This window comes from Podarcis liolepis (assembly GCF_965112155.1).
Source record: "Podarcis liolepis genome assembly, chromosome: 8".
Classification (NCBI taxonomy): Eukaryota; Metazoa; Chordata; class Lepidosauria; order Squamata; family Lacertidae; genus Podarcis; species Podarcis liolepis.
In genome coordinates, this window is record NC_139560.1 from 67,736,268 (window position 1) to 68,312,983 (window position 576,716).

Here is a 576,716-nt window from a genome sequence, read left to right on the forward strand (position 1 = left end):
CATTAACAAAGAACACTGCCCAAATTACAAGATGGCGGGGCTGGCCATTGTTGTTGTTGTTTGGTTGTTTAGTCGTGTCCAACTCTTTGTGACCCCATGGACCAGAGCACGCCAGGCACTCCTGTCTTCCACTGCCTCCCGCAGTTTGGTCAAACTCATGCTGGTAGCTTCGAGAACACCGTCCAACCATCTCGTCCTCTGTCGTCCACTTCTCCTTGTGCCCTCCATCCTTCCCAACATCAGGGTCTTTCCCAGGGAGTCTTCTCTTCTCATGAGGTGGCCAAAGTATTGGAGCCTTTACCTGCTGCTTTTGATGGGGGGGGGCAGGACATAATCTGGCTAAAATTGGTGGGTTTTCTTAAGGGCTTCCTACCTTCCCCTGACCTCAAGGCCTGAAACAAAGAAACATGATAATGAAGCAGGAAGTCATCTCCCCCCCCCCCCCTGCTGTCATGCTATGCCTAAGAGAAGGAATTTGCAGTGCTCTGCACCATCATCCAAAAAAAGGGATATTTGCACTCAAACCACATTATTGATTGCTCCTAAAGAGTTGTCTACTCCGCACAATATGGGGCGGGGGTGGGGGTGGCAAAAAGCTGCCTCAGTTTCCTCCTGATCAGAGCTGCCAGCTTTGGAAGAAGCAGCCTCTGGCTGTCCCTGTAAAGGCAGCTTGATTTGCAGCAATTAACAGGTGATAAACATCTCCGTTGGGTAAAAAAAGACCTTTCATTCCTGCATGTCTAGCTACTGCTCAATAGGCACAGCCATAAAGGTCAGTTACACTCTTTGCAATCTTGTGTCAGTGGGTCTACAGATAAGTTTTGACCATAACATCATCTCTTCACTTAATGCCTCTTTTCAGAACACATTTTCTGCACCAAGATCAATTAACATAGACCACATTTTTGCATGATCTTCATAGCACACCATTCCCATTTCACCTTCAGGCCAATGCCTGGAAACATTTTGTGATATTTTGGTTGACCTAATAATTGCATTCCTTAATATAGATTTGGGGAGTTTTCTTCCAGGCTGGTACTTTCTTTTCAGCTTCATCCTATAACTAAAACGTATTTAAGATCAGCAAGCAAACATTTAAGTGGGTTGTATCTAATGTTGGGAAGCGGGTGGTGCTGTGGGTTAAACCACAGAGCCTAGGACTTGCCGATCAGAAGGTCGGCGGTTCGAATCCCCACAACGGGGTGAGCTCCCGTTCTCGGTCCCTGCTCCTGCCAACCTAGCAGTTCGAAAGCACGTCAAAGTGCAAGTAGATAAATAGGTACCGCTCTGGCGGGAAGGTAAACGGCGTTTCCGTGTGCTGCTCTGGTTTGCCAGAAGCGGCTTAGTCATGCTGGCCACATGACCCGGAAGCTGTACGCCGGCTCCCTCGGCCAATAAAGCGAGATGAGCGCTGCAACCCCAGAGTCGGTCATGACTGGACCTAATGGTCAGGGGTCCCTTTACCTTTATCTAATGCTAGTCCTATTCAGAGTAGACCCATTGAAGTTATTGGACATGAGTAACTTGGGCTCGTTGATTTCTATGGGTCTGCTGTGCGTAGGACTAGTTTGAGACACAACCCAATGCCTTTTTTCCGAATGGTGAAAAAGTTATCCTGAAAGAAGTTCACAACTAAGGCATAGTGCAAATAGCCATTTCCTGTTGGCTTTCCGCTGACTCTGATGCACAGCCTCAGAATGTTGAGGCTCTGTTTTTCTAAAAAAATAAAATTTATTTTTCATTTTCATGTTTTACAAATCTGTTTGAAACAAAAACCAAAGACGAAATCTTTACAATTCCAATTTACATTTCCTTCGAATCCCCTCCCCTCCTTTCTACGGTTACTTAATTTATATCTTTTTATTACTGCATATACAATTCAAATCTATTTATTATTTTCCCCTTAGCTTCCTACTTAAATTCTTTCTTTCTGCGCGTGTTTATATCAATCCTGCTAATATGTGGAGGCTCTATTTTAAATTATTTCTACTTTTAATTCAGTTAGAATTGTTTGCTCTGATGGCTTACGTTATGTTTCCTTTGTACATATGTGTGTGTGTGTTCAGTCCCAAGTGTGGTTGTGGATATGTAATAAAGTGTATGGGTTCAGAGATTCACCCTGCAATGGCAATGTGGGTTTGATTTTGAGGTATGTTGCATGCATACCTTGGTACATGTCCCCATTTGATGCTGCTAGCATCCTCACTGTACTCTAAACACCTGTCCCCCTTTTCTCCTGGCAGATGACCTTCTACACCTCTAACTTCAATGCAACCAAATTCCCCATCCCTGTTATCTCTGTTGCATGAAAAAGTTTACCTGCTGGGGAGAAAGTGGTTGCCCTAGAATATTTTGCGAGACACGTGTGTCTTGTCAGGTGCCCATTCCTGGTAACTCTCCCTGTTCTTCTAACCCACTGCTTCGGTTTTAAAGTGAAGCACTCCAAAAATTTGCCCCTCTTGCAGAGTTCCAAATTCTTGAAACTGAAACTCTCCAAGGGCTACAAGAGAGCAAAGCTGTTCCCAATTAGGACAGAAGTGCCTGCCAACTCACTAATCTTCTAATGGAATTACAGAAAGAAAGAAAGAAATCTTATAAAAGAAAATATTTGCCCTTGGCTTAGCAGGTATTGAACCCTCAGCTTAAGAAATGTGTTTATTGTGTTGTTCTTACACATTCATTGGCCTTAACACGAAGCAGCCAGTCTTGCAGATTCCAGCAAAGGTGCCATTTTCCTGCTTTCCGACTTTTTCTTATGTGTGCCATTAAAATAAGAATGAGCTCCAGTCCAAACTGAAGCACTCTTCCCCTGGCAGAAGCCCTGTGCCTTTAAAAACCGAACAGCAGGCAGAAATTTAACAAGCATTGTTGCTTTCTTCCATTACTGTATCTTCATACTGGGATGAATTTCTGCCTGTGTTGACTCTGTTAAAGGCACAGAATCTCTCCGGCAAAGAGAAATAGTCATGTCTATTTCACCAGCTCTGAAAATAGCTCAAGCGAGTACCTTTTGTGCCATAAATTGCAATAAATCAGACAGGTTGGAGGGGGATGGAATTCAGCAGCAATTGAAAACTACCCAGGCCTATGTGTGGTAGTATACAAGGCTGCATAAAAAGGTAAAGGTAAAGGACCCCTGACGGTTAAGTCCAGTTGCAGATGACTCTGGGGTTGTGGTGCTCATCTCGCTTTACAGGCCGAGGGAGCCAGCGTTTGTCCGCAGACAGTTTTTCTGGGTCATGTGGCCAGCATGACTAAGCCACTTCTGGTGAAACCAGAGCAGCGCACAGAAACACCGTTTACCTTCCCACCGGAGCGGTACCTATTTATCTACTTGCACTTTTTGGCATGCTTTTGAACTGCTAGGTTGGCAGGAGCAGGGACAGAGCATCGGGAGCTCACCCTGTTGCAGGGATTTGAATCGCCAACCTTCTGATTAGCAAGCCCAAGAGGCTCAGTGGTTTAGACCAGTGTTTCCCAACCGGTGTTCCGCGGCACACTAGTGTGCCGTGAGACGTTGCCTGGAGGGAGGCGGGCGAGTCGGGCGGCGAGAGGCGGGGCGGCGGCGGCGAGGATCCGCGTCGAGCCGGGGGCGGCTCCGCGGTGGTGGTGCCGAGGTTTCTCTCTCCATTCTCCCCTCACACACACACACAGGAAATAACACAGGATTAGCTGACAGGACCCGGCCAATGGGGCGGCGGCGGGGCAGCGCGCGCAAAAGGGAGGAGCGCGAGACGGCGGCGGCACAGGGCGGGAGGGCGGCGCATTGCGCGTGCTCAAACCCGCCCTCCGAGGCGCAGAGGGGAGCTGGGCAAGCGCCTTCTTCAACCACGCGCTCGTTTAAAGAGGCAGCGCCCGGGCGGAACAGAACTCTGTGCCTCTCGCCTAGGGATGAAGGCGGGCACCGGCTTAAGCCAGTAGTAGCCTAATAATGCATTAACTTCCGTGGGACTTCCAAGTAAACACAGTAGCCCAGCGCCTCCCTCCCCAAAAGGAGGGGGAATTACAGCAGCGCAGGCGACTCCTGCGTCTCCCCGATATTTAAGGCTGCCATCCCTCGTGCACACTTACGCGGGAGCAAAACCCCGTGAACAAACTAGGGCTTACTCCAGAGTAAATACGGGTAGGATCTGGCTGCAGTTGTACAAGAAGAAGCAATTGATAACGTTTTCGCGCCTTCGGGATTGCCTTCACGCCTTCCTCCTCCCGGGTCCTTGAGAGCGCGGGAAGCGGCAGCGCGAGACCGGCGTTGAGCCTGGTAGGTATTGCGCTTGCCAAGGCAGTCATTTGGGAAATGAAAACTTGCAAAGCAAGCAACCAGTTCAATCTGAAGTACGTGTATGCTTAATATCCTGTATCTGAAACCTGTTCTGCCCCCTCCCCCACACTTGGTGCCATTTTCATCTACACATGCAGCAGAGTAAGTTGACCCAGAATAGTACCAATTCAGATGGCAGATGGGAGAATGACAGTGCTGAATGCTTTCCCATGTAGAACAGTCCCTGCAAATAAAAACCTAGCATATTTGGAAGAGGGATGCTAGCCTAACCATTACCTTCTATGCTGTTACTATTTTTTTATTTTTTTTTACATAAGTAAAAAGTGACCTTTCCCCATCTGGCATGGTGGTGTGCCTCGAGATTTTTTTCATGAAACAAGTGTGCCTTTGCCCAAAAAAGGTTGGGAAACACTGGTTTAGACCACAGCGCCACCCGCATCCCTTACAAGGCTGCATACACATGTTTACAGTGGTACCTCAGCTTACATACACTTCAGGTTACATACGCTTCAGGTTACACACTTCGCTAACCCATAATTAGTGCTTCAGGTTAAGAACTTTGCTTCAGGATAAGAACAGAAATCGGGCTTCGGCGGCGCAGCAGCAGCAGGTGGCCCCATTAGCTAAAGTGGTGCTTCAGGTTAAGAACGGACCTCCGGAACGAATTAAGTACTTAACCCGAGGTACTACTGTATTTGCATCAGACTAACATGGCGATCCCTTCCTCATTTCAATATGAACGCCTTAGCTTTAGTGCTAGCTTCTGACGTGGCAGTGATTACACTCATGTTTAATTGATTATTAGATTTTAAAAATCTAAGCATGTATGTTCCAGACCCTCCAAGTGTTCAGGGGAGCTTTTAATGTGTGGTGTTTCATGGTGTTTTTAATAGTCTGTTGGGAGCCGCCCAGGGTGGCTGGGACTACCCAGTCAGATGGGTGGCATAAAAATAATAAAATAACAATTTATTATTATCATCATCATCATTAATGTCCCTGTTTTCCAGGGAAAGTCCTGGATTTACAGAAGTTGTCCCAGTTTCTGATTTGATCCCAGAATGTCCCGCTTTTCCCTATTTTCATCAGAGGAATATTGGAGTTATGTGACTCCTGACCCTTCTGAGGGCAGCCCTATATAGAGAAATTTTAAGTTGTTTTCCTATATGTTGGAAGCCGCCCAGAGTGGCTGGGACAACCCAATCATATGGGTGGGATATAAATAAAATTATTATTATTATTATTATTATTATTATTATTATTATTATTATTATTGAATAGGATGTCTCTATTTTCATTGAAGAAATGTTGGAGGGTATGATGTTCAGGGTTTGCTACTAAAAATGAAGAAATAATATTACATAACAGTAAGTAGCTTCCTGTACTTCAGGTTCTGACATATAGGGTTGTGCTTCATAATGCTGGTGTTCAACAAAAGAGGTTTAAAAACTGTCTCAGGGCAATTTTTAAAAAATGTAGTATAAACACCGACAACTGGGAAACACTGGCCTGCGAGCGCTCCAATTGGAGAACAGCCTTTACCAAAGGTGTCATGGGCTTTGAAGACACTCAAACTCAAGACGCAAGGGAGAAATGTGCTAAGAGAAAGGCACGCTTGGCAAATCCACACCGTGATCAACTCCCGTCCAGAAACCAATGTCCCCACTGTGGCAGGATGTGTGGATCCAGAATTGGCCTCCACAGTCACTTACGGACTCATTGTTAAAACTGTGCTTATGGAAGACAATCTTACTCGGCTACGAGTCATCGCCAAAGAAGAAGAAGATGAACAACAAGCATCTCATTCTCTAAGCAGTGGCGAAGCTGCATGCTCCACTACCGGGAGTGGAGAGCAGGTGGGGGCATGGCTGGCGCCCTCGGGGCCGTGACACACTGTCTGGGGGGATGTGGCGCGCATCTCGGGGGCGTGCTATGTCGCCTGCAAGGGTGTGGTGTGCTGCCTGTGGGGGTGTGGTGCCAGGGGTGCGTGGGGCATGTCTGGGGGGGCCGTTGCGATGGCACCCTACCAGAATAGTGGTGCCGGTGGCAGTCCGCTCCCTCCGCACACCCGTTCCTCCGCCAGTGTCTCCAAGACATCCTCCCTGTGCTGCAGTGTGCATACAAAAACATTCAGCAGCTTTCAAGGACGTCTGTGTGTCCTTTCAGGAGTGCAATTTTTATAGCCCCAATTCAGCAAAGGAAAGCAGACATCAACATGTACCTTGCGTGTGGCTGCTACTCCTTATCTTCATTGCAATGCGGACTGAGAACTTGAACTCACGAGATCAGTCCTCAGATATGGATGGAGAGTTACACACACACACACACACCCTTGACCAGGACCTATGCGTCGATATCAGAAAAACCCAGGGAAAATAGATTGCAGCAACACAATTGACACTTGATGAGGAAAGTAGCTCTGGGATTTGCTGGAGAAAACTCTCGCAGCTAAGACCTTCGCCCTGAACTCAACAAAGGGAGGAGGAGGGAAAAGGCCTGCTCAAATCATCTTGTGGATTTTTTTCCGGGTAGCGCCTCTTCTTTCCAAGAACACCAAGTAGAGTCCTGAGTTAGTGGTCTAAAAGAAAGGGGGGAAAAGGAAAGGAGTAAAGAGACCAAACTAGGCAACTTATGAGACTACTTAATGTGTTAATTTGACACAGGCTTTCCTCTGAGGGTTAATAAACAACCCACCGAAATGGCAAACATGTATTTAGCATGACCTCACACAGTATTTAACACTAAGCCCTTTATCCCAACGACTTAGGTTATCAAGCTTGTTGCATCTTTATGGCTGGGCTGTTCCTGTGTAAACTTTGTTCTTTTCGCTTTTCAAATTAGTCGGATTGTTTTTTAACCAGATAAGGTCTCTATCCAATTGACTGACGTGGGTTCTAAAGGTCCCTTTCCCCATGATGTAGCAAAAAAAAAAAGCGGGGGGGGGGGGAGGATGTATATGGCAAAAAAAGACAAGGGACCCATCTGTTTCAATACCACATTCCACAAAAAATGCTTGTAACAAAGTCCCAACTTCTTTTCTCAATGAACACCAAACTCCACACACACACACACACGGCAGACAAGTGTCCCTATTTTCCAGGGACAGTCCTGGTTTCTGATTTGATCCCAGAATGTCCCTTTTTTCATCGGAGAAAAGTTGGAGGATAGGGAGTTATCCGACCCCTGAGCCAAGGAGAAAAGTAACTATACAATCTGTAGAAGACATATGAAGGCAGCCCTGTATAGGGAAGGTGGTTTTTAAAAAAAATGTTTAATGTTTTGTTCTGTTTTTATATACCGTATTTTTCGCTCTATAACACACACCCGATCATAACACGCACATAGTTTTTAGAGGAGGAAAATCCATAGGCATGCCACCCGTAGGCATTCCCTCCATAACACGCACAGACATTTCCCCTTACTTTTTAGGAGGAAAAAAGTGAGTGTTATGGTGCAAAAAATACGGTATGTTGGAAGCTGCCCAGAGTGGCTGGGGCAACCCAGTCAGATGGGTGAGGTATAAATACAGTCATACCTCGGGCTACAAACACCTCGGGTTGCACAATTTCGGGGTGTGCACCGTGCCGAACCCGGAAGCACTGGAATGGGTTACTTTCGGGTTTTGGCGCAAGCGCAGAAGCACTAAATCACGCTTTGCGCATGCACCGAGTTGCGACCCGCATGTGCGCAGGTCGCGGACACTGCATGTTGCGAACGTGCTTTCCACATAGTTCACAACCCAAGTATCCACTGCAATAACATTATTGTGTATCTGAAGAAGTGTGCATGCACACGAAAGCTTATACCCAGAACCACCTTAGTTGGTCTCTAAGGTGCTACTGGACAATTTTTTGATTTTTTAATTTATTTCGACTGCAAATGACCAACACGGCTACATACCTGAACATTATTATGCTGATGGAAAAGGACACCCCTATTTTCACCCGAGAAATGTTGGAGGGTCTGACACTGAAAGTTTACAACTGGGAAGGAGAAAAGCCTAGGGAAGGATGATATTGAGCAGAAAAATTGGATTTGACAGGAGGCTGCCAAGGCAACCAAGAGGATTTTCTGAGTCAATGATGTACTCTCTTAAAGTATGGCGCAAATATGACCTTCGTGTCTTCTAAGTCTGCCTTTAGTATGTGAGTGTGTGTTCACACACACATCTGGATTTCTCTCCCCTCTAGCCAGAAGGTTGGGCAAAGGGGACTGATCTGATCTGATCCTCAGCCAGTCCTTTTAACTCCCATGGAAACCAATCACCAGAACAGAGAAGGTGGCCAAGAGGAAATATTGCTAATTATGCTTACCTCAGGACTTCTTATTTTTCATTAAAAGCTATCGCACATAGTGGTAGGAATTCAGGCTGGATCCATGCAGGCGATAGCTTCCATTAGGAAGTGGTGTGGTGTTGGGGGTGGGAAAATGGAATGTAGCACATCAAACTGCAGGTAGGGGGATATCCCACCACATTCCCAAATACTCTGCCACATCTTCTGTCTATATGTCTGTCTGTCTGTTCACTGTGGGTTTGGCCACCACTTCAGATAGGGTGGCCATTTTTCAAAAAGTGAAAATCCGGACACAAAACCTGAGCTTTTATTGGCCAAAGTTGTTCAGTTTTGGGTTTTTTTTTGCAAAATCTGAAAACAAAATGAAGTTTTTGAGCTATTTTTAAGGAGATTTGCCAAAATCTACACTTCCGACATGGGTTGCCATATGTTTGAATTTCCCCAGACATTTCAGTGATTTCTGCCTGGACACTGTTTCTGATGGCTGAATCCCACCTATGTCCAGGAAATTCCGGACATATGGCAGCCCTACTTGAGATAACTTCTCCAAACTCAGCACAAAGGTTCCCAAGGTGCTGTGGTGGATATTGTCAATATTTGGACCCCGGGTGCCATTTTGAACCAAGAGGGCAGACCAAAACATCACTTTAGTGTGCCTTCACCTGTTTTTGGAATCGGTTGGTCCGCTGCTCAAGATATGATCACCAAACTCAGCACAGGGTTCCTGCATGCCAGGTACCATTTTGAATCAAGATAGTGCACCAAAATCTGACTTAGGCATGACTTTGTGACCCCCTTCCCCGCCCAATTGATTCAGGACCAGGTCAGGTTGAAGCCCTTGTTTGTGTGTCCACAACCCTCAAAGCCACACAAATGACACCATCCATTTAAATATCATAAAATATTTCGTTTTCTCCAAATTGCTGGGCAGCGCTGGGTACTTCCTCCTAGCTAAGAAAATACTTCCCTGGAAGTAAGAACACATGGAAGAATGTGCATGGATATAGAAGAAGAAGAAGAAGAAGAAGAAGAAGAAGAAGAAGAAGAAGAAGAAGAAGAAGAAGAAGAAGGGGAGTTTGGACTTGATACCCCCCCTTTCACTCCCCTTAAGGTGTCTCAAAGCGTCTAACATTCTCCTTTCCCTTCCTCCCCCACAACAAACACTCTGTGAGGTGAGTGGGGCTGAGAGACTTCAGAGGAGTGTGACTAGCCCAAGGTCACCCAGCAGCTGCATGTGGAGGAGCGGAGACGCGAACCCGGTTCCCAGATTACAAGTCTACCGCTCTTAACCATTACACCACGCTGGCTCTCTAGCTCAGTTGGTAGTGTGTGGTGCTGATAACGCCAAGGTTGCAGGTTCGATCCCCGTGTGGGACAGCTGCATATTCCTGCATTGCAGAGGGTTGGACTTAGATGATCCTCAGAGTCCTTTCCAACTCTACCATTCTATTATTCGAATGCCCCGGACACTGCTGTTCTCGGTTGCTGGAGTTTCCCTCCCACCCAAACTGGTGGGATTATTTTTAACATGAGGGAGCATTTTATTTTTTAAAAATGTGATTCTGCATCTGAAGTGTCATTTCAAGCTTTTACCCACTTCTTTTATTTTGCATGTGCACATTCGGCTTCAGGACTAAGCTGGACATTATTACCCTGAGAAGCAGGACATCTTATCAGCCCTTCTTTTAACAGGGAAAGATGCTGCCCAGGGGGCAATCGGGAAAATGGTGGGAAGGAGCATTTGCTGCCACCTGAAGGTCCAAACTAGACACTACACACAGATGAGAGCGACACCGTCCTTACAGACTTCCCTTCTTCCTAACGTTTTCTGGAGCGTCAAATGGGGCTGGACCAGTGCCGGGTCCCCAAAAAAATTGAAAGGAAAAAACCCACTGGATGTACATTTTCAAAATATAATATAAAAAACAAATAAAACAAAACCTACATACAGCAACAGTGTTTTGTGTTGTGTAGGCTCCTATGATGTAAGTAATGGGCCCTGCCTGCCAGCCTGCTCCCTAAAATATCACTGGTTTGCTCATTTCTATATCAATTACTTTGATAAAATACATACAGTGGTACCTCGGGTTACAGACGCTTCAGGTTACAGACTCTGCTAACCCAGGAAAAGTACCTCAGGTTAAGAACTTTGCTTCAGGATGAGAACAGAAATCGCACAGTGGCAGCACGGTGGCAGCGGGAGGCCCCATTAGCTAAAGTGGTGTCTCAGGTTAAGAACAGTTTCAGGTTAGGAACAGACCTCCGGAACGAATTAAGTTCTTAACCCGAGGTACCGCTGTGTTTTGTTATATGCAAATGGCTTTAGATACCTATTAGGTCCATAAATTACCATATAGCATATACAGTGGTACCTCGCAAGACGAATGCCTCGCAAGACGAAAAACTCGAAAAAAGAGGTTTTGGTTTTTTGAGTTGCTTCGCAAGACGAATTTCCCAATGGGCTTGCTTCACAAGACGAAAATGTCTTGCAAGTTTGTTTCCTTTTTCTTAAAACCGCATTCATATGGGAAACCATGCTTCGCAAGACGAAAAATTCACAAGACGAAAAAACTCGCAGAACGAATTAATTTCGTCTTGCAAGGCACCACTGTATTCAACACAAAAACAGTGACAATTTGTTGTTGACAAAGGACAGCTGGACATATAAAGGGCCCCATTACTTTCAGTAGCTTAGGGCCTCATCAAACCTAAATCCGGCCCTGGCGTTGGACAAGGGAAAATTAAAAGATACTTCACTCTTTTGCCTAGCTACCATTTCCTGCCTCTAAATCATCCATCCCTAAGTATTTCCCTCTTGCAGAGTTTTCAAATTCAACACTCATTCGGTGGGAAAATATCACCAGGGCATGGCAGGGAGCCATGGAGGAGGTTTTAAGCGAGGAAATGGGAAATCGGGAAAAGATAGAGGATGAGGGATAAGCTCCTCTAAACAACCTGTTTAGTGAGCATTTGTCCTGATTTGCTTGCACGAAACTCTCGGCTGAGAATTTGTTCTGATTTATGGGGTAATTCTATGACAAAAGCTATTCATTCCGATTCGCTTGTGGGGTGTTTACATGTCTTCCCATTCAACACTCGTCATCTCACACTTTTCAGTGCATTTAATCTGTCATTTTCCATACTGCAAAAACAAAACAAAAAAATCCCTTTAAAGTGGATCTGTTGCACTAGTGACAGAGTCCTTCGATCCACTTAATTGCACAAACCTAAAGTTTTTGAGGGGATGCGGGTGGCGCTGTGGTGTAAACCACTGAGCCTTGGGCTTGCCAGTCGGAAGGTCGGTGGTTCGAATCCCTGCGACGGGGTAAGCTCCCGTTGCTCAGTCCCTGCTCCTGCCAACCTAGCAGTTTGAAAGCACGCAGTGCAAGTAGATAAATAGGTACCACTCCGGCGGGAAGGTAAACGGCATTTCCGTGCGCTGCTCTGGTTTGCCAGAAGCGGCTTAGTCATGCTGGCCACATGATAAGGAAAAACTGTCTGCAGACAAACACCGGCTCCCTCGGCCAGTAAAGCGAGATGAGCACCGCAACCCCAGAGTTGTTCGTGACTGGACTTAACAGTCAGGGGTCCTTTACCTTTAAAGTTATTGAATCCCTCTCCCAAAATACTGACAAATCCAGAGGCAGCCTAAGCACTGCCCCCATTGCCACTTCTAGGAACTGAGTAGCCCAGGGGTAGTCAACCTTTTTATACCTACTGCCCACTAATGCATCCTTCTTGATGGTAAAATTTTCTTACCACCCACCAGTGCTCGATGGAAGGAGGATTCAGCTTGTGTCATAGAACCCCCTACCGCCCACTGAGAATCCTGAAATGCCCACTAGTGGGTGGTAGGGACCAGGTTAACAACACCTGGAGTAGCCCCTTCAGAATAACATTTCCCCATTTTACAAGAATGGCTGGGGAATACAGTGGTACCTTGGATTACAGACGCTTCAGGTTTCAGACTCCGCTAACCCAGAAATAGTACCTTGGGTTAAGAACTTTGCTTCAGGATGAGAACAGAAATCGCGTGGCGGCAGCGGGAGGCCCCATTAGCTAAAGTGGTGCTTCAGGTTAAGAACAGTTTCAGGTTAAGAACGGACCTCCAGAACGAATTAAGTTCTTAACCTGACATTTGTGCAGAACGTCCAATTTGATCACAGAAAAGTCAAGGTATACATTTTTTAAAAAAGCTCACAGAAAACCGTAACAGACCCCCCCTCATGTAGAAGATGGACACAAATAATGTTTGTTATGTAGATAAGTCTCTCTGATCTGAGCACATTTCTGTTTTCAGACACAGAGGACTTGAGTCCTGTACGTGAAGGGCTGTGCAGTCCAAATCTAGTAAGTTTAAAGGTAAGAAACCATATCCTGCTGTTTGAATTTGGTTAGAAAAATGGTCTCCATATCTGGATGAGCTTATTCATGAGGTTGGCTGGTTTCCATTCCACACAGCTAAATTTAGTGCCTTCTATTGTACTAATTTCCAGAGGGGTAGCCAGGGAGGTCTCTCAAAAGTGCTTTCATGCATTTTACAAGCCTCTTTAAATGTTCACGATTTATTATGATGATGTAGAACATTTTAGTACAAAAATGGGAGTTCCGGCATTTTTTAAAAAGTCAAATCATTAGAATTCCCAAGCCTCAAACTGACGGATGAGTCACTCTGATTGATACCTGGAAGAAAAAGTCAGACTTTTAGCAAAACTGGGCTCCTTTCCTTTTTTGTACACGAGGCTGCTGGCAGCTTTTAAACAGCGTTCTTATAATTGCACTACTTCTACACGTCAGAAGCCATGACATTTAGATCGACAAAGCTCTTCAAATGTGACATAGTATTACGCTTGCCGTGTTCGTATTAACACGGGGAACAGAACAAAGGCTAAGCCCAAAGTGACGTACTAGGGAGACAATTGTTTCTTTGATCCAGTAGAGCAGGTTGAGAGCCTACCAAATTTAAAGAAGATGAAACCCTACCTATCAGCTGCTTGGCAAGGAAAGCCGAGTTGCGTCTCTCAGTCCTGCTCCCTGAACTGTGGCTGGGCACATTCAAAACACATTCTTTCCCTCAGAGAATTATGGGCACTGTAGTTGACCCATCACAGACTTACAATTCCCAGCAACGCTGAACAAACTCCAGTTCCCAGAATCCTTTGAGGGAAAGAATGAGCTTTGATATGCTTTAAAGGTCTAGTGCATTGTTGTTGTTGTTTAGTCGTTTAGTCGTGTCCCACTCTTCGTGACCCCATGGACTAGAGCACGCCAGGCACTCCTGTCTTCCACTGCCTCCCACAGTTTGGTCAAACTCATGTTCGTAGCTTCGAGAACACTGTCCAACCATCTCATTCTCTGTCATCCCCTTCTCCTTGTGCCCTCAATCTTTCCCAACATCAGGGTCTTTTCCAGGGAGTCTTCTCTTCTCATGAGGTGGCCAAAGTATTGGAGTCTCAGCTTCAGGATCTGTCCTTTCAGTGAGCACTCAGGGCTGATTTCCTTCAGAATGGATAGGTTTGATCTTCTTGCAGTCCATGGGACTCTCAAGAGTCTCCTCCAGCAATATATCGGTAATTTAAAAGCATCAATTCTTCTGCAATCAGCCTTCTTTATGGTCCAGCTCTCATTTCCATACATCACTATTGGGAAAACCATAGTTTTAACTATACAGACCTTTGTTGGCAAGGTGATATCTCTGCTTTTTAAGATGCTGTCTAGGTTTGTCATTGCTTTTCTCCCAAGAAGCAGGTATCTTTTAATTTTGTGACTGCTGTCACCATCTGCAGTGATCATGGAGCCCAAGAAAGTATAATCTCTCACTGCCTCTATTTTTTCCCCTTCTATTTGCCAGGAGGTGATGGGCCCAGTGGCCATGATCTTCGTTTTTTTGATGTTGAGCTTCAGACCATATTTTGCGCTCTCCTCTTTCACCCTCATTAAAAGGTTGTTTAATTCCTCCTCACTTTCTGCCATCAAGGTTGTGTCATCTGCATATCTGAGGCTGTTGATATTTCTTCCAGCAACTGCTCCCAGGTCCCAGTCCAACACTCTAACCACTCCACCTAGCTTACTATGTATAATAGAAATTAAATGACTTCATCAGGCAATATTTGTGCTGATAAATTCCTACAGTATTGTTGCTGTGTTGTGGTGGGACTGGGCTTCACAGCTAGCTAGTAAAAACTAACTCTTGGCTTCCAAAGCCCAGCCTATAATTCATAGGAACCCAACCCCCCCGTGTATGTGTGTGTGTGTGTGTGTGTGTGTGTGTGTATTATTGATTTCAAAATATTTAAAAATAAAAGCCAAAGGCAGAAGACAATGTCTCAGACTTGTTGGGGAAGAGCTAAAGCTGATATCTGAAGCAATTTTATACATACATTTATTGTCAAGTGTAAGTGAAAATCACAATCTGGAATCAGATTGTGGGTGATGAGCACATTCTGCCCTCTAACATTTTACTATTTCGGTCTTCACTCCATGAGAAACACACTGGTGTCTCTTAGCAGGAAGAGAAATCGATTCATTTACATTCTAAGTGGTCTCATTAGGTTTTAAAGTGCTCAGAGGTGAACAAGAGAAATCTATACATCATCTTTCAGCAACATCTGTTTCAAGTGGCCCGCAGACAGCAGCCATAATTATATCATATTATTGCGTTTATTGATTTCTTAGGCTATTTAAGATGAGAGCCGCTTGTTTTGCTGCGTAGCTGCGATCGTGTTACAAATTGCAGAATTTCGTTCTGCTGCAGCATATGTTCATCAATCAGCTATCTAACTCCCCTTTGAAAAGGCAGAGCATCCATTTGTCAAGTGATAGTGGACCATGATGCTCCTATAACCATGTCATCAGCCAGTCACCTGTATTGCCTTGCCAAATGGTGGAGAGAATCTTACCACTTTGCTGGACTGACAATCTCACCACATTTCTGCAACTTGTTGACCCAACGAGCCCTTGAAGTGTTGCTGAGGCACTGCTTTTCTGCAGTCAGTTTGAACCAGAATTAAAACTGTAATAATAATAATAATAATAATAATAATAATAATAATAATAATAATAAATTTGTACCCCAGCCACTCTGGGAGTCTTCCAACAAAGATGAAAAATACATTAAAATGTCACACATTAAAAACTTCCCTGAACAGGGCTGCCTTCAGATGTCTTCTAAATGCTAGGTACTTGTTTATCTCTTTGACATCTGATGGGAGGGCGTTTCACAGGGTGGGCGCCACTACCGAGAAGGCCTGGTTCCCTGTAGCTTTGCTTCTCACAATGAGGGAACCACCAGAAGGCCCTCGGCACTGGACCTCAGCGTCCGGGCAGAACGATGGGGGTGGAGATGCTCCTTCAGGGATACTGGGCCGAGGCTGTCAACACCAACACTTTGAATTGTGCTCGGAAATGTACTGGGAGCCAATGTAGGTCTTTCAGGACCAGTGTTATGTGGTCCCAGCGGCCACTCCCAGTCACCAGTCTAGCTGCTGCATTCTGGATTAGTTGTAGTTTCCGGGTCACCTTCAAAGGTAGCCCCATGTATAGCACATTGCAGTAGTCCAAGCAGGAGATAACTGTAGTTCTGAATGATGGCATGCTATCTAATATAGCACTCTGTTCCCAACAAGAGTTGGTGCTACCTGGCTCCATGGAAAAGATGCTACTATATGTTTATTCAGAGGTTAAGTCCTGTTAACAGTCAAGGTCCTGTTTCTTCCTGTCACCCCCTTTAATTAGTAGCTTCCTGCCTGACCCTCTTTTCAAGCTGCTTTTGCACTTGCAATTACCGTATTTTTCGCTCTATAACACGCACCTGACCATAACACGCACATAGTTTTTAGAGGAGGAAAATCTGTAGGCATGCCACCCGTAGGCATTCCCTCCATAACACGCACAGACATTTCCCCTTACTTTTTAGGAGGAAAAAAGTGAGTGTTATGGTGCAAAAAATACGGTAATTCCTTCCTGTTTATTTAGTATGGTCACAGACTCCCCAAACTGACTTAGTTCACTTGGGAAATTGGAGATAGGAGTTAATTACTGGTTTACTCCTTGCAGCCAGATAATTGCTCTTGATTTCCCTTTTGTCTTGCAGTTGCAAAATACAGGAGCATTAGTCCCTTTAAGAGAAAGTGGGTAAGGAGGGAGCTACTTGTTAAACTTCTGTGTGCCCTGAAAGACTGCAGAGAACACCCAGGCAAGGCTGGGGCTACAGTTACACTTTAAGATTCAGTAACAACAACAAAAGCCCCACCACAAACCAGTTCTGTCTGAAAAATAATGGGAGAGTAACAAAGAGAGCAGGGAATGCAATTATTTGGCACCCATGTCATCGGGATTGTCATTGGAAAGGGTGAACTAATGATGTCCTCTTGCTTGAGGCTTAATATGTAAGACCTTTACTTTGAATAGCTCTCTGGTGAATAGACAAAGCAGCATTGCAGTATAATTGCCACTGCAATGCACAGCTGAATAATTATTTGCCATAAAAGCGCACCTATAAAACTCCATGCCCTTTTCTGGAAACACACAAGGGGACAGATTTGGCACAGGAGGAACTGCAGAACAATCCAGTAGTGCTTTTGCAAAACTACAGTATCCAAGGAGCAATCTAAAAGTACCGGTAGTTTCCCTGGAATGGTTGTGTCAGCAAAGAACAGGCCCAGATTCATGCACTGAACCAGTGGTCCAAACCAGAGACCCACCTCTGACTCCCAAGCTGCAACACGGGAGCCAGTGTGGTGTAGTGGTTAAGAGCGGTGGATTTGTAATCTGGTGAACCAGGTTCGCGTCTCCGCTCCTCCACATGCAGCAGCTGGGTGACCTTGGGCCAGTCACACTTCTCTGAAGTCTCTCAGCCCCACTCACCTCACAGAGTGTTTGTTGTGGGGGAGGAAGGGAAAGGAAATTGTTAGCCGCTTTGAGACTCCTTTGGGTAGTGATAAAGTGGGATATCAAATCCAAACTCCTCCTCTTCAATTTTTCTGTTTTGACTTATACTTAATAGCACTAATAAGGTACATTAATTCCCTCATTTCCCCCCCATTCGCAAGATGTCTATGACAAAAGTGTCTCTCACTACATGTAAACAAATTGTGGGAAAGACTACGTGGTTGGCCAGAAATATGTATTGTTATAGGTTTTGTGGGGAGATGCTCCTAAACCCTGCAAATTAATAAATGGTAGAATTTTGATTATTTGGCGTATTGAAGGGAAGATTGCAAGCCGGTGGAAAAATACGGGCTAAGCTCTCTTTCCAAGCCAGCACCTCACCTGGGATAGAGGCGTTAACATGACCAAAGGTGTTGATGGTCTGTCTAAGACAGGCATAGGCAAACTCGGCCCTTCAGATGTTTTGGGACTACAACTCCTATCACCCCTGACCACGGGTCCTGTTAGCTAGGGATGATGGGAGTTGTAGTCCCAAAACATCTGGAGGGCCGAGTTTGCCGATGCCTGATCTAAGAGGAATCTTGGGCCTGGGCAGACAGAGGTTGCCAAGGTGATGATGGGGATTGTGAGAAGAAGTGGCCTCCGCCACATCTTAAATTCTCCAGAGCAGCACAGACTCCTGGTTAAGGGCCAAGATCCCTGGAATCCTGTGCATAATCTTGGCAGGGATTGGGGTGGCCGGGGAAGTTCATCCACAGGAAGCAGTCGTTTGTTGTCATTGGCATCTGTCGAGTTGCGCCTTGCATTTTCTTTAAATTCCTTATTTTTTCATTCTTAGTACCAAGCACCTTGTTGCATCCTTTTGCCGGGGGAGCTTTGCTAAGATCTCACACCTTCTCCTGCTCTGTTAGGAGACTCAAAAAGAGTTGCCGGCTATCACGCAGCTGCTGATCTCTTCCCCATCCCTTTGTCCCTCTGAACTCCCAACCAAATCCTGATATCAAAGGCGCAGCCCAGCTGTAAAAATAACATTTCGGCAGAGATGAAACAATTTCTGGGCAATATGCAAATGTTCAAACAAACACCACCAGGTTTGTGTGGAGCATAAAAGAAGCACATTTCTGAGCAGAATCAATTTTGCAGGAATCAAGGGGCTTTCCTCGCCTTCAGAGCAGCAACACACTCAGCGTGTTAAGAGATAACCAGCTATCAAAGAGAAGCAAGACAAGCAAAATAAAGGAAAATGCACAGCTAATATTGCAGTATGTTTTCTTTGAGACAATGGAATCGAAACAGTGTGAGTTCAAAGGGAAAGCTAGATTGAAGAATGGGCAATAAAGAGGACTTTCTTTTCTTTTCTTTCTTTTTTTTAATGTTTAAATGCATTTATTAAATCACAGATAATTGTGCCCTCTACAGGCATAGTATTAGCATATTCCAATAAAAGCTCCAGCGAATCCATGGCTGCTCCCAACTTTTCAGCAGAGGGTTTAACCCAGCATCTCTACTCCTCTCTCCATTCTTTTGGGGTAATTCGACCAACAGGAGACAAATTCCATTCTATCCCTGTTTGTGTCACAACATAGCTCCAAATGGAGACACAAAACAGAGCCCCACCAAGCAAAATCAAGTTGCCATATTTGCCATGAAAATCAGGCCCATGTTTGCTGTGAACTTGTCTTGCCGCAGTACGCTGCACGCCACGAGCCGCCAAGCCCAGAGCTCCCCTCGCCAAAGGAAAAAACATCTCTCCGCCTCAGGATCGGACTCAGCCCCTCCGACTTTGTTTTCTATTGAGAGAATAACAATTGGGCTTCAGTGTGGCTTCTAAACGAGGTAAAGTACAAGGTTCAAGTTCTCGAGATATGAGAAAGGAGGTGCAAACAACACATTTGGGAAATCAGGAGCCACAAAAGCGGAGAGCTTCCTCTCAGCCCAGCACATAGGGCCAAAGCTGAACACCAGAGGAGCACCATCTGAATTCACAGATCTAACAGTACCATTTCTCTAGGACTGCTGTAACTTTGTGTTTCCCTTACATCCACCTCTCCCCTCATCTGAACGCCTCTGTTCAAGTCATTTCCTCCACTTCTTCAGTCAATTAGTTCTCCATCTCTGCTAACTTTCTCCCACAGTTTCTGTGTCCTATCCACAGCACCACTACCAAAGACTGATTCACCCCATGCATGCATTTCTTGGTACAGAAGGATTCTCTTAAATGAAGGTAGCTTGCATGCTCAAGTCCACAACTGCATTCGTAGCAAAAGGCTGCTTTGCCTACAGTTTGGTCTGGGATAGCAACTTACAGGAGTAAAATTGTGTGCCATGGAACAACTCCCACTCGCCAACCTTTTTTTTTGGGGGGGGGGGGAGAATGTTACAAGCTATCCTGGAAAGGGTGAAAATGTAGTACAGACCTTTCTAGTTTAAGTTGTATTTGGGTCCCTGCCCGAATAATAGTTATCTGCATGATGGTTGCTGCTAACACAGCGCTTTGACTTCACCCCCAGAGGCCCATGCCATTGTTTCTCCAGACAGATGGATGCCAACCAAACACACAAACACACAGAATGAATCTACAAAGGGGGGGGCAGGAGAACCATAGGAAATTAAATTGTTATAACAAAAGAAAAAAAACGCTATGTAAAAATTGCATAGAAATTTCTTTTGCTCTCTGGCGCCATCTGGTGTTGCATGTTTATAATGCACTCAGAACGTTTTTGGTTTTTTTTACTGATGTAGCTGAGTCCACACACACACATATTTGCATATAAACACACACAAGATACTTAGTGAGTGGGATGAACTGGCCAGTGATTCTGGCTATCAAAACAAGAATGGAACTGTAAGGAACACTGGCACAGGATATTTCAAGCCTGCTGGCTTTTTAACTGCGCTTTTGCATCCAAGTAAAATGCACTGTTAATTAACCCTGCATCCATTTAAACAACCAGACGTGTTTCAGTACCTACCTTGCTTTCCGAAGGTTGTGTCCGGCTAAGTTCTTCTTACAGTTGACCCCTAAAAATAGGAGCCAAGTTGGTAATTTCCATCCATTTCCATGGGTCTACTAACACTGAATACAACTCTGAGAAAGCTACAGCGATGCAGAGAGTACACTTTGGGGTAGAGGGGGGGAAAGGGACTTCATATAATGATTTTAAAGCAGATTTACTTTACAGAATCCATACATTGCTTATGAAGCATAAAAAACCTCTAAAACTGACATAAACCCCTCTTTCAGCTAATGAATGTGACATTATTCTAAGAAATTTGCCTTCAAGAGTGATTTGATTTCTGTGCCCTGCACTAGAGGAATGAAACCATGCTATCTATAGCACCATAGCAAAACGAAGACAGTAGAATGACACAACTAGGAAAGGAGGAAGAGATCTTTCATAGCTTCTCCTTCTCTGCCATACTGAGATTAGAGCACCGCACTTCCATTCCCACCCTACCGCTCTGGAAGACCCTGCATTCAAACCCCCTGATTCTACAGTTCCCAGCACACTTGTGTACACATAGAAAACAGCAATAAAGAACTGCTATATATTTCAAAAAACAACCACCATGTGTACGCATTTACTTACCACAAACCACTACTGCCCTTCTGTTCCAAAGTTGTGCTCCCCCACCATTTTAAAACCAGTGTCAAGCCTTTGTACTTGCACCTGAAACCTCATTAGCTATCACTTCAGGTTTTTCCAATCACTAGATTAAACCTGTTTTGCAGGAGTGCAGCTGAGTGTTACTAACATTTAGTTTGCTTCCTTCCAGAGCAAGCATATTAGCTCTTGTGCAGCCCAGTCATATATACATTCAGTGCTTTTTTTCTGGGGGGATGCATACCCCTAAACATTTTGTGAATCTAACAGAAGAAACTTTTTTTTTTACTTTTTAATTTCTTCTCTAGCACAGTGAACCGTCAGTTCTGTTGTAGAAGACTTTACAGTCGTTCATTCACCTAGATTTTAAGATCAGAAGTCATTCAGCTACACCACTCACGTTAAGCAGTCCGGACCTTACATTTGGGATAATGTCATCAAGAGCGTGTAAAATCTTGGCTTGTAGACTTTGCTCTCTTCTCCAGGTGCCAAACTGTCTTGCAACAGACCACCTTAGAGCATATTTAGCTTAGCAAACCACTGCCATCATAAGGAAGTATATAACAAAAGCTGCAGTCAGGAGTCTTACTACCTTCTTCTTATAGACCTCCAGCTTGCAGTAAAACACCAGGGTACTTCTGATATACCTACAAATGTCCAGTGTGAGAACTTGAGTGGGGAAACTCATACCTTCATCCAGAGAAGACGGTCAGGTGAAAAGGAGTGAACTCCTGCAACCACGCATGCTTACCTGGAAACACCTGTCACAGGTGGAAATCACAAGCGAAGCCCAGATGAGTCTCCTGATTCTTTTCAGACTTACAGGTGCTTCAAGGTAGCTTCTCTTTTATAATCCTCTTGCCCAATCCTCCAGCGTCTAAATGGCTGACAGCAAGGGACAAACCAAGTTGCATGGGGTCTCTTCTCCAATTGCAGAGTTAGACTGTACCTCCAATCCAGTCTAAATGGCAGTAGCTGTTTGATACGTCTGCAGGATCATTTTTCACCATAAACTGAGCAACCCTGGGCATGCACAAGGCTAAGCAGAGCATACTCCATTGATATTGCCCATCTACAGATGACGGAGTGTAGCCTTATTGGAGTTCACCGATTGGGTCTGCGTTGCTCCGGGACAGGAGGAAGGAAGTCAAAATGACACCGAGTTGGTTCAAAGAAAGAGTTTATTCTGCTCTCCGGATAGCAGAAGGCACTTGCATGGTGAGTCCACAGCAAGTCCAAAGAAATAACAAGTTTCATGCAGTATATATATCCTCCAGGCATCCTCTCCCCCTTCCCTAGCTACGTCAGCTTGTATATGCAGGTTGACATCACATATGTTCCTGCTCTGGTACTCTCAACCATAAAAGGATCTTCCTCTTCCTACTCTTATCTGGGAAGAGGTCATGATCTCCGGGAACACACTTTTGGCGTTTTTCCCGGACATTGGTCTTGTGCGTATTTTGTGGTCAGCACATAAGATAAAGTTCTGGCGTGTCTTCTCTCTGTTCTGTTCTACTACTGGTACAGTGAAGGCCATAGTTGCCGTCACAACTGATAAAGGAAAGGGCTCTGAGCACTTGTCTATACAGCCGGGCTTTTGTTTATGCATTGAGCTCAGAGCTCAAGTTAATGGATTTTAGCTAAGGAAAATAGGGATTTTGGTGCAGTTTCAAACTGCCTGCACAGTCAGTTTTGGGTTTTGGAAACCCATTCCTTCATGAGCAGGAATAAATAGGGTAGTGTGGTTAGCTGCCTTTGGGCTGATAGCAGAACACTTGAATTTATATAATGCTTTTCCTAAGGGTCTGGATGATTTCAGCATATAACCCCCCAAAACTTACCACAAATGTGTTTGCTGGCTAGTATCCTCACCATAAAAAGGTAAAGTGACTCCTGACCGTTAGGTCCAGTCGCAGACGACTCTGGGGTTGCGGCGCTCATCTTGCTTTATTGGCCGAGGGAGCCGGCGTACAGCTTCTGGTTCATGTGGCCAGCATGACTAAGGCGCTTTCTGGCGAACCAAAGCAGCACACGGAAACGCCATTTACCTCCCCACCGGAGCGGTGCCTATTTATCTACTTGCACTTTGACATGCTTTCAAACTGCTGGGTTGGCAGGAGCAGGGACCGAGCAACGGGAGCTCACCCCGTCACGGGGATTCGAACTGCCAACCTTCTGATCAGCAAACCCTAGGCTCTGTAGCTTAACCCACAGCGCCACCCACGTCCCATACTGACCTCACCATATTGACCACTATATTTCTGCACGTGCTGTAGAGGGAAGTGAGGGGCAGATGGGGCTCGTCAACCTGGGAAGGGAGCTCATCCAGAAGGAAAACACTCATTCTAAACTTCTGCTGCCTTGTGGGATATCTTCGGGAGAAGGAAAAGCTAAGGAATTAACCTCACACAAATCTGAAGTGGAGTCCTGACGATGGCTGGATGGTGCCTCCTTCTGGCAACTCCTGCAGCCAAGCTGGTGTCAAACATATTGCTCTGCTTTCCTTTGGATTACATCAGCAAGGCTAAGAGGGGAGGGGGTCTTGTTGTCTGGCTAGCCCAGTGTCTCCATACACACTGCCCAGGATTGCACCCTGAGATCACTTCGGTGCAGCTAATGCAGTGGTTTGATTTCACCCCTGGAGGCACACTTGTCTCTCGAGACAGACAGATGTTAACAACAACAATTACATATGAGTGTTTCAAGTTGCAAGATCAGGGCTTGGCTTAAACCAACTAGTGATTTTACCACCAATGTAAACCATGGAATTCCAAGCCACAGCTCATGCTCTTAACCAGTATGCTGCACCAGATCACTTATTCATGAAGCTGCAGGACAGTGAATTCATCATTAACAACTACCTCACTTATTGATTTGCGTGGGAGCAATTTTTGCACTCAAACATGAAATGAGGCATTTATTCCCTGTCTAGGACATGCAACAACTATTCATTGATTTGGGCCCAATTCATACAGCCAGCCACATGGTAGGTTACTCAAGTTACTGTTTAGTGGTGGTCCCACAATGTTAATCATCTGAGTAGATTGGTTAGACCAAAAGGTTTTCACTATGCAAAATTTTCAGTAGTTTAGCAATGTGATAAGTGCAAGCAGAATGACATGAAGAGCTATTGCACTCAGTAACTTTCCAGCAGGGCCAGCTTTGTAGCTGAAATCATGCCTTTGTGCCTTTTTGGCAGCTCAGGTACTTTCCACTTACTTTAGAGTGTAAGGTACAGTAGCTATTGCTGTTTGGATACTCCTAAGCTGCTTTAACAACAACATCATTATTTATACCCCACCCATCTGGCTGGGGAAACCCAGCCACGCTGTGTGGCTTACACAGTATCTAAAAACATAACAATATCAAACATTTATTTTAAAAAATGCAACTCCCAGCCACCTGTGGTTAAGGTATACTGTATGACTTTATTACCACAGCAGTGATTAAATTATCAATTAATGCGTAACTGGAGTGGATAATAAGAAAATGTGAGAAAATAACTATTACTAGGAATAGTGTGGAAGTAAGTCCTAAGTAACTAACGCATCAATAATTGCAACCTGTAAGTGTAACTTAGCCCTTTGAACAGTGAGCCACAATATATTTTTCCAGCATCTCAGTCCGATTTGAACCAGCTTTGAGTTATGCAGTGATCTGTACCCGGCTTCTATCAGTTAAGTGTGTAACTTCTATTCAAGCTTAAGATCTTTGGAGCCTGCTAAAACAATCAACTCTCTAAACTTCAATGTAGGATATGGGTAAGACAATTCATTGCCTTGAATAAAAGTACAGTATTTTCAAACATGATTTTTTTCTCTTTTTATTGCTGTTAATTCAAGGAAAGATGCTGCATAAAATCCAATTTGTTCTAGAAATATAAGTGAGCTTTCCCATACATAACATTTCAAATATCAAAGTATATGGTAAACATACAAATAAAGAGAAGGCAACATACCTCCCATTTACAGTACAGTATCTGAAATCATAAAGTTCCATAAAGTAAACTGGCAGATAATTGAGAATGAAGTCCACTGGTGCTTTCAACACCCTCACTAAACTCAAAAGCAATTATTTCATTTTAATATGGTCCAACATACCCAGAGCAAATAAAAGTACTTTTTATAACGGAGATAATTTCCTATGCTAATTTTCTTTTTTAAATTAAAGCTCTCATCTACCCCTTTACTCCCTCACTTTCAAAATATATTGGTGCTATAAATATAAATGCTATCTATGAAGAAATGTAGTAAATCAAGCTTCTTCAAGTTTCTTGTTTAGCAATTAGAAATGAAATGAAAACTGTTTTGACTGCTTCCCAACTGCTGCATATCTTCTTTTTTTAAAGCAAAATCTACATTTCTTCTATGAATTGTGATACCTATGGGTACACAAAGGATGGTAGTTCAGTGTTGATTTCAACAGTCAAAAGCTTTCTTCCAGATAAAACTCAGTGCACTTAAGAAATCAAATATTATCTGGAAGCAATTTAGTACATCTTGGCTTTTAGAAATAAAATACAGCAGTGTTAAACTTTGTGATATAACATGATCAATCTTTATACTCATCAGAGCCTTTCACATTATATCGTGATCACACAGTGGTAAAATTGTCATAAGAAAGTGACATTGCTATTTGGTAGACTGGTTCTAGTATACAAATACCCGACGGTTCTGTAGAATACATAGATTTTTGACCAGATTGAAATAAACCAGTTACATTCTAACACAACACTGTAACAGTCTAAAGGGGAAGATGTTAAAAATCAAGTCATTTTTGTATAAACAATGTAGTGTATATGTTTAATAAAGGGATTTGCTGCCAACTGTCATTACAAATGCAGACACACAAACTAAGGCATTCATACCAGTTACACAATTTGAACCAACAGGCTTTAAAAAAAAATACTACAACAGAAGTAAAATTGTTCAATGTATTTCTATTTCAGAAATCAGTTAAAGGTCCACACACAGCTTTAAGCCTTCCCCATCCTATGTTTTATTTGTGTCTTTTAGGCACATATAAGCTCTTTATTTTTGTCCGTTTTTGCACATGTACTATTGTGAATTTCCAAACTCTCAAAAAAAAAGCAAGCAATGCCCCCATCAGATCAAAAGCATAGGAATTTACTAGTGTTACGGGCCAGAAATAAACGGCTGAACATCAATCCAGTCCCACGGAGAGATAATGACCCAGCAAAAGGTGGGAAAGAACAATAGCAGCATGAGAAAATGAGGGCAAGGGGAAGGTGGCTTGTGAGAGCATGCTCCAATTACCCCTTTCAACCGTATGGCTGTTCAACCAGTGTAGTCAGAGGTTAAATGACCTTTTCTTAAAAAAAAAAAATGCAGTAAACATTGCATATCTTCAGTGCAAAAGTCTATTCATTCAAATACTCTTTTGATTGATTGGCCGAGATAGCAACATGCTTTATGCAAGTCAGACCAGGAGCAAAACCGCTTTCTTCCTTTGTATTACAACAGACATTCACGAGCAATGAAAAAATGCAAAAGGAAAAAATAATAATAATAAACACACACAAGGAATCTCTCAAATCCAAAGAACTCCCCAGACTTCCCAACCTTCATTTTGGTATGTAGGCAATGTTTACTTGGTTTCAGTCAGCAGAATCCAACGTATCATTAGAAGGGGGTGGGGGAGGTGCATATCTCAATCTGTAAGTGCCTAGAACAGGAAAAAGAACTTACTAAGTCACTGCTTACACTTAATAATAAAGTTATAAGAAAACCTACAAAACCCCCAAATGAACATATCCTTCCTCAAATCCTATTCTTCCATTCAAATGGAAGCTACATCTATATAACCTGCCTAGAAGACAGATTTTAGATAAAAGGAAAGTCTTAAGACAGTTTCTTCCAAACAAGCAAGCAAGCATACAGTATACTGGACTTAACAACTGTAGAGCAATTCCACCTATTTCAATGGGACTACTCTAGAACACATAGCTTCAGCCTACCAAACTGGTCTTCTCTGTTCAAGTTTTACCAGATATAAACACACACACACCAAAAAAACAACAACACAAAAAACCCCAAGGGGTGGAAATGGATAAATTACAGTTACAAATATTAAAAAGAATACTGCTATAAAACAGATGGCACCCTACATTTTAATGGTTTATCCACACATTTTGAAATGTCTAATCAGTCACATTAACAGGGAGAGGGAGATTTGTTTTTTTTAGTTATGCATAGGGGTAAGTGAGTGGTTGGTTTTAAGTTCATAACATCTAAAGCATGTGTAAATTACCAACTTTAAAAACCATGTTTTGTTTTCTAACTGCTTTGGGATGTGCTAGTAAAGAGATACAGAGTCACATTTTAGCAGTGCAAAAATCTAATAAACCAGGGAGGTGCACTGCGAGTTTCACTTGCTATTCCCTTACTGGTGCCGTGTGACCCAGTTTTTTGCTTGGTTATCTGTGAATGCCATTATGACAAAAGTAACTTATTTGGGCCCAATTACAGGCTCTTAGATGACATTACTGACAATCATGCATGCACACGCACACACACACACGCACACAAAGTGTCATACAACCCACAGATAGCAGGATGGGAGCAGCAGGGTCAAGAATAGAAGATAAGTGAATTCAGAAGCAACCGTGTTGGGAGTTAGGATTACCTTGTTGACTGGCCTCCAAAGATGACTGCTTACAGTCCTGTGCATAGTGCCCACTAACACCACAATTATAACAGGACACATTCCCATTCTTCTTGGGCCCTGATCCATTAGTATTGGCAACTACATTTGAAGCTTGGTACACAGGGAACAACCTCCCATAGCCTGCCATTTGCTGCATACCGTAGTTGGTTTGGCTCCCCATTACGGGGTCATGCATCAGATGCCCGTTTGCATATGAGGCCCGAGGCACGAAAAAAGGAATCTGTGCTCCATTGGTTTGATGCGGTTGGTTGAGGTAGCTACCACTGCAAAGTGATGGCAGAGGGATGAAAGATGGAACTCGGTAGAACTGTCCGTGAAGAGGATTGGTATAAATGTAACTGTTAATCTGAAGACTTCCGTTGGTCCCACAGCTGCATCTGCGACCACAAGACCCACACGGCCCGCAAGGCCCAGACCCCAACTGTGGTGGAGACAAGAGATTCCCACTGGCGTTAGTGTTCCCAACAGCGCTAATGTAGGATGTGCTGTCACTCTGGGCGGTGCTGTGGGTTAAAGCAGGGCTCGGACTGGGTGCAGGACCTGGTGTGTGGGTAGGAATTGCAGGAGGAACAGTAGGCTGGACCTGACTAGCGCACAGACCAGATGATGGAGGTGGCGGTGGTGTTGATGCCACAGTGTTCAGCACAGTCGTACTCTGATTGGGCAACACACTGGTAGCATGAAGAGTCACTGGAACAGGAAACGGAGCTGGTGGAAGTGCTGTGGAGAGGCCAGCTGCAGGAACAACTACTTTTAGACTGGGAGGTTGAGGGATCACTCCTGCGTTCCCCTCAACATGAGGCACCATTTGATTTAAGCCCATCACATGGGATGAAGGTTTTGAGATTGGGTCTGTAGTAGGAACTGTGGGCCCGTGGAAGTTACCTGGGTTGTGGACTGGGATAAAGGCAGTGTTTGGTGATCCAATACTTAAGTTTCCAGTTTGTTGCTGTGGTCCACTAACTGCACAATTTTCAGACGGCGCCTGCGGCGAAGGTATCTTCATTCTGTGTATTGCCAGATGCAATGCAGGGCTACCAGACTGGACTGCGGGCGGGAGGAAAGTGGTAGACAAAGGCGAAGACAGAAGTTCAACGTGTTTCTCAGATTCACCAGCGGAGCCCATTCCAACAGGAGCTGCATTTGTGACCACCATTCCCAAAGTTTTCCCATCAGCAGATATGGGTGGTGGGACTACAGTTTCAGGCTTCTGTGCACCATTGTGCACCACGTAGTGCAGAGCAGGTATAAAGGAAATGTGCTGAAACTGTGGATTCAAAGGATCCTCTACGATATTTCCATTGTCTGATCTCACCGAAATCTGTGCAGGTGACTTATTGAGGTCCGTAGCACCGTAACCAGCAAATCTCATCACATTTGGGTTCCCAGAATCTTCAGAATTGCTATCTGTGTCTGCGGGGAAACAGGGTATAATTAAGCACTTAAACATTAAGGGTTCTATAAGCAATATTTTCCAGACCTAGCCACTTCAAATAGCTTTAAAAGGAAGAATAATACAATAATATGGGGGGGGGGGGAGAGACAGACAGGTAGATTAAAGTTGCCATTTATAGTGATGATTGCTCCTTGCTATTTTTTCAGTTTCCCATTTCTTGCTCACAGGAAGCATCCAACTTTGTACCACAATTGAAAGCTACAAAAATCACCATATGGCATATTATGTCATCATTTGAGCATCTTTAAAAATACGCTTGCCTGGTAAGGCACTTCTGCTCACAATTATTCAACTGCACTGTGAAAGTATTATCTCTTATTTAGTTTATGTTAATGAGAAGTGGGTAGTCCTTTTATCTGTGAAACAGTCATGGCATTTGTAAATAAAATTTCAGTATCTTGAATAGACACATCAAGTGGTATTCAGCTAAATAACTGCATGAGCAGAATGACTTCCTCTTGTTTAATGGTTTATTCCTATCCTCCATCACACCACCCCAAAATCTGTCCAGAACAGATTTAGGGGGCACATAGAAGAAGGAGAAGTCCTGTTGTACAAGGGAAGTTGTTCCGCTCACACAATGAGGTACTTAGCACTATACTGAATACAACCCAGGAAATACATGTTGGTTAGAGCATGGTGCTGATAATGCCAAGGTTGCAGGTTTGATCCCTATATGGGACAGCTGTGTATTCCTGAATAGCAGGGTATTGGACTAAATGATCTGCAGGGTCCATTCCAACTCTACAATTCTATTAAATACATTATTTTCTCAGTTACATTACTAAAGTGGGAAAGTAGTTATGTAAAAGCATTTTAAATGACTGAAAATAAAGTCAGTGAGTTTAAGTGATTTTGAAAAGCAAATTATATATTTAAGGTTATAATACATAATATGCAAGTTTGGAAAATTACATCAATTCAAGAACAGATAAGGCAATTCAGATTTTGTGGGACTTGAGTAAAGCTTGAAGCCCAGCTCTGACTAAGCCTATATTTCTTTTCAAGCCTTTTCTCTCAGGAACCCACAATACATACAGGCAAAGATTACTGCATTGCAGGGGTTTGGACTAGATGGCCCTTGGGGCCACTTCCAACTCTATGATTCTGCTTAAATTAAGTCTATTTTTAATGACCAATATAAAGCAAGAGTTGTCGATGACACTAATCGAGAGTAGAGATTTGTTAGTATATGAGGCAGATAGAATGGATGTGCAGAATAGTCACCTCTTCATCCATGGGTTCAGAAGAGGCATTTAAAGCCATTTAAACTCTGAACATAGTCACAGAGGTATGAAAAAGAAGTTATTTCACAAGATTAGGTGCAGGTTACATTGTGGTATGATGTTCTGAACCTTTGCAAGTATGTCCTGCAGTTTTCACAAATACATTTATGGTTTAGTTAGACAAGTGCTCCCAAAGGGAGGGAGAAAAGATCTAAGAGGAAGGCTGTCCCCCTCTGTGCAGAGGAATCCAGATTTTAAAACTTCAGTTAGAATGTAGAATACACTGTATTGTTCTCTCTATAACACACAGATTTTTTTCTCCTAAAAAGGAAGGGGAAATGTCTGTGCGTGTTATTGAGCGAATGTGTGGTCCCTGGAGCCAACTGGCGCGAGTGGAGGCAAAAATCAGGCAAAAATCAAATCACGCGTCTCGGAGAAGGGAAACCTGAAAAAAGGAAGCTGCTGCTTTCCTGCATTCTGCCTCAGGGTCTTACTGCCCACCCTCCTCTGTTTCGTTGCTGTGTTTGCTGAAACGGAACAAAGAGCAGGGAAAGCCCCTCCCCTCCAGGCAAGCAGAGGGGAAAGAAGAGCGTCCTTCCTTCTAATTCCTCTCCGTGCTCCCGGAAAACATGCAGGTGGGAGAGTGGGAGAGTGGGAGAGAGAGAGAGAGAGCTGGCTGGCTTGGGTGGGTGGGTGGAAACTTTTGCCTTCCTTTCCTCCCTAACTCGTTAAACCCCTCTCCTGCATTCTTAGCCAGCTGCTTCTCTGCACACCCCTCTTGTGTTCCTTGTCCCTTCTGTGTTTTTCCTTCCCTCCCCACTTAAAATGTGGTTACAAAGCATGGATCCACAGGATCTTTGCATTGCGTCACCCCAAATTCACCATCAGATCACACAGCATGTCCATGGCTACAGCCTGCACCAAAAAAATCACGCACCCACTGTTGCCTGGGGCTGCAATGGTGCAAAAACGTGGTTACAAAGCATGGATCTACATGGATTCTCAGGATTTTTGCATTGGGTCACCCCAAATTCACCATCAGATCACATGTCTGTGGCCACAGCATGAAGCACAAAAATGATACATCCACTGTTTCATTCAGAATTTCCCCCCCTTGTTTTCCTCCTCTAAAAACGATGTGCGTGTTATGGTCAGGTGCGTGTTATAGAGCGAAAAATACGGTAATACCTAGTTATCAGTGGAGTTGATAAGGCTATTTCTGGTGTCCTTGACCTAGGCACACCAATCCAAATGAAAGGAGAAGCACACTAAAGGAATTATATATATACTCTTATTATTTTAAAAGTACAGATATACAACCTCTGTCTTTTTCGTCTTCACTTTCAAAGCTTTCCCTTCCATCATGCCGTGGACTAGAAGGAGAACTGTAACTCTCTGAAGAGGTTTCTCCACATGTGTCATGTCCCATTGTAATGTCTAAATTTGAATCTAGAAGAGATTTCATTTCAGCAAAGGTTACCACTAGACATGGTGAATTAATTAATATGCATATTAACTTGCCATTTTCTGCAACGTTCACCTGCTACCTAGTCAATAGCTCCCTGAAGTCAAGTCCATAGTAAGGATCTTTTGTTTGTTATCCAATAGTAAAAGACAAGAACCTTTACACAACTGCACAATGCCACTGCCATGATATACCAGAATCTACGGCTGAATTTCAAAGAGCTACTTTAGACATAATGGCCATGGGCATGAACAGTGGGAGCTTTTTACTTCCTCTCTTTGAACAGTTAATCTCCCCACATGTACAAGTGCTGCTCAAAGTCCTCTGATTCAAAAGTAAGCAACAGAGGGCTGGTGTTCAATTATTTGAATTCTAGCTCATGTAATTTTGGAAGAAATACATGACCAATTCAACTTTGCAAAATAAATAGTAATAATAATAATAATCCTGAGCATTCCCACGATACATCCTGTCCTATCTATAAATGGGATTGCCATTGTTTTAGTAATTATCTGGGCAGTTCCAAGCAGGGTTCTGCACCAATGCAGGGCCAACTCTGGGAATATTCTAGAACTTTAGGCCAGGTTGCCAACACTTACGTTTCCTCCTCTTTAGAGGACCTTATCATATGCATGTGTCTTAAGCTGTACCTATGGTAACCTGAAGAACACATCTGGCTTGCTGACCCCTGTAAGAGGATGCAGGTGGCTTTAGGTCCAAAAACAGGCTATGAAAAACATGCTCTGCCAAATGCTACATCAGCTTTTGCAAGTATGCAGCGGCATTAAAGAGGTATTTCTATCCAACACACACACACACACGAAATATAGCCATTCTCCAAATACTATAATGCCCAAGTCTAGGCAGAATCTATTACTTGGTAGCTAGCCATCAAGAGAATTGGAGGTTGGTTGGAATCACAGACATCTTAAGAGTGACGTAACAAATAAAACAGATATCCTTCCAGAGCTATGACTCTTACAAAAGGGGGAAGACCAGAGTGATTCACAGATATGCAAGACTTTCCTGCAAACAGAAAAGTTAACCAATCAAAACCTGCGGCAAATTTAAGTTGGAGATCTTTTTTGAAAGGCAAGGGCTAAGTCAGATTGCATACAGATACAGAGGATGCAGAGTTTACTAGGCAGACTAGCAGATATAAAATTGTCACTAGGAAAAAAATATGTGCCCTGCTCCATCCAGAGGTTTTGGCATTGGAGAAGAATGTATTAGTGCCAAATATGGTAAAAATGTTGTCACTGAAAATCTGGAGCTGTTGGGACCAAGGAAGTGGCCACTATGGCGGAACCTATTCCATTGAATAGAATCAGAGATGAAGATGATGGAACTGCTGTATCATGTGGAGTTTTATTGCTTGTTTTTTGAGTGCATTATCAAGACTGATCTTCCTTTTGCTCCAGGATGCCACTGAGGCAACTGTTCCAACTGGCTCAGCAGAATTTCAGATTCCTGAATGTCAGTAAGATCAATAATTTCATGTAGATACTCAATAAAGAGAAAACATAGAAGTGCTTTCCCCATACCTATCTAGTCACTTGAGAAGAAAAGGGCTATCCAGACCCCAAATCATTAATGAACGTTCAAACTAGATCCGTACTCTTAGTTTTGGAAAAATTAAAAAGAATATTCCATAGCTCCTCTGCTACAGATATTTCTTAGTGATTTAAGTGTGAAAGGAAGGAAATGGTTAATTGTAACAAGTGCATGCTTGTAACAAGTGAATCTCACAGAGTATGCTGGCTCCACATCAGAAAGGCTTGTGGTACCAAATATTTAATTCTCAGTGCAGAGTTGAAAGCAGCATGCATAAGTACTGGTTCCAGTTGTAGATCGCGCTATGGTACCAATATATGGCTACCATTTAGGGTTTTGAAGCACCAACAGTTTTATATGTGGGAAAGTAAGATGGTTGGCTTCTCAAGCAAGTGTGACTTCATTTTTTTCTGTGCTCTAGGGATTTATGGTCTCAATGGTAGGACAAAATACGAAAGTGAAGGCAATCTTCAAGAACATCTGTCTAAACAGAAACACTATGCACAAGGAGGACTGCATGACCTGAACATTTGATGCAACACTGCATCCAGGAGTGTGTGTTCTAAGGAGATGCAGCAGATTTTATCCAGGATCAGTTCTGGAAGGCTGGGCTTTGATGAAACAATTACTGGGGCAGAAATCAATTTCTGCCCAGAGGACACTAAGACTACAGACTAGGAACCAAGTCTTGTCAGCGAATCTACTCAATTAGATTGGAGGAAGAGAAAGCTGGTAGAGGAGGATCAATGTAGTAGCTCGACATGGCCATATTATCCTTTTGGGCAGGCATCCCTAAACTCGGCCCACCAGATGTTTTGGGACAATTCCCATCATCCCTGACCATTGGTCCTGTTAGATAGGGATGATGGGAGTTGTAGTCCCAAATCATCTGGAGGGCCGAGTTTGGGGATGCCTGCTTTTGGGACTCATTAAGAGAATCAAAAGAAGCAGTTTGCCATTTCAGATCTTCATCTAGACCTTACACAGGTGCCTTGTATTCAAGTATCACCTTGGAGTCAGGTGACTTGGGTTGGGGATGGGGGAGAGATGAAACACAGTCCCTTGACAGTACTTGCAGCCATTTCCCCACGGCAGTATCTCAAGTGGAAGAGTGACCATGTCAGGATCATTTTTATCTGTTAGCGTAGGGAACAGCCTACCATAACCCATTCACTGACACAAACCAAAGCACTGGTGGTTCCCATCCAGAATGGGTACTCTCTACTAACACCTTGATAGCCACAGCACCTTTTGAACACCACACTCCCAGCTGTGCCATAGACACGCAGGACAACTAGATTAAATCACAGATTGAAAGAAAAATGAGTTCTATCTCTTAGCTAGAATAAAGGGGAAAAGCTTCTCTAATTTAATAAAAGTGAAGAACAGTTGAAAAGAGCATTTGCAGGGACCAGAGAACTGGGAGCACTCATTTTGCCCTTCAAGTTCCATAGACGGTATAAGATGTCCTCTCAAGCAGTGGGGCACAAGCCTAGTTAAAGTTCTAGAATGATTACAGAATTGACTCTGTGTAAGTGCAGTATCCATACACAGAACTAACAATGGGAAAGACCATGAAGAAGACTTTTGGCAATTTTAAGAGAATCTTAATATTTTCCTGCCCTATCAGCTCATCTTGCCATACAATCATCCGTATGCAGTATGCATAAATGGATTAATGTATAAATCAAACAATTTAAGACTTGAGTGGGGAGCCTCAGGCCCAGTAGCAAATCATGACCCTCAAGGCCTGTGTCTAGCACTTGAGACTCTCCTTAGGCCATTCCCTCTCCCAGGTCACAACCCTCAAGGTCCATGCTCTGCACTCTTCCGAGTGTACTCCTTTAACTGTGATGCTGTTGCTTGATTTCATGGATCGAGAGATAGGCGTGTATAGAAACCTCTGGAATGTAGTCTACTGTACAAAGGTAAGAGCCACATCCACTGCTCCACCAGCTTTTGTCCCTGGCCCTGCCTATAGCTGACAGAGAAGCTTCTCTAATGAACTTTAAAAGTCTCCAACCACATTTCCTACCTTTTACTGTTCCTGGGTGGAGGTGAGCATCGGCGACTCTCATACAGCTAGTTCTGATGGTAAACCTGGTGTCAGTTCTCTTTACTTTATCTCTGTGTGAGAATACAAACATAGTTCATTTTTCCAAATAAGTGGTCATGAAGTCTCTCATAGGACCTCGAGGTTAGTATTTTCAATTCAACTTCAAAATTATACAAGGATATGGATTGTGCTATACAAAACTCAGAAGTTTTTAAACTTTTGGTTTAACATGACCCTAGTTACTGGTACACATGCATATATTAATATATGTTAGCACATTGCATTATATTAGCAAATTGTATTTTGTATGTCTAGGCAAACCTCTGATTAGGCTATTAGATAGTAAGTCAACATCTGCATGAAAGACCTGGTGTGCATATCATGGTAAGCCACTGTAAGGTCACATCCACACCATACACAAAGAATCTTAGGCACTGTAGTTTGTTGAAGAAGTGGGAAGCAGTTGAGAGGGATGTATTACAATCCCCAGGATTCTTTGGGGTAAACCATGACTGTTGAAGTGGTACAAATGTGCTTTAAATATATGGTGTGGATGTGACCTAAGAAGCAATCAATGACGTACTGTGAATGAACATCATGCTATTGCATGCTGCTCAGTTGCTACTACTTTATTCTACCTTGCCTGGAGTTGGAAGAAACACACCATAAACTTGGCTAAATGTGTGTGAACCAGTGATCGTGATCTGTTTCTCTCCAAACAAACACGGTTTGTACTGTTTACCACTCATAGTAAACAAATCAAAAAACCTCATAGCAAATTCTGAAAAAGACCAGCTTTCCTCTAACAGAAGCCAATAAATTTGAATGCTATACTTAACGGCTATATTTTGATAAATGCATAAGCAATATTCTGTTTCTTTTTAATGTGTAGTACTTACTTTTCTGGTTGAAGTTTTCCTTTCTTCTTGCTCATTACAGGCAAAATTCTCTTCTCCCCTGTATACTGGGAGAACGAAATAGCAGATCAAAAGCCTCCCACTTCAGAGACCGACAAATGCTACAAGTGCACTTAGACCAAAGGAACAACGTTGACACAAAGTTATTTTCCTCCCACGCAACAGCTCGTCATTTGGAATGAGATGTACAAGTTCTCACAATTTTCTATGCTTATGCTCTGCATGTGTTCCAGCACACTCGAGGAACCTCTCTGTCTTAACTGAGTCAAATAAATATTTGCATATGATTTCCTCTTTGAAAGTCCTATCTAAGCTTAAACATGAAGCATTTCCATTGCTTAAAAATGGGAATGACGTACAAGGCTTTCACTGCTTAAAATTGTGGCGAGTCAACTGGTGGCTTCTGGGAAGTATCTTGCTTGGAAGATGGGATGCAGATGATCTAACTGTCTAACACTCATCTTAAAGTGACACAGGGAGTGGCACAATTCAATTCAAAAGCAGAAGACTATAGATAGTGGTTTCAGCTTTTTTTGCTTTTCACCCACAGATGAAGAAGAGCACTACCTAAGTTGTTTTTTAAAAAAATGCACACATGGTATTTATGAACTGTCATGTTCCCTTCCATGAACCTTGCAAATTATGCAAAAACCTCTGGGGCATGTTTCTGCTCTCTGTAGCTTGCCCTACCCTACCCACTGCTTTACTCCTTCCATCCCTTTGAAATGCTACTGCTGGCACCTGTCACTCAGCCTATGGGTGGGGGGGGGGTGTAAGAGGTCTCTTGTGAAAAGTGGTGTAATTCATCACCAGCACTAACTGTCACTCCAGAGAGGTTTTATTAAAAATAAAACACGTGAATTCAATGGGGTTCTGCTGCCACTTAAGAAAAATGTGCTTTTAAGACACATCAAATAAATACCTGATCAAGTAATGTGCAATGCTCTGGATGCTGCTGAACAGCACAGCCTTTTCTTCTCCAGTCTGCCACACCGTTATGCTCAGAATTTATGTTGAAGCCATCCAGTGAAGAACATTTAGTATTAACTGTGCTGTTATAAGAAATACGAGAGTTTATGTCACTGAAAGTACCTCTAACATTTCAATTCATCCAGGAAAATGTCCACCCATGCACAACCCACAGGGCTAGATCTTTTTACTGAATTTCAGAGACTGGATTTATGTAGACAGACACTAATCTGCACGCTTGGGACAAAACAGCAACTGCATTTGTTAATTCACTGATTTCACCTCCCTTAGCACTGGTATGTCTGAGCTTTTTAAAACTGAGATACTTAACCCTCTGCCTGCTATTTGTTGTCTTATTTTGTATGTTTTTCTTTTTATATTGTATTGCACCATTGAAAACCTTAATACAAATCATTACATAAACAAACTGGGAATCTTCTCTGGCTTCCTTGAAATCCCCTCTTAAACTTCTGACTCTCCTGCAGACAACTTGCTGAGCAAAACATCTTCTTATACGTTTAACTTTCCTATGAACAGTTGACCTCCATTGCACAAGTGAAAAGAAAAAGAAACCATTTTACAAAAGTCCCAGCACAAAACAGCAGACAGTCTTATTTCTTCACAGAGCCATTTGAAGAAGAATTAACATCAGTAACTCAACTCAAACGCGCCACAGCTAACAAGAGCAGGCAGTGATAAAGGCAATCATAGTATCCACCATCACAAATAGAAACTGCAAAAATACGCCTGCTTGACACGACGGAGGGACAGAGCGAGGGGAAAGAAACATTCATTCCAGAGTTTTTTTAATCCCGCGATCGACAGGGATCACCAGGGGAGCTACCTGTCAATCAGAGTTGACTGGTTGGACATGTCTGGTCTAGAGAGATGGTCTACAGAGTCATGCTAGAAAATAGGGCAGTTAGTGACTGAATGAAAGCTGGAATTGTGGAAAGTTGAGCACTGCAGCAAAAAGGAATATGAAGAAGAGAACAATACGGCCCAGAACTGAATTAAAGGATTCAAACTATTAAAGCTTAGTTAGGGAAACAACCCAGAACAGGTATAAGCTGGATGCATATATTTTTGTTACTTACTCAAACTGTAAATATATGGTTTTTTTTGTCCATGGCTTACTAAAATCTTAAGTGAAAGTATAGTTTGTTTTTGAAAAACTTCATCTGAAACCTTGTTATTTACCCCACAACCAAATGGTTTGCCACTCTATCCAGTATTGGGAGTAGGCTGGTTGAATTAAAGTCCAAAACTTTTAAGGACTTCTCTGTGGAAGACAGTAAGGGAAAATAAAGATATCCACTTGGTGGCAGCAGTGAATAAAAAAAAGGGGGTGGGTTGGGTTTGGCTTAACTGGTTTGTCTCCCTTCCCATGGTACATGATTTAGCCTTTGACTTCACAGAAGCTGTTTCCTTGAATTATATCTAGAAAGAAAACTGTACCGTAGCAAAATTTTCCTAATACTAAACATAAGATTTACAATTTGCCACAAGAGGTTCCCTAGCAATTTCTTAACAACAGTATGACAGATATTTCTCCCCTCAAAAAAACCAAGCATCAAATGGATTAGTTTAAGTGAGAAAATAACAAGGACCTACTTCGTAATAGGACATTTCCCATTATGTTTCTTGTGAATCACTGTGTGCTGTATCATTTCTGGATAGGAAAGAATAGTAAAAACATTATTGATCAAGTTAATTTTAATTAACCAGAGTGGCTGAAATAATAAAATTTCATCCTTGGCCCTCTGCATTTTCACACAAGAGCAAAAATACTACTACAGTAGGGGTAAGGGGGGGCAGGATAATGAACTGCAAGTTCATTATGAACTGCATGCTTACCTTCCTCCTGACTTGAAGCTTCTGAGCTGTCCTCCTTGAAATGTTCCGGTAGCTTAGATGTCTTCAGAGAAGATTGGAGATTATCTGGAAGGTAAGCATCATTGAACAACTTCAAAAGGTATTACTCAAAAGGTTAATTTTAACAGCTACCTAGTTTTACAACGGGCTGTAGAAAATTTGAAGTTATGGGGAGTATACCTTGCAGCTACTTGCATTAAATTGCTTCAAGATTCCATGGCAGCTTAACCAATCTAACATTAGGAGCATTTAGAGAACTCCTGTACTGGTTTGGTGTGAGGGATAAAATTATGTATTTAAAAGCAGAACTATATACATTCCAAAGCCTCTCACACATACACTCTCCTCCTCTTGGTTTAGAAGTCCTTGTCTGCCAATACTGCAGCAAGTTAATTTTATTGTAAAACAGTAAGTTGATAATTTTAGCTGGTTATCTGTTCTTAATATGCTAATCTCTAAAACTGTTAAGGACCTGACAGGATGACTCTGCTTACGCCATCGGTTTTCAGTCTTCATTTAATTTCATATCTTCTTTTTTACTGGCCAGCTTTCAAGATACAGTATATCATTAGATAACTTATGTCAACCATACATTCATTTTTTGGGGGGATGGATCTATACTCCAAAGAGCATGCTAAATAACATACAAAGGCCCTTCTCCATGAGCTCCCTCCACAAGTGGTCAAGAGGATGGCAACCTGAGAATGGCCTTTTCAGGAGTGGCTCCCCTGGGAGGTTTGCCTGGTGCCATCATTACATATTGTGAGGTACCACGCAAAAACAGTTCTTTTCTACCAACCCTTTGGCTTTTAACTATCTGTGGCTTCCTTTATTGAGTGGGATGTTTTAATTCTGCCCTTTCAATACACAAAATGTCTTTTAGATTTTTCTGTGATGGTTATAATGTGTGTTATTTGTTTTAAGTCGCGTTGGGTTGTACTGGCAAAAAAGCAACTTAATAATAATAATAATAATACCAAATTCTTGTAAATGCATCACCCAGCAGCAGTACATCCACTTAAGATTTTAAATTAAAAATGCAACAATGAACCTGTTTAAAGGCTAGCATTCTTTTGTTCTTCTGAACCCTTACAGCTGGCTGCCTTAAATGAGAAGTCCACTGTACAAAAGCTATACAGTTTTCAACATACTTGGAAATAGTGTTTTCCAAGGGTTATTATCTGAAAGCCAGAACTCTAGCAAGAAATTCTAAGAACACAATAGATAGGATCAGTCGACTATGTTGATAAAGCACATGATGGCATTTCTGGAGCCTAGAATCAGATGACATCAGTTTTACAATGTTTAAAGGCTTAGGGGAGTTTATAGCTTTCTATAGAGTGAATGTCTGGACCTCAAAAGTTAAAAGGGCCAGGGTACGGACAGACTGTAGCATTCAAAATTTAGTGGCTATTATCAAATCTTGATACACCAGTCTGAGACCGCACACTGTCTCAGTAACATCTATTAATCCTACTGAAGTCAATGTAACTGTATCTTAAATATAAGTGTGTAAGATTATCTGATACAAACACTTTGTATTAATCTGTAAATCAATCAGAAGTGTGTTTAGAAATTTCTTACTGTGCACGTGCAAAGACTCAGAGGACAGAGATTGAAAGAAGCTGTTTACTCTTTGATTCTGCAGAAAAGCTTGAGATGTTGTTGAAAACAGCTGCCTATAAATAAATAAATAAATAAATAAATAGTAAGTAAACAATCCAATCAAGGTTACCTTAACCTATATATTACTTTTTCATTCATTCAACTTAGCTTTTATTTAAACCCAAACCAAACAACCAGAATTGGAATGTGATCTAGCCCCCCCCCACACAAAAAATGAGGGGCTGAGAGGACATATATTATTCTGATTGCTCCCTTGCTTTTCTCAGTTAAGATTTGTGATTTAAAAACCAAATTTAAGAATACGATTCTACCCATTTCTAATTCATATCCTATTTTGGGTAGGGGTGCAGATGGAAGTGAATTTCTAGGCTTATGTTAAAACACTAACTCTTGACCCAGAGGAAGAATTGCATTACACATTACGTTGTGACAAAGTCAAGTTTGGCATGACATGTACACACAATGGACAGGTAAAGTTTATTTCAGGTGTCTGGTACAAGACAGATTATGTACCTATGCAACCTGGCCAGTTTGCGTTGCTAAGGTCTTATGTGTGATAGGAAGTAAGGCTCATACCCAGTTACTAGCCATGCCTCTCCTGCCCAACAGGATAAAATGATAAAGCAAGAAGGTAAGAACTACTTAAAAAGTCAGAAACAAGATTGGTGGCTCAGTAAAATGCATAGTAATTCTCATGTCCATATCTTATGTGTTGGATGCAACACTTGCATAGGTCCTGTACTCTATGGGCCCATGTCTTATGGTCAGCAATGCATTTAAGAACTAATAGAATTGGATTTCATTCATATTGGCACGCTACAAATTTATTGTTCTGTTCTGCCTTTAAGGGCCAGACCTCCCAGGGCAGCTTAAAATCAAAATCAATGAAGTAAAAAATGCAATTCAGAACCCTAAAAGCCAGCCTTTAGAATAGGTCAAAGGCCTAACAGGATATAAACATTTTTAGCGCTCTTTCAAAAAAAAGTCAGAAGAGGCAAAACAAAATTCTTTGGAGAGGATATTCCAAAGATGCAGGAACACAAATGTTCTCTCCAAGTGAGGAATGGAAAAGTTATGCTCTCCTTCCTTCCTCCTTCTACAAAAGTAACAAACTCGGCATTCTTAGGATTCTGGGGACACCAGTTTGAATATGCAGTTTAATTACAGCTATGCAGACTCAGCAATGCCTTGTTTTTCGGATTCTGAAGTTGCAGAACTATAGTTCCATAGGTGCAGATTAAGGGAAAGGAGTGAAGCTCAGTGATACAGCACATGTTTTGCATGCAAAGTGTCCCAGATTCAATTTCTGGCACCTCCATTCCTCCATTTCCTGGCATGGTAAAGATTCTCGACTAAAAACCTGGAGCGCCACTGCCATTCGGTGTAAACAATACTGAGCTAAATATATTAATGTTCTGATTTGGTATAAGGTGTCTTCCTCTGTGAATCTCTAGTTTAAAAAGATTAACCACATGCATAATATGGAAGGTGAGAGCACCACATCAAAATTAATAAACACCATATTAATTTCCTCAAACTATTACCTTATCATGGGTTCAAAGTCTAGGTGTCGCCTTTCTTCTTGCTTCTGGAACCCTTGATTTAATGCTCCTAAAATAGTATTGTCAAATGCTTCAGAAGAAAGTTCCTTTGGAAGCTGGTGAGAGGGATAATGTTAATTATTGGCCGATAACAGCAATTTGTATCAAAGTAGTCATGCAAATCATCATAAGGCGGCAACAGCTCCTTTTACACTCTATCAGCAGTGGCTTATATCCAATGCAGCACTAAGCAAGCATCCCATCTGCACAAGGATTCCCACTTATACAATGTGCCCCCCCCCCATCTCTACACAGCTGTACACCCGAACTTCCCCCTCCCAATAATAGACAGACCATTGATTAACGCAATTTTTGGTGTTGTTTTTTTAAAACACAACCAGTCCCTTCAGACTAGAAATAAAAGCAGGTTAATGTTAATTAAGGCTTAATCCCTTCTCTAATTAGAACTACAACTTCTTCCAGGCATGAAAAAAGCTATTACATTGTGCCTATTTTGCAGTAGTCAATTTTACTTTGGTATCCACAGGTTTCATGGCAAACGGGATAAATAATTTGGAAGCCAACTTGTAAAATCTTTCAGTATCTAGTATTTAGATGTTCCCAAGCAGTTGAGGACAAATAAACTCCTTTCAGTGTCTGGGCTAAAATTCTACGTATTTTACAATAGAATAACCATAAACAGCTTTAACATGTTGAAGATGCCAGAAAACATTTTGCTATTTTTTCTTCTTAACAGCCACCATTATACTTCCCCCAACTATAAACTGACCATCAACAACATATTAATTTTTAAATTACACTTGACTTAATACATTATTTCAAATGATAGTATAGAAATGATAGGTTCTTTTAAGAGAACATCAGATCTCATGTCTTAATACAAGTCAGCCATACTGCAGTGATGATTGTAAGTCAATCGACACTTTGTAGCAATCACCATCTTGCTGTCCCTAGTTCAGACGTGAAAAGAGCTCTCACAAGGACTGTGATCCCTGCATCATAGAAAGACCCACTTCCACCCTACATTCCCAATACTGAGCTCCTCTCTCCTATAACATTCCTATGCCCTCCGATTCCCAATACTACAATCCCTTCCTACAAATCCTAAAGCACTGTTATATAGATATGTCCTCCTGGAGACAAACTCTCTAAAGCTCTGGAGGTTTAGGACACGGGAGCAACCTGCCTGGAAATTTTCCTTGCTTGGCCATGGAAGTGGCAGTTTAGCTAATCTGACATCTGCCACTTTAGATGTAGAGATTACAGAGATAGAGGACCACAAATGGTCCCACCAAATTGACTCTAATATTAGACAGAATTGATATAGATATGTATGTATGTAGCTATTGCTGAAACAAGCAGTCCCTACTCGATAAGTTACTTGCAGCTAACAACTTGAAATTGTTGCTTCCTAACCAATTTAAACTGTCATCATTCTGTAATAAGCACAAACTCAATTTGCATATAACATCTGAACATGTTCACTGTGTGGGTGGGTGTTTTAAAGTCACTGGTAAAATAGTAGCTTTTCAGTTCTACTTTGAAGATCAAATACATAAATCTCAAGCTAGCTTTGTACCTTTGAATATAATACAATCCCTTTCAAATACGTACTTTTAGTAGAAATTCCTGTAAATCTTGATGTGTTTTTGTTACACAGGATATAGAATGATCAGACCAGATTACCTGATGAAAAAGAAAATATAATTATATAGCCACACATTGCTTTTACAGGGTACCATGACAGATTTGATACCAATGTTCCATGTAATCAATGTAGCCTTTCCCATCCTGGTGCCGTCCAGACTAAGTTCAATCAGCCTGTTGGGGAAGCCACTTTTAGAAACAGAAGGTATTCTAGCATTCCCAAACATGATAATAAGACAGATACAAGTATGAATCTCATCCCAAAACTGATTTCATTTGGTGTAATATCTAACCTCTAAACCACTGCCCTGACATACTACAGTAAGTTCACTGGACATGTATCAAATACTCTTTATATATAGTACTTGATTCATGATTTCTCTATCCTCCAAATGGTTTGACTAATAGAGGATAGATAATCTTTTTATCCAAATTAGAATTTTAGGTTGGGAAATATCAACTTCATATATACTAAAATATATTACGGTGCCCAAATTAGCCCATTTCAAGCTACACATTCAATTTGACTGTAAGCATTTCTGTTTTAATATAACAAGGCAACAGTGTTTTCATAAAGAATTACAATACTCATACAACAAGCTGCCATAAAAAACTCTGTGAATCTATGCATAGGTAAGTGTTGCTTGATTAAGCAAGAACATCCATCTGACGTTTTAACCCTTTTCTAATGTATTCTCATATTTTTAGACCACCCTTCAATCAAGCTTCTTAAGGCAGTGCACAAACATTGTAATGAAATACAATAGCAAAATCTCATTATTTTATACCTAAATAACTCTGAACTGCAATCAGTGCAAGTATTTGTAGCCCACAGATTGATCACTTACTTTGAAAGTATACTCCAGATGTTTGTCAGCTCTTTTCCTTGGTACTCCTTTCAGCATTATCTTTTCAATATGAACAGCTGAAAAACACAAACTGGAAATGTAAAAATGTTCAACAGTTCACAAGTACTTTTCATGATTTAACCTCTCTGTATTAGGTACTTGCCCAGGTTGCTAAAACACTAGAAGGCTGGACCTGGAATTAATATATTTGGAAACAGCACATCACTGCTTCTTTCTAACTATATGGTTTTTCAAAGTCTTCAATTTACTACCCATCAGTACCACTGTGCAATGGGGGCTAGTCCTCTGTTGCCCAGTGTATGCTGACCCAACTATATCTGCATAGGCTACACAGCAATATCAGCCAAAATGAATTGTTAAAGGCCTATTTGAACTAATTCACTGTTTGACTTCAAACTGTATTACAGCTCAGCAACCCAAGAAATCAGCAAGCTAGAATTAAATCATGAGTTATCTCTCAATAACCTTGAAGAAGTTCCCGGTATTTCTGGAGAATTAGTGTAAAAAGAACAATTCCACAATTTTAGACAACTACTTCTGTCCTCCTACACAATGAAGACATTGACTGGGACATCTTTTATCAAATGTAACAGCTCTCAATTCCCCTTACTCATTATGAAATGAAGAACAGCAAGGAGAAGAGGACAGAACAGAAGCAAGGTAGTTACCACCACGTGTGGACACTATTTATTTATTTATAAACAGCTATAAACCACCTAATATTTTAAAACCTCAAACAGTGTAAAATATAAAACACAGTTCGAAACATAAACACAACTTTAAAAAGTAAAATTGTAATATACTTGGCTGGACTGCACTGCAAAAGGGGCAATGAACCTTTAAAACCAAATCCAGCCATCCAGTATTTTGTAGCATTGCAATCTTCCCCACTTACTGCAACACCACAGGCTTAGTCCCAAGACAAGAAAAAGTCAGACTTTTTAACCATAGTTCCTTTTAACTTAAACAGATGTGAATGCAACTACATTTATTTATTTTTAAAATACGTGCACACTTATCCCACTTTGTGTTTAAACACTAGTCTAGTAGCAACAGGAAATAAGGAATTCCAGACAGGCAAGTCTTAAGGCCAGTAGAAAAGGGGCTGAGTTCTTTTTCCATCCTCTGCATGCAGCCCATATATAAACTGGACTACTAGGAGGAAAGCCCTCTTTTCTACACCCAGTATAGAAATGTAGTGGGATGCCGCCAAAGGGTTCTGTCCCTCCTCTGCTACCTCCCAGCAATTTCTAATCCATTAACTGTACTTAAGAGCTATCTTAATTAGCTCCTATTAAAAAGCTTTGCAATAGCAAAAATGGATATTCCTAGTTTGTGAATTTCATCAACTCGAACTACCAATGAAAGTTGGGGGGGGGCAGGGAGATGATTCTTTTTATTTTCCACTGCCAGAGACGTGATGTAGCATATCTGTTTGATTTATATAACATAAGCAAATATACAAAAGCAGTCAAATTAAAGTATTTTATCAGAAAAAAATGAATCAATGGAGGCATACTCAGTGAGAGTTTGGATTTGATATCCCGCTTTATCACTACCCAAAGGAGTCTCAAAGCGGCTAACATTCTCCTTTCCTTTCCTCCCCCACAACAAACACTCTGTGAGGTGAGTGGGGCTGAGAGACTTCAAAGAAGTGTGACTGGCCCAAGTTCACCCAGCAGCTGCATGTGGAGGAGCGGAGACGCAAACCTGGTTCCCCAGATTGCGAGTCTATCGCTCTTAACCACTACGCCACACTGGCTTAAATGTTACACCACAGTGTGCCTTAAATGTTATAATCAAACAAATTCAAAGCTTTAGGTGGAAATTGTGATTGGTTTATAAATATTTAAACACATGGCAACTTATTAACACTCATTGCCCATAGTAGAAATTTAAGAAAAAAATGGAAGACACAGAAAATACACTCATTTTAGCATACCTGAAGAGCTGTGCACATAAATATGTTTCTAAGGAATAGTCTTTTGAAAAAGTTAATTGTAAATTGGTTTTTACCTTTGATTGATATTCAATTACAATTGCCCAATTTGACTTTGATTCATTTTTTATTATACCAATTGATATTTCAAAAGCTACATATTTCCAAAAATGGGATGTTTTTAGTGGAACAACATAACAGTGGAAACATTTCCACTTCACCACTACCTGAGAGCAAAAGACATAAAATGGGGAGAAAACTTTGCTAATAATTTAGCTACTCAAAATATGAGATTTTGATCTACATACCTTCTTGTTGTGGTCTGTGGGAGGCTACCATATGTTTATCGTGAAGTGCTGCCCTTTGTTCAAGTAAACCGCTCTCATTCCTTGCCATGCAGTTATGAGAAAAGTTCTAAATTGAGGAAAAGAAATAACTATTAAATATAAATCTGATTACATTTAGTGATATAAAAGTATGACAGTAGAAAGATAACAGGAAACAACATGCATGTGAAAAATAGTGCAAAATGCATTATATATGCAACTTAGGGCCTGTAATTAAAAATCTGTTCCTTTTCTAAATGCATGTTGCATTATCAGATAAGTTATTTTAAATTGGAGCAGTCATTTCAAAATTTTAAACCAAGTCCTATAGTTGGAGCAAGAAACCTCTAGCTAGGGGTCCAATTTGGCCTATTAGGCTATTTCTCCAAACCACATTCACCAACTGACATAACAAAGCAAAGCACCTCTCACTAAGTTTAAAAGGCCATAGATTGTTTAATTAGCCAAAGGCCTGGGAGAAGAGGAATATTTTTGCCTGGCTCCTAAAAATATGTAACAAAGGTGCTAGGTGAGTGTACATGGGGAAAGCATTCCACAAGCAGGAAGCTAACACAGAAATCTTGCTACCATCCGGACCCCTCATGGAAGGGCCTCAAGATGATGATTGCAGAGTCTAGGTTGGTTCATATGAGAGGTAGTCCTTGAGATACTGCGGTCCTGCGCCATTTAAGGCTTTATAGTTCAAAACCAGCACTCTGCATTGGGCTCAGAAACTAACTGGCAGCCAGCGCAGCTGGGCCAGGATTGGAATTGTATGCTCAGTCTTACCCTGGTGAGCAAATTGGCCACATAATTCTGCAACAGCTGAAGTTTCCAAACCACCTAAAGAGGCAGCCCCACATACAACGCATTGCAGTAATCTAATCTAGAGGTTACTAGAGCATAGACAACAGAAGTGAGGCTATCCCTGTCCAGACAGGGACACAGTTGGGCCACCAGTCAAAGCTGATGGAAGGAACTCCACGGGACTGAGACTACCTAAGCCTAACAGATCCTGTGTACTCGCTCCTTTGGTGGGACTGTAACCCAATGAAAAGCAGGCAACCTTCCATCCATCTGGCCTAGGAAACCACTAACAGTGCCTCAGTCTTATCTGGATTAAGATTCAGCAATGGCTCTCATCCAGTCCATTACTGAGGCAAGACACCAGTCCATCATATCCACAGTAAAGGAGATGTAAAGGTGCAGTAGAGTTGTGTGTCATCAGTAGATTGCTGATCGCGCACTCCAAAACTCTGGATGACCCAACCCAACTCAGCAGTTTCATGTAGATGTTGAACAGTATGGGGGATAAAACTGAACCTTGAGGAACCCCACAATTTAACCTTTGATTCTGCCTGAGAAGTCCATTTCAAACATGAGGGTACCTCCCCAATTCCACTTCCCTTCTGTTTTCTCTGATTTTCATGCTCTTCTAATTCTGTGCCAGCAGGTCTAAACCACAGCCGTTGCACGTACCAGTTGCATGGTCACATATCTGGCAACCTTTATTTAAACTTAACCTCCCCCCCATATCCTGCTTTTCTGCGCAACACACATCCGCGGCAGCTTGTACCAAAAACATTTTGTGGAAAAGCAGCGGTGAGGCAATGGGAAACTCCCTTACTTCCAGGAGCAGAGGGATAAACTGGGTCAGCTCATCCTGCTAAGGACAAGAGGACCTATTGCAGCAGACAGACACACTGCAGCTCACCCCCACGGACTGAGCTCTCCCCCCCCCGCCCACCAGATTCCTCCTCCGCCACTAAAGGGCCACTTTGAGGAAGGGATGGAGCGTGGAGGGCCTCTAACAGCTCATCCCCTAACTCGAGACACTGTTATGTCACAAGGAGAAGTTCTTCCGGCCGCCTGTGCAGCAGGCGAGAGCACCGGGTGGGGGGCGGCTCGGGAAGACTCCATTCATGACGCGTGGGAGGGGGGATTAGCAAAAGGCGGGGGAGGGCTATGCGAAAGACGTGTGTTTCTCCCTCTTTCTTTTTCGCTCCGCGCGTTCAAAGCGGCGCCCTTACCCGACCGCCGCGGCAGGTGAGCCCGCCCGCGTCCTCCGCGCCGTCGCGGCAAAGGGCCCTCCGCAGCCGCTCCAGGTGCTCCCGGAGGGTGACCCTCTGGTGGAAGGAGAAAGCGGGGTGCAGGGATGCCATGGTGAAGAGCAGCAGCAGCTCCTCCTGGGCCACCAGACCCAGGCCCTCTTCCGACGACGCCTTTTCCTCGCCTCTCCCCGCCGCCGCTTCCTCCTCTTCCTCGCCGCCGGGCCGGCAGCTCTGCAGGATGGCGTCCACGCAAGGCAGCAGCCGGTGCAGCCGGCTGGCCGCCTCTCGGTTCTCGGAGCCCAGCAGCGCCAAGTACACGATGAGCTTGGAGCGCACGGCCGGGTCGCGGAAGTCGCTGCCCCCCGGCGGCGGGGCAGGAGCGGCCGGAGGCGGGGAAGCTGCGGCTCCAGCGGCGCCCGGGGGGGAAGGCGGCGTCGGCGTGAGGGGTTGCGGCGGCTGTTGCGCCTGGGCGGCGGCGGGGTTGCCGGTGGCCGCCGGGGCGGCGTCTCCCCCGTTGGCCTTGGCCTCGGAGTCCCTCAGACAGTGGTAGTCCTTTCGGGCCAGCTCCTCCAGGCAAGAGCCCAGGAAGCGCAGCTCGAGCGGGTTGAGCAGGTCCAGCAGCCCCACGGCGAACTCCAGCCGCTGAGAGGAGCCCAGCGCCAGGCCGAACCACTCGTAGACCGCCTCGCGGGCGCCGCCGGCCGAGCAGCCGCAGAGGCACCGCAGAGGCGGGCCTCCGGGGCCCGGGGAAGCCGCCGCCCCTGAGGAGCCGCTTCGGCGCGGGTGGCAGGCCAGGCCGCCAACCGCCGCTCCCTCGCCGCCGCCGTCGTCCGCCTCCTGGTGGCTCATCGTCTGCCGTTGCTGCTGCTGCTGCTTCACCGGCAGCTTCATCTTCAGCATCCTCGGCGCGAAGGGAGGAGGAGGAGCGAGCGAGCGAGGCGGGCTCAGCGGCGCCGCCGTCAGGAGCCGCCGCTGCCGCTCATGGCCCTCCGTCACCGAGCAGGAAACCTGAGGCGCTCGCTGAGGAGCCTGCGATGGCGGCGGCCTGAGGGAGTGCGTGAGGGCCTGCGTGCCCGCGGAGGGCGGGGGGAGGGAGGGAGAGAAAGTCTCTACTGCGCAGGTCAAGACGCGACGCTCCGCCCCCTCCTTCCCTCGCTCTGACTGGCGCGAACGGACAGGAGAAGAGACGGGGGAGAGGGAGGAGCGTGTGTGGTGGGAGGGGGCGGTGAGTGGGAGGAGCAAGAGGAGTAGGGCGGGCGGGCTCCGGAATAGAAGCAGAACCTTCCCCGCCCCGCGGCCAATCGGAGGGCCGCCTCGCGAATCGCGTAGCCTAGCGCCGTGACGATTCCGTCTGACCCCGCCTGCTAAGAGGAGACCCCGGGAGAGAGGATTGCCGCGCTATCGAACCAGCGCTTGCATGGCTTCCGTAGGGGCGGACAGAGATGGCAGGGTGTTGCTGCACAAAAATGTCGAACCTGGTATGTGTCTAAGTGGGTGGGTAATCCGGGCGGCCCACCCATGAGACAAAGTGAGGCAACTGCAGCAGGAGTCACAGGGGCAGCAGATTCAGCCTTTAATACTACTACTAATAAATTTTAATTATACCCTGCCCTCCCCAGCCAGAGCCGGGCTCAGGGCGGCTAACACCAAAAACATTTCAATAAAAGCATAAGAAAAGAAAAGAAAATTAAAATACAGTTTAAAATGCAATTAAAAATGCAGCCTCATTTTAAAAGTGAAAACCATAAGGGGAGGGAAACATAAGGGTCAGACTGAGTCCAAACCAAAGGCCAGGTGGAACAGCTCTGTCTTGCAGGCCCCATGGAAAGATGTCAGGTCCAGCAGGGCCCTAGTCTCTTGTGACAGAGCGTTCCACCAAGTTGGGGCCAGTACTGAAAAGGCGCTGGCAAGGGATGCTGCTGCTGCTACTGTCATGGTGGAGGTGACAGCTGTGACTTGCTCTTTAGAGCTGGATCTGTCCCCTCAGCATCCTCTCCTAATTTTTATTTACTTCTTTGTTTATTTATTTAATTTATATACCACTGTTCATCACAGAATATTACTGCCTCTGGATGAATATGAGGTGCTGCTGGTCTTCTCCCACCCTTATTCCTGATGCAGATCTTTATCTCCCCTCTCTCCACTTGTTCCTGATGTAGAACTTCACTCACCCCTTCTTCTCAGGTGGGATGGGGGGGGACCCCATTTGTGGTTCGCCTCGGGTGCCAAAATGTATTGGGCGTGTACAGGAGTTCGCTGCAAGGGTGTTTATTCCACATCATTTTAAGAAACACAAAGAGAACGGATCAGGTCACGCCTAATAATTGCAGCAATCGGCGCCTATGTTTTATGAAAACTGTTATCAGATTTCAGCACTAAACTCTGTGCATTGGATCTCGACAAAAAAAACCTTCCACTTAAAAGCCTGATCCTGTTTATGCTTCCTCGGATGTTTGTTAGCTTCCCATGTTCAATACTGCTTCCTGTTTCCCTTCCTGCCCTCTGCTGGTTTCCTGTGTCTTATATTTAGATTGTAAGCCTCTTTTGGAAGGGACTTGTTGAACCTGTTCTTTGTGGGGAAAACAAGGGCATATGGATGGTGCTTATAAGGATATTAACAAATTCCGTCAGGCTTTCCCCTATCTAAATCCACAGGATTACACACCCCAAGAAGTGTATCTTTGGTTTTGAACAACCAAGGTGGTCCTATCTTGTAAAGCAAATGGCTCATGATGACAAACAATAAATGCACAACCTCATGAGGGGATGTTCTTTTTTGTGTGGAAATGTTCTCTTAGTAGTGCAGTCCTATATCAGCCTGTCTACCCAGAAATAATATCCAGTGAGTTTAATAGGGCTTATTCCCCATGTAGGAAAAGAATAGACTGCCAATATTATAATGCCATTTGGAATACTGTGCCCAGTTCCTGTCACCTCAACTGAAGAGGAAAGGGTGGAGATTGATAGGGAATCAATAAGGGAAAGATGGGAGGAGACTACACAGTGAAAGAGAAATGAAACTTAAAACTAAACTGCTGTGGTAAATGTGAAATGAAAGTGAAACTCAGAGCTCAGTACTTAGTTTGAAGTCCACAACCAAAATCTCAGCCAACGAAAGCAAGGGGGGGGGGGAGTGGATCATTGTGACTGCAGTCCTGAATATCTTGGAAATAACTTCCATATGGGTCAACAGGACTTGTATGTTCATTTATGTATATTCCTTTACAGTGCAAGCCTGTGTATAAGTAGTTGAAGTCTCATTGTGTTTAGTAGCACTTGCTACTAAGTAAGTAAGTGTGCTTAGAATTGCACTCCAATGATCACGGTGCAAATAGAAGCCAAAATGCACCCGCCCACCCATCACTACTCCCAAGTACAGTGGTGCCTCGCAAGACGAAATTAATTCGTTCCGCAAGTTTTTTCTTCTTGCGAGTTTTTCGTCTTGCGAAGCACGGTTTCCCATAGGAATGCATTGAAAATCAATTAATGCGTTCCTAGGGAAACCGCCTTCAGACCAGGTCCGGGGACAGTCTGTCCCTCGACCTCTTCTGAAGGCTGGGGGGGGGGACAAGGGCTTTTCTTCCCACCCCCAGCCTTCAGAAGGCTGTTCTGAAGGCTGGTGGTGGGAAGAAAAGCCCTTCTTTGCACCTCCCGCCCCGCAAGCTCCGGGGACAGGAGGGCTTTGCTGCCGACCGCCAGCATTTTAAAAGCCCCTGCTGTCCCGGGGCGATTTTAAAATGCTGGCGGGCGGGAGCGAAGTCTCTGCTGTCCCGGGGAGATTTTAAAATGCTGGCGGGCGGCAGCGAACGCTTCGCTCCCGCCCGCCAGCATTTTAAGATCGCCCGGGGCAGCGGAGAAGTCTCCGCTGTCCCGGGAAGGCAGGCGGGGGGGAGCAAAGACTTTTGCCCCCCGCCGGCCTTCAGAAGAGGTCCAGGACCTCTTCTGAAGGCTGGCTGTGGGCGAAAGTCTTTGCTCCCGACCGCCAGCAATTTAAAACAGGTCCCCGGAGATTTCCCTATGGGCTTTCGTCTTGCGAAGCAAGCCCATAGGGAAATCCGTCTTGCGAAGCGCCTCCAAAACAGAAAACCCTTTCGTCTTGCGGGTTTTCCGTCTTGCGAGGCATTCGTCTTGCGGGGTACCACTGTAAATGTGATGCGATTTTATCCAAATAGCCTGCATATTTTCTCAGAAAACAAGCCTTACTAACAGGAAAAAGGAGTTTGCATCTGAGTAAGTGGGTACCTGGCACATGTATGTGACATCGTTTGTGTTGTGCGCATGATGTCACATGGTGTGGTGGGACCAGTGGTGCGTTTTTGGAGGGCGTGATGGGCCCTGTGAGACTCTCCTGTGGCTGTGATGAGCCCAGTCATCATTTGGCATACCATATGACATTTTGCGTGCACCATATTGGGTCGTCCAGCTGGGCACTCACAGTAAATTATTTGTGGGTACCTTGGCACCCAGGGCCCCCCAGAGATGATGCCTATGGCTCTGAGAAGTGTGAAAAGTCAGTTTAGTTTCTTCATGGTATTGGAAAATGTGGATTAGGTAGTTTTTCGTTAAAATTTGAACCACATTTCTCCCTCATGCCCAGCTTGGCAATGCCAAGAGTGCAATTGTATTTTATTTACATGGGAAAAGCAGTGGATCCACCTTTTGCATGTTCCAATGAGGGTTTGCAACATTCTGCATTATCAGCGGTGCTGCCAGGTTCCAAGATGCCCTGAGAAAGGTCTCTTCCCACCGCCACAGAGATGTTGATTGTTTACTCCTGGTGGTGGTCATGGGATTATTTGCACAACACTGAATTGCAGTTATGTGTGACTGAAGGAAAGACACTCTGTACATACTTAGAGGCACTCATAGAGGCTTAAAGGTAACTTCAAGTACACAACAAATAAAAGGTATAATTCAATAACAGCGAGGTGCTCAACATGACGGGACTCTTTCTCACAGTTGTCTGAGTTCTTGAAACTATTTGCAAAAGCACACACCTTTTGCTCCCATGGGTGTAATTTTGTTCCAAATTCATTTGTGAAATTCATACTTGGTTTTTGAAGAGAATCGGGCGTAGGTGCTAGAAACCAGGCAGATAAGTTCTGCTAGGAAAAAGTTTAGGCAGTTCAGGCCAGTTGCAGTATCCAGCCGAAGGTTGTGGAGTGCAGAAAAGGCGTCTCCTGAGCTCTGCAGCAGATGAAAGATACGGCAGATGTTCCACTAACATACATGGTTTTAAATGGTGCATGCCGTGGCCGCATTCCTGAGGTAACTGGGACACAGATGTAATCCCAGTGAGGTACCAAACTCCAGCTCATCGTTATAGCTTTTGGCATGTTAGTCATTTGCATTCATCCAGATGTCGTTGGAAATTGTATAAGTGCTTTTCATTTCTTCTCCCCAACTTAAAGAACGCTTCGAAAGATTCATGAAGTCATCTGCTTTATTAAAATGCATTTGCTCATGAGTGATTTATTTGCTCACTGTACAGCAAACATGAGAGAAGTGTATAAAAATTATGAATAGTGTAGAAAAGTGTGTAGAGGGAAGTTTTTCCTCCTCCAAATAGTAGAACCTAGGGTCGGGGCTTTTCCCCCTGCTAGAACTCACAGGAACTCAGTTCCGTCACACCTCAGGTGGGTGCCATTGCCATTAAAAGAGAACAAGGGAGACGTTCATGGTGAGTTCAGGCACCCCTTTTTCTAGAAAAATAGCACTGCATAGGGTCATCCAATGCAGCTGGATGTTGAAAGAACTAAGGCAGACAAAAGAAAGTGCTTATTCGCACAGTGCATCACTAAAAAAAAAAAAAGTACCATATTTTTTGCTCTATAAGACTCACTTTTCCCCTCCTAAAAAGTGAGGGGAAATGTGTGTGTGTCTTATGGAGTGAATGCAGGCTGCACAGCTATCCCAGAAGCCAGAACAGCAAGAGGGATTGCTGCTTTCACTGCGCAGCGATCCCTCTTGCTGTTCTGGCTTCTGAGATTCAGAATATTTTTTTTCTTGTTTTCCTCCTCCAAAAACTAGGTGCATCTTGTGGTCTGGTGCGTCTTATAAAGCGAAAAATACAGTAATTCTCTCCCACAAGGTGTAGTTGTTATTGTTGGCATCTGTCTGTCTTGGGAGACAATGGAGGATTGTGCTCAGTGCATAGCACCCGCTAATCTGGATGGCTTTAAAACAGGGTTAGGCAAAGAGGATTATAGTGGCTAATTTTCATGATGCCTATATGTTCCCTCCGGGATCTGAGGCAGTGTGCTGGGAATCACAAGAGTGGAAAGTGCTGTTGTGCTCGCATCCTTATTTGTATATTTCCCATAAGCATCTGGTTGGCTGTGTTAGAACAGGATGCTGGAGTAGGCAGGGGGAGGGCAATGCTTGCAGGTTTTGTTTATTACAATCAAGCAATATATAATACAAATTTTGTGAAACAAAATTTAAAAATAGATGGGTCTTTGGTCCAATCCAGCAGGGCTCTTCTTACGTTTACAGGGATTGGATGAGAAAATAAAGGTGATCCACTACAGTGCACCGTTCCTGCATCAAGTGGTAATTAAAACAACAACAACAACGTTTGCTTTTCTTCTGCTGCTGAGGAGTAGATGAGCTCATACCATCTGGTGTTAAAGACAGATGAGCGCTTAGGGCTGCCTTTCTGTTTTTACAGCCTTTTTCACAGAGATTTTTTTTCAGAGAGAGGTCTTAAGGCGTTTTTGTGCACGCAGTAAATGTGGACCAGGAACTTCTAAAACAAAACCCATGCCAGCCTGTCTCAGCAAAGCAAATCAAAGCACTGCTTTGCATAATCACTGAGTTCGATGCTAAACAAATCCAGCCCCCCCCCAATCCAGTTCCAAGCGCCTTCCATTTGTTAAAGCAAAAGGTTGTAAAACTGAGCACTGTTTTCTGCACTGTGCTTTGTCTCAACCTTTCCCATAATGTTCAGATAGAGATCCCAATCTGAGCATCAATTGAGCCCAACCTCTTTGACGATGATAGTTTTTTTTAAAAAGGGTGGGGTCTGTGTTTGAACACTTTTTAATTCCTTTTTTAACACAAAGTTTCAAAGATGCAAATTGAGAAAAATTATCAGCATCTTAGTGTGAATTTCTCTTCATATACACATTTTTGTATGCAGTACTCCCCAATATATGCATTTTTACGAAGTAGGCACTTTGCGTGTTCTTTCCTGTAATATATGCAACTATACACAGACTTTAGCCCTAGTATATGTATTCTTGTGCCCGGAGCGTTGCATTGCAAAATTTGGATAAGCCTGAATTTCAAAGGATGGCTGTGTCTTGATTCACAGATTCTTTTAGAAAGTGAAAAGTAGGGAAGTAGGCTTTTAAATTCAAACAGAATTTAATTCCGCCCTGCCCCCACCCCCCACCCCTGGCAGTTTACATCTGCTAAATTTAAAGATGGAGCATGAGAGGAGCTAACATTCAAAAGCAGCACTCCCATGTGCTTGGAAGTTTCATGTGGCACAAGTTTCCTGAGACAGAAAAAAATGTAGCGGCTGAGGCCCCATCTCTGCAGGTATCACTAGCTATTACTCGTTTCTGCCTCCATCCGTGTGAGAAATGCACAAGTTCATTGGAAAGATGAGGAACAGGGAAAGAAACTAGGTGGTGCTTACTTTTTTCCATTTTTAGTGAAGAAGAAGACGAAGAAGAAGAAAGGACAATGTTTTTGGCCACATCATTGTTGTTGTTGTTTAGTCGTTTAGTCGGGTCCGACTCTTCGTGACCCCATGGACCAGAGCACGCCAGGCACTTCTGGCTTCGAGAACACTGTCCAACCATCTCATCCTCTGTCGTCCCCTTCTCCTTGTGCCCTCAATCTTTCCCAACATAGGGTCTTTTCCAGGGAGTCTTTTCTTCTCATGAGGTGGCCCAGAGTATTGGAGCCTCAGCTTCAGGATCTGTCCTTCCAGTGAACACTCAGGGCTGATTTACTTCAGAATGGATAGGTTTGATCTTCTTGCAGTCCATGGGACTCTCAAGAGTCTCCTCCAGAACCATAATTCAAAAGCATCAATTCTTAGAAAACTGAAAATCCTTAGAATTTCACCTTCTCTCCCCCCCCAGAAGTCCCCAAATATACCATCTCCATCTTTTGCAGGGAACAAGTAGGTCAACGAAAACACAGAGAGGCGATTCAGCATGCTTTTTGGGTCAGTGCCTCTGGCTGTTAACCAGAAGGTTGGCGGTTCAAGGCCCCCCCCCCCCCGGGAGGATCCCTACATTTCAGGGGGTTGTTCTAGATGACCCTTGGTGTCCCTGCCAGCTCTGTGATTCTATGAAAACAGTATTATAAACTCCTCTTCTTGAAATGTTGTGAAGCAAGGCATAGTTTCCTCTCTAATAATTATTGATAGGCTAACCATTTCTCTTCACCCATCACCTCTTTCCTATGAAATGCTTCTTGTGTTGAGATCCGTAAGGGTATCATCATATATAACCTAGGTTTTATCTCTCAAAATGATTCTTAAACTCCAAATATAACCTTGTCATGCCACAGATACCCATGCCCTCAGCAAGGCATATTTTCCTTCTTCAGTACCTAATGCCGCTGTCTCATATTCACATGAATAGGAGGGAGGGATGAAGAGAGGCCCATTCCCTCCCTCTTTTTAGGGCATTAAAGTGCATGGTGATGAGTCAGCTGCGTCAGCTGAGAAGAAGAAGGCCAGCAGAGGGCAATGTGAGTAGTCTTGTGAGCATTTTTGCTCCTGACTGATGAGAGTCTGCAATGGAAGGGTTTACTTTACGCAGCCGGTGGACCCAGTCTTGGCAGAAAAGTCTTCCTTCTCCCTGTTAAGGTCAGGGCGATTTGAGTCCTGTAATATGGGCAGTTCCTTTAGTTTGAAGTTCTTGCACAGGGACTTGAGAGGCTCCTCTGAATAATAGACCCTCCAAGTTTCCCCATTTCCCAGGGCCGATCCTGGATTTACATAAACCGTTCGGTAATCCGTAATCTACACAATCACGTAATCTCCTGCTTAGGACATCCCTGTTTTCATCGGTGAAATGTTGGAGGGTATGGAGTTATGTGACCCACAAGCCAAGGAGATAAGTAACTATACAACTTTTAGAAGACATCTGAAGGCAACCCTGTATAGGGAGGTTTTTAAATGTTTAATGTTTAATGTTTCATTATGTTTTTATATTTGTTGGAAGCCACCTGGTATAACAGGATAGTGGTAGGGATTTGATGAGTGTTGGGTGGTTTGCTAGCAGGTGAGGCTGTGCGTAAGGCTGCTGAGCACCATGGCACAGCTGTGTGTGTGTGTGTGTGTGTGTGTGTGTGTGTGTGTATCTGAAAGGAAGCAGGGATAATACCTGAAGGAGCATTTCCACACTCAACATTTAGCCTAAACACTGAGATCTGACTCCAAGGGCCTTCTGGCAGCTCCCTCACTGTGAGACGTGAAGCTATAGGGAGCCAGGCACAGAGCCTTCTCAGTAGTGGCACCCGCCCTGTGGAACACCCTCCCATCAGATGCCAAGGAGATGACATCTTTAGGAGACATTTGAAGGCAGCTCTGTATAGGGAAGCTTTTTAATGTGCAATGTTTTATTATGTTTTATATATGTTGGAAGCCACCCAGAGTGGCTGGGGCAATCCACTCAGATGGGCAGAATATTAACAATAACAGCAACAACAACAATAATTACTATTATTATTATGGAACAGGACGTCACTATCTTGGAGGGTCTGAAATAAATCTCTTTTTATAAAATGTTTCCTCATTCTTGTTGATTGTTACTGGACCCAGCAACATGACACCCACAAGCATTCAGAAAGGAACTGGGGCAAGGAAAAGGCTAGTGGGAATTTAAAAACAACCAAGGCTTGGGAAGAGGAGGAGTCGAAGTCAAATGCAGCTGGTAACCCCCTTCCTTGGTTATTTTTGCGCCCCACCCATCAAACTTGATGGAACAATATTAGCTACAAATAAACTATGGCTGACAGTCTGTGCTAAAACGATGTTTAACATTTTAAAATTCAGAATCGGAGGCTATGCAGCAAATGAAATATTGAGCAGTGGAGCTGTTTTGGGGGAAAAAACCATTATGTTCTGCTCAAACAAACCAGTCTTCTCCAAGGCTGAGCTCATGGTACTGTACGTTTGCACCAGAAACCAGCTGAACAGAGCAGTGATTGGCAGGAGCCTGCAATAGCCCAAAGCCAACCAAGCCTAGACCCAGAGTAGCTCTTGCAAACCCCTTTAGAAACTGGATTTGCTTTTAAAGGACAAGGTGGTGAATAGACATTTAAATAAGAAAACCTGTCTGAAGCATGGGGGACAACGAAACCAGTGGCGTCTTTTCCATAGCTAAGGTTAACCTCAAGCCTTAGCAAATGGGGGAAAAACATGACTCCTGTTTAAGAGACGGAAGGGTCTGTCAGTTGCAGTTCTCTGAGGTCATCATCTCTCCAGTCTTAAATTCAGTTCTCCACATTTATGCAGCAATTCGTGATTTTACAAAAAAAAACCTATAAAGATTCTTCAGCATTTTAGTGCAATCTCCTAATAAAGACATTTTTCTCTGCTGTTTTGACTAATCTGCCCATTTTTGCAATCTGTTTCTCCTGCTATTGTGCATTTTTATATGCTTCCGCACAAAGGTATTTATTTCTATACATTTCCCCCGCTAAGATATGCATTTTTGTAAACATTTGGTTGGAGAAATGAAGTACACCATTTAGGTAAGTGCGGATTTTGAAAGACGGCTGGGTCTTGGTTCTCCTATTGTTCCGGAAAGTGCAAATTTGATGAATTCAACTTTAAAAGCAAACTGAACCGAATTTCTCCCTAACAGCCGGTCTACCGTTCTAACAAAATGCAAGACTAGAGAGGTTTGGCGATATGTACAAGATGCTTGGGAGCTTATTTCCCGTGGCATTTGGGGATTTGGAACAGCAGCAATGCCTCTTGCGCCTGAATCCTGAAATATTCAGCTTGTTGTGAGAGACGTACCCTATAGCACCAAAGCGTACTGAAGTTTCCTGCTTCCTTTTATAGCAGAGGGATCGTCATCCAGAAAAGACCCTGCTTCTCATCTGTCAGCCACAACGTTCTGACGGCGACAACGAATAAAAGATTGCTACCCAGGTGCTGTTTGCTAGAACACATTCAGTCACCGTGTCCTTTTGACCAAACGCCAGAAACCAGCAATTCAGGCTTTGGTTCCATCAGTGCAATGGTTGCTTTAGAAACTGCCCTGGCTTTCCCTCCTCTTGCACGGGCGGCAAGGCCTCACTATAGAAAAGTTTCATGTTCTGACTCTCATGCGTCTCTTCTTGAGCTATAGGCCCAGCAGTTCTCTTGTACTCTCCCACAATGCTCGGCGGTTCACCACCCACACTGTGATATGAATTCATCTCAGCACATTTTTCCTTATATTGGCGAGCGTTGCCCGCAAAGGTCTCGCAGCGGTCCAGATTTTCCTCTTGCACTGGGCTGCCCAGGCTGTCGTCACTCGATCCGGGAGACATAGACCCTTCTTGGGAATTCTGACTCACGTAGACGACAATGATTTCACCTTTGAAATTCATCACTTGCCCGCTTGAAATGAATGTAGAGTTGCCATTTCCAGTCACATTTCCTAGAGAGGGTGTTGGAACAGGAGGAGGAGGAGAGAGAGACAAACATTTTCCCATTAATATATGGGCACTGTAAGGAATTTACAGTGCAGGAGTTTACAATCAGTCAAGATCCAAAGTAACAGATGCAGAAGGAGAATGCTATGGACAAGCCAATGCAGTTTGAGCTAAAATGCTGTTTTCATAAGGGAATACTCAAGTTTCTGGAAAACCTCTAATTCAGATGGCAGCTGTACAGCTCCCGCAGATCAATGATAACAGCCTTTGCAACTGATACTGACAGAGTGTTTTACGCTGCACCAGAACAAGCAGCGACCTGTACTATTGAAACCAAAAGTTTCCATTTAGTGTTGATCCATTAGACCAGATGTTTATATGGCAAGTGATAAGTTTAAAGGTCAGTGATAAATGTCTGATACAGAAAAAAATCAAGAGGGAGGGGGAAGCTTTGGGCACCCCAGTCCTGCTCTAGAGGCTTCAGACTTCTGCAGTCTTCACTTTGTTTACTTAAGGCAGGGGTGGAAAAGCTGTGGTTTTTCCCAGATGTTATTGGACTACAACTCCCATCATCCTCAGCCAGCGTAATCTATGGTCAGTAATGATAGGAGCTATAGTCTGGTGACATCTGGTGCGCCACAGGGTTCCCACCCCTGATTTAGAGGAACAGAGGGGGCAGAGAGGCTACAGGTTCCTATGAGCCATGCTCCTGTACAGAGCATCTTTAAGATGCTAAGGATCATGGGAGATGTCAATCAAGTTTACCAGATGCATCACACATGTGTAGAGGGATCCAAGGTCAGGTCCCCAGAAGCCTGGATGCTTCATGCCACAAATGAGGTCCTTCCAGCTGTTCCTTTCTAGCCTTTGATAAACAACACAAAAGCGGTAGAAGAACTAACTAAACGAATCTTGCACCAGACGTGAGCTACAGATTGCGGTACCTGATCAGAAATGAATCCATGGATAATTTCTGTCTCTAATAGTTAGGGTCAGAGTTTATGAAGAGATTTGTACTAAAGGTACAGGACCCCTGGATGGTTAAGTCCAATCAAAGGCGACTATGGGGTTGTGGTGTTCATCTCGCTTTCAGGCCAAAGGAGCTGGCGTTTGTCCACAGACAGCTTTCTGGGTCATGTGGCCAGCATGACTAAAACGCTTCTGGCACAACAGGACACAGTGATGGAAACCAGAGTGCACGGAAATGCTGTTTACCTTCCCACCGGAGCGGTACCTATTTATCTACTCGCACTGGCATGCTTTCGAACTGCTAGGTTGGCAGGAACTGGAACAGAGCAACGGGAGCTCACTCCTTTGCGGGGATTTGAACCACCAGCAGGGCAAAATCTTTAAAGCTACAACCTCTGAAATCAGTGGGACTTACTTCCAGGTAAATGTATGTAAACTGTTTTGGATCCTAGAACTCATTTTTAATCCATTGCATCATTGGATAACTGTCAAGGCATATAATGTACCAAACTACGTTATGTTTGTTTTTCAAGAGTTCACATACAGAAGAAAAAAAACAACAACTGTGACTAATGCTTTCATCTGGTGAGCTGAAAATCTCAGTTTGTAATTGGTAAAGGGATTTTCTTTTTATTCCTTTCCCTCCACCGCCACCATAACATTTGGCCTGCCAGCTAGCTAGCCAGGGCTGCAGAGTGCCAGAAAATGGGTGGAGAAACCACTGGCACCAGCATGTGACTGTGCTGGGTCTAGACCATTTCCAGAATCTCAGGAAAAAACAGAAGTTCCTGGCTCATTCATATCACCCTTAAATTAACTGCAAGATTAATAAGGAGGGCAAGCCTTACTCTAGGCTCCTCCAGACTGCCAGTGTTTTGTAGGAGGGATTCAAGTGTGTATCAGAACTTTAGATTTGCACCATTAAAGTGGATTAGAGGGCTATGTCACCCTAGGGCAGGGGTCTGCAACCTTTAAGACAAAAAGAGCCACTTGGACTTGTTTCCGAAGAAAAAAACCTGGGAGCTGCAAAACTCGTCATTATAAAATAACTTTTTTGTCACTTTTTAAAATTATTTCTTTGTTTGACCCCTCAGAATTACTCCTCCTCATAGAAATAAACGTTAAATTAACAAGTTACCTTTTTGTGTGTGTGTGTTCTTCACTCTCCTTCAAAACAGTGACCAGCGTACATGCCCTCTTTCAATGCAGTGACCAGCGTACATGACCCTTACAATGTAGCGGGTGGGCGGGTGGGAAGGTGACGTCGGGACGGTGTGTGACTAACACACGCACCGCCCCCATGCGACGTCACAGCCAGTACAGTGCCCGCCACAGTGGAAGTGTCGGGGCGCACAATGCCGGAGCCGCGGCAAAGGTGTAAAAGAGCCACATGCGGCTCCGGAGCCGCGGGTTGCAGACCCCTGCCCTAGGGCAACAAATTAAAAAGAAAAGAAAAGCCGGATGCATTTCATCCTGGAAAGCGATAGGGAAACACACTGAAAAGTGTGGAACAAATAAATGATGAACAGGATGCCCTGTAAACACCCTGCAAGCAAATCAGAACAAATGCTCATTGTCATATAACCACCCTGTAAACAAACTGGAACAAATGCTCAATAAAGGCCTGGCATGGTCTAACTATTGCGTAAGCTTTGTGTAAGCAAATCAGGATGAATAAATGAACAGCTCCTCTGTAGGAGCCTTGTGAAGCACCAATAAAGGTATTTGCATTGGATGACATATCCCAGGTGGGGTTCCATTTTGTTGCCTCCATTTCTGTATGGCATTTAAACAAAAAAATAGAGCCAAGGACAAGCACCATTTTGAAACTTCAGAGTTGAACATATCTAAGGCTCCTACTGCACAGCCTTCATGTGATTTGTCTCCCTGAATTTCACATTTATTGACAAACTAAGTTAGGAGTAGGAGTGAGAGAAAATGTATGTGAGCATAGCATCTGGGTAAAAGCCAGATCCCGTAGAATTAAAATGGATCCCCCTGATTTTGTATGTAATAGCCTGAGTCTCAGAACGTGGGGTCTCAGAAAACAACAACACAATAACATAATCAGTTAAAATCTTACATTGGTAAACTGCATAAAATCACAGATCTGGTCCTTGCTAGAACCACAAAATCATCAACCTACACTATGGATACTCATGGGATTATAGGTGATTTACATAGGAACGGCAATTAAACCCTCCAGCAATTCACAGATCTGGGCACTCAGAGAGGAAACCTATCATTTGATGGTGGCTTTGAATGGTTCTCTTGTAAAAATCATCAGAATCCCTAAGAATCTGTATCAGATCCATGGTCTTTTTTCCACTATGGGAACACTGAAAGACACCAAAGCTTTGATTTTTACAGTTCAGTCAGTAAAGAAAAATACGATCACTGATGAGAGTTGGGCAGGAACCTGCCCTGTGAAATAAAACTGCAGTTTCAATAGGATCCATTTTACTGGATCTGATGTTGTGTTTGTGTGCATACGTGCATATATTTTCTCTCTCTGGCCCTCCATTCTTGCTCTCTCTTGACCTTTATGGCATCCCAGATTGCTCTGCTTTCCCTCTCACCCTCCCCTTTCCTCTTCCCTTTCTGTTTGGTTGTTCAGGTGCTGATCTCAGTCTTGAAAAGCACATTGCGCTGAAAAAGGAAGTGAGGCACTCTTCCCATTTCCTCTTTCCTCTTTATGTGCCTTTCAAGGCTCAGATCAGTAGCCTCGAAAAGCACATAATGGTGAAAGAGGAAGTGAGAAACATGTTGCTCTTTCCAACTTCCTCCTTTGCTCTACGTACCTTTTCAAGAGGAAAAATGGTAACGCACATATCTAAAGGGGCAGTGAGGTTGGCACAAAGGCTCTGGGGGTGCCAGGGGAAGTTCCCAAGGATGCCAATATGTTCATGGGCACAATGCTGGCCACTCTTGTTTTCAATTTTCTTTACACCAGAAAAAGAGAAAGATTTCACCCTTCAGTCAAGGGACTGCTGGGGGGGCAGGAATTCTAATAATAATGGTATGCAGGACTTTTATGGACAGGATCACTCCATACATTAATTCCCATTGCTCACCTGGAGTCTGCTTTCAAATGAATATTTTTTTTAAAAGAGTGTCTGTCTTAAATGGTCCCCCCAATTCATGATTCTTGTTTAGTTGCCATAAATATGATCTGTGCAGAAAATTTTGAGAAACATTTGGGAGGAAAAACCAAGAGCAGATCAGCTGCCTGGGGCCTAAGGGGATTTACTAATATTTGGATGTTACTTTCCAGTAGCTACACATATTTCAAAGCTGCCCCTGTGTCCGTCATGAGTAAGAACGCAATGATGTCTTTGTCTGGTCACATTAAACATCTGTCTAGCCTGCCACATGTCTCCTACAGAGCTTTGAAAGTTGATGACCCAGGTAGGTACATAACAGAGATGGCCACTGTGATGGCCTGGGATTCGGACTCAGATTCTGAACCTGAGGGATCCCAGCGTGCATAGGATTCCCCGCCTCCAGAACCAGCTGAGCCGGGGCTGGGGCATGAGCCTGAAGGGTCCTCACCTGTGCTGGGTCCTCAGGTGCAGGCACCAGCTGAGTATGCTCTGGCTCCTGAGGTGATGGAGGACCCATTGCCTGCAGATGCTCCACTCTCAGCCCCGTCAGAGGAAGCTGAGGTTGCCTCTGGGTCCGGTAACCCTCCAGCCTCTCCTGAGGTGCAGAGGCTCAGAGCAGAGAGGTGGAGGGAACTAAGTTCCTGCAGGAGGAGTGCTTGCCTTCAGGCCAGGAGAGGTGAGTCACCAGAGGATCGGGGCCGCCCTATGCCTCGGGGCAGATAAAAGCCGGCCAGCCCCAGTCCCAAGTTGCGGGAGCAACATTGTTGGTTGGTAGTTCCTGTCTGAACACTGTCCTTCTTTTCTGCCAGAGCTCCTGACCCGCCCTGGCTCCCAGCTTGCACGCCTGTTCCTAACTACACCTGACTCCCTGCCCTGCACCCAGCTCCAGCTACTATGGACTGCCTCCACGTTGCACCTTGACCACGGACCGGACTTGGACCTCGCCTCTTGGGTAACCCACAGGACCAGCACAGCCACTTTCCTTTGTACACCTGATTTCACAGATGAGATTGAAATGCTGATGCTACATGATGCACACTCAGCCTAAAAATTGCCATGCAAGCAACATGCATGTTGTTGTAGGCTTACCAGATGCTGCTGGGGGATCTGAAGTGCTGCCGTTCGATGACTCAGGTGCTCTTTTTGCATTATGGTCCTTTGTGCCGTTTCCATCAGATGGATCACTTCTGACACCATTGTTGCTTGCTGAACCACACTGATCCACAGAGGGAGAGTCCAAGCAACAGGTGCACAGTGGAGAAGGCCCACATTCTTTTAAAGAATGCATGGTGTTGCCAGCTTTGCTGGAAGATTCTCTGCAGGACACACAACAGGCAGCACACCTGACTATGCCTCGGTTATCGGCATCTCCCATGCTACTGCAGGCATGAGAGTTCTGCAGGCATTGGTGTGAGGGGGCATGAACAGGGTCCATTCCACATGAAGGGTCTGAGCAGCAGCAGTTTGCCGAGTCTATCAAACTCTCGGTCCCCGTGAAGCACTGACTCAAGCTGTCATTCTCTCCTACTTCCAGTGGCTCTGAGAACGGCGACACAGGTTTGCTTTCTGGTCTACTCAGTAAAGGAAAATAGCAAGGCCCCTGGGTCGTTCTGTCCGTATACTCATCTTCTGTGGGTATCTGCCTAAACTGGTCGTCTTCAGAAACAGCTGCGGGAGGCAGCGTTGGGAAATCGTCTCCCAATTCACAGCGGATTGCATCAGGGCTTGCTTTCCTGCTCAGGATGTCTCCATGTGGGTAACATGCATCCTCCGAAAAAGAATATTCGTCAAGGTCCAGCAAATATGTGCCCCCCAATAGCCGAAGTCCAGCCGGGCTTGCCACGCTTCTGTTTACAAATGTACCATGAGGAGAGTCCTGTGTAGAATCCAAAGGGAAAAAGCACTTTTAAAAAAGGAAGTTTTACAATGCAACCATAACTATTCTGGCCTCTCCTCCAGCAGCTGAGGAGCCTTAACATGCGTCCTCAACTAGGGAGGGGCACAGGTTCTCTCGCCCAACACCAGGTAGGTGAATTCAGAGCAGTACAAAAGGACCTTCTCTGAATCTAAAGATATCTGTGCTTCCATAAACACTGAGGTCCCCAGCAAGCCTGCTGTTTTGGCCACATAAGCAGCAGCACGAAAACATTGGAAAGGAGCAGCAAAGCAGTACGAGATAACTACATTTGAACAAAGAAATACAACTTAAAATAAAGGTAAAGGTAAAGGGACCCCTGACCATTAGGTCCAGTTGTGACCGACTCTGGGGTTGCGGTGCTCATCTCGCTTTATTGGCCAAGAGAGCCGGCGTACAGCTTCCGGGTCATGTGGCCAGCATGACTAAGCCGCTTCTGGCGAACCAGAATAGCGCATGGAAACGCTGTTTACCTTCCCGTCGGAGTGGTACCTATTTATCTACTTGCACTTTGACGTGCTTTCGAACTGCTAGGTTGGCAGGAGCAGGGACCGAGTAACGGGAGCTCACCCCGTTGCAGGGTTTTGAAGCACTGACTTTCTGATCGGCAAAGTCCTAGGCTCTGTGGTTTAACCCACAGCGCCACCCACGTCCCTGCAACTTAAAATAGATAGCATGTAATAATCACTGGGTCACAGACGTTTTGGACTGTGTATGGGCTGTGAGCCCAAGGAACCATTGAAAAATCCACAGTAATAAGACTGTTAGTAATAGTGATCTTTTGCTTGTGTGGAAGCCTCAGAGCCGTTGCACAGGCTAATCTCTGACTATCCACGACTAAATGCCAGGCGACCCTCTTTGTGGTTCTTTGCTCCTTGCAATCTCGCCACCCCCCTCTTGCCCTTCCTTATGCGGCCTGGCAGCTGCCAAATAGCTGCTGACAAACCTATGTCCTTAATTCACCACTTGGGTTCCCCAGCTGCCAAGGAAAGCAAGGAGGCGGCGGCGAAGCGTAACACAGTATGTACAGCCTTAAGACTTCACCTTTGTCCCTTTCATTTGCTTGCACATGTCATTAGCCCAGTACTGTAGATTTGCTGGAGGGGGAAACAAAGAAAAGAATGAATTATATTTTTGCACGCTATAAGTGAGTCACAGATAGAACCACATACCCAAAAGCCAGCAATTCAAGCTGGTTTTGCTGGGATGCTTAACCCTTTAGCATGCCGGACTCCTACCAAGTTGGGGGGACGGACGGTTGTATCTGTGTCATTGACTCCAACCGTTTATTGATTTAACTATCACTTGAACGGTGTGGGAAGAGTCCAGGACCTCTCACACTCAGAGTTGCAGAAATGGAGGTACAGAGGGTACACATGTAGCAGAACCCATGCTAGCAGGGGCCACAGACTCTGAGCTTTCATTAAAAAAAAAAGTTAAGTCAATCGTACATTTCTCCAAAAAAGAAGGTTGTAAACCAAAACACAGAGACCACACTAAGGCTTTGGGGCTCGGCAGGTTACAGTACCATTGCTACAGACACTTAATCACAGTTACTAAGCAGTCAGAGGTAGAAATGTTGACTTGTGGCATATATCTGCATTTTGCTTTTTCAGCCAGGAGCTCAGGTTTGTGTACATTATCTTCCCCTTCCCCATTTTATATCTTCAACAGCCCTGTGAGGTAGGGTAGGCTAAGTTAATATATGTACATACTGTAAGCAGAAGTTCTTGTCAATAGATAGGTGGTGGTGGTGTAGGGGCCCAATCCACATACAGTGTACATGGGGAAATTCTGTTGGTATTCCTGCCCATACTGTCACCAGTTATCTATCTATCTATCTATCTATCTGTCTGTCTGTCTGTCTGTCTATCTATCTATCTATCTATCTATCTATCTATCCTAACTAATCTCAAGTTCAAGTACTTTAGTCCAAATTGATTGATTTTTAGACTGTCTAGTCAATATCTATCGCAAGAGTTGGGTGCACATCAAGCAGCTGATTTCAGTAGACTGGTGCATTTAATACTGGTCAGTGTCCTTAATAGGTTAAACATTAAAAAAAATACAAGGCAGCAAGTACAGTGGTGCCCCGCAAGACGAATGCCTCGCAAGACGAAAAACTCACTAGACGAAAGGGTTTTGTGTTTTTTTAGTCATTCCGAAGGACGAATTTCCCTATGGGCTTGCTTTGCAAGACGAAACGTCTTGCGAGTTTGTTTCCTTTTTCTTAAAGCCGCTAAGCCGTTAATAGCCGCTAAGCCGTTAATAGCCGCTAAGCCGCTAATAGCCGTGCTTCGCAAGACGAAAAAACCGCAAGATGAAGAGACTCGCAGAACGGATTAATTTCGTCTTGCGAGGCACCACTGTATAGGGCTGGATCCAGACCCAGTTAGTTTAACTTTTTAAAATTAATGGGACTTAATAGTCCTGACTAACTCAAATCTCATTGGATTTCAGTGGGCCTACCTTAGTACCTTAGACTGACAATGTCTGGCTACACGCCACAATATTCAATTCACTAAACTAAAGTGGGATGAAGTTGTTTAATTTTAAACCAACTTTTATCAAAAACTGAAAAAGTGTGTTAAAACAATCATTGCAATCTCTCTCTCTCTCTCTCTCTCTCTCTCTCTCTCTCTCCAAATGGAATGTGTGTCTATTTGGACCATCTGTGCCCAAAATAGAACATTCTACATCCACTGTGTCTTTGTTCCATCTCATGTGCCATCCGCCTATGACTGACTTGTTAATGATCTAACTGGGTGCAAATGATTGGTTGGATCGTCTGTTGCAAGATATATCACATGAAATGACAAAGGAACAATTATATATAGCTCTGGGGAGACTTGAAAGACACACACACACAAAATCCATTAAAATAGTCTCGTTGGCTCCATTGAAAGAAATGGTGTTTCCGTGAGTTATGTGCATTGCTTGGGGTCTGAGGATCAAGGATGACAGTGAAATAAACCTCCTAGAGTAGTAGCAACTTCTTGCTTCTTATGAAGAACAGACTATCTGTTCACAACAGTCCCTTAAGGTCTCCTATGTATATGTTTAATTATTGTCTAAATATTCTGCACCTTGAGTCTCAGATAGCAAAAAATTGCAAGAAAACAAGGTAAAATATCTGTAAAATGGGTCTCAAATGTTAATTGGCAGGTATAGAGAGGTTGAATCCAGACCATGACCTGACCGACGTTTTAAAGAGTTCGTTATGCAGCAGGGGTCATTGTTATTTTCCAGTCCATCCAAAGGATTCTTCCTGGAGCGTAGTACAAATTTACAGGGCTGGCCACAAAACCACTTTAACCAGTCTGACATGCTTTTAAGTTGACTCAGCAGCCGCACCCCCAAGTCACAACCCAGTAAAGTTGAAGCGCTTGGATTTAGGCCCATTTAGACCGAAGTTCATGGAATCAAACCAGCTCAGATTTCAGCTCATGAATTATACACCAATACGCAAGTTCCATGGAAGCTAATAGTCCTGATCCAGCAACTGCTATCAAATGCACAAGCTATGATGCACAAAGGGAGTTCAAATATATATTTTTTAAAAAGTCCAGTAGAACCTTAGAGGCCTGCTAAGTTTGTTTTTGGTATAAGCTTTCGTGTGCATGGACACTTCTTCAGGTACCCTTGGTAGAAGAAGAAGAAGAGTTTGGATTTGATATCCTGCTTTATCACTACCCAAAGGAGTCTCAAAGCGGCTAACATTCTCCTTTCCCTCCCTCACAACAAACACTCTGTGAGGTGAGTGAGGCTGAGAGATTTCAGAGAAGTGTGACTAGCCCAGGGTCACCCAGCAGCTGCATGTGGAGGAGCGGAGACACGAACCCGGTTCACCAGATTACGAGTCTACCGCTCTTAACCACTACACCACACTGGCTCCCATAAGCTTTCGTGTGCATGCACACTTCTTCAGTTAAGGTCATCTTATTCTTTTCAGTGGAGGAAGCAGACCTACGTGTACAAAGGAACGTACAGGCCAGTGTGCTCCCTCCTTAGAAATAGGCAGAGATGCTCGTGTGCATGGCAATTTCTTGTGTACAATTGAGTGCTCAGGATCTAGGATGAAAATTGTATGAGTAGCAGCTCTTACATAAAAGTGCCATTCCACAACTCCAGTTAATTTCATTGGGTTTACACAGGGTAACTTCCAGATGGATTGTGCCCATGGTGTATGAGCACATTTTGCATTCTGAGTATGTCTAAATAAATGGGTGGGATTTCATGTATGAGAGTTCTGTGTTTCAGATCCAGAACGTATTATTTGCGAAAGTTGCAACATATTCGCTAAAACAAAAAGCACACTAAAGATCAGTTTAAAAGATTAATGTGGTGATTTATATACTAGCTTTTATGAAGGCAAATTAGGAGGCTGAAATAGGAAGTGCACAGAGAACTCATGGCTTTCGCAACGGATAGAGAAAGACATAATTAAATGCTACGTACCTGTCAGTGCTTTCCCCTTATTGCGATAGAGTATCACAAAGATGGCAATGCCAACCAAGGCAATTAGGAGTGGAATAATCAGTATATAAAATAATGTGTTGGTTTCTGAAAAAAAGGACAGATAGGTGTCAGAGCATTCTGTATATTCAGGTAGGAATATATTCCTGGAATTTGCCATTTTTGTTATTCAAAACATCCCTTTAAAGCACTAATTGTGTTATGACTGAAATCCAGCAACATGGAAAAATAACTGGAACATTTATTCCAATTATTCCTGTTAATTTCCATGGTCTTTCAGTGACCCGGTTCACATGGCAAAGTATGAACACATGAGCATGCAGGTACAGTGGTACCTCGGGTTACATACGCTTCAGGTTACAGACTCCACTAACCCAGAAATAGTACCTCGGGTTAATAACTTTGCTTCAGGATGAGAACAGAAATTGTGCTTCGGCGGCGCAGCGGCAGTGGGAAGCCCCATTAGCTAAAGTGGTGCTTCAGGTTAAGAACAGTTTCAGGTTAAGAACGGACCTCTGGAACGAATTAAGTACTTAACCCGAGGTACCACTGTACTTGGAATTGCAGTTGCTTTCATCCCGCCATTCCTGCTGCTGCTGTGCTGCCCACAGCTAAACCATGGTTTGGCTTTGTCTTATGTTTGACCCCAGATTCATGGTTTGTCTCCCCAAGAGAAAGCCTGAGTGGTAAACCAAGAAATAGCATTGGCTATGGCTTGTGGTTTGTCTGGAGCCTTGATTAAGATGCAATGCTAAGCCAAACCATAGCTGAGCTCTGGGTAGCACAGCAGCAGTACCAAGGGGAGAGCAAAGTAGTCATGATTTCTACAGCAGCCGTAATCCATGTTTTAAACGGTTGATGTCATAATATGTTTTCATATGTGCTGGAAGCTGGCCAGAGGAGCTGGAACAACCTAGCCAAATGGGCGGGGTATAAATAGTGCAATGATGATGATGATTGTCAGGGAACTGCCATCAGCTCAGAGGCTAGGGGTGGAAGAGCAGTTGTGTTACAGGAAGCCTCCGAAGATCGTGCAAAGTAGCTCTTCCTCCGGAGAGGAGGGAAGCCACACCTCCAGTGGGGAAGGGATGCAGGGCTCGGAAGATGCAAGAGAGAGCCGCAACACCGAGCCTGAGCAAAGCGGGGGGGGGGGAGGCAGGTCCCCCTTTGCCCACGCCCTTTCTGCACAGTCGGTTTATGCACAGAGAGGGGAGGCGTGGGATGGGGGTCAAAAGACTGCTCTGCTGGGGAAAGTTTAAGGACTGCCCACTCCCAGATTCTGCTAGCGACTGGGCAGACATGGAATTGAGACGTTCTGCACTGTGAATGTTTTGCACAGATAATAAAGCCTTGAAAAGACCAGTGGGGGTCTTGCCTGTTCGCTCTCGAGCAACCACACCGGCACACCTAACAATGATGATGAATTTCCATCCCTTAAAAGCGTCTTACTAGAAGAATGATGGGAAACTAGTTGGGAGTCAGGGATGGAACTCTCTCTGAAGAGCCCTTTGGGGCCTACGGAAAGACCTGATCCCTGTCCTGCTTGTCTTTTCCCATCTGGCCTGGGAGGGTAGGGCCCTGACAATAATAATAATAATAATAATAATAATAATAATAATAATAATAATAATAATTTATTTATACCCTGCTCATCTGACTGTGCTTCCCCAGCCACTCTGGGCGGCTTCCAACAAAATATTAAAATACAGTAATGCATCAAACATTAAAAGCTTCCCTAAACAAGGGAACTGACTCCAGCTACAAAAGCTGAGGTTGCTAAAGAGCCAAATGCCTTGGCTGTTTCTTTCTGCAGATCCAGGACATTGAGCCTGAGCTTCCACAGCCACTGCCTTCCATGAACCACCATTGGCAGCGACAGCAGCAGAAATGTTCTATGCTTATGATAACATTTTATTCTCTTGCTTACCATGCTGTTTAAAATGTGCATTTTATATCTGACTTCCTTTAGTAATGTTTTGTTTTGAAATGTTTTAGATCATTTTTTTGGGTAACTTTGCAGTGTTAAATGTGCATTCCGTAGTTGACCTCGTTTGCAATGTTTTATTCTGAAATCTTAAAAGATAATATTTTAGTTTCCTGTTAATTATGTTGTTTTGAATGTATACTTTATATAAGACTTTCTTCAGTAATGCTTTATTCGGAATTGTTTTCTTTGATGTCTTAATGTGTTGTAAACTACTTTGAGGTTTTTTCTTAAAAATATAAAGCAGTATAGAAATGAAATAATAATAATAATAATAATAATAATAATAATAATAATAATAATAATAATGCATCTTTACATTTAGCTATGATTTGGCATAGCATTACATGTGAATAAGGACACTGGTTGTCATATTGGAAACTTCACTGGAAAGTGCACAGAGCACAGTTGAAAATTGCAGTTACTGTTTAGGGTCTGTGCAAAGCAAATTTTAGGTAAAGGTAAAGGGACCCAGTTGCAGACAACTCTGGGGTTGCGGCGCTCATCTCACTTTACTGGCTGAGGGAGCTGGCATACAGCTTCTGACTAAGCTTCTGGCGAACCAGAGCAGCGCACGGAAACACCATTTACCTTCCCGCCAGAGTGGTACCTATTTATCTACTTGCACTGTGTGTTTTTGAACTGCTAGGTTGGCAGGAGCAGGGACCGAGCAATGGGAGCTCACCCCGTCGCAGGGATTCGAACTACCGACCTTCCGATCAGCAAGCCCTAGGCTCTGTGGTTTAAACCACAGCGCCACCCGCGTCCCTTAAGCAAATTTTAATCCTGGATAAATTCACTCTTGCACGAATCTTGTTTAATTATATTTGGAAAATAAAATATTAACCAATGAGATTAGCCTTTGGCCCATCAATTTTCATGTTGTGAAAATCTTGTTGAGGATAACATTTGATAAAGCCCTCAGGGTCTGAGGAACTTAAGCCTGCTCCCACTTAAGCCAAAATGAATGTCAACTTAAGTCCTACAAATAATACACAACTTTTCTTTAAACAATTTCAACCCTTTGTGGTCCCATCATTGTTGGTCTTGTTATGAGCTTTTTTGTATGCCTGAGCCCCCTTCTAATTCCTTGATCCAACACAGATTCAATTCCTGGAATAGCCAAGCTAGCTTGCTGGTGAGGTAATGGCCCTCTAAATTTGGGCCATTAAGGTAACAAAGGAAGTGGTTCATCGTAAAGACACCACAGTCTCCCTGGCCCTTATTCTGAAGAAACACGAAACCTGGTTAAGTGCCTGAAGCCCCCCAGCATCTTACAACTTCTTGGAGTTTGGGGTGCCAAGCAACTGTATATTTTTGCATTTACCATCTTGCGGCTGCTTCAGTTGCTTCTTACAAACGACGTCAGCCAGTCTGTTCCCAGGAATTTTTTCCTCAGTTCCTAGAGCTGTGCAGCTAAGGAAAGGAAGGAAGGAATATATTAACCCCTGTAATATACATCTAGGGTAAACAGAAACAGAGAATCATAGAACTGCAGACTTGGAAGAGACCGAGGGGGTAATCTATTCCAACCCTCTGCAATGCAGGAATCTTTTGGCCAATGTAAGGCTTGAAACCACGACCCTGAAATTATGATTGGAGAGGATGTCAGGAAACAGGGAATTATGTTCACATCTGGTGGGGCGGGGGTGTAAATATGTACAATTTGGGGGGGGGGGGCAAAGGGTGTTTAAGGAGATAACAGAAATCACTGGGTTAAAGCAGACCAAAACTCCAGAGGTAGAATTATTACCAATTTATGATAGGATGGAAGGTTTGCAGGCTACGAAGGGCTTGCTCACAAATTTATTGACAGCTGCACAAATTATTATCGCTAGGAAGTGGAAGGGCCAAGCAGAATATAAAATGGAAGAATGGTATAAAGAGGTGTGGGATATAGCTATTAATGATAAATTAACATGTGCCACTAAGGTAAGATGGGGAATATGCAGGAGGAATGGTTTTGAGGAGATATGGAGGGTGCTTGTAGAATTTATACTGTTAAAATGGAAAGGGGTCAGACCATCGCAAGAGGTGTTGAAATTTTGGGAGGTTGGATAGTTACAATGAAATGGTCTCGGGTGTGGGGTGCACATTTTTATTCTTATTTATTTATGATTATTACTTTGCCAAAATAAAAAATAAGAATGCATAAAATGTAAATTTATGCATAAAATATAAATAAAAGAATGGAAAAGAAGAAATTGTGAGTCTCATGCTCACTTCATGAGATATTTGATATTTTTTATTGATTTTTTTACTATTATTTTACTGCTATAGATTCGTGGCACTTACTTGGTCCACGTTTTGCATGCATCAGTCGCGGAAGAGACGTTAGAGAAGGTTCCTCTTGGGCACGGCATGCACACTGTGTCCTTATTTTGTTGTACTGTGGGAAACATAACCAGTAAAAGCACCGAGAATAGAGCATCACTTCATACATGAAGACCTGTTGCTAACAATCCTATTTTGCAAATCATAGGAGCAGGCATTTGGTGCAAGCCAACGATGAAAACCATTGACGAAAAGGCTGTGGGACAGTGGGCTGCTTCCCACATGCTGCAGAAGCAAACCAACTTTTAGAAAATATAAATAAAAGCCAAGCTGTGCCCTTCCGTGGTAGCAGGACCTGAAACAGAAGTTGCAGCGAAACCTCTGGTTCTGCACAACAGGATTTGCTGTACTTGCATGCTTCAACATGGGATTGCAGCTATGATAGACAAACACAGTGGATTTTGAAGGCTTTGAAGCATTCACATATGTGTGTATGGAAACACACAAACCCTATCCACAATACACATAACAGAGCGACGTTTTTGCCTGGTGGCCCAGATAGTTAAATCCTGCACCAAATTTGATGGGTGGGCAGGACTACCTGTTATTTATCTCATGCCAAAGGTAAAGCCACCATTAGGTCCAGTCGCGGATGACTCTGGGCTTGTGGCGCTCATCTCGCTTTATTGGCTAAGGGACCCAGCGTACAGCTTCCGGGTCATGTGGCCAGCATGACTAAGCTGCTTCTGACGAACCAGAGCAGTGCACGGAAACACCGTTTACCTTCCCGCCGGAGCGGTACCTATTTATCTACTTATCTACTTGCACTGTGTGCTTTCGAACTGCTAGGTGGGCAGGAGCAGGGACTGAGCAATGGGAACTCACCCCACCGCGGGGATTTGAACTGCCAATCTTCTGATCGGCAAGCCCTAGGCTCTGTGGTTTAACCCACAGCACCACCCGCATCCCATCACATGCCAAACACACCCCCAAATCAAAGAGGATTTACTTCCTCACACACCAGCTGATGGGCAGGGGTGGTGCTGCCCGTTCCTGCTTTCTGCAGAGTTTGGGTGTGTGAGGCAGCTTCCCTGTGGGAAATTCTCTAGTGCTGCCCCTGAACCAAGCAGGACTGAACTCCCCACGCATCCACTGATGGACAGGAGGAGGTTCAATATTTCTCTCTACAAGGATTCATGCTCTGTAGGAAAGCAGACCTCTATCTGCCCCACACATTAAATGACATGTGGTATCAGTGGAAAGGAGGGCAAGCGTGGTTTGGTGGAAATGGGCCGGTAGGCCATATTTAGCCCTCGAGACAGAGGTGCCACTCTAAGGTTACCAGACGTCCCCGTTTCCTGGGGACAGTCCCCGGATTTACGAATCAGTCCCCATACAAAATCCATTGAAGATGAAAAGTGTCCCCGGATTCATTGAAAAAAATCTGGTAACCTTATGCCACACTCTTGACATGGTGTAAAGTATGAGACAGGTGCCTCCCCATACAGTGGTACCTCGGGTTACATACGCTTCAGGTTACATACGCTTCAGGTTACAGACTCCGCTAACCCAGAAATAATACCTCGGGTTAAGAACTTTGCTTCAGGATGAGAACAGAAATCGTGCTCCGGCGGTGCAGCAGGAGGCCCCATTAGCTAAAGTGGTGCTTCAGGTTAAGAACAGTTCAGGTTAAGAACGGACCTCTGGAACAAATTAAGTTCTTAACCCAAGATCCCACTGTGTAGCGAATTGATTTATACTTTTTAAAAAATGAGGAGGAGAGATGATGTGAGCAATTCAGGCCTCCTCTTGGAGTGCTTTCCCACGTGTCACCTGAAGCTGGGAGGGGATCAAGTGGATCACTAGCCCAGTGAGCATCTAAAACAGGCCACTGGCATTTGCAAAAGGCTCCGTGCACAAACTGGACCAAAAGTTCCCAGGCTGGCTCAGCGAAATCAGAAATCTTACTGAGATGCTTGACTCCAGAGCCAGGGGGACATTTCTTGTTCCGCCGGCAGCAGTCGCAGTCTTCATTCCAGTGGTAGCCTGCTATGCAGGCACACTGCCGCTGGTTCGTGCTGTTTCCTGGGTTCACTTCTATCAAAGCTCTTCCTTCGAACAGAACAAAGTGGGGAAGCAGATGGAGGTTAAAGCCGTGCCTTCACAGCTTCCTTCGGAGCCCTTAGCCTGACCTCGACCCCGAGAACCCCTTCCTGGTTGGCAAGAGTGGCTTTCGCCGGACTGCAAATCACACTCCCTTGTGACTCCTGGTGGGACGCAGAAAGGGTACAACTGCCTGTTGTGCCCGTGAGTAAGGAGCAGGGAAAACCCCAAACTCTGAATCAGCAGAGGAGGAAAATTCAGGGAAAGAAGTACAAATGTCAGGGGAGGGGAGTTAGTGCGGGGTGGGGTGTGTGGATAATCAGAAGGATGGTTGTGGGAGTTTAGCAGAACACAGTTTGTTCATGGTCGGTTGCATAAGGGAAGTCCCCCCAGAGTCCAAGTCCCAGTTTGGCACGCCATCTCTCAGCCTGCTGTGGGAGACTGTGGTGGTTGCCAATTAAGTTTCACGAGCAGGTTTAAAGGGGTGTTTGCATCCCTTCTCCACACACACACACACACACACACACACACACACACACACATTATCTTGCTCTCTCTCTCTCTCTCTCTCTCTCTCTCTCTCTCTCTCTCTCGTCTCCCTCTACCCTTCCAAAAGTCAGTTCCCTCATAGATTTTAAAGGGCCTACATGGTTAAGCACCACATATACCATATTGGCCTGAACATAAGCCTCACTCCCCCCCCCCCAAATTCCGACTGTGAAAAGTTAAAGTGCGGCTTAAATTCGCAACCTTACAAAAATGGGCTTTTACGATATCGCTGCTGAATCAGACATACAGTAAAACGGAATGGGTGTGAGTGCCTGCTGAATTTTAAAGGTGTGGCTTATATTCAGGTGCAGATTATATTCAGGCCAATACGGTAAGTAAACAAGGTGAGTCGTCTCTACAAGCTTTGGGTCTCTTTTCAGGACATGCGCAGAACCAGCTGAGTTGGTGGTCCTTGGGGAAAGGTGCCCTCACCAGGGCCCCTTCCTGGCTGGGCTCCCTTCCTTCTTCTCAGTATCACTGGTGCTCATTAATCTTAGGGAAGTAGGAAGTTGCCTTATGCTAAGTCAGACCATAGCACCAACCAGTTCAGTATTGAAAACACGGATTGGCAGCAGCTCTCCTGGGTTTCAGGTTGGGGACATTCCCAGTCCTACTTAGAGATTGCAGAGATCGAACCTAGAACCTTATGCATGCAAAGTGCATGCTCTACCACTGAACTATGGGCCTTTCAGTTTACAATCTAGTTACAATTCAGTTAACTGTATGGCAAGGTAAGTAGCACCTACAGTTAACAATCTAGTATTCTTCTCCTACTAATATGATAACGCAAGTCAAGGACTCAGATCAGAGGCACAGCAATGCCTTAGCTAGTTTCCCTTACCTTGGTCACATATTTTATGAAGCGAGCACTTTTCTTCTTCATTCCAGATGTCCGTGTACTCATTTGGACCACAGGGCTGGCATATGGTCTCTGAAGTGCGAGTGCATTTGGCAGACATGTACTTTCCTTAACAGGGCAGGAGAAAAGACTGGTTACACCTCAGGTTCTGCAGTGCTGACAAGCTAGCACTAACAAAGGCTTTTAACTCTGGTGTGAGAATTATTTTCCTCTTCCCAGTTAAGTTATTGCTCATCAAAATACTGGAATGAGGGCTGTCAGATCTATTTTGAAAGGACAACTACTCGCTCTATAAGACACACCCAACCATTAGACGCACCTAGTTTTAGAGGAGGAGAACAAGAAAAAAAATATTATCTCCCTCTCTGCGCAGCGCCCCCCTCAGGGAAGCGTCAGGAGAAGCGGAGCCCCTTCCATTTCTCCTCCCGCTTCACTGAAGGGGCGCTGCGCAGAGAGGGAAAGCTGCGCAGCGCCTCTCCAGCGAAGTGAAGCCAGGAGAGCAAGAGGGATCAGTGCGCACCGACCCCTCTCACTCTCTAGGCTTCAGTGAAAGCAACGCGAAGCCTCCGGAGGCTTTGCCTTGCTTTCGCTGAAGCCAGCTTTCGCTCCATAAGACGCACACACATTTCCCCTTACTTTTTAGGAGGGGAAAATTGCATCTTATAAGCGAAAAATACGGTAAGTTCTACAGCCATGGTGACCCAGGTAGAACCTTCTGGATCTGGATCAGCAATTTGACAGAATGGGGTCAATCATGAGTGGTCAACACGCACAAGTGGATTCTGCACGATCCACAGGGAGCCGTTTCCACAGAAGCAAATTTTTGCCTGTCACTTCTGAAGCTTACTGGCTTTGTGGATTCTATTATTATACAAATTCATAGACCGCTTCCCAGTGATAAGTCATCCAAGCTGTGTTTGATTTAAAAAAACAAAAACAAAGTAAAAACAGAAACACAAGCTCTAAAAACAATAGAATCAATTCAACAATCTCTTTAAAAAATCCATACTCATCAGGATGTTATTTAAAAATAGCACTTGATAATGTAAACTGACATATATTGTTGACTCTTGGGCTCTGTTTTGATGTCCGGGCTACTGGGCCAGCCCTGCCATTAGGTAGACAGCAGCAGCTAGCTCAGGCAACAGATGCTGGGGGAACGAGAGTCCTGGCATGGTGCCAGAGGACAAAACTGCATGTGCCTGTCCTATTCTCTCCAATCTAGCCTGCAGTCCTCAGTGTGGCAGAGAATACTAGCTAACGCATTGCCAGTGTTGAAGTATGATTCGATTGCCAATCCAATAATGGACCAATCTCTACTGTTCAACCAGTTAATTTCAACTCCCAGATATCAAGTTGCAACTTGTGGCTGAAATTTTTGGCCCTGGTCTCTGATGTTCAAGAACATTCCACTAAGCTTAGCGCAAATCAAGATGATGGTTTTACAAAACGGAAAGACCTGGTTAGCTGTGGGGACTTAGGCCTGTCATTTCCTGTGAACCACCCTGCGAGTATAGGGCAGTATAAAAACAAACAAACAAACAAACAAACAAACAAACAAACAATAAACAACAACAACAAAGAAACTGGCACTTTCCAAAGTTTTCTTGCATGCCACATAAACCTCAAAACTAAAAGCACTAGGAGGGGCATTTTGTGTGAACAGGTGGCCATCTTGGTGGGACTGTGGGGAACTCGGCTCCATCTCTTCACCTCTTTCTTTCTCCATCCCTCCATTCCTTTCACATCACAACCCACCTCCCTCCTCTCCTATTGCTCAGCTTTCAACATCCCCTTTCCCCATCACCTTTTCTGTATATTACAATCCCCTCTGCTTCCTTTCTCTCCCTGCTCCCTATTTTGGCAAGGGAGGGAGTGCTACCATTCCTCTGAGAGATTTCTGCACAGTTATGGACACCTAAGAGGAAAATCCTGACACACGTATATGAGCCCAGCTTCATTCCACCCAAACAAAATTTCCGGGACAGGCATCAAAATGTAGTCGGTATTCTGTATCAAAAGAGAGCACCCCTCAATAGAAACAAACAAGGAGCATCTGACATGTTTTTCTTACACGAATACTCATTTTTTTCATATATTTTTTTGGAGGGGGGGAACAGCCACCTTAATACTAGGTCGGATCATCAGTCAATGCAGCTCATATTCTACACTGACTAGCAGTGCCACACAAACACACACTGGGGTTTCAGACAGGACAGGAGTCTTCCCCAGCTTTACCAGATTGAATCTGGGATCTTTTGCATGCAGAGCATGTGCTGAGAGATGGGCCCCTCCCCATTTCCTGGAAGAAGCATGTCCTAGGTATGCTTACCTGGCTCACATTTGGTGCAGCACCGTCCAGAATATTCATAATGCTGCTCGCTGCTACAGGGAGGGGTGATTTGTAAGGAGAGCTGGAGAACGGGGAAAGAGAGAAATTAGGACACCGTCAGTTAAAGCCCTCATAGTTATGAAATATTTCAAGGCAATCCCAAAGTTCCGCATCTGAATGTGGATTCAGTTGGCTGTCACTACAGTTGTGATGTCTCGCAGTGATACCGCCAGGCAGTAAGATTTAACCTGCCTGAAAAGTTAAGGGGAGAAAATAACAGCTCAAAGCAAGCAAATAAATGAATAAAACTTCATTAACATAGAAAATATATCTACAATGTATTATTATTATTATTTGTATGCCACATGTCCTCTATAGATCTCAGGGCAGGCACAAGACCCATTGCTCATCTTCAGTCACTAAAACTGAGACATAATTAAGATCTCCTACTGCTATGCAGGGGTGCTAACTTGAATAAAAGGGCTGGCACAGTGCAGCCACAGTGGCAGAGCCAAGTGTGTGGTGCTGGGAAGCCAGGAGAGCAGCCCTACCCAGGCAGCCCTGCTGGCCACTACTGGTGAATTGTCAGGAGTCCAGGTTCCCAGCTTGATAACACAATAAGTGTAGCTAATAAAAAAGGTGGATTTATTGCAAAAACAAACAGATAGCTCCGGACAGCTCTAACAAAGCCTCTGGCACCATTACTCAAGATGACCCTTCTGAAGACTTCTTCCGGCGTCAACAGAAGATGTTGAACTTACAAACCTTACATCTCTTGTTTTGCTTCCTATCTAGCAGCCCTTGCATTCACAGACTCTTTGGACTTAGTGGATCAGCTCCCACCTCTTCCCGTTCAGAGAGGCTGTCTCTGAGTTCATTAGCACCTGTTTGTGCTTCCAGTGAGCTTTGGCTGCGTTCTAGCCTGCTCTCAGCTACAGCCTTATCAGCCTGCCCGTCAAGATCAGGAAGAGCCGAAGTCTGCACCTGCCGGCTCTCCCCTGCCTGACTAACATCAAAGCTCCTCTGTTCCTGGCTGCTTTCTGCAGTTGGCTGCAAACATTTGCTGAGAGCTGGCTCATTCCTGACACCAATTTATTAAATTTGATAGCCGCTTTATTTTAGTCATACTGTAGCCCGATATTATGAAGGGTCAGTGGAATATATTGTCATAAGTTTTTTTGGAGGGGGGCAGAACTCCATAATATCTACATTCAGTTAAGGGTCAGAATTTGAGCAAACTCATAAATGCATGGAATGTGTATACCATCAATGTTCCCAGCTTAAGACGTTTTCCCCTTCCCCAGCTCATCAGGCTGAGTGGGAAGTCTGGGGCTGTGTGTTAAAGGATGACGAGGTGGCCTGGCCAACGGTATCGCAAGACCTTGAGCAGCACTAGTTGGGAAAAGAGGGGAAACCCTTCTGCTGGGCAACAAGCCTAGCAGCTAGGGAGTTAACAATCCCACCCACCCATTGCTGCCTTCAGTTTTACAAACACACCCTGGTTGGCAGTGGTGGAGCCTGAGAGAATCACAGCCAGTCTGTCTTTGCTTGCAGAAGGGTCTTCACTTGCAAGCAAGGGAGGAGAAGTTTCAGAGACATCCCATTTCACTCCAGGGGCTTTTGACGCCACATCTGTTTTGTTGTGAGCTTCCCAAACGACTCAACTGCTAGATATGAAACTAAATTATATATATATAATTTTAAAAACCCTGGGACATGCACATCATCAACAACAACAAAAAAATCCAGGTTCAGCTTTCAGAAAGAAAGAAAGAAAGAAAGAAAGAAAGAAAGAAAGAAAGAAAGAAAGAAAGAAAGAAAGAAAGAAATTCCATGCACTGCAAGATTGCCATTTCCTTTCTCTCACCACCAAAGCAAAAACAACTATGGTACCTTTGCAAGGGTTGTTCCTGGGAGTAAAATAGCACAGATGTTCCCAGCTGTGCCAAACCAGAACTTAGGAGGCAGGGCGGTAGAGTACCCTACACACACACACCAAGAAAGGTTTCATTATAAGATGCCAGAAACAAACTGCCTTCAAAAAATGGAGTAGCTCTGCTTTGAAACAGCCACTGGTGTTTTCGTATTGATACCGGCCTTAGCAGTGCTACTTGGTTTCCACCCCCTGGTATGGGAAAATCAGCATTAACAAGCGGCAACAAGGAGATTGGGATGCATACAAGACAAGCACACCATGTGGCTGCCCCCCTTCAAATAATGTCTAGGGACACTGCAAATTATGTCGTAAATTACTGGCGCAGAACTGCCCTTAATCCCATTGAATAAAACGGGGCTCACTTTTGAGTAGACAAGTGTAAGCTTGTCCTGTTGATCATGTGGAGTTACTGTTAAATCAGGTTACATTTGAGATAATGCTATCTGTCATATCTAGAGATAACATTAGAGATAAATTTGGTTCCAAGTCCTATTCTCCTGGGTCCCTTGCAACTAAGTATTCATGTTTACCTATAGATATCACACCTATTTCCCTTTAATATTCTGAGAAGGAAGCCATTGCAGCAAAACCTGCTCCTTAAAGATTGACAAATACCTTACGGTAAAACTTTCTGCGGACAAAGTCCATTTCATCAGATGCATCTGATGACGTGGACCCAACCCCATAAAAACTTCTACTGTAATAAAGTTTGTTAGCAAGTTTAAGGTGCCGCATGGTTTTCCTTGAAATTATAACCTCAGTGCAGGAGTCCAGCAGTGAAAGTGAGTTGTTGCCCATACATAACTCAATGGAAAGCTCATCATGTACTCAGGGCATTGATCAATGACCCCATTTACCAAGTGGTGACTTATCACTCTATGCATCTTTAAGCTGTTCATCTCTAGTTCCCAAACAGTGCCGGATTTACATATAAGCTAAACAAGCTATAGCTTACGGCCCCACTCTCTTGGGGCCCCCAAAAAAAATTTAAAGGGAAAAAACAACTGGATGTACATTTCCAATATATAAGATAAAAAACAAATAAAATAAAACCTACATACAGCAACAGTGTTTTGTGTTGTGTAGGCTCCAGTGATGTAAGTAATGGGCCCTGCCTGCTAGCCTGCTCCCTAAAATATCACTGGTTTGCTCATTTCTATATATAGGGTGCCTACATTCTGCATGGACTGGTTGCATGGTTGCATGGACTGGTAGCACGCAGCTGCAGACTGCAGTGCAGCACAGTTGAATGTAGGTCAAGCTGTTGTACCTGTTATCTAATATTAAAGAGTGCTTGTAGACTGATGATCAGGCAGCATAGACTAAGGGTATGAGTCTTATGCCTACTGATTGATTTCATGTAATACATAATTTGTTTATTTTGATCCCATTACGGCATAGGTAGGCAAACTAAGGCCCGGGGGCCAGATCCGGCCCAATCACCTTCTAAATCTGGCCCACGGACGGTCAGGGAAGCAGCATGTTTTTACATGAGTAGAAAGTGTCCTTTTATTTAAAATGCACCTCTGGGTTATTTGTGGGGCATAGGAATTCGTTCATTTTCCCCCTTCAAAATATAGTCCGGCCCCCCACAAGGTCTGAGGGACAGTGGACCGGCCCCCTGCTGAAAAAGTTTGCTGATCCCTGCATTATGGCTTTAGATACTTATTAGGTCCATAAATTACCATATAGCATATATTCAAGACAGAAAACAGTGACAATTTATTGTTGACAGAGGACAGCTGGACATATAAAGGGCCCCGTTACCTTCAGTAGCTTAGGGCCTCATCAAACCTAAATCCAGCCCTGATCCCGGACATGTAATGAGAGGAGAAACGTTCCACATTTGCATCCCTGGATTTAGTGGTGCTGTGGGTTAAACCACAGAGCCTAGGACTTGCCGATCAGAAGGTCGGCGGTTCGAATCCCTGCGACGGGGTGAGCTCCCGTTGCTCGGTCCCTGCTCCTGCCAACCTAGCAGTTCGAAAGCACATCAAAGTGCAAGTAGATAAATAGGTACCGCTCAGGCGGGAAGGTAAACGGTATTTCCGTGCGCTGCTCTGGTTCGCCAGAAGTGGCTTAGTCATGCTGGCCACATGACCCCCTATTGGCTCCCTCGGCCAATAAAGCGAGATAAGCGCCGCTACCCCAAAGTCGGTCACGACTGGATCTAATGGCCAGGGGTCCCTTTACCTTTACAAATTGTGTTATGGCAATACAGATGAGCCACTTATCCAGTAACCACTTCATAAATTATATGGACCCAAAGACTCGTCAGAAAGTACATACACAACATGATCATAAAAAGAGTTAGTTTCTTCCTTTTCAGCCTTCGTCTGCAGGTTCCTCTTTATGTGAGGCACTTTAACGGTGACTTAGATGGAGTTTGACAGGGGCAAAGTCCCCAGCTTTAAGGAACAGCATGCAAATCTACAAAAGCACACAGAGCCAAACTTGTAGAGAATAGCAGGAAACCTCTGCATTGTATCCGAAGGTACTTCCTCTTGTTTGAAAAAAAAGAGAAAGTAATAGTAACTCACAATACTCTAACCTTTATAACAGAAAGTTGTTTGTGGCCCTGTTTCAGTCACCCCTGCACTTTGAAGCACAGAGGTTGAGGACAATGGGAGTGCTTTGTTTAGTCCTATCATTCACCTCGCTGATAAGGAGCCAACAGTAAAGAAATAAAAAGCCGATTCCTTCTTTGTACAGTTATGCACAGAAAAGAAAAGTAAACATTCAGCACTTTCTTATATAGGCATGGTTCCCATCTAGACTCAGTGCTTTACAGTGCAATCCTGAGGCGCCTCCTGAGTAAGCCTCGCTGAGTTCAGTGCAACTTACAGCACAATCTTCTATGGGTGGTATTCAGGGCTTTTTCAGCTGGAACTCTCTGGAACTCAGTTCCAATGGCACCTCTCAGATGGGCGCCATTGTCATTACAGTGCTATCTCGGGTTACAGACGCTTCAGGTTACAGACTCCGCTAACCCAGAAATAGTACCTCGGGTTAAGAACTTTGCTTCAGGATGAGAACAGAAATCATGTGGCGACAGCGGAAGGCCCCATTAGCTAAAGTGGTACCTCGGGTTAAGAACAGTTTCAGGTTAAGAACGGACCTCCAGAACGAATTAAGTTCTTAACCCAAAGTACCACTGTATAAGAGAAGAAGAAGAAGAAGAGTTTGAACTTGATATCCCACCTTTCACTCCCCTTAAGGAGTCTCAAAGCGGCTAACAATCTCCTTTCCCTTCCTCCCCCACAACAAACACTCTGTGAGGTGAGTGGGGCTGAGAGACTTCAGAGAAGTGTGACTGGCCCAAGGTCACCCAGCAGCTGCATGTGGAGGAGCGGGGAAGCGAACCCAGTTCACCAGATTACAAGACTACCACTCTTAACCACTACACCATGCTGGCAGAACAAGGAAGGTGTTCATGGTGAGTTCTGGCACCTCTTTTTCTAGAAAAAATAGCACTGGTGGTATTCAATTAGATTTTACTCAGGGCAGACCTGCAGAAATGAAAGAACATGACTCAGTTCATCTTAGTCAATTTTTGCTTGCCTCAGTTTCTAACCCCCACATCTTAAATGTAGTTCTTCACATTTCCACATCGGGGAGGGTGATGGTTGGGGAGTGTTGTTTAGCCCCACGTATCCTTCAATGAGAGCTTCCTCAGGGTCCGATTCTATCCCCCATGCTGTTCAACATCTACAGGAAAACACTGAGTGGCGTCATCTGGAGTACGTTGCTGTTAATATGCTGATGACACCTGGCTCTACTTCTCCTTTTCATCTGCAGGTGAGGCGGTGGATGTGCTGGCCAGATGTCTTGCCTTGGTAACAGACTGGATGAGAGCCAACCAACTGAAGCTAAATCCAGATAAGATTGAGGCCCTGTCAATGGGTGGTTCCCTAGACCAGATGGATGGGAGGTTGCCTGCTCTTGGTCTGAAGAAGCAGGTCCATAGCTTGAGGATACTTCTGGATCCACTACTAATGTTTGAGGCTGAGGGGGTCTTTGTGGCTCGGAGTGCCTTCCCTCAGCTTTGGCTGGTGGCCCAGCTGTGCTCCTATCTCTACAGGGATAGTCTCACTTTCGTTGTCTATGCTTTGGTAACCTCTAGCTTAGGTTACTGCAACACACTATTCATGGGGCTGCCTTTGAAGACAGTTCAGAAACTTCAGCTGGCGCAAAATTCAATGGCCAGGTTGCTCACTGGGGCAAGACAGCTTAAGCATATCGCAACAATCTGGCCTGACTGCACTGGCTACCAATTTGTTTCTGGGCCCAGGCCAAAGTGCTGGTTTTGACCACAATACCTCAAGGACTGCCTCTCTCCATATGAACCTACCCGGACCCTGAGATCGTAATCTGAGGCCCTTCTTTGTGTGCCTCCTCCATGAAAGGCCCGGAGGGTGGCAACATGAGAACGGGCCTTCTCTGTGGTGGCTCCATTTGTGGAATGCTTTCCCAAGGGAGGCTCACTTGGCGCCTTCATTGCATATCTTTAGGTGGCAGGCAAAAACTTTCCCCTTTAAACCAGGCCTTTTGCCTTTAACTATCTGTAACCTTTTGGAAGTAGGTGGGGTGTTTTTAATATATTCCCTCACTGTGTTTTTAATGTGGGGTTTTGTTTTTGTTTGTTGCAAGTTGCTTTGAGTTTCCTTGGGCGAGGTGAAGCGGCTAACATGTTTAATAAATAATAATATATATTTTGTACGACTTCATGAACATTCGCCAGCATTTCAGTGCAAATTTCTCCTAATAAGTACATTTTTGCTGAATATGCACATTTTTGCAGAGGAAATTCCCTGAACATATGCTATTTTCACTCATCTATGCATTTATTTTTGCCCATTTTATCCCAGTGCACACATTTTTATACATTACTTGGCTTGAGAGCTGCATTACGAAATTTGAAGAAGTGCAAATTTCAAAGGATAGCTTTGTTTCAATTCCTGTACAGTGGTACCTCAGGTTACATATTCTTCAGGTTACAGACTCTTCTAACCCAGAAATATTACCTCGGGTTAAGAACTTTGCTTCAGGATGAGAACAGAAATCGTGCTCCGGCGGCGCGGCGGCAGTAGGAGGCCCCTTTAGCTAAAGTGGTGCTTCAGGTTAAGAACAGTTTCAGGTTAAGAACAGACCTCCAGAACAAATTAAGTTCTTAACCCGAGGTACCACTGCGCTGTTTAACAATGTGTGTGGGTAGGTTCGCCTTTAAATGTGAACTGAATTGAATTCCCTCCATACCTAGTTCCATATGAGTCACAGTCACACATGCACATGAATAAAGCATGCAGGAGACCCAAAAGGCACATGAATGTGCAACATTATCCCAAGCAGTTTGTGCATATCTTTGCCCTTTGCACAATTGCAAAGAATACTGCCATCGTCTTCAATGAGATCACTCATGTGCATTCACACACTGCCTACCGTATTTTTCGCCCCATAAGACGCACCGGCCCATAAGACGCACCTAGATTTTTGGGGGGGAAATAAAGGAAAAAAATTTTATTTCCCCCCCAGGTGCGCTGCGCTACACCAGGAGCTTGGGGCGTGCGGAGCTCAGCGCGCCCCAAGCTTCTGCGTGCAGGCAAGGTCTCCGCTAGCGTGGGAGAGCCGGGCGCCTCTCCCAGGGCTAGCGGACTCCTGCGCTAATCCAGAAGCTTGGGGCAAGCTGAGGTCAGCGCGCCCCAAGCTTCTGCGTGCCGGCAAGCAGTCCGCTAGCCCTGGGAGAGCCGCGGGGCTCTCCCAGGGCTAGCGGATCGCTGCGCTATACCAGGAGCTTGGGGCGTGCTGAGCTCAGTGCGCCCCAAGCTTCTAGGTGCGCGCAAGCAGTCCGCTGCCGCCCCAAGCCTGGCGCACCCGGCAGGAGGTCCCACCGGTTGCGCGAGGCTTGGGGCGGCAGCGGAGAGCTTGTGCGCACCTAGAAGCTAGCAGTCCGCTGCCGCCCCAAGCCTGGCGCACCCGGTGGGACCTCCTGCCGGGTGCGCCAGGCTTGGGGCAGCAGCGGACTGCTAGCTTCTAGGTGCGCGCAAGCAGTCCGCTGCCGCCCCAAGCCTGGCGCACCCGGCAGGAGGTCCCACCGGTTGCGCCAGGCTTGGGGCGGCAGCGGAGAGCTTGCGCGCACCTAGAAGCTAGCAGTCCGCTGCCGCCCCAAGCCTGGCGCACCCGGTGGGACCTCCTGCGGGTGCGCCAGGCTTGGGGCGGCAGCGGACTGCTAGCTTCTAGGTGCGCGCAAGCAGTCCGCTGCCGCCCCAAGCCTCGCGCACCCCCTGCCGGGTGCGCCAGGCTTGGGGCGGCAGCGGACTGCTTGCGCGCACCTAGAAGCTAGCAGTCCGCTGCCGCCCCAAGCCTGGCGCACCCGGTGGGACCTCCTGCGGGTGCGCCAGGCTTGGGGCGGCAGCGGACTGCTAGCTTCTAGGTGCGCGCAAGCAGTCCGCTGCCGCCCCAAGCCTCGCGCACCCCCTGCCGGGTGCGCCAGGCTTGGGGCGGCAGCGGAGAGCTTGCGCGCACCTAGAAGCTAGCAGTCCGCTGCCGCCCCAAGCCTGGCGCACCCGGTGGGACCTCCTGCGGGTGCGCCAGGCTTGGGGCGGCAGCGGACTGCTAGCTTCTAGGTGCGCGCAAGCAGTCCGCTGCCGCCCCAAGCCTCGCGCACCCCCTGCCGGGTGCGCCAGGCTTGGGGCGGCAGCGGACTGCTTGCGCTCACCTAGAAGCTAGCATTCCGCTGCCGCCCCAAGCCTGGCGCACCCGGTGGGACCTCCTGCGGGTGCGCGAGGCTTGGGGCGGCAGCGGACTTCTAGCTTCTAGGTGCGCGCAAGCAGTCCGCTGCCGCCCCAAGCCTCGCGCACCCCCTGCCGGGTGCGCCAGGCTTGGGGCGGCAGCGGACTGCTTGCGCGCACCTAGAAGCTAGAAGTCCGCTGCCGCCCCAAGCCTCGCGCACCCGGTGGGACCTCCTGCCGGGTGCGCGAGGCTTGCAGACACTCGCCCGAAGCAGGGGGAGCCCTCCCGAGGGCTCCCCGTGCTTCGGGCGACAGGCTGCCGCCCCAAGCCTCGCGCACCCGGTGGGACCTCCTGCCGAGGGCGCGAGGCTTGCAGGCATTCGCCCCATAAGACGCACCCCCGATTTCCTCTTCATTTTTGGAGAGGAAAAAGTGCGTCTTATGGGGCGAAAAATACGGTATGTGTTTGCAACAGGTTGAGCTAAGAATCCTTGCAAGTCTCAGTCACAGCAAGACAAAGAACAACACGGGCCACATTACATCCCTGTCCTCTCCTTTTTATGCACACTCTCTACACACTCTCCATATGTAGTAGAGAAACACATATCCACTCCAAACAAATAGAAATAGAAGAAATTGACAGAATCGGCAAAAGTCATTTAGCTACCCTTAGAGTGGCTTATTTATAATGTTATTGAGCAATCTGATTACAGAAGAAATTGTGTGTCATGGCTTGCTAAAATTGCTTTTCGCTCAAATGACTGTTCGGAGAGAAAGACACATCCCTGGCAGAGGATATAATTGCAAGGGGCCCTTTCTTCTTTTTAGAGACAATGAAACCTGGAAGAGCAACCTAGGGGGTTTCCATGGGCCTTATGACACACAAATTCTGGCCAATAACCCGAGATTATTCTATAGCGATAATCTCATTGTTTTGAAAGCTAACGTTTATTTAAAGTGCGCCCACTGTGTGAAGCTAACCAAAACCATCTGGGATTAGGGGTCATGGCCTGCGCTCAACAGGTGTAACTTAGCTCAAAAACCTGGAACTTCCCCCCCTTTTTTTTTGCAATTAATCATTCAACAGGAGAAATGAGAACCAAAGTTTTCAGTTTAGCACTCTAGATGCAAAGTCCTTACAGCGACCCTCACTATTTTATTTTATTTTAAATTATATTGAAAACTGGTTATTGCAAGGACACTTTGACGAAGTCATACCGGGGTGTGTAGAGATCAGTTGTCATTCAAGATACTGAGCCAGATAATCAGTTCAGAGCACAAGAAAGGGTAGTGTTACTGGTCATTTGTCTTCTTCTGAAAGATTACTATGCAAGTGTATTCGTGCCTGTGCCCATATACCTTTTAAAAATGTCCCCTACCCCTGCCAGGTGTCAGGAGTGTGTGCAGGAGCCAGGCCCTGTGACCAGTAGGGCTTCGCAGGACTGGGGCCTTCCTAAGTTTGTTCTGGAGAGGCAAGGTGCGGCCGCACAGGTGAGGCTGCTTGGTAACTCACTGTGCCGGGTGGCAAGAGCCAGGAAGGGATATAAGGTCAGTTTTTCCCTTCTGCTCTTTGCAACAGCAACACGTTCCCTGCCCTGTTGTGTTTGGTTCATTGCTTCTTGATCCTCGGACCCCTGATTTTGTGACTCCTTGCTTCTTGATCCTCGGACCCCTGACTTTGTGACTCCTTGCTTCTTGATCCTCGGACCCCTGACTTTGTGACTCCTTGCTTCTTGATCCTCGAACCCTTGATTTCATGACTCTTTGCTTCCTGACCCTCAGACCCCTGGCTTCTGGACTCTCGTTCCTGCTCCCCCCCACCATCTTGCCCCCGATCCTGATGTCCTCAGCCAGGACTTCAATCACCCATAGACCAGACCGTGACACCAGGAAGGGTACAACAGCAAATGTTACCAGCCTTGGTTCTCATAATCAACCAATGGAGGTTGTGTTTTTGGGTGAGGGGAGAGTCATCTCCATTTGTTTGTTTGTTTGGATTTTTAATACAGTACTGAGATCTTGCACAAGGATGCTATTTACCTGATTAATGCTTGCACAAGTGATAGAAGCCTTGCACAATATCCCCCTCTCTTTTAAGTCTGATTTATGTGCCACAATTACAGTCTCCAAGGTGGGATAGACCTTGAATGACCAACTCTTCCAAACCAGATTGTTGGATTTGAACATGGCTTCAGCATGCAACAATCTGTGGAAACAGACACACTCATATAATTTGGACCACCAGAAACCAAATGGTTAGATTGTGCTAAGATAAGGAGTGAGTGGGTGTAACATTAGATGAAATGTCACCATATATCTAGCCTATTAGATTAAATCCCCATGTTCAGGTGTTATGTGTTCAGGGGTCTGTGTTTGCCTGAGCTTGAGTCTGGATTATGAGCCCCTGTGTTCTGATTCAATACATGATATCCAATCACATAGTATTTCAGGATTTGGGCCACTGCCATTGGCCCTTAAACTCTGAGCTATGATTCGCAGCTTGGGAGTTTAGACAGCCAATCACGTTGAGACTGAGAGTGGCCCAGGTCTTCAGAAATGTGTATAAGCAGTTGCTTTGCCCCTGTTGTCCAGTTCTGTTAGTTCGATAAAGGTTGTCTTGCTTCGTGGGAACCCACCTACACTGCAAGGGGATTTTAAAAAAAAAGTATGAGCTGGCATTTTGATGACAACAATATTGTGTGGACACTACCAAAAAAGAAAAGAAAAAACTTAACATGCATAAGGTGTTCAGATTCCATAATCAATACTGATCTGGAAGTATCCTAAGACTGCAAATAGGGCTGTCATCTATGCGAAGTCAGAGAAAGACCACTTAAAAAGATTAGGAGCCAGTTTGTTGTAAACAGTATCTTGAGCATGGGTAGGCAAACTAAGGCCCGTGGGCAGGATCCGGCCCAATTGCCTTCTAAATCTGGCCCACGGACGGTCCGGGAATCAGCATGTTTTTACATGAGTAGAATGTGTCCTTTTATTTAAAATGCATCTCTGGATTATTTGTGGGGCATAGGAATTCGTTCATATTTCCCCCCCCAAAATATAGTCTGGTCCCCCACAAGGTCTGAGGGACAGTGGACCGGCCCCCTGCTGGAAAAGTTTGCTGCCCCCTGATTTTAAGTGTTCTCAAACAGGGCACAGCAGAGCCTCTGTAGCTCCAGAAGTTCACTTCCAGGTCTTTAATTCAAAACAACTCCTAAACCGTGAAGGAAATGGTTTTCGTGATGTCGACTTTCCAATGAGACTTGTAAAAACCACATCACAAAGTTTCCATCCCATAAAGCAAATATACGGTCAGGAAATGCAAAGAGCTGAAGCAAAATGAAGGGAAAACAATATTTCTGTCTGAAAAAACACAAATCTTAACATTGAAGAGCTTTCTGTACGCTGAAGACTGAAATACAAAATGGGATAAAAATAAAAGATGCTCAGATCCTGTCAATAGTTCCTGGAAAAAGGAGAGAGTGGTGTGAGAAAAGACATTCTATTTCTCTGACTGCTGTGCTTCACAATAATACTTGGCTGACTTTTAAAAAGGAAGAGGTGGCCAAACTACTGGTTGGAGAATTTGCCTGATATCAGCAAACATACGAACAAGAAATATAAGTCCTTCCTGTTGGACTGGAGATTTGAAGTAGTTAAGATGGCGTCATGCTACTGGCCAATCACTGCCCATAGAGGCAGTTGTTTTACATCTAGAGAAAGGGCCATAGCTCAGTGGTAGAGACAGTACATGTACAAAGTCTGCAACATCTCCAGTTAAAAAGGATATTGGTAGGAGGGCTAGGAATGCAGCTACCTGAAGCCTTTGAGGATCACTTGTAAATTTGCAGAAACTGAACCAGACAAAGAAGATCAGGAGTCTGACTCAGTATAAGGGAGTGCCATGTATTCTGGGTGTAGTGGTTTTATGGGAAATTTTTTCACATAAAGGCACATTATTTAACGTACTTCCAAATGCAGTGAAGCCTGCTGCATTTGGGGGATCCATCTGCTCATTCCTCTGAGTGGGGCCCTGGACTTGTGCCCCCAAAGACCTACCCTGATGATGCTACTGAATCCAAAGCCAATGGAAAAGAACACATGAGAAAGCCAACTTAAAACTTCTGCCTTAAGTGGAAATAAAATGGCTGGTCATAATGGAGCCCTTCCAATTTCCATTGATTTAGCAAGAGTTAAGCATATCCCTCTTGAAAGTTCTGTAAGATGCATTTATTACCACAGAAGTTAATGGGACTTAAGGCATGTTACACACTCGAGTAAGCTCCACTGAAGACAGTGGGGCTTACTTACAAGTAAAAAAATGCATGGGGTTGCTCAGCTTTGCCTGCATTGTGCCGGTTATGATGAAGATTTCTGTAGTATCTGTAGCTTCTTCCAACAGCGGAGGATAAATGTTAACAACCTCAGATATGCAGATGACACAACCTTGATGGCAGAAAGTGAGGAGGAATTAAAGAACCTTTTAATGAGGGTGAAAGAGGAGAGCGCAAAATATGGTCTGAAGCTCAACATCAAAAAAACGAAGATCAGGGCCACTGGGCCCATCACCTCCTGGCAAATAGAAGGGGAAGAAATGGAGGCAGTGAGAGATTTTACTTTCTTGGGCTCCATGATCACTGCAGATGGTGACAGCAGCCACAAAATTAAAAGACGCCTGCTTCTTGGGAGAAAAGCAATGACAAACCTAGACAGCATCTTAAAAAGCAGAGACATCATCTTGTCAACAAAGGTCCGTATGGTTAAAGCTATGGTTTTCCCGGTAGTGATGTATGAAAGTGAAAGCTGGACCATAAAGAAGGCTGATCACTGAAAAATTTATGCTTTTGAATTATGGTGCTGGAGGAGACTCTTGAGAGTCCCATGGACTGCAAGAAGATCAAACCTATCCATTCTGAAGGAGATCAGCCCTGAGTGCTCACTGGAAGGACAGATCCTGAAGCTGAGGGGCTCCAATACTTTGGCCACCTCATGAGAAGAGAAGACTCCCTGGAATAGACCCTGATGTTGGGAAAGATGGAGGGCACAAGGAGAAGAGGACGAGATGGTTGGACAGTGTTCTCGAAGCTACCCGCATGAGTTTGACCAAACTGCGGGAGGCAGTGGAAGACAGGAGTGCTTGGCGTGCTCTGGTCCATGGGGTCTCGAAGAGTCGGACACGACTAAACAGCAACAACATAGCATAAGCTTGTTGCCAGTTCATCATGGAATTAAAACTGTGCCCACAGAGAACAGGAATATGCATCCAGTCCATATTTGAGGAACCACTACCATCATGTAAAGGACAATGGTTCTAGATGGCACTTGTTATTTCAACAGATTTCCTTCTCTCCCATTGCATTATGAAGTAGATTTAACTGTAGATTCTTTTGTAAAAAAAAGTGAGTTTGTTTAAAACCAATAGGACTTGCGTACGGATTTCCCGCCACCCCCACACGAACCATTTTAGGGCACGGGATGGAAGATAATATTCTTCATATTCTTCACAAAATTAGAATGAGGAACTTGTTGCCAGGATGTGGTTGAGGCTAAGGATTTCGCAAGATTCAGAGAGGAAGCAGTGATTTATAGAGCCGATAGAATTATATGCAACTTTAAATGACTAATCCTAATTTGGGGACGGGATGGATTTTTGGCCTTTCATACATACCGTACCAAAAAATAAAAAATTAAATTAAACTAGCTCACCTGGAAACCCCGGTTCTGTATGCAGCACGAGCCAATTCAATATGCAAAATAAATTCTACAGTGCAGCTTTCGCGTATGCCTATCACACATTTATTCTGAACCAGCTACAGGCCTGTTTGGCAGGAAGGGGAGAAAGATTGTTGCATACCACAACCACTTCCCAACGGAAGAATAAAAGCAGATCTGCTCCTTGCTCCATCTTCTACCACAAACTCCATGATTCTTTTGAAGAGGTGGTTCCGAAGAGCTCTTCAACCCATCCGCTCTTCTGCCAACCAACGTTGAGGCCACCAACTTGGGCAAGCCCCAGGAAAAAGGAAGGCGGGAGCCTTCCAGAAGTACAAGAGAACATTCCGCTGGACGATGAAAAGTTGTACTGTGCATCGAAGATCTCCTTATTTGCTTCCCCCTCCCACATTTATTTTCACAGGCAAAGCCAGGCCAGCTTTAGCACAACTGCCCCCTGCCACTCCAACACAACCACGGCCTCTAGTCCTGAGAAGCAAGGAGTAGTCCCCAAGGCCCAGAAACCATTCAACATGGATTCCCTCCTCCATTTGGCTTCTGCTTTTTGTGGGGTGGAGAACCTTCAGGAACATACAGCCTTATCTTCACAAGCCTAACGGAGAAAGGATATGGCCTGCCTCAATGATGTCCTGGTCCAGGAGTACAAACTTGAATTTAAAAAAATGGAGGTGGGGGGGAGGTATGCTCTGTCTCACAAGACGCAGTGCACGCACACTATTTGAATGACAATGCCCATCAACGTGCCCCCCCTCAAATATTGTATTGGGGCACCAAAGGGACCATAGCCCCTAGAAGTTCTTCGTCTTGCAGCAAGACAATATAAATCTCAAAGTTACGGTAATTTTCATGGTGTTTCAGAATGGCCTTTACCCCTTAATCTCACATTAGGGCTCAACCACACTTCCTTTTGTTATGCTGCTTTCCCCTAGGGAAAAACTGCTCTTTAGTGTTCAATCGGAGCAAATGGCAACTTGTGTTTTCTCTGCATTGATCTTTGCTCTGATTTAGCAGTAAAGAATGGGTTTTCCCTGGGACAGGAGCAGCGCAAGGGGGAAACTGCTCAGACCCATGCCTAGAAAGTATGGGTCAAGCAGAAAACTGCTCAGACCTGTAGTTTCTAAGCATGGTACAAGCAGAAGTGTGGACAAGGTATCAGTTTCATGCAACAAACAGGCTGCTAAGAACTCGCACTAGGTCCAGGCAGCATTCAACCCATGTGTAATTTATAACAGAACAGTCTGCATTAAACTGTTGTACTATATTAGATGTTATGTTACCTTTATTACCTTTTTTGTATTCACTTGTTTTATGTACTCTAGCTGGCTTCCAATAAAAATATATTATTGGATTGTAAACAAGGAAACAGCCACACTAAATGGCTAAGTTCAGACACAATGCTCAACCATGATATAGCTGCATTATGAAGGGTTGCCATATTACCAAAAGTGAAAAATCCAGACAAAGTTGTTGAGCTTTTTGGGGGGACATCTCCCCCCAAAACCAATTCACCCCCCTTGCCATATGTCTAGGTTTTCCTGGACATTTTGCCGATCTGGCAGAAATCCGCCTGGATGCCTTCTGCTGCCCAATTCTAGAATAGAATAGCAGCCCTAGAAATGAATCTCAGGCTCACATGCCTTCCCACTATCCTGATGAAAACAGGAAGGTTACACTTTTGTTTTAGATTATAGTTTAGCGTGCTTTCCGAACCCTAAACTACAATCAATCTTTAGCCCGGTTTATCGAAATGGCACATAACAGTGAAACAAAACCAAAATATTGTGCAAAATCTTAATGTAAGTATTGCATAGTTTAGTGTTTTCACACTTCTGAACCAGTTTGGAGAGAGTTGGCTAAGCGCTCTTATCTGCCTCAGTCTCCATTACTGAGCCTGGTGACACCAAGAAGTGCCGGCCCACCTATGAGGCAAGCAGATGTACACAGGTCATTGTTTTATATTTGAATTCTTTTGTAGTTGTGCTGAAGAAGATTCCAGTGAAAGAGTCAGATTATCTGAGATCACTGTCCTATGTTGTTCTTCACTTACTACTTTGGCACTATGAATGCCTAAAAAAAGTTTTACCGCTTAGCCCACAGGATAGCATCTATTACTTTGTTTCAACCATAGACTTATTATACTTCTACGGACTTTCAAAGATTGACAGACGTGTGTTCATTCACTTTCAAATATTAGAGAATTCACAAATGTACACATTTTGTTTTTGTTGTACTAAATCATGTATATTATGCAATAAGAATTGCAGTGCTATCTAGTAAACTGGTCTTCATGTTGCCTGTATTGTTTGTTGTGCTAAGTTTGCAATACAGGGGTTTGTTGTACTGTATTGCTGCAGCTGCAATGGCAGCTGGATCTGCCATCCCCTCAGCAGCCCCCTCGTATTGCCGCCTCTATAACAGCCTCTTGGTGAATAAGAAGCGCTGCTGGTTAATAGGAGGTGCTGCTGTTCACCTCACATCCTTGTTCCCGATGTAGGTCTTTATTCCATCCCCCTGTGCCTGATATAGAACTTCATTCAGCCCTTCTTCCCTGGAGGAGGGCAGCCATTTTGTGGTTTACCTCAGGTGCCAAAATGGCTTGCGCCAGCCCTGGTTTCAGGCAGAAATTTCTCCCACCTGGAGATGTCAGGGGTTGAACCCGGCACCTTCTGCATGCAAAGGCCCTTCCTCAATGTAAACAAACAAATAGAGTAGACATGAGGCCTGGCGGTTCAGTGCTATTTTCCTTTTTTTAAAAAAGAGGTGGCAGAACTCACCATGAACGCCTGCCTCGTTCTCTTAGAATGGCAATGGTGCCCACCTGAGAGGTGCCGGAACTGAATTCCAGAGAGTTCCGGCTGAAAAAAAGCCCTGTGCATTTATGATGGAGGTGAGATTTAGCCTGGCTACTTCCTGCCTCAAAGCCACTATGCAGGACTAGCTATATATTGGTATGAACTAGTTTCCCTAAAGAGCTAGGCAGTACCGCCTGGCAACAAATGGAGCTGTACTTAATAGGAGAGCTGAATTAATCCTTTGGTTTCCTTCTGATTTTTTGTTTCTGTTCTGGATTTTGTGTGCATTTTGCACCCAGGGCTGCTCAATATTCACTGGCTAAATATTGAAAATGGAAAAACACACACACAGAAAAAAAAAAACCAACCAAGAAAGATACCCGAGAAAGTATATAATTTGAAGAAGTCAAACATTAGGGAGATTTTTTTTTTAACAACACCAACCCTGTTTATAAAAAGCATTTTAATGTTTAAGCACGGAGTATAGCTTACATGATAGTTTCTCAAGGGAAGTGGTGAAAGCCACATCACTGGAGACGTTTCCAGTTTGGAAGAACACGAGCGAAGGCAGACTTCGATGGAAAACCACCATTGGGTGAAACTCAATGGGTCGGTTCCAAAATGATTGGAAAACACAAAATATGAGAAATCAGATAGCCACCCTTTGCTTGAATTCTGCTGCCGGGGTTTGTTTTTTCAGCATATGCAAATTACATCCCTCGATAGCCTTCCTTGCTGGGCTTGCCTATCTCGACAGCGCTGACTGAGGGTGGCTTGTTTGCCTCTCTTACCTTTGGAACTCATTGGAATGGGGAAACTGCACTAGGATGATATTTATTTTAGATAAGGAGCTGTAAGAAATGGAAAGTATTAAAAACAAGAACTGCAAGCTGTGCTTTGCTGCTGTATCTTAGAAGAGGGCTGCATCCAAGCCACACATTTAAAGCAGCACCCCCTCCGAATCCTGGGAACTTTAGCTTGCTAAGGGTGCTGGGAATTATAGTTCTATAAGGGGTAAAGTACAGTTCCGAGGATTTTTTTGAGGGCGGAAATGTGTTTAAATGTATGGTGTGTATGCAGATGGAGTCTCCTGCCATGTTTTCTTACATAACTTACGATCACCTGAGGAGGCCCACTTAGGGTCTCACAGTTCATGAGGATGCAAACTGCGGAGGCAGGATCCTGGGTCATATCTGTAGGGGCACCTTCTTCTTAGAAACCCCCTTCCCTTTGAAGGAATCATACTTTTGGGAGCTTCTGTCGATGAGCTGAAGCTTTCCTCTTTTTAAAATTAAATCAGGGTTTATTTTGTGTACACTCCACTTTCAATTTTGCTGCTTTCCTGTAAATGCACTGTAAATTGTGTATTTGTTATTTTTTTCCTGATGGTTCCAGAAGAGCAAGATTCTTCTGCTGCATAGACAAGTAGCACCCCCACACCGCAATTGCTGTGGCTACCTGTGGCAACTGGAAAACTCAGTCAGCTTACTCAAATGTTAACACTGTCAAAAATCAATCGGATTTGAACGTATTCCAGACGGCAGCATTGTTTTGCAGTAACGAGTGTTCTGCTTTCTCTTCCAGAAATCCAACAACGTATGCAGCAAAGCTCACCCTGCCCCTTCCAAAAATGGACTTTGCCCCTTCTGTGCCCCCTTCAATATTTTTTAATTGAATAGGGTTTTATGTTTGTGAAATTGCACTGATTTTTTTTATAGAGTGGGGGAGCTATTGCAGGAGCTTTCGAACAGAACAGCAGAACAAATTAAATTCAAACATACCTTGGGGCTCCAGGGACCGAAGGACCCATTTTATAGCCTTGCATCCCTCCTGCTACCCCACCTTGCAGCCTTACCTGTTGTAGTTCAGTGATGAAAACGGTGAAAACAACAAGCCAGAAGCTTCCTGAGATAGCCATATCCAGGAGTGTTTTGCTTGCTGCTGCTGAGCAGGAATAAAGTCCTCCAAACTAAGCCTCAGGCAGAGGCACATTTAAGTGACTGATTCCTCTCCTCCTGCCTTTCAGCCACAAGGGAAGAGAGCTGGCGAGAAAGAGACAGCGCACAAGTGAGGGAAACAGAAAGTCCCTCCCCTTCTGGCTACAGTTCCCACAGCATTTCCTCAGGACTCAACTTGCAGAGTTGCCACTTTCTCAGTATGTGTGTGTGTATTAACTCCCTCCTGGTCCGTTCCTTTTCCTCGCTCCTCCTAATTCAAAACGTTTTGTGGCATCTCTGCTGCGAATCGAAGGGTGCCTCGTGAAAGGAAAAGGAATAAGGGGCCCGCCGGAGACATTTTGCGCCCCAAAGCAAAGCAGCTTAAGGCCTCCTCAACTCACAGAAACGCCACATGTCATAGCACTCAAGTCCAGTCCAGGCCTTTTGGTGTTGGTGCAAAGCAGTAATCTTTCGCCTCAGCATCTCGAACCCATGACTCTGAGATTAAGAGTCTCAGAGGTATCCCTCAGGGCTCAGTCCGTGGCGGGAAATGTGTAGGCTTCCTTTCAGAACACTTTAGCTCCAGTGCTGTCAAGCGTAATTTAGCCATCCTTTCCACTAAAATCAAATCAAATCTGGTAACCTTGCGTTCCCATGCTCTGCTAACAATCTTAATACATTTTGCCTTTTCTAGCTATTGCTACTCCTATTGTCCTGTTCAGAACCATCCCTGAATGTGCCACATATTGGGATGTTGTTGTTTAGTCGTTTAGTCGTGTCCGACTCTTTGTGACCCCATGGACCAGAGCACGCCAGACACTCCTGTCTTCCACTGCCTCCTGCAGTTTGGTCAAATTCATGTTGGTAGCTTCGCGAACACTGTCCAACCATCTTGTCCTCTGTCATCCCCTTCTCCTTGTGCCCTCAATCTTTCCCAACATCAGGGTCTTTTCCAGGGAGTCTTCTCTTCTCATGAGGTGGCCAAAGTATTGGAGCCTCAGCTTCTTTTATTAATAAAGGACTTAAAGGTAAAGGGACCCCTGACCATTAGGTCCAGTCATGACCGACTCTGGGGTTGCGGCGCTCATTTCGCTTTATTGGCCGAGGGAGCCGGCGTACAGCTTCCGGGTCATGTGGCCAGCATGACTAAGCCGCTTCTGGCGAACCAGAGCAGCTCACGGAAACACCGTTTACCTTCCCGCTGGAGCGGTACCTATTTATCTACTTGCACTTTGACATGCTTTCGAATTGCTAGGTTGGCAGGAGCAGGGACCGATCAACGGGAGCTCACCCTGTCGCAGGGATTCGAACTACCGACCTTCTGATCGGCAAGTCCTACGCTCTGTGGTTTAACCCACAGCGCCACCCGCGTCCCAATAAAGGACTGTGCGTTGCCAATTAATTTATTATATTTTTACTACCACAGGGGAGCCATTTGGATTCTCTGCCTCAAGCACATGTGTGCACACACAAATATCGCCTACTTCTGATCCTAATTAACCTTTACTTGGTGGTTGCCATAAAGGATTTTCTTAATTTGTCTGCGGCCTCTGAAATACTGCCTGTTGGGTTCAGCTGGCATTTTCCGCAGATGGAGATTGAAGAAGACCCCACCTTGCACATGTAAACATTGCATCCTCTTCACTTGCAACAAGCACTTGGATGCTGATATTCAGGCAAAGGCCTTATGCTTGCTTTGCTTGTATTTCTGGGGTCAACCAGTCTGTTTTGTGCATGGATCTTGAAGGAGGCAAGATCTCTTCCTCCAGTGCTGTTATCGGCACCGCTTACTGCATAGTTGGAACAATGCTAAGTCTCCTCTTCCCCTTTTTAGTAGTGCAGACAATTCTGTAACCGCAAGGACGTTATTTACTCATCCCTGACTCAGACTATAAATTTGTAATTCCGTCTTCAGGATAACTGTGCAGATCCATTCCATTTGGGTTTCAGGCCCAGTTTGGGCAATGCAATAGCATTAGTCACTCTTGATTGATAAACTCTGTTGGGTGCAAGACACGGGAGAGTGCAGTCCTGCAGGATCTCAACTTCTCAGTGGCTTTTGGCACTATTGACTATGGTGTTCTTCTGGAGTGACTTGGGGAGATAGGAGTTGGAGGTACCGTGGTACTATTCCTATCTGCAGGTTTGCTACCAGAAAGCGGCACCATTGTTGTTTGGTTCCAGTGTGGTGTAGTGGTTAAGAGCGGTAGTCTTGTAATCTGGTGAACCGAGTTCGCTTCCCCACTCCTCCACCTGCAGCTGCTGGGTGATCTTGGGCTAGTCACACTTCTTTGAAGTCTCTCAGCCCCACTCATCTCACAGAGTGTTTGTTGTGGGGGAGGAAGGGAAAGGAGAATGTTAGCTGCTTTGAGACTCATTAGGGTAGTGATAAAGCAGGATATCAAATACAAACCCTTCTTCTCCCATGGCTTTTGGGCTATTGGGTCTCACAAAGGTCCATTCTATTGCTTATGGCGGCTAACAGATTGAGGTTGAATCCTGACAAGACAGAAGTACTGTTTTGGGGGGACAGGAGGCGGGCAGGTGTGGAGGATTCCCTGGTCCTGAATGGGGTAACTGTGCCCCTGAAGGACCAGGTGCGCAGCCTGGGAGTCATTTTGGACTCACAGCTGTCCATGGAGACACAGGTCAAATCTGTGTCCAGGGCAGCTGTTTACCAGCTCCATCTGGTACGTAGGCTGAGACCCTATCTGCCTGCGGACTGTCTCGCCAGAGTGGTGCATGCTCTGGTTATCTCCCGCTTGGACTACTGCAATGCGCTCTACGTGGGGCTACCTTTGAAGGTGACTCGGAAACTACAACTAATCCAGAATGCGGCAGCTAGACTGGTGACTGGGGGTGGCCGCCGAGACCATATAACACCGGTCTTGAAAGACCTACATTGGCTCCCAGTACGTTTCCGAGCACAATTCAAAGTGTTGGCGCTGACCTTTAAAGCCCTAAACGGCCTCGGTCCAGTATACCTGAAGGAGCGTCTCCACCCCCATCATTCTGCCCGGACGCTGAGGTCCAGCGCCGAGGGCCTTCTGGCGGTTCCCTCATTGCGAGAAGCAAAGCTACAGGGAACCAGGCAGAGGGCCTTCTCGGTAGTGGCGCCCGCCCTGTGGAACACCCTTCCAGCAGATGTCAAAGCGATAAACAACTACCCGACATTCAGAAGACATCTTAAGGCAGCCCTGTTCAGGGAAGTTTTTAACGTGTGATATTTTACTGTATTTCTGTTTTCTATGGAAGCCGCCCAGAGTGGCTGGGGAGGCCCAGCCAGATGGGCGGGGTATAAATAAATTATTATTATTATTATTATTATTATTATTATTATGCTACTTAATATCTACATGAAACTGCTGGGAGCTGCCATCTGGGGATTTGGAGCACGGGAGCATTAGTATGGCAATGACAAGCAGCGCGCTCTCTCTCTTTGCTCCATCTGAGCCAGGAAGGGTTGTGAAGGTGTCGGGATTGGTGCCTGCTAACTTTGGCAGGGATGCTCAATCGCTTGCAGCCAAGCACTGGCCAGAAAGCCCACACACCATCCTGATAATCTGTCTTGTAAGAAAACGTATGAAATTAATGTTGCTTCTGCTAGAAAATTATGTTTCCTCCACAATGCTAACAACACACAGGCAGGGATTTTCAGCCGGAACTCAGTTCTGGCACCTCTCAGGTGGGTGCCATCGCTATTATAAGAGAATAAGGGAGGCGCTCATGGTGAGTTCTGGCTCCTCTTTTTCTAGAAAAACAGCACAGAGTACAGGCAACTCCCCACTTGCGTGCAATTGACATTTGCAAGATTTTTGGCACCGCATGGGAACAGGGTGGGCTACACGCATGTAAAAGGGGAGTTGCCTGTACTGAATCCTTAAACACACACACACACACACACACACACACACACACACACACAAAATCACTGCTTAATTTAAAACGACTAGATAATCTTTAATTTCTGCTACAGCTATGGAAAGTTCAGCAGGAAAATGAATGTTAAGAGCATTCTAGAGATGTAAGAATTGTTTTTGCAACTCAGTTACTGAATATTTGCTCTAAGAAAATGGCACAACTCAATATGGCATATGATAGATAACATTCCACTTAGAACACCCAGATTGCAACCTGCTTCTGAACATAAATGTTTAGATTATTAATCATTAACCAGTGCTCGTTAAGACTCTGCTCCAAGTTTCAATATCCTTGGCTTTTGGCCTTTTTAAAAAAGTGGCTTTAACGCTGAGAAAGTTCACTTGTGCTAGCTGGTTTTATTTCTTCCTCCGAGTCAGTATTTTAATTTTCATACTACTATTTAGTCTATGTAGCTACTCCTTTTTCATAAAAGGAAGCTGCATAAAAGCCAGATATGGTCCAGTATACAAGCAAACTCCTTTCAATTGCAGCCATTTTCTGGAGTTCAGCAGGAAATGGTATGCTTTGCGTGTTAAGATTCCAGTTTGGCAGATTGATTCTCCTAGGCCCCAGGAAATATTATGGCTGAAATCCTGGAGAACTGCTGTCACAAAGTACTGATCTTTGAAAATGATCTTCCTCAGCACAAGGCAGTTTCCTAGGTTCTCTTATGTGTGCCGTGCCACTGCAAACTTCCGATTATGCACCACCTAATGGTAACTTGGTGATAGCTATTACAGTACTATTCAGTTGCTCCAGACCTTGGACCCACCATTAGCCCCTAATATGAGGCTCACTTTTTTATTGTACATGTCTATCTCCTCTTTGATCTAGGGTGACCAGATGCTAAAGAAGACAGGACTTATGTCTTATTAATACTTATATAAAATAATACTGGCTGGTGCAATTGGCTAGTCAATTGGGTCTCAAAAAAGCAAATCAACCAAAGTTCTTTCTTCTGCCTAGCTGTTAAGAGTAAAACATCATAACAAATGGTTCAAAGCATACCAGGCCCCACTTCTTGAGCATTGTGCCTGCCCAAGACCATCTTCTTGTCTTACCCTTTGCTTGATGACTGCCTGCCACATCTCTATTGAGAAAAAAACATTGAAAACAAATGTGTGTGAGGTTATTCACAGCTGTGGGATCTTCCACAAACATCAAGTTGTTCCCTTCAAAAAATGATGGAACGCCAAGAAGCAAAATGTGAAGGCTGGAGAAGAGAGCAGCCAAGATTCTGGAGAAAGAAAGAAAACTTCCTATTTTATCCCACTTGAAGACCCCACACCTTGTTTTCTAACTCCAAGAGAATGTCTGCATCTCAACCCCTGGCCATTTTTACTGGGGTATTAGTTGGTAGGACTACAGCTTCATTCCAGGTCACTGTCAGTAAGTTAAGAAAATGCAGGAACTACTGGGGAGGAGAATGCGCTTTCTTTTAAAATGAATGAGACTGCATGCACGGGGTGATGCTCTGATGCAAGCTTTACGGGTTTAGTCCACCACCTTTGTAACGCTGCGTGTGCTTCACTCTTTACTACCCCTGTTGTTTTCAATCAAGCATTACTTTTGATTTAATTATGCATCCCTGTAAACAGTATGTGCAATTTTCAAGACCTCCCTGACCAGTGTGATAAACTAGGCCATGAGCTTAACGCTAGACACACATATTAAAATGTATATACACAGAGCTCATTTTTCTGGGGTATAAGATCCTGTTTGCCACAATCCTGCCAATTGCTGGAAGACTTTAGGACTGAGAATGTCTGCAATATTTTGCCTAATACAGCAAGCGTTCATCTGACAGCAGAAATATTACTAGCTGACCAAAATTATTTGCAGTGCAGAAGATGCTGCCATGAATGAGCATGATAGTAATCTGTATATGGTTTTTACTGCAGGACAGCAGTTGAACAGTTAAGAGGGCTTTAGTTAATGGGATTGGACAATTAGCGCCCATGAAGGAAGTGCTTCAAGGGTGTGTTGCACAAGTTAATTGATCGCATTCATCAAAAATACAGAAGTGGTATCAAGTTCAACGAGCTAAGCTGTATAAAGCACGATACTGTATGTTAGATCAAGTATGAATCACGGAAATCATTTTAACCAAAACTAAACAGGTTACCTGGAAATCCTTAAACAGACATACAAAAGAGGTATGCAAAACATTTTATTTAGCTCAAGAAAGGACAAGAGACACAGCCACTTCCAATTCCTCAGGAATGTCTCCAACAATTCATAATCAGGTAGTCTGTTAAGACAACAACTTGCAACAGAATCAGCACACCTGGCAGTAACCGAGATAGGGAATTGTTAAAAATGTCAGTGTATACAATTCGAAAAATGAAAGCTGCGGCGTCTGCAAAACAGGTCCTTTGTTACAGATATGACAGGTATCTGAAAAGATAAACATACTGCCCGCACCCAGTCGGATACAATAGGAGCTCTGGGAGGCCTAAAGCTGGTGCCCCCTTCACTCTCTTTGCCAGTCATCTGAACAGGAATTGCAGTGATTGCTGAAGGTACTGGTCTCACAGATCTTCCACCAAACAGTCTCCACATTTCTTATTGCAGAACATGCAGGGGATGTGACCGGGGCTTGGCAAGGCTTGATCCGTTTGTTAGGCTTAATGCCAGAGTGAGATTCTTGGGCTAGTGACTCCTACATATAGAGTGCTATCAGTACAGCCGTCTCTTTGCAAAGAAATAGCAGAGGAACTGGGCCTGCGCCCACCAACACCAATCAAGTTTAACACCCCTTTCCCATTTTGCAAAAACAGAGTTTACATAACACAGCAATATTTAAACGGAATGTTTACCTCTATCTTTGTAGCTCTGTAAAGAAGCATGCCAGAGCTTTAAGAAGAGAAAGATGCAGTGGCGACAGTTTTGCATTCAGAGCACATCTGCACACAGCCATGAAACCCTGTGAGGCCTCAGACAAATCTGGCTGCTGGCCCAATTTACTGCACAAGTATGCTGCAAGGGTGAGGCAACTGTTAAATACTCAATGATGAAAACTGTGGTAGAAGTCAGCATTAAAAATTACTGATAACAGTTCTCAAGAAATATACAGGGTTGGATCCCATTGTGTTGACAGAAGGCTCCTTGATCCCATGGAGTGTTTAGTCAGTGGAGAAGGAATCAAGGCAATCGTTGGCAAATCCCCATCCGAAATCTGTGCTAGAAGGGGTGGGAGGTCCTCCGGCACGGCCAGAGAAATCACCGAAGGTCAGCTTGATTCCCGTTCCAGCTGATGGAAGGCTTTGCTCGATCCACAAACCACTCCTTAGCACAGGGGCAGCTACTGGGATAGAAACCACGCCGTACATTGTCTACATTAAATTTACATAATTCAAAAGGCCCTTTAAAGTTACATTGCATCAACAACCTCACAACTTAATTGGTGTCGAAGGCGAAACAAGTTATTGCTTTTAGTCGCTGGAGTGCTGCTATGTAGTACGTCGTGGATCAAATACAATGTGCTCTTTGAATGCTGCCGCCCTGCAAACCCTCAGGCCTGACTTAAACGAGATACTAGCCAAGGGAAAAAGGACATGTCCGTGTAGCCACTCGACACATCTAGCATCCCACTGGAGAAGGTGCTGACCCCATGCCCTGCTCAGCTTATGTCCATAGCACACACGGCATCAGTAGCCAAGGCAGGTGTTGCTCTGGCACGTAGACACTGTACATTTGTAGGGTGTCACGTAGGGGGGAAGCATAGCACTGCTGTGGGGAGCATCTATGCGGATAAAATGTTTTCGCATGGCAGCATCGCACTTCATGCTGCAATACTATACACACTCTGTGCTGGAAGGAAGCCCCATTGAAATCAGTAAACATGATTAGGACTGCACTGGAATAAAATTTCCCACCCACCCACCCACCTCCTGCCTCTGCTCATTGGGATGTGCTGTCTAAAGCAGGGCAGCTAATAACGAAGCTGCTTCACACACATTAAAAAATGCCAATACGTGCACAAGATTTATCTCAAAAATTTGGTTTATCCATCAGTTCTAGAATAATCTGGTCCTCTTTTGAGACTTGTAGTGCAAGCAGTTCTGTTATACATTATAATCTCTAACTCTTTAATTCAAATATACAATCTTACAAAAAACAATCCAGGAATCAGACTTGTGCTGGTGGCTCTTGCCTTTCATTTTAGAAACATTAAAAAATTCTGCATTATCTTCTTATAACTTAAATACATAAGTAATCTCCACTTTTATTACTTCATGACCGTGACTTCAGATTTACATTATTTTAAGTACCACCATAACAGTTTGATGTATAATACAGATATCAGCCGAGAACCCATCAGGAAATAAAAAAACAACCCCATTATATACACCATATATATATATGCTGGAAAGACGAGAACACAGAACAGGGACTTGATACAGACTTAATTTAGTTTTATAATCAACCACATTTAACCCCAAATTAACAGATACGTAGCAATATTCAAGAGCAGTGCAAATATCTTTGTTGGTTAGAGTAAAATTATGCTACAAGAACGTAAGACGGGGAAATAAAAAGGCAAGTACTTCAAGTACAAGGAACCAGTCTTAAATGAGGTCTCTTCAGTGTTTACAAAGACTTCCTTTTCTAATTCATTTCTTCCTCTGGAATACGTTGGCCAGCATGGCGCCTGAAGTGGTCAACTGGCCCATTTTGTTCAGAAACTTGGTCTTTGTGTCTTCACTCACGAGGCTTGATGCAATTGACATAGAGCTAAGGGGGAGTGAAAGGAAAAGTGAGTTAACCCATCAGTGAAAACTACCTGAGATGACACAGCTACAGAACCCTGCTGTCAAACAGAACAGTATGCGGTTAGAGGGACCGAGAACCTGACCTGGTTTAAGGTAGCTCCACGGGTCCTATAAGTAAGTTCAAGAGGCTGGTGTCAAAAAGTAAAACCATTTAAAACAATGGCTTTCAAAACTCTGAGCAAGCATCAAGCAAAACCCCACCCACCAACTAAACCTCCTCAAAGTTAAGACAGCTGGCAGCCCGTGATCTTAAGTGCACCTGCCTGTCCTCGAACCCAAGCTAAGAGAAAAAGGAGGGAAGCAAAAACACGCATGGAGTCAGAAGATTAAAAAAAGAAGAAACAAGTGGTTTGAAGTGCAAATATACTTGGAATTTTTGTTTCCATTCCAGGTGCTATTTAAAAGAATTGGGGGGGGGGAGGTGAAAAATAAAACCTTTCCTTCCATACTGAATATCCCTGTTATGCTAGTGATAGTTAAAATTTAATTTGAACCATTAATTTTTATTTCCAGCTACCTAAATTTTAAGTGTCGCAGCCCCATTAACGTAATAATGGCAAGGTAATTAGAAATTTAATTAATTTGGTTTGTCGGGGAAAAGGCCATTCAATCCAACAATAAAGCTGTTTGTGTGGAAATATGTTTATATGTATAGATCTTTGCAGGATGCTACAATAGTCAGCTGTTGCCCAATATCATAATCATTTCCACTTATCAAAGAAGCTAGTTGTTTTAGCCTAGGCCTGATTCTTGGGATTTCCCCCAAGTTTGCCCTCGTGATGGATTCTGAGAAAGGTACAAGTAGCCCTCCCTTTTGCTGTCTTCTTACACTATCCCAGTGAAAAAGGAGAGGAGTAATTCCCCCCCTCCCTGCACCCCCAGCTCTCCACAAAGAAAAGATTGGGTTGTCTCTTTCCCTTCAATTGGGATTTTCCAGAAGGCAGAAGCAGCAAGGTAATGAGAAAGGATGGGAGTCATCTGTCCTTCCTTCTCTTATATCTGTAGATGAAAGATATGGGTTTGTAAGATAAAAGGTAAAGGACCCATGGACAGTTAAGTCCAGTCAAGGGCAATAATAGGGTGCGGTGCTCATCTTGCTTTCAGGCCGAGGGAGCCAGCATTTGTCCACAGACAGTTTTTCAGGTTATGCGGCCAGCATGACTAAATCACTTCTGGCACAAAGGAACACTGTGACGGAAACCAGAACGCACGGAAATGTCATTTACCTTCCCGCCGCAGCGGTACCTATTTATCTACTTGTACTGGTGTGCTTTCAAACTGCTAGGTTGGCAGGAGCTGGAACAGAGCAACAAGAGCTCACCACCGTCGCACCGATTTGAACCGCCGACTTTCTGATCGGAAGCCCAAGAGGCTCAGTGGTTTAGACCACAGCGCTAAGTGAACATTCAGTCAGTACAAGCATTTCTGCTTGCACAATGGAACGTTCGCACCCTCTCCTTGCATGCCCCCTAAATTTGTTATAGAGGTTCCCCCAAGCCTCTGGAGCACATTTGGGTAGGGCGGAAGTCATGCATGCAGGGGGAGGGGTGGGGGAAAGGCCTGTTGTGCAAGGAGAAATCTTTGTGCTCATGGGTAGCATTCATTGAATACTGCTCTTGGTTTTGTTCCCATCATGAGTTGAGCTTCAGTAAGAAGTGCCATCATTGTTTTATTGCTGCCTCCAGCAAGAAAAACGTAACAGTGAAAAAACCTACAGCTTCTTTTCCACATGTAGGACAGAGAATAAAAGAAGTTTCTTCTTGTCACACTCGGCTGCTGCAATAGGAAGCAAGACCCAGGTGACGCTTTCTGCAAAAGCCCCAATTTGGGTGCAAAACCACCTTACCTTTCCTGCCCTGCCCATTTTCAGATGAGGATTTTTTAGAAAAATAAAAATGAGTTGGGCTTTTGGAGAAAGTGCCCCACTGCATTTCCCTGCTGGCTTTTGCAAAAAACCAAAACAGGAAGGAAAAGGAACTGCCTCTCATTTCCTACATGAAGAAGGAAGCAAGTGTGGTTTCTAATCATTCCTGCTGGACTTTTGCAGAAAGTAACAGAAGTGCTGTTGGTGCTTTATTTTAAAATAAAAGCAAACTTGCCCAGGCCGAAAATCTGGTATTTCAACCTAGTTACAATTGATTACTGTTGTTTACACAATGAAGAAAGATGCTAACTTGTGATAAACCAATGCCTTACCCTTGCGGTTCTTGGACACTCCTATTTTCCACTTTCTGTTCACACTCCTTTATCATGGAGCTTAAAATAACCTAGGACAAAAGGCAGTACAATGTTGCAGTTTGAACATACACTGTTTTAAATATACTTCTGGGTAATGACTATATATGTTCTGTGAATGAAGAGGAAACCAGATAATCAATAAAACTTTTACTTACCTCACATTTTAAGTAATATTTGAAGACTGCAGTGTATGTATGCACATCAAAGTCAAATCACTGAAAGTCAAATCACTGAAAGAGTGTCTTAATATACCTTTTACTTTGTGATCACAGCTAGTGAGGTTTAACTGCGATACACTATTTCACTTAGAGATACTGTGTCATGGAAACTCTGGCATTAATATGTACACATATATGTATCATTCCATTCTGAGAAAAAACACGAACAGGAATGAATACCCTTCTGTACTAAAGCAGGGAGTGAAAAGCTAGAACAAAGATCTCAGAACCTGGCATGCCTAAAGGAAGCTCAACGTGCATCCTGGTTATTTGGTTTGGTTAACTTTAGTTTGCTCACTATCCTGTGATATTCCGGTTGATTCCTAATAAAGCTATTGCCCTACTGTATGTTTTTAATTCCAACTCCTATGGAACAACATGGTTATCCGCTACTAATTTTAAGCGTTATTCATTCATTTAAGCTAACAAGTAGTCACTGACTATTTCTGGCTCAGGCATTGCCCATGCTGTAGCTGAAGTGAGTTGGTGGGCCGGTCTGAGGCCAGTGTGTTCAACAGGGATTAATCTATGCCATGGGTCGGCAAACTAAGGCCCGTGGGCCAGATCAAGCCAAATTGCCTTCTGGATCTGGCCCATGGAAGATCCAGGAATCGCCGCGTGAATCGCCAGCGTACATGTTCTTTTCCTCTCCCTCTCATGGCGGCGCCTCCTCCCTCTCTCCTCCTGGCTTCTCCCCACCCTACCTAGAGGAGGAAGGGGGCTGGGCTTTGTGGGTGCCAGGAGCAGCAGCGCTCGAGTGGCCGCCATTTTAAGCAGCCCCTCTCCGGAGCCCTTTCGTGCGCCGCTCATTGTCCCGCCGCTGCTCACAAGACATAGGTAAGCAGCCACCAGAGCTCGTGGTGCTCTTGCATCATTCCCCCTCCCCCCCCCAAAATAGTCCGGCCCCCCACAAGGTCTGAGAGACAGTGGACCAGCCCCCTGCTGAAAAAAGTTTGCAAACCCCTGATCTATGACCTATATATCTTTAGATTTGGGGCACATCAAAATGAAAGCAGGACCAGAGAGATAGGAATCTGACAGAAGGGTTACCTACTCCTCTGTAGATCCACAAAGCATCTGAACCTTATTCAGTTCCTTTTAAATGGATAGCTGAAATGCAGAACCTCGTTTTTAAAATGACAGCCAGCCAAGGTCTTGCCTCCACATACATGCATGTGCATTTTTGATTTCTGGACTCTTAGTTGAATATATGAATAGAGAAACACTAAAGCTACGGTGAAATGCAAGTTCTATGCAATAATAATAAAAAAGCTCTGGGGCATGGTGTGAAGAAACAGATTGTGGCAACGTTGCTAAAGCTACAGAAGTCTGGGTCTTATCCATGCCTGAGTAGGAGTCCAATGCATGCTTTTTCTGCAGCTGCTCTTTAACACAGTCAATCAGCTTTATGTGTATCATTAGCCTTCTGAGAAATATATGTATAAGCTGCGAGTATCCGCTACAAAGCCCAGATTGAGTGCATTCACGGAGGCTTTGCACTCTCCAAAATAGGAAGTCCAAGCAACTTTCCTACTGTCAAGTACAGCTCACTGAAGTCCTGGAATGCGGGGCTCTCAGAACGCACTATGAGGTTTACTCTCATTTCCCCCTTTTATTGCCTCTCTGCAAAGTGTAAGCTCTGCCTCAGATATGGAACGAGGCTATGGTCTGAGACTAAACCTCTTGTTGTAAATGTATGTGTAATATTAGCACCTACCAAGCTGATTAAAGGCATTTACTGAAATCATTTTTATTAACAATTTCAGCATAGCAAATTATCAAAACAAATCATCTTCCTTATTCCCCCCCCATATTTCCTCTCCCACCTCCCTAACAAACCCTCCCTCCCTCCCTCTCTCTGATTTCTCATCCAATGTTAACTTCTGCATATTATAAAACTGTATACACCCTTATATTATCTATCTTTTATGTTATCCCTCAATAAATTTGTGTTTGTTTATTCAAAACCATTTACTGAAATCATTTATCCCACTTTTCTTCTGCTCAGGATCTAATCCTGGCTTAATTCATATTAAGCCAGAGCTCTTTGGTTCAGGAGCAACAGGGGAATCTGACTTAAGAGAAGCCAGAAACTAAGCTATGAAGTGGCATGTAAGGGGAGGGGCAAAGGAGCAGCACTGGGCCCTGATGAAGCCTTGAGTGATCATCCACACCAGGCCACTGTAGCACTGTAACCAGCACTGAGGACCCTAGTAATTCTGCAATCGTGCATCTTTCTTCTTTTAAAAAGAGAAGAGTGATGGCATATGCTTACATGCTGCAACCGCTCCAAATTTTGTGTGTGATCTGTTGCAAGCATGCTATGACGGCTGCTTGAGGGAGTGTGTTCCATTCCCATTTCTCCTCCTCTGCCTGTGGTATTTTGTTTTCCAGAATAATGTGGGTGGCATGTTTTTGGCTGTTGCTATGGAGCAGAGAGAGACTGTTCTGTTGATGGTGAGAGATGTTTTCCTTTCCTGTAGATGTGGCATATACGTTGTGCCCTCACTGGTTTGTTGTGCAGACGGATTTAACTTCTGCGTCATGCCCTTGTGCGCTTTACCAATGCAACTGTGCACCTTTGGTGCCAGATTTGCTAGGTCATGACCAGTACAACTCCAGTTGTGGGATTCAACATGCCTAGGCTGCGCTCCACAATGTCAGAAGTGTTTAATGGGTGTCCCACCTCATGGTTTCATGTGGTCCTGTGGTCTGATTGCTGACCTAGTGCAGGGACATAGAACCCTTTTTATATCAATAAACTATTTCCAACTTTGAAACTGTTTCATGGGCAACAGCTCTGTGCATGTGTGCGTAATGAGCCCCTCCACCCCCAAACTCCCAACACATAGAATGGCATTGTTTGGTCAGATAAAAGTCTATTCAATTAACAAAGAAATCCTTTTGGTTTAACAAGCTGTATTGCTGTATTTACGCGAATCTAATATGCCATCGAATCTAATGTGCACCTCAATTTTCAAAATCTTGAAACCAAAAATTATTTGCCAGCGCCATCAAATCTAATGCACACCCTAATTTTCGTGACGTTATTTGGTCAAAAAAAGGTGCACATTACATATGTAAATACGGTCAAGTGCTTTCCTTGTTCACTCAAGCACCCAAAGGCCAGGAATAAGAGCTGTTGAGAGTCAGCTCCCTATGGGTGTTATTTAGACAATATTGATATGGTATTGTATGGTATCCTATCCTGTGGTTAGTTCCAGCTTGGAGCTGGGAGACTATTAGTGGCAAAGTGATGGAACTAAGACTCAGATTTGTATGTTCATTGGAATAGGCACACGGTGTCTGTGCAACTGAAGCTGCCATACTGTATTTCAGGTACTTAACTGGCAACCAGTATGCTCCTTAACAGCTCCAATTTCCTGGCATTTTCCCCTTCCAGTAAATATAGGCAACCCCCGATTTGTGCAGGGGTTGCGTTCCTAGCCCCCGTGTGTGTCGATGGAGTACACATAAGCCCACCCTGTCCTGCCGTATCCCCATTCTGTCCTCTTCCAGGTCCAAAAGGACCTTCACACAGACAGTCACGCACCAATTGAATGCATGCAAAATGGTCACTACTGCCTTTACTCAACATTCTGTGACCACTGAGCATACTCAGTCCTCACTGCACTGCTTTTGGAGTTTTTTGCCCTCACAGGCTTTTCTCATTAAAAATTTGGTGTACAGTATTTCTCCAAAGCTTTGTGTTCTCCCAAGCAATGCTGGTATCTTGTCTTGTTTGTTCAGAGGCTCCCTTTTACTCCATTCATGTTGGCACTGCTTGATTTCACTATTAGGAGGAGTGATTTATAGATGGCAGCAATTATAAATTAAATGCGAGGAACTTTAGGTATTATCTTTCCTGTTGGCCTTTTGCAACTCTCACTATGGTCCCGACTACGTTGGCCCTGCACAAAGAAAGTCTTTGGGTACAGATTTTGTATTGATGGAGAAAATATGTAGGTTTTACATCATTAGGTTGGGCCTCCTTGTATTAGAGCATGTAGACTACAGGATGGAAAATATTTTTACTTTTGTTGGCTATTTAATATGGAATGATGAATCATAAGATTTCTTTTGCTATTCAAAACTCAGCTGTGCAAGAATGGCAGCTTCAATTACTTACCTCATGTTCTGGTGAGAGAGATTCCATGTCATTTCGTAAACACCTGAGTCCAGGTAAAAAGTGATTGACCATTAAATCCTCTGAAATAACTAGAAGACAAACAGTTAAGGTCCAACATAAAATTACTGGCTTGCCATCACCTGCCCCAGTCAAAATTAGAAGACAAAGAGTATAATGATTTTTGCACATTAATTTCTGAGTTTTCCTTTCAAAGGGTTAACTCTCTCAATGCCAGTATATTGTCTCCTTGTGGTAAACACAAAGAAAGACTGAAAATGGTTACTGTCAAACACAATGGATTTCCAGTGTCCAAATAGTTTCAGGAGGACTTGATAACAGTCAAGACACGAGGAGAGCAAATAGTGACAAGAACAGAATTTTTTCAAACATTTATAAAGACATCTTCTTTATATCACACTTCATGTTGATGTCTTCCCAGTGCATATTTTTAAATACAGTCGTACCTTGGATCTCAAACGATTGAAACCTGAAAGTGAGTGTTCTGGTTTTTGAACGATTTTCAGAAGCCAAATGTCTGGCTGGTTCCCAATTGGTTTTGGAAGTTGAATGGACTTCCGGAACGGATTCCGTTCGACTTCCAAGGTACGACTGTATTCATTAAATATATTCTCATAGTAGAGAAATAATTAAGCGCTTGGCACACAATATGTGATAGGGAAATCATTACTGCCTAGTCTTCCTACTGCTTCCTATTTGTTCTAGCACCCCAGTTCTTAAGCATTCCTTGTCTCTCCTGCAAAGTGCCCATGTCATACCACTAACTCTTTCCCTTCCTCTACTATGGAAAGCTTCTGTCACTGGTGCTTCCTCTTTCTTTCTCTAGAAAACCTGGTGACCCCCCAGGGCAGAAGCGGAAAGGAAGAGGAAGAGATTCTGATGAACTGCTACTGCGGATTTCTACAGGGTTGGATTTTCTAGCTGCAATATTTTCAGAGTTCCGTGCAAATGGATTCATTACCAAAGCACGATGGAGTAGTCTTTTAAATGACTTGTTGCGATATTCAAAACCAAACAAGGATACAACAACAGGAGAGAGCGCTGTAGGCTTCAAAGAGATGAGTAGCAATATCCAATCTTTTTGAATCTGCAGACTGTTGGTTATTGACCAAGGCGAGTTTATGCAAGTGTGGAATAACAACTGGAAAAATAAATTTTCAACAAGAAATTTATCATCAATACTTCAACTTACAAGAATGAGCTACAATATTTGCAGAACTGCAAGAAAATCAAGGTTTGTTTTCCATCATGACAACTTACATTCATCGCGAAATCTTGGCTCAGCGTTTGGCCCAACTCTTCCAAAGGTTTTTATGATTTCTGTGTGTAAAGAATGTTGGTCTTGGTATTGCGGATCTTCCAGAAAAGAGGCCAGCTGCATTTTAACCCTTTCCAACAGCTTAAGAAGAAGAAAAAAAACAAAAGTTATGAATACTTTTATGTAAAAGATAAGCAAAACTAAATAAAACTAAGTAGAAAAAACACTCCATTGAGGACATCTGTGTATAATATGAGCTCCCCCCACTGCTGCAGGGCTTTCTTTTGCAATTAGTATTTTGGTGCCATAAACAATAAATGCTTTCATACAGCCACCTCGGCTTCAAATTTGTGATCATTTGAATATCCATCCTGACTGATATCTTGAGCGCTCACTGTTTAATTTCTGCTCTCAAATCACATTCCTATTATAAATGCGAGTATATTAATTAGATTGAACTGAACCGTAGACTGTTCTGAACTTTAGCCTAGTAATTCTAATCTACTTTACTACTACTTACTTAGCTTCTGAATATAAGTATGAGTCAGTGCAAAATTCTTAGTTGCATTTCCTCAAATATTTTTCTTTAGAAAATCAGGAACAAGCTAAAATTACAAGAATGCAAACTCTACAAATTTTTTACCACTCAAAACTCAGTTTCAATAATTAGATTGAAAGGTTTTAACAGCGCTTATATATATTATATACCTATGGTATCCACCAAAGCGCTCCTGCTAGTGCAGATTTCTGCTTGTGAAACAGAATTTCCTCTCCCAAATTGTTTTGGGGTTAGAGGAATTCCCAGAACAAATTTAGGGGGCAGGCAGGGAGAGGAGAAGGAGGGGAATGATGCCTGAAATTTATCTTTTTTAAAAATTAATGCTTTGAATAAACACCTATGCCCTCATTATTATTACTTTCTGCCTGGTTGCTTCCACTGAGCTCCAATATATCAAAAGAAATGGGAAACAGTTTTATGGGACATATGCAGGCCTGCTCTGTAGCAGTTCACTGGGTCCATGATCAAAATGAGCAAGAGCTGCCTATCCATTCTAATTAATTAAGGCATGCAACTTCTCAGAACTGGTGCCTAAATTAGCTCACAGTCCTGTCCCTCCCTATCCCTCTTCTGTGTTCTGTCTAATAAACTGCAAGCTTGCAGGCAGGGACTGACTTCTGTATTGTTTCTTTTCTCTGTGGTTCACTTTAAAAAGACTTTGAGCATCCTTTATCTACCATTTTAAGACTGTGGGATCTTTGTTAATCTGAAAAAAGTTATGATAGCCCATACAGAGTTTAGTGGACAATATCTGTGAACAGCTACCCTAGTACATTATGCAGGCATCTTACCTCTCTCTGGGTGACCGTTTCCATGATGGTACCAAAAGCAGGAATTGTGGCTATTCTTACAGAGCTAAGAGGAAACAAAGCAGAAGGGTTCTTCAACCTTAAGATTAAAGCAGATTTCAATGAAAATGAATGAAATTTCAAAGTTAGTACTTGAAGATGTATTAGTTTCTAGCAATGACAAAATTACAGACCAGCAAAATGCTCAAAGTGGGGTGGGGGGGGGGGAAAGGAAGGAACGAGACAGACAGACAGGTCACACTCAGAAACTCACAATTCAGGATCACTGGACAAGGTAACAAGGGCCGGAGCCACCCGCTTGTCAACTAAGGCTTCACTCATGCCTCGGAGAGTCAGCTGTAAACCAGTCAACATGCAATAAAAATGATTTTAAACTGGAAGGATAACTAAGTTAGCTGTGACTGAGGATGGGCAGGCAGACTCACTGGCCTTTCTGAGTTTAGTCACCCACACAGGGCATTAACACTGTTAAGGACTCTGCTCATGCTTCAGCATTTACTGGCAATAATGTGTTAGTGAGAATAGCATCCCTCTTCAGCATTGAAGAAACAAACATCAACAAGGTGGCGCTTGGCACATGAAAGTTGCCTACACTTGTCTGCACCCAAGAGTGGCGACTTTTAAAGTCGCACCATTTGTTTTCCAATTATTGCATTAATTTCACCAACTTTATTTTGGAAGGAGATTTTTTTTCTAAAGAGCAAGGTAAGTGCCCGTTTGTTTGTTTTTTAATACGTTCTACGGTTTCGTTATCATGTATATACCCTGATGGTTTATTTCTTGACCCGTTGGAAGAGGGACGCTAGTTGTATCAAGACAGTTGGGAAACTTACATTTCAGGGTCACTGGAGAGAGTAATGAGAGCAGGAACAACTCTCTGAGCTACCAGAGTTTCATGTACCCCCTTCACCAACAGCTGAGTGGGTAGAGCAGAGGGGTATCACAGGTGATGCACGGAAAGAGTGAGCACAGTATCATGGGAAGAACAGCACAACCAAGAGGAAGAAAAACACAAAAAGCAAACCAAAATTAGAAGCAAATACCACTAAGCTAAAAGTGCCCTTTAAAATATTTATATACAAATGTGCAGAAGGCATGATGAAAGCGCAAGTGGCCCAAGCAAGGCGGCAGAAACTAGACGAAGTGTGGCGCTGTTAAAAAAGGAACAAAAACCTGACGGCATTCGGACCATTAGTATTGCAACTTAAATGGACTTAGGCAACCATTCTGGTTGTCTTTTTTGACTTCTACCCATGTATGTAAGCTAAATGTGTGTGTGTGTGTGTGTGTGTGTGTGTGTGAGAGAGAGAGAGAGAGAGAGAGAGAGAGAGAGAGATAGATGTCACATTCAGGGAAGATTTATGCAACTGACTCCATGTGACCAGTAAGTACAAAAGGAGTGCATGTCATTTGGAAGCATAGGCTGAGCTCCAGACTAGCTGGTGTTCATTCCATTATCTGAAGGGCAGGGTAGAAATACTTATAGTAAGGTGCTAGTGATGTACTACCACTAGAAGTCTTTAACAATTAAATTCCAACAGTGGCTTCTAAACTTTCCACTCAAAGTGGACCTGCTATTATTTTCAAAAGCAAAAATGAAGTGATGGCTCCACAAACTCCTGGCACTAGATTGTTTCCTATCCCAGTCTGCATCTGTTTTGCAACCATGTTGAACTGTTTTGATGTGTGGAATTGTTTTTAAATATCTGTATTGCTTTGTTTATAATTGCTTTCTATACTGAACTGTTTTATTTGTTTCATTGTGGCATATTTTATTTTTCTAACCTTCCCCGAGCCTTAATAGTAAAGGGTGTGTAAGAGGTCTTATTAATTAATATTGCTGGGCTGGCAACCTAAAAATAATTCATGAATGTGTGGCACTCACTGAGGCACCGACAAGAGTTTTTACAAATTCCAAACTGGAAGCTATCGATCTATTTAATATATTCAATGTTAAAGTGACAAACTAATGGGAAGATCTAACAAAGCCAGCCAGCTTCTCGTGGTTAGCATGGAATGTTCCATGGTTAGTCACAGTGAGAACTAGTGGGCTTCCAAAATTCAGTCTCCAGGAAAGGACATCAAATACGAATATTGATGGCATATTAGAATACAAAGGATGCCTAGATCAATTCAGTTTTAAAATTCCGGGTTCTTTAAAACCCCATCATGGCTTATGACACATGAGCAAATATGAACGAAAAAGAAGCTTGAGATTCACATAGCGAAAAAGATGTAACTTAATCAGATACAACCAAGATTTGAGATCCAGAATTTTCATTTTATATGTATATTTTGATTTTAAAGTGCAGAGGAAAGGCATGTTGACAGAAAGCTAAAATGTTGACTTGCTCTTGCTTGGTTTAAACCAGGGGTGGGCTGACTTCAGTTCTGCATGATAAACACCCCCCCCCCACCACACAGAAACTAGCATCCCTGCAGACCACTGATGTGTATTCAATTTATAAAACTAGAGGGCATTTTTCGGATCCCTAACTGTTAATGACATAATTAATTTGTATCTAGTGATCTTGAGTATGTACTCTTGCTTAAGGACATTGTTAGCCTTTTGCTAGATTAGATCAAGTCTATTTCATCTAGCATTCTTTGAAAGAATCCAATCAACCAGCAGGCATCAGGTGATCAAGAACGCGACCACTGCCTACTTTCTGCCCACCCATGGTTTCAACTGATGGACTATTATTACATAGATAACAAGTTCATATTCCTGCTGTGTATGGACAGTGTTCAAACCAGAACCAAATGTGGGTCAATGCTGAAGATTATTCATACAGTTTAATATGGGCAGTTAACATACACACATGTACACAAAAAGAGCAAAAGGGGGGAGTCATATAAAATACAGCATGTTAGTTCATAGTAACTTCAGATGCCACCTTTTATTTGCATTTCAAGTATATACTTGAGTTAAAAAGTGGACCTATGTTAGAAAAATAAATGTTCAAAGAGTTATCTTCTGTATATCAACTTCCATGATGACATTATTACAGTTGTCCTTAGAAAGAGTGCAGTTTTATGGTTAGGAAGCTTATGCAAAAGCAATGGACCCTACGCTGAAGGAAGACATCACTTTCCATTAAAAAACCAAAACAAACATCTGTGTGGTGTAATCTGCATTTGAACACCACTTACCAAGTAGTTTGCTGTATGATTAGAGAGTGGCGTGAAGAGCACTTTATACAATCAAAGCACCTGCCTCAACTCCCTTTTGAACATGTGGTACTACCTTCACAGTTGCTAAAAAGACCCCAGACACACACACACCTGATACTAAGAGAGTGGTCCTAAAAGCATTCAAGTATATTGTTATTAAACTGATAGCCCACCTTTCTATTAGCATTCTCAAAGGAGCTAACAAAGCTAAGCCCAATAAAGTCGATACATTAAACCATTTGGAAAATGGGAAGGCTCTTGAGACAAGAAAATTGAAAGCATGTCTCCCCATGGCTAGTAATTGTTGTGGCATGGCTGAAGCAACCATAGTAAATGGAGGGCAGTTCCTGGCTTCTCCCTCAGCTGCAGAAGTTAATGTTCTATGTGCCAGGAGCAGCAATGGTGGCAAGTAGATCCAGAAAAACATGCTGCATTGACTGTTCTCTTTCCCCTACTTAATGTTTACGTAGGTTTTCTTTTTAAATCAAAATCTAGGCAATTTCAGATTTTATTACTGGAAACAACTTACTATTGTTACCAGGCAATGCTCAATTCATTTTTTGACAAGGTTATTGACAACAAATATCTGGTTTGAACACTGAATTCAGCACTGAAATGGTCTCTCATAGCCAATGGAAGTTTCTAAGCATGCAATGCACCGATCTAATATTCAAGTCAGAAACAGAAGAAACCTAACTATGCCAGTTACCATGAAAACATCTTGCAAGTAGATGCAAGCCAGCAATACTTAAATAAATGAATGCTAGAAATCGTACAATGCTTTCAAACCCAAATTACACAGTATTAATATTCTGCTCCATCACACAGTGCACAACCTCTTAGAAGTATTTTAAAGCAATACAATGCAACATTAAAACATTCACTTTTTTGGCATCTGGTCAGATTAGACAATACAAAGCCCCAGGCATCAACAAATTCTGGCTGTGGGTCACCTTACATTGACGACAGGGTAATACAATCATTTCCTCAATCATTTCCTTTCCCTGCAGGCTGGAGGTGGAGGCAACTGGGAGGGTGTGTGTGTGTGTGTGTGTGTGTGTGTGTGTGTGTGTACCCAGAATACTATGAATATTTAGAGAGATCTCAAGGGTGCAATTTTAAGCAAGACAGTGGCGTCTGATCAAAAGGCGGTATGTAAGAGTTGTGTGCCACTTCAAACACAGCTAGAATGCAGCCTGCTGTCCCATACTAAAACTGTGTGATGCTAAACCCCTTACTGATTGCCTATTGCTTCTCTTTTCCACAACTCCCCTTCAGAAAGGAAAAAGTGACTACAGTAGGCAGCTGGGGGGCGGGGATAGAAATCCTTGAGGGTCTGGGTCTCTGGGCCACCAGTTGCCAAATCATGCTACAAGGCACCTTCAAACAGCATCTAAGATGCGTTCAATAAGCACTTACCTCAAACATTCTAGCAGCTGTGCACCGAACAAGTGCTGAAGTATGGACAACTCCATACCACAATACAGTTAGCAGCAACTCATGGTATGCTGGGTTTGCACTGAGGACACAAAACAATCACTATTGAAGTATAAATAGTCATTTGCTCTCAAACGACTCCACTCACTGTGCCATCCCACCTTCTCCCCTTAAATCCCACCTTCTCTGTGAAGTCATTGGATAATTTTAGTGATCAATCTATACCTAAACCAGCACTTTGTTCCCACTCAAACCTTTCCTCCCTTCTCTTGGTCTCTCTAGGCAACAATCTAAATAGAGGCTGTAAGCAGAGACTGGCCCTTTCTTCCATTAAGTTACACACCGAAGAAAGTATGTAAATAATTTCATCACAGGCTTCAGAATTAGTCTCCAGAATATCTGGAGCATGTACATCTCACACTGCAGTTCTCCAAGATGTTTCAAATGTTTTTTTGTTTTTGTTTTTAATTAAAGGGATGCTGATTGTTTCGCAATTATTTTTTCAATATGTAACATTTTGGCTTCAAGGTCAGTCACTGCGTTAACGTGTTAATGGCTAATGAACCAACTGTAACAAGCACGGAAAAGATGGACTTCTGTGCTATAGCAGATGCTACACACAATGGTTCCAAACATTTAGAGAAACCTCCAGAAAGGCTGATTGCTGGATAGTGATGGCCAAGATAGAAGCTGGTGATAGGACAACTATAAAGAGTGTGCATGAGAATGAGATCCAAGCTCTTACGCAAGTGTGTGAATCAGTGGAGGCAAGAGAATATGGGAGACATATTGAATAAAAAATCTGGACCTATCTGATAGCTCTAATGGACTTCTTTAGCAGTGAGTAGGCGCCACCCTTATTGGGATTGCCTTATCACTATACATGACACCTTGTATTGCTTGCTCTATGTGGATTTTAAATTTGCTGGCCCTTGGATGGTCTCTTTTTCCTTTCCTGATACTATGTTTTTATATATGCTGTAAGCCAGGCAGATGGGTGGGGCATAATAATAATAATAATAATAATAATAATAATAATAATAATAATAATAATTCCAAGTAAAATAGTCCAGCACTTTTGCCAAGGACATGTCACAAAACACCGACAGTATGACTGCACTGTCCAGATGCTACAAAGTCATCATTAGGCATTCTGCTGCAAATGTTTTAAGAGAAAAAATCCAGGAACTTTTGATCCCCCTTTATGGCGATTCCAGTTATAAAACATACTTTACCCCAGTTCCACAAAAGATGCTTTCAGGCTATCAAGAGGAGCATGGGATAATGAAAGCATGGTCATTACATCTTCTAAAAATCCAACTAACAGCTTCCGGTCTTCTTCCTGAAAGAAAATTTTAGAAGTTTTTAATCTTAGTTTTACAACATGTATCTTAAAGTGGCTGAAAAGCTAAGAGAGATTCAGTTAAGAGAGATTCAGTTTTGGGACCCAGATGTCAACTGCACTCTTTGTTCTGAAAATACTATGTCTACTCCTCAGCTACTGGCTGCCCCGCTGTCAGCATGTCCCAAGACTCAATGAATAACTAAAGCCATCATTCAGGGATCAGCAATCAGAGAAAAAGCGTTAATTCTGATTATGCAATATCAACAGCAATATCTGTGCTGACTTGAGTCACTATACTCTTACATACCTCTGAAGACAGTGGCATTACTAAAATGGTAAAAATGCCTCTCATCTCTGTCAACATGTACAAATATTTGCAGGCTACGGAATGCTGTGTTTACTCCTGTGTCAAGTACCACACATATTTTGACTGAGATTTGTATGCAACTCTTGTTACCATGTGCATTCCACAGTGGGGTGGGATGGGGGATCTTTCAAACTAGTCTCACTACCAGCAGGAATTTCTAAACACACAAATAAAGTAATGTCACATATTCCTGTTTTGACCTCCATGTTGCCCCCTCAATTAAAATGGCCAAGTGTATCAGGAACAGTTGAACTGATTGGCTGGGCAGAGGTCCACTTTTGGTCCTCTCCAGCGGCCTCCCATACCTCATCCCACATTGTTCAGCAGGACCCCCTGATCATCTGGAGATGTTTTTAGGGGTGGGGAACATAAGCCTGCAGGTGGAAAAAGGGCGTGGGAAACTTTCCTTCTAGGAATTTCCTTAATTTACCTTAGGGTCCAAGTCAATGTTCACATGCTGCTATGACTGAATTTATGATTTACAAAGCAGCTTTATTAAAATGGTAATGTAACCATCCTCACTTAGGCTTGAGTGTTTCAAAGACACGGACTATTCAGTACTGAGCAAAAGCTGCTTACCTGGATATAGCATGTAAGTACACCTGTGGCATAAATAGGAACCGTGGCTTTTGTTAGCACTCCATTTCCTGCTGTGGCATCTGAAACCATGCCGTACAAATAAAGAATAAGAAGCATAAGTATGTCAGTCATTTAAAAGTTCGTAGTTGCTTAATACTCTTTTAATATGCCCGCTAAAATGAGGGATCCTTTTCTTGGCCCAATGTCCATTGGTGTACAAGTATTCGTGCTGAGTGACACAAAGATCTTCCTCAGAACTTCTTTTTCTATGAAACCATTGCTTAAATCAGCTGTGGAAGCCGTGTTGGACGTTTGGGTTCCAAAGAACGTTTGCAAACCGGAACACAAACTTCTAGGTTTGTGGCGTTCAAGAGCCAAAACGTTCCGACTCGCAAGGCGTTCAGGATCCAAGGTACGTTCGGGATCCAAGGTATAGGGATTCAGCAGAGGCCCCTGAGGGAAGAAGGGCGTTGGTTTCCACAAATTCCGCCTTTGCCACCCCCAGTTTCACTCTCCATACTTCAGAGCAAGGGTAGGCAAACTAAGGCCTGGGGGCCGGATCCGGCCCAATCGCCTTCTAAATCCGGCCTGTGGATGGTATGGGAATTTACATGAGTATAATGTGTCCTTTTATTTAAAATGCATCTCTGGGTTATTTGTGGGGCATAAGAATTCGTTCATTTTTTCCCTTCAAAATATAGTCCGGCTCACCACATGGTCTGAGGGCTCCCTGCTGAAAAAATTTGCTGACCCCTGCTTCAGAGAGTTCCATGATCCAACAGAGCAGCTTTTCAGGGGGCATACAGAGCTGTGCAGGGAGCATCCCATGAAAATTCTGTTTAGTCTGGATCCAAGACAAGATTTGCATTTTTTCAGGCTGTTATATGTTAATTTTTCAAGACTTTGGGCACACTCGATGAGCCTCAAGTAAGCCGGAAGTGGCTTAGCTCTGCCTATTCTGACTTTAACATACATAATCAGCTGTGAGAAAATCCCATGCCTTGTGAAATCGCTGAGGAATGGAAGCAGGATATGATGCCTTTCACTTATACTTTGCTTTATACAAAGCCCCTGTCCCAATACACTGAAAAAAGTATTTACCAAGCACTGTTTGCTACTAATTAGGTCAGTTCAGGAGTGTGATCCAATAGCTTACTAAGGATTAGCAACATTTACATTCTCCCATACATTTACATTGTATGGGAGAACTAAAAGCTAGAAAGTGTTACATTAGCACTGCATGCTCAGGCAATTTATTGTCTCTAAGTCTGCCTTCCAGAAATAAGAAACCATCTTCAATGTAAACTGCCTCCCAAACTTCATTTGTAGAGAACTTGGAGTCTTGATTCAGTCTAGGGCAGGCAAACTCGGCCCTCCAGATGTTTTGGGACTACAACTCCCATTATCCCTACCTAACAGGAACAGTGGTCAGGGAAGATGGGAACTGTAGTCTCAAAACATCTGGAGGCCTGAGTTTGCCTATGCCTGGTATAGGGTGTTTTGTTTTTTAAAGGCTACAGTAGAAAAAGTAGTAACTCCGCAACTCACCAACATTCTCCTCAGACAGCCTTAAGATTTCCTGGAACTGTGGTTTTACCTAAAAAATAGTTATGAATTAAAAGAAAAACATTAGTTTAAAAACTGAGAAGAATATATTGCTGACGAGTATTTATTGAGATGTTCTTAGTGGGCAAGGTCTCCCTCACACTCTAAAACATGCATACACGGGGGGGGGGGGGGAACCTGCTTAGTAAAGGTAAGCTAGATGCCTGTCAAGTGCTTTCCAGACCTTTAATCTGGCATGTTAGCAACTTTTTGATCCTAACATTCCATTAGATATATGAAAAACATAAATTGTTTCTATTCTGCATTATCCCATCCAGATGTGAATATGTTTACCTTTGTATTTGTGAAGATTTTCCCAAACGTTCTGCAAAGGCGCCAGAAAAACCTTGAGAATTCATGTACACAGGCTGTTGAGGCTACATTGATTTTGCCAACTATTTCTATAAGTTGCGGCAACCTGAAAAATCAGGTTAAAAATAAGTCACTTTTCAGAAAATAGGTTTGTAATACTGTAAGCAAGCTGATCCTTTTTCCTTACAAGTCCAATATTTGGGGGGGCTCTGGCACAATACATTTAATAGTGCAAACATGAATCCTTCAACATTTAGACCTGGGTGGCTCCCAACAGAATATTAAAAACACGATAAAACATCAAACATTAAAAACTTCTAAACAGGGCTGCCTTCAGATGTATTCTAAAAGTCAGATAGTTATACCGAGAAGGCCCTCTGCCTGGTTCCCTGTAACCTCACTTCTCACACTGAAGGAACCGCCAGAAGGCCCTCGGAGCTGGACTGAACAATGGGGGTGGTATAATTATTCATCTATACCATTTAAAGCAAAATTTCTAAAACAATGTATGCTGTCAGTAACTGCAAAATAGTAGTATTAAAGAAAAACGCTAAAGCTGATTAAAAACATTGGGTCCCCCTCACCACACAATTATTCAGAGGAATTAGCAAGTGAAACAAGTCAGAAGGAACTCACAGTTGATTGACAACCCACAGTAAGGTATCCCAGCCTGTGGTACCCTCGTGTTCCAACTGGTAATCATAAAGTTGTAATAGCACAGCCAATTGTTCACGGCTTCCAATTATGGTGGCTACATCCTGAAGAGGCGATGCAGGCCTTGGGAATCTAGTCACTGGCAGCAAACGACAAACCACCATGGTCAAAGTTTAAGAATCCTTGTGCATTAACACAATGAAAATTGAGAAGCAATCGACATGCCTAACTCTAGGCACTTTCACCTAATAAAGTAAGTAGGGAAAAGACCTACCCATAGTCCATTAAATCATAAGGTAAAAGATGATTTGGGGATTTAGTCCCAGAGATTCTATGAGAACTAAACCAATCTAAATCCTAATTCTGTGGCTCAACTCTTGATACCTAGGAAGTTATGTATCCTTACCTTCAAGATGCTGTTACTGTAATGTGCTGTACATGGAGTTCCCTGTGAAGAGTTTTTAGAGGCTATAGCTAGTATACAAGTTGTTGGATCATTCTCTAATAAACTAGAATTCTAGAACTGGGATCCAGAACATGACACCCATGGGTTCCATAGCACCCTTCGGCAGCCCTTCCCCCCTTGGCACCCTTTTCATTTTGTTCCCATGAGTTATTCTTATCATTTTGCCTGTTGGGAAAATTGTCTATATTTTGTTTCAGTGTGTGCAGGTGTTTTGCTTGGGGCCCAAGATTATCTATAATGTATGCAAAACAGCTATGACCCTCAAGTCAGGGGATATATAAGGAGAAGGCATTATGACCACCAAATCTGCCAAATCAAGGGGTCTGATTCTGCCCTTTACACCAGGAGCAGTACTGGGCCTTTACATGGGTTTTGCAGCTGGCAATGAATACATCAGAAATTGATAGGAATAAACCAATTTCCCTATAGATACTACTCATCTAAAGTGTCAACAATGCTTCCTACATGCAGAATTATAGGTTTTATTTCATAGTAGTGAAAAAAGAGAGTTCACATTTCAAAGACTTCTTGAACCAGAAGTCTTCAAGCTACGTAGAGAGCAAGCTCGCTGCACTGCATTCACCTGTACAGCTTTTCTATGGAATGTTAATTTAAAGTTAATGTGAAATGAAAATAAATTTGACCCTATTTCAAAATAAACCCTCACAGAGAATGATCAAGAAGTTACCTTCAATCTGTGGAATTTCACCCTGAAGCTTAGCTTTGCTTGTAAAAGGTGCATTCTGTAGCACTAGTGCAAAAAGCGAAGGAATCAAGGACTGCAAAGCAGAAAGATACATGTGCAGCTTGTGTTCATCAAGTCCATGCTCGCCTTCCTGAAATGCAAACAGGGAATCCAGGTGAAAATCTTGCTCCTTTGCTCTCAAGGTGCTTATCCATTCAAAATGAGCTTCTGAATAATTAAAAACCCATTAACAAGAATCTATCAGAGAAAGACCAGAAAGGGGAGAACAGATAAAGGCAAAGGGGTTTTGTATCAGGTTCTTCTCCAAAAACCCAACTATTGACCTGATGCATTCGTGACATTTATAATCGTCTTTCTTGCAAGGTGGAACAAAAGGTCTCACGTGATCTCCTGCTTTGACTCTAGAGAGCCAGAGAAGTTTAGTTTCAGCAAGGTTGCTGCACCAATGTGCCTTCAGTTCAAATCATGAAAGACTAAATGAAGCAAAACACTGTGGGGGCACAATCCAAGACAATGTTAACCATCTCAAATCTCAATGATCCCTGTAAGAATGATTCAAGTATGTACTTATCACAGTCCATAGGAGCCAACTCCTAGGGGTTGTGGGGGCTTCGCCCCCCATAAAATATTTGAGGGGCCAAGCCTCCCCCCCAGTTGATGGGCATTGCCAATCAACAGTGTGCATGCACCACATCATGTGACTATGTGGGGTGGGGCTTACTTGCCCCACCCCATTTTTTAATTAAAAGTCAGCACCCCTGACTCAGTTGGACTTTAAAGTGCTTAACTTTAGATTGTGCCCACTGCTATTTCTCATACAGCATCCCAGTTCTACTACAGACTCCTAATCTCACAGCAACTGGCATGAGTCAGCTTACTAGAGAGAGAGAAGAATGAACTTCCAATGTGAAAATCTGAAAAAATGTCCTAGAAACGTGCAACATATTCAGACAATTCCTATGAATACCAAGATAGCAGAGGGGAAAACACTTTCAAAAGTTTAAGAATTCCAGCATTTCTTTATAGATAGCAAAACATACAGCAAAAGACAATCATCAGCAAGCAACCAGATGATCAAACTCTAGACATACATAGTAGTAGCAGCAGCAGCAAGTTAACACTGTAGATAAAATGCCCTTTAAAGGAAATGGCAACAAGAACATTATAAAAAAGTGATCTGCAGAATAGTCCAAACAACTAGTTGTGATGGTGTTGAATGTTACCGATTCTAGTAAGTGGGGGTGGGGGGAGATTAGAATATTTATATGAGCTGTATCTTTGCTTATTCAAGAGGCACAAAAAACAGTGAGTATGAGACACCTTTAATATTTACCCTGAGTAGTTTTTCAATTTTACTAAGCAATGTAGGTATAAGATGAGACTGCAAATTTCCTAGTTCTGTGGTCCAGGCAGCATAGGCAGGTAAAAACACTTGATGAGTTGCACCAACTACTCGTTCTGAGGGATCACCCAATGCTGAAAGTAGTAGTTCAAAACCCTGGTAAGAAAGAAACAGACTGTTTAGGAGAGTTATGTTTACTTTGCTTAAGCATTCCAGGCACCCTCAAGATAAGCAAGTGTCTATCTTGAATTTGATGAAAAGGCGTTTCCAGTGGTTTAAGTTAATTCAAAAAGTTCCACAACTATTTGGAATAGATGCCGCAACACCATAAGTGTCAAGGGGCTAAATTTGTTAAAGTTAAATGGGCATGCAGAAAAGTTAGGTGAACTATAAAACTGGATAATTCATTCAATCCTTGCATAAGCAGCCAAGGTACCCATAGGTATTACAACTAAAAAATTACAGCAGAATCACTGAACCCTAGTTCACAGTCAAAATAATGAACATTCTTCAGTGATTTTACAGAATGTTCCCTCTCTCTTCTGCCAGCTTGCTCTTTTTTTGCTAACACACAAGAAGATATTTTCAGAGCCCAAAAGTTAGGTCACATCTCAAAATGCTGATGATGTTAAAAATAGCCCAGGGTATTTTGGGGGGATTAGTTTGGTAAATACTTCCTGGTGATTTTTCAGACTTTGTTCATAATCACATGATCTAGTAACTGTCCTGTCCTGTATTATTATCAGATACACTACCTGTTGGTATTTGTCCGGATCATCAATGTACCCCATGATGATACCAAGGCTTTTGATCACAGCTTCTCGCACCAAATCTGTCTTATCTTCCATCAACATCTGCTGTAACATGGAAAGTACCAACGAACTTCGAATCTCTTTCTGAAAGAGGAAATTAGTATTTGCTGGAATTACATTACATAAACTTGGAAACATAAGACCAATAATATCATATACCTCTATGCTATCTTTTACAGTTCTGTATAAAGAGAGTGATGGCAGCTAATCTTGATGGCAAAATAATCTGGTAGAATAAGCTATTTTAGGCCTAGACCTGCAAAAAATCCAATATATGCATTTAGAATGCATGGGGCGGGGGACATTGGTTGGGATTAGTTCTGCACATATTGTTTCCCAAAAGGCCACATTGCTTTGTTCTATGTGAACATTAGCAAGCGCTACAACTGAAGTAGTTGGCCAGGATCCAAAATGACTGGATTAATTCCTTTCCTTAGGCTTTTAGAAATCTTGTTCCAGACTAGCAGTCTAAGATGCCACATGGCTAAACTATTTTTGAGTAGGAGCTTCAAAAGCAGTTGGTGATATAACATCGTGTTCTGCTGCTCCAAAACAAAAACATGGTGGGCCAGTAAAAACTAGGAAGAGGGGGATTGTACTAAGTGGGTCTTCAGAATCTGGCCATCATTTTAACCTCTTCAATGAGTCTTAAATTTAGATAAATATTAACTGCAAACAGAACACAGAACACTTACAGGAAGATAAGGTGCTAATGCTCCACAGGACTCTGCCACTAACAGCCGTCTTTCTGGATATTTGTGATTGATCTGTCGGAAGGAAAAGTTACTCCTTTCATTTTTTTTGCTTATAATTCCGTCCTGTATTTCTCTGTTTCAAATGCCAGCATGTAAAGAATATGAGGCTGCTGCTATTTACTATGCCACCACAGGTTTCCATTCACAAACCATAGTCAGGATGCACAGTATGCCTTGAACCTGGAATTCTTATGTTTCCAGAAAGGAAACATAGCCTTGCTGCTGAGGTCTGGTGAAGAGATGGGGGCTACAAAGACATTAGACACTTTCATAACATCCCCATAAAGGGAAGAAGTCTAGGCCAGGCAGCAGATTTTATCAGCTCCTGAGAGGCGCATCAATGGTCTGGCCAAACTGTTGGGGTCAGTCTAACTCCACCTTCCCAGAGACTATTCAGCACCCTGCAGGTCCTGAGCTAAGACAGAAGGAAGCCCAGGCCTAGCAGCTTACGTCAGTACAGGCAAATCCCCATTTACACATGTTTGATATGTATGCAACTGTTTATATGCACATTGCGCCAAACCTGGAAGTGACACAGAAATGTCATAAAAGACGTCACTCAAAGAGCAGAGCGGGGGCATAGCAAAGCAGGGGTAGAATGGGGGCAGGTTTTTTCAATTATGTGCAATTTCACGGATGCGCACAATGACCCATAACGCTACCCCTATGCAAACTGAGGGTTGCCTGTAGTCAGCATGGAAAGAACACAATTGATCTATATTTTATACCATTTATTTGTTTAGGATTTTAATACTATAAACCATTTTGGCTTTACAACTGGCAGAAAGGTGCTATATGCATGCAAAAAATAAATAATAAACTCCTATTAATAAAGCTTTGTCACTTGACCACTGCTAACCCTTAGGAGAATTTCATGGGTTAGCACAATACATGACTTAAGAACAGTTTCTTCTTCTGTTTATTTGAACTGGCACCTTCAACCTCAGATCTTCCTAACCTACAGGTGAGATGCTCATGGATTGCCCACCCAGATTGCTCTTGGCTTTTGCTTTCCTTTACAATTACAATTCTCAGAAGCATATGCTATTTAATATATTGTAAACCACTGTTGACAAGACCACAGTTGCTGGTAAACTGCATAATTTTTTTTTGGCCCCGGTATCCCATGAAGTAAATAAAGATTATCTCCTATTACCTGCTCCCAACATTGTGGTAAAAGTTCTGCTTCTACACGTGTTGGTCCAACATGCCGAGCAAATGCTACACACCCAGTCAGAATCATTTGCCTATAAAATAAAAATCTTCAGCCTATTACAGTGAAACATGCTTGTACAACAACCACACATATGCCTAAAAGGAGATATAACAGACTGAATGGTCTGCACAGAAAATGGCATCTGGAGTGCGCTGCGAGCCATTAGTTACTGACAATCACGTCACTGATGGTTCATTAAACACGACATTTTCCAAGTATGAAAATAATTTCCATGAAGCAAGAAGTGTACACTTGCACTGCGTTTTGTACATGGTTGTGCTTAAACATCACTATCGGGCAGTCATTGGACATAAGTGCTTCCTGGTTAGAAGTCTAGCTGCAATATTCACACAACACTTGGTAAGTGACCATGTAGAGGAGGAAAAATGTCTTGTAAGAAGTGGCCCTCAATTATAAAACTAGTCAACAAAGGTGAATGTAGATTATACAGATCAAGCAAACTAAGAGAAGCTAAATACAGTGGTACCTCGGGTTAAGTACTTAATTTGTTCCAGAGGTCCGTTCTTAACCTGAAACTGCTAATTTTTAAGAAAGCAATTTCTTAGCAACTGCATCCCCTAGTGGTGTTCAGTGCACATGACAGTGTTTTCTGCACTGTTTGTATTCTATGAAGGAGACTGCTGGTAGAAATACAACTTCAGGCATACAGTGGTACTTCAGGTTAAGTACTTAATTCGTTCCGGAGGTCTGTTCTTAACCTGAAACTGTTCTTAACCTGAAGCACCACTTTAGCGAATGGGGTCTCCTGCTGCTGCTGTGCCGCCAGAGCACGAATTCTGTTCTCATCCTGAAGCAAAGTTCTTAACCTGAAGCACTATTTCTGGGTTAGCGGAGTCTGTAACCTGAAGCGTATGTAACCTGAAGTGTATGTAACCCGAGGTACCACTGTATTGCTTTTGTAGAGAGGCAAAAGCCTTAAAAAGTACACAAACTGACTGTTATAAAATCTCTAGGGGGGGAAAATCAGTCCTTGAGAAGCCTAAATGATTTAATGAACATGTTCAATATGTGGAATTGTTGCTACAAAGACAAAGAAACTTTCAATGCAGAGTATAGCTAATCTTCTGCTTCCTTCTAGCAGATACAGCTATACCTGCTACTTTCCTATAATTAAATTTAAAAAGAATCCACAAAATACAGAACCTAACTACCATCCCATTAATATTAGGAGGGTGTCTTCACTTTACTGTTTTCAGCAGCTGCTAAAAACCTGTGTTTCACCAAGCATTCCTAGGTAGGTAATTTTATTACACATGATTGTTTTTAAATTGCTTATTTATATTTTGATAACAGTTTAACTTTTTTTAAAAAAGAATTAATTATTAGGGAGCAATCCTATAGAACAATCCATCAGGACTAGCGGAGTTTAGAATCTCTGGCTAAGCCACGAGGTTCCCGGTACAGTTGAGCTATGCCAGTGTAATTCCTCATCCTTGTCTTAGCAGGAGATAGGCTGGAGTATCTGCCCCATCCTGGTTCAGCCAGGAGCCTGGTGCATCTTAAACTGGTTTATGTCCTGAAAAAGGGCTGTTCTGGAGTGGGAAACAAGGGATGGGGACTTAGGCTGCATCCTAAACACACTCGGCACTCAAAACCGGGCAGAATTTATGCCAGTTAAAAGGTGATTGTAACTCAAACTCTTATTTAAAGGCTCAGCACCAAGGAGTATGGCTAAGGCTTATTTTATCCTTGCTTAACACCAGCTTCCAGTGCACAGGATTGCCCTGCCAGGCACAGAAGGATACTAGTCCTCCGATTTATTATTGTGTCATACTGCTTTAAAGATTAAGTTCTGCTTGAAGAGTTTGCAGATGGCTCTGTACAGCAAAGCCAAGGAAACTGCTCAGAGTTTTCGCTTTGACCATTCCTCAGTTAATTATTACAATCTCATGAGACCCAGCCTGCTGTTTCCAGACTAGAGTATGAACTTATTAATGCATTTCTGAACCCAGGCTCCAATTTCAACTTGCAGAGTTGTTTCCAAACTCTTTGCAAGTCAAAGGCCATTCACGCAATGGGGCTTTCCTGTTGTTCACAGTGCACCCCCCCTGAGGCCCTAAAAAGACACCCCTGGGGTCACAAGACTGTCAAATCTGTATATATGGACATGTACTGTCAGCTTGTTTTCAATAATCAGTTAGGGAAGGAGCAGGCATGGGAGAGGTGAATGAGAATTTTGAATTGAGTTCACCTGATCCACACTTCCCAAACTGAAGTCCAGATTTGAACACGGGTCTTCCCTGGAACCTGGACTCGCTTAGATTCTACTCCTACTTATGAGGTGTCAGAGGGCTGGCTCTCTTCTTTGTACAGCACATTGTGGCATATACAGTATTCAGCTCCTCCTGTGAGAGGCAGGTACAGATTGACGTCCTGTCACTCTCAGGGAAATTGTATGAAAAAAACATGGGAGGCAGCTTTGTTATGTCTTTTAAAAAGTATTTTAAAGTGCTTTTAAAACGACTTTTGCAAATTGAAAATCTGTGCAGGTTCTAAGTATTTCTTCCTTTAAAATCTGCACAGGAATGGATTTATCAAGGGGTCAGAACCGCACCAGGCCTGAACAGACTGGTTTGTATGCCACTAGGAGAGAGGGGGGAAAGAGTGCCTTATGAGGAACGGCTAAGGGAGCTGGGCATGTTTAGCCTGGAGAAGAGGAGGTTAAGGGGTGATATGATAGCCATGTTCAAATATATAAAAGGATGTCACATAGAGGAGGGAGAAAGGTTGTTTTCTGCTGCTCCAGAGAAGCGGACACGGAGCAATGGATCCAAACTACAAGAAAGAAGATTCCACCTAAACATTAGGAAGAACTTCCTGACAGTAAGAGCTGTTCGACAGTGGAATTTGCTGCCAAGGAGTGTGGTGGAGTCTCCTACTTTGGAGGTCTTTAAGCAGAGGCTTGACAACCATATGTCAGGAGTGCTCTGATGGTGTTTCCTGCTTGGCAGGGGGTTGGACTCGATGGCCCTTGTGGTCTCTTCCAACTCTATGATTCTATGATTCTGTGAGTGAGAATCAGATGTCAGCCTGCAGTGTTCCTTCTGCCATCCCTGCCACAGCCTTAAATGGCAGGAGAATAAGGCCTAGTTCTTAACCAGGCCTGGTGTGTACCAATTCAGACTACAGTTGGTGGCTCATGTGGCTTAACAACCTCAAACCCTTTATTGAGTCTAAGACACGAAATTACTGCATGGCAAAAATATTGAGGAGAGGGGGCACTATTTTGAGCCTCAATGGCCACTGAAGTCTTTGAAAATGAAAATGTTATCCTTGCCTGTGCTTCCCATCCTGCCTAAGGTTCTATTTTTTAACAGCCTGCATGCAAGCAATTTCTATCCGTTGGACTGTACAGATTTCACGAGGAATATTACGTTGTCACTTAGGGTATGTTAAAATTTTAACAGAACAGAGGCGGGGAACCTCTGGCCTAGAGGCAAAATCTCTGTTCCACCCGTGGGAATTTCCCTAAGCCACACTTTTGCTCTGAATCTTCCTCAAGTGTTTATGCCTGGCCAGAATGTGTACTTCAATGCTTCGCTGCACGTAAAGAGGTGTGTTCAGAAACCTGACTTTTGGAGGCTAGAAGGTAGCCTACCATACATCCATTGCTCCTCTAGTTTAAAAAGGCTCCCCACCTCTGCTGTAAGAGAGCAGGCAATGTATAAGTGAATGACTACTGACTGCTAATAATAATAATAATAATACAGTGGTACTTCGGGTTACATACGCTTCGGGTTACAGATGCTTCAGGTGACAGACTCCGCTAACCCAGAAATAGTACCTCAGGTTAAAAACTTTGCTTCAGGATGAGAACAAAAATCGCGTGGCAGCGGGAGGCCCCATTAGCTAAAGTGGTGCTTCAGGTTAAGAATAGTTTCAGGTTAAGAACGGACCTCCAGAATGAAGTAAGTTCTTAACCCGAGATACCACTGTAGTAGTAGTAGTAGTAATAATAATAATAATAATAATAATAATAATAATAATAATAATAGATTTATACCCCACCCATCTGGCTGGGTTTCCCCAACCATTCTGGGCGGCTGCCCAGAGATACTATGCTCCTATTTTACTAGAAGCCTGCAACCAGAAAAGTAGTTAACAGCCTTCAAATTTCAAAAAAGAAAAGTGTTTCCCACACATCAAAGACACACCTTTGCTCATCATCTGGCCTTTTGATCAAGTTGAACAATATGTGTAGGAGCTGATCTCTCTCTTTGGGTTCAGGATGGAGGCAAGCTGTACACAGTATGAGGGGTATCAGTTCCTAAAGGTGCGAGTGGGAGGGAAAGGTGAAAAGCTATCAAACAACGTTTTTTTAAAAAAGCCTAGAAAACATTTTAAACCATAAAGTAAAATAAGATCTAGTTAATCTACGACAGCATGAGCACAATTAGCTTGCATATTGATTTCTCATAGAATCACAAGTTGTAAAATAACACATGTTCTGTTTATAGGTTCTAATAGCACCAATAAGACTGTGCTACAAATGCTTATGTTTATTATCTATATGTTTCCTTACTGAAGTTGAAGAAAAGAATTTGGTTTAGTTTTTTGTTTTTTTAAAAAACACAAAGATGAGGCTAAGCAAACACAGAAAAAAATATTTGGTGTTACGCATTGACTTCAATCCAGTTATTCCAGGGCTGTCATGGAATACCGTGTGAACCTAGGCTGCTCCATGAATTAAGTTGATGTCCCCAGAACAAAGAGGATAGTCCCTACTAGTTCCCATAGAATGTGAATGTGTACACAGACACACACACACACACACACACACACCATTTTCTATCTACCTATCCCTATAAACACAAACACACACACGTTTTACATATTATACACACATACACACACTATTTAAAGAAAGTTAGTGAGATAACATGAATCAAATGCTTTGAACTATCCACTGATAGCTGCCACACATTTTCCCTAACACAATTATGCCAGTTTAACAGGTTTAGTCTGCTCTACAACCTACTAAGACCAGGGACGTGGGTGGCGCTGTGGTGTAAACCACTGAGCCTTGGGCTTGCGAATCGGAAGGTTGGCGGTTCGAATCCCCATGAGCTCCCATTGTTCGGCCCAGCTGCTGCCAACCTAGCAGTTTGAAAGCACATCAAAGTGCAAGTAGATAAATAGGTACCACTCTGGCGGGAAGGTGAATGGCGTTTCCGTGCGCTGCTCTGGCTTCACCAGAAGCGGCTTAGTCATGCTGGCCACATGACCCGGAAGCTGTACGCCGGCTCCCTTGGCCAATAAAGCAAGATGAGCGCCGCAACCCCAGAGCCGTTTGCGACTGGACTTAGCGGTCAGGGGTCCTTTATCTTTACTTTTTTTACAACCTACTAAAACCAGAATTCTGAGGTTCCGGGCAATTCATATCAGTGCACATTCTGCCCAGAAAAGCAACAAAGTAAATGCAAAGATTACGCAGATTTTCCTAGTTCCTGATCCTTTTTCCTGCAATGTATCTAAACATTCGGCATCTGCAGCTGGAGCACTACAGTAGCTTTGCACTAGCTTTTACACTTAATTGAAACTGAACTGAACTAGTCTTGAAATAAAATGTAAGCAGCTGTAACTTTTCTTTCCAGGCACACCTCCCAAACGGCATGGAAAAAATCTTTACACTGGAAGATTTTGTGAACCAATTTTAATTTCATGTCTTCTCGGTAAAATGAAAAGAGAAAGAACAACCAACAATACTTCAGAAATACAAAAAGGTGACTCACACCAAACTTGGAAAACGTACAACAATTTATTATAATGTTTTATTTTCCTTGCCTTGCCAGCACTTCTGGGTTGACACTCATCTATGGTTGTTGCTGTTTTTATGCCATGGCACCATTCATCCCAAACCAACTAATTACGTTTTTTACTCTTTTTGATAGTTACCGCTATGCTAGCTATGACATGCAATGGCTAATCTTATCAGTAGGTTACCTTTTGCTTCAGTATTCTGACTGTTCCAAACTTTGTTATAAATAGGATTTTCACTAACAAAATGGGAGTCACTGGCGTCTTAAGGGAAGCTCAATTATTGAGCAGGGGGGAAGGGAGAGAAAGAGAGAATCTATTCTATATAATGTATACATGGGTAAAGCCTAAAGAACCGGGTAATTTTTTTTAGAATTTTTCAATGCAATCTGAGCCTTGATACAAAATGCTTGCCCATGTTATTGCATTCTTCTTAAGATATCTGGGCTCTGAAGGACAAACCAAAAATGGAGCAGCTGCAAACAAGTGAAGTGAAGACAATCGAAGAAAGGATAATATAGTTTAAGAGAGCTAACAGAGCTTTAAAAATAAGCCAAAATGAACAAGGTCACCCTCCACCCTCTTAGGTTTGGCCAGATAAAACACACAATTATTTTACACATAGATTCGGAGAGCCAGGAAGAAGCTATGATGGATAATGTAAGTATAAGAACAGAGAATTGTGATGAGGACTTTTGTACTAAAAAAAAAGCAAGTAGATTTTGGTGAACTATGAAGGCTTCATTGCACAAAAGTATTGGAACACATTTCAATATGAATGAGCGGTGTCAGGAAAGGCCTGCTATGCAAAGCGAGTTCTATCTAGATGTGAGAAAGGTGACAGGATGTACACAATATCAGTATTAGATACAAGGTTGATGAGTTTTGTACGTATGCTCAAGTTCTGACTGACATTCAAATTTAATTGATCCATACGGTTTTTTAAAATTGAAATTTTGAATGCCTGCTGATGTTGATAAAGGGAACATAGCAATACTTAAGTCACTGGCTTTAATGTATTTTAGCTTTGCCTGTTATTATCATTTTACATTTAACTTCCTGTACAAGGGGTAAGGTAATGGGTGGCAAGGAGCCCCAAGGAGAAGTAGCAAATTTTAAAATATAAATAAAAAGTTGATCAAGTGGGGAAATATTGATCAACCATATATTCCTGTTAAAAGATGAAAAAGACGAACACTGAAACTAAATTAATTGTAAAAACAAAGCGACAACATTATTTATAATTATTTGCCTCGCATTATTGATTTTCTAGGTGACAGGCACAAGAACATGCAGGAAAAAACACTGCATGGGAGAAAACTATTCTAAGAAGCTGGTAATGATTTGCTATACCTCTATCATTTACCTTCCATCTTTTAAAATGTATCATTTAACCTTCTCTTTTATAGACCGAATGCTGTGGAACTTGCACCTGAGAAAACATGCACAACACTGCATACCATTTTACTGTACAATCAGGAGGATACGAGTATTTATTTCAATGCATTATTTTTAAGCGGTATGCCCAGGGCATACTTTATGAAATATTCTTTGCATTGGGAGAATATCTGAAACTGAAGCTGCATGTTAAAATGCATATGGTAGCAGTGCCTAATAATAATAATGTGAAGGGGGAGCTGTAAAGTCGTTGAGAGTAGAACAGAAGTAAGTGCCAGTGAACCAGAAGCTATAATGCATTAAAAGGAAATTGGAGGTACTGCAGGAAGAAAAGATTTTGAATCTGTTAATTTCTGCAAGAATATTAATCATTCTGAAGGTATCAACTTTTAACAATTGGTTATTTAAAGTTTGTCACACAATGGCATTAATAAAAGTGATTTCTTGAATAAGATTTGAGGATAGCTCAGGTATATTCATTTATTTATAGAAAGTATTTATATGCTACTGGAAGTTGCAACTTATATGCCAATCTTCTACTTAAGAAAGCAAAAGCAACTGGTGATGCATCATGTATGAAGATGCTGGAGGTTTATTCATGAAGCTGGAATGTCTGAAGTGCATGTGCATAATAAGTACTTTAACAGAATTTCTATTTAATAAATAAAATAAAATAAAATAAAATAAATAAAAAACTAATAAATCCAATTGTGGTGTCAGATGCCCTTATCCGAGGCAGCTTTTGGATGCTAGCCTGCATCATGCCAGGGCTTATTATAAACTAGCATTCAGTTTCTGGCAAGTCATTTGTAATTTATGTGTCAGCCAAGAGCTTCCTACAAGGATATTTAATGTTACTGTCCAATCATTTTGAATGGGCATTGAAAAGTGTGGGGGTTTTTTAAGCATGCTGAGTAAAAAACAAACGCTAAACAGTTCTACTGATGAATCCAACAAGTCTATTTTGATGGTTAATCACTGGCACATTGTTGAAATATTCAGCACAACAGAAGCTGCAAATGCTTGCTCAAGTTTCACTACAAGATCTAAAGAGCTATTTTAGGCGCATCCATTTTGAATTTTTTTCTTCGTGACCAGCAAATCTCCTTTCCACAAACTTCTTCTGAAAGTTTTCATTGCTTTCAAAAATTATTCATGTGACATGGGAACTGCTGTTCAGTATACAAAATCAAATCCTATTTGAGTATGTGGAACTATGTATATGCATGTATATGCTGTAAAGTAATTGTTTTTTAAATCAACACTTAAAAAAATTTAAAATTGGAAGCTTTTGAAAATGAGTTTAAGTCCCTCCTCACTGAAAACTTTAAGGAGGATGACTGGATGAGACCGGTCAATCTATACCTAGGTATCAGCTTACTATTCTTTGCAAGGTTGTTTCATTTAATCCAAATTGGTAGATATGGAGCGGATACAAGGCTATTGCTTTTACCTTGCAGAAAGCTGGAAATTGTATCAGATGGAATTAGCTGTGTGTCCACGTCCATGGGTCATATTCTTTCATGTATACTATGGGATTGGAGCGTTCTCTGCATCTGTGCTTCTAAACCTCCTTCTATCAATGGGAGTGGAGAGACAATGAGAAATCTTCTTGAGCAGATGTGTCCTACTGCATGTTCCATGTATTGTTAATGAAAGGGAGAGAAGAGGGAGGACAGTTGGAGGGGGACAAGGGTATTTCTCAAGTGCAGAAGGTATGGAGGAAGAGCGTAATACAGACTACCTACACTACATGAAGACGGAACAAAAGGCTTTAAGTAAATAATAATCCTTCCAAGAAAGAGATAGCATATAGCTGAACTAAGTGTGTTGCACTCCTAGGCAGCCTTACCTGGAAGCAGTTCTCAGTGGCTTGCTTAGGCTGGAAAATGCAAGAGTGTCGATCAGCTAAGAAGGATATGGATTGAGTCCTTTGGGATTTTATGTCTAAAGATCTGGCTGGAGGTTTATTCATGAAGCTGGAATGTCTGAAGTGCATGTGCATAATAAGTACTTTAACAGAATTTCTATTTAAAATATGTATGAAACTCCAAGAGTAACAGGCGCATTCTGCGATAGGGAGTTTTACTATTGCGAGCATTTTCTGAGCTCTTGTCGCAGTACACCGCGCCTAAGATTTCAATTCAAATTGGCACTGCTGGCACTGAGGGCGGCAGCGGCGGAACTGCTCCCTGCCAGCCCCACGTTAAAGAGATCGCTGAAGCTGGCTTCCTGCCTGCCTGGTCTGTAAGGAGAGGGTGGGTGAGGGAGAAGGGCTGTGAGGCTGCAGAAACCCCCCTGCCAGACCCTGCGCCACTGTGGATGCTGCCGAGGCGCCGCTTGGGGCTGTTGCCCGTAGCCCCATCGGTGCTGCAAATGCGGAGCTGCTTGTAGCTCCAAACAACCCTGCGGACCCGAACAACCTTCTCACTCCACAGGGCAGCAGCAGGAGCAATCCTGATTCCACCGCCTTCTCTTCCTCCTATTCTCCCTCCCTCCGTTAGGCGAAGCTTCCCCTCTCCCCATCCCTCTACATGGCTGGGTGGGGAAGCAAAACCTCACCTCTCTCACCTCAGTGAAGCTTCCCCTTTAGGAAGGGGAAGAAAGGGAGGCTTTGCCCGACAGAGGCACAAATGCGACTAGGAATTATGTTTCAGCGCCCCACAACCCAGGTTTCAGGCGCTATGTAGCACCTTGCTTTTCTTTCCTGGTTTCTTGGAAAAAAGAATGAAATAAATAACCCTGATAACATGAAAACTAAAGGTTTCAAATGGTCAAGAAAAGAGGCTTTAATTTAAAAGTCATACTTGACTTTACTGGGAAAGAATACAATGTTTGCCAAAGGAATGAAGCGTGCTTCTTCTTTAAAGCTTTACCTCAAGTACATTGTCTATTATGCGATGAATGCTTCCTCGGCCATACCTACAATCTTCTCATTTGCCTCTGTTTCCTCAGGCTCTCTAACTACAACACACTGCAAAATTCCTCGCCAGAAGAACTAATAATTCCACAATCCACTTTGCTCTAAAGGGGAAACATGAATAATCTAGGGGTGTTTTCTTTTCTTCCACAATACTGCTCACGTGCCAGAAGATAATGGCCCAAACCACCAAAACAGGTTTTCTGATGCAGTATCGACAAATCCAAGATTGCACCTAGATGGACCATTCAATTTAGTAAAGCACCTGTCTGAACAACTTCTTAAATAACTATTTACACAAAGCTGTAACGCTTTAACTATTCTTTGGTCTGGGTCACACATCATGAACCATGGCTTAGTGTGAATGTGAGGTTTCTTTCTGGGAAAGGAGATCACAGCTGCTTTGCTCCTTTCTGATTGTTCTGCTGCCGTGCTGAGCTAAGTCACAGTTCAGCTTAGTATGTCATCTGAATCTGGATCTCACAGTTTAGCTGTCCTGGAAAACCATAACCATACAGTATTGGACAAATCTTGGTTGCAGCTCATGGTTCGTCTGGAGAGAGCTAAACCCAGGTTCAGACAACATGGGAGTCCATGTTTTTGCCTTAAGCCATTGCCTTAAAGTCCTATTGAATTCACAGAACTAGTTCCATGCTACTTTTGCTCCCTGTGACCAGATCCCTGTAAATATATTGATCTATACCATTAATAATATCAAAAATACCATTCTGCTTCTCATGAAATCAAGAACAACCTAACATATATTGTCATATTATTCATATTCTGTTGAACTTTGAAGCAATACACCCATGTGGTATATTTTGAAATGGGTACTATATTGCAATAAACTCAACATTGCTCTGACTTTCTCAGGCATGTAACTAATCCGGGAAAAGTAAACATTAAGAACCTAGTTATTCAATCGTTCACTCAAATAATGTACGCATGTTTATATATACAACAATTAGTATTGGAGTGTAATATAAAAACAGAAGCTGTATTATTTGTTGAAATTATGCCAAATGAGGGAAACTGAAATAAAAATATGGGCCTCATGTTTGTGCACAAGTAGGCTCCAACACAAACCATTAGTATTTCTTTTCTTCTAAATTCAGTATTTTGCCAAATATAGTTTACTTTTTTTAAAAAAAAGTTTACATGCAAGCACAAGGTTCCAACGTAAGGCATTTCATATCTAAAACACAGATAGTTACTTGAATGAATGTTTATGTAGTTATTATTATTTCCACGAATTTTGCAAGGGAGAAGTAAGCAGGAGGTAGGCTGCAGAAATCTTACACTAACTCCAAGTGTAACTAGGAGCTGCAAAGAGAAGCTCAAGTAGCACCCCGCCAAGCCAAACGGCAAGAGTCAGAAATTAGTAACTGATCCTGGAACACATCTTACACAGTTGTTTTTCTATCACAACTTAAACAGAATCATTAGTTTAGTCCATAAGGTATACAGTTTATAGAATTAAATGCTGCATGCAATTGTAGAATTTCAATGTATCTAATGAAAAGTTTATAGACATATGGAGGTTGCGAAGTCATTTTAACCGAGGGATCAGTACACATTTCTTGACTTGGTTGCCTTTTCATACAGCCCCCAAGGGCTAAAATGCCAATCGCACGACTATTTCTCTAGATTAATAGGTAAAGCCAAGCTGGCTGGAAAAGCAGTTCCTAACCAAAAACAAAACACACACAACTGCCTCATCTTCAGCTCATGTCATTCTTTATAATATGCATTAGAAAGTTCTGTCAATAAGGGCCAAATCCCAGACCACTAAAAGTACCTACAAGAAGAATCATCTTGTTAGTATGATGTGACTCACATCACGGCAGGTACGGTGAACCTGCTCCCCACCAGGTGTTGGACTCTAACTTCCACCATCCCTGATCATAGGCCATGCTGGCTGGGGATGATGAGAACTGGAGTCCCACAACATCTGGAAGGCACCAGGTTTCCTATCCCTGCATTATAATCTACATTGTAAAAGTGACAGCATACCAACCCTTGAATCCCAAACACTGGAAGTGCCTTGCCCAATGGAGCAAAGGCGCAATGCCTAGCTTCCCAGAAGTGGTGTCGCTGCTGCTTACCAGGAGGGAAAGGGGTGAGGCAGCCTGCTTGGTGACAGTACACCAGACTGGCTCTGCTGGTGCGCTCACATTGCACCAGCTTCTCTGATTCCTACCACCCAGTAAGCAGCAGCGTCTCCACTGCCAGGAAGTTTATATTGCAGCTCTCTCCTGCTGGGTGAGTCGGTTCTGCCAAATGCTATTCAATTCTAAGGACATTCTTCTTGTAAAAGTTGTGTAGGCACAACAATATTTGTAGCTCTATTTGCTTTTTACCAGCATATATTCTGCTTTACAAGAAATAAAGCTATATAACTTATTTCCCTTGCAAGGGACTCCTAATGTTTGGCTCTTTTCGCAATGAATTCTAGAGCAGAAGTATTTCCCCTTGGAATCTGCTGTGGTCCAGAGGTTCAGCGCCAGATGAATCAAGCGACTGGGGAGCAGCTTTTAATCTTTGCCTTCTTTCCACCCCTGGACCTCTTATGCCTGTCGCTGGGAGCCAACAGTTGCAAGCCATGTCAATGGTAACTTGGATAAAGAATTCCTATCTAGTTAGGGACTAACATCCTGATTGTATTTTAAACACATTGTAAGCTGCCTTGAGAACCTCTGTTAATTATATATGTATTGTTTTAAATGATACATATATAATTCTCATCGATGTTAAGAGGCTAATTAACCCCAATTCAATATTATAACTCTGCTTTGACACACAGAAGCACTAGAAGTGGGTTTAGCTAACACAAGTAAGCAAACTGAAGGGCAAAACAGATGGACTCACAATAACAGGCCTGCAGAGTGCCATCAAGGATCTTAAGCAAAAGGACAAAGAGTAGGATATCATGCTGTTTTGCTAAACTCACCTGGCAGAGGTGCACAACCATTCTCTAGGAGCAGAGATGCATGCACAAAAGTAATAAGATGATTGCAAGTAATCGACTTCAACATGATAAACACTACTAACTTCTCAATAAACAGAAATGTTGCATAAAATTGAAATCAAAATGTCTGGATTTCTCACCTCTCGCTTTGCAAGCAGGACATTAGGAACGATATGCGGCAAGCAACGTCCAAGCATTAGCATGACGCTTTTTTCACTATCAGCAATTCGGGACACCTGGAAGTGCAATTTTGATTTAAAAGAGAAAGAAAAAGAAATAATATGCTGCAATGGCATTTATGCAATTCTTAAGGTAAATTAAGAAATCAGTCACATCTTGGTTTCTGTCCCAGAAATCAGCACACAACAGGATACTGGGTTGACATGCTCATTTTAAACGTCTTGAAACCAAAAGACACAAAAGTTATCTGTGTAGGCTAACGCATGAGGAGCGTATAACTCCATCTGAGTAATACAACTGGAGCCACCCCCATTTCAACAATGGCACTTGTTGAGGCTACTGGGTGTGGCCGCCAAAGGTAATAACCAGTCCATAGGTTCTAAAATCTCCTCTATGGAGCTACATAAGCAACGGGCCAGAAGTCTGCTGGAGTATTAAAAATTCAACAATATGGTCTCCCCAGCCTGTTACGACTCATCAAGATTTAACATTTTCCAAAAAGGACATATACCTCTGATCCCAAACGGCTCTCTGCTGACATTTGACAGAAAGACAGCAATGCTTGATGGAACGCATGTGACAGCTTCCTGCAGTAGTTGGGGCGTGGGGAGAAAGAGAAGACAGTTGGATAACTGATATTAGTAGCATGCCTCTTTGACTCACAACTCACAGCTACAGAACACAGTGTGTGTGTGTGTGTGTGTGCTGCTAGAATTATAAACTGCTTTACAGATTAGACAAAAACCTTTCAAATGCTACTCCTACACTATCATACAGATTATATTACTCAACTGAGAAAACTAGTTTCCACGAGAAACCAACAGCTTGCCCACTGATGTAAACAGATTTTTAAAATAAAAACCAGTAACAACATTTCAGTTTTATCTATTTCTTGATTATTTCATTTACATCCCAACTTTCCTCCAAGGAGCTCAAGGTGGCATACAGGGTTCCTTTCCTTTCCCATTTTATCATGACGACAACAACAACAACAACAACAAAGAGAAGTACACTGAGCTTGGACAAGTTACCAAGAAGGAAAATGTAATTAACAACTGCTATCTTTTGAGTTACCTGTCTTGTTTATAAATTTCATATTGCGCTTTCCTTCTTACAGTGCAACCCAACCCAACTTACAAAGGCATTTTACCAGGGGAAGGGGGTGATTCAAATGGATTTTACTAAAATGCCACCCTAATTATGCTTGCATGTAATCTATTGGGGAAGAATCAAAATCAATATGGTCAATCAAAATCCTCAGATCTTACAATGTTGGATAGAAATGGTTATCTGCATACTACAAACCAAATGGGGAAACTGACTTTGGTAATATTCTGAGCCAATTATATTTCAGTCTTTTGATACAAATGTAGCAATTTTCAAATTTGGGTTTTTAAAAAGAGCGTTCAGGAAGCAATCCTGATTTCAAGGAGGTATCTCAAATTGCTTATGAGTAAATTATTCATTTCAAAAACAAAGCCCATTATCAAGTCCCACTTGAAAAGTATATTCAACACTATTATTTTGAGGCTCAGGGTGAGAAACACATATAACGAAAACTTTTAAAAATGCTATACATGAACATTACCAGTAAGGTATGAAAACCTATGGTGTGACTGCACATTTTCTTGAGATAAAAGATGAGCACCAGTAATTATAAGCTCATGATGTTATATGGACTAGATCACTGGTCTAACTGGTGAGTCATGACCCACTAGTGGGTCATCGCCTGATCCCAAGGGGGTCACAACAGGAGCACCATCACCATGCAAATATATGGTAAAAGACTTAAGAACTGGATCCCCAAATGCATGTTTGGGTTAAACGTGGATCCTGGGTCTGAAAAGGCCTGAAGGTACCTGGCCAAGATGAAAGAACAAAAGGAACACGAGACAGCCTCATTGTGGCTGCATCCAAATGTCAAACAAACCACCTTTCATCTCAAAGCTAGGGCCTCAACATACTTGCAGCAGGCATAACCATCTGTTTTAATAGGGGTGGTGGCGGTGGCTGGGGTTCAAATCTCTGACCTGTGATACAAAGAAGCAATATGTACATGCAGGAATGAAGTGTTTATGCAACTAGAGCCCCATCTTTTAATCCTGCAGCAGCAGTTTCCATGGCTGGAGAAGTGAACCATGAGCCTTTTTATTTTATTTTAATGACCATCACAGTCAAACAGTGCTTAAATGGTAGGAATGCAAGCAAGTTGGACACACAATGCAGGAGCATCAGTGCTCAGGTCGGCACTTGGAAGGTAGGCAGGAGAAATACTGTTAGCTTCACGCATGGCAATTTCCCATGTCAGAAGGGGGGAAACCCAAATGCTTAGGGGGTGTGCACTAAAAATTCAAATCCCTCACACATTTGTTAAATCTGCCCTGTACAGCAAGTGAAACATTAAAAGAATCTTACAACATTGGTATTATTTTACTGGAAAAAGAATAAGCCACTAACCGATTGGGTTTATCAAAGTGTATGGCAGCTTTATTTGATGGAGGACAAGATGGAAGTTTTTCTCTCTCCTTCAAAGGAAGAGAAATTCTCATATCTTCTTTAGGAGGCCTTTTCTCTTCAGTGTCACCATGCTGACCATCATTAAGCGAACTCTGGATATCTAAATATCTCCCGTTATCATCTGGGACTGTGAGAGGCACTTGAGCTAAAGATGATTGGACTGAATCGAATATCACTGGAACAGGAGTTTTTTCTTTTCTTAAGTACTCTATCTCACTGAAAAGAGGGAGGCAGGACATAAAGGATTGGAATTAAGAAACAAGTTAGTAAGTAAAGCACTTCCAGTAACCTAAAATATATATTAACAGGTTTCCCAAATGTGTTCCAGGTCATATACAAAGCCTATTTCAGAAGCTTAGGAATTGAAACTGGAAGGTTTTCTAAAATTATTTATTAAGCCTAGGAATAGGGAACTTGTGGCCCTCCAAATGTTGTGTTATACAGTGGTGCCCCGCAAGACGAATGCCTCACAAGACGGAAAACCCGCTAGACGAAAGGGTTTTCCGTTTTTGAGCTGCTTCGCAAGACGATTTCCCCATGGGCTTGCTTCGCAAGACGAAAACGTCTTGCGAGTGTTCCGATTTCCCCCCGCTTCCCCCCTTTTTCTAAGCCGCTAATAGCCTTTTAGCCGCTAAGCCGCTAAGCCTTTAATAGCCGCTAAACCACTAATAGCGCTAATCCGCTAATAGGGTTGCTTCGCAAGACGAAAAAACCGCTAGACGAAGAGACTCGCGGAATGGATTATTTTCTTCTTGCGAGGCACCACTGTAATTCCCAATCTGGGAATTGGAATCTAACCTTCGGAGGACCACAGACTCCGCAACCCTTCTGCAGCCATTAAAACCCCATCTTTCCATGATAAAAATCATACTGAAGGGAGCATGTAGCACCCTTGTTCATATGTAATGCTAGGCCAAGTCATGGCTTAACCCAAATGAGCAAATGCAAGGACTCCTAAATACAAGACCACGGCCACTTTCCTCCTCCCCAGTTAATTTATCTGTATTGCTGAGCTAAGCCATGGCTTGGCTTAGTATGTGGTCTGAAACCAGGCTCATGGTTTAACTCTCCCAGATAAACCACAAGCTACAAAGCATAGGACAAACCTTAGTTACACTTCATAGGAAGAAAACTTAGCAGTTTTCTACTGGAATCAATTTGCCATAAGAGCTTATAAGTAAGGAACAGTAATCATTCCTCCTTCTGACCAGCTGCTGTGGGAAGGCTCCCTGGGGCTTCGTGTTCTAGGATACAATGGTTGACGGTATTGAAAGCTGTTAGCTTGAAAATAGCAACTAAACCACATTGGTAAGCAAAGTGGTTTCTTAAGTAGCATAATTCAATGTCTGGCCTATTCAATGCAATTTAGGGCACCAATGAAACAAAGTTAGGCATGCTTAACTATGCCATTAAGATCAACAAGACACAAGAAGTTACAAAGTCAAGTAAATATTGAATTGTTTACCATTTATGTTGTAACTGAGGTGACTACTGAGCATTTAAGTGATTCATTTATTTATCTGTGCCACCCGCCTTTTCCGAGACTATAAAATGCCAAGTAACTTCCCATTTCCTAAAAAGCACATCATCTACAATGGTGGAGGATATACCTTTCAAGCCTTCGTATTTGTTCCAGCAGAGACCACTTCTCGGTGCTTAACACATTAATTTGATCTTCCAATTTCTGCACCATTACACATTGCTAAAGGGGGAAAAACATAAGGGGGGGAGGAAATAATTTATCACACTGCATTTTGGTAGCAGGCTTTAAACTGACAAAAGTGAATGATGTTTGTCTACCTCTATAGATTCTGGTGTTCCAAATATAGGAATGTTCTCTAGGATAGGAGTGGTTGCGTCAAATTCATCCTCTTCCGGGCCAACTGCTACATCTACAACATCTTTCGCAGTTACTTGGTGGTTCCCAAAGTCACGGTAGAGTTGTAGCAAGTCTGGAGGCTTTGGAATGTTCAGTCCTACGTCATCCCATAATTCAAAATCCTTTAGAAGCGTAAAAGCAGAATATTAATTGTTAACTTTCCTTCTCATCCCGTCAAGTATTGTTATGAGTTGACCTTGGTTAGACATAAGCATGAACATGCCTGTGTGTGTATGCGCAAGCTTGGTGTTCCTTTCAGAAGGCTGAAGACAGGAGCTATATGACTTCTGAGATGCAACAGACTGGAAAAACAAGACAGATGGGGGAGGGTTGAAGGAAACAGATGTCCAACATGGACCAGACAGCCAGACTCTTAAACTGAACCCCAAAATAAGCCATGCTGTGGAAATCCCCTTCTATAAGCAAAAATCAGCATGACAGACAGGATCCTGGCACCTTATGGGGAAATCCCCAGTAAGAAGCAAGAGGCCATGTCAACATTTGCCAAAAAAGGAGGGGGGAAATTGCTGAGTGGAAGACAGAGGGGCGAGCTGGAAAACCTTGACCAGATATGGCTCCAGAATAGAGGGAGCAGTGGCCATCAGGCCCCATAAAAGGCATAAAGGACTCACCCACCCTACAGCAAAGTTGGAGATTGACAGAGAAGCCCAAAGCAGTGTTATAACACCTGAACTCTGACCTTGCATCAGCTAGCTATCCTGGGTATGGCTGCCCCAAGTCTATAGGGAGGTTCAGGAATGAGGAAAGAAAAAAAGGACAATTTCACCTGCAAATCTCCCCCACCCCCTGGTTGTAAGGTTACAGAGATGGGTGCCACCAAGTTAAAAAAACACAAAAATGTCTTCCTCCCAGGCTAATCAGGGAAGGTGGCCTTTCTCATCTTTCTTCTCCTTCTCTAGAAGCCTCTCTCTGTGCTCTAAAGAAGTCCCAGGCTGGCAGCCAGATCCACACCTGAAACCTTTCAGCACTTAACAGCATAGCAATGAAATATTTTAGGAGTGAGGGGGCGAACACCTGCTCCCCCTGAAGACTTATCTCCCCCTATGAGTCCTGAACAGTACCAGAAAGTTCATGTTCCAAGCTGGCTGCAGCCCTGAAGGGGGAGCACCACGGTTATGAGCTGGTGATAGACAGGCGTATTTTGTTGTGGGTCTCCATTTGTGGTTTACTATTTCCTGCTCTGACCAAAACGATAACCCTGCACCAGTCTCTCCTACATATGAGTCACTATCCAAATATTGTTTGGAAACTAGGCTCAAGAATTACCAAGTGCTTGGAAAGGTAAGTGGGGAAAAGACAAGCTGTAACGTAATTATTATTCAAACTTACCTGATCATCACTTTCATCTGAAAAAGTTATTGAAGTAAGCTTGTAGCTGTTCTTTAATAAAAATTCATTGACTAAGAAGTTTAGAGCTCTTTTTTCAAGAGGTTTAATTGGTTCCTAGGAAAAAGAAGGAAGTTATGTAAGAGATGTAAATACTCTCATTAGAATATTTATTCTGTCATTATCATATGTCTTAAGATAGCAGCTCATTCATGTCTAGATATCACAGAGTAGTTTACATGGTGTACTCAACAAGCTAATTGTGTAGTGTGTATATATATCTATATCTATTTACACACAAACACCCCCCACACCACCTAAAGGTTTTACTGCAATCAAGGAGTATATAAATATTGTGTTTTGTTTTGTTTTTAAAAAAGGCAATTGGCTAACTGCTGATACACGATAACAGCAAATAATAGGGTGTTTCCCCCCCAATCCAAACTACCCACCTGAATTTCAGGACTTGATTTGTAATTTCTCCGTTCCTGCAAAGGAACTTCATTTTCTGCAAACAGCAATATATAAAAATTTGTTATTCTCCATTTTGTGAGGCATCACCTACTGCTATTTTGTCAAAATGAAAAAAAACAAAAACTAAGGAAAAGGTTTATGTACACCACCTGCAGCCTGAGTCAGGTTGGCTCGGAGGGCCTGAATGGTCTCCTTTGCTTTCCGTAGTTCAAACTCCAGGACTGGACAAGGATTTGGATTAAACATACACAGGCATCCAACCAAGAATAGGGAAACAAAAATGAAATATAAAAAAGCAAGGATGGGTGTGAAAATAAAATACAATTTGTATTAAAGACAAAGCATGCAATCTTTATGGAACTCATGAACGCATGCAGCAGAGTTAGACTGAAGCAAACTGGTGAACATTTTCCACAATTAAAGTCTAACCTTAATGAAGAACTTAAGCTGTCTGACAAGGAATGCTATAGGCTTTAAGCAGAATATTGTACCACTTTGGAAAGCTTGAAAGATTTTCCTTACAAGGCATTAATGATGACTAATACTTTAAAGTTGAAAAAGAGAAGTGTGAAGATGAGTGTGACTTGCTTTGAGGGACTGGGATGAATTTGAAATACAACTTTCATCAACAAAATGGAATTCCAAGAAACTACACAGCTTATAATCTACATTTTTACAGCTACTGGAGGCAGCTTTATGTTTTTCTATGTGGCATGATGTTTTTTGGAGCAGTTTATCAGTGGGCTGGTTCTACTCCTTAGGCCACTGTAAATTTTGCTAGAGGCACATTTAATAATTTTCCAAACAAAACATTTGTTCTGTCATTTAGACAAGATGAGATAATTTAACATTTATGAATTGATTTCTGCCACAACACTTTGAGCAATATGTAAGTAGATCCAATTTATCAAATATCTCAGAACTGGAACTTACATTGACTGTCGTTAAGGGGTTAAAATTCACTCTGGACCATTTGTAATTAACATTTAACACTATCAATATATAATAATCTGGAGGAAATTATAGGTGGTATTCAACTAAGTTGGAGCCACTGAAATTAATGAACATATTTAAGTTAGTTCCATTAACCTCAATGGCCCTACTCTGGGTAAAACCTAGTTGACTACAGTTCTATATTTTTTAGGTAATTACGTAAAATCTTTATATTGGAATAACCTAGGTTGTGCCAAAAAAGCAGGTGCTGTTTTCATGGAGCCTTTCACCCCTGGATAATGTATGGCGATAACTGTATTTTATGGATGAATTTGTGTAATATGTTGGTAGTAAGTGTGTATGGGAAAAAGATTCACTCAGTTTGCATTTTTCTTCTTTAAAAACAGAATGGGTATAGTTAGAGTACATCACATCTACTACATGGAAAGAACTTGTTTGATGCACAGAACTTTACTGCAGAACTACGAAAGCACAACTGAGGATCTGATGAGAAAGTGAAAAAAATCTGTAGGAATCAGCAATGCTGATCTGCAAATATTTCTGTGCAACAAAGTCTGAAAACAATGTTGATACTTTCTACTGATTAATAAATTAATTCTGTAGAAGCAGCCAGCATTAGCACAATTTGGTTAACCTTGGCTTTTTGAAAAGTTACTCAACTTGTAGATGAATTGAGTTTAAAAATTAAATTCTTCCTTTAGAAGATATAAAAATAGTTTGTTACAGAACAATTGCAGATCAGGAATGCCCTGCAACATGATGATAAAAATGTTCAAAAAAAGATAGCAAGAACACAAATTGTAGAGAAGCTCAGGAATTCCAGTAAGGAAACTAATGTTCAACAGCAAGACATATCACCAAGGGCACAGAAAGCCAGAAAAACTGTATCACATAAACCCATGTCAGACGGCAAAGTCTTTCTATTATCTAATTAACAGCTCTGAAATACACTAAACAACCAGTGTAACTTAACATTGTGTACTTAATTTTACCATTAAAACAGTTTACTCTGCTGCATGGTTTCTCTTCAGGCATTTAACATTTTAATCCAGCTAGTATATATATATATGTATATAAATATTCAACAATATATCAAACATGACTGGCTGAAATAAAAACAGATGGTTGGCTCCAGACTAACAGGACAATCCTATACATGTCTGCTCAGAATCAAGCACTGAGTTCAATGAGAATTACTCCCAGGAAGGTGTTATAGGACTGCACCCTAAAGTTAGATTCCGATGGGGCAAGCAAAAGCACAACTAACTTTGTCTGGTTCCAACCCACATATTCTAGTAAAAAAAAAAGTCATTGTTTTTATTACAATTTAATGAGCTATTTTCATTCTTTTCAGGTAAAAATATGACAGTGACTAGACTCCCCCCCCCACTGACAATAATGACTTCATAACTGCAGCCCTGACTTTAGTAGAATCAAAAAGAATAGTTTTGTTCCAACTTTGACTAATATGTTTATTTCTTCATTAGCTTCTGAAAATTCAACTGATCAAGTTGGATGTAACCCAAAAACACTCTTGCTGCAATAAATATGTTAGGCTGGGATCCAGATGGTCTCTTGTGTGAGCAGAAAGTGCATCTGCTGCTAGCACAAGCTTCCAGCCTGCACCCATTCCCTGCTCCTTCCTCTAATATTCATGCTGCTTCAGAGGGCTCCTCTATCCTTTGGACTTCCCCATGTGCTTCTCTGGTTCACGTCACATGCCTTTAAAGGTGCCCACAGGAGACTGTTAAGTCTGTTGTAGCTAAAATAACACAGCTACCTCCCTGGAATTTGTAGCATGTCAAGTCTTCACAATAAGCATAACCACCTTAGGGGGAAAGGCGTAATCTCTGCCAACAGCAGATATGGAACATGTGGTGAGGTGAACCATACTGGCATCATTGCAGCTTACCATCTCAACATTTGGCATCATTGCTGCTTACCAGGCTGGGTTAGGGCTGGCCAGGAGCAGCATATTGCAGCCCTGACCATGCCCTGCCCCCAACCCCATCCAGGTAAGCAGGTGTTATGCCAGTACCCTGAGAGCAATTCTGACCCACCACAGGTTTTTAAATTGTTTCGTTGCAAACCAACCATAGCCAGCAAAGCAGTAGCCACTGTTTCCAAACCCTTTCTGACAACTGTGCCAGAGATGGAAGGGTGGGAGGAGATGGAGGGTTCCTGTAGCTCATTCTCCATGCCCCAGTGGAGAATCCTAAATCATAGTTCAGTGTGATAGCTAAACCAGGGCAGCGATTTCTCCGTGGAGCTGTGAAGAAATTAAAGTCCCCTCACTTTTCTTTTTCTAAAGCATGTGAGGTAACAAAACTATTGCAGAAGACAGGCAACCAGTTGTTACACAACCACTAAGATCTTTTTATCAAGACAAAACCCATTCTTCTGTGGCTCTTAATGTTTGGCAAGTTCAAGATAAAACAGCATGACACTGCAACATTCAATCCAATAAGTATACCATATTTTTCCATGTATATAAGATGACCCCATGTATAAGATGACTGATGACCCCCTTTTTTTTGAGCCTAAAAATAAGAAATCAATAATTTAAGCATCAAACAGAACAAGTTTGAGCTTTTGGGAGTAGGAGGTCGCCCAAAGTTGTTGAACTTTTTTGCGGAGGTTGTCCAAAGTTAGGGTTACCATATTTTAAGAGCCTGAGCCCAGGCCGCCCATACCAGAGCCTGGGGCCGAACTCCTGTGCATTCACAATCCATGTATAAGATGACCCCCAATTTTTGCCTAACTTTTAAAAGCAAAAAACATCGTCTTATACATGGAAAAAATGGTAATTCTGGAATGCTGACAATCATTTTGAATGCAATATTCAACCCTGAAAGAATTACGCTAGAATGTTGATCATATAAGGCTTTTGTCTTCACTATCAGTTTAAAGGAAATCAACTTTAAACATTTTTCGTATTTGAATATTATCACAACTTCTAATCTATTTCATTTAGAATTGTACAACCCAGTACACTGCTAGTCAGCCTGTTCACGCAAGTCTTTCTGGACCAATAAGGAAACCATTTAGCAGAAACATAAACAGCCATCTAAAAGATTTCATATTTAAAAGGACCTGTGTCTCTCAACAGCATTTTGTTCCTTACAAAACTAGATGTAGTAGTTGTCTTCAGCTGGACTTCAAATGCTATTGCTTTGTGACAATTATTAGAGTGACAGAAAAAGACATAAAGCATAAAATGGATCAATGGAACTTTTTTTAAAGAACAGTTTCTTTGTATTAAAAATAAATAAATCAACTAGCCAAAGAGATACTGCTACAAATTTAATAAACCATTCAAAAATATTCCACGTTACTAGAAACTTTACAAAGCATTAAACTGAAAAGGTAACTTTAAAAAATAAATGTGACACACCTAAAGACTATTTCCAAATAAAAATTCACTGAGCAACATACAATAGCTTATTTTATATGAAATTTTTCTCACCAGCCAGCCGTTCATCTGTCTCCCTGTTGCCATCATCTGAATATCTTGCAAAGTCCAGTGAGTCAAGAGTGCTAATGCTTCCAGCTCGATCTAAAAATATTTAAACATACATTTGAGCTTTGTTTGTTCTCCCCATCCTGTACAAGGGTTCCCCAACTGAAGTTAGAGGCTGCACATGGCAAAGGACTTAAAAAAAGCTTTGGATGGTATTCACCAAAATTCTGCTCAGAGTAGACCTACTTAAAATTAATGTATCCAAATTAGTCATGTTTATTCACTTCAATAGGTCTACTCCAAGTAAAATCTAGTTAAACGCTACCCTGGATGATCTTCCCATAACACTGTGCCAGCTTTAAGTTATACCTGTTTTCCTCTCATTACCACAAAACATTTCACTGCCTTTTTGCCTCAACTTTCTCTCACAAAAATGTGTTCTCTTTGAGCATGATCTTCGATTTAGACAGGGAAAAGAATGAAAAGAAGTCAATTTAGAGACAGGACAGGTGTTGTAAGCATGGTAACGATTCCACTGAAAACAAGCGTTTACGCTGAACACCTATATATGACAGCTGTAAAAGGCTGGATATAAATCTAACAATATTAAGAGGAGTTTCCCCAATGATCAGGAAGAGGAAGACAGCAAGAAAAAATATGGGGACAGGAATGTCTCAAATAGCAGCATGTTTCCTTTTAGGCTGCTTATACTACACCCATGTTTGAAACATACACAAATTCAGTGGTTAAAGAAAACACGCTAAGTGTAGAACTGCAACATAAGTTTGAAACCTATTTAAATGCAAAAGTCAGAATTGCAAATTGACAGAAAAGCAATTAACAGAAAAGTCAATTCTGCACAGGTACTGTAATTCTATACCAAGCCATGAAACAGAAAAAGGAACTGAGCTGTCTTACTACTGTGAGTAACACCTGCATAAAACTAGTTAGAAACAGTTTAACAGAGCAGTAAAGAAATTAAAAAGGGTAGGAAAATAAATCTCTTTGCAGTACCGAATTGGCCCAAATATAAGCTGCACCTACAAATAAGCCGCACCTTTAAAATTCAAGGGTGGAGGGGAGACAATGCCCGAATATAAGCTGCTACCTTAAAATTCTGCAGGCACTCACACCCGTAAATGGCAAATGTAGAAGAAAATCCTATGGGTACCATTCCCCTGCGCTCCTGGGCTGTTTCCTGTGGGGTAGCCATGCCGCTTTGATGGCGGTCTTCCGGCCTTCCCCCTGCTTTACTGCTGCACCCCCGCTGGCCGTCGCGGTGGCATCCTGGGGTGTGTGGGTGGGTGTGCTCTCCAATCCAGCCGTGGAAGGCATTGCAGGAACTTGGACCTAGGGCAGCTGTTTCGGCAGCGATATCGCAAGGTTGCGAATATAAGCTGCACTATAACTTCACGGTCGGAATTTGGAAAAAAAAGTGTGGCTTATATTCTTGCTAATACGGTAAGTACGTTTTATACTATAATATCTGAAACACTGTTTTATACTATGCAGTTAGCATGTTTCACACTAAGGTTTGTCTAGCTCAGTGTTTCTCAAACTTGGGTCCGCAGCTGTTGTTGGACTACAACTCCCATCATCTCTGACCACTGGTCCTGCTAGCTAGGGATGATGGGAGTTTAAGTCCAACAACAGCTGGGGACCCAAGTTTGAGAAACACTAGACTCTAGCTAAATGAGAAACTTAAAATTAAATGATTACATGGCTGGCTTCAAGGAGATCCCCTTCTTTTACTTCACTGGACACAGAGTAGATGCAAAATATCAACTTCCTTTCTTTAGTAATATTTTATTAAGAACTATTTATGCATTACTCTGGGGGTGGGAGAACTGGAATACTTTATCAGGAAACTGGAAAAGAATCATAAACTGAGGGACAGACAAAACACATTATAGTAATAGTCGTACCTTGGATTCCGACGCCTTGCAAGTTTTTGGCTCCTGAACGCTGCAAAACTGGAAGTGAGTGTTTCGGTCTATGAACGTTCTTTGGAACCCAAACGTCCAAGGGGGCTTCCAATTGGCTACAAGCGCTTCCTGCAGCCAATCAGAAGCCGCACTTTGGTTTCCGAACGTTTTAGAAGTCGAATGGACTTCCAGAACAGATTCCATTAGACTTCCAAGGTACGACTGTAATATTTCTGGGAGTGGGGGAGTATTATAGCTGTAATCATATACACTTATTTAGGAGTAAATGCCCCTGAAGTTAATGGAATGTGCCCTTTGTAAATGCAAGAGCTGTATAGTCTTATAATTGTTAAGTCATCACACAGGTCTTAATACAGAACTAAATAAAAAAAATTAAATATTTTTTTAAAGATACCATTATTCTGGTGCTATCAACAGGATGCACTGAAATCACAAGACTGCTCTCCATCTAAATTGCCAGTTTACTCTTCTGCTCCATCTATCCTATTTCCTATAATAATCTGTACTGAGTTGTTCCTTCTGTACCTTGGCCTGGCTGTAGATTGTTTCTTACGTCAGCCTCTTGAACAGTTTCTGCCAAGCACAGAAACTCTCCAAACTTTCATATTCCTGGTCAACAGGTAGAACAAGTTTTTTTGAAATTACTTCACAAATCTCCACACCTTTACTCTACACTGACTTGCTGCTATTATTCATGCCAGAGGTAACCGCTTTAAATTCGAGAAAAATAACGTGTTGATCAGTTGAGGAAAATTATGTGAAGTAAAAGGCACTAAGGAGATTTGGTAAATTTAATGAAATGAAAATAAGCAACTTTTCAAGAGTTTCCAAGAATGCAAACAAAATTGGCAGTAGAATTTATTTTCACAACACTTTGTCTTCCTGAAAACTTACAAGCTATCTTTATCACGTAGGGACTCCATTTGATGTTGATATAGTTGAAACAGATGTTAACATGCATTCAGTTTGCAAGATCTTTGATTACTGCAGTAGACACAAGTCTTCTGTCAGCACACAGGTGCAAAGTGCTTTTATTTTAAGACTGTGGTGGGGTACCTTTTTGTGCTGGGTCTGTATTCCTTTGGGAGTGGGAAATCTCACAGGGACCACATACGAGAGGCAGACAGAGTCAGAGCTAGCAGTGGGCTATCCATCTTCTTTCAGTCACCTCATCTTTCCCCACCACTGAAGATCTGTCATGCACTAAAATATCCCATTCTTTCAAATGGTTTGTGTTCTCTCTGTTTCATTGTGGCACACAGGAGATTTTTGAGGTCATGGGTCTGGCAGTGCATGGAGAAGGCAAACATCCCAAACTGCCTATTCAAAACCACTCTTACATATGCAGCAATATACTATGGGGGAAAGGTACTATCAGCATGAACAGGAGCTTTCTTGGCTGCTGCTAATGCTAATTTCTGCATGAGCATGACTAAGGACAAGAGGCTGTTGGTCAGCAGTTCTCCACCCTTGATTTAACAATTTGCAACTAAGGGAATATAAATAGCAGATATCTTTTAAAATATGCTGCAATTTATAGACTTGTAAACAAGTCTGTCTGTGAATGCTCTCTTCCGCTTATCAGGAGGGAGTGACCATGAAATAAGCAGCTGTGGAGAAACATCAGGGGAGTGCAAAAGACTATCATGATTGCTGCCAATCTGTGTGTATCTTCTAGTAAAGGGGTAAAGGGACCCCTGACCATTAGGTCCAGTCATGGCCGACTCCGGGGTTGTGGCGCTCATCTCACTTTATTGGCCGAGGGAGCTGGTGTACAGCTTCCAGGTCATGTGGCAAGCATAACTAAGCCGCTTCTGGTGAACCAGAGAAGCGCACGGAAACGCCGTTTACCTTCCCGCCGGAGCGGTACCTATTTATCTACTTGCACTTTGATGTGCTTTCGAACTGCTAGGTTGGCAGGAGCAGGGACCGAGCATTGGGAGGTCACCCCATCACGGGGATTCGAACCGCCAACCTTCTGACCGACAAGTCCTAGGCTCTGTGGTTTAACCCACAGTGCCACCCGCGTCCCTTGTATCTTCTAGTAGGTGTACACATTTATGAAGAGAATGTGTGTAGGGGCTGAATTTAATGTGCACTGCCAGCCTATATATGTTCACACACACAGCCCATCAGGAGGCAGCATTCAAAGTGAAGCGCTGCATTTTGCTTAGATAAAAATAGTGCAACACAATCGTGGTTGCCAATCTTGGCCTACATCCATTGTGAGCAAGGAGTCAATAAGTTAAGCAGGCCCAAGCATTTGCCTTTTTATTCTTTTTTTATTGATTTATCATAAACATATGGACCAAGCATTTGCCACTCAGCCTATTACTACTACTCACTGCAAGCAATTGCTGGGACAACTGCTACTTGCCCCAGACAAATAGGCTGCTTTAGCTGTGGCTTCAGTTGAGCAAATCACTTGGCAGAAAAATCAATAAAGCCAGTGTTAAGATTGGGTTGCAAGAAAAAAAGTGACTTTCCTAGTTATTAAATTGGTAAGCATGCGCTGAGACTCAAGTTCTAAATCTCTTCCCCCTCCGGTCCTTCTGTAATTCTGCATAAAATGCCATTATGGGTTTGTGGACCAACTACTGAACTTTAGTGAAGAGATACTGCATTCTAATTATTCAGCACCCAATTTTATTAAAAATTATCAATCAAATATTTGATTCTCCATCAGAGAATGCCTAAGTGAACTTAAAGTCTTTTCAGAAGAAACCTAAGCTTCTTGGAATGTTTTATACTGGACTTGGTGCACTGAATCAGTTTGGAAAGCATTTTTTGGGTGGGTGAACGGACCCAGAAAGTTTTATTTGACTAGAACTTTGATTACAATAAACTAAAATTAGTCTATCATAGAGTTACAACCCTTTTTTGATGCTGCAATGAAAATGAAAATGGAATGCAAAATGATAAACTGGCTGCATAATATGATGACCAAGAAGTAATAATTAAAACATTCAATCCTATTTAGGTGTGGTGGCTATGGAATAATCTAATGTCCTTCTTGAAGTACTAAGCTGGAATGATTTTAAATGAAGCCTTGTTTCTCAAGCTGAAAACATAATTCTACAGTAACAGCAGATTATCATGTGCTTTCCAGTGCAAACTTTTTTCAGTGGTTAATTATTCAACAACAGACTTGATTTCCCTTGCTAGAGTAATACTTCCACTTCTCTGGTTCTGTTTTAAGCTACTGTGCATATGAGGAGTAATTATATTTTCTTATTTCATGCTGGGAGTTGTTATCTGAGGCATCTCTGAGGAATATGAAGCAGTTAAGCCCATCATTTCCCAAAACTATAAATGTTCTGAAGTCCTTGAAGAAACTCAAGCCCTAGAATTTTTACAGTGCCTTTAACTCTGTTAAGCCTGGGATATGACTTTGGAGCCCTTCAGCTGTAATAGCCATAATAGTGAACCATTGTCAGGATTAGAACAAGGGGAGTGGGGCAGAAAAGTGTCCGCCTGCCCACCTTGTGGGTTTAATAAATGAGGATGGGTTGCTGTGAACAAGAAATGGGGAGGGATAAAGAGACAACTCCTCACTTTTGCAAACACTTGTGTTTCAGAAGCCCAAAGGAAGAAAGTGCTTAGTTTACTTTTCATGTTAGAATTAGAATGAGTGCAGTTTTGATTAGTAATATCTGAAAGGTTATGCCCTAATCAAAAACCCTAATCCTAACCCAAAAATACAAGAAGTTTCTTCCACATACATTCTTCTTAGATAGTCTTTAGCTCTGGTCAAGTACACCTGAATTACAGACCAACACGGTAAATGCTGTAGAAGCATTTACACGAGTACATCATTCTGCTGCTAGCTGTTCTGGGACAGAGTCAAAGCGGACAGTAACATACTAGAAGAAAATTGTCTAAAAGAAACAGAAAAGGGAACGTACACTACTCATTAAATGACAGAAACACAATACATCTGAAATCTTACAAATATTTACTAACCATTACAACCCAACTTTACAGCATTGTAAACTACTATATACTGTTCATGCCTGCAGAGTATGAGTTACAGAAATGTGACAAATGCTGGCCTTAATGAGAATGGACTTTTAATAATTCTAAGCTAGAATCACCTACAAAAACACAGTAGCCACTCAACAAAAAGCACTTTTTCTGAATACAGTCTTGTTTTCCACTATTACCACCTCGTTTCCATTCCTCATGAATAGTGCATAACTTCCAGATCTCCAGATAGAACAATGCTCAACCATATACTCTCCAAGTAAGCAATTGTGGGGGCAGAGAGGGCTGAATTGAAAGATCCTGAAATCCAGGTTTCCTCCATGTCAAAAACTAATGCCTAGAGAAAGAGGCAGTAGAACTGTGCTGCTGGCTCTGCTGGCTCTGTTCAATGTCTTGCATGTCCACGCTGCCTGGACAGCCATGTGCTTCCATGGATTTACACATAACAAAATCTTAAACAAAAGCAGCTACCACCTCACTCCTTCAACACAACTGGGACCTGGAATCACCTATAATCATAGAATTGGAAGGGATTCCAAGGGTCATCTAGTCCAACCCCCTGCAATGCAGGGATCGCAACTAAGGCATCCATGACAAATGGCCATTCAACCTCTGCTTAAAAACCTCCAAGGAAGGAGAGTCAACAAACTCTTGAAGGACCTGTTCCACTCTTGAACAGTTATTAGTCAGAAAGTTATTCCTGATGTTTAGTCAGAATCTCCCTCCTTGTAACCTGAAGCCATTGGTTAGGGTCCTACCCTCCAGAGAAAACCAGCTTGCTCCATCTTCCATGTGACAGCCCTTGAGATATCAGAAGATGGCTATCAGATCTCTGAGTCTCCTCTTTTTCAAGGCTAAACATACCCAGCTCCCTCAAACATTCTTCATAAGGCTTGGTTTTCAGATCCTTAATCATCTTGGTTGCCCATCTCTCTACTTGTTCCAGCTTGTCAATACCACATAGGGGTTCTGGCCTTTGTTAGGCTTTTGCTATGCCAGGGGTGAGGAACCTGTGGGCCAAATGCAATCCTGCAGGCCTCTCAATCTGACCTTCAGGACTCTTTCCAGGTCATACCCTTCACCAGCCCTGCACCAAGCTCTCCTTGAATGCTTTTACCTTGCTTGGAATATGTCCTTGAACTGTGATAATGCCTCTTGCTTGCCTGGATGGAAAGATATGTGCATGAGTGTGAGTGTAGAAACTTCTGGCTTTTGAGTGACTGGAATGTAGCCAACTGTAAAGAGCCACATCCCTCATTCCATCCACGACTGACACGAGGCCCCCAGATAGTTGCCCATGAGGCAATGTGGCCCTTGGGCTGAAAAAAGTATTCAATCTCTGTGCTAGACATAATTCCATGTCAACGCTGAGAAACCCAGAGGTGTGCTCAGGGCTATGGAAAACATCAGGGGCACAATCCTGTTGTCCCTTCTCCATGCACAGAATCTACACATGGAAAACCACAAGGCATTCTTAGCTGTGACAAAAAAGAGCATTCTTCCTCCTTCCTTCCTCCTGATTGCATGTGCAATGAAAATGTAAAACTTCCAGGCTCAGTCCAGAACAAATTGCAGTTCCCATGTTCCGATTTAACAGAAAACTGAGATTTCTTCAGAACTGGGAAGTGTTACTTCTCACCCTCACATGTGGAAGGAAGGGAGAGAGTGGTGTGATTCCACCTTCTGAAGTTAGTGCCAAAGCAATAATGAAAAATTCACCCCTACTGGCATTCTTCCTATTTCAAAAGGAGCTTATAGTATAATTGAACATTTTTATAGGGTAAAATACCAAACAACATTTCTCCTTGGCTAAACCAAGAATGCCACCATAAATTCAAAAAGATCCTGCTGCAAACACTGAATAAAACAACATCTCAGAAAATGTGACAGAGGTACCATATCTATTCTTCATTAATATGGTCTCAACCAAAACAATAATTTATGTTAATAAAGCTATCAAACGATGAGAATAACTGTACTTTCAGATCAGTATCACACCTGTATTTATGCCAACATGGTGCTAAAGACTGAAAGCAAAATAGCATTCAGTATAATTAGATATGAGGCTAGCTGCATTTGCAGCTCCTTGAGCCGTTTCCTAACCCCAAAATGTATCAAATAATAGACTCTGTCATTTGTGTCATACCACACTAATACTAGTGCAAAAATATATTGGTACTGCTACTAAGCATGGTTAACACCTCTAAATACTAGGGGGGGGGCACAGGAGTTATGTAACATAAGTAGCTTCAAGGACCATATGTTTCCATACTTGCTTTAGGAACAGGTATTTTAAGACAGAGTTTGGGTCCATTCCACCTATACAATTCTAAAAATTGATTCTTATAATTTGCTAGTGAACACATGTGTTAAGATCTGTTCATGGGAGTAAGTCTAACTTCTGAGAAGCATAATATGGAGGGAGAGAACAGACACGCAATTATAGCTTAACTTTTGTGACCCAGAAGATTTCAAGTTGCAATTTTCCAGTTTACAGATGGAAGCAACGCTCCCACCTGAGTCAGTTGATCATGAGAATGGAACAGTCACATGAACAGTGTTTCTGCAGACATCTGACCCCAGCATTTCATCAGAACTGACTAGGAGTTGTTCCCTCTTACTTCCAAGAATATAGATTAAGAGTCATAGCTGGAAAGAACAAAAATTGTTCCATATATTAATACTTCCCCTATGTACACTTGTCTTCCAAGCATCTGATAATGCTTGTTGAAATGCCAATGTGGATAGTTCTGTAACTCAGGAAGTTCTGAGACGTACTTGGGAAGTTCTCTCACTCTAACATGTCTTATGATTAACCCAAGTTATTTTCATTTTATCCAGAACACAACATATTCCTATTGACCCTATAGATAAAACTAATACAATGGCACACCCAACAGCTTCTGTATGAGTATCTGTTTTATCTATATCCTGGCAATGGTAGAAACATTTCAATCAAATTTGAGTTTCTGCAGATACTTGTGCATACCCGAATGCTCACTGTATCTTTCCAACAAAATACACGGAAACCTGCTAATATTCACTTCCAAAGGAATACCAATTTCCCAATTCAATGCCTCAGCGTCAGCCATGCCTCCATCATTAAACAAGACACCAACACTTATGGCAAATTATGTCAATAGCCACTTCTAGTACTTAAGGTACTGTTTCATGGGTGCAATGAAACAACATCATGCCAGTTATTTGAAGGAACTAAACACAAAGCAAGTAATATGAACATAGTGTTTTCTATTTGGCCAACTACTATTGTGATATAAAGAGCAACATCCAATGATGACTGCCCACTTGCTCAATGGAAATCCACTTCACAAGGAGACTTCTAGTTTAGCCTTCTTCCCTGCTCCAGCACCTTGAATGCTCCCAACGTCTGCTCTGGAATGTTCCTCAGCCCTCCAAAGCAAATTCTGGAAGCACATGAAGGTTGTAGGAGGAAGAAGAGGCCCCATTGCAAGAGCAGGAGCCTGGATCTAACCCAATGTTAGCTGGTTATGATTCCTTGGGTTTTCCTGATAACCCTAGCTTGGTGATTCAGCACCAAACTGCAAGTGACAGGGGAGTCAGTTTTCACTTTTATAAGATAGAAAGTGATTCAGAAGAACCCGACCCAACCCAACATCTAGCCTTGCAAAAAGAAAGCAAAACCCACACAGATCAGGAATAGTCATGACTATTCTTGTCACCTCTGCAGATGTATGAATAATCAGCACAGCCTGAGCTCATGATGATATGCTACTTGCAAGAATGAAAAAGATCAACATGTACATCCAATTCTATACTGTTAAAAACAGATGCTATAAGAAGATGGCAATGACTACAAGAATCTAGCATCATTAATGTTTAGAAGCAATAGCCTCTGACCTAGCAACCCTGTCAAAGTAATATACCTGCATGAGGGGTGATGACCTGCAACCCAACCTATACATATTTACTCAGAAGTAATTTCCATTGAGTTAAATGGGACTTATACCCAGGTAAGTATGCATAGGGTTCCAGTCTTAATAGTACTATCACACAATCCATCTTCCCACTAAGGCAAGCTCTTCCCCTATAGCAAGAACTATTGGGATGAGAGGGTTAGGCTCCTGCAGAGCTCTGGCTGAGCTGGGAGGGAGTTATGCTCTCTAAACTACTTAATCCTTGGACTCAGCCAGGGAGTATCATCTCTCTCATACCAGGAGAGCTGGGACCTAGATGGCTGAGCAGATTTCAGAGGCTCTTAAATTGGGGCAAGCCCTGACAAAGAAGCGTGGCAGAGGCAGGACTACAGAGGATGGGTCCTCAGCTCAGTCGTGTGACTTTGCAACCTGGCATTAAGTTAAGGCATCAAAAAGGGTGGTGCATCTCAAGTACTACTTTAAAAGTTTGCTTTCTCTCTACCAGGCTTAGGTGGGCTCCGCTAGCAGTAGCCCCACTGCTGAACTGAGTAGCTTTGCGCCGGCTCATTCATACCAGCTCCTTGTTTACAGGACTGCTCCCTAAGTGTGGCAAACAACACCATGTTGACCAGGGTTTTTTAAAAAGTTTTTTTTTTTTAAAGTCTTGGGGGGGGGGGCTGGAATGGATATATACCCAATGCCTGAGCCAAATATCCACCTATATCTGTAATCCTGAAAGACCTACACTGGCTCCCAGTACATTTCCGAGCACAATTCACGGTGTTGGTGCTGACCTTTAAAGCCCTAAACGGCCTCGGTCCAGTATACCCGAAGGAGCGTCTCCACCTCCATCATTCTGCCCGGACACTGAGGTCTAGGGCAGAGGGCCTTCTAGCGGTTCCCTCGCTGCGAGAAGCCAAGTTACAGGGAACCAGGCAGAGGGCCTTCTCGGTAGTGGCACCCACCCTGTGGAACGCCCTCCCACCAGGTGTCAAAGAGAAAAATAAGTACCAAACTTTTAGAAGACATCTGAAGGAAGCCCTGTTTAGGGAAGCTTTTAATGTTTAACAGGTTATTGCATTTTAGTGTTCTGTAGGAAGCCGCCCAGAGTGGCTGGAGAAACCCAGCCAGATGGGCGGGGTATAAATAATAAATTATTATTATTATTATTAATCAACAAAGTTGCAGCCAATTCTAATCCAGGTCATTGTCTGCTTGAGTTGGGTGCAAATGGCCCTGCAATAAACTTGATGGTGAGTTCCCCACCTTGCTTTTCCCTAGGAAAAAAAGGACTGATGTTGAACTCTATGATGGTACTAACTTACTGACCTAACTTAAGCAGGGCATTGGGGGTGGGGTGCAGCGGAGTGAGCCCAACCCGGGCATTATCTTACACGTGCCAAACCCACCGCTTGCTTTCAAAAACAAACCCTGCCAGCCTCACCCCCCTTCCTGCCACAGCTGACAGGTGCTCCTCCGAGGCGAAAAAGGAGGAGTGCATCGAAACCAAAACAACTCGCCAAGGTCAACCAAGGACCGAGTCGGCGGTACTGAGCTAGCCTTTTATTTTATTTTATTATTTTATTTGTTTCCCTCCACAAACCAACTTACGGAGCTGTCCTGCTGCGCCGGGCTCCTTCCCCACTCCGGCCCCCGCCAGTAGCCCCGGGGCCGCCGAGGCCGGCGGGGTGGGCGCCGTCGTCGTCGTCCCCCCTGCGCAGCCTCCTCCCTGGCGCTCGAAGTTGCCCGGGTTGGAGAAGTAATCCCTCAGGCGGGGCAGCTCCCGGCCGCTCTCCAGCAGCTCCGTGTGCAGCTCCAGCGCCGTCAGCACGAACTGGTCGCGCAGCAGCTGAGCCGCCAGGGCGTCCACGGGGACCCGAGGCGGCTCCTCGGCCTGCAGGGAGGAGGGAGGCGGCAAGGGCAGATGCTGCTGCTGCTGAAGGAGGGGCGGCGGCGGCGGCGAAGAGCAGGCCGACGAAGGCAGCGGGAGCGGAGCGGCCGTTCCGCCGCCGGGGTCGCTGCTGCTGCTGCCTCCGCCACCGCCGGGCCGGGCCTCGTCGGGGTCCGACTCCTCGGAGTCGCTGAGGAAAGGGTTCACCCCAGCAGCCCCCGCCGCCGCCATCTTGGGAGCAGGGGAGGCGCCCCAAACAGCGCTCCCCCCTCCCCTGACGGAGCCCCGTTACCACAGCAGCCGACGGCGCCCACCAACCGCCCGCCTCCTCCTCCTCCCTCCTCAGAGCTCGCAGCTTCTTCCTGGTCTCGCCTCTCGCGAGAGTTGCCGCCCGGATGCTTCCGGTCTCCGGCGTCCTCGCGGCGCGGTATAGACTTTCGAAAGTATCAGAGGGGGCGGCTCGTCTTGTTTTCTGGGCATACGAGAGGTTTCGTTTGGTCGGCGTGGGCGCTGTTCCCCTTCCCTTCCTCGTGGTGAGAAATCGTCAGCTGCTTGAAAACAACCACGAGCCGACGGAGGAAAAAAAAGCAAGGCTTTAGGGTTGCTCAGAAAAAGAAGAGGACAAAAGGTAGAAGCAAATACATATTCATATCATATCTGTTTTAACTCGCTTGCCTATGAAGAAGGCCCGCTGGGCTACCTGACATGAGATTGCAACCTGCGTCTTATTTCAGGCGGTAGATACCCTTTTTTCTCAAAACAATGCAAAAAAACAAAAACAAAAAACAGAGGATGCAGAGACCATGTTTGTTCCCCTTGTGTTGCATCGGTGTGACGGTGGTGGCCGGGATGCATTGTAGTCCATTATTATTATTATTCCTACATTGTAGGTCGGGCAGGCGAATGCTGCTTTTTTTTTTTGACAGCCCTGAAATGTCAGGACTATGCTGAAGCGGAGACTGAGAGGGGTAAAAAAACAAAAACTCCAGCGTGTTTGTATTTAAATAAAAGCAAGCTTTGGCTTAAGGTTTGGATCTCGGCAGGAATTTAATATTCAGCGGGGGACAGGGAATGTGGCGGTTTAATTAGAATTACTTTTGCAGCCATCACTACAAGCGCCGGTGTGTTTTGTCCCTTCCTGGCCGAAATCCAGTGCAGAAATTGACCAGGTGCATATGAAGCCTTTTGGTTTCCGATCTGACAGTTGCACCAAACTGGGTTGTGGTCAACTTCAAACCCACCCCATAGTTATGGGAGCAAACAATAGTTTGGTTGCAAACCCCTCTTTCTCCCAAAGTGCAAAACGGCTATTTCAAAAAACCGAGCACGAGGTTTGTGGCAGTCGACGTGCGTTATACTCTTCACTTTTCTCTCTCTGGAGGCACGGGCGGTGAGCAGGAGGGTGCACACCTGTCCCATTGGGCTCCACCTGTGCATCATGGACATGCAAGATGCATGATTGACGGGGGAGGACACTTTTTCCCTCTTCCTCCTCCTTTCTCCGGGGATCTCGCGATGCCTTTCCCGGGGCCCTTTGACGCGCGCCGGGGTGCCTGGTAAGGGTGCAGAAGCGCCTGCTTCCGAACGTGTGAGTAGTGGAGGAGGTCGCGTGTCTGCGCGCGAGACCCCGCGCCCCACCCCACTCGGAGGCGACCACGCTTTGGCTGGGGGTCGGATGTAAACGGGGCTTGTTCTCCTCGCTTCCGCATCTCCCCGCCCCCCCACCCAGGAAACCCACTGATTCCTCAGACTCCCCCCTGATATCTCATGAAAGGCTGTTTGCCAGATGTTGCTGATGGGGGATGACGCCTCTTGCCAAACGAAGGATGGGGCAGGGTCCTCTCTCCATCAAAGCCTGCTGTTGGGGGCTGGGGGATTGGGATCCTTTTTTTCCCTCTGAGAAAAATTGGTTCTCATCTGTAGCCTTCCTGGTATGTGTTTGGTGTTTCCCCACTCACCCACCCTCTCCCACCTTCGCCTCTGTCTTCTTGGAGCCCATGAGTCCTTTCTCGGGACCCGTAGTATGTTCTCCCTTCAGTTCTTTGCCCTCAATTTTTCTCCCCTTTTTTTGCTTCTTCTGCTTGCGCCCCTGTCCTTGTCATCCCCACCAGTCACTGGTTGGGGGAGGGAAGAGTGTTTAGACAGTAGCACACCTTGGGGTCTCAAATGTCAGTGGTGCCCTGTGGGGCCCCAAAATTCAGTATCCCCCCTACCTCTCACTTTCCATTCTGCATCATGCTTGTGGCGTCCCTGAGGCTCTGGGCTAAGTGCTACTGAACTGCTTAAAGGTAAAGGGACCCCTGACCATTAGGTCCAGCCGTGACCGACTCTGGGGTTGCGGCGCTCATTTCGCTTTATTGGCCGAGGGAGCCAGTGTACAGTGTACAGTCATGTGGCCAGCATGACTAAGCCGCTTCTGGCGAACCAGAGCAGCGCATGGAAAGATTGAGCTCCCTTAAATCCACCTCTGGTTTAGATCTGCAGCATGAGTGGGGTCTGAAGTATATATAAGACTACTCTGGACGACCCAGAGCTTGGCACACCCACCCCGCAGCTTTGAATACATCAGGGCTGCCATTTTGTGTCCTGGCAGAATCAATAATAATAATAATAATAATAATAATAATAATAATAATAATTAATAATAAATTTACTTATATGACACCCATCTCACTGGGTTGCCCCAGCCTCTCTGGGGCAAAATATAAAAACTCTAGCAAAATATAAAAACACAATAAGACATTAAGCACTCCTGTTAACAGAAGTTTCGTTCAAAGCACAGGGTTTTTTAGCTGCAGCGGCTGCCAGCGGACTTTAAGGATCAAAACCTCAGATTGTTCTGTGAACTGCCCTTTTTTCTGTGAGACCTCTGGGTATAGGGCAGTATATAAATCCAATAAATAATAATAATAAAAACCTTAGAGTAGTCTTATATATACTTTACAGCAAAATAAGCAAATAAATAAGGCTTTTAAAGGGAACAGAACTCACAGACCATGGAACACAGAATCACAGAATTGTAGAGTCGGGACCCTGAGGATCTCTGGTCCAACCCCCTGGTATGCAGGGATCGAAGACCTCTTGGCCCATGACCTTGGCATCATTAGCACCATGCTCTAACCAACTGAGCTAACACAGGAAGCAGCTTTATACTAACTGATAACATTGATCCATTTGGCCTAGCATTGTCCGCACAGACTGGCAGCAGCTATCCAGGCTTTCAGGCGGGAAACATTCCCAGCCAGAGCTGCAGATGCCACTGTTGGATTGAACTTGGGAACGTCTACATTCAAGACAATTGCTCTACCACTGAACTATGGCCCTTCCCCAACTACACTATAGGGTAGAGTCTAAGGTTTTATACAATTAATAAAAAGCTTGAAATTGTAACGTTTGGACTACCTAAATGTTAGATGCTAATTTTTTAGAAAGCAATTTCTTAGCAACTGCATCCCCTAGTGGTGTTCAGTGCACACGGCAGTGTTTTCTGCACTGTTTGTCTTCTATGAAGTAGATTACTGGTAGAAATACAAAATACAAGTTCAGGTAGGTCAAGGCACCTGGAAGTCATTTAAATTGGAAATAGATTTATTTTTCACTCACCTGCCCAAACACCCCCTTTCCTCCTCCACCACCACCATATTAGGTGAGCTCCCCCACAAGGAAAAACATGGAGAGCTCCACCCCAAGCTCATTTTTTCCCCTTTTATGATCCGGACTAGGGCAGATGGAAGAAAACAAGCAATGACTGTGGGCTGAGTTTCAACGCAACTCTCTTCATTGGTTTGGTGAGTATATTATCTTAACTATACGATTATTGTCCTCAGCAGTTAAATCTCCCATCGTAGAGTTATGGGAAGGCAAGTGTACAAGTGGTTACTTGAGATCCTTCATCTAGCAGCAATTCCACTTGGGTGTCTCCCTCTTAAAAAAAAGACCAGCTTCACCAAGGTCTTGTTGTTCATCCCAAAGCCACCTCTTGGCCTCTTTGACTCCATCCTTGTGTCTTCTTCTCCTACATCTCTAGGAAAGGCAGCCTCTTCCTCTGTCAGCTGGTGGATTAAGGCATGCATTGCCCAGGCCTAGGAGGCAGAGCACCCTCCCCCTCCCCAGCACATCACAGCCCACCTTACCCTGTCCGCAAACACATACATTGCAGATGTTTGCAAGGCCACTTGGTCCTCAAGCCTCCACACTACCAATTAGATCTTATGTTCCTTATGGTTCCATTGGGAGATAAGCTCCACACAACATTCTCTCCTTAGAGGAACACAGTCACCCAGTTTCATCTGTTTTTCATGCTTGGCCATGGATGCAACGGAAAGCAAAACTAGAGGAAAAGAATAGAAAATCTGTCAAATTTCATGGCTCTGCCTTTGGCGCGTCCCAGCCATACAACCTGCAACATCCCTGTCCTAACCTACAAGGTCCATTTATGGTTAGTGTTCAATATTCCTTTCAATATTCCGTTCAATATAATCTGCGGCTGTATAGAGCTTTTCAGCCAAATATTGTTACAGTCTTAGCTGAATTCAGAGTTGTGCTAATGAGAATAACTTCCAGGCCTTGCTGTGCCCTGTTATCAGGGGTGCCTCAGAGGCCGAGTTGAATATCCCATCCTGCCATCTAAGAAGTGTAGCAGGAAGTTAAAAAGAGTCTTAAGACGCTTTGTGACCTACAAGCCAGGACAGCAGATAATCATATTTATTCCTTCAAGATTTTGCATAGGGATTGCTGGTGCAGAGAGTTAACTTGACAATAAAACGTTCAATTCTTGGGGGAAGCTTTTTGCCTTAGGTTTGCTTCTGCATTGCTGAGCCACATTTACATCTTAAAGCAAATGACACGGCTACCTATCTGCAAATGACATTTGTTATTGTAATGTACAAAATGCTCATTGAAAATCTTGACTGTATGGTAATTTTAAACAGATGAACAAGTTACCAAAACACATTTAAATGTGAAAGCCTATGGAAATTATGTTTTATAAACTGCATTATACGACAGATTATTTGGATCATGCAAATTTGTTCATGCTCGTTTACCTAATCAAAGGTGGGGTGGGGAGTAGAACACATGATTATGCCTAGAACATTGCGGGGAGTGGGGGAAGTAGCAGTGGTACAGAATTTTAATGTTGTTGAAATGATCTGTATATGATGATGAAAGAAAGTAAATCTGAAAGTATTATTCCAGCTCAAAACTTGGTTAACATACAGGGGCGTCCTTAGTGCTGAACAATATCGTTGTGTCAACTTAATAATTTTCCATAAAACTATTCCTGTTTTCAATTTATTTATGGATGAATTGTTTTCATATCTCTCTGACAGTCTAAATTAAATACTACGGAATACATTTTTGATTTAAAAAAATCCTGTCAGCTGAAAGAATAGCTGCTAATCATACCCATTTGTAATACACGTGCCATGACACATGCTTACTGAAAATGCATTTTCATTAGATTATCTTAAATTATATACAACAGGCATATAATGCTCGCTGGAGCATGCTCCTTTTGAAAGAAATGACTAAAGTGTTTTTACTGTCATTCCTTGACGCTTTTAAATATACTTGTACACCAGCATAATATAGTCAGCTGAATTACATTTTGTATATGTTTCTCCGTATATCGAAAGCATAAATAGGAATAGGAAACAAATGGTTGCATATTTCATAAATATTTATATTTTGTTATTTTCTCTATCTTTTAAAAATAAAAGGCAATCTCAGCATCCCAAGTATTGTGAGTTTTAAATGTTCAAAGAGCGGCAATGTTGGATATGGTGGCTTTGGGGGGGGGATAGGTCTGCATTTTGCCTCATTATTTTGACATTTCCATTAATCTTGGAGGACCTGATTCAGCAGAAGACTACAGGTTCTATAGCAGGCACAAATCTTCTCAGGCAATAGATTGGCCTATAATCAGTGGTGTCCAAACTTTTTTCAAAGAGGGCCAGATTTGATGAAGTGAAGGGCCATGGGGGCCGACCAAAGTTATTGACCTTTATTTAGGATTGAAGTTACTGAGTTTTTAAATGGATTTTACCTATAAACTGCCACAGGGGCCAGATTAAACCAACTAGCGGGCAGGTTTAGGCCCCTGAAATGGACTTTGGACATGCCTGGCCTATATAAATGAAAGAAATAGGAGAAAGAAGTACTCCTGTCAGGGAGTAATAGAATTGCCCTGGGAGAAGAGCCTTCTGTAACTAATTCCAGGCAGCAGGAAAACAGATGCAATCCTCATCACCTTCATATTCCCAGAAAATCTCTGCAGCCAGCGATGTCAGGATCCAGAGACATTCTGGGCAAATGAAGATAGAGGCTGCAGCCCCATTGCCCACCACTTCACTTTATAGCTCTGGGCTGAGTGTTTGTCCCCACCGCTGTCTATCCTGCCAACCCCTGGTAAACTCATTTTGGGAGGGCCAACGGGGGAGTACGAGCGAGAGCACCTTTTCCTGGCATCACCCCAGCCCTGAGAAGAGTGGGGTGCAAAGATCAATTAAACAATCAATTGATTTTTTTTGAAAAAGAAATCTATCTATGAAACTGAAGAATGCACAAAACGTATAATCAGATGCAGACTTCGAATGCAGCAAACGATCGCTTGCCTCACCTGTAATTGTTCTGCTCTTTTAGTGCTGGACAACCCATCACCATGAATATGCAGATCTTTGTAGCGACTGGTCTCCTGGTACACTGTGTGTTCCTGATCTCTATTTTTGACATTTACTTCACCTCTCCTCTGGTCCACGGCATGACTCCCCATCAGACTCCCTTGCCACCACCTGCACAGCGCTTAGTGCTTTTCGTTGCCGATGGTCTGCGTGCAGATTCGCTTTATGAAGTGGATGACCGTGGCATTTCTAATGCTCCTTACCTTAGGTATGCTCCTCTTGTTAAGATACTCCCCTAATCCTTTGAACCCCTGAGATTATTATTATTTTAAAAAAAATCTCATTAGCTATGGGACAGGGATTTTGCACTGCTGCGCCCGAATTTTGCAACTAGAAAAGGTTATTTCTGCCATTTAAAAATGTGACTTGACCAATAAGACACTTCATATACTTTGTTATCCAGTTTGATCAGTTAGTCGTTCTTATCTTAAATATTTTAAATAGCGCCAGTTACTTCCTTGTAAGATTTATCCCCACCCCTATTTTATCTTAATCCCAACTTTTTAAGGGATCAGTGAAGGATGTGATAACCTCCTCACTTCCCCCCAGGCACATTGTGATTTGTATTGTGAAACTGTAAAATCCATGTAACATTTAATTAGAGTTTTTCTCTAGAAAAAGCCATAGAATATTATAGTTTAGAAATGGTGATTGTTGAATGTGTGGAAATGCTTCCTTAAACTAAGCAGTTTGTTTGTTCTTTTCCCTTTTGAGCCTTACAGTCATGGATTTGGCTTTTAAAAACTGCATGCATTACCACTGTGTCTTATTTCCAGGAATATCATGTTAACCAAAGGCAGCTGGGGAGTATCTCATACTCACGTTCCAACAGAGTCAAGACCTGGGCATGTAGCCCTCATAGCTGGATTTTACGAAGACGTCAGTGCTGTTGCAAGAGGTATGCTGATTATCCATAAAATATTTTGTTTGGATGAACAGGCTGAGCTTTAGAGTATTTGGCCACTAACTATAAAATTATTATAACTTGTAAAGGTAAAGGGACCCCTGATCATTAGGTCCAGTCGTGACCGACTCTGGGGTTGCAGCGCTCATCTCGCTTTATTGGCTGAGGGAGCCGGCGTACAGCTTCCGGGTCATGTGGCCAGCATGACTAAGCCGCTTCTGGTGAACCAGAGCAGCGCACGGAAACGCCGTTTACCTTCCCGCCGGAGCGGTACCTATTTATCTACTTGCACTTTGACGTGCTTTTGAACTGCTAGGTTGGCAGGAGCAGGGACCGAACAACGGGAGCTCACCCGTCGCAGGGATTCAAACCGCCGACCTTCTGATCGGCAAGTCCTAGGCTCTGTGGTTTAACCCACAGCTCCACCTGCGTCCCGATTATATATAACTTGTATCCTAAGGTAAATTAACTTGTACCAAAAAGTATCAGTGGAGGATTGGTAGTGTCTCCTGACCAAGGTGTGTTGTAGGTTATGGGGTCAGAGGTCCTCCCAATTTGGGCCAATTTTTTCAGCAGACCCCTTGCTGTATCCCATAGTGTGTAAGATGTCCTCTGACCCTTTGGAAATGATTTTTCGGTGGGTGGGTGTGTCATTCTTTCATTCTATGGACTTTCCTGAGTTATCTTATTTTTGGATCCATGCCTATACCTCCAAGCTCTGTAAATTTGAAAGTCTAAAATGTGAGAGTGAGCTTTATACTTTGCTACCAGGTCTCTGATTAGCGTTGTGGTCACTCAAACTTTGTTTTGGCATAGTAGACAGTTGGCATATATCTGTTATTCTTCCATTTTCTCCATGGTGCTAGAAAGTTATGGAAGGTTTTGCTTGCGCTATTTGCCTAGGCTGAACTATAAATTAGTATCATTTTGAAGGCTAGTTTTCAAGGTTCATTCGCCACCTGAGACAATGAACAGTGACAACATTCATGCCTGTCTACTGAGAAGGTAATCCCATTGGGGACCTATCCCTTGTATATAGGATTGCAACGTTTAACCATTATCAGTTTTGCATAGGTATTTGGGAATGAGTGGAGTTTATTCTTCAGGGTCTGAGAAAAGGCAAACAAAATTTGGTTTGCTGTTTAAAATATTTCAGTGGGAAGCAAGATGCAAAATACTTGGCACATTGGACCTTCTGTGAGATTTACAATGGTATTAAAGTGGGTAACAGTGGTACTCTAGTTATTTGCGGAATATGTTGACATAAACCGCTTTGGACATATCCTGTGCTCTTAGGAACTGCTTCATACATGAAAATCTACTGATGCAACTTCTGTTTTGGGCAGGCTTCATGTATACTGTAAAATGCAATATTTGTATGTTTGTGTATTTTTCTGACTGTGTTATGTGTTGGAATGCTGAAGCCAATTGTGGTTTCCCATTATGTGCTCACCTGGTGAAACAGATGTGCTCATCAATAGTGCCAGTGTTCATTCAGAATGTGCCTGCTACCTTTATTTTCCCTTCAACAGTGTATCCAAACTCGTGTTATTGCCCTTAGAAAACACTACAGTAACAATTGTCTCCCTAACAGGATGGAAAGAAAACCCAGTGGAGTTTGATTCCGTTTTCAATGAAAGTAAATACACATGGAGCTGGGGAAGTCCAGATATTCTGCCCATGTTTGCTAAAGGTAAGCAAGTTTTAGTCTTAGCGATGCATCATTTACAAAGTATCAAAAGTTTTACTACAAAGTGCAATATCCAAAGGAAGTGCTTTGCAACTCTTTGTGGGGTGTGCAGATTTGGAAATCACGCTTTGGTTGGTGGCAACACCGCACAGGGTCACAAACATGTTCCAAATGAAGAGCTTCTGTTCTTCAAAATGTACTGTGGTTTCAATTAATCAGGCATCCCCAACCTTCGGCCCTCCAGATGTTTTGGACTACAATTCCCATCATCCCTGACCACTGGTCCTGTTAGCTGGGGATCATGGGAGTTGTAGGCCAAAACATCTGGCAGGCCACAGATTGGGGATGCCTACAATAAATCTACATATGTTGTCTGCATATGTTTGTATATCTGTCTAAAAATAGGTAGATGTAATGCTATCTAGACCAGGGTGTTGTTTTTTTAAATGCACCTTAATATACAAAGATCAAGAGATCTTGTGTGAGCAGATGGCACTGCCACTTGAGCAAAGGGTTGACCGTTTACACAGCCTGCTTCTCTACAGCTCTGAAATTATGGCTTCACAAGGTTGGTGGACATTCCAGACCAGTTTTCGGGTGGAAGGGATGGAAGAGATGGAAATTTCTGCTTATTCATAGGAGGGCACCATTGCCTTCTGCTTGTATTGTGGAATCTTGGATCCAAGTCAAATGGTTTTTGCGATCCTTGCTCTTTGGCCTCATGAACAAAAGAAATATCGCTGCAGTAACTGGATTTAGTGTTTTCAGAAGGAGCGTAGCCATTAATTCTTCGTCCATGGTGCACTTTGTGATCTTATGTACTGGACACAATCTGACCTAGTTAGTCTGCAAAGAGCTTTCTAAATTACCATCTTATGGCTATAACACATTGCAGTCTGAACTTCTAGCAGCTATGTCTCTTCCACTGTTCCCCCTGGTTCTTGTTGAACATCAAGCCTGGGAAATAATTCTCCCTGCGTTTTGATGAGCCCTTGCTCTCAATATCTGTGTTTCTCTTGGGGCTTAGAAACAGAGTGTATCTGTTTCCTTGAAATGCTCCATTTTGCAAAGCAGTGCATGCCAGCTAATTAAAGAAGCATCTGAATGGGAATGTCATCACTCTGGCTTCCAGAAGGGCAGTCTCTGTGCCATGGAGACCTAAGAGTAGGAATAGTAAGTAACTGGTAGGAGATGGGAGTGACAAATGGCGAATCCTTGAGCTGTGTAAATGATGCAGAAGAACCCTGGGGAGAAGAAAATATGTGCTGCTCTGCCTACGTCTGAAATCCATGAACCAGAATAATGTGATAAACCTCAGTGCGTCTTCCCCGATACCATTTTAGAACTGACAGAAGGGATTTAAAATATGGCATTAGTTCGGGTTTTACTGAATCTTGTCATTTTCAGCAATTGAAACTTCCCCCTTCTCTTCATATCCTCTGTTACGTATCTTGTATTTTGTGTGGTTAGGCTCAGCTCATTCTCCTTGGAGTATATATTTTCTTTCAGCAGGAAATTGGGAAGGATATGACAAGGGATTGCAGCCTTCCTGTTCAATTGTTTCGCTCTACCCGTGGTTTTCACGTTTTCTAGAGTCACATTTCTTTAGTTCTACACTGTACATAGTTACCATTGGCTTGGGTGGGTTAATTGGCTTATTGGTGTGGAAAATCAGGGTATGGTATATCACAGGGATGTCCAACCAGTAGATCGTGATCTACCGGTAGATCCCTGGCTGATCCTGGTAGATCGTGGGATCCTTATCATGTAGCTCAACAACTCTGGGCAATCCACCCACCCCACGCACACTCCTCCTCCCTCCAATGACAATGGGTACATCACTGCCAGTTTTTTTATTCTGGCAGTACATCACAGTCTCTTGGGAATAATTCCATCCTAAAACAATCCCCCAAAGTGGTCACCATATTGCTCAAACCACAGTCCAGCTCCTTGGAAAGGGACCGTGTTTGTGTGGTTGCTCTTTTCTGCCTGGATAGGGGTTTTTGTAAGCATTGACATATGCTGGACATTGAGATGCCACACAGGGTCACCTTCCACACATGAAGATCTAAACCAATGGTGAGCCGTTTCTCCAGCATCTATGCCAAATTGCTTCTTGTTTCTATCTTTTTTTATATATATATAAAAAGGGTGGCTGTAGTTTTGTTAGAACACCAGAATGTCATCAGACTCTTCAGCGCTTAAAATAAGACGCAGGTTAAACCACAGAGCCTAGGATTTGCCGATCAGAAGGTCGGCGGTTTGAATCTCCGCAACAGGGTGAGCTCCCGTTTCTCAGTCCCTGCTCCTGCCAACCTAGCAGGTCGAAAGCACCTCAAAGTGCAAGTAGATAAATAGGTACCGCTCTGGCAGGAAGGTAAACGGCGTTTCTGTGCGCTGCTCTGCTTCGCCAGAAGCGGCTTAGTCATGCTGGCCACATGACCCGGAAGCTGTACGCCGGCTCCCTCAGCTAGTAAAGCGAGATGAGTGCCGCAACCGCAGAGTCGGTCATGACTGGAACTAATGGTCAGGGGTCCCTTCACCTTTACCTTTACCATTCTATGAATGCCAAGGAAAGTAACATTTAAAGTATTCTTTTATTTAAGTACTCGCCTGGTAGTCAAGAGGTGATGAGGAATTTTATGCAAGTGAGAAGAAAAAAATAATAATGTTGGAATATGTTGTTAAAATTTTAACTACCCAAATTAGGACTGGCTGAATGTTTTAAGGATTTACAATCTCTTTAATGACATCACTGTCGCTTTAAAGGAGGTGTTGTTCAGCCCAGACACTGAGGTCCAGCTCCGAGGGCCTTTTGGCGGTTCCCTCACTGCGAAAAGTGAGGTTACAGGGAACCAGGCAGAGGGCCTTCTCGGTAGTGGCGCCTGCCCTGTGCAACGCTGTCCCACCAGATGTCAAGGAAATAAACAACTACTTGACTTTTAGAAGACATCTGAAGGCAACCCTGTTTAGGGGAGTTTTTTAATGTTTGATGTTTGATGTTTTGTTGGGAGCCGCCCAAAGTGGCTGGGGAAACCCAGCCAGATGGGCAGGGTAGAAATAAATTATTATTATTATTATTATTATTATTATTATTATTATTATTATTATTTATTAAATATAATTGTTTTCTGCTCCACCCCTGTACCAAACCATTACTCAAGTTACCCTTGTGCTTGTATTGTGGAATCTTGGATCCAAGTCAAATGGTATTTGCTCCACTGTTTCAAGGTCTGCACCTGAAGTCCTCTCTCTGTGCAGGTTCTCTTCTGTACAGTTACATTAACAGGCGTTATTAAGACTTTTTTTCTTGCATAGAGACTGTTTCTTCAGGTTAACTGCTGGCTACTGGCTTTAACTGTCCTGCAGGACTACTGCTGAAGTCTCCCTCTCCCCTTGCAGACCTTCTGAGCTTCTGCCTTCAGAGATTTTAGCCTTCATCATCTGTCTGCTCCCACAAACAAAGACCCCTGTTTGCGACTGCTCTTGGCTGCAGACATTCCCTCCAGGCTTGTTTCTTGCCTCTTCTTTAGTTCCTTGATTAATCTCTCCACACTCTCCCAAAGACTGTCCAACAGACTCTTAAACAGTACAGAGCTTGCCCTTTTGTTTCCTCCAGTCAGAACCTTCTAACCACTCGCCAGATTCCGATTGGAATTCTGAAACCTCGTTGACCCGTAACTCAGGATCAATAAGTTTGGATGGAATGTCCGCTGAAAAACGACAACACCCTATTGCATTCTGACCTTTTGGATTCCACCGATTCTTATATAAGAGCTGAGTTCTACTGCCAACTATCAGTAACGGAAGCCTTACAAGTATACATACCTCCTCAGCAGAATTGTGTATTTGTCTGCTTCTCGGCAGGCTGCCATCTGAACCCCGATACCGTGTCCTTCTCTGGCTTCCTTAAGAGTAAAATACCACCCGCACACTTCATATGTGTCAGGGGTTCAGGAGCAGAGACGCAGAGAAGGGAGGAGACAGAGAGCGAGGGGGAGGAATACGAAGGAAGGATGAGTGGGGATGACGACCCGAGATCACCGAGCCTGTCTAGCGAGTCCGAGGATTCCCAGAAGGGAGCGCCAGCAGCCAGAGCAAGGGGGGAGAGCAGGGGGACACCCCAGGAAAAAGGGTCCAGAGAGGGATCAGAAAGCAGCAGTTGGAGATCGGGACCCACGTTCCCAGCCGGGAGCAGCGGGGAGAAAGGGGACCAGATATCGGGCTCCGGAGACTTTCAGAAGGAGGGAGGGCATGAGTCAGGAGTAGTCACGCCCACCTCGGGGAGCGAGGAAACGATCAAGAGGAAAGTGGAGAGTTGGGCGCGCGCGCCAAGTTCAAATGTAACGGAAGCTGGCGCAGCCAGCAGCCCAGAGAGTGAACCGAGTCCCAAAGCCCGCCGCAAGGAGGCGGAAGGGTCAGGGGGGTCCGCGCCAGAAGAGAGTAGGAAAGGAGAGACCCAGGGGGGCAGGAGGACCCAGAGACGGAAGGAAAGGCGCAGGAGGTGGAGCAAGGCTAGGGTATTAAGCTGGTGCGCTAGAGGCGGAGACTCAGACGGGTCTTCGTCGTTCTGACCTAGAAGAAGTAGGGCTGCACGTTGCAGTTTGGAAATGGAACCTGTAATCCAATAAAGACTCTTTGAAACTGAACGCTGGCTGACTTGGTCCTATGTGAGCTGGGACTGGGCGGCAGCCCTGACAATATGGTTAACTGTTTTATGTTTACAAAAAAACCAACAACCTTCCTACATTTAAGTTGAGCAGTCTTTTACTTTTTCCCCCCTTGAAGGTGCAACTGGGGATCATGTTTATACTCATTGCTATGAAGCGGAAAAGGAGGACTTTGGAACAGAAGATGCCAGCTTGCTAGACACGTGGGTTTTTGACCATGTTAAGGTGAATGAACATCTTTGTTTTGCTTCCCTAGTTTAGGGTTACCAGATGTCCCTGGTTCCCAGGGACAGTTCCCAGATTTGCAAATCTGTTCCCGGACAAATTGTGTTCCCGGAATGTCCTCAGATTTGCAAATCTGTCCCCAGGAAATGTGGCAGCAGCAGCCTCAGCAGCCCGGAGCCAGCCTGTTAGCGCTGCTCGCTGCTGTGGCGCCCACCATTTTTCCTGTGCCACAGCAGCGAGCATCTTTGAGCATCTCCTTTCCATGGAGGCGCAGGTTACAACAACAGTCAAGGCGACATTTCTCCACCTTTGCCGCATCAAGCAGTTGGTCCCTTACCTTTCCCGCCCCGACCTGGCCACAGTGATCCATGTGACGGTCACCCCAAGGCTTGACTACTGTAATTCGCTCTACGCGGGGCTGCCCTTGAAGCTGTCCCAGAAACTCCAGCGGGTACAGAATGCTGCAGCGAGGCTCCTCACGGGGTCTCTGCCATGGGAGCATATTCACCCAATGCTTTTCCCGGTGGAGTACAGGGTCAGATTTAAGGTGCTGGTTTTGACCTTTAAAGCCCTTCACGGCCTAGGACCCTCGTACCTACGGGACCGCCTCTCCTGGTATGCTCCATGGAGGACCTTAAGGTCCATATATAGCAACACCCTAGAGGTCCCGGGCCCTAAGGAAGTTAGATTAGCTTCAACTCTGGCTCCTGCCTGGTGGAATGCTCTGTCTCATGAGACCAGGGCCCTGCGGGATCCGATTTCTTTCCGCAGGGCCTGTAAGACAGAGTTGTTCTGCCTGGACTTCGGCTTAGAATCAATTTCACTGCCTCCCCCTCTTTCTTTTTCCTTTCTCCTCCTATGAAGAGATTGCACCCTAATGTTTTAATGTTGTATCTTAATCTTTTAAATTGTATTTTAATCAACTTGTTTTTATTATTGGTTGTTAGCCGCCCTTGGCTGGGGAGGGCGGGGTATGAATAAAAATTTATTATCATCATCATCATCATCATCTCCTGAAGCCAGCCAGAGTCAACTGCACTACAGTGGTACCTCTGGATATGAATGGGATCTGTTCTGGATCCCCGTTCGCATCCTGAAGCGAACATAACCTGTGCGTACACGGGTCGTGATTCGCCACTTCCGTGCATGCGTGTGACGTTATTTTGACCGTCTAGGCATGCGCGAGCGACGAAACCCAGAAGTAACGTGTTCCGTTACTTCCGGGTCGCCACGGAGCGCAACCCAAAAGCACTTCAACCTGAAGCGTATTTAACCTGAGGTATGACTGTACCAGGCTGGTCCCTCCTGGGCAACGGCCGCCCGCCCATGGCTCCCGAGCCTCCCCTGATCTGTCAAAACAAAGGGGGAAGGAGATCGGGGAAGGCTGGGAGTCACGGGTGGCTGGCCGTTGCCCAGTTCTTAAAAAAACTTTGCACATTTATGTTTCACAGGGTGCGAATGAAGGGCTTTGCACCTTTATACAATATGCATGTGTGCTTGGGCCCAAGGTCTTTTGCCTCACCATCCCCACTACTGACTCCCTGTTGCTACTCAGCTTCAAAAAAATAAAAAATAAAAAAGTGTCCCCGGATTCATTGAAAAAAATCCAGTAGCCATACCCTAGTTGGCACAGTCAGCCTGGCAAAAGGTTTACAGCCTCTCCTTACCCCCGCCCTGTGAGTAATACAGGGTGGGGTAAGCAATACATTTTAAATGTGCTTTTCGGTGCTCTTCAGTCATTGGTTAATTCAGCTGCAGTTTCCTGGTGCTGGGTTTTACCAGTTATGTTTCTTTTCTTCTGTTGGGTATTTGCACATACTGGGTGGTTATGGCATTGTCTGTGCCTGTGATTGAGAGATGGAGAATCCCTCCCTCCCTTTCTCAGGGCTCCCTCTCCTTTCACCATAGAAGTGAATGGGAAATGCACTGAGGACTCCAACTGGGAAACTGTTACGATGGGATGGGATTCTCACACTTCCTTGACATTGAGGTCACAAGCGTCTTGAGCTGGAGCCATGCTTCGGTTACGTAGCTGATACAATAACCCCTTCAGTTTTTCCCATAGAAGTGAATGGGGGATACTTGTTACCGGGAGAGTTTAAGCGAATAGAGAGTTCAATCCTAAGTGCTGACTGGGAGCACCAGGGCAGAATATTAATCAAATTGATTTAAATCACATTTTAAATCATGATTTAAATCACTAGTCAGTAAGATTTCTTTTAAATCATTTTTTTGCAGAAAGATTCTTTCTGGTGTAATCTTAATAATTACAACCAGATGAAAGTTGTGTTTTTGGAATAATAAATTTTCAGAGTAGTTTTTAGAGTTATATCCAAAATTACTGATTTGGTTATACTATTAGAAATACATAGATAATTATGAAATCATTGTAAGGTTTAATAAGTTAACTGTTTATATTTGCACAACTTTTCTGCTGTACTTTATTGGAAGGAGAATAATAATCATTTCCTTAATAACAATTTAAACAATTTATTTAATGAAAACAATAACATTATAGCATATGTATCCATGCTTGTTAACTAATGTGGTTAAACAATTTTTTTTTAAAAAAGACTCAGCTTTAGCACACATGAAAAACTTAATGAACAGCCTTTGAACTGTAATGTAACTTAAATAGAAAACTATCTTTAAAAAGATTTTTCCTCCAAAAGCATTTTATTTTAAAAATCCAATTTAAATTTTTAAAAAATCCAATTTAAATGAAAAAAAAAATCTAATTTATGTTTTTTAAAATAAAAAAAAATCATTGATTTTTATCCACCCTGATAGTAACCGCTGTATCCAAAGCCTTGCCAACGCACACCAGCCAGGGTGGTTCAGCTGAGGAGCCTGGATTGGGCCCCTTTCTGGAAAATGAATTGGCTCGGGATCCAGTGGATCCCTGGTCACCCTTGAGCCATGTGAACACTGTTTGCATTAACATTCGATCCACTGCACTTTCCATGGCTGCAGCCATGGTCTCTCTGTCTGACTCTCTGTCTTTGCTATCAGATATTTCCACCTTGCTCTGGCTCTTTCCAGCAGCAAGGATCCGGGGAACTAGGACTGCTGCAGAATTCAATTTCCTGCGTACATGCTGGTGGCATCTGTTATGTACTGAAGTTCTCACCCTGGGCTAGCAGGGGGATACTGTAGATAGTTATGCAAATGAAGGATCGAAAAGTGACGTTCAGTGATTGGATAGTTTTGTATGCAAATGAAGGATCGAAAAGTGACGTTCAGTGATTGGATAGTTTTAGAAAATGGCAACAGTTGCATTGTTCTGGAGCTCTATATAAGCAGGCTGACGGAGCTCCTCAGCCTAGTTCTGTTCTGGCATCTGAATAAAGAAGAGCTGTTTAAAGAATCGCTGTGTCGTCTGACATGTTCGCCCACAACTTAAATAGCATCAAACAAAAATGTGAAATTTTAGAAGTTTGGATATCTGCTTGCTCTCAGGATAATTTATAACTGTCTTTTCTTATCTAGGATTTCTTCCGCTCTGCCAGAAACAACAAAACATTGCTTTCTAAACTGCACGAGCGCAAAGTTGTTTTTTTCCTGCACTTATTGGGGATAGACACAAACGGGCATGTTCATCGGCCTCATTCGAGGTACAGTGCATTAATATTTGTATTTTAAAATATAGCAGATTCCGTCAAAGTTAAGCAGCTTTAAGTGCAATTGATAGCAACGGGAGGGAGTTAAGCCAGTACTTTAGAGATGCATAATTAGAATGGGGGGGTCGTACCCTCTGTGAAATTTAAAATGTCACTTTAATATTTCTGTATCATCCATGTAAATCCCTCCTGTGACATTTAAACCTGAAATGACGACTCTGGAAAAGTAGGCAAACGTACTCATTTATGCTAATACAGCGTTTCAAGCATTTAGTTAACATATTTCATCATGGCCTTTCTAATCGTAACGGCAGCAAACTTTTCAATGGTTCCCAAAGCAGAAAGTTAGGATCCAGGCCTGTGGTTAAAGGAGAAGCTTGTTGAGGTTTTCATGCGTCAGGGCACAGAAGGGAGTGGGGCAGAGACTGCTGTTTGAGAAAGGGGGTGAAGAAAAAAGCTCTGCTTTACAACTTGCAGCCCCTTCCACATTTTTCAGGGGTTGCAGCCACATTTTGATGTGACTGTTGTAGGGACTCCAGCGGGTGTAGTTTAACCCTTAATTGCATTCCTAACAAAAGTCTTACGGCAATCTGTAGAACTTTAACATCAAGCAATAACAACTGCTGAAAACCCAGCACATAATATTTTTTTTACATTTGTTTTTAAAACGAGCTGTCAGGTACTGTTGCGGTTGCTCGCGAGTAACCAGGCAAGACTCCGACCTGTCTTTTACAGGCTTTACAGTGGTGCCCCGCATGACGAATGCCTCGCAAGACGGAAAACTCGCTAGACGAAAGAGTTTTCCGTTTCGGAGGTGCTTCGCAAAACGAATTTCCTATGGGCTTGCTTCGCAAGACGACAATGTCTTGTGAGTTCCTGCTGGTTTTCCCCCCTCCCCCCTTTTTCTTAGCCGCTAAGCCGCTTATCAGCTGATCCGATCAGCAGATAAGCCGCTAATAGCGCTAATCCGCTAGTCCGTCAATGGGCTTGCTTTGCAAGACGAAAAAACCGCTAGACGAAGAGAATCACAGAACAGATTCTTTTCATCTTGCGAGGCACCACTGTATTTTGGTGCAAACTATTTACAGTGAAGAGCGTCATAAGTTCATGTCTGGCTCAATCGCTAGCAGAATCCGGGAGTGGTCTGTTTTTGTACCTCCCCCAACATAAATGTCTCGTCACCCCCAGCCTTTTCCACCCCTCCCTGCGCCTCAAACTACTGCGCAAGAAGGGTGATGGCAAGGTCGTGTTCTCTGACTTGCTCAGGCTTGGTGTTAAAGCTCTTCCTAGCATCCTCTGGTCCTTGTACCTCTTCTCCACTGGAGGTGGGGCTTTCCTCCTCGCCGGAAGAGGAACTGCTTCGCAAGATTTTCGGAGGCTCCCTGTAACACACCTGCCCTTCTATCTCTCGCCCCTGAGCCGATGGCAGTTCCCTGACATGAGCCATGTTACCATTGCAGGAGATCCGCCATAACAAAAATGCCTGAAGCTGGACAATGTCTTTTTTCTGCAGAAGGTGCTACATAATTGTGGCACTGCTTTTAAGAAGGCTATATCCCAGACGATGCAATATCTCACTTCCCCACCTTGACATCCTCCCTTCAGCTGTAAAATGTAGTTTGATAAATTCCTTTAGAGCAGGCATAGGCAAACTCGGCCCTCCAGATGTTTTGAGACTACAGTTCCCATCATCCAGCCTGGTGGGACGCTTTGTCACAAGAGACTAGGGCCCTACGGGACCTGACATCTTTCTGCAGGGCCTGTAAGACAGAGCTGTTCCACCAGGCCTTTGGTCAGGGCGCAGCCTCTGGCAATCTGCACACAATTTTGCTTAATGGTTGCCATCAATTGGATTTTAATTAATTTTTATAATGAAAGGTTTTTAGAATGTTGGATTATTTTGATTTTGTTAGCCGCCTTGAGCCCAGCTTCGGCTGGGGAGAGTGGGGTATAAATAAAATTTATTATTATTATTATTATTATTATCCCTGACCACTGGTCCTGTTATCTAGGGATGATGGGAGTTGTAGTCCCAAAACATCTGGAGGGCTGAGTTTGCCTATGCCTGCTTTAGAGTCCTGAGTCCCCTTTTAGAACTATGATTCCCAGGGCTCCTTGGGTTTATAGGCAAAGAGTCATTTTGCAATTTTACATTAGTGTTGGGAAAAGGAGAGAGTGCTAAAGAATCTGTCAGCTGAACTTTCAAATGCATCTCCAGTTGTATCATGGCTGCCTGTACCACAGGAGATAACTTTTAAAAAAACTAATTGGATAGAGTGCCTTGGATCCAGATTTCTAGTGTAATGTACCAAGGGGATATTATTGATATGGAAACTAAAGAGAAAACTTTACTCTTTGTTCTTGCATTTCTTTTCTTTTCCGCTTTGGTTGATCACCTTGTAACTCAAGCCTCTTGCCTTAATGAACGTCTGGATTATTATAATCATGTCAAAACATTCTGCCCCTTTCTCTCCTCTCCAGAGAATACAAGAACAATATTAGGAAAGTCGATGAAGGTGTAAAAGAAATTGTTTCGATGGTTGAGGATTTTTATGGAAATGATGGCAGCACAGCTTTCATCTTGACTTCAGACCATGGAATGACAGACTGGGGTGAGGATTTTGCAAACATGACCTTTTCCTTCATGTTCCTTCGCTACTAAAGTGCCGATGAACACCAAGGCTGCCTTTACCCCTCCCCCCCCCCAGATTAATCTTTCTCATGGTGATTCTCCTCAGAAGTATTAATATAACTTCAGAATGTACCCATCCACTCAAGTAGACAACCCCAGATTGCTTCCCCGGTTTTAGTTAATTTATTGAAAACTGTTTCTCCTTTGCTTTATATACAGAAATGCCACATATTTCCTTTTTTTTCTTGGACACATTCTGTGAAGTGATAGAAAGAGAGGTCAGAGGAGAGAGGTCAAGTAGCAAAGTCTGCTTTGGTGACCCAAGCAGTAAGAAGCATTTGATAAAGAGAGTGTCCAGCCACTCAAAATGTGTTAGGAACAGAAATACTTGTGTATCTTTCTCATGTAAGGATATTGTTTGCATTTGGTTAGAATGCCTATGGTTTATTACATTTGTAATCCACAACTCAACCCAGGGCTGTATACAATATTAAAAAGGCACACGTCAACACAACCCCCTCCCAACCCCTATAAAACAAAAATACGGAGCATATCTGAAAATCCAGCACCAACCTGAGACTGTGTGGTGCAGTGGTTAAAGTGCTGGACAAGGCCCTGGGAGACCGGGGTTAAAATTTCCACTCAGCCATCAAGCTCATTGGGTGACCTTTGACCAGTCGCTGTCCTTCAGCCTGACCTACCTCATAGAGTTGTTGTGCAGTTTAAATGGGAAGCAGGAGAAACTTGTACAGTGGTACCTTGGGTTAAGAATTTAATTCGTTCTGGAGGTCCGTTCTTAACCTGAAACTGTTCTTAACCTGAGGTATCACTTTAGCTAATGAGGCCTCCCACTGCCGCTGCACGATTTCTATTCCCATCCTGAAGCAAAGTTCTTAACCTGAGGTACTCTTTCTGGGTTAGTGGAGTCTGTAACCTGAAGCATCTGTAGCCCAAGGTACCACTGTACATCACTTTGACCTCCTTGCAGGAAAGGTGGACTCTAAATGTAATTTCCATAAATCTGATTGAACAAATGTTGGTTACTCTATGACACCTAGAAGCAGCTAGCATAGGAGACAACAGTATTTTTGTGCCGAGGAAATTCTGCAGCCAAGGTACCCACAATAGAAAAGATACTGTTTTACATAGGACCACCCGTGTGTGTGTGTGTGTGTGGATAAGACAGAAGCAAACCTTCAAATACCTTGATCTCAAGCCATATAGAGTTTTGCAGACTAACATTAGCACCATAAATTAGCTTTGGTAGCAGGTAGGCAGTGCAGATCTTTTAAGAATAGGTGTCACACGACCCTGCTTTACAGTGCTAGTCAAGTTGCCTGGCTGCTGTGTTTGGCAGCTTCTAGACTGTCTTCAAGGGAAGCCCCAAACAGAACACATTGCAGCAGTCTAGTCAAGAGCTTCCCATAAGCCACATGGGTACAGAAGAATCAACCAAGTTTCCATATAGAAATGCAGCATTTGACACATCCATTTAACATTAGGCGTCCTCTGAGATTCCTGAGTGGGTAACACTAGACAAGTTCAAATGTTTTAAAAGTTACAATCTTAACGGTTTATTGTTCTGTGTTAAGGTCCATTGCAGGGGCAGCAATTCATTATGAAGTAATTCTAACTTTGTTTTCTTTTAGGGGTTCACGGGGCTGGCCATCCATCAGAAACATTAACACCACTCGTTGTTTGGGGAGCAGGAATCAACTCTCCACAAAAAGTCGCCTCGCAACAGTATGAAGACACTTTTTTAAAAGGTAGATAGGATTATATGTGTGGGCAGGGCTTTTCAGACGGAACTCGCCGGAACTCAGTTCTGGCACCTCTCAGGTGGCAATAAGGGAACAAGGGTGAATTCCAGCACCCATTTTTCTAGAAAAAATAGCACTGTATGCGGGTCATATTTTTTCTGTATCCTTTTAAAATACAAGGGGCGTAATAACCTTTTATCTTGGGGTAATCTCCCTGGCACCATTAAGACGTTTGTTGGACCTCAATGCCTGTCAGCCCCAGCCAAGATGGGCCATGGTTGGGGATGATGGGAGTTGTAGTCTGGAGGGCGCCATGTCCCTCATTTTCTCTTCTTAGCTGCCAGAGGTAAATTGGTATATTTATCAGAAAACGGAAGTCGCTTCATGACTTCAGGGATATGAATGCAGGCATCTATTCCAAGTCCACTGGACTTCACTGTGTACAGTGCTACCTCAGAACTTGAACGGCTCTGTTGCCAAACGTTTTGGCTCCCAAATGCCGGAAACCCGGAAGTAAGTGCTCCGGTTTTCGAATGTTCCTTGGAACACAAACGTCCGACATGGCTTCCGCTGTGCAAAAACCTAGCTATCGGCCAATCGGAAGCTACGCCTCAGAACTTGAATGTTTTGAAAGTCGAATGGTCTTCCGGAATGGATTATGTTTGAGTTCCAAGGTACCATTGTACTACCAAATGCCATTAGTAAGTCATAAAATAAATTAATTCCACATTTACTTACCAGGGACCTTTTTTTATGAGAAAACACATTTGGAGCATCCTATATAGTAGGACAATGCAGATGAGGGTTAATTAATTAATAAAAACAACAACAATAATAATTTATGATAAATATGATAAAATGAAAAGGCAAACAATATAACCAAGGGGCTGCGGTGTTTCATTTTGAGAGCTCAAACTGCTTCACATACATTCTTATAAAACTATCCAGAAAGTAGGGAGGGTAATTTGAACTCATGTTACTGATGGAGGAGGCCTGAGGCTGAAGAAATGTGGCCTGAGGTCAAGATATGGACAGACCCAATTGTCCACACAATCTTTCCTCCCCCCAAAACCCAGAAAATTTAATTGTAGCTTTGCTTTGTTCTTATTTCAGCTTGGAAACTGTGGTTCAAGCCGTGGCTTGATCCAAAGCATTTAAATTTACGGCATGTAATGCCTTAAAGGAAAACATTATGAAAATGATTTACAGGTGGTACATGACCCCAGTCAAGCTTGAAAAATTTACCATTTGCCTGATAATAAGTGTTGGAAATGTAAAGAAACTGAAGGTACTTTCTATCACCTTTGGTGGACATGCCCGAAGATTAAGGCTTTCTGGGAAATGATATATAATGAAATGAAAAAGGTACTTAAATGTACTTTCCCTAAAAAACCAGAGGCCTTTCTCTTGGGCATTGTCGGCCAATTGGTGTCAAAGAAGGACAGAACTTTCTTTATGTATGCCACAACAGCAGCAAGAATACTCATCGCAAAGTATTGGAAGACACAAGATCTACCCACCCTGGAAGAATGGCAGATGAAAGTGATGGACTATATGACATTAGCCGAGATGACTGGCAGAATCCGCGATCAGGGAAAGGAGACGGCGGAAGAAGAATGGAAGAAATTTAAAATCTACCTTAAGGACTATTATAAACTCGCTAAATGCTAGAATGTCGAGGTTTGAGTAAGAAAGGGTTACAGCGAAATAAGATTAGATTGAAGAAAAGATTAAAAGGACAGAGGACTGACAGATATATTTAGAGTTGCTAAAAACTTTTGGACATTGGGATGCAGAAAGGGGAGGTATGGGGAAGTCTGAGAAACACGGTTTATGAAAAAAGGTCATGAAATTATACGTGTTTGTATGTCTTTTTATATGTTTGTATTGTTTTAAAAAATTTGTAAAACCAATAAAAAAATTTATAAAAAAAACCCAAAGCATTTAAATTGGCTTCATAGCATGGCATCTACCTAGCCTGTTAACCATACTTTCCCAGTTGAAATAAAAAAGGGAAACTGTAATTACTTGCTGCTTGTGTGCTAGCTCAAACAAGGGCTGCATGCACAGCTAAAGGTTTTGTTGGTATCTGCTTAGAGTGGCTAGGGAAACCCAGCCAGATCGGCAGGGTAGAAATAATAATTTATTATTATTATTATTATTATTATTATTATTATTATTATTATTATTAAGCCCAAGATATTATGTGACTCTTGGGTTGGTGCTTTGGGTTTCTTGTTGTTGCTGTTATTGATATTAAGCTTTTGTATCTTTATTCCTAGTTTTTATAATGATTTACATGGAAATCGTTCAATTACAGTTGTATACTTTTTGATGTGTTTCATTTATTGTTTACTTTTGCTATGTTTTTAATTATGTACAACAACAACAAATCTTTATTACGGTCATAGACCAGCATAAGGAGGGAGGGGTACAATCATTTAAAATCTAAAAAAGTTTGTTTGTTTGTTTTTAAACTAAACTAAAAGGAGTTAAAACAGAAAGTATATATAAAAGTCTATAAGAATCCAAAAGAAGCTAATGGAGTCTAAAAGAAGGGTTAGGAACATTAGAGAAGAGTGAAAGAGCGTAAAAGGTTAGTATATATAAGACTACAGCTATCAATCTACAGAGCACTCTTAATATGAGTGCTCCTTATATCTAGTTTATGGCACAGATTTAATTATGTAAAATCTTTTGAGTATGGTTTGAAGTATGGAAAAGCAGCATACAAATTAAAACCTGTGAACAGGGTAGGATCTTAAAGTGGCTCGAAGTTTTACGCCTCTGACTTCATTTTCAAAACTTGATACAGTAGTTAAAATTTGTCTTTCTGTGGCTTTAAAAAGGTGGAATAGTTTACTTTAAGTAAATTCCTTAGATTTTTGTTCTGAGGCAAAGCATGACTCTCGTTTCAGCAGCAAAAAAGTGTGTTATGGAGCAGAAGAGAGCAACAACTCATTAAGCATCAATTTCCCCCTCAGATCTGTTCATGTCGGTTAGGCCTGTGTTGCAAATGGTCTTTAATTCTCTCTTTATCCTTTCGTAGATTGGAAACTGGAGACCTTAAAGCGGCAAGATGTCAACCAGGTACCTTACAGCTGATTAACATTTGTCTTTAATTTAAGCTACCACAAGACATGCAGGTGGGAGAATGATTTATAGCGATAGCAAAAACGTTTTTTTAAAATAGCCAGGTAATTTGATTTTATTTGTTCCGATCAATATGGAACTGGGCAGGCATGACAACATTTTCAATATGCTAACTGGAGGGAAGAGATTGAAAGCATGCCGAACACTTCCTTTCCCTTTTGTGGGCAAATCTCCCCCTCTGTTCCATCACACCTACGGCATAATGTTACTGTCGGCCAGCACTAATGCTATAATGAGGATCGCCCTTAACACTCAGAGTTTGTAACTGGGTTTGCAAACCCTTTTAACGGGGCAACTCATGGAACATTTATTTAATGTTTTATTGTGTTTTCTATATACGTATGTTGGCAGCGTCCCCAATTGGCTGAGGCAGCCCAGTCAGATCTGGGCAGGGTACAAATTATAAAATTATTATTATTATAAGATGGCTACATCACTCCAGTCAGAATTCTCGTTTTCCATAGTGTTTCCCCCTAACGTAATGTCACAATGTAAAGGTAAAGGTACCCCTGCCTGTACGGGCCAGTCGTGACCGACTCTAGGGTTGCGCGCTCATCTCGCTTAAGAGGCTGGGAGCCAGCGCTGTCCGAAGACACTTCCGGGTCATGTGGCCAGCGTGACGAAGCTGCTCTGGCGAGCCAGCACCAGCGCAGCACACGGAAACGCCGTTTACCTTCCCGCTATAAAGCGGTACCTATTTATCTACTTGCACTTTGACGTGCTTTCGAACTGCTAGGTGGGCAGGAGCTGGGACCGAACGACGGGAGCTCACCCCGCCGCGGGGATTCGAACTGCTGACCATACAATCGGCAAGTCCTAGGCACTGAGGTTTTACCCACAGCGCCACCTGCATCCCATCCGTATGTATGTCACAATGTATGGTTGCATAAATTTTGTTTAAACAAGCAAAAGCTCTGGAGAACTCAAGAGTTAAACAGGTATGTTCAAAGTCCATTTTGGGGACATCATCCGGCCCCCTGGCTGGTTTCATCCGGCCCCTGTGGCAGTTTACTTATTGGGGTCAAATCCCAAAAAAGTTCAACAATTTCAATCTTTAAAAAAAACTGGCCCTCTTTGAAAAAAGTTTGGGCAACCCTAGCCCAAAAACACACACAAACCTCCACTGCAATCTTTCCCTTTAACGGACTACGCTTTTGTTCTTTATTTATGACATTGATTGTCTGTTGCTGTACACCTGTATTGAACCTACTGCATGGAACTGTACTAAAAGCTGGTAGTCTTTCAGTTAATAAAATTGTGCTCTAATGAATTGTAAAAACGAAAAGAAAAAGATGGCTACCTCAGTGGCTCAGATCAGAAGTATACCGCTGAATGCCAGTTGCTGATGAACGACAGTGGGCGAGAGCTATTGCCTTCACATCCTGCTTATAGTTTTTGCAGAGGCTCACTGTGGGATGCTGAATGCTTGACTGGATAGCAGAGCCCTTGCTACTTTGCCCATTGCACAGCCACAGTTAGGAGATTGAGAACATTATGTCCGCAAAGGTCCTAGGCAGCATTCAGTCCTAGTGCGTCCTTGATCGCCTTGTGCCTGCCCACCCCCCTGCCAAAAGCACAGAGCCCCTCTTGTTCTAGGCATTATGTAACGTTTGTCTCCCTTCTGTGCTGACCTACATTTCAATTTTCCTAAAACCAGTAAAACGTGGACAGAATTATTTCGAAGACCTATAGTCAGCAGCAAGTTTTAAAGGACCTCACACTTTGTTTGCATCAAAATGGATTTTTCTACTTTGTAATTTTACAGCGGGATGCAGGTGGCACTGTAGGTTAAACCAAAGAGCCTAGGGCTTGCCGATCAGAAGGTCGGTGGTTCGAATCCCTGCGACGGGGTGAGCTCGGTCCCTGCTCCTGCTAACCAAGCAGTTCGAAAGAACATCAAAGTGCAAGTAGATAAGTAGGTACCGCTCTGGCGGGAAGGTAAACGGCGTTTCCGTGCACTGCTCTGGTTCGCCAGAAGCGGCTTAGTCATGCTGGCCACATGACCTGGAAGCTGTACGCCGGCTCCCTTGGCCAATAAAGCGAGATGAGCGCCGCAACCCCAGAGTCGTCCGCGACTGGACCTAATGGTCAGGGGTCCCTTTACCTTTACTAATTTTACAGCACTTCGCTTTGCAGCCTTAAACTGAGTGTATTTTTCTCCGCAGGCTGATATAGCACCGCTGATGGCTTCTCTTATTGGAGTCCCTTTCCCCCTGAACTCTGTGGTAAGATACATGCTAGTTGGTGGGTTTTTTCTTCTTCTCCTGGTTATGCAATTAGAATCCTTGAACCAACCTGTCAGGGAACTGCCATCAGCTCAGGAGCGAGAGGTGGAAGGGCAGTTGGGTTACAGGGAGCCTCCGTCTTCCTCCGCAGAGGAGGGAAGCCACGCCTCCAGTGGGGAAGGGATGCAGGGCTCGGAAGATGCAAGAGAGAGCCGCAACCCGAGCCTGAGCAGAAGTCGGTTTACGCGCAGAGAGGGGAGGCGTGGGATGGGGGTCAAAAGACTGCTCTGCTGGGGAAAGTTTAAGGACTGCCCACTCCCAGATTCTGCTAGCGACTAAGCAGACATGGAATTGAGATGTTCTGCACTGTGAATGTTTTGCACAGATAATAAAGCCTTGAAAAGACCAGTGGGGGTCTTGCCTGTTCGCTCTCGAGGAACCACGCCAGCACACATAACACAACCCTTGCAAGGAAAAATGGGGGGATAAATATTTTTAATAAATAAACTTATCATATCACCAGTAGCGGAGCCAGTGTGGTGTAGTGTTCTGGTGGTGTAGGGTTCGTGTCTCTGCTCCTCCACATGCAGCTGCTGGGTGACCTTGGGCCAGTCACACTTCTCTGAAGTCTCTTAGCCCCACTCACCTCACAGAGTGTTTGTTGTGGGGGAGGAAGGGAAAGGAGAATGTTAGCTGCTTTGAGACTCCTTTGGGTAGTGATAAAGTGGGATATCAAATCCAAACTCCTCTTCTTCTTCTTCATGCTCCGGCACCGGGGGGTGGAGAGCAGGCATGGGCATGGCTGGCATGCATCCTGGGGGCGTGGTGCACATCAGTTAAGCATGTTGCTCTCTTTTTTTGTGATGGGTCAGCACGATGTCAGTGGTGTGGGGTCATGGCCATGGGGCAGGGGAGAGACTGGTAGGTGAGATCCCGCTGCCATTCAGTATATAATGACTTGGTACTGTAGAGTAACAATTTCTCCTTCCCCACAGAAACTGCTTACATGTTTTTCTAGTCTTGGCTTCATCAAATCATCGAATTGTAGAGGGTCATCTAGTCCAACTTCTTGCAATGCAGGAATATGCAGCTGTCCCTTACGGGGACTGAACCTGCAATCTTGGTGTTATCAGCACCACACTCTTAACCAACTGAGCTATCCATAATGTGTCCATAAAACATGGGTTTTGGTGCCTTTTTCAGGGGAGTCTACCTCTGGAGTACCTGAACAACACCGCTCATTTTAAAGCAGAGAGTATGTTTACGAATGCTGCTCAGATTCTTGAACAATTTAAGGTAAATGAAATATTGCTCGAATGCAAACATTACACATCTGTCTAAATACATGTAGTGGAAAAATAACTTATAAAAGCAATTACAGTGGAGAGAGCGAGAACGTGCATTTAAATACTCAAGACTGCAATTTAAAACAATAAAATAATTATTCTAAGATGTTGAATTTATAAATAAGAAGCAGCAGCATCAAGTAATTTTAGTTTAAATTCCTGCATCTGTTTTTTTTACTGTAACAGCTTGATACTTTTCATTGACTTAAGGATAAATGTAAATATTTCACAATACTTGTGGTATTGTGTATAATACTGTATAATACTGTATTAGAATGAGGAGTTTAAGGGACAAACTCTGGCTAGCCAGTGTGAATTGTTGTCACTGAAAGCAATGCATTCTACCAGCGGGGTCAGATGGGTCCTGGAATTGAATTCCAATCTCGCTAATGACTATTGCTGGCAATCCTCAAAGTGTTCTGCTGGCACGGGTCCTATTCAAGCAACTGGGACTTGACTCGCCAGCATTTGCAGAGTTGGGGTTTGCATTTCCTCTTCAGCCGGGTTTGGAACATTCCCGTTACAATCTGGGCATACGGCTTCTGGTACATGCCAAAGAAAGCAGAAAAACCAAAAGTTCCCAAGCTCAAGCCATTCATCTGTTTCAGACCAAGAGACTAGCTCCCATAGGTGCCTGTCTGCTCTTTAAGGTCATTAAAAGAGGACCTCTTACGTGTCTGAAGTATGTTTCACTGCAACGAAGGAGGGGGCCTTCTTACAAAATGTGCCTAGATTTTGAAGCTCCTCCTGAACCCGGCTAACGTTGTGCACCCTCCTTGTTTGCTTGTTGGATTTCAACTTCTATCACCCTTGGCTGTTGGCCATGCTGACTAGGGTTGATGGGAGATGCGAGTCCACCAGTGTCTGTATCTAGTTTGTGGTGTGAATTTTAGCCTCACTGAATGTTTAGGAAACACAGGATATAGACAGATAGATAGGTAGATAGGTAGGTAGGTAAGTAGGTAGGTAGGTAGGTAGGTAGGTAGGTAGGTAGATAGATAGATGATAGATAGATAGATAGATGATAGATAGATAGATAGATAGATGATAGACAGTTGTACCTTGGAAGTCAAACGGAATCTGTTCTGGAAGTCCATTCGACTTCCAAAGCATTCGGAAACCAAAGCGCAGCTTCTGATTGGCTGGAGGAAGCTCCTGCAGCCTATAGGAAGCCGTGGAAGCCCTGTGAGATGTTCGGCTTCCAAAAGAATGTTCGAAAACTTGAACACTCACTTCCGGGTTTTGATCGTAAGGCACGACTCTCTCTCTCTCTCTGTGTGTATCTATCTGGATGAGAGTGGCTCACACAAGAATGGTCTGCTCCTGGACATCTATACTGAGGGGAAGGCATAAGTTGCTGCTCCTGGTTCTTATGCCTCTCTTTGGGTAAATTTTTGGACTATATTGCTCCTAGATGTCTTCACTCAAGGAGTCAGAACCAGGTATAACATGGAGTTTCTAGGACACCACCAGAGCAAATTTGGGTTTATCCATTATGGGAAAGAAAGCTGGTGTAGGTGTAACCTTAGTCGATCTCTTAAGAGACTTGTAGTGGTCCACTCAAAGGACCCTGAGGTACTGCTCACCGTGCCTCTCCTAACTCCTCCCTTCTCAAACCATATATATGAATCCTTCTCCCCCACTGGCTGTATTTAGGGCTGCACACTTACCTGGGAGTAAGCCTCACTGAACACTGAGGCTTGCGTCTGAGGAAACATGCTCAGACTGCATTTTAAAAAATAAAAATAAAAAAATCCTGTGTATGATAGATGCAGAAGGTTGGCATGCGACTCCATATTTTCCGTAATTCATTTCCTTAACAGTATACAGTACACTGCTTTTTGTTTAAACCTGTTGTTCTTTCTCAGATTAAGATGGCACAGAAGAAGAAAAGCACACTCTCATTCCTGTTTTCACCATTCAAGTAAGGGTGTCCTCAATGTTACTGTGTTTCCTTAAACACTTTTTAAAAAAATCTCTCTGCTTTTCTATCAAATACTGATGATAAAGGAATAACCGGACTGATAGGGATATTTACTGAGCTGCGTGGGATCAGTGCTTGGATTGAGAAAATGTAAACACTTAAAAGCAGAGCTAGGTGGGCCCAATATGATGTAAATAATTGTGACGTGGTGGGGTGTTGTGAGGATAAATATTTAGAGGAGGTCATGAATATCAGTGCCAGCTGCAGGCTTACCCCAGTTTACTCCTGATTTTATTACCAATTGCCATGGGGAGTAGGAGAAGATAGACCCAAGTTGTTGGCTCAGGAGGATGACTTGAGGAAGTGGACTATGATGCTCAGAAAGGGGAAAACTGAGCAAGCATAATACTCACTGCTCCTGTCTCTATCCCCCTCTAGAGATGGGAGATAAATTACAAAGGGACTGTGTAGCTGACATCTGCTTCCTATTTACCACAAACAATTTAATCCTGCTTTTTCCAAGTATTTTGCGACACCAGCCAATAAGACCATAAGAGCATAGTACAGACGTCGTCAATTAAAAACACTCTAAATTAAAAGAACCACAGAAATGGCTGAGTGCTACCAGGTCCCTGTTGGAAGAAGAGGGGTTTTGCGAACCTCTCTGAACATTTAATGACGTGATGTTCAGAAAGAAGGAAACCTGTGGCAGCAAATGACTCTTTGTTGTTTACTGTCCTAATATACTGCAAAGACATAACGGGCAGCAGTGTCTGTTGGCCAGACCTCAGTTGCTGAGTGGGCTTCTTAGAACATATTGCCATATCCATAGTAAAGCATATTCTAAAGAAGAATGACCGGAATTACAACTCGGAATGAGTGCTAAGAATTCTCATAACAGTTCCTTTAACTCCCTCTGAGAACTATGGTCCGCAGGACTTTTTGCGGAGAAGAAATAATTTATAAAGCATTTTTCCTTTGTAGTGAACATATTCCCTACAGTCAGCACTTTGAGCATCTCTCTGAATTTTAATAAAGGGGGGACAAGCTAAAATGTACAAAATAGCCCCCCCCCCCACATTCCTGGATACATTCCTAGTAGAGGAAGTGAAACTGTCATAGAAATCACATTCATAGAATCCTAGAGTTGGAAGGGACCCCGAGGATCATATAGTCTAGGATCTTTATTTATTTAATGTGTTATATGCTGGATCCTATTCCCCAAAGTCCCTCTGATCCCAAAGAGATGAACAAGTAGCCTGCAGACCACTATTAGAATGAAAGCAGCGACCGAGATATTTTTCTTACTGTTATTGCATGCAATGCTTATATCACAAGAGTGCTATGCATGCATTAGGTCAGCCAGCCTTACAATAACCTTGTAAGGTAAGGTAGATCAATATTTTTATCCTCGTGTTTCAGTGGAGCCAGGCTGAAAGTTTGTAGTGAATGGCTTGCCTCAGGCCATCATCATCTGTCTTGTCCAAGATAGGGATTGAATTTGGGAGCTTCTCTGGTTCAACTCTCTGTCTCTTAACCACTGCATTCCTCTAGGCCATGGGTAGGCAAACTAAGGCCCGGGGGCCGGATCTGGCACAATCACCTTGGGAATCAGCATGTTTTTACATGAGTAGAATGTGTCCTTTTACAGCCTTTTTTTTTCATTTATTTTATTTCACAAAATGTATACACTATTTGATTTTTAAAACAACAACAACCCCCAAAGTGGTTTACAAAAACACAAAAACCAATAGTATTATTGGTAAGAACAATTAAGATAGCTATTTAAGACATTCAAAATTATTATTATTATTATTATTATTATTATTATTATTATTATTATTATTTATTTATTTATTTATTTATTTATACCCCGCCCTCCCCAGCCAAAGCTGGGCTCAGGGCGGCTAACAAGCAATAATAAAAACAAGTTGAATGAATACAACTTAAAAACAAGATTAAAATACAACATTAAAACATTGAAACATTGAAACATTAAAATGGAGCCTCATCACAGGAGGAGAAAGGAAAAAAGGAAAACGAAAGAGGGGGAGGGAATCAAATTGACTCCAAGCCAAAGGCCAGGCAGAACAACTCTGTCTTACAGGCCGTGCGGAAAGAAATCAGATCCTGCAGGGCCCTGGTCTCATGAGACAGAGCGTTACACCAGGCTGGAGCCAGAGTTGAAAGGCCCTGGCTCTGGTTGAAGCTAATCTAACTTCCTTAGGGCCCGGGACCTCTAGGGTGTTGCTATTTATAGACCTTAAGGTCCTCGGTGGGGCATACCGGGAGAGGCGGTCCCATAGGTACGAGGGTCCTAGGCCGTGAAGGGCTTTAAAGGTCAAAACCAGCACCTTAAATCTGACCCTCTACTCCACCAGGAGCCAGTGATTAAAAGATTAAAACCAGCAACAAACTAAAAACTACAACACTGTACACATGTGCACCTGTTTCACTGGAACAGCTTTTTTTATTTTTATGCATGCTTGGCCTTTGCAACATGGAGAGTTTACTTTAAATTATTATTTGTGGCAATCTCCTGCTTCCCTCATTAAGCCCCGTTCACTCGAAAGTGTCTTGCATCACGTCTTTCAGACCTTGAGGCTAAAGTTGCTATTTCTAGTCCCTGCTGAATTCTTCTGACTCTGCTGCAATGTTGGCCAGAGGAGTTGCTGTGGATCACATTTTTTCCTCCCTCTGGCCTTTAATTGACCCTGACTCTTTAATTTATTTACATGCAAAATACATAAGTGTGCAAATTCTCTCTTCCCAGCCTTATAAAAAATAATCTGCTTTGTTGTCATGAGCGGCTTAGATATTTCATCTCACCAATTTATGCCCATTGAGAAACTTACTATTTTTTTAACAGTGGTACCTCAGGTTACATACGCTTCAGGTTACATACGCTTCAGGTTACAGACTCCGCTAACCCAGAAATAGTGCTTCAGGTTAAGAACTTTGCTTCAGGATGAGAACAGAAATCGTGCTCCAGCGGCAGCAGGAGGCACCATTAGCTAAAGTGGTGCTTCAGGTTAAGAACAGTTTCAGGTTAAGAACGGACCTCCGGAACGAATTAAGTATTTAACCCGAGGTACCACTGTACTTCTTTTAATGTGTGTGTTTTAAGTAAGGGGGTTAGAAACAAACTCGTGTATGGTAGCATGTGCTAAGCACAGATTTCCCCCTTTCAAATTGTTGGGTTTGTTTGCTTTTACTTGTTTTATAAGGTTTAGTGACATCCCACCCCACAGGAAGAAAGCCCTATCTGCAGAGATGGCCTCTTTCAAAAGAGCTATTCATCAATAACCAGACTGAACTCTTGTTATGGTTCTTCATTTTCATCACAGACTTGGTGTCTGAACTGTCAATTTCTCTTTTCTTTAGTGGGAGACATGAATGATGTGGTGGAAATATTAATTTTGTCATGTATATTCCCAGTGAGAGCTACTAGCATCCCCTAAGGGACAATTTACAAGCCTTTGCACAATTAGTGCTGATGTTTAGTTACATAATTAATTGTTCTTACACAGGAACGATGTTGTTTATATTCTTGTAACGAAACAGATTCCCCTCTACCCTCCCATTGTTGACGATAAGCCTCTACAGTTTTCGAGGCTATAATCTCAAGTCTCTTGGGCTTGCTCAGTATTACATCGGTGCAGTGATCTGTAAGATGCAGTGAACATCCATTCAAACCTCCCAGATTTTCATACTTGTTGTCTACATATACAGTGGTACCTCTACTTATGTTCACCTCTGGTTACGTATCCTTTGGGATATGTACGTGGCAAACCCGGAAGTATTTTTACGGGTTTCGCCCAGCTCATGCGCAGAAGTGCTTAACCACACCACACGCATGTGCAGAAGTGGTCCCTCTGGTTGCGGAAACCTCAGGATCCAACCAGAGCTCCGGAACAGATCCCATCCACAACCGGCGGTACCACTGTGCAGATGAGTATTGCGGATTCAGAAGCTTCCCAATTATTAAGTTTTCCTCCGCCAGCCGACCTGAATAAAAAGAAGATGAAGCTGTTCTTCTCTAACACCCTTTCTAATATATCCTTAACATTGCATAACTTGCTGCTTTCTTTAGTGGATCCCCTCAGGTTCCATGGTTTTCTCCAGACGCAATAAATCTCCTTGCGTTCTGTGGTGCTAACCTAAAAACTCTCCAGGGAAAATACAGCATTTTATTTTTTAAGTTTGCACTGGTCCCTTGTAGACATGCTTTTAAGCAAGATGGCAATCTATCGATGAGGGAATTTTGTGTGTGTGTGTCTTTTTTTTAAAAAAAAGTAACAATCGCAGCTTTTATAGAGCAAAACAGATAGAACACAATACAGTATTGCAAGAAGTTTGCCTGCTTATTCTTCCAGCCTCAAAAGAGAAATAGAACTGAGACTAAAATAAAATAAAATTCCTCTCTCTTGTGCATAGATCTCTTTCTGAATCGGAACAGATTGACATTCTTAGAAAAGCAAGGACTTCTATTCATCATGGGAAATACGAGGAAGCGGTAAGTGAACAGAAACAGTCCCTTCCATCTTCCCTTAGTCTTCTGTGTAGAATTTTAGCGAACTGTTAAAGAGATGGGGAACCGATTTTCAAACTGAGGGCCACATTTCCTGCTGAGTAAACCTCTGAAGGGGACACGGGAGACGCTGTGGGTTAAACCACAGAGCCTAGGACTTGCTGATCAGAAGGTTGGTGGTTCGAATCCCCGCAACGGGGTGAGCTCCCGTTGCTCGGTCCCTGCTCCTGCCAACCTAGCAGTTCAAAAGCACGTCAAAGTGCAAGTAGATAAATAGGTACTGCTCCGGCAGGAAGGTAAACGGCGTTTCCGTGCGCTGCTCTGGTTTGCCAGAAGCGGCTTAGTCATGCTGGCCACATGACCGGGAAGCTGTACATCAGATTCCTTGGCCAATAAAGCGAGATGAGCGCCGCAACCCCAGAGTCGGTCACGACTGGACCTAATGGTCAGGGGTCCCTTTACTTTTACCTTTAAACTTCTGAGGGCAACTTGCTGGTGGCAAGGCAGCGACAGATGCAAGAGTGGCCCCTTTTTAAAAACCTTTTTTTAATACAATAGGCCAGTTTCTTCACATGTCCCGCTATATTTTCCATCCATACAAGCAAGACGTGTCATCGGAGTCCAAGGACACGTTCTAGCCGGGCAAAAACAGTCAAGTGGGGTCCAAAGCAGGGCTGGTGAGGGGAGAAGGGGTGTGGCTAGGGAGACATTGTGCCCTTTGGAGAGTCCCAAGGGTCAGATAGAAATGTCTAGACTAGAGGGTCAAATTTGACCTATGGGGCCTGAGGCTCCCCCTCCCCACCTTATCTGGGCCTTCCTTCCTCCCCCTATTGCTATCTAGTGGTAGAATGTTTACATGTGATGTAACAGGGACACGGGTGGCGCTGTGGTCTAAACCACCGAGCCTCTTGGGCTTGCCGATCAGCAGGTCAGTGGTTTGAATCCCCACAATGGGGTGAGCTCCCATTACTCTGTCCCAACTCCTGCCAACCTGGCAGTTCAAAAGCATACCAATGCAAGTAGATAAAAAGGTACTGCTGCGGCGTAAAGGTAAACACCGTGCACTCTGGTTTCTATCACAGTGTTTTGTTGCGCCAGAAGTGGTTTAGTCATGCTGGCCACATGACCCGGAAAAATGTCTGTGGACAAACGCCAGCTCCCTTGGCCTGAAATGAGAGGAGCGCCGCAACCCCATAGTCTCCTTTGACTGAACCTAACTGTCCAGGAGTCCTTTACCTTTTACATTTGATGTTTACATTTTATTTTTCAATTCATTTCTAAGTTTCATCGCTGGTAGTTGGGTTTGTCTGTGAAAGTTGGGTTTGAGCCCAGTTGTGAGTCAGTCTTGAGAGCAATAGGGTTATAAAGGTTGTTTCCTTTCTATAGGTTTCTCTTTGCAGCAAGCTGATTCGCCTTGCCTTGGAAGGACTCTCATATTATCACACGTACGACAGGTTTTTCCTGGGTTTCAGTGTCACCATGGGTTTCGTGGGTTGGACACTTTATGTCATTTTGATTATTACAAAGATGCATACTGATCTGACGAGGAGTATCGCGAATAAAGAGGTAAGTTCATCTCTGCCACTTCTGGGGTCTGCCTGCATCATCATCATCATCATCATCATCATAATTTATTACTTATACCCCGCCCATCTGGCCGGGCCTCTCCAGCCACTCTGGGCGGCTTCCAACAGGACATTAAAAACACAATAAAACATCAAACATTAAGAACTTCCCTAAACAGGGCTGCCTTCAGATGTCTTCTAAAAGTCAGCTAGTTGTTTATTTCCTTGACATCTGGTGGGAGGGCGTTCCACAGGGCGGGCACCACTACCAAGAAGGCCCTCTGCCTGGCTCCCTGCTTCTTGCAGTGAGGGAATTGCCAGAAGGCCCTCAGAGCTGGACCTCAGTGTCTGGGCTGAACGATGGGCATGGAGACACCCCTTCGGGTATACTGGGCTGAGGCTGTTTATGGCAGTTTCTGTAGCAAGTTAGCTCAGTTTCTGGCTTGGCAGGCCTACACAGGTACTGTTATTTATTACATTTATATCTTGCACTTTCACCCGAGTAGAGCTGAGAGTGGCAGGGAAAAAAAGTGTCAAGGGGGGGGAGCCTTTAAAACAGTGCCAGATCAACCAGTGCTTTTCCAGCATTTATTCATCTGCAAGAAATGTTAAACCAAGGTTAAGGAGAAGGGGGCTACCTCTTTCTCATACATCTGACACAAAAATAATCCTATGACACGTTTCCTGGTATCTCATGCGTCTATTTAAATAGGAAGGAAAAAAGGTTTTCTCTGACAAGTGCTCAAACACATATGCACAGTTGAAAAGATGAACTGAGAGCAAAGACGTTATGCTGTGGAAAAATTAAACCTCTGAAAACCTTTCATTGTGAAAGGATTTGCTTTGTTTGGTGACACGAATGAAGATCGCTGTTTTCTTAGCATTTCTTAGCATAAATTCATGTGAGCAGAGCCTTGACCTTTTGCAAAGTACAGTGTAAGATGATATAAGCTGGGCTGATTAATTATTCTAAATAATTCAAAGAATACTTAGAGACAAAATGTTTCATATCTTGTGTTTGGTCTCAAATATCCTCTCCCCGTACGATTCTGAAGAATATTTAAAGATGTAATTTTAGAGCTCTGAATTTCCGGAGGTGTTTGAGAGTATTACATATTACATCTCTAAATATTTTTAAGCATCTGAGAGCAAATTGTTTAAAATGTTCGAATTGCTTTTTAAACAATGGGGTTCGTATCCCTTGGAGCTCACAAGAGCAAATTGGATTTTTTTAAAAAAGGTGCCATCCCACTTCTCACTACTTGTAATTATATCCGATCTTTCTTTCAAAGAACTCGAGGTAGAATATGTGGCTTCCCTGTTTTTATCCTCACAACAGCCCTATTAGATAGGTTAGGCTAAGATGTGGTCATTGGCCAAAGATCACCTCGTGCACTTTATGGAATGAATGGGAGATTCGAACTGCGGTCTCCCCAGTCTTCGCCTGACACTCTAACCACCAAGCTACACTGATTCCTTAGAATATGTGTATGCCTTCATTTCCCCACAGATGAATCCTGGTAGGGTTTATATTCCGGGATGTATATGGATGCAATTTCACAAACAAGTGTCTTATTTTTTTTAATCTGCATTGTTCGGCAGGGGGAATAATATGTACATATATAGGAAATTTCCTAGGACAGGCATAGGCAAACTCAGCCCTCCAGATGTTTTTGGGACTACAACTCCCATCATCCCTGACCACTGGTCCTGTTAGCTAGGGATGATGGGAGTTGTAGTCCCAAAACATCTGGAGGGCCGAGTTTGCCTATGCCTGCCTAGGATAACATTAGAGATAGTAAAAGGTAGACGTTGGATTTTTCTGTGCTCTTTCCTCATATATATTGTGCCTGTTTGTATCTGTCTAGCATTGTTTTTCAAATCAGCATAAGAAATTCCCATATTATTGGTATATACAGTCATACCTGGGTTGTCGAACTTCCTGGAACTTGGACGTTTTGGCTCCCGAATGCCGCAACCCGGAAGTGATTGTTTGGGTTTGCAGGTGTTCTTTTGGAACCCAAATGTCTGACGGGGCTTCCGCAGCTTCTGATTGGCTGCAGGAACTTCCTACAGCCGATCAGAAGCCGCAATTTGGTTTTCGAACATTTTGGAAGTCGAATTGACTTCTGGAACGGATTCCATTCAACTTCCAAGGTACGACTGTATTCTCATTTAGGCAGATTTGAATCTTCAGTGATATAAATCCTTGCTGGAAGAAATGTTTTTTAGAAACCTGAGTTTCCTTAAAGTTATTTTCACAGATGCTGTTTTTGTGATTTGTGGAATGTTTTGATTTACAAGTGCACTGCCAGAATAACTACTAAAAATTAATTTGTTCAAAGAGAAGGAATTCATTCTCTCTCTCCCCCCCCCCCAAACTCCCTCTCTCTGATCATGATCCCGCAAAGCTGTATATTTGGTCTGTCCCATGAATTTTGTCGAGCAAAGTGTATATGTCAGATAGATGCATGCTTCTTCTACAGAAATGATCAGGGTAGGCCTTTCAGAGAGCAGAGCTCCGTGTGCACAATACACAGTACTCTTGCTCCTCTAAAGATGGAACTAGACATTGCAAGACAAGAACACTTCTGAAAATGGCAATCTTATATAGAGTTCGCCTCCTCCGTAGGGTATATAAGTGAAACTTGGCAGTGTCGCTTTGTTATCACAGTGGATTGTAACACTGATTGGAAAGCATAGCTAGGCAGATTAGCCTGTGAGCAAGCTGTGTGCTGATGCATGTAGCTCAAGTCTTCCTCGCTTGGCTCCTGCCTTCCTTGAGCAGCAAAACAAAACCACAAGTTGCGGCCTGCTTAGCAATTACATCTGAACCAAAACCTGTGGTCTGCTTCTTCTCAACAAACCTCGAGCAGGAAGCCGAGGTTTGTTTTTCTGCTGTAGGAAGGTCAGGAGCAAAGCACAGGGTGCTTGAGCTGTGTACACGAGTACACAGTGTGTTCACAGAATAATTTCCCTCACTATGCTTTGAGGCAAGAGTTTACAACTGAACGTGGCAACTGTTTCCCCCGATTCTGTTCTGTATCGTCAGTGGTTGCTGATGATGCAGGAGAAGTGGCTTGGAGATGTCAGGACACAATGGCATTTCATTTCATTATGTGTTACAGGGTTGGCTAATTCAACATGGACCCCCCCCCCCTTTATTATAGTATCTAGTTCCAACCTGGGACGTGGGTTAAACCACGGAGCCTAGGACTTGCCGATCAGAAGGTTGGCGGTTTGAATCCCCGCGACAGGGTGAGCTCCCATTGCTCGGTCCCTGCTCCTGCCAACCTAGTAGTTCGAAAGCACATCAAAATGCATGTAGATAAATAGGTACCACTCCGGCGGGAAGGTAAATGGCGTTTCCGTGCGCTGCTCTGGTTTGCCAGAAGTGGCTTAGTCATGTGGCCACATGACCCGGAAGCTGTATGTCGGCTCCCTCGGCCAATAAAGTGAGATTAGTGCCGCAACCCCAGAGTTGGTCATGACTGGACCTAATGGTCAGGGGCCCCTTTACCTTTTTAGTTCCATCCTAAGAACTTTTCGATTTGGGCTTTCTGTAAACTAATCCGCTTGTCAACAGCTTGTTGAAATTTTGCTTTGTCTGCCTTGCATTGCAAAAGCTGGCAAACAGTTTGCAGTAGTTTAATCTGAAACATTAAAATAAAATATTTGCAATGTTAAAGTAATATTTTACAAGTATCTGTTTTATTTTCAGGGAGACGGTTGTCTTTTCCAGTATACGTTTCTCGCTGTCGGGGTATTAATCGCCATTTTCCTGCTCATTCAAAGCTTGCCTTGGACTTATTACATATATTGTCTGTTACCAGTCCCGATATGGTATGCAGTTTTGAAAGAGTAAGTTTTTAAAAAGGAGGGGTGGGAGGTAGGGAATCTGTATGGCTGCATTTGAAGTTGATCAAGAGGAAGCAAAAAGGCAAAGAAAGCTTTGGAACTGATGAGTAATACCTTCTAAAGTGGCCTGATATCTATTTATTTATTTCAAGTATAATTCTGCTCCTAAGAAATATTGCAAAATGATGTACCAAGGAAATCAAACAACAAGATTAAATCATATGGCATATAAAGCAAAGGGAGGGGAAAAACAGATAAAACATCAGAACTCGTGTGATACAACTTTCAGTCATACAGTACCCACCCAAATTCTACATTCACTAAAGCTTTCAATCACTTCAAGTTAATGCACACTAGCAAGTCCGTAGTCCCTCACTCTCAACTTGAAAACCTGCGCAGGGAAAGTTAAAATCTTGCAATATTCATGTACCATCCACACAAAAATAAAAGCGTGATTATGCTACTGATGAGCAAGTGTTTTCAGTATGGCAGAAAGGTAGTTGAATAACACGATCCCCTACTTTCTGAGCAGCAAATTATCTGATGTGTGCTTTTTAAATTTTTGATTGGGTAAATTGTTCTGTAGACTCTATGCAATAAAATTTCATTGGCATTGATATTTATGGTTGTTTTTTGTCTGTGGCTCCTGCTGTGCAGTGAACCACATTCTGTAGGCTAGTACAATATGTATTGATTGCGGAAAGAGTAGCAGTTCATTGTCAGAAGTGCCAACATTTCGTTTCGTTTGGTATTCCGCCTTCGTGGAATAGTTGAGGGAAAGGGCAAACTGGGCATTTGAACTATGTGTAGCGGGAGAGGATGAAGGAAGTGTTGTGTCTGGACTCTGAGTGAGGGATAGGAAAGTCTGCAGAATTTAATTCTGCTCTTTAGCTACTGAAGGCACCCCTCTGATCCAGGCAACATATGATGTCTTTCGTCTTTCTAAGTTCACTGCCTTGTAAACTGATGTATACGAAACAGAAACTTGTGCCACACAAAATTTGAAAGTAGATAATTAAAGTCATGTCGGTAAATAGTTATTCTCTCGTTTCGTGCTGCACTGGAAACTGCTGTTTCCAGTTCATAGGCATTGAGGGTCCTTGTTAGGTGACAATCTTTATGTACTTCCTGATCTGATAAAAATAATAATTGCCTAATGTAATCTTTTCAAACAGATACCCAGTTATTCAGAGACTAGTGGCGTCTTTCGTGAACTTTCAGCCAGCTCAGCTTGCTGGATTCTTACTCATTTGCATCCTGGGAATTGAAATATTAGTAAGTGATACACCTAATTATTGATTTCATTAATTGGCTTCCTTTACTTCATTGGAAACCTTTTTTAAAAAAATAAATAAATCATACATTTAAACTATAATGAAAAGGATGAATAAAGGAAATGTTTTGAGAAATTAAAACTGGGCTAAGAAGATATTATTTGGGATATTATTTGTTTGAGGAGAATGTCAGTCTTGCTAACATGTCTGTATTTCTCTCCTCTACCTCCATTCCATTTCTAAATCTAGGTTTTCTCATTTTTCTATCGCTCCTCCCTCAGTTTTGGCCTGATTATCTTTTCCATGTGGCCATTGGTTACTCAGCAGTGGAACCAAGCAAAGGTATTTAATGTGCAGAGAGATTCTGATTCTTTTACTAATTTAAGATATTTTTACCCCACTCTTCAGCCGAAAAGCATCCCAGGGTGGCTTATAGATCCAAAAAACGAGAGACTGTCCTTTCCCTCAGGCTTGCAATCGAAAAGCCATGATCCAAAAGTGGTGGGGAAAATGAGGATGGAGGTGGTGGGGGTGGGGAGAATGAGGATGGAGAAAAACAAGCAATTTCAGGCACCAATTCTTAAAAGTTGCGCAATTCTCATAGCAGCCAGCTGGTCATTACACAAAATCCATGTGGCTCCTAAGTCCCTTTCTGCTTTAATGTCACAGAGCTTTAAGTATGTTCTTGAGAATGGGGTTGAAAGGCTTCTCTAATTTCAAGTTTAAGGTGCTGGTTTTAACCTTTAAAGCCCTATACGGCCTAGGACCCTCGTACCTACGGGACCACCTCTCCTGGTATGTCCCACGGAGGACCTTATGGTCTTCAAACAAAAACATCTTGGAGGTCCCAGGCCACCGAGAAACATTTAAGAGTGCGAAGGATAACTCTTAAATGACATGTGAGGCAGAAGGTTGCATTTGGTGCAGGCATGTTTTTATTGAGGATTCGGAGACTTCCAAATGGCAATTTTGACATGACCTCACCTGAACCTTGCTGTTTCCACTTCGTATTTCAGTTCCCGTAATTAGTTTTATTCGCACATTTATTTGGTGTTTCTTTTCATTGCTGTAGACCATCGTGCTAAGCTGGATTCTGTCGTGTTTGCTTCTGGCAGTCTTCCCCTTGATGCCTGTTGTAGGAAGAAAGCCAAGTTTCTCTCTAGTGTAAGAGTACAAATAAAATTATTCCAAGCCTCCTTTGGCATGCACAGATTTCGTTTTCATTGGGCGGGGATTATGTTATTGAAAGCGTATCACCACTATTGTTGAATTCCAGAATTTAAATAAGGTAATTGTGGAGGAAATGCATGGGTTTTTTGTTTTTCCCAATGAGGTTTGTTATTGAAAACTTCATTTTTGGAGCCCTGCTCTCCTCTTTGCTGGAGAAAGGCATCCTAGAGTGGTTTCTCTCTATAAATGTATCCTTCCTTGGGGGAAATCCTATCCTCGTTTCAGTCTTCTTTCAGAATAGAGTTAGATATTTCTAATAGCTCCTACTAGTTGTAGAGCTATGAGCTCTATGGAGACCTTTCCTCCTTTCTCTGCTTCCCTGCCATGAAGAGGGAAAGCCACTGAAACAACATTGTTGGGGACTGCCTTCTGGGTCCTGGGAGCAGAGGCGAAGAACAGAAGTTAGAGGCCTGCAGTCACAGTATTGGTGACATGATTTGCAGGCTCTTCTCTGCAAACAGAGGGACCGAAGGGCCCGCAAGTGGACTTGGGACCTGGTAGTGTTAGGAGATGCAGTCATTCACTGAGAAAGGAACCAATGTTTATACAACTTCCTTGCTTAGTTACTGGAAGGCAATTCTTCCTCTGTAAATTACCAAGTTAGTGGCTTTTTAAATTTTTGGCACAATACGGGAAATTGTGAAGTTATGGTGAAACAGAGTCTTGTGAAAGGGAAGGAGGACATAGTCAAAACGTCTTGACTCTGTCTTCCTCCTAGTTCCCAAAAGCTTAAATTAATGTTTTATGTATGTTGTGTAGTTGCCCTTCAGTAACATGATTTCAACTTCATGAAAATAATTCCTAAAGCTATATATTCTTTAAAAAAACACACAACCTCACAAATGTCTTATATTTCATAGAACCACAGCAGGGTTGCTGATTCTGTTGCTGGCTTCATCTTACCTGGTGACATGCCTCTGGAAACAGAAAAAGAAACACATGCCTTGTAAAGAACTCACAATATACCTCTTTCAGGTCAGTGACTTCTGTAAACATGAATTATTGAGAAGTGTAGCTTTCATTTATGCAGTCAATATTAAAAAAAATTCAGTTCTGCCTATTCTTCTGGGTCAGCTTACTTTTTACCACAAGTTTCCCCACTGATTTGATATTTCTTAAGGCACTTGTAATGATTGGCCACAACGCAGCACCTCCAAGGAGCAAGCAGAGCTCCAAATGTGTTTCTCTAATCTGTTGTGAATGCTAGAACGCTCCATGTTTACAAAGGAGGATCTCTGTGTAACCGATTCATTTTGGAAACTTGCTGTTGAGTCAAGGGAGCCTGCATCACGACAAACCATGAATTCGCATTTTTGGTCCATTTCTCTGCTACACCCAAACCATGATCTCCTAGTCTGCATTTAACACTAGGTCAGCGGTTGTGGTTTGTTCCCTCTGTGTGCTATTAATAGGTGGAATAGTCCACATATATAGGAACCAACCCATGCATGGGTCTGACAGTATCTTGCACGTGCTTTTGTGATAGTCTGATGGCTGATTGCCATCCTTCTCCTCGGGGTTTTGTAAAAATGTTTCAAAGCTGTGTGGAACAGCTGTTCAGCTCGTTGTGACCGTGTGGGTAAAAGTGGCTTTTAAACCTACCGTATTTTTCGCTCTATAGGACGCACTTCCCCCCCTCCAAAAATTAAGGGGAAATGTGTGTGCATCCTATGGAGCGAATGCAGGCTCCTTGGCTTCAGCGATAGCAACACGAAGCCTCCGAAGCGCAGAGGGAGCGCTCCCTCCGCGCTCCGGAGGCTACGCGTTGCTTTCGTTGAAGCCTGGAGAGCGGGAACTCTTGCTGCGCTCCGAAGGCTTCAGGTTCCTTTTGCCGAAGCCGGGAGAGCAAGACTCTCCTGGCTTCAGCAGAGAGGGAGAGCTGCGCAGCACCCCTTCAGCCAAGCGGGAGGAGAAATGGAAGGGGCTCTGTTTCTCCTGCCGCTTCGCTGAAGGGGCGCTGAGCAGAGATGGGGAGAATTTTTTTTTCTTGTTCTCCCCCTCTAAAACAAGGTGCGTCCTCAGGTTGGGTGCGTCCTATAGAGTGAAAATATGGTAATAATAAAAAAACTCTAGGAAGCGTCTTTAGATTATTACGTGCAGCCCTTTCCTGGGCAATTGTACAGAGAAGCAAAACAGTTCTGGTGCCGCTGCAGAAGGAAGCCAGGGATCTTAACTTCTGGAGCAGGAGATGCAGCAGCAGTTGGACCTTCAAGCGTTCATGAAGGTGGAGTTAGGCATTTGTATTGGGGAGGTATCTTGAAGCTCACCAGGGGTGGGGGTGGTGCTGGAGGAACAGTCAGACCTTGCCGTGCCCCCATTTTAACTCGAATTGGCTCAGAATAAGCCTAATGGTTCTGTCAGGGAACTACCATCAGAGCCAAGAGTGGAGGTAAGGCTCCCCGATGATGCGGGAGAAGGGACCAGCAGAGGGAGAGAGAACACTTCCTTTGGGGAAGGAAATCAGAGTGACACCTGGGAGAAAGGGGAGCAGGGAAGGACCTCGGAGAGAGGGCTCCAGGACTCTTCCACAGAGACCAGCGGGGAGAGTCCAGGACCTCCGCTGGCCACGCCCACTCTGCGCAGAAGACTTCCTCGCAGGGAGTCTAGGCGGAGACTTGGTGTCAAGGAGTTTTTATGTTGGAAGAAGTTCAGGAAACGCCCACTGACGGATTCTGCCAGCGACTGACACAGCCACGGATAAAGGGCTGTCCAGCCAGGGAAAGGTTTAGCCAGGGAACGTTGCCTGGAGCATCAGCAACCTTTACGCACAAGCAACCCCCAATTCCCTTTACAGGTTCCATGATTTTGGGGTGCGGGTAAATTGGTTTCCTTTACTATTACTTACCTGGGATATATTTCAAAGCCGCATTGAAAATGCTTGTCGGAGGGACGCGCAAACAAAACTTTTCAAAGTTACTCGCACAGATCATAAATAAAACCAATGCAGTCCTCTTTCCTTTCACCAATTTTTCTCGTGTCTGCTCGTTTTGTAAAAAACTTAAAATATTTCCTCTTTGTCCTTCGTGCCAAGAATTCAGGACAAAGATGGTTGTGCAGGGCTGGCACTGGGGGCGTTGGGGGGGGAGATAAAGAACATCCTTGGCTTATGGCCCCAAACCACTTTGTCAAAATAGGTTAAGCTTCATCATTATATAGAGAGTATATTTTCTGAGTATCTGTTGTGTGTTATGAAACCAGGTCATTTCAGAATGTAAACCTACTGTTTTTGCTTAGGCATGAGATGCCATTGAAACTTCCTCCGTGAGAATATACACATATCCACTCTTTCTCTTAAAGTTCTTTTTTTCTTTTCTTAGTAGACTCAAAGAACTCCCCTCTTATGTATTAAGTATGCGCGACCTCTAAAATGTAAAAGAAGATACCCATAAAATTGTGCAAGCATGCTGGGGAATAGAGGAGAAACTGTCCCACTAATATATCAGGCCCTATCCACTGTAGATCTATGAATTCTGTACAACCCAGTGTTACACACTGGGACACTCTTTTTCTCGTCATGCCGATAGGCTCAGCCCACTTTGCAGTGATATGAGAGAGGGCCTTTTCTGCTGTGGTGCCTCGACTGTGAAATTCCCTCTCCCTGAAGGTGTGGATGGGATAAATTAGTTGATACTGTTGTTTCCCCTGCCCCCTGTGCTGCTGTAATTTTTAAATGGTTGGTTTTCTATTGTGTTTTATTACTTTATACTGAATGTAGCATGTTGGAAACTGGCCTGAGTTCACTGTGCGAAGAAGGATGCTCTAGAAATCCGATAAATAAATAGCAAAACACCAAAATTCTCAGCATCAGTATGCCTGCCATCCTGCACTTATCTGGAATTAAGTGCCATTGAACGTGACGGTGCTTGTTTCTGACTGCACAGGCTCAATTTGTGAATTACACTGAGCTTTAGCAAAAGTTCAGCCAGACGAGATGCAAACTTTGGTGTTTAATTAAAAATGCAAACCATCTTGCAAAGAAAAATTAATATTTAAACTGCTAGCTTGAAGTAGAAACCCCATCAAAAAAAAGGAAGGGAGCACCCAGCCTCTGTTTGCTTATTTTCTCCCCCCCCTTTTTTTTACTTCTGCTAATCTGTCACATGCAGATATAAAAGCATTGTTATTTCCTGATTCACTTGCTGGAGTAAAGCGAGTCCTTCAGTTATCTTGATGTACTGGCAGAAAGCATCATCTCTTCTGCTCTGGAAAAAATCCCAGAGCTATACTTCCCTTTTATGACACCCATCTATAATATGAAAATAAGAAGACTGGCTTATACCTTAACACTGATGCTGTAAGATTACTGCGACAATGTGTGTGAAGCACTTAAGCACTTAGGAAAGGTGCTCTGTTAGAAATATTTAATTATTTCCAGTTGGAGATTATGCATAAATTGGAGCTACTGTCAACATATTTCCCATGAACTCTGTTAGAAAATTTTGAAGCGTGGCTCATCACAGGGTTGAAAATGTTCTAGTTCCAGTGGACTGCACATTAATTACAGTGGTGCCTCGCAAGACGAAATTAATTCGTTCCGCAAGTCTCTTCGTCTTGCGGTTTTTTCGTCTTGCGATGCACGGTTTCCCATAGGAATGCATTGAAAATCAATTAATGCGTTCCTAGGGAAACCGCCTTCAGACCAGGTCCGGGGACAGTCTGTCCCCGGACCTCTTCTGAAGGCTGGGGGGGGGACAAGGGCTTTTCTTCCCACCCCCAGCATTTTAAAAAACCCTGGGACAGCGGAGGACTTCTCCGCTGTCGGGGCGATCTTAAAATGCTGGCGGGCGGCATTTTAAAATCGCCCCGGACAGCGGAGGACTTCTCCGCTGTCCGGGGCGATTTAAAAGCCCCTGGGAAGGCAGGCAGGGGGACAAAGACTTTCGCCCCCTGTCCGCCTTCAGAAGGTGTCCCCGCCCCCCCTCCCCGCTTCGGAACAGCGTTCCGAAGTGGGGCGGCTGGGGCAGGTGTCCCCGCCCCCCTCCCCGCTTCGGAACAGCGTTCCGAAGTGGGGCGGCTGGGGCAGGTCTTCCCGCCCCCCCTCCCCGCTTCGGAACAGCATTCTGAAGTGGGGCGGCTGGGGCAGGTCTTCCCGCCCCCCTCCCCGCTTCGGAACAGCGTTCCGAAGTGGGGCGGCTGGGGCAGGTGTCCCCGCCCCCCCTCCCCGCTTCGGAACAGCGTTCCGAAGTGGGGCGGCTGGGGCAGGTGTTCCCGCCCCCCCCTTCGGAACAGCGTTTTAAAATGCTGGGGGTCGGGAGCGAAGCGCTGCCGACCCCCAGCATTTTAAAATCTCCCCGGGACACGGGGAGATTTTAAAATGCTGGGGGTCGGCAGCGCTTCGCTCCCGATCCCCAGCATTTTAAAACCTCCCCGGGACCCCCCGCTGCTTTCCCCGGAGTGCTTTTAAACGCGGGCGGCTGGGAAGGAATCCCTTGGACCCCCGCCGGACTTCAAAAGAGCTTCGGAAAGTCCGGCGGGGGGCCAAGGGATTCCCTCCCAGCCGCCCGCATTTAAAAGCACTCCGGGGAAAGCAGCGAAGTGCACTGCTTTCCCCGAGCGCTTCTAAATGCGGGCGGCGGTGAGGGAATCCCTTGGCCCCCCGCCGGACTTCAAAAGAGCTTCGGGAAGTCCGGCGGGGGGCCAAGGGATTCCCTCACCGCCGCCCACATTTAAAAGCACTCTGGGCAAAGCAGCGAAGTGCGCTGCTTTCCCCGAGCGCTTCTAAATGCGCTGCGCTTCCCCGCTGTCCCAGAGATTTCCCTATGGGCTTTCGTCTTGCGAAGCAAGCCCATAGGGAAATTCATTTTGCGAAGCACCTCCAAAACGGAAAACCCTTTCGTCTAGCGGGTTTTCCGTCTTGCGAGGCGTTCGTCTTGCGGGGTACCACTGTATTGCTACCTAGTGTACATGTAAAAAGAAAATATGCTGTAGGCTGGCTCTAATAGGTACTAAATATAATTTTTCAAAACATAGTAGTTCTCGGCAAGAGTTTAATTTCTCCCCAAAGCATGTTCTTCGTTGCCACTAGATGTCACTGTAAATGTGGTATTGATGGAAGAATTAAGGAGCTGAACTGATTAAGATAAAAAGCAAAAAGGATTGCAACCATGTAATTTGCCACAACCTTTTAATGAAAGTCACCTTTTTACTTTCTTTGAAATACTTCGCTTTATCCTTGTCCCCCCCCTCCCCCCGTTTTCCTCTCTCCTCGTGACCAGAATTTGCTCAGACTGATTTGGCATGCTGGCTTTGCCACAAAGCAAACCTCCAGGAATGAAAACAGTTCAAATGACGCCCACAAAGAATCCAAATAGGTTTCCAACCAAGCCATCTCCGGGGGAATTTTATTTGGCTACAGTAAATAAGGACCCTAAATTAGGAGTCAATAACTTCCTATAAGAGAATTGTGATTAAGTTGTATAACCTTTCAAAGGAAAGCAGTCCTACCCTCAGGATTAATGTTTGCAAATCCATCTTCAGTTTAGCTAATATAAACGGTGTTTAGCCTTATCTTTTTGCTGTTTGATGCATGCCTTGGCTAAATGCTAAACTGAGTCCATTGTAGTGTAAAGCCTCAGTCAAATTGGGGTCTGGCTTTGGCTAAATTATCTGGAAGTTCTCAGGTGCGAAGGCTCTCCTTATCCTGTTTTTTGCATTAAGAACCTTTAAAGAGCTCCCTCAGACGACAGAATGGTGCATGAGGTTAACACTCCCAAGGAATGAAGGAATATGATGAGCTGGGCAGCCATGACAGCAGGTTTTAGTTGTGAATGAGAAGGGAAGCTGCCTCTGATTATCTCCCCGTCAAGGCCATTTCACACACTGCTCAGTAGTAGCAAGCTATCAGGAATTTTTTACGTTATCGCTGCCAAACAAAATCAAGAGCTGCTTGAGGGGCACATGTATACTTGTGTGGCAGATACGCTTGTAAACGTTTATTCACTGTTTAAATGAACATTCAAAACATCTTGGGGCATAGGTGCCAACTGCTCCCTGGGTGCCTGAGCACCCACAAAATTCCCCATGTAGGAACCGGGCACCCACAGATTTTCGTGCCAGGCTTATGCACGCTGCATGGCACCCATGGCCCCCGGAACCCACTGTCGCGGGGCCAAGTTGGCACTCCTTTTTGGAATGTTCTAGAAACACCCCTATCTAGTATGTCATGTGCAAAGTGGTCCTACGTTTGCTGAAAGAAGTAAAAACATTTGTGAGCTGTTGACTTCCCTCCCCACAAACCCAAGGCAATTTAGTTAGCTTTGGTATTTGGAAACTGAAAAATTCAAATTCTGCAGAGATAGTTACGTCTAACTTAAACATTAATCCTATGCCATTTTCCTGGGTTCTTGAATGAGCTCGAAACACGACTACCAAGCCGTTTCTGTGAAGCCAAATAAATAGACATTTATTTAATTATTTGCATTAATCAGGCTGCACAAAATCATACTACTTCATATTCTATGGTTTGTTTCATTTTTTCACTCACAACACCTATGTCTCTTGAAGGGCTCTGCGAAGCTTCTCAAGTATATTCCTTCAGTAAGTAAGTAAGTAAGTAAGTAAGTAAGTGAGAACCCAATAAAATGGCAAACTTCTATGAGTTTTTTTGTTGTTGGTACCAACATAGAACGCAAATACTGTTGTAAGAACAGCCTTGATCAGCCTAAAACAGGACTGTTTTGGCTTCCACGCAGCATTCCCACCCAACCCTCAGTGTGTATAGTACATTTTCATAATGGAAAAGACAAATTTAATGTTGCTCTTTATGTTTGCAGAGCAAACAGATCCACCCCAGCTTCCATCTTTTTGTGCTGTTGCTGAATAAACATGTTTGGGAACAACTGAGTACAGATGCCTTCCAGGTTGGAATTACCTGGGTACATTTTTTGTGTTACATATTTAAATGTATCTAGCCTAGTAAACTCTTCATATTGACTTCTTCCTCTCCTTATCGGCTGTTATGGGTGAGGTCTGCCATGTAAGAAAAAGGCCTAGTGAAGCCTTCATTTTATTACTGGATTCTTCCAGCCTCCCTTCCCCGGTGCCTTTCAATATTTGCCTGTTCCCAAATATTAGCTGCTATTTTCTAAAACTAGATTTAACTGATTTCCTTCTGCTGTACTTGAGGGCGTTTATTGGGAATTCCTTATAATAAACAGCTCTGTTGCTGTGAAGATGGAACAAAAGAAAGCAAGCATGGTGGCTGCTGTTGTGTGCAACTTTTATAGAAATGAGCAAAATAGAAAATTGATTCAAAATATTTGGGAAGGGCTTTGTTGGCTGATGCTTGGTGACAACACAGACCCACCATCTGGAATTCCCTCCCTTGGGTAATTTGTGAGGAAGAGATCGTAATGGCCTTTAAATGCCTCTTGAAGACTTATACATTTACCCGAGCTTTCCTGGACTCTGACTCTTAGTTCTCTGTTGTGTACACTGCTCAGTTTTATTTGTACTCTATAGCTTATATTTACAGTGGTGCCTCCGGTTGCGGACGGGATCCATTCCGGAGCTCTGGTCGGATCCAGAGGTTTCCGCAACTGGAGGGACCACTTCTGTGCTAGCGCATGTGCGCTTCTGCGCATGTGCGCACGGCAAAACCTGGAAAAATACTTCCGGGTTTGCCACATACGTATCCTGAAGGATAGGCAACCGGAGGTGAACGTAAGTAGAGGTACCACTGTATTTTGTAACTTTTCTTTACTGCTTAACTGTAAATAAAATCTCTATGTGGATCTCCTCCCCTGCAAATAAATTTAAATGTTTGGTAAAAACAATGGGGGGAAAAGTAAAAAACCAAGCCAGGTGGTCAGGGTATAAATAATAAAATTATTATTATTATTAAAAAAGCAAAATGAATAAAATCATTTAACAGTGTACAATAGAAACTAAAGTTACAACTTCATTAGAGATAGGTTTTGTTCTGTTTGGTCCTATTTTTTAGGATCATTGAATGACATTGTTGTACTTCTGTTGTTTCAATGACAACTGCTTAGAAATATTTGTTTTATTGAGTGATACAAAAGACGAGGTTCTTTTTTTATAAAAGAATTATTTATGATTTTCAGTTATATACATTTAGATAGTTTTACAATCCTAACATTTCAAAACTTGACTTCCTCTTTCTTCGGTTCCTTAATTTTTTTATTATTATTTTTTTACATTCCCTGCATATTCTAAATTAACTTATTCTTTTATTCATCAACTTTAAATATACACTGTTGTGAGAGTACAGGTTATTGCAATAATCCTGCTAAAAGACGACTCTTTCGTTGCGGAGTGAATTCCATAGGGAGCAGAAAGTGCTTTCTTTTTTCTCCTGTCTTGAATCTTCCAGCATCCCATTACTACAAACTTCATCTGATCTCCCTGAGTTCTAGTATTATGAGACAGGAAGAAATACCGTATTTTTCGCTCCATAAGACACATTTTTCCTCTCCTAAAAAGTAAGGGGAAATGTGTGTGCATCTTATGGAGCGAATGCAGGGGGGAGGCAGGCAGTGAAAGCCCCCAAAAGCCGCACACAAGCTCCGCGCGGCTCCTGCGGGCTTTTCCTCAGGAGGGAGAAGGGACTGACGCGGCCAGTCAGTCCCTTCTCCCTCCTCATAGAAAAGCCCACAGGAGCCGCGCGCTCCTTAAAGGGTGCGCAGCTCCTGTGGGCTTTTGCGGGAGGTGGGGGTATTGCCATAGCCGCGCACAGCCTCTCCTTGCCAGAGAGGTTGCGCGCGGCTAAAGAGGAAGCCAAAACAGCAAGCGGGATGGATCCCGCTCGCTGTCTTGGCTTCTTCATTCTTTGGGGCTGAGGGGGGAAGTAAGATTTTTTTTCTTAATTTGCCCCTCTAAAAACTAGGTGTGCCTTATGGTCCGGTGCGCCTTATGGAGCGAAAAATACGGTACTTCACTCTGTCCACTTCATACATTAGATACACCTTTATCATGTCCCTTCTTACTTGTTTCCTCTCTGTACTTAAAAGCCCTGATTTGTGTAAGGGCATTACAGTACAGGCAGTTTTATCTCACGCTTGTTTGTATAGAATTAAATTTGCTGTTTTACTGCCCACACACCCAATTTGGAGAGGCCCTTTTGGCGTGCCTTGTCTTATCCACTGCAAACAGTTCAGTATCACCGGTTTCAGTTCCCTGTAGACTCCAGTGAACGGGCAAATGTGGGGCGTAGGCTTGCTGCTCTACCCTTTACAGCCATCCAGCTGCAAAGTAAGGACGAAGCTGGAAATAACTTCGGTTCCTCTGTAATAAAACTTGATTGATAGACAAACATAAAGTGGAACGGCAGGATGACTCTGGCTAGTGCCTTTACTGGCTGTTGTGGGGAAAAGGTTTGCATTAAATTAATTTTCAAGTCCGAAGTCTAAGCTGTTGTTGTGTAGGGCAGGAAAAAGAGCCCAGCATATATTACTTAATGCCCTCTCTGTGGATTGTCACATGACGGCACGCCAGGCAACGTTTTATTAAACCAGCATAGAAACCTGTGCCAGAGATCTGCTGCTTTGTGATCTACTCTAATTACCTCTCTAATCTGTAACTCTGTAAGCTTGGAAATGGACTCCTATTGACAGGTCTAGCTCTTAAATAAACTTTGTTGAAAGCCTTCCTCCAAAAGTTTGTTTCGTTTCCCTATTTATTCTGCCTAGGTGAACTCAAGTGTGAAATGCAGTTATGCAAGTATGAATCAACAGTTTGCTCTGGGAGTTGCTGAGTACTTTGCGGTGGCATCCAAAACATAATGGGGTTATACAATACTTAATGCCTCCAAGAAAACATGACCAATTGAAATATCTTAAGCACTATGTGGTTCCTAGAGCTTCTGCATTTTTAGATTTTTTTATGTAGTTCTTAACTTTTCTTGCTGTGCCCAGGCTACTTGGCAAGCTTTTCCCATAATCCTGAACAGTATTACTGAACATTTTTGCAAAAGAGCACTGTTGCTACATGGCATTGAAACTACTGTATATATTTTTTCCAAGCAAAGAAAACCAGTCTGACAAAGTGAAAGGATAGATTCTGATTAGTATAAGTTAAGAACCAAGAACCTTTGGGGAGAGGGAGACATCCTACAAGCCAATTCTGCAGAAAGCTAAATTGAGATTGTGCTGAGGGTTTTCCGGTATCATGTAAAACCACAGTAACTGCATAAGCAGTTCAGAACAAATAACCTGACTGCCTCCATATGAGCTACTGAGCTTGTATAGAGATGGAGTTGGGGGAATTGATGCCAGCAAGAGGATGCAAATAGCCTGGCTCCCAACTCCAGCATCACTGTGGGCAAAGCAACAGTTACCTGCGACACTGTGGTCTGACCTGCATCATTTCCCCAATGTTGCTGCTTAGGGTGCTGAATTATTCCAGATCATGGAGCCCAGTGCAGTTTGCACTGAGTGGTAGGAACCCTTGAGGGTCTCTGGTCTTTGCCATCACCTGTTACCTAATCTTTTTTTTTAGCTGCAGGTGTTGGGGATGGGACCTTTTGCATGCAAACCATTGCTCTACCACGGGGCTATTGATGTTAGAATTCCTGCTCCATGATTGCAGTCATGGGATTTTTGTCTATCACATGACAGTGTATGTTTTGACTCCACAGAGCGGGAAGTGACGGAGACAAGATGTTTGTGTTACTGTGTTCTGTGAAGCTGGACGATTGTCCTTTGTTGTCTGAAGCTAGAGAGAGAGGGAGCCATGTTGCAGTGCTCCGTGTGTATTTATATGTAAATAAGGTAGATTAGCCAAAATGCTGAGTTGCTGAGGTCTGATACGCAAGCTGCGAAGACTCTGCGGATCCCTAAGTGTGCCAGTGTCTGTTGACATCAGTCGCTGTGATGTTCGGGCTGAAGAAAGCTTTTGAAGCTCCCGAACGATTGACCAGGAGGGAGAGAACATGCCAGTCGGGCATGTGTCTCTGCCAGGGTCCTTCTCAAGTGTAGATGAGCTCCTGACAATTATCCCGTCCCCTAAGGGAGCAGGAGATGCAGAAAATGTGTCCTTGTAGGGGCCAGCATGCTACAACGCTTATAGAAAAGCTGTTGTGACTGCGCACATGTGTCCCACTGCTCCTTTATACTGGTAGAGGCTTTTTCCCCCTGCTGGTTAAATGGCATAGTCAGTCGTATCTGCCCTACTCAGATCAAGAACTTAAGTCATGTAGGGCAAGTGCAGATTCGCACATCACATCTTGAATCCTACTGTGCATTTCAATGACAAATATCTCTGTGAAGCTGTCAGTTGTACATGCTCATTTACAGGACCAGAGTTCTCCATAATATATACACATGGCAGGGCATGATGGGTTACGTACTATTTCGTTCTTCATGGGGGCATCGGGAACCCCAGCCATTTAAACACATGTGCACAGTGGGAGAGCTGTACAAGTGTCTTGCCCTTTAAACATGGGTGCTTTTTCTAGCTAAAAGTGCCAAATCTGCTTCCGTTTCCTCTCTTTTTGTCGGTTCTGGTTTATACACTTAAGTTTTGGTGTCTTTGCAGAATAGTGGAACCACCCAGATTAATTGCTCCCTTTCCTTTCCTTTATTAGTTTCTCAGTCTGGCACTGTCAACTTACATTGTGAACAGTACTCGCAGTAGTCTTCACAACAAACAAGGCCTGCCTACAGCAAATCAGATTATTAGCTGGACAACATTAGGTAAGCACTACTTTCCTTAACTGGGATTATCCTGGTCCGGCATGTAAAGATATGTATATAGACACACATTTCCTGCTGTTTAAGAGTTTAACCTGAAGGGACATGTCCTTGACTGGCAGCAGCTGGTTCCAGAAAGGTAATGTTCTGTGATTATACATAAATAGAAGTATCCATAAGCACCATCCTGCAAAAAAAGACAAAGAGAATATCAGCACCCTCTTCAAGCTCACATGAGCGATATTGATTTAGAATTGGACTGTGGTTTGGAGATTAATAGCTCAGCCTGGCGTTAATGAAATGCATCATTAACTATTGTGGAGTTCAGATGCATAGCATTGATGCTGCGCAAACTGGAACTGGAGGAATGCTCTTTGTTCTCTTCTTCCAGTTGATATTTTGCTCGGTGCCTCTTGCAATAAGGCAGGCTTCTTCCAGCCTCTAGGTCAGAGCTTTCCAAACTGTGTGTCACGAAAGTGTGTTGGCTGCAGTGTATAGGTGTATCGTGCGAATGCTCCCTGCCTTCCTCCTGGGGCTGGAAAGGGCTTAGTTTAACATCCGGTTTGCTAGTAAAACTGAATTGCTGTGTCGCGAAATGATGCATGTCTAAAAAGTGTGTCACCAGTATGAAAAGTTTGGAAGGCTCTGTTCTAGGTCTTTCAAGCTGTTTCTCTCTACAACTTAGCAGTTTGAAAGCACGCCAGTGGAAGTAGATAAATAGGTACCACTGTGGCGGGAAGGTAAACAGCGTTTCTGTGTGCTCTGGTTTCTGTCATGGTGTTCTGTTGCACCAGAAGCCATTTAGTCATGCTGGCCACATGACCCGGAAAGCTGTCTGTGGACAAACGCCGGCTCCCTCAGCCTGAAAGCGAGATGAGTGCCGCAACTCCATAGTTGCCTTTGACTGGACTTAACTGTCCAGGGGTCCTTTACCTTTTACCTTTCAAGCTGTTTCTCCCTACATTCCAGCTTGGGCCCCAGTCATATATACATAGTCATTCCAGCACCAAAGTACTCCTTCAAGAGAAACAACTCAGGCCATGCTTACTTCAATTGTCCAAATAAGCACGATTGAGCCTGGTAATTGATGCTTTTGAATTATGGCGCTGGAGGAGACTCTTGAGAGTCCCATGGACTGCAAGAAGATCAAATCAATCCATTCTGAAGGAAATCAGCCCTGAGTGCTCACTGGAAGGACAGATCGTGAAGCTGAGGCTCCAATACTTTGGCCACCTCATGAGAAGAGAAGACTCCCTGGAAAAGACCCTGATGTTGGGAAAGATGGAGGGCACAAGGAGAAGGGGACGGCAGAGGACGAGATGGTTGGACAGTGTTGTTGAAGCTACCAGCATGAGTCTGACCAAACTGCGGGAGGCAGTGGAAGACAGCAGTGCCTGGTGTGCTCTGGTCCATGGTGTCATGAAGAGTCGGACACGACTAAACAACAAACAACAATATAAGGCTATTGGATGAGTGGTGCAAAATCCCATGAAAAAAGTTGTATCCAAACTTGGCCACCTCTTTTCATGGGGTAAATTCAGAATTGTTGTAGCAGATGGTTTTTTTTGTTTTGTTTTTGCTGTGTGGTGGATATTCCACTGCTTTCAATTCAAAGAGTGAGGAAAGAAACCATTTTCCTTCTCCCTAGCTTCTAGGAATGTGAATGCAAACTACACAAGTCGTACATTGCTCCCAAGCTTTGAGAGTCATTGAGGGGGGTATTCAAATATGTTGGTGTTGACAGACGATATTGTGTTTATTGCAGCTTCGTCCTTGGTAGTGCCACTGCTAAGCCCCACATTTCTCTTCCCGAGGTTGCTGAGCATATTTCTTTCCCTGATGTCAACATACCTTCTGCTTAGTACAGGGTAATTCTCTCTCTACTTTATAAATGAATTTCCAGCATATATTTTTTTTTGCTTTTCTCTTGCCTAAGCAATTTTAAAGTCATGTATTTTCATTTTGCCAGATTCTTGTCATTCTTCCATTGCATTTAACCAATAGGACGCAATGTTCCAGATGCTGCGTGTGTTTAAATCTCATTGCCGACATCGTGGAGTAAACATTTAGTCAGTGATTTGTATGACACTCTGAAACATTTTTCGGTAGCTCCTTTGATTGCATTGATTCATGAGAACACATACACATAACTAACACACACACACACACACACTATGATTTCAAAATACAGTAGAAACCAGAAAGTAAAAAAGAGGAAGGAATAATCAGCACAGGGGGATCAAATAAAAACAAGTGTTTGAATCATTCAGTTTTCACTTCTTACGATCTCCAACAGCATTTGGAGATGAACAACAATTCAATCCAAAATTTGTGAATTTGACGCAGAAATTTGAAGAGATGAAATCCCTGCCCCCACTTTTAAACCTATGCTTTTAAATAAAGGATCTTGGGGGTTGGTTGAAATATTATTACTAAAAGAAAAGGGCGGTGAATCCAAATGTAAAAAAAAGAAGTTTCCCCTAGTATTTCAAATGTAATAATAGAGTTGTATGGAATGTCACACTGAGGTTTATATTTTTAGCAAGCTGCAATCAGTGCCCTTTCTTTTGTCATAGTATTTTAATACAGTAGCTCTCAAAAAGGGCTGCTGGAGGAACAGTCGGTTCACTCTGTAATAGTGTGTGTGTGTGTGTGTGTGTGTGTGTGTGTGTGTGTGTGATGCATTCATCTTTTGACCACTATGAAATTGGCTCCCTGTAGTGGAAAAGAAGGCAGTCACCTTTGATGGCAGTAGCCATTTTGAATTTTTCAAGCATCCCGGCTTTCTGAGAACAACAAAATGTGGCCATCTCGGTTCACTTCTCCCTAAAAATAATTTTGCCACATCCGCAACATGTAGCTCAAACAAAACAGCCAATTTCTAAGGTGATGATAAATTTCTGAGGCTGATAAATAGTACTTGCCAGTTTACTAGAACCCGACTTGAAGGTAACAATTTCAAATGAGGAGAGAATTGCCAAGTAAGGGCAATATTTCTTCCAACTGTTTGGCATTTTCTGTATTAATCGGAACAATCTGCAAGTAACGTGGATATGGAAAGCTCAGCTTGACTGTGGCCAACACAGTTGTTGAACAAGTTGCCAAACCACCGTCCTGCCACATGCAAACACCCAACCTAGTAGCATTTGTTATGGAAGGGTGATGGAGGAAAAATAAATTTGATGGCTGGGTTGCTTTTTTTAAATTTCAAATGTATTTTGACGTAGATATGAAGCACTTTTCCCCCTGGCGTTGGCTTTGTTGATGTTTGTGTGGATAAATATGGAACAAGAAGCAGTACAACGTTACGGCATTTCACCAAAGCCAAAGGTAACCCTTATTTTCACCGTAGGTAAATATCATTTAGACATTTAGTTACGGGACACTAACTTTGATTAGACTTCATTGCTTCTGGTGTGTGTTGTCTAGGCATTATTTGGCTAGGCATTATTATTCTCAAATAAAAGAAAAAAAGGATTCTCTTTTCCCTCAACTAGGGTGGCCCAAAAGGGTCATGGACCAGGGAGGGTTGATGCAAAATCCCAAGTACCAGCAGCCATTTCCACTAGGCAAACTGATACCCATAAATCCTCAAATCTTACCATATGTTTAAAATTGATGGGTGGAAGTGATTTTAAACCCACGTTTTAGGCAAGGCATAGGCAAACACGGCCCTCCAGATGTTTTGAGACTACAACTCCCATCATCCCTAGCTAACAGGACCAGTGGTCAGGGATGATGGGAGTTGTAGTCTGGAGGGCCGAGTTTGCCTATGCCTGTTTTAGGCTGTGGTCATGTAGCATTCAGGTTGGCTGCAGGGGTGAAGACAGCACAGGCAGATCCCATAAAAGTCAATGTAGCCAACTGGCGCAAAGCCCCTAGCAGTTACACCGAGAAACTAGAGCAAGCGTGGAGAGTCTTTGGTCCTCCTGATGCTGCTGGACTACAACTCCCATCAGCCCCAGCAAGCATGATGGGAGTTGTGGTTCAGCAATATCTGTTCTTCAATAAAAGGCGGGGGGAAAGGGAGACCAGAACAGGGTATTTTAATGCCAGCACCATCACAGAGGTGTCTTTGGAGGGAATACAGTGGTACCTCGGGTTAAATACTTAATTCGTTCCGGAACTATTCTTAACCTGAAGCTAATGGTGCCTCCTGCTGCCGCCGCGCCGCCGGAACACGATTTCTGTTCTCATCCTGAAGCAAAGTTCTTAACCCGAGGTACTATTTCTGGATTAGCGGAGTCTGTAACCTGAAGCGTATGTAACCTGAAGCGTATGTAACCCGAGGTACCACTGTACAGGTATATTGACTGAAAATGTATTTTATTGTCACTTTTGAATAAATGTTTTTTGAATTTTTTCCAAAGCAATATCTGGAGGGCCAAAGGTTCCCCACACCTGAACTAGCACCTAGGAGAATGACAGAAACCAAACCATGCTTACTCTCTCTGGAGCTAGCTCAGTTTGCTCTGCAGTAACCTGGCTGAGTGCTATTATCTAGTTGAGTGCTCTAATGTGGGAGCAATGGAAATAAGACGTTATTAGGTGCTATGCTGTCAATCCACGTAAATCAACACTGCACCAGAGGGAAGGAATTAACCGGCAGCCGCGAATACGGCACCTCCATTGCTTCCCGCTGTAGCTCACTAGAGGAGAGTGCTTCAGCTGCAAAAATCACCTTTTTTCTGAATTATGAAAATATGTCTCCTTCCAGGACGTTTGGGGAAAAGCAGGAAGAAATAAGAGAGCAAATGGAAAGTTCGGGGAGTTATTTCCTTACCTAAGGCAGCAGAAGCATTTCCACTTGATCATCCTGCTTGAACGATAACTTTATTGAGAGTCATTAAAGTATAATAAAACTGTTGGGGAAGATGCTTTCATAGCAACAGACACGGGCTTCTCTAAAGGAATAACTCTTTAAATTCTCATTTGCTCCCCGGAAAATATACCTTTAATATCAACAGGATACCAGCTGACATCGTGGCATTGATTTCTCTTCTCTCTTTTACAGCTTGCTGCTCTCAGCTTTTCATACACTAATGATCTAACACAGTTCCGACAACTTCATTTGGATGACGTCCGGAGATCTTTTTTCTTCGTATCCTTTTTCTTTCTTGAGTCAAGGCCTGGTTGCAATGCGATGGCTTGGCTTTTCATTTTCATTCCCTTCCCCTCTAAAAAAGCAAAATCTTGGTTTCTTAGGATGGGCCTGGCTTGGAATGGTGGATAATTTTACAAGCAAAGTGCTTGTCAATGGGACAGGAAGCATACATGTGGCCTAGGACCCACATACCTACGGGCCCGCCTCTCCTGGTATGCCCCGTGGAGGACCTTAAGGTCCACAAATGACAACATTTTGGAGGTCGCAAGTCACAGGGTGGTTAGATTGGTCTCAACTAGGGCCAGGGCCTTTTCAGTACTGGCCCCGACTTGGTGGAACACTCTGTTACAAGAGACTAGGGTCCTGTGGGACTTGACACCTTTCCGCAGGGCCTTCAAGACAGAGCTGTTCCACCTGGCCTTTGGTTTGGACTCAGTCTGGCCCTTATGTTTCCCTCCCCTTACGGTTTTGATCTGTGGGCTACTTTTAAAATGAGGCTGCATTTTAAATTGCATTTTAACCTGTATTTTAAATTGGTCCCCCCCATTATGTTTTTTACTGTAATTTTACTGGTGTTAGCCACCCTGAGCCCGGCTCTGGCCAGGGAGGGTGGGGTATAAATAAAATTTATTTATTATTATTATTATTATGAGGAATGAAAGTTTACATAACAATGCTGTTGTTGCTGCATTGAGCCTATATACTGTGCCCATTTTTTAAAATACAAATTATCTTATACCTGTGGTGAAAAGTTGTCATTGGGAATGCTTATATTGCTAGGATGTGAAAGAAGTGTGACCGTTTGCTCAATTAGGAGCATGTTGTGTTTTCCTTAGCCCTACCCAGGTCTTCTTCCAAGTGACAGCCTTTTTTGGTACTGGAAACATAGCTTCTGTGAACAGGTAACTATTGTGAACTACGTCTAGAGAAGTTGGAAGGGGAATTCCATAAGTGGGGTGCCACAACAGAGAAGGCCCTGTCCTATGTCACTACATAATGGATTTCTCTTGGCAGTCAAGTAGCACCATCCTGTCACATCTTAACACATGAGTAGCCTGATACAGAGTGTCTGGAGGATGGTTGGCAGCTAACAAATTGAGGTTGAATCCTGACAAGACAGAAGTACTGTTTTGGGGGGTCAGGAGGCAGGCAGGTGTGGAGGATTCCCTGGTCCTGAATGGGGTAACTGTGCCCCTGAAGGACCAGGTGCGCAGCCTGGGAGTCATTTTGGACTCACAGCTGTCCATGGAGGCACAGGTCAAATCTGTGTCCAGGGCAGCTGTTTACCAGCTCCATCTGGTACGCAGGCTGAGACCCTATCTGCCTGCGGACTGCCTTGCCAGAGTGGTGCATGCTGTGGTTATCTCCCGCTTGGACTACTGCAATGCGCTCTATGTGGGGCTGCCTTTGAAGGTGACCCGGAAACTACAACTAATCCAGAACGCGGCAGCTAGACTGGTGACTGGGAACGGCCGCCGAGACTTGAAAGACCTACATTGGCTCCCAGTACGTTTTCGAGCACAATTCAAAGTGTTGGTGCTGACCTTTAAAGCCCTAAATGGCCTTGGCCCAGTATATCTGAAGGAGCGTCTCCACCCCCATCATTCTACCCGGACACTGAAGTCCAGCACCAAGGGCCTTCTGGCGGTTCCCTCACTGCGAGAAGCCAAGTTACAGGGAACCAGGCAGAGGGCCTTCTCGGTAGTGGCGTCCTCCCTGTGGAACGCCCTCCCACCAGATGTCAAAGAAAACAACAACTACCAGACTTTTAGAAGACATCTGAAGGCAGCCCTGTTTAGGGAAGCTTTTAATGTTTGATGTATTACAGTATTTTAATATTTTTTGGGAAGCCGCCCAGAGTGGCTGGGGAAGCCCAGCCAGATGGGTGGGGTATAAATAATAAAAAATTATTATTATTATTATTATTATTATTATTATTATTATTATTATTATTCAGAGGGAAACTCTACTTCAGATATCTAGTTCCCAAGTTGCAAAGGACTCCACAAGTGCCTTGAATTTGGTACAGCAACATATTGGTAGCTAGTGTAGCTCCTTAAGATCCAGCGCCTTGTGAGTCTAGCACGTTGAACCACTTATCATCCCCAGCTCCCGGCCAAAGCTTCTGGATCATCTTCAAGGGCAGCCTGACATGCAGGTGCATTGTAGCAATCCAACAGAAAGGTCACCAGAACAAGGGAATCTCACGAGATATTCTTCATGAAGCAACAACAGAAAGTTGCTATGCAAGTACCAACAGAGCAGTAGGGTATTTTTTGACTCTTGGCAGCCTGTTTAAAAGAACTCTTTGTCTGTCCAAGTACTGACCTGTTGTGAAAGCAAACGGAGGGTGGGAAACATTTCGTAAAACAAAAGGTGCTGCAGAAATAAAACTTTATAGCAATAAGTAGCATCCAAGAACTGTTTGCTTGTTATGTAAAAAACTAGAGACAGCCTATATATCTAGGAGCCGTGTGACTTGAAAGGTTGTTGCATGATGATTCAAATGTTGATTGTAAGGGGGGGTGGGAAAACTCCTCCTGTTTCTTAGTAGAACATATTACTTGCAGAAAATACATAATGTTTGCTTTGGTTTCATTCTTGGTCTCTAGTTTTGATCCAACTTCAGTCCATTGCTTCTTGACTGTGTTCAGCCCTTTCCTGATGGGAGCCTTGCTGTTGTGGAAGGTTAGTAATCGCACCTTTAGGGAATGATATGATTGGATTTATTCAATTCTAGCTTAACTGTTCCTGCACAAATAACCTATCTTCTCTGGTAAGACTTCTTAAAGGCAAAATGCTACACACACACACACACACACTCACACACACTCACACACACACAGTGGAACCTCTGTTTTCAAATGTAATCCATTCCAGAAGACTATTTGGCTTCCCAAACATTTGAAAACTGAGGGTCAATGGGCTGGCTGCAAAGTAAATGGGAAAAAATGAAAAACGTGTTTCGGAAGCCGTTCGACTTCCGAGGAACGTTAAAAAAGATATATTCATGAGCTGTAAGGCAAGCTAAATAAAGTACCATATTTTTCGCTCTATAAGACGCACCAGACCACAAGACGCGCCTAGCTTTTGGAGGAGGAAAACAAGAAAAAAATTATTTTGAATCTCAGAAGCCAGAACAGCAAGAGGGATCGCTGTGCAGTGAAAGCAGCGATCCCTCTTGCTGTTCTGGCTTCTGGGATAGCTGCGCAGCCTACATTCGCTCCATAAGACGCACACACATTTCCCCTTACTTTTTAGGAGGGGAAAAAGTGAGTCTTATAGAGCAAAAAATACGGTAAATCATAGACTCATAGAATCGTAGAGTTGGAAGGGACCCTAAGGATCATCTAAGTCCAACCCCCTGCAATGCAGGAATAGGCAGCTGTCCCATACAGGGACCGAACCTGCAACCTTGGTATTATCAACACCATGCTTTATCCAGCTGAGCTATCCAGGATGGCAGGTGGTCCTACTGAAATAAGCAGAATTCCATATGAAACCTTGTTTGTTGCTGCTGCTTGTTGAATAGATGATGATTGCCCTGGGGTGGCCATCTTTTTCTCCCACCACCCGCTATGGAAATCCCTGGGAGGAGGGTTGTTATCCATTGCAGGGACTTCTATGCACACATTTGAACGTATGCATGGCAGTCGTGGCAGCAGTCAAGCTTTCTAGCAGCCGTGGAGCACTTGTTACTTGTGAAAAGATCCTATATTCTGAAGGCAGTCCTTGGACCACTGTGTGAACCTGTAACTAACGGGTTGCAAATTTTATTGTTAATTTTTTATTATTTATTGAATTTATATACTGCCCTATACCTGGAGGCCTCAGCACAAAATCAAAATACACTAGTACCTTAGGTTACAAACACTTTGGGTTACAAACTCTGCTAACCCGGAAGTAGTACCTTGGGTTACAAACTTTGCCCCAGGATGAGAACGAAAATCATGTGCCGGCGGCGCAGCGGCAGCGGGAGGCCCCATTAGTGAAAGCGCGCCTCAGGTTAAGAACGGTTTCGGGTTAAGAACGGACCTCCGGAACGAATTAAGTTCATAACCTAAGGGTACCACTGTATAAAACCACAATACATATATATATATAATCAAAATAAAAACAACAACCCAATCACACACCCAGGAAGAAAAACAAACCACATTTTAAAAGGGCATAGGATGTCAATCAAATCAACCAAAGGCCTGGTTAAAAAGGAATGTTTTTGCCTGGCGCTTAAAGGTGTATAATGAAGGCGCCCGGCGAACTTCCCTGGAGAGAGCTTTCCACAGGCAGGGAGCCACTGCAGAGAAGGCCCCATTCTCGTGTTTTAGTGCAGTTTAAAAGAAAGCCGCAAGAAGCGAAAGGGACTGGGAATGAGATAAATTGGGAACTGACTGATCCATCCATTCCTGTTCAGGGATACAGCATGTTAAACTGTGTTGCAGAGGGGGAAGCATTGTGAAACAGGTAATGGATTACCCACTATCATCATGCATGTCTCAAGTCACACCTCCGGGCCCAATGAGATAATAACACTGCGCCAGCTGAGACTTCAGAAGATTGTGTTACACCAGCCTTTGCCAACCTGGTGCCCTCCAGCAAGTTCTGTCAGCAGCAGATAGGAGTTGTAGCCCTGGAGGACACCAGGCTCGCGAAGGTTGCATCACTGCAAGCCAGCATTTACATTTGGGGAAAAACAGAGATTCAGCAAATTGGGAGAAACACTGGATTCTGAGGAACAAAGAAATGAGTGAATTGTACCAGTCTTAGAGAAAATGGCTCAGAAATTGGAAACCCCTAGTGGTTTTCTAGCTATTGCAGGGGATGGCGACATTGGAAGCTGCCAAAGTTTCCTCACTGAGAAGAGCAGTAAAGGCAGACAAAATACTGGCAATCTTTCTCGGCAATATGAAGTCGAGAACGTGCCCCAGAAGTTCCTCAGCAGGCAAATTTGTATGGGAAGTGTTCCGTGAAGGTAGAATAATTTGAAGAGCCCTGGCATAACACAGTAGTTTATTTCTAAAATATATACCGCTGTATTAGAATTGTAACAAGGACTATTAATATTCTGATTGTAATGCACAGAACCTACAGGGCCATGACTGAAGGCAACAGGTCTGTTAACTAGATAAAATGTTTGCATTCAAAACGATGGATTTTGTAAAGCCAACCTCAAGATGTGCTTGACTGTCTCTTTGAATACTAGCTATGTTAATTTGTGGCTGTTGGTTGTTTTTTGTTTTCTGCGGTATTTCAATTAGCTTAATGTAATTCCGTGTCCTCGACAGATTGTAATCCCTTTTGTTCTTGTGTCATGTGCCTTTGAAGCTGTTCAAGTCACAACGCAGCTATCCTCAAAAAGGTACAGTAAACACTTTTACCGAAGCAGCAGTTTCTTGGGGGTTCATTGGGGTGCACGGCGTAAACTGTCTGCAGCTATTTCTTTGTAAATCCCTGCAGCGAGTACAATTATTCTTCATTCACTGGGTTCAAGCTTTATCAAATCTCTGACTATAAAAAAACCCCACTTTTTAAAAAGCTGGTAGTGACTTGAGTTCCTGTTTACATCTATTTCACATACAGGGCTGGCCCTGCCATTTGACAGAATGAAGCAACTGCAGATTTTCAGATTATTATTATTATTATTATTATTATTATTATTATTATTATTATTGTAATATTACTACAAGGGAAGAGAAGATTTATTTGGGGGGCATTTGCTTCGGTACCTCAGGCTGGAAAATGTCTTGGGCCAGCCCTGTTCCATGGATGTGTATTTTAGATATTACGTTAAGACCTGCTCTGAGCTATACATCTGATACTTGCAGTCCACTACCATAATTGGTACTTCCTTTACAACATTTTGCTCTTTGTCTTCTATATACTACAGCTAAGCACACCTCTTAAGTTAGGCAAAGCATAGTTCCATGTTTATTGAAGGTTCTTGCTGCTGTCACTGCTATTGATCATGTGAACCCATAAACGATGAAGGTTCTATGGTTGACTTCCAGCCATCCTATTGTTGTGGTTTTTACTGTGGTGATCACACAGAGTCCCCGGATGTTTCACCATCTGTTGATCCCTGTGCCACCGCTTGATTTCTCGTTGCCACCACCCAGGCCCTACCTGGTACAATACTGAGTCCAGTCAGGTTTAAATTGGAACATAAACTTCTGTTTATTTATTGCAGTTTAACAAGCGTGTGATTTCATAAACGGTATCAGTCCATTGCAATCATGGGGTGCCTATCCAGACCTATAACTTCCGCTACCTGCTCTCACTCACTAAACCACCTCTCAGATATTTACTTGTCTTCCTAGCTCCTAACTGTTCCTGACTCAGCTTATTTCGCTACACTAACTCAACCTACCCACAGACTCTACCCCAATTCACTCCCACTCCAACCAACCACCCAACGACCTCTCCTTTCGCCCCTCCCAGAGCTGGTTTTATAGTCCCTCTGACTCCACCCCCCTGGGTTCTGATTGGGTAACTTGTTTAACTAATTCACCTCCAGCACTCTCATATGTTAACATCACAGGCATCTGTCTGTCTCTAGAGAGGATGGAGTGTGCCTCTGGGGGTGAAGTCAAACCGCTGCATTTGCAGCACCGAAGTGACTTCCCTGGGCACAAGAACCTGGCCAGTGTGTATGCAGGTATTGGGCTGCCCAGATGACAAGACCCACCCACCCCCTTGGCCCTATCGATGTGGTCCAAAGGAGAGCAGAACAATACATTTGGCAGGAGTTGCTGAAGAAGGCTACACAGCCCCATCCAACCACCTTAGGGACTCCACTCCAGACTGCCCTATTAGTTGATGGGTATATGTATTTGCCTCTATGTAAAGTAAAGGTAAAGGGACCCCTGACCATTTGGTCCAGTCGTGACCGACTCTGGGGTTGTGGCGCTCATCTCGCTTTACTGGCCGAGGGAGCCGGTGTACAGCTTCCAGGTCATGTGGCCAGCGTGACTAAGCCGCTTCTGGCGAACCAGAGCAGTGCACGGAAACGCCGTTTACCTTCCCGCCGGAGCGGTACCTATTTATCTACTTGCACTTTGACGTGCTTTCAAACTGCTAGGTGGGCAGGAGCTGGGACCGAGCAACAGGAGCTCACCCCATCGCGGGGATTTGAACCGCCGACCTTCTGATCTGCAAGTCCTAGGCTCTGTGGTTTAACCCACAGCACCACCCGCATCCCATACCTCTATGGGGTCACTGTTAAAAGTTTTGCTAGTAATTTTAATGACATGGTGATATCCAGCTGTGCATCTGCTTTGCAAAGCCAACTAAGCTTGTAAGCTAATCTGCAGGAACTGGATTTGTCAAATTTATAATGATCTTGTAAGGTATAATTAATTTACCAAGCTGACGCTTGGATCACGTGACCAGATTCTGCTTTTTTCTCGGAGGGGGATCATTTGTTAGAAGCCACCGTAATAGTCTTGCTCTGTGCTATGGAATAGCACATTTTAATGAAATTTCACACTGTAACTGATAGCACACTTCTAATTATAATTCTTTACAATTAAATTATTATTACAGTTAATGGCCCATCTCCCTGCTACTAGGTCAGCTGTTTGCAGCGTTGTTTCAGTGCAAGTCGCTGGCAGAGCCAGTCATTAGCAATTTAGAGCGGCGTTCATGTGGCCTAATATTTCAATCACTTAATGAAAAATAAAGATAATGAAAAAGTCTTTAGCTGTATTTCACTTTGCTTGTTCATAGTCCATTTCGTTCCCTGAAATGTGCTTTCCCAAACACAAATGATCTCGTATACCAAAGACTTGGATAACTAGTTTCTTGTGCCTCGAGGCTAAGTGGAACTCAACACTCAGCCATTCGTGAACTTGGTGGAGAGTGTCTCTATCAGTTATTGGGGCACAAAAGAGAGTGGCTGCCTTATCAACCTGGAACAAATAAAAATGAAAAGGTTTAGGGAGGCCATTAAGAACTGCCTTGGTTCTCTTGGGAAATATTAGAGTTGTGAACAAGAGCTTGTCTCCCTGAGTGGTAGGGAGGCTGCAGCCAAGAGTCCTTTCTGAGAGGATTTGCAAGGGCTCTGGTTCAGTTGCTTATAGGTTGAACCACTAGAGTCATTTTCAGTTGCAAATGAGAGACCTGAAAGTCAATAATAATAATAATTTTATTATTTGTACCCTACCCTTCTGACTGGGTTGCCCCAGCCACTCTGGGCAGCTTCCAGCATATATAAAAACATAACAAAGCATTAAAAAGCATCCCTATGCAGGGATGCCTTCAGATCATCATTAGCAGCAGCATCACCATAATTTTATTATTTATACCCTGCCCATCTGGCTGGGTTTCCCCAGCCTTTCTGGATGGCTTAGGTAAAGGTAAAGGGACCCCAGACCATTAGGTCCAGTCGTGGCTGACTCTGGGGTTGTGGCGCTCATCTCGCTTTACTGGCTGAGGGAGCCCGCGTACAGCTTCTGGGTCATGTGGCCAGCATGATTTAGGCGCTTCTGGCGAACTAGAGCAGCGCATGGAAACGCCGTTTACCTTCCCGCCAGAGCGGTACCTATTTATCTACTTGCACTTTGATGTGCTTTCGAACTGCTAGGTTGGCAGGAGCAGGGACCGAGCAACGGGAGCTCACCCCGTCGTGGGGATTTGAACCGCCAACCTTCTGATCAGCAAGCCCTAGGCTCTGTGGTTTAGACCACAGCGCCATCCATGTCAGCATATCTAAAAACATAATGTCTTCTAAAGGTTATATAGTTACTCATCTCCTTGACATCTGATGGGAGGGCATTGCTACAGGGGTGGGTACCACTACTGAGAAGGCCCTCTGCCTGGTTCCCTGTAGCTTCACTTCCCGCAGCGAGGGAACCGCCAGAAGAATCTCAGAGCTGGACCTCAGTATCTGGGCTGACTTCAGGTACACAGGGCCTGAAGTCAGGCAAAATAATGCAAAGCGTTGCTCTAAAGCATTTCTAATATTAACTTTTTGCCATCACATTTGTATCTTCCAAGGAACTCTGGGCAGTATAGATAGGACTCCCCCGCTCCTCTAAATACCTATAGCCTCACAACTTCTTCTTCATCATCATCATCATTATTATTATTATTAATTGAATTTATATACTGCCCTATACCCGGAGATCTCAGGGCAGTTCACAGAACAAAATCAAAATATAAAACCACAAAATATATAATGAGGTAGGCCAGCTTAGGCCAAGAGATAGGAACTTATCCCAAGGTGACCCAATACGCTTCACAAGCTTTATTGGGGATTTTGAGCTAAATATCCCTAGTTCAAGCCTAACATTTCTTCTGCTACCTTAGGCTGGATTCCTGTATTCATTTCCTAACTTAATACAGCCCTTATTACACGCACTTACCTACCTGGAATTATCAACTTCCAGCTAAGCTCAACCACGTTTTTAACGATATAAGCCTAAAGCTGCAGCAATAAAATAAAATGTCTTGGGCTTATTTGGTATAATACATCATGGCAGCCAGGATGGGGTTTTGTTTTGCCCAAAGTAACTGATTTGGTAATGGCCACAGAACTCAGCTTTGTAAGAGGAGCTTTGCTTTCAACATACAGGTTTCTAATCCCTAAAGCTGTGGAAATCACCTTCACAGCAGGTGTGGCGAGTGGTTAGACCTTTCGGACTACAATTCCTATCATCCACAGCCACCACAGCTGGAAGGCACCTGGCTAGCAAAGGTTGGATTCGAATGTTGGACACAGAATAGGAAAACCCCATTTCTTACCTCACAGGAGGGCTTTTGCGAGCATTAAATGTGGCAGGTAGTGAGGGAGAAAACGATTCACACAGCCTTGAGCTCCTTGGAGGAAATGTAAGATATTACTAGGGGGGCAGGAATAAACCTTGAAAAACATGTGAGCAGTGCTTTGTGACATGTTGGAAATACAGAGAAGCTTAGTAGGGCCACCAGCTAAGCTCTCAGTTCTCTTCCGTTCCTCGTGAGCAGCAGATACAGAACGAAAAATTCAATAATTATTGTGGTTTCTTTTTTTCTTTTAAACTCACTATGCCCTCAGTGTTGTATTACATTTCTAGAAGCTACCTTGAGAAGGCTCTGTCCTGAAAGGTGACTGATCAATCCTGCTGTTAAATAGAATAACAAAGGCTTCCACATAATTCGCTCTGTGAGCAATTGTAGGGAAATGGCCTTCCTTTTAAGCTTGCCTTAATACAGAATGTTGATCCCTCCTCCTTCATTAGCCCAGGATATGTAGATCCCTGGTAACCTAAGACACATAATTCCAAGAAAACAAGTGAAAGGAGAACTGAACTGTACCTCTGTAACACTTTTTGTCATATTATTGGGATTCTACGAAGCTTTGTTGTTGCACTGTTGAACTATGAATTATGGTCTTCCTCTGACACACACTCTCTCTCTCTCTTTTCCCCCCTCCAGGCTTTTTCTCATTGTTCTTGTGATTTCAGACATCATGGCTTTGGTAAGCTACTGTCGGACATTCTGTACAAATAAGATCAAAACCCAGAGAGCTCTGCTAATTCAATCAAGAGAAATCTGAATTAGTTTCAGACTTCAAAGTTTCTGGAACTAGGGCAGGGAACTGAATTGAAACCCCACATAAATTGCAGATGGAAATCCCTCCCTCCCCCACGAACCCCCTTTTCACAATCCTTTGTACATCATCTAATGAATGCATCAGAAGAGACATCATCTTTATTACTTCGGTTCTTCCGCAGAGCTATTTTTAAGTTAGCGGTGCTTGGTTTTCATGTATTTCATAGTGAATGTTCAAGCCTGTGAGTGAAAAGGGAATGCTAGATGCACCTGGGTGCCCAGTTTAATTTTTCTTCCTTTTCTTCCCTTCAGAACAAAAGAAAAATATGTCATGGTCTGCCTTAATTTTTCAAGAGAGATGCCTGAATTACCAGACAGGAAGGGACACAAACATGCGGGCGCGCACACACACACACACACACACACACAAGTTAAGCATGGGGGAAGAGCATATTTCAGTATCCATCCTATAATTTCAGAACCACAGTTTATTAAAATCGAAATTGCTCTCTTTTTTTAATAGAGAAAGGGGAGGAAATGTCACGCATCTCTTCCCCGAAAGCCATTTTTGTTGGCTGTAGCGCAATTTACACTTTATGACATGGCTCGAAGGGATGTGTCTCTAAAGCAGTAAGGGGAAAGGCCTGCTGTTCTTCTGAGATTTTGCTTCCCACATCTCTTACCCTTCCCTGAGGACTTACTTGAAGTGACACCACCTTCTGCTTTTGTTATGTCACAACACCTCCTGCTTTTGTCGTGTCACTTACTTCATGGAGCTGCTGCCATCGGAGAAATGTGTCTAAGTGCTAGACATCCACGGCAGTCATAATTTTAATTATAGAGTAGTCAATGAATGTGATTAGGAAGGGGGGAGTGTTAAAGAAAAAAATAAATCTGCATTTCCAGTCTGGGTCCCATTCTGAGATGTTTTCTCTCTCCGTCATAATAAATAAATTGCCAGAATTGCATGGGGAAATTGCCTGACCTGAATCAGTTCAGGTGTTTTCCAAGGCCCAAACTACACACTGCTAAAACCAAGGCAATTACTCCTTCATATATTGCCAATTCAGAACGGGATATTTATTGTGTTGTTGTTTTGTGGGAGGAATTGCAGAAACGTCCGTTTGGCAGTTAGAAAACGACTCTGCAGCCCAGAGGCCTGGCTCAGAGTTGAGAAATGGTTTCGCGTCACAGTTAACAACGTTTGCCTCTCGGAATTTGCCGCGTGCAAAGTGTAATTAATTGTAAGAGATGTAAATAATTTTATCGTTTTGTTCTCATGGTGTCTTTTTAGTGCCCTACTATATTTTTATGTTGTAAATTGCCTTGAACGGTGTTCTCTAAATGGAGAGACATTATTGCAAGATATTTGCAGCCGTTGATGGGAGTCCATCTCTACAGCCTTGCAAACAGAGCAGTCTTTGCTTCTTCCCCTAGTGCTGCTGCAGGAGATGTGGCAGATCGCACTGTATGCCATGACTTTGGGTAGTTCCTTAAGTGTGCATAGGGTTTTACATTATTGGTATAACCAGTAACCATTTAGAACATGATGCACGACACATTCCCACCTCTGCAAGCTGCAACCAACAAATTGGGTTGGAGAACCTGGGTGTGATCACATTGTGGGCTTCCCCACTTTCTTTCTAGACATTGCTAGGGAGGTACAGTGGTGCCCCACAAGACGAATGCCTCGCAAGATGGAAAACCCGCTAGACGAAAGGGTTTTCCGTTTTTGAGCTGCTTCGCAAGACAAATTTCCCTATGGGCTTGCTTCGCAAGACGAAAACGTCTTGCAAGTGTTCCGATTTTTTTCCACTCCCCCCTTTTTCGAAGCCGCTAAGCCGCTAATAGCCTTTTAGCCGCTAAGCCGCTAAGCCTTTAATAGCCGCTAAACCGCTAATAGCGCTAATCCGCTAAGCCGCTAATAGGGTTGCTTCACAAGACGAAAAAACCGCTAGATGAAGAGACTCGCGGAACGGATTATTTTCGTCTTGCGAGGCACCACTGTACAGGGAAGAGACCACAAGGTTGCTGCTCTCAGCAATAGCCATACATACTCTGTAACAATTACAGTGGTACCTCTGGTTATGAACGCTTCTGGTTACGCACGCATCGGGTTATGAGCTCTGCTAACCCAGAAGTATTTGCTCGTGGTTGCGACCTTTGCCCCAGGATGCGAGAGGAAATCGCACGCCGGAGGCACATGCGCAGCAGGAGGCGCCATTAGCGAAAGCGCGCCTCAGGTTGAGAACGGTTTCTGGTTACGAACGGACCTCCCGAACAGATTTAAGTTTGTAACTGGAGGTACCACTGTACCTTGGCTCAGAGAGTTCATAGCACAGCAGGAATTTGAACCTAGCCCTCTCCTCTTCAAGTCCACTTCCTTAATTGCTTGTATCCTTTCCTGTTTGTTGTTCGGTTAAACATTCTCTGATGAAGCCAGGTCACCTTTTACTTCAAGAATTAAATGCCCCCAAATGAACGCCTGAAACATGTGTTTGAGTCTTGTGATTCTCATTGTGCAACGTTTATTTACCAAACAACATGGTGTTCTTTGTTTTTCTCTCTCACCTTAGCACTTCTTCTTTCTGGTTAAAGATTATGGAAGCTGGCTGGATATTGGAACAAGGTACAAAGCATTTGCTTTCCCCACCTCTCCTCCTGCACTGCCTTTTCTTCCTCTTTAGCTGTAAAACTGCCTCTAAAATAAACCCAACGATTAAGCTGTGTATTTCTTAGTTCAATCCCTATAGTTAAATGCTGTCTACAGATCAATCAAGGCAAGTTTCTTCTACCATCTCCCTGCTTCTACCATCTCCCTTCCTTGCCTATAAATGTTGATAGAGATATATTTTATTTATTAGGGTCCGTTTCTTGCCTTGTTAAGTTGTTTAGTGTTTAACTGCTGTGAAACACTTTGCCTGATGTCCCTTCTCAGCCCAGGTCATCTTGAGAATTTTTATTTCCATTATTCCCCTTCAGTCATTGTCTTAAAGTAAATACCATTTTTAATATCGCCACTTCTCCCCAGCTTAAGAGCTTCCAGTTTGGTTTTTTTAAGTTCACAGAGAGGAGTTTGCTGAATGTTCACAAGGCTTCTGGTTCTGGGAATTGATACCCCACCCCCAATAAGTAAAAACAGAAAATATTAGTTGGATGCGGAGTGTGTTGTTCACGATCAAGTATGGTAAAATAAGTGGTAAATAGTTTCATTTTCAAAAATTGTGCAGTTCCCTCTCCTTCTTCCATCAGTACCTTCTTCAACCTTGTTCACTTTCTCCCAGAAGTGTTTTGCCCTGAGGGAGATGCCCACAGCCCCGGCATCAGCGGTCATTTAGTTGGGTCCAGGACATGGAGGACAGTATATAGAAGTTATTTCTAGTCAGGCCATCTTATATCACCTGCTCCACGCCTTTTGAGTTATTTATCAGTTGGCAGTGACTTTGGCGCACATCCTTCAACTACGAAACACTTTGGACCATTCTCCTCAAAACACTTTTCTTAAGGTGCCATATAATTATTTTATTCAGTGAAGCCATTTCAGGAAACTGGTCTAAGCCCAGAAAACAACAGATACTCTTTCAGAAAGATTCTTTCCTGCCATAATTTTATTTGGCGGTTGGCAAAAGGTCAGTGTTTGTTAAAAAGGGGGTGGGGGTGGGGAATCCAGCGATTATGTGTGTGGTGAATTTTCCAGAACAGCTAATGATCTCACTACTTCCTTATTATATTTTATACAGTGTATTATTGCGGCATTTATGATCTGCAATATATTTCTCTTATTACTTAACAAGCCTGCCATTTTTTTCTGCTTCTCACAGTTCATAGATGGGGATGTTAAGTGATACCATACCTTGCTACCAATCTTAGTGGTACAGCTGAGTACAGCAGCCAAGCCAATGCAAATCCACCCCCAAAAAACCATAAATTCTCAACTGCCTCTTCAGATATAAGGACAGAAGTACATATCCCCATAAATATGGAGCTGTCTCGTAGCGATTTCTCCTCTGTAATATGTAGTAAAACTGATATACTGCCTGTTCTCACCATGTTGTATGTTTCCCCAAACTTGCCAGTATCAGCCAGTGATAATGAACACGATGCCTTTATGACATAGGCAAAGGTTTGAGGGTGGGGTGGGGTTTTTTCTGCACATAATGGAAGGCAAAAAAGAATTCCTCCATTCAGTGTCTTCCTATCCCATAGTCATATCTTTCCAGCAAGTTCAACCCCACTGAATTATATATACGTTATTACTGACCTTCAGCCAAGGAAGAAGAAGTTGTATATTGGACGTTATTATAATTGTGAACCCCGTCAGATGTACAACATAAAAGGAAATCAAACCTTGCCAAGCTGTTATAACTAGATACTGCCTTTTTGTTCAGCAAACGTGGCTTTTTGTTTCCCTTTAAAATTACAGTGCTACTCCTGCATGAAAACTAATTTTCCAAGCAAAGCTGCCTGCAGGCATTGCGGTACTGGTTGCTGATAGCCTCGGATATATTGGCAGGCTGCCATTATGTGATAACAAATGGAGTAGGAATTGCTTTTAATTGCATTCTATTTGTAGCATGATTTCTTTCCTTCAGCAGCGTTTTTGCTGAACATTGTGTGTGTGTGTGTGTGTGTGTGTGTGTGTGTGTAACTAAATCTAGAGCAGCATATAAGGGAGGAACGAGTGCCACACAGTACCTGTGACTCCCTCACTCCAGTCCTTTCCAGATGCATTGGTACTGGTTCACACTGTTCACCCACTGATGGCTGCACCATTAAGTGATGAGTCGGGTGTGTGAGTGAGCCGTTGCAGATTAAACGCTGCCGACAGAATGATCACATCTCATAGAAATCATAGAATTGTAGAGTTGGAAGGGACCACAAGGGTCACCTAGTGCAATGCAGGAATCTTTTTGCCCAACGTGGGGCTCAAACCCACAAACCTGAGATTAAGAGAGCCAGTGTGGTGTAGTGGTTAAGAGCGGTAGACTCGTAATCTGGTGAACCGGGTTCGCGTCTCCGCTCCTCCATATGCAGCTGCTGGGTGACCTTGGGCCAGTCACACTTCTTTGAAGTCTCGCAGCCTCACTCACCTCACAGAGTGTTTGTTGTGGGGGAGGAAGGGAAAGGAGATTGTTAGCCGCTTTGAGACTCCTTCGGGTAGTGATAAAGCGGGATATCAAATCCAAACTCCTCCTCCTCCTCCTCCTCCTCCTCCTCCTCCTCTTCTTCCTGCTCTACCAACTGAGCTATCCCAGGGACAGATTTAGTTTCAGGCAGCTGGTGCCAAGCCAGCACTCACCTGTACTCCACTCAGCTGCCTCCCACATCCCCCCAAAAGAGGTCTGACTTCTCACTTAGAGAGAAAGCCTGACTAGCACCACCAATAACACATACGCATCCTGTGGCAGAGAAAAGGGAGAGCAATTTCACTGCAAACCACACCAAGGTTACCACCATCCAAGGTGTTATAAGGCAGCGGGAGTTCTGCCACTCACTTTTGAATGATCACATGTCATAAGAAATTGTAGAATTGCAAGAAGGAACCATGAAGGTCATCCAGTTCAATACAGGAATCTCTTTGCCCAATGTGGGTCTTGAACCCACAATTTTGAGATCCAGACTCTCATGCTCTACAGGCTGAGTTCTCCTGCAGGCATTTCTGCAAATGCAGCATTTTCCACTGGAACCAATTCGTGCTTTTAGCTGTAGATCGTCATCAGATGATATGTGCAACAGCTCTTACAAGAGTTTTGTTTGATGGCAGTTTTGAAGGTGGGACGTTGGAGAAAGCAAAGTGAGGTTTGTTGTTTACTGGTCATTTCTTATTTGGAGTCATTGATTGTGTGTTTTGTTGCCCCATTTCCTTAACCCGTTACCTACTTTTCCCATTCAGTGCAGTGTTTTTAGTAGTCACTCCTCCCTCCGTAATGTTTACTCCAAAAACTTCTAATACTTATCCATCCATCCTGCCTTTCATCAAAATGACCTTGGTGCAGGTGACAATTCAGGATACAATAAAAGCCAGAGAAGATGCATCCAATTAAAAAAGTAAAACAATACAGTATATCTCCCCATCTGTTCCAGCACAAGCCCTATAAAAAAAATCCTTGAAGTGCCTAGCATAATATAAACATCTGCAGCTAGCACCAAAAGACAGATAATATGGGTGCCAACCAAGGCTTTAAAGTTGACGTTCTAGTGCCAAGAAGACCCTCTGGTGGGTCACAACTCTTCTGATCTCATGGAGTGGGGTGTTGTAAACAACAGGAGTATGGTCCTAAGCAACTCAGGGGTTAAGACTTCAAAACCTACACCTTGCATTGATCTTAGTGGTGATCAGGCGGCCAGTGCAGATCTTTAGGGACAAATGTAACGTGGTCCTGGGCAGAAAGCTTATCAGCAGCAGTTTTGCAGTCTTCAAACTATCTTCAAGAGTAGACCTACATTGTTGTTGTTGTTTAGTCGTTTAGACTTGTCCGACTCTTCATGCCCCCATGGACCAGAGCACGCCAGACACTCCTGTCTTCCACTGCCTCCCGCAGTTTGGTCAAACTCATGTTGGTAGCTTTGAGAACACTGTCCAACCATCTCGGTCTCGGTCTTCCCCTTCTCCTTGTGCCCTCCATCTTTCCCAACATCAGGGTCTTTTCCAGGGAGTCTTCTCTTCTCATGAGGTGGCCAAAGTATTTCAATACTCCGATACTTTAGCCCTAAATAAACATTCTTAAATGTACAAGGCAAACACATACATAAGTATATAAACCACGTGCATGAAAGAGTACAGGAGAACAATCCTGAAGCCATTTTGACTCTCCCAAACCATTCTGACCTCAAATATTTATCTGCAAAGAGGAAGCAAATTGGAAAGCCTCTCCATTGTCTTTTGCTTAACTGTCTTAAGGGCGTATTTGTGTATGAATAGGGTGAGCCTGTGACCTGGATTCAGGAACCAGACAGAGGGCCTTCTCAGTAGTGGCACCCGCCCTGTAGAACGCCCTCCCATGAGATGTCAAGGAAATAAGCAGCTATCCTATTTTTAAAAGACATCTGAAGGCAGCCCTGTTTAGGGAAATTTTAAATATTTAATGCTGTATTGTTTTTAACACTCGATGGGGAAAATCAGCAAGGTGGGTGGGGTATAAATAATTTATTATTATTATTATTATTATTATTATTATTATTATTATTATTATTAATAATAATAAAAGTATTTACCATCACAAAAGAATGCCCAAGCTGCCCAGGTAAAGCAATCAGTGACCATTAACAGATATCCTGGCAGACTGCCTCCTTCTGTGATGTATGTATGATGTTTTTTGGGGTGGTCTTGAGCTACGGGGCGGGCAATTTCAAAAGTCTATATAAGGGCTTGCACACCATTGTTCTGGGTCCCTCTCCCCTCCTGCATGTGGTGAGTGAGGACCCTGTTGCAACAGTTAATAAAGATCAGACTTACTAGCTGCTTTGCTTCTCAATATTCTCAGGTTGGCCTCTGTTATTTTCTCCTTCCGATAGGGAACCCTCTGAAGGACTCTATACTGGCTCTGGGATACCCCATAAGGGAAAAGGAGCAGGTTTTTTCTATAAGAAGTCCAAGTGTCCCATCACTTGGGCATGGCTATTAATAACCAGGCTATTCCTGCCCAATAACAGCCAGAGCTGGAAAAGGGCACTTCACGACACTGAAACCACTTGGGCTTCAAGTGACTGCCTGAAATCCAGGGCTGCTACCCCTAGATTACAGACCTGATCATTTAAGGGGGCGCACCTCCATCCAGAACAGGCTTCCTTCATTTTTCCTGGATGTGGGAGCCATTAAGCCAGAGCACCTTCATGTTGTCAGGATTCATTTTTGGTTCATTGGCCCTAATCCGACTTGTTTCCATTGCAACAGAGGGCACGTCAACTCTTCCACTCCTGGCTTTTTAAAAAATATTTTTGTGTTAGGGCTGATTTACTTCCCTCTTTTCTGCAGCCGCTTTATATAGGAGTAGTTATGTCAACATTCTGGCCCACTGAGAAGGCTGAAATCCAATGAGTATTACACAGGCTTTCTCACTTCCCCTTTGAACATACTTTCTTAAACCACATTGCAGGGGCTTTTCAGGTGGCTCAGCTGTTTTTGTTCTCTTATTTCATTTCAAAGCAGTTACTTACAAGTTTCATTCTCCTCTTTGCAGCATGCACGATTTGTAAAGTTCCCCGTTCTTCTATGCGTGTCCACAACTTTTTTTGCATAGACATTTAATCTTGTCCTTATTGTCTTTTTCTTCCTCTCTCTTCCCTTGCGTTCCTTTTGTCAGACAGTAAAAACTTTTTGTTCATTATCAGAATTAAAACCTGTTGCGCGAATGATGGGTTGGATCTAGACAGCTGAGTAGGATCAGGTCTAATCTAAACACGACAGAGTCTGGCTCCAGCCTCTATCTGGCACCTAGCAGTAGTGCTGTATTTCCAGAGCATCTTCTGTAGGCGTCCAGAAACAGCTTTTTAATGTCCATCCTTTTTTGTAATGAGAAGATAACAAAAAATGTGAAAGCCACATCTTGGGGGTTCCCCACCACCAAATTTAAGGAGGTTATGGCTTACTAAGGTGTCCTTAAAATGTTACACTAGTGCTATGGGGTGTGCTTGGATGAACCCACATAGGGGGTAACAAGTTGTATGGGTCTTTCCAGCATTGTCGGATTTATGTATAAGATAAACAAGCGATAGCTTAGGGCCCCACTCTTTTGCCCCCCCAATCCCCCCATTAATATACTTCTTAATTGTATTTCAGTTCAACACTTACTTTTATAAAATACATATGTACAAATAGCTTTAGATACCTATTAGGTCCATAAATTACCATTACAGCATATATTCAACACAAAAAACAGTGACAATTTGTTGTTGACAAAGGACAGCTGGACATATAAAGGGCTCCATTACCATCAGTAGCTTAGGGCCTCATCAAACCTAAATCCGGCCCTGTTTCCTATAAAAGTGGCCACACATATGTGGTTGCTAGCTTTTAAATGCTAGTTTGGGCCTGTAGGATAAACCTATGGGGAAGTATCTCCCATGTCACCAGTGTGACATATAAAATGTCCCAATTTGTGTGCTCTGTAGTACACAAGCAGTGCAGTGCCATCTCCAACAGCCTCTTACTTTCCCAACTTTGTGAGCCAGGTGTCCATTTTGTCTTTGGTGGGATGAAGGTGGCCATCTTGCATTGAACCCAAGTGAAATTCTCACTCCAGAAAGAGAGTCAGTGCCTAACTGACTGCATAATTCAAGCTTCTGGTTTCATGTGAACTAACAACCCTGAAGACTTAATATCTAAAAGTCTAAAATGGTGTTTCATTTGTATCTTTTGAATGAGGAATCCCACCATGGGAATCGGAAGGCGTTTAAACTTTTAAGAAAGGTGGTTCCGTGATGCAGTAACCAGCCTTCTCAAATTCCACTGATGCTCATCCTGCAGTCCTGACTTAATGTGAGCAACCTCAAAATCACGCTGGGTGCTTTGTCCTGGTTAGCAGCTCCATTTGCAAGCTTTAATTAGCAGGAGGGTAATGTATTGTCCAGACTCTGTTAAGCAGCTATATCTCAGTCGTAGAACGAACGCTTTGTATATATGCAGCCCAGATTCAATCCCTATTCTCGAATGCAGTTATTTGCCATTCCAAATAGTTCTCTTCCTCTTTTAAGGTTCAGAATTGATGCTCTCGGTAAAAGGTGGATACCGGCAATAGATTTTCACAAATTTAAAATTACCATTAACAGAAGAAACCTATTCTCTCAATTCATTTGGGAGGCCCAAGATTCTTACAGTTTGGATCAGCATAAAGTCTACTGGCATCTTACTTTCACTGTTAACGCCATCTCTCTTTGTAAAGACAGTTGGATAAATTGAACACTTGAATCTATAGCGCACCACAATTTCTCACAACTAGCGTGGCAGGTTTAACAAATTTTAATAGATGTTTGCTTCAGCTTGTGGTCCATCTCTGACATCCGTTGTCTTTTTAGCATTTCCTGCTACAGTTTTCAATTTTGTGTTTCGTTTTGGCAAATTTAGCCGTTAAGCACGATTGACTTGCTTCCAGCGCTTGCAAAAAAAGGAAAGCAGGTTTCACAACCAGTCTTTCCCTTTCCCTCTGCCCCCATGCAGCCACTTTTAATTCACAGAAAGTCTCTCCAGATGTGTCTATATGTCCTGATTAGCATGGGCTGTGTTTCACAGAACTGCAGTGCTAGGTGGAATCGCTTTAAATCAGATGGAGAGGTATTTTCTGCAGTTCTGGAATAGAGTTCTAGACATAAGATGGAATGAACGAGAAAGGGTGGAGTTGTTTAATTTATGATTTAAAGTAATAAACCTCAATTACTACTTTCTGGGTCCATTTCAATGCTAAACGCCGAATAATCAACACAGTCAATTATGAGTAGAATAGCTATTTGTTATTGGACTTGGGAGTCTCAGTGGTGTGCCTGGCATTTAACTGAATTCTCCTGAAGACAACAGATATTTTCCATTGACTGAGTAGATTCTCTAGAGCTGTGTAGTCTGAACTTCTGGCGCCATATGAGCGAACAAACTATGAAGTCATGAACTCCTTTTAATTATTCAAAGTAATTAAAATTTCATCCAAGTTCTCAAAGGATAAAAACACTAATTAGAATATTCATCAAAGGATCTGCATTTTTTAAAACAAACAAAAACACACACACACCAAAAAAAAACACCAAAAACCCTTGATTTGTAAATGTAAAGAGTTGTGCTCCTCCCCCCCCCCCCCCGGTTGGCAGCTTGTGCTTTGGGGAGGTGATGAAGGCTAAGATGCAATTCTGAGGATAAAACTCCACTGAAAGCTTTAAACAAAAATCCAGCAACAATTCTCTTTTAAGCCATTGGGGGGGGGGGGGAGAGAGAATTCAGCCTAACCAGCTGGGTTGCAAGATTAGCTTTTTCTCCCAAGACAGGCTCACGTTATCAGTTCATTGTAAGCATTCCTGTGAACTGCAAAGTCCAAAGGGTGCTGACCAGGCTGTTCAAGCAATGCCTTCTGCACTTTGACAAACCAGGTTGAATATTATCAGCCTCTGAACTTGCACCTTCTCTGTGGAATTGGAGTGGTGGCAGCAGCAGGTAGTGGCAGCAGCTAGCAGTTCTATGGGCTGTTTCTTTTTAGCTGTAACTGAGGGGAGGGAGGGAGCTCCATAGTTTTCTTAAAGAACAATGCGGCTCATCGGCTAAAAGTTCAGCTAGAGAGTTCTTCTCATGCTTGATTAGTTTGCCAGCGATTCGAATCAACTCTCATGAGGCCACCAAGCGTCCTAACTAATAATATTGGAGCTATAATGTAGTAATGTTGGAGCTACCATGTAGTAATGTTGGCCCACGCCCCCAGTTTCCTCACCTGTCCTCCAGTCCAGCAGGACCAGGCTGAGAGAGAGAGGTGGGCCTAATTACTGCTTTATTTTTCAGGACAAAACACAACAGAAGGGTAGATGCCGCCACCACTCCCTTGTCTGGGGAGAGCCCAGAAGAATAACCCAAGGGAGATGGTTACTCTTCAGTGTTACCAGCTGCCCCACCCTGCAATTGCTGCACCACAATTTGCAGGCAGAAATTCAACAGGTTCACTAGGAGGCTAAGTGGTCAGACTTTGGATTCAGACTTCCCCCACGAAAGGCACACAGAACAAAATAGGAAAATCCTTTTTAAAGATTTATTTAAAAAACAAGATTAAACATACCTAAAAGTAGGCACATCTCTTACAGGGTTTCAGACAGGAAAATAAAAACATTGTAAAGCATCGCTAGCTAAACGTACTTACAAAACGAGAACACAAGAAAAGTTAGTGCAGTTCGTAAAGTTCTTGGCTGAATCTGCATCTCAAGAAGCTAATGTTCTTCTTCATTCTGGTCAGTATTCCAACTTTTCCCATTAATGACCACCTATTTCAAGGAACTGTGTTTAGTCTCCTGCAATGCAGGAATATGCAGCTGTCCCGTACGGGGATCGAACCTGCAGCCTTGGTGTTATCAGCACCACGCTCTAGCCAACTGAGCTATCCAGGGAAAGTCTGTATTGCTATGGCCAGTGATGAGTGCAGCTAATAAACAGATGCTAATGATTGAACATCCTGTTTAGGAGAGCGACCAGTATTGTGTCCCTCTAATGTTGTCGGTAAACTTTGTTTCCTCTTGTTGATTTAAAATCTGTTGCTGTCTCACCCATAATTTTCTCTCTGTTGCAGCATTAGCCATTACGTCGTTGCCATGTCTTTTACCATCTTCCTGCTGCTTTTGAGTGGAGTGGCTCAGCTGCTCACTACGAAGAGACTAGCACTTTGGGAAGAAGCTAAGCACCATTCCTTGTGACGAATGGGGTAGAGAGGTCCGCACCCTTGGAAACTGCAACCTCCCTGAGTGACAGGTGGAGTTATGAGACTGGCTGCCAGAAACAGCGAAAGAACTCGATGCCACAGGCAACAGCGCCTTGACCAACTCTTTGGAATTGTACCTTGTCTCCCTCCCCTCCCCCCATTTAAAAGAAGAGGGAAAGAGACACAACCACAAGTCTCTTGCCAAAAACTGAATATATGGTCCGCTTCAATGTTGGAAGATGAGTGCTATGTATAGTTTTTCCAGAGAGATTCAAATGGGTGACAAGGAAATAAACTGGCTCTGTAACTAGGCCCAAAAGGCACAGGAGAGCAATCCCAAGGCCGACAGAATATTGCCCTTTGTCCACAGTCTGCTTCTGGACCAAATCTTGGACTGGTCAGCTTGCTTAGAATTTCTTTTGGTGCCTATTTCTCACTTCTGATGTGTTAAGATCAAATTTAGAGGCTTGTGTATAATGGGAGGAGACTAAAACTTGAATTTTGCTACCTTTAAAAACATATGGGTTGTATGTGCGAGCGAGAGATTAATTAATTCCTGTTTTAAAAGAAGATGCTGCAGATTATTTTTTCTATGATTAATTTTATAGGATGCACTTGAAAAGAACTCTCTCTGTCCGCTCAAACTGAAGCTTAAATAAAAGGAGGAGGAACCACAACGACAAAAGAGAGATTTCATTTGTCAGAATCTCAGCAACAGCCTTGTGAGCCAAGTTAGGCTGAAGGACAGTGACTTGCCTAAGGCTACCTTAAGGAGCTGCAGATCTCAGCAGAGATTGAAACCCAGCCCCTCCCCCCCATTCAAGCTCTGTTCATTACACTGAGACAACATGTGCCCTCTTAAGTAGAACTGGCAAGCTGTTAAAGCTCCGGAGAATGAAAAGCTTTTGCATTTGGAATCCCACTTCACTTGGTAACCAAACCTAGGAAGCCGTATCGCATACTGGAATTCACAATGCCAGCAGGCTGAGAAATGGTATATATTTTGCACCTAATGCTTTCATAGGGACGCGGGTGGCGTTGTGGGTTAAAACCACAGAGCCTAGGACTTGCCGATCAGAAGGTCGGCGGTTCGAATCCCCGCGACGGGTTGAGCTCCCGTTGCTCGGTCCCAGCTCCTGCCAACCTAGCAGTTCGAAAGCACGAAGTGCTAGTAGATAAATAGATACCGCTCCAGCGGAAAGGTAAACACTGTTTCTGTGCGCTGCTCTGGTTTGCCAGAAGCGGCTTGGTCATGCTGGCCACATGACCCGGAAGCTGTACGCCGGCTCCCTCAGCCAATAAAGCGAGACAAGCGCCACAACCCCAGAGTCAGTCAGGACTGGACCTAATGGTCAGGGGTCCCTTTACCTTTAATGCTTTCATGGGTAGTTGCTCAGATAAACACTTTGCCATCAGCTTGTACACAATGCACCCGTTGGACAGTAGGAGCATTTTTGTGCCTCAGCTCAACTTGCTCTTGTTTTAGTGCAGGTTGGCATGATCCTATACCTGAATACTCAGAAGTCAGCCCTCATTGAGTTCAATGGGACCTGCTTGCAGACAAGGGGGGGTTGCAGTAGGAGTCTTAGAACACATCTGTATTGGGTTATCTTGCTTTCTGTGTCTAGACCAGGGGTCTGCAACCCGCGGCTCCGGAGCCGCATGTGGCTCTTTTACACCTCCGGGGCAGATACTAGTGAGGGGAGGAGGCGCATTGTGCGCCCCAACACTCCCCACTGTGGCGGGCGCTGTACTGGCTGTGACATCGCATGGGGCGGTGCGTGTGTTAGTCACGCACCGTCCCAACGTCACCTTCCCGCCCGCCCGCCCGCCCGCTACATTGTAAGGGGCATGTACGCTGGTCACTGCATTGAAAGGGGGCATGTACGCTGGTCACTGTTTTGAAGGGGAGTGAAGAACACACACACCAAAAAAAGGTAACTTGTTAATTTAACGTTTATTTCTATGAGGAGGAGTAATTCTGAGGGGTCAAACAAAGAAATAATAAAAAAGTGACAAAAAAGTTATTTTTATAATGACGAGTTTTGCGGCTCCCAGTTTTTTTTCCCTTCGGAAATGGGTCCAAGTGGCTCTTTTTGTCTTAAAGGTTGCAGACCCCTGGTCTAGACCCATTTGCTTTTGCTGCGATGAACGAGTTGTGGGTATTGTTATTTAAATTTTGTGCTGCTTAAAGCCAAAATAGCCATTTACCAAGTACAGTGGTACCTCTAGATACGCACACCTCTGGTTGCATATCTTTCAGGATGCGAACGCGGCAAACCCAGAAGTATTTTTCTGGGTTTCGCACTGCGCACATGCACAGAAGAAGCATCTCCGGTTGCGAATTCCTTGGAATGCAGCCGGAGCTCCAGAATGGATCCCGTTCACAACTGGAGATACCACTGTATAAAAATCTGTTACGCAGACGTTAAAATATCCCGAATCAAAATGCACAATAAAACAATCCAATTTAAGACACAGCTATTAAAATGAACAGGTGGCCCAAGTTCAAACAATCAAAGGAATGCCTCTACTGTATGATTTCAATCTGTCTTGGACATACGATCTATGGAAATACTGTTTGTATTATAAGTGGACGTTCGCCTAACCAATCACAGCAGATGGCAGAGTCATCTGTAGGAATAGAGACTGTAGGAATAGTAGCCTGCCATAGCTCTGAGAAAGAAAGTACATATAAAATCCATGAAACATGCATGCCATGCCGGCTGCCAGTATTGGAGCATGCCAGCAAGGGATTCATCCTGTACCGCTTTAGCCCCTTGGCTCTGTGGCATTAAAGCCATGTCACTACAGCTGTGGTACCCAGTCATCCCAGTAGAAATGTTAGCGCTGCAAAACTGGATGCAGACATCCATCTGCTTGTCAGTTACCATCAATCACTTTATCATGGGAGAGCGATCATTGCCATGTTATTTAAGCCGCTGAACAGCAATGAAGCAATTGGAACAAAGTCTTCTAAAATGGTGGCTGTTAACCCATCTCTCCAGTTAACACTTGATATCAAGCTGCAGAATACCACAAGCTATTCAAAATTATAATAAAGCAATTGACGTGTTTGAATACTGGCATTATGAGTGTCCTTGGGCGGATCGGCACTCGTCATTTGTAACATTAAAAATACGTTATTAAAATGTGACACCAGAGGGTGCTGCAGAGCAGCAAGCCGCCGGCAATGGAAAACTGCCATTAAACGTTCTAAACGTTATTCAATATAATGTTCTTTAAGATCAGCATAGATCCAGCCCTGAATAGATAGGACCCTGAAGAAGATCCTATTTCCTACCTAAAATAAATATTTCTTTTTGTAAATGTGTGTGTTTGTTCTAACCAATTGGATTTCTGGCAAAGATGTCTGGAGGAAACTAGTGTATAAAAAAAAAATCCAAAATAGGGGAAAGCATTTTTTTGAGCCAGAATACACCTAAACTCAGGTCCCGCACCTCTCGGGTGGGTGCCATTGCCGTTGCAAGAAAACATGGCATGCTCCAGCATCTCTTTTTCTAGAAAAATAGTACTGGCTACATAAGAGGTTTGACATGAACAATGACATTGATGCATCTTTTCCTATTGGCTTTAACCATGCATTGGGAAAGATGGTTTTGGTTTCCACCCTGTTTCGCCTCCACTCCTGTGATAAGATTAATTTTCTAATTCCATTGGCTTTGTTCTTAGTTGCAAGACCAGTGACCTTAGCTGACTCCCTCTTGACCGCTTTATTAACTCTGTTACTAGCAAACACCCTCTCCAGAGCTATTTTACATGTCCCCTATGGAAAGTCTGACTGGCTATGCTATTCCTGGATTTCCTCGGGGTGGGAGCAGGCAGAAATCTTTGGGCTGCCTGTCTGAATTTTCTCCAGCGCTGGAAGCTGGCAGAATTCTGCCAGTTAAGCAGTCTTCTTTGATTGTGTTGTGGGATTATGTGCCTCTTTGTTCTGCAAGTAAACAAGCTCCAAACACAATATTCTTTAATCCAAGGCCAAGGCAATTATTGGAGAAAGTTGGAAAGCACAGGGAAGCCAGGTCTCTCGTTCTCCATCTTTCACAGGGAGTGGATAAGCATCCTATCAAGTTGGGCCGCCTTAATTGTAGTTGCGAAGCTTAGAAAAGCACCGGAGCCGTTTGCATGGACATGTGCATGACAACCTCTCAAAACCAAATCTTGAAGAAAGCTAATCTCATTAGCATCCATCACTTTGTAAATCCATCATTCAAGAGCTGCAGGCTATCCATTGGTAGCCTGATCAACAGAACATTTCTGTTGCCATTTGGGAAGGGAAGAGGGGCTATTGGTTTGGTCTGGGTCTTGTTCTTATTATTGATTTTTCAGCTGTTCTTCCTTCAGTGATCCTGTTCCACGCAGAAGGTCCATGGTAGACAAACCAGTGCCAGATGTTGTGGAGCTGCAATTCCCACCATCCCTGACCGTTGCGTTCCACAGGGTGGGTGCCACAGCCAAGAAGGCCCTCTGCCTGGTTCCCTGTAACTTCACTTTTTGCAGTCAGCTGTCCCGAACCCCTGGCCTACCTGGCAGCAAGTCAGTATGCCAAGTCTGAAGTCCAGCAGTCAGGATACAGTTCAGGGGTCAAACCCAAAACACAGTCCAGGAGCATCCAAATCAAGATCTGTCTACTTGGGCAGTTGAGCAAACCCAGCACCTCAGCTCTGTTGACCTTTTGCATTTCGCCTGCTGATTGCGGCACCTGAGCTTGATGAGGCAGGTGACCTTCACCTGTTCCAGCTGAGGAATCACAACCTTCTTCCAGAGCTAGCAAGCCTCACCTGGCCAGCTAGCGAGCTGGTCTGTGGGCCCTTGCCTGCCTCAGCTTACTAGAGCGCCTTTCCTGCAGCTCCCTCTGCCCCAGAGCCTGCTTTGTCTATGGGGACAGGGGCCATCTGGTGATGGGTCCTGCTGCTCTCGTTCCTGTGCGCTGACCTCTATCTCTTCACCATCCTCTGTCAGTGAGTACTTCCTTCCCTATCCCCTGCTTGCCCCGGTGCGTCCTGGCTACACCCCTCGCCTGGATCATCTTCCTGGCATGAGGGAATTGCCAGAAGGTCCTCAGAGTTGGACCTCAGGGTTTGGGCTGATGGGGGTGGAGACACTCCTTCAGGTATACAGGGCCAAAGCCATTTAGGGCTTCAAAAGTCAGCACCAACACTTTGAATTGTGCCCTGAACTGAGAGCCAGTGTGGTGTAGTGGTTAAGAGTGGTAGACTCGTAATCTGGGGAACCAGGTTCGCGTCTCCGCTCCTCCACATGCAGCTGCTGGGTGACCTTGGGCCAGTCACACTTCTCTGAAGTCTCTCAGCCCCACTCACCTAACAGACTGTTTGTTGTGGGGGAGGAAAGGAAAGGAGAATGTTAGCCGCTTTGAGACTCCTTCGGGTAGTGATAAAGTGGGATATCAAATTCAAACTCTTCTTCTTCTGCTGGGAGCTAGTATAGATCCTTCAGGTGTTATATGGTAGTTATGACTAATTTTGCCCTTTCTTTTGAGGGAAACTCGGTGGCAAGTAATTTCAGGTAGGGCAGATCCTTTAAGTCAGGGATGACCAAACTTGGCCCTCCAGCTGTTTGGGGACTACAACTCCCATCATCCCTGACCCCTGGTCCTGTTAGCTAGGGATGATGGGCATTGTAGTCCCAAAACAGCTGGAGGGCCAAGTTTGGCCAGCAGTGCTTTAAGTTGTTGAACTGGACCCTGTTTTTAAAAGCACCAAAACAAGCCCAGCCCTGTAATAGCTGAGCCAAACTTGGCAGGCTGAATTCTAAGTAAATAAAGTAGGAGGAATACTTGGAGCTATTAAGCAGGTCTTTTGTGTTTATGTTAGAGGAAGCGTTGTTGAGATGTTATGCTTACACAGAAAGTACGGTACATGGGGAAAATAAGGGGAGTGTTCCACAAACAGTGTTTCTTCCACAGAGAGCAGCAGGGAAACATGGACCCTTTTAGTGAAGGTGGTTCGTCACTCTAAAAATGTTTATAGCTGATGCTCTCTGTATCATCACCATCTTGCGATAATTAATTTGGATAATTACCCCATTGGTGAAATCAATTTCTCTCATCATTGTTAGTACCATTGCGGTACCCACAACAACTATTGTGGTAAGTGGGCTTACATGGGTCTGAAATTCTGCGGTGTTGAAATTTGCAGCTGAATGATTTGGCCATGTAGATGGGAGTTTTGCAGCCCGGTCCTAGCCATTTCTGTTGATTCTGGCAGGACAGCTTTCAAGCATGCATGCTTAGGACTGCAGGAAATGCAAGATACTAGTAATAGTATTTGTTCATAGCTTCCTGGTGGTGGTAGTATTTACAGTGTCTGTTCAATATATGTTCTGCTAAATGCATAGCTTGCAGCTGCCGCCATCAATTTTTTCTTTAACTATAGGCACAGAGGGGTCTCAGTTCTTATTGAAACTGCAGCACATTTTCAGCTCTGATATTGATATTCTCTCTCTCTCTCTCTCTCTCTCTCTCTCTCTCTCTCTCACACACACACACACACACACACACACACACACACACACAGCTCCCCAGAGTGTGGTAGTCCATTAGGGCAACCAAGGCTCAGAAGGCTCAGCCCTACCAAGTGAAATGTCCAGCAATTTTTTAATTATTATTATTATTAAAAGGCTTTCCTCAAATCTCAAAGACACTCTTCCCAGTCTCACAAAATCCTTCCACAACCCATTTCAATGGAGAGATACTTTTCTGCCAATCTCCTTTTCTCTGACCAATCGGCTCTTGGCACCGCTCAGCCAGTCTGATTGTTACTGACAGGAGATCCCATTCTTCTGTCTTCAGGAAGAAAAATCGATTTTTCTCTTACTGAGTCTACTAGCTATTTGCCCTGACCGCTGTTCACCCATGTCCCCACCCATTGTCATTACCTGACCCCACTTAGGATATATCTGAGGTTAACTTGCCTATTTTTAAAAAAGTTTATTAAATATTTTCTTGGGTACAACGTACATACATCGTTTCTGTTTTCAATGATAAAAGCCCTTTCTACAGCTCAGTTTCATTCTTTTACGTAGTCTGTTTGCAAGGTTTTTGTGTTGGTGTCACATGGGTAGGTTCTTTTTCTATTAATTTTTTTAGTTTTCATTGGTGGTGAGAGAGATTTCGGGGCGGCAGGGCTTGGTTGGTTGCCTATAGTGAACTGCAGTAAGTTTTGTTTGTGTGTAGGAGGGAGAGGCCTGTTGTTGGGTCGACTTAGCCATATTGATTTGTACTCTATCAGTGGGTTGTTGTCTTGGTGGGCTGTGTGTATGTAATAAGGGGAGCTACACCGGGGTGAAGGCGTCCTCTTTTATTTGTCCCTGTGCTAGTTCCAGTTTGTCAGTTAGCTTTTCTAGCAAAGCTGTTTCCAATATACTTTTGTACCAGTGGTCCATGTTCACTCCTACCAGGTCCCCCCTATGTCTAGTTATGATGCTCCTGTCTGCTGAGAGTAGGGACTCAGCTACATTAGTAAGGAAACAGTGATTTGGATGCTCTATAAACATGCAACACCAGATGGCGCCAGAGAGCAGGAAATTTTAAAAACATGATTTTCCATATAGATCTTTTCTTTTCTTTTGTTGTTGTTGTTTAGTCGTTTAGTCGTGTCCGACTCTTCGTGACCCCATGGACGAGAGCATGCCAGGCACTCCTGTCTTCCACTGCCTCCCGCAGTTTGGTCAAACTCATGCTGGTAGCTTCGAGAACACTGTCCAACCATCTCGTCCTCTGTCGTCTCCTTCTCCTTGTGCCTTCCATCTTTCCCAACATCAGGGTCTTTTCCAGGAAGTCTTCTCTTCTCATGAGGTGGCCAAAGTACTGGAGCCTCAGCTTCACAATCTGTCCTTCCAGTGAGCACTCAGGGCTGATTTCCTTCAGAATGGAGAGGTTTGGTCTTCTTGCAGTCCATGGGACTCTCAAGAGTCTCCTCCAGCACCATAATTCAAAAGCATCAATTCTTCGGCGATCAGCCTTCTTTATGGTCCAGTTCTCACTTCCATACATCACTACTGGGAAAACCATGGCTTTAACTATACGGACCTTTGTTGGCAAGGTGATGTCTCTGCCTTTTTTGTTATAGCAATCTAATTTCTGACTTATTTATAGCATCCTTATTGTCTTTCCTGTGTCTAGATCCACCCTAGGTGGGTTATAAGTTCTTTGTGATGGGAGTGTGCATTATAGCCTTGTAAAATATTCCATAGGGCCAATTCTGGGGTGGCTTCTACTTGATTTGCCCTGGGAGCTGTTCTGAGCACGCTCAGAGCTGTTTTCCTTTAAAGCCACACCTCCACACAGCTCCAAGCAAGCTCTTTCCAGGCAGACGGGAGAAGGGAATGCTTGGTAGTTTGACACTCCATGTGGTAAAGTGGTTCCATATGTTTTCACCAGGGCAGGTATGTTTGCTTATTTACCTGTAGTCCCAAGCAGCTCAAGCTGGCATTCACACTTCTCCTCCTCTCCATTTTATCCCAACAACAACCTTGTGAGGTTGGTTGTACTGAAAGATGGGGACTAGCCAGGGTCAGCTGGTGTGTTTGTCATGAAAGTGAGGATTTGAACCCGGATCTCTGCAGTCCTAGTCCCATACTCTTATCACTACACTGTACACCACACTGCTGGTAAGTTTCCACACTGTGCTGCAAGGAAGTGGTTTGCTAAGGAAATGGAACTGGGCAACAAACGGTCAGTTTATTGACGTTTTGTTTTATTTATGTATGTTGTTTTGTCATTAGTCAGAAGCCTGCGATTCCTGAAATTTAGTGACAACTTCCAAGATATTAAGAATTACCATCTGCCGAGTTTTACTGTAATAGTTTTGTATTTATCGTAACTACATATATAAATATGTATCAAAGTGGAGATGTCTAAAATCGGCTGCAGTGGCATGGAAACTATTTTGTTTAGCTTAGGTTTGGACTACTATAAACATATTGCTCGCTTTAAGAAAGATATCTCAGCTAAAGATTTGGGGGAGCAACTGACCTTCTGTTTGATGTTTCCTGCCATGACCACAAACCCAAATACATTTCACTAAGTTTTCAGAAGCTCAGCAGAAGCCCTGAACCCTTCAACCTCGGGTTAAGAACTTTGCTTCAGGATGAGAACAGAAATCGCGCAGCGGCGGCGTGGCGGGAGTGGGAGGGAGGCCTCATTAGCTAAAGTGCTGCTTCAGGTTAAGAACAGTTTCAGAACATATTAGTTTCACCTTTTAAGTTGAATTACTGAAATAAATGAACTTTTCCACGATATTCTAATTTTCCGAGTTTCACCTGTATGTCCCTCTGCAAACCACTGTTCCAAATCTATACTGTTCTCCTGCTCTTGGGAAGATTCAGGATCCTGATCAGGAGCAGGGGGAGGGGGAGGCTCCTACCATTCCTCCTCTGTGCAGCCCTCCCCAGCATGGGCCCTGGCAGTACTGCAGGACCGACAAAGGGGGAGAATGCCCCCGAGTGTAACCAGACCAAAAATAGGACAAGCCAAAGGACAAGAAGAACAGAGAGCTTTCCTGCAAGTTCCACAGATGAGGAGTACAGTACCCAAAGGCCCCGGGACTTATTTCCCTCCAGCAAATGTTAAGGCTGATTTTCCACCACAACTGTAAAGGTAAAGGGACCCCTGACCATTAGGTCCAGTCGTGGCCGACTCTGGGGTTGCGGCGCTCATCTCGCTTTACTGGCCGAGGGAGCCGGTGTACAGCTTCCGGGTCATGTGGCCAGCATGACTAAGCCGCTTCTGCAAACCAGAGCAGCGCACGGAAACACCATTTACCTTTCCGCCGGAGCGGTACCTATTTATCTACTTGTACTTTGACGTGCTTTTGAACTGCTAGGTTGGCAGGAGCAGGGACTGAGCAATGGGAGCTCACCCCGTCACGGGGATTCGAATTGCCGACCTTCTGATCGGCAAGTCCTAGGCTCTGTGGTTTAACCCACAGCGCCACCCGCATCCCACCACAACTGTAGAGTAGTGCTTATGAAGATTTGGAAGGAACTCAGGGTTCCACTCAAAGAAAAAGTACCTGATGTTGGGAAGAGGATGGATAAGTTTGCAAAAATGGTGCCAGCAGCCATGGATCAATGTACCTCCAACTTGAAGACTTTGAAATGAGTGCAGAAATGAAATCTTCCATCCAGTAGAATTGCCTTCGTCATCTTCCCTCTGGAAATGCCCCCTGAACTGTTTGGTTTTTAAAAGAATTATCCTCAGATACCTACCCTAGGAGTATGATGTTCCCACCCCGCCTTCATGAAGGTGAACATTTGCAGGTAAATGATGGCAAGAGGGTTGAAACTGGATGGTGATTTCATGGCTTTTGAGATTTATCAATAAAATGTCTTGCAGGCCTCTGTCCAATGACTTTCTCTGAGTATTTACTAGAATGCCTTGGTAAATATTGATACATACCAATACAATAGTGCAGCGTGGATCAAATTAGCACCTGTTTGGCAAAGCAGGTCTTTAGAGCCAGGTTAAATACATCCCAGCGTTAGAAATAGACCCAAGATGGCGCTTGTGCTGTTCTTTCACTTTTCCAATAGTACTTGGATTTTATGTGATCAGCACAGCAGAGCAGTGACTCTTAGCCAATTATTATATGGATCCAATCATATTAATTCAACAAAACTCTCCTCCGAGGCTGCCTTGCATGGCTTTATGCTTTCAGATGTCGAGTAAGGCTTTGTGGAAGAAGGAGAGCCTTAATCAATCTCAATAGAGAAGAAAAAAATGTTTTAAAATATGAAAGAACAAGGATTTATTTTCCAGTAAATCATATCAGGCCTCATTCGGTTCCCAGCAGATTATCCTCACCTCAGTAAAATGTGACTGAACCCCTTTATCAGTATTGATCTGTTTAGGAATGGTCTGGAATGTTTCCTAGCATCTAGCAGAGATTAATTCTATTATCTGGTGTGAATACAGATAGCTGCTTCCTCCTACATTGAAGCTTCATTATACCAGTGTTCTGTAATTCTCCTTACTGTTTACTCTGGAGTAGGTTAGTCATCTGCAGCATCCTGTGAACTTATACAGGTCATCTGTATTCACCCAAGACTCCCCTAGACAAGCAATTTAGTTAGCATTTGTTCTGATTTCCTTGCACAAAGCCTATATGGATGTTAAGACTATGTATGGTCATTTTGAATTTGATTGCAGGGAGGTTACCTGACAATGAGCATTCACCTTGATTTGCTTGTGTCTTCCTGTTAATCATTAGCACCTACCATATTTTTTGCACCATAACACTCACTTTTTTCCTCCTAGAAAGTAAGGGGAAATGTCTGTGCGTGTTATGGAGGGAATGCCTACGGGCGGCATGCCTACGGATTTTCCTCCTCTAAAAACTACGTGCGTGTTATGGTCTGGTGCGTGTTATAGAGCGAAAAATACGGTACCCATGTTTTTCAGTGCATTTTCCCATGACTTTCTTAACAGTGATGTAAAAATTGGGGTTTGGCTTTTGCTGCCCATGGGACTCTGGGTCGCCTAAGTCCATAATCAGTCGGAGAAGAATGGATGGAGGCAGGATCCAGTGGAAAGCAAGGCAGATCTTTATTTTCTGTTGCAACAGAGTTCCCTCCCCTCCTTGCAAGGAGGTAGGAGAGACCCTGAACAAAGGTATGCAAGTCCTTTGGAAAGACTTTTGAAATTGCCCACCCCATAGTCGATCCCAAAAACATCATACATACATCACAGAAGGTGGTCTCCCATTGATATTTGAGCATGAGGCTTCTCTCCTGTCTGCCAGGATATCTGATAATGTATTTCCTGGGCGGGACGTGGGTGGCGCTGTGGTCTAAACCACAGAGCCTAGGGCTTGCTGATCAGAAGGTTGGTGGTTCGAATCCCCGCAACGGGGTGAGCTTCCGTTGCTCAGTCCCTGCTCCTGCCAACCTAGCAGTTCGAAAGCACGTCAAAGTGCAAGTAGATAAATAGGTACCGCTCCGGCGGGAAGGTAAACGGCGTTTCCGTGTGCTGCTATGGTTCACCAGAAGCGGCTTAGTCATGCTGGCCACATGACCCGGAAGCTGTATGTCGGCTCCCTCGGCCAGTAAAGCAAGATGAGCGCCGCAACCACAGAGTCGTTCGTGACTGGACCTAATGGTCAGGGGTCCTTTACCTTTATTTCCTGGGCAGCCAGTTATTCCTTTGAGATGGTGAATACTTTAGTTTTTACAAACTAACACTTATTGACAACTTAACATGAGGCAACGTGAGGTGACTGTCTCAGGCGGCAGGATCTACAGGTGAAGCAGATCAGGCCCTCCAAGGAATCCATTGCCTGCTTCTGTGTTTGGCTCCTTGGGGGCCACACCTGCCCCTTCTCCATCCTGCTTCTACAGGTGCCATTAATTTCAGGTGTGGAAAGTTAATCTGGTGTGAAAATTAGTAGTACTTAAAACATGCTTCCTTTCGGCTGCATCGTTCTCAGCATTAGGCATTCTCAAATTTTTTAACTTCACTGTTAAGGAGAGAGATAATTTTGCAGGGGCTAACCAGAGGAAAGAAAGAGCACGTAGATGACCGAAAATGATGACTCAGGCGGTGAGTGAAAAGATAGATGGGGGGAGTTAAAACGGGGAAGAAATGTGGGCTATAAGAGTGGGAGGAAATGACAGCTTGGGATGTAAGTGGATGAGAGCAGTACAGAGCCTTGAAGGTAAAGGGCAAGATATTTGAACTGCATGCAAACAGTGAGAGCAAACAAGGACAGGAATTCACAGGCAGGTCGGAAACAATGGAGAGAGGCGAATTAGTATGGTGCCTTGAGTTTTTGGCAAGGCTGGGGTGAAATTAGAGAGAGGTTTCTGCGACATATACATATGTCTAATATAATATGCTTATGATGTTATATATAAGGAAATCAGCCCTGAGTGCTCACTGGAAGGACAGATCGTGAAGCTGAGGCTCCAATACTTTGGCCACCTCATGAGAAGAGAAGACTCCCTGGAAAAGAACCTGATGTTGGGAAAGATGGAGGGCACAAGAAGAAGGGGATGACGGAGGACGAGATGGTTGGACAGTGTTCTCGAAGCTACCAACATGAGTTTGACCAAACTGCGGGAGGCAGTGGAGGACAGGAGTGCCTGGCGTGCTCTCGTCCATGGGGTCACGAAGAGTCGGACACGACTAAACGACTAAACAACAACAACATGCAATATAGTCAGTGCTATTTTTCTATAAAGAGAGAGCTCACCACAAACACCTCCCTCGTTCTCTTAGAACCTCTCACCTGAGAGGTGACGGAACTGAGTTCCAGAGAGTTCCAGCTGAAAAAAAGCCCTGAATATAATGAAATATGCCTCTTCTTGTTATTCCTTTTTTTTCTGACCAAGAAACAGAACACAGAGTGGGGCTAACAGGCAAAAGTGATTGCTCTCTTATTTAACATAGATAGGTCCATTCCATCTCTTTGATGATGTGCGCCTAATCTATGGAAGGTTTTCAGAACATAATTGTAAGTGCTGTGAATTGTCAAGAGATGAGATTACTTAAAACCAATCTGAATACCTGGGAATTAGTTGAATACTAAGAAGGAAATACGACATAGTTGGAAACAGAGACTGATTAAATACTGATGTTTATTGATGGTTGTTATAACTATTGAGAATGGGTGTGATCCAATATAGACATTGGCTTGTGTAGTGGGGCTTCTTCTGCCAATCCCTCATGCAGCCCCCTTTGCAACCCAAATTATTTTAGGAATGTGCAGAGGGGCTGGAAGGGGAGATGAGATACAGGATGTCCGGTTGCCCAATGAGATTTCCATTGTCCAAGGGGGTGGACATCACTGGGTGCCAGCCAGTTATTTTAACTAATAGTTTATCAGGATTATTATAATACACACAAAAAACCCAGGGAGCAACCAATGGAGATGACAAAAAAATGAGAATCCAACTCAAAGATCAGCATTATTGTGAACCATCAACAGCACAGCCTTCCTGTACAGATGTATTCAGAAATAAGTCAAATTAAATTCAGTGGGACTTACTCTCAGGTAGATGTGTGTATAGAGTTGTGGCCTAACCTAATAAAAAAAGACATCTGGTAATGGAAAACATTGAGAAGGTAATTAATCAAAATGAGTGCTCTGACAGAAATTAATATTAATTTCCCAATCATTACCAACCTGTATATTTAAGGGAAAAAATAGATGAGTGATGGAGAAGTATAATAATGTCCACATAAAACAAAAGGCGAGAATTAGCTCAAAGCAGCATAAAAATAATTCAGGCCAACCTTGTATATGACTTTTCATGATACTAAAGGTTGGTGGACTAGTTTAAAACCTCTCATATGTATTGTTGTGCTAATAAAGCATGTTTATAGTAAGACTCCCTTAGGTGCTCTTCGATTAAGGAAGTAAGAAAATCCTGAGAATAAATTTGGAAAATAGAGTGCTATAGTGTTTGTGGGTGCCAGACCTCTCTAAATTCCTGGATCCAATAAGCGTTAGAATTTAATCAAGGCTTGGGGTGTTAAGATGAGTGCTAGACACTTCCTGTTCCTGGATTTGGCAAGTGTTAAAAGCTAATGAAGTCAGACTAACCTGCAGGGTGATGGGACAAAGAGGACAAAGCATAAAGGGCTTGAGCGAGAGAGCAAGTGGATGGGAGTTACTTGTCCAAGAATGAAGGCAGCAGACTAGAAGTAACAGAAGCAGAGGAATGTTTGATGTCTGTTGGAATCCAAGGCTGTGGTTATGGGGGAAGCAAGACCCCTTTGGGGTGTTGATGCTCTGAACCTCTCCATCGTAGGCTCAGGTTGTATTTATGCGTAAATTAACCATATATCATAAAGACACTGCAGTCTCCTCCGTGCCTTGTGCCCAAACTATTCCTGTGGAATCTTGCGGAGCTCGGAGATTGGGGTGGCATGCAATAGTAGTTAACAGGTGGCATTCAACATTGAAACAGCACAAGAATTGTAGCTTGCCAGACATAGCCAGTGTGGTGTAGTGGTTAAGAGTCTCGTAATCTGGGGAACCGGGTTCGCATCTCCGCTCCTCCACATGCAGCTGCTGGGTGACCTTGGGCCAGTCACACTTCTTTGAAGTCTCTCAGCCCCACTCACCTCACAGAGTGTGTGTTGTGGGGGAGGAAGGGAAAGGAGAATGTTAGCCGCTTTGAGACTCCTTCAAATCGAAATCCCCCTTCTTCTTCTTCTTCTTCCTCTCCTCTTCCATGTGATGTCTGGGAGTTCTCCTGGACCCTCCTCCCAAAATCCAATTTTAGGGGCTCAGGGGGAGAGAGGAGGGGAAAGTCCTTATTGAGGGCAGTCATGAGGTGAACCCCACACATGGTTTCTATACTGAAGGCTTGGTATTTGTATAAGAAAAGCATGAGCCCACAATAATGAGTGTCTTGTATGAGCTGTGTTTTTAAACTTACAAAGTAAACAGTCGATTTTTACTATTGGCAGGAAGGTTCAGATCTTGCTGATGAAAGCAATGTGCCAATATCTTATAAATAAAATTAAAAATTTGATTTGATTTGAGTATGCCCATTTAAAACTCGCCTCATAAAGATTTTGAGGACAAAGCATATATGGTCCGATCAGATATATATTGAGGAAATAACAGAAGTGAAAGATGAGAACCGTAAATGTCAGTATTATATGAAATGTCACTGGAAATTGAAAGTAATGGAATGTATCTGATATAGAAAGATGAAGGCAAGATATGTGGTGCAATCATATGTCTGCTTATGTGGAAATAAGCCAAGCTATATTCACCAGACCTTATTCCTAAATAAGTATGCAAAGGAACGCATAATAGAAAATTCTCAGCGGTAGAACAGACCATTGCTGTGTATGGAAATACTTGAGAATTGCTTCAAGCTCAACAACCTTGGGCACTTCGTGTTGCTATTTTTGTGGGAGATTTAATGTGTTGCACCGGCAAATTCAGGTTGTACAGTCAACTCGCAACTTATGCATGTTTAACATATTTTCTCCAAATTCAATCGCCTCTGAGAGTAGGTTTAACTCTCAAGATTACCTCAGGAATCGACAACCCTCCAGTCCACTCTACTGGAATTTGGTTGTCAAAGGCCACACGAATAACCTTTTTGTTACCTAACCTAAAATTAGTAACACAATCGAAAGAGCGAGAATTGATGCCAAAACAGTAATTATTCAGCTAATAATAAATAGATGCCATGACTGTTATAAAACTCGCTATGTGCAGCCCTCCTGTTTGAGCAGCTCTCTTTACAGCAGAGGGCTGGAGGGTTAGCAGCTGGAGACTAGCTTCAGTTGCATGTGTACAAATTTATTAGCAGCATTAAAATTCAGTGAATCACACTGAATCACATCTTCATAGTTTTCAGAGCAAAATTAGCATATAATTTCTCCAGCCGCCATTTATAGCCAATTTAGATGATAATATTTTGACATCAAATCTAACCATTTCTCCTCTGATCGTTGACATTTAATACATCCCATTGATTTCACTAGAAGAGGTTTCCAGGTGTGCTTAGAGAATCCTGTCCATGCAAAATATTTACCTCAGTCCTCCCACTCTTAAACTCAACTGAATAAATATTGTGGGTGGGAGAAATGGTTGAAACAGCACGAGAGAATGGGGACGTGTCTCTAGATGTCTTGGGGTAGATGTAGGATAAAAATAAGCGAGGCCCCAAAATAAATGTGTAATTTTGCCTACTCCAACAAACATTGAAATAGCAACCACACATTCCATCATTGGCTTGGGTCCAATGGTAGCACTACTAAGAGCAGCCCCAATGGAACTTGAGCACCATAATTTCAAAGTACAACTTTGTTGGGTACTGTCACGGGCTGGCTGAATCCGGATGATGCAAACCCATGAGAGACACATCCCAGTGTTTCTTCTATAGGATACGAACATCAATGTAATGTTGTCACGGAATGGCTGGAGACAGAGGAGTGGCAGGAGGTACCAGCAAGGAAGCCCCCGAAGGAAGAAGGCTCAGAGCCAGAGGAATGGTGATGGGACAATGATGGATGGTCAGAGGGAGAAGAGGGAGCAGGGGGGGAAATGGTGTCACGTCTTGGGCAAGCTCACAGTTCTTTGGATCCAGCCCAATATTTCTAAGCATTCGAGCTGGACTCTCAAATTGGTCCATGGGTGACATTCTAGTCTAAAGAAGCTATGATGCGCCTCTCTGTGAATTGGAAATGGTTACCGTTTAATTTATGAATCACCTTTCCTATCGATTTCAAGGCAATTTACAACCATACAATGAAACAGCAGAAATAAACACCCTAGGACACATTTTCCATCCAGCTGGAAGAGCTTGTTGAAACAATAACTTATTCCATAGATTCTGGGAACTACAAACAATGGATGCCAATAATTTCTCAACACACACACACACACACACCAGCAGGAGAACCACAATTTCCTCATGCTAGCTTTGGCATATATATATATATACTGAGGCTATGTGCCGATCATTTCCCTCAAAGAATTCTGGTCACTGTAGTTTGCTAAGGGTTTCTGGGAATTTCAGCTCTGTGAGGGGCAAACCACACACCCAGAATTCTTTGAGGGAATGAATGTGTTTTGAATGTACTTTAAACGTACAGTGTGCACACAGCCCCAAAGAGAACCCTTCTCTCTTATCTTGCTAGTTTACTTATGTGACTAGAGGGTTGTTGTTTTTCCTTGTTTCAATGCGGTACAGAATCCCAACACTTGTACTTCGCTGCATTCCCGTCTAGCAACAGACGGGAGACATTACACAAATCTACTGATCGTGTAGCTGAGCCCTCAGCAGATATGATGGGATGTATTGCCATTTCAGCAGGGATGAGATTATTTGGTGAGGTTTTCTGATGCTGAGATAGGCAGTCCTCATTATTCATGCACAGGGTAGTGGTGTTAAAGACTCCTTAAATACATGAAAGGAAAACGCACTTTCCCCAGCAGCCACGTTTACACATTTGCAATATTCATTATCCACCCTTTTGTCCTGTAATGGCAAAACTGTCACCTCCCACTTCCTTCTCCAGGCACTTCTGACACATCCGTCAGCTGCCCACAGCAAGTTCATTAGAAAATGCCTTTTGACAGGAGTGGCAGTTCTTGACCCAGAGGTATGAAAGCTGTTAGGATGATCAGCATAAGGACAGCCTGTGGGGCAAATGCTGAGGTAATAACAGACATCGGGCTTTACATAATATTATCCAAGACATTCTTAAAGGGGTTGTTAGTACTCCTTCAGCCACAGTGCTGGTTGACATTTTAATTTTGCAGGGTTTAGAAAAACTGTCTTTGCATTCTGAAAAAAACCAAAAAACCAAAACAAAACCCTTCTTTTTGGGCATTCCTATTCCCAGATCAACATTCTCTGTATTTTCACTTGCTAATAAGCACTTCCATAGTTCCATCACAAGTAGAGTAGATGACAGTTTTATCTGAGCTTTCCTTACATCACCGATTTGAGAGGCAGCAACTTGTGACTTTATTTACTTTTTTTCAAAAACGGTGTGTGTGTGGGAATATCAGTTTAAAAGATGAAAAGAGAGAGAGGAAAGAAACGATTGTGTTGAATAATAATAGTAGGCATTACTATTATTACTTTGATACATTTATTTATTTTAAATTGTTTATTAAGCCTTAGGTGCTGTACAATAATTTAAGTTTAAAAGGAACAAACACCCTCAGGCTGACAAATCCTCTTGCTAATAGATAAATGACTTTGAAATAAGGGCTCAGTAGAATCAAATAGCAAAGGCAAGCAAAAACAAAACTGTACTGAAATTGTATATATTTTTGTGGGTAATTGAACTTTAGAAATAACACTGAGGTTGATTCTCATGGAGATGATTCTTTTCCATCACAGTAACTTTATTAGTTAGTCTGGGTTGCCTAGTCTGCAGAGGGAAGGGCTGTAGCTTAGTGGTAGAACATCTGCCTTGCATTCAGAAGGTTGCAGGTTCAATCCCTGGCATCCCCAGTTAGGGCTGAGAGGCCCTTGAGCAGGGTTTCCCAAAGTTGGGTCTCCAGCTGTCTTTGGACTACAGTTCCCATCATCCCTGACCACTGGTCCTGCTAGCTTGGGATGATGGGAGTTGTAGTCCAAAAACAGCTGGAGACCAAACTTTGGGAAACTCTGCCCTAGAGAGTCACTGCCTGTCAGTGCGGGCAACACTGAACTAGATGGATCCAGTGGTCTGACTCAGTATTCTTATGGAGGTGGTTAAGCAGTCAGTTCACACATGCAGGTTCATCAGCTGGGAAAAGCAGCATCAGGTGGTGATGTCCACCTAGGACCCACGTACCTACAGGACCGCCTCTCCTGGTATGCCCCGCAGAGGACCTTAAGGTCCACAAATGACAACACTTTGTTGTTGTTTTTTTTAAAGATATTTATTGAGAACACTTTTTGAATATAATAAAAAATAAAAAATAAACATACGAAATAATAAGCAGTTAAAAAAACACATTAATTTTCAATAACATAACTTCCATACCCTTATTTCCTCCGACCTCCTCATACTTCCCTTCTTTGTATTCCATTTCAGTTTGTTAGTTCAGCAAATCCTTACCATTAAACTTTTACCCATTTATAATCCTTTTTTCATATCTCCTAAAGCATTACAGCTGGAAACCGCTTAGTTTCTATCCAACATCTTTCTAACATTCATTAATTTTACAATATTTCTTTAAGTAGTCTTTTAATTTTTTCCAGTCTTCTTTTACCGACTCTTCTCCCTGGTCTTGGAAATGACAACACTTTGGAGGTCCCAAGTCGCAAGGTGGTTAGATTGGTCTCAACTAGGGCCAGGGCCTTTTCGGTATTGGCCCCGACTTGGTGGAACATTCTGTCACAAGAGACTAGGGCCCTGCAGGACTTGTCATCTTTCCGCAGGGCCTGCAAGACAGAGCTGTTCCGCCTTGCCTTTGGTTTGGACTCAGTCTGACCCTTATGTTTTCCCTCCCCTTATGCTTTTAATCCATGGGCTACTTTTAAAATGAGGCTGTATTTCAACCCCCCCCCCCAATTATATTTTTAGTGTAATTTTACTGGTGTTAGCCGCCCTGAGCCCAGCTCTGGCCGGGGAGGGCGGGGTATAAATAAAATTTATTATTATTATTATATGAACCAGCCACTGCACAAGTACCACGGACAGTACTCTCATGCCATTCCACATTGCTGGGGTCAATGAGCCTTCTGTCAGCAGCCAGATTCAGCCCACTGATGACAACAGGAGAGAATTAAACATGTTCTTAATAGAGAATCCAAAGGGAGAGCGGGTGGTGAACCCAAGGCAGAGGACTAGCCGAAGTCATGTTGGCCTCATGTGGCAGCGGAGAATGCTTTTCCTCTCCCTGTCCTTTGTGTCCTTGCATCTTCCTTCCCATTGTTCCCAATGGCATGGAAAAGGCCAGCTCTGGGGTGGCCCCTGTTCTGGGTGCGTGTCAGGGAACATGAGAGCTCAACTCACCTAACTAAACCCCACCAATGGTGGAGGGAAAGCCACCGTGGAAACATCCAGAACAGCAACAAAGAGACCTCCACGAACGAGGGAGATCCACAAAGCCCTATGGGTTTTTTGGGGGGTGCCCTTCTGGGCTTTGTAGGATTGCACCCTAAATCAACCACTGAATTCTGTGAGGTGTCAAAGCACTTATTCTTTTGTTTGACTGTCCCCTTAGTGTGTGTAAGAATGCATAACAGCAAATGTTACAAATGATGCTATAAGGGCTGTTTTGCTTCGTAGGGATGTCCTTAGGAGAGCAGAAACATCTAAGCAAGTTCAGAATTATGACCAATGCATTTTATTATTAAATATTTACACTGAACGTTTTCAGGCTTTAGACGTCTAACTGCCATCAGCGTAATAGCACTGCGGCTATTCAGGGCATATTTGAAGTACCCATTTGGAGTAGCTAAAGCACATCTCCAGCAGATTATTAACATTTAATTGTTGCATTCCATCCTCTTGTCTTGCCTTAACATCATGGATCTTGGGGCCGGGGGGAGGAACTGCCAGGTATTGTTAGAGTTGTGATGGCCTTTGGAAATAAATCATTCAAAAGCAAAGGGAATCTTTTACTGAAAATAGCAATAATGGTGACTAAGTGAGCTCATTCTACTTACCTGTCATGCTGTTTGCTAAATGCATGCATTTAAAAAGAAGGAAACGAAAAGCTAAGACCATAATAAATCTTCAACTGCCCAGCTAGTTAACAGGCTCTCTCTCTCTCTCTCTCTCTCTCTCTCTCTCTCTCACACACACACACACACACAAACACACACACAAAAAGTGTGTTCAGTGTACAACATTTAGTCACACTATCCAGACTGAAACAGGATGCGTGGATTATTCTTAACCTTTTAAGTGATGTTTAAAAATATGTACTCAAATGGGAGCCCCGTTCAGGTGGCCTTTTTTTCACATATTCCCTTGCACTAAATACGTAATAAAACAAAAACTAACCAATAACGCCCCCCCCAAAACCCACATTTAAAAGGCCATAGGATGTTAATTAACCAAAGACCTGGCTATAGAGAAACATCTTCACCCAACACCAAAAATTATGTAATGAAGGCGTCAGGCAAGCCTCCCTGGGGTGAGCATTCAGCAAATGGGTTGCCGTTGCTGAAAAATCCCCCCAATTGGTTCATGTTACTGGAAAGCAGACGTGTTCAATAGTAGACCCACTGAAAGTTATGGACTTTTAGTCAAGTTCATTAATTTCAGCAGGATTAGTATTGGGTATAATCCATAGGCTGGAGGGATGCGGGTGGCGCTGTGGGTTAAACCACAGAGCCTAGGACTTGCCGATGAAAACGTTGGTGGTTTGAATCCCTGCGACTTGGTGAGCTCCCATTGCTCGGTCCCTGCTCCTGCCAACCTAGCAGTTCGAAAGAACATCAAAGTGCAAGTAGATAAATAGGTACCGCTCCGGCGGGAAGGTAAACGGCATTTCCGTGCGCTGCTCTGGTTCGCCAGAAGCGGCTTAGTCATGCTGGCCACATGACCTGGAAGTTGTATGCCAGCTCCTTCGGCCAATAAAGCAAGATGAGCGCTGCAACCCCAGAGTCGGTCACGGCCTAATGGTCAGGGGTCCCTTTACCTTTACCTTTATAACCCATAGGCTAGTCTGGAGGATCAAGGAAAGAGAATTCCCTATGTGGACAAATGAACAAATGACTTCTCCAGACAAGCTAGAAAGCAGAATCACACCACTACAGCCAAGTTAACTGAATCTGCAGAAATTGGATACCAGGATCCCTTTCACAGAGAGGCGAAAAGAAGACCAATTTTTCTGACATGTATATGTAAAAAAGTGCCACAGACATAAGTGGAGGCAGACACATTGAGGCACTGCATGGCATCTGATGCACTGTTTCTGTTATGAAAATGCTTCTTCTGTTGCTGCTTTTAAATAGATATATATATAAATGCTCAGACATTTTTAACAAGTCAGAATAAAGCATGCAAGTCTCCTGCCCATAGCACTGTGGCTCAACCGCTTGTCATGTTGTGCTAATACATTCTTGTGCATGATAAAATCCCAGAAGAGCGTTTAGATGGGAGCTATCATAAAAACGAAATGGTTGAGAGAGGCTCAGAAAGTGGCAGAGATGGAAGGCAGGAAGGCCAAAGTGTCTGAAGGGATTCCAGAAATAGTTATTTGGAGCAGTCGTTTGTGTTACAGAGACGGGTCTGGAGGAAAGCAAGTCATCCGCTGGGGAACAAGTTCAGTTCTTGTACATCTCGATCCTGATTCCTGCAACATTCTGCTACAAAACCAGAGGCCCGTTCAAGACATCCTCCTTCCCAGCAATACTGAGCCTGTCAGTCTGGAAGTGAAACACGGCCAACCCAAACAAGGCGTTGGGTTCTGTACTCTTGAAGGACTTGCTAGGAGAGATGTCCTTGAATTTTTTAAGTTTTCATTCCAATAGGGCTAAATTCGCTTGACCGCAAACATCAGGGACAAGTTGCCAAGTCAACACCACACTCTTAGGGACGGCTTGATATTTAGAGGAACTTATTCCTGCGACCACTAAAAGAAATGAGTTGGGCTGCATTTTAGCAAACACAGCAACTCCAACTGAGCAACCAATTTCTATGTGGGATCCGTTTTCCCCCTTTGAAGTGCACTACGGCAGCCATTCACATTCTTTGTTATTGTTATAAGAATTTTAAGGTCATATATAAAATATAAATGTTCATAACTGTATATATAAACCACATGCCTGAAACCCCACAGAAAAAGTCCTGAAACCATTTTGTCCCTCCCAAACTGACCTCAAATATTTCTCTGCCAGGTCGAAGGAAAATGGAAACGCCTCCCCATTGTCTTTTCATTCACAAATCCTGTCTTAAGGGTACGTCTGTGTATGAACAGGGTGACCCTGTGACCTGGCTCAGGAACAAAGTATTTATCATTTCAAAAGACTGGCCAGGCTCCCCAGGTAATCCAATCAAGTGACCATTATTAGGTAACCTGCCAGAAAGGAGATAAACAACGCACTCAGATTTCTGTTGTAGACCGCCTTTTCTGTGATGTATGTATGATGTTTCTGGGGGTGGTTTTGGACTCCAGGGCAGGCAATTTAAAATGTCTATATAAGGGCAGGAACACCTTTGTTCTGGGTCCTCCTGCGTGTGAGGAGAGCACCCTGTTGCAACAGCTTTAATAAAGATCAGGCTTACTTGCTGCTTTGCTTCTCAATATTCTCTGGTTGGCCTCTGTTATTTTCTCCTACCGATAGGGAACCCACTTAAGGACTCTATACAGGCTCTTGGATACCCCATAAGGGAAGAAGGGCAAGTTTTGTTTACAACATTATCTCCTCCTTGTTGCCTTTCAAATCCTGGCTGCTAGCTAGCTGGCCATTTGCATTGTAGATGTGCCTGGTTAGGTGGAGCTGTTGGTTAAGCTAAATGGTGGCAGCCTAGGAGCTTCATAAAGAAAACTGAGGTCATTCTGCCCAAGTTTCGTTCAGCGTTCTCATCCCTCATCCTCAACTCAATATGTTTTTCATTAATTTCTCATACAGAAGAGGAAACAGCGCAGGCCCTTTTTGCCATTGAGATGGAATGACAGTTTATGTTATTATTTAAAACATGAATGTTACTGAACTTTTCAAACATTTCCTTTTTTATATTGAGCAAGTAGCTTTTTTATATTAAGAAAAGACTCAGAATTTGTGAGGACACACCCATATCCAGTCTTGTCTCTCTGCTTTTCGTCATTTAGACTTGGCCTCATCCATCAATTCCCATCTGTGTTGTCTGCCTGGGTATTTATTTTATTTTATTTTTTGCAGCGGGGAAGTTTTAAATTATTATATGAATATTCATGTGGTAAAACAGGATTTCACAGTATAATAAGAAAGCGTCCATGTATGACTAAAAACGTACATTTTCCTGTGCAATTGTGAACGAAAGGGGAGGAAATTGCAAGGAAAGTCTGTAGTAGTTTACTATGGCACTGGCAGGTAGCAGTTGTAACTTCACACATATCTGCATATCTGAACAGTAGCAGTTTGGACTTTTGTCAGGTAAGGGCAATTACTTTAAAATGCAGGGAGAGCAGCAGTACTTTAAAGGAGAGTTATATTTTGTTTTATGGCCTGGCATGTAGGGGATGGGAGGGTCTTGTCCAGGAAAGCTACTGCATTGTTACAGCCGCCATCCTAAACACATTTACGACAGAGTAATCCTCACTACATTCTGACTTACTTCTGAGTAAACACATGCTTGTGCTGTGGACAATGCGGTCCTTCGGAATATCGAGTCAGATGCAAGTTGACTAAAATCCACCTCAAGGTGGTGTAGACATTCAAACAATAAAACAATCGCGCAGTAAAACCACTGCAATGCAAATAAACTGTAACTGATATATTGGCGCCTGAAGCAGAAAAATCCCGCAAACGCCTTTTCCTCCTCCCCGGCAGTAAAAATGCAATAAACTGAATGGTGTACAAATTTGCTGCCTGGCAATGATACCCCAAACCAGCTGGCTACCTTTGACCTTCAAAGCAATCAGAACTTCTCAGTCCACGCTGGAAAGCAATCCTATTGAGTTGAGATTGAGAGGCTGCAGTGGGTCTCAACAAACACCATCTCTAGCAAGCAACTCATTTGGTCCAACAAGGAGTTCCTTGAGGTTAAGGTGTTCGAGTCAGAGGAAGAGCACTAAGCCAGGGCTCAGATTATACCTTCTTCCCTTTCGGCCCAGAAGCCATTGCTGAAGCTTCCACTAGGATAGTGGGCAAAGACTAAAAGGGAGAGTTCTTCACCTCTGTGTCCTCTTTGCTCTTCAAACTGAGGGTTCTGTCTCCACTTCCCACATTATTGCAGCAACTTTCGGTATAAACTACCGTATTTTTCGCTCCATAAGACGCACCTTTTCCCTCTTAAAATCTAAGGGGAAATGCCTGTGCGTCTTATGGAGTGAATGTGTGGTCCCTGGGGCTGGGGGGGGGGGGACCTGGGCTTCCCCTGCCAGCTCCGACAAGCTCTGGGAGCAGCAGGAAGGCTGCGCGCAGCCTTTCCGCTGCTCCCCGACCTGCTTTTTGGGGCTGGGGCTGGGGGAAAGCCGGGCTTCCCCCACAGCCATCCCCACAAGCTTGGGGAGCAGCATCAGTGATGGGCTGCCGTTCTCCCTCCTCGGGGAAAAGCCTGCAAGCGCCGCACACACGCTCCACGCGGCTCATGAAAGGGAGCGCTGAGCAGAGCCTGGGGCGCATACAGGCTATGCTCAGTGCTCCCTTTAAATAATATTTTTTTTTATTGAATACCCCCCCCCCCCAAAAAAAAAGTAGGTGTGCCTTATGGTCAGGTGCACCTTATGGAGCGAAAAATATGGTACTCCAAATGACTACCAAACATTGCTCAAAGCTGAGGATCCCTGTTCAGAGCACATCACCTAACCTGTCAAGTCTCCCTATTCAGCCAGGACATGCATAGAATTACAGAAGCAATCCTGGCTTCTGATTTCAGCTTTGAATGTCTTGTTTTTCCCCTCCAGTGCATTGCTGAGTGTAATGGTTATGGGGTTACTCGTGCGTAAGTTGCCGCCTCTCCTGGCTATGTTGCCTTGTTAAACCTTTCTGTCTGGACAGCCCTTCAATTCGTGGCTGCCTCAGTCGCAAGCAGAATCCATCAGTGGGCTTTTCTTAAACCTCTTCCAACATAAAAGTTGTTTGACTCCCAGTCTCCTCCTACTCTCTCTGCGTGGAAGTCTTCTGCACAGGGAGGGTGTGGGTAGCAGAGGACCCGTGCTCTCCCCGCTGGTGTCCAGTGAAGAGTCCTGGAGCCCTCTCGCCGATTCCCCCATCTGCCCCCCTGTATCCCTGGTGTAACGTTGATTTGCTTCCCCCTCTGCTGAACTGCCTCTCTCCCTGCTTGGCCCTTCTCCAGCATCATTTGAGAGCCTTCCCTCCGACTCAGGCTCCGATGTCAGTTCCCTGACACTGAACATGAACTTATGGTCTCTGTGTATGGTTTGGGAGCTGCACGGTCAGGGAAAAAACAATGCTGTCCAGGGTTGTAAAGACTGCGGAGAAAATAATTGGGTGCACTCTTCCCACCTTGGATCAAATCCATGCTTCCAGGTGCCATAAGAAACCTGCAGAGATAGTGCAGGATAGTGTGCACCCTGCCAATTATCTCTTTCAGCTTCTGCCTTCTGGAAGAAGGTACAGGGTTATAAAGACTAGGACTAGCCGCTTAAGAAACAGTTTCTATCCAAATGCGATTTTGGTTTTAAACGCAATGTAAGGTAGTCTCTATGGGAGTCTATTGTATTTAATTATGGGGTATCAGAGTTTTTAGGGGGCTAACCAGGCTGGGATAGCTGGGATAGCAGGCTTGTTGGCTTTTGAATGTCTGATGTAGATTTTTTCAATTTTGCTGTTCTGTATGGGACAATGACAATAAAGATTATCGTATTGTATGGGAGGAGGGTGAGCCAGTGGGAGGAGGAAGTGAGCGAGGAGGGAAAAGAGCAAGTTGTTGCCAGGTAGGCACTGTGGCAGGGGAGGCGGCCAACTGAGTCTCATGCCTTTTGGTGGCTGCGCTTCTGCGCAAGCCAGCTGACTCGCATGGCAGCGCAGCACCAAAAACCACACATCCTCATTTTATGCTGGCAAATGTTGGAAGGTATGCATCAACAACGCTTTCAATAGTAAACAACTAAAACAATTCCAGCCATTCAACAAGAAAAGTGTAAGAACAATTAAACACTGTTCTGTGTATAACATAATTTGAAATGTACTTCCGCACGTGAAAATAATCCAAACATTTAAATGCAGTTCTATATACAAAACCGGTTAAAAATACTGTACTTCGAGTACAGATGCGTAGTGGGATAAAGATTTCTGCTTAAAAGGCTTGTTGGGAAAGGATGCAAACGACCCAGAAATGCCTCATGGCTGATGTGTAATTCACTTGAGTCAACCACAGCCACAGGGAACAACACAGTGACACGCTAGGGGAACTCTGCGCAAAAGACTTTTGCTTGACTCATTGTACAGCCTAGACTGTCACGATGGGTTTTCGAGGCTGAATTAGAAAGTATCTAATGCAGGCACAATTAGGGATGGAGAAGAAACTGCATTCAGCTCTGGTTTTAAAGCCTACCAAGATTTTCACTTTCCCAAACAATATGTACATTGAAACACAGTCGTCCTTTGAAATCTGCACCTCTCTGAATCTTGCAGTGGAATTCTCCAGCCAAATAATGTGCACCCAAAATGCACAGGCTAGGGTAAAGCGTGCATAGAAATGCATATATTAGTGAAAAGAATGTAGAAAAATATTATTCAAAACATCTGGAAGGCATTGGGTTGGGGAAGGCTGGCTTAAATGGGCAGCTCCTTACTATTCCATAGTGAGTCAGATCTGAAACTCTTTGGCAAATAAAGACACTAGTGGCTGCTGGCCTAGCCACAGTAGCTGCTCTCCAACTTCCTTGCATCCAGACTGGTCTGCAGTAGTGGAATTTGCCGTACTGTAGGGCAGGGACCATCCCTAGCTAGCAGGACCAGTGGTCAGGGATGATGGGAATTGTAGTCCCAAAACTGCTGGCAACCCAAGTTTGGGGGATCCTGCTGTAGGGTATCAAGTCACATCCACACCATACATTTAAACATTTTTATTATTCCGCATCCACAATCCTGGGGAATCCTGCGAACTGCCGTTAGTTAAGGCTACAGACCTCACAAAGCTTGGAATCCCAAACTTCAGTTCCCAGGATTCCCCTTGACTGTTAAAGTGGTGCAATGGTGCTTTAAATCCAGACACAAAGTTGTTGAGCTTTTGGGGGGCAATTTATTTTTTGTTTGGTTTTTGATCTATGTTTTTAGGAAATTTGGAAAAAAAAACCCCAACACTTCTGATATGGACTTTGCTGGGCATTTTTACCGATTCCTGAAAATTCCACCCGGACACTATTTTTGGTGGACAAATCTCGGGAAATTCCAGCTGTTTGTCATGCCGTGGATGTGACCTCAGTCTGTATCCATAGAGCCAAAAAGAAACTACTGGGGTGCCAGGCTACTGATTGCTAGCCTCCCTAGTATCTGGCCTCCTCTCTTCCTTCAGAAGAAACATAGAAACCTGCCTCATATTGAGTCAGCTCACTGATCCATCTACTGGCATGCAGAACATGCACTGTGTCTGCAACTGAGCTTCGTTCTCCTCCCTTGAAAATATGTCTGGTTGTTTCAGACTGAAAGGAAACCGTTACATAACCCAATGGTTAAAATATTCCCTGGCCCATTTTGTACCTCCGTTTAAGTCGAGCTTGGGACCATATCACCCCACACCAACTATTTATATCGGGCTTTACGTACACATTTGAGAAGAACAGATTTGGAATTAACACACGGATGTGATTGCATGCACAGAAACGCTGGAGTCAAAGCATCGTGGGTCCTCTATTTCTCTGGATCGGGGCCAATGTATTAACAGCAGCTGAAGTCCCTTGGGATACAAAGCAATCATGGGAACTGCCAGCAGAAATTTCTCTGCGCTCATAGCATTTTTCAACCTTTGATGTTGCCATTTTCCCAGGATTTCCTACATCCCTTCCAAGAGTCTGATTGCTTCAATCCTGTCTTTTGATGATGTGCTACCCAGTTCACTGGGTTCTTTCCTCGTAATCAAGCATGATGGCCTGGTCATGTCACAGAGATTAATATCCTAGGAAAATATGCAAGTAAAGAACTCGGGAAGATTAGGGGAAATGTGCTTTAATGAGCTGCAGAAATCTCCAATAGTTAAAATGTATTGCACTGAAGCAGGGCTTGCTAACATTATTGATTGGGGATCCTGTTATCCCAGATACTAAATCCTGACTTAAGGCACTCACTCTGAAGTCCAGTAATGGCTACTAGCAATAATGGCAACACACAGTTATTTTAAAATTTAAATCCTACCTAACTTGACTCCATGGAGCCCTCATGGAACAGCAAAAGGACTATAAAGCAATATAAAGCACCAGCTGTTGTTGTTGTTTTGAAAATATTGAATGCAAGCTACTAATCCCTCGGCCCAGTATACCTGAAGGAGCATTTCTACCCCCATCGTTCTGGCTGGACACTGAAGTCTAGCTCCAAGGACCTTCTGGCGGTTCCGTCACTGCGAGAAGTAAGGTTACAGGGAACCAGGCAGAGGGCCTTCTCGGTAGTGGCTCCCTCCCTGTGGAATGCCCTCTCATCAGATGTCAAAGAAATAAAAAACTATCCGACTTTTAGAAGACATCTGAAAGCAGCCCTGTTTATGGAAGTTTTTAATGTTTGATGTTTTATCTCTTTATTGTTATTATTATCATTAATTCTGTTAGGAGCCACCCACTCAGAGCGGCTGGGGAAACCCAGCCAGATTGGCGGGGTATAAATAATAAATTATTATTACAGCAGCAGAGCAAATGGGGGAAAAAAACTGCCCTGGAAATTCTAGAAAATATGTGCCAGCTCAGTGATCAACAAGACCCTTGATGCTTCAGCTTCCAAGTGCCAAAAACAAAACAAAAACCACTTCAACAAACAGTACAGTGGTACCTCAGGTTACATACGCTTCAGGTTACTTACGCTTCAGGTTACTGACTCTCCTAACCCCAGAAATAGAACCTCGGGTTAAGAACTTTGCTTCAGGATGAGAACAGAAATCATGCTCCAGCAGCGCAGCAGCAGCAGGAGGCCCCATTAGCTAAAGTGGTGCTTCAGGTTAAGAACAGTTTCAGGTTAAGAATGGACCTCCGGAACGACTTAAGTACGTAATCAGACTGTACATAGAGTTACCGTATTTTTCATCCCTTAGGACGCTCCGTCCCATAGGACGCACCTAGTTTTTTTGGGGGGGGGAATAAAGGAATTCCCCCCTTTATTCCCCCCCCAAACCAGGTCGGGGAACAGCGGGATGGAGGCGCTGCGCCTCCCCGCTGTCCCCCGAGCTTGTGGGGCTGGCCAATGTCTGCCCAGCGCGTGAGGCGCTCTGCTTCAGGGCGCCCCGCGCGCCGGGCAGCAGGCTGCTATCCGCAGCGTGGGGAGCCCTGCGGGAACTCCCGTGGGCTCCTCAGGCTTGCTGATAGCTTCCTGAAGCCTGGAGAGCGAGAGGGGTCGGTGCACACCGACCCCTCTCACTCTCCAAGCTTCAGCGAAAGCCTGTATTCGCCCCATTGGACGCACACAGATTTCCCCTTCATTTTTGGAGGGGGGAAAATGCGTCCTATAGGGCGAAAAATACAGTATATCCTGTGTAAATGATATATAGTTTCCCCAGGGCTTGTCAGGGTGGATGGGATCGGCTTTTCAATATTTTGAAAATAAAAACTAAGCTGACCGTATGGACTTTGGGAAGGGAGTTCCACAAGGATAGTGCCAATCTGCACGTTAAAAAGTCCTGCTCCTTCTCACCCATCAATCTAGCTCATGACCAAACTTTTACTCGTACGATTAGTCATTGCATGGATGGCTCCAGACATTTCTGTTTCTCAGACCCCACCAGGAGGCAGATGGTTCTCTCAGGACAATAACTTTCATATAACCAGCCGGTTTTGTATACGGCTTAATACAGTGGACTGCTGCTTCCCTCCCCGCCTGGGGGGACAAGACAAGTCCTCATATATTTACAGTGAATGGAAAGATAGGCCTATACCTTTTTAGTGTTGTTTACCTTTGAGAGATTGATTACACAGAACATTAACCACCGGTTTTTTGTTTTTTAAAAAAATCTTTCTAAGATGTAAAATCAGAGGCAGCACACTTCAAACTGCATTTTCCATTTGCCTCAGGAGTGTGCAGTTCCTGAGCATGCTAACTCGTAATTCTTTTTACCGAATATGTTCAAACCAAAAGGTAAGAAAAGAAGCCAGCCTTTTTCTCATTCTGCCTCGGGATATTCCTGAGTTCCTTCCACTTTATTCAGAAATGCTTGCGGATTTCTAGGAATTTAATTTTAACCTTGCAGAAGATGAAGGATTGCCTGACAGAGTCATTTGTATCTCTTAATACAGTTCAGGAAGCCTTCACACAAAGAGCAGCATGTTTTGTTTCACTGAGAAGCAGCCTTTATATATATATATTGAAGAAGAAGAAGAAATATTGGCCACTGTTTATAAGAAGACTTAGGAAACTATCTTAGCCTAAGGACCTCATCCACTTCAGGCCAATCTGCTTCAACTCTACCAGTGTTGATTGTTGGAGTATAGTTTTGTAGCCCTCAGTTCAGCAGGGATCAGGTGGCATGAAGGATCATTAGGATTCTTCCTAGTCCCAGAAACCTGCTGAGGGAAATCTGGCTCATTTTGATCAACCTGTTACCTGCCGACCTAGCAGTTCGAAAGCACACCAGTGCAAGTAGATGAAAAGGTACTGCTGTGCCAGGAACGCAAATGGCGTCTCTGTGCGCTCTGGTTTCTGTCTCGGTGTTCCGTTGTGCCAGAAGCGGTTTAGTCATGCTGGCCACATGACCCAGAAAGCTGTCTGTGGACGAACGGCGGCTCCCTTGGCCTGAAAGCAGAGATGAGCGCCACACCCCATAGTCAAATTTGACTGGACTTAACCGTCCAGGAGTCATTTAACTTACCTTTACCTTTACTCAGCCAGCTCTTAGAGACAAAGATGAAAGATAACAAGGAATGGATGTGTGTAAATGCAGTTATGCTACATGAACATAGGCTATGCTTCACATTATTTTTTTCAACAAAATAATAATTTTGCAATTTATAAACTTGTAACAAGAACAGTACAACATGAGGATAAATATGCAAAATGTTCCACATTTTTAAGCAACCGAGTAACTTTTAAAAACCAGTGCTCCACTACATTCCTCTCTCTTAAACTTTGTTTTCACAACTTTCCTGTTGCGTAACACCCATTTATGTGGGTGCCAAGCCACTTTCCCATAAAAGGCGACCCAACTGTACCGACTTTTGAGATAGGTGACTTCAGAAGATTTTGTTGTGGGTTTGCAGTCTGGCTATTGTGAACAGGTCTATCACCATGCTTTTGCCTTGAAAACAAGGTCTGATCAAAGGCTGGAATTTGACAGAAGAATGCTAACGTTCTTTAATGGTGAACTGATGTCTCCTCTTGGGAGCTAATAATTAGAAGATTGTTTCCTGATGCAGAGATCTCTCTCTGGAATGTTTGGAGTGGGAACCGCTGTTAGAGCCTGGGGAAGGTGACAAATTCCACTTAAGAAAGTGTGTGTGTTTGTGTGAACAAATGAAACAGTTTGGAACTGCCCTTGGGATCTGTGGTGTGGGATCTGGTGCCCAGTAGGAGCACACATGGTATTTAATTCCACTTACACTCTACTTATAAATGTCACAAACCCAGTACAGTGCGAACGGGATCTGTTCCGGAGCCCCATTTGCAATCTGAAAGGAACGCAACCAGCGTCTGCACATGCGCAGGTTGCAATTCGCTGCTTGTGCGCATGCGTGTGACATCACTTTGCGCATCTGCGCATGCGCGAATGGCAAAACCCAGAAGTAACCCTTTCTGGTACTTCTGCGTCACCTGAAAAAACATAATAAGCAAACATAACAAGAGGTATGACTGTACTCTTTCTGTCAACAGAGACCAGGTCTGGATGGAGGTTGTCTCTCAGGGTTGCCATATTCCCTGGGGCGCAGGTGGCGCTGTGGTCTGAACCACTGAGCCTCTTGGGCTTGCTGATTGGAAGGTCAGCAGTTTGAATCCCCATGACAGGATGACCCCCTGTCGCTCTCTCCCAGCTCCTGCCAACCTAGCAGTTCGAAAGCACACCAGTGCAAGTAGATAAATAGGTACCGCTGCGGCAGGAAGGTAAGCAGAATTTTCGTGCGCTCTGGTTTCCGTCATGGTGTTCTGTGGTGCCAGAAGTGGTTTAGTCATGCTGGCCACATGACCCGGAAAGCTGTCTGTGGAGAAACGCCGGCTCCCTCGGCCTGAAAGCAGAGATGAGCACCACAACCCATAGTCACCTTTGACTGGACTTAACTGTCCAGGGGTCCTTTATCTTTACCTTTTTGCCATATTCCCAAAAGTGAAAATCCGGTGAAAAGCGGAAATGGGGGGGGGGGGAGAAAGCTTTTGGGGGGAACATCTCTCCCCCCCATTTTGGGGCTTTTTAAAGATTTTTTTAAAAAAAATTTAAAAATCACCCTACTTGCCACATGTCTGGGTTCTCTGCCGATTTAGCAAAAATCTGCCCGGGCGCCATTTTGGCAGCACGATTCCCGGATGTGTCCAGGAAAACCCCGACATATGGCAGCCCTATTGTCTCTACAACCTCCCACTACTTGGGCAAGTGCTGAGGCCACACAACAATACCAAGCAGCAAAGAACTGGGGATCCTTCCTCTCACCTTCCCCCCTCATCCTCAGTTCCCTTCAAGGCACGCAAACTAGTCGATTAGGAATAGTTAAGGGTAATTAAAATCACTGAGGCAGACTATGGAACAGATGCTCTCCCCCCCCCCCTTGCCAGAGGTAAGGAAGGACTGTCTCGTTGGAGCCGCTCTTTGTGAAAGGAGTGAGATGCGTTCTCTGAGAGGCAGCTTTTATTCCGGTGACGTTCTAGTCCCCTCTGTGAGAGCCGCTGCTTGCTGATGCACTCATAACAAATGTTATTAACGGCAAGAGACTTAACAGCAAGATGGGGATAATTTGGAGGCTGCAGCTGCGCCCAGGGAGTCCACGGCATTGTCATTTGAAGTCGCTGCCTCAACATGGCGGAAAAGATAGAAGGTCTTAATTGCAGCGGTCTGTCATCTCTGCGGGCTTGTGCTCGGTTGCAGGTCACAAGTGAAGATAAATATCGTGCTACCTGCTGTTTTGCTCAAACCCCAGATGGCTCCACGATGTGTGCAGACCGCAAGGTCTGGGGGGAAAGCTGTCAAAGATCACCAGGAAGAAGTAATGGCTAAGCTGAACACACAAGTAAATGCTATGATGCTTTGAAGGCCGTGGTTTTGCTTTGGGAAATGTCTGTGGTCTCATCAAGTCCGCTTCAAACCAAACATAGAGAACCCCAAGTGATTTATAGCGCAATCCTAAGCTTGTTTACTCAGATGCAAAGCCCACTGAATTCAATGGGAGTTGATTTCTAGTCAGGGTGGTTAAGATTGCAGCTGTAGAGAGTTAGAATCGTTCCAGCCTAGACACTGAGGTTCAGCTCTGAGGGCCTTCTGGCGGTTCCCTCACTGCGAGAAGTGAGGTTACAGGGAACCAGGCAGAGAGCCTTCTTGGCAGTGGCGCCCGTCAGATGTCAAGGAAATAAACAACTATCTGACTTTTAGAAGACATCTAAAGGCAACCCTGTTTAGGGAAGTTTTTACTGTTTGATGTTTTATCTTGTTTTTAATATTCTGTTGGGAGCCGCCCAGCGTGGCTGGGGAAACCCAGCCGGGTGGGTGGGGTATAAATAAATTATTATTATTATTATTATTATTATTATTATTATTATTATTATTATTATTGAAGCAGGGGTCACACATGATATGGCAAAGGATTTCCTAGCCAACCTGGGACAAGGGTGTGAGGAAGTGTGTTGTTTTTGTTTTAAACACTATTGTTATAAGAATTTAAGGTCTCAAATAAAGTGGTACCTCAGGTTAAGTACTTAATTCGTTCTGGAGGTCCATTCTTAACCTGAAACTGTTCTTAACCTGAAGCACCACTTTATCTAATAGGACCTCCTGCTGCTGCCGCGCCGCCAGAGCACGATTTCTGTTCTCATCCTGAAGCAAAGTTCTTAACCTGAAGCAATATTTCTGGGTTAGCGGAGTCTGTAACCTGAAGTGTATGTAACCTGAAGCATATGTAACCTGAGGTACCACTGTATATAAATGTTCATAAATGTACAAGGCAAACACATACATAAGTATATAAACTATGTGTCTGAAATAGTACAGGAGAACAACCCTGAAACCATTTTGACTCTCCTAGTGACCTCAAATATTCCTCTGCAGTAAGGAAGGAAATGGGGAAAGCCTTCCCATTGTTGTTTTTGCTTACAAATTCTGTCTTTAGGGCCTATTTGTGTATGAACAGGGTGAGCCCATGACCTGGATTCAGGAACTAAAGTATTCACCATCACAAGAGAATGTCCAGGCTGTGCAGGTAGAGCAATCAATGAACCAGTAAGGTTTCCTGGAAGACAGGATTTCTGCTGTAGACCTTCTCCTTCTGTGATGTATGTATGATGTTTTTTGGGGGTGGTCTTGAGCTACAGCGTGGGTAATTTCAAAAGTCTATATAAGGACTTGCACACCATTGTTCTGGGTTCCTCCTCCCTCCTGTGTGTGGTGAGTGAGGACCCTGTTGCAAGAGTTAATGAAGATCAGGCTTACTAGCTGCCTTGCTTCTCAATATTCTCTGGTTGGCCTCTGTTACAGTGGTACCTCGGGTTAAGTACTTAATTCGTTCTGGAGGTCCGTTCTTAACCTGAAACTGTGCTTAACCTGAAGCACCACTTTAGCTAATGGGGCCTCCTGCTGCCACCACACCACTGGAGCACGATTTCTGTTCTCATCCTGAAGCAAAGTTCTTAACCTGAGGTAATATTTCTGGGTTAGCGCAGTCTGTAACCTGAAGTGTATGTAACCTGAAGCGTATGTAACCTGAGGTACCACTGTATTTTCTCCTGCCGATAGGGAAGCCACTGAAGGACTCTATACGGGCTCTTGTATGCCTCATAAGGGAAAAGGAGCCATTTTCTCTTACAACACTTGGTATGCCCACCTTTATCAATTATGCATCTGCACAAAGAACAAACGAGAGGTCACTTACAAAAGTTAATTCTTAAATAATTATATCAGTCAGTCTGGTTTGCCACATCCCATTTGTGGCTTCAGGCACTGGGCCCATTGGCAGACCAACTCTGTGTTGCAAAGATGTCTGCAATCGTGACATGAAAGTTGGCTGCGTCAACCCCCGCCTTGAGGGAATCCCTTGCAGACAACTGCAATGCCTGGAGACAGACAGTCAGGTTGTGTATCCACTGTTGTGACCACAGGAGGAATGACTGCCGGGAGGAGTGCAGAGAGGAGAAATGATGTGGTCCTCTGTAGCAGCACAACTGAACACCTTCATCTGCCCCAGCTGCAACAAAACAGGTCTCTCCCGTATCCGTCTCTACAGCCACAACAGGTGCTGCAACCTTCCAACAGTTCAATTTCACCCCCAAAGGTGCACTCCTCCATTGTTTCCCGAGACAGATGCATGGCAACAACATTTATCTATTTTAAAGAAAAATCCAGAGGCACCGAACCTCTTCAGAAAGATAATCTGTCCCTTCCAGGTCCAAGGAACCATGGGTTATCTAGCAAATCCTAATGCAGAACTGATGGGACGCGAGTGGCGCTGTGGTCTAAACCACAGAGCCTAGGACTTGCCGATCAGAAGGACAGCGGTTTGAATCCCTGCGATGGGGTGAGCTCCCATTGCTCGGTCCCTGCTCCTGCCAACCTAGCAGTTTGAAAGCACGTCAAAGTGCAAGTAGATAAATAGGTACTGCTCTGGCATGAAGGTAAACGACATTTCCGTGCGCTGCTCTGGTTTGCCAGAAGCGGCTTAGTTATGCTGGCCACATTGAGGCATCTGATCAAGACTTGTATTTTAAAATGAGCTTAAAAAATATATTTGCAAATGTTTGTATGTTTCATGCCAGACATAAAGCAGCTGGCTGAGTACTCTGGCAGTTGTTTATCTTCTTGATCAAGGACCCCCCTGATCTATAGCAGTACCTCAGGGTTGTAAAAGGAAATTACAGGCTGGGAGCAAAAGGTCATACTGACCATACATATTACAGAATACAATCAAGCTGCAAAAACACTAATTAAGAGTTAAAATAATACCAGGTGCCTCCCATTAGACTTGAGCCATATTTTCATAAGGTTAAAGGGCAAGAGCTAATAGGAACAGCAGCTGGCTTGAAAAGAGGGTGTAAATTTAAGGGGTTGCTTTTGGAAACTGTTTTTACTAAGTTCCTTTCCTTCTAAAAAGCTATATATCTTAATGTATGAAATATATTGGCTTAAATGTAAGTATGCAAAGGATTTAGAAAGTAAGAAATGTTAGATTCTTATGTTAGATTCTTATTTCATTGATGGTGTGTGAGAAGGTGAACCCAAGATCTCTGTTTAAGATAAAAATTAAAACCATGAGCCATCTGTTTTAGCCATATGTTTTGGAGTGAAGGGGCAATAGGGTAATAGGGCAATAGGGCAAAAAGGTTATCTGGTAATTAAGGTGCCTTGTCGAGGCAAATGTAAGATATATGGCCACTTGTCTGCCATTTATGGATAGAAGGAAATATAGCTCTTTGTCTCCCATAAAAGGTAATAGGAAATGGGTGTATCTTTTATGATTGGTTCTAGCACACAGCCAATAGGAATTTCAACCAGGCTGATTGGACAGAGGCAGCCAAAGGAGGAGCAAGGGGGCTGGGCTGAGGAAATATAAGTGCTGGCCATCAGGGCTGGAGTGGGCAGAGCTTTGGTATCCATATACCACTGTGTCTCTCATTTATTTGTCTGACAAATAAATTATTATTTTAATTTCTCTATTGCTGCGTTGAATATTTCATTCCAGCTAAGCGTTAACCACAAGCAGGGTGCTACAACATGACCCGGAAAAACTGTCTGCGGACAAATGCTGGCTCCCTCAGCCTATAGAGCAAGATGAGTGTGCAACCCCAGAGTTGTCCGGACTGGACTTAACGGTCAGGGGTCCCTTTACCTTTACCTTTAAAGCAGATCTGAGGAACCAAAATGGATGGCCAGAGTGACCAGGGTTGACTCTATATAACCTTTGTTTACAGACGAACTGCCTGTGGGTCATGGTGACCTTTGCTGAGAAGCCAAAGCTGTGTGCATGAGACCTGTTTGATATAGAGATGTGAAAGGCCTCCACGGTTATAAAAAGGGTGGAAGAGATCTTGCTGATAGGAAAGAGAATGAGAAAGAACTTGTTTGCAGTCTCTGCAGTTGGCAAAGTCATAACAAGACTGGCAGCAGTGGTATTTGTTTATGAAGCAATGCTGAAATGCAATGTGCTTACAAGACAATTATTTGGCAGGAGATCACTTATGGGGATACTGGGAATGTTTCCCCCTGATAAAATTTGGGTAAATGAGAAGGGGGGCAGGAATCAATGAAGACAACCTCTTTATGCTCCCCTGTAAGAAACCCAGAAACTTCTGGCCCCACCTCTGATCAATATAAAAAGCTCAGGATGGATGAAAAGGGGCACATTCCCTTTCTCTCTTCTTAGGGGTCAGATGAAGTGTAAAGAGCCATCGGCCCCACTGGACTGGGGTGTACGATCTGCTTTAAAACTTAGAATGCTATGAAACTCAAAATGGGTTATACTGTTTTAACCTTTAAGGAGTTGTTCTGGAAGGAGTTCAGGATGATAGAGCATCATTTGCTCCAACTAGACTTCAGTTTTAATTCTTCATGGTCTTTAGTATTTGCTGTATTATATCTTCATTTCTCTCCAATTCTTTATTGCTTCATTATTTCTTTCCCTCATATGCATTTACCTGGATAGGAGTAGTTTTTTGCTGGCTCAGCCTTCCCCAGTGGGATGCAATTTTGAACCCAGGTTTATGCAGAAGATAATGGATGCTCCTTAACTCATAAAACACAGGACTGGTTCACAAACTATTGATTTCTCAGCACCTGACGGATCATAGCTGAATGTTTGACCAAACTGAAAGGCACTGTGAGTGAGGGGCGATGCACCCATCAGTAATGGAATGGGTATTTAAAATGTGGGGCTCTGTGCATATGGTTAAATTAACAAACTTTGTTCGGATCAGAGAGGCTTGACAATCATGAAATAAGTTTATTGAAAACTGGAGTATTTCTTTATTATAATGCATTGGAACATGAAGGTTTCAGATTTGATATCACCATATGTAAATCTGGGTGCAGTTTCTAAAAGTTGTGCAAGCTATGGTACACAACCATAGTTTAAAGTTATTTAGGAATGAATTAAGGTAACCTCTGGTTTTTCACCTGTTAGCCTTTGTTCATTTTCAGATTTGTGATTTGATAGTAGATTCTACTAAGTTTAAATAGGATAAATGCATAATAGCAGTGGAATGAAAGCAGGAGGAGCGCTGATGTTCAATCTGCGATGGCTCATTCACATGTAAAATTCAACACTCAAAGCTGCACTCGTCAACTGAGTGCACAAACTGGCTATTTTGCTACCCCCACCCCCCATATTAATGCAGTCTGCCTAAATAAAATCCACCCATATACTCAGCTTTTGTTCCACGTGCCAAAAAGGAGCTCAGGAGGAGATATTTTGATTGGGAAGACGGCATGCAGACAAAGGATTTAACTAACCACATTTATCCATACAATGCAGCCCTGATCACAAATAAATATCAGTGACTGTATTTACTTTTTAAATAATAATAAAAAATCCTCACATATGAGATCAAATCATGGATCTCCCACTATCTCATTTTGTCCTGCGGAAACTCATTTTGAAATCTTCTTCAAAATCTTTTAATGCATAAAGGTGCCAACGCTGTCAGGAAAATTCCCTGCCATGGGCAACAACGACTGAAGTCCTTCCCTTTTATATGAAAGTAAAAAATTAAATTAAATTAAAATGTGCAAAACCCGTGATCACAAATAAGTACCGTATTTTTCGCCCCATAGGACGCACCGGCCCATAAGACGCATCAAGTTTTTTGGGGGGGAAATAAAGAAAAAAAAATTATTTCCCCCCCCAGGCGCTTGTGGGGCAGGCAGCGGGGAGAAGCGCTCTTCTCCCCGCCGCCCGCCTTCAGATCAGGTCCGGGGACAGCAGGGAGACGCGCTGCGTCTCCCTGCTGTCCCCGGAGTGGTGGGGCAGGCAGCGGGGAGAAGCGCTCTTCTCCCCCCCCGCCCGCCTTCAGATCAGGTCCGGGGACAGCAGGAAGCGCTCTTCTCCCCCCCCCCCGCCCGCCTTCAGATCAGGTCCGGGGACAGCAGGAAGCGCTCTTCTCCCCGCCGCCCGCCTTCAGATCAGGTCCGGGGACAGCAGGAAGCGCTCTTCTCCCCCCCCCGCCCGCCTTCAGATCAGGTCCGGGGACAGCAGGAAGCGCTCTTCTCCCCCCCCCGCCCTCCTTCAGATCAGGTCCGGGGACAGCAGGAAGCGGTCTTCTCCCCGCCGTCAGCCTCCAAACCACTTCGGGAGACAGCGGGATGGGGGCGTTCCGCCTCCCTCTGTCCCCCCGACTTTGTGGGGCTGGCGCTGGGGCTCTCCTGAAGCCTGGAGAGCGAGAGGGGTCGGTGCGCACCAACCCCTCTCGCTCTCCAGGCTTCAGTGAAAGCCTGCATTCGCCCCATAGGACGCACCCACATTTCCCCTTCATTTTTGGAGGGGGAAAAGTGCGTCCTATAGGGCGAAAAATACGGTACTTTTTTTTTACATTCTGTTGAACCTCTAAGCATGTGTTTTTCATATATGGGCCTATCTCCTACTATTCTGCTTCTAAGATATTAGGGACAGAAGTGAACTCTACCATCCAGAGTCTCTGCCTTGGGGCATATTTGCACATACCTTGCAAATTGCTGGACCAAAAATTTCTAAACCTAGCCCAGCCCTAAGGCTGGATGAGCTGGTTCCCCCAGACTGCGGAATGAATGTTATGCTGCAACTAATTTAGACCTTCCTATTTATTTAGCAAATTTGTACCCTCTTTAATCAAAATGGTCTCCAAGAGGTGTGTACAAATAAAATTACAGGTTTAGCCACACTTGTGGCTAAATTCCACAAAACAGTTAAAAGCAAAGATGCATAAAACCACCATAATTTTTTTAAAAAAATAAAAATAAAACGATGAATCAGTAAAACTTTAAAAGCAAATATAGGTAGAGCATTTTAGGTGCATCTGATATGTGCATGACTGCATCATGCAGAACATGGAAGTGACCTGGAAATGTCACAAAAAGGGGTGCAAGGGGTGGGTGGGGTAGGGGCGAAATTGAGTGTTTGAAGGATTTTCCAATGGGGTTTCAAATATACAGAATTTCACATAAATTTGTGGTGCCTTGGAATGTAAGCCCCATGTAAATTGGCAGTCGCCTGTAACTAAATCATGTGTCCGGATACACTTGGCAAAACAGGAGTTTTTAGCAGGTATCTAAAACAACATAGTGAGGACACCTGCTGAATGTCAATAGGTGTCAGGCTTCAGGGAATCGGCTCCCCCCCCCCCCTTTGGCAGTAGATAAGCAGAACAAAGGAAAAGGAGTCTTCTTACCAGTTAGAAACTTTAATGATCACAGTGAGAGAACAAAGAATCCAATTCCTAGGGATGGCGGTGCTCCCAATTAAGGGTTCCACCCACTTCCTCCCTAGTCACCCACGTCACTCCCGCATCTTGTAACCTGATCTCATCACCACTGTGCTTTCTGTGCTGCTACCTTATCAGCTCTTCTTGACCTTGGGTGGAGCGGATGAATGCTTTCCAGAGACAGTGAACCTGTTAACTCCCTCTCTCCCAATGCTGCTTCTCCATGCAATATTTCCCAGCTTCTGCCTTCTGAACTATGTCCCTCTGCAAACCACTATTCCAAATCTATACTGTCCTCCTGCTCCTGGGAAGATTCAGGATCCTGATCAGGAGCAGGAGGAGAGGGAGGCTCCCACCCTCCCTCTTCAGTACAGGCCTCCTCAGCACGGTCCCTGACATCAGGCAAGGGAGTTCCAGAACACAGGTGCTACCACATGAAAGCAGTTCCCCCTTGCAAACGTGGACATTGTGTGGCAGTTCTGAAGTGCAATTATTCCCCAATCTCCTGCCCCCACTTTCTTTTATCCTCCTTAACTTTCCTGAATGCTGAGGAACTCTAAAAAAGGTGTATGTAAACAGGAGAAGTGGACAACACGAACAGACTGGCTATAGACATATTTATCCTGAATGACTGCAGTAAACTGGGGCCCCCTGTGGATCTGTCCACACTGTGTCTGCCCATAGCTGTCAACCTTCCCTTTTTTTGCGGGTAATTCCCTTATTCCAGCGCCGTTTCCCACTGCTATCCCGGGTTGTTAGATATCCCGTAGACTGTCCCCGGGACAGGTGAGGCTGCTGATCCCTTATTTTCAAATCTGAAAGTTGCCAGCTATGGTCCTCCCTGTGTATGAGCAGAATGAACTTCCTCTCATGCAGTGGGACTCCACTTTCCTTTCTTCCCCACAGCAGCCCTCTGCCTGCCCCCAAAATCTGTTCTGAAGGGTTGAGCGACCCTCTGGAGATGATTTCAGGGGCATGGAGGGTGGAGGAGAGAACGTTGAAGCTGCATTGTGCTGGCGGAAGTCTGCTCATTCAACACTAGATTCCACCTCCTGCCCTCTTCCAACCGGGACGTGAGATGCAAGAGAATTGGCCTTGAGCAGGGATCATCCAAAAGCAGAAGCAGGGTCCAAGTAGGGTCTAGGTTTGAGGAGGCCCTGAGTAAAGTGTCCCTAGGTGGGACCTCTCCTCTGTCAATGGGTTCTGGCAGGCTTACTTGTATGTGGTGCCAGCGCTCTGAGAAATTTAAAGGACTCTGTGAGGATTATTTTTTTTAAAAAAGGTAGGACCTTAATTGATGCTAGCTGCTGATGTGGGCCTTATCAATAGCAAGTGGGGCGCTCTCGCTTGGAGCCATTGTATCCAAGGCTAGTCCTGCTCAGAGTACACCCACTAAAATTTCTGGAACTAAGTTTGTCATGTCTATTGATTTCAGTGGGTCTACTTTGAGCAGGAGTACAGCCCATGAGTGTCGGTGTGGTGCAATGGTTAGAATGCTGGACAATGACCTGGGAGAGCCAAGTTTTTTGAGTGTCCACTCAGTCATGGTCTGGTTACCATCTCTTGGCCTGATCTACCTTGTTGTTGTGAAACTAAAATGAGGGAGGAGGAGAATTATTTACACCACCTTCAGCTCCTCAGGGAACGCGGGTGGCGCTATGGGTTGAACCACAGAGCCTAGGTCTTGCCAATCAGAAGGTTGGCAGTTCGAATCCCCGCGACGGGGTGAGCTCTTGTTGCTCGGTCCCAGCTCCTGCCAACCTAGCAGTTCGAAAGCACATCAAAGTGCAAGTAGATAAATAGGTACCGCTCTGGCGGGAAGGTAAATGGCGTTTCCGTGTGCTGCTCTGGTTTGCCAGAAGCGGCTTAGTCATGCTGGCCACATGACCCGGAAGCTGTACACCGGCTCCCTCGGCCAGTAAAGAAAGATGAGCGCCGCAACCCCAGAGTCGTCTGCTACTGGACCTAACGGTCAGGGGTCCCTTTACCTTTACAGCTCCTCAGAGGAAAATGTGATGTTTCAAGCAAGCAAGCAAGCAAGCAAGCAAGCAAGCAAGCAAGCAAGCAAACAAACAAATGACGTTTAACAGCCTCAGATTGTGCCTTCTGCCCTCTGCATTGGGAAGCCCAGAAGGACTGGGGATATAGACGATAAGAAGTCCGTGAACACAAAGAGCCAAGGGAGCAACCACTAGGTAGTGACTCTCCCCAATAACAAGGGGGGGGGAGAGAACTGAAGAGGAGAAGCTTTAGAGAGTAGAGGAATTGAAACAGACAATATTTTTTAAGTGTTTGTTTGGCCTATAACTGGTGGCAAACACTTCTTGTGACACTCAGGTGATGGGTGAAGCAATTCAGACTCTTCATCCAAATGTTTGAGCTGTTCCTTCCGGAGCTGAGGAGTCTGACCTCTCATCCTCCAAAAGGTCTTTCATAGTGATGTGGAATCTTCCTTCCCAAGTCTTTTCAAACTTCTCCAAGAAAAAGAAAAATGGGTGCACCATGCCCTACACCTGTTGAGACTCTCCACCACTTTCCCAAGCCAAAAAACAGAACAGAACCCTTACCATTGAAGGGGAGACGCTTAGCAGAGACACGAGAAGCCTTTTCCAGGTTTAATTTGGAGGTAGATGAAACTCAACCATTGAAACACAAATTCACAATTTGATGGCATTCCCAGCTGTGGTGCTTGTGATCCTTGCTTTGGAAAAAATACGATATGATTCAGCACTGTCTAGCAGTGTATTCCCCTCTTCCCCAAAAATGGATATACACATATTAGGATTATGTTTCTTTCTTTCTTTTAATGGGCCATGTAATGAGAGAGAAAGCACTTCCCAGCACCATAGGTCTATGCCGGTAGACTTCTGCTTTTAAGCTAAAGCTTCTATCAATAAAAAGGCAAACGTTCAAGCACAAAGTCTCCAACACCGTTTCAAATGAAGCTTGAGGCAAACTGGAAAATCGCACATATGTTGACCACTGTGTGTTGACGCCAGGACGCCAAAGGGCCAACAAAGACTTATATCTTGCAAAAGTAGCTGCTTACAATGTCAGCTTTTAAAGTGGCTCCTTTAATTTTGTCTTTATTTTTTATATATATTTTTTTAAAAAGACTGCTTATCCTTTCAACATCCGGAATATGCCTTTGATGAAAAAGCACATGCTGGATGTTTATAGTCTTGGCGGCAGTTGTTGAAGGTGCGCCACCCTGCTTTTTCTAAAAATAAAGGATGCCTGCGATTTTTCTCCCCGAGGTCCAAGGTCACTGTAAATGTAACAAGGCATGTCCTCCACCCTTGTTATTTAGGCACAAAGAATGCCTGAGGTTGGCTGCTTTGCTTTAAGAGTACACTTCATATGTCATAAATTGTTGTAGGTTCCAGCTTATCTTAGTTTATGAAGTAGCGCAGCAGTTGTTAACTGATATCTGAAGCTGTACAGTCTGGTTACAAATCAAGGGCACATCAGCCCTTTGGAAAACGGGTATCATAGCATGCAAAGAGCCCTCCTGGATCAGACCAAAGATCCATCAAGCCCTGTGTCCTGCTTTGTACAGTGACCAGACATTTGCTTCTGGACTGGGAAGCCCAGAAGCAGGGCTGGCTGTTGTTAAGGCCTTAAAAAAGCAGAAGAATTTAAAGGGACTTACAGTGGTACCTCGGGTTAAGTACTTAATTCGTTCCGGAGGTCCGTTCTTAACCTGAAACTGTTCTTAACCTGAAGCACCACTTTAGCTAATGGGGCCTCCTGCTGCCGCCGGAGCACCATTTCTGTTCTCATCCTGAAACAAAGTTCTTAACCTGAAGCACTATGTCTGGGTTAACAGAGTCTGTAACCTGAAGCGTATGTAGCCTGAAGTGTATGTAACCCAAGGTACCACTGTACTCAAAAAAGTATGTGTTCATAGCAATAGTTCCTGATTGTCCATGAACAATAGTCCAATAGTCCATGAACCCCAGGGGATCTGTGTCACCATTTCATGTAACAAAAATGTGATCATGGGCGTAGCCGGGGGGAGGGGGTACAGAGGGGGGGAATACTGCACCAAATCATCTTTGAGTGCAGCTGTTTGGAGCCCAATTTCCCCTTGTTTATCAGATTATTCCCATGTTGGGTAAACACTAGTTCTCAGGGGGAAAGAATTGACATTGTGTTGTTTGAGAGTAATGTCACGTGGAGTATACAAAATAACTGGGAATGCAAACAGTGGCAAACACAGTCAACTCCTGCATGGACGAGTCCTTACAGTGCACTATAAAATGTTTTAAAATGGATTCATCTCATTCTAGCCAGTTAACGAACAAAATGTCACAACCCTACAACAAATACACGGGCATAATAAAATCATATAATTGTAGAAAATAAAACTATAATGACAGAAAATAGCCTTCATCAAGACGGGTCCAAATGAAAGGCTACTTTTTAAATGAGGTTGTGATGGCATGAAGGGGGGAGAAAGGGAAATTATACATTATGTCACCCTCCCCTCATCACTGTTGAATGAATTCTCACCACACCTCTAAAGGAAGGGCAGGCATTAAGTTATCTCGTTCATGGATGAGAAAACAGAACTAGAGTAGATTAATGGCATACCCAGGGCCACAGGGAGTATCCGAGTCAGAATTTATATTCACAATTCCCTGAAGCTTCACGTTGTGCAAAAAGAATGAGTTTATACTCCATGCTAGTTCCCGCTCCATAAACAGCAAGGCATTCAAAATTCTGTTGTTTTGAGAGTGCATTGGACCCAACCGACTGGTCAAGGTAGTTCTCACAGAGTATGAGAGGCCTGCCAAAATCACAGAAGTTATAACAACAACAACAACTTCTTATTATCATTAATACCCCGCACATCTGGCTAGGTTTCTCCAGCCTTTCTGGGCAGCTCCCAACAGAATATTAAAAATACGGTAAGGCATCAAACATAAATAACTTCCCTTCAGATGTCTTCTAAAAGTCAGATAGTTGTTTATTTCCTTGATATCTGGTGGGAGGGCATTCCACTACTGAGAAGGCCCTCTGCCTGGTTCCCTGTAACCTCACTTCTCGCAGTGAGGGAACTGCCAGAAGGCCCTCGGAGCTGGACCTCAGTGTCCGGGTTGAATAATGGGGGTGGAGACGCTCCTTCAGGTATACTGGGCTGAGGCCGTTTAGGGCTTTAAAGGTCAGCACCAACACTTTGAATTGTGCTCAGAAACGTACTCTCGATTATCATGATATTTGCACTTTTCACAGCAGGTCTTGAACTTTTAACTTACAGTCTTGTGAAGATTAAATTTAGTACACCAGGATGTGCGGAGAGTGGGGGGGACGGGACTCCAACCCATTTTCCTTCCTATATCATGCCCTAGCCAAGAGACGTGATGAAATTACAAACTATTTGTCTTTAAATGCCCCTCTAAATCTAATCTTAGCAGAAATGTAAACAACTTGGATCTCAGAGAAAGGAATTCAGATGTCCCCCCCTGCAGTCGTCTTCTTCATATGCCTACGTTTCTGCTATTCATGGATTGCAGTGATGTATTAGCTGAAGCTAAAACTCAATAAGGGACTCAAATTAGATTGGAAGAAAGGAGTCAATAGGTACACGGAAGGAAAAAGAGCAACTAAGTGCACACAGTCCAGGGAATGAATTCAATTGGGCTCCTGGAATTGTGTAGTGGTGAAAGCGTGGCCAATTATTCACTGCCCTCAAAAAGAGGATTTGCATCACCACAAAAGAGGACACCAACGTGCATAAAATGTCCATAAGGTAATTCCTTTTTTATATGTATATAAAAGTATATACCATCATCTCATAAAAGATCAAGGAGGTCTACGGCAATATGCAAGCGGTAAAATGCAGAACGCGACATGTACAGGTGCAAATTTGCAAATCGTTACTGTAATGTGAATAGAAATACATCTCGCCATAGTATGGAAGACAAAAGGTGGCCCCTGCATGCAGGGGGGTACGAAGGGGGGGGTGCGCCCGGGTGCCACCGGGGGGGGGGGAGATGGCCCACTGCCTCCCCCCCAGCTGTAGAGCGGCCAAGGGCACACACGGAATCCGTACTGGCCCCCGGGTGCTGGATCTGCTCAATCTAAGTGTGGATGGGCAACTTCAAAGCCTCTGCTCTCCATCCTTGTGGCTTCTTATCTTTAAGCCAGACCTGGATGGGGCAGTTGTCAAACAGAAGACACCTTCCAATGTCTTCTGAAAGCCCTTCAAAACAGAGGACTGTCCTCTATAAATTCAGACCATGGCAGCTTTGAGCAGTGAGCAAACCAAATCCAGCCAGATTTGGAATCGGGCTCAACAAACTGACCTCTCCCCCAGGAACAGGATGTCATTGCGATACGATAAGATACGATACGATACTCTTTATTGTCATTGTCCCATACATAACAACAAAACTGAAAATCTACACGAGACATTCAGAAACCAACAAGCCTGCTATTCCAGCTATCCCAGCCTGGTTAGCCCCCTAAAAACTCTGATACCCCATAATTAAATACAATAGACTCCCACAGAGACTACCGTACACTGTGTTTAAAACCAAAATCACATTTGGATAGAAACTGTTTCTCAGGCGGCTAGTCCTAGTCTTTATAACCCTGTACCTTCTTCCAGAAGGCAGAAGCTGAAAGAGATAATTTCTGGGGTGTGCACTATCCTGCACTATCTCTGCAGCTTTCTTATGGCACCTGGAAGCATAGATTTGATCCAAGTTGGGAAGAGTGCACCCAATTATTCTCTCTGCAGGCTTTACAACCCTGGACAACATTGTTTTTTCCTTGACCATGCAGCTCCCAAACCACACACAGAGACCATAAGTTAATACACTCTCTGGATGAAGCTGGGAGTGCAACAGGTTTTGCACAACTCACTCAAATCTTGCTTGCCAGCCCTGCACTCCTTCTGCATTTACCCTTATTTAACACATTTCCCCCTCCGAAGTACCCTGAGAACTCTAGTCCCCAGCACCCTTAACCAACTACATTTCCCAGGGGACCTTGCTTTCGTTGTTCTGTAACTGTATGTGCCATGCACCCCACCAGAGACAGAAAGGCCTTTCAGCTTTCCTTGGGCAGCGGTGTTGTGTCAGGGCTTCTTGCTAGAAGCCTCCTCGTCTCCCTCCGTGCTGGAATACAGGAAACCCATGAAAATACAAGAGCTTGAGTCTTCTGTGCAGATGTCAGGCACCCTGAAAACTACATAGTCTCAGGGCTTCAGATAAAACGATAGAATCAGAGGTAGAGCAACAAAGGAAGCTAAAGCAGAGAGGAGGTTTGCAGAATGATGTACCACAGGTAGCAGCAAGGATTTATATAGCTGGAGTGGAGGCTATCTCTACCCACAGAAAAAGGTGTTAATAAATCTTCGGTTCTGCCATAACGTGAAATAAATATTGAGCGTACCAGCAGATGCACGTTCATTATCCAATTGCCAGAATTTAAACATCTAAGACCAGCTCATTTTCTTCTTAAGGAACTTTTAGGGGCAGGCAGAAAAGTTGCCTGGTTATTATTTTTTGGGCGACATTTTGAATCATGTGGCCCAAATTATCAAGCTATAAATTGACCTATACTTATTATGTAAATAAGCTACCGCTCGTGGTAAATTGTAGGTAGAGCTCTGTATGCGCTATAATCTCTAATTTGCCTCAGCAATGTGAGCCTGATGATATAACTAATTGCAGTTCGACTGCTGAAAATAATAAAGCCATATGTACAACTGCTGTGCATATTTCATAAAACGAGGCAGCCCTGCTATAAACTGTGAAATTAAGTACAGTTTCACAGAATGAGAGTGGGCTGATGTGCCAGCGCCCTGCAGGGTTTTTTCCTTTCCTCCTTCCTAGAGTTAAGCCATTGCTTCAGTCGAGCTTCCCAGTAAACATTAAGACAACGCTTATAGGATGCTGGGGACGTTGTGGGTCAAACACTTGTTTGTGCAAAAGCAGTAAGCTTTAACCTTTTTGTCAGACCAGAAGCGGGGAGCAGATTGCTCTCGCAAGAGATCTGGACTGATGGCTTGTGGAGAACTCTTGCTACTCCTTCTAGTTTGGCTTTCTCACCTGCTCTTCATCCACCCCCCCATGTTTCCCCTCTCTCCTTCTGGGCTCCCTCACTTCCCAGCCCCACAAAATTAGGCTGGGAGTTACGAATTGCCACCCAGATCCTTGGGCACCAAAAAGCTAGGGAAGCACAGACACCTTCCTTCTCCTAGCGGCCCCCTCAGGTGAGTTTGGCTTCTGCTTCAGGAGAAGCCATCTGCCTTGGCTTCAGCCTTTCATCCAGCAGTGCAGTGTACCAGTTATAGAGACAAATATGTACACTGGCTGGGTAAAATGAGCACATTTAGGATGAACGTCCTGTTGCGGCAGATGCCTCTGAGTAAGACCCTCCTGTTAATATTGGGGTTGCTATCCACTGAAATCTGAAATAGTAACATGAGCAAAGCACGCACGGGCACACACACACACACACACTTAAACTCTGAAGGGAAAATATTGGAGGGACATAATACAGTGGTACCTCGGGTTAAGTACTTAATTTGTTCTGGAGGTCCGTTCTTAACCTGAAACTGTTCTTAACCTGAGGTACCACTTTAGCTAATGGGGCCTCCCTCTGACCCCGCGCCACCGGAGCACGATTTCTGTTCTCATCCTGAAGCAAAGTTCTTAACCTGAGGTACTATTTCTGGGTTAGCAAAGTCTGTAACCTGAAGCGTATGTAACCCGAGGTACCACTGTATTTTAAACCCGACACCAAAAAAAGAAAATGAAATAAACCTCAGAGCAAATCATGCCTGACAGGGGGCATTGGAGGTAGAAATATTCATCCTGCTGCGATTATTAAGTTCCAAACTCTAAAGCAGGCTTCCTTAACCTCGGCCCTCCAGATGATCCCTAGCTAGCAGAACCAGTGGTCAGGGATGATGGGAATTGTAGTCTCAAAACATCTGGAGGGCCGAGGTTGAGGAAGCCTGCTCTAAAGTAATCAGAGAATTAGAAGAAAAACTCATAGCATTATGATCTGAAGCTGCAAAAACAGAAACTAAAAAAGCTTCAAGAGAATGGTCCGAAGGCAGAACCAGCAGTGGAGCAAGCCGATCAGGTGTCTGCGGTGGCACATGTGCCCTGCACCTGGAGTGTGTGTGTGCAGCTGCCCGTAGGGCGAGCCGGGGCAGGACACTCCGTGTGGTCTTCTACAGCTGAGGGGAAGGCGGCGGGTGCCCAAGCCACTGCGTCACTCCCAGGGCCCTTGGCGCTGAGTGCCGCCTGGCATTTTGTCACCCCCCTCAGTGGTGACACCCAGGGCAGACCACACCCACAACTCACCCCTTCCTCCTCCCCTGGGCAGAACTGCATTAAGTGTGAATGGCCCTTGGCACTACCTGCATGAGAAACTACCTGAGAACTAAGCTTGGCATGCTGGTCAAATGTCAGGTAGAATATTGTCAATTGACCAGCCAATGGACTGCCCATTGTTTGGCTGTAATCAAATATTGTCAAATATTCCAAGAATTCCACTGTGAATAGGACAGCTTACTTTGGCTTGTCCTGTCGGTCCGCAGCAGTCAGGGACAAATTTAGCAGAATCTAGAAGTGTCTCCTACTGACTGACTATCTGCTATAGTTGCAGGCATCTCCCAACAGGGACATAAGGGCTGTGTACACAACACTACCGGCTTAAAACACAAGGAAAGCAGGTGATGAGGCCAAGGCCAGCCTTTTAGGTGGTCATAGTAGTTGTTCCTTATCTTAGATTAGATACAGGTACAAATATATAAGAAATAGCTACAATCATTTCTAATATAATCATTACTAACATAAATGTATCAAATTAAACTATTTTAAAATAAAGGCACATGTTAATTTTTAATCGTTACTAAAATGATTATCAAAAGGAAAAAACAACATTTATCTATGTACATCTCAATTTAAATTAAATTTTAACTCAATGGCTGTAATAATTTTTTTTACCTTTGTATTAGTGGATATAGTGAATGATTCATACAATACTCAACAAAAGGATTTCAATTAATAATAAAATTATCATTGTCTCTTTTCTTCGTTCTTACACACTGAGTTAATTTAAGTATTAAGGCAAACCCTCAGAGTTTGTCTGTCTATTCCTTCGTTGAAGGGTGTATTCTATGATCCCCCCTTTTTGTGGGGCATATAATATCTTTATTACTGTGATCGTATCAGAAGCTAATTATCTGTGCTCCTGACAGACTGAGCAACACATATTATTTCTCTCTCTCTCTCTCTCTCTCTCTCTCTCTCTCTCTCTCTCTCACACACACACACACACACACACGGATCCAGTGGGATCTCATATCCCCAAATCTCTTTTATCAAGTTATTAATTCTAATCCAATACATTTTACTTGTGGGCATTGTTGCTGTAAAATAGATGATTAAAAGTCTCTTTCCGCCTTCAGCCTTTCAGCCCTTTAAGGTGATGATACAAGTTAACAAGGGTCTGGAAACCAAGCCTTATGAGGAATGGTTGAAGGAGCTGTGTTTGTTTAGCCTGGGAAGGAGGCAACTGAGAGGCAAGAGGATAGGCATCTTCAAATATCTCAAGGGCTGTTGCATGGAGCAAGTTTGTCTTCTCCTGCTCTGGAGGGTAGGCCCCGAACCAATGGCTTCAACTTACAAGAAGGGAGAGTCTGACTGAACATCAGGAAGAACTTTCTGACAGTAAAAGCTGTTTCACAGTGGAAGAGTCTCCCTCGGGAGTTTGTGGACTCTCCTTCCTTTGGGGCTTTTAAGCAGAGGTTGGATGGTCATCTGTCATGGATGCTTTAGCTGAGATTCCTGCATTGCAGGGGGTTGCGTTAGATGACCCTCAGGTTCCTTTCCAACTCTACGATTCTATGAAATACCTATTTGGTATTGGCATCCAGTGCTGCCCTTTGCCCTCACATGTTTCCCATCACCTAAGGGGAGAGAGCACAAACCTGCTCGCCCATTCCATCCTCCATGACTCAGGGCTGAATGTTCGCAGCAAGGAACAGACTCGTGGAAGCATGATTTACAACTTTGATTTTGTAGGATGCTAAATTGCAAAGGATGGGATGCGGGTGGCGCTGTGGGTTAAACCACAGAGCCTAGGACTTGCCGATCAGAAGGTCGGCGGTTCAAATCCCTGCGATGGGGTGAGCTCCCGTTGCTCGGTCCCTGCTCCTGCCAACCTAGCAGTTCGAAAGCACGTCAAAGTGCAAGTAGATAAATAGGTACCACTCCAGCGGGAAGGTAAACGGCATTTCTGTGTGCTGCTCTGGTTCGCCAGAGGTGGCTTAGTCATTCTGGCCACGTGACCCGGAAGCTGTACGCCAGCTCCCTCGGCCAATAAAATGAGATGAGCACCACAACCCCAGAGTCGGTCGCGACTGGACCTAATGGTCAGGGGTCCCTTTACCTTTTGAATTGCAAAGGAAGCTTCCTAAAGCATGATGGGTAACAGGCAGTGGGTCCAGGCCATTGGGAATGTAAAGGAGGGGACAGGACCAGCAAGTAGCAGCTGGAGGCCTAGTTTTTCACTCAGGCTTTTGGTGGACTCTGGTGCTGGTACTGATGCTATTTTAGTTTGCTGGTGGAAAGATCTGCCTTGTTTTTCCTCCTTGTACGATGCATCTAAATTTGTTTTAATATACACCCCCATCTGGAATTGCATTTGCAATGAGTAAGACATGTTTTAAATAAATACCTAAGTACATGAATGCTCTCCTTCACACAGTGGGAAAGATACAAGGAAGAACATCTGAGTTATTAAATAATACAAGAAGTTCTGTTCTTGCTGACAGGTTTCCTTTTCTGGATACCTTTATCCACAATAGCCTGCGGTCCGACATTCACTGATGGAAAACTACAGCATCCCTGAACAAAACAACCAATTCTCACACTTGTGGGATATTCCACATTGTGGAGGAATCTCCAGTTCACCTTTGGTTCAACACACATGCATAGTGCCATTATACAGTGGTACAGTGGTACCTCTGTTTACGAACTTAATTTGTTCCAGAAGTCCGTTCTTACACCAAAAACATTCTTAAACTGAGGCTTCCTGCCGCCAGTATCCTTCCACCGGTCAGCTTCCGTTCATTTTCCAGGGCAAAGTTTGCTAGCCGGAACACCTACTTCCGGTTTTGCGGAGTGCGTTGCCCGAATCGTTCGTTAACAGGACTGTTCTTAGACCGAGGTATGACTGTAAAGAAGAAGAAGAAGAAGAGGAGGAGGAGGAGGAGTTTGGATTTGATATCCCGCCTTTCACTCCCTTTAAGGAGTCTCACAGTGGCTAACATTCTCCTTGCCCTCTCTCCCCCACAACAAACACTCTGTGAGGTGAGTGGGGCTGAGAGACTTCAAAGAAGTGTGACTGGCCCAAGGTCACCCAGCAGCTGCATGTGGAGGAGCGGAGACGCGAACCCGGTTCCCCAGATTACGAGACTACCACTCTTAACCACTACACCACACTGGCTCTCATTGCATTGTCATTAGGTGTCCCTGGATTTAGTTGTAGCTGGTGGAAGGCCGGAGATGCCTGCTTGTTTCCTATCCTTTTTTTAAAAAAAGAAGCAGCAATAACTGAAAGAATGAGCCTTGCCCCTACAGAAAGCCCATGTCATAGGAGTGCTGTTTTGACAAATGTGAGAGGTTTATTCTTTTGCTATTTCTAGTGGGCCTAACCTCTTTATCCTAAAAGGCAGAGGGGTATATGTAGAAGCTGGGGGATCTGCCTTTATCTAAAGAAACTGGGGCAGAATATATTTGTCTTTTCTTAAAAACAAAACAAAAAACCTTTTTTATTTGATTTTACAAATACAAAATTTAAACAAACCAAATACATCTCTGAATCTCACAACTTCCTTCCCTCCGTGGGTCTTATTCTCAGCTTTTATAACTGCATATTATTCCATAATCTATATTTTATATCAATCCATATTATCCATAGTATTTGTTACATCACAAGTGAAATTAAAATCCTGCTAATGTTTCCATCTGCTTGCGGTGGTCTCCTAAACAACTTATAAATTTTTCCTATTCTTAACAGTTTTGGTCTTCTTGGTTTCTAAGTTTTCCAGTCAGCTTTGCCATTTCAGCATAGTACATCAGCTTAACTTGCCATTCCTCCCTGGTGTGGACTTTTCCTTCTCTCCATCTCTGGGCTAGTAGCATCCGAGCAGCTGTTGTCCCATACATAAAAAGTCTTTTTCTGATTTTTTGGAATGTCGATACCTATAATTCCTAATAAAAATGCTTCTGGTTAAAAAAACCAGAATATATTTGTCAGTTCCCCCCCACCGACTAAAGCAAATACTGTACTGAAGAAAATTTTGTGAGCAGACTGTATCTGAAACTACAGTGAATTGTTGGTGGCTGCCAAAACAGCTGCCAAAATGGCAAACTAGTGGGGCAGTTCGGGTGAACAGATGGACATTTATTTTTGGCAATATGTTTTGTTTTTTAATTTTAAAAACCCTACCAGAAGCACAATGCTGATCCAAACTGTAAGGTATAATTAGGTTAAAGTGTTTTTTTCTGATGCCTTAGGCATCAGAAGTCAACCAGATTTTTGTCCGGTGACTTTATTTTAAACTGAGATTCAGTGACAAAAGCAACTCCGAATAGCCAAAGCCTCTGTGACAGAATTATCGCCGGTTGCACAGGGATGCGTCTAAATTGTGGATTTGTCTCCATAATGAGAAGGCGGCAGGGAGGTGACTTATCACCCTCAGCAATCCTTTTTGGTGTATGGTATGGCTGAACAGGTCTGAGAAATATGGGTCTCTAGCAAGCGGCAACTTGCAAGGGCAGCTGTTTTTGCAGCATAAAAATAATCTAATAGTGAAGGAAGAGAAGGCTGAGCCGGTTGAGAGCAAGAGGAGTGATAGACTTGAGGCTGATTCCCTACTCAACAGAGGTTTACAATCTGCTCCTCTTTCAAATAATAAGCAGCATTCTGGGAAGGAAGAAAATCAAAAGAGGCCTGGACAAAGGGGTTAGCCTCTTTTCTTTGGCCTTTGCTCCACTCCCAGCCGGCTGGCCATTGTCCTCTCTGACCGAGGGCAGGTCGAAGGCCGGCCCAAACAGGTGGGAGGCACCTGCCCAGGTGAGCCCTCACTCGGTGCCGCAAACCCTGCCCACCTGTGGGGAAGGGAGCACGGAAATTATCACTGTGGTATTCTTTGTATACAAAAGGAAAGTGCAAAATGATAAGTTTTTTTAAGAGATGGGCCCAATTCCCTGGCTCTTTCTACTGACACGGATGTTTTCTGTGATTTTGCTGTTGAAGGACCAAACTAGATGTTGATGTTAAATGTGCGTAGCTCCCCACTTCCTAGATAAAAGTTGCGGCGGGAACCGTGATCAGAGATGAGATGGTGTGAAGGATGAGGGGCTTTAACACTCCTCCCCTGCAGTCACGATGATACACCCTTCGCGCACACATACATGCAAAGATCCAATTAGTCCTGAGACAAAAGCTCCCATTGAGACCCGTGGAAGCTTGCCTCCTGGAGCTAGCAGCATCCCTGGGAAGCAATTTCCATCTTCATGTGGTTACAGCTGATCTGCTCTACTGCAGTTATCGTTATCTGAAGATGTTGCATTGCACCTGTTCATACTGAGTTGAATAGGATCCAAAATGCAGCAGTCTGATTGGTCCTAGAACAATAGGATCCAGAATGCAGCAGTCTGATTGGTCCTAGAACAATAGGATCCAGAATGCAGCAGTCTGATTGGTCCTAGAACAGTAGGATTCAGAATGCAAGAGTATGATTTATCCTAGAACAATAGGACCCAGAATGCAGCAGTCCCATTGGTCCACAGGAGCCACCCAATCCAGCTCCAGGTGGAAGTGAATCCGCAAACTGATTGGCCTACAGGAGAATCCCGGAATTAGCCAATCACGTGGGGCCCACTGTGTAAATAATGTATATAAAGCAGACATTCTGGGCGAACTTCCATTCCTCCTCACCACTATGAGCTGAATAACGAGCATGAAATCCACTCTCGACTCCGAGTATATTTCAGCCCCCATGCATTGCATGTCACTCCTGTTTTGCGTTTTCCTATGTGCAAGTCACGAGGCACGTGTGTGCGAGTACACACACACACACACACACACACACACACACTGCTTTCTCTAGCAAGAAGCACTAGCAGCTCAGTGGTCCCTTCACACACACAGTCCCTGTGTAACACACCAACTTGTGTAGCAATGGCTCAGCAGCTGGTCTACATGAAGAGGATAGTGGGACAGGGAAGTGATTTCAAGTCTGCTGGGGGAATAACAAGTAATGGACTGGCAGTCCGCCCAATAATCTGATGTAGGGAGGGAGGCAGGAGGTGTGTCTCAATGATGGGAACTGGTCAGAACTGAAGACATCCTGAGCATGAGTGAGTTGCGCAGTTACCTAAAGGCAATGTGTGCTTTTTGGCGCCAATCACTCTGATATAGAGTTCTGCAAGAGAGCTCAGTCGGAAGAAAATGAGATTCTTAGGCTGGATCTAGACACATTTTGGAAGAGCGATCTGAAGTTTACAGCTTATTATTCCTTGAAGGAGAACTACCTGAAAATGATTTACAGATGGTATCGAACTCCGAGTAGACTTGCTAAGATGTATGAGACTCAATCAGATAAGTGCTGGAGATGCAATGAGACTGAGGGTACATTCTATCATATGTGGCGGACCTGTAAAAGGGTAAAAGAGTATTGGGAAATAATTCATAATGAATTTTAAAAAAAATGTTTAAAAATACTTCCCCCCCAAAAAAAACCCAACCAGGGTCCTTTTTGTTGGGGATAATTCAGACGGAAATTCCCAGGTGTCAAATAAGGTTATTTATGTATGCCATTACTACGGCCCGTGTTTTGTTATCCCCCAAATGGAAATCGAGCGAAGTCCCAACTAAAGAAGAATGGCAACTTAAAAAGATGGAATATGCACAGCTTGCAGACCTAACATAAAGAAGAAGAGAAGAAGAAGAACATACATTTAAAGAAGGTTGGAAAATGTTTACTAAATATATGGGGGGGGGGAAATTGTGCATATTTGGAAATGTGGGCAGCATTAAGATAAATTGAACTGTGTAAATAAGTTTTGGTGGATGTAATAATGGAATACTGAATGGTTCAGAAAGAAAGAAAGAAAGATGGGACTCCATAGTGCTATCCGGTGTCACAGTGTTATAACACATATAAAGCACTTTATCTTTACCAATGTAGCCAAGTCCTTAATCTCAGGGTTGTGAGTTCAAGCCCCACGTTGGGCGAAAGATCCCTGCATTGCAGGGGGTTGGACTAGATGACCCTTGTGGTCCCTTCCAATTCCAGTCACTCTGATTTAGCCCTAGCACTGCACCATTTCAGCTTCGGGCCTCTTTCTCTGGGTAGACCACAGACAGTGACAAAATAACTTGTATGCTAAGCATGTGCTTGTTTCCACTGAGCAATGGCTCCACTTAGGGTGTTTTACCCATTTCAGAAAGCTTTTTAATAAATAAATAGATTGTGGGTGGGTATGGCACCCTGAACTCCTTTGGGAGGAAGGGCGGGCTATAAATTCAATGCGCAAATAGATAAATAAATGCTTGTGCCCTGCACACGAGTAAAGCACAAAGGGGCCCAAAGTGTACCATGATTATAGAGTGGGTCATTTTCTGAGGGGTTAACCACGGAGCTTATCTCTTTCGAGATAGTGCCTGCCCTTGGGTTTAGTCTAAAAGACACAACACACAAGGAAAAGGGGATGGGGCAAGAGGAGGGGGTGGGAAATGAAAGCTCGGGCACTAGTTCTTATACAGTCATACCTTGGATCCTGAACGCCTTGCAAGTCAAATGTTTTGGATCCCGAATGCTGCAAACCCGGAAGTTAGCGAACCTTCTTTGGAACCCAAATGTCTGATGCGGCTTACGCGGCTTCCAGTTGGCTGCAGGAACTTCCTGCAGCCAATCGGAAGCTGCGCCTTGGTTTCTGAATGTTTTGGAAGTCAAATGGCTTCCATTTGACTTCAGAGGTACCACTGTAATGATTATTTAGGATGGAAACATTCAACTCAATGGAATGGCTTCTGTTAGCTCAAACCTGGAGATAACAAGAGGGGGGAGGGGGGGAGGGAGAGAAAGGCAACTGGTCTATCTCCTCCGCTTCTTTTCCATTGCTCTGTTCTGCAACCTGATGGAACATCTGTTGCTAGGTGACGGTTAGCAGGGGCCAAGGGCTTCTGGTTTCTCAACTGATGCGGTGGAAAAGCTTAACTTTGCTTCCCTTGCTGAGCAGGGATTTGAATCCAAGTCTCTCTCCTCATATGAGTCTCCCGGTTCTCTTGCTACTAGCCGCCCGGGAAAGAAGAAGGGTGCGGAAGAATCGGTACTTGCTGGCATTGTTGCTTGGGTAAATAGAAATGGAGGTATCAAGCATGCATGCTGTTGCAAAAAGAGCTAAAAGCAACAGCAGCACTGCGCTGACCATTGATCAAGGGTTTTTAAAAGCTGCACATATATGTTGTCAAAAACAAGAGTCAACAGTCTCATGGGTTTGGGCCTGCTCTTTATTATAAGCCACTACTTAGGCCCTTAATATGCAACATAAACAAGTCAAGGGAATGGCCTGCGGGCAAATTCCTGACTCGCTTCCTCGTTATTATAAAATGTTTATTCTCCCTGTCAAGCTATGCTGTGTGCCTAGCCCTTTTAAAGCCATACGAAGCATAAATGGGTTCTTAAACACACAGGCTGCCTCCTATTTATAACAACAAAACGGCATGTAAGAATTTATTCAGGCAGGGTTGGTTTTCATAAAAGCAGCATGCTTAGAATTCTTTCACTTTCTTATCATTTCTGGATGGCCCCGGGATCCGCATTTTGAACCGTTAACTCTTTGCAAGTCCGTACGGTAGCGCCGAACGTGGCCACAATCCCCAAATATGGTCTTGTCAGTTTGCAGAACATTGCAGATGTGACCTGCATATAATTTCTGTGTCACCCATGTGGAATTTGTGCAAGCTGAAATATTCCTGAGGGGAAAATAGCTGCTTGGAGCATTCTGCAAGGAAGGCTACTAGTATAAGATATCTATCACCAGTGGGCATTAACTCGTGAGAAAGGATTTTTTAAAAAAAGAAAAAAGGGGGGAAAAGAAAAAATTATCTGAGGACTGACGAAAGGCCTATGAACAACAATACAGTGGTACCTCGGGTTACGAACTTAATTCGTTCCGGAGGTCCGTTCTTAACCTGAAGTACCACTTTAGCTAATGGGGCCTCCCGCCGCTGCCACACGATTTCTGTTCTCATCCTGAGGTAAAGTTCTTAACTCGAGGTACTACTTCCGGGTTAGCGGAGTCTGTAACCCGAAGTGTTCGTAACCCGAGGTACCACTGTATTGTAAGAGAGCCAAATGGGCAGTGGGCATTGGTTTAGCCTTACGAATTTGGGAACCCTGGGATAAAATAAATCATTTGCAGGGTTAAAAACCATGAGCTAAACTATCTGCTTCCTTTTCCCACCCACTGGACCATGTAGCTAGGTAGGTCCTCCTGACTGACATCCATCCTGCAGCTGGAATGGGACATCTTCCTTCAGCTCCCACTTTGTGGGACTGTTGGTAAGAAAAAAAGGGATACTTACCAGTATTTACTTGAATGTAAGGCGCAATCGAATCTAATGCGCACCTTCATTTTCACGACATAATTGGACCAAAAAAGGGGAGCATTACATTCAAATAAATATGGTATCTCTTACCACATACCTGAATGGACAGTATCTGTTCAATTCCTTCCATACAGGATGACTTATCCTTTGTAGTGGCTGTCTCGGGGTACCCCTCTCCTTCTCCTCTCAACCTCCATGGGGAGCGTCAGACAGTGGTACCTCGGGTTAAGAACTTAATTCGTTCCGGAGGTCCGTTCTTAACCCGAAACTGTTCTTAACCTGAGTACCACTTTAGCTAATGGGGCCTCCCACTGCCACTGTGCCGCTGGCATGATTTCTGTTCTCATCCTGAAGCAAAGTTCTTAACCCGAGGTACTATTTCTGGTATGGAAGTGAGAGCTGGACCATAAAGAAGGCTGGTCGCCGAAGAATTGATGCTTTTGAATTATGGTGTTGGAGGAGACTCTGGAGAGTCCCATGGACTGCAAGAAGATCAAACCTCTCCATTCTGAAGGAAATCAGCCCTGAGTGCTCACTGGAAGGACAGATCCTGAAGCCGAGGCTCCAATACTTTGGCCACCTCATGAGAAGAGAAGACTCCCTGGAAAAGACCCTGATGTTGGGAAAGATGGAGGGCACAAGGAGAAGGGGACGACAGAGGACGAGATGGTTGGACAGTGTTCTCAAAGCTACCAGCATGAGTTTGACCAAACTGCGGGAGGCAGGGGAAGACAGGAGTGCCTGGCATGCTCTGGTCCATGGGGTCACGAAGAGTCGGACACGACTAAATGACTAAACAACAACAACAACTATTTCTGGTTTAGTGGAGTCTGTAACCTGTAGTGTCTGTAACCTGAAGCGTCTGTAACCCGAAGCGTCTGTAACCCAAGGTACCACTATATAGGGGACGGGGGTGGTGGTGGCTTCAGCTCTTCCAATATTGTGAGGCAGGGGGCCGTGGCCCCCAAATTGGGTGGCTGCCATCCTCCACTGCTGCTGGGCCCCAGCTTCCGGCAGCCCAGGAACCAGGTGGTGGCTGGGACAAGCGAGATCTTTGCTTTGCTCATCTCAACACCCGCCCAGCAGCTTGGGAGCCCAGGAGCACAGGGCGGGAGTACGAAGATCGCCCTCCACGCGTCCTGCCTCGCCTCAGCGCATGTGGCACACGGCGTCATGTGGCATGTCATGTGGTTGCGGCCCCTCAATGTGGAGGGCAAGTCGATGCCCCTGGGGAGGGGGATTCCCTTCTCTTCAGGAAAAGATCCCAGCCAAGTCGGGCTCCGAGAGCTGGTAGCAAGATGGACAAATGCATCCTGGGTTTGTGCTGATATAGCAGCCAGGTCTGTAAAAGGTTGGTCATGTTGATTTCTTCAGCATATTTCATGGCATGCAATCATATCTGATCAATGTCAACTGATATGACTTTAGTGAACTAGTAAAAACCATGACCCTTCATTTCATGTGCAAAACTGCTCTAGCAGACGCTCGTGCTGCTGGGAAACTGTCTTGTTTTTATTTTTCTGTTGCAGCTGAAATGGAAGCAACTGTTATGATCACACAGGATTCATGTCCATGAGGAATATACTGACCCGTGTTATGTGATGTCAGTTCCATAGAGCCAAGGGGTTTTTGTCAAACTCTGCCAAGTTTTTCAGAAATGAGTGCATTTCTGGACTTACAATCCTGTGTCAGGATTTACCTGTCTTTCTCTTTCTAAGGATGTTGTGTGTGTGTGCATGCATGTTGAAGAAAACCCTGGCTATTTTAAAATACCGGTAATTGTTGTTGTTGTTCTTATTAAAACAAACTTCTTTGTCTATAATCAATTAGAATTTGTCTGTTTCTATTTCAGTTTAGGGAGTTATCAATTGAATATTTTGACAAAATTAAGATTTTATTTATTTCCAGGTATCTGAATGCATATTTTGAAAAGGTCTAGCATGTGCAATCCCTGCACCACAAAACACTACACAAGAGTAATTTTTGTTACCCAGATCGAGGGAAGTAATAGTACCACTCTATTCTGCCTTGGTCAGACCACACCTGGAATACTGTTTCCAGTTCTGGGCACCACAATTTAAGAAGGATGTTGACAAGCTGGAAGGTACGCAGAGGTGGGCAACCAAGATGATCAAGGGTCTAGAAACAAAGCCATATGAGGAATGGTTGAAGGATCTGGGTATGTTTATCCTGGAAAAGAGAAGTCTGAGAGAAGATTTCATAGCCATCTTCAGTTATCTCAAGGGGAACAAGCTTGTCTTCTCCTGCTCTGGAGGGTTGGACTCGAATCAATGACTTCAAGTTACAAGAAAGGAGATTCCAACTAAACACCAGGAAGAACTTTCTTACAGTCAGAGCTGTTCGACGGTGTAGCGGACTTCCTCTGGAGGGTGTTCTCTCATTCATTGGAGGTTTTTAAGCAGATGGCCTTCTGTCATGTATGATCTAGCTGAGATCCCTGCATTGCAGGGGGTTGGACTAGATGACCCTCGGGGTCCCTTCCCATTCTACAATTCTGTGATTCTGTGTTGTAGGAATCAGACAACCATTCACACCTCTATTCAGAGGAACGTAGCAACTCTGACATCAAATGCATATATGAACAGTCTGATGCCGCAGAGATCAGCGGTAAATGGCCCATCCAGGTTCCAAACATATGTAGATTTCTTATATTGTGACAAACCATGTTCCGTCCAACTCCGTCATCTCTGCTTGTCTGACAAAATAAACACAGCACCTTGCAGGTAGAGATGCCAGAGACTCAACCTATGACACTGAAAGCACGCTGTATCTCACTCATCTGCCGTACCTCACCTCCCAATCTGCCTTGTTCCATGCGCACAAAGTCTTATGCATATGTAAGCGGACCTTCTCATCAGTGCAGAATCTCTGTTTTGCTGCTCACAGTGGGATCCTGCATCAGAATGCAGAACAGACACCAGCTGTTCTGAGCAAGCAATAACCTCCCGGTGTATGGCAGGATTGGATCGTTAGACCTGCCCAGAGTTTAATTTTGGAGAATTGGGGGGAAAATTGGTGCTTATGGCTCCAAAAGTCATTTCCTCATATTTGGAAAATCAGTGAGGCTCAGGCTTGGTGATCATTGGGTCAACTGTCAGGACACTTTAATTAGAAACCTTTCCTCTGCGGACTCAGAGGAAAGCCCCAGTGACAGAGTGTATATAGGACTGCAGCCTTAAATTATGTTCTGGCCACCTTTTTCATAACAAAACAAAATATTTAGGGCTGACCAAATATTCATAGGTGGCAACAAATAATGAAATAAAACAAATGGATATTTGAATCAAACATAATGAAAATCCAGTCTGTAATTCAGAGACACTGCCAATGGTCAGGTCTGATGATAGATCACTCTCCTTGACAATAAATACTGTGGGGGATGCGGGTGGCGCTGTGGTCTAAACCACTGAGCCTTGGGCTTGCCGATCGGAAGGTCGGCAGTTCAAATCCCCGAGACGGGGTGAGTTCCTGTTGCTCGGTCCCAGCTCCTGCCAACCTAGCAGTTCGAAAGCACGCCAGTGCAAGTAGATGAATAGGTACCGCTCTGGCAGGAAGGTACATGGCGTTTCCGTGTGCTGCTCGGGTTTCGCCCGAAGCAGCTTAGTCATGCTGGCCACATGACCTGGGAAAACTGTCTGTGGACAAATGTCGGCTCCCTCGGCCAGTAAAGTGAGATGAGTGCCACAACCCCAGAATCATTGGCGACTGGACTTAACTGTCAGGGGTCCTTTACCTTTAAGTAAGTGAGAGAAAGAATTGAGGCCCTATGCAAGACACACCCAAACACGAAAAATTTCACTGAAAAATAAAAAGTGCTTAATATTGTAGATACAGGTATTATTTTATTTTGAGAATTAGAATTTGCCAATCTACATATCTAACAGCCTTTTAAAACACAATTCCTGCATAAAAATGGGAAGCTAGTAAATTTAAAATATATAATGTATGTCTAATATTTACACCACTAAAATAATGTTATTCCTATGGAAAGTATAATCACCAAACAGAGAACGTTCCCTGAATGATGTTCAAAGTCAGGCTTTGACAAATCTCGGAAAGTTCTAGAGTTGGGGCACTGCAAGTGATTATTTCTGATCACTTCTCCAAAGAAAGTCCTAGAATAGTCAAATTCTTCCATTGTGTTGCATGGATGCATGCCCAATTGGTTTCAGTATAATGCAGGGTTAGTTCACAAATACATATTCATCATTAAGTAACTGCAATTGCAAGCAATGACTTTGGAAGTGTGGAATTAGCCTGCAATCCCAACGGAGTAAACCTCACTGAATTCAGTAGATCTTACTTCTGAGTACACATCATAGACAGAACTTTTGTGCTACTCAATACCAAGCAATGTTTTCAATAGTCTGTTTCAGGACGCTGCCAATCATGTGAGTGACTTTTAGATTTCCAGTCATTCTGGGTAAAATATTTTTTTGAAAAATCTTCCACCTGCTACCTTGTCTTTCAGAAAGAGAATTATGCCCAAATTGCTCATGCAATATTTATTTGCAGCAGTTCTGTTGGAAATGTGAAAGCAAAAAGGAACTAAAAAAAAAAATTCTGTCTGGGTATGGTCAAGCCCTAGAGAAATCATTCCTCCTTTTTTCCTGGGTCACTCAAGGAAGCTCAATTCCTTGAGAACGAACACAAAACAAACATCCAAGCTTTTATGACAAAACAAATGGTCTTAAAATTAATTCTTTAATCAACCCTCTGGCTAATGAAACTCTGCAGAGAAGACTTAGCTCTTCTCAGTACTAACTTGAATAGATATTTCTGGTATTCAGAGGTGATAATTAATGTAGCCAAAACAGTGACAGCCACACACAGGAAGGAGATATCAGCAGGGGGGTCTAAGGTACAACAAAAGAAAAGAAAACCCTAAGGGGGTGGGGGAAATCTCCCAAACAGCCTGTTGAGGACTGAGGATGCATGCAGTTCAGTGTTTATTGTGGAACCACATGCAAGTTTTTCCTAGCTGATGTCAAAATCCCAGTCTGCACCTGCCCCCCCCCAGCCAATCCACACTTTTTATCTTGATTTACCCTTTCCATAGAATATTCAGTAAATTAAACAACAACACTCTGTTGCCAGTGACCATTAACCCTCCTGAAAGTGTGCAGGATGCTGACTGACACTTGGGGCAGACAGTGGAACAGAATGGAGTATCCTGTAGGAGGGCATGGCTGGCCGGCTGGCACATTCCACATTCCACTTGTTCCAGCTAACCTGAATGGATATGAGGGCAAATTATGGGATGCAAAGCAGGGCAAAGAGCAAGCTTGATTCTTCTTACAATCCAGGGCCAATTCTTATGTTGCGGCTATTACATGAAAGCTCACACACGGTCATAAATTGCTAGAGCCACTAATCTTGTGTATTGGATGTGGGCACACATTAAAATGAGTTCAGGGCGAACTAGGATATACGATCTTGCAAACAGGCCCTGCTGAAGCTGTTGCAAACATCCACCACCCGAACGAACTCTTGCAGCCCCAAACCCCCCTATAGTTTTCTGAAATAGTTTTATTTTAGCAAATTAGCCTGCTTACTTAAATATTTGCTGAGAGACACATACACTGTATTTATTTTGAACACTTTCCCCTCCAAAGAATGCTGTGCTTTGTTAAGAGTGCTGGGAATGGTAGCTCCGGGAGACGTAAACTACAGTTTCCAAGATCCTTGTGTGTGTGTGTGCATGCTAGTTTATGGTGCGTATGCAGGCTTCAGCATATTATATATAACTTGTTTTGAGTTCTGCACCTCTGCTCTTATCTGACAGGTCTGTTGCCAAGTCCACGAAACATATGGACTTGGTACCTCCAGCCTTTGTTTCTCTTCCATATTTTCTGCTGACACAACTCCTATCTTTCCATTCTATAGTCTACTTTCTTTTTTTTTTAAAAGATATTTATTGAAATTTTAAACAGTAAAAGAAACCTTCCAATCAAAACTTAAAAGAAACATCATCATCACACTCAAAACAAAACAGAAAAATACAGTAAAAGACCTAAAAAAATAGGAAATAAAGAAAAGGAAAAAAAACATGAAAAAAGACATAAAAATCCAATTTTTTACTTGTTATTTTCATAACCCTTCTTCCTGACTTCCTCACATCTCCCTTTTTTGTATTCCTTTTTACACAACCATATTCAGCAAATATCTTACCCTCTTTCAAATCTTGATCTATATTATAGATTTCAACCCATTGTGTCTCCAATTCTTCCCTTTATATCCTTTTGTTTACATTTGACACAATGTAATCTAGTTTTTTCACCCTTGTCTTTTGAAACATTTGTTACATACTCCTTTTACCTATGTCACTGATGCCACATTGTCTTTATATCTTGCATCATTTTAACATTCCAACATTTTAACATTCCAACATTTTACAATGTTTTTGCAAGTAGTCTTTAAACTTCTTCTAGTCCTCTTCCACTGACTCTTCTCCCAGGTCTCGGATTCTGCCAGTCATTTCTGCCAATTCCATGTAGTCTATCACTTGCATCTGCCATTCTTCCAGAGTGGGTAAATCTTGTGTCTTCCAGTACTTTGCGATGAGTATTCTTGCTGCTGTTGTCGCATACATAAAGAAAGTTCTGTCCTTCTTTGGCACCATTTGGCCGACAATGCCCAAAAGGAAGGCCTCTGGTTTCCATTCTATAGTCTACTTTCATTCCCACACTGTGCGGCCAAATCCAGAATAAAGACAACCTGTAGTAGCAAGCAATGCTGTAATTCTTTCATGACAGCTACCACACACTAATCCTTTACTGAGCACGGTCATTTCTGTCTCTTCCTCTCTCTCTCTCACGGTGCACTCAGACTGCCACTATTTTGCGGGAGTGATTCAAGCACATACTGAATCACAGAATTATAGAATTGTCGCGTTGGAAGGGGACCTCCGGTGGTCCTCTAGTCCAACCCCCTACATCTCAGCTAAAGCATCCCAGAGAGGTGGCCATCCAACCTCTGCTTTAAAATCTCCAAAGAAGGAGAGTCCACCACCTTACGAGAGAGTTGGCTCAGTTAAAGGGCTCTATCACCCTGAGCTCAAAACAAATCTATAAAAAACCAACACCCAGACGTCTTGCAGTTAGGAAAGGGACTGGGAAACTGGACCGAGAAGTGTGGGTTGAACAAATGATTAACAGGAAGACATGTAAATCTCCCACATGCAAACAAGGACGAATGCTCATGGTACTATGACTTCCCCATAGGGGCAATAAAAAGCAGACATATTCAACGAAGGTTTATTCACAATAGACCCAATGAGCTTCCAGATAGCTCAGCTGGTTAGAGCTTGGTGCTGGTAATGCCAAGGTCGCAGGCTCAATCCCTGCAGGTTGCGTATTCCTGCATTGGACTAGATGATCCTCAGGGTCCCTTCCAACTGTATCATTCCATGAAATGACTAAACACGACTATGTTAGGACCATTACTTACACATCAGCTGTGGGTAAAACTTAGCTGCATGCCACCCCATTTAACCACCACATTGTGCAAGCAAATCAGGACGAATGCTGAATTCACAGCTTATCTGGATGAGAGCCCTCTATGTGATGCTCTGATTGGTTACTCAGAAGCAAGTTCCATTCTGTGGGGCTGGTCCACTGGGGCAAATGGGGCATGCCTCCACCAACCACAATCTACCCATCACCAGCCCCTGAATGCCTGCCATCTCATGCCAGCATTCCTCCTCCTTAGTCTCAATGGTGCCTTTCTGGAAAACAGAGAGGAGCAGAGCGGAATAGACCCAGATTTAGTTGGCTCTGGCTCCACCTACTGTTGGCCTCCTTGCCTTGTGCCCTACCAGTCCACTGCATCCAAAGAGAGACACACAGAATTTGTATCTTTTTCTCTGTGCTTAGGGGTGATTGCATATACAGTGGTACCTCAGGTTACAGACGCTTCAGGTTAGGTTACAGACTCCGCTAACCCAGAAATAGTACCTCGGGTTAAGAACTTTACCTCAGGATGAGAACAGAAATCGTGCAGCGGCGGCGAAGCGACAGCAGGAGACCCCATTAGCTAAAGTGGTACCTCAGGTTAAGAACAGTTTCAGGTTAAGAACGGACCTCTGGAACGAATTAAGTTCTTAACCTGAGGTACCACTGTATAACAATTACAAATATTACATTTTGTGGAGCTCTGCGATTCTGAACAATGGTATTGAATAGAAGTATTCCAAAGAGTTAAACAAAGGTTCCAGCTTTGTTTTTTTCTGCCACAATGATATGTTACACCCGATGGCAGGAAAAGCGTCAGACACAACTTTCCAGTGTCAAGTGGCCCCTGCTCCGGTGATACCATTTTGAACAAGATCGATGGCCGCCATCTTGTTGAGAAACTCTGTGTCTCCATCAGGATGGTCCACGCTGCTGCCAGCAGGGTGTGGGGATTCTTGAAAGATGACCTTGAGCTCTGTGAAATTCAACAGGCAGCAGCAAGGAAGGGTAGTCATGTGGAGAGTGTCACCTGTTGAATGTCTGGCTGCATGATGCAGTCTGTGAATGACTGAGGGTGAAAAGTGAGAAACCAGTAAAATAATTTGCCTAATCATAAGGTTGGAGAGAGGGGTCACAAGGGTCATCTAGTCCAATGCAAGAATCTTTTGCACAACGCAGGGCTTGAACCCAGAACCCTTGAGATGAAGAGTCTTCTGCTCCACCATAATCACTGTCTTTGTGTGCAACTGCTGCAGGTGATGCGTTGCAAACATGCTCAGAGGTACTCTCTCCTTTTTTACGTCCCAACACTGAATGGAACTTAAGGAACTTACTCCTCCCCTTGCCCGCAAATGAAAAACAGGGATGGGGAGATTGTTACCTGCGTGCAGCTGCAAAAGCAACCTGGTTTACAATGTGTTAAGATTTATTTGGTTTTTTTTAATTATTATTATTTATACCCCGCCCATCCGGCTGGGTTTCCCCAGCCACTCTGTGTGGCTCCCAACAGATTAAAAACAGAATAAAACATCGAACATTAAAAACTTCCCTTATTAATTTTGTTCTCTGTGTCGTCTGATGTGTCCACCCGCTACTTAATAAATGTCATTCCTATCCCACAGGGAGCTCAAAGTGGTGTTGTACATGGGGCTCTCCTTCCTCACCCCATCCTCCTTCACGGCTGGGTGGGAATTTGAACGCTGGTCTACCCGGGTCCTGACCCAGCCACCGTAACCAACTACAATGCATAGCCACTGATTTACCACCGAATCATGGAATTGTAGAGTGGGAAGGACCCCTGAGGGTCATCTAGTCCAACCCCCCTGCAATGTAGAAATCTTTCATCCAACATGGAGGTCAAACCCATAACCCCGAGATTAAGAGTCCCACAGTCCTTGGTACTTTTATGATCGCCCAGAATTAGCAAACTATATAACATGATGGCTTTTAGGATGGCCACAGGCAGCCTGTTGGCATTTTTGCACACGCAGAAACACACGTGCACCACATAAAATTGCCCTGGGCAACTGTGAACAACACCTCGTGCGTCTGATGAAGTGAACTCTCGCCCCCGTAAGCTTATTACGCTACAATAAACGTGTTCTTAAAAAATAAAAAAAAGATGCCACACGAGCTGTTTGACAGTGGAACTGCCTGCCACAAGACTTGTTGGACTCTCTCTCTCTCTCCTTCCATGATCCAGCTGCATTGCAGGGGGGTTGGACTAGATGACCCTCGGTGTCCCCTCCGACTCCACAACGCCGCGACTCGTTTGAGATGCTTCCTCTGCCTCTGTCGCTGGCAAAAGCCGGCGGAAGCTTGAGTTGGATGGGCGGGAAATGGTTCGTTGGTGGGGTTTTTTGGGAAACGGGGAGGGAAGGTGAGAGAGGTGCGGGGGGGGGGAGGAATGTCAGGAAAGGGGCGGGACGCGAAGGGAGGGGGCGGATCCTTCCCGTCCCGCCTCCAGTTTCTTGTACATTCAAGGCTCTCTCCGGCAAGCATCCCCCTCCCTCCCTCGCCTCCTCCGTCTTCAATTTGCTGCCGACGGCGGATCAGGCAAGATTTCAGAGGCTGCAGGCTGCATGAATGGGTAGGAGCTCTGCGGAGCTGTGCAAAACGCGTGCTTGCTTTTAAAACCATTATATATATATATATATTTCTATCTGAAAACCAGCCTCCAAAGTCATATCCTGCCTCAGCTCCAGCTGGCTTGCTAGCAGGGGGGCTGCATTTGGACCCCTCAAAAAGGGGGGGGGGTGGCGGCGACCGAAATAAGCGCACACTATGCATATCTCGGACATCTATGCAGAAAAAGGCCAGCGAGCGTCGACTTTCCTCTTCCCTCCCCCAGCTTTAACCTTTTAGCCTTCCCATCCAAACTGTTGAATGCAGCAAAGGCAGCGAGAGTCTGATTGGAAAGGAGGATTTGTCATGCAAGAGGGGGGTGTGTGTGTTTGTGGAGGAGAGTTGTTTTGTAATTTCCAAGAAAAGCAACAGAAAACGGTGGGGGTAAATATACATATATATTAAAAAAGTCTGCTTCCTTCTCCTCCTCCTCAGGTTTTCTGCATATCAGGGCTTGCAGGAGCAACTAATGACCCAGACCTAGCCCTGTCTACTCGGAAGTAATTCCGCGGGGCTCACTCTCAGGTAAGCGGGGCGTGGGGTTGCAGCCTTACCTGGGAGTAAGCCCTACTCAGCAGGGCTTATCCCTTGAGAAGGCATGCATAGAGGGTTACTCCGCTCATAGGCATATGGGGGGTGTCTGGGGATTGGGGGGGGCCGTTGGGCACGTGCAGTGGGGTTTGAGTGCTGGCAAGTTGCTTGTGTGTGAAGAGAAGGGTTTTGGTGCGATGCAATATGTCCTTAGATGCCTTCTCTGGAGCAGTGGCCAAATCTGCGAACCAGCAAGCCTCTACTCTCTATCCACCCTGCTCACTCTCTAGAAACAGTTAAGGAGGCATATATATATATATATATATATATATATATATATATATATATATATATATATATATATGTTTTCTTTTTGTACCTCCCAGCATGGATTCTCTCCCCCCCCCAACACCTCTCAGAGGAGGGGCCAGCACAAGAAGAGACAGATGTTTGGTTGTGTGTGTGTGTGTGTGTGTGTGTGTCTTTTTCCATTTGGCCAGATTCTGCTTGACAGGGGTGAAGCCGGAAGGGCAAGGCAAAAGAGCAAGAGCTTGGGGTATATGAAGCACTGCGGGTGGGGGGTTTTTTTGGGGGGGGAAGGTTGTTTTTGTTTTAAAGAAAGAGACTGAAAAGGCTTTGCCTCCCTCCTTGGGAGGGTGGGGGTAAAAGGCTTTTGTGCTTTGTGCCGTTCTGAAAACCCATGCGCCCTTTTCGCCTTTTATTTTATTTTATTATTTTAAAAGGGGGGGGGGAGCTGGTGGTGGTGAGTTGGGTTGCTAGGGAGTGGAGGTGATGGTGACAGAACAGTCTGATTATGCAAGTTGATCAGCGGCTGTATTTATATATAGCTTCATCCAGGCAGGCAACTATATTCTGTCCACATCAAGTCTAATGTGTAATAGCTACAGGGTGTCTGTTTCTCATGCTGGCGAGGGGGGGTTTTGCCCGAAGGGGTAGGCTGCTTCACGAAAGAGCGATGGAGAAGATTTTAACTTGCTTGCTTGTTAAATAGAGATCCGGCAAACATGCAATGGAATATTCTCCCGTCAGTCCCGTTTCATGACTCTTCCTCCCCCCTGCCCCTCTCCCCTTTTGGTCCTCCGTCTCCCAATAGATGTGCAAATCCAGGCTAGAAAAGGGACACTTTGGTTTTTTAATTTGTTGTTGTTGCTGCCGCTGCTGCCTGCTGCTGCTGCTGTTGTCTAACCCTGGCTTCCTGTAATTCACTGCAGGCAGAACAAAGCTCTGTCACAACTGTGCTTCCTGGCTGTCGCTGTAAGCAGCTGAACAGTTCGCCTCCTTGATATCATCATGCAGAAAAGGATGAGCGAGACGCAATGAGAGATTCAGGTAATGCCACCGAAAATACGTTCCGTATCTGTTGCTGCGTTAATGCTGCTATCTCTGGAGCAACGCCATGCGCCGAGATCTTGTTGAACTCTGTGTCTGTGGTTGCATCACCGCTGATTTTTAACTGAGAAATGCTGAGCCCTACAGTTCATTAACACAGACCGTAAAACGAAGCTGGAGTAGAGACTTGTCTCTCTTCCTCTTAAAATGCCTCTCAAAGGATCCAAACGTTCAGCAGTCTGATGGGCTTCTTTCCTCCCCCCCCCCCCCGAAGCTATTTTGCTTTGACAATGGCAAAGAAATGAAGGCAACTTGAAATCTCTCTTCCTTGTCCATCTATTTATGGAAACAAAATTCTGGTTTTGTTAAAATCGGGGGGGGGGGGCGGTGGAGAGAGGATATACTTTGTCTCATTAGGGAAAATTGTTGAGAGAAAGCAAACCGGATTTTAAAAGGTAAACGGATGACTCTCGCTGTGGTGTTTTGTTCCAACAGGCAATTTCACCGAAGTGACTTTCTTTGGAAACAATTCAATCTTTTGCTGGAATAGGCTTGGAAATTGGTAAAAAAATTGAATGCAGCAAAGTTGGGGTGGGGGAGTGGGGGAATGCAAGGGGTGTGTTTGGCCAATATGTGGTAAAGGAAACACAACAAAGAAAGCTGAGCTTTTATTTGTTAATTAAGCTGTCGAGCCTTTGAATTCACAAACGCGTTTCATTATTGTCTTGGCAAATTATTTATGATTTGTTATTTCTCTTTGTCCTTCCTCAAACCGACGGTTCCAGGTTTGAAGAATCTTGCTCATGCCTTTTGAATTATTCCCTTGGCATGATTCTATAACATACATATTTTTAAATCTGCAGGCTTCACTATGTATACAGGTCTTCTGCAACCTTTGTACCCAGGTTGAGGTCACAGTCCCCTCCAAGGGATTATCACCAGATCTCCTCTCGCTGGTTTTCTTTAAGTACCATTCTTGTCATTGTGCTTCTGCACTCACTGAGTCTTGTATTGGTATTTTTTTTTAATTACTGCTCTTTGTTAGGAACTTTTTGTGGGGAGAACTGAGGAGTCTTGCAACATTTTTATTAAAATAAATAAATGTACCATTAATAAGATGGCAACCAAAACCTGGATCTATGTGAAACAAGCAAATAAGAAGGGGGGGGCAAATCCACTCTCCCCCACTCCTCTTGTGCTCCTTTCCCACCTTGTGCCTTCATTTGCAATAAAATTAAAGAACTCGGGGGAGAGCTTAGCTAAGTGGATAATTCGTAACAGCTGCCGCTTTTCCAAGGTGACATTTCTACAGCTGTCAAGGAAAGCAGAGAGAGAGAGAGAGAAAACTTTGGGTGCAGTCTGTAATGCGCTGCTCCTACATAATCAGCATTTAAATAACTACGACTTGCATGGGACCTGTTCTTAGTGGATAATATGGTCCAGACAGGAATGTGTTCAGGGGAAAATATGGAGGTAGTTCGTGCAATGACCTCTCCGAAAACCAGTAGCCTTGTGCTCTGGGAATGTATTGCCTGTCCCAAACTTGGTGTGAATGTTCACATCTCAGTGGCAACAATCTCAAATGGATTTTGTGAATGTCTGAAAGCAGTCTTATTTTCCTAAATTTTTCCGGTTATCACTAGTGAATCCTCACCAGCTCATCCGGGCTACTGGCAGCATTTCCTGGTGTGTCTCCGGGTTCTCTGAATAGTCACGAGGCCTGTGGAAAGTTCACCAAATTGTAAAAACTCACATAATGCAGAGATGAAACCCCGTACTGAAAACGGTTGCTTTTCGCAGTCCATGATGTGATTTCCATTAACTTTAATGGGATTAAAGGTCATCAAAGCACACAATGCAGCAACCTAGCTGAAGCTAACACAGTTCTGGATCTGGTCAATGCCTGGGTGGGACACCACCTAGGAGCTTTGTGCATGAGCTTGCTAGAAGAAAGGTGCAAGAGAAATATTAAGAGTAAGAGCTTCTGTGGTTTAGTGTGAGTGCATAAGTTGTAGTCTGCGTTTGCATGTGATGCTAAGCCATAGATGAGCTGCAGCAGAGGTGGTTTTAGGATGGTGCCACCAGGGCAGCCATACTGTAGGGGGCGCCACAACAACTTTGTAGAACGGAACTTGAGAGGTGGTATGTGCCAAATTGTAGTGTCTCACAGGGCACCGCCAAAATTTGAGAGCCCAAAGTCTGCCACTGACCACAGTGAACCTTTGGCTCACACTCCTCCTCCTCTTGAGGAGCTTTCACTTGAACCACAGTTGAATGCTATGTCTGTCGTGGTTGATCTTCCAGTTCGCTGAAACACGCCAGCCGTTTTAAACTTTGGCTTGAAGTTGGCTTCTTTCAGTGAGCCATTCTTATCTGGGTTTGCATGTCACAGCAAGCTGTGGTTAATCTGACGGAGAGATCTTCTCAACTCCCTCTTTGGAGGTCCAGTGGAGTGGCCAAGGGCAGGGAAGGCATGCAACCCTATGGCTCGCTGTTAGAGATCCTCATAATACTAAACCGTGGCTTACCGTGGTACACCGGCAATGTGTTGGTACTCAGAGAGGAGTTGGCAGCCTCCCTGGTCTATACTTCTGCCATGGTTGGATTATATCGTAAGCCAAATCTTGATGGTGGCGTGAGAGTGAAAAAGACCAGATAGCAGATGTAGTGGCTGTGAGCTCCATGGAATCGTGGTAACCCGTTATTTGGCTTACTGTAATGTGCAACCAAGGCCTAAGTGTAAATGAGGCCATAGCCTGTTTTCTGACTTTGTACTAACTTGATTTCAACATTTTTAGACTCCTGTGGTTTAACTGTCCCCTAGATGTAAGAAACTTTGCTTGCACAACTTGCAGGTTTTGAGCGAGGACGGAAGTCACTTGAGCACATACATAATTTCTGTTTCAGTCCTGTTTCATCACCTGTCTAAAACTTGAAATGTATGCTGGGCTGTTTTGTTGTCCGGACCACATGCGTTGTATGTGTGTGTGTGTGTAGGCAGTCGGAACTGTTTGTTATGGGGCTGAAAATGTTTGTTATGGGGTTGGAGCTGTTTGTTATGTGGCAAACACAGGTTTCCCAACTTTGGGTTTGCCTTGTAATGCCAATGCAGGGCAGGGAATATTTTCAGGAGAGGATTAGCAGGTGGGAAGGAGTTCTTGTGATTCCACCCTACCAGTTCTCCTCTGCAAGTTCCCCCTTGGGTCAGTTTACTCTTTTTGCCTCCCTCCCTGTCTGTGTGCTTCTGCACAGCTTACTGATCTGGGTGTGCTTTTTGACTGGAAAAAGAGGCAAGGCTTGAGCAGTGATACCAGCAGCCACCTCTGGGACTGGCAGTTCTGCTCTCTATATTGAGTATGACTGAATGGTCCATTCAGCCACAAAAAAGGAAGTTGAACCAGTCAGTCCAACATAAGTTGATGGGAAGCGGGCAACACAACAGCAGTGAACCATTCAGAAATGCTGTGGGCTTTGGGCTTCCAGAAACTTCTATTTCTTGTGTTGTGCTAGGAGTTCTCTAGCACAGAGTATTGGAATTACATATACAGATACTTGTGCCTTCTCTCCCTTTCACTCTGTCCCCAAATTTGTGAGCAGTGTTTACACTAGATGCTGCAAAGAAATGATGTGGTCGTGGACAATGGAGACATGCAACAATTTGGAAGATTTCCAGGGAGTAGTCTTGGCAAATTTGGTGACCCCACATGGCTGCTTGGTTTCTGAAACATACCATACTTCAGAGTTCCTGTTAGTTCAGAGTATTTGCTCTTATGGGTAAAAGTCTACCTCAGGTTGTGGCGAGTAGCTGAGTTTGGAGATTTTTGCCTCTCTCTTTTTCGTGCATGCAAATCCTACAGTCTGCAAAACCTCTGTGACTGGTTTTGATCCCAGACTGCTCGGCTAATGGGAGGCTTTGAAACCCTTTTGCACCGTCTGTCAAATAAACGTCATGAAGTGAAATGCATGTAAACCTCTGACTGAAAAGCTCCGACTTCTTAAACTAATTATGTAGAAAGAGATTTTAAAAGACGAGTGATGTTTTCCAAGTATTAGCTACTGTGACTCTGCTGCAAAGCTGACCTCTTTCAAATAATCTCTCACGGTGTAGAGCTTGGTACATACCGCACTAATCCTCTGGGGTAACAATTGTACCCTGTACAAGTAGACTGACTGACATTTTATACAGTCTTAAGACGGAAAGTGTTGGGGAACGAGCAAAGTTGAAACTGGGAAAATATTTCACAGTAGCCAAAGCCTTTCGACTAATTTGGAGTCGCTGCCTCACTAGAGCAGTGTTTCCCAACCTTGGGCCTCCAGCTGTTTTCGAACTACAATTCCCATCATCCCTGACCACCGGTCTTGCTAGCTGAGGATTATGGGAGTTGTAGTCCAAAAACAGCTGGAGGCCCAAGGTTGGGAAATGCTGCACTAGAGTACCTTAAAGTACGGTGGGGTTTTTAAAAATGCCAGCGAGGCAGAGAGGTGGAAGTGAGGGTATAGAGGAAGGACATTGTGATGAGATGGAGGACTGGGTTTTCAAAGGCACAATTGAGAAGTTGCAGAATAAATTTGGAGGAAGTGCGGAACAATTTCTCCCAGACTTTGCAGGCAACAGGAGTTACTGCTTGCAAAGTGGGAGAAACAAGAGTGGGTACTTTTGCCTTTGCTATGTATGGTGATTATACTGTTTTCTTAATCACTTTTTGTTTGCTGCTAGATGAGTGCCTCACGACTGGACCTAATGGTCAGGGGTCCCTTTGCCTTTTTATAAAGGTGGGATATAAGTAAATCCTAAGTGAAAACGATGTGTTTGTTTGAAGACCATTACCTGTAGAGGATTCTTCTGCAGATTAGGCTGGACAGGTTTATTTATTTTTTAAAGCAAGGCAATTTAAATCACTAATTTAGGCTTCAATCCTATGCATATTGGGGGTGGTTGAATTAATTTTGGACTTAAACTGAGTAAACCTTCACGGAATGGGCTGCAATATCACAACTGAGTTTTGAATTGTGATTTGTGTTTGTGTAAAAACGAGAAAACTGTGGAGAAAACTTTGATTCAGGTTTAACATCTGCATAACTCTCTTGAACAAGTTTGCATAAAAAACCCTTTAAATTTGAACTAGTTTGTTGTTTTTTAAAAATTACGATTTTAAAAAATCAGTTTTAAAACTTTATTATTATTATTAAAGTTAATACTTTTGAAGTTTTTAAGCTTCAAAATGTGATTGATTTTTATCCATCTGTGAAACACAAGCTGTGGTTCATATTTTGTATGGCTGGAATGTCCTCTTGTCAAACCTCAGAGCTGTTCCTACCCATAACAACTTCTTATGCTGTTCTTGAATAACACCAGCAGGCCATTTCAAGGAAGTTCTCTTCAAACGTTGAAACGTTGACTCATCCTGAAAGTAAAAATTAATTGCAAGGTACAAAAGTTGCCTCAGTGAAGAAAGAACATTTGCAAGTGATAGCTCAGGGGGCGATAGCTTAGTTATTTCTCGGTCACAATTTTCACAGCAAGCTCTTTTCTTTTTACATCAGGTTAAGTGCAAATCATATTTCCGATGTACCGGCTGTGAGCGCTGCTTATTATGTAGCGGAAAGGGCACACTGCTTATACACAAGAGAGATGTACAGACTGGCTTAGGGAAGCCTAAATTTGCAGAACTACCAAAAAAACAAAAACAAAACAAAGCACCCTTTTGGGGAAAACCCAAGGGGGAGATCCAAAAACAGGGGCTTGAGTGTATTCAGTGACTGTAGAATATTGGAAGCGGGCAGGGGGCAGAATGGATTGGAGTGTGCTGGGTTAGGTCACAGGGAAGACTTTGGCTCCTACACCTTTAATAGTTGTGTAGAAGAGGTACAACAGGACAAGCTATACCTGCTGAAGTTCCTCTTAATGGTGCAGGGTGCCTGTTCTTTATTCTATGTCTATGCCCTAGGAAGGCATGGCTGGCTGAAGCACAGAACAGCAGGCCTGCACAGCTGCAATGTTAAAAATTTCGGGAGCACAGAAGATTAATGTTGACCAACGAAATGTTTTGGGCGGCAGTGACTACTTGGAAGTTTGCACTTCCAGTTTTTCGTGTTTGTGGTCGCCAGTTGCTCAGGGGCCCTTTCTGTAAACAGAACTTAAATGTTGTGACAGAGTGGAGGGATGCTGCATACAAACTCTAAAATTATATAAGGTCATGCCTGCATTTTCAGATTCTGATAAGATGACTTTGCATTCTTAATGCTAAACTGTTGGACTGTGCCAGGCTTACAAGCAGCCACTCTTCCTGGTTGACTATTATGGGTAAGAATTGCCCATAGGCAATCAGGAGGGGAAGCTCTTGTAAATTGGGAGAGAGTCGGTCCTTTTTTTCTCCCCTTCCAGAAGGTCAGATTGACACTGATGCATGTGTGGGCAAGTAGGGTAGATAACTCTTTTGTTGAGAGAGTATTTTTATGGGGGGACTATTTTGGGGCTGATCTTAAACATATACCGCTGTAGGCAGAGACTCATGTGCCTGAATGCTGTCTGCATGTGGAGGAATATATATATATATATATATATATATATATATATATATATATGTATATGTATATGTATATGTATATGTATATATACATACACACACATACACACACCTACACACAGAAAACAAATTGTATTGGAGAGAACATTAGTAGAGATCATATATATATATATATATATATATATATGGGAGATGTCTATAATCCAGTGGTGTCCAAACTTTTTTCAAAGAGGGCCAGATTTGATGAAGTGAAGGGCCGTGAGGGCCGACCGAAAGGACTACCACAGTTGTTAACCTTTTTTTAGGGTTTAAGTTGTTGAGGTTTTTTTAAAGCAACCTATTTTAAAGCTATAGATAGGTAGCCGTGTTGGTCTGCCATAGTCAAAATAAAAAAATTCCTTCCAGTAGCACCTTAAAGACCAACTAAGTTAGTTCTTGGTATGAGCTTTCGTGTGCATGCACACTTCTTCAGCACACGAAAGCTCATACCAAGAACTAACTTAGTTGGTCTTTAAGGTGCTACTGGAAGGAATTTTTTTAAGCAACATTTGCAACGCTAGAGGTTCCCCAAACCAGATGTGGTACAGTCCAATGTTCCCCATTGAGATTTTTGGTTGGGTGAGCTTTGGAACCTGTTTCTCCACTCTAACTATTATACCACTGCAAGTTTTTGGTTTTTTAAATCTGGACAGTAAGGATGGGTTCTTTGACTGCTCCGCAGTTAAGAAATTCTTTCCCACTGAACAGAGCCAGAATATATTCCAAAACTGATACCAGGCATTTTGGTTGGCATTTGGTGAATGTTGGCTTGTTGCTTCTACATTTATGCTTCCAACTTTTAAAGCTACAGTGGTACCTCGGTTTACGAACTTAATCCGTTCCGGAAGTCCGTTCTTAAACCAAAGTCGTTCTTAAACCAAGGTGCGCTTTCCCTAATGAGGCCTCCCGCCACCAGTGCCCTTCTACTGTTCGGCTTCCATTCGTAGACCGAGGTAAAGTTCGCTAACCGTAACACTACTTCCGGTTTTGTGGAGTTCTTATACTGAATAGTTCGTAAACAGGGCTGTTCTTAAACCAAGGTACCACTGTATTTTTTATTCTGCCTGGTTTATGTAGGTGAGAATGCATGTTTTTGTAAGTTAGCTGATTTTAAAATTGTTATATGATTTTTATTGCATTATGTAAAACTGTTGTAAAACATAGTTAGATAGATATAGATAGATAGATAGATAGATAGATAGATAGATAGATAGATAGATGAAAGCTAGCTAGCTAGATATCAATATAGATCTATAAACATGTTTACAAACAAATATGTAAAATAATATCTAGTGAACCAGATTTGGTCATATACCACTGATTAGTGATTGCTACCCTGGATATTGATAACAAATGGTTTGGGGGGGTTAATATACCTGTGTGCCTTACTTTGCTCGTCTTCCTGGTCATGCTTGGTCTATGCACACAAGAGAAGTGAGCATGGGATGTGTGGAATGGAGGTGGGGACTGCATTTCCACGTATTGGATGGAGCTGCTCAGCTCTCCTGCTGGCTCCCAATTCAGAGGACACACAGGACTCAGCTATACAGCTGCAAACAGAACGTTTTAAGTATGTTGTAAAGCGCATTATACGAATGCAACACTAGATGGCGATGGTGAGCTATGGCAAATTCCATATATTTTTCAAAATGTGGTTTTTAAAAAAAAAAACACACATCATCACAACTTTTTTTTATACATGTCTAGATTCCAGCATAGAGTGAGCTGATGGTACAGTGTCTAGAAAGAGAGGGGAATGTGGAAGGACTGAAGCAGGGAAAATTAAGGAAAGGATAAGCGAACAGGGATAGAACTGTTTTCTCCAAGCATCCTATTCCAGTCTATGAAATGTCATGTGGGCAGTATCTAGTTTTATACATTGATCATCCCCAAAGCAGTGACAGTGCAGTTCTGCTGACACAGTGGCAATTCCACTTACTGTTTAACCCCCCTCTTGCACATTCCCCAAATCTTATTCAGTGGTTTCTCACCTTTGGAATATTAATATTGATAATATTTTTTAATCTGGCTAGGTCTCCCCTGCCTCTTTGGCCAGCTTACAACATGTACAAAAACACAACAAAACATCAAAATATCCTATACAAGCAACAAACAGACCAATAAATCAATAAAAACCAATAATAAAAACAACAAAAATACAAATAACAGTAACAACAATACTCAAATTAAAATAACCGCCAGTTCCAACTAAACATTTAACCAACACCAACCCGACAAAAACAAACCAGAGGAACCAAAATTGGAATTGTTTAAAACATTTTAGCTAGTTGTCCCAACCCAGCAATGTCCCAGTGGCCTCCCAGGAGCCTCTTTTAGCTGTTCAAGGTGAGTCTGAGCCCCGTCCCAAGTCAGGTGGAAATGGGCCTTGCAGCAGGGAGCAGGTCTTCCTTCCAGCACTCACGGCAGCAGCAATGTCACCCTCAGCCTCCCAGGAGCCTTTAAAAAGGCGTGTGGGGAGCTGCAGAAGAGAGACAGAGAAAGTTCTGTTTTCGTGAGCACATGTGCCTTGCGCTAGCAGAATGAGATCTTTGGATACCATCCTAAGTCCTCCATCTCATTCATTCTGCTCAGTCTACCTTTGGTGACTTGATGCCTCTTCTCAAATTGAAATGGTTGGGATAATGGCAGAGCTCATGGTGAACACCCACCAGATCTCTGTCCCCATCTGCATGATCTATGTTGTAATTTTAGTTATAAGGCATTTGCCTTTGGAAATACCACAGCAGAGAAGCTGCCCTGAGAGAACTTAGGCCAAGGCAGTCTTGTGCATTGTTAGCTATTCAAAGACCATTTTCATGTACAAACTAACTGTTAAGACCATTTTGTTATTCAGGGACATTTTTACTTATGTATCCGTTGCCTTAACGCTGTCTGTTTTGCAGCGTTGACTTGAGCACTCTCTGGCTCCCCTGGGTCATGGGGTATTTTTTCTGTGCGCAGTTTCCTGCAGAGCTAGAAGGATGAAGGGTAAGCTGAAGTTTTGACTTCTACAAGTTTTACATTAAAAAAGGAAACTCAGTTATGTGTAATATTGGAAGGACAGGCCTGTGTGTCTGGTAAAGGTAAAGGGACCCCTGACCATTAGGTCCAGTCGTGGCCGACTCTGGGGTTGCGGCGCTCATCTCACTTTATTGGCCGAGGGAGCTGGCGTACATCTTCTGGGTCATGTGGCCAGCATGACTAAGGCGCTTCTGGCGAACCAGAGCAGCACACGGAAACGCTGTTTACCTTCCCGCCGGAGCAGTACCTATTTATCTACTTGTACTTTGACGTGCTTTGAACTGCTAGGTTGGCAGGAGCAGGGACTGAGCAACGGGAGCTCACCCCGTCGCAGGGATTCGAACTCCCGACCTTCTGATCGGCAAGCCCAAGGCTCAGTGGTTTAACCCACAGCGCCACCCGCGTCCCTGTGTGTCTGGTGCAGTATGATAAAAGCTATAGGTGGCAACAGCAAGAGGCATACCCTCAGTTTAAATTAATGGACCTAAGCCAGTCATGCCGATGAAATTTCAATGGGTCTACTCTGTGTAGGTCTAACATTGGCTACAGTTCTCCCTTTCCACCCCTTGTCTGAATACCTGTATTCTAAGTAGGACCTGGTTTTTCTAATGAGTAATCCACTGGGTAATTTCTGAACAGCAACTGATTTTTATTTCCAGAAACTGATTTTTATTTCCAGAGAGTCTTGCACGTTACTGTTCGGTACATACCCCACCAACCCTCCATTAGCAACTAAAACAAGAGAGCAGGTTTCTGTAGCTGTGAATTGGGTAGAGGCTGGCAAATTAGCACAGATGATCCTGCCTGGCAACTCTCCCAAAACCCTTGGCCCGCCAGTTAATTTGCTTTTTAATACCTCACAAATATGTACTGGAAATGAATGCTAGGCCTAGCCAGAACACCTGTAGGCATTTCTGTAGCACAAGGCTAGAAATTTGTGCGGTCTTGAGCTTACTGATAATGAGAACCTGCAACAGCTGATCTGCTTCAAGCTGCAGTAGAGAGAGAAGAATTCAACATTTTAAGTAACTGAGTGGCGAAGGAAGCCTTAAAAGCAGTAGCCTTGAGAAATATGTGTTTGCTGGGATGCTTGAAGCCCGAGCCACAGTTTTGTGAAGTCTGATACACTGTGTATGCTTTACTCGTACTTCATTATAGGTCAAACACAAGTGTCATAGAATCATGGAATTGTAGAGTTGGAAGGGACCCCAAGGGTCATCTAGTCCAACCCCCTGCAATGCAGGAATCTCAACTAAAGCGTCCATGACAGATGGCCACCCAACCTCTTGCTTAAAAGCCTCCAAGGAAGGAGAGTCCACAACCTCTCCATTGTTTTTTCCATTGTTGAACAGCTCTTACTGCAAGAAAGTTGTTCCTGATGTTTAGTCAGAAACTCCTTTCTTGTAACTTGAAGCCGTTGGTTCAAATCCTTCCCTCCAGAGCAGGAGAATACAAGCTTGTTCCCCTCTTCCACGCTCCGCTTGATATCAGGAAGTCAAATACAGTGGTACCTCGGGTTACAGATGCTTCAGGTTACAGACTCTTCAGGTTACAAACTCCACTAACCCAGAAAGAGTACCTCGGGTTAAGAACTTTTCTTCAGGATGAGAACAGAAAACGTGGTGCGGCGGCAGCAGCGGGAGGCCCCATTAGCTAAAGTGGTGCTTCAGGTTAAGAACAGTTTCAGGTTAAGAACGGACCTCCGGAACAAATTAAGTTCTTAATCCAAGGTAAAAAGGTAAAGGGACCCCTGACCATTAGGTCCAGTCATGGCCGCCTCTGGGGTTGCGGTGCTCATCTCACTTTATTGGCCGAGGGAACCAGAGCAGCACACGGAAACGCCGTTTACCTTCCCGCCGGAGCGGTACCTATGTATCTACTTGCACTTTGATGTGCTTTCGAACTGCTAGGGTGGCAGGAGCAGGGACCAAGCAACGGGAGCTCACCCCATCACGGGGATTCGAACTGCCGACCTTCTGATTGGCAAGCCCTAGGCTCTGTGGTTTAACCCACAGCGCCACCCGCGTCCCTAACCCAAGGTACCACTGTAATTATTTAGCAATATCGACTTCTAGCCTTGGGTCTGGTGTGATGGTTGCTGCAGTGTGACAAAGAATGTTGTGCTGGACTGGTTTAACACACTGGTTCCGTTCCAGTTTGTGCAGGGAGGTTGAATATTCCTGTTGTGGTATGGAAGGTGGAACAAGTCAATTCACCCAATCTGTTTAGTAGGCCAGTGTATAGTCCGAAGAAGACCACCACTCCTATTCTCTGCCCCCAAGATAATGGGACTGGAGAGGGGCTGCTGTTGCTGCCACCCCTTTAAATTAAGTAGAAGGGTCAGCAATGCTACTGAGCTGCTTTTACGCAGGCTCAGCTGAGGAACACTGCCTTAATTTGGGGCGGACGTAGATGGAAAGTTGACTTGTTTCTTTTTTCCTGTCCACAACCCATTTGCCTTGAAGCAGCTTGGAAGGTTGCACTGCTGCAACTTTTTAAATACATAACTTAATTTACCTTCTCTGGCTTCCTCTTTTTCAGGCCTTAAAAACATGTTGTATTTACTGCACAGCAGTGGAGTGAATACTGCCAGCCAGTTCATAATGCTCAAGCTATTTCATATGTTTGTTTTAGCTTTTGGAGGGTCAGGGCAAGAAGGTCTTTTTTAAATCCTTTTCTTTGCCATCTTTCAAAGCAGGTCTACACTTTGTGCCCTGCTACTATTATTATTGACATTCACTGTGGTGTGTGTGTGTGTATTTTTTAAGTAAACCGTGTTTAGAGCCTTAATAGTATACCATTTAATCTGCTATTGCTGGTCTTTTTCTTCCAAGGTCATTAAATTTTTATCGGTTCCTTACTGACAAATTATAAGGAGATTGGCATAATTATAGGGAGATAATCACCTGTCAACCACAGGAAAGATTTCTTCTGAAATGCTTGGGGATGCATTTTAAGGAAGGCTTTGAGCTATAGACATGGTCTTGGGGTTAAGGGAGGCTGAATTTCTTCTCTCTGCCCCTCCCTTCTCTTAACAATTTACAGAGATTGTTTTGTAGATCACAGAGCACTGGGAGTTCTTTGGTTTCCTTTTAATCCCAGCCAATTTGCTGCACTACCTATTGTTTTGTTAATAACCGATGTTTGTTTGCTGTTCAAAAACAATACTTGAAAAAGTTTGCTTCTCCAAGAATCCCAGTCTTCCAAGGAATTTATAGGGTAGAATTTCCTGCCAAAGTTTTTGTCCTTGTTAATCACAAGAGAGTTTGGAACCATAGAATTGTAGAGTTGGATATTTTGGTCCAACTCCCTGCAATGCTGGAATATGTAGTTGTCCCATATGGGGATCAAACCTGCAACCTTGGCATTATTAACACCATGCTCTAACTGACTGAGCTATCCAGTGGTGAGAGAGGAAATCTTCAGATAATAAAAACTTAAGAGCAACTGGTTCTAGCTGGCATAAACCCACCGTGACCCTAGCCAGCCATGGTATTATCTTTAGCATTTGCATGTAGACAGGACTGCTTCATACATTACTGCAGCAGACATGTTTCTTGTAATAATAATAATAATAATAATAATAATAATAATAATAATAATAATAAATAATAATAAATTTATTATTTATACCCCGCCCATCTGGCTGGGTTTCTCCAGCCACTCTGGGCGGCTTCCAACTGAATATTAAAAACAGTACTGGTGCCCACATTGAAAACACGTGGCGTGGAGATCCACTCCCGAGTGCAACTGGTTCCTTAGCTCAGGCCTAGTACATGGTTGGATATATGACTCCCCTTGGCTCTGTACCTTGGCTCAGCAACTCATTTCCCTCTGAGGACAGTGGGCCAGCACCTAAGATTTTCACTTATTACAGTGGTACCTCAAGGTTAAGTACTTAATTCGTTCCGGAGGTCCGTTCTTAACCTGAAACTGTTCTTAACCTGAAGCACCACTTTAGCTAATGGGTCCTCCTGCTGCTGCTGCGCCACCGGAGCACGATTTCTGTTCTCATCCTGAAGCAAAGTTCTTAACCTGAAGCACTATTTCTGGGTTAGCAGAGTCTGTAACCTGAAGTGTATGTAACCCGAGGTACCACTGTACTTCCATGTTGCTTTTCTGTGCCTGGAGGGAACACCGGAAGGGAACATCCTACGGATCCTGTATGAGGATCACAGCCTCATTGTTTAGCATGGAAGTGTGGGCTCTGAGGAAGGCAACCTGATTTTCTCTTCCCCTGTCATTTCTGCTGCTTTGCTGAGTTGAGCCATAGCCCAGCTTAGTGCGCTGTCTGAACTGCCACGAGCATTGGTTTGGGCAACTAAACAAGCCAAACCATGGTTTAGCTCAGCACAGCGGCAGGACAACTGAGGAGATCCCAGCCACTAGGCCTCTCCCACCTTGGGAGCTGGAAGTAGCCTACTGAACTTCACTTCTCTTGCACGCAAAGCAGATGTTTTACCATTGAGCTGAGGCCCTTCCTGAACTCACAAAAAGCATCATCAAAATACACGACACTTGTGTGTGTGGAGGGGAAGAATTTGTTGCAAGACATCACATAAGGCGAAACTCTCAATTCAGTAAATGTAATGAAAGCGTAATCTCTTTGACTAGGTTTTGTTGTTGTTGTTTAGTTGTTTAGTCGTGTCCGACTCTTCGTGACCCCATGGGCCAGAGCACGCCAGGTACTCCTGTCTTCCACTGCCTCCTGCAGTTTGGTCAAACTCATGTTTGTAGCTTCGAGAACACTGTCCAACCATCTCGTCCTCTGTCGTCCCCTTCTCCTTGTGCCCTCCATCTTTCCCAACATCAGGGTCTTTTCCAGGGAGTCTTCTCTTCTCATGAGGTGGCCAAAGTACTGGAGCCTCAGCTTCAGGATCTGTCCTTCCAGTGAGCACTCAGGGCTGATTTCCTTCAGAATGGATAGGTTTGATCTTCTTGCATTCCATGGGACTCTCAAGAGTCTCCTCCAGCACCATAATTCAAAAGAATCAATTCTTCGGTGAGCAGTCTTCTTTATGGTCCAGCTAGGTTTATGGTTGACTAGGTCTTTATGGTTGACTAGGTTAGTGGTCCTCAAAGGGTGTTGCAGGAGAGGATGGCAAATGTGGCAGGAAGATTCAAGGACAACCAGTATTATATTTGGGGAATGCCTCATGTTGTTATGTAGTGACATTGTTTTATACCTTCTGGATGCCCTGCGATCATATCCTAGTTGTGTTCTGTGTTATAAATCAAGCACTGCCAGTTGCTTCTTTTTTTGTTTTCTCACCCATTTCTTATCAATAAAAAAAGTTGGTGGAGCATGAGCGAATTTTTATTCGGAAAGTGTGGCCAGGAGAAAAAAGCGAGAGAACCACGGGACCTCCTGGTATGGGACCTTAAGGTTTTGGAGGTCCCAGGTCGCAAGGTGGTTGGATTGGTGTCAACTAGGGCCAGGGCCTTTTCAGTACTGGCCCCGAATTGGTGGAACGCTCTGTCACAAGAGACTAGGGACCTGCGGGACTTGACATCTTTCCGCGGGGCCTGCAAGACAGAGCTGTTCCACCTGGCCTTTGGTTTGGACTCAGTTTGACCCTTATGTTTCCCTCCCCTTACAGTTTTGATCTATAGGCTACTTTTAAAATGAGGCTGCATTTTAAATTGCATTTTAACCTGTATTTTAAATTGGTTTCCCCCCCTATTATGCCTTTACTGTAATTTTACTGGTGTTAGCTGCCCTGAGCCCGGCTCTGGCCAGGGAGGGCGGGGTATAAATATTTTTTTTATTATTACTATTGTTATTATTTAGCTCTGGTCTTCCTGCAGTCCAAGGAGTCCACAGCAGCTTGGCCTACATACAGTTCAGATCCAGCCTTATCCCTGGGCTAGAAGGGGAAGGATTCCTTGGGGAAAATGCGCCAGGCCTTCCATCTGCTTGGTGCTGTTGTTATGGTGCTTCCTAAGGCTGGCAACTGTGGAAAGTCACCTGGTGACTCTCTGGGGGTGGGTGTTATCCCAGAGGCTTCCAGTTGCTGATAGCTATTGTAAGAACTCCCTGCAGGGAAGTGGGGTGTAAACACAGTCTGCTGCTATAAAGTTCTCTGCAGAAGACACTGGTGTGTAAACACAGGCTGGTGCCAAAATCTAATGCTGGGGCTTTGGTGCCCACCCCCCACCCCCCGAAAGAAGATGTTTAGGCTGAAATCTTATACCAGCTTACCTAAGTCCTCTTGAACCCAGGGAGACTTGCTTCTAAGTGGAAACATATAGGATTGCCCTCCTAGTCTGACAAAGTTTGAGCCCTTTGGGAAATCTCCTGTCTGCTGCTGCAATGACCTTGGTTAAAAACAAAACACCGTAATAACATGGTCCGAAGTATGCTGAAGGGATAGCTTTAGGCATGCTGTAATTTTCTAAGGACAATACCACAGTAATAAGCCAAAGCTTATTTAAATCATCTGTCTCAATTTCCTCGGTTGATTAGCGATAAATTACCTGATTAAATGGATTTGCATATTGCTGAAGCAATTTTTTGTAGGTGGCTCTTTGATGCAGAAGGGGAGTGTGGAAACTTAGAACGTATTAAGCAAAAGCCGCCCGTAATTGTTACATGGACAAAAATATAATGATGATAATAATAATCCTTTACGTTTCACATTAGAGTAATTCACGAGAACTCACATAGCATCATAAAATACGCAAGTGTGCTCTTTAACACTCAGCCCTCCTTAATTAAACAAAGAAAGCTTTAGTTGATCACCGAATTAAAGCTTCCGTTCTAAAACCCTACACAGTAACAGGTAAAGTAAGTCAAGTATCCGTCCATCAAGAACTGTCCGTGGTTTGTTGTATAAAATGTGAGGATCACAGCAAACCTACAGGATCACATTTTTAAAACATTGACAAGCTTATGCCCCAGCAAAACCAACAGCACAGAGCCTAAGTTCGTTTCAGCTAAGACTACAGTGCAGTGCTATATAGTACATTGCTCCCATATTGTCTTCGTTGTGTTTCTGTGTGCAGGCTATTCAGACAGGCCTTTAGGTGCTGATGAGGCTGACTGCTGAGTCGCTGCCAGGGCAGTTGGTACATTAATGCTGGCTCAAAATGTATTCTAATGCATTTTATCTATTGTTTACCTTTCGTTTTTATTCCTTTGTATCTTATAACAATGTTTTAAAATACTATAAGCTTCCTTGAATCCCAGCTTGGAAGGTGGGATATAAATACATTAAACAGTAACAACATATATATCTACTCAAAGTAAGCCCAATTGATTTCTGAGGAATTCAGTTAAGTGTGTGCTTACTATGGTATGTGTGTACTTAAAATGGAATGTTGCGTTGAATTAATTGGATTGCACTTTAGTAACTATGTAAGACTGCAGTCCTGTGTGAACTTACTGGTGGGTGAACCTGTTGATCTTAGTAGGAGTTATTTATGAGTCAGGTAAAGGACCCCTGGATGGTTAAGTCCAGTCAAATGCGACTATGAGGTTGCAGCGCTCATCTCGCTTTCAGGCCAAGGGAGCCAGCGTTTGTCCACAGACAACTTTCCTCCAATATTCTTGATGCGCAAATGATTTCATAGAAAATTCTGATATTCCCTTTGACCTTATTACGGGACGGTGTGCCCGCACTTCCAGGAATTGTGATTTGGGCTGAGTGGCGGGAGGGTCAAGCTCTGATCTCAGTAAAAATTCAAATCCACACTTGCCGCTGAGCATCAGAATTCTTTTACCACCTGCGCTCTGTGTATTGTGCATCTGTTCTCACGATACCATTGCAGAGGAAGACTATCTGCCTCTGAGAATCACAAATAAAAATCTGAACCGTGACTCTTCAGAAACTATCATGGATCCTGAAAGAATGTGGCAGCGAACTTCAGAAAAAGCTAGCTCAGCAGATGAGGTGGGGATCAGCCAGTGTCAGTATTAATACTCTTTCAAATTTGATGGATGGGAGGATTATAAAACTGCAGAGGGAAGTGGAAGCCTAATAGAGCCCGTTTTTTAATTTGTATCCCGTATTCTTTCAGTGGCTCTATGCATCGGATAGAGAGGAAAGCGCAGGTGAGGATGCATTGCTCTGCATTAGCATTATTTGTTGTTGTTTAGTCGTTTAGCCGTGTCCGACTCTTCATGACCCCATGGACCAGAGCATGCCAGGCACTCCTGTCTTCCACTGCCTCCCGCAGTCTGGTCAGACTCATGCTGGTAGCTTCGAGAACACTGTCCAACCATCTCGTCCTCTGTTGTCCCCTTCTCCTTGTGCCCTCCATCTTTCCCGACATCAGGGTCTTTTCCAGGGAGTCTTCTCTTCTCATGAGGTGGCCAAAGTATTGGAGCCTCAGCTTCACGATCTGTCCTTCCAGTGAGCACTCAGGGCTGATTTCCTTAAGAATGGCTAGGTTTGATCTTCTTGCAGTCCATGGGACTCTCAAGAGTCTCCTCCAGCACCATAATTCAAAAGCATCAATTCTTCGGCGATCAGCCTTCTTTATGGTCCAGCTCTCACTTCCATACATCACTACTGGGAAAACCATAGCTTTTACTATACGGACCTTTGTTGGCAAGGTGATGTCTCCTTATACAGGGAGGCAATTTCTCTCTCGCACCCCTGATTTAGCATGTTCTAATGTGCCTTATTATGCATACTTATTCCCATGCAACAAGAGGTGAAGGAGCATGGCCCAAATTACTTTCCTCATTTTCCTTTCCCCCGCAGGGTATTCTGAAGTTGCAAACAAAACAAAACTTTTTTTTTGCCTCCTCTTCCACATTATACAAGGTGAAGGCTCTGAGCACCCTGCCAAATCAGAGTCTTTGGGAACATGTTCTGTTAGATCCAATCTTACCTTCCAGTTGCCAACACTCCCTGCAACTATTTGGCTTTAGTTTCTTACTTCTAGTAATGTCGACAAATACTTAATTTTCCACGCGGCTAGAAAATGCATTGCATGGGCCATTTAAAAAATAAACTTTCTCTAAACTGAAACTGTGACAGATGCCCAAACCTATTAGTGCTGCAACCTCCTGCCGTCAATTTTCTGGTCTTTATCTGCCCTGTTGTTAGAATTTAAAGGCCCTATTGCATCCAGTGTTCCTGTCCAGAGACTATTTTGGTCCTTTTCAGCCCTAGTGAAACTGAATCATTATTGATGGAAGAAGACTCAGCCTGGTGTGTCTGTTCCTGAGCAACTTTGATTCCTGAGTCCTCTGGCGGCAACCCAACAACTGGTTTCCTCCGTTGATGGGGCAGGGTGATTGTGCCACACCATCACAGTTGTCACGGAAAGTGTTTTTTGAATACAGGGTTGTATTCAACTTTTACTCAGAGTCAGCATGTTGAAATGAATGGACCTAACATTGTGAATTTTGATGGGTCCTAACCCGAGTAAAAGTTAATTGAATGCAACCCACGGTTTCCTAGTTTGACAGATGGAGAAGGCAGTGTGCCAAGCAAGAGTGGATTATTTTGACTTAGGTTAGGCTAACTCTGATGATAGCACATTTGACAGGCTCATTTTTTTTGCCAGTGTTTATGCAGTTGCTTCCTATAACAGTAGGGAAAGATTATACAGCTTGTATACTACCTGCTGTCAGGAGCGGGTGCCAGGATTAGGTCAGCATTAACTCACACAACTTCAGTGAAGTTAACTCTTTATTCAGAGAAACAAGACAGCTCAGGAGGCCAGGCCTAATGGGCACAACAAGTCTTCCTGTTGATCTTGCCCCAGTGAGGCAGTTGTGGGGACTGTAGGTCCCTGGCTTCCCACAGTTCCCTAAGTCTCCTCCTCCCAAAGCAATCTGAGACTTCTTTGCCTCAACTGCGTTTGCTGCACCCTCTTCATACCTCTTTTGGTTCTGGGAGACTAGGGAGGAGGGGAGCTGGTCGCAGCACAATGAGGACTCAGCCTGACTCAACTCTTGTCTCTTGACCTGCTTCTGCCTCCGATTCTGGACTGCTCCTCCTCCCAGTCTTCTCCCTCTTTTCCCTCGAACATCCACCACCGGTCCCTTGGCTCTGAGCCTTCTTCCCTTGAGGGTCTCCCAGCTGGTGCCTTCCACCATTCCCCTGCATGCAGCCAGTCCATGATACCTGAATGGTCATGCCTTGAAACAGCTCCTTCAGTCACTGGTAGCTAAAAGTATACTACAGGTTAAGAGTAGTATACAGGTTAATAGTACCTCAGGTTAAGAACTTAATTCGTTCCGGAGGTCCGTTCTTAACCTGAAACTATTCTTAACCTGGAGCACCACTGGGGCCTCCTGCTGCCGCTGCACCACCATTGTGCGATTTCTGTTCTCAACCAGAAGCAAAGTTCTTAACCTGAGGTACTATTTCTGGGTTAGTGGACTCTGTAACCTGAAGCGTTTGTAACCTGAAGCGTCTTTAACCTGAGGTACCACTGTATTTAAAAGGAAATGGTTAATTTTGTTTGTTTGTTTCTTATCGTGAGGGAGAATTTGAGCTACAAATGCCCATACAGTACCAATCACGTGTGATTTGTACAAAAGGTCTGGAAAGGTTTTTATGATGGTAAGAGAGCTTGTGATTTGGAGGTTGCTGACCCTCAGTGTTCTTGGTTGCAAGCTTGTTTAGGATGCTTCCTTACTGCAATACAGTGGTACCTCAGGTTAAGTACTTAATTCATTCCGGAGGTCCGTTCTTAACCTGAAGCACCACTTTAGCTAATGGGGCCTCCTGCTGCTGCTGCGCCGCCGGAGCACGATTTCTGTTCTCATCCTGAAGCAAAGTTCTTAACCTGGAGCACTATTTCTGGGTTAGCAGAGTCTGTAACCTGAAGCGTATGTAACCTGAAGCGTATGTAACCCGAGGTACCACTGTATAGGCAAACGTTCAGGAACGGGGTATAAGGCATTCCTCACTTTAAAGCCTCTTGCTCACTCCTAACAAATGGTAGAGCACGGCATCATCGCTGTTGGTGCCGAAACCTCTAGCCGAGCGAGCGACCGAGAGCGCCCAAAGTGAGTGGCAGAACTCCCACTGCCTTGTGACACCTTGGATGATGATAACCTTGATGTGGTTTGCAGTGAAATTGCTCTCCCTTTTCTCTGCCACAGGATTCGTATGCGTTACTGATGGTGCTAGTCAGGCTTTCTCTCTAAGTGAGAAGTCAGACCTCTTTCGGGGGGATGTGGGAGGCAGCTGAGTGGAGTACAGGTGAGTGCTGGCTTGGCACCAGCTGCCTGAAACTAAATCTGTCCCTGGGGTAGCTCAGTCGGTAGAGCAGTAGACTCTTAATCTCAGGGTTGTGGGTTTGAGCCCCTCATTGGGGAAAAATATTCCTGCATTGGACTAGATGACCCTCATGTTCACTTTCAACTCTACGATCTATGATTCTGTATTGCCTTAACTAATTTAATATTAAATAATCTGGGTATAATCCTATTAGCCCTGCAGCTAATTTCTAAATCAAGCCAATGCCTACAAGATGCATGGAGTTAAAAGATACCGTATTTTTCGCACCATAGGACGCAGTTTTTCTGTCTTAAAAACTAAGGGGGAAAGTCTGTGCGTCCTATGGAGCGAATGCAGGGGGGAAGGCAAGTAGGAAAAGCCCAAGAGCCACACACAAGCTTCGCTTGCGGGCTTTTCCCCAGGAGGGAGAAGGGACTGGCGAGGCCAGTCAGTCCCTTCTCCCTCCTCTAGAAAAGCCTTGCACAATCTCTCCAGTCGTGGGAGGCTGCGCAAGGCTAAAGAGGAAGCCCGGGCAGCGAGCGCGATCCATCCGCTTGCTGCCTAGCCGTGCGCGCCTCTGTAGCCGCGGGAGGCTACGTAAGGCTAAAGAGGCAGCCCGGGCAGCGAGTGCAATCCATCCCGCTCGCTGCCCGGGCTTCCTCTTTTGCCTAGCACTCCTCTCCAGCCGCGGGAGGCTGCACAAGGCTAAAGAAGCCAACTTTTTAAAAATCTCTCTATCTCTACCTCTTTTTCTTTTTTCATCCTTTCTCCACCCCCTTATTTTCCTCTGGATCAGTGTTTTTATCTAGATTAACGTTTTAGTTTGGAGGGGGGGGGAATATTATAAAAAAGGAAACTTTGCAGCTTTTATTTTAGTATACAATAAAAACAGATTAAACAAAACACAAGAGAAGGAACTAGCATAGAAGAAGAAGAGAAAAGGGAAAGAGGGAGGATACAAAGCCATTTACCAGAGGTAGATCTTAACCCTTGCCTCACCTGGGAGCTTCTCTGGGCAGGAATTCCCTTGGCTTAAGTGGGGTGGGGGAAGAGTGGCAGGTAGGGGGGTACCTACCTAGACAGTGAAGCCACATGTCTCTCCAATGAAAATTGGGAGTGGGCATTGTTTGAAGTGGCTGTGGATCTCCTGCCGCAGAATTGTAGGGCTGTATAGAGTTGGGAGGGCCACCCCAGGGTCATCTAGCCCAGCCCCCTCACAATGTAGGAATCAAAGCTAAAGAATGCCAGGCAGATGGTCCCCCAACTGCTGCTTAAAGGCCTCCAGTGGTGGAGACCCCCAACAACTTCCGAGGTCACAGAATTGCAGGGTTGGAAGGTAACCCCAGGAGTCATCTAGTCCATCCCTGGTGGACAGCAGGCGCGATCCATCCCGTTGCGCAAGGCTAAAGATGCTGCGCAAGGCTAAAGAGGAAGCGTATGTAACCTGAAGCATATGTAAACCAAGGTACCACTGTATGCAATTTATCTTTTAAAAAATAAAATTAGTTCCGTATTAGTGAACGGATCTATGCATCATGTATCTTTATGCTTCATGTCTTTAATAACACTCTATTTACTCATGATCAGTGCTGTTTTTCTAGAAAAAGAGGTGCTGGAACTCAGCATGTTCTCCTATAATGGCAGTGGCACCCACCTGAGAGGTGCCTGAACCGAGTTCCGGAGAGTTCCAGCTGAAAAAAAGCCCTGCTTCTTATGCTAAAAGACAGTAGTGAAAAGCTCCAGAGACTTAATGCCCCATCTGCTTTTATATATTTAAATCAGGCATAGGCAAACTCGGCCCTCCAGATGTTTTGGCCTACAACTCCCATGATCCTTAGCTAACAGGACCAGTTGTCAGGGATGATGGGAATTGTAGTCCCAAAACATCTGGAGGGCCAAAGGTTGCCTCTGCCTGATTTAAAGCATCATCATACCACTTTAAACAGTCATGGTTTACCCCCTCCCCAAGAATCCTGGAAAATGTAGTTTGTTAAAGGCGGCGCTGAGACCTCTCTTCCCCTCATGGATAGTGCGGGTGGGACTTTTAATTTTCAAGAAGAAGAGCTTTACAGCACAATGGGTTAAAAAAGAGAAAATAATCATCAGACTCTTCTGGTGTTGAAAGGTTTTCTGTTTGAGCCACCTCAGTTCCTGAGGCTATGTGGGAAGCTTTTGCTCAGGAAACTTGCTCCTTTTGTAGTAAAAAGGGATGGTTACAAGGAACAGCACTTTAGCAGCACTTGCATTGTAAAACTCTTTTCCGAGAAAGGTAAACAGCCTTGCAATATAAAGAGACTGGTTAGGATTAAATCCACTTGCCTCTCTGCATGGATATTTTGTCTTTGTCTGTGCCAGGGTTTCCAAGCTTGGGTCTCCAGCTTTTTTGGGGGGAGGGGGACTACAACTCCCATCATCCTTAGCTAGCAGGACCAGGGAATTGTAGTCCAAAAAAAAAGCTTCAAGTTTGGGAAACCCTGGTATATGGTGGTATTGATTGCTTTCATTGTAACTATCCAATATATGGTCCTTGTACCTAATTGATTGTTGTGAGCCTATAATAGAAGATCCTTGATTGGCCATCTATACATTTGAACGAATGAAAAATGACTGGAGGTGAAAAATACAGAGGACCGTTCACATCTCTCTATCTACTTGTTACAGTAGGCGATGGGTAGGCTGAATATGATTTTGTGAAAGCTCTCAAGATAGAGGAAACGTAGAACTTCTTAAATAGACGGTTAATGGTACCTCCAAATAGTTGACCTTTCTAGTGTTGACTAATATTGTAGCCCACAAATAGAACTTTACCTTCTGTAAATCAAAACAAGTTATAACTGGGGCAGTGGCTCTTCACAGTATTTATTTCCTTGCACTGAGAAAGCATGGGAGACCCTGCATGCCTTTGTAATATCTGGTAGCTCACTTGGTAAAGCATGAAACTCTTAATCTTAGGGTTGTGGGTTCGAGTCCCACATTGGGCAAAAGATTCCTGCATTGGAGGGGGTTGGACTAATTGACCACTGTGGTCCCTTCCAACTCTGCAATGCTAGGATTCTATGAAATATAGAAGCAAACCTTGGAGAGAAGGTGGTAAGCAGATTTTATGGCTAATCCCGCATTGAATTCCCAAAGAGCAAGAGTTGTACCCTTCCCAAACTCACGGCATTCTGCCTAATATAACTGATTATCCAAGGAAGAGATGGTCAAATGAGGCCACCTAAAGTGATTTCACTTGGCGGCTGGTGACCTTATCAAACTTTAATCAAGGTATGATATACTGATTGCTAATAATTTGACTTGCAAAGAACATTTCAAATTGTGGCAAAGTCTGTACTTTAATGTTGCGCTTCGCCTTGAGATTTTGTATGAACCATGATGAAAAATTGACCCAGCTTAATTACGGAGCCTGACTTCACAAGGAGTTCAGTTAGTGCTTCAAATATACCTGGCCCTTGGATCTCTGCCTGGAGAATAGAACAGACCATGAGAACTTTGAGGTTTGCCATTTGTGGGCTAAGTAACTCTTTAACACTAGCATGGGAATATAGCCAAAATCACTAGTAATGTTTCTGGGATTTAGCATAATAGTCTTGGACAGCATTCTTTGGTATTCCAAATCGTATGAACTTTCTGGAAGGTGTCATCTGAACTACCAAATAACCTGGTCTCTTAACACTATGTTGAGTATTCATACTCAAAACCCCTTTATCTTTCAGTAAGCAATTTGTTTGTGGAGCACACACCAAATGTATATTGTTACTTTCCCTCCAAGCTGGCAAGATATGACTGGGGCAAAAGCCAAACACAGTTGTCAAAAGATGCTGTAACTTGTACAGTATCTGAAATACTCCCAAGAGACTGCAGATCACCTTTTTGCAAATTGGCTAGGACAGGACGATGCGAGAGGGTAACTGATCCTCTTCTAATGGTGCATGTCTCACTTGTTCTTGGTAACGGAGACTAGAAATCCATACAAACATTTTGACCGACTATCTTTTCTGCGACTTACTGTGCAACTTCTCATTTGCCAGAAATTAGGTTGTAACATGTAACTTAGATGTGCTCATTGATTGTACTATATAAATAAGAGATCTGGAGAGAATGCAATAATGAGGGAGGTGGCACATCTTGGTATAGCCTGATGCTTTTAGCCCAAAAATGTTTTTACACCGCTTCCATTAAAGATGCTCCTTTGACAGTAAAGGTAAATGTAAAGGGACCCCTGACCATTAGGTCCAGTCATGGCTGACTCTGGGGTTGCGGTGCTCATCTCGCTTTATTGGCCGAGGGAGCCGGTGTACAGCTTCCGGGTCATGTGGCCAGCATGACTAAGCCGCTTCTGGCGAACCAGAGCAGCGCACGGAAATGCCGTTTACCTTCCCACAGGAGCGGTACCTATTTATCTACTTGCACTTTGAGGTGCTTTCAAACTGCTAGGTTGGCAGGAGCAGGGGTCGAGTAACGGGAGCTCACCCCGTTGCGGGGATTCGAACCGCCGACTTTCTGATCGGCAAGCCCTAGGCTCAGTGGTTTAACCCACAGCGCCACCCGCGTCCCAGTACATTGGGCCAAATAGGTTGCAGCTCTTCATTGCAGTGGTCTTCCTACAATATCTTCTAGAAATAAAAGCTTGCAGCCAAGACTGGTATCTTATGAAAGGATGCTTCCGAATATGCATTAATACAATAAAACAATTAAATGTCTTCCCAGCCCTGCTTCTGATTCCTGATGTCAAATATGGAAACGATGGGCAGTTTTTCCATCTGATTTGCTACTGATAAGCAGCCACTATATGGAGGCACAACCCATACCTCAGGCTACTATGGGTTGCTGCCCATCAGATACAGACCATAGTTCTCCTGCCACAATGAGGCTTCCTTTTCTCTCTCCCCCCACCAAAAAATCTGCTGTGATTTTGAGGATGATAAGGGTAGGCTAGAGGTGAAGGAGGAGGAAAAATATCTTCTACATGCTACAAGTCTGCTGTATGGGAATGGCAGTGTTGGCTATGCCCCCCCCCCCCGTGTCTTTTGTGTATACATGCGAAATTTTGCATCTCATCCACAAAGCTTTTTGAATGAATTGTCTCTTTCTTTCTCTTTCTTTCTCTTTCTTCCTGCCCAGACCCCTCAGCCTTCCTTACTGAAGCCTTTTAAATGCTAAACTTGCACAGTCACACCCATACACTCAGCCCCTTAGCAGTGGTGTCCAAACTTTTTTCAAAGAGGGCCAGATTTGATGAAGTGAAGGGCCGTGAGGGCCAACCAAAGTTGATGATGGAAGTTATTTGCCTTTTTTAAAGGATTTTACCCCAAAATTGTTGAGCTGTTTGGGGGATTGAAATTGTTAAGCTTTTTGGGGGGATTGATGTTGTTGAGTTTTTTTTTAGGATTTTACCCCAGGGAATAAACTGCCGAAGGGCCCGGATTAGGCCCCCAAAATGGACCTTGGACATGCCTGCCTTAGAGATTTATTTGGTTTTTGAGGGGGTGCATGTCAATTTTTCTACTTCGTCTTAGTAGAAGCTGAACCTAGATACTTTATGATTCTGTAGTCTATGTTACTTGACAATACTGTCTCTATGCCCCCCTCCCCAATTTTGTTATGATAAATCATAGAAATGGAGCCTTTTTAAAAGAGACTGTTATTATAAGAGGTAGGGGACGCGGGTGGCGCTGTGGGTTAAATCACAGAGCCTAGGACTCAGAAGGTCGGCGGTTCGAATCCCTGCGACGGGGTGAGCTCCCGTTGTTTGGTCCCAGCTCCTGCCAACCTAGCAGTTCAAAAGCATGTCAAAGTGCAAGTAGATAAATAGGTACCGCTCCGGCGGGAAGGTAAACGGCGTTTCCGTGCGCTGCTCTGGTTTGCCAGAAGCGGCTTAGTCATGCTGGCCACATGACCCGGAAGCTGTACACCGGCTCCCTCACCCAATAAAGCGAGATGAGCGCCGCAACCCTAGAGTCGGCCACAACTGGACCTAATGGTCAGGGGTCCCTTTACCTTTACCTTTAGAGGAAATTTTTACACAGAGGAAGTGGGTGCTGGTGGGGGTGAGTGTTTCTGGGGACAGAAAGGAAGACAAGTTCTTGTGAGTTCTAGTAGACTATTTCAAAGGACCCATGTTTTGTTCTGAATGCCTCCAATTAAACAAACCAACTAAAACCACCTCCCACTTAGACTGCCTTCTGTTTCCATGCAGAAACACACTGCATTGGCTCTGGGGCTGCACCAATAGCCCATTTCGTACTACAGTATATTACCCTGAGGCTGTTGCTCATTCTTTTGCAGAACTAATGATTCTCAATGACACCTCTAAAGATACTTTATTGCCATGCAAATGGGAGAAGGAGCTTTCCATCAGCACACCTCTGCAGCAAGAGAAAGGAACTTGCATGTGGAACGCCAGCAACTAAGAAAGTTACTTTAAAAAGCATTAAGAACTTTGGTTGGGAACAAAGTAGCTTTCTAAAAAGGAGGAGCCCATAATGAGGAATTTTTTGATAATACTGGAGTTCTCAAATCCAGCAAAATTAAGTGTTTTTAAGCCCATCGAAAACAATGCCTATCAGAAACAATGCATTTAAACATGCTTAACTGCAGGATTACAAATAATTATGCAAAAGCTACTAATCCATATTGTTTTAAAAAGTCAATCTGCCTAAATTTGTATTAAATTTTGTATTGTATCAACAGGTTGGGGGGAGGTGCAGCTTACAACACACACATGACAAACTTATAACTTCCCACCCCAGCACACACAGAGTTTACAAAAACCCATTTGTTTTGTTGTATGGGCACAGTTTTTATTTCCCGAGGGGGGAGGGGGAGCTATTTAAATGTATGGTTTATAGTTGCCATATGGTGAGATACTCATAAATGAGTTAGGACTTTGACATCAAATAATTTCCATTTGAACTGCATGAATTGGGAATAGAAAATAGCTTTTTGATAATTTCCTGAAAGTGTGATTCCTAAAAAGGATGAGTATGGGCTATGCATATAAAAAGAGGTTATTAGCAACATCACTTTTACAGGAAACACCACATTCTGAGCATCAGAGAAGACAGCCAGTCTAGATTGTAGAAGGCAACTTAATACCTCTAAAAGCTTGCTTGCTCTGAGGTGATTGATATGGTTGAGGAGCAGCAAAACACCCAGAGACCTTGTTCAGAGCTCACATTCGCCTTAGTTTGGGTTTGTCTGAACCCATAGTTTGCTACACTGTACCAAAAAGAAGACAGGTGTGTTCTGGTTTGCACGCCACATTAAACTGTAGTTGAAAGCTAATCTGGGTTTGGGGCTTGCTCTCTCCAAGCAAACCTCTAGTAAGCCTGAGTTTCGGATGACATGACAAGCTAGACTCCGGCTTATTTTGTCTGTGGTGCAGCAGGAGCTAGGGAGATGTCCTGTAGGAATTTTTGAGCAGCCTGCACAAGCACACAGCTCATTCACATTAAACTATCGTTGGTTTTTAAACTGTACGTGCCACAAAAACTAAGCCAGAGCCAAATAAAATCTTGTCTACTCGTTTAGTTCAATCTATGCAATCAATCCGTTATCTGTGCCTACAGAAACAGAAGAGCACATCTGTGTGTGAGAGATAAGAACAGTCACTATTCAATTGGTGATTAAGTCAGCATTTCCAGAATTTAGTGGATTCAGAATTGGAGAATGGTGACTAGTTGCTTGTTGTGTTCCTTTGATTTTAGGCAATTGTATTGATAAGTAGATTGTTATTTGGGGGTTGCGGTTTCTTTTAACTTTTTAGAAAGCAGTTTTTGACAGCGAAGATCAAGAATGCAATGCACAATGCTTTAATGCTATTTGCATTGAGGACATTGAGATCATATTTAGATTATATGCTTAACAGTTCCTGGAAAAGGAGTATCATTATGTAGGAGAAATACATATGCTGCTTAGAGAGGTTTGAGCCACATTGTGGATTTTTGCATCCTTGTTTTGTAACCTGCTGGTGTTGTGGATAGTAAATTTCTTCATACCTCCTGCTTGTGCAGGTTAGATGTGTACATAGGGAGCCATTAGACAGTGCTTGGTGTTAAAAGATTGCAATAGAGTATATTAGTGCCAAGTGATTTTGAAGATGGTTTAATCGCCATAGCTATTCAAAGGTAGCAAACCAGTGTCTCTTGAAAGTTAAAAGCATATGGGAATTACTTATTCAGCCCCGTTGCATTTGGGAAACTGTGTGATCCGTACTGTGAATTGCCTCTAAAATGTGATACGTTTTAACCCCGTTTATGTTACATAGTGGTCAAACCTGATCAGCGTCTGTTATTGTTTGTTCCCTCCAATGCCCTGTCAATACTACCAATAATAGAAGAATCCATGTAATAACTTGAAAGATTAATCAGGACAGTTCAAGGTAGAGTTTTAAAGAATTTACCTTGCTTGTGTTATGTGATGTAAAAATTGGGGTTTGCCTTTTGCTGCCCAACTCCCCACTAAGTCCATGTTCGGTCAGAGAAGAATGGATGGAGGCAGGATCCAGTGGAAAGCAAAGCAGATATTTATTTTTCTGTTTCAACAGAGTTCCCTCCCCTCTTTCCAAGGAGGGAGAGACTCTGAACAAAAGTGTGCAGGAAGCTTTAAAGACTTTTGACATTGCCCAACCCCCTTAGCCAAAGACCACCCCAAAATCATCATACATACATCATAGTCTGCAGCAGAAATCCTGTCTACCTGATAATGAATGGTCTCTGATTGCATTACCTGGTCAGCCTGGCCATTCTCTTGTGATGGTTAATAGTTTAGTTCCTGAATCCAGGCCACAGGCTCACCCTATTCATACACAAATACGCCCTTAAGACAGGATTAGTAAGGGAAAAGACAATGGGAAGGCTTTCCCCATTGGCCCCCCAGGGAGCACTCAGGGCTGATTTCCTTAATAATGGATAGGTTTAATCTTCTTGCAGTCCATGGGACTCTCAAGAGTCTCCTCCAGCTTTTGAATTATGGTGCTGGAGGAGACTCTTGAGAGTCCCATGGACTGCAAGATCAAACCTATCCATTCTTAAGGAAATCAGCCCTGAGTGCTCCCTGGAAGGACAGATCCTAAAGCTGTGACGTCAATACTTTGGCCACCTCATGAGAAGAGAAGACTCCCTGGGAAAGACCCTGATGTTGGGAAAGACAACGAGAAGGGGACGACAGAGGACGAGATGGTTGAATAGTGTTCTCGAAGCTACCAGCATGAGTTTGACCAAACTGCGGCAAGCAGTGGAAGACAGGAGTGCCTAGTGTGCTCTGGTCCTTGGGGTCACGAAGAGTCGGACACGACTAAACGACTAAACAACAACAAGAACACTGCAGAGGAATATTTGAGGTCACTGGGTGAGTCAAAATGGCTTCAGGATTGCTCTCCTGTACTATTTCAGACACATGGTTTATATATTTAGATATGTGAGCATTTATGAATATGTATTCTATATTTGAGACCTTGGAATTCTTATAACAAATTCCACTTGTAAACTACAGTGGTACCTCGGGTTAAGTACTTAATTCGTTCTGGAGGTCCGTTCTTAACCTGAAACTGTTCTTAACCTAACGCACCACTTTAGCTAATGGGGCCTTCTGCTGCTGCCGCACCGCTGGAGCATGATTTCTGTTCTCATCCTAAAGCAAAGTTATTAACCTGAAGCACTATTTCTGTGCTAGCAGAGTCTGTAACCTGAAGCGTATGTAACCCGAGGTACCACTGTATAATCAATTGAGTGCCAGACTCTGACATACAATGGAAAATGCTTGCTGGCTCTCTTTTGCAAACCATAAGACCATGTTCATTGACCATTTTGAAGGTTTTCCCCTTGAAATCTTTCATCGATTCATAGTAGCTCGTAAAACCCGGGCTGCTTTCTGCATAAGCTCTTTGCCTATTACACAGCAGTTAAGCATCTCATTTTTGTCTCTGTCACCAGGGTGTCTCTTTGATGCATGTGTTCCGCACACGACGCATGCCGAATTTCTGCTTTCGCTGCTCCCCCCCCCCGCTACTGCTTTTAGTGTTTTGGCTGTGTTTACCCGTTTAAAAATAAGAATGAAAAATGCATTGACACTGTTGCTTAACACAGCACTATTGATTTATTAGCAGCAGGTTTTCCTTTCTGCAGAAAAGGTGCTTGTTGAGTTTCTGCATCCCTGCGCCTCGATACCAAAAATATATATATATGCGGGAGTACCAGCAAAGATTGGTGTGCCAATCTTTTACAATCTGGCTAAAGGGAATTTACAGAGTCATTCCCTGCCCCCATAAAAAAGATAAAAGTGTACAATATAGGGTTGAATAACCCATTTATTGGTTCGAACTCTACTCTCAAGTAGGAAAGAAAGGAGAGGGTTGTTGGACTCCCTAACACACCCACACTGAACCTCTGTTATAAGTTGTCAGTCACACGACTGCAAATTTATGTTGCAATTTTATATCAAGTTCCTCAGGAAAAGAGGCTTCTGGCTTTAAAGTGTGTGTAAGCAGTAGGTTTATCTGCAGCAAAAACAGTACACGGTTGCCAAACTTGTTGTCTGTCCTCTTACTTGTAGCTTTTCTTTTTAAGGAACAGGCGCCAATCCGGGGAGCTCAGGGAGCCTTCTATTATTATTATTATTTGTCTCCAGTCAACACCAATTGACTTCACGAACTGACCCTCACTCAGTTATGCCTCTCCCACTCTGGATTCTGCTCTGAGAGGCGAGGCTCTTGGGATCTGAGCTGTATCTACGGGGCTGCAAATGACAAAAGCTTTTGCATCACCCGACTCCCGACTCCTCAATAAACGACAAAGCGGCGGAGGCAGCCGCGCAGCAGCAAACACCTTATCGGAAGCAGAGCCCTGCTTTTCAGCACTGCAGTCTGTGATTCCATTACAGCTTGATGGGCTGGGTGCAGTTATGCATCAAACCGTGGGCAGAGGAGGCTTGTTTGGTTTAATACAAATGGAGAGACTTTGTAGCTGCAAAAAGGAGTGCAGAATGACTACTCCTTTGAGCCTTGTCTATATTATCTCCCTATTTCCACTGAAATAGCTGTTGGCCTACGCAAGGATTCTTAGCTGGCTCCCCCCCCCCATGGACTGTAACCAACAGACGTAATAATTCCACACCTTATGTGTCTCATAGGGACACGGGTGGCGCTGTGGGTTAAACCACAGAGCCTAGGACTTGTCGATCAGAAGGTCGGCAGTTCGAATCCCCGTGATGGGGTAAGCTCCTGTTGCTCTATCCCAGCTCCTGCCAACCTAGCAGTTCGAAAGCACGTCAAAGTGCAAGTAGATAAATAGGTACTGCTCCGGTGGGAAGGTAAACGGTGTTTCCATGTGCTGTTCTGGTTCTCCAGAAGCAGCTTAGTCATGCTGGCCACATGACCCGGAAGCTGTACACTGGCTCCCTCGGCCAATAAAGCGAGATGAGCGCCGCAACCCCAGAGTCGGCCACGCCTGGACCTAATGGTCAGGGGTCCCTTTACCTTTTATGTGTCTCATATGTGTCATTGAGCACATTAGAGCTCTCTAACCCTTACTTGCTTGCTGCCTTTGGGAATGACTCACCTGTGGCCTAGTCCTTCCAAGCGTGGCAGAGTGGGTTGGTGCATCTGGCTGTTAAGCAAAAGGTTGGTGGTTCGAGCCCACCCAGGGATGACTGTGAGCAGGATTCCTGTATTTCAGGACTAGATGACACTTGGGGTCCCTTCAAACTCTACAATTCCATGATTCTGTGAATATGGAATTGTGGACCCTGGTCCTAACGCCGATCTATGTAGGCTACTGCCTTCACTTCCTGCTCTTTGAAATTTGGGAGCAGCTGGCTTTCCTTATTTCAGAGCGCAAGAGAGATTGATAAGCCTGTTAAGTCTCCCTAGCGACTCTACGTTAACTGCAAAGATGATTTATATTTATCAAATAAAACTCACTGGGAAATGGAGATGCAGTTTGCTTTTGATCTGATATCAAATGGGCAAGGAGAAGAAGCACCATTGGATGGAGCTATTTATTAATATTTATTTATTCAAAATAATAAAGAAGGCATTTGAAAAACACCTTCGGGTCTGCTAGAAGGATTGATTGTTGCAAATTTACTGCGTTTCAAACATAAACCTCTTTAGAAGTGCTTTTCAGCCACATCCGCTTCTCTCGTTTCCTATGTAGACCCCGTTGCGCTAAAATCCAGAGTTCAAATCTGGTTCTGTGTTTGATAACACAAGCTGGGGGGGTTGGTTGGGGGAAATAGCCTGCAAATGGCCTCTTTAGGTTCGGGATTAGACCTTAAATCTGGAAATGACCCATTCTTTATTATTTTTTATTTTTTTAAATTTTGCAAATTATTTTAAACAACCCTCAAAACATATCTCTCATATTCCTTGACTTCCCATCCACCCTTCCAGGGTGTTCTTTTCTTAGCTTATAAAGCCACTATACTACTAATATTTTACCCATTATGTACATTCATTCTAAATTATTGAACTACCAATTCTCTTTGGCTGCTCTACTTCAAATCCTGCATACGTTTTCAAATCAAATCAACGTATGAAATCACCCCCCAATATTCCACAAAATAGTTCCATCCTTCAATGGACGTTTTCCTCATTCTGTTCTTTAATTCTCACAGGTAGAAGCCATCTATGCATATTCCATCATTTTCATAAACCGATCTGGAAATGACTCATTCTAAACTATATGGGTAGCGATGTACTAGCCTTGACAATGGTGGTTCCCCTGTTGCTGACATGGGAAGAGCTATAGAATTAAATAATGGTTTTTCTACAGAAATGAACAACTGCATTGGAATGTGATATGTACAGTTTGAATGGCAAAAGAAACAAACCCTGAAGCTCATTTGTATTTTGACAAGCCCCTTCTTTTCCTGGTTCCCAGCCCAATTCTGGTTCTGATCTTTATTTCCTAATTTTGATCCTAGACCTAAATAAAATAGACTGTTCCTGGTGTTACAGGAATTTTTATAATGATTGGGGAGGGGGTTGCCGTTTGTTCACACACACCATGTCTCCTCAAAGCACCACATAACACACGATGGAAATGGCTACCAAGGGGGGAGCTTGGGACATGAGTGAGGGCAGCCATAATCCCTAAAGTGTGAGCTTAGGTACTCAGCAGCCCCTCTGCCTGAGTGATAATCTCTGGCATACTGAGTGCCAGACAGGTAGCCATTCCAGAAATAATAGCAAACCCAGATCAAGACAAAAGGATGTGATTAACTTGGCTGGGAAACAGGGACATGTAAATATCTCTTTTGGGTGTATGGTGGAGGTCAAGGGAAGGGTGGGGGGCAAGCCCTGATGCTCAGGTTTCTGTTGCCAGACCCTCCCAGCGTGTGATGTGTTTGTGATGTATGCATGATGTGATTTTTAGAGGTGTTGTGCGTGCTAAACCCTGTCTGTGGTGCCTACTCCTTCCCCCCCAAAGAATGAGACAAGAGACCAGAGTTCAAATTGGCCACAACTTTATTGAGCTTCAGAAGTGGGAAACTTGGCACAGGCCTTGGCAGGTAACCCTCTCGGCCCGACTGGCTGAGGATATGCAGGCAGCTGAGGTCCAGTGAGAGGGGACTGCAAAGTACAAACTTACACAGCATGCCCTTCCACTGACCTCAACCCGGGAGTTTGACCTACATGCCGCCGCTCTAGGGCCAGGGGCTCCCAGTTTTTTGCCCTTCAATAGGCCCTGCAAGCGCCACCGCATGGGGAGGGAGCATGAATGCATTCCCCCCCAGCTTGATGATAGACTAAAGGATACCTTGCCATGGCCTAAAACCACCAAATTTGTGACGAGATGCTACAGGGAAGGCGAAGCCTGCCAATGCAGGGAAAATTCCTTCCGGTTCTGAATACAGCAACCATCTTACGGCCGCAGCAGTGCCTGCTGACCTGGAACGCAAAATATTAGTCTGTAAGGAAAAAGTATTGTTAACTTGATGACCTAGGATGAAATTATTTGGATGCAAGGAATTATTAATTTGAGGGAGGGTGGGGGGTGATCCTGGAAGGAAGGAAAACCAAGTGAGGCTTGGACAAAGGGGTCAGCCTCTTTTTTTTGACCTTAGCGCCCCCCCCCCGGCCGGCCGGCTATTCTCCTCCCTGGCTGAGGGCAGGTCAGAGACCAACCCAAGTGGTGGGAGGCACCTGTCCAGGTGAGCCCCCGCTCGGTGCCACAAACCCTGCCCACCTGTAGGGGAGGGAGTGCGGAAACTGTAAAACTGATAAAAATGGGAGCCACCCTTTGTTCTGGGCTTCTTCCTGCTTCTCCCATGTGTTGGGTGGAAGTCCTGTTGCAACAGTCCTTGGAATAAAAACCAGGCCTACTGGCTGCTGCTTTGCTTCTATATTCCTGGCTGGTGCCTTTGTTTGGTAATCCAAGTGAGCCCAAGGATTTTCCTGTAACACTGGGATATAGTGCTGTTGCAAGATTATACAACCAAGCTGTTCCCCAACAAACTACTCCTTGCACTTAACTTTCAAATTTAACTTTTCACTCTTCTAAGGTCCTTATTTTCGCTCCTCTTCCAGCTCACTACTCTATCAGCAACCTGCTCATGTTCTTTCTGCTTTCTCTATCTGCTAGTCTTGTCGGGCTCCTGTAGGAGACTCCCTGGATTTGACCTTTCCTGGCTTGCTTGATCCTCTGTTCCCAGTATTGATGCAATTTGGGTCCCTGGCTTGATGCGTCTCTCTCCAGTCTTGACCTCTTGGCAAGTTCTTTTGACACTGCCTTGGATTTCACCAGCTATCAGTATTAATGTTGCTCACTTATGTCCTGAACTTTTTATTCTGCAAAGGGCTGGCCATTCCTTGGGCCCTTCAAAGACCTGTTTAGTATAAATAACTGGAGTTTCTAGGTCTTGAATGGTCTTCTGTAACAAAACGTGTCACAACCCTGTCCGAATGAGCATGCCTATAGGGTAGTCCAGGTTCACATGTTCATTCTTTAGCAATTCTCAATGGTTGCTGGGAGCGGGATTTCTGTTTTGTCATAATCAACTAGGCCTCAGTTCTGTTACCGGAAAAATCTGAGGGCTCCCTTGGACAAAAACAAAGACACCAACCAGGATAACTTGGAGCAAAACAGCAGCCTGTAGGCTTGGCCTTTATTGAACTGTTGCAACAGGGTGTTCCCCTCACTTGCAGGAGAGAGGAAAAACCCAGAAAGATGGTGTGCAAGACCTTATAAAAACTTTTGAAATTCCCATCCTCTAGGTCAAGCCCACCCCCAGAAACATCATGCATACATTACAGAAAGGAGGGGTTGGCATCATGCATACATTACAGAAGGGGTTGACATCATGCATACATTACAGAAAGGAGGGGTTGAGGGAGGAGTTGTGGTGGTAACCTGAGTGTCCTGTCACCTGGCTGGTTCCTCCTTCCCCCATCCCCATGAGTCACTTCCAGGAGACAAAGGGGAGTTGGCAGTTTCCTGCCCCCAGAGGGAAGATCTGATCATTGTCCTTTGTTTCAGTCCATGCTGAATCCACTCCCATATGCAGGTTCTTTGTGATCTTGATTGTCTTCTGTCTAAGACCATCAGGGTTGGCATAGCAACTGGGCAGGGCTCCTGTGCATGTGCTGGGATGGTGAAGGGATTATGGCTGACCAGAACCAAGCCACTCCCCTTTGATAGTCCTTGTCATATGGAGTAAAATAAAAATGGAACAGTGCAAATCCGATGTATGGTTGATTTTTCTATGAATTTATAACAGAAGTGTGGCATATGTAGTGTGTGAGTGTGAGTGTGTGAAGTTTGTACAAACTGAATGATTGGGGTGGGGGGTTCCTGCTACAGTTCTCAACTGCTTTACCTCTCTGTGAAATCTAGTATGCTGCAGCTTTTCCTTAGTTTTTGCATCATTGCTTTTTCCTCATCGCGGTGTGCTGAATACTTATGCTTACAGTGCAGTTCATTAACTATTGTCAAGCAAAGTAACATCAATGAAGTTTAAAAAGCAGAGTGATATTGATTCTGTATGGCTCAAATAAGTGTGAGGTTTACCCAGCATGCACAATAAAGTCACTCCTGCCAATTCTGATGTACAGCAAACCTAGCTAAAGAGTGGGTGGCTCAAAAGTGTGTTTAATAATAATAATAGGGGAAAAGCAGGGAGGTTATTTCGCTGTCAGCATGCTACTCTTAGGTGACTATTTAGTGAACTGCATGATGAGATGAATGATAAAACCAGACTTCTCCTCGCTCCTGCTTGTATGGATAAAAAATGTTGGTTGTCCCCAGCTTAATCAAGCAGTTTCCTTCAACATAAAAGCTTGAGTCTTGCTGCTAAGTTCTCTTCAACTCCTGGACACACCAAATCGCTTCCTCAGGAAATCATGTTTGCATATGATACAGCAAGTTCACCAAACCTTGCTCGCAGACAGGAAAACTGAGCAGAGTGGCAAACAATTAAAACTCATCTTAAAAGGCATTGTTTCCTTAGGTGAGCGTATATAATGGCACTATTTTTTAAGGAGGGGGAAAAAAACATTTTCCATATGGTAGTGCCTTAGTATTTTCTCCATTATTGTGTTCCATTTGGAGATTTGGATTTGTTTTCTAAATCACTTTGGCCTCAAGAATTGTGCTGTTCTCTCCTATAACAGGTTGGCCACTTCAAGAGAATTCCAGCTCACTTATCCAGTGATTTGTACTGGTGAGAAATGTGCTTGTAAAGTGGCTTATTTTAAATGAGTTTTCTTTTTCAACCATCTCTTTTAGGGCTGGTATTTATGGAGAGAATATCAAAAGTGGATGTCAGATTAGAAGGAACACGGTGGGCTTTTCTCTGTTCTGTTCGTAAAGCTATTGACCAAGTGAAGGAAAGAACTATACAGAGAACAGAATGTACCCTCCCATTATTATTATTTTTTTAAAGTAATGTTCTAAAAAGTATAAAATCACATTTAAACAAAAAAGAGAAGGGCAACGGTATAGAAATTCAGCTCAAAATATTAGCAAAGCAGATGAGGCAAAAACTAACCTTTGCACCATTGTTGATATAACAACAACAACAACAACAACAACAACAACAACAACAACAACCATTCATTCGTACCCTGCCCATCTGGTTGGGTTTCCCCAGCCACTCTGGGTGGCTCCCAACAGAATTGATGATGATGATAATAATAATAATTAATAATAATGATAAAACATCATACATTAAAAACTTCCCTAAACCGGGCTGCCTTCAGATGTCTTCTAAAAGTCAGATAGTTGTTTATTTCCTTGACATCTGATGGGAGGGTGTTCCACAGGGCTGGCGCCACTACCAAGAGGGCCCCTCTGTCTCTTACAAGCTTGGGCAAATAAAACTGTTTCTACCTGGTGCCAGAATTAACATAAAAGTTCATATTAGATGACCCTCTGTCATGGGAGGGCATTCCATAGATGTGGTTATGACTCTAGTTACCACCCATCTCTCTTCAGATGGTGGGGGATTCAGATGATGCAAGCAGTGTTTGGCAAGCAAATGATTCAGTTCAGCACTGCCAGAGCATTCAGTAGGGCTGAGGAAAATATATCCCTACAGATATTGCTCAGATGCAACCCTGATCCCTCTAACCATTGGCACTGCTGGTTGAGACTGATGAGAGTTGGATCCAAACAACAACAACCCCCTCCAAATGTCTAAAATAAGCCTCCTTTCTTGTTGTTGTTTTGTGTGTTGATTGCTATTCCTTCTACACAGGGGAATAAATTATTTCGTGTTTGTATATCGCTGAGATACTGTTGGTGGTTGGAGCCACAGGAAAATCTAAACAAGGGCAGTCATTTTCTTTGCAAAGAGTACTTGAAGAAAGCAAACAGTAAACCTCTCGGAGCTGAAAGCAGCAGCGAAGCTTTTGTCAGTTTCAAAATAAATGAAACCCAAGCTCCAGCTCCAAACTCATTTGTGGAAGTGTTGGCAACATTTTAATTTACAGCATTTTCCTCCTGCTGTTAATTTGAAAAGTTCCAAACAGACGCATCCTGTTTATACTTTAGTGCGGGTGATTCTGGCAATTAATTTCTCTGTTGAGAACGCATGGCACCTTCCCTCCTCGATGTTTCTCCCCCTCCCCTCTCTACCGCTGCCTTAGGGCAACAGACGCTGTCATAAATCATACATAGTCTGTAATGGTTCCTAAGGATGCTTAATGCGTTTGGGGAGTTTGCGTAATGGAACTTCCTTGGTAAAGGTGAAGCATCCTAATAGGTTGCCTAGCTGAAAGCTTGATATTAACCTTGTAGAATGATGATATATACAAGTGCATAGGCTTGTTCGCAGTTTGCAACCTGAGAACTCGTCGTGATTATGTTAGCAACCAATGTTACGGACGGAAAAGACATAGCGTGGTGGGTAGCCTTTGAAGCTCAGGGATAATATAAGCTTTCGAGCTTTTTCTTCTCCCCCAAAAAGAGAGAGAGGGTTTAATTCTTAGTTTAAGCACTTCCCTATCTAGGCTGGTATTGGTATATTGGTTCCGGAACTAAAAGTATTGGAATTGATGGGGAGAAAAATTCAGCGGAGAAGGGTCAGATCACAGATTATTAGGATCAATGTGCATGACTGACCATTCTGCTGATAGAAATGGAGCAGCCGAGTTTTCTTCTAAGGTGATTTCTCCAGGGCTATCCAGTGATTCTGAGTCGGGCGTGATTTTACTTGTACTGTGAATATATTACTCATCTCAGCTGTAAGGCTCAGAGTCAGCATCGTGTATGTGTGTTGTGCTGGTGTTATTAAAGGGAAATCTATCCACTTCAATTGGATATAATCAAATTAATGGCTGAAGCCCACAGGATGGTTTCATGTTCCAAGTGAAAAGATCTCTTCAGTTGCAGGCTGGTCCTCAGAAAGGCCTGAACCCTCTTGACTTGGTGTTCTGGTAGAAAAATTAGAAGGGCACTGATTGGTCAGACCAAGGACCCATTTAATCTAGCATCCTGCATCCTACTGCTATAACAGGGACTCAGAGGTGCTCTACAGGCCCAGTTTTCATAAAACTGCTTACTTAAGGATAACACAGCTGAGGCCTGGAGCGTCTACACTTAGCCATTTCAGCAACAGCACTTGCCACCCTAGTTCTCTCCACAATGCCCCTGGGAAGTAGGCCGGCTCTCTTCCAAATATCAGCACTCCACAGAACTGTTTTGAACGCTGCTTGCCATATCCGTGGCGGCCAGCCATGCAATTCTAGGAAGCCCACAAGCGGGACGTCCTCCAGAGGGCCTGGTTTTAAACAAAGAGCCCCTTCAGATGGTGAAACTGTTCCACTTGCCAGGTGTGGGGAGGTCACGTCTGTGGATGCCAAGAAGCCTCGTCTCTCTTTTTTTCTATGCACAAAGAGTTTTGTTTGTGGGAACTTTCTGATATCCACTCGCCCAGAAGCCCTGTGAAGTTGTAAATCCAGAAAAAAATCCAGCTGTTTGTGCATATTAGACCTCAGTCGGGGATAATCATGGTGTACCTGGGACCATTTTTTTTTTAAAAAAAGTATCTGTAAGCTGTGCTCAGAACTGGCAGACCGTGGTTAATCGTTTGTGAACCAGGTTTTCTCTTAACACAGTGGTACCTCGGGTTAAGTACTTAATTTGTTCTGGAGGTCCGTTCTTAACCTAAAACTGTTCTTAACCTGAAGACCACTTTAGCCAATGGGGCCTCCTACTGCTGCTGCTGCGCCGCCATAGCACGATTTCTGTTCTCATCCTGAAGCAAAGTTCTTAACCTGAAGCACTATTTCTGGGTTAGCGGAGTCTGTAACCTGAAGTGTATGTAACCTGAAGCGTATGTAACCTGAGGTTCCACTGTATTGCACAAAAGCTTCCCTGCCTAGCTGACTCGAGAGGTGATCTTTGCTTGACACAGGTGACCAAATACGTGGCTTCTTTGCCAGCTGGTCTGCATGCCAAAGCTAAGTTTGAATCAAGATATGCTGGAGGATGCTTGTGCAGATACCAGACCCCGGTTGTAATGTTGTTCTCTCGTCAAGAAGCATCTTTCTCTGCCTGAAGCTTCTGGAGAGGTGAAAATGGCAGCCGGCCATTTTCAGTGATGAACTTTAAAGTGTTATTTACTGTTCAGTGTCTAATCCTATCACACACAGAGAGAGAGGAGAAGTGTTTGTACTGGGACAGAGTAGTCTATCCAACATGTATTCACCTTATAAAATAGACTGAATCAAATTCTGCTCTCAGTCTTGTGTATGGAAAGCATATTCTATAGTGTGTTTCTTAGGGACGCAAATGGCGCTGTGGTCTAAACAACGGAGCCTCTTGGGTTTTCTGATTGTAATAATAATTTCATAATAATTTATTATTTATACCCCGCCCATCTGGCTGGCTTTCCCCAGCCACTCTGGGAAGCTTCCAACAAAACACTAAAATACAATAACCTGTTAAACATTAAAAGCTTCCCAAAACAGGGCTGCCTTCAGATGTCTTCTAAAAGTTTGGTAGTTATTTTTCTCTTTGACATCTGGTGGGAGGGCATTCCACAGGGTGAGTGCCACTACTGAGAAGGCCCTCTGCCTGGTTCCCTGTAACTTGGCTTCTTGCAGTGAGGGAACCACCAGAAGGCCCTCGGCACTGGACCTCAGTGTCCGGGCCGTGTAAGGTCAGCTGTTCAAATCCCCATGATGGGGTGAGCTCTTGCTTTGTCCCAGCTCCTGCCAACCTAGCAGTGTGAAAGCATACCAACACAAGTAGATAAATAGGTACCACTGCAGTGGGAAGGTAAATGGTGTTCTCTTGCTTTCTGGCTTCTGTCACGGTATTTCGTTAAGCCAGAAGTGGTTCAGTCATGCTGGCCACATGACCTGGAAAGCTGTCTGTGGACAAATGCCGGTTCCCTTGGCCTGAAAGCAGAGATGAGTGTCACACCCCATAGTCAAATCTGACAGCACTTAACTGGCCAGGGATCCTCTACTTTACTCTTAGGTTCAAGAGGGGAAAAACACCTTTGAACTAAGTTCTAGCATATTCATCTATTTGCTTTGCTTTGCTTTGCTTTGCTGTGCTCTGCTGCAGAAAGGGTAGTCTTAACTGTTTTCTCTATGTTCTGTTTTTTGTCATCTTTAAATATCGGTGTCTCTGTTTTTCTCAGCTCTCATTTATTGGAGCCATGTTAGCAATGAGCATGAGCATCAAAGAGCAGGGAGTGAAAATCTGTGTCAGGCAAGATATTTCCCCCTCTCCACTCCCTTCTGCTGCTAATGCATCTCTTTCCATCGCTTGGTGTCTTCTGCCCATGGTTTTTCATACTCGGTTAGCTTTTATTAACATTAGTAGATATAGCTCAGCCCTGCAGAGCTTTCAGCTGCTATCAGATCTGCACTAGCCAAGGATATTAATCATGATTCTGGTTGTCTCTGTCTTTTTGGTCTCACTTGAGTGTTGCTGCCTCCCAGCCCTCTCCCCTCCCCTCTCACTGTCCTTTAAAGAGTCCTAAGGATACCCCTGGCAGTCTTCTTTAGCTCTGGGTCTTCTCTGTCAGCAACATTTTCTTGGCTGTCATCAGATAATCCAGAGTACTAATGATAAAACAATGTTTTTGACTGCTGCTGAAGTCAGCTGTGCCCTCATATGAGACCTGGCTGGCTTTCTAAAGTGTCGCGGAAACTTTGTGGTTGGAGAGAGAGGTATAATCTTCACCTCATCTTTGGAGAAGCTCTTTGCCTTGTCACTCAGGTTTTTTGCTTGTTCCTTTGGCCTTTTTATGTGTTAATTAAGAAATATACGGAGCAGCAGCTTTTCTTCCATTGAACCAAATGCCTATAGTAAGTGTGTCACCAAATGCCAGTAAGGGAGAATATCGGGAAGTCTACTTTTCACATTAGAGCCCAGGGTGAATGAACTCGTGAAGGAGGTTAGGATTTGACATTCCAGCTCCACTCTCAACTTCTGTGTACAGTGGTAACTCGGGTTAAGTACTTAATTCGTTCTGGAGGTCCGTTCTTAACCTGAAACTGTGCTTAACCTGAAGCACCACTTTAGCTAATGGGGCCTCCTGCTGCCACCGCGCTGCTGGAGCACAATTTCTGTTCTCATCCTGAAGCAAAGTTCTTAACCTGAGGTAATATGTCTGGGTTAGCGGAGTGTGTAACCTGAAGCCTATGTAACCTGAACCGTATGTACCGAGGTACCACTGTACTCTTCTGAACCTGCTGTACACAGAGCCTAGGCCAGGGGCTGGCAACCTAAGGCCCATGGGCCACAAGCGGCCCATGGGAGTCATTTAACTGGCCCATGGACCCCCGCCGCCCACTCTGTCAGCTCCTGTGCGCTGTGCTAAACTGGCACAGAGCAGAGAGGGGACCGCCTTCCACGACGCTGGTCAGCTTCCCATTGGCTGCAGGAAGCTCCTGCAGACAATGGGAAGCTGCGTACGTCTCCTCCGCACCGGAAGGATCACCAGAAATAGTGTTTGCGCATTCGTGCACGTGTGAACAGGCCCAAGCCACAACAACTTTGCCAACCCCTGGACTAGGCAGATTGCAGGAGCAGGCTCTATTGCTACCATCTAGATCAGGCATATGCAAACTCTGCTCTCCAGATGTTTTGAAACTACAATTCCCATCATCCCTGATCACTGGTCCTGTTAGCTAGGGATGATGGGAGTTGTAGTCCCAAAACATCTGGACGGCCGAGTTTGCCTATGCCTGATCTAGATCCTGGGTTTTTCCAAATACCATACTATGTGAACATAGCTGACCTCTGTTGGTTTGCCCTGGTTTCTTGCCTGAATAGGTCTAAAGCGTTGGACTGGGGATGCAGTTTCAGATCAACCACTGGCCACTATTTTTCAGTCTAACCCAACTCATGGAATTGTTGGTGTTCTATCATGTATGTGTGTGCAGGTGATGGAGACCATATATAATGGTTGGGGCTCCTTGGAGGAAGGGCAGAACAATAAAAAAGTCATATGTTAACTTCGGTATTATGTCAAGAGAGACTTACTGGATCAGAACAAATGTCCGTCTAGTTCCCCATCTTGCTTTGTGCAGTGGCGAAATAAATGCCTCCATGGAATAACACTTGTAGTTTAATGGTGAATTTGGGATATAATGGAGATGTAAAAGATTTGGATATGTATAAAAGATGCATGAGGAAATGACTAACAATAGGACCCACAAAGGGGAGGAGATTCTTTTGAATCTTGTTTTTATGATGTATGTTGGATATGTGATTGCAAAACTTTAATCTGAAAACCAAATAAATAAATTTATATGTATATATATAAGAAATAAGTGCCTCCAAGCCTTCTGTATGAAAATGCTCCTATGGGGAGTGCCATCAGGCAGGGCATGAAGGCATTCCAAGCCCATTGAGGGGTGGTGTCTATTATTACCTATCTGCAAAATTGCTTTCTGGTTCATTACGTAACAGCGTTAGAAGATGCGTTGTGGGGCTCAGTTATTTTGAGGAAACCCAGAGATGAGAGTTAATGGTTTGTATGTGGTAGCGATGATGATTCAAAGTGTTCCAAGAATTACTGTACTCAGGAAAGTAGCAATGAGGGGTGCTGTGTAAGGAAGCACTTTGCTTTGCAAAAGTTGCATGTCTTGGTTGAAAGTTTAATAATTATAATAATAATATAAACAACAATTTATTATTTGTCTGGCTGTGTTTCCCAACCCTCTCTGGGTGGCTCCCAACAAAGATTAAAAATACATTAAAATGTCACACATTAAAACTTGCCTGAACAGGGCTGCTTTCAGATGTCTTCTAAATGTCAGGTAGTTGTTTATCTCTTTGACACCTGATGGGAGGGTATCCCACAGGGTAGGCACCACCACCGAGAAGGCCCTTTGCCTGGTTCCCTGTAGCTTTGCTTTTCGCATGCCGCCAGAAGGCCCTCGGCGCTGGACCTCAGCGTCCGGGCAGAACAATGGGGGTGGAGATGCTCCTTTAGGTATAGTGGGTCGTTTTGTTACAATCGTGTGCGCATAGCTTTTATAAAGTTTGCAAACATTACAGACTTAAATCCGGGGATGGCTAACTTTCATCCTCGGTTACTCCTCCAGAACCCACCTACCAGCTGTGTGTGTGGCCATGCCACAATCTTGCAGGCACACACAAACATCCCCCATAGCTCATTTCTGCAGATCAGCAATTGGGGGGGGACAGACATTTAAGTCTCTCTGCAGTGTTGTCCTATTTAGTTTTTACTACTTCTTGCCACTGCCACCGAAATAATAATCAGTTATTGGAATTTTAAAAATTGTGCATAGCCATTATATTGCTGCTGGCTTGTTAATGTTTCTGGATTCTTTTATGTGCTGTGGCTTATGAGTGCTTAAGGTGCATGTCCCATGTAGATTTTGTTAGGTAAGGTAAGTGTAAAGGACCCCTGGACTGTTAAGTCCAGTCAAAGGCAACCATGAGCTTGTGGCACTCATCTCCCTGTCAGGCCGAGGGAGCCGCCGTTTGTCCACAGACAGCTTTCTGGGTCATGTGGCCAGCATGAATAAATTGCTTCTGGCACAACGGAACACCGTGACGGAAACCAGAGCACACGGAAATGCCGTTTACCTTCCCCCCACAGCAGTACCTATTTATCTACTTGCACTGGTGTGCTTTCGAACTGCTAGGTTGGCAGAAGCTGGGACAGAGTAATGGGAGCTCACCCCATTGCGGGGATTCGAACCTCTGACCTTCTCATCAGCAAGCCCAAGAGGCTCAGTGGTTTAGACCACAGTGTCACCTGCGCCCCTATGATTTTATTAACACATTAAGTGCATAATTATTCCAGGCTCACTGAATAGTGAGGAGTTACTCCTTTACTGCCTCCAGCTTCACTTTGTTGCATTTACTTTCGTACCGTCCACTCTACCTATACATAATGTTTAGATCTGTCCTGTATTACCATTTTGTTATACTGCTTGCAATTTATGCCACTGCTTGTCTTAATACTTCAGTACTTTCTCAACACACATTTTCCTTCTTAATAACTTTTAATGTAATTAGCCATGCGGCAGATTAAAGCCAAGCAAGAGAGATGATAACCCTATGAGCAAAACTCCAGGACTGGACAGAGAGAAAATGAGGTCGATCCTGATGACACTTCAAAGTTCAATTGTGCCAGAGGTTTTAAAACAGGGAGATAGGAAAGCCAGCATGGTTAAAAAAATTATTTGCGGAAGTTCAGCTGTTGACCTTCTCCCTTATAAAAATAATTGGGAGCAGATCCTTGGTGTTCGTCTTATCCATTTTGTGACTGTGTTTCAGGGCAGCGTCCTCTCTCTCTTTTGCCTTGGATTTTGCACATGTACTGCTGTGTTGTTTCAGCTGATACTTTTTTCTGCAGTGGATGCAATGTAATGTTTGGGGATGGTAGAGCTACCTGGTCCTAAACCTTAGAACGCTCCTGGGAAAGTTGCTTTATCAGGCCCCATTCAGGCTTACTGTGAATGGTGCAGAACTGATTCCTGATTATCCTTCCCCTGCTGCTTCAGTTGGTATTAGACTATGAGAGCTCTACGGATTGGAAACAGTTGCGGCACTCTTCCACCTGGTTGCTATTCTGCCCAGAAAGGAATGCAATGGTCAGGGAGACAGAAATTGTCTGTTTGATCCTATTCACAAAGTTGTGTAGTAACATTCTTCCTTGGAGCCATAGAACTTCCTTGGAGCCACTGAGGTCCAGCGCCGAGGGCCTTCTGGCGGTTCCCTCACTGCGAGAAGCCAAGTTGCAGGGAACCAGGCAGAGGGCCTTCTCGGTAGTGGCGCCCTCCCTGTGGAACGCCCTCCCACCAGATGTCAAAGAGAAAAACAACTTCCAGACTTTTAGAAGACATCTGAAGGCAGCCCTGTTTAGGGAAGCTTTTAATGTTTGATGTATCATAGTATTTTAATATTCTTTTGGAAGCCGCCCAGAGTGGCTGGGGAAAGCCAGCCAGATGGGCGGGGTATAAATAATAAATAATAATAATAATTATTATTATTATTATTATTACCGTAATTTTCGCTCCATAACACGCAGTTTTTTGCTCCTAGAAAGTAAGGCAAAATGCCTGTGCGTGTTACGGAGCGAATGCACTGGATCAGAGCCCTGGCTGCCGCCAGTCAAGCAATAAGCGGGAGCTGCTTGCAGGGCTTTGCACGGCTCTAGCTTTGCTTGCTTTGCAGCCAGGAGGAGGGGCTCCTTTGCTTGCTTTAAAGCTACCTACGGAGGAGCCGGGGAGGAGGGAGGGAAGGAGAGCCATGGCAGCAAAGCGGGCAGCAGCCGCTTACATGGGAGGAGGGACAGACGGGAGCCATAGCGAGCCGGGAGAAGGCAGGCAGTTCAAAGCCAGCAGGCGCTTTTAAAGTAGCCAGCAACAGCTGCTGCAGCCTCAGCTAGCAAAGGTCCCAGCGCTCTCTAAACGGAGCAATGAGGCTGCAGAGGGACAGGAGGGCTTGGATCAGGAAGGATAAAGTTTAAGCAACCAGCAGCAAAAAAACCCAAAACCAACCTGGAGCTCTGAGCCAGGAGCGCAGTGAAAACCAGGAAGTAAAAGAAAAGGCTATCCCCCCGCTTCTCAGCTGTTTTCAGGCAGGATAGATTTGAGCATTGTCTGGGTCCTAGTGCCCCTACCGCTTTTTTGTGCTCCATTCTATTGCTGCTGGTGGCTGCTTATCACTCAAACTGAACCTGATACCAGTAGCCACCTGTACAAACAAAGTAGAAGGCTGCAAGGAGGAGCGCTTTTACACAGCTAATAGCAAATCCCCTGCAATCCAAGTCCTCCTCACTTGCTCAAATCTATTCTGCCTCAAAACAAGGAGCAGAAGGAAAAGGCTGCAAACTGTTAAATGGAAAAAACCCCAGGCACAGCGCAAATACCTTAAGTATACCTTTAAAGCAACAGTGCTCTTTCCCTCCCTGCTCCCCGCTCAGCTTGCAGAAAAGCTCCTTCTCCACCCACCCCACGCGTGCTCCTTATCCCTTGAGTGCTTTTCCTTCCCTCCCCACATAAAACGTGGTTACAAAGCACGGATCCACATGGATCCTCAGGATTTTTGCACTGGGTCACCCCAAACTCACCATCAGATCACATGTCTGTGGCCACAGCATGAACCACAAAAATCATACATCTACTGTTTCGTTTAGAATATTTTTTTCTTGTTTTCCTCCTCTAAAAACTACGTGCGTGTTATGGTCAGGTGCGTGTTATAGAGCGAAAAATACGGTATTATTATAGAAGAAGCCATCAGTAGGGAAATGGCTCTGGAGCGCTAGCCTTAAGTGTCAACAGAGCTCTTAAGAGTCATTGTCCAAGCATTACTGTCATGAAGACAGGTACTTCATAAACCATGCACTTACCGTATGGCTGCAATATATATACATACTTTATGTGTGTTCCTGGTCACCATGGGTGTCTAACCTCAACTCGCAATTGCCTAACCTGTTTCTAAAAGTGAACTCATTTAAAGGTTTTCAGGCACTTTCCCACTGAATTTGAACCAGAGGATGATTGCAATGATATATGCAATGCTGTAAATTTCAATCAAGTTGGGAGGAAAAATCTCTAGGTTTGTGTCCTCCCACATTACCTTCAAATTGGTCTTGGGTTATTCACCATTTGTTCAAAGCTTTTATGAAGCGTTCACATGAAGTCTGTTCACGAAGCATGGAAAACTAGCAAACTGTCCTCTTGATTCCTGCATGAAAATAGCCTTATTGACCAAGTAAAAATGTGGAATTCAGACTATTAGTCTAAATGCTTTCTTCAAAAATCATTATAATCAGCTAAAAAGACTTGGGGTGTGTGTGTGTTTTTTGTTCAATGTCCCTGCTATATGAGGCTAAAAGCCATGGTTTGGTAATGTTTGTGCTTAGGGGAATTTATTAGCCATAAGCATCATGCTTAAGATGCTACGGTTTTGCAATGTTCACTTATCCTCTGCATCAATAAAAGGATGTCTTTAGATCCCTCACCCCTTCAGTATTCTAGTAGACCTTTATGATTAACTCTGTTCATTTTAAATTTCCCTCTCAGATATTGACGGACTCCCAGTCAGATGCTTCGCTACGGACTCCTTGCCTCCTTTCGCCTGGTGGTAGAATACAAGCTAGTCACCGTGGGAGGCCAGGAACTGCTCCAGGCATTAGATTTGAGACCGGACTGCCGAACAACGTGATATCTCACTGCTTTCGCCAGTCGGACCGCGATGGAGACTCTGTCCCAGGACATTCTGCTGGAATGTCAGATTTGTTTCAATTACTACAGCCCCCGGCGGAGGCCCAAGTTGCTGGACTGCAAGCATACCTGCTGCTCTGTTTGCCTTCAGCAGATGAGGACCAGCCAGAAAGACTTGCGGTGCCCCTGGTGCCGAGGCATCACTAAACTGCCACCGGGCTTTTCCGTCTCCCAGCTGCCCGACGACCCAGAGGTCATTGCCGTGATTGCGATACCCCACACTTCAGAGCACACTCCCGTCTTCATCAAACTTCCCAGCAATGGCTGCTACATGTTGCCCTTGCCCATCTCCAAGGAGAGGTCCCTCTTGCCAGGAGACATTGGCTGCCGCCTGCTGCCAGGCAGCCAGCAGAAGTCTCTCACTGTGGTGACAATCCCAGCCGAGCAGCAGCCCTTGCAGTCCGGCCTCCCTCAGGAAGGAGGCGACGAAGATCAAGACAGGAGGGGCATTGCGAAAAGCTCCACCTGGTCGGGGGTTTGCACCGTCATCCTGGTGGCCTGCGTCCTGGTTTTCCTCCTTGGGATTGTCCTACACAACATGTCGTGCATTTCCAAGCGTTTCACTGTGATCTCCTGCGGCTGAAAGGAAGCGGCAAATACCCACGCGGGCCATTTTTTGGGGGTTTGGGAGGGTGGTTATGGTGGTGGCAGGATGCCATGAGATGAAGCGCCTCGTTCCACCGTACTGAGTCATTGACACCAGGCTGGTTGCTGGTCCAGAGTCTACTTTAAAAGGAAAAACAAAGGACAGGGGCACCTGTTCGTAGAGTATGGGAAACGTCCAATGCTTATCCGCTGGTAACAGTACCAAGGAAGACTGCATGCATCACCATAATCACTTAACAAATGAGCTGTAATTTATAATGATTTCATCATGTTACGAGATTAAAGATGTCTATTTAGCTGGTTCTACTATACTGATATAGGACATAATCTCTCCCTTTCTCTCTGTCTCTCTTTAACAGAGTAGTCAACTTACAAATCAAAATGCTGTATGTTCAAGTAGAATTAAACACTGGCATTTGGAAAGTCAAGCTACCCAGTGCTTTTCCAGACGTAGCGAAAACCATAACTCTTTTCTCTTTAAGCGGCAACGGAGAAACTTGTGAAAAGTAAAAAAAAAGTCATTTAGTCAACAAGGCTTCTTTTTGTATCTTTTAAATTGCACATTAATTGCAACGGTTTTAAAAAATCTGTACCATAGTTATAGAAAGAGAACATTTTTCTAAAGCGTTGGAAGTATTTTGGATGTAATCTATATCTGTGTGTTTATGCGCATTCTGTTTTTCTTCTGTAGTTTTAAGTGATTTCCTCCCCCACCCCTCGTTTAAATTGAAATGGGACACAAAAAGAAAGAAGCAATAAAGGGAACCAGGAAGGATATACAGCTGTCCAGCCAAACTGTTTGTCTGTATGCTGCCTTCTGCAAAACGCTACTTTAAAAATGTAAATCTTGGGCATGTGGTTTCATGCGCACACAGTAAATATATTTGTCAAGAACCCCGGCTGCGGAAGCTAGTGGAGATGGCCTAATCTGAGATAAAGGCTGATCTTTGTATGTGAGTGGCATACTGAATGGTTTTTGAAGACTTCTCTTCAGGTTTCCTACCCTTTGAATACGAGCTGGAGGTACATCGCCAAAGGAGCCGTAATCTGGGTTTTATTCATCATTGCAAGTGTGAGATACAAATGAAGGCTATATGGCCGTGATACAGAATGGACAAATGCACCAGCAGTGTGGCCTCCTTGCCCTCAAAGGTGTTCACAGGGCGGAAATGTTACAATTGCAGAAAGGAAGTGGGGGGGGGGGGAGAATAGGGGAAGATGGGTGAAGTGGCTGGGGACCCAGGTCAAGAAAAACGTCAGAAAAAGTGACTATCTCCTAAAGGCAATTGTGGCGAGAGAAGGTGTCCCCCCCTTTTAAAACTCAGTTGATGTGGACTGCCAAGATGAGTTGACCCAGGAACTCCTTTCTGCGATTCACCAATAACTTTGCCAGCCATTGGCAAAAATGTAGTGTTTCTGTAAGAGGGGGTTGAGGGGATATGGTTTTGGAAACTCGGTGGCATTTTCTCAATCATGTTGAGAAAAGGCATGAAACTTGCTTCTGTGTTAGACTGTTCAGGCAGCCAGGAGTACTCCGGGGTTTGTTGATCTTGCTATCCTGAAGGCGTAATCCCTGTGTATACAGAAAAGGAGTCCCAGGGTACTTTAGCTGATTTTTATCAGGGCATGTCTGCTTGCTGGGGATTACGAAGCCTGCCCAAGAAAAAGATTGTATTGCTGTTTGTGCGGCTGCTTCTCTTGAGGCAAAACAGAGGAGAGTCTGGATTCTGTGAAGTGGGAACCATAAATTAACTCCTGGGAACCTACGTGAAGGGAAGTTCTGTGTTATTTCAACCCAACACCCACGGTTCTGAAAGTGACACACAGGCCTTCCCTATACAGGCATGAGCTGATGCACATGGAAGAGCTTTTCCTTCCTAAAATCCCAATTTTTGTATATAAGGAAGTGGACTCTTGACATCCTCTGTTTCCCCCAAAATAAGTATAGTGCTAGCAGTTGCAGACTGGGCCACGTGTAATATGTTAATAGAAGCCATTGAATTGACCCCCCCCTTTTTGCCCCCCACCACAGATGTTTGTTCCTTTGTGATCCATTTTTTAAATATACTTCATGGGTCCTGCTTTCACCATCCTTTGTGTCATTCCATGTTCCTTGGATTCCAAATGACTTGGTACTCGGACGTTTTTACTCCCAAACACCACAAACCTGGAAGTGACTGTTCTGGTTTACGAACGTTCTTTGGAACCTGAACATCCGTCGGGGCTTCTGCAGCTTCTGATTGGCTTTGGTTTCCGAACATTTTGGAAGTCGAACGGACTCCCAGAACGCATTCTGTTCGACTTCCAAGGTATGACTGTATAAGCTTTTCCCATGGAGTAATCTTACTTGTGTTACTCTGGAGGAGGCTCAAACAGATTGGTTTCCCCCAACTTTGAATCAGCCTAGGCAATTGGAAGAATCGCATGGTACCGTTCTCATTGGGCTCAGGACACTTAGGACTGCAAGTGAGAGATCAGGTCTCTTGGGGGATCACACATCTCATTCAGTAAACTTCTTGCCTGTAACCAGCCTCAGTTGCCATAATAATAATAATAATAATAATAATAATTCATTATTTATACCCCACCCATCTGGCTGTGTTTCCCCAGCCACTCTGGGCGACTTCCAACAGAATATTAAAATACAATAGTCTATTAAACATTAAAAGCATCCCTAAAGAGGGCTGCCTTCAGATGTCTTCTAAAAGTCGAATAGTTGTTTATTTCCTTGACATCCAATGGGAGGGCATTTCACAGGGCGGGTGCCACTACTGAGAAGGCCCTCGACACTGGACCTCCGTGTCCGGGCAGAACGATGGGGGTGGAGACCTTTTGCTCTCCCAACACAGTCCTGTTATCTGTGGAGCTCCGAAGCCTGCTTGCTAAGCCGTCACCATCAATAGTGTGTGTGTGTTTCACCACCTCTCCCAACACTTCCTTGGCTATTCTCCCTTTCTATTCACCCCACTAACCATGTAAGCAATACAGCTCTCATAAAGCCCCAGCCAGCGCAGCCAAGCCCCAGACCAGTTTAGCTATATGAAGCTGATTTCACAAGGACGGCTTGACATTAAACAGTCCAGGCTCAGGGTGCAGTATGTAATTTAGCTATTTTGTGTAGCTGGGCTCTTAAGGGAGGCTGACTACCAAAAAGTTTGAGAACCGAGGGTTCTCGTATACCCAAAGGGGTCCTAGGATAATTAAAGTTCCACAGCTCTTATCTCAGTGGTAAGAACTATCTGCAGCTTATCAACATAGTGCCTGTATGGCATAAACTGGCAGGACTAGGTGGTGAGGGGTGCAGCCAGGACTGGTTGCAAGCAGGAGGCAGGGAAGTACTCACAGAGTGACAGGGGATGGCAAGGAGATGGAGGTCAGTGCACAGAAACCAGAGCCAGAGGGGCCCCTGTTTCCAAGAACAGGGCAGGCTCTTAGAATCATAGAATCATAGAGTTGGAAGAGACCACAAGGGCCATCGAGTCCAACCCCCTGCCAAGCAGAAAACACCATCAGAGCACTCCTGACATATGGTTGTCAAGCCTCTGCTTAAAGACCTCCAAAGAAGGAGACTCCACCACACTCCTTGGCAGAAAATTCCACTGTCGAACAGCTCTTACTGTCAGGAAGTTCTTGAGGCATAGGGAGCAGGGGGAAGCTAAGGCAGACAAAGGCCCACAGCCCAGCTCCCTAGCTGGCCACAGGTGGGGCTCGCTAACTCTGGAGGGCTGTGATTCCTTAGCTGGAGTAGGTTTGGAACAGGTGAGGGTCACCTGCCTCATCAAGCCCAGGTGCTGCAATCAGCAGGCAGCAAAGTTGAAGCAGAGCTGAGGAGCTGTGTCTGCTCAACTACCCATGTTGAGGGACCTCGGCTTGCAAGCCCCAGGATCTCTGTGGGGACTGTGCCTCACTTTGGGTACATGGATTGACTGGGGACTTGACATACTGACTTGCTGCCAGGTAGGCCCAGAAAGGGATTAAATGGCATATTGTTTGCTTGCTTACTCTGTATAGCATTAGCAAACACAGAAATACCCAGAGAACAGTTTCACTAGGTAAAAGAGTCCTGACTATTGGGTTCTTTAATGGGAACAGTTGCATTAATATGTGTGCTATGTCTGTGGTTCACTATTGGTGGTCTGCATAATGCACCCGGGGGTCTGTGGCACCATCCACATAACAAAAACTACCATATAGATTCCCCCCCCCCCCAAAAAAAAGTAAGGGGTCCATTGCTTGGCTTTTGAAAAGCAGCGCCTCCTCAGTACTTAACTAAATGGGAAACCCTGCTCTATATTGGTGGGCAACTGCTCCTTATTTCAGATCATTAAGAAGTCTCTGGGGTTTGCTTGCAATGTATTTAAACTTACATTGGTTCGTAATTTATTATATGGGAATCACAGCTCTATACATCCATTCTTGAGCCTCAGTTTTGTAACCCACTACCATTCACTTTTGCTCCCTTCAGATGGCGGTCTAATTCAGTTTGCAACCGAAACCTGCAGTGGACTTTCCATTACCTATAATCACGTTTGCCAGGATAGCTCCACTTATGAATGCCACACCTCATCGCTTTTCTCCACAGGCCGACGTCATTTTCAAGAGCGTGTGGTGTTAAGCAGGTTTCGCGTGTAGGCTTCTTGCCAGAGGGATTGCAATAAGGAGATGTTCTTCTAATTCCTAATGCAGCGCACATGAAATGTTAAGTTCCTTTCATGTTGAAAAAGTCATTTCCATATCCTTAAGAGAAACAACAAAAAACCTGAAAAGCACCGTCGCTTAGCTTGCATAATATTTTAAAGCATGGGTACGGAAGCTTGGGTCTGATGTCTGCATACAGCCTGTCTAGGCCTCTCTAGCTGGGCTTCAGGTCTGTTGCCAGCCATACACCTTATTCCCGGGCTACACCTCCTGAGCAGCACTGCCTGGCATTCTGGGTGCTTTTTCTGGCTGGAATGTCTCCTTGAACTGTGATAATGTCTCTTGTTCGCTTGAATGGAGTAGAGATAACCTCTTGTGGTGGTAGAACCTCTGACCTGTGTAGGTGGAATACAGTCCACTGCACAGAGGGACCCACTTCTGCAGCTTCCCCACACCCGAGTTTTGAGGGATGGATCCCGGAGAGGATTTGTGAAGCGAGGCACGCAGGTGGCGCTGTGGTCTAAACCACTGAGCCTCTAGGGCTTGCCGATTAGAAGGTCGAGCTCCCGTTGCTCTGTCCCAGCGCCTACCGACCTAGCAGTTGGAAAGCACACCAGCGCGAGTAGATAAATAGGTATCACTTCGGCAGGAAGGTAAATGGTGTTTCCATGCACTCTGGCACTTGTCATGATGTCTCGTTGCGCCAGAAGCAGTTTAGTCCTGCTGGCCACATGACCCGGAAGGCTGTCTGTGGACAAACACTAGCTCCCTCTGCCTGCAAGTGAGATGAGTGTCACAACCTCATAGTCTCATTTAACTGGACTTAACTGTCCAGGGACAGTCCTGCTGAAGCTTTTCTCTGCAGTTGGGCGGAGGGAGGAAGAAGCTGGTTTGTCATTTTCTGAGGTCGAGAGATTAGTTTGAGCAATGCTTTTGCATACCTCTGTTTCTAGCCTCTTTGACATGTTGTTTCCTGCTTCAAGAATGAGCTTGGGCAAGCCTTGGAGTTGCATGCTCCCATATCTGCTGCGCACACGCCCAGAGATTGACATATAATGCTGTTGTTTTTTTAATTTAAAAAACGGCTAACTATTTTCAGTTCCTCACTGGATCCAATTTTGGGGAACTGTGACTGTTTATACCAAGAACTGAAACTGTGATTTGATCCTGGCTTGAACTCACAAGTCATAGTTAAATCAGGTTTTTTGTACACCACTTATATATATATATTTAATATAGCAATCAATCAATCAATCAAAAGTGTGAATGCAGTTGGGCAGGGGGCTGGGAATTGGCTGCGGGTTCCCTTATTGAGTGGACCCAGTGACCAGTCTGGATTTCTTACTGTATGTAATGTGAAATTGGCTTGTTGTAACTAAACTGGTTTGGGGCTTGGTTTAAGGAAGGGATTTCACCTAGGAATCTCACCTTGGCTGCTCTGTGGTCCTCTTACAGTAAGGGTGGAGAGCAAGAATAAAGGAATAAATGCAAAACTTGCTGCCTCCTTCCAAATCCTCGGTTAGAAGTCTGGCATCCAACTGAACCTGAAGAGTCGGAGACAGGTGTCAGGCACTATCTCCTGCAGCTTCTCTTTTTTGACCTTTTCAGATTTTGTTTGTCAAGGCATTTCTTTGGGAGGTCAGCTGAAGAATCTACAATTTTTACTTTGTGGTGAATGAAGTCTTTTCCAAGCACAATAGGGATGTATGCACATAATCTGGAGGTTCTAAAGAGAAGTATAGACTCCTGCCATAAAACTCTTAAGGCGACACATGGTTGGAGAAGCTTCTCCAATGCTTGCTATGGCACAGGATTAAGCCCCCCCCCCGCTTTGAACAAACGAGTGGGTTTTTTTGTTTTTTAAAAAAACCCTTAGATCGAAGTATGGTATTTGCAGATTCTGAGAATTAAGGTGCTCTGAGCTACTATGCATTCCAAGGCTGAGGCTTCATGCTGAAATAAATTCCAGGATTTTATCTGCCAGAAATGAAGTATAAGTTAATATAAGGCTGTGTACACACCATACATTTAAAGCACATTGCTTCCCGCAAATAATGCTAACAACTAGTGTATGTTCACAGAGCTCTTGTTCCCAGCACCCTTAACAAACTACAATTCCCAGGATTCTTTGGGGGTAGTCACGTACTTACAATGTATTAGTGTGAAGGCAGCTTCAAATGCATCAGAAGAACGGTGGTTCTTTACAAATGTTTATTTCCCTTGAAGCTTATGACCAGTCCCGTTGGTGTAGTGGTTAAGAGCGGTGGACTTGTAATCTGGTGAATTGGGTTCGCTTCCCCGCTCCTCCACATGCAGCTGCTGGGTGACCTTGGGCTAGTCACACTTCTCTCTGAAGTCTCTCAGCCCCACTCACCTCACAGTGTTTGTTGTGGGGGAGGAAGGGAAAGGAGAATGTTAGCCGCTTTGAGACTCCTTCGGGTAGTGATAAAGCGGGATATCAAATCCAAACTTCTCCTTCTCCTCCTCCTCCTCCTCCTCCTCCTCCTCCTCCTCCTCCTCCTCCCAGATATTTGATGACTCTGTCTCCGCAAAGACGTATGAAAATCCTAAGTGTCTTTTTGAGATACAAAACTTGAAAATTTCCTTCTCCTGTCTTTTCTTTGGTCCATACAACTATGGCTTTATAAGAACAGACACACACACACACAAAAACCGTGCTCCTTTTCACTCTTTCAGACAGTGTGATAATTCCCTCCCAGAAATAAATGTAGTGGGATTGTAACTGCTTTAGGCCTGATTTGGTCAATTTAAGAAAATGGCTAACTAAGGAGCACGAATGTTTCAAAAATGGTGGTCCTCGGATGGTGCCAGGGGTGTGTAGTGGGGTATCTTGGTGTGGGGCAGGAGACGGAACTTCATGGAGAAGTGGGGTCTGGGACTGTTTTCCCAGTCCCAGCAAAGTACGACTGCTTTGCTACCACCTATACTGCCTCTGTCTGCTAACTTGGAGGGCAAGGAGGTTTGTCTGAAGAAACCTCATGCTTGCATCCTATCAGTCATATAGCAGTGCGTGAAATGTGCTGGAATGATAATAGAATGTTGCAAACTCCTGCAGGGGGGGCGATTCTGACAGCTGGGCAAAATCTTAAGAACTGCAGCTTAGGAAATTCAAGAGTTGGAGTATGCCTGAGGGCTCAGCTCACAGAGAGCACTATGTTCGTCTTAGATGCACAGCCATTGCATCTACTCCCCAGTGCCCTTCTGCTGTTGCCCTACCTACCCACTGCTTGTCTCATGAGCTCCTGTTCCAACCAAGATACCAGGGAGAACCAGAAAGAAAACGGAGACTTGTCCCTTGAGCAGTCTCTGGCTTCCTGCCACCCCGACTGACTTGCGCTCCTTGGGGACGCCTTGTTAAAATTTATTAGTGTGATTTGCTAACACTGTCATTCTTCAGAGTTCATCTCCCTCCCCAGGGAGTTGAATACCCGAGGGGGGAGAGGCATCTTGTCTCCCAGAAGCGCACATGCGCAGATCATTTTATGTGCTGGTGGGCTCACTCTGAATGGTTACTAACAGGCTGCTGGACAGTTTTCCTTGCTGCACCTCCTCTGTTACCTAAAGAAACGGACTTGGATTTTCTAAGAAAAGCAGGCATGTTCATGCAGAATACAGAAGGTGCAATACAGCCATCAAGAGTGTGTAAAAAGTGTGTGTGGCCACATTCACACCATAGAGCACTAGGCTACTGCTTGTCATGGCTTCCCCCAAAGAATCCTGGGAGCTGTAGTTTGTTATGGCAGCTGAGAGTTGTTAGGGCAGGCACAGGCAAACTCCGGCCCTCCAGATGTTTGGGGACTACAATTCCCATTACTCCTGACCACTGGTCCTGTTAGCTAGGGATGATGGGAATTGTAGTCCCAAACATCTGGAGGGCCAGAGTTTGCCTATGCCTGTGTTAGGGGACCCTCTTATTCCCCTCAGAGCAACAGCTCCCAGAGTTCCCTCTGGAAAGGGATTGAGTGTTGAACCACTCGGAGAATTGTAGCTTTGGGAGAGGCCTCATTGTCTTCAGAAAGGATACCCCCCCCCTACCTTGAGCTACAAACATTCCCTGGTGAGCACAACAATACAGGAGGATATACATCCTTCTATTTTTAAATGAAGCAAAACATTTTTTTAAAGCATGTTACCTACTCCCAATATCAATAATATTTTTTGCTCCCAGGGATTGCGAATGCATTTGTACCTTTGTGTGTGTAATTTAAATTTTCACGCAGTTGCATTGTTTCCTTTTTATTTCAATCAATATGTTATTGAGTTTCCTGTTTTGATTTTATACATGGTGGTGACAATGCTACTGCAACTGCTCAAGAGTTAGAAAATACCAAGGTTAGAAAGGAAGGGGAGGGAATCTTGCCTGGTATCCATGCACAATGATTTTTAAGGAGAAGAAAAAACAGGAATGGGAAATGAGAATCTTAGTTCTTTCCAGTGGGTTAGCTGGTAACCCTGCCCTGTGCACATGTAAACAGCCACCCTAAGCCTGCACGTGCAACTAAATGCTGATTTTTACCCAAAAAGCATCACATGTCTTCTTCATTTGGAGCAACGAGTCCAAATTTCTGTCTTCTGTATACAAACCTATGTATATAGCTGGCAACCGCTATGTGAAGCCTGAACTTCTGAAGCTTGAAAGGGGCTGAATGTGATGGAGCTGCCAGGCCTTACCTGATCTTTATTTGAAGGATTGTTCCTTCTCCAGGTGTAGGGCTAAGGCCCCAATACTAGACCAAAGGCAAAACTCCCTGAGATTGGCTCCTGAGAGCGGCCTGCAATGAGGCAGCTTCCAACATGGGGAGGAGGCCTTGACTGAACGCTGTCTGGGATTGATACAGCCAGGATGTCCCTTCCCTGGTAAGGATGCTCAGCTTGGGCAGAGTGACCCTATGAGATGCTCATTTAGGCAACAGAACAATGATCCCCATTGCTTCCTTGGCTTGGCTTTTCCCATTCGGTTGCTCCAGTTGTATTGATCCATGAATCAGAATGAGGTGGTAGATTCCTAAGGTAGTGGCATATATTGAACCACATTAAGAGTGAAATTGGCGTAGTGGGGTGTGTGTGTTATACTGTTTATGCTTCTAGAGGAAAGAAAGAAACTCTGCAAGTAGAAATTCACCACTTTAGGGCCTCATTGAGTCTTCTCCCTGCTGTATTAGTTTTTCGATTTTAGGGAGGTGGTATTTTAGTGCAATGGAGAGCATTTAGGATTACGGTGGTACCTGGGGTTACATACACTTCAGGTTACAGACTCCACTAACCCAGAAATATTACCTCGGGTTAAGAACTTTGCTTCAGGATGAGAACAGAAATCGTGCTCCGGAGGTGAGGCAGCAGCAGGAGGCCCATTAGCTAAAGTGGTGCTTCAGGTTAAGAACAGTTTCAGGTTAAGTATGGGCCTCCGGAACGAATTAAGTACTTAACCTGAGGTACCACTGTACAGTAGGGGTGCCAACTTGAATAAAATATTGGGGGTACATAATCGAACACAAGACATTTGAATGGCAACACCCATCAATTTTGGGGTGGAGGGGGGTTGGTGGTTCACTCAAATATTTTATTGGGGAGGTGAAGGGACCTCAGCTCCTAGGAGATAGCTCCTATGAATGTGTGGTACATTCCATTACTGCTCCAGGTCTTTGCTGCCTCGTTGATTCCTGTGCTATTGTGTTGCCTGTGTGAGGAGCCCATCTCAGAAGCTGAAATTTTGTCTGTCAGGTATGATTGGCAAGCCCTGTTTCCCTCAGCTTCTGTTACTTTATAATGCAGATGAACACATGGCGGGCCTAACCCCTGCTGCTGTCCCACACATTCTCGATGTGACCCTTTACCATCCCAGTTAGATTCGGCCCGTTAAAAAATGTGAGCTTGCTTTTTGCAAAGGATTGTGCGGGAGATTCAGTGCATGACAAGAATATATATTCCGAAGTCATCATTTCTCTCTTGGCTCCCAGTTTTCCCCCCCTTTTAACATGGTGCCTTTTCTGTATTGCAAGGCTTGGCAACAGAACACGTTGTACAGTTCTCATTAGTTAAGCTGTGTAAAATATTCAACATGTCTCTGTTAAAGGGGGCATGTCTGCTGTCTTCCTCAAATTAAAGTGAGCCTGGCTGTTGGTTACACAATATTGTCTCTTGGAAGCCAGACAGGAGGATATGTAGCAATCTTATTTTTAGTTACCGGTACTTGAGAAATGCATAGGTGCAGTTCAGTTCCTACGCCATGCGGCAGGCAACTGTAAGAATTCTTCTTGTACAAACAGCCTCTTGTTATATTGTATTTATCAGGCTATGAATCTGTTGCAGGACTGCAGTGGAATTTCAGTATATTAGTGACCTTTGCTTTGATGGCATACAGTCCTTAGGCTTTACAAATGATGTTCACCCGCCTTTCTCCTTCTGTGTTTCTGGCTTTTCTCTATACAAACAAAATGCAGCAACAAAGACTTTGCAAGCTTGTATTGACCCGAGTCAGAGCAAATTGCACCACACCTCTTCCAGGTATTGGATAAGCCGACATTTCATGTGCACTTCTTCACATCTTTATGAAGGATTTATTTCGTGTTTAAGCAACAGAAATGTGAAGCCTAATAAATATTCAATTTCCAATCATACTTGAAAGCATTTGATCAAATGCATGTGCAGTTTTCTTATTTTTAGAAATGTTTTTTTTTTTTAAAAAGACTTTGCTCCTGTCTCTTCATCAGGAACATTTCCTGGGATTACGTATGATTTGCATCTGAAAGAAAAATGTTCTAAGGTGCCAGATATACTTTCCCCTGCTTTTCTTCACCATAGCTGCTCCAACACTGATTGAAATTCTGAGGCCACTCTTTTATAATAATAAAAAAAGAACAATGAAGCTTTTAAAAAGGGTATTATAGATAAAACACCAGACATAAGGCGACTAGTATTTACTAGTAAGTTGCTTGAGGCCAGTTTGAATGCAAGAAGTGAAGCTACAGGGAACCAGGCAGAGGGTCTTCTTGGTAGTGGCACCCGCCCTGTGGAAAGCCCTCCCATCAGATGCCAGAGAGATACCGTATTTTTCGCTCTATAACATGCACCAGACCATAACACGCATGTCGTTTTTAGAGGAGGAAAACAAAAAAAATATTCTAAACGAAATAGTGGATATATGATTTTTGTGGTTCATGCTGTGGCCACAGACATGTGATCTGACAGTGAGTTTGGAATAGCCCAATGCAAAAATCCTGAGGATCCATGTGGATCCATGCTTTGTAACCACAGAGGAGGGAAGGAAGGGGAACCATGGATCCTCTGCTCACGACTGCAGCAGATCCCCCCCCCGCCACCCGTAGGCATTCCCTCCATAACATGCACAGACATTTCCCCTTACTTTCTAGGAGGAAAAAAGTGAGTGTTATGGTGCAAAAAATACGGTAAATGATTTTATGACTTTTCAAAGACACGTGAAGGCAGCTCCTTCAGGTATACAGGGCCGAGGCCATTTAGGGCTTCAAAGTTCAGCACCAACACTTTGAATTGTTGTTGGAAACCTACTGGGAGCCTTTAGGACTGTTGTATGGTCCTGGCAGCTGCTCCCAGTCACCAGTCTAGCTGCCACATTCTGGATTAGCACTCTGTAGTTTCCAAGTCGTCTTCAAAGGCAGCCCCACGTAGAGCCCATTGCAGTAGTCCAAGCAGGAGGCAGGTAGCATCTCAGCCAGCATACTAGATGGAGACGGTAGACAGCCACCTTGGATGCAGAATTAACCCGTGCCACTCTGGACAGCTGTGAGTCCAAAATGACCCCCAGGCTACACACCTGGTCCTTTGGCAAAACCAGAGTCCTGAGTTTCAGTTGTGTGCCGGACAGGGAGACCCAAGACAGGTGGTTAATAGAACTGGACATATGTTGGTTAAAAGGAATGTGTGTGCATGTGGTGAAAGAGTTTGGGGTCAGCACTTTGTCACGTGATAAAGAAAGGCGGGAGGAGTCGAGAGGAACCCAGTTGCTGTGTTGATACACTAGCAGCTTCTAACACACAAATGTGGTAGAACGTTTTCAGTGCTTGAGCTCACGAAAGGTCTGTTTCAGTTAACCTTCTGTCTGGATTATTTGTGTTTTTACTGGGTTAGATGGAGCTGTTTGTTATTTCCACTTAGCAAGACGTCAGCAGCTGCGGAATATTTATAATGTAATGTTGGTGGCGTACAAGATAATTGCATTACTGTTTAGGAAAGCAGTCGTCCACGCAGGACAAACACAGCAAGTCTGTCCAAATTTTCTCTCTGAGCACTGCTTCAGTTGTGATACAGTCTGCATTTGTTACTGCTGAGGCATCTGCCATTTTTCCTTTTTCTGTTTTTTTTTTTTTTTGAGCATGTGTACTTCTGTCTTCCACAGCGAGGTCAGCTTCAGAAGATGCTTATATGATTCCTCATTGTGAGACGGTAGCTGCTTGTCTCCATTTCTTCTCTTGTTCTTAAAAGCCCTGATCTTGCAACTTCCTCCCTGTCACGATGAATTACACACAAATAAGCAGCAAGCTTGTTTCTTTGAAAAGCTTTGGATGCTGGAAGTTAAGCAGCCAGCAGTTCAGTGCAGAGCAGTGGATTTTTGCAAATACGTTTCACAGAGATCATGGCTCACCAAGCTTTTATTTTGTTTTTCTTTTTTGCCGTTTTCGGCGTCGCACTCCCATTATGCATTTTTGTCTTTGGAATCGTACGCCCTTAATTTTTACAAAGTAAACCAGAGAGCGAGAGCTATTTTTCAAAAGCTGCTAAGACACAAAATGACACTTTTTAGAGAGCTGGTTGGCAAATATATATCAGTGCTCTCCATTTTGAGTGCTTTTGGCAACTAAGAGCTAAACCAAATGTGACATTATTTGTGCAATAATAAATTGCATGGTTGTTTGGGGTGGATTTTGGAGGGGAGGGAATTGAAGTCCCTGGGGGTGGGCGGGCAGAGAAACCATATTGGGGATTTGCCCCTTTCCTTTGCTGTCAGCCCAGCCCTGATAGATGTGTTCTTCCAATGGCCGCTGTTTGCTAGAATAAGCCAATCATGTAATTGATGGTTGTGTAAATGCTCTCGCGTATAATCTGGCCCTGACTTAACTCCCCTTGCTTTAAATAAGGTTCAGTCACAAATAACCTTTTAGCTAAATGGTAGCCTTACCGCTGTAGGGAAGAAATTTGATTCAGTTCGCATTCAAAGGCGGACTTGCTGAAATCGTGCATTCCAAAGCAGTATGCAGACCGAAATGCAGCAAACTTTCTAAAGTCGCCCTTCTCTGAATTTTGCAGTGCAGCTTTCCAGCCATGAACTGTGCACACAAAAAAGGAAATGCCTTGAGTAAAGGGGTCCATAATTACTTTAGGGGAAATTGCTTTGCCAAAAGATGTGTATGTTGTGGGGAATTGCACACAGATGTGCACGTTAAAAGAAATTCGCACTGAAATGCTAATGAATTTTCACAGGGATTTCTTGCTTTAAAAATTGCATGTGGGAAACTGAACTTCAGATTCGAAAAATGAGCAAGCTGAAATGGACTTATTTGCTCATCCCTAACTGTAGGGGATTGGGCTGAATTGTTTTGGTTGCTGACTAATTTCCAAATAAAAAAATTCCTTCCAGTAGCACCTTAAAGACCAACTAAGTTAGTTCTTGGTATGAGCTTTCGTGTGCATGCACACTTCTTCAGATGCACACTGAAGAAGTATCTGAAGAAGTGTGCATGCACACGAAAGCTCATACCAAGAACTAACTTAGTTGGTCTTTAAGGTGCTACTGGAAGGAATTTTTTTATTTTGACTATGGCAGACCAACACGGCTACCTATCTGTAATTTCCAAATGTATGTGTGGGCCTCTGTGTTCTTATTGGAAGTCAGATTCTTTGCCTGCCTAACTTAATATCTATCAGTGAATTTTCAGGGTTTTGGGCTGGGGTATTTGCACATCACTTGCTGCTTCTCATCTTTTCACCTGGGGTTGCAAAACTGAGGTACACTTCCTTTCCCAAAGTATGTACAGTGGTACCTCGGGTTAAGTACTTAATTCGTTCCGGAGGTCTGTTCTTAGCCTGAAGCACCACTTTAGCTAATGGGGCCTCCTCCTGCTGCTGCTGCCATGCCGCTGCCACACGATTTCTGTTCTCATCCTGAAGCAAAGTTCCTAACCTGAAGCACTATTTCTGGCTTAGTGGAGTGTGTAACATGAAGCGTATGTAACCTGAAGTGTATGTAACCTGAGGTACCACTGTACTTCTAACGATCGGGGAGGGGGGGGGGCTGACATCCCAAATCATGTTGAATGAAATGAATGAAAGAACATTCCATTTTCAAATGGAACACAGAATGGAATTCAGAGGCAGGGATGTCTAAGCCTCTGCATGATGCCGCCATAGGGTATGTCTGCCTCATATCCTTTGAAAGTGAAATGAAAAATGGGCACCTGTCACTGCAGCTGCAAGTTTGCAATGGCGGTTGCATCTGCTGAGGGTTTGGACATCCAAGTTTCCCAGAAAACTCCGTTGGGAAGCCTGCATCTGAAGAAGTCTCTGTGATAGTCTGCAAATTGGCCGGCTGGTTAATGTGAGATATGTGTTCATGAGCAGCTGAGTTATGTAAACTGCACTTTGTGGATGATAGTGGTTTGGGTGCAGAGTGCCTGGTGAAGTAAATTAATGCATGGATTCTACATTTCTTAGAAGTATTTTTTCTGCACTCTGGCCAAAATAAATGAACAAATAAGGCTCCCAGAGTGGCTTACAAATAGCAACAGCAATAATACATCCCTGCCCTCAAGCTTATAATTGCAAAGACTCGTCATAAAAGGAAAAGGGGGTTGTGAAGGAGGAAGAAAAGAGCAAACTTAGGTGCTCGTTCTTAGTTAAGAAATCTTGTCATCACCAGCTGGAATGGAGAGAGTTCAAGGAGAGTAGCCAAAATCTGCTAGCCTGACTGAAACTGCATCTCTGAGAAGTGTGATGCCCTCCATCAGCTGCAATGAGAGAGAGTATTACCAGTCCCTGGGTGGGGTGGGGAAACTTCAGTGCCACAACATGCAGCAGAGTTTCTGCTAACCTTCACTTTCTCAGTGTAAAGGCGAGAAGGGGGATGCTACCTGCATCCAGTTGGACACAATTAGAATTCTCCACATCATCAAGATTCTTGGTTCAAAGGAGATTTTGGTGAGCAGGGAGAGTCTGTGGCAGATAGACGTCAAGAAGCAGAAGAGGATGGAAGCCAAGAAGCAGAGATGAGTCAGGCTGGTGAATAGTCATGAGTGTCTCCCCCTCCTGCTGTGACAAGCGCCCCTCTCCCCTGGTATCCCAGGACCAGGAGAGGTATGAAGAGGGTGGAGCAGAGACGGGCATGTCAGCAGAGTCTCAGATTGCTTGGGAAAAACCCTGGAGAGAGAAGGAGACTTAGGTAGCTGAGGGAAGGTGAGGACCTTTAGTCTCTGCCTTATAGGGGCAAGACATACTGAGAAGAGTGGCTGTGCACATTAGGCCTGGCACCCCTGAGCAGGCCTTGTTTCTTCTAATAAAGAGTTAGCTTCACTTAGTCCATGTGATTTTTATTTTTTGCTGGCTGGCTCCTTGACAGGTAGTGGTCCTCACCATTGGTTCCACCTCTATCATCACTTGTAGGATAGGAGCTGCTCACAAAGCTGGTCTAAATCTGGTGTGGTCTTTGCTCCTCTCTGCCGCCTCCTGACACTACAGCAGCAGCAATGGGTTGGGAGTGTTTCAGGGTGGGTGAAGTTGGAAGTAGTGCCTTCTTGCATTTCACAGCAATTCTTCCTGCAGCTGCCATTGCCAGGAAGGTTGTAGGAGTGGGCTTACTAGCCCTAAACCCTCACTTTCGCTGTGGTGGCAACTCTTACAGAAGGGCAACTAAACCAGGTTCCTGGCAGGTAGTGGCATTGTTGCAGGGAACAAATGCCACTTAAGAGAGCCATCTAGGGAGCTTCTTCCTGCACCTCTTCCACATGTATCCCTAACCATTCCAAAAAATACACCCAAGAAGAAATGAAATTGGCCAACTTCTTTAGGTCCCTGGCTCTATGAACTAACAGAAGTAGAGTTTGTCATGGTTTTAGAGCTGTTAACCAAGCCCTCCCAGATGTTTTCGACTAGAATGTATGGATAAGGCTCTATAGTTGCAGCCCAAACATCTGGAGGACCCTGTATTAGCAAAAGCAGACTTGGAGGGACCAGTTCTGAGACCTTGCTTCATGTCTGCACAAAGGGCCATTTTGCAACATCCCTTACGTCCCTGCATGCAAGCAGCAGTCAATCTTTGACCCTTGAACCAATGCTGTGGTCTAGACTCGTGGTCAACAAAGATATATGCAAACATATTGGCAAGGTACCGGTATATATCTGTGATAGCACCTGTGCTTTATTGACCATCCTATGCCTAGCAAGAATGGATGCGCCATAAATGGAGGCATACTGACTCCACTGGAAGCATGTAGGACATAAGAAGAGCCTGCTGGATCAGGCCAATGGCCCATCTAGTCCAGCATACTGTTCCCAGTGGCCAACCAGATGCCTGTGGGAAGCCTGTACATGAGTGCAACAACACTCTCCCCTCCTGTGGTTTCCAGCAACTAGTATTTAGAAGCATTACTGCTTTCAACTGTGCTTGAGTGTTTCATTCATCCAGTCCGCTCTGGGCAGGCTGCAGAGACAACACAGGCAGGAGCCCCTCCCTGACTTCCTGTCCCAACATTTCCTGTTTCTAGGTCCCAAGTCTCTCCACTTAGTTCTAATACTCCTGATACATAGAACATAACAGAAAGATGTTGCTTATAGCTTTATTCATTTAAAATATCTGTTAATTACACCTTCCATCAAAAGATTCCAGGGCAGTGTATAAAAGTGTGAATAAGAGAGACTGTTTTTAGCAGTTGTCTCTCCTGTGTGTTCCCTCCGCTAGTCTTGTCTGTCTTCTTCTGCTGCTGCTTGTTCCCCTCCCCTCCGTACCCAAGAAGAGCAATATGCACTGGGGAGGGAAGGGAAGGTAGAGACAAACAAAGCTATTCTTAATTCAGGTCATGCTTGTGCCATCTGCTCTGTATCTATTTAAATGCTATCTGAGGAAAGCAGCGGTGCCACATTTTCTTCGTCTGTGTTTTCAAGTGTTTCCCCCCATAGGATCTCCGTTGAAATGATTGAACTCTATTTTGCGTGGGTGTTTTGGAAGTTGGAAGATTTCAGGTGGCTGATTTCAGCTTTGATGACTTCACGTCTTTAAAACGGGTGTTTTGGTGCAAGGCTTGGGTGCTAACTCAGGGACATCAGAGTGCAGGCTTTGCCTGAAGAAAGATCTCGAATTCTGTCCTTGGCATTCCCAAGTAGGAGATGTTTCCAGGTGTCCATTGGACATTCACCTTGATCTATTTGCACCGTTTGCTTTGCACTTGTATGGTGCTCAGCCTTTCTTTGCCACCATACCAGCGGAAGACTGACACAACTTCCTATTTCCTGCTACTTTGGGGGATGCTATTGCAAGGTGTGAACAGGGAATCCCTGATCAAAACTCCACATGCATTCCATAGGTCCTCCATATCACAATGGAGCTGCTGGATGAAATAACTTGGCAGAACTTGGTGTATTCAAAGTTGTGTGTTGGTGGTATTATTGCTGAATGAAGGAGGAGGAGGAGGAGGAGGAGGAGGAGGAGGAGGAGGAGGAGGAGAAGGAGTAGTTTGGACTTGATATCCCGCCTTTCACTCCCCTTGAGGAGTCTCAAAGTGGCTAACAATCTCCTTTCCCTTCCTCCCCCACAACAAACACTCTGTGAGGTGAGTGGGGCTGAGAGACTTCAGAGAAGTGTGACTGGCCCAAGGTCACCCAGCAGCTGCATGTGGAGGAGCGGGGAAGTGAACCCGGTTCACCAGATTACGAGTCCACCGCTCTTAACCACTACACCACGCTGACTCTCCCATCATAGGCAACTTCAGCTAAGATAACATTTAGAACATGTTGGGGAACGACAGATCCATCTGTTTCCATGCCAGTGCCGGATAAGCTAAACAAGCTATAGCTTAGGGCCCCACTTTCTTGGAGCCCCCCCAAAAAATGTTAAAGGAAAAAAAGCTGGATGTACATTTCCAAAATATAAGATAAAAACAAATGAAATAAAACCTACATACAGCAACAGTGTTTTATGTTGTGTATGGACCTATTAGGTCCATAAATTACCATATAGCATATATTCAACACAAAAAAACAGCAACAATTTGTTGTTGACAAAGGACAGCTGGACATATAAAGGGCCCCATTACCTTCAGTAGCTTAGGGTCTCATCAAACCTAAATCTAGCCCTGTTTGATGCCATTTGTGTTCACTCACAAATCCATTCTATCCTGTTTTTGCATTGATCTGTAACGTTTACAATATTTGCCTGAATATTCTTATGTACCTGCTTCATCTCAAAAGTGAACTTAATCTCTGTGTACGCATTTCTAAATGCGTTTCATTCTAACATATGATTTTTGAAATGCCATTGGGTGTGCTTTTGGGGCTGAGAACCATGTTGCAAAATTATGTTCTGATCAGCACATGAGCCCAGGAAGCATGGATCTGGTTAGTTCACATTGGAATTCACAGAGACTGATTTCCTGAAGCATTCCTAGATCAGCCGAAGATAACCATTCTGTGAGATTTGTTTTTTAAACCTGTGCCTACCCTCCCATTGAAATTTATAGCACGTAAAAATGCTCAGCCTGGGCTGGATTATGGCCCTGCATTTCAAGATGTTAACTGTGCAGTCCCAGGTATGTATTCTTTAATACAGGGATAGGCAACACGGTGCAATCCGGAAGTTGTTAGACTCTGACTCCCACAAGTCCTATCTAACAATGCCAAAGGCCAGGAGAGATAGGAGTTGTAGTCCAACAACATCTGACTGGCACCACAATCTTTCTCTAAATCTCACTGTCTCCTATGAAGCTTAAAGGTAAAGGTAAAGGGACCCCTGACTGTTAAGTCCAGTCATGGACGACTCTGGGGTTGCGGCGCTCATCTCGCTTTACTGGCTGAGGGAGCAGACGTTTGTCCACAGACAGCTTCCAGGTCATGTGGCCAGCATGACTAAGCTGCTTCTGGCGAACCAGAGCAGCGCACGGAAATGCCATTTACCTTCCTGCTGGAGCAGTACCTATTTATCTGCTTGCACTTTGACGTGCTTTCGAACTGCTAGGTGGGCAGGAGCAGGGGCCGAGCAACGGTAGCTCATCCCATTGTGGGGATTCGAACCACCGACCTTCCGATTGGCAAGCCCTAGGTTCAGTGGTTTAGACCACAGCGCCACCTGCATCCCTCCCTATGAAGCTTTGTTGTTGTTGTTTAGTCGTTTAGTCGTGTCCGACTCTTCGTGACCCCATGGACCAGAGCACGCCAAGCACTTCTGTCTTCCACTGCCTCCCGCAGTTTGGTCAAAGCTTACTGCCTAGTAATTATGTTTTACAACTGCAGCCTAAACCCCCCCCCATTAATAATGGTTTTTGCCATGCTTCTTTAGCAAAACACTTCTAAAAAAATGCATTTTCTACTTTCCTCAAAAACCTTGCTTTTATGTTGACAGTTCACGTAGCCTGCCCACCTTTAAAACACCTACATTTCCAAAGACCCTTTCAAGCATTGTTAGCTGGCAAATGATAAGTTGTGAAGGTTGATACTAGCTTGGGGGCACTCAAAGGATTGCTATGTGTGGCATCTCGCCTCATGTTAAAATCAGAGGACACATTTTCTTCCTCTCGGTCTGTATGTCTGTGTCTCTCTCACTCCTGTTCATTTCATAATAGATACAAAAGGATTAGGCTCATACTCCTGGATGGCTGTCCATTGACGTCTTCGATGTGTTTCATTTGCAATAATGTATGTAATTTATCTTCATGTGTACCTTTTTTTTTTTTTAAATGGTCAAGGGCTAAGTGGCCCTGCAGATATATGAGCTGTTGGACTGTCTTGACAGAATGCTGCCAAATATTGACACTGTAAAGTGTGGTGGGGAAGGGAATATATCAAATGGCTGCTTATAAATCTGAATGTCTAAAACGCATTTTCTGCTTGTTCGTAAGTAGTGTCTGGAAATCCCAACAAGCTTTTTTCTCCCATATATTTTAAGATGATGGTATTTTTTGTATGCCTAACTCTTATGTCTCGTCCTTCGTATTTGGTGAAAGTGATGGCATTTCTGAGAACTGTTAGATACGTCCGTTTGTTATGATTAAATTTCTTAAGAATGAATAGACTTCTGTGGGATTGTTATTTTTTTACAATGGAAGAATCTTAGCTCCATGTGGCCCACTTATTCCACTCGAGTGTAACAAAACTTTAATATTTCTTAAAGGTAAAGTTAAAGGGACCCCTGACTATTAGGTCCAGTCGTGACCGACTCTGGGGTTGCGGCGCTCATCTCGCTTTATTGGCCAAGGGAGCCGGCATATAGCGGTCATGTGGCCAGCATGACTAAGCCGCTTCTGGCAAACCAGAGCAGCGCACAGAAATGCCGTTTACCTTCCCGCTGGAGCGATACCTATTTATCTACTTGCGCTTTGAGGTGCTTTCGAACTGCTAGGTTGGCAGGAGCTGGGACCAAGCAATGGGAGCTCACCCCGTTGCGGGGATTCGAACCGCCGACCTTCTGATTGGCAAGTCCTAGGCTCTATGGTTTAACCCACAGCACCACCCGTGTCCCTTATAAACCGCTTAGAGGTTATCAATTAAAAAGTTAAAAACAAGTGGTTCAAATCCAATTAAAATCAGCACTAAATTACAAAACTATCTTAAGGTGGAAGGTGGAATACAAACTGAGTAAATAAAGTAACCTATTTTTTCCATACTCCCAGTTGGCCTGTTCTGACAGCTCATAGAAGGCTGCAATCGGTTTTTTACTTGAAGTATGCCTTCAACCTCATTCTTTGTACCGTTGGTGTGATGCAGCTTTCTACATTGTCACTTTGTTTGCTTTTACATCACCTGTGACACATCTCCCAGTATCTGTAAATGACAGGAAAGAACAAGGTGTTTAAATTGCCAAAGAACAAAGCCCTCCTGAACAAAGGCTTTATTTATTAGCAAAGCAAACAAGCATCAGTAATCTGCCACTCATGGCTGATTAGGAGGTATGTGGTTAGCATTCAGGTAGCATGTTTTTTCCTCGGCAGAAGGATATGAGACTGATGTTTTTGGGATCTTGTTAAGGAACGAGCAGATATCTGCTGCCCCTGCTCCTGCCAACCTAGCAGTTCGAAAGCACATCAAGTGCAAGTAGATAAATAGGTACTGCTCGGGCGGGAAGCTAAGCAGCGTTTCCGTGTGCTGCTTTGGTTTGCCAGAAGCGGCTTAGTCATGCTGGCCACATGACCCGGAAGCTGTATGCCAGCTCCCTCGGCTAGTAAAGTGAGATGAGCGCCACAACCCCAGAGTTGGCCACGACTGGACCTAATGGGCAGGGGTCCCTTTACCTTTACCTTGGCATCTGCCTAGGAACTGCCACATTCCGCAGATGGAGAAATATTTCTAGAGCAGGTCTGGGCCCCTCTGTGTTCTCCCAAATCCCATAACTACTCTAAAAGGGAGTTAGGAGGGCACCTCTACCTCAAGGGTGGTTATGCGCCCTGCTTTACAGAGGATGGTTCTCTATTTGAGAGCTGTCCAGTCTGGTTTAAAGATAAAAACCCATAAAAAGTCAGAGCAGAAGCCCACCAACAGTTTGCAGCTAGCAGCAGCTGGTCAGCAGACATGGGGGAGTGCCTGGTGATCGGCTTATTGAGCATTTACCCTGATTTGCTTGCAGGGAGGTTAGATTGGGGTTGCCAAACAGTGTCACTTAACTGTCTGGGAAAATCTGGACGTATGGCAATCCATGTCAGAAGTCTAGATTTTGGCGTATTTCCTTAAAAATAGCTCAAAAACTTCATTCAAGCTCAAGAACTTTTGTGTCCAGGTTTTTCATTTTTGAAATATGGCAACCCTGGGTTAGATGACATTGTCTCAAAGCAGACAAGATTCACCCCAGCAGTCTCTATCTCTTGCCTATTTCACCTTTTGCGTAGCCATGACAATGTAAACTGTTACTCTCTTTTTATATCATTTTGCATTGTTTGTCCTCGTTGGCTGTGTGATTACTTTAAAAATATTTGTTTTTACTTGCTCCTGGAAATCTCTTCCTGGTTCCTGTATTAGTGATGTTAGATTTTTCTGGGTTCAAGGTGATTTTGACATTTTTGGATGTCGAGACGCTGTTCTGATCTTTACTCCTGTGAAATGCCAGAACGAGAGGACACAGTGGTTCAGCTCTGTTGCTGTGAACAAGTAGCTGCGTGAACAAAGGAGTTTATACATGTGGAGATTTACCCTTTTGTCAACAGCACCAAAAACCAGACTCTGCTGTGCCTTGATATTATATAATAGCATGCTTGGTTGTCCTATGTGATAATACCTTATAACTTACATATTGATCGGAGGGTGCTAGTCCTAAGCTGTGAGTTTGCATTGATTTGTAGCATACAGTACAGGCACCCTGAATATGGGATATTGCACCAATCTGTTTCAGTAATGTTTACCGGGGAGTTCGTGCCAAAAATGTAACTGAAGAAATGGTAATTATTGGTATAACTCAGCAGACTGAAATAACCTAAACACCAGGAATGGATTTGGCACAGCATTTCCCCACTGCAAGGGTGAGAAGTAAATTCTGTATTACAAACCTGTTGGAAAGGGAACGGTGGTGAAGGAAGGATTGCATTGTTTTTATTGATTTGTAAAATGGGTTGGAACACTAGAACACAAATTGCTCTCAAGATGATCCTCGGCTCAGACTAATTAATTGATGGCAGGTGAGGCTGGAACATTAATTGCAAACAATATATCACTGATTCATGGTCATTCTTACTGCAGCTGCTGAAGCAAAGTGTGGTTTTCTTCCAATTCTGCAAATAGCACAAGGAAGTCAGGGTGGTGAGGTCGTTTCAGTGTGTCAGACTAGGATGTGGGAAACCTGGGTTCAAATCCCCACACGGCCATTGGATGAAGCTAACTGAGTGACCTTGGCGAACCCTCACACCCTGACCTACTTCACAGGGTGGTTGTGAGGATAAAATGATGGTGTGTGTGTGTGGAGAGACTGTGTGTACCACTGAGCTTCTTGGAAGAAAGGTGGGATATAAATGTTATAAGCAGTTTAAAAACACAAGTTGCCCCCAACTCCTTTGTAACACTATTTCACAATTCCCCTCTAACATTTATGCAACTAACCTAACACTTATCCAATGACCTATTTTGACCCTATTAGAAGAAAAAAAAATGACAGCAACAAATTTATTCTTATTGGCCAAAGACAAAAGGTTCAGGTGAAAGAGGTTGGAGTGTAATGTCCCCTAAGCCGTTTAAAGTTTTTTAAAACTTGGGACTTGCCTCTGTGAAGCAAGGATCTTGCCTCAAGTGCCATAAAAAGTGTCTCTCCCACTCTCTCTCTGTGTTTATTATAATCTGATACCCACTCAAATGCAATAGTTTTCTGTGGTGTAGTTGAAAAATTTGGCCGTAACATACTGAGTGAAAGCATGCCAAAGCAGCCTTTTATTTCCTTCCTTTGAATTTCCTGCTGTGGTCCAAGCAGGCAGTTTGTTCTCTGGCTATAGTATGCATTATGCACACCCACTGTATACTGTAATAACACCTGTTTATCCAACTTTCATTATTTCACATGAACTTCTTGCCATGGTGTTGCAGTATGAGCCAAGGGGTTACGGTCCCAATGCAAATATGAACAAGCAGCACTTATACTACAATGGTGCTTTTCTGATGCCAACACCAGGCTTGGAGCACTTGATTTTAATTTTTTTTTTTTGCACATTTCCATCCTTTTCATAATTCCTGGCACACAGTCTGGGAAGCGCTGACTTAAATGGACTTCCCGCTATTGTAACTAGTCAACAAATCACTCTGTTATGATATGATTTTGTTTGCTCGTTTGTTTGAGGCGCATCGCAGGTTTACAGATAAAGCAATTTGAGATGAAATCTAAGAAACCTTGCACAACTTTGGAAGGAAGAAACCCTGCTCCTATTCCAGTGGGGAGCACCTGCAGGATACCAGGATGAATTTTGAATGAGTTCCTTAAAAATGGTTTGAAACAGTGTCATGCATTATTTAACTCCATAAAGCATTTTTTTAATGTGACTTTTAGAAAAGATACTAAAGAATCAAACTGTGCTTTAATGGCCTGAACTGTGCATTACCCCCACCTATGAGAACATTTTAATGCCTTGATGAATCAGTCCGAAAGCAAACAGTAGTAAAAGTCTCAGGCTAGACATGATTTTGCTATCCGCTCTGCTAATGTATGTAGCAGCCTTAATGGACTTATCTTCATCTCTGACTAGGCATATATAGAGCTATTACAGAAGACATTAGATAATCCTAGGTTGTTAACAGTTACAGCTTTGACTTTATCCTAGTAATTTTGCCAGTTATTAAACAAGCACCAGCATGGGTTCTTCCACATTGGCTGGGGTGTACATTGAGATTCATAATGATTGCCAACCAAACGGCTGCTGTAAAATCTGCAGCAACTATCTCAGAGAATATCCTTTGGAGAGAATGAATAAATCTTGATTCTTTTTAGGAAACCTGCAGATTAAACGAATAGATTACAGCATGATGAATAGATAGCCTTACATGTGCGTTCCAAAAGCTTCCATTTCAGTCTTACTGTCTCACAACCCCCTTTCTCTTCCTTCCATGAATTTGACACAAGTGTGGAATCTATTGGCTTGGGGCATTGGGGGTTGGACTTCCAACACCACAATTCTATTATTCAAATATCACTTCAGCCATGAGCTTGGTAGTCAACCTGACATAAGATACTCTCCTCTCACCCTTGGCTACTTGGTACCTAAGGCTGCATGCACACAATATATTAAAAAAATTGTCCAATAGCACCTTAGAGACCAACTAAGTTTGTTCTGGGTATAAGCTTTTGTGTGCATGCACAATATATTTAAAGTACATTCCCTATCCCCCAAGAATCCTAGGAACTGTAGTTTAAGCACACTGGGAATTATAGCTTTGTGGGGGACAAGCAACAGGGTTTGGGGGGTCAGGGATGTGCTTTAAATGAAAGCAGCCAATGTCTGGGAAGAATAACACCATAAAGATGACCGAGTGTGACGTGAACCACATAATCTATTTTGAATATGTCTTCCATGCCTTTTTCGTTGAATGACTGCCAAGGTGGCTTACAATAGATTGCAAAAATACAAGAGAAAACAAAACAGAAACTTCTCCAAGATGCACACACACAACGCAAAAAGCCACGCTGGACATGAGAAAACATGGAAAGGCACATAGATTCCTCAGGAGTTACCAAAATATCACAAAGTCATGATGGGTAAGCTTCCCAGTTCTCCAAATTTTAGCTAGCTATACATAGAGCAAAACTGAGAGTAGACAGCAGGCAAGGAGAAGCTTGGTATAATACTAAAGCCACACGGCCTGCAGCTTTCAAAGCCTTAAAATGGAGCACAGGCGGTGTTGCGGAGACTTAATGGCGTTGGCCCCTGTGGAGCCATTCAGCCTTCAGTGTGTGCAGGGCAGTGGGGCCAGGAGATGAGGAGCAGGGCCAACAGGTTCATCCTCACTCTTCCTCATCATGTGAGGGGTAAAATGCCTGAAGAGGGCATTGATGTTTTAGGAGTTTAGGCCTCCCCCTACCCTGAGAATCCAGGAGAAGATGCAAGGGAAGGAGTGCTGTTGCCCGTGTGTAACTTCTGCGGGCCCACACCAACCGTGAAGCAAGCAAGCACGGGGGTCCAGAAGGTAGCCAGTTTGCCACACCTCATGTCCATTGCCCGAGACATTTTGATCAGTTTGCCTCACGAGCAGGCGGACCGTGGTCAGGTTACGCCCCGTTAAGGCGTATCCCCGGTTCCCAGTCATCATGCTTCCCCCTTTCTTCCAGACACCTCCACTTGGGGTCCGAGACCTGGACTTCTCATGGGGCTGGTGCAAATGTGTTGTGATAGTGGATATTCCCTGTGCCAGTTTTCCCAGTGGACATAACTCCTGGATAAAGGTAGAGGTAAAGGGACCCCTGACTGTTAAGTCCAGTCGCGGATGACTCTGGGGTTACTGCGCTCATCTCACTTTACTGGATTCCAGGTCATGTGGCCAGCATGACTAAGCCACTTCTGGCAAACCAGAACAGCACATGGAAATACTGTTTACCTTCCCACCGGAGCGGTACCTATTTATCTACTTGCACTTTGACATGCTTTTGAACTGCTGGGTTGGCAGGAGCAGGGACCGAGCAACGGGAGTTCACCCCGTCACGGGGATTTGAACTGCCGACCTTCTGCTTGGCAAGGCCTAGGCTCTGTAGTTTAGACCACAGATTTAAGAGAATGAAAAAATTACCCAAAATGGGGAAACTAATACTTGGTACTCTCTCTCTCTCTCTCTCTCTCTCTCTCTCTCTCTCTCTGTGTGTGTGTGTGTGTCTCAGACACAGGGCTTTTCCCCCAGCCAGAACTCAGTTTTGGCACCTCTCAGGTGGGCACGGAGGGGGCAAGGCAGGGGCACGGCACAATTGGGCACCGCTTCCCCAGGGGACAGCACTTACCATGGGGCCTGCAGTGCGCCCGAGCCATGCGTCTCTCCTGGGAGTGACTGGGTGACTTGGGCACCTGCAGGCGCCGTGCCCCTCAAAAGGGTGGCGTGGGGCTCGTGTTTGCCTGCCGCCTTCCCCTCAGCTGGAGGGCAGCTGAGGGGGAGGCGGCAGGTGGACTCCATGCAGGCTCCTCCCAGAGTGCTCTGCCTGGGTTGCCCTGCCCCTCCCGGGTGCCTGAGCGGCTAGGTACACCGCTGGCGCCGTTATAAGAGAACAAGGGAGGCATTCATGGTGAGTTCTGGCACCTCTTTTTCTAGAAAAATATCATGTGTGTGTGTATAAGTATATGTATATATGTGTGTATAGAGAGAGAAAATGGGGCGGGGGGAATCCCATCTGTGCTATACTTTTAAAGTGGTATCATATCACTTTAAATAGCCACAGCTCCCTACAAAGAAACATAGAGTAGTTAGGGTGTTGAGAATTCTTGAGAGACGCCATCTTCCCCTCTCAGAGCTGCAATTCCCAGAGTGGTTTCACAATCACTCCTTCTCCCAAGGGAACTCTGGGAATTGGAGCTCTGTGAGGGGAAGAGATGTCTCCAATCAACTCTCAGAATGCAAGGAGGCAGCCTTTAGCTTTTATTTTTTATTTTGACAAAGTAATAATAATAATTAATAATAATAATAATAATAATAATAATAATAATAATAATAATAATAATGTGCACCCCACTCCCAAGACCATTCCATTGTAACTAGCCAACCTCCCAAAATTTCAACATCTCTTTTGATGGTTTGGCCCTTTTCCGTTTTAACAGTACAAATTCTACAAACACCCTCCATATCTCCTCAAAATCATTTCTCCTGTGTATTCCCCATCTTACCTTAATAGCACATGTTAACTTATCATTAATAGCTGTGTACCCCACAGCCTTTAGCTCTTGGCGAAGGCTTCTTTCTGGTGTACCTCGGCGCCACCTATTCAGAGAATTTAGTGCAAAGTTTGCTGCCGCTCAACGATTTTGTCTACTGAAATAACCACGGGGTGAACCCTGCTGAAGTGAAGGCCTTCTAAGCGAAAGCGCATGGAGGTTATTTCTTTGGTTTGCTTTTTCCAGATTTAGCTCTATGTGAAGCTCCTGTCTGTAGCTGGCTATCTCTCTCTCCTTGATTAATGTGAGCTCCTCTCTTGCCGCAGTGCTCTTGGCTCTTCTCTCCTGAGCCTGTCCAAAAGACTGCTGCTTTAGTAATTTTCCTCTTTTACTCCCCTGACGGTCACTTCTCTTCTGGTGGCCTTCTTTTTTTTTTTTTTTATCCTTGAGACAATAAAGCTCCTCTTCCACCCGCTGTGCAAAACGTTTTCCTCACAGTGATGGATGCCCTTTCCTCGGAAGGATACTTGGTACATTTTCTCCATCTTAAGAGTCAATAATAGCCCTTAACAGACACCTGACCAAGTCAAAGGAGCCTGATAACATCACTCTCATGGATTTGACCACACCTGCCAAATTGTTGCGTACATTTATGGACCCAACATAAGTATAGGACCTGAGGTAAACCACAATCATTTTCCTCATGAGACATATATGCTCAAAACAGAATGAGAACATTGTCCTGTGTAAAATCAGAGCATCTAAACCAGGCATGTCCAAAGTCCATTTCAGTATACAGTGGTACCTCTGGTTACGAACTTAATTCGTTCCGGAGGTCCGTTCTTACCTGAGGTGCCACCTAGCTAATTGGGCCTCCTGCTGCCGCCGCGCCGCAATTTCTGTTCTCATCCTGAGGTAAAGTTCTTAACCTGAGGTACTACTTCCGGGTTAGCAGAGTCTGTAACCCGAAGTGTTTGGAACCTGAGGTACCACTGTATGTCCTGGGGTAAAATCCTAAAACAACGTTGATCGGCCCTCAACAATGTTGATCGGCCCTCACGCATGTTCATTTCATCAAATCTGGCCATCTTTAAAAAAAGTTTGGGCACCTCTGATCTAAATCAAGGCTCTCCAGCTGTGGTCAGCAGGCCATGGGCGTTCTGTGAGCTTCATTCAGGTGGTCCATGGATTTGTGCTTGAAGATGGAAAGTGGCACATCTGTGGGATTAAATATTTATATATTTTTAATAGCTATTGCCTTTTTTATTTTTATTTTTCTGTATTGTAATTTGAATTCCAATTGTCATGCAATATGGAATAAGAAAAAGAAGCATTAAAAATACAATTAAAAACCAAAAACATCTAGCACAGTGCATTACGATTGCTACAGCAGGCTGAAAAGCCATGGGGTCTTCCAAGACCCCCAGCAATTCTCAAGTGGTCCATGGGGGAAGAAAAGTTGGGGAATCGCTGATCTGAATGAATTTTAGTAGGCTGAGCTCCGTGAATGAAATAGGGACCAGATGAAAGCTCCAGAATTGGGTATAGCTGAAGACTTAAATCAAATAGCTTCTCCTCAACCTGCCAAATGCAGCAAATGTCATGTGTTTAGTGAGTCTTTCCTCTTCGGTTTGGGGTAGGTCTGAACTCGTCCTGCGATGTGCCCCTTGTAGAACAGCAAATACTCTGGGCCATTTTGCAGGTAGCACCCATAGAACAGAAGTGAGAAATTGTTGTAGACAGTGAATGACAAATGAATGTTAAAAAAAGGGGAATGTAAATAAGATTTGTGAAATGATGCTTGTAGAGGCCACTTTGCTCATGCGGAAACCTTGGTGAACTACCACTTTGTCATTGTCAGGAAGGAACTTTTGATCTACGAAGCTGTTTCTGTTCTTATTGTCTTTTTAGGCTCAGCGCTTCTGTTCTGGGCTCCTGAAGCCCATCTCTGTGTTACAACCCTGTGCGGGTTTCACTATCGTGGCTCCTCGCAAAGAAGCCTTGGGGTTTTACTTTTGTGAAAGCGATGTACAAGCTTAGTCAGGCTCAGACTGCATTTTTGTTGTTGTTTAGTCATTTAGTCGTGTCCGACTCTTGGTGACCCCATGGACCAGAGTACGCCAGGCACTTCTGTCTTCCACTGCCTCCCGCAGTTTGGTCAAACTCATGCTGGTAGCTTCGAGAACACTGTCCAACCACCTCATCCTCTGTCGTCCCCTTCTCCTTGTGCCCTCCATCTTTCCCAACATCAGGGTCTTTTCCAGGGAGTCTTCTCTTCTCATGAGGTGGCCAAAGTACTGGAGCCTCAGCTTCAGGATCTGTCCTTCCAGTGAGCACTCAGGGCTGATTTCCTTCAGAATGGATCGGTTTGATCTTCTTGCATTCCATGGGACTCTCAAGAGTCTCCTCCAGCACCATAATTCAAAAGCATCAATTCTTCGGTGAGCATCAATTCTTTCCCGCCGGAGCGGTACCTATTTATCTACTTGCACTTTGACATGCTTTCGAACTGCTAGGTTGGCAGGAGCAGGGACCGAGCAATGGGAGCTCACCCCGTCGCGGGGATTCGAACCGCCAACCTTCTGATCGGCAAGCCCTAGGCTCTGTGGTTTAGACCACAGCGCCACCCAGGTTAAAGGGTGGTTAAAGGGTGCTTTAAATGATTGGTGTGGCTCCATATCAGTTTGGATTTCTTCCCATTTGATCCCATCCATCCTTCCTTCCTCCAATCCATGGCCTTGCTATCCATGCATCCACTCAAGATCTTTCGAACCACCTTCATTCCCTCTCGCTCACTTTCCTTTCTCCCACCGTTTCTCTTGCCCATTTCCTGGGACGTTGCTACACTCTGTGTACTTTTCAGATTAGTTTTACTGGATCCAGCTCTCGTACTTTTACTCAGATCCCTTAGAAAAGCAAAGTGAGCTTTCATGTTTGTTTTCTCTCTTTATGCCTGGGGATGGGGAGACAAGTGAACAAAGTACCGGTGACCCATGGCACTCACTCAGAACTCCAAATGTGCCCATGGAGCCGAAAAGGTTGCCAACTCCTCTTCTGCATAATCACTGGCAACATAAATGTGAAGAAGACAAGCAGAAAACCGAACAATGAAGCGTTCTGCTCGCTACAACTTTTGCTTGCTTTCCAGTGAGACTAAGAACAAAGCCCTTTGTCTGAATCTGACAGGAGTATCAAGATTTATTGATCTGAGAGAGAAATCTTTTTAGAGATAATGTTTCACCTTGAGAAGTAATACAGTATAGCATTTCACCAACAGAAGAAGCTGTTGCATATACTGTTACGTAAGTTCAGGATTATATCCATTTGAGCAAATTAGGCTGGCACATTAGTTAATGGGAAACCAGACTAGCTCTTAAAAACAATGTTCACAGGGGTTGTTTATGTGATCGGGGACTATTTGGAGGTTGTTTAAATAAATTTATGACCTTCCAAGTTGGCAAATAATTTGTTATCCTGCTGTGATTTCCTTGCGCGTGTTTTTTGAAATTAGGTTTTCCAAATTGCTTATATTTTGGGATAAAGCAACGAAAGCAGGGCAGCACCAGGGAATGGGACTTTGTTGGAAATAAAATATGATGCTATACCATAATAGTTTAGAGTCAACAATAAATGTGTTACATACAGGAGGCTCGATGTGTTTGCATTGTTTTCAATGCATTTAATCAACAGTAATCAAAACTGTATGTAAAACTTTATAGGATTAATACTTTGCCATCAATACTGTCCAACTTTATTGCACCCTTTTAAGGTTGGTCATTATTAACACCATTTTACATTTGATAAGAGAGCAAAGGTTGGACAGGACATCTTTTAGGGTTAAGTTTAACTCTATATCTGCTGGGTTACACTCGTTTTTTTCAGTCGGAACATTAATTATCTGTATAGATGTTTCACATCTGATTCTAAATTTAGTGTGGGAGATACCATATGATAATCAAGCCAAAGCAATCTGCATCATGTAATTATTTCATTGAGGGGTAATCAACACAAATAACATCTGGGAAATGTTCAGGTGCAGATCTCCAACAGGTGGACCCAATAGTGTGAGGTTAAATCCCAGAAATTTGTCTCTACGTGCTTTGTCATGTTGCATGAATGAGACCGTCAAAAGTAAAATCTGTAAAATCTTGCTTATTGTGGTTGGCCCTCAGTGCAGATGTATTAAGGTATGTAGGGCCTTATAACCCAACTGTATGCACATTTACTCGGAAGGAAGCCCCATGTGTTTTATTGAGCCTTTGTCTCAAGTAAGTGTGTTTAGGATTAGAGCCTGAGCTAGTTACGGCTTTAGAGGTTAACACTAAGACTGTGACAAATGTTTGCCTGTTTCAGTTTTCAGGTTGAAAAGAGGGCTTTGGGAGGGTGAGGATATTTTCTGACACCACCATTAATGCTAACTTTGTCCCCCAAAATGGTTCATTGCCCTTCCCCTACTCTTTGCACATAATTATTTGCTTCTTTCTATTTTATTTCTATTAGGACTTCATCCAGTCATGGGATCTCACCCAATCACAGTCGTGGTTCATATGAACATGATGATGTCCATGATGCTAAGCAGCTAATCACACTGGGCTTGTGCTGATGTTGCTGGGGGTACGCACAGCCAATTTGCAGGTAGGGAGATGCTTCCTGGACTGGTCATATGAGCAAACCTAGCCAACCAGGGTCAGGAAGGGCAACAAAGATCTATTTAGCTGGAGGGCAGTGCTTCGTGAGCAGCCAACCTATCTCCTTTTCAGTGCTAATGAAAGCATTCCCCCAAATTGCCCTTTTGCCCAGCCATGCCCTTGCTAAAACCAACACCTTGAATTGCTGCCACTGCATTTTGGGAGAGCTGTAAAAAGGATGGCCCTTTGGCTGGTTCATGACCTTAAGTTTATGAAGGCATATATATGCAGGACCTAAAACTGTCCGCTATTCCCACTAGCAACAGTCCGAATCGTAAAACCCAGGAAGACGGATTTCAAGTATGGTTTATTTGCGCTGTCTGCAACTTCAGTAGCGATCATGTCAAACCAGTGAAATATTCTCCTTATAGGTGCGAACGGGGCCACAATGCCATCATCCCTGTCACATTGACACAAGCTGTATGTTTAGGAACGCTTAATGAATTGCATTCTTTCCCCCTCCTTCCCTGACTGACACATCTTATTGTCACTTACCATTTCAGGAAGTCCTATAACCTTGGGCCCTCTACTTGCAATGTCACTGTCTTATGATTAATGAACATAATGTGGCAATTTCTGTTATGGAATATGTTCTGCGAGAGCCAGCCCTTACTCCCATAACAGTGGGACAAAAGTGCATCACTCAATACATATCTATGAACTGTATTATGACTAATTTTAGTTACCAGCCAGGATTCTTAAATGGCAGTGATTTTTGAAGATTAGCGTTTTAGGGTTGCCATCGTTTTGGTTTTACTAATACTGGATATCTGGGTGTGGCTCAGGATCAGACCCAGTGCAGACAAACGCAGCTGGGTCAGGGGCAGAGCCAAGGCAAAACCTTGTGGGTAAGGGAAAGAGCCAGGGCAGGATTTTGGGTGTCAAGGTCAGAGAGCAGCATTTGGCAAGTATTTTCAGAAGCAGAACCTGGATTATCCTATTTCTACACATCCCGGTAATAGTTAGATGACAGAAGATGGTTTTACAGATTAGACTAGCAAAATACTGGTTGGTTGACAATCCTTTTTGTTGTTTTTTTTGCAAGTCATTCCCAATGGCTTTATTCCAAACCTGAAAAAGAATTACAAACATCAAATTCAAAATCCATATTCGTTTTGTAACATAAGCCTATTACATAGTTGACTAGATTAAAATATACCTAATTGCTATAGACTTCCCTTTTCTATATATAAATGCAACACAATTAGAAATATTGTATTAGAAATTTTTATAAATTCCCCTATACCTTCCACTCCCCTTCACCCATGTGTGATCTCAATATTTTTTTTTACTTCTTCCATCTTGTTGTGTTGTTGTAGTTTAATAATTATCCAATTATTCAATTGAGTCTTTTGATTCTTTTATTACTTCCTTGCTTACCCCTGCACATTTTACACATTATCTATTAATATTCCAGTTCCGGAACCATATTTTTGGTTGGTTGACAATCCTATGAGCATGTTGCTTTAGCAAGGATGATCCATACAGATCTCTGTGAGTGGCTTGGTTTGACGGATCGGGTCCTGCATTTGCAAAAGGGTGAACACACCCACATCCGTCACTCTCAGTAGTGACTGAAGTCTGGTTGATGACTATGTCTATAGCCTATATAAATTGGGCATTGCCAAAATTGACCATGTGCCTTGGGATGGGCGCTGTATCAGGACCTCTTCCAGCAGATGGTTTGTGCTGTCAGAGCTGGCTGCGCTGCCAATATATTTAGCTGAACCGTGTACGCTTGTGTGTGAGAGGATCTGTGGATCTTTTTCTTACTTATGGACTTCATTGCAGCAAACTGGTCACAACCAATGTTGGCATACATGACTTTGAAGGGGAATTAGGCAGCTATATGGAGAATAGGGCCACCATTGGCTATTGGGAGCACTAGAACCTCCAGATTCAGAGACATTACTGGTTGGTGCTCAGGAGGAGCATCAAGAGCTGACTATTGTCTTCTAATCTCTAGATTAGATTACTGCAACGCATTATACATAGAGCTGCCTCTGAAGATGGTTTAGAAACTTCAGCTGGTGCATAATTAGGCAGCCAGGTTGCTCATCGCCGCAAGACGGTTTGAGCACATAATGCCAATACATTAGTTTCCAGGCCCAATTCAGAGCAGTGGCGTAGCGTGGGGGGTGCCAGGGGTGCCGGCCGCACCGGGCGCAACATTTGGGGGGGCGCATTTGGCCGGCCCTCCTGGAGGAAGCAGGAACCCCACTGTCCTCGGACCTCCTCCAAAGGCTGGCGGTGGGGCGGAGAGACCTTCTCCCCGCGCCAGGCTTCGGAAGGCTGTCCTGAAGACTTGTGGTGAGAGCAGTGGCATAGCGTGGGGGGGTGCAGGGGGCCTGCTGCACCTGGCGCAACATTTGGGGGGGGCGTGGAAGAGACTCGAGTGCTAAAATCCACGGGTTAGGGGGGCGCAAATTACTTGCCTTGCCCCGGGTGCTGAGAACCCACGCTACGCCACTGATTCAGAGTACTGGTTTTTACCTATACAGCCTTAAATGGCTCAGGACTGCAATATCTTGAGGTCCGCCTCTCCTCATATGAACAGACCCTGAGCTTACAATCATTATCTGAGATGCTTCCTCGTGTTCCTGCTCCGTGCAGGTAGCAACGTAAGAAGGGGCCTTTTCTCCAGTGGTTCCCCGTTTGTGGAATGCTTTCCCCAGAGAGGTCCGTCTGGTACCTTCATTGCATATGTTTAGGCACCAGGCAAAAAACATTCCTCTTCTTCCCAGGCCTTTGGCTAATTAAAAAATCTATAGCCTTTTAAACTGAGAGAGTATTGTTTTTGATTGGTACTGTACTCTGTTAAGCAGTTTTGTATTTTTATATTGTAAACCACCCTGCGGTCCTTGGATGAGTATAGAAATTTAATAAACAAATGAAAAAGAAAAAAATATCAAAATTTATGCGCTGCTTGTGGATTTCCCAGAGCCACCTTGGGTGGCCATGGTTAGAAGCAAATTAAACATAGCTTTCAGTAGATCCAGCAGAGCTCTTCTAATGTCCTTACGATCAATGCCGTAATGTTTTGCCCATTTAAAACAAACACTTTCTTTTTTACACCAACGGTGCTCCGTGATTGATGAGTGGCTATTTAGCTTCCTAGTGAAGCATTGAAATCTAAATGTGTGGCAAGTAACCAGCACCCCCCCCCCCAAATCTCCTGCTACTACTGAAAGAAGCAATTCTCACAGCATACAGACAATCTTGTTTTACAACGCCGGCCTGCTTGGCGTTAAATGGTTACGACCTTGAACAATTTTAATTGGGTTCTTTGGCGGTCAGTTCACATGGGAAGGAGGAAAATTCATGCAAAATTATTACGATGTTGTAGTAAAACCTCTTCATTAAGACTGTAAGCAACATTCCAATGTAACAATCACTTCTCCAGTTTTGATAAAAAAAGACCCTTTCTGTACAAAGTTCCCACTGGTATTCCACAAGATTCTTCTTATGCCACAAATGTAAACAACACACAAAATCTGAAATTTGATTATAGTTTGGAGACTATCTGTTCCATTGACTTCTAGCTTGGATTTTGGAAGTTCTGTTCTTTCAAAAACATGGGGGGAAATGCACTTCATAGTCAGAATGATTATTCATTTTTTAGCGTAGGGGCACAATTCAGTGTGTATACTTATCACACTTAGTACCTGGCACAAAATAATGCGGTTTATTTTATTCAGCTTAGATCGGTGGCAGGGTTGAAGGGCCAAGATTTATATATGTACCTGCAAGTGAATGAGTGAGCTCTCTCACGATGCCAACTTATCCATTGCGCTTCACGGACATTATGCAGTAAATCCAGCCCTGTCACCATATAAGGCCAATCGGAACACCAGATCCCTGCACACTGAATTTTTTGAAGTGAATAAACATTGTTCCAACAGCTACTAGTGCACTACAAAGATTGCTATGGCGGAAACCATGGGTATGCTCACATTTGTGGCTTGAAACATTGTGAGTTTGTTCCTCCAGTTGCATTTTCAAGTTGCTTTTTCCTGCCAAATTTCACACTGAAACGGGGTCAGGAAAGTCGTCTTGGGTTGCCATATGTCCTCTTTTCCCCGGACACATCCTCTTTCTAAGGATTAAGGATTTATTTCCGGGCAGATTTTTAAAATTTGACAAAATGTCCAGGGGGTTTTTTTGTTGGTTTTTTTGTTTACAGTAACCCAAGAAACAAATTCTAGTGCATTAGATTCAGATCTAAGGCACCCTGCTAAGCTAGTCTGCAGCAGAGAATCACAACAGTGCAGCATCTTAAACTAGCTACATACTATAGAAATCCCTTCTCCTGTGGCTGAACTAAAAGGACGCTGACTCAGCTACAAGATCTTGGAGAAGGAGTCTGGGAGGACAAGAGTTAACACTGCCGCCCCCCGCAATGTGAACATGAGCACAAATGCTTTCATGTGGCAAGGGAGGGAGCAATATGCATTTTTATTATTTTGCTGTTGAAAGTTAAGAGCATTGCTACTACCAATATATCACAGCGTCAATAGCCTACATATAGTAGGGGTATTTAAAATGAGCGTCATCACAGTGATCTGTAGTTAAAAGTAAAGTAAAGGTAAAGGGACCCCTTACCATTAGGTCCAGTCGTGACCGACTCGGGTTGTGGCGCTCATCTCGCTTTATTGGCCGAAGGAGCCGGCGTACAGCTTCCAGGTCACGTGGCCAGCATGACTAAGCCGCTGCTGGCAAGCCAGAGCAGCGCATGCAAACGCCGTTTACCTTCCTGCCGGAGTGGTACCTATTTATCTACTTGCACTTTGACGTGCTTTTGAACTGCTAGGTTGGCAGGAGCAGGGACCGAGCAATGGGAGCTCACCCATTCAAACCACTGACCTTCTGATCGGCAAGTCCTAGGCTCTGTGGTTTAACCCACAGCACCACCCGCATCCCTCAGTAGTAAAAGTAGAAGTTGGCAAATGTGTCCTCTTTTTTGCTCTTCAAAATATGGCGACCCTAAATTGTCTTCACTTGATGATTTCCTTCCCTGGGATGAACTCCAGTTCTCTGCATGCCCCAAAGCCACCTGAACTGTTCACCCCACAGTGTAACTGTGGCTTCTGTTACAAATTTCCATGGGACCTGGTTTGATATCAAGTACATCGAAGAGTGGTATTTCTCTAAAAGCTACAGGACTTTAATGCTCACCTGCCCCGTTCAGTAGAAGGGTGATGAGCAGGGTCAGCAGCCCTGTGTGTGTCTATGTATTCAAAATGTTTTTACCAAGAAAAGCTGAAAAGATACAGGAGTATAGAGATGAAGGCAATCTTTCTAGAAGTGACTCATTTTTATAAACGAATGTAAGTCTGCAGGGTATTAGCCGGAGAGTTTTCAAAGCAAAGAAGAAGGTTGGTTTTGCAGATACCAAGACCTAAATATTAATCGAAACCTAGCTGCGATTCTGCTGACACACATAATGAAGTTTTCCAGCTGTCACTCACTTTTGCTCCTGACAGTTCTAATGAAATGCTGCTGGCATAAAGGGTGCTCCTCAAGGGGCTGAAAAACTGAAACAGGTTTCTGGCCTTTAAAAAAAGATAAATTGCCGGCTATCTGCCCATTTTCTTCCCGTCTAGAAACTCAGAACGCTTTGTGCGTGCACTGGGCCAAGAAGCAAAAATGAGAGGCTTTGTAATCCAAGATGAGTTTGAGAAACCACACATGCCTACCTCGGTTTCTGCTCCTTCAGAAGTCCTTATGGAGGGCATCGGGAATAAACTGCGAGTGTGGTATTTAGGGCACAAGTCTAATTAAGGAAAGCCATTTTTGTTTCCTTTTTGAGAAGATGGAAATGTCACAGATAATAGCCATTAGTTAAACATTGGCAGCTGGTGGTAATAACACACCAGCCGCAAGGAAATATTGTCTGGGAAAAGGTTGCTCTGTAACCGAACTGCGTTAGGAGCAAAGCGTCGGCTGCCTTGAAACTCTTAGCAATGGGGTGTAATCTCAAGCTTATAACATGAAGAAGGGCAGGTACATATAAGCAGCCGTGACAATCAATCCGGTCCTAGGATTGTACAGAATGAAGCAGCTGCTTTAGGAAGTGATTTTGGATTTCATGATCAGATTGTTGGATGCTTAGTTTATTACTGTTGTGGTTTTACTCCCAGGGAGTGGAGAAGAGGCATTTCTGGTGGTGGTTGAGGTGCGGAGGTTGTCTTATGACTTTCTTCTTCTTTGGCAATCACTCGTAGCCGGGTAAGATTGCCTTCTATTGTTGTTGTTTAGTTGTTTAGTCATTTAGTCGTGTCCGACTCTTTGTGACCCCATGGACCACAGCACGCCAGGCACTTCTGTCTTCCACTGCCTCCCGCAGTTTAGTCAAACTCATGCTGGTAGCTTTGAGAACACTATCCAACCATCTCGTCCTCCGTCGTCCCCTTCTCCTTGCGCCCTCCATCTTTCCCAACATCAGGGTCTTTTCCAGGGAGTCTTCTCTTCTCATGAGGAGGCCAAAGTCTTGGAGCCTCAGCTTCAGGATCTGTCCTTCCAGTGAGCACTCAGGGCTGATTTCCTTCAGAATGGAGAGGTTTGATCTTCTTGCAGTCTTTTAATTTCGTGGCTGCTGTTACCATCTGCAGTGATCATGGAGACTTCTATAAACACAGTTTTAACAGTGATTCTGTAAGTGACTGTGGAGGCCAGTTCTGGATCCAAACATCCTTCCACAGTGGGTACATAATTTCCCGGCAGGAGCTGATCACAGTGAGGGTTTGCCAAGTGTGCCTTCCTCTTAGCACGTTTCTCCTTTTCGCCCTGAGTTTGAGCATCTTCAAAGCCCATGATACCTTTGGATACCAGTTGGAGCACTCACAGGCCAGTGTTTTCCAATTGTCTGAGTTTATACTACATTTTTAAAGATTTGCCTTGAGAGAGTCTTTGAACCTCTTTTGTTGACCACCAACATCACACTTACCATTTTTAAGTTCAGAATAGAGTAGTTGCTTTGGAAGACAATAATCAGGTATCCACACAACATGACCAGTCCAATGAAGTTGATGTTGAAGAATCATTGCTTCAACACTGGTGAGCTTTGGTTCTTCCAGTACACTGGTACCCATGACTGAACTTGCAGTGGAGGCATCCTAGGGTGCTTCCAGACTGTCACTATTGTTGGGGTGGGATTTAATCACATACTGGCAAATTCAGGTTGTGCAGTTATAGATGATTGGGAGGCCTTGTGCCAACAAACCTGCTTCCCCAAAAGTACGGGGTAACATTTGCTCTGATGCAATGTCATCTAGTCTCCCACTGCAAACAAATTGGAACAAAAGCTCAATCGTTAGAAACATTGTCTAATTCTTTTGCAAGATCGATAAACAGATAATCGGGAAGCTCCCCTGTTCAGCATTTAATAGCTTTTGATGTTTGGTCTGACCAATAGCATCATCCCAGTAACTCTCATGGACTGGTTGGATGCAGAGGAGTGCTAAGAGGAACGTGCTGGGGAGCCCCAAGGGTAGAAGGGTCAGAGCCCATGGATTGGTGGTGGGACAATGGTGAGAGGGAGAAGACTGGGAGGAGGACGTGTCGGAAGCTGAAGTGGTGGCAGGGTTTAGTGAGCAGGAAGAGGCTGTGGCAGAGAGCAGTCCAGAACCAGAGGCAGAAGCAGAGGCTGGAGAAGAGGGAGGCCAAGAGGGAGAGATGAGTGAGGCTGGTGAAAAGGTACAGGGATCTCCTGCTTCTACCACAACAAGCTCCCCTCCTGCTGGTCTCATAAGACCAGGAGAGACATGAAGTGGGAACAGCAAAGGCAGGCACACCTGTGTAGTCTGATTCCTTGGGGAAAACCCTGGAGAGGTGGAGACTTAGGCAGCTGAGGGAACCTTTAGTCTCTGCAACTGCCTTGTAAGGGGCAAGACGTACTGAGAAAAGTTGCTGCGCTCATTAGGCCTGGCACCCCTGAGTAGGCCTCGTTTCTTCTCAGAAAGAGTTAACTCCACCTACTCTGTGTGATCTGACAGCAGCAATCAATTAACCAAGATTGCTATAACCTGACTTGTAGCATCACATCTGTGGTATCTGACATCACCTACAGCTGCATTACACACTGTGATTGCTGTGGCGAGCCTTTATGCATCAAATATGTAAAGGCTGAAGTTAAAAACACAGAGAAATGCACTCCCCCCCCCAACACTCTGGGCCAATCAGCTTTCCCAGACATGAGTACATGGGTGTTTAAAGATGTTCCTACACAGCCTTTTACTAATACACTTGACATGTTTGTTGTCGAAAAACACCGAGCTCTGCAAATGGCTGCAACAATGATTAGAAGCAAAATGAATGGTGCATTTGGAAGTTGAGCATAGCTTCTCCGTTCTCAACTGGAATATCTGGGCGGCACAGCCTCTCTTCTACAAAATGAAAAAGTTATTAATTTTTAAAGCCTATTAACATATAATGAAGTGCATACATAATTCAGCTCGGTAAGCTCTGCTGTCCATGCCTCTTAGTAGTTATAAAGTACCTATTTAAATATACTCGGTTTTACATTTGGAGGCTGGACACATTCCTGCAGATGTCACAGTTCTGTTTGTGTTGTTAAAGCTCGTGCAGAACTGGAAATATTGGTACATATAATGTGATTCCCAGGGTCCTGGTTCATTTGTTTGTTCACTAAAAATAAACACAGAGGTTCTGGTTTTTACAACGGCCTTCCTACATGGAATGTAAGTTCTCCCACCTCTTCTAATGTGGCTGTCATTCCTGCTCAAAGGTAGTAAACATCTAAGGGTGTCTAGGGAGTCTATTTCCTAGAACAGGGGAAACCAATCAGATGTATTACAAATAGAGATATTGGAGAATTCCAACAGGAACAGAAACGGCCGTGGAAATTGCCAGAATTCCAATGATCATCCAAGGTGTGGAACACAAGCAAATACAGTCATACCTTGGTTGCCGAACACCTTGGAACTTGTACGTTTCAGCTCCTGAATGTTTGAAAAGCAGAAGTGAGTGTTCCAGTTTTCGAATGATTTTCTGAAGCTGAACGTCTGGTGCGGCTTTGGTGGTTTCCAATTGGCTGCAGGAGCCTTGGTTTCCAAACAGTTCCGGGAGTCAAATGGACTCCCAGAACGCATTCTGTTCGAGAACCAAGGTACGACTGTATGACTGGTACAGTGGTACCTCGGGTTAAGTACTTAATTTGTTCCGGAGGTCCGTTCTTAACCTGAAACTGTATACAAAACTTCAAGTTTTACATAATTATGTTACATAATTATAAAGACTCTTTTGTGCCAACTAAGGTCTGAGGACTAGGCAAAGGAGTAAAAAGAAGGGCGGAACCTTTTCTTTTTCAAACACTGTCAATTCCAAAGCTATTATTCTAGCACGAACGCCTTCCTTGTTCTTCTATGATGGTAATGGTGCCTCCCTCATAGGTTCCGGAACTGAGTTCCAGTGAGTTTTGGCTGAAAAAAAGCCCTGTGTGATTCTATGATTCTGTATTTTGGAACCAATATGAAAGGATGGATCCATTAAAGTCCAGTCTGTATCATTTCTGCAAGGAGACTGGACTAAGTCCATCCTGTCCTGTTTACACACAGATTTTTAGCAGAACATCTAAAATCAGCATGGAAACACATTTTTCAAAAAGCACTTGTGCTCTGAGGGCCTCTGCTCTTGTCAAATACATGTTCCATGCTCTTCACCCCCTCCCTTGGGAATATTTCCTGAGCCGAAAGCTGGACCATAAAGAAGGCTGATCACCGAAGAATTGATGCTTTTGAATTGTGGTGCTGGAGGAGACTCTTGAGAGTCCCGTGGAATGCAAGAAGATCAAACCGATCCATTCTTAAGGAAATCAGCCCTGAGTGCTCACTGGAAGGACAGATCCTGAAGCTGAGGCTCCAGTACTTTGGCCACCTCATGAGAAGAGAAGACTCCCTGGAAAAGACCCTGATGTTGGGAAAGATGGAGGGCACAAGGAGAAGGGGACAGCAGAGGACAAGATGGTTGGACAGTGTTCTCGAAGCTACCAGCATGAGTTTGACCAAGCTGCAGGAGGCAGTGGAAGACAGAAGTGCCTGGTGTGCTCTGGTCCATGGGGTCACAAAGAGTCGGACACGACTAAACAACTAAACTCAACAACAACAAATATCATGGAGCTTGCATGCAGATGTTGCATAAAACATCCTTGAATCTAGATGATCCTCAGAGTCCCTTCCAACTCTACATTTCTACAGTTCTACGACCCCCCACCCCATTTTAGTGACAGCTGAGGCCTGCCGCATTTGTGTTCTGTTTCTAACTGCATTCCAGAAGAAAGTTTCTCATGCCCAACTTGAGTGAGGTGGCTGTCTAGTTTAGCCTCGTTTAGTACACCTCCATTCGCATTATTTTGTAGCAATCGTCATGATAAGGAAGGAAAATGGAAAATCTAATACAGTACTGGCTTTTTTTCCCTAATTGCTCTGCTCTAACATTTGTTTTGCCACGGGCTATTTCCAGCTGTACCGAAGTTCGGCAGCGCACTATCGCATTATCTAAATTTAGAATTCTGCTAAGATAACAGAGTGCTTAAGCACTTTTAATTGGACATATGTCTCCCTGTGTCTCCTTGTACTGATAGCACACTCTGAAATTTCCCTTTTCGCAAGGAATCAGAGGAGAGTGGTATGACCTGCCTTGCTGCTTTCAATTTAATGAACAACTTCTTTACAAAAAAAAAGGGAGAGAGAGAGATTTTTGTGTCATTTTCAGTAATGTTCAAATCATATTTCATCTAGGCCAATAAGTGAAGAATCCTCGGGTCAAACACAAAGGGAGTCATTCGCTGCAAGATTATTGCATTGCATGGTAATGTAATATAATGTAATGTAATATAATATAATATAATGTAATGTAATATAAACCACAGATGATGATGATGATGTTCCTTCCTATTAAGAAATAGTAATTATGTCAGAATTTCCCTAACTACATATAATATATGTAGTCCTTTGAAATAATATATGTAAGTAGCTTTGAAATAGGCCAGACAGGAGCTGACATTGACTGCATATACAAGTTTGACAGCAGTTTGAATCCCCTCAACAGGGTGGGATCCCATTGCTCTGTCCCAGCTCCTGCCAACCTAGCAGTTCAAAAGCACACCAGTGTAAGTAAATAAATAGGTACCGCTGTGGTGGGAGAGTAAACAGTGTTTCTGTGAGCTCTGGTTTCTGTCATGATTGTGCCAGAAGTGGTTTAGTCATGCTGGTCACATGACTCGGAAAAGCTGTCTGCGGACAAACACCGGCTCCTTCGACCTGAAAGTGGCGATGATCACCACGCTCCATAATCAAATTCGACTGGACTTAATCGTCCAGGGGTCCTTTACCTTTCCCTATAAAGGTTTGTGAAGAAGTAAGTCCTATTTGGGACGTGGGTGGCGCTGTGGTTTAAACCACAGAGCCTAGGGCTTGCCGATCAGAAGGTCGGTGGTTCGAATCCCCATGACGGGGTGAGTTCCCGTTGTAATGTTCCAGCTCCTGCCCACCTAGCAGTTCGAAAGCACATCAAAGTCCAAGTAGATAAATAGGTACTGCTCCAGCAGGAAGGTAAACGGCGTTTTCGTGCGCTACTCTGGTTCGCCAGAAGCGGCTTAGTCATGCTGGCCGCATGACCCAGCAGCTGTTTGCGGACAAACGCCGGCTCCCTCGACCTATAGAGCAAGATGAGCGCTGCAAACCCAGAGTCGTCCGTGACTGGACCAAACGGTCAGGGGTACCTTAACCTGCTATGTCCTATTTAGTTCAATGGGCTTTTTCTAAGGTGAGTGGTTTTGCTCTGTAGGTGGCTTGACTGTGTCCACCCAATGAGTTCATGTCTCTGTTGAGATTTAAATCAAGTTTGTTCAGGACTTGTTCTCTTAATGATAATGTTACACTATGGCACTAAACCACAGTTAGCTCAGCACCATTTGTTTGCAAATCTACTTCAACCCATGCCTTGCAATTCTGGTTTGCTGACTGACCATGAGCTATGGGTTAGCCAGTTCAGGCACCACCCTTTCTTCCTTGTTCAGCATGTTGTCTCAGATAAGCCACAGTCTTGCAAGGTGCTCTAATTTTGAATTAGTAATTTGTTCTTCTGAATTTTCTCTGTTCACTTGTAGAGGTGCAGGGTTGTTTTTTTAATTGAGAAAAAACAAGTGACAGAAAAATGAAAAAGCACTGAGTTACCATACCGGCCTCAATATTGTTGATCACTCAAGGGCAAAGCTGGTTAGTATGTGCTTAACTCCAGGCTGGATAGTGAGATAATTAAAAGCACTGAATTAATTCATATAAGTGGGGGAAAAAAAGGTTTCAAAAAAGAGCCTTGGACAATACATTTTATGTTCTGTGACTTATTGTGGTTATGTGTTTTTTTACACCAGCAGTAGATTTGAGCAAGGAAAGAAAAAGAAAGAAAATAAAATATTTTTGGATGGTTCTTTCTGCTTTGTCCTGGTTCTGCCATGTGCAACAAAACAAACTCATTTGTTACTCTCACAGCAAGGGATGTATTTGTAAGGCGTGACACCGAGAGTACATTGCTGCTGCTCCCTTCTAGTTCAGCAGTTTGGTGTTCTTCCATCTCTCTCCAGAAAGCAAAGGCAGCCTGGGTAAAATTAATAGAAGAAAACAAACCTATTAGGGTTTTGCTTGCGTCCTTCTGAAGGGCGGAAAACAGAACTCAATGGCCTTGTTGACATTAACCTCAAAGGCTCGGCTGGCTTTTGTTCAATTCACGCTTCAATCAGTTCAAAAGGAGGGTCAGTCTCCTGCTAGGGTAAAACCGTGCACATCTCTTGCATAGGTAGTCTTGTTGCCCAGAATCAAGGAGGGATGAGTGTGAGACCCTTGTCTGGGCTTTGCTTGGGAAATTAGAAAGACAAACAAGCCTTGAGAAACTGTCTTGAAATTTTGCTTCTCCTAAAAGCTAATGAGCACACAGTGTTGACTGGCATGGCAAGTTTATTAGTTTAGAGACAGTATGTGGCATCAAAATTCAGCAGCACTGATGAATAAAATAAAGCAAGGCATTTCATCACCAGCTGACGACATGGCTCCCCAAATCTCTTTTCTGATGAGAGCAGCTTTTGCATCTCATTTGGAAACCAAGGACCCAGAGTCTGGAGGAAGAATAGGGAGGCACACAATGCCAGATGCTTGAAGTCCAGTGTGAAGTTTCCACAGTCTGTGTTGATTTGGGGAGCCATGTCATCAGCTGGTGTTGGTCCACTGTGCTTCATTAAGTCCAGGGTAAACACAGCCATCTACCAGGAGATTTTGGAGCACTTCATGCTTCCTTCTGCAGACGAGCTTTATGGGGATGCTGACTTCATTTTCCAGCAGGACTTTGACACCTGCCCACACTGCCAAAAGTACCAAAACCTGGTTCAGTGCCCATGGGATTACTGTGCTTGATTGGCCAGCAAACTCGCCTGACCTGAACCCCATAGAAAATCTGTGGGGCATTGCCAAGAAAAAGATGAGAGACATGAGACCGAGCAATGCAGAAGAGCTGAAGGCTGCTATTGAAGCATCCTGGTCTTCCATAACACCTCAGCAGTGCCACAGGCTGATAGCATCCATGCCACGTTGCATTGAGGCAGTAATTGATGCAAAAGGGGCCCAAACCAAGTACTGAGTACATATGCATGCTTCTGCTTCTCAGAAGTCCAATATTGCTCTATTTGCAATCCTTTCACCTGTATATTTCTACAACAGATAGTTTGTTCTTCCCACTCAGTTCCTGTTTCCACTGGCTCAGTTTTTCTTACAAAGGCTTCAGTCATGACCACATTTCACTGGATATCAGGATTAGACACCCACTCAACCCTTCTGGTCTGAACAGAGGAGAGGTGTAAAACACCTGAGAGCAAGTATGGTAGGTGTTTATGTAGGTACCTCTGGCTATATACACACTAACCCATATGTAGCACAAAAAAATGCACCGTATACAGTGGCACCTCGGTTTAAGAACAGTCCTGTTTATGAACGATTTGGTTTATGAACTCCACAAAACCGGAAGTGTTCTGGTTTGCAAACTTAATTTTGTCTACTATGGAAGGGCATCGGCGGCGGGAGGCCTCATTAGGGAAAGCGCGCCTCAGTTTAAGAATGGATTCGGTTTAAAGATGGACTTCAGGAACGAATTAAGTTCGTAAACCAAGATGCCACTGTACTTCAAATAGCAGCTGTTCTCCATGGTCTGTGGTGAATGAGCACCTCCAGCCCCACTTCCACGTATCTTTTAAACAGGAAATCCTAAGGACTGAATTATCTTCAGCATGCAAAATAAGTTCTTTGTCCAGTGAGATACCAACCCTCTCCCTGAAAATTGAAATACTTTATTGTCATTTGTACAACTTGTATACAGTGAGATTACACCCCCCACTCAGCATTCTTAGTCTTAATTCCCCTCGTTTACTGACGCACACCCACCAAACCCGAAAGTCAGTTGCCCTGTTGTTATCTTTTCATTCAATAGCCTAACAGCCCACGGATAGAAGCTGTTCTTTACCCTGTTGGTGCGACTAATCATGCTTCTATATCTTCTGCCTGAGGGCATGAGATCAAGAAAGTGCCGGCCAGGGTGTGAATCATCCCTGAGAATTTTCCTCACTCTCCTGAGGCAACATTCTTCCGCTATTTCATCCAGCGGATTCATGGGACAGCCCATAATATATTGTGCTGTATTCACCACCCTCCGTAGGCACTTCCTATCAGATGATGTCAAACCAGCGTACCACATCGTGATGCAGTATGAAAGGACACTTTCTATTGTTGACCAGTAGAAGGAGATCATCAAATGTTGATTGACACCATTCTTCCGCAATACTCTGAGGAGATGGGTTTTCTTAACCAGCTGGGTTGTATTTATTTTCCAAGTAAGGTCTTCACTGATATAAACTCCTAGGAATTTAAAGGAAGAGACTCTCTTCACACAGCCCTCCCCGATGTACAGCGGGCCTAGTTCTCCTCTCTTCCTCCAAAAGTCCATCACCATCTCCTTTGTCTTGCTGATATTAAGGTGCAAGTTGTTCCCTAGGCACCATGTAGATATTTTTTGGACCTCCCCTCTATACGCTGATTCGTCTCCACCTGTTATTAAACCTATTATGGTGGTGTCAAGTTAATAATTGCAGTAGACTGGTCAGATGATACACAATCGTATGTATACAATGAATACAGGTATGTATTCATACCTGTATTACAATACTAAGCACACATCCCTGTGGTGTGCCAGTGCTGATTTTTAAGGAATTAGATGTTACATGTCCAATCCTCACTGTTTGAACATACCTGCTCAAAATTTTTTCATCTGGATGTTACAATTCATCAAAGGAGGCCAAAGCTCCATCTCCAGATCTTTCTTTCTACCCTTCCTGGTGTGAGTGACACTCCTGGGATGCAGGCTTCCACCTCTGATGCAGTTTGCCAAAGGACGTGCCAGAACATCTTTTGGAAGCATCTCAGGTTGTATTTGTTTGAGCTGGCTTAGGTAGGTCAGGGTCCAGCCTGCAGAGAGCTAGGGGCTTTTGATGGTATTGTAATTTGACTGGATCTTATTCTGTCGGAGTAGGATTTTAGTATTTTAAAAAATGATCTGCCCTCAACCTTCAGGCTGGGAGCGAGTGATAGCTCTCAGAAAATCGACATTTTAAAAAGTAACACTTGAAGTTGATGTAATCGCTGCCCTAAGCCTTATCTGGGTCATCTTTGTGTCCTCAGCTAGGCTTTTTATTTTGCACATTCTCATCTAGCAGATCATTGGCTTGATTGCTGCAATATGAAATTGCATCCCTTGAATCGCAGTTGACTCCCTGCACCTGCCTTCAATGAATACTGTTCTTCACTAAAAATCCCGGAAAAATGACAGTGGTTGCATCAGGATTTGAGGAACCCTTGGGCAATATTTTCCCCAATGGCTTGCCTTCCCTGGATGGGACCCACTCTTTGTCATGGTTGCCATTGCCCTACTTGCCATCACCTTTGAGGAGACTGATTGATTATTTAATTTTTATACTGCTTCATATATTGAAGGTACCTTGAAGCGGTATATAAAAAACTGAAGCAACAACAGGCAACTTAGACAAAATATTACAAAAATTCACAGTTGCGTATAAAAATGTTACATTAATATAAAGTTACTAAAATATATATACATTGGTATCGATTCATTTTCCTTCTGGCACACCTTCCCTCTCAGTCCAAACTAACCCTCAGCTCACCGACAAGTTTCACAATGAGAAGAGATCCTGGAAACAGCGGACATCACCCTAGTCTCCCACTCTAGACTTGCCAGTGTAGTGGTTAGGAGCGGTGGTCTTGTAATCTGGTGAACTGGGTTCGCTTCCCCGCTCCTCCACATGCAGCTGCTGGGTGACCTTGGGCTAGTCACACTTCTTTGAAGTCTCTCAACCCCACTCACCTCAAAGGGTGTTTGCTGCGGGGGAGGAAGGGAAAGGAGAATGTTAGCCACTTTGAGACTCCTTTGGGTAGTGAAGCTCAACATCAAAAAAACGAAGATCATGGCCACTGGTCCCATCATCTCCTGGCAAATAGAAGGGGAAGGAATGGAGGCAGTGAGGACACCTCTCAGACAATGTTAGGAATATAATAGACATTTTGGAAAAGTTAGAGGTGAATATAAATACCAAAGCAGTTCTAATATTTGTGGACGCGGAGAAAGCCTTTGACAATATTTCGTGGAGTTTTATGAAAAAGAATCTTCATGGGATGGGGGTAGGACAAGGATTTGAGAATGGTGTGGGTGCAATATATTCTGAACAAAAAGCCAAGTTGATTGTAAATAATGTAATAACTGAGGAGCTTAAGATAGAAAAAGGAACACGACAGGGGTGCCCAATTTCCCCATTGCTTTTTATTTCGGTCCTGGAGGTGCTGCTGAACATGATTAGAGAGGACCAGCAAATCAAAGGTGTAGAGGTCGGAACTAAACATTATAAGTTAAGAGCGTTCGCAGATGACCTTGTATTGACTTTGCAAGAGCCAAACACTAGTACAAAAAGAGTGTTGGAAATAATCCAACAATTTGGACAGGTAGCTGGATTTAAATTGAATAAACAAAAAACTAAAGTCTTAGGGAAAAACTTAACAGATATGGAGAAGAATAAGTTTCAAGAAGAGACAGGTCTGATGGTGGTTAAGAAGGTGAAATATCTAGGGGTTAACTTAACATCTAAAAATCTGAATTTGTATAAGGATAATTATGAAAAATGCTGGTCAGAAATCAAAAAAGATCTAGAAATATGGTCAAATTTGAGATTGTCAATGTTAGGCCGAATTGCAGTGATTAAGATGAATGTACTGCCTAGAATGTTATTTTTATTTCAAACTTTACAGATTATTGACAAGATGGACTGTTTCAAGAGGTGGCAGAAAGATATTGCGAAATTTGTCTGGCAGGGCAAAAAGCCCAGAATAAAATATAAAATATTAACAGATGCAAAAGAAAGAGGGGGATTTGCCCTGCCGGACTTAAAATTGTACTATGAAGCAGCAGCATTCTGCTGGCTGAAAGAGTGGATGCTCCTCGAGAATACAGATATCTTGGATTTAGAAGGTTTTAATAATGCATTTGGTTGGCATGCATATCTATGGTATGACAAAATTAAAGTGCATAGTGCCTTTAAAAATCACATTGTAAGGAAAGCGCTGTTTAACGTTTGGATGAGATATAAAGATCTGCTGGAAAACAAAACCCCTAGATGGTTATCACCCTTAGAGGCCAAGGCCCACAAGAAACTCAATATGGAGGTCGGATGGCCAAAGTATTGTGAGATTTTAGAACAAGATGGAGAGAAATTGAAATTGAGGAGCCATGAAAAACTAAAACCCAAAGTACAAGACTGGCTCCACTATTATCAAATAATGGAGGTTTTTAAACAAGACAGGAAAATTGGCTTCCAGGTGGAAAAATCAAAACTTGAGACAGAATTGTTAGAACCCAATATTAAGAATCTGTCAAGAATGTATAACTTGCTGCTGAAATGGAATACACAAGACGAAATAGTTAAATCAACCATGATTAAGTGGGCGCAGGACATTGGTCATAATATTATGTCTGCTGACTGGGAAAGGTTGTGGAATACCGGTATTAAATTTACGGCATGTAGTGCTCTAAAGGAAAATCTGATGAAAATGGTCTATAGGTGGTACATGACCCCAGTTAAGCTAGCAAAAATTTACCATTTGCCTGATAACAAATGTTGGAAATGTAAGGAAACTGAAGGTACCTTTTATCATCTTTGGTGGACATGCCCGAAGATTAAGGCTTTCTGGGAGATGATATATAATGAAATGAAAAAGGTATTTAAATATACCTTCTTAAAGAAACCAGAGGCCTTCCTCTTGGGCATCGTCGGCCAATTGGTGCCAAAAAAGGATAGAACTTTTTTCATGTATGCAATAACAGCAGCAAGAATATTGATCGCAAAGTATTGGAAGACACAAGATTTACCCACCTTGGAAGAATGGCAGATGAAAGTGATTGACTACATGACATTGGCGGAAATGACGAGCAGAATTCGTGACCAGGGAAAGGAGACTGCGGAAGAAGACTGGAAGAAATTTAAGACTTATCTTAAGGACTATTATAAACTTGATGAAGCTTAGAATGTCGAGATCTTATGGAGAGAAAGGGTTGCAGTAATACAAGATTAGATTATGAAATGACTATGATGAATTAGGACAGGAAAAAACATGTATAAGTTGCTATAAGATTTGGACATGAGGATGCAGAAAGGGGAGGTATGGGGGAGTCTGAGGAAAAGAAGTTTACGAAAGAACATTAAGAAATTATATTTGTTTGTTTGTCTGTTTTGTGTATGTTTGTTTGTTTGTTATAAAAACTTATGTAAAACCAATAAAAATCTTATAAAAAAAAAAAAGGAATGGAGGCAGTGAGAGATTTTACTTTCTTGGGCTCCATGATCACTGCAGATGGTGACAGCAGTCATGAAATTAAAAGACGCCTGCTTCTGGGCAGAAAAGCAATGACAAACCTAGACAGCATCTTAAAAAGCAGAGACATCACCTTGCCAACAAAGGTCTGTATAGTTAAAGCTATGGTTTTCCCAGTAGTGATGTACGGAAGTGAGAGCTGGACCATAAAGAAGGCTGATCGCCGAAGAATTGATGCTTTTGAATTATGGTGCTGGAGGAGACTCTTGAGAGTCCCATGGACTGCAAGAAGATCAAACCTATCCATTCTGAAGGAAATCAGCCCTGAGTGCTCACTGGAAGGACAGATTCTGAAGCTGAGGCTCCAGTACTCTGGCCACCTAATGAGAAGAGAAGACTCCCTGGAAAAGACCCTGATGTTGGGAAAGATGGAGGGCACAAGGAGAAGGGGACGACAGAGGACGAGATGGTTGGATAGTGTTCTCGAAGCTACCAGCATGAGTTTGACTAAACTGCGGGAGGCAGTGGAAGACAGAAGTGCCTGGCGTGCTCTAGTCCATGGGGTCACGAAGAGTCAGACACGACTAAACGGCTAAACAACAACAAAGCGGGATATCAAATCCAAACTACTCTTCTTCATCTTCTTCTTCTTCTTCTTCTTCTTCTTCTTCTTCTTCTTCTTCTTCTGGGCAGGCCCAAGGCGGATGGTGCTTCCTCACACTGCCCACGGGTGTGTCCCATTCAGCTGCTCTTTCCACACCCAGTTTCAGGAGTTTGGGCTGCCTCCAGTTGCTCCAGGAGAGGACACCCAGAATGAGAGGACAATGTGAGTGGAGGCAGCTAGTACTTCTCCTTGCTTCTTCAAAAGCCAGTGAAATGACACTATAAGTGGAGTCTCTCCAGGATAGAAGTGAAGCAGCAGCAGCAGGAGCATCAGGCTCCTTGGGTTGGCAGGGGACCCCTCTGCGGTGTGGACCCTAGCGGGCGACCAGTGATGCTGACATCTGACACTGGCCCTGATCAGTGGCATCTCTCTGCCTCTTTAAGGCTTGCTTACATAATTATAAATGGATAATGGTTACTGACTAGGATGCTTGGCAGGATGTGAGCTGCATGACATTGATAGTTAAAGCCAGCCCAGCCCAGTTAAGCCCAGTACTTTGAGAGAGTTGAAGGATTGGCTCTATTCCAGTAAGAGAGGTCTAGTCTCGAAGAAAGCAATCGAAGAAAGCAAATCTTTCTGAGCTTTCCCTATCCCAGTGGTGGCCAAACCCGGCCCTCCAGATGTTTTGGGACTACAATTCCCATCATCCCTGACCACTGGTTCTGTTAGCTAGGGGTGGAGGGAGTTGTAGTCCCAAAACGCCTAGCCTGTTCTCCCTGGTTTGTTTCTTTATAGCAGAGCTTTCATACCTCTCTCTTCTAGATCGGAGCACAGGACAGCTTACAACACAACATACAGTATAGGTAGTTAAGGAAAACAAAACAGCACTCTACATCCATTGTAAAACCAGAGACGCCAGGCCTCAAGTCCACCCATTATCAGCATCATCAGGTTCAAAAGTGTTGTGCAAATAAATATATGTTCATCTGTGGTCTAAAAATAGCCAATGTGAAGGAATGCCCCATTAATGGTCTCTGTTTATACAGTGGTACCTCGCAAGACGAATGCCTCGCAAGACAAAAAACTCGCTAGACGAAAGGTTTTTCCGTTTTCGATTTGCCTCGCAAGATGAATTTCCCTATGGGCTTGCTTCGCAAGATGAAAACGTCTTGCGACTTTGTTAAACCGTTAAAACTGTGCTTCGCAAGATGAAAAATTCGCTAGACGGCAAAACTCGCGGAACGAATTAATTTCGTCTTGCGAGGCACCACTGTACTTGGCTGATATTAAAATAGTGGTAGCACCAATGCAGTCCTAATAATAATAATAATAATAATTTAATTTATATCCCGCCCATCTGGCTGGGTTTCCCCAGCCACTCTGGGTGGCTTACAGCATACATAAAAACGCAAATAAACATCAAACATTAAAAAACAGAATATCCTATGCAAGCAATCACGATCAGTTTGAAAACATTCCTGTTTACCCAGGCATTGTATGGCTGGAGAATACTGTTCCAGGCAAACTCAAGATCACTGGATGGAATTATATGTTTAACTGTAGCGGCTATAGATGTTTTTAACTGTATATATATATATTTGGAAGCATTTTAATCTTTTTTGAATTCTTTTTGGTTTTGCTTTTAAGTCGTATATCTGTTTGCCGCGCTGAGCTCTTTGCCTCTTCCAGGAGTCAGCAAAACAGCCCTTTAAATGGGACACAATATTTAATGCAGGTTTTATACCATATACAATCGTAAATAACTTTTCAAGCCTTTTAGGCTCCAGTCTTCATGGAAACAGATATACAGATACAGATGAGGAGAGAGATCTGTAGCAAGAAGCTTGTAAGCATTAGCTTGGTAGCATTAATCAATAATACCATATATTGAGGGTACGTTTAGATTAAATCATTTTGGAAAGCGTAATATTAAAGTGGGGCTGAAGCCGTAGATGGAGAGAAAGGGAGAGGGGGGGGGAGATAAAGTTAATCTTACAGGCATGGAAGCCCTTTAAAGGAAAAACCTCACTCTAGTAGGGTGAGATTGTCCTGAAATAACCATCAGGGACTAGAATACAAGAAGGCTAGGTTAGAGACACTGAAAGCTGTAAATAACAAAAAGACTAGAGTCCTAAGCCAGGGAAAATAATGAAAAGGGTTTCACATTCTCTTCAGTTTTTTTTCATTCCACAGAGATATAAAAATAGCCAATTTTTCTATGAAGTTATTGCGTGACCAGGCAGCGACAGCCCCAGCCCCCAGGGATCATAAGGAAGGAATAAAGACTGTGACAATGTTATATGGAATTAAAATTAGGCCACAACTTTATTAAACTTCCGAATGTAGGAAGACCTTGGCTTAGGCCTTGGGCGTGTATCCCCCCCAGCCCCCCAGCCAGGGGGAACTGGGGCTCATCAGGGTAAATGGGATATGGGGGTCATCTGCGAGACGTAAGTGTAGCAGGCAGCCAAGCCCATATTCCCACATGCAGGGTAGTTCACTGACGACCTTTCAGTGTATGACCAGTGACACCCATATATATAACCCCTTTAAGAGGGAGACCCTGGAATTGCTGCCGCAGGGGGGTGAGTCACCACTTCATGCGCCCCCCCCCATAGGGAAGAAAAGACTAAAGGATTCCACCCAAGGCCATAACTGCCCAAGTTGTGACAAATTGCTATGGGGAAGACAAAACCTTCCAATGCAGGAAAATTTATTCCCGGTCCTTCAACAGCAACCAGTCAAAGACTGTAGCAGCACCCGCTAGGCAGGGAGAAAAAATGAACCTGCAAACAAGAAACAAAGGAAGTGTAGGAAGGCTGAATCTCCAGAGCCAACTGCCTGGCTATTGTCAGCCCTAGCCCCTATTTATAAATGGGGCTGGCCCCACCTCCCAGCAAGAAACTTGATTAACACTGAGAGGCAAGCCAGCCCCTGTTTGCCAGTAAGCTCCCTGGGAACTGTAGCACCAGGCGCAATCCTGCAAAAGGCACCCACAATGTAAAGTGTGAGTGCTCACTCTCATATATTGCATGGAAATACGGTGGTACCTCGGGTTAAGTACTTAATTTGTTCCGGAGGTCCGTTCTTAACCTGAAACTGTTCTTAACCTGAAGCACCACTTTAGCTAATGGGGCTTCCCACTGATGCTGCGCCGCTGGAGCACGATTTCTGTTCTCATCCTGAAGCAAAGTTCTTAACCTGAAGCACTAGTTCTGGGTTAACGGAGTCTGTAACCTGAAGTGTATGTAACCTGAAGCGTATGTAACCTGAGGTAGCACTGTAATAAGCAAATTTATACAAAACTGCAGCGATGGTAATTCTACCTCCCCCACCATATTTAGCTATTGTCATTTTTTGCTGAGATAAAGAGAACAAAAAGCATTTCATATCCACAGTTTCAACATATCCTTCCAAATAATTCAAAAGTATATTTATCAGATCTACGGGTAATTCATAATTTGTCCCCACTCAGTCATAAAGTTCTCCTTGGGGCAATCGCTGTGTCTCAGCCTGACCCAACTCACAGGGATTTGAACCCTGGTTCTATATTGTAGTGGCTCTCAAAATGGAATATTAAGGAAATGAGATTATGAATTTCATCCATGCCAGTGTGCTCAGTGTGACACAGCAGTGGACGTCAGTGGACACCTCACCGCCATTTATGCATGGGCATGCCTCTGTCCCCTCCCCCTCCCATGAATCCCCTGTGAAAACGGTGGGGAAATTGAGTCCTGGTGCTGAAATCCACTCTGAATGTCAAGCAGGTATGGTTTGAGATTTTAGACTGATAGCTGCACGGTAGCTGAGTCAACGTACAATCAATCTTTAGTACAACCAGGAGGTTGGTAGGTTAAACCGACGTTCTGATTGTTGAGACTATTATGAATTGCTGTGTCAAGCGTTTATTGAATGACATTCTCATAGAGGAATCTGAAATGCAAATTATAGTTCCAAGCTGTTCATATTTACACCCTGCTGGTGGGCTTTCGCTCAATTAGCGCTGTGGGTTTCTCTCAGTGTCGTGTGTTTCGGAAAGGACGATGGCCTTTCTTTTCTGCTTGGGACAGATAAATGAGCCTCCACCAAGGAGAGCAGTGTTTATTACATAGAAATGCCCCTCTTAGAAGCCTGTTTTGCACCAAAGTGAGTGTAAGCCTCATAATTCACCGAAGTTTTGTGTGCGTTTCGCCTGACGCAGCCTTAGCTGAGAAGATGCTTCTCTGAAAAACACCCAGAGCTGTTTGCTAAATCATTGAGGCCCATTCTGCTGAAGCCTTCAGTTATGCCTGGCCTTTTCAGTTATGCTACCCTTGATATTTAATTAGCATGGTACGCGAATGGCCTGGATTCTATTGTGTCTTTGCTGAGTGGGAACCTTGTTGCCTGCTCATCCTCTGCAAAACACCCCAAACCTGGAAATACGTGTCCCGGTGCCAGAAAGTGAGTGGCACCACAGTCATTGTAATATTGCTAAATTGTGGTAGTCCTTTATTGTCTTGATATGTGACCTCTTTGGTGCGTGAACATGGTAGTGACCAGGAAGTGTCAAGGACTCAAGGTCAACCCCTGGTTATGGCCACCTTAATCTATGTGGTCAGCATGACTAAGCCGCTTCTGGTGAACCAGAGCAGCGCACGGAAACACCGCTTACCTTCCCGCTGGAGTGGTACCTATTTATCTACTTGCACTTTGAAGTGCTTTCGAACTACTAGGTTGGCAGGAGCAGGGACCGAGCAACGGGAGCTCACCCCGTCGCAGGGATTCGAACCGCCGACCTTCTGATCGGCAAGTCCTAGGCTCTGTGGTTTAACCCACAGCTCCACCCACGTCCTTAGTCTTAGAAGACACCTAAAAGCACCCCCCCCCAATTGTCTTTGTTTTCTGGAGGAATAATCACAGAAGGAATGTTTCCTTTCAGCCTCTGGAGGGTCCTTCTGTAGCGCTTTTGTATAGTGCTACTCCATCCCAATTTGCAGTGGAGATGAATGAGGAACTGACTCACGTTGTGTGCTTGTCCTTCTGTTGTTGGCTAAGCCTTCACATTTCCCCTGCAATTCCAAGGGATCCTTCTGTCTCCAAGTAGCCAATTACTCCTGGACAGCAGGCAAAAGCACAGCGTGTGCCACCCATGTATGCCATGTACGCATTTTGCTTCCATGACCTATTTACGGCACTAACCACATGCCATATGCTTTCCTTAGGATAGATTAGGAGAAGGGGACATATTAAAGAGTCAGGAAGGCCATAGTGTATCTTAGATGCCTTTTTTCCTGCCACAATCCTGCCACAATCTTTGTGTACTGAGCAATGCTTAATGCAAAATTTCTGCTTTGTAAATACACTTTAGCTATACTTATTTTATTTATTGCACAGGGAAGATAAAGGAGTGGTTCAGACACTTAACTGTGAGCCTTCTTTTTTTTTGGGAGGGGGTATACGGCCACACACACACACACACACACACATTAACTTCCTGCCATACGGACATGTGCAGTGCATGTCTACATTCATTTAGTTATTATTTGCCCTCACAAGACAGTTTACAAAACAAAATACTTAAAACTAATACTGTATTGTTGTTATTGTTAAATAATGCTGTTATCCATGAAAGTGCACCAGATTATTTTTTTTAATAGTGAACCAGACACAGAACCTTCTTTCCTTCTTTTTAAAAAGGCTTGATGGGAGGAAAGAAAGTTTCCAGGATCCATCTAAAAACTGCCAGACAGAGGGCTAAACAAACTTCTGAGAGGAAGAATTCCAGAGATTGAGGGTCCACCATTGAAAAGGCCTCGCCTCTGGTATTTCCTTAATGGCAGACAGGGATGTTGGAGAATTCTGAGGGAACTGGGAGCAGAAAATGTTGACGTTCGCTTATTCACCCCGTGTCTCAATTGTACTTCAAAGCGGAATGTGTAATATGCCTGCTTTCATGGCAAGGCCATAAACCCCTCAAACTGCTGTAGCTGAACATAACCTATCTTGGTCTGCACCAGTGTGAAAGTAAGGACATGGGGCTTCTTCCGATGGTGAAAAGCTATCCCTCAAAGTGTTGTGCGGGCAGATGACTCTCTCCCAGAAAGTGACAAAGTCACAGCCACTGGGGGTTAGTGTTCATGCAAGGAAAATCCTGCCCCCCCCAAACACCTGTTTCCCCCCCTCTGCTGGGAATAAGTGGTGCTGGAGAACAGGAAAGGCTCAGCCAGGCCCCTGAAGCACAGCAATACCCTTGCGGAAATGGGGTTTGGACAGGAGAGATTTAATGGAGCCAGACGTACGGCTAGAGAGAGACTCCCTTAACAGAAGTTGCCGGGCAAGTTTGTCTGTTAAGAGAAATTACAGGTAAGTGGCTTGGGAAGGCTAAGAGATGGTTGAGGAAGATAACTCATCCTTGCCATTCCCACTCTTACCAGCTAGAGGGAAGGGGCGAGTTAGGAGTGTGAGCATCTGTCAAAGAGAGACAGAGTGCAGAGTTGGGTGGTGGGCTCTGTAAGTTAACATTGCCAGGGGGTGCCACTCTCTAGACATCTGATATGGGGAAATGGGCTCTTCCCTGGAGTTTTAAAATTGAATGTTTTCACCTACGCCCAGTCCTTTTGTTTGCAAATGAATTCAGAGGGAGGAATTCAGGGCTACACCAGCACAAGTATTTTTCCTGAACTCTCTCTGCTGTCCTCCCCCAGCACTGTTCTCCCAACTTCCCAGAGTCAATTTGAGAGGTGGGGAGCACAAAAATTATAGTAAAGGCAATGATGACTATAATCATTGTGTATTCTAATTTTTCTGAAGAAAGAGCAAGTCTAATGTCATGTTTAACTTTCTGTGCACCAAGGTATTTATGGATCGGCAGAGACACAAAATCGGCTTCCAATGACACACTTGGCTGACAGGCATGGGCCAGGAAGTGTGTCAGTGTGCTAAGAGTGTAAAAAAAGAAAGAACAAGGGAGATACAATTAGAAAGTTATGGACTTCTGTCTGTATGCTATAGCTAACCAGTGTAAGCTAGAAAATGCAATCTCAGACCATTGTCGATTATTCTGTACAGTATTTGTTTTCCCATTTACATATTTGAGGTTTCCCCCTTACTTCTTCTCCTCTCTTCTTGTTGTTTAGTCGTTTAGTCGTGTCCGACTCTTCGTGACCCCATGGACTAGAGCAGGCCAGGCACTCCTGTCTTCCACTGCCTCCCACATTTTGGTCAAACTCATGCTGGTAGCTTTGAGAACACTGTCCAACCATCTCGTCCTCTGTCGTCTCCTTCTCCTTGTGCCCTCCATCTTTCCCAACATCAGGGTCTTTTCCAGGGAGTCTTCTCTTCTCATGAGGTGGCCAAAGTATTGGAGCCTCAGCTTCAGGATCTGTCCTTCCAGTGAGCACTCAGGGCTGATTTCCTTCAGAATGGAGAGGTTTGATCTTCTTGCAGTCCATGGGACTCTCAAGAGTCTCCTCCAGCACCATAATTCAAAAGCATCAATTCTTCGGCGATCAGCCTTTTTTATGGTCCAGCTGTAGTCTTCTCCTCTCTAGACAGCCTTAATCACCCTGTGATTCCCAGTTCAAAGACTTTGTATAATGCCTCCTGCAGCCGAGGGGACATGGAGTATTGCTTCCTGGGAAATTAAGTTGATCCAACTCAGAAATGCTAGGCATTAGGTTTTGTTGATTCTGAAACTCATTGGTAATCCTACTGCTGTATGGGAGTTCTGAGAACAGCTCCCCTTCCCTCCCGGTGGCATTTGCTACAGAAGCACAAGTTGCTGTTGGTAATCAGTATGTAACTACGCAATCATTTGTACTTAGGAGCAATTATTTTACACAGCTACATAATGGCTATTAGGAGAAGCAAAGCATGCAATTGGCCTTTAACTGAGAAAGATATGCTTGGCTGGGTTTTTTTAACATGTTGCCTTTGCTTGTGGTAAATTCAAGGTACGTGTAAAGAAAGAGACAGATCCTAGCTTGTGGTCTGGATAATCCAGGCAAAATCTCATTTGGCAATGCCTTATTTCTCATATGAAACCTACCCATCAAGAGGCAAATCTTGTCTTTTGAGAGTCCTTCATTGATTTTGGCATTGTATATTTTCCGTGGAAAACAGGAAGTAACTCAGGAAGTTGGGTGCTCATTCCCATATTACCAAACCATGGTGTTATAAGAAAATATTGCTTCTTTCCCCTTATGGGGTATCCAAGAGCCCGTATAGAGTCCTTAAGTACCCTATCAGAAGAAGAAAATAACAGAGGCCAAACAGAGAATATTGAGAAGCAAGGCAGCTAGTAAGCCTGATCTTCATTAACTCTTGCAACAGGGTCCTCACTCACCACATGCAGGAGGGAAGAGGGACCCAGAACAATGGTGTGCAAGCCCTTATATAGACTTTTGAAATTGCCCGCCCTGTAGCTCAAGACCACCCCCCAAAACATCATACATACATCACAGAAGAAGGCGGACTACAGCAGAAATATATCACAGGGGGTGGTCTACAACAGAAATCCTGTCTGCCAGGATACTGATAATGGCCACATGGTTGCTTTACAGCCTGGCCATTCCTTTTGAGATGCTAAATGCTTAGTTTCTGAATCCAGGTCACAGGCTCACCCTATTCATACACAAATACACCCTAAAGACAGGATTTGTAAGCAAAAAGACAATGGGAAGGCTTTCCCCATTTCCTTCCTTACTGCAGAGGAATATTTGAGGTCACTGGGGGAGTCAAAATGGTTTCAGGATTGCTCTCCTGTACTATGTCAGATACGGGGTTTATATACTTATGTATGTGTTTGCCTTGTAAATTTATGACCATCATATATATATATATATATATATATGCAGGTTTTGGTGTCTTCGGGTGTCTTCCCGTGTAAGAGTTGGGGTGTCTAGGCGACGTTTCGACGAGGTCTCACTCGTCATCTTCAGGCTGGTGCTTTCGGCTTCTTGTTACTGGAACAGAGCAGGATCTCAGTGACAAGTAACAAGAAGCCGAAAGCACCAGCCTGAAGATGACGAGTGAGACCTCGTCGAAACGTCGCCTAGACACCCCAACTCTTACACGGGAAGACACCCGAAGACACCAAAACCTGCATTCCTGTACCCGTGAAAATCTACGAAAGCATATATATATATATATATATATATATATATATATATATATATATATCTCCTTAGAATTCCTATAACAGTGGTTTAATGTTGAATTTAAATTATCAACAACCAAGCAGTTTTTATGTGTTCTCAGAGGATCTGTTTCCTGTTTAGATTGGAAGATGAAATGTAGGGGCATGCTATAAAAAAATAATTTCTAGTTGGCGTGTTTTACCCTGCCCAGTATGTAAAACTTATTTGTCCCCCTGTGAAAGCTGGATATATTTTACTGCCACTTTTGCCAGGTGAGAGTAGAACTTTGATTAAATTTTCATGGACGAGTGAGTGAGTGAGTGAGTGTTCATCTCTTTCTCTTACTTAGAATAGTGTAAGTTAATGTTTAAGATTATTAAATGTTCATTAAACAATCAACAGCTTCCTGGAATGGCTGTTTGTGGATGGAAGGTGCCCCCCAGTGGTTGGGGATACCCAGTCAGATGGGTGGGGTACAAATATTATAATAATAATAATAATAATAATAATAATAATAATAATAATAATACAGTCATACCTTGGATCTTGAAAGCTTTAGCTCCCAAACAAATCGGCTCCTGAACAATTGAAACCTGGAAGTGAGTGTTCTGGTTTGGAAGCTGAATGTCTATCATGGCTTCCGCAGCTTCCGATTGGCTGCAGGATACTCCTGCAGCTAATCAGAAGCCGCACTTTGGTTTCTGAACATTTTGGAAGTAGAACAGACTTCTGGAACGGATTCAGTTCGACTTCCAAGATAAGACTGTACCAACAACAACAACAATATACTAGCCTTCCAGAATACCATCTTTAGAGCACTGAAGAACTCAGTTTGATTTTTTTTTTAAGCAGAGCAGCATAATATTTTATTAAAAATTAAATGAAGCTTTTCACTAATAAAATAAAATAAAAATCCTGGTTACCCAGAAGGTTACCCATGTGAAAATGTTGCCCTTGGGCTGTTAAAGCATGCCTTGCTATAGAAAATAAGTGAGTTTAGATTGCCATCTCAAGACATGATCCAAATAGCTCCAGCCCTCCAGGGCCTTCATATTGTCTTCTGCCCAAAGAAATGCACCATCTGTTCCAGAAGATAAGTACAGAAACAAGGGAAGCTGGCCTATATCAAGTGTTCTCTGACTGCCAGCAGCTCTCCAGGGTTTCAGCTCCCTGGAGATGCCCAGGGATTGCACCCAAGTCCTTCTGCATGCCAAGCACCTTCTCTGCCTTCCCCAGCACAGTTCTCTGTGCACAGAATCTTTGCCTGTGTTAAGCTCATCCTCTCCCAACATTTCTCTGGCGAAAACAGGGACGTCCCAAAAGCTTTCAGTGGTGTATTAGACAGCTGAATCACAGCATTAAGCTGTGATAGAGTGGGCGGAAGATTAAGAGTCTTTAAATATTTGAATTAAGTTTTCAAATACTGCTCTATGGTGAGCGATAAATACACATGGCAGACAATGACAACACATTCTTGCAGATCATTCTGACGCAGGGAGAAAAGCTGCTCCTGGATTCACAAAGAGAGTTCCCATGCTTTTTTTGTTTAGTTTGTCTTCATCTTAGTCATGCTACAGGTCTATCCAGACTCGATAATATTTCTGTGGTCTTTTTTTTACTATCTTTGTAATTACTATGTAAATTACAGACTACGCTTGGATGTTTGAAGTGAGGCATTACAGATAATTTCTGGGATGCAGGTCCAGTTTCTATGGCAATCTGAATAATTATGAATTAATTGCTGGCTGCTGTCACGGCGCTTGGCGGTAATTCCAAGTTGATAATATTGTTAACCTACAGGGTTATGCTTTATTCATGTCTTCGGTACCTGTCAACATGCTCTCTAGGATTCTTCAGGAATCTTTTAAGACTCCTAATTGGGATGTTTAAAAAAAGATAGTGAAATTATCCCAAAAAAGCAACAAGCAGCCAGCTGGCATGTAACTTGTTTTCTCTAGGCCAGATGCAAGTTTGATGAAGGCACGTGAAGCCTTTCTGGAGTAACAGAGGCTACATTCACACTATACATTTGAAGACCCTTCAAATGTCCCTATTTTCCAGGGACAGCCCCGGATTTCCAAAAGCCATCCCGGTTTCTCATTTGAACCCGGAATGTCCTGCTTTTTTCCTTAGGGACGTCCCTATTTTCATTGGAGAAATGTTGGAGGGTATGGAGTTATGCGACCCCCCGAGACAAGGAGATCAGTAACTATGCAACCTTTATAAGACATCTGAAGGCAGCCCTGTATAAGGAAGTTTTTCAATGTTTAATGTTTTATTATGTTTTTATATACAGTGGTACCTTGGGTTAAGGGACGCAGGTGGTGCTGTGGGTTAAACCACAGAGTCTAGGGCTTGCTGATCAGAAGGTTGGCGGTTTAAATCCCTGTGATGGGGTGAGCTCCCATTGCTCGGTCCCTGCTCCTGCCAACCCAGCAGTTCGAAAACACGTCAAAGTGCAAGTAGATAAATAGGTACCACTCTGGCGGGAAGGTAAACGGCGTTTCCGTGCACTGCTCTTGTTCGCCAGAAAGTGGCTTAGTCATGCTGGCCACATGACCCAGAAGCTGTAAGCCGGCTCCCTCAGCCAATAAAGCGAGATGAGCACCACAGAGACCTCTGTGAGGAGCCATTGCTCTTGAGATTGATGCAGACATAGACTTTTAGGGGTGTGCAGATAATTGACTTTTAGGGGTGATAGTTTAAAATTGGCGGAGTTGTTCCTTCCCACTCCACAACAGCAAATCCACAAGAGACCCCCTGTCATGATCTAGAATCCTTTCATGAAGCGAACCTCCTAGGAAAATTTATGGTCCAGTTGTGCATCTTAATCCAGGAGAGACATAATAAAAAATATTACTATCCATAATTTACAGAGCATTTAGCATGCAATGTGTGTTCGTTCTTATCTTCACAGGATCCCTATGTGACAGGTTAATTTCTCCCTCTATTGTACAAATAAGGAACTGGGGCTGTGAGCTCAGGCCTTAAGCCTGTAGTTTAGCTGGAATCTGAACTCAGATTTTGGAGGTTAAAACTGTCTGTTTACATGCAGCAGGCTCATATGGGGCAGGTTTTCTTACCATTCAGAATGCTGGTGGTTGTGGTTTTCCCCCAATATTTAAATATTTCTCTTGACACCAATCTCTGCATACAGAAAATGAATTCACCGGGGAGGTTAAGCTAGAGTCTACACAAAGGGTATTTGGGGGGAAAGGGTTTTTTTTAAAAAAAGATGTGGTCTCCCTTGTGATTTTGATTTTTGTGTAGATTGCAGACTGCAGTTGGCCCCTGTTGACTAGTCATGTCACTCTAAGAAACTGAAAATTAAATTTGGGTGCTTTTATTGGTCTTTCACAGGATCTCCTGAGCCTGCCATTTTTGGTTAGCCCAGAGTGGCTTTTCCTTGCACTGCCGTGGGCTCATAATGTCATATTTTGGACTCACAGCTGTCCATGGAGGCGCAGGTTAATTCTGTGTCCAGGGCAGCTGTCTACCAGCTCCACCTGGTATTCAGGCTGAGACCCTATCTTCCTGCGGACTGTCTCACAAGAGTGGTGCATGCTTCAGTTATCTCCCGCTTAGACTACTGCAATGCACTCTACTTAGGGCTACCTTTGAAGGTGACCTGGAAACTACAGCTAATCCAGAATGTGGCAGCTAGACTGGTGACTGGGACTGGCCGCCAAGACCATATAACACCGGTCCTGAAAGATCTTCATTGGCTCCCAGGACGTTTCCGAGCACAATTCAAAGTGTTGGTGCTAACCTTTAAAGCCCTAAACTGCCTCGGTCCTGTATACCTGAAGGAGCGTCTCCACCCCCATCATCCAGCCCGGATACTGAGGTCCAGCACCAAGGGCCTTCTGGCAGTTCCCTCCCTGCGAGAAGTGAGGTTACAGGGAACCAGGCAGAGGGCTTTCTTGGTAGTGGTGCCTGCCCTGTGGAACGCCCTCCCAGCAGATGTCAAGGCAATAAACAACTATTTTACTTTTAAAAGACAACTGAATGCGGCCGTGTTTAGGGAACTTTTTAATGTCTGATGCTGTATTATTTTTAATATTCAGTTGGAAGCTGCCCAGAGTGGCTGGGGAAACCCAGCCAGATGGGCGGGGTATAAATAATATATTATTTATTATTTATTATTAATTATTTATTATTCTATCTAAGAGACCACCTCCTTCTCAGGTGTTAAGATAAACAGAGGGGTCTGTCTCTTGGTAGTTCCACCTCCCTCAGAAGTTTGTTTTTTGGGGGGTGGGGTGGGGAGAGGCTGCTGGCCCTGGAGAAGGGATTCTCTGTGGCAGCCCTTAAATTGTAGAATTCTCTCCCCTCAGAGATGTGTCTGGCTTCTTCAGTACAGTTACAGCTTTCTTTGAATGGAAACAAAAAATAGAATGGGAAGAGACCACAATGGTCATCTAGTCCAATCCCCTGCAATGCCGGAGTCTTTTCCCCAATGAGGGACTTGAACTCACAACCCTGAGATTAAGGGTCTCATGCTTATTGGCTGAACTATCCCAGAGTTCCCAAAGATAAGGCTCTTTACATTGGACACCTGGGACATGTGTTTTCAGGACAAACCCTATCTCCGTGACTGTAACCTGTTTTAGCTGCTTTTAGTTCTGAGTGTTAAATCACAGTAACCTGCCCCAGGGACATGCTGGGGAAAGGCGGGCGATAAATTACATACAACTCTTGTACCTAAGTGCTGTTTCTGGCTTTGCACTGAGCAGCTGCTTTTCTGGGCTGAGTTCAAGAAATGTGTTTATTATCGATTTGACAGAGGTGTTTTTATGGCTGTGGCAGTGCAGGGTGAAGCTAACCAAAAGTTAACCCAGCAGTACAGAGGACAGCTCCCTGTTTGAAAGGTTGTGCTAGCCAAGTCCACTTTATAGACAGAGAACCATAAGAAGACAAAGAAGACCCTTGAATTGACTATTAACACTTTGCACTTGAGCAGGAACACCAGACACCTGGTCACCAGGTCTTCCCTGGTATGGTGAGATGAGGAGGAGGATAATACTAATATTATTATTTATGCCCCACCCATCTGGCTGGGTTGCCCCAGCCACTCTGGGAGGTTTACAGTACATATAAAACACATTAAAACATCAGACATTAAGATACAGAGCTGCCTTCAGGTGTCAAGGGAGGGGAGGAAAAGGCTATCTGTTTTTATTCGGTTAGTTCTGTGTTAAAGTAGTAGTAGTGCTGCTAATAATCATAAATTAGGAAGCTCTGCTCTTCTAGGTAACCTTTGTTGGGATCTGTCTGTCTCTATTCAAATTACAGCCACAATTTCTGAACTTGGAGGTCTCCGTCACATTTTGGTCTGGCGTGCATAAAAGCAAGTTGCGAAACTTATTGAATGCCCAAAAGTTAACAAGTGTCATAATTTGAGGCCCCCTTTGAGCCTGAGGCACCAGGCCAAATGGCGCTTCTGGCAGCAATAAATAAATAAATAAATACTATGCACCCCTATACCCACAGGTCTCAGGGCGGTTCACAACATAAAATCACAATATAAAAACACAAAATACATAATATAAACATGTCAAGGCCTGGTTAAAGAGGAATGTTTTTGCCTAGCGCCTAATGGTGTATTATATTTCGATAAGTTGCATCTTGCTTATCCAATCCTGGTTCTTTTATGCCTCATTCTTAGGTTTTTTTTTAAATTTTGCATTGATATTATTGTTTTGTTATGGCTGATGTGATGGCCAATCAGTTTCTTAATTAAATTTTAAAATTCTCTCTGTGCTCTGAGGTAAAAAGCGTCAGGCAGACCAACATAAGTTTCCAAATAAAAGCAGTCATGATTACTGGGTATGGGGCCATTCTCTCTCCTTCTATTCAGCGATTATATTCTATGTATTGTAAGTTTTCTCTTCCTTTCTGTTGGAATTGCTATTTAGAGTCCCCCCTTTTCATTTTTATTAAAGGTTGTTGTTGCTTTTTTAATGGCAAATGGGGGCACAGCTGGGTGCTGCTGCCCTACTTGCCAAGTATAGGATAGTACTTTAGCTGCCGTAGCACAAAACACACACACTGATTTTGCTTGTTTGTTTGCTACAGCAGTACAAATTGATAAATAGCATGAGGTTGCTAGTGGATATTTATTTCTCTTTCACTCTTGCCATTAGAAATGAGTTTATTGTATAAAAACCATTGTGGAGCTTGGAAAGTTCATTCTAAAAAGGAACTAGTTCTAGTTCAACTTCGACACGTCCCAAAAGGAACTAAACCAAGTTCAGATTTGTCCCTTTGCAAAATGAACTAGTTTGCTTCAGGTTCAGCTCACAGTTCAATTCAAGTTCATCCAAAGGATCCCTGATTCAATTTCCTTGACAGGATTTAGAATATTACCAGCAGCTGTGCTGAAGTATAAAACATACTTAATAACACTAAGAAAACACACTGTGGGATGTGAATTGTTTAATTTGTTTTCCACAAAGCTTGAAGCTTGAAGGTCCATATTGTTTAAAGCCTTGAAATGTAACATGTAAGAAAATAGCCCTGAAGGAAAGCTAGAAGTTGTTCAAATTTCTACAGCAAAACCAGCTTGATTCATGTTCAGTTCAATTATGGGAACCTCTTTCAGGTGTAGTTCAGAGATTTTTGAACTTCTTCAGTGAACTTTGTTTGAACCAAGCTACTGTAGTTCTTTCCAAGCACTGAGGGAATTGACATTATTCTACCGTTTAGGCGGCTTTGTGCCACATCCTTTATTGGAATTTGCATGAAGAAAACGGATGTCTGAAAGGTTGAACCATGAAGCTAGCCCTAACCCATCCTTAATTCAGACATCGTGATATGTCGGAATATCACTGAATTAAGTCAGACTTTTCTTTTCTTTTAAAAAAGCAGTAATAGGTATCAAGAGTTGTTCTTAACCCTTCCCACTCCAGCCTTAGTCTTGACACCTAATGCTGCTATTACTGTATTGGCCAGAATATGAGCTGCACTCCCCCTCCCCCCCAATTCCGATCGTGAAAAGTGCGGCTTAAATTCGCGACCTTACAAAAACGGGCTTTTACGATATCACTGCTGAAACAGACATATGGTAAAACGGAATGGGTGTGAGTGCCTGTGGAATTTTAAGGGAACAGCTTATATCCGGGTAGTGTAACAACAACAACAACAACAACAATAACAAATTTATTATTTATACCCCACACATCTGGCTGAGCTTCCCCAGCCACTCTGGGCAGCTCCCAATCGAGTGTTAAAAACAATATAGCATTAAATATTAAAAACCTCCCTAAACAGGGCTGCCTTCAGATGTCTTTTAAAGATAGGATAGCTGCTTATTTCCTTCACATTTGAAGGGAGGGCGTTCCACAGGGTGGGCGCCACTACCAAGAAGGCCCGCTGTCTTTTTCTCTCCCCCCCCCCGAATTTTAAAGGTGCGGCTTATATTCGGGCCAATACGATAGCTTTAAGTGGGCGAGGGGGGGGGACTTCTATCAAGGCCAGTGGAACCTTTTTCCCTAATTCCTAATTCCATTAGCCACACGATTTTAATAAAGATCAGCATTGTGAATAGAAAGGATAACTCTCCCCCTTCCTAGTTGTTGAAAATCAGCCATCTCTATCTCCCTGGTTTATTTTCTAATGTTGCATATAGTGTCAGATGCTGTTTAGCCCCTGGGACACAGGCAGACTTTAGTATTTCAAATTTCAGCCCAAAAATTGGCACCCCCCATTTTCTATTCTGCTCAATTCACTACATCATCGTTGCAACATCCTGTGACACCCCCTAGGCTTGGTGCCCAGTGTGGCAGAACCAGTTGCGCTGCCATAAATCTACCTCTGCCTGGGACATTAGGCATCTTCTTCTCTTTTATTATTTGCATTCAATTGAACTTCATACGAAAGGTCAGACTCTTGCTGCTTTAATCTGAAAGGAAGAGATTGATATAGAAGATTGAATTGTACCTCTAATTTGACCTGTGATCTTTCAAGCTAAATGCTTTCTTTGAAGAGCTTTATCCACAAATGAAGTTACGGTGTAAAACAGAAACATTGAAAAGAATGTGGATGGTGATTAACAATCTTAGAAAGATAAATTGATGCGCCAATTAACCGGCAGAGAATCTGCGAGTGTTTACTGTCTGGCATGTTTTCTGGGAGCTTTCGTAATGTCGGGGGAAAACCAGATATGGTGACTTAGGGATAGATTTAACTTCTCTTTATTCAAACAGATTACCTCGCATAATGAGATCCTAGTGTTTATGGATTGCAGCGCACAACTATAGTTGAACTCTAACCTCTATCACTGAAACAATCCATGACTGATATTGAGGCAATCCTTTTGGAGTGTTTGCCAAGATCTTGAAAGGATTGAGATAAAAATTGTATATTATAGTTAGGGGGAATAATTTCTGAACCTTCAAAGCCACACATCCCATTTGGGTATGTGAGTGAGTGAAATCCCTCACCCTCATTTGGGGAAGTAGAGGTTTAGAACTGTATAAAGGTAAAGGTAAAGGTAAAGGTAAAGGTAAAGGGACCCCTGACCATTAGGTCCAGTCGTGACTGACTCTGGGGTTGCGGCGCTCATCTCGCTTTATTGGCCAAGGGAGCTGGCGTACAGCTTCCAGGTAATGTGGCCAGCATGACTAAGCCGCTTCTGGTGAACCAGAAGAGTGCACGGAAATGCCGTTCACCTTCCCACCAGAGCGGTGCATATTGATCTACTTGCACTTTGACGTGCTTTCGAACTGCTAGGTGGGCAGGAGCAGGGACTGAGCAACGGGAGCTCACCCCGTCTCAGGGATTCAAACCGTTGACCTTCTGATCGGCAAGTCCTAGGCTCTGTGGTTTAACCCACAGTGCCACCCGCGTCCCTCTAAATATTTGCCTTTAAATATGGCACATTGATTCAAAATAAATAAAGCCTAATTGGAGAGCAGAAGACAGATATACTTGGTATACTTACTGGATCATTTAATTTTTGCATTAGAGCAGGATGCTATGTGGCAGCCTCTTTCATGTAGACATTGACTGCAGCCGTAATCCTTCAGATTACAGCAATGTGGTGCAGCCATCGAAAAGAACAGTAATTTTGCATCGGTCCTATTGCCCTGGTATGTACCTGCAATGTTCTGAAGTACTACCATCTAGTGGCAGCACTGAGCTTCTTGGTTTGGAATATTATCAAACTGAGAATCACATGCCCAGATTTCTTTCCTATTTTTATCATCTTCAGCATTTTTATGCAAAAAATTATATGGGAACCAGAGCATTATGTACCAATACAGAATGTGCAGAGTGATTTAATTATGCTATGTATTAATTGTTTTTTTAAGTGCAACTGAGTTCAGAGAAGATTAGTCTCTGACGATTTCTAGAATCAGGTTCGCACTCCTTTTTAAAAACACCTGGGGACACCCCTACCCCTACCCATGTTAATGTTTATTATTTTCTTTGTTAAGCATATCACACCATTTCCAACTTACTATGTAAGAGGCCCAGTTTGGCTAACGAAGTACAGAAGATGATAACTGTTTGTCACACTCATGAGTAGATTCCTTGAAATCAATGGGTATAAGTGCATTGATTCCAGTTTGTCAACTTAGGCTAGGCACACAATGTACCTTTAAAACACATTCTATCCCTCAAAGAATTCTGGACGCTGTAGGTTATTAAGGGATGCTGGGAATTTGTAACTCTGTGAGGGATAAACGAGAGCACCTAGACTTCTTTGAGGGACAGAAGGTGCTTCAAATGAGCTTTGAAGTGCGCACACAGCCGAAGTTGGATATTACTCTGTAATACGGAACTATTACTTTACATTAAAATGAATACAAAATTAGTCAAAACCTCACTGCGTCAAAAACAAACCAAGATGTATTGAGAAATGTATTGTTTTGTTACACTGCATACAGAAATGAGTGTCCTAGGATAAAATACATGCCAAAAGTGACTATTTTATGTTAAAACACGTACAAGAACATGTGAGCTTTTTGCATGCAATTTAAATAAATTCACAGATGGATGCAGAAACTCAGTAGGCAATGGACATAAGAATGAAACAGAAATAAAAGTACTAGAATGAACACATGCAAAACTGATGGGGACCAGAATAGTGATGAAAGGACAGTAAATAGTAAAGTATTTATTATTTGTTTTATGTTGCCAAGGAGGGGAGATTTTCTGTCTCAAGTGCCAAAATAACGTGACCAGTTTTGGGTGATATGCACTTTGATTTGTGGGTTGGGGGGGTCATTAGCTGCTCCACCCCAGGCAGCAAAATGTCCCAGGCCAGCCCCCACAAGAACTTCATTTACTTCAGCTGAGTGGGCAGCTTAGTCTTCAGAAAGTGAATGGGGACACTGATGCACAGAATGGGAGAGATCATCAGGGGGTTTCGGCTGGGTGTCCATCAATATGCGGATGATACCCAGCTCTACATCTCTTTTAAATCAGAACCAGTGAAGGTGGTGAAGGTCCTGTGTGAGTGCCTGGGGGCGGTTGGAGGTTGGATAGTGGCCAATGGATTGAGGTTGAATCCTGACAAGACAGAAGTACTGTTCTTGGGGGACAGGGGGCGGGCTGGTGTGGAGAATTCCCTGGTCCTGAATGGGGTAACTGCCCCTGAAGGAGCAGGTGCGCAGCTCCTGTTTATCAGCTCCATCTGATACACAGGCTGAGACCCTACCTGCCTGCGGACTGTCTTACCAGAGTGGTGCATGCTCTAATTATCTCCCGCTTGGACTACTGCAATGTGCTCTACGTGGGGCTACCTTTGAAGGTGACTCGGAAACTGAAATTAAACCAGAATGCGGCAGCTAGACTGGTGACTGGGAGTGGCCGCTGGGACCACATAACACCGGTCCTGAAAGACCTACATTGTTTCCCAGTCCGTTTCTGAGCACAGTTCAAAGTGTTGGTGCTGACCTTTAAAGCCCTAAACAGCCTCGGCCTGGTATACCTGAAGGAGCGTCTCCACCCCCATCATTCAGCCCGGACACTGAGGTCCAGGGCTGAGGGCCTTCTGGCGGTTCCCTCCCTGCGAGGTGAGGTTACAGGGAACCAGGTAGAGGGCCTTTTTGGTAGTGGTGCCTGCCCTGTGGAACGCCCTCCCATCAAATGTCAAGGAACTAAAGAACTCTCTGACTTTTAGAAGACATCTGAAGACAGCTCTGTTTAGGGAAGTTTTTAATGTCTGACGTTTTAATGTATTTTTTATCTTTTGTTGAAAGCTGCCCAGAGTGGCTGGGGAAACCCAGCCAGATGGGTGGGGTACAAATAATAAATTATTTTTATTTTATTTATTTATTTATTTATTTTAGACTGAGCTGCATGTTCAGATGTGCATAAGTAGTTGAAGAGTACTCATGTCCCCCAGGCTCCCCTATTGGACTCGGCCATGAATTCATTGAATTGCTGTGAATAAATGTGCCTCTCAGTCTCAATTCCTCATCGGCAAAGGGGGAATTTGCTGTACAGCCGTATGATTCCAAAAAGTAGAACCAAAGAATTGTAGAGTTGGAAGGGAACCCCAAGGGTCATCTAGCCCAACCCCCTGCAATGCAGGGATCTCAGCTAAAGCATCCATGACAGATGGCCACCCAACCTCTGCTTTAAAAAACTCCCAAGGAAGGAGAGGTCTACAACCTCCCGAGAGAGACCGTTCCACTGACAAACATCTCTGACTGTCAGAAAGTTCTTCCTGATGTTTAGTTGGAATCTCCTTCCTTGTAGCTTGAATCCATTGGTTCGATTCCTACCCTCCAGAGCAGGAGAGTATTTTGGCATATATATAATTTACAGTTGAGAAGTGTTCATTTCACATCCACCATATGGCAAAATGTGTGCAGCATATGGACAGCTTGAAGGTAAAGGTTAATAAGGTGCTAAGTGGGTTGACGGAGTGATCTCTTTTTTTCGGTGGTGTGGGAGAATCAAGTACATCATTTTGTTCCTGTGCCGAGCTTTGCCATCAAAATTTTGAGCAATGACACGGGTGTCACTGTCAGACAAATGAGAAAGGATTGCCTGAAAAACTCAGGAAAGCTGTGAGTGACTCTTTCCCCTTGCTACAATCTACACAGCAGCATTGCTTCATGGCAGAGTACTCCAATCTCTAACCTTGATTTCTGACTGTGAATCTAGCTCAGCCCTATGCCTTTTATTACTCTTCTCCCTTTGGCGATCACTTGTGGCCAAGTAAGATGGTCTTCCATGAACACGGTCTTAGCAGTGAGTCCATAAGTGACTGTGGAGGCCAGTTCTGGATCCACACGTCCTTCCACAGTGGGGACATAGATTTTCAGGCAGGAGTTGATCATGGTGAAGGTTTGCCAAGTGTGCCTTCCTCTTAGCATGTTTCTCTTTTTCGCCCTGAGTTCGAGTGTCTTCAAAGCCCATGACACCTTTGGTAAAGGCTGTTCTCCAATTGGAGCGCTCGCAGTCAAGTGTTTCCTGATTGTTGGTGTTTATACTACTGTCAGAGCTGCCCTAGGTCCCAGCTCACAAAGGACCAACGCCAGTTCGTTGTTATATACAAAAGTCTTTATTGAAGTTCATTTTCGCTTTCACAGCCGTAGCGTGCAGCTCTACGTCTGAAACTCTAGACCGCTGAAGCTCCGTCTGAATCTCCTCCCCCCAGACACCAGTTTAAGACTCTAGCCTTGCTCCACCTCTTCCTCTGCTCTTTCCTCCTCTGGGTCCGCCTGTCAGCTGGGGTCTTGCCCTTCCTAGACTCTTCTGACGCTGAGTCCCCTGAGTCTTCCCCCTGCCTCCGGCGGGCTTTAGGACCTGGTTCCCAATCCGGGCTTTCTGCTGTCCCGCGCGCCTGTACATTTGAACTTGGCGTGCGCGCCCAGCCGGCAACCTTCCTCCTGACCGTTACACTGCTCCTGTCACTGCTTCCCCCTTCGGGGAGGCTAGCTGGACCTGACCTCCCCTCCGTTCCCCCACTCTCCGATAGAGGCGTGGTCAGTCCCGACACATCTTCTCTCCCTGCTGGAGGAGACGCTGGCCCTGACACATGGGACTCTTCCCCCCCACTACGCTCTGGTGGGGAAGCTGGTCCTGATCTCCAGCTGCTGCTTTGGGAGTCCCCGCTGGCCCCCCTTGCCCTGACCATTGGCGCCTCCTTCTGGGAATCTTCTGATTCGCTGGAGAAGCTCATGGAATCTCTCGGGTCTCTGCTATACCCCCCTACGCTGCCCTCCGATTCTTCCCCTTCACTCTCCATTTCCTCTCTTCCCTGTGCCTCTGTTCCTGAGGCCCTGACATCCACATTAAAAAAAATTTGCCTAGAGACGGTCTTTAAACCTCTTTTGTTGACACCTTTGGTAAAGCACTCGCAAACCAGTATTTCCCAGTTACTACCTGAGATCTGGCGTTCATGGTGAAAATATAAAACTCCAGCTCCCCATTTGGAGCAAGAGCTATCCCAAGCCATCTTAGGGCTGCAGTCCAGTCTTGCTAGTTTGAAGCCTTGGAATTGTGCATCTGTTTTATGAAGAGGAGGCCAGCTCAGGCACAGAGCACATACTCACATGAAGAAGCTTTGTTTTTACAATTTGATCACAGAGGAGCTGCAATTCTCAGAGTGGTTCAGCAGCCATTCCCTCTTCACAGGGAACTCTGGAAATTGTAGCTCTGTGAGGGTAATTCTAACAACTCAACAACAACAACAACAATTTATTTATACCCTGCCCATCTGGCTGGGTTTCCCCTGCTGCTCAAGCATCAAACATTTAAAACTTCCCTAAACAGGGCTGCCTTCAGATGTCTTCTAAAAGTCAGGTAGTTGTTTATTTCCTTGACATCTGATGGGAGGGCGTTCCACAGGGCGGGCGCCACTACCAAGAAGGCCCTCTGCCTGGTTCCCTGTAACCTCACTTCTCACAGTGAGGGAACCGTTAGAAGGCCGTCGGAGCTGGACCTCAGTGTCTGGGCTGAACGATAGGGGTGGAGATGCTCCTTCAGGTACCCTCAAGTACCCTTCCTTAGCAAAATGCAGTTCCCAGGAATAAATGTATAAAAATTGTAAAATAAAATACAGTGGTACCTCTGGATGCAAACGGGATCCGTTCTGGAGCCCTGTTCACATCCTGAAGTGAACATAAGACGTGACTGCGCGTCTGTGCATGTGCGGGTCGCATTTCGTCACTTCTGCGCATGTGTGTGATGTCATTTTGAGCGTCTGCTCATGCGAGCGGCAAAACCGAAAGCAATGCGCTCCATTACTTCTGGGTCGCCACGGAGCGCAACCCGAAAATATTTAAGCTGAAGTGTATTCATCCCGAGGTATGATTGAAAAAAAATAAAATAAACATATATTTTGAGAGAGTACATCTAGAAAGTGTTTTTTGAGGGAAAATAATTAAAATTTTGGGTTTAGACAGATAACACGTTTATCTAGATGTTAACCCTTTCATGCACACATATGAGAGTCACTAACTGTATATTACAACACTCCGTTCGCCATCAAGACTGTATGGGTAGTTGGGGAATGTGCTTTCATGCTCTCCCACATGTGCAATTTACGCTAAGAAATTACTCAGTTTAGGGAGTGTAAATCGAGTGTGTTGTAATTTGTATATGCATGAATGAAGGTGTGCAGGAATGTATATATGAGCGTTGGCACCACTTATATTCCCAAGCCAGATGCGCATACATAAAATGATAAATATGCCATTTTATTTCTACCTATATTTAAATGCTCTTTCTTCTCTTAATCCTTTGTATGAGATAATCCGTTGCATCCCCTGGGCACTTATTCATCAAAGTAACTTTAAACTTCTTCTTCAAGATCAAATGGGCTCTTTAATCCATCTGCCCACAGCTCAGTGTGCTATAGAAATTAATCAAAAGTATCAGTTAACATCTGCAGCACGCTTCTTCCTCTGAAGCACTGTAACATTGTTGTCATCAGTAATTCTCCAAAGGATAGGGAAAAGAAGAAAAGGGGTGGGTGGGTAAGTCTTCTGGTGCCTTTGGCCACCTTTAGCCATTATAATTGGTCAACTCCTTTTGAACAATTTACGGTATCTAGCTAATTCTTGATGTTTACTTCTCTTTTACAAAGGTTAAAATTTGAGTAGGGGAATCATTTGAGTGGGGGGTGGGAGAATCAACTGACTGTTGAAATATTTAATCAAATGTTGGCTGAAATATAGTCCAATCCAGTGCTTTTTTCTGCGGCATTCGCAGAGGTATGCATACCCCTAAACATTTTGTGACTCTAACGAGAGAATATACATATACATATATATATATATATATATATATATACACATATACATGCTTTCGTAGATTTTCACGGGTACAGGAATGCAGGTTTTGGTGTCTTCGGGTGTCTTCCCGTGTAAGAGTTGGGGTGTCTAGGCGACGTTTCGACGAGGTCTCACTCGTCATCTTCAGGCTGGTGCTTTCGGCTATAAACACAATATCAAAACAGCCTTTTGCACCAACCAAAAAATAGCCAATATCCTCAGAAACCCCAAAGATAAAATCCAGTTAGAAAACCAAGGGGTCTATGAAATACCCTGCAAAGTCTGCCCAGCCACGTACATTGGACAAACAAACAGACGAATAAATGCACGTATCGCAGAACACAAGAATGCCGTCAAAAAAGAAGAAAAAACTTCCTCTCTTTACCAACACATGAAAGAAACAGGACACGAAATTAATTTTGCAGATTCCAAATTGCTCTTTAACATGGAACATCACCACAAGAGAATAATCATGGAAGCCATCGAGATAGAGAAACACCCTCACAACATGAACAAGCGTGACGACACGTCCCGCCTGCCAGACATCTGGAAATTAGCCCTCCCCACAAAAACCGACACCAGAACCAGAGGCACACAGAACGCCATCTCCAATCAACCACACCAGACCCAAACCCAGACCCTCTCCACAGATAAATTACAGACACCATCCAGTAGCCAAACCATAGTGGCACCTCCGGATGCTGCACCCCCCTGCAATCCCTACACAGATCTGGCTGGCACAGGGCACAAAACCACAGCTCGCCCCTATACACGAAGCCAAGCCAGAGCACAACTAAGTGCAGTACAGCCATCTTCTCAGAAAAACTCTTCACAAGCTCAAGAGGTCAAGACACGAAAGCTTTAGCAACTAATCCACACCTAATGACCCTCCTAAGTGGTACTCAGAATATCACTCAAGAAATCACTCAAGATATCCCTCAAGTAATTAATGAACAAAAGAAGAAAAGGCACACTAACCTGGGAACTTCCTCTCTGCCCAGAACGTTGGAGGCTATACACCACACCCCCTCAACAGTATTTATAGGAACTCAAACACTGAGATCCTGCTCTGTTCCAGTAACAAGAAGCCGAAAGCACCAGCCTGAAGATGACGAGTGAGACCTCGTCGAAACGTCGCCTAGACACCCCAACTCTTACACGGGAAGACACCCAAAGACACCAAAACCTGCATATATATATATGTATATATATGTATATGTATATATATATATATATACATATACATATACATATATATATATATATATATATATTCTCTAGCATGGTGAATTGTCAGTTCTGTTGCTACCCCTGATGGCAGCCTCATTTCCAGTCACAGTTTCCAGAGACTCAGATGGAAGCAAGCGTTTAATGTGTGATGTAGGAGTTGGAATCTAGCACTGTGATTGGTCTGTTTCATTGTTACCACCTCCGATGGCGGCTTCCTTTCCTTTCCTGGTGTAATCCATGTTCTTTGTACTTTTGTCCATTTACTGTATTTATTTTTCCTGATGTGAGTCGAAATGAGAGTACTCCTAAACATATATTTTTTTTTAGAAAAAAAAGCAAAGGTCCAATCCAATACATACATATCACTTGTGCCGTAAAGGTAAAAGGTAAAGGGACCCCTGACCATTAGGTCCAGTCGTGGCTGACTCTGGGGTTGCGGCGCTCATCTCGCTTTACTGGCTGAGGGAGCTGGCGTGCAGCTTCCAGGTCATGTGGCCAGCATGACTAAGCCGCTTCTGGCAAACAAGAGCAGTGCACGGAAACGCCATTTACCTTCCCGCCGGAGCGGTACCTATTTATCTACTTGCACTTTGATGTGCTTTTGAACTGCTAGGTTGGCAGGAGCAGGGACCAAGCAACGGGAGCTCACCCCGTCATGGCGATTTGAACTGCCAACCTAGGCTCTGTGGTTTAACCCACAGCGCCACCCGTGTCCCACTTGTGCCGTAGGACATTGCAAATACAGTAAAATGCATATTTTTTGCTGTTGCTGTTGCTGGCATCCATCTGACTCTAGAGACAATGGAGTGCGCCTCTGGGGGTGCTAGTGGCGACCTCCCCGGGGTGCATGCCTGGGAAGTGTGTATGGAGGTCCTGTGCTGCCCGAATGGCAAGACCCTCCTCTTGGTTTCACTGATGTGGTCCAAAGGAAAGCAGAGCGATACATTAGGCACCACCTTGGCTTCAGGAGTTGCCGGAAAGAGGCTTACAAGATGCCATCCATCCATCTTAGGGGGCTCTACTTCCACATTTGTGTAGGGTTTACTCCTTAGGCTTTTCTTGTCCCGAAGGTGCCCCACAAAGCAGCAGGTAAAAATGTTTATTAGCGTAGATATAAATCAGATAAATGCACCTTCTGTGCAAAAAGCAATGAAAATTAAAATAAAATTAAACACCTCCTTAGATTTAGCTTGCTCGGATGATGTCAGATAATAGCCAGGTATTGAAAGCATTATTTATTGGAACAATATAAGCACCAGAGATAATTTTTCTAACTGCAGTCAATGTAGCCTTCCAGAATCTAGAGGATCCAGTCCCATTCAAAAGGTGTACAAAGCCACATGGGACTCTTCTCCCCACACAGATACAATGGGCTGAATGGTAGTCTTGGCATTCTGAGCATGTGCAACTTGTGGCATGCCACATTTTGTTTACAAACTTTCTGGCCCCATGAAAGAGCACCAGGACATAAGGGTGAAATGTACATGCAGAGTATTTATGTCCCTTTGTGGCGGTGATGTTTTTCTTGCATTTATTGTGATTGGGTGACCTGTGCTCTTGTAGTAGCTACACTCCTTCAGAGGTGGGCTGGAAGGAGATTGCAGCCACAACCGTCACTGACCCTGCCGTACACTCTCCCCAAGCGCTTTTGCCTGGCTGGACTGTGCCCTTGAATTATGATCATGCTTATCGTTTGGCTGGATGGAGGATGGAGTAATGTGAAGCAGAGTGGGACATTCGTGTGTAGAAAACTTGTGACTTTTATGAGGCTAGAACATAGCCTGTCTGTACAAAGGGAGGAGTCACAACTGTTGCTCCTCCCACTTGGCTTTCTGGCCCCTCCCACCATTGGGAATAAGCCTCCAGATACCACATACAAAGGGATATGGCCTTTGGAGTGAAAAAGGATCCCCCCACCCCTGATTTATCATCTTGGAGGCACACCCATGCGTTGTTCTTCCCATTCGCAGCTGTTCACCTTAATCACGCTGCCACCAGCTTAACCAAATGGTTAGACTTGATTTAAAGCAACACCCAGCGATGCTGCAACTGCAGCTTTAGATGGAACATAATGAGAACGAGCCATAATGAGCAAATATTTATGTCAATCATGTGGCGCCTCAAAACAATTTCACAATATCCACTTCACTTCCAATTACTTATACAGCCGAGATGTAACGACGATTGAGTAGCTTCTTGTTATAGGGTAATGATCTGCCGATGTCAAAATAGCATTCGCGGAAATTACTTGTGTTGCGCCAAGTGATTAATGAGATAGGCATAGCCCGTTTCCTCCACTGAATGTTAATGGGTGCATGAGAATTTTCCCACAGTGTCATTATTGGAAAGCTGGATTCTGATGGGCTTTTTTGTACAGGTCATTTTGCATCACAGCCAATCCGATGCCACGTCCATTCATTAGGACACTGTGGCTGCCTGCTGCTGAACTTTTCTTTCCTCAGCCTGCAAAGATATAGAGTCTGGATAAAATGCTTCTTAAACCTTGTGTCCGCCAGTAAGTCGTTCGGCACAATCAGGCTGCATTTTGCAGAAGTGCTGATCCAAGCCTGGCGAAGGCAAGATAAGAAGACGCAACCCAGAATGAGAAGTAAGCAAGCAAGTTAATGACACCTGCTAAACAGTCCCAGGTGTTCCTTAAAGCAATGATGGTAAAAGTGCTTTTGAAAGGTTCATATTATTATTATTATTATTATTATTATTATTATTATTATTATTATTATTATTATTATTATTATTATTATTGCCCCAGCCACTCTAGGCGGCTTCCAACATATATAAAAACATATTACAATGTTACACATTAAAAGGCTTCCCTATACAGGGCTGCCTTCATATGTCTTCCAAAGGTTGTTACTCATCTCCTTGACATCTGATGGGAGGGCAATCCACAGGGCTGGCGCCACTACCGAGAAGGCCCTCTGCCTGGTTTCTTGTAGCTTCACTTCTCTCAGTGAGGGAACCGCCAGAAGCCTTTGGAGCTGGATCTGTGTCTGGGCTGAACGATGGGGGTGGAGGCGCTCCTTCCGGTGGATTTACTCTGAGTAGGACTAACATTGGGTACAACCCATGGCCACTGACCCTTTAGTCCAAGCAGGATTCGGATGTGTCAGGCATTCAGAGGTTGTTGTAAGGGCCCTAGCTGGTTAGGGGCATATGCTGACTGAGTCCCCATGTATGCTCTCACCTCTTTCCCCAGTGAAGGGGAATTCTAACTACATTCAGTTGGATGTGGTTGGAATCCTCCAGGTGATCAGGAGTTCTACACAATCTTGGGGGGGGGGGAAGGATCCTAACTGCATTGAACTGAATCTTCCACCAGACCTTTGCAACAATGGATGAAGGTTGAGAATGGAGGGGGCTGAAGTTTTTTGGGGGTGGGCACATACAAAGAATCTCACTCCAGCAATGCTTCTTTCCCCTTAAATGCATGAAAATAGCCCAGAAAAACACACAAAGGGTCCATGCATTTGCTTTACGCCTAAGAGAGGCAAGAGACAAAAGTCTACTGAGAGTTAGTAGTTGAGATGGCTGAGATGTTCATCATCATAATGTCCCACCATGAAGCAAAGATGGGAGAAAGCTGTTGCCTTCTCAACCTCCTTCTTGGCTTCCCACTGTGGAGAACAGAATGGTGAACTAGATTGGACCTTCAACGTAACCCAACAGGACTCTGAGGATGTCTGAGGCATTAGACTTTCTTGAATAATCAGCAAATCAATTCAACACCAATCCTAAATGTCCTCAGTTGCTATGTATCATAGCTGCTGTGAAACCTGCTTGAATGTGTCACAGCCCTTATCTGCTGCTAATAAACATATAAATACAGTGGTACCTCGGGTTAAGTACTTAATTCATTCCAGTGGTCCGTTCTTAACCTGAAACTGTTCTTAACCTGAAGCACCACTTTAGCTAATGGGGCCTCCCGCTGCCGCCGTGCTGCGGGAGCACGATTTCTGTTCTCATCCTGCAGCAAAGTTCTTAACCCGAGTTTACTATTTCTGGGTTAGTGGAGTCTGTAACCTGAAGCATATGTAACCTGAGGTACCACTGTAATGCTAATTCAATGACAAGATTCTCATTTGTGGCTTTGTTGAGTTATGTTGTATGTAGTCCAAGTGTTGTTTTTAGATCTCCAAAAAGTTTTTCAATGTTTGTCCACAAAGTTGAGGCTTCATTGTATGAATTCCAGACAACCTGTTCCTTGTTTCTTTGTGGGGAGACCAGATGATGTTGACCACTTACGGAGCATTCTGATTGGTTTGTGGGGGAGGTTAGATGACGTTTCATCAAAGCAAGAGTTGCCTTGTGTTTCCCAGCACATTTCCCCACCACTTTCCTTACTGCAAAAAGTCTGATCTCTTTAGGAGGGGGGTTTGTTTTTCAGGACCTCCCAATCAACTGTAGTTGTGGCAACCTGAATTTGCGGGTGTGTGATCAAATCCCATCTGAAAAATAATGACAGTCTGGAAGCACCCAGTCTCTCTGCATTTTCTTTATCCCCCAGAGTAGCATGAAAATGTGTTAACGAATCAGACCCAAGAGTTCATCTGCTTCAGCATTCGACTGTGGCCAGCCAGATGGTCACTGAAACCAGATGAAGTATTTTTTGCGAGCATGTTGTTCCCGTACCCAGTTCTGTTACTACTCAGCTTATATATACACTTAACTTCTTTAAATGAACTTTTCCCCTTCATGGGTTGAGAGGCACATTATACAGCTGTGTCTCTTTTAATTACAAATGCCATTTTTTTAAAATAAAAAAATTACTCTCCAGTGCCCTAGCAAGCAGGAAAACAGCAGGTGAAGCCACATTTGCTGTGACTGCATGACTCAAATTAGTCTTTTGGGGTAAATGGATATAAAGCAATTAAGGTTGTGGCTGTAGTAGCAATGCATGTGTGCCAAGAAAACTCTTTGTGAAACAGATACTGATGAGGAGAAAAAGGTGGAAGGTTTGCAGATACTCTGGCCATTATTCCATCTAGCTCAATATTGTGGCTCTCCAGGATTCCAGACAGGACTCTTTGCTATCTGTGGTTGGAGATGTCAGAGATTGAGACTTCCTAAGTGTAAGGCTCAGCGCGAGAGCATCTACCTTGCATGTGGAGGGGCCAAAGTTCAATTCCTGGCATCTCCAATCTGTCCCAGTCTGAAACCTTAGAGCAGGGGTCAGCAAACTTTTCCAGCAGGGGGCCGGTCCACTGTCCCTCAGATCTTGTGGGGTGCCGGACTATATTTTGAAAAAATATATATGAACAAATCCCTATGTCCCACAAATAACCCAGAGATGCATTTTAAAGAAAAGCACACAATCTACTCCTGTAAAAACACCAGGCAGGCCCCACAAATAACCCAGAGATGTATTTTAAATAAAAGGACACATTCTAGTCATGTGAAAACATGCTGATTCCTGGACTGTCCACAGGCCAGATGTAGAAGGCGATTGGGCCAGATCCGGCCCCCAGGCCTTAGTTTGCCTACCCATGCATTAGAGAGATGCTGCCACTCACTCAGAAGCCAATGTTTCTGCTAGCGAATGGTTCCATTGTCTCCTTGTCTTTATGTAGTACGGTTTTGTTGAGTTAAGGAATGACTAGTGATAGTGGTTGGTGATTGGGTGGGAGATATTGGAAGAAGAGGATTTGGATTTGGATTTGATATCCTGCTTTATCACTACCCTAAGGAGTCTCAAAGCAGCTAACAACTTCCTTTCCCTTCCTCCCCCACAACAAACACTCTGTGAGTGAGGCTGAGAGACTTCAGAGAAGCGTGACTAGCCCAAGGTCACCCAGTAGCTGCTTGTGGAGGAGTGGGGAAGCAAACCCGGTTCACCAGATTACAAGTCCGCTGCTCTTAACCACCGCACCACACTGGTGATCGAGTGGGTGGTGTGTTTGTGGTGGAAGTGTGGGAATAGAATGGGATGTGTGCTATTGAATGATAGCCTGGAAAGCTCAGTCGGTTAGAGCGTGGTGCTGATGACTCCAAGGTTGCAGGTTTGATCCCTGTATGGGACAGCTGCATATTCCTGCATTGCAGAGGGTTGGACTTTGATCATCCTCAGGGTCCCTTCCAACTTTATGATTCTATGAGTTGCGGGTACAGTCATACCTTGGTTCTTGAACGAAATCCGTTCCGGAAGTCCGTTCGACTTCCAAAAACATTTGAAAACCAAGGTGTGGTTTCTGATTGGCTGCAGGAGCTTCCTGCACTCAGTCAGAAGTGCGGAAGCTGCGTCGGACATTTGGCTTCCAAAAAACGTTTGCAAACCAGAATACTCACTTTCGGGTTTGTGGTGTTCAGGAGCCAAAACGTTTGAGTCGCAAGGCGTTCGAGATCCAAGGTACGACTATATTGTATTGTGCAGATATAAGGCGGCATTTGGATGCGACGTGTGTATTAGTTAGTGGGGCAAGTGGGGCATTTTGTGGGCTGGATGTGGAATCGCTGGCCCTAAACATGTTTCACAATGTGCTGCTATGTTTTCGTTTGGGGAGATTGTATTGCATTGCATTGCAGTTTCACAGTTCCATGATTGTATTTGTTTTTCATTGTTGTATTTGTTTGTTTTTGGTGAACTGCTTCAAGACTATATTAAGTATTATGCAGAATATATGAATATATTAAATAAGCAAACATCCTATGCATATTTACTCAGAGGTCGGTCCCACTGTGTCCAAAGGCTTTTACTCCCTAGTAAGCTCACTTAAGAATGCAGTCTTAGGCTGTAACCCAGTGTACACTTCCCTGAATGTAAGTCCCATTAAACTTAGTGAAATATTTCTAAGTATGCATGCATGAGCTTGAGCTACATATCATTTCCTAAACCTTCTCCTGCCCATGATGCAAAATAAGTGTTTTAGATTCTTCTTGCTTTTACAATCTGTTGTTTTATTAAATTGTGACTTGGGAAATCTATTTTGGCAAGGAGTTTCACTTTTTGTGTACTTTCAGATCTGCCTTGCACGCTCTTGCATGTTAATGCTTTGGGTAGGCCTACGCTTGAATTCTACACACATCTCAAAAAGAATGTAGTCAATATGGACAGTCTGCAGTTGCACCACTGGGTGGCACTGTGGTTCAGCAAAAAAACCCCACAATATTGAAGTTCACGGAGGCAGCGTTTTGAAACAGACTGAAATACACCTTGCATGTTGTGAGACCAATCTACTTGTACTTTATATGAACCACCCGCTTCAGTTCTGTACTCATGTGGGGTTGCCAAAGGGGATGTGGTGGCAGGAAACAGATGTGTGTGGAGTTAGGTCCAGATGAAAAGGAGCAAGGGAAATACGGGCACTTCAGCCCCTTAGATTTTGGATGATGGATTCAGCATCATCAAAAAGTTTTCTTATGTAGCCTAAAAGTGCTATTCAGTATCCTGAGTGACTGTAGCTGCTGAAAATGGTCTGTTGGTGGCTCAGTTCTTATGTAATGATGGGATGCGGGTGGCGCTGTAGTCTAAACCACTGAGCTTCTTGGGCTTGCCGATCAGAAGGTTGGCGGTTCAAATCCACACGGCGGGGTGAGCTTCCGTTGCTCTGTCCCAGCTCCTGCCAACGTAGCAGTTCGAAAGCACACCAGTGCAAGTAGATAAACAGGTACAGCTGCAGCAGGAAGATAAATTGTAGAGTTGGAAGGGACCATGAGGATCGTCTAGTTCAGCCCCCTGCAATGCAGGGATCTTTTGCCCAATGTGGGACTTGAACCCACTACCTTGAGATGAAGAGTTTAAGTTAGGAATGTGATATCCAAAAAGGCCAAGCATTTATTTCATCGAAATCACTTAAACACATACATCTTTTGGTGTGAAGTGGATAATTTTCCTTGCCCATTTCCCTCCCACAATGCAGGCCACAACCCATAGATCCAGGACAATCAGTCTCATCCAGAAATGTCTGCAGTTGGTTCCGTCGCAATCAGTTTCTGCAGGAAGGCAGTGTTTATGACAGGGCAATAGTTGTTGCAATCCATTGAGTCTAGGGCTGGCTTTTTCAGTCGTGGCTGCACTACTGCCTGCTTGCTTAATGCAAGGAAGCATTTGCAGTTCCCTGGAAACGCCTGATCAACCTTCCCTGGCTCAATTTCACCAGCTGTGATGGCTGGGATCAAGAGGCCAGGGTTGTCGATGCAACGCTCATTGGTGCCTGTACACCTGCCAATGCCTGCTTTGGTGCCCACAGAGGCCTTCCTCCTGTCCATTATACCTGCAGAAATGTGACTTTCAGCTCTTTGTATAGCTCATACTCAGCTTTGGCTGGACACCAGGACTATTAGATATCAATTGTAATCGGATGCCACCCTTTCCTTCTGTTATGGTTGCCACACAGACTGCACAAGGAGAGGAGAGGGACCTTCGTCTTTGCTGAGCAAGTAGTGGTAGATCGAGTATGTGAAGGATTTTGGGCTGAGGGGGGCATGAGAGAGAAATCTGGAAATGAAGCCCCCCGCATCCAGCCCACTTGGTGCCCTCATCTGTGGCAGCAGATATGTCTTTGAGTGACCTTTTGAATCAGATTGAAGTGGGCTTTTAAAAACATTGGAAGAAGGGGGGGTGAGGAACTGATGGGAGAGATTCCCCCCCCCCACAAGTCCATCTGCCTTTACAGAAGCCACTTCTCCTGGCTGAGAGTGAACAGTTAACTCTTCCTGCCTGTTTTGAGGACAGGGGCTTATAGCAGAACGCATAAACCCCTCCTTTTGAAGCACCTATCACCACTTTCTCTATTTGTCTGTCTGTCTGTCTGTCTGTCTGTCTGTCTGTCTGTCTGTCCGTCTGTCATCTAATGGCTTCACAGTAAAAATGATGCTGCCTTTCTTCTTCTTATAATCTATTTATGAGGTCCTTTGTTTATTTGAGGATGCCTCTGGGAGGAGCTGTTCTCCTGATTTTTTTTGATCCTCTGATGGTACTGCTACTATCTGGAGCAGTTTTGGAATAACGAAATACATTTCCAGTGCCTCTTGCTAAGAAGTTAAATTATGATACAACCAGGTTTGAGAGGGTAGCATGCTGTAGTTACTATACAATAAAAGCAGTTGGCTAATTCCCCCTCTATATTAATATATTTGTGAATATTTTGTTGCACAGATTCCATGCATATGTTCCCAGAATTCTACTGCAGGAATCGCAGAACGTTTCTCATAAACAGTAGGATAAATTGCAGTAGCTTGGAACCAGAATGGGCTAATGAGAAACAAGATGGAGGTGTTAGCGATTTTGGGGGAACTCCAGGGTTTTAAAAAGTGCAAGGTACAACCCAAGGGGAAACCTCTCAAAAAAACTTGATTGAGGATTAGCAGGTTCAATAGCCACATAATAGCATGTCTGTTGGAAATTGGGGGTGGGGGGGGTGGGACACACATAGAACTCTTTGGGGTGATAGCTGAATGGACAATGTTGGAGGAAATCAAGGCTGGCTGGAACCCTGAGCAAGAGCTTCCTCTGCTAGGTGGTGAGCATATGCTGCAACATTTTATTGCAGACCTAGTCATGGGATTTCAGTGGGAGATGCTGGAATGTGTGAAAATGTTTTTGGCTTGGGGAAACCCAAGAGTGACAAGAATTTATGAAGCCCTTGCACACTCAATGGACAGGGGCTAGGGGTGTTCTGACAGTACCTCGGGGTACTGTACCTCGGGTTACATACACTTCAGGTTACAGACTCCGCTAACCCAGAAATAGTACCTCGGGTTAAGAACTTTGCTTCAGGATGAGAACAGAAATTGTGCTCCGGTGGCGCGGCAGCAGCAGCAGCAGGAGGCCCCATTAGCTAAAGTGGTGCTTCAGGTTAAGAACAGTTTCAGGTTAAGAACGGACCTCTGGAACGAATTAGGTTCTTAACCTGAGGTACCACTGTAGTGTCTTTGCACGTGGATCAGAGTTATAGGCTGGATCTAGACACACACACACACACACACACACACACACACAAAAAAAAAAAAAAACGTTTCAGGAAAACACGTTGTAAACCTCATAATGGGAAATCATGTTGGTGAAAAACTCCACAGCGCCATCTGGTGACACGGTGTTATAATGCATTTAAATGCATTTTCTTTACTGTTGTAGCTGACTCCATAGTCCAAATCATAGTTATGGTCACTTATGGTTTAGAGGTTCAGGAGGGAAAACTCCACCCCTACCATTGCTAATCATGGTGGAGGAAGTAGAGTAGCTCATTCAGGTGAAGGAAAACTCTGGTCCTAAACCTCCGCTGCCTTGTGGGATATATTTGGGAGAAGAAAAGGCTAAGGCACCCCCAAACTTGGCCCTCCAGATGTTTTGGGACTACAATTCCCACCATCCCTGACCACTGGTCCTGTTAGCTAGGGGTGATGGGAGTTGTAGCTCCAAAACATCTGGAGGGCCAAGTTTGGGGGTGCCTGCCCTACACAAATCTGGAGTGGAGTCCCTAAGACAGTTGGATGACACCTTGAACACCTCCTTACGGCAACTCCTACAGCCCAGCTGGTGACAAACGTATTGCTCTGATTTACTCTGGACCATGTCAGTGAGGCTGAGAGAAGGGTCTTGTCATCTGGGCAGCCCAGGCCTTCCATACACATTGCCCGGGCTTGTGCCCTGGGGAGGTCATGCTGGTGTTGCTAATGCAGCCGTTTGACTTCACCCCCAGAGGCACACTCCATTGTCTCTTGAGACAGATGGGTGCCAAAAACAACAAGCCGAATCAGCTAGCAGTTAGGCGAGTCAGAGCTATCACTGTGCAACAGCGCTTTGCAACCCCTTCCAACCAGAAGTACCCCCAACGAAAAGAGTTATATTTGAGTTGCATTCCTTTTACCATCCCTGATTAGAACAACATCTGTGAGTGCCTTAAGAAGAAGAGCTTATGAAACAGAAGTATCAGACAGCGAATAGAGAATTTGCAGCGCCAGGAGTCTTGAAGCAATTAAGAATATACAACTGCCGCTTTAGCTCCCACTTGGAATATTTTATAATAGCTGTGTTTTCTTCAGCCCCTCTCCCCAATTTCGAGTTGCATAGGAAACGGCAGTGTGCAAAATACTGCAAATTGCTATGCTTCTGTACTCAAACATAGTTTCCAGCAGAGGGAAAAATCCTTGTCTGACCTTTGTGTGGTTGCGATTCATTTCCTTAGGGCAAACAGCTGTTTGGTAGCAGTTGCTGCCTTTGAATATACTGATGCGACAGTGTTCTAAAAAAACAACCAAAAAACCCCACACAAAATAAATGGCACACTCATCGTTGCAGTAACTGCAAAAACTGAGTCTAGTGAGCCAGAATCTTGGACAGTGTAAAAACAGGCATATTGTCAATACTGTGTGACATCAAATGGTCGTTCCTCTGCAGCGTTTTGTAGAGGGATAGGGCATAGGCAACGGTCTTCTCTCAAGGCTGCATAAGACTTTTGACAGATCTCATGATGACAAGCGGAGGGGCAGATTGCAATGGCCTTTGGAGTTTCACTCCCTCTGTAATATTAGCCCCATTCAGGCCTTTAGCCTGATCCTTAGGGGTCCGGGAATGTATATACTGCCCCCATCTTACTTCCTGCCATGCACAACCTCCATGTGTTTCTTATTAAGGTGCAAAAGGAGCTTCTATGCATGCTTACCCAGGTGTGTAACATTACTGCAGTCAAACCAGTAATTCATGTTTTGCCAGATAGGCACACGGAGGGGCTGAGGCTCACAGAGCCTTCCTGTAAATTTCCTAGAAAGAACTTTGCGAGATCACTTCCTTTGTCTTCCTTGGCTGGAAGCTGTAACACTACATAATTCCTGCCTGCCTGGGAATCCTCCCCTTCCTTCATCATGCTTCCAAGGTGATCACATGTGCATCTCTGAGCCCTGCAGCTCAGATACCTTTTTTGAACGTTCTGTTACTTAAAGGTAAAGGGACCCCTGACCATTAGGTCCAGTTGTGGCTGACTCTGGGGTTGCGGCGCTCATCTCGCTTTATTGGCCGAGGGAGCCGGTGTACAGCTTCTGGGTCATGTGGCCAGCATGACTAAGCCGTTTCTGGCGAACCAGAGCAGCGCACGTTTACCTTCCCGCTGGAGTGGTACCTGTTTATCTACTTGCACTTTGACATGCTTTCGAACTGCTAGGTTGGCAGGAGCAGGGACCGAGCAATGGGAGCTCACCCCGTCACAGGGATTCGAACTGCCAACCTTCTGATCGGCTAGTCCTAGGCGCTGTGGTTTAACCCACAGCGCCACCTGCGTCCCTTTTGTTACTTACCTGATCGTTTTAAACCTGCCTTCATTTTGCTACTGTAACTGCTGCTTCAAGACCCTAGATTATATAAGCAAGCACTACTTTAGTTGCTTCGTAAAACGACGTGTGTGTGATTATTGTTTTTAAGCGGGGGAAAAGGAGTAATACTAGGAAAATCCAGTCTGCATCCTGGATTATTGTTTGAAGGTTAAATCAACCTTGTCTCAGCTTCTGAGTTTAAGCTGCCAAGGATGGTACTCACAAATGTGACCGAGGAAGAATAAAGAAACAATATATCATCTCCCTAGTGCCTAAATCCATTCCTACAGTGGGGACATTGAAAGTGAGGCTTGTAGGTGTCGCCCTGCACCTCTGAACTCTTTTAACCATTGTGCGTTCAGGCTAATGCCCGAAGACAGCTTCTGACTTGGGCAAAATAGGCCAGAGGAAGTGTGAAGCAGCTGTTCTTCCTATTCCCTACCCACCTTTGCAGTGGTATGGTTCAGACACCAGCTTATCACCACCGTAAGAGGAGGTTGTGGAGGCTTCCTTTCTAGCAGAAGTAGCAGCTTTGATGAGGGAGTTTTTGTTGAAGACATTTGCTAGGAGAGAGAGAGTTGTACTTGGCCTCAGTGACCCCAAGGTCACCTCAGTGTCTCCTTCTTTGGAGGTCTTTAAGCAGAGGCTTGACAACCATATGTCAGGAGTGCTCTGATGGTGTTTCCTGCTTGGCAGGGGGTTGGACTCGATGGCCCTTGTGGTCTCTTCCAACTCTATGATTCTATGATTCAAAGGCCTCTCAGCCTTCCGGTCAGCTGCTATTTGACATTGTCAAGAAACTGTCATGTTAATTGTGTCCACACTCCGATTTTATATCACCTGAGGCTGACCCTTTCGTTAGACAAACGGAGGTAATTGCTTTAGGTGGTTGGGGCTCATGGGGGCAAATTAGCACCCTGCTCTATCTACCTAGCTCCCCATTGACTTGGTTGTGATGCCATTGCTGCCCAGCTCTTGTAGGGCTCTCTAGGCAGGTGTTTATTGTTGGGAGGAAGCACGTGGAACTGAAGGGAAGTGCTGTTTTAGACCTGTGTTTCACATATGGCATTCACCTATGCCACCTTTTGAAAGTGTGGATTGCGTAAGCATTTTGTGACATTGCATACGGGAAGGAATACGCAGGGTGAGTTGGGGGGGGGGGCTGAGCCTTGAAGCTCTTTGGGTCTCAGACATGGTTGATAAAACATCCAAAACACCATCTTCATATATTTTTTTTCTTTCAGTTTAACTTTTATTAAAAGAGGTTCTAAGGTACTGTACTGTATCCAGCACATTATATTTATTACCAAAATTATTAACAAATATACAAAACTTATATATGGAATATTTATTACATCCATTTATTCCTCTATAATACTGCATTTGTTCAAGTAGGTTACCTACAGTGTAAACTTCCCTCAGTTTGATCTCGCATAGTTAGGGAAAGCCCCTCTTAACCCCATATGGTTATCATATAATTTTCTTTTCTTTATTTGGCTTTCACTGGTTGTATCTGATTTTCACATTTGGCACATGGAAGAAACATCGACAGTGCAAAAAGAGGCATCTCCCCCGGTTTAATTCCGAGTCACAGTTTTTAAAAGCCGAGGAGACTCAAAATACATTAATTTGATATTAGTATTAATGCATATGACACACAGGTCAGTTGTTATTCAAGCTGAGTGCATTCAACTGCTTCCCACATCCCATCACTCAGACTCTTCTGCTGTGCAAGATTGCAAAAGCCAGGCCCCTTTTTGGGGGAGCTGAAGGGCTCTTGCTGGTGACAGAAACCCCCAGTTTCATGTTTTTTGTTCTATTGTCTTGTGCCTTCTTGAATTTGCCAGCGAGCGACCGCTTTGTAAACCGAGTTAGGAAAGCAGGGCATCCTCCACTGGGGAAGGCTTTCTGCAGACAATTTCCTCAAGAACTGAAAATTACGGGTCTTTGCACCCAGATGCAAAGAACATAATAAGCTGTCATGGGTTTAAAAAAAAAAAATCTGCAAAAGAGAATAGTGTCATTCTATTTCAGGAGTACAGCTTTCAAGTGTAGCCATTAAAATAAAGAACCACCCAGGAAATGCTCCCACCCCACCCCTTTTCTTTTCTGTTTCTCGTCGTTTACAAATGTAGCTTAATGTAACTGAGTAAAGCTGATCCAGAGAGAGCTCTTACTTATTTCCACTCCTCTTCCGCATTCTCCCTCAAGCACCATATTGCTATTTGTAGGAGGCCACCGCGCCCGTGTCCTCAATATCTGATTGAGTACAAATTCGGATGGCTGCGCCGAGTACCCGAGTAGTACTCTGCCTTTGCCTCTTTGTTACCAAAGGGCCCCGTTCCCTTCTGTGGCGCCGTACATTTCGGCCAGCTTTTTGAAGCGGGGCCCCCAGTCCGTCAGATAGTCGTAGCTCTGCTCTGAGTCCGTGGACGCAGACTGCAAGGAACTGAGCGACTCGGCCACCGAGCCGTTGCCCTCAAACATGTACGTCTGGAGAGAGTCAAAGGGAGGGGCCCAGAGGTCCATGTCAGCTTCGTAGAGCTTGGCCAACACGTAGCTATGAACGCTGCTGTCCACCGTGCAGGCTTGAGGAACGTATCTGGAGAGGCTTTCGATTTCCGGCATCATGTCCTGCCTGCTCTTCAGCACCACTTGAGCCTCCCTCGGGTTCCACAGGGCCGCGATGTCAAAGGCCTCCGTGTCTTCCTCCCCACCCCCCTCGTCGTCGTACCGCACGATGTTCTCGTGGATGTTCTCGTCTTCGTCGATGATATACGGCTGCTTCCTGTGCCTTCTCATGGACAAGATCAGCAGTACCAGCACTAGAGGGAGCAAGCCAGAACGCAAGACTTTTAGAGCACAGTCAGCATCACAGTGTCCCTCGGCCAAAGCTGAAGGCCTCCACAACAGATGCTGCCCACCCTTTCCCACCGACCATTCTTGCCCTTGATGTAGCAGCAACATCCATGGTGGCAAAGGACAAAGCAAAACCAAACAGCATGTAAGTGGCAGGACTGGGCAATATTTTAGGATGGGTGCACAGCATTAGACTTAAAGCAAGCAGTATTGAGGGATGCAGATTTTACCCTGGGGGTATCTGCTACCTCATTCTGTGCTAAATGCTAAGGGAGTGCTTGCTGCATTTACCTTCTCAGTTATATCTAGTTCATGGAAAGGTCAGTTGAGTTTTGCAGATCGCTTCTAGTTCCAAGCAGGCATTTTTTTGAAGGTCTCATTAACACTGTGAACATAACCCAGTTTTCATGAAAAGGGAAATGTCAATTGCAGCTTGAAAAACAGGATGCCCAAAATGCCCATGGCCACTTTCAAGGCCAAACAAGTCACTTGCCACCCCATACAATGGTGAATTATCGTAGCTATTGCTTAGGGTTATGGTAGCAAAACTGTACCTGCAAGTTGCTGGAACATGCCCTAAATCAAATACAAGTCAAATCAACTAAGAATAGTACTTTACACAAAACGTTAATGAGAAAGCCTTTTTGAAAGCTTGCCTATTTTTAGAACATTGCTTTTATTGGCACTGCATTCTAGTAAGCATGGTAGCCGCCTCTATTGTGCCTGAAGAACAGATGGTGTTACTCAATTTAAGAAACGGTACGTATATTTACCTAGCAAGACAAAGATGCAGGCTAGAATGGCAATAAGAGCTCCTCTACTCAGGCTGACAGGGAGCACATAGGCCTCTGCATTGCAGGACATCACAAGACCCTTGTCGTCGCAGCTGCAAACGTGAATGGTTACTGTCCCAGTGCTACTCAGCATGGGACGTCCATTATCAACTATCAGGATAGGAAGGTAAAAGATGTTCTGCTCATGCTGCCGGAAGCCTGATCTCCTGGTTAAAATCCAAGCTGTGTTGTCTAGAAGGCGGGGAAAAATAAAAGATGTCAATATTGATTTGCAATGTAAAAAAAATAAAAAATCAATTGGAGGTAGATGCTATTAAACTATTTTGCTTTGGATCCATACATTTAGAATACTAGATTTAGTTTGGCCTGCTGCTGCTGTGCGTACCTTGTGTGAATGTGAATGTGGGCAGAGGAGAGAAAATGAAGCATGTGACAAAATGCTAGAGAAACACACAGCTCTAAGATACTAGGATTTGCACACTGACATGCACACTAAATTCAGACCCTTTTCTCTCTTTACTATCAAACTTGTGCTTCCACTTTCTCAGACGTTGGAGGGTGTACATTTGACCGTAGTAGAGGGCTTGGGGTTGAGCTGAGTTTAGCTAGATTTATTGTCAAAGTCTCCTGATGGCTAAGCAGGATGAAAAGCAAACCAAGGTGGTTTCTTAGAGGTTAGCAGCATTTATCCCTTTCCATCCCTTTTATTTATTTTTTTGACAAGCTTAATGTCAGGGCAGGCATCTGGTGCCCCGACCGCTATGGAAATTTCCAGGCTTGTTGACAGATTGACAATTCAAGTGCAATGCATTTGTGCCAAGCCTTGTTTGCGCACGATAAGATGCCACAGTGATTTGATGCCATAAGTATTGTTTGCAAGTAACATGATGGGATAAGACATGGATGTCAGAAATCTAAGCACTCTCTCTTTTTTATGTTTCAGCACTGGATAGCGGCCATTGCAGTATTCTATCACTTAAGAGAGACAGACATTCCGCTACCGAATTGGCATGAAAAGTAGGTATCTCTAAATACTGTATATACTGAAATCTACTCTGTTGGAAAATGTTTACTTGTGCCAATTCTGTACCCATACATACACTGCCAAGACTGCTAGCAAAACAACCTGCTTTGGCATGCGCAGGTAATAACAGACACGAGTGCTGATCATATAAGTCTTGTCCAGAGAGCATATAGTTACATCCCATGCCAAGAGTGGTCAATAGTGGCGGTAGCAACCATATAATATGGGTGCTCAGCACTTGCATACACTGCTGTGGTGACACAGATCCTGACCGAAGGGAACTAGCAGTTTGGTGGCAGACGCATCACAGTGGTAATGCATGACCTGGGCGGGCAAATATACAAATGTTTTTGCGAGCTAGAATGATCGTTCTATGCATCTGAAAATTGATTTTTGTTTCTGCAAAGTCAACCCTGGCACTATTGGTGAGGGCCAATCAGTGTATATGCCCACTTTATAGTGATAGTTATTGAAGAGTATTTGCATTGTACAGTGCAGGGTGCAATCCTACAGGGCCTGGGAGTTCTTGAGTTCATAGAATATTTTGGACCTTTCTATGAGGGCAGAGGGGGAGGTCCTGATACCAGAGGTCCTCTCTGGTTAGCAGCAAAGGTTTCTACTGCCCTGCCTGTCCTGGGGCTGAAAATGGGGTGGCTTGGTGACAGTGTTGAAGACCAGTCTGGGGCCAGCAAGGATCTCTAGGATCCTAAATTCCTATATCAGCTTAAGAGATGGGGGACTTATTTCCCTCCTAGAGGGAGAGAATGTAGAAGGGGGGGGGAGGCACAACCCACCAAGACTTAAGAAATAGTGGGAGTTCTACCACAAACTCTCCTGCCCCGTTTTTTGGAAAAAAATTAAATTTTATTTTAATTGCTCTACTGATTATAAAGTAATAAATACCAAAGTTTCTATTTTATTCTGACATCTAGCATTTCTAAAACCAAACATTTTCCTGATTCACAGTTCTGAGACCCCCCCCCCCCATTTAAAAGATGACAAGGGTTCAATGTTTAAATGAACATTTAAGTGCCACAGGTCAGGACCAATATCTGCTCTTGTTACTGATACAGTGGCTATGCTTGAAAACTGGTCTTCAAAACAAAACACAAGGAACAGCAATTCACTCATTGCTGTCACTCCAAATTACACCACTTGTTTGCTTGGTGGCAGTAGGAAGTACATCTGATGCTGAGAATTCTCCCCAAATTTCTCTCTCTCAACACAGTGCCTCAAGGTTGAAGTGAGCCTGGATCACCCAATGCTGTAATGGTGGTTTCTTTCAACCTCATCAGCAACGCATGTTCAAAAAAAGGAAGACAAGGTCACAGTGTGTTCTAGCAAGGCAATGCCCTGGAAACTCTGGCAGCTGTTTCAAAATAACTGATATAGGCAGCTTAGTGCTAGAACATGCTGATGCAAGAAGACACCGCTTACTTACTGAAGTAGATTTTCATTTTGTTATCTAAGGAGAGAAGATCTGCTAATATTCAGAATTTTTCAAAACATTTAATATGCACTCTGAATAATTAGATTATTCCTTTGTCCCACCGAATGCCCAGGTTTCTACAATGAACAGGACTGCATTCATATCTATCCTCTGAATTTAAGAGGCAGGGGGCCAGCCCAAGACATCTTGCTGCCTGAGGCAGAGAAGCGAGTGGTACCTTGGGTGTAGTACGCAAGGCTGGCCAAGTTGTTTTGGCACCTGAGGCAGAAAATACCAGAAATGCTTCTAAAACTCTCTAGCAGTTAAAACAAAAAACAAAACAACCGTCCCCTAAATTAATTGTTGTTAATTTTGTTGCCCTTTCTTGACTTCCAAATACAGCTGCCTGAGGAAGCCAACTTACTTTGCTTAATGGTAGGGCCGGCCCTGCTTAGAGGAACCCCAAATAGAGGACCAGCTATGCTGGGGAGGGACTGGGTGAAAAGGAAGTGGAGGATCATCAGTGTACAGCAGTCACAGTGACATGCTGATCAGTCTATCAGATGATGTATGTAATAGAATCACTTTATTGCAATGGGCAAACGCTAAACGGAATAGCGCTCTAGCAAACCAAAGAAAAACTTATCTGTGTGAAAATTACATATCTGCTGTTGTGAAGAAAATATCCTGAACATTCTGTGTCACTTTTCAGCAAGGTGAACCGTGATTGGATGTACGTGGAAATAACTGGAGGCTTCATAAAATCTCTATTCCCCCTGTTTTTCCTAATGTTACGAAGATTGTTTTCACCACTAGGTGATGCTAAAAAAAGGTAAAGGTAAAGGACCTCTGATAGTTAAGTCCAGTTGTGGACGACTCTGGGCTTGCGGCGCTCATCTCACTTTATTGGCCAAGGGAGCTGACATTTGTCCACAGACAGTTTTTCTGGGTCATGTGGCCAGCATGACTAATCCGCTTCTGGCGAACCAGAGCAGCACACGGAAATGCCGTTTATCTTCCCGCTGTAGCAGTACCTATTTATCTACTTGCACTTTGACGTGCTTTCCTACTGCTAGGTTGGCAGGAGCTGGGACCGAGAAACGGGAGCTCCCCCCCGCCCCGTCGTGGGGATTCGAACCGCCGACCTTCTGATCGGCAAGCCCTAGGCTCAGTGGTTTAGACAACTGGAGGCTTCATAAATCTCTACTCTCCCTGCTTTTCCTAATGTTATGAAGATTGTTTTCACCACTAGGTGATGCTGCAGCGCTGTTTATTTCTATGCCACCCCATTCCATACCATGCTAACAGCAAATGCAATTCTCGGAGTGCCAGTCCTTTTAATAATGATGTATCAGGTGCTTCAGTTTTTGTACCAAGTTCCCTTTTGCTGTGTTTGAATGGTTTTCAATAATAATAATAATAATAATAATAATAATAATAATAATAATAATAATATCTTTATTGTCATTGCCCCCTTTGGGGACAACAAAATTACTTGACTGCCTCATAAAAAACACTAATTAAACAATACAGTATAATACAGCAAGGGAGATTAGATGACTTTCAAAGTCTGGGCTTCCCATTCAGGGCCGAGATCGCTCTGGAGAAGAAGCTGTTCTTAAGACGGCTCGTTCTTGTCTTCATCGTCCTGTATCTCCGTCCCGACAGCAGGAGCTCGAAGAGACAGTGACCAGGATGCGATGGACCTTTTACTATGTCCAGTGCCTTCCTATGGCACCTTGTGGCATAAACACTAGGGTTTGGTGCTGGTTTTAGTTTGTTTTGCTAGGCTTCTATGATTTTATTTCAGGCTATGTATGAATTAGCAGTTTAAAATGCAAGTGAGGCAGTTTTCCCCTGCTGAGTTTCAAGTCACATGTGCACATGATTGCATGCACTAAAGAGGGGGTGTGGATGTCCTCACCTGGTGCACATTACCTGTTGGGTTTCCCTGTACCTGCAGCCCCCCCAACTCTTATTCGTGAAGTTGTCATCTCTGTGTGTGCTGTCACCTGCACATAACACAATGACTGTCTCAAATGCACGCAGCTCAGCTTAACTGTGCAGGGAGTGTGTTGCTTACGTTTTCAAATCAGATGGAACCGAGGAAAAATGCATCCAACAGCAGTATGTCTCAAGAAACTACAAGGTAGATATGAACTGTGGCTAATGTTATGTTTTGCATGGCAGCAGTGGAAGCTTGGCCTTAAGTGTTCTGTTGTGGATTTTCTTTTATGGTTTATGCAAACTGCTCAGAGAACTTGGCTGGGTGGGCGATATAAAAGCATAAGAAATAAGTAAGTCTGAAATGGCACTATCCGTGCTCCAGGAACAAAGTATCAAATTATACTTGAAATTATTAATAATATATAGCGTATTTTTTGTCCCATAGGACACTCCGTCCCATAGGACGCACCTAGTTTTTTTTGGGGGGAAATAAAGGAAAATTTTTTTCCCTTTATTTCCCCCCTAAAAGCAGGTCGGGGAAACAGAACCAGGTCGAGGAACAGCGGGATGGCGGCGCTGCGCCTCCCTGCTGTCCCCCGAGTTTGTGGGGCTGGCCGATGTCTGCCCGGCGCGAGGGGCGCTCTGCATCAGGACGCCCTGCCCACTGGGTGGCAGGCTGCTATCCGCAGCGTGGGGAGCCCTGCGGGGAACTCCTGCAAGGCTCCCCACACTGCGGATGTCTGCCTGGCTCGGGTGGCGCTCTGTTTCAAGGCGCCCCTCGCGCTGGGCGGCAGGCTGCTATCCGCAGCGTGGGGAACCTTGCGGGGAACTCCTGCAGGGCTCCCCACGCTGCGGATGTCTGCCCGGCGCGAGGGGCACTCTGCTTCAGGGAGCCCCTCGCACCAGGCTGCTATCCGCAGCCTAGACATCCCTGTGGGACTAGACATCCCTAGGGCTGCCTAGGCTGTGGAGGTGTTCCCGAAGCGCCGGGCACTCTGCTTTCAGGGCGCCCGACACTCTGGGAAGCAGGCTGCTATCCGCAGCCTAGACATCCCTGCGGGACCTCCCTCAGGGCTGCCTAGGCTGCGGATGTCTTCCTGAAGCCTGGAAAGCGAGAGGGGTCGGTGCGCACCGAGCCCTCTTGCTCTCCAAGCTTCAGCAAAAGCCTGCATTCGCTCTGTAGGACGCACCCAGATTTCCCCTTCATTTTTGGAGGGGAAAATGTGCGTCCTATAGGGCGAAAAATACGGTATATTGTAAAAAAAAGGAGTCAAAACACCCTCAAAACAGGCCACTGATGACTGAGCATTCTGGTTGACTTGCACTGGGTGGGGTAAAATGGAATGCAGTATCTTAGAACAGGACACTCCTAAGGCATATTATACGGAGGTCCTCTTGCGTTCTACTTGCCATTCCAACTGTATGCTACACATGCAGTTGGAAGTACAGTGGATGCTCGGGTTGCGAACGTGATCTGTGCGGGAGGCACATTCACAACCCGCAGCATTCGCAACCCGCACGTCCGTGGGTCATGATTCGGCACTTCTGTGCATGCACAAAGTGCAATTTAGTGCTTCTGTGCATGTGCAAGTGCCGAAACCTGGAAGTAACCCGTTCCGGTACTTCCGGGTTCGGTGCGGTGCGCAACCCGAAATCGCACAACCTGAAGCGTCTGTAACCCGAGGTATGACTGTATCTACTCACTGGGTCTGGTGGTGGGTGGGGTTTGTGGCCCACTGTCATCTTGCAGCCACGCTGCTGTACCCCACCCCCTTGGTCGCCACAGAGTTTTTCTGGGCTCCCACCAAAACCCCCTTTTCAAATTGGCAAGAGGAGCGGACCAGGACTGAGCAGGCTTCATTCCAGTCCGCTCCTAGAGGATAAAAGGGGCCTCGCGCTGACGCCTGCAGCACAGTCAGCCCCAGAGCATCACCCACCCAGCTCTTTCTCCAATATTATCTTTTTTTCCAGGTCCAGGGGCATTGCTACGGTCGGATTGCTGTTTTTCAGAGCCGTGAAGATATTTCCCCTGCTCTTCAGGTTTTGTCTTCCTGGTAGCAATTGTCACAAATTTTGCGGTTTTAGGCCTTGGGTGGAATCCTTTAGTTCAACAACCAAGGAAGGGGTGTCGTGGTGACCCACCCTTTTTGGTGGTGGCAATATCAGGGTTCCCCATTAGAGGGGTCCTGAGGGGAGTCTCTGACCACAAGCACACAGCAGTGGGCCACTGAGCTCCCCTCAGCAATGCGGGAGGGGGCCAGCTGTGTAAAGGCAAGTTTTGCAGGGTCCCCAGTGCTGGATTTACGAAAAAGCTAACGCTCTCTTGGGGCCCCCCAAAAAAATTTACAGGAAAAACACACCTGGATGTACATTTCCAAAATATAATATAAAAAACCAAAATAAAACCTACCATATTTTTCGTCCCATAGGACGCACCTAGTTTCTTTTTTTGGGGGGGGGGGAAATAAAGGAAAAAAAAATCCCTTTATTTCCCACCCAAAAGCAGGTCGGGGAAACAGAACCAGGTCGAGGAACAGTGGGATGGCGGTGCTGCGCCTCCCTGCTGTCCCCCGAGCTTGTGGGGCTGGCCGATGTCTGCCCCGCACGAGGGGCGCTCTGCATCAGGGCGCCCCTCGCACTGGGCAGCAGGCTGCTATCTGCAGCGTGGGGAGCCTTGCGGTGAACTCCTGCAAGGCTCCCCACGCTGCGGATGTCTGCCTGGCGTGGGGGCACTCTGCTTCAGGGCGCCCCTCGCGCTGGGCGGCAGGCTGCTATCCGCAGCGTGAGGAGACTTGCGGGGATCTCCTGCAAGGCTCCCCACGCTGCGGATGTCTGCCTGGTGCGGGGGGCGCTCTGCCCTGGCTGCTATCCGCAGCGTGAGGAGCCTTGTGGGGAACTCCTGCAAGGCTCCCCACGCTGCGGATGTCTGCCTGGCGCGGGGGGCGCTCTGCTTCAAGGCGCCCCGCCCGCCAAGCGGCAGGCTGCTATCCGCAGCCTAGACATCCCTGCGGGACCTCCAGCAGGGCTGCCTAGGCTGTGGATGTCTTCCTGAAACCTGGAGAGCGAGAGGGGTCGGTGCGCACCGAGCCCTCTCGCTCTCCAAGCTTCAGCAAAAGCCTGCATTCGCTCCATAGGACGCACCCAGATTTCCCCTTCATTTTTGGAGGGGAAAAAGTGCGTCCTATAGGGCGAAAAATACGGTACATACAGCAACAGTGTTTTGTGTTGTGTATGGACCTATTAGGTCCATAAATTACCATATAGCGTATATTCAACACAAAAACCAGTGACAATTTGTTGTTGACAAGGGACAGCTGGACATATAAAGGGCACCATTACCTTCAGTAGCTTAGGGCCTCATCAAACCTAAATCTGGCCCTGAGTGTCCCCATATTCCCAATTGACCGTGTCTTGCCTCAGACCCCAGCTAGGGGCTGAGAGGGCTATACGCCCAATGCCTAAGTCATCTGAAATTTAATAAAGTTGTGGCCATTTTAATCCCAAATATGTTGTCATGTGTTTTCCTTGAACTGAGATCTGGCTCCTAGAGTGAGGTGGGGGACAGCATCTGGGCAGGCAAACTCCTCGCTTCTTAAGTACCTAGGAAATGCTGTTTTCCGTGCTCTGGGTGGGTGTGGGGAAAGAGCCAAATAATAACCCCCTAGATTTCCCCTGCAATTCCAGTTATAAGCCTGACCTTTAAAGCATTTTGAGCAGGGCAACATTCAGAGGAGGTGCCCACGAGCATGACAACAAGGCTTGAATTTGCACGACATTGGCACATTTCCTCAAAATAAGAGAACCTGTCACTGAGAAATATGTAGACAGGGGGAAATTTCTGGATTGACTGTTCAAAGTGTAAAATAATATGTCATTTTATTGCTGCCCTTAAGGAGCAGGTGTCACTTGGCATCATTTGCAATGGCAGTCTCGTGACGCAGTGCTAAGTCCAAGCCTCCCAAGACCAACTCACTGCAGAAGACGTTAGTTAGCGAAACAAATGGGTGTCCGCTCCAATTACCTTGATTGTCCCTTAGAGTAAAGTTGGGGTTGTTAGCTGCCTCGGGAGCCAAGCTATAGTAGAAGTGCTGTCCCTCTTGTGGGTCGTCCTGGTCAATCGCGCTCACTGTCTGAATCAGCTGTAGGAGGGGAGAGCAAAACAAAGGGTCTGATGAGAGCTCCAGTGCAGGAGAAAACTGTGTTTCAGGATTGCAAGGAAAAGCCAAGCCCAGATTCATCTTCTTGAGGGAGCAGGGATCTATGAAGGCAATCGATATGTTGCCAGAATCAATGGTGAGTGAAATGACTAAAAACAGAATGGGTGAACCTAAGCTGGCTAAAATATGAGAAGGGCAAATTAACATTTGGATGTCCCATAGACAGGAGACGGAGCATATGCTTTGTGTGTAGGAGGTCACAGGTTCAGTCCCTGGTATGCCTGTGAACCTTCCCCAGCACGCCCCCTTTCTGATAGTTCAGTGGGTAGAGCTTGAGACTCTTAACCTCAGGGTCATGGGTTTGAGGCCCATGTTGGACAAAAGATTCCTGCATTCCTTGTGGTCCCTTCCCAACTCTGAAATTCTGAGTCTATGACTCTGGATCTTTGACCTTGAGAAGGCCAGAGCTGCTGAGGTCATGGAGTGGGAGGCTTTCAGAATCTGTCTCCATCTCTCAGGGAGGAAGATCTGAAATAGCCTGTGGCCCTGAAGATGCCCACCAGGATCATAGGACTAAAGAAACTTTGCATGTAACTCTAGGAGACATTAAACCTCCTAGTCACAACTTCTGCTTCAAGAAGAGCCTTGCAAATCCAAAGGGTTGTACCCAACGGTTGCATGAGCATGAACTGAACTTTCTCTTCCCCCCTCCTGCCCTGTGCCTCACTACAAACCTTCTTCTGAGGGTCCAAGGGGGGCTGAATGGTAGGGGCTGCCCTTTAATGCAGCTGCAGTGTGAGAGGGGAACTGGCTGGAATTAAGCAGAGAGATCTTGCTCCAGCTCTGCTGCTATGAGACCTCTCTGTTTATTCTCCAGATTTCTGGAGTTGGATTTTCAGGCTGCAGGAGGTGAGGATGAGGGGAAGAGAAAGACTGGTTGGATGAGCTGCCTTGGGTTAGTGCATCCACTGGATGCAACTCAAATACTTGCATGCTGCCAAAAATTGTAAGAGAAAGAGGGAGGTAAATCACCCATTCTGTATTTTCATATGAAGGATGCTTGCATGGGTCAGATTTGTATTTAATTGCATTTTGGACTGGAAAAGGAGAAAAGAAAAAGTGCTGTTTCAACTTGTATCTAAATATAAAACAGGACCATGTGGGGACACCTTCACAGTAAACATTAACCACGGAGAATGTCAGAGAAAGGTTAATATATGTGATTTCTTGCAGATGTAGCTGTGAATGAAATATGCAGAACTGCACTGGGTAGTGAGAAATGAGCTAAAATAGAGTCAAAACAAATTCTCAATAGTTCTTTGGACTCAGGAACACAGGTAGCTGTTAAACAAACTCCATGCCCTGGCCATACCTGCACCCCAAATGCATAATAACCCCGGAAGTGAAAAGGACACAATGATTTAGCTGATCCAAGTTAAAGGCTCTTCTCTGGCATCCTGCTAGTTCACCCACCATTATTCCTCAACTCATTGGTAGCTCTGAAGCAGCAATATTAAGAGTCACTACTATGCTGGCATGGGACGCGGGTGGCGCTGTGGTCTAAACCACTGAGCCTTGGGCTTGCCAATCAAAAGGTCAGTGGTTCAAATCCCCATGACGGGGTGAGCTCCCGTTGCTTGGTCCCAGCTCCTGCCAACCTAGTAGTTTGAAAGCACAGCAAAAAGTGCAAGTAGATTAAGGGGTGCCGCTCTGGTGGGAAGGTAAATGGCGTTTCCATGCGCTGCTCTGGTTTCGGTGTTGCATTGTGCCAGAAGCAGCTTAGTCATGCTGGCCACATGACCTGGAAAAACTGTCAGCGGACAAACGCCAGCTCCCTTGGCCTGTAAACCGAGATGAGTGCCACAACCCCAGAGTCATTCGCGACTGGACTTGACTGTCAGGGGTCCCTTTACCTCTTACTATGCTGGTATTGCACAAAACATGAATTCATCAGTCCGCACAGTGCTAGTTTTCTAGAAAAAGAGGTGCCGGAACTCATCATGAATGCCACCCTCTTTCTCTTAGAAAGGCAATCGCACCCACCTGAGTTCAGGCGAGTTCTCCCTGGGGAAAAAAAGCCCTGGGTCCACAGGTAGTACCCTTAAATCCCTCTAATTTTGTAAGCTCAGGCTATACAGTGGATTATTCACACAGAAGATGGTGCAGTTTTTCTTAGCTTCTCTCACCTGTCCGGCTTTAGCATTTTCACATACAAAAGCCTCGTAGAACCTGGAGAATTCTGGAGCGTTGTCATTCACATCCAGCACTCTTATCGTGACAGAAACACTGCCAACCTGCGAGGGGTTGTCTGAAAGAAGATAGAACAAAGCAAAAATAAAAATAAAAAATCAGAGTGGCTTGGTCCTGGTGTGAATTAATCTTGGTGCCATGCATTACATTTGAGAGTTGCGGTTGCCCAAGAAGAGCAGGCAGACCTGCAGCGCGTTACAGCACATGTTGCGCTCTTGAGGCTCTGGTTTCATTACTTGATGTGTCTAGAAGGTTCGAGCCCACCAGGGATGGCTGTGGGCAGAGGGATGGACCAGATGACCCTCAAGGACCCTTCCAACTCTGCAATTCTGTGATTCTATAAAAATTTTCTAGTGTGTTCAGAGGAGTACCTAGGCTCCTTTGCACCCTTGGCAAGGAGCTGTATCAGTGTCCCCTTGCAAGGAGCTGTGTCGGCAACCCCCACCCCTTAAACCCTTGGCAAGGAGAAATATTGGTGCTGTCAGAGCTGCTTGAAGATCCTAGCTCACAGAGGATCACGCTAGCCAGCGGTCATTAAGTAAAAGTCTTTATTGAATTACAGTTTCCATTCTCACGCTGCTGCGCGCAACTCTACGCCTAGTAGCTAGGTCGGCGAAGCTCCGTCTGAGTCTCCGCCCTGTGTGCACCAACTTAATATCCTAGCCTTGCTCCACCTTTTCCTCCTGACTGTCCTCCTCTGGGTCCCTCTACCCCCCGGGGCTTCTTCCTTCCGGGATTCTTCTGACGCTGACCCAGACCCTCCTGCCTCCTTGCGCCGGGCTTTAGGACCTGGCTCTCTTTCGGGGCTGCTTACTGCGCCGCCTTCCTCTGCATTTGAACTTGGCGCGCGCGCCCAACCTTCCACTTTCCTCTCAACCGTTTCTTCGCTCCCCGATGGAGGTGTGGCCATCCCCGACTCATGTCCTCCCTCCTGTGGAGGTGTGGCCACTCCTGACTCATGTCCTCCCTCCTGTGGTGAGCTGCCAGCGCTTCCCCCCTGGCTCCCTTCCTCTTCCCTGCTTCCTGGCGGTGACGCTGGTCCCGATTTCCAGCTGCTCCCCCCTGAGTCCTCTCTGGCTCTGTCTTCCTGGGGTGCCCCCCTAGACTCCCCCCTTGCCCTCGCCACTGGTGCTCCTTTCTGTGAATCCTCTGATTCACTGGAAAGACTAGGAGATCTCGGGTCGTCGTCGTCACTCATCTTTTCTTCTGCCTCCTCCCCTTCGCTCTCTGTTTCCTCCCTTGCCCGTGCTTCTGCTCCTAAACCCCTGACATCCATCCCCCCCTCGAAGCCCCCCATTCCCCCCTCCCCTCCTTCCGGTGCTGGAGCTGGGGGCTGCTGTTGCAAAGGGACGAACGTCGGGTATCGGTCGCTTCCCGTGGCAGGCCTCCATCTGAAGTCTCCCGGGTCTTCCTCCCCGCTCTCGTCGACGACAGTCACCTCCGCTTCCATCTCTGTGCCGCCGTGCTCGAAACCAGGGTCGTCCCCGAAAACGTCCATGTCCGTCTCTCCCTCACTTCCTCCTGTCGGTGTTGCTCGTCCTGGGCCTTCCAGCCACCGTCTGCGCCACTGCTCCTCTGGCCTATCGTCCCACCAATACGAGGGTTCTGATGCAGATCCCGAGGGTGACCCCTCCGGGGAACGGACGTCTTGTGTCGGGTCCTCGTCCGAGTCGAACCCCCGGAAAGTGCTGGCCGAAAGTGTGGGCGTGAAAAGCCAGTCGTCAAAATATTCTGCTGGCATAGGTCTATGGGGAAAGAGGGCATGAAACTCGTCTTTGAGGAGAGGTTCGTCCAAGGCGTAGCCCGGCACCCAGCTGTTCGCACTGGCCGGGGTGCCCTCCTTGGCGAGAAAGTATTCTACCCCCTCTTCCCCCCATCTGGAGTCCAAAATCTCAGTGACTTCGTTGATGCGCTCCTTCTGTGCCACTTCCGCGTGCCCTGTTCTGTCTCTGACCGGACTCGGCGCTGTTCCGGGTTCCTGGAACCTGTGCGGTGCCTTGTAGGGAGTGAGCACCGATCTGTGGAATACCGGATGCATTCTGGAACCCTCCGGAAGTGCCAGTCTGAAAGCTACCGGGTTGACCTGCTCTTCGACTTGGTAGGGCCCCAGTTGCTTATGCCCTAGTTTCTTCTTGGCCAACGACCTGGCCGGCACTGCGTGGGCTGCTAACCAAACCCAGTCTCCCACGTGGAGCTCTTCGCCAACCCTTCTGTGCTTGTCCGCTTGTACCTTGTATGCGTGCTTGGCCAGCTCCAGGTGGCGCCTCAGCTGATCGTGGACCTCCTGCAGCTCCGACGCGAACGCATCTGCTGTCTGCGGCTCCCCCTCCCCCATTCTTTCCAGTCCCGGGAAGGTTCTGGGGTGCCTCCCGTTGTTGGCGAAGAACGGCGTGACCCCCGTGGACACGTGCTTCGTGTTGTTGTAGGCGAACTCGGCAAGCGGTAGGTAATCCACCCACGTCGCAGGCTGTTGATTTGCATAACATCTCAGGTACTGCTGCATGATGGCATTGACCCGCTCCGCTTGCCCGTTGGTCTGCGGGTGTCTCGCCGACGCCAGGTTGATCTTGACGTTCAGGAAGCCCATCAGCTTCTGCCAGAAATTCGAGATGAACTGCCGCCCCCGGTCGGACAGAATAGACCGTGGCAGACCATGAACCTTGAACACGTGGTCTATGAACAGTTTGGCGGTTTGCTCCGCCGTGGCCACCTTCGCACACGGAATGAAATGCGCCATCTTGGAAAACAGGTCCACCACCACCAGCACTGCCGTCTTGCCCCTTGAGCTGGGCAGATCCGTGACAAAGTCCAGAGCCACCCTTTCCCAAGGTTCGACCGGAGTTTGCAGCGGTTCCAACAGTCCGGCCGGCGGTTTGTGCACTGGTTTGGCTCTCTGGCAGGTGTCGCACCTCGCCACGTAGTCTGCGACCTCCCCTCTCATTCCAGGCCACCAGAAATCCCTGGCTACTAATTCCACCGTCTTCTCCTTGCCAAAGTGCCCGGCCGTGGGCGCGTCGTGCAGCTGCTGCAGCACCTTGGCTCGAAGTTCGTCTCCCGGCACGTAGATGGCCCCTTTTCGGATGAGCAATCCATCTCGTAGCCGGAAACCGTCGGCCGCTGCCTTGCCCCTTTGCACCTCTGCCATCTTTGCTTGTGCGAAGGAGTCCTCCTGCAACGCACGTCGCACCGCCTCTAGGTCCACGGTCGCCGCGGCGCACGCCCACACTGCTGGTGCGAAGATGTGCATGGCGGCCGCTGGCGTTGCGTCCTCCAGATACTGTGGCTTACGGGAGAGAGCGTCTGCCATGATGTTGGTGTCCCCCGGGACATACTCTATTCGGAAGTCGAAGTTTGCAAAGAACTCAGCCCAACGTATCTGCCTCTGGTTCAGGAACTGTGCCGTGCGCCAGTGCTCTAGATTCTTGTGGTCCGTGCAAACCTGCACCGTGTGCTTGGCGCCGATCAGAAAGTGCCTCCACGCCTTGAACGCTGCGTGAATGGCCAGCAACTCCCTGTCCCAGATGGTGTAGTTCTGTTCGGACTTGCTGAGCTTCCTGGAGTAAAACGCTCCCGGTCGCCACACCCCCTGCGGGTCTTTCTGCAACAGGACCGCCCCCACGGCTCTGTCCGAGGCGTCTGTCTCCACCCTCATCGGCTTGCTGGGGTTGACATGAAGCAGCTGCTCTTCCGACGCGAAGAGACGCTTGAGTGCCTGAAAGGACTGCTCCGCCTGCGCTGTCCAAACGAACTTCTTGGAGCTAAGCGTGTCAGTGATGGCCGCTGTCTGCATCGCGAAGCCCTTGATAAACTTGCGATAGAAGTTCGCAAAGCCGACAAACCGTTGGACCTCCTTCCGGTTGCGCGGACTCTTCCAATCCAACACCGCTCGAACCTTGGCGCTGTCCATGGCGAGCCCCTTGTCAGACAGCTTGTAGCCCAGAAAATCCACCTCCGGCACATCAAATTGGCACTTCTCCAGCTTGGCGTAGAGCCTATGTTGCTTTAGCCTGCTCAGCACTTCCTTGACGTGTCCGTCATGCTCCTGCTGCGACTCCGAAAAGATCAGGATGTCATCTAAGAAACAGACGCACGTCTTGTAGAGAAGTCCCGCCAACACGTGATGCATAAACGCTTGAAAAACGTGGGAGCCATTTTGCAATCCAAAAGGCATAACTCTATATTCGTAGGTCCCCAGTGGCGTGAACATGGCTGTCTTCCACTCATCTCCTTCCTGCATGCGAATGAGGTTGTACGCCCCCCGCAGGTCCAACTTGGTGAACACTCTGCCCTTCCGTACCTTTGCGAGGAGGTCGTCAATACGGGGCATGGGGAAGTCCGATGGCCTCGTCAGACTGTTCAAAATCCTGTAATCCACTACCAGTCTTTTCTGGGGCGTGTCCCGCTTCTTAACAAAGAATACGGGACTGCCCCCCACTGCCCTGGACTCCCGGATGAAGCCGCGTTGCAAATTATGGTCAATGAACTCTTTGAGTTCCTGCAGTTCGTCCTCTGACATGGAATACAGTTTCCCTTTAGGCAGCGCCGCCCCCGGCAGCAGGTCAATTTTGCAGTCATATGGTCTGTGAGGGGGTAGCCTGTCTGCCTCCTTCTCGCAGAAAACTTCCAAAAATTCAGCGTACTTGTGTGGAATCGCTTGCAGCGTGCCTAGCAGCAGCTGTGACTCCTCTTCCTCTCCTTCCTGCCTGGGCACGATGCAGTGTTCAGCACAAAAGGAAGAGCCGAAGGTCAGCTGCCTCTGGTACCAAGCCATCGCTGGGCTGTGCTTGTCCAGCCAACTCATGCCCAATACAATGGGCGTGTCAGATAGTCGAGTGACGTTGAAGCTGATGATTTCTCTGTGATTCCCAAGTCGCATCACCATTGGTGGCGTCTGCTTCACCACTTGCCCCCCGAGCAGCTCCCTGCCATCCACCGTGACAACCTGCAGGGGCAGTGTGGCCGGCAGCAACTGCACAGCGTGCCTGTCGACAAAGTCCTGCCCTATAAAGTCCGCATTGCTGCCTGAGTCAATGGTGATTGGCACGTCCATGGTGATTCCATTGGGCAGTTGGAGAGACGCTGTGAGCCTCACTACTGGTTTGGGCGGGAGGGGGTTCACGGGCTGTAAAATCGCTGGGGACTGCGTCACTAACACGTCTGGCTGGGCCCCAGTGCCTCTTCCTCCAGCCAGACAGCCTCGTTTCCCTGCTGTGGTCCTCCTTGCTGTGTTGCTGCAGTCACCATTGCTGAGGCTGCAGTGAGCTTGTGGGGCCTCTGGGGACACTCTTTTGCCATATGCCCTGGCTCCTCACAGACGTAACACTTCCTGTTCCCTCTAGGAGGCTTCGCTTTCACTGCTGCTGGTGCTAGGGCTCTGGTTGCTGACTGAGCCCTTGCACCTCCCACCTCCATAGGTTCGGCTCCTCCTCCTGGCGGAGGCGTGGATTGCGCCCGCGCTGCTTCCCTGGGAAAGAAGGAGGGGCCCCCGGCTGGTTCGCGCCCTCCACGCCCTTCGTCCCTGTTCCACGGACGTCCTTCCAGCCTCACCCCCACTGCCAGTGCCCTCTGAACGACCTCCTGGGTGGTTCGGGGTCTCTCCCCCCTGGCGATCTCATCTTTAATCGAGTTATGCAGCCCCTCCCAAAAGAGGTCTCTTACAGGAGCCGAATCTCTGTCCCATTCCAGGGCACTGACCAAGGCGAAAAAGCGGGCATGGTACTGCCTGACGCTGGCCCTCCCTTGTCTCAGCCCATGCACCTCCTTCCGTGCAAGATCCACGTCAATACTTGATAAAAAACACCCATCCATTGCTTTAATAAAGGCATCTGCATTCTGTAGCGCCGGATCCTTATCTCTCCATAAATTGCGTAGCCATGCTCTCGCATCCCCATGCAGATGGGACATGATGAACCCCACTCTCTCCTGCTCATCTCTAAAGTCTTTATGCAGCAGTTGCAGTGCGCACAGTACGTCGGCTCTAAAGTTGGGATACTGTTGCAGGTTCCCATCGAAGTGAGAGACCAGCCCGCCTGTCCGTCTCGCCAACCCAATGCCCTCCTGCCGGGGTGTCTGCTTTGTCAGCACGTCTAACCTGACCTGGAGATCCCTGCAGGCTGCGGCTGCTTCCTCCTCCCTCTTCCTGGATGCTAGAGCCTCGGCGTTCAGTTGTGCCACCGCGTTTCTGAGTTCCTCTATCTGCTGCTCAGCCGTCATGTCGTCTGCCGTTCGTGAGCTTGCTAGTAGGCACCTGTGTCTCTCCCCTCCTCGAGGCTGTAGATGCCCACAAGTGGAGACGGAGCTTACTGTCAGAGCTGCTTGAAGATCCTAGCTCACAGAGGATCACGCTAGCCAGCGGTCATTAAGTAAAAGTCTTTATTGAATTACAGTTTCCATTCTCACGCTGCTGCGCGCAACTCTACGCCTAGTAGCTAGGTCGGCGAAGCTCCGTCTGAGTCTCCGCCCTGTGTGCACCAACTTAATATCCTAGCCTTGCTCCACCTTTTCCTCCTGACTGTCCTCCTCTGGGTCCCTCTACCCCCCGGGGCTTCTTCCTTCCGGGATTCTTCTGACGCTGACCCAGACCCTCCTGCCTCCTTGCGCCGGGCTTTAGGACCTGGCTCTCTTTCGGGGCTGCTTACTGCGCCGCCTTCCTCTGCATTTGAACTTGGCGCGCGCGCCCAACCTTCCACTTTCCTCTCAACCGTTTCTTCGCTCCCCGATGGAGGTGTGGCCATCCCCGACTCATGTCCTCCCTCCTGTGGAGGTGTGGCCACTCCTGACTCATGTCCTCCCTCCTGTGGTGAGCTGCCAGCGCTTCCCCCCTGGCTCCCTTCCTCTTCCCTGCTTCCTGGCGGTGACGCTGGTCCCGATTTCCAGCTGCTCCCCCCTGAGTCCTCTCTGGCTCTGTCTTCCTGGGGTGCCCCCCTAGACTCCCCCCTTGCCCTCGCCACTGGTGCTCCTTTCTGTGAATCCTCTGATTCACTGGAAAGACTAGGAGATCTCGGGTCGTCGTCGTCACTCATCTTTTCTTCTGCCTCCTCCCCTTCGCTCTCTGTTTCCTCCCTTGCCCGTGCTTCTGCTCCTAAACCCCTGACAGGTGCCCTCCCCCAAACAGCGGAGGAGCAAACTGGAGAACGTTTGGATGGCTGGGCAGGCTCCAAGCCAGAGTGGAGAGGCATGATTTTTGTGCACACACACGAGCCTGCACCTTTGGTGAGGGCCAACCTGCCCAGTCCCTAGGAATGCTCCTGAGTCTCTTACACAAAGTGCTTGTTGCATTTATGTATGAAAAATTGAAGAGCCAAACGTCTTCACAATTTCTGACTCAGATTGATAGAAAAGTGTTCCCACAGCACGATTAGTGTTTCTGAAAGTGTGAATTGCTTAGGTTCATTTTAAAATGCAAACCAAACTAATTTCCTCCCCCATCGGATGAGAATGTGACACAGATAACTTTTTTTGTCTGCTGTAATGTCTATTTCCAGCCAGTGTTTCATACACCGAAACTCTAAATATGTACGGGGGCAGAAGGTTTCCCAGAAATGCCACGGTAGTTCTCAAGCAACAGTGACCCCTACGTTTCGGTACATATCTGAGACCCTAGTAAGCAGCTTTCCCTGCCCTAAACATGGGTTTATTACAAAATTATTTCTAGAGGCCACTAAAAAAAGCAAGCAAGCAGATGGTGATAACAGTCGCTTGCTACTGGCTCAAGGAGGTTTTGAACCAGTGACCTAGAAGTGAAAGGCTCTGAGCTCATTAGCAAATCCCTGAGCCATTCAATCCTTCCTGATAATGCTGCTTTCTACTCTGATAAGCCCTGTAATATTCAGAGCATCTGTTTTTGCTACTAATAGTTCTTGGGGCGAGAGTGCGTGTGCTAGCTCTTATCTGAACAGCATTTTTTTTTAATTTAAAAAAAAGCAAGAAAGAGAAATTAAACAACAATTCCCTTGAATGCTAATGGTTTGAGTAAACATTTCATTTGCAGACCTCCCTAGGAGCGTAAAAATTAAATGCTACTTTCATTCCCTCAATCAGATGCAAAGCGTGGCTTCCACTGCAGTGCATATAAATATGCATGTCATACGGCTTGTGTAGGCTGAACTCGGGCTGTTTCTTAACTGCAGTGAAGTTATCGAGGAAGCAGTCCTATGCACACGAGGCTGGCGTAGAGCAAGCCAGTGTAAAGCTGTACCACATCCAAACCCCATCCTAAGCCTGGCAGAAGGAGAACAAGCCTTTAAAATAAGTGTTCTATGCCAGGTTGCCAAGTCACATGACTGAGTTGAATGGGATTATGATCCAGCCTATGTCTCCTCTCTCTGGTCCCACCCCAGAATATGCCCCCTTTTGGGGACTTACGCTGGCCTCAGCTCAGCAAACTTTGGTTGAGCTGAACAAGTTATGTTGGCTTTGGCTGAGCCGCGGTTGGGGTCTCTGAACCAGGAATTAGCCAGCTGAGCCAGAAATCCACAGTGGATCTTGCCATGGGATTGGATCACCCCAAGAGTCTGCCAGAGTTGGCTTTAAATGCTGGTTAAATTGGAACCCCAGTAAAATACATTTGGAGATAACTGGGGTAAGGAACGTGCTTATTGAACTCTTGTGTTTCCATGTTAACAAACAATAAAACATAATTGAAAAGAGGATAAGGTGGAGATAAATGTGTAGCAGCCCGAAATGTTGAAACAAACATATTTGCATGGTTTTTGTTCTCCTTACTCAGCTCCACGGCCAGGACGGTGATATTGTGCCACAAAATGTCTTCCCGATCCAGAGGTCTTGCAGTCATCAGAGCACCTGTTGCAATGTCGACATAAAAGAAGCGCCCGGGATCACTGCTTCGATCAATGGAATACCTGTAAAAAAGTATACATTTAGAAGGCATTATATGCAAGGAATAAATCATTCCTAATCAAGGCTCCGTTCAGGTTCATTAGTAACTTTTAATTCTCTGGTTTGCTTCTAGTTCAGACACTAAATTTAAAGCATGGCTTGATAATTTGTTTGATTGCTTTTATCCAATAATAGTTTTTTTTAAATAAAAACAACAACTAGAATAGCAAGAAAAGTTGAAAACAGTTATAACTAATTTTGAAGGTATTTTTTTGGTCTCCCCTGACAGTGAATAATAAATACAATTCTCTGTTCTATTATACTGCTGTATAATAGTTATTTTCACCTGATCTGAAAATGAATATAAGAACTGAAAAAGCTGCAGAAGTGAAAATGAATAGGGATATGTTGCAACTTCATGTGAGAAAAGGCAAGAGAGTATGAGACTTTCTTTCTTTAGTTTAGGAAAATAAATGACAACGAAGATGGACAAGGACTTGCAGGTGGCGTTGTGGGTTAAACCACAGAGCCTAGGACCTGCCGATCAGAAGGTTGGCATTTTGAATCCCCGCAACTGGGTGAGCTCCTGTTGCTCGGTCCCTGCTCCTGCCAACCTAGCAGTTTGAAAGCACGTCAAAGTGCAAGTAGATAAATAGGTACTGCTCCGGCGGGAAGGTAAACGGCGTTTCCGTGTGCTGCTCTGGTTAACCAGAAGTGGCTCAGTCATGCTGGCCATATGACCCAGAAACTGTACGCCGGCTCCCTCGGCCAATAAAGCGAGATGAGCGCCGCAACCCCAGAGTTGGCCACGACTGGACCTAATGGTCAGGGGTCCCTTTTCCTTTACCTAAGATGGACAAGAGTGACGTTTACCAAATTATGAATATTTGGAGAGCAGATAGGACATTTTTTCCTGCACCAGACCCAAATAAGCCAATTGACACAGCAGGTTGAGGACAAAGAGAAATACAGTCATGTGGTATCATATGTGAAGATTCAGTTCTAAGGGCCACACATATGCAAAAATTCCATATAACCAAAATTATGGGGGTCTCTTCTGTGTCTGCTGTCTCCCCTCACTCCTCCATGCGGAAGGCAAGAAGAGGGAAATGAGCAGAGAGAGACAGAGGCAGAATGGATCATTCAAAAATATTAAATGAAATCGGATCCACTCTACTGGGGTTCATCTGTATTAAAATGTGTATCACAGCTTGATTGACTGATGATTTTTTGAAAATCCATTTGACTGCCTGAGCCAGTCTCCCTAACTAGCAATATGAGAATCATAAAACTGGCCTACCCTCTTGTGTTGTTATAAGGACTGGCCCACTGTTGCATCTGGTAGGGCGGGGACAGATGCAAAGTATGTTGACAACATTATATATCTTTAGGTGCCAGGCAAAAACTTTCCTCTAAAACCAGGCCTTTGGCCCTGAACTATCCGTGGTCTTTTAGCAGTGGGTGGGAAGATTTTCATGCAACCACTACCCCCAGCTCGGTTTCAGTGTATCTACGTGGGGTGTGTTTGTAAGTTGCTTTGGGCTGCCTTGGTCAAAATAAAGTGACCAACACATTTACTGTATTTTTCGCTCTATAGTACGCACTTTTTGACCTCCAAAAATTAAGGGGAAATGTGTGTGCATCCTATAGAGCGAATGCAGGCTGCCCAAAGCCAGAACAGGGAGACAGAGTGCTGCGGAGCGCTCCGTCTTGCTGTTCTAGCTTGGGGGTGGCTGCGAGCAAAGCCTCTGCAGGGCAGCGGGGTGCCTTCACCCCGCTATCCTGCAGAGGCTAGAAAGGCTGTTCCCAAGCCAAAACGGTGAGACGGAGGGCTCTGTCTCGCTCTTCTAGCTTTGGGATGGCTGCGCAAAGCTATCCCTGAAGCCTTTGGAGCACAGCGGGACCTGCGCTCCAAAGGCTTCAGGGATCTTTGAAGCTGGCACTTCCCCCCACCGTCAGCCCCAAACAGCAGGTCGAAAGAAACCTGAAGTCTCCGGAGCCCAGTGGGAACTCCCCTCCGCGCTTCAGGTTGCCTTCACTGAAGCCTGGAGAGCGAGAGGGGTCAGTGCGCACCGACCCCTCTCACTCTCCGGGCTTCCAAGGTAGCCTTCCAAGGAACTCCCGCTGCGCTCTGGAGGCTTTGGGTGAATGCACCTTGAACGCACCTTGTTTTAGAGGGGGAGAACAAGAAAAAAAATTCCCCCTGTTCTCCCCCTCCTATGGTCTGGTGCATCCTATGGTCCAGTGCATCCTATAGAGCGAAAAATATGGTAAATAACAACAATAATAAGTAGAGAGTGCTATACAAACAGTGAGCTGCAATTTGTGGCCAGTGCTGCTGCACAAGTGGTGTTCTGCTCACACAATGGGATTCCTCTTTGCTCCTGTTCCTTGCATGACCCCAAAATCTGCCCCACAGATTCTCCCAACTCTTTGGAGAAGATTTTGAGGGTTTACAGAGAGCTGGGGGAGGGGAGGGTAAAGTCCCATTAAGGAAGCGGAAGTATGTTGTGCAAGCAGAAGACCTGTGTGGGACGCAACCCAACGTGTTCTAATTGTGCAAGGGAAGCGCGTGGCAAAGGAAACGCAAGACACACAACGTTGTTGGACTGCTTTCAAAGAAAGAAGCAGCTTTGTTTAGTTGAAGAATAAGAAGAAGGGAGGAAAAATCATCATTGTGAATGCTCTCTCGCGCTTTTAAAATAAAGATGTATCCCCCCAGTCTGCTAGATTTATTAAGGAAAGCCACACAAAAGCTTTAGATTGTGAAATAATGATCTGTCTTGCAAACGCCCATTAAAAAAAATTCTCCTCTGACAGTTTAGGGCTAACTTGTATCTGAAATTGAATATGGCCTTGTGATTAGTGGTGCAACATTAATCACTGGTGTCATGCAGCACAGGTGGAGTTTTTCTACTGCATTCTTTGCACATGTTTGCCTATTATTAATAATTGGTTCTCAGCACTCGAGTCCATTGAACTGTTTACATAATCTCCCTTAGTCATTCTGAATTAATCAGGCCATGCCTTCAGCAATCAGCATCTCCCAATGTGGGCAATCCAGATGTCAAGAAAGGCAGGGATAAGAGGATTTGAGAGTTTCTGGTGCGTTCGGTGAGCATTCTGGTAATATGGCCCGCCTTTCTGAAATTCCGTTGACAAACATAGCATTGCCCTTATTTATTGAAATAACCACTGGAATCCCCGAACATTTTCCGGTGGAATTGTGCTTATGGGACGCCCGCAAAACCAAATTATATCAGTTATAATTCAGCTGTGTACTACTGGCATATCATGGGGTAAGACTAAGATCTGTTCATTAAACCATCTATAATACGAAAATTGTAAGTAGCCACATTGGTCTATCGGGGGGGGGGGGGAAGAGAATCTAATAGGGCAGACTGAAATATCGGAAAGTTGTGAGCAAGCTTTCAAGTTCTCCAGAACTCTTGTTCACACTGTCTGTATTTAATAAAACATCCTGTGAAGGCTGTTGGAGGCTTCAAACTTTGAGGATTTTACAGGGTAGAGCACAATATTTAGCATGTAGAAAGCCCCAGGAGAATACGTGGTGGTGGTGGTGGTGAGAGACACAAGAGTTTGTTATTTTGAAGACACAGAAACGGAGACATCAGGGGGTTGCCAGAATGTGAAGTGCTTTGGTGTGCAAAGTCTGTCTGGGCATCTGATGCAGATTTGCTACCTTGTAGGAGTTCCCCTTTTTTCCTCCCTGTGCTATCTGGTTATATATTTATAAATGAAGCAAAAATGTCCTAGGCCCTCAGTGCTCTGTCACTCAAAGGAAACGAAACCCCTGGAATGTGTCACCCGCCCCGGGGCAGCTGGAGAGTGCATAACAATAGATCACTGTGCTCACCAGACTTTCAAGAAAGAGATTCCCTTTATTTCCACATCTATATGAAGACCCACCTATCCCAAATCTTCTTTTCTATCTATAGCCCATGAAGCTTTAAAGAAACTATAGCAAGGGCTGCATATTTGCACACATCCCCTTGGCCAAAGTCTCCTGCTTCGAGAGGAAGATGAGACATTACGGTAAGATTGAGAGACCTAAAGAAAGGAGAGCACGTTTCCCCTCTTTTCACATAATAAATGATCACGCAATCATTACTCAGTTGCTCTGGACAGTTCCAGATGTCTTTCCTCAGGCAAAACTTCCATGACAAGGAGCTTCAGTTTCCTGAAATTTGTGGGAGGCCTAGACTGGGCCACATGTTACGCTGGTCATGTAAATACATACTGATGAACATTTACTGTTCCCAACTTTAATCCTGCGGAAAGCCATCTAATTAGATGTTAATTTGATCCTGACTTGTTTTTAGGAGGTAATTTAATTATTGTTTGATTTTATATGTATTGAATGTTATGTATTTGATGTTAGCCGCCCTGAGCCCAGTCTCGGCTGGGAAGGGCGGGATACAAATAAAAGTAGTAGTAGTAGTAGTAGTAGTAGTAGTAGTAGTAGTAGTAGTAGTTGTTGTTGTTGTTGTTGTTGTTGTTGTTGTTGTTGTTGTTGTTGTTGTTATTATTATTATTATTATTATCAGAGTGTAACAGGGTAGAATGGGATTATTTTGACCAGGGATCACCTAAACCATCCTTTTGTTGCCTGAATAGTAAGCTGCAACCTCCTCACTGACAGAGACTCAATACCATCTGTCCTAAATTGATAATGGTTAATTAACTCTGGATGCACTGGAGAGAGCCAGTTCTTAAATCTTGCCTCTGATTCACAGAGGACAAGTAAATGGTGATTTTGCCTGCACAAAATAATGTATAGCCTTGCTAGCATCTAAGGTTAAGCATTTATTTGAAACTGGCAGATTAATATTCTTCAGCCTTTTATATGTGTCTGTGTGAAGGGTGTGTGTGTTATTGTTTCGTTTTAATTATTTACTTGTTCTAATTCTGTATTTCATTCTGTGAACTTGCCCTGAGATCTTATGACGAAGGGTGGCATATAAATCCTATTAAATAAAGAATAATAAATTTCTGAATCTGCATTACTCCCCTAAAGCAACAAGAACAATCCTAGGAGTTAACATAGTGGATATTTAGGATGATGGGGGGGGGGGGGGAGAGAGAAACAAGGAAAGAAAGGAACCTGATGGAGTTGTTGGTCACATCCGGGTCCTTGGCATAAATCATTTGTATGGTGGTCCCAATGTCCACATCTTCAGGGACTTCCACGAAATAAAAGCTAGGCTCAAAGAGTGGGGGTTCTTCCACATCCTCAACGGTGATGTGTACAGTTGCCGTGTCACGGAAGGGGCCCAGGTTCAGGAAGCGCATTTCTAAGTGGGGATTGGCACCCTCCACCTTTAAAGTGTAGCTCTTCTTACTCTCAAAGTTCAAGGGCTGAAGACAAAGAAGAAATAAAGCATTGGAAGACCTCCTCTGAGACTGGACAGAACATCTTGAGCCATACCACCCAATTCCTTTAAAAGAAAACACTTCCCGTTTAAACTCGTATCACTTACATTGTATGTAACCAGCTGGATGAACACGACAGCCCCACAACTTTACTGCTTTCATTTTAACAAAATGCATCCCAGATATTATTGTAATAATCAGGTGAGGGTTGTGCAAGCAGTCACAGAGGATAGCCAGGTCTAGCATGTCATCTTGTGCCCCAGTCCAGTTCCAGCAGTAGCCAGGATTGGGCGCCAGTATGTGTCCACCACACGCACCCCCCAAATCCAAACAGGAACAGCAAGAAGAAGGCTTTGCTCTTTTGAACTCAGGTTTTTCGGGTTTTTTTTGCAAATTAGGTCCTTCCAAAGATGCAGAGCTGCTACAGAGAAGGCCCATTCACATGCCACCACTTCTTGAATTCCCTTATGGTGGAATCACCAATAGGGTACCCCCCGTAGAACTTAATTCATGGACAGGTTGATACGGAAGGAGTCAGTCTTTCAGATATTTGGGTCCCAAGCCACTTGTCAGCATAAGCACCATGAACTGGGCTCAGAAACTGACTCGCAACCAGTGCATTTTTTCAAAAACACTGGTGTTTTACAAGTTCAACCAGCTATTCCCACCCGCTCTCTGGACACTGCATTCTGCACTTGCTGCAGCTTCCAGACAGTCTTCAAGAGCAGCCCCATGTAGAGTCTGTTGCAAAAGTCCAGCCTGTAATTTGCCAGAACATGGGCTACAGTGGTCAGGTTTTTTTCCTATTCAGGAATGCCCATCGCTGGTGAAGCAGCCATGCCTGAGAGGAGATACTCCCTGACACTGGAGCCACCTGGGCTTCAGGTGACAAAACTGGATCAAGGAGCACTCACTCCCCCAACCCCCCCCCATATACCTGCTCCTTCAAGGGGGTGCAACTCCATCAAGGACAGGCTTTCTGCCCACATCCTGGACATGGGAGCCCACAGTCCACAGCACCTGAGTCTTACCAGGATTCAGTTTAATACCCCACACCTAGCTATGTGTGTTAAGCACTTTGAGCATATAACAAAAATGTTGTACATAATGCATTTAATTATATTTTAATTGCTATAATTCAGCCAGGGTGAAGCACCATTAATTTTATTTATTTCAATGTGGTAGAGTTAAGTACATGGCTTAGCTATTCCACGGAAATTAGCGACATTCAAGTGTATTCTGTTTTGGCTGTTCTTCTAAGTCCTTTATTATTATTGCCTAAACGTTAGAGGGAGGGCTTTATCACAAAGCGAATCTGGTAGTGAAAGGCAACCGTACTAACGTCTTCCTTTTGCAGAAGACATTCTTTCTTTTCCATGCTGGTTTTTCATGCCCTTTCTTGATACAGTTTTACATGCGAAGGAAATTGATGCCGATAATTGTACCGCAGTGATACTTAGCGTGCACTTTTTATGTATAACAATAAAATGATAATTGAAAAGAATCTTAGCGGCAAGAGCAAAGCGAAGCCTAGGAATGTCCAAAGAACCTTCATAAAAGTGGATCTAGAAATGGTTGCAAGGGTCTTTTAGAGCATTATGAGGCCTCCTGCTGATAATTTAATTTCCAAGAATACAATGGTTATACGCTCTTTACTTTTACATAATGGGTAGTTTAATGCTGAATATTAGCAAAATGGAATCCTTGTAACTGGCACAGATTTTGATCAAAACAAAATGTGTGCTTCTAAAGCTGTCGTCTTGGTTTTAGAGGCAAACGCTATCTTGGAAGAAGTTCAAATCTGTTTTCTGCACTGGGATTTTTTTTTTTTTAGCACAAATTGATAGTTTATATTTACTTTAATTTTGGGGATTTGTATCTTCTTGAGGAAGGCATATGCTGAATGGAGGAATGCATTAATTAACACAGTCAGCAACAGCAAATCCCAGTTTGCTAGCAAACACTCAGCAGGGAACTATGCCAGTCTAGGAACATCCCTCAAGAACAATACATGATACATGTGTTTGCAGATAGATAGATGATAGATAGATGTATATGTGTGTGTATTACATTTTTGGTATTATGCATCAAATATCTTACATGTCCAAGTGAAAATGTAATGGCCCACTGAAGCCAATGGAAGAGAATTCGTTCCAATGGGACTTCACCTGGAACAGTACGAATGAGTGAAGAAGAGATTTTTTTCAGACTTTAGAAATAATTAAAATTTTAAATGAGCAGACAAAACTGAGTAATGGCACAACTGAGACAGTCAGAAGGATGGCTCACATGCTGGTTTCTTTGGGCGCAAACTATTTGCTACATTGCAACCACATGCAATGAATTCCTGCTGGCATGTTTCACTTGCAACGTGTCCTTCGGAAGGGGCCATTAACCTTTCCCCCTAAAACTTCCCCCTAAAACCCCCAGCTTCTTTTAACTTGATGTTCTTTTAACTCTGCCTATGCCAGCCTCTCCCAGAATGCAAAAGATGCAAGAATGCTTTTAATTTGTACAACTGATTGCTTCCCCCTTCTTTTAAAAACCCATTTTAAACTGATTTAAGTTAGGATCCTATACTATATTCCCCAAGTTGAAAATCCAGACAAAGTTGTTGAGCTTTCTCCCCCCCCCCCCAATAAATCTAAGTTTTTGGCCTTTATTTGAATTCTATAAATTTTCCCCAGACATTTTACCAATTTCCTGCCCAATTCCCAGATGTATGGCAGCCCTATCCTAAACTCAAGAGTAGGTCCCATTGAACTCAAGAGAGGCTACTTTTGAGTACAGTGGTGCCTCGCAAGACGAAATTAATTCTTTCCGCGAGTTTTTTCGTCTAGCGAATTTTTCGTCTTGCGAAGCACGGTGTCGGAAAAGTTTTGGAAAAGCTTCAAAAATCACCAAAAACCTCAAAAAAGGCTACCACACCGCGTTCTATGAGTTGCTCCTCGAAGTCAAGTCGCAACTTATTAACGGTGTTAAGAAAAAGGAAACAAACTTGCAAGACGTTTTCGCCTTGCGAAGCAAGCCCATAGGGAAATTCGTCTTGCGAAGCAGCTCAAAAACCACAAAACCCTTTCGTCTAGCGAGTTTTTCGTCTTGCGAGGCATTCGTCTTGCGGGGCACCACTGTAGACATGAATAGGATTGCACTATCAATGGACTTAGTTGTATTAGTTGTAGAAGTGGTATGCAAAGTAGTAATAAAAGTACGGTAATTACAATAACAATATTTTATCGCAATGGAAATTGCATTTACAGTAATGGTTGCACATTGCTGAGGAATGAATGTGTGTTACCTTTCTCACTGTGATGACACCAACTTGGCGATTAGGCTCGGTGGTAATATCAAAGACATCCAGTCCATCCCCATCCACAAAGCTGTATTTCATTTCAGCATTAATGCCTTCATCCAAATCTTTAGCAAGGACACGGCCCACAGTAGAGCTAACTGGAGCAGACTCCAGAACACTCATCTGATAATGTTCTGGGGGGGGGGGAAATGTTAATCGTGAAATAAAATAAACAAGTTCAATAATATTTAAAAAGAGAACAATGCCGTCAAAATTAAGCCTTTGCAAGCTCCATGCTGATTTCAGTGGAAATCAAATCATATCAAATCATTTAAAATCAAAAGGCCTGAAAAATGCCTAACTGGCTGAATTCTTTATGCCCTAAATACATTACAAGACTTACAGAAATGAAATGAAGTAGCCACTGTGAGTAAGTCTATGACAGCACCATCCTAACTATTTCTATTCAGTAGTGAATCCTATTTAATTCAATGGGGCTTACTTCCAGGTAAGCAGAGTTAGGATTGCAACCTTAAACTCTGAAGTTCCTTACGCTGGGCTGTGGAAGCACATGGTCAACTCCAGTGTAGAAAAATCCAAACAAATTTAAATCCCCCTTGCTGAGTTTCAATAGCTCTCTTGACATATCGGGGGCATATTTAAATTGTTCGCATCAAACCATCCGTTCTTCCTGTGGCAAAGCTGATCTGAGAGCAAAACTTATGCATAACCAACAAATCTACAGAGTAAAAGGTTCCCCTTTGCTCCTTTGAATACACAGTAGCTTCGATTAATTCCTTCCTCTTGCAGCAGTATTTATTAACTCAAGAGTTGCACTTCAGACTAGCGCAGCAGGAGGAAATGGCAGTGTGTAATTATTTGACTGAAAACTAAAGTTGGTAGGGACATGAACAATGGAAGGCAACACCTGCCCCCCTCAAATGCAAGTGCTTAATTAATTGATGAGCAGTGTGATATTTTAAATTTTAAAATGAGAGGGAATTTAGAAAGTAGGCATGGAGCTTTCTAGGGTATCACAGGAGTGTTCATTTTGTTCACCATCACCAGCGACAAAACAGCGCACCAGGGGAAGAATACCCTGGAATTAAGAAATGTCCATTGAGAAGCTCCGCCCCCCACCCCCAAATGCTGAGACTTACTCTGTGGAAATCTGGGTGGGTTGTCATTGACATCAGACAGGGAGATATTGACTGTGGTCGTCCCAGCTAATCCTCCCAGCTGTCCGCCCATATCTTTGGCCTGGATAATCACTTCATAATATTCTTTTGCTTCTCTATCCATGTTCATTAGCGCTGTCCTAATTAAGCCTATGAAAACGGCAGGGGAAAATAAAGACACACACAAAAAGGCATTTAATTGAATAACGCACACAAAGTAACAAATTTACTAACCCGAGTATTCAATGGGAAATGCTTCCTTTTCAAGACGAAAAACAAAGTTTATTGGGAGCCACCCAGAAAGGCATGCCTCTTTGCAGAATCAGAGTGGACTATACTCTCAAGATACCAGGAACCAGATGCAACGCTGGTCCGCAGCCATGTCGGTGGAGTAATTTGTCATTCACGGAAGGAATTGCCATGAACAGATCACTCGGGAGTTAGTGAAAGAAGGGCTAGAGCCTAGTTCTTCCTTTTGCTTCATACAGAGATTACAGTAGGAAACAAGTACATCTTGTCTTCTTATATATTCTAAATTTGAGTAATTTGAATTAGCGAAAAGACACATTTTAGGTTGAGAGATAAGGGCATGCCTGTTTATTTTTTCAGGGCTATTTTAATTCTGCAACAGAGAATACAAAATAAAATGTTAAAAACAACCTTTCCTCCTAACATTGACAGCTAGCTGCTACTTCTGCCTTTCTTTCTTTTTTTAGTTATTTCAAATTTCCTTCAGTATTTTTTTTTTTAAAGGGCACCCTGTTGGTAATGAAAATTAATCAGTTATTCATTTGAAAGGCAATTGATTAATCAGTTAGAATCCTTTGAATGGTGTGAAGTTCAAATAATTACTCTTCTGTGGTCATGCTATCATTAGGCGCATATCTGATTTTGTGCTCTTGGTATTAGAATGCATATTTGCTGTTGCAAACAGGTTATAGCGGTGACTGAAGCTCTAATGTAATTAAACCAATTGTGCATGGCATGCAAAACAATGGTTCAGAACTTCATTATGCTTCTTCAAGAGATGCCTGTGCTTTTGAATGTGGAACATGATGTGTAATTAAGCTAATTGCAATTAGGGATATGCATGCAATGCATGACAGTGAATCGGAGCTACACTGCAAAAGTTGCACACGGAAACAGAGGCAGGATTCACTACCCCATAGTTAACATCCAGGGTTGTTGCAGTTAGTTTCCCTTCCTGAGAGTTTTACTGAAATAGAACATGAGGTGGCAGCAAGGTTTCTCTGATAAACCTTGCCAAAAATGTCCGAGTTCAGTTGCTACCTTTGCTGAATACTATTGCTCATGGTTGTAGAAGAATGGACCCCTAGGGCTAAACCTCTCTGGACTTTTAGGGTAATATTTTATTATCTTGCTGTTTGTCTTTTCCTCAAAGGACCCTGGTGGAATAGTCGATCTCTTTATTTTTATTCTCAGCTTAGCATCTGACTTCTTTCTCTCTGGATTTCAGATTCCCTTCTTTAAGAAACAAAGACTATAACAACAAAACAAAAGCACTGTGTTTGGCTTTTAGTGGACACAACACTTGTGGTAGTGACAAAACAACTATTATCATACAAGGCGCTGTAATCTTACATGCTGGTAAATTTTTATAATCATATACAATGCAGTTCGTCTTGTCTACAGTAACTATCATATCTACAGTCTTTATAATTCCAGTCCTTTGATGCTTCAGTTTAACCTTTGCACTTCACTGCATTAAAAGCAGATGCATGTACTGGATTTCCATGCCCAGCCACAGAGTCCCCCATTCCAGCACGCCTAAGTGCTGAGTGATAAAATGAATGGACTCTGCTTAGTGATCTGGCCAGGCTAAGTAGATGGCCATGCCCAGCCCCCCTCCCAGGCCACTGCGGATTGGCTCATTTGAAGGATGGGCTTGGCGGGAACCCGTGAGCCTCCACGGCGGCCAAAGGGGTTGGGGAAACATTCTGAAATGGCCTTGTGGATCTGGGCGAGAGAGGAGATGCTGTGTCGGGCCGCAACCGCTGCTCACTGGCAAGACGGAAAGCGGCCATCGCTTGCTGTTTGATTGTTAACACTTATTAAGTCTGTGAACAATCATTCATCCAAGGAATTTACAGGGTTTTGTTTATTAAGCGTCACATCAACACACAAGGTGGCTTAGCCTAAAGGACAGTGAATAATCACAGATCACCCTGGCAGCTTCTCCCTCCCAATACTCAACATTGTGGCTATATGGGGCATCCTCACACACTCATAAGAGTGAAAAGTTGCTACGCAGCTTCATTCGCATCTGGCTGACATCAGGTTCACAGCAAGTTTTCCAGGCCCTGTTCTCAGTTTAACCCACAGTATAGTGCTGAAACTGTAGTTTTTGGTTTGGCTGGGGATCTTCACCTAGAGATTGATGAGGTCAATTTTTTATCATGTTCTTTCTATTTTACTTTTCTACAGACTTTGATAACATTGGCCCTGAGGGACCGCTAATACAGGTCACAAGATTGTTCTCTGAAGCCCGTATACAACTGTTAACTTTGCTGATTTCCCCCCCAACATTCATTCAATCTTATCTATTTTGCGTATTTCTTCATTTTATTTATGTCATTTCCCACACTTAGGATCCAATGCAATGTCCACCGAAGTTAATACTTCTTTTCCTTTCCATCGCACCAGCCTACAATTGCTGCTGGACTCGACACATCATTTCTCATTCATGTTTTTAACGCTTCTTGGTGCTTTATTGAGAAACAATGGGTTGCATAGTCTTTGATGACTTGCATTTTGAAGATGAAGCCTAAGGTGAATACTGAATGAAAGTTAATGGAAAATGTCACATTCTTGGCTGATTTTTCTCTTGAATGAAATTACCTGTTCTGGAGTCCACAGAGAAATATGGCTGTCCTTGGAGAATGCTGTAGACTACCCTGGCACTGTTTCCATAGGTAGGATCATCAGCATCTGTTGCTGTCACTTGGATAACGGAGGTGCCTGACAAAAACAGTGTAGAACCTTGTTAGATTTGTAGCTGTGGAGAGAGGACACAGATCTAACTATGTTCAGTGAATTATAAATGTCTTGCTCTACAGAGTATTTATTTAGGAGCCTGTTCTCTTTCTAATGCTTGAGGAATTTACACACATAGCTCTTAGCACTAATGGGGGTTACAAGCACAAATCCCACCAGACATCATTGGATCAGTAAATAATCTATAGGATAACAGCACTTGTTGGTGAACTGTTAAGACCCACAGGGTGCTAAACTTATCACCTTCTTTCTATTCTATAAGTCCTTCAGCTTTAAAATAGAACTTTAAATCATACTCGGTACTCTGCTACTGAAAAAAAGGATTATATGATGCAGAAGAGAAGAACAATATCATAGGAAAAATGAGAAAGTCCCTTTAACAAACTGCGTTCCAGAAACATCAACAAAATATCTTATGAAATCTGAACAAAGAATCACGACTATTGTAGCAACCAAATTACATCTGGGCAATTAAATTGCATTTATCTAAGTAATGTCATTCCCAAAAGGTGAAAATGGATTGTATTTGCCAAAAAGCTTAATATTTGGTTGCAGAATTCTGAGAGTTGAAAATCTTAATTGGAGGTGCGGTTCTTTGTCTCATTGTTCTTGAAACCTGATGGCCCTGGTACAGGCTTCCTCAACCTCGGCCCTCCAGATGTTTTTGGTCTACAACTCCCACAATCCCTAGCTAGCAGGACCAGTGGTCAGGGATGATGGGAACTGTAGTCTCAAAACATCTGGAGGGCTGAGGTTGAGGAAGCCTGCCCTGGTAGTTTTTATGCATGAATACTAATATAACATCCATGCAATGCTACAAATACCATAGGGCATGATCTGGCCAATATTAAGCAGTTTTGAGTCTCACTAGTTAATGGCAGGGTTGGGCATGTTTTAATATGTTTCTTTTCAATTCAACAGGCCTTAAAATATTTAGCTGTGGCTGTGTGAAGTGGGAGTGTGTATCACTAGTGTATTTCTTAGCATACTTCCCCCCCACATTTATCTTTGCAGTCCTGGGGATTAGATTGTTTAAAAAGATATTGTTATATATACAAAACAAGAAACTTGTCTGGTGTATAATAGAGCTATCACACATTCACCATTCCAAATAACTTGTAGGTTTATGTGGAGGGAAAAAAGCAAATGAAAAGATGGAAAAGAGAAATGACACATTGTAATAGAATTCAAGAGCAAATGCATATATGCTTGGACAATGTTATTGGGAACAGAAGGATGGTGAGAAAAGTAAGAACCGTTAATGAGGATCTATTAAATATATTTCAGATCTGGCTCTTTGTATGATATGATATATTCAATGTGAACGATATTTGTGGCTAGGATTTGAATATTGTTTAATAAACTGCAAAGAGTCAGGAGGTTACATTTTGTGTTATACATGCTCCTGCAAAAAGACCAATGGATTTCTTATCTCATAAACCTTTCCAAGTTTAAGGTGCTTTAAAACCACCTTTGCCTTTCTCTGATCTATGGGCAGTCAAAGTCCTTTTTAGCTCCAGGTGTAAAACTGGCCAGTGCTCATGACTGATCTAATTTACACAGGCTGATGATGGGCCCCTGGGGACCACAGCACAGCTTGGAAATCAATGAAGCACAAGGCTTGTTGCCACAGGTCTTCATGGCTCTGTGCTTATGGCTCTTTCTTTGCTCTTTGTAGTGGGCATATGAATGACAGGTAGCAAGCAGCACACCTTGGTGTAGCAGCAGAGGACTCCCCTAGCACCGCTTTTACAGCCACAGTCTACTGCAGGCCTGCACAACTTCTGAGCTACACATGCATGGTGGCCCACTGATCTTCCTATTGCCATCTGTTGGGTACTGTAGGATAAATATCTGGCTGTAGTCCTGTTGCTATTAAGGAAGTGCAAAAGGGGCAACTGGATGAAACGAAATCAAAACAGGTAAACAGTAAACTAGGGAGGGAGGAATTGACCCTGGCACAAGATGCGGCGAGAACAAAGGGGCTCAAATGAAAATTTAATCCATGGGCCTCTCAGAGCAGCCTGCTCAGGAAGCCACCAATATGTGGCTGTTGGGTTGTGTTCACCTTGGTAGGAGACAAGCCTCAACTACAGAATCTGCTGGCAAACAGAGCAATTGTGCCAGAGCTTCTACCTCTGGAGTGGTTTTCCACTTCAGCAATAAACAGTACAAAGAAGCAAACTGCGCAGCCAATGGGAGGGAAGTTTCACGAGAAGTTTAAGGGTCATACATTTCCTGGTTTCTTCCCTAGACAGCTAGGAAAAACAGAACATAGGCTGAGGGGAAAACTAGACAGATCAAAGAAGGTTCCCTGCCACCTAGGAATCACTATTTTATAACTATCCTACGCTCCACATAGGCTGAAATTAAAATCAAACTGTAAACCCAGTTCCTGCCCTTCCTTTTGCAATCTTTCGGCTAGGGAGCTGGAATAAAGGCCAAATATTTCTTTAGCATACTTACAGGCTTGTTTTCTATATATTGAAAGCATGTTCTCAAAAGTCCCACTTACCTATTGGTGACATTTCTGGTACCGAAGCAACATATGGTCCATCCAGGAACTTGGGTTCATTGTCATTGATATCTTGGATTTTGATGATAAATTCAGATTCCGGCTCCATCGGCCTGCCAGTCAGTCTATCCAAGGCTTGAGCCCTCAGAGTATACTGGGATCTCTCTTCTCGGTCCAGCCTCTGAATGGCATGGATATCTCCAGTTGCGTCATCAATGGTGAACACAATGCCTGCTCCTTCTCCCGACAGTATGTATTTGATGGATCCATCTCCTCTGTCCATATCAGAATGCAACTGCAAAGAGTAACCATATGTAGTTGGAACTTAGCTCACAGTAAATGTGAAGAGCTATTTAATGCATTTGGTTCAGGACATTTTAATTTTGTGGTAGAGAAAGGCAAACAACTTCCGGTTACCATCCCCACCACCAACTATCACCATCATCATTAGTGCGCCATGTGTTTTAGTTGAACAAGCTGCTTCTTCCTGCCTTGGTTCTGTGGGACAAAGTAAACAGGTTGCAGTCTTGGGGTTTAGTTGAGGCAAAACTCACTAGGAAGAGTAAGCAGGTTTGACGAAGGTCTGTCATTCACTTCTATGGGGCGAAAGGAAGCACTGCACTTAGGAACAACTTTGTGGTTGGGGCAAAACATGCCCAATACCCTTGTCAGTGTTATGTGTGTCAAAGAGTGAGCTGGCAGTAAATCACACCAATCAAAGTTGGAGTTAACTCTTTATTAACAAAAACACAGTCTTCACAGACTTGGCTGAGTGTCAGGCTTAATGAACACAGCAGCCCATCCCCATGAATCAGTTGCTGAGACTGAAACTCCCCATCCCAGCACCGCCATTTAAGTCCCCTCCTCTCCATAACTTTTTCCAAGCAATTGGAGACTGCAACTGCATGAAGCCCTCTTCTGGTTCTGGGAGACAGAGGATGGCAGCTTTCATAACAGGAGGGGGAGACATCTGTGACTCTCAACCAGCCTGACTAATCTCTTCCACTTGGCCTCCTTCCTTCCTCATCTCCTGCTTCAGCTTCTTCCTCTGATTCTAGACTATTCTCTGCCACAAATAGAGGACAGCCCTCTGCAAAGTAGGGCATATAGCCACTCTAAAAAGGACTGTGACTCTACATCCCACCCACCCCACTCCATTTCCCCATGCCACAAAACTTGAAAGGCCCTTAGCTAGTGAACCCTCATACTACAAAAGACATTTCTTTTTTAATGTCTAGGAAAGAAATAAGACCGTTAGTTGGCCTGCATTTTTCATACAAAAAGCAACTGCTTCTTTGCATATTTTATGATGGCCCCACACCCCAAATTAATATTTCATTATTAACCTAAGATTAAATTAAAGCAGGAAAGGAGCCTTATGGCAGTGAATTGATTTCATAGAGATTCATGGTGATTGCAGGAGGAAAAAAGACACAGCTGAACTATTAGGAAATGAAAAAGTTGTAACACAGCTACTGTAAAAGAATAGGGCAAGGTAAGCAGCTTGGAACATCTGAATCATACACTCTAGCACAGCTGGTGCAGATGATAATGCACCCTAGAATATTAGAGGGAATTAGCGAATTAACACACTGCATGGCGGCTAATTAGTTCTGAGTAGGCATTGATAATTTGGGAAGCAACAGAACATAGACAAGCAAAATGCAGTATCAATTATCTTTTACAAAAGGCAAGAAGAATGATTCAATTAGTTACAAGTCTGCTAAACACCTTTGCCTTGTGAAATAATTGAAAAATATTGAGAGCAAAATCACCCGAGGCTTAATCAAATGGCTTATGGGACCGCAACTGGCAACAGTAAGAAAAAGCTTGGGAAGATTCCTTGCCTACCAAAACCTGCCTGCTTCTTTTGTTTAACCTCCTGTATGGGAATAGGAAGAAAATAGCCGGGAAACTAGTTGAGCAGGAAAGTCTCACACCCCAATACTTACGGTGTGGACTCAGATGTAAATTCTACCAAGGTCTATGGGAGTTGTGTTTTTCAAAGATTGCAGCAGCTACAACAAAACGCCAATAACCACTTACAGCACTTCAGTGCTTCAATGCAACATTTGTCCTTCCTGGAAAAGATTTGGACAATGCGTAATGGAACTGTTAGAGTACTGAATTAGGATAAGAGAAACCCAGTTTCCAATGCCTGCTCAGCCATGTTGTTTTGCTGATTGACCGTGGGCCATTCACCGTCAGCCTAAGCTACTTCAGAAGGTGATTCTGAGGGTTAAATGAAGAGAGAGGAAAGCCAAGAAGTCCTTTTGAGGAAAATCACAATATAAAATGCAATTACTGTGGGTGGAGCATACCCCGGTGCCAGTGATTTGGGAAAACACACACCGTTGGCTACTCCTACATGGCCTTGTGTCTTCTGATGTAGTGGCTCAGAAAAGGTGTCAAGCACATCCGTATCCCAGCCTTTCTCGAAAGAGCTTGGAACAAAGGAGTTATTCAATCGTTTTTATTATCGCAACAAAGTAGATTAACCCACACTCTGTGAACCACATGCTCCAGTGGCTCCCATGTCATTAAGGCAGCATCAGCAGGGGCCCTGACAGTGAAATCAGGGGACCATTCAAGCATGATGATCGCTTAAGAACAGACATGAAGGCAGCCTCCTGCCACTCAGTGAGCCAACTGTTGCCATGCTAGGAAATGTCAGGAAGCCAGAGATACGGTAATGCTTATCATGCTGTTTGGTTGGAGGCTGCAAATGTCCGGCTCTCTGTGTTCTTAGAACTGTTGCGTTCGGTCAGGTTTTTAGCGACAGGTTCCGACATTATCTCATTGCTATAGGAGAGTTGCCGGCATCAGCACAGTTCCTTTCCACGATGCTTTGGTAGGCTTGAAGTCACCTAGGGGGAATTGATGACATAGCTGCTTCCTATGCCAGCATTGCCTCACCTCCTGGAAAGTGCAGTTTCTCTCTTAGTAGCACACAGCAGCGGAAGCTGTGAGATCTGAATATCAGTAAAACACATCACTTGGGAAGACAGGAGAACTAATGCTAGCGTACTAGAAGAAGCAAAAATCACCTGTGTCGAAGCAATGATTCTTCAGCATCAACTTTGTTGGACTGGTCATGTTGTTCAGATGTCTGATTATCGTCTTCCAAAGCAACTACTCTATTCTGAACTTAAAAATGGTAAGCATAATGTTGGTGGTCAACAAAAGAGGTTCAAAGACCCTCTCAAGGCAAATCTAAAAAAATGTAGTACAAACACTGACAACTGGGAAACACTGGCCTGTGAGCGCTCCAATTGGAGAACAGCCTTTCATAAAGGTGCCATGGGTTTTGAAGACGCTCAAACTCAGGACGAAAAGGAGGTGCTTGGCAAACCCTCACCAAGATCAGCTCCTGCCCATAGACCTATGTTCCTACTGTGGAAGGACATGTGGATCCAGAATTGGCCTCCACCGTCACTTACAGACTCATTTCTGAAAACCGTGTTTATGGAAGACAATCTTACTTGGCTACAAGTGATCGCCAAAGAAGAAAAGAAGGCTTGTGGGCGGATGCTAGTCTGGACCAACCCTCAGGGCTACGTTGCAGAGTCTCACGGATGCATGTGAGCCATTTGATGGAGTTCTACAAATGCACAGAAATTTTCCATAACTGAGGAAGTCATGCTCATGTACAATGGAAGTGCTTCACTGAAGAACAACCTAGAAGAGTAAAATGGCTGGTATAAAATGTGATCCAGACAGTCCCACCTCCCAGTCTCAGCAGAAAAGCAAACATAGATTTGTGTGGCCTGTCTAAGAGAAATGACTAATCTGCAGCAGAAATCCCCCTTCCCAACCAGGATGTGGTTCCCTTCAACAAGTAGGAGCTTGTTGGGAATTTTAATTTTGCCTGGTTAGCTGCTATGCTGAGTGGCTGTCCTGTTGTTCATAAATACATATTATAGCACACCTGATGAGGTTCTGCTGACCCCTGCTGCATCCAGGTCTTAGGGCAGGCCTATTGCAAGGTACCTTTACACAGTAAGTACTATTCCCCAAACCCATGGGATATTACAAGCTTGTTAGGCCTACTGCCAGTGCCCATTATTTTAGCTAGGATGCCCCTTAAAAACCTACTATGTATTGGAAAACAAACAAACGAACAACTCCACTATCTGAGTGGTATTATAGAATCCAGAATAGCTATAATCTATAAATTAACATGTGCAAATTGAATGTAAATTCATTAGGAAATTGGTCTCTAGTGTCCACCAGTCTAATCAATCTTGATGGTGGACTTTTGAGCTGATATTAAAGCCTGGGAAGGTTCATTTGGGTTGCTAGTTTGATCGTCTAGATGCTGGCACCAGTCCAACTTGTGTGTGCATATGTGTGGAAGTATGCTGGAAGTAAAGGCAGAATGGATGCTCAGTCCTTTGCATCTCATCTAATAATAAGCTACCATATGACAGCTTTCTACGTATTCTTAGAAGAGCACACTGCCCAGAATACATGAAATATAGAAAAGGAAGTGAGAGGTAAATCCATACCGGTTGTACATTATGGAAACACAGCATACCAAAGAGATGTTGAAAAACACACACCAAGCAATGTGAAAGAAAATAATTTTGTACAGTCTTATTTCTATAGTGCTAGAATAGAATAGTGCTAAAAGTGTTGGATAATTTTCCTGATTCAGAAAACAACAATGGACTGCACCACGCCTCTTTTCTGATCAGCCTGTTCTGTGTCAGTGGGGCTTTAATGAATGCAAGAGGTGAATGCCAAGTTTCACCAAGCAGAAGGCCTGACCTTATGACTCAGTGAATCTTGGGGGAATGTTGTTCTTCCTAACCTGTCAACGTCCTGATTTTGGCCTACATAAAACCTGCTCCTGCTTTTATTGAATTCAGAAGATGTTGTGTAGGTCACAGTCTGAATCAGCAATACTGCAGCTGTGATTGAGGAAACATATTAGAAAACTCCACATATTTCTGTTTAGCTAAGGAATCTGTTCTAAGCTCATTGCCACTGCAATGAATGGATCAAGACGACTAAAATGTCGAAATAAGAAAGGAGAATCAGCATTTTGCTCTCAGGGTTGCAGCGTAATATGAGGTCTGTGTTCCAAAGAAGAAAGTTTGGTTGAGTTCAGGCAGAATGAGGGTAGGTGCTTAAAAAAACACCACCACCTTTGGCTTGCACATTTCCTTACCAGATATGCTGCATATATGAAAATCGAAGGATTAGGAAGTTGCCTTATACTGTGTCAGATCATTGATCTGTGTTAACTCAACTAGCAACAGCATTCCAAGGTTTCAGACAGAGATGAAATATTAAACTAAGAATCTTCTGTGTATAGTATCTGTGCTTTACCATCAAGCTACTTCTCTTTCTACCATGCTTCATGTTTGCTGTTGTATGAATTTAATCTGCAAATGAAACCACTGAGCGTTGTGTTTGGCCATCAGTAAGTGCACAGCTTTGTTCATGGGGGAGAAAAACAACGGATATATTCAGAACTATAAGTTCAGCCAAGCAGAACTGGCTCTAAAGTTCAAATCTTAATCATGAACATCTGGGCTATAGTATCAAGTAAAAAAAGAGGAGCAGGTGCAAAGCACAGATGGAGATCTGTATTCCATTCCTAGATTTAGATTTGCCATCCTCTTCCATAACAGAATCGGTGGCAACTTTGGACCTGACAGCCAGGAAAGTGGCTGTCCCCAAACCACATCCACCCCCATGTTTTTATGATGATGTCTTATGTTTATGTTAAGCACTCCTCTCTACCTTCTATGAAAATAGGGGGAGGGAAACATTGACTGCAATGATGTCACATCATGCATCTTTTGAACCAAGCATTACCAGCATGATGTGGGTTGGTGGCAGCAACCGTGAGTCAAAATGCCAAGTGGGAAGCAGTCTGCATCTGAATACTAGATCCTAGGGCTAACAAAAGGGAAAGGCCACCATGTCTTGCTGAGGAGTGCTGTATCATTGCTGTTGGAGACAAAATAGTAGATTAGATGGGCTCAACTCTCATTCATCAAGGCAATTATTATATTAAGGAATATTTTGATAAAATGAAACCAGGGCCATCTTAAGCATATCCGGCGCCGTGGTGCGAAGATCCCTCCAGCGTCCCCCCCCCCTTTCCAGAATTGCTGACTTTTTTAAGGGAGGACAGCGCTGCCGGTGACGCGCCCAGCTTTGCGGGGCTGGAAGAGGCGGGCAGTGGCTGGAGGGTGGCTCCTCCAGCAGGGAAGAGGCGGAGGCTGGCCGCTTTGTGCCATGGTGGCCATGGCAGGTGGAGGCTCCAGGCGTGGTGCTGCTTTGGCGTGCGAGGCGTGCGAGGGTGGCGAGCTGATGCTGGGAGGCACTGCATCCAGCCTCCACCTCTTCCCTGGCGCCCTCCAGAACTTGGCGCCCTGGCGCCCTGCGCCACTAGGCTCTATGTGTAAGACGCCCTGAATGAAACTCAAGGGAGAAATGTGCAAGCTTTGTCTTTCTCCCTGTCTTTCTCACCTTCAGTTGTAACTATCAAGTATGCTCCTGTGCCCTTGGAAGTGCCATAAACATGACTATGGGGATGGGAGAATGGCATTATTATTAACAGAGATGAGACAGGACTGGTTTTTTCCAAGTGCCTAAATACACTACCCTACATCCTGGTCCACTAAAACTACTGCAAAACATATTACAAAGGGTGCTGGAAATTACAGCCAGGGAGAGCTGTGCTCACAGTTGTTTATCTCCTCATTGCAAATTCATCCCATTTTGAACCAGCAAACTAAACTGCAGTAAATTAGCCGGCGGCATAGACGCAGGTTGTGAATCTGTGGTGCTATATAGCCACACAAGATACATTAGAATACAAACTGCCCTGTGTGTAGGATACAGTGCCTTACAATTAGCGATGACTTTGCAGTTTGGAATTGGAGAGCTTGCAATGGTGAACTTGTGAATTTGTCCTTGTACTAATTAAGCTCAAACTTCAAGAAAGTTCAGGCTTGGCTCCTAATAAGCGCACGCTGTTGCCATAACTCCCTCACATCACAGCTATCTGTTCTCTTTGCCACAAATGTGGCAGGCATCACCTGAAGTGACCGGGAGAGCTTCATTAATTCCTGTCATCTGAAACTGAAATTGCAGCATCCTTGGGCCATGAATTCATGGTCCATTTTCCAGGGTGCTTCAGAATTTAGAAAGGGCACCAAGGCACCCTGGAACTTGCATGCCCCAGCAATTTTTCTTGGTACCATTTTCCCTCTTCTCCTTTGCCCAAACTGTTGTTTAAAATGATTGACTGTGGAAACCCACGTGACTTCATGAGTATTTATGACAGTATCATGTCAGATTTAACTTCATGGTATCACTGACAAAATTACGTGTGTCACCACCACATCCAGTATCATTGTGGGTAAATTTGAGGCCAAAGGCTGAGAGGCAAAGGAGACAAAGGCAATGAAGGACACTGAACAACAGCACTGAAACAATAAGAAAGTGTTTTATCAAAAAGTGGATGTGCTTTCTTAGTATGATATATGATAAGCAGCTTTGTATCAACTGTATTTTAGAAGTATCAAAGCTTTTAGGGTTAAATTCTTTAGTGCTGAATGAAAATGCTGGCAAAATAAAAAATTGGATGAGCTTCTTCACCAGTATTAGCAAATGCTCTTTATTTGCATGCACAGGTATTGCTACAAAATGGCAAGAAAAGCTATGTTTGCAAAAAATAAATTCATGCATGCTTATCTACAAAATTGCTTGTTAGAGCAATTCTGATTCCATAGTAGAGTCCATCTGTGGATTTTTTAAAAGTCAGTATGACACACCACACAAACCCACCTTAGAAAATACTTGAACTTTACATATATAGTAGTTTAGAAGGTTTAGATGCTGCACCTTAATAACTAAAGCAAATAGACACTGCTGATCTGCCCCAGAACAGAATTTAAAATCAATGAGACCACTTGGGAAGTAATCTGAGGAGAGCATACGATGCATTAAGAAATATGATCAGATTTGCCTTCTTGTACTGAGAAACTTTAAAAGCACTGTATGTTCATTTTAACCAAGCCAGCCATTGACACTACTGAATGCATCCAGATAAATTAAGAGTTTTGCAAGTTCAGAGAGGGCTCTTTCTTCTGCCACCTGAATTACTTTTAATTGGAGTCACTAAGGTTGGGACTTGGGATTGATGTGTAAGTATGAAGCCACTGTACTGAGTGAGGCCATCAGCTCATCTATTTCCCCCCCCCCCCCCAGCCATGCAACCTGAAATCCTTGTAAGTGGAGGAGCCAAGATTGAAACTGGGGTCTTATGTAATGGCAACTCCAATATATTATGCATGCAAAGCATATCACTGAGGAACTCTGGGAGTTCTCATAGGGTGCATAGAGTTCTCTCTCTCATGTACAAAGACACACAGTTCTCCGGGTGGAGAACAAGAAAAGCATTCTGGTATATCCTCACATAACTTCACTAGATATAATTTTTCTTTGGGGGCGGCACCAGTAAAGGATGACTTCCAGTCTGAATGATTTTGCAGGCTCCAAAAAACCCAATTCCACATAGGCAAATCCCACTTGGCTTTCCCAGACCCAAGACCATGCTTAAAGTAGATCTTTGTATCTCATCCCTTGCATACTGATAGTATATAAATAGAGAAACTATCATTTTAGTTCATATTCTGATCCCAGGATGTGCAGATAATAAGAGTGCAATGTTTATTAGATTATTGTTCTGGCAAACGTCAAACAAGAATGGACAACGAACGATGTAGGTTCTAGGACAATAGTTGTTATAAGAAGAGAATGATGGGAAAAAGTAATTAAGCATGCCAGTGCTCTATGAGACAAGAATGGAAGCTGGTAGACTTTGATGTCAAGAAGGTACAAACGGAAGCTGTCTGGCAAAAAAACACCCCCCCCCCCCAAATGCATACCCTTTGACCAAAACGTCTTCTAAGTAATATAGGAAACACAGCTAAGTGTGTTTTCTCCAGGTCTCAAAGTTAAGGTGGAAAATTATTCTCAACTTTGCATGTAGCTAAGAAAAGCAATATTGTAAGTGATATAACTGACTTTACTTTTACTGTCATAAGAATGCAGACATTCATGAAAGACAAAGGCAGACTAGTGATTCAGGCTATCATATATTGTGTTTATTTTTTGCTGCCTGCTAGCCATTTGAGAATTCCCCCCACTGCCTGTTTTTATATAATGTGCCACTGAAATTACATTTTGAGTGTGTTTATACTGCTGTTCTAAGTCGGAACTTAATCCACGACACCCAAACTCAAGCCAACTTGAATCAAAAGAGCCATCGCAGATGGAAAACAAGAACAAAAAGGTGAAAGCTTGAGTTATAGGCATGAAGAAGTCACTCTGAGGAGACGCTTCACTGCCAAAAGCCCTTTTCAGGCATTACAAGCTTTCCTACCTGGAGAAATTCATGCTGTACCTCTTAGAAAAGTCACTTAAATAATGCAGATTCCAGAGAGAAAAGCCCTGATAACACCAAGGAAAACTGAACAAAAACAGTGTACAATTGAAAAAGAAATGAACAGAGAGGTTTTTACTTTCTTACATTAGGCCTTGAACATTCAACCAAAAATACAGGGGCAAAGTTCCCTCAGCCAATCCCTACACAGCCAATCAGGAGATATACCTTGGTGAATATCATGTGGCCCTGCTTGGCTGCCAAGCCACACCTGCAATAGTCCCCCTCTTGGCTAGTTGACTTCAGCATTAAACAAATTAACCATTCAACCACAGAATGAGCCTCTCTTCTGCATCTCCAACAGTACCTACCTACTGAATCCATGGGCAGGGGGCTATTCAGCAAGTGCAATGTCAGGGGGTGGGGCTCTTTGTGGGGGGGCACTCTCTTCTCCTGTTCTGCTCCATGTGGAAGCTATTCATGCCTGCATGCTCTGTAACATCTAGGGCAGGCACGTTCAACTTCCAAGAGACTGCGATCTACTCCTGCTACAAATAAACTGGCAGTGATATACCCGTTGGATTGACCAGAGTTGTTGAATTTTTTTGGGAGGAGGCTTCACCAAAGATGTTGAGCTTTTTTGGGGGAGGAGGATGAGCCAAAATTGGAGAGGAGGATCCCGCACTTGACCATGATCGACCACAGACACATCACGATTGACCGGTTGGACGTAATAATAATATAATTATTATTTATTATTTATAGCCTGCCCATCTGGCTGGGTTTCCCCAGCTACTCTGGGTGGCTTCCAACCGAATATTAAAAACACAATTCAGCAATAACTGTATAATTACAGTAAAAACACAATACAGCATAACATCCCTGATCTAGGACAACTTGCCCAAATTGGGATGTCAATACATTATGAGTTTCCCTACTTCTGCTGTCCATGGTTGCCTGCCCCTGCTAAAAGACAGGGAAATGCAAACTGCAGTGACATGAGGATAGTGGTGAGTTATCCCACGATATGTTGCCTTCTGTTGCAACTGCACATTTAATATAACATGCCCACTTGTACCGTTGCAACTTCTTTTCCCCTCCCTGCCCCTCTCTCCTAAACCAATCCCTTCCATATCAATATAACCTGCCTATGTTCTGAACCTGGAGCACTTCCTATAAAGACTGCCAGAGAGTTTCTAAGGGTGACATCAATTACACCAGATAATTGTTAGTGCTGATCTTTTGAAAAAAGGCAAATCATCGATAGCCTTTCAAAACAGACATTATTCACAGCTCAAGGTGACACCCGTCGGAAGCTCTTAGGAACTGAAATAAATTAGGTGTCCACCGATACACCGCCTGAAGGAGAACAGCCTGGAAAACCTGTGTGGTGCCAGATCTCCTCTTCTTCCAAATTCCACCTCAAAAACCGCCTCTTGGGTGGAGACTTTGGCTTAGCCTCTTAGTCCTACCCCAGAGCCAAAGCTAAGTGCATTTGTGCATACCCATCCTTTTACCTTCGTCAGTTCCAGCAATCAAAATTTAGATTGGAAGATCCTCAGAAGAAAATGTGTTTGTGTGTCCTATTATATATTTTCCTAAGGCAGCAGTTTGGCACTGCAGACTACAGCTGCACCATCACAGCAGCAATGGAGGGCTGCAGTGGCAGGCGGCCCAGGCAAGCCACAGGACAGCTCCTCAGCAAACATCCTGCTCTGCCACTGCCGGCGCCACTGCCCACCTCGCCAATGACAGTGTTTCAGCCTCAGCAGAAGGGGGAATGTGGAGGGAGAGCTGCCTTGGCCTGTTGCAACTGCCTCACCTGGGCTGCCGGCTGCCACCCATCTCTTTAGACCTCATTTGTAGGTCTAAAGGAAGTGGTGTGGGTGGGTGGGTTTGTTTGTTTTTTGGCAAAATGGGAGCAGGTGGGAGACTTGGCAAGATCTACGTGATCTTGGAGGCTGAGGAGGTCTAGGGGGCACTTGAAACATTGGGGAGGTAGGCGGAGTTCACACTCCTTTGTACCCCTGACATCAAAGGTGGAAAGAAAAAGCGGGGGGAGGGTCGCCAAAGGTTGTAAGGGCAGGCTATACAACCCTTACCGTTTTCAACCTCCGATGGGAGTTGGGCAGGGCAATGAGACAATGATGTGATTGACATGTGGGTTGTTCTGCCCGCCTGTCAAAGTTGGCTCATAGGGTATGAAACAAAAATGTTCCCCATCCCTGGTCCAACGGCATAGTGGTGTGGGATTTGATGAGAGTTGGGTGGCTGCTAGCAGGTGAGGCTGTAGGTAAGGCTGCTGAGCATCATGTCTCCGTGACTTCCCACACTGCGGAATGGAAACATACACCATCATGTGATAGACAACAATCTCATGACTGAAAACATGGAGCAGGAATCTTAACAGGCACAGCCCTGTGTGTGTGTGTGTGTGTGTGTGTGTGTGTGTGTGTATCTATATAGGTATATATCTGAAAGGAAGCAGGGATAATACCTGAAGGAGCATTTCTACACTCAACATTTAGCCTAGACACTGAGGTCCTGCTCCGAGGGCCTTCCGGTGGTTCCTTCACTGTGAAAAGTGAAGGTATAGGGAACCAGGCACAGAGCCTCCTCGGTAGTGGCACCCACCCTGTGGAACACCATCCCATCAGATGTCAAGGAGATGACACCTTTAGGAGACATTTGAAGGCAAGTATAGGGAAATCTTTTAACGTGCAATGTTTTATTATGTTTTTATATATGTTGGAAGTTTCCCAGAGTGGCTGGGGCAACCCAGACAGATGCGCGGGGTGCAACTACTACTACTAATAGTGATGGTGATATAATAATAATAATACATACATACATACATACATAGCGACACCTTGATTCCCCCCATGCCACTTACCTTTCCCACATACAAAGGATCCGTTCCAGTGTATTCTTCCAAAACGAAGAATTGGTTCCACACCCAGCTCCTCTTCATTCGCAGATGCAGAAGCAAGTTGTCCGAGAGGCTGCCTTCTTGGCCTTTGCTGGGTGGCCTGCTGCTCCCAGATAACACAGCCGTAACGAGGTTCATCATTAAGCAACAACTTAAAGATATACTGAGTCCGAGCCACTTCCTCGCTCTGTCCATTTTACACGAAGTCCGCGTTGCCATACCAGGACTGTTTCCAAAAGTTGGAGCCGGGTCCTTTAAAGCATCCAACAGAAAGGCCTCTGAAACTCCCAAGCGCAGTCTTTCAGTGCTATGAAGCCAGCCACGTTAAGGACAGTAGTTTCCTGTGAAATAAGAAAACAAACACCAATCTTAATGTTCAAGTTTCCATCAAGGAATTTTGAGAGCATAGTTTCTTTCTTTTTTTAAAGAAAAAAAAGGGTGGGGGTGGAGAAAGAAATGTTTCATGCAGTATTTAATCCCTCTCATAAAACTGTGATAACAAGTTAATCCTCTTCCAAAAAAAGAAGGTTCTTTGCTTATAGCATGCATACTACACTCCCAAATGAAGGTAATGTTTGATTAGCTAGAAAAGAAGACTCTGGCGGTAAGCTAAGGTAGGTGTCAGATCTCACTATATAATTGATTGGCTTGAGTGAACAGAACATTTTTGAGAGAAATATTTATGACCAGACAGCACCGGCAGTATTTCGAAGGAGGATTCACTTCATAAAAGTTATAATAGATACCGATTTGACTCTCTTTTTTCCCTCCCACTCAGCATCCTTCTGCAAAATTCTGCATGTCACCTCACAAGTATATGCATGCACACAAATATTACAGACACGCTGCAATGCTTTGATTCAATTTTAGCAGCTGCAAATTATTTCTCACTTTATTCTTTTAGCACCCAACCTTCCTCTGCTTCAAGCCAGGCTTCACACTCTGCTGCCTGCTCTCTGAGGAGTTGGCCACCGCAGCTAATGTGACATTTCTAGAATTCTGAATAGCCAGTTAATCATTATATCTGTCACAAAAGGTCTCAGGATGCTGATAGCCACATGCTACCGTAGCATATGCCTCAGTGAGTCAAGCGAACAACTCCCCCCCCCTTCCACCTTGAGCCTGAAAGACTCATTTAGACCAAGGAATGTTGACCTCCATCAGAGGAGACTTTCTCATCAGTCAAAGATCTTTTGTTGTCATGAAGTTAGATTAGCTGGTGACCTCACTCAGGCCATGTTTTGTAGCAGTCTTTTCTTCCCCTGTTTTGCCAAGTTTAATGAGGTGGCACTGCACTTCGCTACTCTTGTCAGTGCAGTTAGCAAACATCCTCTGTGTGTTTCAGATGTTCATTTTCGGGAGGGGAGGGCCCTTTGTGTCCTCTGAGGGCAAGTGAATTCTTTACAATGCCTAATATTGATCTTTTTTAAAAAAAAAGTCTTTAAAGTCTATTACAATTTCACTCTACTCTCCGTTGTGAAATTAGGTTGCTGTTTTGACAGACCGCTTAATGTTTTTATCTAGAGATGATGATTTTTTTAGAATTAAAAAAACACCCCACATACGCAGCAGGAGATGCAGCCAGGCTCATCAAACTCATAACAGAAGCAAGGGCTATTATGAAATGATTATGATGTGCAAAAAATATGTAAATATTAGTGGAAACTTATGAACATCCACAGATCTAAGCTGCTCCCCACAGCCTCTCTGTATCCATCTCCCTCACCTCCCAGTCACACAACTCTTCCTTTCAAAAACAGATTGGTATCTACAGCAGGAGCTAGGAATCTTGAGGGTGTACTCTATGCTCATGTGAAAGTAGTAGAGGGGACATGTTTTGGTTGTGAGGCCCCAGAAGCACCTATCTGACTGGCTGTTGTTTAATGCAGGACTGGAAAGGTACATAGGCTAGTTGGACAATAAAGTTGGTAGATTTTCTCTCACACATCCCCGATCACACTCAAGTGCATATGCTTGTCACTCATCCTATTATCCCTAGACATTATAGTGCTTTTTACCACAGCATTCCATGTAGGGTTCTCTGACAGCTTCTATAAGCTATTAGGTGTCAGGAGAGAGACACACAGGGAGTCCAGATGTTGCCTTGTCTCCTCAAGTGACAGCCAAGTCCAATGTCTAGAGAGGAGTTGATTGCAAACAATATTGAGCATGGCTGAATTTGTTTTGTGAAGGGAAGTAAATCTGGAACAATTAGCTTGCATTCCTGGATGCCACCTGGAATTCTTATCCTCTCCTGCTTCATGGGTGATTGATGAAGATCTTACAATACAACATTCTGTCTGTGACTCAGGGTGAGAGTTCTGTATGGTGGCATGCGGCAGAATATGTGTCCTGGATTTTGAGGGAGAAAGGTAGAAATGTCCAATCTACAGACTTCTTGAGTAAGCAAGGTATGTTGAGCCATGCGTACATGAAGTTTCAGCTTTCTATCTGTTGTGAAAGCGCCTTAAGAATTTTGATATTCCTGTCAGCGATGTGAGTCAGTGAGTTTCACAGATTCTCTTACTGACAGCACTATCAAAATTCTTAAGTATGATGATACTGATACAGCTATGGATATATAGGCTGCTGTATTTCATCTCCTGTGGAAATCTATGTCAAAACTTCCATCAGCTTTGATGGGCCCGGACTGTTCTCTTTGTGTTCCCAACAGACACTTGTTCAAAGGTTTGCAATCAACCCTTCTACTGATCCCCATGGCAAAATGATCTTTGAATATGAGTCACCAGAGGTTCTGCTTAAAGTCATCTTGCAAGCAGTCTTGTTTACTGAACATCTGTGATCGTCAGCAAAGCTTAGGATAATAAAGAAAACAAATGATCAAGCATCAAACCCATTCTCACTGGAAACAGTTTGCTCATGCCAGTAAAGTTAATTGTAAGATCATTCTCTGTGCATGAATCCTTATGCAGCCAGAACACCACCATCCATGCACATGAGGAACAAATCAGCAAGGTTTTCAAAAGTACAATACTGTATATCTATCTCTCTATCTATCTGGGGACACAAACAACAACAGAGCTCAGTGAGGATTGAGCATACTTTGTGGGCATGGAATGCTAAATACCTGTTGTGGGAAAAGATGGAAAAGTAGGGGAGAGGGGGAATGAAATGGGAGTATCCAGGATAAGGCCATGACTGGTTGGCTGGCATCCAGAACAGCAGCTGCCAGATTCTGACATATCCTCCTCCCAGTCTGCTCCCTCTGACCATTCATTGTTGTCCCACCACCAATCCCCTGGCTGTGAGCCTTCTTCCCTTGGGGGTTCCCTGGGGGCCCCCCATCTGGTGCCTCCCACCACTCCTTGGCATCCAGCCAGTCCTGCTATTTGCTGGAGCACTTGTGCAGTCCAGGGCCTGGCCTCAACACCGCCCACCAATGAGGGTGAGTGGACTTCTCTAGTGAATTAATTTATATACCACTACAGTATAAACTGGGGGTGCGGGTGGCGCTGTGGTCTAAACCACTGAGACTAGGGCTTGCCAATCAGAAGGTCAGTGGTTTGAATCCCCGCGATGGGGTGAGCTCCCGTTGCTCAGTCGCAGCTCCTGCCAACCTAGCAGTTTGAAAGCACACCAGTGCAAGTAGATAACTAGGTATCTCTGCAGTGGGAAGGTAAACGGCTTTCCGTGCACTGCTCTGGTTCCCCAGAAGTGGCTTAGTCATGCTGGCCACATGACCTGGAAGCTGTACCCTCAGCCAGTAAAGTGAGACGAGCGCTACAACCCCAGAGTCGTCTGCAACTGGACTTAACTGTCAGGGGTCCTTTACCTTTCCCTTTACAGTATAAACTTGGAATATCCTGGAAACAGGGATTAACACTTTACTAATTTTTCTTTGTAAAACAAAGAAAATAAATGCATTTTACTAAATAGGATAAAAATAGCATAAAACCTAGCCCCCATGACAGTTCTCCCAGCAGCAGCTGTCCTGCCATTCTAGAGATTGGGGAAGGATGTGAAAGGGTGGCAACGGTGGGGATGGGCTTTGCCATAAGGGAATTACTGGATTATGGGAGCCCAGGATCAGGAGTTATGGCTTTAGCCCTGCATGTTCGAGTCCATTAACAAAGTTGCTCCCCATGAAATCTAGTTGCTGACAAGGCCAATCCACCGAAAAGCGCCATAGAAACAGCAGCAGCACTTAACACCACCAATATTTCTCAATAGGGAGAGGAAAGCCTTCAATTTTCCTGGAGGTCATCTAGATTAAGGCTGAAATCCTATGCACATTTACCTGAGAGAAGTCCCACAGTGGGACACGCTTCCAAGTAAACATACATAGGATTGCCCTATTAAAATACAGTAAGATATACATTTTACCATACATTAATAAAAAGTCTTACTGATTCCTTAAAAATAGAACCTGCCTTCACACAAAAACAACTGCATAATTATTATTTTTGGCATTCATCAAGAGGAGATCTTATTGGAAAGGGCATAAGTACACATTGGTTTTGATTAACTGGATTACACAAGCCTTTTGAAAATCATCTGTCTCGTGTGTGCAGTATTTGCTTATTCCTGCCAAACACCCAGTAGTTTGTCCATTGCATGTTAATGCAGACTGGTGCAGTAACTTGGGGGAGAAGCTTTCAGTGCTTCGGTGTGGATTAGATGCAGAGTACCCAACAGCCTTATAGGATCGTGCTCCTTCATCAGTATTATTACTATTTTTAGTTGTTTTGATTAATTAGCAGAGCAAAGGTAAGATGCACTCTGCATGCATGCATGATTAATATAGCCATTTAGTTAGGTAGTAAAAAGCAATTATAGGTCAATACATACACTCTTATAATCAGTTGTTTTTTTAAAAAAAATAAAGGCACTCTTTTGCATTTATGCCGTATGGTAGCGGATGAATTAGAGCTTTGCTAAGGGAGGGTGTAAACACGTGTGAGGGATGAGCAGCATCAGTTCCTGCAGTATTTCCAATTTGCCCATTTTCAGCAGATCATTATCACATATCTTTTGGACTGGGAGGTCTGTCATTATATAGAATTGAATCTAACCATTAATGATAATCCCTGCCTTATTTGGTATATGGGGGGGAGGCACTTTTTTTTTTTTTGCAGTTAGCAACGCGGTAATTTTTTGGTGCAATTCATAACTGGAGGAATTTTGCTCAGCTCTACTGTTGATATCCCGTCTCTCAGTCCTGCCACCCTCACAGGAATGCTTGGTGGGTAGAAGCAGTTCTAGGGGGCTGTGACCAGTGTGGTTGCATCAGACCCAGAGCAGACTTCGCTACTATTACTCCAATGGAGGGCAAGAGATTTTGAGTGCAGTTCTGTGTATGAAAGCTATTTCCAGGAGGGAATCAGGAGTGCCATATTGGAAGAATTGTTTCAGTTCAAATACTCTTTTAAGCAGCTTGAGGGTTTTTTTGTCACAGCCCCATCCTCCTCAAATAAATGCATACATTTCATATATTTAAGGTTGACATTATATAAATACAGGGTGCTTTATAATGAAGTATACAGTATACATCATTATTAATCACCCTGTATATCTAGGAGCAAGTCCCATTGAACCCTATAGGGATGACAACTGAGTAGACATATAGGATTGTGATGGAACTCCCCACTCAAATGTTAACAGAAGCCACCAGTTGCACTGGTTATATACCCCCCCCCCAAGTGCCTGCATTTCAACCGAACTCTCCAAAATTACCTCTACACCCAAGTCTTTCTACCCCTGCCACATCAACACACATGCATTCTGGCAAAAGTGGGTGGTATTCTACGGTAGTCCTTAGACTAGACTCATTGAAGTTAATAGACACAATTTAGTTAGGTTCATCAATTTGAGTGGGTTTTCTCTGAGAAAGACTTAGCTGAACACAAAGTTAAATACTCCAAATATAAATCAAAAGCATTGGGGGGGGGAGTGGCAAAGAAAACTGTATAGGATAGCAGAAAAGATGTCCAGAAGCCACTTAGTCACTGGAAATATATTGATATTATCGTTGGGGACTGGACAAAGCTGTACCATCCCTTTGGAGGGTGTTGTTTTTTGGGGGGGGGAGGTGTTGAGAAGCTTAGCAGGGCTATGACCCTTTTTGCCTGTAAGAAAGAGGGGCATCCCTTAAATGCTCCTTTGCCCCCAGTAACCAGTGTCCCTGTGGTCTCTTCAGTACAAGGATGACATATATAACAACAACAACAACAACAACAGTAATTCTGCTCTGGAGGGTAGGACATAAACCAATGGCTTCAGGTTACAAGAAAGGAGATTCCGACTAAACATCAGGAATAACTTTATGACAGTCAGGGCTGTTTGACAGTGGAACAGTCTCTCTCAGGAGGTTGTGGACTCTCCTTCCTTGGAGGTCTTTAAGCAGAAGTTGGACGGCCATCTGTCATGGAGGCTTTGGCTGAGATTCTTGCATTGCAGGGGGTTGGACCAGAAGACCCTTGGGGTGGTCACCTTTAAACTGTATGATTCTATGGTTCTTTGATTCTATGAACCTGCCCATCACCCTAAGGACCCAGGCTGGGTTGCAACACTAAGACACAACATGAAAGGCAGTATAAAACAATTTACAGTCACAGAGTGATTCAATCTAGAGGGGTCTCCAGTTGCACAAGTGCTGGACATCCTTTAATTATATAAACTACCACTCTGATATTTAGGGAAAGTTTGAATGTTAAAACTAACTCAGCTCTATTTTAGTGATACAGGGGGCGGAGAGGAGCAGAGTTATTGGTTTGTTTTTGTTCTATTTTTTATTATGTACTTTGTGTGTTTTTTATCTTGTATGTTTGTGTTGTGAACTGCCTTGAGATCCATGGATGAAGGGCAGTGTACTAGCTAGCTAGCTAACTAACTGAATAAACAAACAAACAAACAAATGTGAATGCTTTTAGAAATGCAGATAGCAGTTGCAGAAGGGCCCGATCAGGTTGGGACTGTGTTGTGTGGCGGTGGTAGGGAAGATGGAACAAGAGTTGTTCAAACTTCCCGATGAAAGAGTCTTCCTAACAGTCCCACCTAAAGCTCCTCCTCCAAAGCTGCTGACTGTATCAAGAGGGAATCTCCAATTGCTACCTGAACTTGAATACTTCCCCTGGATCTGTGTGCAGAACATTATGGGCTTTGGGGTGGCTTTGCGAGAAAAAGCAAGAGGGAAGGAGAAGGGGTTATGTGCTCGGCTGAGTCAAGGAGGAGAAAGAGGGATGCAATCAAATTTATAAAATTGCATATGTATGTATCTATACTTAGATTTGATTTTTATATATATTTACATAGCAAGCAGTTTCTAGCTGCGCATTCCCTGTTGCAGGAATACATTAGTGGAGATTGACTTCCGTGTGTAATGACTTCTTTTAAAAAGATTTTCCTCTCCCATCCTTATCCTGCCTTAAAGAAAGCAAACAGCTTGGTAATGAACACAGTAGGAAGAAATTAAAGCAGAGTGCAGAGTATGCTTCAAGTGAGCTGTTTATTTTGCCTTTTAATTTGTTGTGATATTTAAAACTAAGAGCAGGGGGTAAGTACTTTTCTTCATTAAAAGGCTTAATTTTCATGCTTTCTTTACTTCTGCAGTTGTCCTACTTACTCTTCAGTGCTCGCACCATTGTCCTGTAATTCTAACCTGGAAGCAGCCAGAGCTCTGGATGGGTAAAGGAATCAATTGCAATGTTCCATGCTTTTGAATGTCACCAGTCCAATCCATCCAATCAGGATGGTTCTGAAACTGTGTATTATGTCTCATCCAGAAGAATAAGGAGTTTGTATACACTGCCTTATCTCACTGTGCTATACCATAGGAAAAGCTGGTACTCCTCACACCAAATTCCAGGTAAATTCACAGATCAGTGCCACTTTCTAGGTTCAGTTTGCGAAAATGAGCTCACCAGTAGCTGTTGGAAAATTGGGGGCTGGGGAAGTTTTACCAGATATATCTTACAGTACTTGTCATCTCCAATTCCTCGAAAGATTCCATCAACGGTATCTCTGAAAAAAATTACACATGTCTTGGGAAGACAGTGTACTGGAAGAAGCAAAGACCACCAGTGTCAAAGCAATGATTCTTCAGCATCAACTTTGTTGGACTGGTCATGTTGTTCAGATGCCTGATTATCGTCTTCCAAAGCAACTACTCTATTCCGAACTTAAAAATGGTAAGCGTAATATTGGTGGTCAACAAAAGAGGTTCAAAGATTCTCTCAAGGCAAATCTAAAAAAATGTAGTATAAACACTGACAACTGGGAAACACTGGCTTGCTAGTGCTCCAGTTGGAGAACAGCCTTTACCAAAGGTGTCATGGGCTTTGAAGACACTCAAACTCAGGATGCAAGGAAGAAACATGCTAAGAGAAAGGCACACTTGGCAAATCCACACTGTGATCAACTTCCCCCCGGAAATCAATGTCCTCACTGTGGAAGGACGTGTGGATCCAGAATTAATTGGCTTCCACAGTCACTTACGGACTCATTGTTAAAACCGTGTTTATGGAAGACAATCTTACTCGGCTACAAGTGATCGCCAAAGAAGAAGAAGATTCATGAGTAAAGGAAGCTTTCATGCTAACATGAAAGTCCCATTGAATTGACTGCAATCCTGTGCATAATTGCTCAGAACTCCTATCTTAACTAAGGGCTCGTACACACTCCTACTTGTCCAATGCGTAGAAAGAGCAGGTCGGAGAGGTTTCCTGCTTGTCCTGTGCTTTCTTTCTAGGCAGTGGGTCCAAGTGGTTTTCATTTGCCCTGCCACTTGCTGTTTACCACTGAATCAGAGCAAGCGTCAATCTGCAGAAAAAAACCGATTGACTCCCTCCCCCGCGCAAGTAAACAATAAACAGAAAGTTTCCCCAGGGAAAGCGGCAGGACAAGTGGGACAAGATTTGGCAGATGGAAACTGGCCAAGAAGAGGTGGTGTTCACCCGTCTCACATCAGAAACAACTACCTGGCAACTATGGATGGCACAGTAGGGCAGAGGCACTTACCTGACCTCCTGGCAGGTGGGTCGCTGCTGGTTACTGGGAAGCAAAGGTCAGTGTGGTGGAAATTATCCTGTCAGTGCCCTTGCACGGACATCCCCTCCCCACTGCCTCACTCCTCTTGGTAAGCAGCAGCGACTCATCTGCTTGGAGCTCAGGCAAGCACCTTCACCCCACCCATGCCATCTGCTCTTGCTACCTGGTGTTCTCATATCATCGGATATGGAAGCCAGTGTGGTGTAGTGGTTAAGAGCAGTAGGCTCGTAATCTGGTGAACCGGGTTCGATTCCCCGCTCCTCCACATGCAGCTGCTGGGTGACCTTGGGCTAGTCACACTTCTCTGAAGTCTCTCTGCCTCACTCACCTCACAGAGTGTTTCTTGTGGGGGAGGAAGGGAAAGGAGAATGTTACCCGCTTTGAGACTCCTTAGGGTAGTGATAAAGCGGGATATCAAATCCAAAACTCTTCTCTTCTTCTTCTAAATGTCTTGGCTGGATGGATGCTGTACATTTGTGTGAGTTTCTTTTTAAAAACTGTGTCCTGGGGCATTTGTTTTCATTATTGAAAGAGACTGGGTTTTAGGTTTTTAACTTTTTTATATATATATTAAGATCCTGGAAAAATACAATGAAACTTGACAATGCACCATATGGTGCATAAACATTAACTCAGAATACAATCCAGTGTCACAAAGTTATAACCACAGATCAGTCAGCAGGCTCTCTTGGGACACATCAGCAACTCATTTCACTCAACATTCAAAGCATTTCATCTTTCTTTTTCTTTTTTTAAGTGGGTGGGGGGAGTGAGGAAGAACACCTCTTACAGAATAACAGAAAAGCTCTGCCCTATAAATCCCAGAGGAATACTGACAGGACCATATGCAGATTATTGTTTCTCTCTTCTTAAAGGTGACTCGTACAAAGCCATGCCAGCAACTTTCATAAGGTGAGAATCTTCCTGCACACTTTCTCTAAAAGGGCACTAGATGGGAAATATATACCACATTTCTTCTTGTTTAGTTGTTTAGTCGTGTCTGACACTTCGTGACCCCATGGACCAGAGCACGCCAGGCACTCCTGTCTTCCACTGCCTCCCGCAGTTTGGTCAAACTCATGCTGGTAGCTTCGAGAACACTGTCCAACCATCTCGTCCTCTGCCGTCCCCTTCTCCTTGTGCCCTCCATCTTTCCCAACATCAGGTTCTTTTCCAGGGAGTCTTCTCTTCTCATGAGGTGGCCAAAGTATTGGAGCCTCAGCTTCACGATCTGTCCTTCCAGTGAGCACTCAGGGCTGATTTCCTTCAGAATGGATAGGTTTGATCTTCTTGCAGTCCATGGGACTCTCCAGAGTCTCCTCCAGACCATAATTCAAAAGCATCAATTCTTTGGCGATCAGCCTTCTTTATGGTCCAGCTCTCACTTCCATACATCACTACTGGGAAAACCATAGCTTTAACTATACGGGCCTTTGTTGGCAAGGTGATGTCTCTGCTTTTTATACCACACTACAATGAACCAAATTTGCAATTCATTTGGCTTATTCCCACCACCGAAGTGAATTCAAAAGCATACACTTGCAAAACCCAGCATTCACATAGCATCTTAAAGCCTCATTTAAAACCTCCACATGCATTAACTTGTAATCCTCAAAACAGTTCTGTTAAGGTAGAAAGCTCTCCCTTTCCCAACCTGGTTCCCTTTAGAAAGTTTTAACTATAGTTCCCACCAGCCACAGCCAGCATAGTTAACAGTCACGGACAATGGGAAATAGTCCAACAACATCCGAAGGGCACCAGGTTAGGGGAGGCTGAGACCAGTTTACCTATGAGATTGCCTTACTCCACATGTGGCCACTCAACCAATTCAATAAACGGAATTGGCACTACTACAGGTGCCACGAAATACCTGTTCTGCATTTGCAAGAACTTGATCGTTCTGTGTGGCAGCACCTGCACTTCGGAACTCCCCGCCTTTTGAGATCAAGCAGGCACCTTCACTGCACTCTTTTCAGTACCTGCTAAAAACACTCCTGTGCTTACCCAGCCTACCCAGATGCTTAGAAATTGGAGGTAATTCTAATCTGTTTTGGTATTGTAACTTTTGTTATGTTTTGCAGCATGGCTGCAAATTTTTCCTAGATTCTGTTTTATCTTGTGCAAACATATTTGATACTTTTTACAACCATGTAGTGTGTAAATTTTATGAAATAAAACAAACAAACAATCAGTTTCCAGGCAGGATTTGTTTTGTCAACTGGTTTGCTTTTCGTTGCTGGTTGTTAATGTACTGCACTCAACTAAGACAGGTAAATGTGTGTAAGGAGATTAGCAGCCTTTGTAGACTTATTTGAAAGGCTGAACCAGAATGCTGGATTTCCTGCAGCAGAGCAACGCTATTCCTTCCTGGAGATCATGCTTTGCAAATCAGGGACCAGAGGTGGGGGTGTTTGCTTCATCTCCTTCCCTCCCTCTGAGAATGCCCCCCTTCCTTTCTGCGTTGGCATTGACTATGTCTTAGATTTTCATTCTGTGCAGTGACACTAACAGAACTTGAAGTCGTGGTTTCACATGGCTTTATGAAGGATGGTTACGAAAGAACCTGGTTATTGTTCACCATTTACATCTTGCCTTTCTGACCTAAAAAGGGGGCCTGAAGGTAGCTTACATTTAAAAACAGAGCAGCATCTATTATTAATTGCCCAGTTACATGACAAGAGCAGAAATAATTAAAAACAACAGTGTAACAGAACTAACCAGCAGAAGGGAAGAACTCAAGTCCAAACACCAGGCAAGATTTTTAAAAAATCTCTCCACCACTTGCCTAATGAGCCATGATTAGAATTGGTACACATGCAATCTAGGCTAGGGTAGGCAACATGATACTCTCCAGATCTTGTTGGGCTACAACTCCTGTCAGTCCCAGCCAGCATGGCTAATAGTCAGGGATGATAGGATTTGTAGTCCAGAAACATCAGAGGGCACCATGACATTGGCTGCAACTGTTCTTAACTAGGGCTTGTTATTGGATATTGGGATGGTTATATGCCTGACACTCAGAGAAGAAATAAAGACCTCATTACATGAGCCTGAATGCTTTTGTGAAATTTACATTACCTTTGGCTACCTTACATTAATGCCCAGAAAAACCAGTCCAACAGAATACAACACAACATCTTAAACTTTGGGCTGCATGGGTTTACATGTGGCAACCCAATGAATCATATACCTGCAAGGAATGATGCAGCAGGAACCTCTCCCACCATTGGCTGCCTGTCTCTCCACCCAGGCCAGCAGGAAGGAAATGTGGGCAGAGTTTACAATGGGGCTTGAGTGTGACAGAAGAAGCCATTGATGCATCTTCCCTCACAATTTCACAGCTGCTAAAGTAGGGTTACCAGACGTCCCTGGTTCCCGGGGACAGTCCCTGGATTTGCAAATCTGTCCCCGGACAAATTCTGTCCCCAGATTTGCAAATCTGTCCCCAGGAAACATGGCAGTGGCAGCCTCAGCAGCCTGGAGCCAGCCTGTTAGCACAGTTCGGGGAAGGCTTGGGAATCACGGGTGGGCGGCGGCCGTTGCCCAGTTTTTTTTAAAAAAAACTCTGCGCATTTATGTTTCACAGGGTGTGAAAGAAGGGCTTAGCACCTTTATACAATATGCATGTGTGCTTGGGCCCAGGGTCTTTTGCCTCACCATCCCCACTACTGACTCCCTGTTGCTACTCAGCTTCAAAAAAATAAAATAAAATAAGTGTCTCCGGATTCATTGAAAAAAATCTGGTAACCATATGTTAAAGAGAAAGAAAGGTTCTCTGGGTGGCAGCCCTGGTCTCAGATCTGCTAACTACCTAACGTTTCTGGGAGGGGAAAGAGTGTGTAAGAAATTGCTTTTATTTCTGAAACTGTAAACCTGCCAACAGTTTATCCCCATCTCATAACCTGCAGGTACAAGCGAGCCTTCAAGTTGTGCAAATGTACTGACTTTTTATTTTATGCATTTACATTTATATGTAGGGCAAGTGCAGGGAACGCAACGCGAGGTTTGATGCCAGTTTATCCTGTAATGCTTGCAATATGTGGTAACCCAAGAGCTAATATATCTCTTCTTGGTACTGACATTTATAACGGCTAGCTAGAAGTGACATCTATACTATCCGGTCCTGACCTTGCTGATTGCCTCAACTCCATGAAGGAATACTATTAGCTAGCAAGATAAAGAACATTTTCGGCTGTCTGTGAAATCAAACCAGGAAAGGAAATAAGAGTCTTTCGGTGTATGTATAACTATTTGAGGTGCTACTGAACTGTCTACCTTGTTCTTATAACCAGGCTTCAAAGGACCTCTGGGAATATGAAATATGAGTCCATGGCCTTCACAGCAGTCGTTCTGGCTAAAAGAATAAAGGAAAAGGAAATAAAGACACCTCCACACCTTTTGTCCCACAACGGTCCAAAACCCTACAAAAATGATGTTCCCAGAGCTTCAAATGCCACCTCAAAATCTATGCATTTTGCTCCTTCAGCTCAATGGTGGCCCTACTCTAGAAGAAAACTGTGAGGTACCATACAACTGACCAAGTCAAGGCTGCAAACTATAAGAACTAACAATGTACTTCAGTGTGAATATGCCACAATCCAGGCTTGTTTTCATTGCCAAAGATAAGTACTGTACAGCCTTCTTGTCTTTCCCCCAAGGCCACTCAATACACACACACACACACACACACACACACACACACACACATGCCGTCTGTGTGGTTTTGTTGTTGTTACAGCACAAGTGTTTTAAGCTGGGACTGCATGAAGTTTGTTCACAATAAATGTGTGTTCTCAATAGAATAGTTTCCCAATATACTGTATTTTTCCGTGTATAAGACGCCTCCATGTATAAGACGTGATTGGTGGGTGCTGCAAGGTCCGCTGGCTATTGGCTGCTGCAGCAATTGGGCAGGCGATTGGTGTTTGATTTCGGGACTCCAAATAAAGAGAATGGGGGGAGATTGCCCACAGTTGCTGATATTTTTTCGGGGGGGAGGGGAGAATTGCCAAAAATCACTCACCTGCAGGAACGCAACAACCAATTGCACTCACATCGGCGAAGCCACCAATTGTCTGCACGCTTGCCGAAAGCAAACACCAATTGCCCGCCCAACTGCCACAGCAGCCAATAGCCAGTGGACCTTGCAGCACCTGCCATTCACCCGCAAAAGTGCCGCAGACAATATCCTGCTCGCGGCAGCCACCAATCACCCGTCCACCTCTCCACTATCTGTGTAGAAGACGACCCCAAGTTTTTAGCATAATATTTTAATAAAATAACCTAGTCTTATACACGGGAAAATATGGTATAATGTAAACAAGGTATTGATGTGCATACTAGTTGCATGAGAACATGGAACATCAAAGCAATACTGTGTGGATCATTGCATTCTTTCTTTTCTAAAAAACTGGCATTTAATTGCATTTTCTTCCAAACACAAATCCAAAGAAGACCACATAGTCACATACTTAAGCTCCTTTCAGGTGACTGGCTGTTGGGCTCCAAGTGTTTGACACTGCACTGCACACCACAGTTACACACTTCATTGCATGTCTGCAACTTGCATAGATGTGTTTGAATTTAAGGCACATCTGTATCTGCAGGTGTGTGATAGAAGGTGTTTATGGTGGTGGGGTAGACCCTGCCATCATCCCACCATACAAACATTCATTCATTCAGTAGGCCTAAACATCTGCACAGAGCTATACTCTGAAGAGTATGTGAAGGCTAGTCACATTAACTGGGGATGACTGAGCTCAGGATTGTTAATTATTTCAGAATTTAATTTGGACTGCAGAATTAGTCACCAACTTTATACTCAGAACTGCCCTGTGAGTTAGCTTATACTGAGAGACCATGGGTGGCCCTAGGTCACTCGCTGAGCTTCATAGCATAGCAAAACTTTGAAACCAGCTCATTTCCTCACCTGTTTAAAACTCTTCATTCTCCGTAGACAATACTGAGTCAGATGAAGCAACGTTTGACTTAGCATAAGGCACTTTCCTACTTATAAACCCATCAAACAGTTTAGTTGCCCCTACACTAAACTGGGTTCCAGTAGCAAAGAATCTGAACTGTAGTGATTATTGTCCAATAGTTCATGGGATTTCACAGAGCTAAACAAAATTTGCTGGAGAAATGAAACATGCACACACTAAATGGAAAGAAAAATGTGAGAATATTTCTTGCACAGTAGTCTACTTAACCTGAGATTTTCACCATTATCGTTCTCTATTTGTACACTTCATCATCATTTATACACTTTATGCAACTATTTTTTTAACGTTTCATATTTGAAGATAGAGTAACCCTATGCATGCTTACGCAGAAATAAACCCAGCTGTGTTAAAATGCAGTTTATTTGCAGGCAAGTGGCTATAGGATTGTACCTGTAATGGTACTTACATTTTTCTACTATAACATTCACTAGAAATATAACTGGATAGTAAATTAGCTAACTATGAAAGTGGCCAAGAGATGACGCGTGCATTAAACCAATCCATGTACCGAATAAAATGGTACTACTGAAGACACAGATGGATTTCACAGTGGCAAGCTGGATTGCCACAAGAAACAAGGGCACAAATAATGTGTTTTTGAGAGTTGGAATGGCAAAATGATAACACCATCATTACCTCTGATGTACACACTCATTTATTTTGTCTCATTGTTACCTCCAGTCAAAGAGGGTTTACAAGTATCTGAAGCATTAGTACAACATATAAAGCCTGATTGATTAGAGATAACAGCTCGGCGAGTAGGCATGGGATGACATGGGCGATGATGACCTCACGCATTCTATCTTCAGCTCTCTACAGCCCCAGTGTCTTCACAAAAACAATGTAAGGATGTAATAGAAATAGCCATGCCATTAACAAGTACCGTATTTTTCACTCTATAAGACGCACTTTTCCCCCTTCAAAAATTAAGGGGAAATGTGTGTGCGTCTTATGGAGCAAATGCAGGCTCCTTGGCTTCAGTGATAGGAATGCGAAGCCTCTGAAGCGCAGAGGGAGAGCTCCCCCCGCACTCCGGAGGCTTCGTGTTGCTTTCGCTAAAGCCGCCTGAAGCCCCCGGAGCGCAGTTGCCTGAAGCCTGGAGAGCTAGAGGGGTCGGTGCACACTCTTGCTCTCCAGGCTTTGCTTCGCTGCAGTTTTCCCTCTCTGCGCAGCACCTCTTCAGCAAAGCGGAAGGAGAAATGGAAGGGGCTCCGTTTCTCGTACCGCTTCGCTGAAGGGGCGCTGAGCAGAGAGGGGGAGATTTTTTTTCCTGTTCTCCCCCTCCTATGGTCCGGTGCGTCCTATAGAGCGAAAAATACGGTAGTTTATTTGAGCATGTATAAATATATCAGTGGTACTGAGGATAAGAAGACAACACATTCAAGTTTGAAACCTGGCACTAAGATTAATGCAGAATATTCCCGTTTTCTTTTAACAAACCATTTTCCATCAGACTCAACAACTACAACTTCTCTTGTTTCTTTCCCACAGGGTGCAACATATTCCTTCACCTGTGTTTTAAAATGTGGATTAAGGGGGAAAGCAGCAAACACCTCCTGTTCCATTGTGACTGCTGCGAGCTTCTTTTATTCGGATGGATGGATAATACGTAGACAGGCTTCTTAATAATTGCCCTAATCTTCCCTAATGTATTGCCAGTAGAAATGAATAGAAAAAGTCTATAGTGGACATTGTATCAAGACTTCTTTGTTTGCAAGGTAAAATGCCCTGATTTCTGAAATCTTTAATTGAATGGCATGGGGTTTTTTTGGGGGGGGGGTTGCCTATAATTAATTACAGCTATGGTGCCTTTAAAGCCCCTTTCATAAAACATTAGTTCCTTGTTTGTCACCTAGTGGCTTGCTTTATTTCTAACAATTATCATTGTGTTGCGTGGAATGCACTCTGGACATGTAATTGTAATGTCTGGATCACTGTAAGCTGCCTTAATGGAGTATTAAGTAATCCTCAGTGTGATCATCTTTATTAGACAGATGTAGCTTTTATTGAGAAAAGATTCCTTCCTTTTCCAAGGGCTGGCTGAGATCTCTGAGAAAGATGAGCTGAAAACTCCTAAACACAATCTTTTCCTCACAGCAATATGAAAGTATGCATTATGAAAGAACTGCGTTTTTTAAAAAAACACATGTATTTTATTGAATGTTTGACATCCCACCCACCTCCTCTAAGTAATATGAACTAAAAGCAAGCAATTAAACAACATAACCTCTAACTTGAGTATCGGAGAAGGTTAGGCTAGTTTTAGAAAAGTGAAGTCCCATTGAGTTCAATGGGGCTTTATTCTACTCAGGAGATTCATGGGATTGCAGTCTCTTTGCTATGATCTTATACTTGCTTGTTCTTTGGTGCTAAATTTTGGAAATGTCTATGAAACAGTGTTAGGATTAAAGTGCAATCTCCGTTTTCACATGCTTCCAACAGCCTGTAACATCTGAACTGGGCCTCTTCTTTAAGAAATAAAAGTAAAGGTAAAGGACCCCTGACGGTTAAGTCCAGTTGCAGATGGGGTTGAGGTGCTCATCTTGCTTTACAAGCCGAGGGAGCCGGCGTTTGTCCGCAGACAGTTTTTCCGAGTCATGTGGCCAGCATGACTAAGCTGTTTCTGGCGCCATGGAACACTGAAACCAGAGCAGTGCAAGGAAATGCCGTTTACCTTCCCGCTGGAGTGGTACCTATTTATCTACTTGCACTTTTTGGTGTGCTTTCAAGCTGCTAGGTTGGCAGGAGCTGGGATGGAGCAACAGGAGCTCACCCTGTCATGGGGATTCGAACCGCCAACCTTCTGATCAGCAAGCCCAAGAGACTCAGTGGTTTAGACCACAGAGCCACCCACATCCCTACTCTTTAAGAAATACTATGTCCCTAATTATGAAATATAGCTCTTGCTCTGACTAGCAAATTGTTCAGATGAGCAAAGGAAAAGAGGAGCAAAAGCTGCAGATAGATAGAACGAATTCATCCTCTCTCTTCAGGACATTTAGAAATCATGGGGATTTGATTAATTTATATGCCAGTAATGATGTTCAAGTAATAGTAGACTGACCTTGATTGAATATCTTAGGCCTCATAAAAAGAACTTCCATAAGGGTATGCAAAGCATTACAAGAAAACAGAGTTGTATCTTCAAAACAACAACGCTTGTGTAAAATCACTGGCGATAGTCTTATCCTTATTTCAGTTAAGGCCTGCAAGGCAAGGGCTCGGATTAGAGTTGTGCTTCAACAAAACTGCTTGAAATCAAGAGGACAAAATATCAGGCTTCCTTTTGCAAACTTGCTATGTTTCTACACGTAGATAGTTTCTTGTGTGCAAGTATCAAAATATATAGCACCTTGCCTGCACTAGCTTCAAATAGTAAAATCAAGACAAAGTTGTACTTGCTAATTCTGCTGATTATACTAATTTGCTGAATGAGGTGCAGCCTTACGTGCCAGTGGATTCACAAGATCACTAACCTTTCTCTCCCACAGTTAATCAGTCAGTTGTAACCTTACTGTGTGAAAATGGGTCTAGACAGCAGAACTGGTATTATCTAGAATGTACTTATCTCAGTATTTGACTAGAAGTGAATCAATATATTTTTCTGTACACTTCTGTCTCTCAGATATGAAAGAGCCTCCTTTTCTTCTCAATCTCTCATGGAAGTTGGCACTGTCAAAATATGAAAGATGGGCTGCAAATCACACGTAGTACTTAACTATGTTCATTTACTTGATGATTTTTAGCGGATGTCTACAATTTGTTACTGTCAATAGTCTCTCTACGTTCAAGTTATTATAAACCACTCTGAGAGTGCAGTGATAGGGTGGAATATAAATACTTCAAATAAATGATAAACAATGTGTTGTACAGGACTTTACAAACTTCTGGGATACTTCACAATGCATCCACGTATGTCATTTATAAATGGCTGTGTGTGTGAGAGAGAGAGATAGAAGCCATCACACACAATAGCGCCTCAGGTTGGACTTTCGCATCATGCCTCAGGGACCATCTTATTCAATGGAGTCCATTCACATATTCAGCTGCTGGTTATGAAGGGATGGCTCACCCATTCATGATCCTCACAATTTCTCACCATTTGGTTGCTCACTGTGTGAATCAACTCCATTAACATACACGTGTGTCTGAAGTGATTTGAAAGTTCTGTTTCCATTGCATGATCTGTCTCGGCTCAATCATACATGCAAGGCATCATCATTAGTCAACTGTTTATACATACAAGCTCCTAGTGGATTCCTTTCTTAAGCTCCCTTCCTGCATTGTAAGCCTGCATACATGTCTCAGTTTAATCACACCTACATCTTTAAGTGCATAATCCAAACATTGAGTGGTCAGAAACCCAAGTGACGTGTATATATATGTGTGTGAATCAACTCTCAGGGACTGCCTTCTCAGGCTCTGTTCCCCACTGGTTTTATAGTCCAATGAGACTGGTCCCTTGATTGGATCTTCTGTTTAAAAATTAGGAACTGGCAGGGCATATCCAACGACTTAATGGTGAACTCCTCCTAATTCTGCAATTATGTCATACCCAAAGCCTGGCCCTAAATATCTCCCAGTAAAAAAAATGAAACAAAACCAAGACTAATCTAATTGCAAGTTACATTTTTATGTTTTGACCAGGTTTTAAAATTTCTGTTCGTTACCATGAGCTGAATGGGAAAGTGTAGGAACGAACACAAAAATAACACATTGAGCTCTAAAACATAAGTTATAGGAAAGTAAAACATTTCTCTGAACTGTTTTATATTTATTTCGGTATCTCAGGACCAGACGAGTGCCTAACATTTAATTAGCATAGCAGGGCTCCATTCAGTCATTGTAATTTGTCTCTCTCTTCAAAGAAATACATACATTGTTATAGATCCCTCTTTTCTTTTGCTATGAGGCATATATCAAAAGAGCAAGCACACTTCCATATGCAATACCATATCAGCCTGATTATATCCTACATAACAAGACATGCCCCAAGATAAAATAACACTCAGATATTTATTTGGAAGGACTACTTTGATGTTAAGTGAGCTAAATAATTCTTTAAACTCGAAAGGCAAGATGGAGAATTTTTTGTGTCATTGCAATCAATCTAAATCTACAGTAGAAGGCAGCGCTCTTTTACAAGTTCAGCCGTTACAACGTAATCCAGTTGGGATCTTCCTTTGTCCAGTCCCCGTTTTCTAAAGTGCAACCTGTTCTGAAATTGCTATGCACGCTTCTAGGAGGTTTCGAAAGCATGCATAGTGAATTGGTGGCAGTGGAAAACTGAAGAAGTATGGATACTTAACCTGTGCTCGTACAAGTGAGACTGAAGGAACCCAGAATCCCATAGAGTGGCAAAGAAGCAATCTTTTCCCACCACCATGCATCTTCCCAGACTACCCTGTGGATATTTTCTGGTTGGTTTGGGGCCTTTCGTATGAGGTGAGGCTGATATGCCAACTGCTGCCCCTCCTGGGCAGAAAGAAACTAGCCACAGTAACCCATGCCCTGAGGTTTGGAACAGCACAGAATGTGGTTTATGTAGTGAGACAGGAAGGGGGATTGAACAAAACGAGAACCTTTGTTTCGTGAGTGGGAGTGCCTTTCTACTTGCACAGGGACTACTGGATCCCAGCTTTTCGGCATATCAAATTTGATTCCTATGTATAGCCCCCTAGCACACCAAATCGGAAAGACTTTGTCCCAACCACTGACTGTTAACTTGCCTCAAATTCCTCCATCTGAATTGTAAACGGAACTGTGAAATACATACAAGCTCTCTGAAAGTATGGAGGACCTTCCATTTAAATAATTAAGCTCCAATTAATTTATGTTTTAAATTTCAGAACTTAAAGTGATCATAACACAAGAGTTTCAATTCAGGTATTGTTTAGATAAAAAAAGGAAAATTAACTCACACTTAACTTTTCAAACCGTAACAGGAACTTAGGCATATTGGTTTAGGCACAGCTAACTTTGGATGAACATTTTTGTGTATTCTATTGAAATAAAGTTTTGTAGCTCTGAATTCTGCATAAAGCAGAATACTGTATATTATGACTTCACTTTGCATATTAAATATTATTTCTGAAGCCAAAGGATATTACCATGTGATAATAGATAGAAATATCTGTTTTAGTTGACTATTTCCTCTCCAAGAAAAATGTGAATTAAAAGAAATGACGTGTTGAAAAGTTCCAGAAGTTGTACAGTTTTATTCTTAAAGCTTTTAGAACATTTAAGGCTGCAGTTATCTGCACACACTAACTTGGGCACAAGACTGATGGTGGAACTTACATTTGAACAAATATACACAAACTCAGCTTCCATGAAAGTTATAAAAAGAAAAAAGAAAAACTGTACCTGTAGCTTCTTTTGGGTTTTATATCCAAAGCCATTTATTTCTGGACAGCTGGCAGAATTTCAGCCAGTTGCTTTCTGGAAAAAGGGGGGGATTCAGAGCACATCATGCCATACAAAAATAGCATTGTATCATACCTTCCCTTTTCTTTTACTCATGTCACTGTGTTGGCCTTTCCTCTGAGCTCCTGTCACTTACTGCTGCAGCTGAGGTTATAGGTAGATACTTCATTCAACAGCTTCTCTGGCAGGAGCCTCTGCAATTCTCTCCTTTTATCATCACACTGTAGCTTTAACCCATAGAATTAATATATATATATATATATATATATATATATATATATATATATATATGAGAAAAGATAGAAAAAGAGTGTTTCATTTGTAATTTAAGATTCCGCCTTCTCTCAGGCAGGAAATATAATCTTGAACCTACAAGAGAATTTTTATTCTGATTTTTTTTTTTTTGGCCTCTTTTTCTGCTTGAAGCAATAGATGCTGAATACAGCAAGGCCACAAGGCAAGGTATACAGAAGCCATTCACAAGGAAGACGCTGATGGTACACAAGCCACTCGGATGAGAACAATAGGACACCGTTTTATGACAAGATGGTCCGGAATGAATAATGCATGGATGAGGATAACGGCTACCCGCCTTGACTTGGAAAAAACAACAACGAACTGGGGCATCCCAAGAATTCTTGATGCAAGCCCCTGAGCCAAGTTGAAAATAGCTTACACCACTCTGCATTTCGCTCATGATGAGACAGCAGTAGCAAACTGTTGGACTGAAAACTGCGCAGTAGTTAGTTCTGCAGTCAGTATAACAGAAAAGCCCTCTTGCAGTATAGGAGACTAGATGCAGCCGAGGCAGGTCGCCTCTGCCACTAACAATTGTGCAAAAAGAGGAAACTCAACGCATGCAACTTTTATCACCCCTTCCTGAGAAGATGCACATATAAGGATTCTGCCTTTCCCAAATCTATTGAACAGAACAACTCAGCCCTCTAAGTGCATTTGGCCATTCACCTCGTGTATAAAAAACGTACCTACCAACACACAGCCCAAAACAAGTATGTGCTTGTTTCTGTAGCTACAATTTAAGTTGCATTATTGTCAGGGGAGTAGGAAGGGGGAGGCGGACCGCGCCTGGTGTCATCGCTGAGTGGGGGTGACATTCGGCATGCCGCCCCCCCACAACTCCCAAGCCATCGATGTGAGGGGGGGGGAGGGGGGTTGACAAAAAAAATCTGCACCGGGTACCACCTGACCTTGCTGTGCCACTGCTTATTGTCCAGCTAGCCTACTTCACTACATGTAGCATTTCAGCTGAACTGCCTTTCAAAGTGTTGTTAATGAGAGATTTCTCAGGGAGCCTTACTTAATTAACAGCAATGTGGACTGAGCTGGTTAATTTTGTTCCCCTCCAGGCTCTTGGAAGTTTTAACAAACCAGCTACTAACATCAGCATCAAACTTTATTTCATCCAGGCTTTTTCTGGCTTTTTGGGGGGGTAACTGCTGCATGAAATTCTTTCCCCAGCCAGAATCTTTGCTGTTTGCACAACTTGACCAAGGGATAAGTCAAAGGGTCGAATCACTAGTGGTTTCCCATTGAAATAGTTTGTTTATAGGAAGAGCGAGGCTGTACTAAGTTACAATGGCATCAAGCACTGTACTGTTTTAGAATAGTACAAACTCCCACCCCCCTGAAAGGGTACAGTTCCAATGCTTATCCTTCTAAACAAGGTGTCTGATTGAAGTTTCACTTGTCACTTCAGAAGCCTTTGGAAGAGGTCACTTTCCTAGTGAGGTATATTCTGTTTGTTAGTTTTCAGTTCACATCACTGATTTTCCTTTGAAATGTATGTTATTAGCACAGTGGGGGCCTGTTATTTGTATGTCATGAACCTAACTTTGACATCTCTCCCTAACAACTGCTTTTGGGATGTCATATGGCTAGAACCAATTGTCAAACTTGCTAAACACAGAAAAAGTAAGGAAAATTCAAGCAGAAACAGAACTAACTAAGAATTTTAAGTGATTTCACTGGCAAAACCCTTTCCCCCGCTCTTTCACTTAAGAGCTGAGAGGAAGAAGAAGAAGTGGGGGGGGGGAAGCTCCAAAGGAAAAACCTACCCTTGTCATCACACTTTTTAACAGCGCTCGCATGCCAATTTAAAAAGAACTGCAGCCTCAGCGATTTCTTAAATAACCTGTTCCTTTCTTCATAATCATCCAATATATTTGCTTCACCTTTTGACTATTTCAAGGCTTTTTAATAAAGTAAAATACTTGGATTTTGCCAGAATTATATTTTAGAAAGCTCAGAAATATATTATCCTTACATGCGCTTTTAAAAAGATTGAATTAATGTGGAATTCTGATTTGTTGAAAGAAAAAGAATTGGAAGAAGCCAACTTGTAGCCTGCCTTCCAAACAGACTTTTCTTCTATTCACACTCTCAAATTAATCTTACAGTAACCTTTATCAGTAATAATAGAATAATTCATTTATCTATAAATAACATACAAAAGCATTACAGTAATCTACGGAGGTAAATACACAAAACGGATCCTACCCTCATCGCACCAGCTCACAATTTGTGCTCATCTCTCCAATTTTGGCTCTCACTTGATAGCTTTTATTCTTTTCTTTTTAAGGTTCTCCTCTCTCTTTCCTTTTCTCTCTCTCTCTCCCTTCCTCTCTCTCTTTTTCCCATTAGGATTCGAATGGGCTGGTTCTTTAGCCAATATGTCGATACATGCCTGAATACACTTGTAGAAAAGCAGCCTCTCCTTTTGTTTGGGTCCTGTATGGGTGAGCGTCCTTCCACACCAATAGGCAATGGCTTCCCTCACAGTGGGAACTTTCCAATAATTGCCAGAACAAATTAAAATGAAGCTTATCTGTTCCCTTCCCCTTTCAGTTGGAAAATGGGGGAAACTGAAGAACAAGCCCAATTTTAACTGGTAACAATATAGCGTAGAAATAGATTGGATACAGCTAGGGCGGAGTCATGTTGTGGACATGCTGTTTTTTTCCATGGGTGAAATGCTGTTGCATCATGAGCAAATCTACAAATCATGAGCAAATCTACAGTCTCTGCAATCTAATGAAGAATATCAAAGTGTCCTTGTAGGTTAACTAAGAATCCACCCATTCAAAACTGTCTAAGGCACCCAATAAAGGGTTTATTATTATTTCATGTAACATGTGACTGCAAACAGTGTACTTGAGGGCTTGGCATATTTTACTATGGGAAAATAACAGTGTGAAGGCCACAAAGGGACAGATTTTGATACTGTAATTATGCTAATTTTAGAACTGGGGCCCTAGTCATGAAAAATGTTAGCCATTCAAATAGGCATTTGGGTGTAGCAGGCAAACGCAACACTACTATATTCCCAGGAGCAAATGGCATTGGGTATTTCTATAGCTGTGTTATTGATGAGTTCTTTATTCTTGTTTTCTGTTTACATGCATGTTAATACACAAATACATAAACTGTTCCTCCCCAAAGAGAACCAATTACCTCATTTACATGCTACTGTAAACCATAGTTACAAAAGAATTACAGCTTACCATGAACGAGGAACACACTGGTTCACCTTATTTAAATAACTTCTGCACCACTTCTACTTTGGGCAAGTGGGAAGGATACAGACACCCATGCTTGTATAGCAGTACGTGTGAACTAGTGCTCATAGGTTGTTTCCTTTACAGATAAACCATGACAGAAAAAGCCAAGGTTTTGTTCTTGGCTTCCTCTTGTGAACTGTTTCAAGTGAAACAAACAATGAGTGCTGGAACACAGCAGGCACAATTTAAGCAGCATAAGCAAGCACTCTGGGCTGTATGGGGTGTTAGGGGAGGAGTAATTTTATCAAACAACACACATACAAAAAGAAATTAAAACAAAAGAGATGCTCACTCTCCCCATAAATTAGTGCCTAGATATTGCAGACTTGATGGAGTGCATGTGGTGTTAAGGGAGGGGTAGTACATCTGGTGGGGGACATGTCGTGCTCCTTCTGGAGTAGTTTTTCCATCTTTGGTCCTCACCCTGCACTCAGCTCCCACTTGTGGCTCCTAGAAGCTGGTAGCTTTTGGCAGTAGCCACATCCTGGGAATGGCCAGCTAAACCAGGTTGGGATAGGTCATAAACCCTCAGTGAATTGGGGGCTTGTCTATCCCCTGCATGTGAAGACAGGCTCTGGCAGATTGAGCAGATGAGATCAACAGTGGGTCCAAAGGTCAGGAAGGCAGTTACTTCATGTGTTGTTGAGGGAAATGAGGGGCAGATGGGGCTCATTGATTTGGGAAGATAGCCCATCTAGGAGAAAGAAACCTCCGCTGCCTTGCAGCTATACCCATTCATGAGAAAGACTTCAGGGGTAAACCCTGAGGAATAATCCATATCCACTGCCTTACGGGACAAATTTGGGAGAATAAAAGGGCACCTTGCATGCCTCCTTCCAGCAACTCCTGCAGCCAGGCGGTTGCCAAATGTATTGCTTTCCTTTCCTTCGGAACAAATCAGTGAGACCGAGAGAGGGGTCTTGTTGTCTGGGCAGCCCAGGACTTCCATATACACTGCCAAGGCTTGTGCCCTGGAGAAGTCACTTCGGTGCTGCAAATGCAGCAAAAACAATGAGGGAGGCAGCAGTTATGAGTTATAAGTTGAACCTGATTGGCAGAAGGTACGAGACCTACAGGCTGCCTTTGTCAGTGGGAGAGATCATCGTGTGTCACTGGTCAGTTACTGCCTTCCTTAAACCAGGCAGCCTCTGGTCAATAAAGTGCCAACCTTCTACTAGGCCTGTTGGCAGACCAAGATGTCTACAAACTTGACTTGAAGGCTGGCAACGTGAACTCTATTGTGTGGGATTCCCTTGCAGGTGATATCAGGGCCTGGAGACAGACAATCAGGTCTGGTATCCAGAGCAGTGACCAGAGGAAGAATTAGTGCAGAGAGAAGAAAAGCCATTGTGCACCTGTAGCTGCAAAACCAGATGCCTTCATCTGTCCCACCTGCAATTAAAATATGTACCTCCCATATTGGACTCCAAAGCCACAGCAGGCACTGCAACCTTCCAACAGTTTGACTTCACTGCCAAAGGCGCACTCTTCCATTGTCTCCCGAGACAGACAGATGCTAACAACAACAAACAAGCGCTTGGCTTGATCATGCTATGCCATATGGCTTACTGTTACATGAAGATGGGGCCAGTGACATCATGTGGAAGTTATTTCAATGACTTCTCCCCGGTGTCTGTTTTTCTATCATTCCATCCCAGCCAAGAAGCATTTACTTCTTCCTTGGTTATGGTACTTCCTGATCTTGTGAGTTTAAGCACTCTATTGGCAGTACAAACAATGGTATGACTGCATATTTTTCCTCCTTCAATGACAATTCAACATTACCACCCTCTCCTAGTAGGCCATACCTTTGCCCAATTTTCCTTAGGTGCTAGAAGACAGTTCTGAGATAGGTAAGGTTACTTTGGGAAGTGATAAAGAGTTGCTTAAAGGTAAAGGTAAAGGGACCCCTGACCATTAGGTCCAGTTGTGACCGACTCTGGGGTTGCGGTGCTGATCTCGCTTTACTGGCCAAGGGAGCCAGCTTCCGGGTCATGTGGCCAGCATGACTAAGCCGCTTCTGGCGAACCAGAGCAGCGCATAGAAACACCATTTACCTTCCCGCCGGAGAGGTACCTATTTATCTACTTGCACTTTGACGTGCTTTCAAACTGCTAGGTTGGCAGGAGTAGGGACCGAGCAATGGGAGCTCACCCCGTCGCGGGGATTCGAACCGCCGACCTTCTGATTGGCAAGTCCTAGGCTCTGTGGTTTAACCCACAGCGCCACCTGCGTCCCTTTAAAGAATTGCTTACATTTTGCAAAATAACTAGTTCAGGACATGGCAAATATATGACCCTTTAGGAAGAAGTACATATTTCCTTTTGTAATATGTACAGTAGGTATCATATCATCTTTATACTGATGTTGGTGTGGCCACATTTGGGATACTGCATACTTTTCTTGTTTATCATAATTCTGGGAAATTATACAGAAAAGAGGCAGCCGAAATGATACAAGGGATTGGAGTAGCTCCTCTAGGCGGAACTCCAAAAACATTTCAGCTTTTTAGGTTAGGAAATAAGAAACTGCTTTATACCAGGTGTGTGTGTGTGTAGCATTCAGAACACTTATTTATGATTATATTATTACAACATAATCATATGCATTGTTAAGTAAATATTATTACAGCACAACTGTACTCATTGTGAACTACTGCAAATATTTATAGCCTGCTTTTCTGTTGAAACAACATCCAAAGTGGCTTATGAAAAAGTCTATAAAACGGCAGCAACAAGGGCAATAAGTACACAAAAGCCTGAACGGAAAAGAAGTAAAGTTCAAATGAAATCAAAATCAGCACAATAATAGGAATTATAAAAAGGCAAGCAAACACACACACACACACACACACACACACACACACAGCACTAAAGGTCTTGGTGAACAGAAAGGGCACTACAGTAGATGTATTTTCTAAAAGACAGAAGAGTTGGAATTCCTTTTACTTCTCGTGGAAGTCCATTCCTCAAATGAAGTCTCACCCCCCAAAAGCCATTCATACAGTTGCTACCCACTTAACCTCAGTTTATAGGAGTAACTGAAGGAGGAACTCTAATGCAGGTCTTAAGTTTCAGGCAGGTTCATATGGGAGAAGATGGTCTATTAAGTATCCTTGCCTCAAGTAAATTAGGGGTTTAAAGGTTAAACGAGCACATTGAATTGAGTCTGGAAGTGCAGTAGAGGCAAGATCACATTTCTAAAGATGGGTGCTGTTTGGTTAGATCTATCTAGGAGAGACTGTAACTGGAAAACCAGCCTAAGCCAATGGATGGTCATCCATGCTACAGATACCATCTGGGCATCCAAATTAAGGGCCAGATCTAGTAGCACTCTTAAATAAGACACTTATTCCTTAAGGAGAAGTGCAACCCTGTGCAGAATTAGTAACACCACCTCCTGAAACCACTGAACTGTTAAATAGCAGATCTCTGTTTGGCATGGAAATATTTTTTTTGTATTATTAGCCCTCTTCCAGTCCAGGTAGATGTTCAATGCAATAGAATCCCACCTGATGCTGAAATAAAAAAATTCCTTCCAATAGCACCTTAAAGACCAACTAAGTTAGTTCTTGGTATGAGCTTTCGTGTGCATGCACACTTCTTCAGATACACAACCATTCAAATACACTGTCCAATTTGAGATAGGTTGTTAGCTTTTAATCATCCAGGTCCAAATCAGGCTCTATAAGGAGTACGGACACGACCCTCCTTATAAATGACGGTGTTTTCACTGTGAAATAACTTCAATATGTTTTATGGGGAGCACTTCATAAATGGAATCAAAATAAATAAATAAATGATCACTCCTGCTCATAATGAGGCAATAATTACCTCTTAAACTCAGCTGGTTATCTCTCCTCAATTACATGAGATCAATTAAGAAGGAAAAAGTCATGTGCACAAGTGGTAGACTGCATCCCAGGGATGTAGCAGTAAATTCTGAAGCGCAAGCATGCCAATCTCTGTAGAAATGCCCCTTTCTAAGAACATACAACAAAAATGCATTTTGACCAATGCATACCTTGTGGCTTCATTACCAAGCTATCTTTTTCTCACACCCCTCCTCCTGGTTTGCTTTAACATCCAGCCTGATGAAAAAACCCGGTTTTCTCACTATTGTGTAACATTTTGGGTTGGTCATAATAAAGGGGCTTTGGGATTTTTCAGGACCTGTAGCAATTGCATGCTGATGCAATTAGCCTCTTCCTTTGTTGAGCTTATTTGGTGGGTTCCTCTGTGAGAATTCAGCATGCAGAGGACTGGCAAATAGCACTCTAAGAGATGGCATCATTGTCCCGGCTGTGAACTAAGTGACGACTCTTTGTCCCTTCCTGTCCCTGCTCTACTACAGCACTGCTGTATGTCCCAGAGCAATTTGTCCACATCCTCAGACTACTATAACTGAAGCTCATTTCTGAAACCTGGCATTACTCAGTATATAAATAAAATACTATTACTAGTTGACAGTTGCACCCAATATTGGTCTCGTCTACTGTCTCCACCAGAGTCTGTCTCCACAGGCAGGGGAAGTCTCTAACTCTCCAAGGGTTTGAGACCAATTTCCTACCCTCACTTAGTTTAGCTGGCCAGTTGAAGCCATTTCACAAGGTGTGGCCACTGTCACATGCTGACAGCTTCTAAGAGCCACAGGTGAGAGCTAAGTCAGGACCTAAGTGGGAAGAGCATAAGGTGAACAAAAGTGTTGTTGTTTGTGCTGCTAACACAGCAAAAACAACATGGGAGGCAGCACCAGTCTCTGCAGCCACAGCAGGTGCTGTGATTCTTCAGTGGCTTGATTTCATCCCTGGAGGACCACTCCATTGTATCTCATGACAGATGGGTGTCAACTACCGCTACTACTAACACTTTGTTGTCTCAAGCTGCCCAATATAATAGGAGGCAAAATGGGCTATATTTAGCAGGAAGAGGGCACTTAAAAGTGATTGGGTCAATCACCCAAGTCATCTGCTCTTTCCACAGATCAATGTGTGCTTTGACAGAAAAACTAGTCATGTCATCAGGGAGCTCCCTGAGGACTTGAGACACCAACTTGATTGTTGCATATCAGCTAACTGAGAGACAAATCTGATAAACAACGACAACAACTTTTAAAACCCAGTGACAACTTTTGCTTAAACTAAGCTTCTTGGCACACTTTATGTCAGTAGTTTTCAACCAGTGTGCCATGGCACCCTGGGGTGCCTTGAATGATGGTCAGAGGCAACACTGGCCTCTGTCCTTCTTTCCTTCCCTCCTTCCTCTGATGCCCCCTCGCGTTTCTGCCTCCCAAAGGCTTGCACAGCTATTTGTTGCAGCAACCTTGGCTACAAGCTCCCCAGGTGAATGGTGCCTTTGGGGCTGGCCAGGGGGTGCTTCCCAGGCCTCTGTGGAGCAATGTGAGGAGGCACCTCTATTTGGGATGGGGGAGCAGCTCAGATACCAGGGGCAGCAGCTGCAGCTACCCAGAGAACTCCCAAGGAGAGGGGAGAGGAGAGGAGGCTGAGGGAACACTCCACAAGGGAGGGTGTTAAAAAAAGGGGTAAGGGGCTGTCGACTCTGCAGGCAAGGGCTTTTGAGCCCCTAAGGGATGCCGCAGAAAGAATGCAGTTGGTCAAGGGAGAGGTGGACTCAAAAAGGTTGAAAACCTCTGCTTTCAGCAACTGAACAAGGTGATCAAAATGGACTGTACCACTTCAAACAGCATGTGGGGAGATACCACTTTTGCATACTTCTCCTTGCACAAAAAAAGGGAAACAGAATATCAGGGAGAAAGATTCCAGCCCATCCATTTGCCTTCTGTGCTCTGTTTGCGGATATTTTAATATAAGGTAGGATCCAAACACGGGACGTGGGTGGCGCTGTGGGTAAAACCTCAGTGCCTAGGACTTGCTGATCGTATGGTCGGCGGTTCGAATCCCCATGGCGGGGTGAGCTCCCGTCTTTCAGTCCCAGCTCCTGCCCACCTAGCAGTTTGAAAGCACCCCTAAGTGCAAGTAGATAAATAGCTACCGCTTTATAGCGGGAAGGTAAACTGGCCACGTGACCTGGAAGTGTCTCTGGACAGCGCTGGCCCTCAGCCTCTTAAGTGAGATGGGCGCACAACCCTAAAGTCGGACACGACTGGCCCGTGCGGGCAGGGGTACCTTTACCTTTACCTTTTACTAGGATCCAAACACATGATCCTCCCAGAGATACATTCCACTTTAATATCTCTGCAGTTTATCAGCTTACACTTCTGCGTGGGTATACCACAATCATAATGTGTAGAAAGCAGCAATGCTGGAAAGGCTTCTGTTGACAGTAGTCAGTGTAATCACTAATACAGTGGTACCTCTGGTTGTGAATGGGATCCATTCCAGAGGCCCGTTCGCAACATGAAAAGCCCACAACCTGAAGCGCTGCATCTGCGCATGTGTGCGGCGCGATCTGGCGCTTGTGCGCATGTGCGAAATGCAATTTAGTGCTTCTGTGCATGCGTGAGTGGCGAAACCTGGAAGTAACCCTTTCCGGTACTTCCGGGTCGCTGTGGGACGCAACCTGAAAAAACGTATCATGAAGCAAACGTAACATGTGGTATGACTGTACTTGGTAACAGCACTCGACAAATTTCACCAGGAAATATAGCCTGTTTGGTAGGTCACATAAACTGGCTTTGTTCTTTCTTCACCAAGCCATACAATAAGGTTGGTTTGGGAGGCAGCCCCTCCTTCATCCAAGCACTCTGCAATATAGAGACATACAAGGACCAAGTCTTCCTTTCCACTATCATTTGCAATTCCACAAGGACACTTAGTTTGACATTTCTATCAAATCTATTTGCATACTGGATGGGAAATAATGAAATGAAACTCAAACAGCTATGAGGAAAATAATCTGAAGAGAGAAATAGATCACATTAATTAAACTATTAAAATTTGATCCTAGCCACATTCTCTTTTATGTCAACACACATAAAATTTAGGCACACTCTTAAGGTGCTTTAATATGACACTTGGATATTAAGCGCTATTATAAAATTACGTGCTTTTTATCTAGCTATAAATCTACACTGTTGCCTTAATTTATGGTTACAAAATATACAATATATGTATTGTATAATCTATTAGGAGAATTCTTTTTCCAGGCAGGGAAGTTTAAAAAAAATGGTAGTTAAAAATGGCCATTGGTTTAAGCTTATAACAGAGAAGTCCTATGGATATCTAGTCAGAGATGTCCCAATGAATTCAGTGAGTCTTACTCTCAGTTAATTGTGTATAGGGCTGCAGCCTAAAGTACTTTAAAAGAAGGATTTTCCCTCTAATAAGGGTGAAATCCTATGGCCATTTACCTAGGACTAAGGTTGTAAACCTACACAGCATTACCTGGGAATAAGTCTCATGAAACTAACTGAGACTTGTGGGATAACCAGCCTCCTATAACCAACATGATTAAGTCTAATTAATGCAAGAAGAGGTTAATACCACAGAGTAAGTTGTCCAGCCAGGCTTAGCTATGTCCACTTCAGTTCACTTGGGAGGGACTAAGTAATCAAGCATTTGTTCTCCTCTGAGCTGGTTGATTCAGCTCAACTGCACGGCTCTCACAAGCCATATAATATTGAAACTTTCACCACTTTGTAAATAAGTTAAGTTTTACTGCCTGTGCAACTTTTCTGAAGCACATGAACTTGACCTTTGAGGACTTTGTAAGCAAACCATTTTTTAACTTACCAAATGTGTGGTCTTTTTCCTATGTAGGGGGAAGAGGGAAACTTTGGAAGGTAACTTTTTAAGGGACATTTCATTATAACTGAGAAAAGAATTGTCCAGTAGGTGTTACGATATAGAAGCAATGCGGCCGTGAGTTGGTAGCTTGAAAGCAAAACATAATGGGAATGTTGGGACTGTTCCGTGGGAAACAGAGGGGCAGTCAATTCACAGTGCAGAGGGCACCGGAATTAGCTCAGAGTGTAATATGAGCTGTACAGGAAGTACAGGAGGAGGAGTTTGTCTCTCTGCTGTTGGAGTTTGAAGAGAGCAGACGTGTTTTTCCGTAATGCTGCAAAGACAGAAATAAAGGCATGTAAATACGTTTCTGTCTATCTCTTTCCCCTGCCTGGGGGGGGGGGCAGGAAAGAGTGGTGTGTTCTTCTCACGCTGAGGAGGATCGCCGATCACGACCTAGCCTGGATTCTGCCGGAGAACGCAGACAGGGAGGTCAACCGGAGATTCAAGCCGGGTGCCTGGAGAGTGGCCAGTTTCTCCTGATAATGGCTTGAATCCCAACAGTAGGAACATCTTCTATTGGTTCATTACTTCCAAGGAGGATTGGAAATTTCTCAGGAAAACTAGATTCTGGCTAGGGTGTTGGTAATTACCGGTAATGGCTTTTAAGCAGCTTTTACTGTTTTCTACCAAAAAAAGAGGATAATCAAAATTGTTCTAATAGACTAATGAAAATAAATGACCAAACCTTATTATGAAATTTGGCAATGGTTTGTAATTATATGTTTGATTTAGAATACCAAGAGCCTCAAGTGAACCTGTACCTCAAAGAAACTGTAAATGAACTTTTGATAGAGAAAATGGTTTGTTTGGCAATGCAGTTTAAATTAAACAAGGAACGGGGATGATTATGGTTAATGGTCATATTAAGCAAATGAACAGCATTCAGACAATTCCTTTTCTCTTGGAATGCTATTCCAGCCACTAACAGCACCTCAGTTGCTAAATGCATGTCTTGGCCATGACCACTTCAAATCCACATGATGGAATGTTATCATTATGAAAAAAGAAAGAATTGCAATACACAATAAAGCTAGCACGTCAGGAAGATGGCTAGGCTAGAATCCTTCTTCCTGATATCCAGTTTTCGCTGCCAGTGATTTACTTTTGTTTTTTAATTCAGAGACAGTGTTCATTCATGTGAACCAACACTGGCAGTCTGAACTGGTACAGTTCAGACACAGATTTATGACCTCATATGCTATTTGTGAGAACAAGGCCTCAGTGAGGATAATGAATCAAATCAAAAGTTTTTTTCTCAGGGCTCCAATTGGAGGTCACGAGCTCCTGGATCATGCACATACTGAGAAAGTTCATGTGCTTGGCAAAGTGTCCAAGGGCTATGTGCCACTTTGTAGTGGATTGTTGGCGCTCAACTATATAGTACACACAAAACTGACATATGTCAGATAACTAAGATATATGTATGTAAAATCTCTGGCTTTCCATTAATCCCCCCCCCCCCCCGTTGGTTGAAAAGGTCTCTTGCCTTAGGTGTTAATTTTTTATTGCTTTTAAACCCATTTCCAGTTGTTTTGTACTGTTTTTTTTAAAAAAAAGCATTTTAGCTCGTTTTATGATATGACTGGATATCACCTTCAAAAATATGTGTAAAAGGAGATTCATAATTAATAATACGAGCAGACAAAGAATTTTGTTGCAAACATGTTAAAGGGGATTTCTGCCGATCAAATCTAACGTGACATGCACTTGGTGCTTGTTTATTGACTAACAAGTACAATCTATCTATCTATCTATCTATCTATCTATCTATCTATCTAAATAAATAAAAATCTTGGAGTACAAGAATGGAAGATGCAGAAGTTAAATACACAGATGTATAAAGAAGAAAAAGGAAGTTTGAAAACAAACTGTTAAGAAAAAATTGTACCGAAAAGAACAGACACTGGGAGCACTGGTGTCTTGTTGGGGCAACTAAAATCAATTTTTGAAGACAGCAGACAGGAATATATGAGGCTGCTTTATGCTGGTCCAGATGTTTACTGAGCTAGACGCAGCATGGCCTACACTGGTGGGAAGCAGGACTCTGGGGTTTCAGGTGGAGGCTTACCTGGAGATGCTGAGACCTTCTGCATGCAATGTATGTGGCTTCATCACTGAGACATGTACCTTTCCTGGGCAGACGCAGATAAACTGCTTTGATTTTGATTTTTTACATTCAAATGGTATATATATATTATGAAATAAATAGAAATAGAAAGCTGTGGTATTATTTGGAAAAGTTCCAACCAATTCCTTACTGTAAACCAGGCATGGCGAAACCTGGCCCTCCAGCTGTTTTGGGACTACAACTCCCATCATCCCTAGCTAACAGGACCAAGGGTCGGGATGATGGGAACTGTAGTCCCAGGACAAAGTTTGGCCCTGCCTGCTGTAAACTTTCTTCAAACCACTATTGCAACAGTCTCAGACCCATCAAATGCAAAGTATTCTGGGTGCCAAAGAGAATCAACCTGGAATGTGCAAAAATGTGTTCATTGTTTTAATATCTCCATGCGTAGGCAGAAGCCAGATGATGGCACTTACAAAGCCAAAGATGCTCATGAAGGAAAACACATATGGAATACTTAACTACGCTACAATCTTTCTGTCAGCAGGTTACGCAATTTTCATTTCCCCAGGGATTGTGTGGCTGTCCTCTGTCCTACCTCAACAGTTGTGTATTATTTTTGTTTGAAGGATATTATGCTGATTTCTTATAATTTTTTATGATTGGACACTGCACTGGGCATCACAAGAAGAAGGGTGGTCTAGAGTTCTTTTAAAAATAAAGATCCACTGAAAGCTATGCAAAACTAATATTAAGAAGACCACTGCTGAGCAAGGTTGCAAAGTAACAGTAACATAGCTTTCATTGTGACACATCATCCAGCTGGGTGACTTGCCACAAGTCTTTGGTGAAAGCATATCTTTGAGGGGAGTTCGAAGACAGAGGAAGCAGAGGGAGGGAGACAGAGAGTCAGGACATTATTGAATTAGAGAGTTACTGCATAACAGAATTATATAATTAGTTAGAGTGTCATTTTATTAGCTAGAGACTTATAGTGTTAGAGAGCTGTACTGATTAATAAGAGAGGGAAGGAAAGTGTACAGAAAATCATTGTACCTTTAAAAAAGTAAGTAGAATTTCTTAGTGGTTTCTGAATTTTCTATCATTATCCGGGAAGGTTCAGAATCACAGGGGACCATCCCTCCCCAGGCTGGATTATTTTCAAAACATTGTTGTCAGGCCAGTTTAAATGCTTCAGGTGATATGGCTTGCCTTTCATTTCAGGGGCACATTCAGAATGAGGACATATCCAAGTTCTGGAGGATGTTTTGACAAGATGTTATCAGTTCCTCCAGCTCCTTTGCTGCACTCTCTGCAAGTTGCTCATGACAATAAATTCATGTCAGGCCTGGAGGTGTCAGCTGCCTTGAGTACAGTGCAGTGATACAGAGCATGGAGACATTACAGTCACAGTTTCTCAACTTTTCACTCCGTTGGGTTGCAAAAGCTTTGGGAACTCTTAACAGAGAGGCATGCCAATGATGAGTCATTTAAAGCATGGAGGATCTGTTTCTTAAGCAAAAATGAGCTTTGCAGAGATGAAGGAGGAGGCAACCAATGTCAGGCATTGCTGCCAAAAGTGTAAAGTCCACCCCCTGGCCTGGAAGAATGAGCCTCAAATTCATTTCATTTTTGAGCAGCCCAGTGCCCTGGAGATGGATAGGGCTGGCTCTGAATTTTCAGGTGAGTAATTCTCATCTGCACTGATGGTGAAATGCCGTAAGGCCAGTGAGAATCTGGCTAATTGGATAAGAAGGAGGCGTATCTCTGATTCAATAAGACTTCAGGGGAGGGCAATGGCATCCTATTTGAAGAAATGAGATAGTAATGTCTCTTCACTTCTGTCCTTACCTTTTGTTTCATGAGCAAGGTCATTTGATTCATCCATTCATTTGCCACTGGAGGTCATGGGCATAATTGGTGTGTGTGTGTGTGCGCGCGCGCGCGCACCAGGTGCTCAGCAGCCCCCCCCCCAAATCAAGTAAATAAATAAAAAATACTTAGCTAAAAGTAGAAATAATCAGAATGTTTGAAATTGAAATGCTGACTGACGTCACTTGGATGATGTTGTGGACATTCTAGTTTTACAAATGGCAACCCAACTGGGCAACAGACGTGTCTTCCGTGAACTGACCAATCGTTTCACAGGTAGCTCAGTTCTGGATGCTTCTAATAGCTTCTGGCATTTTATCCTGAGCGTGCACCTGCAGTGACTATCTAGGAACAACTGAAAGTTTCCCACGGGCTATTTATACTGCAGAAAGCCCTGGGGCTTCAGTCAATGATATAGTTCAGCTTATTCAGTTTATTTGCAAAATACAGTCATACTTTGGAAGTCAAACGGAATCCGTTCCGGAGGTCCGTTTGACTTTCAAAACATTTGGAAACCAAAGCGTGGCTTCAGATTGGCTGCAGGAAGCTCCTGCAGACAATCGGAAGCCGCTGAAGCTGCACTGGATGTCTGGCTTCCAAAAATTGTTCGAAAACTGGAATATTCGCTTACAGGTTTTGATCATTTGGGAGCCGATTGGTTCAGGAGCCAAGGTGTTTGAGATCCAAGGTATGACTGTATACTTGTTAACCACATGAAAGGTACTCCCTGATGTTATTTTTTTTTAAAAAAAACATTCTAGTTTTCAAATGACTGAAGATTTTGACAGGTTTTTCTGAGATTTGGGGTCAAAAGAAAGTAATTCAAAACATTTCATTCTGAATCTGCTAGACAGAGCCAGATAGAGGATGGTGACAGGGGGGTGTCCACCCCCCCGCAACATTTCACTAATATCTTCATTTTTATGTACACTTTCCCCTAATATATGCATTTTTGTAAACATTGTTTGGATGGAGAACTGCACCAAAAATTCAGATAAGTGTGATTTTCAAAGGTTAGCTGTTTTTCAGTTCACATAGAGTTTCTGAAAGTGTGAAATTGACAGCTCAGGCTTTAAATGCACACTGAACTGAATTTCTTCCCCACTCCCTACGTATGACTAATATCATGCACACACTTGTCACAACATAAACCTTGTCAAAAGAAGAGAATGAAGATGAGATTGTTTATTACACTACCTTAATACACATAAATGGAAATGAAATTGTTGTTTTCCTTGTTGTCTTAGTCATTTACCATGAGATCTAACAACTTTTATTTTTATTTTTTTCCTAAAGAGGTTTTAGAAGCCCTTTTGGCTTCTAAAGCACTGGAACCAGATATTTCAAAGTGCCCAAAGATTACAGAGTGCCACTGTCTGTTTTGGGTGTAAAGGGCATATGAAAACAATGAAGGCATGCTTGGTGCACTAAAATTCCAGACTGGCTCAAAATACAACATTTGGCACCAGGACTAAAGCACAAACCTCTGTCAAGCCTCCTGACTCCTCCCAGAATGGCCAAAAAGTGGAGAAACTGGACCAATTGCTATTTTTCTTGATAAGGTGTTGGAGTAGCTGACTCCACTTCTGAAACATTAATTCTGCAGTCATGTACAAACTGAAATTGCCACTGAACTCAGTGGGACTTACTTCTGAGTAGACATGCAAAAGATTGCCCTGTAAGTCTAACTGGTGGTACACTAACAGCCAACTCTCTCTCTCTCTCTCTCTCTCTCTCTCTCTCTCTCTCTCTGTGTGTGTGTGTGTGTGTGTGTGTGTTTCTAATGTAAGTAATTTAGCTAGTGCATAAAAAGATATGACTACCCCACAGCAGAGTTTGTTTCATGGTTGTGACTCCTGTTCTCTGCCCTGCAGGTCTTTTTCCAATTGGCCTGGGAGGGCAGAATCCTGATTGACTCCAGCTACAAAAGCTATGGCTGCTGAACAGACTCTTTAGGGGGTATTGTTGTGGGGAGAGAAGGGTTGTTGCTTTTTGTGTCTTAGTTTTAGATAAGATTTATGTGGAAAGTGCTCAATTTGGACATGTTTTATTTATTGTTTGTGACTACTTTTGTTATGTTGTAATTGTGTATTTTTTATGTTGTGAGCCACCTTGAGCATGGTTTGAAGTATGGAAAAGCAGCACAGAAAAATAAAGGAATGTATGCGTGTTTTCCCCGATGAAGCTTATTGTGCTTAGGTTACTGGGATTCAAGGCGGAGGAAAGGGGGCAACAGTATGGCAATGCCAATCTTTGTTGGCCTGGTCAAGTTGTACAGATGCCTGATGATCGTCTTCCAAAGCAACTACTCTATTCCTAACTTAAAAATGGAAAGAGTAATGCTGGTGGTCAACAAAAGAGGTTTAAAGACTGTCTCAAGGCAAATCTAGAAAAAATGTAGTATAAACACTGACAACTGGGAAACACTGGCCTGCGAGTGCTCCAATTGGAGAACAGTCTTTACCAAAGGTGTCATGGGCTTTGAAGACACTCAAACTCAGGATGCAAGGAAGAAACATGCTAAGAGAAAGGCACGTCTGGCAAATCCACACTGTGATCAACTCCCCCCCCCAGAAATCAATGTCCCCACTGTGGAAGGACGTGTGGATCCAGAATTGGCCTCCACAGTCACTTACGGACTCATTGTTAAACCGTGTTTATGGAAGACAATCTTACTCAGCTATGAGTGATTGCCAAAGAATAAAAAGAAGCCAATCTATATGGTTGATTGCCATAGTTGATGTGGCCTCCTTCATGCATGAGGCTTGGGGTAATTTTCCTCATCCCCCAAAAGGTTATGCCCCAGATTACTTCCCCACACTTAACACTGACTCCCAAGTCCACACTTCAGAACAGTTTCATCAGAACAGAATGAATTACTACACTTCCAATTTCTTTTGACATTGTATTCCATTTAGTTACTCAAACAATCAATCTCAAGTATGGAGGAATTTTTCTTTTTCTAACCATACTCATTCTAGCACCCTCCCCCTTCAAAAAAATGGTTGCATCCAGGGGAATTCTCTCCTGTCTCTCACACAGACTGCAAACAAATAAGTGGAAACGTGTGATCACATCTTAAGCTTGCCACCACTTGAATGAAACCCTTTGACCTTGGAAAAAAATATCTGTTGTGACTTGTGAATTTCACACAGAAAATGATTGTGTTTGTAAAGCAGTCTGGAAAGAAGCTAATTGCCCAAATGAGGCCTATGGTTTTAGATTATAATTTTTTTAATGTCTCTGGAGAAAGGCAAAACTCAAATTCAAATCATTTTCATTACCACATTATGAAAGCATACTGAATTTTGAAAAGTTATAAAAGATTAGTTCAATGCAAGTCCTGAAAACTGGATGCGAAGTTTTGTTCAAAAACATGGTGATGATGTGCTAAAGACCACGAACACAAATCCCAGTTTGCAAAACAGATTTTGTGACAGTCAGAAACCCAGCTTTAAAAACACACACAAAAAAACAACCACCTGTACTATGGAGTTTCCAGCTGCATGGTCAATTTTGAGTCACCCTCTATGTAAAGAATGGAAAGCTCAACTAATTATTGATTAGGAAATGTGTGATGGTTTTTTATAAGTAATTTGCTCTTCAATCCAGATTTGGATTGCAAGGAAGGTAAAGGGTTAGGATGGAAGTCAACATTGTGCTAATATGTTCATTCTGTCAGCACAAGTCTTTCTGCTTGCTAGATGGAATGATCTCCTTTCCCCCATGCACTGTTCTGAGGGTTCCCCTCACCTATCCAAGCTGATTTCAGGGCATAGAGGAGGGGGAAAGCCCCAGTGAACTAGCAGGACTCATTGCAGTTAGCACAACTATTTCATTTGATCCAGTCCTTAAAGACCCAGTACCTTGCCATACACAAAGATTTCAATCCAGATCAGGTAAGATAATAAAATAGACCACTCCTAGTAGAGAGTTTCAAGATGCCTGATATCATCAGCTGAGCTGACTTTTCTGACTTCCCCTGTTGTTCATATCATGGTTTGGGGAAACCAATTAAAAACCACAGGCTAGCAAATGACACAGCTATAAATCAAGGTTGAGGAATCTGTGGCCCTCTGCTAGACTGTATCTAGACAACGATTTCCATCATCCCTGACCATTGGCCATTCTGACTGGGGCTGAAAGAAGTTGAGTCCACAAACATTTGAAAGTTCTGCATTCCTGGTATAAATGTACTGTATATCTTCAAATATGGCTTTTTTCCAGAATAGCACATTTGTTATCATGCAAGCTCAGTAGCAAAGTGCTTTTGCAGATTGTGCCACACAAGTATCTTCAAGGAATACTTCCAGCTTGACTAAATTCCCACTAGCTTTTCAGTGACATATGTTTTTCTAATGATATTTCCTGCTGCAAGCTATGCATGTTTGTTTTCATGTGAAACTCATCAATAATTCTCTTATTCCAAATGTGATTGGAATTAACTGTTGAACATGGCGGTCTTCTTAGATCTGCCCTGGGAGATTTTAAGCATGAGTAGTTGCATCAGTGGCAGATACAAGTTTACCACGAATCAGCACTGTTATTGCAATATTAAGTTGTCTTCTTTGTTCTGCACAAATCTCACTAATATGCAACTTCATTTAAAAAAAGAAATTCTCCCATTTTACTTTTAACAGGAAGGAGTGAACTTTACAACTTAGAATCAAACTAGGAGGCTATTTTTAGTACAAATTTCTTCACTACTCTATAATGAATTAAGAGATGAAAGATGCAGATCAAACCAATGGTGCTTTGAGAGGCTTCTGAATGAGATTAACCAACAGTTAAAAGTCAACCAATATAAAGGTAAGTTAAATGACCCCTGGATGGCTAAGTCCAGTCTAAGGCAACTATGGGGTGTGGCACTCATCTCGTTTCAGGCCAAGGGAGCCAGTGTTTGTCCACAGACAGCTTTCTGGGTCAGGTGGCCAGCATGACTAAACTGCTACTGGTGCACAGAGGACTGTGATGAGTGCCAGAGCACCATTTACTTTCCCACCACAGCAGTACCTATTTATCTACTTGCACTGGTGTGCTTTCAAACTGCTAGGCTGGCAGGAACTGGGACAGAGCAATGGAGCTCACCCTGTTGCGTGGACTCAAACTGCCAGCCTTTTAACCATCAAGCCCAAGAGGCTCAGTGGTTTAGACCACAGCACTACCCATGTCCCTAATATAGCACAATATGAGTGGGAAATGGATGTTGGATTCTGTACATGTTAACTGACCACTCACGATTACTGCAAAGCCCGTCAGGGCTGCTTAGATATTAGCAATAGTTAAATCACTTATTACTGAAGTTTAAATAAGTGTCTTGTTTCCTACAAATTCCCAAATCTCAGCAGAACTACCCAGCATTATCAAGTACTCACATAGATATTTGATGGATCTGTTCCAGGAAGCTGTGTATTTGCAAGTCCTTATATTTTTAAAAGTGCATTTACAATTTTTCAAAAAATAAATAAATTGCTTAGTGTTACGGAACACAGTGAAACCAGTGATCTATATCTTTGGTGAAGCAGCAGCAAATTGCTACAAATAATAGCCATGATTTTACACACTATTATCAAGCAAAAATACTGTTTTTAAATAATTTTAATTTTTAAAAGTGAGGACTGCTTGCTAGCATATTATTAAAAAGGAATGAACTGAAATTCTGGAGGCAAATTTCTGTTGTGACGCTGGCTTTTTCTTAAGATAAGCCACTGTGTTAAATCTGCCCTATGCTTTCAAGCAATCAAAAAGTGATGACCACTGTGATCATCACCTAAAGCCTAAAAGACATCCGTAAGAATGAGCAGAGCTACTCTGCCCTCTTTCTCCCAACATGCATCAATCACCAGAGTGATCCAAGTCAGTTTCTGTGCCAAAATCAGGCCTGGAACCAGGCTGAAATGGATCTAAATAACCAGTCATTTGAGAGTGTCTTGAAGCAACTCTTCCAACTTGCCCAAAAGGGAATATCTGTGATCAATTGTTTTAATCCTCAGGATCCCATGAGGGTTAAAAATAATAATACTAATAAAGATTTTCTTGGTTTACAAAAGTACACGCGTTGTCTCTTTTTTCAATGAGGGCCTTTAAAGTGCAGACTCACAATTGGCTCTTTCAAGGCAGTCGGGGCCATCTCCTCTTGCAAGGAGGTATATGTCCTGGAGCCATTCCCTTCTGCTGAACATTATTAGCCACGAAGGCCAAACCAGAATGTGGACAAGCCACACTCCTGCAAGCAAGTTGTCCATGCTGGCAGCCTTATCCTGCAGTAGCCTTAAACCCTGGGCTTCCTACAGTTCAGCAGTTCAGGCAAGAGATGTGCAGGCAACAGCAGCATGATGTGTGGAACTGCAGAGGCAGCCTCTGAGCACCTCAGTCAATGCCACTTACTTGGAAGGTGTGTGGTGTGTAGCAGGGTAGCAGCAAAGCTGGGGCTGTGTGGTTGCACTAGCATAGCTAATCTGTAGCCCCTGCTGGTGCACCTCTACAGCCCACACCTCATCACCACTCTGCCCCCACAACATCCAGATAAGAAGCAGCAACACTGGTGACATGAGAGCAGCTCCACAGCAGCACCTCGCTATGCCACCTTACTTAAAGGTAAAGGTTAAGGAACCCCTGACCACTAGGTCCATTCGCGGACGACTCTGGGGTTGCAGAGCTCATCTCGCTTTACTGGCTGAGGGAGCCGGCGTACAGCTTCCAGGTCATGTGGCCAGCATGACTAAGCCGCTTCTGGCGAAGCAGAGCAGCGCACAGAAATGCTGTTTACCTTCCCGCCTGAGTGGTACCTATTTATCTACTTGTACTTTGACGTGCTTTCGAACTGCTAGGTTGGCAGGAGCAGGGACCAAGCAACAGGAGCTCACCCCGTCACAGGGATTCGAACCGCCAACTTTCTGATTGGCAAGCCCTAGGCTCTGTGGTTTAACCCACAGCGCCACCTTACTTAAGATTCCTTAAATGAACTGCAGAACTGCTGCAGAACTGCTGGATAAGGTTTGCCACTTTGCTTAAGAGTTGAGGAACTCACGAAAAGCATTAGCAGAGAGAAAGTGTGATTGTATCACAATATCTGATGCCCACTTATTCCCACACCATATAGGAGTAGGGGGCTGGAGTTCATCTAAGTGGGGTCCATGGAACGGCTCTTAAACTTCTTGCGGGACATTTAGGCAATGAAAAGTCCAGTCTGATCGAGAAGAGAACAGCTTTATTTTTCTATATTTTTTAAAAGTAAAGCTAGAATTTTACCCTTTTCACCTTCAATCCCCTTCACATTTATCATCTATCACAGCAAAAATAGGGACCCGCAGCCTGAAGGGGACTTCTCTGTGCAGCTGTAATAGGTGGAAGTAAATAATACATAATAAGCAGCAGTTCTCATACAGAGGCATATAAGCTATGCTACCATTTCTCTTTATTTATAACTTCAGCAAGGCAGATATCCCTGTATGGTTTCTGGTTATGACCTTTGCGTGGTGACAGCTCTAAAAGACATTTTTGAATAATTACCCATGAGGAAAGATCTTTTTATATGATTTTATAGGCATCCTACAGTGAGGTGATCTTTCACAGAATCTTCATTCCCATTCTAAAAAAACCCAAAAAGCAATTAATGATTCTCTTTAAGTTTGGGCTGAAAAATAATGTACAACTTTAAATTCATGCCAACCATTTCCTTTTGGGGTGCTGGGCTCCTATTCCAACTCTCAAATTATCTCAGCATTGGGAGTGATGAGAGTCCTTGAAGGATGTTAAGTGCAACAGGATAACTTTTCAAAAGATGCAGGAAAGGTCAGATTAAATAAGCCACAATCAAACCAGCTAAAAAAAAGAAGCCCTTATTAAATTGTGTGACTTGTGGTAACAGCTCTACACTGTTATCCTGTGAATGCCAAAGACTAAACATGAATGTGATACATTCATGTGGGTAGCTGCTGTACCAGATCATCATGTGACTCAGCCAGGTTATGTTAAGGGGAATGTGAGTTGATCAGTTAATGTGCGTAAAAGAAGCCATTGTGTACACTTTAACAGGCCTCATGAAAAAGGTGCCACATATTTCTTCCATGAAGATGGAGCTGTACACATTTCCTAGACAGTATACATAATTCCCAGCAGGCCTTGGGGAATGTGTTAAATATATAAGAGCATAAAATGCAATGTTTGTACGCACTGTGTTTGAAAACATTTTGCAAAGAGAAGTTTGCATTAGGCACAGGAGGTTTCATTGTGGCAAAAGCAGCAGCAAAGGTTGGATGCTTCAGTTTCAATCTTTCGGCTAATTCATGACTCATCCTGGCATCAGCAATAGACCCGCTGCAACAGCAGTAGTGACTAAGTTCCTTGATGGTGAACAAGAAAGTTGGGACCAGAAAGAGAGGAAAAAGTTTATTGAACTGAATTGAGGACTTAAAGAAGACTGGACCTCGTTGCTTATTTGTTTAAGAGCAATGTATTACTTTGTATTTTGCAATGTTTTAAATTTAAACTGTTCTGCAGTAAAGCTTTCAAACTCATTCTTGTGGTGGAGAGCAAATTCTTTTCTACTCTATGCAAGGTTCCATTGCAGCAACTCCTCCAGAATGTATTAAATTTTGTACACTCTCTCACTGTTATGCATAATCTCCAACAGGCTTTGTGGAATACAGATATGTAGACTGCATTTTGTACAATCTGTGGGCAGTATGCACATTCTCTGATAAGTATGCATAGCCTCCAATTTTTTTAAAAAAATATTTATTGTTCAGACGTGCAAACTGCATGCCTTGGGCTACATCCTGGCACACTGCCTAATCTTACACAGCCCACAACATACCTTCCACTCCCAATTTATCAAACAAACAGCAGGGAGGGAGGGGGCTCCAGATAAATATTATTTATTATTTATTCAATCTAAATCCCACCCTCCCTCCAAAGGAGCCCTTTTATTCTGCAGCCCTTTTAACTACTCTCAGTTGTTCCCCAGTCAGGTGAGCATAATCTAGGAACAAATTTGTAAACAAATAAGGCTGCAATTCTATATGCAGTTACCTGCAATAATTCCCATTGAATTCAATGGGGATTGTTTTTTTGAGTAGTAGTAAAGGATTGCAGTGTAAATCATCATCTCAGCTGCACCTCAACCAAAGTCTGTTACTTTCCTCTCTTTCAACCCAGCTTCTGCTGCACTCCTTCTGATTGGTTTCTACTTGCCTATCTTGTGCCCAATGTACTCTTTACTTGCACTTATCCTCTTTTTGTTAGACCTTTCCTGTCTCTTATGAAGAAAGGTCCTCTTTACTTCCTTTGCCTGTTATCCCTCTTGAACAGAACACACAGAACAGAACACACACACACACACACACACACACACACACACACACACACACAGAGAGAGAGAGAGAACTGGGAAACGTGTTTTTAAAAAAACATTTCTGTTCAATCTTTCAGGAAAAACATGCCCCCCCCGATAGCTCTTTAGGGCTGTCCTGTGTTAAGGGTGATGCCACATATTCCAACTGGCTCTTTGAAAAGTTTGTATGTGTGTAAACCTAACAAAATGTCCTCTCCACCCCCCAAATAGGAATAGCATGCATGTTTAGCTCTAGTTATGCTTTTGTGAGAAGCCACTGAGGTGATGGACTACTCATAATTCATTTCATGAATTTGGCATTATTGCCTTTCTGGATTAAGGTCAAGCCTAGGTGGATGTAAACCCTTTTAATCCACAAGAGAAATCCAGATCAATATGCCTTCTTCATTTCTCTGCACTTTCGGGATGACAGACAGAACAGAGAATAGGACAGAGGAAAAGCAATTTATCCATAATACCCATTACCGACAATGACACCTATATTCATGAAAAGGAATCTGCATGAGGCAGGTTGTATTCAATTATTATTATTATTATTATTATTATTATTATTATTATTATTATTATTAAAAATACTTTGATCATTTAATCCCTAGTATAGTGATTCTAACACCAACACACACATTTCCAGAAGAACGTTACCCTGAAACATTAGAGAAGCAACTCTGTGAAATTCAAATAAAATACTAGTCTTTGAAAACTTAAAAGAGCTTCAAACCCTAGTCACACAACCTTTACCATAACTGATCAGATGTATTAATGACTTCAGCAATTTATCGGAGCATACTAAAGAAGATCATGAATGAAAGCTGATGGTGGTGTTGTGCAGTGGTTAGTAATGTGAGTTCAAATGTCACCAGTTCAAATTTCACATTCCAGCCCCCTCTCTCAGTTACTGTTCTCCTCCTTACTCGAAATATTATGGCTTTTGTACAAAGCAGCACAAACATTAGTGCTGTCTAACACTATTAATGCAATGCTACGATTGCGTGTGTTAAATGCTATAGAGACAAAGTCACCATGTAGTAATTGTAATAGGATATTTATATTTTGTTTAAAAATTGCTCCAAGAACCCATGGTGGGTAGCAATCAATAAAAGGCCACAATATGCAACAGCAACAATGAATCCACACGGTCACAAAAGAACAAGAATTACACAATAAATATCTGAACCAATCAGCCGAATGAAACTGGTGGAAAGCAAGCACCAAGCACTGACCCGAAGCGACTCATAACAATTCAGCACAAATGCTTTACAAAAAGCCAGGTTTTAGCTTATCACTGGAAGCTATATAAAATCGGGGCCTGATGGGAGGGCATTCCACAATGTTGGTGCCACAACTGAAAAGGCCATGCTCCTAGTGAGTCCCTGTCCATCAGGCAGAGGCATACAGAGCACGTTCTCAGATGGTAACCAGAGTGCATTGGGCAGCACACAAGGGAGAGGGCAGTTTCTCGGGCCCCAAGCTTGTCTTGAACCTGCATGGTGAAAAAACAGCACCTTAATGGGATGCGGGTGGTGCTGTGGGTTAAACCACAGAGCCTAGGACTTGCCGATCAGAAGGTTGGCGGTTTGAATCTCCGGCGATGGGGTGAGCTCCCATTGCTTGGTCCCTGCTCCTGCCAACCTAGCAGTTTGAAAGCATGTCAAAGTGCAAGTAGATAAATAGGTACCGCTCCGGCGGGAAGGTAAACGGCGTTTCTGTGTGCCGCTCTGGTTTGCCAGAAGCGGCTTAGTCATGCTGGCCACATGACCCGGAAGCTGTACGCCGGCTCCCTCAGCCAATCAAGCGAGATGAGCGCCACAACCCCAGAGTCAGTCACGACTGGACCTAATGGTCAGGGGTCCCTTTACCTTTACCTATGAACAATGCACATCCACAAGCAGCACTGACCTGCTCTCAAATTATTGGATTATCCTGGCTGAAAGGATTAAGTAAATGGCAGCTATATTGTCTATATACAAATAAAATGTATGCCTCTACCTAAATTCAAAGCACCAGCTTTGTGTATGCATCATTTTGGCTGCTCCAGTGAAGTTAGGGACCGAGGGGCACTTTGGCTCCCCCCAATAAAATGTTTGAGGGGGCTGCATCTCCCCAAAGTTAATGGGTACTTACCAGCCTCCCCCAATACTTTGTTCAAGTTGACACCCCTGAAATAGACACAACTGTACAAAAGTTTCACACGTGTGTTAGAAAGCACACAGAGTTCTGGAACAGCCACTTGAATCTGATATGTTCACCTCTAGTCAGTGCTTCCCTCCCAGCTGAGCAGACTTCGTAAGACCCCAAGTTCCCTTTAATTAAGATACTGACAGGTATGCTTTGCCTGAATTTATGCCAAACGATTTATTTAATCTCCTTCTTTTATGCTTTCCCATACCAGAGAAATGGGGAGGGGGGGGGGACCTAAATCCTCCCATGACAGGAATTCCCTGACTTGCTTCATAATGATATTGAAGACCATTTTTTAAAAATTACATTTTAAAAAAGGGAAATATAAAATAAAAGCAGTATTTTAAAACACAGAATCATAGAGCTGGAAGGGACCTTGAGGATCATTTAGTCCAACCCCTGCAACGCAGCTGTCCCTTACGGGGATCAAAACTGCAACCTTGGCATTATCTGCACCATGCTCTAACCAACTGAGCTATCCAGCTACTAAAACCACATGCCTGGGTAGGCTTTGCTGGAACAAAGACGTTTTTAGCCGGTGTTTTCTGAAACAATGTGAGGACCAGAACTGAGCCGTTCTCTGAAGTCCACATTTTTCTGAATTGTGGCGCAGCTCTCCAGCCATGTATTGTGAAGAAAATATACAACAACAAAGTATGATTAAAAATGGATATATTAGTGACAATCATATAATACATTGTATTGGTGGATTGCATACAAAAATGTGTGCATTAGGGGAAATGTGCAAAATAAGGGCTGATGAGGTTGTTGTTTTTTAAGAATTCAGAGAACTGAATTTAAGAATGGGGAAATGAGAAATTGAAATTGAAAAATTTGGCCATATCTAATGGGCAGAGAACTCCAGAGCACAGCTGATGCCAGACTAAAAGATCAACTTATTTTAGGTGTGGAATGAATATTATATGGCACATGTAAACGTACCAGTTCTACAGTTTTAAGCCATCCAGTGGGCACATGTGGCCGCACAGCTAAACTGGTCCCATGCTCTTGAGAGCGCTGAAGTACATTGAATCAGAAATGGACTGTACATACCTTAATTTGCCCTGAACACCCTGTATGAACATAATATTGCATTTATTTACCCGACCACTTGTAGCATTATACCACTGTGGTACCTGCAAGTGCCCATGTGGCCTACGCCACCCACTTCTTTCGTTGCAATTAGGCTTGAAAAAAGCCCTATTGTAGCCAATAGAAGGGTGTTTTTCCAGACTAATTGTAGCCCAGGAGATCTTTTTGGGTGGAGTGTCAATGCTGGTGGTGGGGAAATAGTTCTCTCCCCACCTGTGACACCAACACCCTATCAAAAATACCTCCTACATCAGAATTAGGCTTGAATAGTACCTATGAGAGCGAATACTCTACTCTCTCAAAAATCTGTATGGCACAGTCATTGCAATTATCAACATAAAAACAGCAAGATCTCAGTTCATTGTGAGTAGACACAGCTTTCTGAAAAGTAGCAGAAGGTCTTGAAGTGTACACATTATTTTCTGTTTTTGAATACAGTATATCTCCCTATAAGTTTCATTTTTTGTGTGTCTCATTTTTTAGTTAAATCAAAACTGTGAGCAGTCATTTTTCTCCCTTTCCTTTCTATCATCTTTGAGGGTTTTTTAAACAAACAAACAAACAAACTTTCTCCTTTTTTGTCTCTGTTTAATAATGTACTCATTAGCTCACCTTATTACCTCACTGTATTCCAAACTGTGTTCATTCAGGCAGAAATAGCTAAAGAATGCCTGATACAGGTTAGAAAATAGTCAGCTTTCGGGAAGCAGGCCTGTTTTCTCATCCTGCTGTCTCATCAGTACTGAAAAACCTACTTTTGTTAAGAATTCTGGTTGTGCTTTGCTTTAATTAAGTCCAATAGCAACATGTCTTGAGTCAGATGGCTTGTCTTTAAGACTCTAAAGGCACAAATAGAGAGCATTATCGCATTCTTTACAAGAAAATAGGGATTCAGCATGAGCTAATTAAAAATAAAACTAGGAAAAATTCAATTCGGTTAAACGTGGCAGCATAATGCAAGGAATCAATGGTTTTACCATTTACCATCCCATTGTACATGTGTCTTAACTTGCTTTAATCGTATTCCTTAACAATCTTACTTCACCAATAAAATATGAAACAGAAACACTGATTTAAAGGTCATAATAAATAACAAGATGAAAAAATCTTTTTTAATAATTCCAGTGGCACCTTTAATATCAATTAATAGCTGTCTTATTGCACAAGAATTTTTAGAGAAGTTGCTGAATTACAACTCATTACCAAACTAAAAACTATGGAGAGACCTGGTCTGAATAGAGATATTGGATTTATGTCGCATTATACATACTAAAGCTAATTTTGGTCATCTATCCCTTTAAAAATCCCTTGCCCTTCCCTGTGCAACTAACTGCCCTAACAGTCATCAACATTTATAAGGTTGAAGTGACAAAGTATCTGACAAAGTGTGCATTACACATGAAAGCTCATACAGTACCTTGAAAGCTTATATTTAGTCTATGACAGATCAACACAGCTATCTACCTGAAACTGACTTAAAGGAATAGTTTTCATGATTATAGTACCATCAATCCAGCTGCTTCTTTTACCAACGTGTTATCTGCACTGGGTGCAACATAATAATGAATATAACATGCACCTGAGTGCATGGTATAGTAGTGCGAAGAAAGATAAAAGTTCAAATGTGTACAGTGTAATGCATGAGTTTCAGCTCAGTCTTGTAATATCTTCTCAGAAGTAGGTCCTGTGAAGTTCAATAGAACCTAATACCAGGCAAGCATGTATGGAATTGCAGCCTCAGTCACTCAAACCAAATGCTCCTGGCTGCTTTAACGTGATAAAAACTAGCAGTTGCATCTCTCTGTCTCACACACCGACCCTACAATTTTTGCTCCCTCCCAAAACAAAACCCACATTCCAATTGTTACACGACTTTTAGGGAGCAGAGGGGGGAGGGAAAGTCATTTTCGTGGCATAAAATGAGCTTCACTTTTAAGAAAAGGTTAACATAGGAACAGAGGAAGCTGCCATGTCTAATACAGAAGGTCGAAACATATTCTAAAATGTTGAATCTCCAAGATTTATGGATTTCAAAGTGTTTCAAGGTCGATATAAATCCAGAAGGTTAAAAAACTACAGTGGTACCTCGGGTTAAGAACTTAATTCATTCTGGAGGTCCGTTCTTAACCTGAAACTGTTCTTAACCTGAAGCACCACTTTAGCAAATGGGGCCTCCTTCTGCCGCCGTGCCACCGGAGCACGATTTCTGTTCTCACCCTGAAGCAAAGTTCTTAACCTGAAGCACTATTTCTGGGTTAGCAGAGTCTGTAACCTGAAGCGTATGTAACCTGAAGCATATGTAATCTCAGGTACCACTGTAATAGGAACATGGGAAGCTACCTTATACAGAGTCAGACCACTGGTCCATCACCGGCCGCACCTCTCCAGAGTTTCAGATGGGGTATCTCTCAGGCCTTCCTATGATTCTGGTGATTCATTCTAGGACTTTCTCTATGCAGAGCAAATGCTGTGAGCTGCATCGCTTCCCCGGAAATTTAAATCTAACAATGTATGCATTTCGTTTGTCCATTGGCTCTAAACATTTGGAACTCTCATGCACTTTTCTATGTCACTATTCATACTTTTCTCTCCCCACCCTTTTTTTTTTTGCAGAAGACATCAGTAAGGGACAGGATGCAAGGAGTAATCTCACGGACTAAGTAAATTAAATACAACGTTAGATGTCAAACAAGTGTGCAGTGGGAGAAAATATATAAGCAGAAAGACAAACAGTCTCACAGACTGAGCTGGATTTACATTTTGTTTTTGTTCTGAAATTGAAAAGGGAGGGAGAACACCTCTCTAGACATAAAATTGACAGGTGCCTGGGTAGCCACGGCTGATCACAGGTACCTGGGTGCAGGTCTTCACCTGCATGTACCTTTCAAAATTATGTGATTATGACACTGAATGCTGAAGTATCTGAACTGCACAGTAGAGTGGAAACTACCTGACATTCAGAAGACATCTTAAGGCAGCCCTGTTCAGGGAAGTTTTTAACGTGTGATATTTTACTGTATTTTTGGTTTCTATGGAAGCCGCCCAGAGTGGCTGGGGAGGCCCAGCCAGATGGGCGGGGTATAAATAATAAATTATTATTATTATTATTATTATTATTATTATTATTATTATTATTATTAGCTGTAAATATGAGTATCTGCTTGCCATCAGTTTATGCTAAATGCTTAGGTATTCAGAGATATTTCTATGTCTGGCCCTCCTCTTGGAGCAATAATAATGAACTTCAGCTTTCTTCTACCAGTCAGATCAAATTGGTAAACAGGGGATCTCAGAGAGGCATTGTTTATTTTGGAGCAAAATGCTAGAAAGTGAGATTTCTCTAATCAGCAGAGATATGCCTTCCTTTGCAGGGGGAAATAGGTGAGGGGGTTACTACTTTGGGGCAAGGCGAGCTTGACTGATCCCAAAGGTTTGAAAAAGGTTAAGGCCAGACAGATTTTAAGATCTACAAGTTATTATACTCAATTTTGTCACGCATTTAAAAAAACTTCTGCTTCAGAGTCTATCATGAAATATAAATGAGAATTTTCATTTATTGTTTCATGGGCCAGTAATTTCTTTTCATTATGATTGTTTCTTTAATGTCAAAAACTCTGCCCATGATTGGGTGAACACAGGCGCTTAATGAGTCAGTGTGTTTCTATATCTGTGCCTCCTCTGAGAGCAATAATCATCAACTTCTGCTTTCTTCTAATCAGTCAGATCACAAAGGCAAACAGTGGATCCCAGAGGGCCACTGCTTATTTTGGAGAAAAATATTAAAAAGTGGGATTCCACCCCCACCCACCCCCAGTTCAGGCTACCTTAGAAAGCTGCACATCACATAATGGCAATATAATATACACCCCGCCTGACTTCATCACAGCACATAATTTAATATGCAATAAATTAGTAATGCAAGTGCTTAACAATACACACCACTTATCACACAAATTAGCAAACCACATTAGCTGATCCACTGCGTTATAAAATAAAAACTTGCCTGTTAATTCAATAAACGCATGCGCTCACCAAAGGCACTTTTACACACAGGAAACAGGTAGAAGTACGCCAGGATGCAACAGGAGCTCACCCCGTCGCGGGGATTCGAACCGCCAACCTTCTGATCAGCAAGTCCTAGGCTCTGTGGTTTAACCCACAGCGCCACCCGCGTCCCTAGGGCTTACATACTACCCCCCAATATTTTATTCAAGTTGGCACCCCTTGGTTTAGTTTGTATTGTGCAAACTAGGCTCTGCATAGAAGATTCAGGACCGATGGTTGAACTATGGAAATTGCTCCCATGAAGGAATTGATGGCCACCAACTTGGAAGGCTTTGAAAGAGGATTAGACAAATTCACAGAGGATAAGGCTGTCAATGGCTACTAGTCATGATGACTATGCTCTGCCTCTGTGGTTGGGAGGCAGCAGTGCTTCCAAATACCTCTTGCTGGAAACCACAGGAGGGGAAAGTGCTCTTGGGTCTCACTTGTGGGTTTCCCCACAGGCAACTGGTTAGCCACTGTGAGAACAGGATGCTGGACTAGACGGGTCATTGGCCTGATGCAGCACTTCTTATGTTCCTATTAATATATGTTGGGGTTTTGGTCGCAAATTTGAGGGTACCTGTCTATTTCAGATGCACTGCTCCTTTTTGCAGTCTCTGCAAAATAATAATAATAATAAATAATTTTTTATTTATACCCCACCCTTCCCGGTTCAGAAAACCAGGCTCAGGGCAGCTAACAACAAATTTAAAACACTTAATTGATGCAGCAAAAAACAGCATAAAATACAGTATTAAAAAAAACACGTGAATAACAATAAATTCAGAATTTAACAATCAATTTAGGGGGGGGGGAATCCATCCAATAAACATTAGATGATCACCAGGGCTACCTGGCTAAATTAGTCCTATTTGGGCCAGTGAGGAGACCAGGGGAGAATTAGCTGTTGGGATCCCAGAGCGGGTAATCTTTATGAAAAGGGGAGGGGGAGGGAAGGAAGGGGAATAAAAGATCAGGCTAAGATCAAATTGAAAGCCAGGCGAAATAGCTCTGTCTTACAGGCCCTGAAAAAGGAAGTTAAATCCTGTAGGGCCTGGTCTCATGGGACAGAGCATTCCACCAGGTCAGAGTTATCACTGAGAAGGTCCAGGCCCTGGTGCGGGATAATCTGACTTCCTTAGGGCCCGGGACCTCTAAACTATGGTTATTCATGGACCTTAAGGTCCTCTGTGGGACATACCAGGAGAGGCGGTCCCGTAAATATGAGGGCCCTAAGCCACAAAGAGCTTTAAAGGTCAAAACCAGCACCTTAAACCTGACCTGATACTCTACCGGGAGGCAGTGCAACTGGTAAAGCACTGGGTGAATATGCTCCCATGGCAGGGACCCCGTGAGGAGCCTCGCTGCAGCATTCTGCACCCGCTGGAGTTTCTCCTCTTACCACCCAACTCTTAAAAGTGGATGGAATCTTTCTGAATGCAGGGCATGCTACACCATAATGGACTTGTGAGAGATGTGCTCCTAAGAAAGGCAGAGGCATAGCGTAGTAGTGGTAACAGCATCACAAGGCCCAAAATGTTGAGTTCAGCATGGGCCAAAGAGTTCAGCTGGTACTAGCTGTCATTCAGGGCTCGCTCTGAAAGCCACAAGCACCGTCGCACAGTAAACTACATGATGTCATCAGCAAGGGACAGCTCTGTAATTAAAGCACTTGAACAAGTCAGGTCTGCCTCTGCTCTCTTAATAAGACGGGCGCAAGAATAGTGAAGTAAGAACAAAGAACTTGAGAAAACTTCTGAAAAACAAATGCCACACAGTATTTAAGCAAATTGACTGAATGCTTAAACCTGTTTAATTTTTGAATCATCTCATTTCATATAATCTACAAGTTGAAACAGCTGAAGCATAAAATGTGTTTGAAATTGAACAAGTTTAAATATTGAGTCAATTTTGTCACAAATGTGTTTGCATATTAAGGCATTAAAATGAATTCCAGCTCCAATACTGAGCTGATGAAGAAAGAGCTGGACCAGGGGAGTGGGGGAAAAATGATTAAGGGCGGCCAATAAAATTACCAAACATCAAATGCCAGAAAACCCCAGAGTTTATTTAATCTTAGCAAGGCTGCCCAAGCAAATGAATAAGAAGAAACTCAGTAAGGCAGCATATGAGCAGAAGCTGACAGTAGATTTGATATCATGAAATACCGAACACTCAGCTCCAGGAAGTTGGATGCATTTCTCAAAGGATTCAATGTTTAGTCTTCCAGCAGAGCATCAAGCTGGAAAAGGTAGCAGGAAAGTCCAAGTATTCTTCCAACCTTCAGAAAGTAGACTTGATGGGAGGCTGCATGCAACTAAGTTCTATTTCCATTTGAATAGTCAAATATATTAGGGAAAGGGCCATAATTTGCTGGTTTGGCATGTATTTTGCATACACCAAGTCCCAATTTAACCCTATTAGGGCTGGCAAAGCTTCCCCACCCTGAGAATCTATCTGTACACAAACGCATGGGCTTGGCTGAAGTAGTTTTAGATTGCAACCACTAGTCCAATGTGCAACAAACTTACTAGGAACTTGTTACACAGTCACAGTTAGGAACTGACAAAATCTGTCTCTTCCCACCCCCTCAGTTTCTTGTTTTCCCCCCATCTTGCATTTTTTTTAAATGGTCCTCACGAAAATTCTTGCCTGAGACATTAGAGTGCATTTTTCTACAATGATGCTTTGGTCAAGAGCTGTCAAGAGGTCAAGGAGAATGAGCTGGATCATACTCCTTCCCCCACCTCTGTCCTGGCAAATGTCATCAGCCAGAGTGACCAACGTTTCTTCAGGGCCAAGACTGGTCCTGAAATAAGACCAAAATGAATTCAGGTGTTCAGTTTCTTCCAAACATGCCTGAAAGTCGGCTGCCGCCACCTTGCCCAAAAAGTCACCAACAGGAAGTAGTTGTTAAGCACTTCTGGTTCTAAAAAAGGCCCCCTTAAGAAGGGAACACACGTCACTTTCTTCAAGGCAGATGGAACCTATTCCAATGAAACATTAATCTCTCAAAGGAAGCATGAATACATGCATTTCTGCACACATTATTTGGTTGGACTATTGCACTGCAAAATTCAGGGAAGTGAATTTTTTTTGACAGAGCTGCATTTTAGTCGGTGTATTATTTAAGAAATGTGAATTGGATAGGTTTGTATAAAACTGTGAACTGCCCCAAATTTCTCCCTCCATCTTTAGAGGCAGGAGAGGACTATTTGGGCAGCTGATGTGGAAGCATGTCCTAGTGCTCGTTTTATCCACAATGGTCTTCATAGATGCCCTTTTAGAAGATGATGTCCATGCCCACCCAGAACTACCAGCCAACCACACAAAACAAAATGAACCATATTAGTTCAGGTTCAGCATCTCTCTCTCATATCACATATTTCCTTTAGAGAGTGTATCCTGCACTTCAAGAAGAGTATTGGTTTCTCTTTCTGGTGGACAAACAAACTGGTACTATAGTCTGGGAAAAAAATCTCAACACATGCAACCATAGTTTAATAAATATAATGGATATAAATATTGATATGAGCATTTTTCATTGCTCCTCCATCACACATAAAGCAACATGCACATGTATGTTTCAGCTAACTGAAGTGTCTTCTGTTTAAAGGTTGAGGGACACTATGTTACCATTCATGCTTTCTTGACTTGCATAGGATAAATTGCCATGGTTACCTCTTCCACATTGTTAAGACTTTGAAATACATCTCTAGTTCACTTCACTTTTCCAAGTGCAAAGCTAAACTCCTAACAAATTTAGGAAGACTTTTCATAACGATACTAATGTGTCTCCCCACCACACAAAACGAAGAAGCTCTTTTGAATTTTCTTAATGCCTCCAGCTTCCTTCCATGCCTGCCTAAACCAACAGTTGCAGCAAACCTCCAAATCAACAGTCTTGTCAGAAAGAATAATCTAAAATTAATGTGCGCTTGTCGACACGTATTACCACTCCTGACAAGGATGCTTTGCCTGCACTGGCTACAAACCGACAATCTTTCAGAAGCTGTTTGCTCATTGCCAAGGTCTAACAGCTGATAGAGAGCAGAGATAAAGCAGGGAGTCTGATTTCAAATGATAAGCGCAATGGTTCCTGACACGTAAGAGCTAAGTGAATTTTCAGAAGCTTTTCAAACTGCTTACTCCCCCCCTCCCTTCTATCATTGTTTGCCTTATTCTCACTGCTGATTGTTATCTCATTTATACAATCCACTCAAAAGAACCGTCCTGATCAGTTTTCAACATCTTTGTTCAACACCGTTAAAATGTAACTTGCCGGGATTTAACATGAATAATCCAAAATATGGTAAGTCTCAGACTGCACAGTCTGAATTGTTAACTTTATGCGTTAGCTTTATACTTTATGTTTTAGCTCTGTTTAGAATTCAAAATAAATATTTGCTGGGCCAACAACTGGAAGCTGAACCACATCGGTGCCACACTGCAAAGTCATTGATGCAAACTGAATTTCAACTACAGTTATGAAGCGTACAAAAATAATACATTATACTGATAAATGGGTCAAAATGTTCACATTACAACATGTTTAAAAAGAGGGAAATGGGTATATGTGAGAAAATAGAATGTTCATGAAAGCAAAAGATTAGTTCATCTGAAATTAAATCATAAACCTAAAAAAAAAAGTCCCCAGGCTTTTATATGTTAACACATAAAATGATGATATTCTCATAATACCCATTAAAAGTGAAGAATATCTTAGTTCGTTCTTTATTAGAACAAAGCACAACAATCACTAGGACTATTTATTAAATAAATAATTAGTAAATAATTGCATGTTGCTTTAGGAAAGAGGTAGCAACACAGTTTCTCATATATGCAATTTACAATAGCATTTTTTCTTAAGGAGCCCAAATCACCATCACCATCATCATCATGTGGGATAAATATCAGCCTCATAGTATATGCTTAGCAGTCTAGTTAGTACATGAAGGGGTTAAGACCATAAAGTAAGCAGTCCTGCCAGACTAGGTCATGCCTCTTCACTTTGGGAAGAAGGATAACCAAAGCCTTTGTTCATTCTCTTCCACCATTTGAATCTGATCAGAAAGGACGTCTGAGCTAGATAGAATCTAATCATCATCATCATCATCATCATCATCATCATCATCATCATCATTTTTATACCCTGCCTCTCTGGCTGGGTTTCCCCAGTCACTCTGGGAGGCTTACAGCATATATAAAAAATTGTAAAACATCAGACATTAAAAATTTCATATACACAGCTGCCTTCAGATGTCTTCTAAAAGTCAGTTGTCCTTGACATCTGATGGGAGGGCATGCCACAGGGCGGGTGTCACTACCAAGAAGGCCCTCCAAGATTAGACTGCATGGCTTTAGCAAGCCATTTTTGTGTTTCTATAAAAATAATTTAGAAATTCATATCTTTTCGAAACTAAGTTGAACTGCCTGTCTTTTCTTGCTGCTGTATGGGAAAGCACCTTCGAAGACTTTGTAAGCAAACTATTTTTAACTTGCCAAACATGTGGTCTCTTTCCATGCTAAGGGAAGTAAGGGGAACTTTGGAAGAAACTTAAAAGGTGATATTTCCATGCTTTCTTTTGCTTCATGTTTTGTAATTTTAAATCTATCCTGGGGCTCTCTCACCAAGAAAATATTTGCCCCAAACCTGGATATAGGCATCCAGGGAATTTTCATTCTATTATTTTACACCAATTACAAAGCACTACAAACCAACACATGGGAGGGTGTATCTATGCTACAGAAATAATTATACCAAAATAGAGCATTCAACCCACTTCACACATATTACTCATACACTGCATACGGTGATGCTGAAAAAGAATTAACTCAGGCCCATGAGACAGCCAAGATTCAAACTAAGAATTTCCTAAGTCATGGCTCCATGTCTTAGCCACCACAGATTTACCATTCCCTCTAATAGTGTACTCAGGTGGTTGAGCATTGACACTACTGGAGCCAAAGCTTGGCAACTCAGAGGTAAAACCCCCAAAGTATATAGAAGTGCACATTTCTCTACACATTTTTCTTAAAAGAACTAATAAACCCAGACCAATGAGAACTGAGGATGTGCAGTAGCCTTCAATAACCATGAAATATTGTGTGTCGGTTGCAAAACACTCACACACATACAGAAAAGTGTGTGGTGTGGGTGTGTGAATGTGTCTGCCCAAGTCTTTACCAGCTTTGTGACATTTGTTGGAGTGTAACCTGGATTTATTTGATAGTAATTCCTTCATTATAAGGAATCCTGCCTAGTTCCATGAGACGGGCTAAGACTAGTATAGTGGATGCTCGGGTTGCGAAGGTGATCCATGCGGGAGGCACATTTGCAACCCACAGCGCTGCGTCTGGGCACACATGGGTCATGACTCGGCGCTTCTGCGCATGCGCAATTTAGCGCTTCTGTGCATGCGTGAGCACCGAAACCCAGAAGTAACCCGTTCCGGTACTTCTGGGTTTGGCACAGTGCGCAACCCGAAAACGCGCAATCTGAAGCGTCTGTAACCCAAGGTATAGTACAGTGGTACCTTGGTTCCCAAACTCAATCCATTCTGGAAGTCCACTCGACTTCCAAAACGTTTGCAAACCAATGCATGGCTTCTGATTGGCTGGCTGGCCCTGGAAACAATGCTGGCAGCCGAAACAGACGTTCACCTTCCCAAAAGCCTTCACAAACCAGAACACCTACTTCCGGGTTTGCAACGTTCGGGAGCTGATTTTTTCGGGAAGCAAGGTACCACTGTATCCCTAATGAAATTGTCAGCATACTCACCAGATGACAATTCCCAAGTTCCCCGGAGTGGAAGCCTTGATAGTTAAATGGATATAAACCTGATATGAATTTGCAGTACTGTATGCTTGGAATGCGTTTTCTACCTGGTGATGGGTTGATGTGCCGGAGGATGCAGGGAGTTCCATTCACTCTGCACTAACTACACAAGAAATTGCCGCTGGCATCTCTGTGCACAACACAGCCTTATGCTCAACACGAGCCATCACTGGGTGGTTTTCAAGTGTTTGTAAAGCACCGTCTGCTCTCCATTGATTTGTGCCAGATGGAAAGAACATACTATGCCTGGGAAAGGAGGAAGCGAGGTGAGTGGTGCTAAATACTTATGCTTTATTTCCTATGTAACAGAGAGATGGATGCCTCTTTCCCCCAGCCCAGCAGGAAATATCTGCCAGTAGCGACTCCCAGCAGATCCAGAAATAGTTCCAAGGTTTTCAAAATGTATCCCAGAGAAATGCTGCATGTCTTTACCAATACTATGAATA

The 576,716-nt window shown here is 43.9% G+C and overlaps 6 protein-coding genes and 5 long non-coding RNA genes across 28 annotated transcripts in view; 5 read left to right on the forward strand and 6 right to left on the reverse strand.

Moving 5' to 3' along the window:
- Positions 1–18,805: 18,805 nt before the first annotated feature.
- On the reverse strand, positions 18,806–22,297 carry LOC310714393. The gene is made up of 3 exons (XR_014529695.1): positions 21,817–22,297; positions 20,433–20,481; positions 18,806–19,250 (listed from the first exon to the last, which is right to left on the reverse strand). It is a non-coding gene; the product is annotated as an uncharacterized lncRNA (long non-coding RNA).
- A 2,575-nt stretch (positions 22,298–24,872) lies between these two features.
- On the reverse strand, positions 24,873–50,423 carry ZCCHC2 (zinc finger CCHC-type containing 2). Its single transcript, XM_083519073.1, has 14 exons — positions 49,270–50,423; positions 47,222–47,327; positions 44,954–45,030; positions 44,073–44,144; positions 42,441–42,553; positions 40,855–40,949; positions 39,253–39,336; positions 39,010–39,067; positions 37,349–37,478; positions 36,409–36,473; positions 35,489–35,580; positions 31,755–31,883; positions 27,711–29,165; positions 24,873–26,750 (listed from the first exon to the last, which is right to left on the reverse strand). The coding sequence occupies exons 1-14, from the start codon at positions 50,188–50,190 to the stop codon at positions 26,683–26,685; spliced, it is 3,465 nt and encodes a 1,154-aa protein (XP_083375199.1). The 5' UTR covers positions 50,191–50,423; the 3' UTR covers positions 24,873–26,682.
- A 4,462-nt stretch (positions 50,424–54,885) lies between these two features.
- Positions 54,886–100,988, reverse strand: TNFRSF11A (TNF receptor superfamily member 11a). Its single transcript, XM_083519355.1, has 10 exons — positions 100,513–100,988; positions 81,472–81,553; positions 79,122–79,247; positions 77,597–77,740; positions 75,650–75,743; positions 74,682–74,770; positions 71,353–71,457; positions 67,939–67,991; positions 66,069–66,855; positions 54,886–60,911 (listed from the first exon to the last, which is right to left on the reverse strand). Exons 1-10 carry the CDS (start codon positions 100,573–100,575, stop codon positions 60,499–60,501), a joined length of 1,956 nt encoding a protein of 651 aa, XP_083375481.1. The 5' UTR covers positions 100,576–100,988; the 3' UTR covers positions 54,886–60,498.
- Positions 100,989–106,672: 5,684 nt separating this feature from the next.
- Positions 106,673–169,217, reverse strand: RELCH (RAB11 binding and LisH domain, coiled-coil and HEAT repeat containing). Of its 5 annotated transcripts, none has more exons than XM_083519064.1 (29): positions 168,602–169,215; positions 157,171–157,260; positions 152,900–152,971; positions 152,729–152,784; positions 152,280–152,393; positions 150,851–151,051; positions 150,661–150,752; positions 148,991–149,266; positions 147,045–147,120; positions 146,494–146,589; positions 137,465–137,577; positions 133,230–133,320; positions 132,014–132,085; positions 131,262–131,402; positions 130,498–130,662; positions 129,147–129,294; positions 127,975–128,131; positions 127,321–127,444; positions 126,970–127,018; positions 125,422–125,501; positions 124,366–124,472; positions 123,113–123,212; positions 118,773–118,855; positions 118,502–118,565; positions 117,154–117,292; positions 116,918–117,034; positions 115,876–115,964; positions 111,487–111,557; positions 106,673–109,252 (listed from the first exon to the last, which is right to left on the reverse strand). In XM_083519064.1, the coding sequence occupies exons 1-29, from the start codon at positions 169,110–169,112 to the stop codon at positions 109,132–109,134; spliced, it is 3,615 nt and encodes a 1,204-aa protein (XP_083375190.1). In that variant the 5' UTR covers positions 169,113–169,215; the 3' UTR covers positions 106,673–109,131. The 5 variants fall into 5 exon arrangements, 4 of the variants coding, with proteins under 4 accessions (XP_083375190.1, XP_083375189.1, XP_083375191.1 ...); XM_083519063.1 differs by lacking the exon at positions 118,773–118,855 and adding an exon at positions 119,353–119,435; XM_083519065.1 differs by lacking the exons at positions 118,773–118,855; positions 152,900–152,971 and adding an exon at positions 119,353–119,435.
- On the forward strand, positions 158,149–161,555 carry LOC310714539. The gene is made up of 3 exons (XR_014529882.1): positions 158,149–158,727; positions 158,846–160,787; positions 161,156–161,555. It is a non-coding gene; the product is annotated as an uncharacterized lncRNA (long non-coding RNA).
- Positions 169,218–169,289: 72 nt separating the features above from the next.
- Positions 169,290–255,907, forward strand: PIGN (phosphatidylinositol glycan anchor biosynthesis class N). 4 transcript variants are annotated; one of them, XM_083519137.1, is made up of 32 exons: positions 169,314–169,509; positions 170,263–170,437; positions 175,524–175,769; positions 176,338–176,459; positions 178,060–178,158; positions 182,944–183,050; positions 186,540–186,664; positions 189,152–189,282; positions 190,952–191,068; positions 194,112–194,152; positions 196,381–196,440; positions 197,644–197,736; positions 199,655–199,710; positions 204,148–204,226; positions 205,628–205,807; positions 209,528–209,667; positions 210,840–210,939; positions 211,188–211,280; positions 212,011–212,102; positions 213,029–213,143; positions 224,713–224,821; positions 226,584–226,686; positions 228,046–228,148; positions 229,833–229,919; positions 230,769–230,824; positions 232,535–232,610; positions 235,208–235,281; positions 240,336–240,378; positions 243,029–243,081; positions 252,701–253,861; positions 254,219–254,525; positions 254,854–255,907. In XM_083519137.1, the coding sequence occupies exons 2-30, from the start codon at positions 170,337–170,339 to the stop codon at positions 252,822–252,824; spliced, it is 2,925 nt and encodes a 974-aa protein (XP_083375263.1). In that variant the 5' UTR covers positions 169,314–169,509; positions 170,263–170,336; the 3' UTR covers positions 252,825–253,861; positions 254,219–254,525; positions 254,854–255,907. The 4 variants fall into 4 exon arrangements, with proteins under 4 accessions (XP_083375266.1, XP_083375263.1, XP_083375264.1 ...); XM_083519138.1 differs by lacking the exon at positions 170,263–170,437 and adding an exon at positions 172,604–172,669 and having other exon boundaries at positions 169,315–169,509; XM_083519139.1 differs by lacking the exon at positions 170,263–170,437 and adding an exon at positions 172,604–172,669 and having other exon boundaries at positions 169,315–169,509; positions 254,888–255,907.
- Positions 255,908–323,065: 67,158 nt separating this feature from the next.
- RNF152 (ring finger protein 152) lies at positions 323,066–375,575 on the forward strand. Of its 6 annotated transcripts, XM_083519761.1 has the most exons (5): positions 323,205–323,332; positions 323,803–323,892; positions 325,131–325,248; positions 334,718–334,802; positions 373,992–375,575. In XM_083519761.1, exon 5 carries the CDS (start codon positions 374,164–374,166, stop codon positions 374,773–374,775), a length of 612 nt encoding a protein of 203 aa, XP_083375887.1. In that variant the 5' UTR covers positions 323,205–323,332; positions 323,803–323,892; positions 325,131–325,248; positions 334,718–334,802; positions 373,992–374,163; the 3' UTR covers positions 374,776–375,575. The 6 variants fall into 6 exon arrangements, with proteins under 6 accessions (XP_083375884.1, XP_083375883.1, XP_083375887.1 ...); XM_083519758.1 differs by lacking the exons at positions 323,205–323,332; positions 334,718–334,802 and adding an exon at positions 323,066–323,084; XM_083519757.1 differs by lacking the exon at positions 334,718–334,802 and having other exon boundaries at positions 323,196–323,298.
- On the reverse strand, positions 375,310–377,038 carry LOC310714442. The gene is made up of 2 exons (XR_014529771.1): positions 376,601–377,038; positions 375,310–376,561 (listed from the first exon to the last, which is right to left on the reverse strand). It is a non-coding gene; the product is annotated as an uncharacterized lncRNA (long non-coding RNA).
- Positions 377,039–402,265: 25,227 nt separating this feature from the next.
- Positions 402,266–472,003, forward strand: LOC310714437. 3 transcript variants are annotated; one of them, XR_014529764.1, is made up of 4 exons: positions 402,266–402,357; positions 407,441–407,575; positions 469,607–469,680; positions 470,916–472,003. It is a non-coding gene; the product is annotated as an uncharacterized lncRNA (long non-coding RNA). The 3 variants fall into 3 exon arrangements; XR_014529765.1 differs by lacking the exon at positions 402,266–402,357 and adding an exon at positions 403,500–403,621; XR_014529766.1 differs by lacking the exon at positions 402,266–402,357 and adding an exon at positions 405,972–406,242.
- Positions 466,243–576,716, reverse strand: part of CDH20 (cadherin 20) — a 155,331-nt gene continuing 44,857 nt past the window's right edge. For 3 of the 4 annotated variants that reach the window (XM_083519252.1, XM_083519249.1, XM_083519251.1), the window contains exons 2-12: positions 516,005–516,381; positions 503,703–503,997; positions 501,032–501,151; positions 498,155–498,322; positions 497,001–497,188; positions 493,434–493,687; positions 488,195–488,331; positions 479,407–479,528; positions 477,085–477,202; positions 468,643–468,894; positions 466,243–467,835 (exon numbers count right to left, since the gene is read on the reverse strand). In XM_083519252.1, coding sequence (XP_083375378.1) covers positions 467,336–467,835; positions 468,643–468,894; positions 477,085–477,202; positions 479,407–479,528; positions 488,195–488,331; positions 493,434–493,687; positions 497,001–497,188; positions 498,155–498,322; positions 501,032–501,151; positions 503,703–503,997; positions 516,005–516,259 — 2,409 coding nt within the window. In that variant the 5' untranslated portion in view covers positions 516,260–516,381 and the 3' untranslated portion in view covers positions 466,243–467,335. Of the gene's footprint in view, positions 467,836–468,642; positions 468,895–477,084; positions 477,203–479,406; positions 479,529–488,194; positions 488,332–493,433; positions 493,688–497,000; positions 497,189–498,154; positions 498,323–501,031; positions 501,152–503,702; positions 503,998–516,004; positions 516,382–529,321; positions 529,402–576,716 lie in introns of those variants that run through there. The other variant, XM_083519250.1, reaches the window with a different exon arrangement.
- Positions 551,763–552,239, forward strand: LOC310713729. The gene is made up of 2 exons (XR_014529433.1): positions 551,763–551,954; positions 552,113–552,239. It is a non-coding gene; the product is annotated as an uncharacterized lncRNA (long non-coding RNA).

Bases quoted from the DNA above. Each gene is read 5' to 3' on its own strand.
- TNFRSF11A (XM_083519355.1), bottom strand. From the start codon at position 100,575: ATGGCTATCTCAGGAAGCTTCTGGCTTGTTGTTTTCACCGTTTTCATC. The intron at 77,741-79,121 runs GTAAGGGAAACT...TTCTGTTCGAAG, and splicing joins TCATAAAATATGTGACCAAG to GAAGAGCTTTGATAGAAGTG. The intron at 74,771-75,649 runs GTAAGTGCCACG...TCCTTTCCTTAG, and splicing joins GCATGCAAAACGTGGACCAA to CTGCACAGCTCTAGGAACTG.
- RNF152 (XM_083519758.1), top strand. From the start codon at position 374,164: ATGGAGACTCTGTCCCAGGACATTCTGCTGGAATGTCAGATTTGTTTC.
- PIGN (XM_083519137.1), top strand. From the start codon at position 170,337: ATGATTGACGGGGGAGGACACTTTTTCCCTCTTCCTCCTCCTTTCTCC. The intron at 175,770-176,337 runs GTATGCTCCTCT...TCTTATTTCCAG, and splicing joins TCTAATGCTCCTTACCTTAG to GAATATCATGTTAACCAAAG. The intron at 212,103-213,028 runs GTAAGAGTACAA...TATATTTCATAG, and splicing joins AAGCCAAGTTTCTCTCTAGT to AACCACAGCAGGGTTGCTGA.
- ZCCHC2 (XM_083519073.1), bottom strand. From the start codon at position 50,190: ATGCTGAAGATGAAGCTGCCGGTGAAGCAGCAGCAGCAGCAACGGCAG. The intron at 39,337-40,854 runs GTAAGAAATTTC...CTTACCTTCCAG, and splicing joins TGAGTCTTTGCACGTGCACA to ATAATCTCCAATCTTCTCTG. The intron at 35,581-36,408 runs GTAAGTACTACA...ATTCTCACACAG, and splicing joins GGAAAACTTCAACCAGAAAA to AGATAAAGTAAAGAGAACTG.
- RELCH (XM_083519064.1), bottom strand. From the start codon at position 169,112: ATGGCGGCGGCGGGGGCTGCTGGGGTGAACCCTTTCCTCAGCGACTCC. The intron at 152,394-152,728 runs GTGGGTAGTTTG...TCTTTTTCCTAG, and splicing joins AATCAAGTCCTGAAATTCAG to GAACCAATTAAACCTCTTGA. The intron at 129,295-130,497 runs GTAAATATTAAA...TTTGCATTTCAG, and splicing joins AAATTGAAAAACTACTCAGG to GAAGGCGAGCATGGACTTGA.